This window comes from Geotrypetes seraphini, chromosome 4 (assembly GCF_902459505.1).
Source record: "Geotrypetes seraphini chromosome 4, aGeoSer1.1, whole genome shotgun sequence".
NCBI lineage: Eukaryota > Metazoa > Chordata > Amphibia > Gymnophiona > Dermophiidae > Geotrypetes > Geotrypetes seraphini.
Window position 1 is genome coordinate 315,590,622 of NC_047087.1, and position 461,446 is coordinate 316,052,067.

Sequence of the window (461,446 nt, forward strand, 5' to 3'; positions counted from 1 at the left end):
CAACACCACACATGCTATGAAGCAAGCAAGCTAAAAACATTCAAACGTATTCACGGGTCAGTCTTCTAGGGAGCAGGGCTAGGGATGATGGAGGATTCTGAAAAGGTGGTCGAGGACAGCCACAAATCTAGATTCGGCTCAGAATTTTGACGTCAGTCCCTTTCGTTGTGATGTATCAAGCGTGACCCTCGCAGTACGGGGACCTGCCTGGCTCCTCTCCTCGCCTAGCCTGCGAGAACTCAGAGATATCAGGATATAGGGGCATGGGAGTAATATGCCCAGCTCCAAAAAAAAGCACAAATTCATCACGTTTCGAGGATGCTGGGCCTCAAACGGCAAGGGACGCTTCAGTGCACAAAACCAGGCCTGCCTCCTTTATACTGAGACTTTCCTTTCATTTTACCACTGAAATCCCACGCTTCAGCTTCCGACAGTTGGAAGCCAAAACGTTGGAGTTCGGATTATTAAAATAATTTTTTTTTTCTTTTTTATATAGGTGCGCCTGTTGTTTTATTTTTTTTTTTGGGGGGGGGGTTCATTCTTGTTTTATGTCGAATCTGGGAAAGGTTAGGGTTACCATATGTGCGGATTTACCCAGACATGTCCTCTTTACAGAGGTAGTTTTTGATAACCCAGAAGTTTGTCCAGGTTTAGGAGCTCGGGGCTGCTTCTGGGGGGATGTGATGTCATCACGTCGCATCCACGCATGCACGGAGGCCCTCCAGACGCGGCCCTGAGCTCAAAGGAGGAGGTTTGAGTGGGGGTGGGGTTTGGACAGAATGTGTCCTCTTTATTTAGCGGACGGAATATGGTAACCCTATTAAAAGGCCATGGAGCAAAGCATTTAAAGCAATGGATTCATACGGAGAGGCCCCCCGACTAGTAATTTAAGAAATCAATGCCAACTCGGACACTTCTAGAAGTGGTGACATCAATTGCCATGGCTTTGATCTCGGTGTCCCCAAACTGCATCAGAGTCTGAATTTCCCTCCGAACGGGTGCCTCCGAGCTCTCGGTGCCCGTCAGGTCCAGGCGCAGGGTGCCGCACTTCTTCACCCCAGGGTCGGTGATGAAAGACACGCCATCCTGCTCCGAGCTGTAGATGTTAATGACAATGACCGGCTGGGATGGCTTGGCCGGGGTGTAACTGCGCTTGACGGTCTCTCCCAGTGCCACCGACTGATCAGCGGCGATGAACTTGTCAAAGACATCGGTACACCATCGCGTGCCATCCTTCAGGAGCAGCTTCTCTGGGGGGTGCTTCCCCTCCACATAGCGATTCAGCACTCCCACCCCATAGGTAAATGGAGAGCGCCGTACCTTGATTACTGCAGGGTCCAGGCCAAACAGTACAGCGCCCTTCAGGATGGTCAAGCCCACGTCATGAGGGATGATGACTCGGCACTTGTCCCCAAAGGCATTCTGCACAGCCTGCTGGAGCAAAGGAGACTCTGCAAATCCACCCACCAGGAAGAGAAACTTGACACCAGCCACTTCAGGCTTCTGAAAGAGGTCAGCTGTGGGAAAAGAGCAGAATAAAGGAAGCTTATTCAGCATGACTGTCTATATAAAGAAACTCTACGTTACACACATTCTAAAATACCACTGTGGGTCACATTTCACCGGTCAAATTCAGGGATGACCTCTGCAGCAGTTGGTATATCTGGGTTTAAAAAAAGGTTTGGACAAATTCCTGGAGGAAAAGTCCATAATCTACTATTGATAGATATGGAGAAAGCCTAGGATTGATAGCACGGAATCTTGCTACTTTTTGTATTACTGGTGGATACTGTATGTCAGATGTATATTCTAGATTTTACAGTTAAGCTGTTTATTAAGGTAACCGATCATACCATCTGACATAATAGCATCATGCTACATGGTTGGATTTCATTAATACATTGACTTACATAAAGGACAATATCCTATGTCAGCAGGCCAAGTCCTAGCATTCCTGTCAACACAATGATCATTCATGAAGTGGAAAACCATCCAACCAAATAGGAAAACATATTTTTTTTTTCTCAATGAATAGTTGTACTCTGGAACCCTACCAGAGAAGGTGTTAACAGCAATTGGTATATCTGAGTTAAAAAAAAAAAGGTTTGGACAAATTTCTGGAGGAAAAGTCCATAATCTACTAATGACAAACATGGAGAAGGCCACTACTTATTCCTAAGATTGATGGCATGGAATCTTGCTACTTTTGGGGATTCTGCCAGGTGCTTGTGACCTGAATTGGCCACTGTTGGAAACAGGATACTTGGCTGGATAGACCATCAGTCTGATCCAGTATGGCTATTCTTATGTTCTAATATACTCATGATATTTACAAAGATGTTGAATGATGTGGTCGATGGTTGGTTTAAAAAGTGCATTCATTGCATCTGGATTCATCCGCAGCATTCCCTGGGAAGACCACTTTACAAAATCCACACTGCAGAGAAAGCAAAGAAACGGTAAGAAGCATTCGGAGCCAACGTCAGGACCCAAGAGGGGTTCATAGACAAAACCGCGGAAGACAAAGGCGCGCCGACAACTGAGCACAAGATGGAGGTGCACGCCGAAGAAAATGACAGCTTTAGGGGCTTCGACGGGGGGGTTTTGTTGGGGAGCCCCCCCCCCCACTTTACTTAATACAGATCGCGGCGGCGTTGTGGGTGGTTTGGGGGGTTGTAACCCCCCTCATTATACTGTAAACTTAACTTTCTCCCTGTTTTTAGGGAAAAAGTGAAGTTTTTAGTAAAATGTGGGGGGTTACAACCCTCCAAACCCCCCACAACGTGGCGCGATCTGTATAAAGTAAAGTGGGGGGTTCCCCCCACACTGCCCCGTCGGAGCCCCTAAAAACAGTTATTTTCTTCGGCGCGCACCTCCGCGCTGCGCTCAGTTGTTGGCACGTGCCTTTGTCTTCCGCGGTTTTGACCTGACACCAGGCCGTGAGTACATTCAAAAGAGGAGCAGAACCTAGAGACAAGGTCAGGTTTCAAAAGCTTACACATTTCCCCCCTTGTTCAATAATCTTGCGCGTATAATTTTTTGTTGAGCGCAGAAAACCACACAAGCAGTTTATAGAATACCCACAGTTAGGTATTGACAGACTAGCTGCTAATTGGCGTTGATGCTAATTTGCAGTTACACACTATGGGCCTGATTCTGGAAATGGCACCTGCAAAACGGGCACCTAAGGCCATTTCCGGCGTAAACCATGCCTACGCTGGCCTTAGGCGTCCATAGGCATGCCTAAATGTCTCAACGTGTGATCAACGCCTACATTGTAGGCATCTTTCACCCCATCAATTATTATTATTATTTTTTTTTTTTTATATAAACCTGCGTCCCGATTGGTCCATTAGACAGTGGTAGGATGCATACCGCCGCCTACAACTGAGACGCTGTTTTTAGAATCAGGCCCTCTAACCTTAGAACGCAAATTCTATACCGAGTGGGAAGGGAATGCCAGGGAGAGCACACCCATGCACGAAGGACCAGATTCTATAAACAGGGCTGCTTGGTGTGGTTCTCATTCAAAATCAGAATTAGGCCTAGTGACGCCTACGTAACTTTTCACTCGCCTAAACTGGCAGTGCATATGTCGGGCGCCTAAGGACACCTAAGTCAACCATGCCTATTCTCCGCCCATAACCACGCCTACTTTTTAACATAGGCTTCCTTAGGCAGGGGAGGGCTTCTTCGCGTAGGTGTCACTAGATGGTCCTAAGAGTTTGGCGTTAAACTCTTAAATTGTTTAATTAATGGGGTTTGGGGTTGTTGTTTTTTTTTGACTGGCTGAAAACCAGCGTGGTCAATCACCATGCTGATTAAGCCAATTAAAAAATACAAATTAGGTACGGCTCCCGTCCTTAGGCATTGCTAGGCCGCTGCAATTAGGGCGCCATTTATAAAATACGGCCATAAGATTATACAATACTGACAGCTACTCACACAACTGTAACATTTAGACATCTACATTTATACCAGCCATTGATACGGTGAAAGTGATTGCACTTAAAACGGAATTACATGGCTCCTACTCAGCTAAAGAGCGCTAAACTGGCTAACCGCTAATGTTCAGGAGGAGATAACTGGCTACCCTGGTCACCAGCTATGTCATATGATAAAGCAGGTCAATGCCAATATTCATAGGTCTACCTTTGGCCACCATGACTTATGAATATTAGCTTGGCTAACTCTGTCAAGACCTGTCACCGGATACGGCCCTGGCATTGGATTTTCAGGTTCACTGCCAACCGCGAGAGGTAGCCGTGCTGCCTCCCGCGGCCCCAGTCTGCCTCCCTCGAAGGAGGGAAATTTAGTGGTGACACCAGGAAGTATTTCTTCACAGAAAGGGTGGTGGATCACTGGAACAAACTTCCGGTGCAGGCGATCAAGGCCACCAGCGTGCTCAACTTTAAGAATAAGTGGGACATTCACGTGGGATCCCTACGAGGGTCGAGTTAAGGAACTAAGTCATTAGCACTCAGACTTAATGAAGTGGGTCAGTAGAGTGAGCAGACTTGATGGGCTGTAGCCCTTTTCTGCCGCCATCTTTCTATGTTTCTATGTTTTGGGTAAATTAGTGAATATCGCTAGACGTCACATTTGAAAATGGACCAAAACACTACCAACCATCACTGAAACCTCAGGACATGGGTTTGGCATCTCTGTGTTCATCCCATGAAACATTTCTTGAGACTTTCCTCATTAACCGTGTCCTAACCCTATGGAACCCTCATGGAACCCTATGGAACCCTATGGAACCCTCATTAACCCGTGTCCTAAGGCTATGGAACTCCCAGACTCGGTGGACAATTAGCCAATGGAAGGGAATTTTCAGGCGATCGGAAACGTTCCTCTCTCTGAATAGCAAAGAAATTTGTGGACCCTCAGCTCATAACACTAATATTCTAAACCAGTGGTTCCCAACCCTGTCCTGGAGGACCACCAGGCCAATCGGGTTTTCAGGCTAGCCCTAAAGAATATGCACGAGAGAGATTTGCATACAATGGAAGTGACAGATATACAAATCTGCTCCATGCATATTCATTAGGGTGATCCTGAAAACCTGATTGGCCTGGTGGTCCTCCAGGACAGGGTTGGGTGTAGCGAAGATGAGAGGCACCCCTCCCCCGCCCTCATTTTTATCCCCCCCCACTCCTTACCTGATTGCCCCTGCCCCGCCTGCGCCCCCCCTTCTCTTTGACCTCTAGTTGTTCACTGCCTCGAGTAACAACTTCAACGTGCTCCTTGCGACCCCAGCTCTCCCTATGATGTCATTTCCTATGCCTGGCACCCGGAAGCGACGTCAGCGGGAGAGCTGGCGCTGTCGCAAGGAGCACGTTGAAATTGTTCTTCACGGCGGTGAAAAACTAAAGGTAAGGGGGGGCACACGCGTGGCGAAGGAGAAGTGGGAAAAGGCAGAGAAGAGGAGGGATGCTGGTACCCCCACCAACATGGCGCTGGGGGGTGTACCATCCCCCTCGCCCCCCACCCACTTACTACGCCACAGATTCTAAACATGTATGCATGAAACACACATATAAATGTTAGTGCCAAGGTCACAGGTGGGCAACTCAGGTCCTCGAGGGCCGGAATCCAGTCGGGTTTTCAGGATTTCCCCAATGAATATGCAAATAGATCTCATGCATATTCATTGTGGAAACCCTGAAAACCCAACTGGATTCCGGCCCTCGAGGACCGGAGTTGCCCACCCCTGGCCTAGGTTGTAGAATCTGCCCCCTCTGAGGGCAATTTTGTAAGTGAGCATCTCGACTTAGATGCCGCAATGCTGCGTGGCGAGATCCTTTATACAACACTAACGTAACCTGGTAGGAGCACACCCCGCATTTAGGTCCCCATGGTTAGATCAGCCAAAGCGCTGGCATAACTATGGCAGTCTAAACACAGGAGGGGTGCCCAAAACTTACAGTATTCTGTGGAAATAGGAGCCCCTCTAATGCCCTTTCTGCCTTCACATTCTCTGTTTAAGTGGAATATTGATGTTTATGATTGTTCCAGTTGTTTCATTCTCGCCGCGTCTGGGTAGGTAGGACCGACATGCTGTGGGTTTCTTCAGGGTTTGTCTTTATATATAGTGTGTCCTCTAACCTTTTTGGCAGGAAAGCCCACTGGTCAAAAATTTGAATTTTGGCGGAAATTTCGTCGTTCAGAAATTTGAATTTTGGCGGGAAAGTGTATGCGTATGTCAGTGCTGGTCGCTGTATATTTTCAGGTGTAGCAAGGGTGTAAATATAAGCACCTCATCCTATAAAGTCCTTCCCATGTATGAGAGGCTCCCCCTTTTGAATCTGCCCGTAAAAGGAGTTATCGTCATTTGCACATACATAGTAACATAGTAGATGACGGCAGATAAAGACCCGAATGGTCCATCCAGTCTGCCCAACCTGATTCAATTTAAATTTTTTTTTTTTTTTTCTTCTTAGCTATTTCTGGGCAAGAATCCAAAGCTTTACCCGGTACTGTGCTTGGGTTCCAACTGCTGAAATCTCTGTTACGACTTACTCCAGCCCATCTACACCCTCCCAGCCATTGAAGCCCTCCCCTGCCCATCCTCCACCAAACGGCCATACACAGACACAGACCGTGCAATTCTGCCCATTACTGACCTTAGTTCAATATTTAATATTATTTTCTGATTCTAGATCCTTTGTGTTCATCCCACGCTTCTTTGAACTCAGTTACATCTTGCTATTCTTGAGATTCTGCTTGGAATCTTGAGACTCTTTGGGATTCTAGAATCTTTTGTTACTCTTTGGGGTTCCGGAATCTTAGTAACATAGTAGATGACGGCAAATAAAGACCCAAATGGTCCATCCAGTCTGCCCAACTTGATTCAATTTAAATTTTTAAATTTTTTCTTCTTAGCTATTTCTGGGCAAGAATCCAAAGCTTTACCCGGTACTGTGCTTGGGTTCCAACTGCCGAAATCTCTGTTAAGACTTACTCCAGCCCATCTACACCCTCCCAGCCATTGAAGCCCTCCCCTGCCCATCCTCCACCAAACGGCCATACACAGACACAGACCATACAAGTCTGCCCAGTAACTGGCCTAGTTCAATATTTACTATTATTTTCTGATTCGAGACCCTCTGTGTTCATGTATTCAATCTACCTGGTTAAATGCTGCTATTTCCATGTGGGAAAATGCTTGAGTACCTGATTGTAAAACCGCTTAGATAACCTTGATAGGCAGTATATAAAAACCTAATAAACTTGAAACTTGGAGATGCCATACAAAGCTTCTAAAATAATCCATTGAAAAGGGAGCATTTGGATGGCTGCTTGACTTGGGGGATTAGGTTTTGCTAGCCACTAAACCTTTCATGGGCGGCGGCTACAATTTTAAGCACTAGACAGAAGCCCATGAGCTCTGGACCCACTTGCTTTTCCTCAACGCGTGCTCCACGCTGTGACCCCGGAATTTCTTATAGTAGTCGATGAAGGAAAAAGGTAGAGTGATGTTGAGTGGGTTTGTCCTGTCGGGTGCCGCAGCCCTCTTCCGAGACTCAAACGCAATCATCAGATCCACCCAGGCGGCCGGCCGCTTGATCTTAAACTGCTCAATAAAATCCTCGCCAAATATCTTGCACAGTAGCTTCTCGAATTCGTAGTCCACACCCAGAGCACCGTAAGGGCCACCTAAGTCGTGAAGAGCAGAAGATGAAAGAAAGCGTCAACACGGAGAGCACAAGTACTCAAGGACGAGGGGGGTCACAAGAGGTCAAAGTCACACAGATACAATGTAGCTGAAAGCAGTCCTCCAAAACCCCCAATATCTCAGGCATGTTGGATGTCCGCACTAGAGAATGACACGGGGACAATTTTTTCCCAATCCCTACAGGAACTCAATTTTCCGTCCCCGTGAGTTCTGTCGCTGTCCCTGTCCTTGCCCCATTCCTGTAAGCTCTGTCTTAATCACAAAAGCCTCAAATACTTATGATTTTAAAGTGTTTGAGGCTTGTGCCGATGAGGACGGAGCTTAGGCATTGGTGGAATGAGGCATTATGACATCACAGTCTGAGCTCTAGAATGTTGCTACTTATGATGCTAAAGTGTTTGAGGCTTGTGCCGATGAGGACAGAGCTTAGGCATTGGTGGAATGAGGCATTATGACATCACAATCTGAGCTCTAGAATGTTGCTGCTTAGGATTTTTAAGTGTTTAAGGCTTGTGCAGGTGAGGACGGAGCTCAGGCATTGGTGGAATGAGGCATTATGACATCACGATCTGAGCTCTAGAATGTTGCTACTTAGGATTTGAAAATGTTTGAGGCTTGTGCAGATGAGGATGGAGCTTGCAGGAATGGGGCAGGGACAGGGAAAGAACTCGCAGGGATGGGACGGGAAAATGAATTCCCGCAGGGACAGGGAGAAATTTGTCCAAATGTCATTTTCTAGTCCGCACTGAACACTGAGAAAGCATATGTACAAATATCCAGATCAATAATCTCAAAATAATTTGCATAATTTTGTTAGACTGAAATCTGAAGCACCACTTTCTGTAGCAAAGGCAGAATGCGCAGTTAGACAACAATTTCTTCACCGTCTCTGGACATACTATCATAGATTGCAAAGATAGGTGACAACACTGTCTGCAACAGTTATCGCTCCATGGGAAAGAGCAGTATGATGAATGAAAGCTGGAGGAGTGGCTAAGTGCATGCAGTGGCATAGCAAGGGTAGGAGGCACCCGGAGCGGTGGTGCGCCCCCGCCCTCTCCTCTCTCCCTTCCGCGTCACACTCCCGCCCTCCCTTCCCACCCCCACATCTCTTTAAATCTTCAGTAGCATGAGCTGTTCGCGCTGGCTTTCTCTCTGACGTCACTTCCTGGCCCCGCAACCTGGAAGTGATTTCAGAGGAAGCCAGGCCGGCGCAAGCAGCAGGCTGGAGTAGGTGCTTGAGCTGGATTTTAAAGAGGTACCGGGGGAGTGGCAGGGAAGGGAGGGCAAAAACATGGGGTGGGGGTGGAGAGGTACCAGTGCCCCCTCCAAGACGGCAACTGGGGCAGTCTGCCTCCCCTCACTACACCACTGAGTGCATGACAGGCAGTTTTCAATGTGAGACAGTGCCGATGGAGAACAGAAAATCAAGGCAGCAGCTTTCAGACTGAGGCTGTACATTGTTATACACCAATCAGGTGGGAGGTATGGAGAGGGCAGTGTTGGGTAGAGTGGTGTTGACATCACTGCGCCAGATTTCAGCAGAGTGACCCTTACTGCTCAAGTACAGGACAGGGCCATCGAGAGACATAGCCGGGCCCAGGGCAAACAATGTTGAGGGTTTGGCCACGCCTCCTGCCCTGCCCCCCTTCCACCGGCAGTGCTCTCACATGCTGTCTGTGGCTGACCAGGAAACCTCCCCTCTACCGCGTCCTGCCTCCTTCTCATGTAACTTCCTGAAGTGGTAGAGGGGAGGTTTCTCGACCAGTGAGCGGATTTTCAGTGCCATTATCCAGAATGTAAACTGTAACCCATTCTGAGCTCTTTGGAAAGGACGGGATAGAAATCTAAATAATTAGTTAATTATGCTGACGATCAATACAGATATTGCTTTGAATATTCTGGTATGGCAAGTGACAAGAGCCATTATCTGGATCATGGAGAATGTTCAGCAGAAATACCTGGATTAACTTAGAACGGACCAAACGGCAGAGTGTGGGTGCAGTGGTTAAAGCTACAGCCTCAGCACCCTGAGGTTTTGGGTTCAAATCCCACACTGCTCCTTATGACCCTGGGCGAGTCACTTAATCCCCCCCCCCCCATTGCCCCAGATACATTAGATAGATTGGGGAAAATGCTTGAGTACCTGAATAAATTCTCAGCTCCCCGCTGACCAAGGGAGCAACGCCAAGAAATCCTGGTCCCAAATGACCTCTCTCCAGCGTCACTGAAGAGCAAGGCGCCCAGCCAGACGCCTGCGGTTATGTAAGGAACTTCTCCTGCGCTCCCCTAATCATTAATTCTTAATGTACATTACAGCTCATTGTTTGTAAAAGTTTTATCTATTTTATTTGTAAAACTCTGGCCAATCCAGGTCACTAGCACCTGGCCCAAACCCAAAGAGTTGCAACATTCCATTCAGAATTCTAAAGAGTAGCAACATTCCAGGGCTGAGATTGTGATGTCATAATGCCTCATTCCACCAATGCCTCAGAGCCAACCTCATCAGTGATGTCACAATGGCTTGATAGTCCTATACTTGGCTCACTTTTAGAATATACCAGCCAAACCAACTTCCTAAATTCAGAGCGTTATTTTGGCACTGTAGCTAAAGAGTATTACCTTATTTTGTTAAATGTCAATTTGCAGAAATGAAATTCTATGTTATTTTATTATTTTTTCATTGTTTCACATCATTCATTGAACCGTATCCACGTCATTCTCTTCTTGGTTGGGCTGAGAACTTTGGTGCCAAAACTTTGAGTGCTAAGCTAGTCTACAACTGCAGATCTGTGTGACATATCTACGATAGTGTAAGTTATGCACCAACATTTAGCCACACCCACTTACGTATACACCCGCACACTTAAATGTGCATCCTATGCATGCAAGTGACAGTATTTCTATTAGGTCTGCAGATTTAGCACATTAATAACACAATTAACTTGTTAAACAGGTACTTTAGTTAGATTGTGAGCCTTCGGGACAGTAAGGGAATTTTTCAAGTACCTTTCTTATTTCTAATCTTAATGTATATTTTCTGTAAACCGCTTAGAACCTAACGGATGTAGCGGTATATAAGAAATAAATTACATTACATTACATTAAATCTTTAATGCCGATTAATAAAATTAATCGTGATTAATGCGATTACCTTTTCTGCAGGGGTTATAAAGTCCTTTCCTTTTGCTGCTGCCTGCAATCTTCAGGCCACAGGTAGTGTCAGTCAGCTGAACCTGTTGCCTTTGGTGGCCCCAGAAGCTTTCCCTCTGCAGGACGGGAAGTTGAAGCAAAGGGAAAGTTTCTGGGGCTGCTGGAGGCAGTGTGTTCAGTTGAATGACACTGCCAGCAGCCCAAAGGAGAAAATAAAGAGAAAGGTACCCATCCCATTGGGTGAGAGGGGGAAGAAATGCTGCATCGAATTGGGGGGATGGAGGGGTAAAGGAGAAAGTCACCAAACTGGGAAGGGGGGTGGAAGGAAGAAGGAAGATGCCAGACCACAGGGAAGGGAGGGAAGAGCCTTGATGGAGTCACCATGCTTCCCTCCTGCTTCCATCTTTGAAAAAAGGTGTTTGAGGGGTGGGGGGGGGAGTAACTAGTGGAAGGAGGGAGTGGGCATTCCTCCTGCTGTTTTCACTGCCGCGGGGTGGGGGTTGGTTCTTGGTGCCGGTGCGTCAGTAGGGGATGTTGGGAGGGCCGTCATCAGTTGGGGGAGGGGAGGGTGTGTTTTTTTTCTTTTCTTTTTTTAATTTAATGGGGCAGATTATTGTGTAACATGCATAGCATCTGTGCCCATTTTTTTTTTTAAAAAGGGATAAACTATGGTTCGACAGGTAAGTAGTCTTGAGCAGTTGCTTTCTTTGGATCGCTATAAGCAAGCCATGTTAGAGCATTACACGGCATGTCAATATTAATGAGCTTATTTGCATGGAGAATGAGTCGTTTTCTGCATTGAGCTGGTTTTGGTGCCTAACCTCCGATGCACTATAGGGAATAAGGGGTAGAACAGGGTTACGGAAGGACGGTACATTACCAGACGCCTTGTAGAGCTCTTTCAGATGTCCTTCCGGTAACCGTATCTGGTGAACAGTCAGATCCACAGTGCCTCCTCCACAATCGACGACCACATAGCGATCACCTGCAACAGAAGGGAATCCAACAGGCAGTGGGCGTAAGTTAAGTGCATCATTGCAAAATAGCACTTGGCTCCCCTGCTGGCACTTTGAAGTGATTGTTTCTATTCTATGCACTTACGGGGCATTTAAATGTGAGTTCTAGCTTATAGAATTATCTCTTATTTGGTTAGTGCCACTGACTTTCCTCCCTCTTACTGGCAGTTCTCTGATTAGCTGTACCTGCTTAACAGCACTGTTCTCGCTAAGCTGAAGGGGGGGAATCCTCCAACTGCTTTTCTGGTAGTGGGGGGGGGGGGCCTTCAATATTGTGTTTTCATCTAGAGAATGACAAATTTTTCCCTGTCCCCACGGGAACTCATTTTCCCATCCCGGTGAGTTCTTTCCCTGTTCCTGCCCCATTCCTGTAAGCTCCATCCTCATCTGCACAAGCCTCAAACACTTTCAAATCCTAAGTAGAAACATTCTAGAGCTCAGACTGTGATGTCATAATGCATCATTTCACCAATACCTAAGCTCCGTCCTCATCTGCACGAGCCTTACTTTCAAATCATAAGTAGCAACATTCTTGAGCTCAGACTGTGATGTCATAATGCCTCATTCTACCAATGCCTAAGCTCCGTCCTCATCTGCACGAGCCTCACTTTCAAATCCTAAGTAGCAACATTCTAGAGCTCTGATTGTGATGTCATAATTGAAATTGAGTTCCTGCGGGACGGGGACAAATCTGTCCCCGTGTTATTCTCTATTTTCAATCACTAGGGATTAGAAGGTTCCTGGGAGTCCTGAAAAGCTTGCCTGTCCCTCACTATTGTGACAGTGAAACAGCACCCCCCACTGGCAGGACTATAGGTGGAGGATTCCCGCTCAGTTTTGGGACAGTGTCAGTGCTCTTATTAAACACCCCCTCCCACCTAAATTTTAAGGCACATTAATACATGCTACCAGTTGCCCATCCCTACAATCTAGTGAAGAGGAAAGCAGAAGACGGAAAGCAAAGGGGGCTGTAGAGCTCTACCTTCCTCCAGCTCGGACCACAGCTCTCCAATCACGTTCTCTACCAGAAAGGTTCGGCTCTGACGGTTACGCCGCACGTGTTCTTTAGCTGGTCATTAGCCGAGAGAAAAATAGAAAACAGAACAGGCCAAAGGTGAGAGCAAGATATCAGTAAAATGGCAGAGTGAGAGAGCAAGTGACCACGGCAGGACACAGGAGCATCTGCAAGCTATTCAACCATCATCCAGAAAACCAAGAAGACCTGCTGCTATGGTCCCTTTGCATAATCTATACATTGATCCAGTAGAACAGAAATCTCAAAGTCCCTCCTGGAGGGCTGCAATCCAGTCGGGTTTTCAGGATTTCCCCAATGAATATGCATTGAAAGCAGTGCATGCACATAGATCTCATGCATATTCAGTGGGGAAATCCTGAAAACCCGACTGGATTGCGGCCCTCATGGAGGGACTTTGAGACCCCTGGGCTAGATGGATCATTGGTCTGACCCAGTAAGGCTATTCTTATGTGTGATTGACACGTGATCTTGAGATCGGCATCCTTTAGAGCAGGGGTGTCACAGGCCTGGGGAGGGGAGGTACTTTTGAAAAGCTTAAATATACACACAGTTTGTTTTCTCCTGACCTAAGCACAGTGACAGGGGCAGAGCTTTTTAACCCTGGCACAATTTATCCAGCCAGAAAAGGGAAGTAAATTGATTTGAAAATAGCCCTCCATGCTTTCATTTCACATGGTAACATGCAAAAGAGTCACTAGATGGCGCCCTGTACACACAATTCAAAAAGCAAGCTTCTCAATTATAAAATCCAAGAAATTTAGGCTTATTTATCGATTTGATTTTTTTAGCCCGTCCTCCCAAAGGAGCTCAGAATGGATTACAAATCAGGTATTCAAGCTTTAGCGTTTAGAATCTATTTTTATTCATAACTAGTTTTTCAGCCCGTTACATTAACGGGTGCTAGAATAGATGTGTAGACTTAGGCATTTCTTTCTTTCTGCCCCCTGTCTGTTTTCCCTTCTCCCTTACTTTTACCTCCCTCCCTGTCCAGTAGTACCCCTTCTCCCTTACCTGCTAACTGTCCAGCATCCGCTAGGCCGGGCAGCCCCGGGGCTTGTGCTAGGCCGCATTATCGAAGTGGGCCGGCCTAGCAAATGCCCCGTGGCTGCTGCCGCTGCTGGTCCAAGGGTGAGAAGGAGAGGCGTCGTCAGAAGTCAGCCGGCGTCGGAGATCGGGGAAACCACCAGGCGCGTCGCAAACCACCGAAGGCTCCTACTGCGCATGCGGTGACACGGATCACGGCCGCACGAAGTTTCAACTGCGCATGCACGCTAAGGGTTTTATTATAGCGGATAATATGTCTGCATACTTCCGTGGTGAGACTGCACCTTGAATACAGTGTGCAATTCTGGTTCTGCGTCTTAAAAAAGATTTAGTGGAATTAGAAAAGAGACATTTTGAGGATGGATCTTGTCTCATACAAGGAAAGGCTTTCGAGGTTAGGGCTCATCAGCTTAGAGCAGTGATTCCCAACCCTGTCCTGGAGGAACACCAGGCCAATCGGGTTTTCAGGCTAGCCCTAATGAATATGCATGAGAGAGATTTGCATATGATGGAAGTGATAGGCATGCAAATTTGCTTCATGCATATTCATTAGGGCTAGCCTGAAAACCCGATTGGCCTGGTGTTCCTCCAGGACAGGGTTGGGAACCACTGCCCTAATGAATATGCATGAGAGAGATTTGCATATGATGGAAGTGATAGGCATGCAAATTTGCTTCATGCATATTCATTAGGGCTAGCCTGAAAACCCGATTGGCCTGGTGTTCCTCCAGGACAGGGTTGGGAACCACTGGCTTAGAGAAAAGATGGCTGAGGGGGGATATGATAGAGGTGTACAAAATCCTGAGGGGAGTGGAGCAAGTAAAAGTGAATCCGTTGTTTACTCTGTATACTTAGAGGGCACTCAATGAAGTTACAAAGTAGCACATTTAAAACAAAGGGAGTGACATTCAGCCAGCAGAGGTCAGCATTTCTTTAAACCAGAGGTGTCAAAGTCCCTCCTCGAGGGCCGCAATCCAGTCGGGTTTTCAGGATTTCCCCAATGAATATGCATGAGATCTATTTGCATGCACTGCTTTCATTGTATGCTAATAGATCTCATGCATGTTCATTGGGGGAAATCCTGAAAACCCGACTGGATTGCGGCCCTCGAGGAGAGACTTTGACATCCCTGATTTAAATCCTGGCTGCCATCTGCTAAACTGTACCCAGATATGAACCTAAGAATAGCCTTACTGGGTCAGACCAAGGGTCCATCATGCCCAGTAGCTCGTTCTCACGGTGGCCATTCCAGGTCCCTAGTACCTGGCCATAACCCAAGAAGTAGCAACATTCCATGCTACCGCTCCAGGGCAAGCAGTGGCTTCCCCCGTGTCTTTCTCAATAACAGACTATGGACTTTTCCTCCAGGAACTTCTCCAAACTTTTCTTAAAACCAGATTTGTCACTATCTGCGGAAGGTAGCCAGACTGCCTCCTGGAGTCTGAATATCAGGCCCTGGGTATTTTCCTGTCCTAGGGGTGCTCACAATTGAAGGGGGTAATTCTATAAATTGAGGCCCTGTGTAAGAAGCCTCAATTCTGCTACTGGGGTGTCCAGAATCCGCTACAGAATACTGGCATAAACACACACTGGAGTGCCTCAAGTTAGGGGATGCATGCACATGGGCACACATATGTAAGTAGTGGACATGTCCGTGTCTACATCCCACTGCAGTTACACGGTAAAGCAATAGAATACGGTGTCTTATATACCGGAATTCTCTAGAAAGGAATCTGTGTGGTTTACAATAAGAATGAAGTCAAGGTCTTGACGTTACCTTTCTAATTTGACCTTGTGATTGCTAGGGGGGAGGGGTGAAGCAGCTCCTGATTGGATAAGGTCCGACTTAGTGCAGGAAGAGGCGGTCAGAGCATACAGCGAGTGATTTCCTTCAGCTGCTCTCTCCAGCCTCTACTGCTGTCCTCTTCTGGTCGGCGGTCGCGGTCGGAAAATACCACGAATGACTGGGACTGCGAACCTGCGACCGCGAACGATCGAGGGAACACTGTACATGAAATAATGTAGGCATAACAAAGAGTCTTTTTTGTGCTGGACTCCAACACGGTCCGTATTTCGGCTATGAAAGCCTTCCTCAGGGGTGTATGAGTAAAGCCCAGTAGATGGCGCCAAATTACAGATAATAAAACCAAAAATGAAAACTCTCCATATCCTGTTAGTGGCCGGCTGCTTAACGCGGAATCGTGAAGCACACTACGAGCTTTCACATGAGCTAAAAGGCGTCACTGCTGAGTTATGCCTGCATTATTTCATGTGTATGTTATATAGAAACATAGAAGATGACGGCAGATAAGGGCCATAGCCCATCAGGTCTGCCCACTCTACTGACCCACCCCCAAATCTTAGGGATCCCACTCCTGGTGACAGGTTTCCTTGGCTTAACCCTCTAATGGATCCTACATGGGCATCCCATTTGCTCTTAAATTCTTGCACGCTGTTTGTATCAGGGCTGCCTAGATGCAAGTCTGTAAATCCGCGCATATCTGGCAGAGAACGTATTTAACAAGTAGGCGTGTACAAGGGCAGAGCCTGGGTAGGACTCTTGATTACATGCAAAACATAAAATACGAGGGTCGTTTCATAAATAATGCACACTATTTCTTTAAATTTACATGTTTTATTTTTTTTTTCAAGTATTTCTTTACAATCCTTCCATATAGTCTCCCTGCTTTGCAATGACCGAGCTTCATTATTCCATCCAAGACACCGTTTTTGTTCAGTTGCCAAATGGCTTGGGTAACGGCGGAAGAAAGCTCTTCCAGAGATGCAAAACGATGTCCATGCATAGGTTGTTTCAACTTTGGAAAAAGGTCAAAGTCTGGTGGACTCATATTTGGATGTAGGGACCGTGAGGTAACACCTCCCAGCCGTATTCGTGTAGCTTTTCAACGACATTCCCTATGTGCGGGCGAGCGTTGTCGTGAAGAGCAACTGAGGTCGAGTTTTGTGCATTTTTCTGCGCAGGTTTTGCAAAAAAATCACGATAATACATTGCTGTGACACTTCTTCCACATGCCTTTATGATCGTAAGCAAAAATCATCATTGGTTTGACTTTTGATTGAGCTCGTGAAAATTTTTTTTGGCCGTGGGGAAGATGGAGCTCTCCACTCCTCATTGAAAAACTACATCACCTCCTCACACAACATCGGGGCAAGAGGGAGCCCAAGCCCTCTTGCCCCGCGGCAGCCACGGCACCCCTGACAATATTGGGGCAAGAGGGAGCCCAAGCCCTCTTGCCACGGCGATCTGCCCCCCCCCCCCCCCCCGCCGAGTACGATCGGGCCAAGAGGGAACCCAAACCCTCCTGGCCCCGGCGACCCCCCCAGCCCCCACTACAATACGGGCAGGAGGGAACCCAGGCCCTCCTGCCCTCGACACAACCCCCCTCCCCCCAACGACCACCCCCCCAAACCCCCAATTGCTCCCCCGCCAACCCGCGACCCCCCCGGCCGACTCCACAACCCCCTACCCCCACCCGGCCCATATACGGTTGGGAGGTGTTACCTCCTGGTCCCTACAGTCCAGACATGAGTCCACCAGACTTTGACCTTTTTCCAAAGTTGAAACAACCTATGCGTGGGCATCGTTTTGCATCTCTGGAAGAGTTTTCTTCTTCTGGTACCTGAGCCGTTCGACAACTGAACAAAAACGGTGTCTTGGATAGAATAATGAAGTTTCCCGGACGTTGGGACTCAGTGATTGCAAAGCAGGGAGACTATATTGAAGGACTGTAAAGAAATACTTGAAAAAAATAAAATGTAAATTAAAAAAAAAAAAAATAGTGTGCATTATTTATGAAATGACCCTCGTACTTTAAGTTGCACAACTGTCTCTGGCATTTAGGTTTGAGCACTTGAAGCAACTCTGTCACGTGCCATCGACTCGTTCGAGTCCCAGCGACTTGATGGTCAACATCAAGTTTTCGTGGCAGCAACTCTAGGGGCCTAAGTCTAAGGCATGTACCTAGCCTATGCTAGTATTCTTTAAAGGAAAAGAAGTACTCTTGTAAATATAAGCCCACTGTTATAGTCCCCCCTAAAATGCTAATAGCAGAAAGCGTCCCTATAAAAAAGTGAGGTTGCAAGTTAAAATCAGGCATTCCTTCGAGCTGTGTGACGCGGTTGCCTTACTTTCGGCGGTGTTTTGGCAAATCCCAGCATGCCGTGTGTTATCCCACCTGCTGTGGTGTCGGCAGGGCTGTAGCCGTTGATGGCTGCTTTGCTGCTCATGTCAATCATCTGGTGGAGGCGGAGCTTCCTGCAATAGATGGAGGCTCCCTCGGGCTCCAGGGCAATTATCAGCTGCTCAGGGTTCTCAGGGGTCGCCATCCCCGCCTGCGGAGAATCAAAGAAGGAAGAAAACAGAATTCAGCACCAGGTGAGGGCAGAGGTTCCCTTTACCATGATCTGCGGAGCCTGAGCTAGACCTCATCAGATAACTCAGTTTTTTCATCACATTGGGGGGAATTCTTTATTTTTTTCCTAAATCAGTCAGATTTCTTACATGTCAGGGGTATCCAGACACGTGGAGGGGCATAATCAAAAGGAACATCTAAGTCAGTTTGGGCCTAAGTCGCAAGTCATCCAAAGTCGAACACAAGAAAAGGTCCATTTTCGAAAAAATACGACCAGGATATTTTTTTTTCCCAAATATCATCCAACTATACGTCCAGCCGTCTAATCGTCCAGACCGCTAAGTTGTCCATCTTTATACCCCTTTTTTGACCAAAAATTCATCCAACTCAAAAACGCTTAGAAAAAGACCTTTAGGGCATGGGAGGGGCCAGAAAAGTGATGGACTGGACACCCAGACATGGCACCAGAGTAGTGGGGTACCTTACAGGGCACTGCTGTGAACTTTACAAAAAGGGTCCCACATACACATCTCACAACAGCTCCCTTATAGGTCATAGTGAGCTCCCCCCAAATACTCCCATAACCTACTAGACTCACCTATCTACCACCCCAATAGCCCTTATGGCTGCAGAAGCCACTTATATGGCAGCACAAAAGGGTTTTTGGGGGTGCACATTTTTTGCTGTCAATGGAGTGATTAGAGTGGCTTACGGGCCTGGGTCCTCCTCTCTATGGTTCACTAACCCACCCCCAAGACCACTTAAGCCACATCTATGCAGCTCTACTAGGCTTTCCTATGCCAGGCTGCCAGGTGCTGATGTTCTGGAGGCAGATATGTAAAGTTGTTATTACGATTTTTAGGGGTGGGGTCAGTGATGACGGGCAGTGTGTGGGGGTCTGTACTTTGTGTCTACAGTGCTGGTCACTTTGGATACCTTCTTGTGACTTAGACCTGGTTTTATCTGGCCTAAGTCACAATATCCAGGTTCCATCTAGGCAGTGTTGTAAAACTTTCAGTACGACTATTTCTAGGAAAGCTCACGTCCCGCCCTTGACAATCCTCCTGACACAACCCTTTTAGCTCTGGTTGTTCAGCAGCACTGTGAAGGCCTAGGTCGTTTTTAAATAAGTCTAAAACCCGGTTTGATTATCGGCACATGGACGACTTGTCTTATAGATCGTCCAAGTGCTGATTTAGGCCGTTTTTTAGACGTTTTTCAGTTTCAATTATGAGCCCCTTAGCACAAATGACTTAGATCCCAGATGGCAAGAAGAAGGGTGCAACAGAATGAACACCACCTTCCAGACTGCAGATATGAAATAAACCAAGATCAAAAATAAGGCAACCATTTATACTTTCATTAATAACTTCAAAAATCACTTTCCTAGGTTTGGTGGCGAAGCAGGGGTGATGCCCCCTGAACCCTCCTGTCCGTACCCCCCATTCTCCTTCTACACCCCCATGCCACACTCCTAACTTATCTTCCCACCCCCGGACCTCTTTAAATCTTCGCCAGTGTGAGCAGCTTCTCCAGCCTGCTGCTCATGCTGGCTTTCCCTTTGACATCACTTCCTGGCCTCCGCGACCCGGAAATGATTGCAGAAGGAGCCGTGGCAGCATGAGCAGCAGGTCAGAGTAGTTCCTTGTGCTGGTGAAGATTATAAAGAACGACGGGGTGGGAAGAGAAGTTGCGAGTGTGGCATGAGCATGGCATGAGCGGCCAGAGAGGCGCCAGTGCCCCCGCCAAGACAGCGCCTGGGCTGCCAATTGACAAATGCCGCACACTGCTGTGCAGAAGATTTCTAGGTCTAAGAGGCAATTGTGCTCATCAATCAGAGTGACACCTAGTGGTCAAACTTAGAAGCAGCCTTCGTGCAGAGCCCCTGATTGAATAAACCAGGGGTCCCCAAAGTCCCTCCTCGAGGGCCGAATCCAGTGGGGTTTTCAGGATTTCCCCAATGAATATGCATGAGATCTATGTGCATGCACTGCTTTCAATGCATATTCATTGGGGAAATCCTAAAAACCCGACTGGATTCGTCCCTCGAGGAGGGAGTTTGGAAACCCCTGGAATAAACACTTGTGGTACCAGGATCCTGGACTTGGTACTGACTGAGGTGAAAGGAAGGTGCTATTGGGCCATTTCCTCCACTGCCATTCCACTCACTTTACAGTGAATGCGCCTGGATTTCTGTAAGCAAAAGCCAGGAAAGTGTCAGAATATGATTTATACCCTTCCGTTGACTCTAAACTGAAATCATTACTGCTGATTCTGGGGGATCTGCCAGGTCACTGGCTTTGTTATCGCGGAGAAGGAAGCAGAGGTCAGTGAACGCCCCCTGCAGTCTGTGAAGTCTCAGCTGGATCCCAGGGCCAGTCTCCAGACAGGAGAGACTGCTAGGCTTTTGGAGAATCTTAGGTCTGCAGAAGGAGAGTGCTTCCAACAGTCCGATGTTTCCATCACCTCAGAAGAATCCCACTGGCGAAGTCCTTTAAATTCTGGGAGGATACTCACTGCTACATCCCATTACTGCCTCTTATGACAACCAAGTGCACATTTCACTTCCTTAAGCTCAAACAGATGCTTCCATTTCCCTTTCCTGTTCCCTGAAAGAGAAGCCCTCGGAACAGTGCAAGAAGTGAAAAGCCTCAATGCACGGACGGGGGAGGCAGAGGAGCTGGAATGTCTCACCAGGGTTATTCCTTTTCTCCTCTGTAGCATTCAGCTGACAATATGCCACAATTTCTATCAGGAAATATCTTCCAACTTCTTTCAGGATACTGTATTTTTATTTATTTTATTCAATTTTGTATGCCGTTCTCCCAGGGGAGAATTTATTCAGGTACTCAAGCATTTTCCCTGTCTGTCTTGGGGGGCTCACAATCTATCTAATGCACCCAGGGCAATGGGGGAATTAAGTGACTTGCCCAGGGTCACAGGAAGCAGCGTGGGTTTGAACCCACAACCTGAGGGTGCTGAGGCTGTAGTTTTAACTACTGCATCACTCTAGAAATCAAAGTAGTAAAAGTGAGCCAAGTAAAGGACAATGAAGCCATTGTGACATCACTGATGAGGTTGGCTCTTATTGGTGGAACGAGGCATTGTGACATCACAATCTCAGCTCTGGTTACCAGAGACAGAAACTTTTCACACTATTTATTTATTCAATTTTCTATCCTGTTCTCCCAGGGGAGCTCAGAACAGTTTATATGAATTTATTCAGATACTCAAACGTTTTTCCGTCTGTCCTGGTGGGCTCACAATCTATCTAATGTCCCTGGGGCAATGGGGGGATTAAGTGACTTGCCCAGGGTCAAAGGGAGCAGCATGGGTTTGAACCCACAACCTTAGGGTGCTGAGGCTGTAGCTTTAACCGCTGCGCCACAATAATAATAGCAGACAGTGGCGCAGTAAGGGGGGGGAGGCAGAGAGGTGGACCGCCCTGGGCGCCATCTTGGTGGGGGGCGCTGGCACCTCTCTTCCTCTCCTCCCCCTGCTCCTTCTCAGTCCTCCCCACTGCACGCGCACCTTCATGTCTTCCCCCTCCCACCGCACCTCTAGCTCGTCGGCGTGAGTAGGAGCTCTGATCCGTTTCTCGCACCAGCCTCGACGCTCCCCTCTGACGTTACTTCCGGGTCCCGCAATTAGGAAGTGTCATTAGAGGGAGAGCTGACACCGGCAGCAAGTTGGAGATGCTGTGTGCCTTGGGGAAGCTAAACAGGTACGGGGGAAGGGATGGGGCACGGGTACGGCAGGGGAGGGCAAGGGGACACCCCCACCTCCACCCCTGAATGTCCGCAGCAGGAGGAGTGCCCACTCCCTCTTGCTGCCACCCCCCAAGATATCCTCTGACACAAGGGATGCCCACTCCATTCTGCCAGACATTTCATGGCAGGAGGGATGCCCACTCCCTCCTGCTGGAACCCCCCCCCCCAAAAAAAAAAAATATTCCCCCCACACATACACAAATACATAAGATCATCAGCAGGAAGGATGCCCAGTCCGCGTTGGGCCCAACTTATCTAGCACATATGTGGATTGTTTTTGTACTTTTAACAACTCTCAATAAAAGCCTGCATCTTCTTGTTTTGGTCTCTCCAATTGCTGTGGAATTGCTCGGTTTTCGTCTTTTGCTGTTTGAATAAAAGTCAGAGTGGAAAGGATATCCTGTACATGGCCTGGGCCTTGATGCTGCCAAAGATCTGTGTGTCATTTTGCACCTGCTATAAACAGCGCCCGACCCTGCCTGCATTTGTCTTTCGGAACTCAGAACCTGTGTTGATGTGCTCTACCGTGCTTCTGGCAATATTCTGTCATTCCCCCACACTGTTTCCTTGCTATTTCTGGTCCACTACCACTACTAATCACTTCTATAGTGCTACAGACATATGCGGCCCCTGCTCACAGGAGCTTACAATCTAAGTTATGACAGATACACAGGACATAGGAAGGGGAGAGTGTGGGGCAGTGTTCTACCTCTCTACACCCAAAATTTCTAAGGCAATCCATGCCGAGTTCTGGCCTGCCTGTCTGACATTGCTACGTGGATGTCTTGCCGCCATCTAAAGTTAAACATGGCCAAGACAGAACTCCGTATCTTTCCTCCTAAGCCTGCCTCTCCTCTCCCTACATTCTCTACTTCAGTGGATAACACTCTCATCCTGCTGAGTATCCTGTTTCCAACAGTAGCAAACCCAGGTCCCAAATACCTGGCAGAAACCCAAAGAGTAGCAACATTCCAGAGATTGTGATGTCATAATGCCTTCATTATCCTATACTAGGCTCCCATAAGAGCTATCATACTGGGACTGACCGAAGGTCCATCAGGTCCAGTATCATGTTTTACCCAGGTCCCAAATACCTGGCAGAAACCTAAAGAGTAGCAACATTCCAGAGCTGAGATTGTGATGTCATAATGCCTCATTCCACCAATGCCTAAGAGCCAATCTTATCAGTGATGTCACAATGCCTCAATTGTCCTATACTTGGCTCACATAAGAACATAAGAGATGCCATACTGGGACAGACCGAAGGTCCATTAAGCCCAGTATCCTGCTTCCAAGTGGCCAATCCAGGTCCCAAGTACCTGGCAGAAGCCCAAAGAGTAGCAACATTCCAGAGCTGAGATTGTGATGTCATAATGCCTCATTCCACCAATGCCTAAGAGCCAATCTCATCAGTGATGTCACAATGCCTCAATTGTCCTATACTTGGCTCACATAAGAACATAAGAGATGCCATACTGGGACATACAGGTCACAGTTACTTGGCAAGATCCCAAGTAGTAAAACAGATTTTATGCTGCTTATCCTAGGAATAAGCAGTGGATTTCTCCAAGCCTTCTCAATAATGGCCTACGGACTTCTCTTTAAGGAAATTATCCAAACCTTTTTTAAACCCTGCTAAGCTAACTGATTTCACTGGTCAATGGTCTGAATTTTGCATATAGTTGACTACCTGTTAGCCATTAACTGCTAATATTCTGTGGCCATCTCGCACTGAATATTAGGTGGCCATGTGCTATTTAACCAAGAAGGAGCTGCTCCTGATGGCTAAATAGCTCTGAATATCAGACGACCTGTGTAGGAATCAATGTCTGCATATTTCTCATAAAAGCAGGGGCTGCGTTTTTGAGCCTATGCTCCCAGATAATTTTATGTCACCAACTCAAGCGCGAAAAAAGCGGTGCCTACAAGCTCCCTGTAACATCACCCACCAAACGGAAGCTCCAACCCCAGCACACCCTTCAAGCAGTGCTAGGAGCAGCACTTTTAGGGTAACAGTGGTGCAGACATAAAGCAACAGACTCACAGCCCCTCATCCCATACAGCCAATATATTCTTTTTTTGTGGAGTTGCTAGTCTTTGAAACATTGCCACTGGGTTTCTGGAAAATAAAGTCCCTAAAGCAATGTTTCTTCAAAAGACAGCTCTCCCTGTTCTTCCATCTTACAGAACCTGCGATATCCAACTATTCCATCAGAAAAGCCAAATACGCATTCAGAATGAAATATACTGTGGACTACATGGATGGTGGAGAAAAAGACCTCAGTGCCACATTGGATTTAGCTCATGTCACCAATTCTACGGACATTTCAACTTCAAGTAACAATTTGAAGATGAAGACACATCCCTGGTCATAAAAATCTCTATTTCTTCACTTGAGTCAAAAAATATTTTCAAACATCAAATCATTGTAATCATTTCAACAATCTTCTTAGCAATCTCAAAATAAAGGAAAGAAACAAAACTTATCTCCCACAGGTGTCTCCTCCACACAGACCATCAACAGGAAAGAGCTGGAGGGACCGACAAAAAAATACGTCCATTTCAAGAGAATTATAGCCATCTCCCTGTGGAAGATAAGTTTTGTTTCTTTCCTTTATTTTGAATTTGCTAAGAAGATTATTGAAATGATTACAATGATTTGACGTTTGAAAATATTTTTTTTGACTCAAGTAAAGAAATAGAGTTGATGGAGATTTTTATGACCAGGGATGTGTCTTCGTCTTCAAATTGTTACTTGAAGTTGAAATGTCCGTAGGATTGGTGGTATGAGCTAAATCCCATGTGGCACTGAGGTCTTTTTCTCCACCTTCCTTGTAGTCCACAGTATATTTCATTCTGAATGCGTATTTGGCTTTTCTGATTTTTGGAGGATGGGCTGGGGAGGGCTTCAATGGCTGGGAGGGTGTAGATGGGCTGGAGTAAGTCTTTACAGAGATTTCGGCAGTAGGAACCCAAGCGCAGTACCGGGTAAAGCTTTGGATTCTTGCCCAGAAATAGCTAAGAAGAAAAAAATTGAAGGGTTTAGGTTGAATCAGGTTGGGCAGACTGGATGGACCATTCGGGTCTTTATCTGCCGTCATTTACTATGTTACTATGTTTTAACAACTTTGAACCGTTTGCACATTTTAATCACCTTGCACATTTTAATCACCTCCCTCGTCATTCCAATTTCCACTTAAGTTATATCTGGAAACACCCGAATTGTCGAGCACATGTCCAGGTAAATCTGGACATCTAGTAGCCCTACCCTTGCTTCCAGGTTTGCGCCAGAAGACGTATGAGGAGAGACTGGAAGCCCTGAATATGTATACCCTAGAGGAAAGGAGGGACAGGGGAGATATGATTCAGACGTTCAAATACTTAAAGGGTATTAACGTAGAACAAAATCTTTTCCAGAGAAAGGAAAATGGTAAAACCAGAGGACATAATTTGAGGTTGAGGGGTGGTAGATTCAGGGGCAATGTTAGGAAATTCTACTTTACGGAGAGGGTGGTGGATGCCTGGAATGCGCTCCCGAGAGAGGTGGTGGAGAGTAAAACTGTGACTGAGTTCAAAGAAGCGTGGGATGAACACAGAAGATTTTGAATCAGAAAATAATATTAAAGATTGAACTAAGGCCAGTACTGGGTAGACTTGCACGGTCTGTGTCTGTGTATGGCCGTTTGGTGGAGGATGGGCAGGGGAGGGCTTCAATGGCTGGGAGGGTGTAGATGGGCTGGAGTAAGTCTTAACAGAGATTTCGGCAGGTGGAACCCAAGCACAGTACCGGGTAAAGCTTTGGATTCTTGCCCAGAAATAGCTAGGAAGAAAAAATAGAAGAATTTGGATTGAGTCGGGTTGGGCAGACTGGATGGACCATTCGAGTCTTTATCTGCCGTCATCTACTATGTTACTATGTTTAGCATTCAATTGTATGTAGCTCATCTTGAAATCCAACTATCCTACATGTTTTACTGAACTGGCCTTTCTTTCTGGTTATGTTACATATCCTTCTCGCTGTATTATGTGGCCCACGGGCAGCTGCTTCACTTGTGCCAAATTCAATTCTGTGTATTTATAAAAATCTGGGGGTTTTCGACAGGGTCCGAGAAACAAAAGAAACGGCATCACTTTTTCCAGTCGCAGATTTCTCTCTCAGACTCGGAGTAGGCTGCAGCACAGAGAGGGGGCACGGCATCTCTTGCCGCATGAAAGCCTGTCATTTTGTGTACAATGTGGGGCTGGCAAGATTTCAAGCAGTAACAGGGCTGCATTAGCGCAACTTCTGCTCTCCCTCCCACTATGCAAATGTTACTGCAGCGAGCTGAAATAGGCCAGGGCTCGGGGCTGCAGCAGCAGGAGGGGAAAACAGTCATCACTGCCCTTTGTTACATGGACGGAAAACATGTCCACAGCCTCACCAACACCCCACCTGGGCATGCATCAGCAGCGATCTCATTTCTATGAACAAAATATTACCTCTGCAAACACTGAGACACATTGAAGAGACAGGCAGACGTAATTCACAAAGAGAGAGGTGGAAGGAGAGAAGGTGGAACACAAAGCTTAGAGAGACAGATGCTGGACAAAGACATTCTGACAGTGACACAGGGTATAATTTTATAAAGTGTCGAGCGGGGGGCGGGACTAGGGAGGACTGGGGCATACCGGGGCAGGGATGGGTGGAACTGGGCAGGCCTAGGGGGTGGGTCTGGATTTTACTAAAGTAAAATCTGGTAACCCTAGCTAAGAAAATGGGTGAAAGGTGGGGACAAGAGCGAGACAGGTGAAAGGTGGCAAAAGAGCGACTAGTGGGAGGCGGACCAAGGGTGGCTGGGACAGGGTCAAGTGTCCTCTTTTTTTTGACTATACAAATATGGTAACCCTAACTGGGTCGCTCCTCCATTCCACATGGAAGTGCTTGTGTAAAAACTAGGAACAGTCATGGCCCGACAAGGGGAAGAGATGCCTGAACCACGGGGCCCCCTGGAGCTGTGGGGTGTTTGCCCTCCCATAACGCCGGCCCTGACAGTGGTTGCAGACTATTCGCCTCAAACTGCCCCCTCTAAGTCCTTTGGAGACAACTCTATAACATGGCGCCAATATGAAGGCCAGCAAATTCCTTCTCCTTTCAGGAAGTTCTTTACCCAACGTGTGGTGGACACCTGGAATGCGCTTCCAGAGGACGTAATAGGGCAGAGTACGGTAACGGGGTTTAAGAAAGGATTGGACAATTTCTTGCTGGAGAAGGGGATAGAGGGGTATAGATAGAGGATTACTGCACAGGTCCAGGACTTGTTGGGTCGCCGCGAGAGCGGACTGCTGGGCACTATGGACCTCAGGTCTGACCCAGCAGAGGCATTGCTTATGTTCTTATGGTTGACTTATTACTTCACCCTGAGCATTCTTTTGAGGGTCAAATTTCTTCCACCATCAAGTCTCATTTCTTTACTCTGACATATCAAGTCACTGTGCTCCTTCTCGGACAAGGAGGTTCCGCTCATCCTCATCCATTCCCTAATCACGATTCAGCTTGACTATTGTGATGTCTTGCATAATGGCCAGTGCCTATCTGCTTGAATCGTGCCATGAAACTCTTCAAAAAGATTTGATGCATCTCTCCTCTATTAACCAAAATCAATGCATTCCAACCATGCACAGAATTAAACTCGTTTTGACATGACTAAGAATGTCATAATGCCCCTGTATCGCTCCATGGTGCGACCTCATCTGGAGTATTGCGTTCATTTCTGATCTCCTTATCTCAAGAACGATATAGTGGCACTAGAAAAGGATCAATGAAGAGCAACCAAGATGGTAAAGAAACTCCTCTCATAGGAGGAAAGACTAAAACGATTAGGGCTCTTCAGCTTGGAAAAGAGACGGCTGAGGGGAGATATGACTGAAGTCTACAAAATCCTGAGTGGAGTAGAACGGGTACAAATGGATCGATTTTTCATTCCATCAAAAATGACAAAGACTAGGGGACACTCAATGAAGTTACAGGGAAATACTTTTAAAACCAATAAGAAGAAATATTTTTTCACTCAGAGAATAGTTAAGCTCTGGAAAGCATTGCCAGAGGATGTGGTTAGAGCAGATAAGCGTAGCTGTTTTTAAGAAAGGTTTGAACAAGTTCCTGGAGGAAAAGTCCATAGTCTGTGATTGAGAAAGACACGGGGGAAGTCACTGCTTGCCCTGGATCGGTAGCATGGAATATTGCTACACTTTGGGTTTTAGCCAGGTACTAGTGACCTGGATTGGCCACCGTGAGAACGGGCTATTGGGCTTGATGGACCATTGGTCTAACCCAGTAAGGCTATTCTTATACTTTAAAAACATTTAAAAGCAACTTAAAATGTTTCCTTTTTAAAGATGCTTTTAACTAAAGTTTTATCATTCTTTTTTTTTTTTTTAAGTTGATTTTAATTAAAGTTATTTTAGTCTTCCTTTTTTCTATTAATTCCTGCCCTTTTGTGCTTACCCTTAATGTTTCTCTCATTTACTATAGCTATTGTATTTCTTCCCTTTTTCCTTCGTGTGTCTTTTGTTCGTTCGTCCTTAATTAACCTAGTATGTGTAGTAGTTCGTCTTAAAGTTTTTTTTTCGAAAGTATGTTATATTGTAATTTATGTTTGTCGAAATGTTATTTTATTTAATGCTTTGTACAACGCTTTGCAGAATCGATAAAGCGTTTAATCAAAAAACTAATTAAACAATAAACAAAACAATAAACAATGGTGAAGCAGTATAGTCATCCTCATCACTTCTTCACACACTCACTCGCAACTAACCTGTGCAAGTCCTTTGGTCTCAGGATGGTAAGTATTTTATAGGGCTGTACATTTAGGCCAAGAGTCTATAAACGATGACTAAAACATAGGTGCTGAGCCATGCAGTGTGCATAACATAACATGGGCTTTATATCCCGCAAAACCCCTGCCGATCCATGCGGTTGACAATTAAACCACAACAGCGAACTACCAATAGTCCGGATATATTAATCTTTGCAAAGCATCATTCATAAAGATGTCATGGTTTATTTATTTATTTAATTCTCTTTCTATTCCGTCCTCCCAGTAGCTCAGGACGGGTTACAAACAAACATTCACGGTGGAATACATTTGGACAGTGCAAAGACTATACAGCAACTTAAGTACAGGTTAAGAATGGAGAAGAGAGAGCAGCAAGGAAGGGGGGATTTAAGGGGGCGATGGGGGTTGATTGCAGGAGGAACTTGTTAAATAAGTAGGACTTTAATGATTTCTTAAAATTCATACAGGACGCTGGCGTGATGACAAGTTTACGACAAAAATGAGATCCCAGAGCACCGATTGATAAGCTAACAGTCGGTTGTGGTATCTTTTGTAGTGACAGCCTCTAGCCGAGAGAAATTCAAAAGTAGTTAAAATCCATACTGAACGTTTTGAGGCAGGAAAAATGAAATATTCCACTAGATAGCTGGAGGCCATGCTGTGCAAGGCCTTGAATCATAAACATCCCAACTTGAAAAACACTCTGGCCTCAAAGGGAAGCCAATGCGGAATCCTATATTAAGGCATTATATGTTCCAATTTGTTCAATCTGATTATGAGCCCCTTAGCCTATAGGAAGAGGAGATGCAAATGTTAAGAGCTTTAGCCAATAGGGAGAGGAGGAGATAGCAGATGGGCAGACTGGATGGGCCATTTGGCCTTTATCTGCCATCATGTTTCTATGTTTCTATAACCATAAAGCTGTATGACCTCACAATGCAGGTGTAAAGAGCCTTAGCCTATAGGAAGAAGAGATGCAAATGTTAAGAGCCTTAGCCAATAGGGAGAGGAGGAGATAGTGGATGCTCTGGATGGGCCATTTGGCCTTTATCTGCCATCAGGTTTCTATAACCATAAAGCTCTATGATCTCACAATGCAGGTGTAAAGAGCCTTAGCCTATAGGAAGAGGAGATTCAAATGTTAAGAGCCTTAGCCAATAGGGAGAGGAGGAGATAGAGGATGTTATGGATGGGCCATTTGGCCTTTATCTGCCATCATGTTTCTATAACCATAAAGCTCTATGACCTCACAATGCAGGTGTAAAGAGCCTTAGCTTATAGGAAGAGGAGATGCAAATGTTAAGAGCTTTAGCCAATAGGGAGAGGAGGAGATAGCAGATGGGCAGACTGGATGGGCCATTTGGCCTTTATCTGCCATCATGTTTCTATAACCATAAAGCTGTATGACCTCACAATGCAGGTGTAAAGAGCCTTAGCCTATAGGAAGAGGAGGTGCAAATGTTAAGAGCCTTAGCCAATAGGGAGAGGAGGAGATAGTGGATGCTACGGATGGGTCATTTGGCCTTTATCTGCCATCAGGTTTCTATGACCTCACAATGCAGGTGTAAAGAGCCTTAGCCTATAGGAAGAGGAGATGCAAATGTTAAGAGCCTTAGCCAATAAGGAGAGGAGGAGATAGTGGATGCTGTGGATGGGCCATTTGGCCTTTATCTGCCATCAGGTTTCTATGACCTCACAATGCAGGTGTAAAGAGCCTTAGCCTATAGGAAGAGGAGATGCAAATGTTAAGAGCCTTAGCCAATAGGGAGAGGAGGAGATAGTGGATGCTGTGGAAGGGCCATTTGGCCTTTATCTGCCGTCATGTTTCTATGTAACATCTGTTGAAACTTCTCGTTCTCCACATCACAGGATGTTTGAACATGCCAAGAGACTGAAGAGAGCAATTCTCATCTGCAAGGAAGAGAAGTGAAGTCATATGTTCAGCTTGATAGGTTCAGGATGGGACATGACTACTTTAGAGATAAAACACAGCCACCGATGCCCTCACTGAGATAGAAGAGGGATACCATGTGTGGAACCTTCTGTTTTAGCAATGATCAGATTTAGGAAGAATCGGGTAATCCTGCTGCTGGCTCTTTGATTTTCAAATCTAAAGGTGAAGATTAAAACCAAGACCTAGATCACTCCTCTTTCAATTAAAGTGTCAACCAGACCTGACCTGAGCATTGTAAATTGACACAAAAGGATGGTCTGTCGTGCATAAGAAAGAGGGGTGGTAAAAATGCTGCTTTGATGACGGATATTAAAGACAACTGAACTGGAGAATATTCCCCGCTGTTGTTTCTTGGTAGGAATTTTGAGTGAAGTAACCTTTTGAGGCAGCCAACATTCTTTGTACCTTATCCAAGTTGATGTTGTCATCGAGATCACGGCTGTCCATGTGTTTTGCTCATTTTCTACTGTTTTGATTTTGGCCTGTATGAAGGCGCTCTGCATCCATTTTGTCAGTGGCAAGAGAGGTGGTTACGGTGATGTGGGACTCCCACGGATTCTTGCTATTCTTTCCATTCCTGTCTCGCTGAGATGTCTGTGGACATAGGCGTTGCGAGGCCAGCTGTGGAGAGCATTCTTCCAACACGTCAAGACAAATAGTGATGTGAAGGGGGTGCCGAGATACTAGAGTTCATCTAAGCATGGAAAATCAGCATGTGACCCGGCACCGAACCAGAAAAGACGCACGGAGGCATTCATCACCTTGTTCTGAAAATGGCAGCCTTTTTGTGAGCAGCTAAATCCTTCGTAAAGGAAGCACAAATTGCTCCCTGGAAGGCCAGATTCGAGCTAAGAGTAGAAGTCTCACCGTGCCCACAGTGCTGATTTTAATGGGTACATTTTTTTTACACAGTATCAGTTCCCTCATTAATTTCATACCTCAGGTGAAGTTGCTGCATTTCCAAAACTGCGCAGCGGTGTGGGTGCAACGTTTTTTGTTGTTTTTTTTTTTTGCGAGATTCTCACTGCAGAAAATAAGTTTGGCGATTTCTTCTGGCCCTGTCCAATGGCGGGTGCCTGATGCAAACTCGGACGACTTCTTATTTGGTTAACTCATATATGGGAGAAGGAGGGATGAGGTTATCAGACGTGCGGATTTACCCGGACATATCCTCATTTTAGAGGACTGTCCAGGTGTCCAGATGGCTTTTCAAAACCCATCCAAAAGAAAACCACACAGAACAAGCAATTGGGATGTAGGAGGGGCACTGCAGTGAACTTCACATAAAAGATCCCAGCTATACATCTCACCATGACCTCCAAAACCCACCCAACACCTACTGACCCTAACTGTACCCATACCAATAATCCTTATGTCTGCAGGTGTCCCCTATATGTAGGTATACTTCTCCCTCCGTATTTGTGGATTCTGCACTCGCGATTTCGATTATTCGCGTTTTTTCCATGAGTGCAGAAACGGGAACTAAACTGAAAAACCAGGAAGCAAAGTCCTAGCTCCCGTCCCTGCGAACTACACCTCGCAGGGCCTTCCTGCGAGAGGACGTGCCTTCCCGCGCAGAGCGCCATAACTTGCATGCCACGGCTTTCCGCCTGAGCGACTGGACTTGAAAATAAAAATGCTCATCTGCCCCTTTATGTCATTCTTTGGATGTTTTTTTCTTTTGAAAATGAGCACCATGGTAACACAGTATTTATGGGGCTGTGAAAGACACGCACAGGGCAAATATTTTTGTCTTGTTTGCACTTTTATCTCTATTTTTGGACCTTGGTGCATTTCACACATTATAGTGAAAAATATTTTATGTGCATTGTGACAGGGAGAGTCCTGTCATGCTGAAAGAAACCCTGCAGTGCTCTAAAACTAACCCTAAACCTGCTACTAGAAGCAGGCAGGTTAGGGAAACTGCCCTGCAGAATTTATTCCCAGTGAAAGGCAGCCCAAAAGTGACCCGATTATACTTGCCTAGTTCTAGTGTTGGGAATGCTAAAGCAAAGAACTACAAGTACCAGCAGGCACCAGGCCGGTGATAGCAAAAACCCACAAAGGTATTAGCTCCTGCAATCAGCTCTGCTGGGGACGGGGCTCAGCAGGAAAGCTATCCAGGCTCATTAGCAAAGCACCAGAGAACCTCAGGTGTTTCTAGAGACAATCAGCACATGGCTAGAGAAAAGGGTGTGGTCTCTAGGCCACAGAGGCAGCCACCAACCTTCAGCCTGCCTGAACCCTTAGAAAGAGGCAGACCAGTGCAATCCAGGGGACAGAAGCCAGCATTTCCCACAGGAAACAGGGAGAAAATCTCAGGTCTGAATCTTGTCAGTATTCTTCTGAAGGTAACACGGTTTTGGATGTAGAATGCCAGAAGAAATATATACAAGTGATTATGAAATGGAACCTGTAAAATCCTGTTTGCCAGAAGGCATGCTTAGTGAGTAAAAGCTTGGGGAAATCATATTCTGTTTTTGGGACGGTAGAATTGCCTCACAAACCCTAATAACAGAAGGGTGTAGAATCCCTGCTTCTGATTAAATTGAAGTTAACAAAAGAGTTGGAATAATTGTATCCTGAAATTGCACAAGCACAGAAGTACTGTGAAAGAACCGGGCTGAGCAGTCCCAGCTGGTTCCAGGACTTTGATCCTGAAAGTTTGGTCTTTTGTTTTTGTAATAAGGACTAGCAGAGCAGAGCCTGTTGGTGGAAAATTGCCAGATTGTGAATTGTACAGCTGTGGAGTCTGGTTGGGCTAACAAGCTGTTTGGCCACCAGAGCAAGTTTGTGTTTTGTTGTTTTTCCTTTCACCAAAGTATAAGCCAGAAAATAAAGATAATAATTCACACTAAACACCTTTTGCTGGACCTTTTTATTTGATGCAGATGCCCCTCTACCCTCCATGCCTCATTCAACCGCTCGGCTGAGGCTTGGATGACCCAGGTCAAACAATTTTAAAATGGAGTAACAGACTTAACTCAAAAAATCAATAGAGAACCTGGAGTATAAGTACCCTATCGCACAACAACTAACCTCCAGTGTTATATACCGAGTGTATAGCCTTTAACTTCTTTTATCACTTATGAAATGTTTCCAGAAGGAGGAAAATGGCCTCAAGAGTTACGGAGAGCAAATGCTACATCGCAGCTATGAAGGGTAGAACTGTACAACTTTTACATTACATTAAGAACATAAGAATTTGCCTCCGCCGGGTCAGACCAGAGGTCCATCCCATCCAGCGGTCCGCTCCCGTGGCGGCCCTCCAGGTCTATCACCTGTGCTGTGGTCCCTGACTATTCCTATAACCTACCTCAACTCCTATCTGTACCCCTCGATCCCCTTATTGTCTAGGAACCTATCCAAACCTTATTTGAAGCCCTGTAACGTGCTTTGTCCTATCACATTACATTGATGTCTTCTCTCCCGCCAATACCGTTCAGTTCTAGGCAGTTTACAACAAGAAATTAGCCTGGGCATTCCCAGGGAGATTACAAAGTTGATAGCTATAGAATGCGTCGGAATCTGGGAATGGTCGGTACGGTTTGGTTAGATCATTTGACAAATTTCTTGAATAGTATGGTTTTCAATTCTTTCCTGAATGTTTTGTAGCTGGGCGTCGTGGTCAGCAGATTTGAGAAGTGGTGGTCTATTTTTGCTGCTCTGGTGGCTACTAGACCGTCATATATTTTTTTTGCTTTGTATGCCTTTGATTGGGGGGGGGGGGAGGTAAAGTGTGCTTGAGTTCTGCTTGGTCTAGAATGGATGTGTTTTTCCTGATTAAGCGGTCATTCAGATAGCTTGGTCCATTTCCATTTAGAGCTTTGAATAGGGTGCAGTAGAATTTGTGTTGTATGGTTGCTTGTACTGGGAGCCAGTGTGAGTCTTGGAAAGCGGAGGTAATGTGGTCATATTTTTATTTTTTTTTTTTAGCGCATATATTAGTCTTAGGGCTGTATTTTGGACTCTTTGTAATTGTTTTAGCATGTTGGCAGGGCATGGCAGGTAAAGTATGTTACAGTAGTCCAGGAGACCTAGGATTAACGCTTGTACTATGAGTTTGACTTGTTCATTGTTGAAGTATTTTTTTACTGGCTTCCCTCCAACATTCTATCATAGGCCATAAAAAAAACCTCCTTCTATATACGCAAATTAGAAACGCAGATTTCAAGCATATCTAAACATAGATTTTAAACTTTTCTACTTCAAACAAGTAGGCAAACCAGCAGGTAAGCAAACAAAAAAAATAAGAAGTGCTTATCTCAAAGGTTCCTGCCAGAACGCGTCCTCGCTCACTGTCCCTGCGATTTCAGTGCAATCCATAAATCCAAATGTAGCTGTAGCCAAACAGACTTAACTCGCATTATTTCGTAGGTTAATGTGTAAAATCAATTTAACCTAGGCTTAATTTTTTTTTAAGCCGCCGCTAATACACCTCCCTATTGCTCTTAATGTTTCTTGTCATGGTTACGAGATAAAATATTTCTTATTCATTCTTGAGTAAAGCAGTATGGTAGCCATGTTAGTCTACTTTTAAAGGTAATACATAAAGATAAAAACATCAAAAAAGAGAAAAGATGCTCTTGGACTGTCATTGGCATGTTTTTATGTTTCACATGTTCTGATAGGTTATCATTTACTCATTTCTGATCTGAAGAAGAAGGTGTTGCCTTTGACAGCTAATCAAAAATGTATTCAGTTAGTCCATTATAAAAAGTATCAACTTCATTTCTTTTCTTGGCTTTATTTTTACTTCTTACCAGTTCTTAAGAGTTTACCACTGTCTTTACAAACACAGATCATGAACAAGACCCACCAACCAAGACTCTTTTTCCAGCATTCTGCAGCAGGCTAGATACGAGAGGGAGGTGGGGAGCTATGAGGTTCCAGGATGTATCTACACATGCACCTATCACAGAGCTGGCTGCCCCCCATCACTGGCTATCCTACAAAAAGAGGGACATTCACAACAGTGCTCAAAAATCCAATTTAGACTGCAACACCCATGAGAAGTCGACTGCTCAAATCAATACCTTGTAGGCGGCCTGCCTCATGAACTGCTTCGCAGGTTGCTTCCAGATTGCAGGCACCGTGATGACCCATCGGACATCTGACGTCTCAAACTCAGATCCTGCTTGATCACTCAGCTCCTGAATCAGAAGAGATCAGAGAGTATTAAAAGGATACTTACCAGGGGTCTCAAAGTCCCTCCTTGAGAGCCGCAATCCAGTCGGGTTTTCAGGATTTCCCCAATGAATAGGCATGAGATCTATGTGCATGCACTGCTTTCAATGCATATTCATTGGGGAAATCCTGAAAACCCGACTGGATTGCGGCCCTCGAGGAGGGACTTTGAGACCCCTGAACATAAGAATAGCCTTACTGGGTCAGACCAATGTCCATCAAGCCCAGTAGCCCATTCTCACGCTGGCCAATCCAGGTCCCTAATACCTGGCCAAAACCCAAGGAGTAGCAACATTCCATACAGAATCCCAAAGAATAGCAAGATTCCGGAATCTCTAAGAGTAACAAGATTCTAGAAGAGGGGTGGGAAACTCCGGTCCTCGAGGGCCGCAATCCAGTCGGGTTTTCAGGATTTCCCCAATGAATATGCATGAGATCTATGTGCATGCACTGCTTTCAATGCATATTCATTAGGGAAATCCTGAAAACCCGACTGGATTGCGGCCCTCGAGGAGGGACTTTGAGACCCCTGAACATAAGAATAGCCTTACTGGGTCAGACCAATGTCCATCAAGCCCAGTAGCCCGTTCTCACGCTGGCCAATCCAGGTCCCTAATACCTGGCCAAAACCCAAGGAGTAGCAAGATTCCGGAATCTCTAAGAGTAACAAGATTCTAGAAGAGGGGTGGGAAACTCCGGTCCTCGAGGGCCGCAATCCAGTCGGGTTTTCAGGATTTCCCCAATGAATATGCATGAGATCTATGTGCATGCACTGCTTTCAATGCATATTCATTGGGGAAATCCTGAAAACCCGACTGGATTGCAGCCCTTGAGGAGGGACTTTGAGATCCGTGCGTAGCAGATGTTCTCTGAGGACAGCAGGTATATTATTCTCACATTGTGGGAGGTGCTCCTCCCCTTCCTGCTGTGTACACGCCCCCCCTCCCTTTTTAACTTCTCCGGCGTGAGCAGCATGCCCATGTCAATTCGCCCCTTAACATCACTTTCTAGGCATGGGTCCCAGCAATGACATCAAAGAGAGTGCCAATGCCGCTGCGAGGAGCAACCTTGTGCTGGGGAAGTGAAAAAGGTATGGGGGAAGGCAAGGGGCATGTGCAGTTGCCCAACTCAAAATCTCAATTGCTTCCATGCAAAGGGGATGAGATCCCACTCCCCCTTGTTTGTTCAGATAGAGCATGGCAACTTGGTTGTCTGTATGCACAAGGACTACCTTTTTAGAGGAGACAGTCCTAAAATGTTCTTAAATCATTGCCTATAGCTCGTAATTCTAGAAGACTGATATGGAGGATATTTGCATGTGGTAAGAGCATATTCCTTGAGTATGGGTGTCGTCCAGATGAGCACCCCATCCTAACAGTAAAGCATCTGTGGTTAGAAGTTTTTGATGGCAGAAGGGCTGGAAGGAAAGTCCTCAAGTGAGATTGTGAGGAATCGCCCACTATTAGAAAGAGTGAAAGAGGTCTGAGTTGACTTAGATTGGAACATTGCGTCAACAGGGTCCACTGTCGAACTCTGAATATGTGCCAGTGCCAGTGGAGTAATGTGTACCGTCAATGCCATGTGACCAAGAAGGCATAATATCTGACATGTGGAAGTGCATCAAAGGGTGGAGACTGTTTGACAGAGGTGAATGAGATTATCTACTCTCTGTTTCGGTAGAAAAGTTCAACCCTTAGTAGCATCCAAGAGAGCTCCTATGAACTCCAGCAGATGTGACTTTTGGAATACGACAGCAAACCCAAGCAGCTCCAGGAGATGAATGGCTAAGTTGATGGTATGCAACACAATCCCTTTAAGCAAAAGGGACGAGGGTAAGAGTAAGCACAGGATATCTGGGCTACTTAAGATCACACGATACGTGGTTTAGAGAAAGGAGGGTTTACGGTTTCACAGCCAGCCCTAATGAATGCAGTAAATAGCACGACAATTTCACTCTCCCTCTGGAGCAATGCTTCTCGACCTTTCTTCCTGACAATCGTTCATGTAGGTGACACACCGAACACTAAGATTCACAGGTGACGTCATTGTGAAGCAGAATTCACCAAGCATTGGATTATTCACCCACTAATAGGGAACAGGAGCTGGGTTTAGATTGTTGTGGGACAGATTAATTTTACCCTACGGATGATCGTTTTTTTTTAGTCTGGTATTGAGATAAACCTGGGGGGGGGGGGAAATGTTGTTACTCTTTGGGATTCTGCCAGATACTTGTGACCTGGATTGGCCACCGTTGGAAACTGTAAATTAGGCTAAATAGACCATTGGGTTGACCCAGTTTGGCTAATCTTAGGCACTCAACCATCATCGCCACGCCATGCCCTCCCCTACTCTTCCCCGCTGCACCATGCACCCCCCCCCCTCAAATACCTCTTGAAATGTTTGCCGGCACGAGCAGCACCTAATACCTGCTGCTCATGCCGGCCTCGGCTTCATTCTGATGTCACGTCTAGGTCCCGCGACCAGGAAGTGACATCGTAAGGTTTCCAAGGCCGGTGCGAGCAGCAGGTGGTAAATGCTGCTTGCATCTATGGTACGTGTGGGTAGGGGGGGTGGGGGGCGGAGTGGAGGAGACGCGTCGGTGGTCCCTTGAAGATGGCGCCCGGGATGGTCCACCCTCCCACCTCCACCTTCCAACCCTGAAGATTTCTCATCGGGATAAAAGCGCAGTCAGACCAAACCCCAGCCGAGCCACCACAGGTTCTGACCTTGCGCATTTCTGGCTGCAACTCCTTCACGTGCATGGCCCAGGCAAGATCCGTCCGCCTACCTTTAGTGCTTGCTCCTTAAAAAACTGCAGGGCATAGGCAAATATGTCGAGGGCTTTCACTTTTTTGCCATTGGCAGCCGTGAGATCTGTTTCCAGGTTGAGGTTCTAAAGAATGAGAAAAGGTTAAAACACCCTTAGAATGACACATACTGCACACACTTGCACAGACCGGGGGGGGGGGGAGGGGGGCCAGATGAATTGGCCACGGTTAGGAAAACTGGTCTGATGGTTCTGGGGAGAGGAGAGGGGGCTGCTTCTTCCCGCCGCTATTTTATGGGCTTGTTTAGCTGCTGAGAGGAATTTTCCAAGCTGACTCGCTTGGTTTTCGCAATTCTCTTTGTCCTGACTTTCCAGATGTGTGGAGGAGGCAATGGTCAGTCAAACTCGGGAAGAGAAAAATGTAATGAAATGGGTAAAAAAAAAAAAATGCTATGGGGAAAAGAATGCAAAGCTATCGTCATTTCCTAGATAAGCAGGCCTGTCCTGAAGGGTTTTAAAAAGGAAACGAAACGGAGCACAGCCGCCCCAGTCAAATGAATTTTCTGGCCTCTCTTTGCACATCACCTGGTGGATAAGAGCAGGGGTACCAGACGTCCGTGAAAACCCAGAAATGTCCTCCTTTTAGAGAACTGTCTGGGTGCCTGGAAGGATTTCCAAAATCCAGCAGTTTGGGAAGGGTCTGAGCTCGGGGCTGCGTCTGGAGGCTCCTCTGCATGCGTGGATGTCGACACAATGATGTCATACACATGTGCATGACATCGTGGCGACGTTCGCGCAGAGGCCCTGCAGACCTCGGGGAAGGAGACGGGCGGTTCGGCTGGGGACGGGGTTGGGAGTGGAATGAGGCGGGGTCAAGCATTCTCGTTTTTAGACGAGGAAATCTGGTAAGCCTAGATAAGAGGGGAGGCAAAACTAGCAGCCCTGTCCTCGGGACATTGTCAATTCAGATTACGCAGGCCCAACAGCTGACATGCTGCGGTAGGATTCAGGAAGGGATAATCGCCCACAAATGCCACTAGTGGTAGGGATACCGTATTTTAGTTAAATAAAATCCAGGCCCACCCATTCTGCCCACGTCACGCCCCAGCCCTGTTCATCTGCGAATGTGCGGCTGCCCTCCCGGCGCAGTCCCAAAGAAGAAGCTTTTCAAAACCCAAAGTGCCGTGTTTTGAAAAGCCGTCCGGAGGCCTGGGTAAATCCAGACAGCTGGTGTTCCCTCTAAGCTGAGCAGGTGTCCTCCAGCTGCATTGCTACCACTAGGGGGTGGAATATTTTCAGTCGCTAAGGACAGGTATGTTCCCTGGAGTCCTGCAGAACTTGCATGTCCCTCACAATTGAAAAATGTGACAGTAAAACAGCACCCTCTATTGGTGAGACTGTGGGTGGAGGACTCCTGCTCAGCTTAGAGGGAACAGTGATTAGGCGAGTCACCAAGCGATGTTTAAACAATTTCACACCATAGATGAAAGCAAGAAACAAAGTTTCTGCCTTTAATGCACCTTTCCACTTTCATTTATGCCCCAGACTCATAGGACGACCAGTTCTACAATTTCATGTTGTTTTCATCCAAACTTTTCTCTTTAAAGACACCTTTACACTTTAGTATCAGCTCTCGCTTCTCAAGCAATTAATTCTCGTGAAGCCCTTTGGAAATCAACACCCTGAACTGCCCCGAAACACCAAAACGCTTCTCTAAAAGCGATCACCATTCTCCATTTACCTCCCTTTTTTATTAATTTGACTTCGATGTATTTAAAAACTTCCCCTCCCCTACTTCCCTTTTTGTTCCATGTGCGTCAATGTGAACTTGTCTAGTATTTTTAATATTTGATAAGATATTGCTTTTAATTCACCTTTTTTTTAATTTCTTTTTTTAAAAATCTCATTATATTGTACACCATTTAGACACTTGTTTTGATAGACAGTATATCAAAAATAAAGAAACTTGAAACTTTGGCAGATCATAAGAAAGGTTTCCAAATAAAAAACCCTGACCCTCTCCCAGCCACAGACCAAACATGGCCAACTGTTTGCAAAGTGAATCACTTTTCCCACAACCTTCACCCCCCACCTAGCCAGAGGACCATTGGCAGAAATTCTCAACAAGAGGCCCTGTGTGACTCACAGTGGTAGAATGGAGCTTCATCTTAAATTTGTCGAAATAGAGCCAGTGCTTTGACTCGCCGGGTTCAAGGTCATGGTAGAAATCTCTGGCCGCAAAGCCAAAGCTGTGGAACTTCCTCTCTGGAGTCAGGAGCATGGTGGTGGGTGTCTTCTGACTCGAAATGCCAGGATCTCCACCCTCCCATCGCCTGTGGAGCAAAGGCAGCTAATGAAACCTTAACATTATAAGTCGGGCTTTCTAAGACTTTTTTAGGTCAAGTCCAGTTTCAAATGGAAGTAAACAGTACATAGGAACTGGGACAAGGAACCTACAACAGCCTAAAAGTCATCATATCATAGATAAAATGGTGTGGTAGCCATGTTAGTCCACTTTTAAAGGTAATAAATAGAAATAAATCAGACCAAAACAAAAACAAACAAGATAATTAGACTATTGTAACGCCTATATTTAGAAATTGCAAGAAGTAAGTTACATGTGCTCCACATAATTCAAAATGTTGTAGCAAGGTTGTGACGGGAGTTAACCGATATACTTCTAAGACCCCAGTTTTAAACAACGACATTGGCTGCCAATTATGCGGAGAGTGAAATATAAAATGCTGATGATGATACATCAAAGATTATATGATCAGGTATCATGGTATTCGTAACAGGTATTGTCTGTATATAATCCAAAAAGAAGCTTAAGATTCGAAACAACTATGCAATTGCTCGTGGATACTGTACATTATGCTGTAACGAGTCCCTTTGTATTTTCAGTGGCGGCAGTAGGGTTTATGGAACAAGTTGCCAGGTAACATATGGTTGTGTATGAACACTGAACAACTGTGCAGACATCTTAAGACTCATTTATTTGTACAAGCTTTTTTATGTTACATCAATTGATCAAAGAAGACATAAGATTATAGAATAAATTTGTAAACAGGGATGTTTGTATTTTTTTAGATTATTGTGTTTTACATGGAAAAGGAAAATGAAGATATGAATGTTGTTTGTGACAGCTGGATTGTGTCAATGTGTTAATAATTTATGTATATTTAGTTTGTAACCTAGCTAGGGATAGGTGGGATATAAATTTTTAAATAAATAATATCTTTTCTAGTAGATAGGTGTGTCTCTCTGGACAGTAGGGTACTCCCCCTATACTCGCAAGCAATGCAGAAGGAATCCACTTCAGGTTTTCAGCTCCTTCTCCAGAGGGTTCTGTTGCCCCCTTCAGTTTGTACCAAAGCAGGTGATAGCCCTATATAGGAGCACATAAGAAGGAGGGGCAGGGGGTAGAGAGTTGTGCGGGGACAGAAATCAAACCCGTCCCCGCTGGAATTGAATCCATCCCCACCCATCCCCATAAACTTCAGAAGTAGGTATTTCATTTAACCCCTCATCCCCCCCACACACACTTTTACAAAACCACAGAAGTGGTTTTTAGTGCAGGCCGGCGCGCTGATGCTCTGCGCTGCTCCCAATGCTCAGTCAGTGTGCCAGCTGGCGCTAAGAACCGCTTTCGCAGTTTTGTAAAAGGGGGGGAGGGTTAATTAGGCTACTGAAATAATAATTGGGAAGAATATATACTTTGTAAATGGGTCTCTGCCAGAGTTTCTAATGTAAATATAAAATATAAATACCCCAGCTGATGAAGACCCCTAAGCTATGTCAGTTGAGGACTTCCTCTGAAGGTGGCCGGGGGTCCCTTTTGCCAAGCTTGGCAGACAGCAGTGAATCCCTAAGTCACAGATACTGGCTCCTCAGTGACTCAGGGTTGCTGCCAGCGACTGCTACGCTTGGTGGAAGGAAGTTCTGGCCACCTATGGAGGAGGCCCTTAGCGTGGGGATCTCCACCAGCCACAGCAAGGGTCAGCAAGTACTTCCAACCCTGGAGAAATAGAACCAGAAATGCATTTCCTTTCCTATTGAACAGAATCCAAACACATCTGCTATATAAGAGGGTAAACCAAAAAGTGAAGGCAAAATGCATTTAATGAGTTTAAAAGAAGTAACTGTGAGCACACCCTTGCTGCATTCAAGTGCAATCAGTTATGCCAGCTCGTAAAAATAAAGTGCGCAGACAGCGGTGTGGCAAGGGGGAGTGGGGTCCACGCTAAACCCCCTTCTCCTCTGCGCACTCCCTTGCCTTCCCCTGTACTTTTTTGGCGCTCTCTCTGACATCACTTTTGGGACCTGCGCCTAGGATGTGATGTCAAAGGGGAGCCGACCCCAACAGCCAGAGACGTTTAAAAGGGAAAGGGAAGGGGCCCCTGCGACGGGGAAGAGGGCAGGGGAGGGGCACCGCTCGCTCTTACTCTGTCACTGTGCGCAGATGCCAGGTTATGTTAGTATTCTGTAATGGGAGGGGGGCGGAGCAGACCACCTATATGGAGGCACCTCTTGCAGAACTTCCACCTGTGTGAGAACGGACCTCGAAACCACAAAGGCAAATCTCAGTCTTTTGCCAAAACGTTTCCTCATCCGTCCACCAGAACACGGGGATTCGTTCTGCTGTTTTGAGTTAAGTGATGAAAGAATATATCGGAATCTGAACCTGGTTTGACTATTTATATGGAAAAAAAGATCCTTATCGCTCAACTACAATAAATAACTATGTTTAGAAATCCAGTGGACAGATGAGGAGACTTTTTGACAAATTTGCCGTTGTGGTTGTGAGTAGAGAATGACACGGTGAAAAAATTGGTCCCCGTCACCGCCCCGTCCCCGTCTCACCATCCTCTGCACCGCCCCGTCACCGCCACTGCCACCCCATTCACCGCCCCGTCACCGTCACCGCTGCATACATAAAAACCTCAAACGGGTACGATTTTATATACTTTTCTAATATCTCCCCTATGTATCTGCCATTGCCCCCCCCTGTGTCCATATACCATCCCCATGGCATGTCCCCTTTTTGTCTCTGTCCCTATGCCCCATGCACATAATTTCCCCTCTTTCTGTTACCTTCCTGTGTCCAGATTTCCCCTATCTTCCTCTTCCATACCAGTGTGTCTCTTCTTTTCAACCCCATCTAGCTTTTTTCCCTCTTTCTTCCCCCCCCCCCTGCTTCTAGCATCTGGCTCACCTGCCTGTCCTTCCCTTTCTTTCCTGCCGTGGGTTTTTCTTTCCGTTTTCATCACCTTGGCCCAGAATCCTTTTCCCTTTCACTCCCTCCTTACAGTCTGAGCCGGGAACACGGGTGATCGCACGGTCCTCGCAGCCCCCACCCGCCTGCCCAATCGATCCTAGTGTTTAGCCAGCTCTCTCCCTTCTCCTCACCTTAGTTTGCAGGCTTTCTTTTTCAGCGACCTGCACGCTTTCCCAAAGAGCCGCACACGCGCGGCTGCTCAGTGTTCAATCTTCTGCTCTGCTGCAACTTCCTGTTTCCGGTTGCGTCAGAGCAGAAGATTGAAACTGAGCAGCAGCGGGTGCGCGGCTCTCTGATAGCGTGCGGGTCGCCGAAAAAGAAAATCTACAAACTAAGGTGAGGAGAAGGGAGAGAGCTGGCTAAACACTAGAATCGATTGGGCAGGCGGGTGTGAGCTGCGGGGACCGCGCGATCCTTCATGCCTCACTGCGGGGACAAGACCCATTCACCGCCCCGCGGGCGGTGAATGGCCTTGTCCCCGTCGCCGCAGCGACTGCTAGTTTTCTTCCCCGTTTTCGGCGGTGACCCGCGGCTAAAATGCGGTGGCCGCGGGTAAACCGCCACCGTGTCATTCTCTAGTTGTGAGGTCTGTTCTTACGCTTACAGCCAGACCGACTTCAAGTTCTGCTGGATTTGTCAGCACCTGCACCCCAGCCATTAATTAGGCTGGGAGATGAACCGGGGATTTCAAAGAGGGAAAGGAGGAAGAGACAGGACACAATCAGAGCTTGAAGTTCTAAAAGTCGACTTGACTCTGGAGATCCTGTGAATGATGAGAACATCGCAGCCTGCAGAAAAAGAGACGGTCGGTGCCCTGAAGGAATCAACTTCTCCCTTCCTGCACCTCAGCCCATCTCCTGCTCTATCTCCACCCCTCACCCCAAGTCTTCACATGCAAGGCAGCACTCCCTGCATAGTAACCTAGTAAATGACGGCAGATAAAGACCTGAACGGTCCATCCAGTCTGCCCATTAGTCATACTCATTAAAAATACATGATTAAATTAACTTGTCTCTTCTTTGGTATTTCTGGGTCACAGACTGTAAAGTCCTCCTGGTATTTTCCTAGGCTCCAAATGTTGAAGTTGCCGTCTAATCAAGCCATTGTGACATCACTGCTAAGGTTGGCTCTCAGGCATTGGTGGAATGAGGCAATATGACATCACAATAGGAGCTCTGGAATGTTGCTGCTCTTTGGGTTTCTGCCAGGTAACATAGTAAATGACGGCAGATAAAGACCTGAACGGTCCATCCAGTCTGCCCATTACAAATACATGATTAAATGAACTTGTCTCTTCTTTGATATTTCTGAGCCATAGACTAAAGTCCACCTGGTATCGTCCTAGGCTCCAACTCACTTCAGCCTATCCAACCATCCCGTTGTCTGCAGGATATCTACTGTAAAGTCTGGCCAGTAACATCCTCATGTTCCAAGTTTATTTCTTTTTAAAATTTCTATACCGTTTTAGTCCAAAACGGTTTGCAAATCTTATAAAATTCAGAACAAAACAAACAGATTCAATCCTTACATAAAATCAGTTTCTCAAAGAAATGCATCTACAAACAGTTGTGTTTTCAGCATTTTCCTAAATGAGCTCTTATCTCTACATTTTCGAATTTGACCAACCAGTGGAGTTCCCATTGATGCCCTCCCCAGCCCCTCCTACACCAAATCACCACATATGGGACACGGACCATGTAAGTCTGTCCAGTACCGGCCTTAGTTCTTTAATTTACATCCTTCATTTTCTAATTAGAGATCCTTTGGTTTTATCCCATCCCCCACCCCAAGCCTCCACATGCACGCCAGCACTCTCTGCGCGTGGGCAGACGTCCACACACGAGAGTGACAGAAGAAATTGAGCATTTGAAGATTCCATCTGTGCTGCGTTCTCTGATAAATCTCCAAATTACAGGCCCTAAGACTGGAAGGGCTCTTTCAAGCTGTGTTACTGTAGCAACTCTGTCAAGAAAACACACCAGCACATGTCTGTAATTAACCTCTGCCACCACCGTGTATCTCTCACATTATCAGGCGATGGCTAGAAAGCTCCGGATATACTTCCAAAGCTCTGGAGGGTCGCTACTAAATGGCACGGGGACAAATTTTTCTCCATCCTCACAGGAACTCATTTTTCTAGCCAGGTGAGCTATTTTCCTGTCTCTGCCTGAGCTCCGTCCTCATCTGCACAAGCCTCAAACACTTTCAAATCCTAAGTAGCAACATTCTAGAGCTCAAATTGTGATGTCATAATGCCTCATTCCACCAATGCCTAAGCTCCGTCCTCATCTGCATAAGCCTCAAACACTTTCAGACCATAAGTGGCAACATTCTAGAGCTCAGATTGTGATGTCATAATGCCTCAGCTACGCCCTCATCTGCACAAGCCTCAAACACTTTAAAATCCTAAGTAGCAACATTCTAGAGCTCAGATTGTGATGTCACAATGTCTCATTCCACCAATGCCTAAGCTCCGTCCTCATCAGCACAAATCTCAAACACTTTAAAATCATAAGTAGCAACATTCTAGAGCTCAGATTGTGATGTCATAATGCCTCATTCCACCAATGCCTAATCTCCATCCTCTTCTACACAAGCCTCAAACACTTCAAAATCATATGTAGCAACATTCTAGAGCTGAGATTGTGATGTCATAATGCCTCATTCCACCAATACCTAAGCTCCGTCCTCATCTGCACAAGCCTCAAACCCTTTAAAATCCTAAGTAGCAACATTCTAGAACTCAGATTGTGATGTCATAATGCCTCATTCCACCAATGCCTAAGCTCCGTCCTCATCTGCACAAGCCTCAAACACTTGAAAATCCTAAGTAGCCACATTCTAGAGCTGAGATTGTGATGTCATAATGCCTCATTCCACCAATGCCTAAGCTCCGTCCTCATCTGCACAAGCCTCAAACACTTTAAAATCATAAGTTTTCAAGGCCTGTGCGGTTAAGGCAGAGCTTACAGGAATGGGGCAGGGAGAGCGATAGAACTCACAGGGATGGGGAAAAATTTGTCTCCGTGTCATTCTCTAGTCGCTACCCTGGCCCAGGCTGTTGTATTGCAGCTCTTACCTCATTATATGGATGCATTCGGGTTCCTTCATAAAGCTGTAGGCATAGCCACTGGAGGTCGTGCCAAAATCAATAGCCACCACCACCTGATAGGATGGCTCAGCGTCCACACCGGAGTCTGAATCCTGTGAGGGTCAGAACAAGAGAGAATCTTATAGGGAGAGTCTCTGCACCCTTCCCGACCAGCGACAAAGAAACAGCCCCCACCAAGAAGCAGAAACGAGCACAGAGCTCCACCACGTGCTGTTCCCCAGCTCCGCAAACCTCTCCATGAAACCTCCTAGAGCAGGAAATTCACAAGACATCCCAGAACAGAACAGGACGTTCACGGCAAGCACTCCTCCTTTTGGGGAATCATCCCTCTTTGCTCCGTTATGACTGAGGACTAAACACTTTTTTATTATAGATGCCAAGTTAAGTAACCCAGTTCCAGGATGAAGACTTTTGGGCCAGTCCTGGTTTTGAACTTATATCCCAAAGTAGGGTTGACAGATTTTGCGTATATAAAATCTGGACCTGCCCCTAGGCCCGCCCAGTTCTACCCATCCCCGCCCCATCACATCCATGCCACACCCCTAGCCTGCTGCTGCCTGCTGATGTAAGTCTACATCAGGGATCTCAAAGTCCCTCCTTGAGGGCCACAATCCAGTCGGGTTTTCAGGATTTCCCCAATGAATATGCATTGAAAGCAGTGCATGCACATAGATCTCATGCATATTCATTGGGGAAATCCTGAAAACCCGACTGGATTCCGGCCCTCAAGGAGGAACTTTGTGACCCCTGGTCTACATATATGCTTCTGTTTGAAACATTTACATGTGTAACTTGAACACAGCTATCGGTGCTTGTTTATACTAGAGGCTCTTCCACACCTCCTCCCCCCCCCATCATCACTCTGTACCACCACTGCCCCCCTTGGGCAGCCCAACCACCCATAGGCCCTTTTTGGGCCTACCTAAGGTTATCAGCAGTGGCGTAATAAGGGTAGGAGGTGCCCCTACACCTTCCTCTCCACACCTCTTCTCCTTCACGCCCCCCCCCCACTCCACACTCGCGCTCTTCCTCCCTTCCCCCTCCCCATACCTTTAAATCTTTGCCAGTGCAAGTGGCTTTTCTCCAGCATGTTCCTCACGTCAGCTTTGTATTTACCTCTGACATCACTTCCTGGCTCCTTGACCCAGAGGTAACTCAGAGAGGAACCAGGCTGGTGCGAATAACAGGCAGAAGAAGTTGCTCGTACTAGCAAAGATCTACAGAGGTACGGGGGGGGAGGGACGGCACGAGCGGGGTGTGGTGTGGCAGAGAGGTTCCGGCGCCCCCCACTGACACGGCGCCCGGGGCAATCTGCTCCCTTTATTATACCATTGGTTACCAGACTTCCAGATTTACTCGGTCATGTCCTCTTTTTAAAGGACTGTCCAGGTAGTCTGGACGTCTTTCTAAATTTAAAGAGTTTGTCCTGGTATTCCTCTCCCCTATGCCTCAAGTACCTCCTCCGCTGAATATTTAGTCTTCGGATCAGCCGGCAGCAACAGGGAATTGAGCCTGATACTGTCAGCTTGCCCCTGAAGCCTTCATTCTGCAGCTGTCCTGCCTATGTGGGAACAGGATATCGCACAAAGGAAAACAAGGAAAAAACTGCAGGCTATATTTATTATATCCAAAAATTGAATGCGGTTAATGTTTCCACCTTTACAAAGAAACCGCTATTTAGCGATCATTACCAATTCACACAGGCTATTGTTTTTTGTTTGCGGTTTAATTTGATCCCTGATGAAGGCGTGTTAACCGAAACACGGACCGTGTCGAGACCCTCGGTTTGCAAAAAGGTGGTAACATTAACTGTAGTTTTTGCCTTGTTTTCCTTTGTGCTGCAGATTGTGTTGGATTCTCTTATGTTTTTCGGAATAGGATGTCGCTGCAGAATGAAGGTTTCCAGGGCAGGCCGACGGCAGCTGCGCCTGGTCCAAAAATTAAATATTCAGCAGAGGAGGTAAGTGGAGGACTGGGGAGAGGCACTAGATTCTGGGCTGGGCTGGGGGATGGAGACAGAGAGCCTGTGCCACCGGATCTTGCTGGGGGAGAAGAGAGAGAAAGAGAAGCACCCGCAGGAGGAGGAAGGTTGGAAGGAGGGGGAGAGAGAAGCACCTGTGTGGGAGGGGGGAGAGAGAGGGGGGATGCAGGGAGAGAAAAACACTAGAAGGGTACAGAGGATGGGAAGGGGCAGGGGCAAGACCGGTGGGAGGCAGAGCTGGGGGTGGGGCAAGGGCAGGGCTGTTGGGGGCGTGGTCATGTGTTCTCTTTTTTCATTATATACATATAGTGTGAATGCTGTATAGTATAAATAAAGATCCCAAGCAAAATAAGGTTCTCTTTTTTTTTCTATCCACAAATATGGTAACCCTAGGCCTACCTAAAGAAAGCCTGGTGGTCTAGTGGCCTCTTGGGGGGGTCTAGAACAAAGCCCACCCATTCCTGTCCGGTGTTACTTGTCCTTCAAAATGGGTTCTAGGACTTTGTTGCAAATGGATAAAGGTTAGCATATTTTTCTCGGACACATGAACCCTGTCTCATTCCGCCACCAGCCCCACCCCCACACAGCCTCCTCTCGTCTTCCGGATGAGCTCCAGATACGTTTGGAGGGCCCGGAGCGTGTGCGGATGTGTTTGACGTCATCTGTGCATGCTCAGAGGCCCTCCAGATGCGGCTGGAGCTTGTCGGGGCTTTCCAAAACCCAGACCAATGCCAGGCTTTGGAAAGTCCATCCAGGAGCCTGGACAGTCCTCTAAGAAGAACACATGTCCAGGTTTTCCCAGAAGTCTAATAACACTACAATTGGAGCCAGGAGAAGCAACTGCGGGTGGCTCTTGCTTATGTCGGTCCCAGTCTCAATATAGCTGCCGGAAGTCGCAGAAGCCCTTTTAAAAGGAGTCAATTGTGTAGAGAAGTGAGTGGGGACTGTTCCTGACCCACTACCCACCAATGATACAGTAGTCCCAAGTTGTGGCTGCCACTTGGAGAGGGGTGGGTTCACGAGGGAGCTACCACAGGTAAGGGGGCACAGAAAAGAGGCACATTTTGGTCACATGGTGGTGGATTGAAGCCATTTTCATCTTCAGGTTTGGCCACAACCAAGCAGCCAATTTCTGTCGCAAATTCGGTTTCAGTTGGGCTCTAGTTTACAGAATTACTCCTGCAGTGGATATGATGCAAAAAAGGACTCTGTGACCTTTCTATTAAGGACACACTTTACTCCAGGTAACAGCAACCATGGGGCAAATGACACTCTCTTGCCTTTTGCTTGGCTGAGACACAAAAAGGAACCGAAATTTAGTACCTGTGTTCCTCAAGGCACATCAAGAAAATCCACTTACTCAATCGCAGAGGACATGCAATATTCAGCTCTCCAGGGACAGAAAAATACCTACCATACCTGACTGCACACCGCTTCCATAGCTTTCAGGCTTACAAGCGGTAATATACAAAACTAAAATCAGCAAATGCTTACCACACAATGTGACGGAGACATCGGCGTTATCCCAGGGTCCCCCAAACTTCTTGCTGGGGATGAGTAGGCTGCAGTGGAAACTCCATCTGAAAAAGAAATGCAAGAGCTAGCCGTGTGTGGCCCGAGCAGAAGTGAAACAGTTACACCCCTGGGACAAAGCGAACCATCAAGCAGGGCTCAGTCTACAGCCGGTTGATATTGTGTATTTGGATTTTCAAAAGGCATTTGACAAAGTACCTCATGAAAGACTCCTGAGGATATTAGACAGTCATGGGATGGAAGGTAATGTCTTATTAAGCATTAAGCATTAAGACATATCCTCTATTTATACCCTTCTATTCCCTTTTCCAGCAGGAAAATGTCCAATCCTCTCTTAAATCCCAGTACTGTATTCTGCCCTATAACGTCCTCTGGAAGCGAATTCCAAGTGTCCACCACACGTTGGGTAAAGAAGAACTTCCTAGCATTTGTATTGAATCTGTCCGGAAGTTCTTCTTTACCCAACGTGTGGTGGACACTTGGAATTCGCTTCCAGAGGACGTAATAGGGCAGAATACAGTACTGGGATTTAAGAGAGGATTGGACATTTTCCTGCTGGAAAAGGGAATAGAAGGGTATAAATAGAGGATATGTCTTAATGCTTAATGCATATGGTCAATATTCTCAATGGAGAAGGGTAAACAGTGGGGTTCTTCTTTTTAGAAACATCTAATCTTGTACTTAAGCTGCATATACTAAGGCAAGGAGGAAAAAGCAGGATCTGAAGCTTTTTCCTCCTTGTCTTAGTATATCTAAACTAAACTAAACTAAACCTTAAGTTTCTATACCGCATCATCTCCACAGAAGTAGAGCTCGGCACGGTTTACAGGAATTGGTATAGAAAGGAACTACAATGAAAAGTAGAAGGACTTAGAAAGAGAGGTTTAGAGGGAATGAATATATCGATGAGGGAGAGGTCATTGCATTTTGGAGAAGAGCCAAGTTTTCAGATGTTTTCGGAAGAGTTGGAGGGAGGACAGGCACCGAAGCGGGGTGGTAAAACTGTTCCAGAGTTCGGTGATCTAATCTTTAGTCTTATATACCTGGTCATTCCCCTGAGGGACTCGAACTGATTAACAAAACTTAACCTAAGGAGACATTAATTACATTAGAGATTTCTATTCCGCCCATGCCAGCAGGGGAGAGCCAACGGAGGAGGGCTGCAGTCCGGCCATCAGACCAACGGTTGGCTCGGGGGCCCGTTCAAGCTGGACTTCAGTTTTGACTGTTTTGATTTTATTTTCACTTCTTTTTAGTTTATGATATATTTTTTAATCTCACTTATTGTTTTACCACTTATTTTGTTTTATGTTATCATTCAAATTTCATTTAAATTTCTCCAGAATTCTATTGCTTCAATGGTTCTCCCTCTGCATCTATTCTTATCTCCCCTCTTTTTTCAACCTTTCAAAGTCCTTTAGACCATTGTAGTCTTATTAGAATGTTTATTTTCTTATTTTTCTCATCTATTCTCTATTTTATTTCTTCATTACTCTACTAATTGTCATTTTCCCAGGTACTTTAGTTAGATTGTGAGCCTTCGAGACAGTAAGGGAATTTCTAAGTACCTATTTTACTTATAATTTTAATTCACCCTATTGTCTATTTTTCTGTAAACCGCTTAGAATCCTAACGGAGTTTAGCGGTATATAAGAAATAAATTACATTACATTAACCTGCAGTTCAAGGCAGATTACAAAAGAATTCTAAACGGTGGGTTACAATGGAAGATTATTTGTCATTTCTAGAGAGATAAAGAGTGGGTCAGGTAGTTTCAGTTTGGCGGGAAGAGGGAGGGAGGAAGGAAGGATGGCATATGTGATGTTAGGACTGTTTCAGGAATTTCTTGAAGAGTATAGTTTTTATTTCTTTTCTGAACATCTTTCATGAACAATAATAGGACAAGAGAAAGTCCGTCAATATCAACATTCCGTTATCAACTAGAAAATTCTGAACAGATCCATCATCTTCCAGTTATCAGTTAGAAATGTCTTCAAGCCGGTTCTACTATCTGAAGGGAGATCATTCCAGATTTTCACCCTAGTAAATGCCATAGGGTTTGAAATCCTACCGAAAGTTTGAATCCCTCTAATAGAAGGGAATATTAATTTGAATTTATGGAGATTCCTAGTAGACCGGAGACGATAAGAGTTAAAAGAAAGAGGAAACAGTGGGGGAAAAAATCACATATAAACTCTGAACAACACTGGCGCATTTAAACTGAACCCTCCAATACATCGGAAGCCAATGCAGTGCCCTCAGCAATGGCGTAACATGATCGGATTTCTTTTTACCAAAAATCTATTTGGCAGCCATGTTCTCAATAAGCTTAAATACAATATTAAATGTTTCTAATAAGAAAGTTTAAGAATATGTTTTTTTGCATTGAATAGAACCTACTCTCCTGCATTTTTGCATAGATTTAAATAGTGGGGTTCCCCAGGGGTCTACACTGCTTTTTATCGTAATCTAGAGATGGGAATAACTAGCAAGATCATTAAATTTGTGATGACACAAAGTTGCTAAAATCGTAAGAGGACTGTAAAAAACTTCAAGAGGGCTGGTAAGCTACCTCAGAGTTTCCTCTTGAAGGAAAGAAAGGCTACCATAGTGTGAATTGGCAAGAGTAGCCCAACGTAAGCACCAGGCCATTGGGGTATGATCAGCAGCAGTGGTCCAACAAGAGAGAAGGCACCCAGTAGACTAGCGGCGGAGTTGGAGAACATCTGGGAGGGCTGGGACCCTCAGAGCTAAGGGATAACCACCAAGAGGCTGCCACAGGGGCAAGCCCGCCAGCTGGGAAGGACAGCATCCACCTACCCCTAAGATCTTCCATGGATTGGGTGAGAACGTGGGGACTGGGCAAGGGTGGACTCGCTGGATAAGGGAAGGAGGGATCTAGGTACACAGCCATGACCGGGTAAATCCAGACGGTGACAGGTCAAAAGCGCGCACCGACAACCCAGCGCAGACAACTGAGCGCAAGGCGGAAGTGCGCTGATGAAAAACAGTATTTTAAAGGGCTCCGATGGGGAGTGTGGGGGGGAACCCCCCACTTTACTTAACAGAGATCGCGTTGGCATTGAAAGCTTTTGAGCATCGAGGCCTTAGTGAGAAGCATTTTCTCATATTACTTTCCAGTTCACTGCCTGGATCCATAACCCTACTCCCTACCGCCCACTGCTCATCACCCTAGCCAGCGGATTAACCATCTCCCCTAACTGTATCCCCCACCCTGGCATCCTGTTTGTCTGTTTAGATTGTAAGCTCTTTCCAGCAGGGACTCTGTACAGTCCTGTGTACGTCTGGAAGCGCTCTAGAAATAATTCATAACAGCAATACAGCTTCCACCGGGGACTTTATTTATGCTACAGAGAAATCACAACCCCTCACTCCCGTCTTCACTTCATAGGGATTTATGCTGCATATTATGTACACTTTTGATATCTCTGAAATTATTAAGAAAATGCATTCCAGTATCCTGGCAAGAGAAGCAGAACAAGATTTGATTACCTCACAGAATAAGAGAACCTTTTTGGCAAAGAGGTTACAACAGTCTGTATAACCATGAATAGTCTGTTGTAACCATGGGAACCCAGTCCATTTAAAACTAAATAAAAATCAAGCGCCTTTGGAACCATCGAAAGGAAAGATTACCCCATGCCTGCACCCCCACGCTATGAATCAAGCTGACGCCATTCTATTAACTTGAGCAAAAGGCCGCCGAACGGTAAAGCAGGGGTTTCCTCCATCGCTAAAGGCAAAGACCGTGCAAGAGCGCAAGGCCCGCCCAGGTGGCTTTATCCACGGGCTGAGTGGCCACTTTTAACCTTGTGCACATGACGGACTTTTCTGCTGGTCAAGTCACCTCAATTTAAGTGCCATTTGCCCACTAACACTGACTCGTGTTCAAGTCCTAGCGACTTAAAAATTGGGGATCTAAAAAGAAATTGGTTTTGTGCTAGTCCGGAAAGTTCCTCCAGCATCATCCCCAGGGTTGTTTTCAACATGTCTAGCCATCTGATTGCAGGTCACCCTCTTCGCCTGGTTCCTTCGATCTTCCTAAACATGATGTCCTTCTCCAGTGATCTCTCTGTGGCCAAAATAAGACAGTCGTAACTTCATCATTTGGGCTTCGAGTGACATAACTGGTTTGATGTCTTCCAGGAACAATTTCTTAGTTCTCTGGCAGTCCTAAAATCCTTCTCCCGCACCAAAGCTCAAATGAGTCAACCTTCTTTCTGTCTTGTTTCCTTAGTGTCCAGCTTCTGCATCCTTAACTGACTACTGAGAAAAGGAGCGTGTGGACAAGTCTGATCTTCGTTTGGAGTGTAACCTCCTTGCCACTAACATTATGCCAGTCAATATTCTACCTGTGGCAGTCAGAAGTTCTAAAATACTGACCTCCACAGGCAGAATTAATCCTCAGTATTCAATGCTGAGTCATGTCTTGGCACTGCCATGGCCAACAGATCTTATGCAGGTTCCAGTCCATATTCAGCCAGGACCTGCGTAAGACACCTATGTGGGCTCCAACTGCACATCTGGTGTCCTTTGGGAAGTTTCATACACTTCAGACTCCAACTTTATACTATCTTGCAAAATATTCCCACTCCTGATGATGGAGCCTTTGCTGTTTCTTTATCTTTCCCTTCTGCTCTTCTTGCCTCTTCCAATGGTAAACATTAAGGCCCATCATGTGATTCTCCTAATGGGTGGCAACAGGGTCCCTATGCTCTTATCCCTTTCTGGAAGTACATAATTCTCTTTTTGTTTCTCTGTGTTCCCTGAATACCGTATGTTTTAATCCTTGTCGAACAGATTAAGGATGAGTCCCTAGGTGGGTGTAATATCTCTTGCCATTAAAGAGGACAGGCACTCACCAGTTGCACTGTCTCCAGCCTCATAGAAACATGACAGCAGATAAAGGCCAAATGGCCCATACAATCTGCCCATCCGCAGCATCCACTATCTCCTCCTGGAGGAAAAGTCCATAGTCTGTTATTGAGAAAGACACGGGGGAAGCCTTGGGTTTTGACCAGGTATTAGTGACCTGGAATGGCCACCGTAAGAACGGGCTACTGGGCTTGATGGACCCAGTAAGGCTATTCTTATGTTCCTCCTCTCCCTATTGGCTAAGGCTCTTTATACCTGCATTATGAGGTCATAGAGCTTTATGGTTATAGAAACATAGAAACATGATGGCAGATAAAGGCCAAATGGCCCATCTGCAGCAGCCACTAACTCCTTCTCTCCCTATTGGCCAAGGCTCTTAACATTTGCATCTCCTCTTCCTATTGGCTAAGGCTCTTTATACCTGCATTATGAGGTCATAGAGCTTTATGGTTATAGAAACATAGACCAAATAATATAAACCAAATACTTTCCACTTAATCTAATATGTTAATGAAAGGTCAATTATACTAACAAGAGATAGAATAAGGAGCAAATATAACTACGCTGAATACCCCAGTCATTGATTTTGGCTACGCGTAGGCTCCATTACTGAGGCTATCTCTTGTTAGTATAATTGACCTTTCATTAACATATTAGATTAAGTGGAAAGTATTTGGTTTATATTATTTGGTATAGGTTTTTCCACTGGGGAATTTTTGTATATAGAAACATAGAAACATGATGGCAGATAAAGGCCAAATGGCCCATCTGCAGCAGCCACTATCTCCTTCTCTCCCTATTGGCCAAGGCTCTTAACATTTGCATCTCCTCTTCCTATTGGCTAAGGCTCTTTACACCTGCATTGTGATGTCATAGAGCTTTATGGTTATAGAAACAGAGAAACATGAAAGCAGATAAAGGTCAAATGGCTCATTCAGTCTGACCATCCGCAGCTTCCACTATCTCCTCTTCTCCCTAACAGATCACATGTGCCTCACTCACACTTTCCAGAACTCATATAGGGGGGCGGGGAGGGCAAACAGCCCCAGGTGCCATCTTGGTAGGGGTGCCAGTACCTCACCGCTCCCCATGCCCTCCTTTCCCCTTCCCTCTTTAAATCTTCGCCAGCGTGAGCAACTTCTCCAGCCTGCTGCTCACGCCGGCCTGAATCCTCTCTGAAATTACTTCTGGGTCACAGGGCCAGGAAGTGACATCAGAAGGAACCACCACCAGGACAAGAAGCTGCTCATGCTGGTGAAGATTTAAAAAGGTGGGGGAAAGGGAATGTGCAAATATAGTAGGCAGGGAAGGAGGGGGGGCATGGAAGAAGCAAGGGGGAAGAGAGAAGAACAAGACACCAACCCTCGCTACACCACTGATCTCATCTCCACCACCACTACCACTACCAGGCATTACCATTCCATGCATCTACCACCCTTTCTGTAAAACAAATTTCCTTAGATTACTCTGGAGCTTTTCACCTCTTAACTTCATCCTATGCCCTCTCATTCCTGAGTTTCCTTTCAAATGAAAGAGACTCGACTCGTGCACATTTATATTATGTAGCTATTTAAACGACTATCCTACAAAGTATACAGATTGAGATCTTTAAGTCTGTCCCCATATGCCTTATCACGAAGACCACGCACTGACTCCATCCTTTTTATATCTTTTTGAAGGTGCAGCCTCCAGAATTGTACACAATATTCTAAATGAGGTCTCACCAGATCTTATACAGAGGCATCAATACCTCCTTTTTCCTACTGGCCATACCTCTCCCTATGCACCCTAGCATCCTTCTAGCTTTTGCCGTCACCTTTTCAACCTGTTTGGCCACCTAAAGATCATCACATACAATCACACCCACATCCCGCTCCTCTTTCGTGCACAAAAGTTCTTCACCCCCTCAAATCCCTTCCATATCTAGGGCTCTCAGAGCTAAAGAGCTTCATGTTATATTCTCTCTCTCTCTGACTGAGGTTCAGGATCCAGTCTTCCCATGACCAGACCTTCTTCCTCAGAGAGGCATCTGTCGATCAGACTGACCTCCTCTGATCAGTTCACTTAATATGCTCCAGAGGACAGCTGAGACAAAAGCTGTCAGACTCTGTTTTTAACTCTTCCCCTTCTTTTCCCTCAGTCCCTCGGGCAGGGAACTAAAGCTCCGGTGGGATCCTGGACAGGGTTCCTCACCTCCTGTTTTTCTTCATGCTCCTTGTGGGACATCCCCTGAGGGTAAAAAGACCTGGCTTCTCCCTCATACTTAGGTTTCTATACTTCCCTCCAAAAGCTGAAGCTCAGACACTATTGGACCAATTCTCAGAACAGACCTCCCACTAATCCAGCATGATTGACACCTGAAGAGCAGGGACCCAGAACATTCCTCCTGCAGCTGCATGTGAAGGTGTGTTTGGGGTTCTGCTACATGCTGTTTCGATTTTCTTAAGGAAAATGGACCCACACATAGTATAATCAGTACCCCTAGAACCCCCCCCCCCCCAGTTCCACCCATCCCTGCCCTGCTATGGCCCAGTCCTGCCCCCAATCCCACACTAGCCCCGTCCCAGTCCTGCACCCCGCTGTCTGCCTTCCTGCCCGACGCGATTTCGAAGAAGCTTTTCAAAACTCAGACAAAGTGCCGGCAAATCACATATAATTGGAAGGATTGGAGAAGATTGAATTACAACTTTTGGTGGAACTCTCTATGCCATATCTATAAAATGGAAAAATTTATTGCATTACAAAAGGGTTATTTCAAGAAATTTCAGGATGTATGGAAACCATTAACAAAATATTGTACGGAGTAGTAGAGTTTGTTTCCCTTAAATTTATTAGTATTAATAGGGTAGGGTGGGGATATTTTATTAATATATATTTATATTATACTGGATTATATGGTAGGGAGGGAGGGAAGGGGGAGGGATAAGATTTTAAGTAATGTGCAAATGATAGTCTGTAAATGATATATTTATTGTTAATGTGATTGAATATATGTAACACTTAATGTAATCCTAAAAATGAATAAAGAATTTACAAAAAATAAATAAATAAATAAAAAGCCTTCTGGACCCCCCCAGACATGTCCTGGGAAATTTGGACGTTTGGTAGCCCTACGCACACAGTGGGGCCCACCCAGGACTGAATCAGACTCAAAATGAGAAGGGATATGCGAACTCTAGTTTTTCCAGACTAAGAACATAAGAACATAAGAACATAAGTAGTGCCTCTGCCGGGTCAGACCAGAGGTCCATCCCGCCCAGCAGTCCGCCCCCGCGGCGGCCCAACAGGTCATGACCTGCCTTAATCACCAGAAGGGGCCCCCTTGCTCCCTAGGTTTCTCATCGAAGTCCTATCTTCCCATCAATGTCCTAACCCTCCGGCCTTGCACCTGCACGACCTGGTGAGCTGTCTATACTTATGCAACACCCCAGCACCTCCCTCAGTACCCCACGATCCCCTTGTCCCTCAGGAATCTGTCCAATCCCTGTTTGAATCCCTGTACTGTACTCTGCCGGATCACTTCCTCCGGGAGCGCATTCCATTTGTCCACGACCCTTTGGGTGAAGAAAAACTTCCTTGCATTTGATTTGAACCTATCTCCCTTCAGTTTCTCTGAGTGCCCCCTCGTACCTGTCGTCCCTTTTAGTCTGAAGAACCTGTCCCTGTCCACCCTCTCTATGCCCCTAAGTATTTTGAAGGTCTCTATCATATCCCCCCTGAGCCTCCTTTTTTCCAGAGAGAAGAGCCCCAGTTTATCCAGCCTCTCAGCATATGGGAAGTTTTCCAGCCCTCTTACCAGTTTCGTTGCCCTCCTTTGGACTCTCTCAAGAACTGCCATGTCCTTCTTGAGATGAGAGAAGAAACCGCAGATGTTTCTAGTCCAAGATGACTTGAGTTTATGGATGCCACTTGGTTCCTTTTTTTTACCGATATAGTTGTTCCTGGCTTTGAGCTGTAGAATTCAGTGGTTTTGGGGGGAAATCTTTAAATCTGTTAATGCAATGAGACCACAGCAGTGCTTTGCTGGGAACCCTGTGATCTCATCGGATTGGTGGTGCCGCCATCAGCCTTAGGTGCTCGCCTTGGGACTCACACATTTCTTCTGGAAAGCAGTACTAAAAAGTTTGTTTCTTTTAAACAGTCATAGCATTTAAGTCCAAATGTTGGCGCAGAATATCCGGGTATAGCTCCAACTACCTCCACTATCTAGACAATTATCCGCATAACTATCCGGAGAAGTCTGTCGCCGTCCCAAGTCATCTGGATAAACTGCTGCTCTGGCCAGGCTCCTCCTGGATCACCCTGGTGCTATCCAGACAGTACTTAAGATAGTCTGCAATGATTTCCAGAATTAGCCAGACAATGCTGCTGGAAACCACTCACTGACTCTTGCCAGCTGGATAAATGCTTTGAAATGCATACCGGGGCCCTCTCTTTCTGCATGTAACAACTGAACCATATACATGAAACAATAATAAAGCTCAGCAGAGAACTGCAAGTGAAAGCAGATTCATCGGAGAAAGAGATTGGAAGCCATGTATGAGTAAGGGCACTTCTCCAGGTGCTTCTCACCCTCGCTACGCCACTGAGTCCTAGGTCACTTTGGGGTATTATTTCAGCTTCCTAAATGTTTTTGTATGGCACGATTGTTGCACCATTTTGAGTTGTTCATTATTATATTTGTTATAATTTCAGAGCCAAATAGACTTGTTCTTCGGGGAGTTTCCCCGTACCCCTCCCTCACATCTGTTTCTAGAAGGAGCTATTGCCTACTTTGGAACTACCTGTAGGGGGCAGCAGAGCCCTCTGTGAAGTAGGAGGGATTTAAAACCTGGAGTGGATTCCTTCTGCAAGGCTCATGAGTACTGGGACATAACCCGCTCATCCAGAATGTCACACCAATCTACTAGCAAGGTAAGACCCTAATCTCTTTTTCAAAGGCATCACTCTGCATTCTCACGCTATGTGCCCGATTAAACGGCCTGGAGCTTCTCTTGGCCCTTGAAATGGGTTGGAATATGGGGTCCAGAGTCTTGATTTGCTTTCATTTTCTCTGTGTCTTTGTTGCTATACATTGCTCAGCTACGGTAATGATGTGCACAGTGGCGTAGTGAGGGTGAGGGGAGCCTGGGGCAGTGTCACCCCTCCCCCACCTTCTTCTCCATCCCCACACGCTCATTCCCCGCCACCTCCTGCCACGCACATGCCGTTTCCCTTCCCCCGTGCCTATGTAGCATTCCTGGCGTGAGCAGCAACCCCCAAGCTGTTGTCATGCCAGCGGCGGCTCTTCCTCTGAAGTCACTTCCCTAGACACATGTCCAGGAAATGACATCAGAGGAAGAGCCAACGCTAACGTGACAGCAGCTTGGGGGTTGCTGCTCGCGCCAGGAATGCTACAGAGATATAGGGGAAGGGAAGCAGTGCACACATGTGGCAGTGGGGGGTGGGAATGGAGCTGGGGGGGAGGCGGAGAGGATGATGGGTACCTGCGCCCTCACCAAGATGGCCCCCCACTACACCACTGCATACACCATATGGTAATTCTGGGTTTAGGCTTGTGGTAGCTTTGCACATCAGCCTCGGTGTGCAATGTTCATGACACAAGAAAAACCACCCAAAAGTTTGATTTTTACCTGTTATTTAGTTAAAAATAATACACAAATATTGTTTCAAAGAAATGCACATTCCTAATTCCTTATTCCAGCACCCCATCCAAAACAGCACCATCTCCTACCCCATGACCTTTCAATTTCCTGGAAGGAATCGGGACAGAAAGTTCTGGAATCTGGTCCTGTCTTCTCCACCCACACACAATGTGTTTATTTTCTTTCTTTCTTTTTTAAGCAGCCTGATTTACAATTAAATAATTGAAAAGCATGTCCTGCTGGTCTCATTGTCAGACATCACGTACAGCTTTTTGAAACAGAGAAAAAAGAAGTTTGGCAGATGGCATTATAGGAAGGCACAGCTGGCAACCGCTGTTCCAGGGCTTCATTTCTAACCCCAGTTGACCACATCCAGTGAGGTACTAGGATCAGAAAAGGCACCTTAGGGGTTATTCTATATAATGGACACTAACTTTTACACACCAGATCTAATCTAGTCCTCTATCTGTGCGTCGCTCATACCTATACAGGCTCAAGGCGACTTGAAAGAAAGGAGAGGGGAGGAGGATAGGTAAGAGGGGAAGGGGAGAGATAAGAGGGGGGAGTGGAGATGGGAGGGGAAGGGGAGGAGAAGAGGAGAGGATGCAGGAGATTAAGTGTCGAACAGATGGGTTTTCAGATACAATACATAAATGATTAGAATACCAGCACATTTGTAGGTATATGTAGTGAGATGTTTCAGAGGCTGCCCCAGCATCCCATGGCTCTCTTCCCATTTCACTAGTACAAGGGAATTTCAGGATGAGGCCTAGTGCTCAGGGGGGGGAAAGAACACTGGAGAGGCATTCCTTTTTTGGAAGAGACTTTTAATGTCTCCTGGAAGTTTATGCTGGTTTCCGAAATGGCTGAGGAACAAGAGACATTATTGCCAATTTTAGATGGATATTAGAGAAGAGCAAAGAATACCAAAAGCCCCTATACTTATGCTTCATTGACTACAGCAATGTTTTTGACTGTTTGGACCATGATAAACTATGGAGAACTCTAGCACAAATGGGAATACCTAAACACATAACTCAACGGATAGCCTCTATGAAAATCAGGAGGCTGCAGTGAGAACTGAATATGGCAACACCGACTGGTTTCCAATATAACATAATGTTAGGCAAGGATGCCTCTCGTCACCTTACCTGTTCAACCTTTACGGCAAAGCCATCTTCAGAAAAGCAAATTTGGAAGAAGAGAATGTTGGTTTCAAAGTTGAAGGCCAAAATATAAACAACATGCGCTCTGCAGATGATGCAACACTCATCACCAGCAGCAAAGAAGACCTGCTGTATCTACTGAGAAAAGTCAAAGCCGAAAGTCATAACATGGGATTAGAACTGAACATAAACAAGACGAAGATCATGCACACGGAAAATGGTGATAATTTTGAGCTTGAAGGCGATAGAATAGAAGTTGTAAAAGACTTCAATCTGCTGGGCTCTTTCGTAAACAAAGGAGCAATTAGCAGGGAGGAAATACTCTGTAGAATAGCACCTGGTCATTCTTCAATGAAGGCTCTTGACAAAGTATTCAAAGACAAGGAAATACAAAGATCAGACTTGTCCACACACTCATTTTCTCAGTGCTCAGTTACGGATGCGAAAGATGAACACTACAGAAACAAGACAAAGAGACGATCGACTCATTTGAGTTTGGTGCTGGAGAAGGATTTTATGCATGCCATGGACTGCCAGAAGAACTAACAAATTGATTCTGGAAGAGATCAAACCGGCTATGTCACTCAAAGCTCATATGATGAAGTTACAACTGTCTTATTTTGGTCACACCGTCAGAAGAGAAAGATCATTGGAGAAGGACATTATGTTTGGGAAGATCAAAGGAACCAGGCGAAGGTGGATACGTTGAAAACAACCATGGGGATAACGGTGAAGGACCTTCAATGGAAAGTAACAGATATGTAACTTCATCTCCCAAAGCAGGTGGGAAGTGCAGGCCAAAGTGGAAGGAGAGATACCAGCCCTTAAGACTGGATAATAAAAAGGAAATGTGTTTGTGTCCCTTTTAAAGGCTGGGGTAGGGGAGCATAGAGCAGACATTCCCTGAAAATTTCAGCAAGTTGGACTCTTTGGCTCCACCTAGAAGGGGGGAGGAGTGATTTTAGTTCCCCTGTAGGGTATATAAACTTCCCTAGGCTAAGAGAAAAAACAGAAAGAGGCGAGGAGGAAAGGAAGAGCTCCATCCAGGATTTGGAAGAGTGTGCCCTGAGAGGAAACTTTGCCATGAGAATTCAGAAAAGAAAGGGAGGGGCAGCATGAGCAACAACTGAGTAACTAATTTGCATACCCGAAAAGGCTGCTGGAAAGTAATTTGTATCTTTGTGACATTGTGAGCTGATGTATGTATAAGAAGAATAATTTCCATGGGAGGGAGGATTACTGAATGCCTTAAAAAATTTATTGCAGAGTATTCATATAGGATAGCTTGCACTTTTTTTTATCACCCCAACTGGGAGACATGATTGATACATTTAAGTACCTCACGGGACGTGTCGTGGTGGAAGATGATATTTTCTTTCTCAAGGGACCCTCGGTCACAAGAGGGCACCCGCTCAAACTCAGGGGCGGGAAATTTCATGGCGACACCAGAAAGTATTTCTTCACGGAGAGAGTGGTTGATCATTGGAACAAGCTTCCAGTGCAGGTGATCGAGGCAGACAGCGTGCCAGACTTTAAGAATAAATGGGATACCTATGTGGGATCCCTATGAGGGCCAAGTTAAGGAATTGGGTCATTAGGGCATAGGCTTAAGGGGGTGGGTCAGTAGAGTGGGCAGACTTGATGGGCTATAGCCCTTTTCTGCCGTCATCTTTCTATGTTTCTATGAACAGTACACGAGGGATCTTCCAAGCTTCAAGTTTTGATTATTCAAGTTCTTTCATGGCTTAGGTGTGGAGTGGAATCTTTTAATGGACTCTTTTCATGTTCACTGAGACTAAGGGCTCCTTTTACCAAGCTATGATAGCGTTTTTAGCGCATGCAGGATTTTAGTGCGCGCTAAACCTGCGCTACGTGGCTAGAACTAACGCCAACTGCTTGAGAATCTTGGAGAGAGCGTGAACTTGAAGGCCTTGAGCATGCACAGATGCTCAAGGCCCAGCAAACAAGACGACGCAGATCTTTGGGCACCGGCATGTCCTGTGCATTGGTGCCAGTGCCAGTGCCAGATGGGGGTAAGCAGTGTGTTCGGGTGGGTGCCGGAGGATACCAGATCACGGCAGGTGGAGTGTGATGCGAGCCGGGGGGGGGGGGGGGTGCCGGATCACAGGGGGATGGCGGATCACGCGGGGGGGGGGGGGCCTTCATGAGTAGGGGGAGCAATGCCGGTTCTCGGGGGGGGGGGGGGTAGAGCAGCGCTGATGGCCTCAGAGGGTGGGCATGGGTGGGAACGTATCAAGTGAGTTTCCCTTAGTTCCTATGGGGAAACTCGCTTTGATATATGAGTATTTTGGTTTACGAGCATGCTTCTGGAATGAATTATGCTCGTAAACCAAGGTACCGCTGTACATTGCATGTGCAAATGCTCGCGCCGAAATGATACGTGCATATCTACGCCACACAGGTAATATAAGAAAGTAGGTGCCTATGTTCCCTTACAAAATAGGCTCCTACCAATCACTCTCTGAGCACCAAATTATAGGCACACAGAACTGCCCCCTTGATGTTCACCGGGTGCCTCTTTTCTGAAAAGGAAATAGAACGAATTAAAGCCATTTTAAAAGGCCGAAAACTGCCCAGTAAGAATTGTTTAATTAGGTGAACTGAAGCGAAAAGGTCGCCTTGGCTTCCAGCAGTGGCGCCGGTGCCAGGAAAGTGTCAGAGCGAAACAGGAAGCAGATGCGCTCACCTAAGCCAAGGCCAGCCCGGGTCATCCTCTCCCTTCCATTACTCAGCAATTCACTACTAGTTAAACTTCACTAATTAGCAACCTGATCTTTACAAACTGAAAAAGATATTTGGGGTTTTTTTTTTTTTTACTATGTTGGGATGGCCATCGTGCATCATGCCCTGGTACTGAAAAGCACTTATAGATTTGGAGTCACGTTGAACAAATACCGTATGTGCTTCTTATAAACGAGGCAGCGTTCCACGTACACGGGCCCTTATTTTAGAACTACTTAGGATTTTCATCTATAAATTTAATTTACCCTCCTTTTACGAAGCCACGTTAGGCTTATTTTTATCACCGGCTGCTGACGCTCATAAGAATTCTATGAGTATCGGAGCTAATACCACCATGGCCAGTGATAAAAAAAGGGGGGGGGGTAATTTAATTTCCATATTTATATCCCACATAACCACAAGTTCCAAGGGGGAGAGTGTGGTGCAGTGGTTAAAGCTACAGCCTCAGCACCCCGGGGTTGTGGGTTCAAACCCCCTGCACTGCTTCTTGTGACCCTGGGCAAGTCACTTAATCTCCCCATTGCCCCAGGTACATTAAATAGATTGTGAGCCCACCAGGAACTGACAGGGAAAATGCTTGAGTACCTTAATAAATTCATGTGAACCGTTCTAAGCTCCCCTGGGAGAACAGTAGAGAAAATTGAACGAATCCTATATAATAATATCCTTAGCGCGCATGCGCACTTCAATCTTTGTGACTCCGTGTGTCCATAGCTCCTTGGCCGGCAAGAGTACGCATGCGCGCTTACAATGGCCCTACACTCGCAGACCCCAAGGTGACGTTGTGCGGTCTGGCCAGCTCCCTTACACTCTTTTTAAGTTCAAAGCCGCCGCCGCGGCTCTTTTCACGAGCCACACCTGCGTCGGAGAAGGCTTCCGATGCAGGTGGAGATCATGAGATGAGCCGCAGCGGCAATTTTAAACTTAAAAATAACTCTGGCAATAGAAACATAGAAATTGACGGCAGAAAAGGGCCATAGCCCATCGAGTCTGCCCGTACCAATGACCCACTCCCCGACATGGACTAAGGGAGCTGGCCAGACTGCGGGAAGGGAAGGGGGGTAGGGAGAAATGCTGCTGCTGCTGCTGCACAGGGATGCGGAAGGGGAGGGAAATGCTGCTGCTCTACACAAAGAAGTGGAGGGGGAGGGAATGCTGCTGCGGTTTCTGCACAGGGAAGTGCAGGGGGAGGGAAATGCTGCTGCTGCTGCACAGGAAAGTGGGGTTGGGGGAGGGAAATGCTGCTGCACAGGGAAATGGAGGGGGAGGGAATGCTGCTGTGGCTGCTGCCCAGGGAAGTGGGGGGAGGAAAATGCTGCTGCTGCTGCACAGGGAAGTGGAGTGGGGGGAGGAAAATGCTGCTGCACAGGGAAATGGAGGGGGAGGGAATGCTGCTGCGGCTGCTGCACAAGGGAATGGAGGGGGAGGGAATGCTACTACTGCATAGGGGGCAGGGAGAGAGACAGATAGAAAGAAAGACAGACAGCGGGAGGGAGGGAGGGAGAAGTAAAGAAAGATAGACAGCGATAGGGAGACAGAAAGAAAGGAAGAAAGACACAGGGACAGGGAGAGAGACAAAAAAAACAGACAGACAAAGGGGGCCAGGGAGAGAGACAGACAGAAAGAAAGAGACAGGGGGAGGGAGAGAGACAGAAAGAAAGGGACAGGGGTAGGGAGGGAGAGAGACAGAAAGAAAGAAAGAAAGACAAACAGATATATATTCTAGCACCCATTAATGTAACTGGCTTAAAGACTAGTAAATAAATAAACAAGTGTGTCACAATAAAAGATAATAATATGATGTCTTGATAATTCATAAACAATTAGTATGCATCTTAGAATATAACCATAGTATCCACCCTATTCAATCAAAGATATTTCTGTAATAGCCATGCACTTACTGTATTGCCTTCCTAAATAGATATTAGATACATTTCTTATTTCACTGTGTGGTGCTCTGTAACTCTACTCAAGAGTGTTCTATGACTAATTTGAATAGGGTAAGGTTACTGGGGAAATCTATGCTTCTGTGTTTTATTAGATAATCATTGGATGGGAGAAAATGGTCGATTATGTATATATTTGTAAGTTAAGTGTGTTTATATTGCTTATTATATGTGATGTATTTGTGTATTGCACTATTGAAGTTTGGAAAATCAATAAAGATTTTTTTTTAAAAAGTGTTCTCTTCCTAGAGAAGAGCAATCTACAAATTTTGCAAGATGATATTACCAACAGCAATTCTCAGGAGGAAAACGAATACCTAGGAAAAGATAGCGGTATAAACAGTATACTATATTGGGTGGATATAGTATTCCCTGGTGTATATATAGGGAAAGAAAGTGAGTATAAACAGTCAGTCACTAAACCGTGAGTACGTAACATCAACAGCAAGACAAATCATGGGCTGCATACGAAGGGGTTTCGTCAGTCGTAAGGCGGAAGTCATTATGCCATTGTATAGATCCATGGTGAGGCCCCACCTGGAATACTGTGTGCAATTCTGGAGGCCGCATTATCGCAAGGATGTGCTGAGGATGGAGTCGGTCCAGAGAATGGCCACCCGGATGGTCTCGGGACTCAAGGATCTACCATACGAAAAACGGCTTGACAAATTACAGCTATACTCGCTCGAGGAGCGCAGAGAGAGGGGGGACATGATCGAGACGTTCAAGTATCTTACGGGCCGCATCGAGGCAGAGGAAGATATCTTCTTTTTCAAGGGTCCCACGACAACAAGAGGGCATCCGTTGAAAATCAGGGGCGGGAAACTACGAGGTGACACCAGGAAATTCTTTTTCACTGAAAGAGTGGTTGATCGCTGGAATAGTCTTCCACTACAGGTGATTGAGGCCAGCAGCGTGCCTGATTTTAAGGCCAAATGGGATCGGCACATGGGATCTATTCACAGGGCAAAGGTAGGGGAGGGACATTAAGGTGGGCAGACTAGATGGGCCGTGGGCCCTTATCTGCCGTCTATTTCTATGTTTCTATGTTTCATTACAGAAGCTCATCATGTAAACTGCTCTGATTTGACTCCACAGTCATTAGCAGAGGTATAGAGAAGCATTCAATAAACAACAGTCAAACCTTGGATAGCAAGTAACGTGGTTTACGAGTGTTTTGCAAGACGAGCGAAACATTTTCTTAAATTTTAACTTGATAAGCGAGCGTTGTGTTGCAGTACGAGCACATATACACGTGTCACGTCAAATACGCACAATATATGCGCGTCGCATCACTGATCGCGTCTGAACGTAATACGTGCAGCTGCAGTTCCAAGCGCACACAACATATGCACCTCTCACGCTGAGCGCGACTGAACGTAATAAAAGCATCACGACCAATTCCCCCGCAGTGTAGTGACTGTTCGAAACGAGTGAGATCTGTATTTTCAACTAACGTTTTTGGGATGTGGAACGAATCGTCCGAGTTTCCATTGTTTCCTATGGGGAAATTCACTTGGATATATGAGCGCTTTGGATTACGAGCAGGCTTCTGGAACGAATTATGCTCGCAAACGTACCACTGTATATAGTTAGCACATCTGTCAAATAACCTGGACATAATTCATATAAAATCTTGAAAATAAACATCAACCTTTTACTCTCTCCTTCTCCTTTGTTGATGATACACTTCTCCCTCCATATTCGTGGTTTCAGCATTTGCGGTTTCGATTATTTATGGTTTTTAGCTTGCTGGTTCCTCCCCCCCAGATTACATCAGCTTGCATAGAGAAATCACTGATTCCCAGCACTTTCTTCACCGTGTTTTGCCTCTCCTTCTGGAACAAACCAGGTCTCCCACCATGTTATTCGCAGTTTCACGATGGTTTTTAATAGAAAACAGCGAATAGCATATGAAAAGGTTATTTGCGGTTGTTCTGTATTTGCGGGTCTGTTATTCCCCTATCACTAACTAAACTAAACTAAATCTTAGGTCTGTATACCGCATCATCTCCACATTTGTAGAGCTCGGCACGGTTTACAGGACATGGGATGGAAAGGAACTACAATGAAAGGTAGAGGTTTGCAGGAGATGGGATAAAAAGGAGTTACAATGAGGGGTTAGAGGTCCAAGTATGAGGAGTTTTTAGAGGGCTTAGAATTCCAGAGATGGAGAAAGTATCAGATTTTTGAGAATAGTCAGGTCTTCAGATGTTTACGGAAAAGTTGGAGGGAACTGAGGTTCCGAAGAGGGGAGGAAAGGTTGTTCCAGAGCTCAGTGATTCTGAAGGGAAGGGAGGTCCCTAGTTTTCCTTTATGGGAAATGCTTCTTAATGAGGGGAAGGATAGTTTTAATTTGTGGGTGGATCTGGTGGTATTAGGATTTGAGGAGTATGAACTGTTAACATTATCTTCCCCATTGCTGTTGCATTTTTCATTACACGGGGTAATTTCTTGATCTCACCTGCTTCCATTTGTCACCCCCCACAGTATACTTTGAATGCCTAGTAACATATTGTCTGGATTTCTTGCCAAGGATCCTCCTTCCTGCCACAGAAAGATGCACGCCATCCTCACAGTTGATAAGAAGGCGAGATTCGCCTTAAACAACAGCACCTTCCTTGCTGCAAAAGATTCATTCTGAAATAAGAAGGGCCACTGGGCCAGTCCTTTGGAAGGAACAGCCATGGCTCAAAGTGTTCTATTCGGCAACGAGGACCAGAAGCCTCAGAGGAATGGGCACAGCAATATAACGCCTTCCACCTCCAGGCTACCAGTTTTAAACCCAGCTAAGGTGGTCAAGGCAAAATGAGCCACTCATCTCAGTCCAAATCCATTGGGGGGGGAGGGGAAGAAGGTGGTATCCTTACAGGTAGAATTTGTGATAACCAGAACTATACGAGAACCTCCCACTCCTCCAAAAAGCCATACAAATAACCAAGAAATCTTGTCCACTTAAAATTCTCAGCATGCAACAGTAGAAAGTCTACCAGGCAAATTCCCTTATCCATCCAATATCAATTAGCAAAATGCTGGAACCAACTACCATTTACACTACAATCTTGTGACCACTAGCTCAGGTTCAGAAAACTTTTAAAAACATTTCTGTACCAAGACAGGGAGCCAAACCGGAAATAACTGATACAGTAATGGTAAAAGCCTATTTCTAAACTGTCTAATGCAACTCCTGGGACATAACGATGAGCCAACGATGGCCTACTTGTACTTGTAATTACTGTATGTATTTGTAACTATGACTTAGCTATAGTAATAGTTATACTGATCTACCTGTATTAACATAGTAACATAGTAGAAGTCGGCAGATAAAGACCCGAATGGTCCATCCAGTCTGCCCAACCTGATTCAATTTAAATTTTTATTTATTTTTTTCTTCTTGGCTATTTCTGGGCTTGGGCTCCAACTGCTGAGGTCTCCATCAAAGCCCACCCCAGCCCATCCTCAATCAAAAGGCCTCGGGCAAGTCTGCCCAGTCCTGGACTTAGTTCTTCAATATTTACTATTATTTTCTGATTCCAGATCCTCTGTGTTCATCCCACACTTTTTTGACCTCCGTCACCGTTTTCCTCTCCACCACCTCTCTCGGGAGCACATTCCAGGCATCCACTACACTGTGCATTGTAATTTCCTGGGTAACTGACCCAACCTCTTGTAATATAATCCAACCTTGAACTGAATAGGTACAGGCGGAACAGAAAACCTGATTAGCATATAACCAACAAATAACCAAGCTCACCAATGTTCTCCGAAAAGAGGATAATGCTTTTCCTCATGTAACATTAAGGCAGATCATCCTGGAGTTTTGGGTTGTAGATCTTTAATATATGCTGATGGCATTACCGTAATGCTTCCAGCAGTGGCGTAGTGAGGGTGAGAGGTGCCCCTCCCCGCATCTACCACCCGCACGCCCCCCTTCCCTTCCACTGTACCTCTTTAATTTTCTGTCGCAAACAGTATCATCAGTTTGCGCCAGCTCTCCTTCCGACTAGAGGTCTGCATGGGAACGGGGATCACGGGAATCCCGCGGGTCCCATGGGAATCCTTCCCTAACCCATGGGACTCCCACAGAGACACCCCCCCCGGCCCACGAGACTCCCACGGGGATGGAAGGCTTTGGAAGCAGGGTTCGTCCATATAATATAATGGTCAGCCTTAGTAAAAGAGGGGGTTTATAAGTTAATTACCTGAACAGAAAACAAAAAAAGGGTTCCACCAAAGAGATTCCACAAGGAAAACAGCAGCGCTAACACAAAAGAAACTGTGGAATTGATGATCCTGTCAGAAGTAATTGCTGCTTTTTATGGGGACGGGCGGGGATGGAGGTAATTCCTTGCGGGGATGGGTGGGGACGGAGAGGATCCTGATGGGGACGGGTGGGGATGGAGAGGATCCTGGCGGGGACGGGCGTGGATGGGTGGGATTTCTGTCCCCGCGCAACTCTCTACTTCCGACGTCACTTCCTAGGTGCGGGACCCGGATGTGACATCAGAGCGAGATCCAGCACCAGCGTAGGCAGCAGGTTGGCGTTGCTGCTCACACGGGGAGAGGGGGGAATTAAGGTGCACGAATGGTGGAGGAGGAGTGGGAAACAGCGGGGGGGGGGGCGGAGAGGAGGCGGGGGTCTCTCAGAAATATAAACTTGGCTTTCCTACTGTTAAGAGAACAAAAACGATGGCCAATTTTTGTCAATCATTTTCTTTTTTATTCGTAAAAGTCTGGAATGATCTTCCTTCTATATTAAGAGTTCTCTCTCATTTACCCACTTCGTAAAGCATTGAAGACATTTATTTCAGAAATTTATTAATGACTTTTCTTTCTCAAATAATCAACCATAATAGATAAAAATTTTGGGCTTAATCGGTATATAAAATTAAAGATTAGATTAGTGCCCCCACCAAGACAGTGCTCAGGGCAGATATTGTCCTCCCTGCTTACTACGCCACTGGCTTGGATTTGTAATTCTAAAGAAATTAACCAGAAAATTTTTTTTTTTATTGATGGTTCCTGTCAATCATCCTTGGCCCAACTTATCCTTTCAACGGGATAAGGACCAATTGTCAATGGAATCCACTGCACATATTTTGCGAGTCCAATTAGATCATCTGTTATCAATGGAACATCAAACAAATATTGTAGATCTTTTAACTACAATTGAAATTGTGTTCCATTAGGAAATACTTTGACTTACCTAGATTTATCCTGTTAGTCCAGGCACTGATGTTGTCTCAACTGGACTGTAGTAACAGTATTGATACGGGTTGCTTAAAATCTGTGCTCAAAAACCCTCAGACGATTCAAAACAAGGCCGAGAGGCTGATTTTCTCTGGGAAAAGATTGCATTGGCTCCCAACTGAAACTCGTGTAAAATTCAAGATTTGTACAATTGCTTTTAAATTACTCTACGAAACAGCCCCAGCCAGCTTAGCCTGTTTTGGTTTCTCATGGTAATTTGCAACCTTATCTGAAAATAAGATGAGACTAAGGATTACAACTGTCTTATTTTGGTCCCACCATCAGAAGAGAGAGAACGCTGGAGAAGATCATCACGTTTGGGAAGATCGAAGGAACCGCCGACCTGCAATCAGATGGCTGGACACGTTGAAAACGACCATGGGGGATGACGCTGGAGGCCCTTTCTAGACGACCACAAAACCGATTTCTTTTTAGATCCGCAAGTCATCAAGTCGCTAGGACTCGACACGAGTCGATGGAACTTAACAGACAACAACAAGGGCTGCTTTTACAAGGCCACAGTAGCAAGTCGCCCATAGGCAAATGCAATAAAGTCCATTCAATTCCTATGGTCCTCGGTAATGGCGTAGAGAGGGTGAGAAGAGCCCAGGGCGGTGGTGCCCCTTCCCACCACCCTGCCGTGCACGCACCCCCTTCTTTTTTAACTTCTACGATGCAAGCCTGTATCGGTGTCAACTCGCTCTTTGATGTCACTTCCTAGACGCTGAACCCAGAAGTGATGTCAGAGAAAGCGCTGCTGTAGGCAGCAATGTTGCTCACGCCAGAGGAGCAAAAAAGGTACAGGGGAAGGGCCAGGGGCACGCACGGCAGGGGGGGAGGAGTGGGGGGCAGAGAGTAGGAGGGGTGCCGGCGCCCCTAGGAAGACGGCGCCCGGGGCCAACCACCCTCTCCACCCCCCATGACTACACCACTGGTACTTGGTACATTATTCAGTGTCAGTATCAGGATAACAAAGAAAAACCTTCAAAGACTCCAGCGGATTCAGAATACCGCTGCTAAGCTTATCTTCGCAAAAAGCAAATTCGACCACGTCTCACCGCTTTTATCCAAGCTCCACTGGCTTCCGATTATCTCCAGAGTCCACTTCAAATGTGCCTGCTTCACTTTCAAGATCCTACACGGTATCCTCCCTCCCTTCATTCCTCTTTCTTGGAACTCCTCTAACCCCAATTCTGCCAGATCCACCCAAAAACTGAAACTTTTCTTTCCCTCTCTAAAAGGTGTTTCACTTGTAGGAAAACTAGGTTTTTCCCTCCCTTTCAGAATCACTCAGCTCTGGAACAACCTTACCTCCCCTCTTAGGAATCTGAGCTCCCTCCAACTCTTCCGTAAACATCTGAAAACTTGGTTATTCTCAAAAATGTAACTCCTCCTCCCTCTCGGGTTATTGTAGTCCTCTAAATTTTCTCTTCATTTTGCCTCTTCCCTCCACTGGAGTTCCTTTCTACCCTAACTCTTGTTAACCGTGTCGAGCTTTACGAATGTAGAGATGATGCGGTATACAAACCTAAGGTTTAGATTAGATTAGATAGTGAGGACTGTTTTTCCTACCATCCTACTTGCCTGGTTGGTTCTACAGGTGCCGACACTGAAAACTGACAGCGGCCAGACAACATCCAGGCCCACCGCAACTCCACCTCTGGACAACCCCTGCCCTACGAGGACAGTGCCGCAGCAGTCCGAGCTGATATTAAGGGTCAGTGCCTATCGGCACCTAAGGTGGACAGCATGGCTTAACCAGGTAGGGCCCTCCTCTTGCCGTTTAAATTGCACTGAATACGTATTGACACACGGTCTGTGTCTGTATATGGCCTTTTGGTGGAGGATGGGCTGGGGAGGGCTTCGATGGCTGGGAGGGTGTAGATGGGCCGGAGTGAGCTTTGACGGAGACTTCAGTAGTTGGAACCTAAGAACAATACTAGGCAGAGCTTTGGATTCTTGCCCAGAAACAGCTGAAAAACAACAACAAATTTTTAGATTGAATCAGGTTGGGTAGACTGGATGGGCCATTCGGGTCTTTAGCTGCCGTCATCTACTATGTTACATTCTTTAATGTGTGTAACCTCCTTAGGATGGATAAAGGCAAATCACATACAGTGAATTGCAACAGTCTGTTCTTTATAAAGCACAAGAATGTGTGAGTGGTGTTCAAAGAAGCACAGGAAAAGCAACGGAACAGGAAGGGATTATAGAACTTAGTTGCTGGTCTGCATGGAACCACTTGATAGGCCGTATGGTCTTCATCTGTCATCATTTTCTGTTTCTGTGTGATGAGAAGATAATGAATATATCGGGAAACGTTTCTCAAAGAAGCACAGAGAAATGTTGGTAGATAAGGGCCCTATGGCCCGTTCCGTCTGCCCGTCCAAATCGCCCACTATCTCTTCCTCCCCTAAGAGATTCCACATGCCTGCCCATATTTTCTTCGACTCAGACACAGTCCCTCCACTGGAAGGTCGTTCCACACATCCCACATTTCCTTTGATAGCACTGGCCAACACTCATTTTGATGCCTCAAATGTTAGACCTGTTTCTGGGTATATTTGACCTGCAGATTCCAAAAATGGCACCAGTTTTCTCTTATCAGCTCTAGTTTTTGAGATACAGAACATGTGCCATATGTCACTCTACACTCTGCTCACCCATTAAAAAATCAGGATATTTTAATGCAGTGTTTAAATTAATATCTTTTAAGCATGAAAGAAACATATTAAAAATGAAAAGAAAAGTGTAAACATAAAAATCTATTTATTTCATAGCAAAAGCATAAGTTTATGATACAAACTTTCCAGTCATTTGACAAAAAGAAGCTCTTTTTGTAAGACTTCTGAGAGTGGGATCTGCAGGACAATCCCGCATAAGATTCCAACCATAGTCTGCTATCATGTGTGCATCCCATCTTCCTAGGTATCTGGCTTCCATTGTTTTTATGTCTTGGTAAAATCATTCACCTTGCTCTTCACTTAAGTCACAAAGGTTCTCTGGAAAGCGATCTAAGAGACTGTGGACTTTAACCGGGTTACAGCCAAGCCTGTTGAAATGAAAAAGCATATCCTCTACTACTAATTGTGTGTAGTTTTCTGCCTTCTTGTTACCAAGAAAGTTTTTCACAACAAGAATAAATGAAGACCAGGCACATAATTCAATTTCATTCTGGTCTCAAGAAAGATTTAGTGGCGCTAGAAAAGGTCAAAGAAGAGTGACCAAGATGGTAAAGTGGATGGAACCCCTCTCGTATGAGGAAAGACTAAAACAATTAGGGCTCTTCAGCTTGGAAAAGAGATGGCTGAGGGGAGATATGATTGAAGTCGACAAAATCCTGAGTAGAATAGAACGGGTATAAATGGATCGATTTTTTACTCTGTCAAAAATTACAAAGACTAGGTGACACTCGATGAAGTTCAGGGAAATACTTAAAACCAATTGGGAAAAAAAAAATTTCGCTCAGAGAATAGTTAAGCTCTGGAACACTTTTCCAGAGGATGTGGTAAGAGCAGATAGCGTAGCTGGTTTTAAGAAAGGTTTGGACAAGTTCCTGGAGGAAAAGTCCATAGTCTGTTATTGAGAAAGACATGGGGGAAGCCACTGCTTTCCCTGGATCAGTATGGAATATTGCTACTCCTTTGGTTTTGGCCAGGTACTAGTCACCTGGATTGGCCACCATAAGAATGGGCTACTGGGCTTGATGGACCAATGGTCTGACCCAGTAAGGCTATTCTTATGTTCTTATTCATTGATGCTATGAAATGTGGGTCATTTATAAGTTGTCTGATCTGTGGAGCATCGAAAATTCCTGCCTTCAATTTTTCCATAAAAAGCCCAGGTATCAAATGCGCTGTGTATTCAATGCATAAACCATCTTTATTCAAAGTCTTTACAAATTGTTTCATCAGGCCAAGCTTTATATGTAGTGGCGACAGTAGGATTCTATCTCGTTACCAAAATTTCATTGTCCATATGTTCCCTCGGAGGCCAATCCTTTTTTGCCCAATGTTCATGTTTGGCTTACTAGTAGAGAATGACATGGGGAAAAATATCTGCCCCCGTCACTGCCCCGTCCCCGGACCACCGCCCATCCTCGCCATCCCCTTCACTGCCCCATCTTCGCTGCACCGTCCCCTTCACCGCCCCATCTCCGTCGTCCCCTTCACCGCCCCATCCCCGTCATCGCAGCATCCATACAAGCCTCAGTACTGCAATATTTAGCTTATTCCTTTCTTATAAATCAAAGTTCTGGCTGCTGAACTAGAGAAAGAGATGTTCAGCTGGCAGGGCTTGTTTATAAATTTTTATCAACACAATTAATATACTACTTTATCCTAAAACAAAGAAAATAAATATAAATTATTTTTCTACCTTTGTTGTCTGGTTTCTGCTTTCCTCATCTTCTCATTCAATTCCATCCATCCACTGTCTGTCTTCTCTCTGCGCCTTCCATTTGCTCTGTTACTGTGCCTCTCCCATCACCCCCCCTCCCCCCAGTTGGTCTGGCACCCATCTTCTTCCCTCCGCTCCCCCATAGTCTGGCATCTCTGTCTTCTTCCCTTCTAGCGTCTTCTCCCCACTCTGTCTTCCCCATTCCCTTCTAGCGTCTTCTCCCCACTCTGTCTTCCCCAATTCCCAGCGTCTTCTCCCCACTCTCTCTTCCCCATTTCCCAGCATCTTCTCCCTACTCTCTCTTCCCCATTTCCCAGTGTCTTCTCCCCACTCTCTCTTCCCCATTTCCCAGCGTCTTCTCCCCACTCTCTCTTCTCCATTTCCCAGCGTCTTCTCCCTATTCTCTCTTCCCCATTTTCCAGCATCTTCTCTCCTCTCTTTCATCCCCAGTTCCCTTTAGGCTGCTTCAGCGTCTTCTCCTCTCCAACCCCCACCCCCAGCACCTTTCGTGTGGTCCAGCAGCTCCCTCCCACCGGCCAGCCATGCATCTCCCTCCCTCTCTTCCCCTTACCTTCTCTTCATGGCAAACTGGTGATTTCTATAAGGCTATGCCTTGTATTGCAGCTGGAGCCTTGTAGTCGTGTCTCGTTGGCTGCTAGAAAAGTCTCCTTCGATGCAACCAGAAACAGGAAGTTGCGTCAGAGGAGACACGTGACACGACTTCAAAGCATAGTCTTATAGAAATCACCAGTTTCCCACGAAGAGAAGGTAAGGGGAAGGGAGATGCATGGCCGGCGGGAAAGAGGGGACTGCTGGACTGCACGCTCGTTCACCGCGTGTGCTCACTTTTTTAACTGCGGAGACAAGACCATTCACCGCTCCACAGGGTGGTGAATGGCCTTGTCCCCGTACTCACGGAGACCTTTTTTTTTTGTCACGTTTCGGCGGGTTACCATGTCATTCTCTACTTATTATCCCAAGGCATAAAAAGTAAGGATACTTTGTGTAGCCACTTTGTTGACCAAGAAGACCATCTTCAAGTCTACACAAATCACCCATTGATGTTTTTGGTAATTTATCTTTTCCAAGACTAAAAAGATGGCTTTATACTCTTTTTTCATCCTGGTGGAGTAACCGATTGAAATAGAATCATATCTAAGAAACTAGAGCTGATTGGTCTATCCAATGCAATTTTCTGAATCAGCACCCCAAATCACCCCAGGAACAGGTAAAAAAAACCACAAGGCACCAATGATTGGCCTTAACGAGCACTAACTAGTAGTAATTAGCAGTTGCGCCGTAACTGACATACGCCTCTGTTCTGTAAATTGAGCACCTAACTTCTCTCTCACGCAACTCCAAAGGGCGGGTCACGGGCATTCCCAGGATCAAGGTATAAAGTTACAAAACACTTCCACTGCCTAACATTGTAAGATCGCTTGGTTTATAAAGTTTTTAAATAAAAAAAAAATACATAATTTACACGCTTAGAACCAATTAAAACCCGCTGGCAATGCAGCCCTTAAGGCCTACCAGATGGCTATGCCACTCTACTTGAATTCACTATTACACACGTACTCCACCATAGCCTCCGATCATTAAACGATCGATCATAGCTGAATACTGCCAAAACCTGCACTTGAACAATTATATATAAATAATATAAATAAATAATAAACTTGAAACTTGAATTAGAATCCATTAGAAAGAGCGCTTTGGGTACAAATAAATTTAGTTTTGGATTCAAACGTTCCACTATCGTATGAGGCTATAATTTGTGGAACGATATTACATGTGAAACCCACTCTAGATAAATATAAGAGTCGTCTATTTATGATAACGAGTAAGTGGAAGAACCGTGACAGAATAAGTTACACTTTTTGGTGGGCAAATAGAATGTTAGGCATGATAAAGAAGGGAATTACAAGTAGATCGGAGAAAGTAATACTACCGCTATATAGAGCGATGGTCAGACCACACTTGGAATACTGCGTCCAGCACTGGTCTCCATACCTAAAAAAGGATTTAAAAGTACTTGAGAGGGTGCAGAGACAAACAACGAAGCTAATAAAGGGCATGGAGAACTTGGAATACGAGGAACGACTTAAGACATTGGGATTGTTCTCCCTTGAGAAGAGGAGACTGCGAGGAGATATGATCGAGACTTTCAAGATACTGAAAGGAATCGACCAAATAGAGCACAATAAAAAATTATTTACAATGTCTAATGTGACACGGACAAGAGGACATGGACTGAAGCTAAGGGGGAGCAAGTTCAGGACAGATATCAGGAAGTTCTGCTTCACGCAACGAGTGGTGGACACCTGGAATGCTCTCCTGGAGGAGATAATTGTGGAACCCACCATTCCAGGGTTTAAGGGTAAGTTAGATGTACATCTCCTTTGAGTGGCTTAAGGTGACATAGGTAAGGTTAAGCTAGATGCACATCTCTTATGAGAAGCTTAGAGTGATATGGGGACTAATACTATGCCAGGGTACACCTGGCGTGGCCTCTGTGTGTGCGGATCGCTGGACTTGATGGACCTAGGGTCTGTTCCGGAGATGGCACTTCTTATGTTCTTATGTGTGCACCACTTACAGATATGAAAGAATTAATGCAGAGTGTAGGGGATTTAGTGGTGTAGTTCATAAAGTTTGGAGGCCATTGACTAAATTTGTAAAATTATAATAATGTATATTTATCTTATCTTTCCTTTTGTTCATTTACCTTGACACATCCATGGGGGGTGGGAGGGAGGGGAATAAATATTGATGGGGACATTTGGGTAACTTTATTCTTTATTTATACTATATATTATGTTATATTATGTTATTACTATATGTAGGATAACTGAAAATCTTGATTGATATATATGTTACCTATACAGGTATTAGTGTAATGTAAGTAATACCTACTGTTTGTTCATTTGTATTGATTAAAAATCAATAAAGATTTAAAAAAAAAAAAAAAAGAAAGAGTGCTTTTTATTTCTAGAATAAAGAGTTTTAACAGCTGCCTTTACTCGTTCCTAGTGAGTTATCTTTCAAGAAATTTAGGGCTTCTTTTACGAAGGTGCGCTGGCGTTTTTAGCGCACGCACTGGATTAGCGTGCGCTAGCTGAAAAACTACTGCCTGCTAGCGCGCGCGGCATTTTAGCGCTTGCTATTCCACACGTTAAGGCCCTAACGAGCCTTTGTAAAAGGAGCCCTTAAGGCAGCCTGGTCGGCTTACGGACCCTCGATGGAGGCGTACATCCTTTCTGATGTGTAGATTTATTTTCTTTCTTTTGCTCTGTTGTTATAAAGCGCAAATTACGCTCTTTGTTAGATGCTTTCCTGTTGATAAATTTGTATTTCCTCTCCGTTCTGTAAAACTGTAATTGTGCAAACCGCTTCGACCCCGACGTCAGCTAAGGAATTATAGAAAGTTAAATAAACTATAAGCTGTAAACTTGCTTCTCCTATCAGGATGATACCAGCTGTTCTTAGCTAGTTAATTTCTTCCACTACTATTTATCATTTCTATAGTGCTACGAGAGGCACGCAGCGCTATATGCTGTTCTTGGGGAGATGAGCTGTTATACAAGCCCTTCCTCAGATCAGTGACACAGCTGGGACTCTGAACCCTGGGCAGAAGGACCAAGATAGGACCCCCCACCCTAGCGTGTGCACACAAGTGCGTGTCTCACCCACAGGAAGTTGTATTAGTGTGGCAGGACAAGGCAGAGGATAGGTCCCACCGCCTCGAGAGGCAGCCTTTAGCACCTTCTCCAACGCTGTGGAGGATCTACTACAATTTATAATTTCTATAACGCTGAAAGGCGTACATAGCGTTGTACATTTAGCATTCAAGAAAGGATTGGACAAATTCCTACTGGAAAAGGGGATAGTGGGGTATAGATAGAAGATTACTGCACAGGTCTTGGACCTGTTGGGCCACCGTGTGAGCGGACTGCTGGGCAAGATGGACCTCGGGTCTGACCCAGCAGAGGCATTTCTTATGTTCTTATGGTCCCTGCTCAGAAGAGCTTACAATCTAATTTGGTCAGACAAACAAGACATCTCAGGGTTGGGGAGTTTCTAGCAGAAGGAATGATACTGAGGACCCAGCGGGCAGGTGAGGAAGGGGGAGGGGGGCGGAAGGTTTCATCTGTAAGCAACCCCTACAGTTGGGCAGCTCCGGGCATTTTGCCGAGCTCGCTCACTGGCACTCACGCCCCTGCCTCAGATAAAGCCTGCAACCTTCCCTAGGCACTGCACGCTTCCAGGAAATCCAGCCCTTCAGCTGCACCATGTAGACAAGGATGGATAAGCAAACTGGACATCCTCTTAGAAATTATAAACAAATACACTTGAAATCAAACAAAACCAGCCCGACTCAGTACAGCAGGAATCCAGCCCACCCTCTGAAGAGGGAAGAGCACTCCAGATGCTGTGCTAAGCCTCTTTTGATTCATGAGCTGTAAAGGATACAAATGTACAAGTTGAAGCTTCCCCCTTATTCAAGATCAGTAAGAATCTAACAGGGTGCCTTCGTCTACCGCAGCGTTATTGCCAAGAAAGTTTTCACAACAAGAACAAATGAAGACCAGGCACGCGATTCGATTTCATTCTGGCCTTCTTATCTCAGGTTCAAAGAAGAGCGACCAAGATGGTAAAGGGGATGGAACTCCTCTCGTATGAGGAATGACTAAAACGGTTAGGGCTCTTCAGCTTGGAAAAGAGACGGCTGAGGGGAGATAGGATTGATGTCTACAAAATCCTGAGTGGAGTAGAACGGGTACAAGTGGATCAATTTTTCACTCCGTCAAAAATTACAAATACTAGGGGACACTCAATGAAGTTACACTCTTAAAACCAATAGGAGGAAATATTTTTCACTCAGAGAATAGTTAAGCTCTGGAACACGTTGCCAGAGGATGTGGTAAGAATGGTTTGGACAAGTTCCTGGAGGAATAGTCCATAGTCTGTTATTGAGAAAGACATGGGGGGAAGCTACTGCTTGCCCTGTATTGGTAGCATGGAATATTGCTACATCTTGGGTTTTAGCCAGGTACTAGTGACCTGGATTGGCCACCGTGAGAATGGGCTAGTGGACTTGATGGACCCAGTGAGGCTATTCTTATGTTCTTAAGTGCAAGGGTGCTTCCATGCAACGCTCTGGGCCACGTTTAAGTGTATCTTTGTTCAGTACTGCATCCTACTACAAGGGCGCCTTTGTGCAACATTGCATGTTTTAGCAACACAGTTGTGGCCTGTTGTACCACATTACTGCACTCAGCCTCAAGAGTAGGTGAAGCCAAATGCTGTCAATGTATAGTATATGCATATTTGGGCTCAATAGTCATTGTCTAATGGCCTATTTTTCCTGTGATTAATAAATCACAATTATCCTATAATTCTTGCAAAGTACTCAAAGTGTATCATAATCTAGAGCAGGAGTGTCAAAGTCCCTCCTCGAGGGCCGCAATCCAGTCGGGTTTTCAGGATTTCCCCAATGAATATGCACGAGGTCTATTTGCATGCACTGCTTTCATTGTATGCTAATGGATTTCATGCATATTCATTGGGGAAATCCTGAAACCCCGACTGGATTGCGGCCCTCGAGGAGGGACTTTGACACTCCTGCTCTAGAGAGAACGAGAGCCAGAAGGCCTCGAGCATGCGCAGATGCTCAAGGCCCAGCCCAGGCAAGAGGCAGGATCTTTCTTTTTACTCGCTCGCACCGGCACGCAAGAGATGGGGTAAGGAGCTTGTTTGGGAGGGAGGGCCGGCGGATGCTGCTTCCAGCACGGGGGTGCGGTTTGAGCGGGGGGGGAGGGGGGCGTTCGTGGGCGGGGGTGCGATGCCGGTTAGAGCGGGGGGAGGTGCTCGTTTATCGGAACATGCTCGGTTTGCGAGACAAAAGTTTGCTAAGTATTTTGCTCGTCTTGCAAAACACTCGCAAACCGCTGTGTTACTTGCTGTATTATGATATGTTTGAGTATGTCCTGAATATGTATGTTTTCTACTGTTAACCCTTTCAGGACCATAAGGATCGTAGGCCAATTTTTGTGGTTTTGACGACATTTTTATGGTAAAAAGGGCTTGCAGATGCCAAAAAATTGATTTTTTTTGTGAAATATCATTATTTTTATTTAAAAAATCACACTTCTGGCTTATGGACAGTGTGGCAAGTGAATCTTCTCGTCAATCTGGCAACGACGCTAATGAATGAATGTCGGAACCAGTTTGTTTACATAAAGGCAGTATCATATGGAATCCGTACATATCAAATTTAGAACTGTAGAGGATTTTAAAGTTATGGGACAAATAGGTCCCTTGGTCCTGAAAGGGTTAAGGTGTTAAGCGGAGAAGAAATTTTTAAAATGAATCAATCATTCACTATCTGCAGTCATTCTCTTTGCTTTTTTAAATTTCTGTCGGCGCTGAAAATCCAGGTTTGCAAAGATAAGAAGATCCCAACGGGAACAAAGCCTCGATTGCTTTGTTGCTCAAGTTAGGATAACTATGGCAGAAAAAAAAAAATTGACTCGCTGTTAGTTTTCAAGGCCCAATCAAGTGAAAGAATGACACTTGTCTGGGCGGTTGTATCCTTGCGCACACAGACGCTCATAATGTTGACAGACTCTTGCAGATGCGACATACATGTCATCTCTTCTAGTGTTTTTCAACCTTTTTACACCTATGGACCGGCAGAAATCAAAGAATTATTCTGTGGACCGGCATCGGTCCGTGGACCAGCGGTTGAAGAACATTGGGCTAAGTCGTGGGCCAGACCCCGCCCATCTCTACCCAATCTCCGCCCCATAATAGTACTAATTGCACCTTGCCTCATCTGGAAGCCTTCCCTCTGACGTTGCAACGTCAGAGAGAAGGCTTCCGGTTCAGGCGCAGGACGCCCGTAGGAGCCACTGCCCTTGGCTTTGTGCACTGAATCAGTTAGGAAGAGGGAGCTGGCTTGAAGATAACGCCGCATCGATCGCACCGTGGACCGGCGGTTGAAGAACACTGGGCTAAGTCGTGGGCCAGACCCCGCCCATCTCTACCCAATCTCCACCCCAGACCCCGCCCCCATAATAGTACTAATTGCACCTTGCCTCATCTGGAAGCCTTCCCTCTGACGTTGCAACGTCAGAGAGAAGGCTTCCGGTTCAGGCGCAGGACGCCCGTAGGAGCCACTGCCCTTGGCTTTGTGCACTGAATCAGTTAGGAAGAGGGAGCTGGCTTGAAGATAACGCCGCATCGATCGCACCGTGGACCGGCGGTTGAAGAACACTGGGCTAAGTCGTGGGCCAGACCCCGCCCATCTCTACCCAATCTCCACCCCAGACCCCGCCCCCATAATAGTACTAATTGCACCTTGCCTCATCTGGAAGCCTTCCCTCTGACGTTGCAACGTCAGAGAGAAGGCTTCCGGTTCAGGCGCAGGACGCCCGTAGGAGCCACTGCCCTTGGCTTTGTGCACTGAATCAGTTAGGAAGAGGGAGCTGGCTTGAAGATAACGCCGCATCGATCGCACCGTGGACCGGCGGTTGAAGAACACTGGGCTAAGTCGTGGGCCAGACCCCGCCCATCTCTACCCAATCTCCACCCCAGACCCCACCCCCATAATAGTACTAATTGCACCTTGCCTCATCTGGAAGCCTTCCCTCTGACGTTGCAACGTCAGAGAGAAGGCTTCCGGTTCAGGCGCAGGACGCCCGTAGGAGCCACTGCCCTTGGCTTTGTGCACTGAATCAGTTAGGAAGAGGGAGCTGGCTTGAAGATAACGCCGCATCGATCGCACCGTGGACCGGCGGTTGAAGAACACTGGGCTAAGTCGTGGGCCAGACCCCGCCCATCTCTACCCAATCTCCACCCCAGACCCCACCCCCATAATAGTACTAATTGCACCTTGCCTCATCTGGAAGCCTTCCCTCTGGCGTTGCAACGTCAGAGAGAAGGCTTCCAGTTCAGGCGCAGGATGCCCGTAGGAGCCATTGCCCGTGGCTTTGTGCACTGAATCAGTTAGGAAGCTGACTCAAAGATAACGCCACATCGATCGCACCGTGGACCGGCGGTTGAAGAACACTGGGCTAAGTCGTGGGCCAGACCCCGCCCATCTCTACCCAATCTCCACCCCAGACCCCGCCCCCATAATAGTACTAATTGCACCTTGCCTCATCTGGAAGCCTTCCCTCTGGCGTTGCAACGTCAGAGAGAAGGCTTCCAGTTCAGGCGCAGGATGCCCGTAGGAGCCATTGCCCGTGGCTTTGTGCACTGAATCAGTTAGGAAGCTGGCTCAAAGATAACGCCACATCGATCGCACCGTGGACCGGCGGTTGAAGAACACTGGGCTAAGTCGTGGGCCAGACCCCGCCCATCTCTACCCAATCTCCACCCCATAATAGTACTAATTGCACCTTGCCTCATCTGGAAGCCTTCCCTCTGGCGTTGCAACGTCAGAGAGAAGGCTTCCGGTTCAGGCGCAGGATGCCCGTAGGAGCCACTGCCCGTGGCTTTGTGCACTGAATCAGTTAGGAAGAGGGAGCTGGCTCGAAGGTAACGCCACATCGATCACACCGTGGACCGGCGGTTGAGGAACACGGGGCTAAGTCATGGGCCAGACCCCGCCCATCTCTACCCAATCTCCACCCCAGACCCCGCCCCCATAATAGTACTAATTGCACCTTGCCTCATCTGGAAGCCTTCCCTCTGGCGTTGCAACGTCAGAGAGAAGGCTTCCGGTTCAGGCGCAGGATGCCCGTAGGAGCCACTGCCCGTGGCTTTGTGCACTGAATCAGTTAGGAAGAGGGAGCTGGCTCAAAGATAACGCCACATCGATCGCACCGTGGACCGGCGGTTGAAGAACACTGGGCTAAGTCGTGGGCCAGACCCCGCCCATCTCTACCCAATCTCCGCCCCATAATAGTACTAATTGCACCTTGCACGTCCCGTGCCTCATCTGGAAGCCTTCCCTCTGACGTTGCAACGTCAGAGAGAAGGCTTCCGGTTCAGGCGCAGGATGCCTGTAGGAGCCATTGCCCTTGGCTTTGTGCACTGAATCAGTTAGGAAGAGGGAGCTGGCTCGAAGATAACGCCGCATCGATCGCACCGTGGACCGGCGGTTGAAGAACACTGTTTTGGGCCTGATGCACATGCTGGCCCTGTGGACCGGCAGGAAATTTCTGTGGACCGGCACTGCTCCATGGACCGGGGGTTGAAGAACACTGTTCTAGTGTATACTTATGAAGGGAATTTTTAAAAATAAAGGAAAATTCTGGAGTCTTCCGGGGCACACCACTGTGCCGTGGCAGACACTTTGAGAGACACTGCTCTAGGCTCTTCCCTGGCCATGCTTCCCTTTTCTGTTTGAATTTGTGGCGTTACGCTTGGTTTCTCAGAAGCCACGGCTCACAGACTTAAAACTTAAAAGGCAAAAGAACAGCAGTTGAAGCTGAATACATATTCCAGGAAGCATTACGTGAACTCCCAGGTGACTTTCTGTGCGGCATTGAGACACTACTGTAACCCAGCAATCAGCTGCTGGATGACGCAAAAGCAAGGTAGGGCAAAGCCTTCAGAGAACAGACTCTTTTCCGTGGCTAGATGTAGCTCCAGAGAGGTGAAGTCACAAGCTAGCTACAGAAATGCCTCCCGCATCACGAGCGAAGGAGGAGAATACACCGTGCATCTCTTTCATCCGCATACGAGTGGCAGTTTGGGCCCGATTCTGGAAAAGGCGCCGGACCAACAGGCGTGCCCATCACCAAAAGGCACATCCTGTAGGCAGTCTCTCCTCTCCACGCATCTTTCCTTCCATCACATCAAATTCCGCACACTTCCAGATGCCTCTACGTTTGCGAGGCACTGATTCAGAGGGCGGAAGAAATCATTTTTTCTGCTTTGATTCATTTTAGTAAAACCTTTGGGATACAGTACCTCATTTGACTGCCACTGCTACCACCCCCCCTCCCCTATAAAGGTGGAAACCGCAGAGAAAGTTTCAAGGACAGCGTCACGGCTCATGCAAGGCCTAGCACGTGACCTCCGAGGAGATGGATTTCTGGATAAAGCACAGCCCGGCCCGTCAGCTGAAAGCAGAGCTTTCTGGCCAAAATTTGGGTTCATGTAATCAGATGCCCAGGGGCACCAGTGCGTCAGAAAAATGTGCGGACAGACGTCCTGGATTTCAAAATCACAAGGTGCAGACGGCACTCTGCTTTATTCGGCGAGGGGAGTTTTCCCTCGCTTGTGAAGCCGATGCAAAAACGTGCTTTGCAAACAGCCTTGGGTGGGTGTTGAATCCGCAGCTCACTTCAATCCCACGGTAACGAAGCCATCAGCCGTGCAGCACAGATGCGGAGAAGTGCAAGAAGGCCAGAAGGCTGAGCACAGAGTTTTCTGCTGCTAAGGAATACAAGGTTAGCTCGTTCTGCTGCAGTCAGCACTCATGAGGATTGTGCGCCGGTTCCTTCTCTTTTTCCGGCAAGCATTCATCATCCACAACATAGTCTGGCTTCCTTGAAGAGGAGACGCTGTGCTGGAACAAAGAAATGATGGAATGGAGGTGCAAAAATTGTCCATTGGCCCGTGCTGTTCCATGCACGTGCATCTGTGCATACGACTGGACGCTATTCTGCACAGAAATGGCCATAGATTATAAAAATCATTTATTTATTTATTCCATTTTCTATACCGTTCTCCGGGTTTACATGAATTTATTCAGATACTCAAGCGTTTTTCCCTGTCTGTCCCAGTGGGCCCACAATCCATCTAATGCAGGGCTGCCCAAGTCCGGTCCTTGAGATCTACTGGCAGACCAGGTTTTCAGGATATCCACAATGAACATGCATGAGAGAGATTTGCATACCAAGAAGGCAGTGAAGGCAAATCTCTCTCATGCATATTCATTGTGGATATCCTGAAATCCTGGCCTGCCAGTAGATCTCAAGGACCGGACTTGGGCAGGCCTGATCTAATCAGGGCAATGGGGGGATTAAGTGATTTGCCCAGGGTCACAAGGAGCAGCGTGGATTTGAACCCACACCCTCAGGGTGCTGAGGCTGGAGCTTTAACCACTGCACCACTCTAGGAATCGAAGTGTAGCGTAAGTGAGCCAAGTATAGGACAATCAAGCCATTGTGACATCACTGATGAGGTTGGCTGTTATTGGTGGAATGAGGCGTTGTGACGTCACAATATCAACTCTGGTTACCAGAGACAGAAACTTTTCACACTATTTATTCCATTTTCTATACCGTTCTCCGGGTTTACATGAATTTATTCAGATACTCAAGCGTTTTTCCCTGTCTGTCCTTGTGGACTCACAATCCGTCTAATGTACCTGGGGCAATGGGGGGGATTAAGTGACTTGCCCAAGGTCACAAGGAGCAGTGGAAGATTAAACCCACAACCCCAGGGTGCTGAGGCTGTAGCGTTAACTACTGCGCCACACTCATCTGCACAAGGACAGATGTACACGAAAGCAATTCCGGCTGCCAGGTATAGCCGCTGTTGGCACAGACCCATTTACACATGCATCTAGCATGTTTTCCACTGTTATCGGCCATTTTTTGCACACAGCCCTTACCCTTCACTTTGCATGCCGTATTGGGGAGCGCATTTTCACACGTTAGGGAAGCCTGTGCTGGACTTTGCCACAGACGCTGATTAATCTCCGGTCTTCTCCCACTGTTGTGTTGGCTGGCTGGCCTCTGTCTCTGTCCCAGGCAGGTTTGGTTCCCACTACCTCTGCTGAGGAGCTATTCCATGCATCTGGCGTCTGGGGGCAGAAAGATCGCCTCCAATTGCCTCCCTCCATCGTCACACTCTCTTGACCCCTCGAGTTTCTCTTTCCATGAAAACCCTTTTTTCTTTTTGGCTCACAAATAAACAGATGGTGGCAGGACTTGCTGGCTAATGTTTCTCTTGCCACGCCAGATTGCCGTGCCCCTCACCTCTCCCTGTTCCTCTCCTGCTGCATTCAACCCAACAAGCTGTTAGCGCTCTTCAACCCTGACCTTTGCTCAATATACATTAGAAGGGCAATGAATTCGAGCCACACTGAAAATGAGTGTCTTGCCACGAGGAGAACTTACCCATCTGTATCACTAAAGTAATGCCTTCAGCACACACACACAGACATATTACAGTTCCTGAAGGGGAATTTCATAGCCTGCTATTGAGAGAGACAGGGGGGAAGCCAGTGCTTGCCCTAGAATGGAATCTTATACACAAAATGCTGAAATTAAGGTACAGAGAAGAGCGACAAAAATAATAAAAGGTTTGGGGTGACTTCCCTATGAGGAAAGGCTAAAGCGGCAAGGGCTCTTCAGTTTGGAGAAGAGATGGCTCAGGGGTGATATGATTAGTGAATGATTTTGAAGCATTCGAGGCTTGTGCAGATGAGGACAGAGCTTGCAGGAGTGGGGCAGGGACGGGAAAAGAACTCACAGGGTCAGGATGGGAAAATGAGTTCCCGCGGGGACAAATGTGTTCCTATGTCATTCTCTAGATATGATAGAGGTCCGTAAAATACTGAGAGGAATGGAAAGGGTAGATGTGAAACGCTTGTTCACTCTTTCCAAAAATATTATTTGGGTTTCTGCCAAATATTTGTAACCTGGGATTGGTCACTGCTGGAAACAGAATACTGTAGTGAGCTAGATGTAACATAGTAACATAGTAGATGACGGCAGATAAAGACCCGAATGGTCCATCCAGTCTGCCCAACCTGATTCAATTAAAAATTTTTTTTTTTTTTCTTCTTAGCTATTTCTGGACAAGAATCCAAAGCTTTACCCGGTACTATGCTTGGGTTCCAACTGCCGAAATCTCTGTTAAGACTTACTCCAGCCCATCTACACCCTCCCAGCCATTGAAGCCCTCCCCTGCCCATCCTCCACCAAACGGCCATACACAGACACAGACCGTACAAGTCTGCCCAGTAACTGGCCTAGTTCAATATTTAATATTATTTTCTGATTCTAAATCTTCTGTGTTCATCCCACGCTTCTTTGAACTCAGTCACAGTTTTACTCTCCACCACCTCTCTCGGGAGCGCATTACAGGCATCCACTACCCTCTCTAAAGTAGAATTTCCTAACATTGCCCCTGAATCTACCACCCCTCAACCTCAAATTATGTCCTCTGGTTTTACCATTTTCCTTTCTCTGGAAAAGATTTTGCTCTTTTCCAGAAAGATGGACCATTGGTCTGACCCAGTATGGCTGTTCTTATGTTCACAGAATTAGAGGCGAGTGCTATCCACTCAATGCAAAGCAGCGTTTTTCATCTGAGCCACAGAAAGTCTTCTCTGCACTTCATTCGGCAGTAAGGCTTTTTTGTTACATTACATTAGCTTTGCAGAATCCATTAAAAATCAAAGAGAGCACACAAATCAAGGTGGCAAGAGGGAGAACACGCCAGCGCAACCTTCACTGAGATGTTCCCTGAATATCGAATGACGCTGAAATTTTAATGTGAGTCAGTCTCACCATCTGGCCCTCCAAGTCTCCAGTCTGTTGAAATGTATCACACAGGCGGTGCCAGGCTGCCGTGCCCAACTCCTGGGCCATGAATTTCCAGCTCTTTGTTGTACATGTCACCAGGGTACCTATGGGCGGGTCCAGATCGGTTTTGGGTTCTAGCAGAGAAACTCATCTTGGATAAGAACAATACCACACGTCCAAAAGAAAACCACACCAAACAAGCCAGAGGGATGTAGGAGAGGCCAGCGTTTGCAGCAGACTGGCTACAGAGACATCTGAGCAGAAAAGGCTCCAGGTCCATCTCTCATCATAAGTCCCTTCTACGGTGTGGTGAACCCTCCAAAACCCACCCAAAACCTACTGGACCCAGCTATAGACAACACCAATAGCCCTTAGGCCTGCAGGTGGCACTTACAGCATATGATGTAGGGTCCGGTAGGGTTTTGGTAGGCTCATACGTTCCACCACACGCGAGTCCCCTTCTCTGCAGTCCACTGCGCTGACCACCAGACTAGGGTTACCAGATTTCCCAAAGGGAAAGGTCGGACTCATGGCCCCGCCCCTAACCCCACGCCCCTCCTCCACGAGCAACAAGCGACGTCGGACGGCATTCGCTGGTGTGATGTCACCGCATTGCATCCACCTATGCACGAACACCGTCCCAACAGTGCTCGTTGCCAGATTTTGAAAAGCCGTCCAGATCCCCAGATGTCTGGTAACCCCACACTAGACTGGTCCAGAGACCTACTTCCTGCTTTATTAGGACTACCCTGATCGTTTGAATCTATCATACAGGCGGGTATGTACTGTTAAAGTTACATCTTTGGGGGTGGGTGGGAGGGGGGTCAGGGACCACTGGGGGAGGATTGTGGGTCAGGGCCATGCCTACATCCCTCCAGTGGTCATCTAGTCCGTTTGGGCATCTTTTTTTGGCACTTATTCATTGTGAAAATAGGTCTAACCCCAAACATTCAAATTGTGCCCTGGACATAATCTTAAATGTTCGATTATGGCAGAAAAACGTTTAGGTCATAAGCCTGCCCTAGTCCCGCCCACATCATGCCTCTAGCACGCCCCCTTGAGATTTAGAAAATCTGTGCATAAAAACATAGAAATCCGTCTGGAGAACAGGTTTCTGAATAATGAATTGGAAAGGTTTGGCAAGAAAAAGGCCCATCTGCCCCTTTATGCCCACTTTTTGGACTTAGCGTATGTTAACTGCATCTTAACAAGCGTGTCATTACGATGACGTGATGGTTAGTTGTACATTAATTCAGTCATGAGCTCCATGTTACGGGTTGAGAACTAGGGCAAGTCATGGGTGGAGAATGGGTGCGGAGTAGGATGGCCATATTTTTCTACAGGTAACCTCAGACATATGACCCCCACCCCATTCTGCCTGCAGCCCACCCCCCACTCCCCCCGCGAGCCACCTCTCTTCTTCCAGACGAGCTCCAGCCATGTCAGGAGGGCCTGTAGCATGCACGGAAGTGTGTGATGCTCAAAGGCCCTCCAAATGTGGCCGGAGCTAATCGGTGCTTTCCAAACCCGGACAAATGCTGTCCCCCTTCACACACCTCTTCTATGCCACTGCTCTAACCATCAGTTAGTATGAATGGTCAGTCCTTTAAGCCTCAAATCCATTTTTTCTTATAAATCAAAGATTTTTTTTTAAATCAAAATATTAGGTATAGAAATATTTTCTTAAAAATATTCATATATACTATATTCAGTGAGAAAAACAAGCAACTGCTTGCCCTGGATCGGTAGCATGGAATGTTGCTACTATTTGGGTTTTTGCCAGGTATTTGTGACCTGGATTGGCCACCGTGAGGATGGAATACTGGGCAAGATGGACCATTGGTCTGACCCAGTAGGGCTATTCTTATGTTCTTATGTGAGCCAATTATAGGACAGTTAAGCGCTTGTGACATCACTGATGAGGTTGGCTCTTAGGTATTGCTGGAATGAGTTGTTATGACATCACAATCTCATCTCTGGTATGTTGCTACTATTTGGTTTTTGCCAGGTATTTGTGACCTGGATTGGCCACCGTGAAGATGGAATACTGGGCAAGATGGACCATTGGTCTGACCCAGTAAGACTATTCTTATGTTCTTATGTGAGCCAATTATAGGACAGTTAAGCCCTTGTGACATCACTGATGAGGTTGGCTCTTAGGTATTACTGGAATGAGTCGTTATGACATCACAATCTCATCTCTGGAATGTTGCTACTATTTGGGTTTTGCCAGGTATTTGTGACCTGGATTGGCCACCGTGAAGATGTAATACTGGGCAAGATGGACCACTGGTCTGACCCAGTAAGGCTATTCTAATGTGAGCCAATTATAGGACAGTTAAGCCCTTGTGACATCACTGATGAGGTTGGCTCTTAGGTATTGCTGGAATGAGTTGTTATGACATCACAATCTCATCTCTGGTATGTTGCTACTATTTGGGTTTTTGCCAGGTATTTGTGACCTGGATTGGCCACCGTGAAGATGGAATACTGGGCAAGATGGACCATTGGTCTGACCCAGTAGGGCTATTCTTATGTTCTTATGTGAGCCAATTATAGGACAGTTAAGCCCTTGTGACATCACTGATGAGGTTGGCTCTTAGGTATTACTGGAATGAGTTGTTATGACATCACAATCTCATCTCTGGAATGTTGCTACTATTTGGGTTTTTGCCAATTACTTGTGACCTGGATTGGCCACCGTGAAGATGGAATACTGGGCAAGATGGACCATTGGTCTGACCCAGTAGGGCTATTCTTATGTGAGCCAATTATAGGACAGTTAAGCCTTTGTGACATCACTGATGAGGTTGGCTCTTAGGTATTACTGGAATGAGTCGTTATGACATCACAATCTCATCTCTGGAATGTTGCTACTATTTGGTTTTTGCCAGGTATTTGTGACCTGGATTGGCCACCGTGAAGATGGAATACTGGGCAAGATGGACCATTGGTCTGACCCAGTAGGGCTATTCTTATGTTCTTATGTGAGCCAATTATAGGACAGTTAAGCCCTTGTGACATCACTGATGAGGTTGGCTCTTAGGTATTACTGGAATAAGTTGTTATGACATCACAATCTCATCTCTGGAATGTTACTACTATTTGGATTTTTGCCAGGTATTTGTGACCTGGATTGGCCACCGTGAAGATGGAATACTGGGCAAGATGGACCATTGGTCTGACCCAGTAGGGCTATTCTTATGTGAGCCAATTATAGGACAGTTAAGCCCTTGTGACTTCACTGATGAGGTCGGCTCTTAGGTATTACTGGAATGAGTTGTTATGACATCACAATCTCATCTCTGGAATGTTGCTACTATTTGAGTTTTTGCCAGGTATTTGTGACCTGGATTGGCCACCGTGAAGATGGGATACTGGGCAAGATGGATCTTTGGGCTGAACCAGGAATGCTCTTCTTTCTGGTGAAACTCACACCTGCTGAAAGAAAAACCTTTCACCGATCAAACTTTTTGATTAAAAAAATAGACTTGAGACTCCGAGGAAAATAGACAAAAAATAAAGTATTTGTCTCCTACTAATAGCATTGTCCGGATATTTATTTATCCCAAAATGTCCCACCCCCCACACGTCCCACAGGAATGTCCCTCTCTATGGGGCTGAATTGGACTTAAACGTCCTCAGGAGTGTCAGTATTCATCTCAGGGAGCCCGAAAACTACCCCCACCCACTTTTCACCCCCTTCCCCCACCCACATGTCACCCCTCCCCCTCCAGTAGTTGTCCCCAGATACTAAGTCATATGTGTACCAAGGTTGGTTGAAATCTCTCCATGCGTTTCAGAGTTTTGCTGGAACATACATATATACACACACACATCCGACTTTATATACTGTATATAGATTGTCCTAAATCTCAAATATTCTCATTACTACCATCAGTGCCAAAATTAACAGCATTCTAGCCCACCATCTCTTACAGAAGAGACCCCAACCAAAGCTCGTAGCTCTGATCTCAAGAATCTTCCTGGCATTTTCTATACCACTCTACGAGTAATGCTATCATAAATGAAGCCAATGCATTTAAAAATAAAACCTTTAGAGACTACGCTCTTGCTTTAAACATTCATTAAGTTGTCATCACTCATCGCTCTGCCGGGTTTTTCTCATTTTGACATTTTAAGTTCACAAGTGAGAGACAAAAATAAAAAGTCAGCAGCCTGCAACACACAGCACATACTTCACAGCAAAGAAAGGGCCAGTGCTAAGGTTTCTGGTACCCCCCTGCAACCAATAAATCAGTGCTCCCTCCCCCTCAAATGCAGCATCTCCTGTTTTTCTCTTCTCTTCTCCGTCCGGCATTGCCCCTTCCCTCTCTGTCTCCCTTGGGGTTTAGCACCCAAGAAATGATCTGGGTGTCATCTTAGACCAGTGTTTTTCAACCTTTTTACACCTATGGACCGGCAGAAATAAAAGAATTATTCTGTGGACCGGCGGTTGAAGAACACGGGGCTAAGTCGTGGGCCAGACCCCGCCCATCTCTACCCAATTTCCACCCCTGACCCCGCCCACATAATAGTACTAAATTGCACCTTGCACGTCCCGTGCCTCATCTGGAAGCCTTCCCTCTGACGTTTCAACGTCAGCGAGAAGGCTTCCGGTTCAGGCACAGGCCGCCCGTAGGAGCCGCTGTCCGTGGCTTTGTGCACTGAATCCGTGAGGAAGAGGGAGCTGGCTCGAAGATAACGACGCATCGATCGCACCGTGGACCGGCGGTTGAAGAACGCTGTTTTGGGCCTGATGCACATGCTGGTCCTGTGGACCGGCAGGAAATTTCTGTGGACCGGCACTGGTCCATGGACCGGTGGTTGAAGAACATTGTCTTAGACAATACGATGAAACTTCCGCCCAATATGCGACGGCGGCCAATAAAGCAAACTGGAAGCTAGGAATTATTAAAAAAGGGATGGTTAACAAGACTAAGAATGTCATAATGCCCCTGTATTGCTCCATAGTGCAATCTCACCTCGAGTATTGCATTCAATTCTGGTCTCCTTAGCTCAAGAAAGATATAGTGGAACTAGAAAAGGTTCAAAGAAGAGCGACCAAGATGGTAAAGGGGTTGGAACTCCTCTCGTATGAGGAAAGACTAAAAAGGTCAGGGTTCTTCAGCTTGGAAAAGAGACGGCTTTTTTCACACCGTCAAAAATTACAAAGACTAGGGGACACTCGATGAAGTTAAGGGGAAATACTTTTAAGACCAATAGGAGGAAATATTTTTTCACTCAAAGAATAGTTAAGCTTTGGAACGCTTTGCCAGAGGTTGTGGTAAGAACAGATAGCGTAGCTGGTTTTAAGAAAGGTTTGGACAAGTTCCTGGAGGAAAAGTCCATAGTCTGTTTTTAAGACATGGGGGAAGCCTCTACTTACCCTGAATCAGTAGCATGGAATGTTGCTACTCTTTGGAGTTTTAGAATCTTGTTGCTCTTTGGGATTCCGGAATCTTGTTATTCTTTGAGATTCTGTATGGAATGTTGCTACTCCATGGGCTTTGTCCAGGTACTAGTGACCTGGATTGGCCACCATGAAAATGGGCTACTGGGCTTGATGGACCATTGGGCTGACCCAGTAAGGCTATTGTTATGTTCTTATGAATTAGTCTTCCCGACATGCATCACTTTGCATTTGTCCCATTAAATTCCATCTACCACTTAGATGCCTAGTCTTCTAATTTCCTAAGGTCTTTCCCGCAGTTTTTCACAGTCTTCATGTGTTTTGACCACTTTCAATAGTTTTGTGTCATCTGCAAATTTAATCACCTCACTTGTCATTCCAATTTCCAGATCATTTATAAATACTGTATGCTTAATAGCACCAGTCCCTGTGGCACTCCACTATTTCCCCTCTCCCATTGAGAAACATTGCCATTTTTATTTATCTTAAAATGTTTATACAGCCTAAACCTAGACATTTTACAAAGAACAATACATAAAAGCACAACATACCGAATGTTACAGAATACTAGTACAAGTCTGCAACGATGCACCTGAAATTTGGCATGCCTATTTATGCCATGTCTATAGCAGTCACAAGTACATGCAGCAAAACTGGCATTTATATGTGCAACTTATAACCTACTCATGTCCATGCTCCCTCCCCCCTATAGTTGCAAGCTAAAGAATAGTGTAGAGAATGACATGTGGACAAAATTTCACCCTTCCTGCAGGAACTCAATTTTCCTGTCCTGTCCTCGTGACTTTTGTCACTGTCCCTGCCCCATTCCTGTAAGCTCTGCCTTAACCACTCAAGCCTCGAACACTTATGATTTTAAAGTCCTTGAGGCTTGTGCAGATGAGGACGGAGCTTAGGCATTGGTGGAATGAGGCATTAAGACATCACAATCTGAGCTCTAGAATGTTGCTACTTAGGATTTGAAAGTGTTTGAGGCTTGTGCAGATGAGGACAGAGCTTAGGCATTGGTGGAATGAGGCATTATGACATCACAGTCTGAGCTCTAGAATGTTGCCACTTAGGATTTTAAAGTGTCTGAGGCTTGTGCAGATGAGGACGGAGCTTAGGCATTGGTGGAATGAGGCATTATGACATCACAATCTGAGCTCTAGAATGTTGCTACTTAGGATTTCAAAGTGTTTGAGGCTTGTGCAGATGAGAACGGAGCTTAGGCATTGGTAGAATGAGGCATTATGACATCACAGTCTGAGCTCTAGAATGTTGCTACTTAGGATTTCAAAGTGTTTGAGGCTTGTGCAGATGAGAACGGAGCTTAGGCATTGGTAGAATGAGGCATTATGACATCACAGTCTGAGCTCTAGAATGTTGCTACTTAGGATTTCAAAGTGTTTGAGGCTTGTGCAGATGAGAACGGAGCTTAGGCATTGGTGGAATGAGGCATTATGACATCACAATCTGGTTCTGGAATGTTAGTTATGATTTTAAAGGGTTTGAGGTTTCTGCAGATGAGGACGGAGCTTGCAGGAATGGGGCAGAAATAGGAAAAGAACTTGTGGGGAAGGAATTGGAAAATGAGTTCCCACGGGGATGGAGAAAAATTTGTCCCTGTCTCATTCTCTAGAATAGTGCGCCTTAGTCCAGTTACATATGCAACTGCCATTCACCCCATTTAACCCCACCCTCTGTTTTCCTAATTCACAACAGGACATTGACTCTCCTATCCCATGACTCTTTAATTTTCTCAGGAGTCTCTCTTGAAGAACTTTGTCAAAATCTTTCTGAAAATCTAGATCCACTACATCAACTGGCTCGCCTTTATCCACATGTTTATTCACCCCTTCAAAGAAATGAAGCAAATGAAGCTCTTCTTCCTGCGATCATCAAACCCATGAATGAAAGACGTTTCCACCCCACATTCATTCTATGCTTGGCCAGAAAGACAAATCACACGTGTTCATTTCAGAATTTAGACACTAATTCATAAAAATAGACCCCCAAACCATTTCTATAAGGCAAACAGGAAGGAATGATATAAGATTTTGAAAGCAGGAAGGAGCTCCTGGATGTGGAAGCCCTTACAATGAGCAGATGGCTGGAACCGAGATACAAAATGCTTAAATGGTTTTGTAAAAAAAAAAAAAGGGGGGGGTGTAAGATCTTTTCTCCATACTTTTTTAAAAGAGCATGAAACAATTTTATTGACTGCTATAGATTGGGCTCTCTGGACACCCATTATGAATATGCATGAGATACATTTGCATATAATAGATGTACACGCACTGCTTCTATTTCATTCTAACTTTCTTGGTGAATATTCTGGCTGGATGTGTTTAGAAACTGGACTGGTTTAGGCACGTAAGAGCCATCCTGCCTCTGACACCAGTAGTGGATGTACCATAAACTGGGCCTGTGTGCAGCTGCCCCCCCCCTCTCTCAGACTGCCCAGTTTAGGGGATCTGTTGAACCCAGGGTGCACCAAAACCTAAAACAAGATCACTATCTTGCACTTTCTGACGTGCAAAATGCTTTACAGTACAGGTTCAGAATCCTTTACCCGAGACATTTCAGATGTTAGAATTTTCCAGTTTTTGCAATGATGTGTCTCCAGTGGCCGAAGCGATTCATATTCGTGACCTGCTGCAGCTCCGCAGGCTTCTCTCTTCCGCCTCCTGCCTTGCTGACATCACTCCCTCGTTCCTTCCTGGCTGGAGGCGACAGAGAGAAACGTGCGGGGCCGCAGCAGGCAACCAATATGACTCGCCTCAGAGGCACTCCAGTGTGAGGGAAAATGGAAAAAACAGAACCATTATCAGGAATGACGTCGCTAAAGTGACTTTGGGGCCAGGTTTCATTTTTGATACTAAAACTAAGCTTTTTTTGTACAAATTAGTAATGCAGCAATATTACAAAATAATTTTGGTTTTTGGAGCTTTTCAGGTTTTTAGAATTTCGGGTGAAGGATCTTGTCTTGTACTTGAAAACCTGGGGGTCTTTTTATTAACGCGCGCTGAACCGGTTAATAGGATCAGATCAGAAAACTCTGCAAAATCACTTGTTTCCCCTCTATTCCTTCTCTGTCTCCTGCCCTTATTCCAAGCCAATATTTAAGCATGAATCGCAGACCCCTGGCTGCACTCATGAGCGCCATTTTCTGTTTCAAGTCTTGGTGAACTGTCCAGCAACCACAGCATTCGATGAGTTAAACCAGTTTCCCTGGGGAAACTGAATAGGCCAAGAATCCTCAGCTTTGGATTTTAGATGTAATTAGTCACCTTGTCAAACCCAGGCAAGCTATAGTTCAGGAATGTAAGTCCTTGTCCCTGTGAGCTTATAACCTGAGCTGAAGAATTTTAACACAGAAACAAAGTGGATGACAGCCGATAAAAACCCATATGGCCCATCCAGTCTGCCCAAAAGAGAGGCCAGAACTGTACCACATAAACAAGAGTATTTTTTTAAAGAATTTTCTATCAGGGTCCCTAAAATATATATGACCATTCCTTCGTGCTCTTTTCTCCTCAGACATGCTGATATACAGTGGACCCCCAAGAACTGGTCTCTGTCTCCCAGAATAAGTTCTAAAGCCAGGATATTTGCAGCGCAACATTCTGAGGTCGAGGATTTCCTTTCCAAGTTATCCCGTTCCGCAAGAGAGATTTTAGGCCAGTCCTGGATTTACGACAACCTCATCCTGATGTGTTATGGAACCTACAGCACAGATTTCAATAAGTAGAATCTTGGACTGCAAATCCCACACTGCTTTGGGATGAGGGTTTAAAACCAGAAGTGGCCTTTGAACTGGGTAATTTGGCAGCTCTGCCTTTTGGGCAGTTAAAGAGCTTCATTTGGTACGGTATGTCTGATCGTGGAAAGCAGTGACTCAGCAGTACACCAGGTTTTAATGACGGCACTGCTTAGCCTGGCATGAGGGCATATTGTAAAGTGCTGTAATATCTTTGCCTGTCAGTTCCACTGCTTCTTGGGTTTGGGTTACCATATGGCTCCAGATTAAAAGGAGGATGGATTGAGACATCCGGGTTTTACTTCTATTGCTTTTAGTGGAAGTAAAACTCTATCCTGCTTACATCCATCTCTTATCTATTAGATTACCCCGTACCGTGACTCCATTTAAAGAGGTTAGTTCCAAACCGGTTAAGCACAAAGAGCTGTTCAGATTAGCGCAAGTTTTTAATTTCAAGAAGTTTAGCTAACCTAAGAAGATTTCTTTTCACTGAACGTCATATACCTTTTAGGGGAAATTTTGCACATCCTACGGCTATCTATGAAAGTATTCTAGTCCCTGTATGAACTCTGTTTAGGAAACTCATCTGTTCAATTGTAAGAAAGCAAAAAAGAAAAAAAAAAATGCACCATGCTCATTTTGCAAGCTTCGGTTCCAAAAAAGAAAAGGGTGCAGTGGGACCGGACGCAGCATGGTACGGGACACAGACTCACAAACCACAAATAGGGATGCTGGTTTCCTGGTTCTTACATCTCTGGGCTAATATCATCTATCTCTGAAATGAGAGGAGCTTCATCATCCTCAAACAGAGGGAGCAACTAGCTCAAACATAACATGCCTCATGAAGAGAGTGGGTGGGGCACCGACCAAGCTCACCCCAACAGAAATAGTGGAGGGGGGCATAGGACACAGACCGAGCTCACCCCAGAAAAGATAGTGGGGTGGGGTATAGGATACAGACTGAGATCAGTCCAAAACAGATATGGGGGCATAGGACAGAGACTGAGCTCAGCCCAAGAGAGATAGTGTGTGTGTGTAGGGGGGGGGTATTGGACACAGACCGAGCTCACCCCAGAAGAGATAGTGGGGTGGGGTATAGGATACAGGCTGAGCTCACCCCCAAAACAGATAGAGTGCATAGGACAGAGACTGAGCTCAGCCCAAGAGAGATAGTGTGGGGGGGCCTTGGACACAGACTGAGCTTACCCCAAAACAGATAGGGGGGCATTGGACAGAGACTGAGCTCAGCCCAAGAGAGATAGTGGGAGGGGGCCTTGGACACAGACTGAGATCACCCCAAAAGAGATAGGGGAGGCATGGGACAGAGACTGAGCTCAGCCCAAGGGAAGAAAGTGTGTGGGGGGCTTGGACACAGACCGAGCTCACCCCAGAAGAGATAGTGGGGTGGGGCATATGATACAGGCTGAGCTCACCCCAAAACAGATAGGGGGCATAGGACAGAGACCGAGCTCAGCCCAAGGGAGATAGTGAGGGAGGGGCCTTGGGCACAGACTGAGCTCACCCCAAAAGTAATAGGGAGTTCATAGGACACAGACCGAGTTCACCCCAGAAGAGATAGTGGGTGAGACATGGGACACAGTTTGAGCTTACCCTGATAGAAATAATGGGTGGGGCACAGCAAAGAGACTGATCTCACGGAGCAGTGGGCCACTGACAGGCTGAGCATACCTCGAGATGAGGGCCTAGACTGAGGGGCAGATGCACAAAGCCCACCATGCTGGCATCATTTCATTGATCTAGTCCAGGGATCTCAAAGTGCCTCCTCGAGGGATGCAATCCAGTCGGGTTTTCATTATTTCCCCAATGAATATACATGAGATCTTTGTGCATGCACTGCTTTCAATGCATATTCCTTGGGGAAATCCTGAAAACCCGACTGGATTGCAGCCCTCAAGGAGGGACTTTGAGATCCCTGAAATATGGGAACTTTTCCAATTAACCTCGTATTACCTTCAAAATTTTACTTTTAGTATTCAAAACCCTTTCTACTAATGAACCTTAATTTATTGATAAATTACTCATCCCTTATAGCAGGGGTAGGGAACTCCGGTCCTCGAGAGCCGTATTCCAGTTGGGTTTTCAGGATTTCCCCAATGAATATGCATGAGATCTGTTTGCATGCACTGCTTTCAATGCATATTCATTGTGGAAATCCTGAAAACCTGACTGGATTGCGGCCCTCGAGGAGGCACTTTGAGATCCCTGATCTAGTCTAAATGAAACACTCTGAGCCACTGTTTTAGCATGCACGGAAAGCTCATTTAGATTAAAATAAGCTCCTCAGCACATCCCATGCAAAGCCCAGAATAACAGGCTGCAGAAAACCCCTGTAAAACCACTGACAGCTCAGAGCTGTCTCAGTGCCTGAATGCGGATTGGCTCAGGCACTGACAGGAAAGTCAAAGCACCCCCCCCCACCCCCCAAATCTTCAACCAAAATAAAAAATTCCTGGTGCTCCAGCGGACCCCCTACTCTCCTGAGCCCCCAAATCCAGGGTCCAGTGGACCCCTATCTGACTCAACCCTGATCCCCCTCAGCCACAATAATAAAATCCCTGGTGGTTCAGTGGACTTGAACTGACCCCAGTCTCCATGAGGCTGGATCAGGTCCCAACTCAACAGCCCTAACTCCCTGGAGCAGAGGCAGAGCGCTGACGTTTTGAAGATGCGGGCCCTGAGGCAGGAAGGCGTGTGCCGCTACAAAAGGAACAGGCGAGGGGGGTTGCGTCGGTTCTTTAGTCCAGGGGGTAGGGCTGTTGAGTTGGGGTCCAACTCGACGGCAATCAGAGTTGGGTCGGGTCTACTGGACCAGCAGGGATTTTGGGCTAAGGGGAGTGGGGGTTGGGTTGAGTTGGAGCCCAGCTCAACCCAACCCAACCCAACCCAGTGGGAATTGGGGTCAGACTGGCTGAGGGTCCAGTGGACCAGCAAGGATTTTATCTTTTTGGCTAAGGGGAGGGGGGGTTGGGTTGAGATGAGTTGGAGCCCAGCTCAACCCAACCCAACCCAACCCAGTGGGAATTGGGGTCAGACTGGCTGAGGGTCCAGTGGACCAGCAAGGATTTTATCTTTTTGGCTAAGGGGAGTGGGGATCAGGGTCAGGCTGAGTGAGAGTCCAGTGGACTACCAGATAATTTTTTTTTTTTTTTTTTTTACAGGTCAGGTGGGGGTCCGGGGTTCCTGTCCATGCACAGCTCTGGTAGGCATGTCCCAGGACGTTGCGACTCCTTTAGTGACAAATGCTCAGCAGAAGCAGCAAATACATAGACTGTAATTTGCATTTGCTGGTGACTAAAAGCCCAGCACGTCCAAGGAGAGAGGGGGGAGGGAGGGACTGGCTTCCCCTTTGGTTTTGCAGCTGCATCTCAAGACCTGGGCTTTGCTTTTCTTGCAAGTTTTCCCGGGCGAGATCTGGGGCTTCTCCAAGTGCTGCAGGCTGGAAATGACCTTCTTTGTCCTCTTATAAGCCCAGCAAATCAACGGCAGCGCTTCAAGGTCAGACAGATGCAAGGAATGGACCGCAGCATCCCCTCCCCCACCTTACCTGCAGGACGGCTCTCGCTGGGGGGCTCCGGGCCGGACATGGCTGGGATTCGGGCTCCAAGCGCTGCTGCCCCAGTGAAGACTCCGAGCAGGAGAGAGAGCCCGAGACTGCGGAGCTGAAGCGAGGGGGGGAGGGGAGGGGCGGGGCTCCGAGGTGCCCCTCCCACCTTTCCCCTCAGTCAATGCCCAGCCCTCTCGGGTTCTGGTGTGGGACTGGCGTAAGGCAATGGACTATAGTAAGGCAATGGGGGGTTAAGTGACCTTCCCAAGGTCATAAACAGTAGCAGGATTTGAACCTCTCATCTATGCTTTCCCTTGGTTATGGCTGTAAATGTTTAACATTTAGCTTAGCATCCTGTCTTTGCAAGGGACGCACTGCATGCAGTGTAGAGAATGACACAGGAACTCAATTTTCCCATCAAGTTTTGTCCCTGTCCCTGTCCTATTCCTGTAAACTCTGCCTTAACCGTGCAATCCTCGAACACATGATTTTAATGCATTTGAGGCTCGTGCAGATGAGGACGGAGCTTGCAGGAATGGGGCAGAGACAGGAAAAGAACTCACAGGGACAGGACGGGGAAAAATTTGTCCCTGTGTCAACTGGATCGATTTGTCACTCCGTCAAAAATGACAAAGACTAGGGGACACTCGATGAAGTTACAGGGAAATACTTTGAAAACCAATAGGAGGAAATATTTTTTCACTCAGAGAATAGTTAAGCTCTGTAACGCGTTGCCAGAGGTTGTGGTAAGAGCGGAGAGCGTAGCTGGTTTTAAGAAAGATTTGGACAAGTTCCTGGAGGAAAAGTCTGTTATTGAGAAAGATGTGGAAGGGAAGCCACTGCTTGCCTTGGATCGATAGCACAGAATGTTGCTACTCCTTGGGGTTCCGGAATCTTGTTATTCTTTGAGATTCTGTATGGAATGTTGCTACTCCTTGGGTTTTGGCCAGGTACTAGTGATCTGGATTGGCCACGTGAGAACGGGCTACTGGGCTTGATGGATCTTTGGTCTGACCCAGTATGGTTATTCTTATGTTCTATTATTAGTTATATTCTTATGTTCTTACATATAGCCCTGCTTCTGCCAAATTTCTGCACTCATGGTTACACCAGTTCTATGGCACAAGGGTTAGGCTCACTGGTTCAATAATGAAACTGGTACCTTGGCTCTCTGGGCAGAACTCAAGAAATAAATGACTTTGAAGGTCCTGCCAGGAGGCCCCAGTTGCAGACCTTCCCCCTTAGAGGTTATCCTACTATAGCAAACAGCAGGAATGGAGGAGTGGACTGAAAACTCAGGGAAGCCAAGGTTCAAACCCTTCTGGCGAGTAAGGGCAAGAAATTTAACTCTCTGTTGCCCTACATTTTTATTTTTTTATTGATTTAAACTCCGCCCCTTTACAAAACCGTGGTGGCGGTAACAGCTCCGACACTCATAGGAATTCCTAAGAGCATGGTAACTGTTACTGCCGCAGCCAGCGCTAAAAATTGCACGATGGTTTTGTAAAAGGGGGGGAGGGGTTTGTTTTATATCCCTTTACATGGCTACATGGACCAGGACCTATCATTATATGGAGCCATCTTTAGGGAACTCCTTGCCAGTATGTTACTAGTATTCCCCATCTTTTACGAACGTGGTAACTGCTCTGACACTCATACATGAACGTTGGAGCAGTTACCGCCACTGCCGGCACTAAAACCCACGCTATCCCCTTCTATGAAACCGCGCCAGCAGTTTTTAGCGCAGAGAGCGGCGCTGAATGGCCCGCGCTGCTCCCGACGCTCACAGGAACTCAATGAGCGTCGGGAGCAGTGCGGCTCTCTGCGCTAAAACCCGCTAGCGTGGTTTCATCGAAGAGGGGGTATGCATTTGTAAAAAAGGGGGAATTATTAGCTAAACTGGCTTGTGTGAAGCCTTAAAATCCTGCTTAGTTCGCTTCTAAAAAAGTTCTTATTCCAAGACACAAACCGTAGCGTCTAAATATTTCCTTTCCAACAGTCTGCAAAATAAACACGAATCGCTTTTAAAAAGCGATCCTGGTGTTTTATCCTCATCCCCCTTTTTCTTTTAATTAATTTATTAACTTTCCCCTCCCCCTTTCCCCTCAAGCTCAAGTTCGGACTTGTAATTTGTCTATTTAATGGGTTCATAGACAACGGCGCGAAAGCCAAAAGCGTGCACCGACAATTGAGCGCAGCGCGGAGGCGCGCGCCGCACAAAATTACAGTTTTTAGGGGCTCTGACAGGGGGTTTTGTTGGGGAACCCCCCCAGTTTACTTAATAGACATCGCGCCGGCATTATGGGGGGTTTGGGGGGTTGTAACCCTCCACATTTTACTGTAAACTGAACTTTTTCCCTAAAAACAGGGAAAAAGTTACGTTTTCAGTAAAATGTGGGGGGTTACAACCCCCCAAACCCCCAACAATGCCCCCACAACGCGGTGCGATGTCTATTAAGTAAAGTGGGGGGGTTCCCCCCCACGCCCCCCGTCGGAGCCCTAAAAACAGTAATTTAGAGCAGCACACGCCCCCACGCTGCGCTCAATTGTCTGGGCGCACCTTTGTCGCGGCGCGCTTTTGACTTGACACCATGTTCACATTTCCCCCCTCCTACAAAAATTTATTTTAACCTTTCATTTTTAGCATTGTAAACCGGCCAGGTGCACGTCGATGGTGGGTATATTAAAATGAATTAAACTTATAACTTCTTGATGCATTGATATTGTATGTAGCATTGCCATGATTTTATATGGTTTTTTAATGTTGTTGTTTTTTTAATTGTAAACTGCTTTAAAACCTTGCTAGATTAAGTGGGATATCAAATTAATACATCAGATCAAATGTAGTTGGCAAGCCCTTGGAGAACAGGGAAAAAAAAAGCTGCAATGCCTTAGCTCCTGGAAAAGGTGAAAGCCATATCCAAGGAGATGAATTACAGACTAGAAATAACTTTAATTTTGATTCATTTAGACATAATTATAGCTTGCACTGAACAAGAAACGGATTATTTTTCACGGCTGGGTACAAAATTGCAGGGTAGACAGGGAACAACAAGGACCGTTTCCAGCTGCTGGTCTATATTGTTCCTCCAAGGATTATACAGACTTTCTCCTGCTCAGGTTGTGGGAAAAAGCTGTCCTTTCCTCTGTTACTTTTGGGAGATGTGTATCTCTGCTTTCTCAGAAGAACATATCCTGCATTCAACAGTGGCCAATGCAGGTCACAAGTACCTGGCAGAACTCCAAAGAATCGCGAGGTTTTCATGCTATGGATCCCAGAGACCGCCATGGCTGAGTCAATAGGCTTTTCCTCCTGGAACTTGGCCAAACCTTTATTATTATTTTTGAATTAGATATTTTAACGCTGTTACCACGTCCTCTGCCAACACGTTCCAGAGCTTAGCTGTTTGTTGAGTGAAAACATATCTCCTCCTAATCATTTTTAAAGTATTACCGTGCACTTCATGGAATGCCCCCTGGTCTCTGAACCGTTTGAGAATTAAAAATTGATTCACTTGTACCTGCTCTAAACCACTCAGGATTTCATAGATGCAGTGTCATAGTTAGGGGGGAGGGATCCGGCCCGGGTGCCATGTTGGTGGGGACGCTGGCACTCCTCCTTCATGTAAACCCAACCCTAACACTAGATAGCACCTGAATGTTTTAAGTGTGGTGTTCGGGTCTCAGTGCACACTGGCATGCAAATGTCCGGTGTGCAATTGTCATGGTACCCTTTTTTGATATGCAGTGACCAGAATAGCACAAAGTACTCAAGGTGAGGTCACAATAAGAACATAAGAATTGCCACTGCCGGATCAGACCAGTAGTCCATCATGCCCAGCAGTCCAAAGACCAGCGCACTAACAGAGACTAGCCCTATCAGCGTACGTCCTTATTCAGCAGGAACTTGTCTAACTTCGTCTTGAATCCCTGGAGGGTGTTTTCCCCTATAACAGACTCCGGAAGAGCGTTCCAGTTCTCTACCACTCTCTGGGTGAAGAAGAACTTCCTTGCATTTGTGCGGAGTCTATCCCCTTTCAACTTTAGAGAGTGCCTTCTTGTTCTCTCTACCTTGGAGAGGGTGAACAACCTGCCTTTATCTACTTTGTCTTTAGTCCCTGGAGGGTGTTTTCCCCTATAACATCCTCCAGAAGAGCATTCCAGTTTTCTACCACTCTCTGGGTGAAGAAGAACTTCCTTACATTTGTATGGAATCTATCCCCTTTTAACTTCAGAGAGTGCCCTCTCGTTCTCCCTACCTTGGAGAGGGTGAACAACCTGTCTTTATCTACTTTGTCTTTAGTCCCTGGAGGGTGTTTTCCCCTATAACAGACTCCGGAAGAGCGTTCCAGTTCTCTACCACTCTCTGGGTGAAGAAGAACTTCCTTACGTTTCTACAGAATCTATCCCCTTTCAACTTTAGAGAGTGGCCTCTCGTTCTCCCTACCTTGGAGAGGGTGAACAACCTGTCTCGATCTACTAAGTCTATCCCCTTCATTATCTTGAATGTTTCAATCATATCTCCTGTCAGTCTCCTCTCGCCGAAAGCTGACGCCGCTCTTGGAGAATCACTCGGCGATGATGAAGAATCTGCCGGAGTGCTCGTTTAAATGGCAGAATCAGAGACTGCTAGGAAGCTCGGAAAAGAGCACGGTAAGCCGTTTTGAGAATCCGCCACTGGAACCAGTTCAGCGACCACACTAAAGGCAACCTTAAGTTTTGAGCATCTTTTCTTGGGTGGTGACGCCAAGAGGAAGTGCTTTGCCATTTCTCATTCTCCAGCCTGACTTCATGGGGTTTCCAGTTCAGGTTTTCGTAACATACATAGTAACATAGTAGATGACGGCAGATAAAGACCCAGATGGTCCATCCAGTCTGCCCAACCCGATTATATTTTAAAGTTTTTAAATTTTTTTCTTCTTAGCTATTTCTGGCCAAGAATCCAAAGCTCTGCCCGGTACTGTGCTTGGGTTCCAATTGCTGAAATCTCCGTTAAAACCTACTCCAGCCCATCTACACCCTCCCAGCCATTGAAGCCCTCCCCAGCCCATCCTCTTTCTAGTTTGTGTCACATTCTGTGTATGATTTTATGTGGCAGCGAAGCGAGGGTGAGAGTTGTCCCTTCCCCGCCCTTGGCTCCGCCCCCCCCCCCCTCTCAGCTCCTTTCCTGATCCCCCTGCCACATGCACCCCCTTTCCCTTCCCCCGGATCTCTAGTTGTTCACGGTTGCAAGTGACATGTGCTGCTCGTGACCCCAGCAGCTCTCCCTGTGGATGTCACTTCCTATTCGTGACACCAGGAAGTGACGTTAGCGGGAGAGCTGACACGATCACGAGGAACACGTTGAAGGTGGTATATTGGTGCTCAAGAGCACTCTGCAGTCTTTACATTGCCTGCTTTTTATCGACCAGACTATGGCTGTTTTGGTTCTGGGTGACAGTTAACATTGGTTTGATGATTATATGTACTGAATCTATTTTTTTTTTCCCCCTAGGGTTTTGCCTTTCTTCATCTTCTCCCTCCCTTATCCCAAGTTTCCGTGTGGACATCAGGACTATAGGTGTGTCATGCAGAACCAAGACTGACCACGTTGTGAGTGTGTCCTGTAGGGCTGAGGCATCTCAGTGGGCTATAGCTGAGGTCGTGAATGTGAATTGTATTTCCTTCAGCTCCGAGACGTGCCCTGGCTGGGCCATCATTGTGTCCTTGAGGATGAAGGATTTGCGGTGGACCCCAGGTGTGTCCTGCAGGCTTTGGAGCCCCGCTGTGGACGCATCCTTCAGGACTGAGGAACAGCAGTGAATTTCAAGTTTGCCTCGCAGGGCCGAGGGACTGCAGTGGGCTGGGCCTCTGCAGTAGACTCTCTGTTACCAGAAAGCTGCAGAGATACTGCAGTGACAGATAGATAAAAACTTATTACAGGAGAGACTGGGCCTGGGTAATAAAAAAACCAAAACGTGCCTCGTAGCATGATCAGCTCTCCAAATCTCAGGCTGAGCTTAAAGGATTTCCTAGTGAGATATAGCCATTGTTTGATTCATAAACAATTTCTAACCTTTGCTTCCAAGGTTCTAATTAATACTGGGTCCATTTTACTTTTAAATGCTGACATAAGGAAATCCTCAGCAAATAACGAGTGATAGCCCACAGGGGTTTCAGTGCATTCTTTGCTCGCCATGCTCTAAGAGGGATTAGCAGTAAGTGACCACTTTAAAAGCAATTCATGAAGGCCTGGCTGCTGATGTCCTGTTTGGACTCAAAACGGGTTTGATCATGGCACAGCTGGCTGTATTCGCAAGCACTGAGAATCCAAATAAACGGATTATGCTATTCCTGTTGGAATTTCCTGCTCTTCCCGTATCCCTCTCATTAAAGGGAATATAGTTTTCTCTATCCGGCATAGGGTGGAGACTCTGACAGAGCAGAATGCACTTTCAACTTTGTCTGATGAGGTGCAGTGCAGATGTCATGGGCAGATGTCAATTAACTTTGAGGATGTGTTGAAACAGGGCATAAATAGATGGAAGGCTAAACTCAGGGTTTCCGCAGCTGGCATTTCGCTTGGTGTAGGTTTCCAGGTCTTTGTCAGGTAGAAACCGACGCTTCAGCCACCATACTGTGGCTTTCTTCAGGGTATGCTCTGAAGTCTGCAGTGTGGCTTTTGGAAATAGTGGCTTCACTGACCTGATTGGGAACAGGGCAGTCCACCAATATGAATTTTGGCGGGAAAGTCAGTTGGTGAAAAATTTGAGTTTTGTTGTGAGAGTCAGTTGGTCTCTTTTTCTGTTCTTTTTCTACCTGACAAGACGCAGCGAGACCCAGAAACCTGCTACAAGCACAATGGCAGCTGCGGAAACCCTGAGAGAACATGTAACCCAGATCCATGGGGTGAACATCTCTAAACCTGTAATCCATTCTGAGCTCTTTGGGGGACAACGGGATAGAAAATGAATTAAATAAATAAATAAATCTACCAGAAACTTTTCCATTCTATGGAAAAAGAGACCAACCGACTCTCACAGCAAAATTCAACATTCGTATCTAAATTTTTTTAAACAGGTTTATCCATCAAAAAGGTCTCCAATTGTAACGGATCCACTAAAACAAATTGTCATTTCCATAAGTAATAATATACATGGGAATTTGAGGAAGAAATTCGCTCCCACTGCCAACACTTTAGATTTCTTGATTTTTTGTTATTAATGTAACAAATATCAATTAAAATAAAAGAGGTAACAGGCTCAGGGTAATCTAAGGAAATACTTTTTTACAGAAAGGGTGGTAGATGCGTGGAACAGTCTCCTGGAAGAGGTGCTGGAGACAGAGACTGTGTCTGAATTCAAGAAAGCCTGGGACAGGCACTTGCGATCTCTTGGATGGGCAGACTGGATGGGCCATTTGGCCTTTATCTGCCATCAGGTTTCTATGTTTCTATATTCAAGAGGGCTAGGGATAGGCACGTGGGATCTCTCGGAGAGAGAAAGAAAGAATGGTTACTGCGGATGGGCAGACTAGATGGGCCATTTGGCCTTTATCTGCCATCAGGTTTCTATATTCAAGAGGGCCTGGGATAGGCACGTGGGATCTCTCGGAGAGAGAAAGAGAGAATGGTTACTGCGGATGGGCAGACTGGATGGGCCATTTGGCCTTTATCTGCCATCAGGTTTCTATGTTTCTATATTCAAGAGGGCCTGGGATAGGCACGTGGGATCTCTCGGAGAGAGAAAGAGAGAATGGTTACTGCGGATGGGCAGACTGGGTGGGCCATTTGGCCTTTATCTGCCATCAGGTTTCTATAATCAAGAGGGCCTGCGATAGGTACGTGGGATCTCTCGGAGAGAGAAAGAGAGAATGGTTACTGCAGATGGGCAGACTGGATGGGCCATTTGGCCTTTATCTGTCATCAGGTTTCTATATTCAAGAGGGCCTGCGATAGGTACGTGGGATCTCTCGGAGAGAGAAAGAGAGAATGGTTACTGCGGATGGGCAGACTGGACGGGCCTTTTGGCTTTTATCTGCCATCAATTTTCTATGTTTCTATATTCAAAAGAGCCTGGGATAGGCACATGGGATCTCTTGGATGGGCAGACTGGATGGGCCATTTGGCCTTTATCTGCCATCAGGTTTCTATGTTTCTATATTCAAGAGGGCTAGGGATAGGCACGTGGGATCTCTCGGAGAGAGAAAGAAAGAATGGTTACTGCGGATGGGCAGACTAGATGGGCCATTTGGCCTTTATCTGCCATCAGGTTTCTATATTCAAGAGGGCCTGGGATAGGCACGTGGGATCTCTCGGAGAGAGAAAGAGAGAATGGTTACTGCGGATGGGCAGACTGGATGGGCCATTTGGCCTTTATCTGCCATCAGGTTTCTATGTTTCTATATTCAAGAGGGCTAGGGATAGGCACGTGGGATCTCTCGGAGAGAGAAAGGTTACTGCGGATGGGCAGACTGGATGGGCCATTTGGCCTTTATCTGTCATCAGGTTTCTATATTCAAGAGGGCCTGCGATAGGTATGTGGGATCTCTCGGAGAGAGAAAGAGAGAATGGTTACTGCGGATGGGCAGACTAGATGGGCCATTTGGCCTTTATCTGTCATCAGGTTTCTATGTTTCTATATTCAAGAGGGCCTGGGATAGGCATGTGAGATCTCTCGAAGAGAGTAAGAGAGAATGGTTACTGCGGATGGGCAGACTAGATGGGCCATTTGGCCTTTATCTGTCATCAGGTTTCTATGTTTCTATAATCAAGAGGGCCTGGGATAGGCACATGGGATCTCTCGGAGAGAGAAAGAGAGAATGGTTACTGCGGATGGGCAGACTGGATGGGCCATATGGCCTTTATCTGCCATCAGGTTTCTATGTTTCTATATTCAAGAGGGCCTGGAATAGGCACATGGGATCTCTCGGAGAGAGAAAGAAAGAATGGTTACTGCGGATGGGCAGACTGGATGGGCCATTTGGCCTTTATCTGCCATCAGGTTTCTATATTCAAGAGGGCCTGGGATAGGCACGTGGGATTTCTCAGAGAGAGAAAGAGGGAATGGTTACTGCAGATGGGCAGACTGGATGGGCCATTTGGCCTTTATCTGCCGTCGTGTTTCTATGTCTCAGAATCAGACTGGAGATTAAGTCCAAATTCCCAGCTCACATTATTTCTTCCTGGTGCACTGTGAAAAGCCCAGTCCTTGCTCAGCTTCAGCATGGCCTACCAAATACTGCCATCGTGTGGTGAAAGGAGAGTACTGTGCAGACTTTATAGTTCCATCCGTCGTGAATGTCTGTGATACGGAGAGAAATACTTTTAAATGGGTTTTTTTTTATAATTGCGTTTTCATGCATATACAGCATCTTATGAAATTACCCCAAATGCATCAAGGTATGTGCAAAGACAAGAAGGCATGTATTTTTACATGACCCTCATGCTGTGCGCAGGCATGTTCGAGGGTGGAGTAATGAAATATGCACACAGGGAAAAGGTCTATAAATGGAGTGTACATCAGTGCACATATCTGATATATGAGCAGAACATAGTTCAATAATCTGCACCAATCACTGACAAACAACATCATATCTCTCAGGTGGTATTTTCCTCATTTTACTACCTGCGACAACCCTGAAATATAAGGAACTACTTTTCTGAGTCTGACTTCATCCAGCTAATCTACGCCTTAGTACATTACATTACATTAGATTAGTGACTTATATTCCGCCTTTACCTTGCAGTTCTAAGCGGATTACAGTGTAAGACAGCTGGACATATCCAGGAAGTTACAATTCAGGGGATGTGTACAGATCAGGCGTAGAATAGGGGGAATAGCCGGGGTTTTCTAGGAAGTTATAATTGGATGATGCTTACATAATAGATGCCGGAAATTACAGTTTAGGAGAAGGGTTTAGGCTTGGTTCCTTGTTAGGTTCGGTTGGGAGATTGTATATTTTTTGAACAGTAGGGTTTTGATTTCCTTTCGGAATGATTTAAAGTCGATGGTTGTTGACAGCAAATTGGAGATAAAGGGGTCCAGTTTCGCTGCCTGCGTTGCTAGGAGGTCGTCATACATCTTCTTTCGCTGAGTTCCCTTGAGTGGGGGATAGGCGAATAGGTTCTTGGTACTACTGCAATGCGCTATTCAACGATCTCATAGCAAAGAACATACGTACAACGTCTCCAGCATGTACATAACGCGGCAATCAGACTTCTAAAAAAGCTCCGTGGCCACGATCCTGTCTCCTAGGGTCTATCATCGGCTCACGGGCTGCCCATAGCCAATCGTTGTGTCTTCAAGGGCCTGATGCTAACATTGAAATGCTTACACGACATGGCACTGGGCTATATGATGTCCAAGCTTCCTCCATATGTGCCTAACTGGTCCCTCCGCTCCCAGGATGAAATATGCCTCAAAACACCCCCTGGTCATGCCCTTCAACGGCAAACTGCCAAAACGACTTTCCTATTCCTGCTTCAAACCAAACCACTGGAATCAACTGCCACCACAGATCAGATTTCTAGGATTCCTGAACTTTAGGAAAGAAATACAACATACCTCTCCACCTAACTCCCCCACCCACGACTGATAGATTACAAAGATATGCATATTGATTAAAGATCCTCTGTAAGTATTGTGTTAGGATAAAAAACTTGTAACTAGTTTTAAGAAAGGTTTGGACAAGTTCCTGGAGGAAAAGTCCACAGTCTGTTATTGAGAAAGTCATGGGGGAAGCCACTGCTTGCCCTGGATCGGTAGTGTGGAATGTTGCTACTCTTTGGGGTTCCGGAATCTTTTGTTACTCATTGGGATTTTAGAATCTTGCTATTCTTTAGGATTCTGAATGGAGTGTTGCTACTCTTTGGGGTTCCAGAATCTTTTGTTACTCTTTGGGATTCTAGAATGTTGCTACTCCTTGGGGTTCCGGAATCTTGCTATTCTTTGAGATTCTGCATGGAATCTTAATACTCTTTGGGGTTCTAGAATCTTTTGTTTTTCTTTGGGATTCTAGAATCTTGCTAGTCTTTAGGATTCTGAATGGAATGTTGCTACTCTTTGGGGTTCCAGAATCTTTTGTTACTCTTTGGGATTCTAGAATCTTGCTACTCCTTGGGGTTCCGGAATCTTTTGTTACTCATTGGGATTTTAGAATCTTGCTATTCTTTAGGATTCTGAATGGAATGTTGCTACTTTTTGGGGTTCCAGAATCTTTTGTTACTCATTGGGATTTTAGAATCTTGCTATTCTTTAGGATTCTGAATGGAATGTTGCTACTCTTTGGGGTTCCAGAATCTTTTGTTACTCTTTGGGATTCTAGAATGTTGCTACTCCTTGGGGTTCCGGAATCTTGCTATTCTTTGAGATTCTTCATGGAATCTTAATACTCTTTGGGGTTCTAGAATCTTTTGTTTTTCTTTGGGATTCTGGAATCTTAATACTCTTTGGGGTTCTAGAATCTTTTGTTTTTCTTTGGGATTCTGGAATCTTGATACTCTTTGGGGTTCCGGAATCTTTTGTTACTCTTCGGGATTCTAGAATCTTGCTATTCTTTAGGATTCTGAATGGAATGTTGCTACTCTTTGGGTTTTGGCCAGGTACTAGGGACCTGGATTGGCCACCGTGAGAATGGGCTATTGGGCTTGATGGACTATTGGTCTGGGCCAGTAAGGCTATTCTTGTTCTTAGTACAAATTTAACCTGTAAACTGTATATTATGTTTATTGGTATTAGATTCCTAGTTTGTGTTGTTAAGATAAAAACTTGTATTGAAAAGCCTTAACCAATTGCAGCCTGTAAACTGTATATTACGTATGTCAACCTATAACTCATTCTGAGCTCTTTGGAGAGGAAACTAAATAAAGAAATAATTGACGTTAATTGAAATGAATTAAAATTTATGCTTGTATAGTTCAATAGCTTAGCTCACATTAGGTTCATGTTTATTTATGGCTTAGGTCAGTGTTTCCCCAGCTGACCCTGGACTACCCCCTTGCTAGTCAGGTCTTCAGGATATGCACCGTGAAGCTGCATGAGATTTGGAGGCAGTGGAAGCAAATCAGTCTTCTATGTATTCATTGTGGATATCATGACAACCTGATTGGCAAGAGGGTACCGACCTGGGAAACCCCGTCTTCATACTGCCTCAAATTGATTCATATATTCATATCCATAGAACCCCTGAGGAAGACTTTCAAGGTCGAAGCACGGACCGTGCTAGGTCCTCTTCACTGACTAAAGTTGTGGATGAACATTTTGGGGTTTTTTAAAAAAAAATCTTTATTACATTTTCAAACTACATTTATGCATGCAAATAATTCATGTACATATAATATTACAAGAAAAGCACAATCAACTTACAGATATTAATAAATAATTATTTTCCCCCATCCTCCCACCTAGTAATCAAGAAAATTAATACCCACATGAAACTACCTAAAAAAATCCCCAAATCAATTCCAGTGCAAACCCCTCCCACCCTGGATGTGTATGTTTAAAGGTCAGTAAAATAAAGTTAGTTATCATTCCTTACAAAATTTAGCCAATGGCTCCCAAACATCCAGAAATTTCCTGTAACTTCCCTGCTGTATAACCATCAAACGTTCCATTTTAAAAGTATAACAAAGAGATTCCTACTAGAAAGTCGTTTTGGGTTTTAAATGTGTGGTTTCGCTCCTTGTTTTAATAAAGCCTACATCAGTTACATCAGGTTCCACAGTCTTTTTTTTCTCTCTTGTACTCTCACAGACGCCATGACGGAATGTATGAAGTTCTTCCTCTCGCTGTGACCCGATAATGAAGACTTCGGCAGGTTCAGAAATGTCTCCTTCTTTTCAATCAGCCCTTGTTTCACATCTACACCACACTATCCACAGTGCTACGTGGTTTACAAACGAAAACCTTCTATAACTAAATCCACAAAGGCAAGAAAGCAATGGATATAGTAATATCGGTTTGGATGCTTTAATATTTTACAAAATTTTGGGCTTTCAAGGGGCTATGAAAACCCCGTTTTTTTAATTTCTATATTATTATATATATTATTATTTTAGAAAAATCAAACCGCATCACTTAATGTGAATAAATTGTGCTCATATAAGCAATCATTAGTGAGGACAATGGCTACCAGTGTGATAATAATGTTGAAGTGATTGCAGTCTGATGAAAATCTATTATCCACAAAGAAGAAAATCCAGAGAAAACCAAAAAAACTCTGTGGAGTGACGATGTTCCTAAATGGACTTTATTTGAAAGTGTCAAAGTTCCAAAGGTCCACTGAAATCATCCACATAAAATAATTCCATCCACATAAAAATAAATCATCCACATAAGAGCCTTAAAGGATCCAGTCCACTAGGGATACAAGACCCAATACGGTCCGCGTTTCGACAAAAAGTCTTCTTCAGGGGTCACTGGAGGTCCTATAAAGGTGAGTACATGGGAAATAATTGTGTGGTGAGCTGGAAGTGAGACACTGCTTGCATTTGCAATGGAAATCTACTTTGGACATCAAAAAGACAAATGAAAAGCAAGCACTCAACTTGCGTTTGAGGTCTTTCCCCGAACTGAAATATCCAAACAGATATTACTATATCCATTGCTTTGTTGCCTTTGTGGGTTTAGAAATGCAAACATTGGTAAAATTATAACAAAACACAATATCTTAAATAAAACATAACATAACAACATATTTCTAGACCGCATAGCCATGAGATCAATGCGGTTAAGAAAAGACATGTTATAATATGAAGAATGCAAGGTCTAATTCAGTGTATCTCAAGCTGTGTGCCTCCTGAGATTCCAAGGCCTGCCAGCTGACTTCCCTACGCGGTACGGCGCCAGCACTGCCCGATTCGCCAAAGGCCTGCATGTTTCCCCCTTCTCTCTAGTGTCACTCGTTCCTGTAGACATTTTAGAAAACAATTAAAGACCTATCTCTTCTCTAAATATTTGACTAACTAACCATCTTATTTTATGTAACATGCTTATTTTTATAATCTTTTGTAAACCGCATTGAACTTCTGGTTACGCGGTTAATAAGCACAATATTATGTTATGTTATGTCCTCCGGCTTCCCCCCTGGCCTCCCGGTCTCACCTTTAAAGCTAATTACAGTAGCCTGCAGAGAATCGCCGGTAGGTAAAATGATTTTATTTTCAGTATAGTGATTGAAATGTGTCAGTTTTGAGAATTTATGTCTGCTGTGTATATTGTGTGTATATGAAAAATGAATGGAAAAAATTGCATTACAATTAGTAAAGGGGGTGGGATCTGGGACAGAGTTTGGGTGGGCCTAGGAAGGTCGGTAGTCGGGGTACAATTTTCTAAAATGTTCATATAAGCTGGATCTAAATAGCAGTGGGTGGAAATCTTTATCGTAGTAAGCTGCTTGGTAGGGAAGAGTGTGCTCGTGATATTTCTGACTTCTGCACACCTTAACTGCTGGAAATGTAAAGAGGGCATGAGATTTTCTGCAAAACAACCAATTCAACACTTACCCCCTGCCCCCCCCCCTTTTTTTTACAAAAGGGCAGTGTGGTTTTAGTGCCGGCCGCAGTGGTAACCGCTCCAATGCTCATAGTATTCCTATGAGCATAGGAGCTGTTACCACTGCGGCTGGTGCAAAAAACCATGCTAAGCTTTTGTAAAAAGGGGGGTTAATGACTCTTAGGCCTTGTTTTACTAAGGTGCGCTATTTATTTATTAAAAAACTTAATCTAATCTAATCCTTAGGCTGTTGTGGACAAGAAAACACTAAATGGATTCAAAGAAGGTTTGGATAGATTCCTAGAAGAAAAAGGGATTGGGGGGTACAGATAGGTATAGACCATTGCTCAGGCAATGGGCCTGATGGGCCGCCGCGGGAGCGGACCGCTGAGCAGGATGGACCTATGGTCTGCTTCAGCGGAGACAACTTCTTATGTTCTTATGTTCTTATCATCTCCACGTTTGTAGAGCTCGACGCGGTTTACAGTAGGAGAAATAGGAAGGAACTACAACAGAGGGTTAGAGGTAGAAGTGCTATCTCCTCCTCTCCCTATTGGCTAAGGCTCTTAACATTTGCATCTCCTCTTCCTATAGGCTAAGGCTCTTTCCACCTGCATTGTGATGTCATAGAGCTTTATGGTTATAGAAAAAGAGAAACATGATGACAGATAAAGGACAAATGGCCTATCCAGTCTGCCCATCCGCAGCATCCGCTATCTAATCTAATCTAATCTAATCCTTAGGTTTGTATACCGCATCATCTCCACGTTCGTAGAGCTCGACGCGGTTTACAGTAGGAGAAATAGGAAGGAACTACAACAGAGGGTTAGAGGTAGAAGTGTGAAGAAAATTTACAGGACTTGGGATGCCAAGATATAAGAGTTTCTTTGATTCCTAAGTTGGAGGGAGACTTACATTTTTTGAGAAAAGCCAGGTTTTCAGATGTTTGCGGAAAACTTGGAGAGAGCTCAAGTCCCGAAGAGGGGAGATATACCGCCTGGAGTTGAAAAGCCGCCTGTTTACGGCCTTTCAATACCACTGGCTTCATGGAAACTCAATATGCTGTTATAATGAATATATATTTATTTTTATTAACAATCAATAACAGGTTACAAGAACAAATCTTACAGCATATGGAGCTGACAGATAGTATGCCTCAAGCGCTTGAGTATACCTGGATGTCTGTCCTGTTTTCATAATCACCAAGGCTGTCTCTTATACAATTCTTGACAGCCTGAGACCACGTTGGCACATATCATATTGTTAGTTTTTATTGGTCACTTACAAACGTCATTACATTTATCAGTTTATTAATTGGTTCATAATATCTTTGTCATACCATACACATGCCCTGTTTACCAGAAAATCTATCTTTTCCCGCGTATGCCGTTTTAATTTATCATGTCAGCAATTTCAAGCCATCGGCCAGTAAAAGCCTGCCCATCACAGGATATTGCAAAATAATGTATTTTTATATTCTCGGTTAATGTATCAATGTCTACTAGTATTGTATGTGTTGGATGTGGATTTTATAATTTTCTGATTTGTTATTTATTGTAAATCGCATTGAAATATGATTTTGCAATCAAATCAAAGAATTTATTAAACTTGAAACTTGAAACTCATCCTTCTTAGATCCACTTCCCTGGCATTACCGCAGATATGACACCAGTTGCCATGTAAAAGAATAAGTTTTGTTTCACTCGCTCATTTTTCGCTTGGCTTGCTGATTTGAGCAAGCATAGATTGTGCAAAGGCTTGACAGTTTTAGTCAGAGCATTCTCAGCCATCTTAGGCCTTGAGTTGTGTTTTTCGGCCTAATATGTTGGGGGATTTTCAGGGGAGGCTCTTCACCTGTCACCTGTACAGGACTCTCGCTCTCTCCCTCCCTTCTCAGAGTCACAGCGGTTTCCAAATAAATATACATAAAGCAAAAACAATACAAATCATTGTTCAAAATAATATCAACACATATGAAAACAAAACCTACAGATTCTTCAATAACATTAAAATGTCACAAAAAAATGCCCAAACAGCGTTAGGAAAGACAGATCAAAAGTATGCGCCTACAACCAGCTTGGTGTTCAGTTGATTCCAGAACTGTAAATGGTGTTTACATATTACAAGGAGGGTAAAAACTGGAGGGCTGCCGCGGGAGCGGGCTGCTGGGCATGATGGACCTATGGTCTGACTTGGCAGAGGCGATGCTTATGTTCTTATGTTTTAAAATGCAGCTGCAACACTTACAACAAAACACCATATATTTCTCATGACTATAAGCAGCAGCACTGAAATATATCTAACGCCTGAACTGTGAATTTGTTCAGGATGAAACAGTGGGGTCTGAGGAGTCAAAATTGTCCAACCAGCGGGTTATTTCTCAGGCTTCACGGTTGACAACTCTGATATTGAAAAAAAAATAGTTTTACCTGCAAAGAGAAAAAAAATCTATCATTGCCCCGGTAGCTGAGTTAATGTTTCATCAGCATATGTATTTCATTGCAAGAGGAAGCGACTTCCTAAGGTTTGAAAACTCTACCAGAGGCGTTTCAGTCTCGTGGGTAGAATTGCAAAGAAGTGTGTTGAACCCCCTTAATCATAATAGAAATACATTTGAAAACTCCCACACACGGATCCTCATGTAGTCCACGATTCCCTCTAAGCCGAGCAGGAGTCCTCCAGTTACAATCCTGCCAGTGGGATTCGCTATACCACTCTCACATTATCAATAGCGAAAGACAAGCAAGCTCTACAGGACTCCAGGGAACCTGCCTAGTCCTAGACATTGAATACAATGTTGGAGCATCACCACCTACTGGCAGCAATGAGCTGGAGGACTCCTGCTCAACTTAAAGCAGTAGTCTCAAACTCAAACCCTTTGCAGGGCCACATTTTGGATTTGTAGCTACTTGGAGGGCCTCAGAAAAAAAAAATTAATCTCATATTAAAGAAACTAGTCTTTAAGCCCGTTACCACTAACGGGTGCTAGAATAGATGTGTGTGTCTGTCTTTCTTTCTTTCTCTCTCCTTGGCCGCTTTCTGTCTTTCTTTCTTTCTTTTTGTCTCTCTCTTTCCTCGGCTGTCTACCACCACCTCTTCCCTGCTTCCCCTGTCCAACAGTAGGCCTTCTCCCTTCCTTTTACCCCCACCCCACCCCCGTCTAGCAGCACCTCTTACCTGATCCCCCTGTCCAGCAGTAGGCCTTCTCCCTTCCTTTTACCTCCCCCCTGTCCAACAGCACCTCTTACCTGATCCCCCTGTCCAGCAGTAGGCCTTCTCCTTTCCCTGCTCCCCCTGTCCAGCATCCGCTAGCCCGGCCCACCTCATATTATCGAAGTGGGCCAGCCTAGCAAATGCCCCGCAGCTGCTACATTTGCTGGTCGGGGGGTGAGAAGCATCCCGGCATTGCAGGAGTCAAACCGCCGCTGAAATTGCTGTCGCAAGCCACCCCACGCACCGCAAGCCCCACACACCGGAAATCGAAATTTGCATGGAGGGACACAGCACAGTAGCAGGGATCACAAAACCCTAAGTGCGCATGCGCGCTTAGGGTTTTATTATAGAGGATGACAATTTTGCATGAGGTAAAACTCTTTATCGTTTATAAATCTTTCCTTTTGGATAACCTTAATAATAATATTGTATAATTTAAAATAACAATATTGTATAATAATTTATAGCTAAAGAGACATATGATCAAGAAACTCTTTTATATTACTTTTGTGATTGTGATAAACATACTGAGGGCCTCAAAATAGTACCTGGCAGGCCGCGAGTTTGAAACCACTGGCTTAGAGGGAACAGTGCAGGGCAAAAAAAAATCTGCCTTGGGAGTCAATTAAGAAAGATAGGGTTACCATATTTTTCTCCTGGAAACCCTGGACATATTGTGATATTCAGCCTTTGCCTGCTAGGTCTGTCCCCAGAGCAGTGCACAAACCAGAAGCAGATGCACTACTAGAAACAGCTCACTTTAAACCTCAAGCTGACAATTTTGAGGACATTTCTTCTTTGGCCTCTAGAAGGAGCAGGAGAGCAGATTTGCCTGTTTCCACAACACACACACACAGCTTTAGCTTGGTTCCCAGTAGTCACATGCAGGCTGAAACTAGAACCAGCAGGAAAGCCTTTGCACCTGAGGGTTTCGGGCATGGCTGCAGGCTTTTACTCCAGAGAGCAGAACAGCTAGAGAGGCAGAGGGAAAAAAAGGAGCAGCAAGGAAGGCAGGCAGGAATGCTCAGGGCTGAGAGTTCTGGATGGCAGTGAGCAGCTAGAATATATGGAGCTGGTAGAGGCTGATTCAGAGCAACCAAATCCAGTGCCCCAGGATTTTCAAGCCATGGAACTAGAGCCGTATCTTGAACTGCCTAATGGGGCCCTGCCAATAGAAGTCTGCTGCACTAAAGGCAAGTGAATTAAACTGCCTAATTTGAACTGGATATTTTTTGGATAAACTTGCTGTATGTTTTGCTGAGTAACCCTGAGAAAGGTGTGGTGCTTGGTGGTACCTGATTGAACTTTAAAAGAACTGATTTTCGGGGGGGGGGGGGGGTCTTTCCCTCTGTGTGGGGGAAGAGCGATTAATAGTCCCAGGAAGTGGGGACTGCTCTGTGTTTCTTCTGTGGTGGGTTTTTGAGGGCATACATTTTGCATATTGAGACTACACAGAGCACACTCCCTGGCCAGCAAGTCATATGCTGGGGCCTAGTGCCATAGCACTAGAGTAGGCTGAGTGATCTGCTATCGGCCCAAGAAACTGTTTTGGATAAATTCAGAGAGGTGCTTTAGAGATAAGCTGTGGCGGCTTTGAGAAGCCAGACCTGTGAATTTTGAATTTATTTCTATTGAGAGATGCAGGATAAAAGAGTTTCAATGAACTTTATTGAACAGCAATAACACAAGGACTGAAAAAAAATACTTTTCTCTTTTCTGGCCACGGTGTGCACTGGTAAAAGGACCATACTTTATGTGCTTGGAACATTTCTTTTTGAACCTTGCACTGTTTAAACCTGGATGCAAGAAGGTTTGAAATGTGTTTTTCTGCCTGAATAAACTAGGTCCTTGCTTTATAAAACATACTTACCTGGTGCTGTGGTGTTTTTCTGCGGTTGCCTTTTCTTTTCCTTGAGCAGCCCGCAGTGGCTCACAAGAGTTTTCTCTTGTCACTAGTGCCCTAGGACCTATTTCCCTGAGGCTGCCGGTGACAATATGACCCTCACCCAATTCTGCCTCCAGCCACACCCCTTTCCACCCAGTTCCACATCCAGCCCTGCCCCCACAAAGCCGCCTCTCTTCTTCCGGACAACCTCCAGCCACATCTAGCGGGCCCGGAGCATGCGCGGATGTGCATGATGTCATTCGTGCATGCTCGGAGGCCCTCTAGATGCGGCCAGAGCTCATCGGGGCTTTCCAAAACCTGGACAAATGCCGAGTTTTGGAAAGTCTGTCCAGGAGCCCGGAGAGTCCTCTAAAAAGAGGACACGTCGGGTTTTCCGGGACATCTGGTAACCCTAAAGAAACACATCTACACATTTGAACCCTAGGCATATGCATGGTTTTCCTATGCCTTTCTCCTGCCCTGGAGATAGGGGGTGCCAGTAGGCAAGTTGCCCAGTTCCCCATCCACCCACCTCATCTTCACCCTGATATAGCAACATAGTAAATGACAGCAGATAAAGACCTGAACAGTTCATCCAGTCTGCCCAATAGTCATGCTTATACATTCATGTTTAAATTATTTTATTTCTGGGCAATAGCTCATAGAAGTCTACCCATTACTGTCTTTAAGTTCCCACTGCTGGAATTGCCATTGAATCCCATTCCAGCCTTTTCTAACCATCCTGGCACTGGAGCTTCTATCAAAGCCCTCCCCAGCTGGTCCTAAACCAAATCACCATATATGGGACACGGACTGTGTAGGATTGCCCAGTACCGGCTTTAGTTTGTTTTATACCATTCATGCTCTAATTAGAGATCCTCTGTGTTTATCCCATGCTTTTTTAAATTCTGTCATCATTTTCATCTCCACCACCTCCCTCGGGAGGGAATTCCAGGCATCCTCCACCCCCTCCGTGAAAAATAATTTCCTACTGTTACTCTTAAGTCTGCCACCCTGCAGCCTCAATTCATGCCCTTTTAGTTTTACCATACGAGTGGAGCTGGTGTAAGTGCGCATGCCGAGTTGAAGGAGATTCATACGTAACTACTGGTACTCTATAAGTTATGTGTGTAACTGTGTGCCTTGTCCTGACCATGCCCATGTCTACGCCGCACACTATTGAAGAACGGGTACAAGTGGATCGTTTTGGTTTTTTGTTTTTTTCACTCCGTCAAAAATTACAAAGACTAGGGGACACTTGATGAAGTTACAGGGAAATACTTTTAAAACCAATAGAAGAAATTTTTTTTTCACTCAGAGAATAGAGGTTGTGGTAGGGGAGCAGATAGGGTAGCTGGTTTTAAGAAAGGTTTGGACAAGTTCCTGGAGGGAAAGTCCATAGTCTGTTATTAACAAAGACTTGGGGAAGCCACTGCTTGCCCTGGATCGGTAGCAAGGAATGTTGCTATTCTTTGGGTTTTGGCCAGGTAATGGTGACTTGGATTGGCCACCGTGCGGACGGGCTACTGGGCTTGATGGACCATTAGTCTGACCCAGTAAAGCTATTCTTATGTTCATATATGCATATAGACACACAGGGGCTGATTCTGTAAGCGGGCCTGATGTGTCAGGCACCTAGAAAAGTGGCACCTACTGTGCGTTAATCACGGACAGGTACCGCTTACAGAATCACAGCTACCAAGGCCCCAGGGCGCCAAAAATAGTAGCATAGTAACATGATGATAGATAAAGGCCAAATGGCCCATCCGCTGTGACCATTATCTCTTTTATAGACCTATATTTACAGTGCCTAGGGTCCTAGTAGCATCATGGCCAGCGGCACCAAGTCACCCTGAAGCTCAGCACCACCCCTAAACCAGCCCACTTCCAGGCGTTTGCATCACTGGCGCAATGGACTCGGGCGCTGGTCCTGGAGGGCACTTAGCAGTGCCTACCTTTTTTAAAAAAAAAATCCATTTTAATTGGGGTTTTAATGGCACGATCAATTATTGCGCCACTTAAAACTAATTAAAACATTTAAGTGCCAGCAAATGTGAACGTGGCGCCTAACTTTCAGTGGCTTTTGGGAGAATCTGGCCCAAAATAGCATGTAAGTGCACAGTTAGCATTTACGCATGTATGTCGGGTGCAACTCTAGGGAAAACTGAAAAGGAAAGGGACCTTGGCGTATTAATCGATAGGACCCTGAAGCCGTCGGCGCAATGCGTGGCGGCAGCAAATAAGGCGAATAGAATGCTAGGCATGATAAAGAAGGGAATCACGAGTAGATCGGAGAAAGTAATACTACTGCTATATAGAGCGATGGTCAGACCATACTTAGAATATTGCGTCCAGCACTGGTCTCCATACCTAAAAAAGGATTTAAAAGTACTTGAGAGGGTGCAGAGACGAGCAACGAAGCTAATAAAGGGCATGGAGAACTTGGAATATGAGGAACGACTTAAGAGACTGGGATTGTTCTCCCTTGAGAAGAGGAGACTGCGAGGGGATATGATCGAGACTTTCAAGATACTGAAAGGAATCGACCAAATAGAGCATGATAAAAAATTATTTACAATGTCTAATGTGACACGGACAAGAGGACATGGACTGAAGCTAAGGGGGGATAGGTTCAGGACAGATATCAGGAAGTTCTGCTTCACTCAACGAGTGGTGGACACCTGGAATGCTCTCCCGGAGGAGATAATTGTGGAATCCACCGTTTCAGGGTTTAAAGTTAAGTTAGATGTACATCTCCTTATAAGTGGCCTAAGGTAACATAGAACATAGGTAAGGTTAAGCTAGATGCACATCTCTTATGAGAAGCTTAGAGTATGGGGACTAATACTATGCCAGGGTTCACCTGGCGGGGCCTCCGCGTGTGCGGATCGCCGGACTTGATGGACCCAGGGTCTGTTCCGGAGATGGAACTTCTTATGTGTACATATATGCATGAATATGCTGGTATTCTAATTATTATTTAATAAGCGTGTTCCAGAATCAATTTGTTAGTTCTTCTGGAAGTCCGTGGCATGCCTAAAATCCAAAAGATAAAAAGGAGTCAACCTTCTTTCTGTCTTGTTTCCATAATGTCCAGCTTTCGCATCCATAACTGACCACTGAGAAAACGACTGGGTGCACAAGTCTGATCTTTGTTTGGAGTGTTATTTCCTTGCCTTTGAATACTTTGTCGAGAGTCTTCATCGAAGAGCGACCAAGTGCTATTCTACAGAGTATTTCCTCCCTGCTAGTTGCTTCTTTGTTTACAGAATAATAATAATAATAACTTTATTTTTTCTATACCGCCATAATCTTGCGACTTCTAGGCGGTTTATAGTGAAATAGAGCTGTACAGTCAGCGAATTACAAGGTGAGAACAGGTAGGAAGTCACTGAGTAATCAGTGTTTACAGGTTACAAATAGGTTACAGTATAAACTTGAACATTTTACATCAAAGGGGCTGGATGGTCAGCGAATTACAGAATACAGATGGTGAGGAAGATACTGAATAGTCAAGAGAAGAACAGAATACATTTGTGAAGAAGCGTAGTATCAGCATAAAGAGAGAAGTATTGGCTGGAAAATAAATCTATTGAATAGGGCGGTCTTGATTTCTTTCCGAAAGGCGCCATAGGTCTGCCTGGCTTTGTCAGTGAAGTTGCCTAACCAGGTTTGCTGTCTGCCAGCTTGGAACTTGAAAGTTCTATCCAGGAAGGTTCTGTATTTGCAACCTATGACCTTCGGGTAGGCAAAGAGGTTGCGATTTCTGGTTGTCCTTATGGGGGTGTAAAGTTCGAAGTGAGATAATAGGTAAATTGGGGCCATTCCCCACACCAGTTTATAGCAAAAGCAGGAAAACTTGAATGAAATCCTTGCCTCGATTGGCAACCAGTACAGCAATTTGTAGTAGGGACTAATGTGGTCACTTTTCTTTAGTCCGAATATTAGTCGGACGGCCGTGTTTTGCACTATTCTTAATTTTTTAAGGTTTTTTTGGGTATACCCACATAGATGATATTGCAGTAGTCTAAGGTGGATAGGATCAGTGACTGTACCAGTAGTCTAAAAGATGGAGGGTCGAAATATTTTTTGATGGGATGGTTTTTAATTTCCAAGGTGTGGAGAAGCATTTTTTGGTCACCGAGTTTGTGTGTTTGATCAAGGTCAGGTGGGTGTCTAGGGTGACTCCTAGTATTTTTATAGTTTTGGATATTGGATATTGAGCCCAGCAGATTGAAGTCCTTTACAACGTCTATGCTATCGCCTTCAAACTCAAAATCTTCATCATTTTCCATGTTCATGATCTTCGTCTTGTTTATGTTCAGCTAATCCTATGTTATGACTTTCGGCTTTGACTTTTCTCAGTAGATACAGCATGTCATCTTGCTGCTGATGATGAGCATTGTATCTTCTGCATAGTGCAGGTTGTTTATATTTCAGCCACCAACTTTGAAACCGAACTAACAAATCGACTCTGGAAGAGATTACATTACATTACATTAGTGATTTCTGTTCCGCCGTTACCTTGCGGTTCAAGGCGGATTACATAAAGGATCTATCTGGCCATTTCCAGAGGAATTATAGAATAGTTAGATTGGTTCGTAGAGAATAGTTAGATTGGTTTGTAGAGAAGAGGTGGTTCTTGTGGCGTTAGGTTGTTTTAGAGAGTAGAGAGGTGTTAGGTTGGATTTCGATTGGGTATCAGGGTTAGTATGGTTTTTATTTCTTTTCTAAATGTTCTGTAGTCAGAGGTCGTTATCAGCAGAGAGTTGGTGTTCTAATCTCGCTGCTTGTGTGGCCAGGAGGCCATTATACTGTTTTTTTCCATTTTCTGATCACACTGGCTATGTCACTCAAAGCCCATATGATGAAGTTACGACTATATGATTTTGGTCACACCATCAGAAGAGCGAGATCATTGGAGAAGGACATCATGTTTGGGAAGATCAAAGGAACCAAGTGAAGGGGGCGACCTGCAATCAGATGGCTGGACACGTTAAAAACAACCATGGGGATGACACTGGAGGACCTTTTTGGACTAGTACAAGACCAATTTCTTTTTAGATCCGCAATTCATCAAGTTGCTAGTACTTGACCATAAGACCATGGCACTAACAATAAGCGTGTAACTTTTTACATCTATTTTATAGAATTACTTTACCACTTCACATTTTTAAGAATGGCCAATATCTGTCACAGGGACAGAATTAACTCTTTTTTGTGGGCCCAAAGCCAATTGGTATGACCTAAGTGGTATAAAACAGGTAAAAGTGGATCGATGTTTTACCATTTCAAAAATTACAAAGACTAGAGGACACTCAATGAAGTTACATGGAAATACTTTTAAAACTAATAGGATGAAATATTCTCTTACTCAACAGACAGTTAAGTTCTAGAACTCGTTGCCAGAGAATGTAGTAACAAAGTTAGCATAGCTGGGTTTAAGAAAGGTTTGGACAAGTTCCTGGAGGAAAAGTCCATAGTCTGTTATTGAGACATACATGGGGGAAGCCACTGCTTGCCCTGGGATCGATAGCATGAAATATTGGTACTGTTTGGATTGGCCACTGTGGGAACAGGGTATTGGGCTAGATGGACCATTGGTTTGACCTCAGTATAGTTATTCTTATGTTCTTACCGTATGTTCTGTGGCATGTATGTTCTTTTCCTGCCCCTGCATGCTCCGTCCTCATCTGCACAAGCCTCAAACCCTTTCAAATCATAAATGTTCGAGGCTTGTGAAGCTAAGGCTGAGCTTACGGGAATGAGGCAGGGACAGCAACAGTTACAAAACTCATGGGGATGGGACGGGAAAATTGAGTTCCTGCAGGGAGGGGGAAAAATTTGTCCCCATGTCATTCTCTAGGTCAGGGGTGTCAAAGCCCCTCCTCGAGGGCCGGAATCCAGTCGGGTTTTCTGGATTTCCCCAATGAATATGCATTGAAAGCAGTGCATGCAAATAGATCTCATGCAGATTCATTGGGGAAATCCTGAAAACCCGACTGGATTCTGGCCCTCGAGGACCGACTTTGACACCTGTGCTCTAGGTCATCTGTGCACTAGTCTGTATTTGATCAGGCTGCAGCATGAAAAAAATGTATCTCTTGTGACCTTATGAAAATTTTGCTGGCAAAGTAATATTAAAATGGCTTTCTCTGCCTGGCTGGAGACTGTGTATAGTAGGGTCTGGAGAGAAAGCAGACTAAAAGGCTACTACTTATTAAATCTGAATTACCGTATATTGCAAATAAGAAAAAAGCCCTTCACTCATCCAGGTTCACAAATTTGTGCACTGCCGTAAGTGAAAGTTTAGTATTTCTTGCTAAATAAAAAAGGAATTATGTAAATAAAAACGGCAGTTTAATGCACTCTGGCGTAATGAACGGTGCGTGTGCAATAAATTATTAACAAACCAACTAGATATTTTTTTTGTATTTCCATTAACTAAATGGAGTAATCTTTAAAGGAAGATGTCGTTTATTTGAAAAATTAGTTCTGATGCATAAATAAATAAAGTAAACAATGAAAGCGTGGGGCAAGGTCTAGACATCGGAAGAGGTGGAAATGCTTCTCGAGAGCCCGTAAACCACATTTAAAGAAAAGCCTGCTGGTCAGGAAGAAGGCCGAGGTCTGGTAGAAATGGGGGCCTGGTGGTCTAGATGGGAAAGGGAGTGAAGCCGGAAATGGTTCGTTTTCCGATCAATTCCCTTGCTTTAGTTTTCAGCTCCTACAAATCTTTATTTAGGGGTCGTTTTATGATTTAGCATATGCTAAATCAGCGCACGTTAAATTGGTTAGTGCATCTTAGTAAAAGGAGCCCTTAATTTCTTACTTTCAATTCCATTCAATTCAGTGGGGAAGCAAATTTGCAGCTGTGGTTTCAATCTATTTTTTAATGAAAGTTGCTGGAAGGCATCATAGTAACATAGTAGATGACGGCAAATAAAGACCCGAATGGTCCATCCAGTCTGCCCAACCTGATTCAATTTAAATGTTTTAATTTTTTCTTCTTAGCTATTTCTGGGCAAGAATCCAAAGCTCTACCCGGTACTGTGCTTGGGTTCCAACTGCCGAAATCTCCGTTAAAACCTACTTCAGCCGAGACACGTGATGCCGCGAAGCTGATCGGACGTGTCTCCATACAGCTCCGGGCCGTGCTGTGCTAAATCTGCTTTATACATGCCGTAACCGCTGCGAAACACGTCGCCCACTGAACCACCCTCTACACTCTGGTTCCCACGGCGCAAGGAGCACTTTTCGAGGCGGAACGGGGCCCGGAATGACTGCTAGGGCGCAGCGGGACACCCGCGGGAAAGTGAAGCCGGCGGATTCCAAGATGGCGGAGGGCCACGAGGTCCCCATATTCACGATCCAAGAGGCGGCCATACAAGAGCTGACTAAGTCCCTGACTCTCGTTATGGAAGATAAACTAGCGAAAATCCAAACCTTTATGGAGGATTTCAGGGAAACGCTGGAAACACATGCGGGCCGACTTCAGAGAGTGGAGGACCGAGTGGCACAACAAGAGGACCGGGCAGCCGACTTTGAAGAACGCCTGCGGACCCTAGAGACCGCTAAAACCGCTTGCCTGGACAAACTGGAAGACCACGAGAATCGAAACCGTAGAAACAATCTACGTTTCATTGGTCTTCCCACCGCCATCCGGGATGTAGACTTGAGAACCTGCCTGGAAACCTGGCTGCAGACTAGCCTGCATCTCGGCGAGACGGGGGAGCGGGTGATGATCGAACGCGCCCACCGTGTGGGCCCTCAGCGTGAAGGTGACCAACGCCCCAGACCGGTCCTTGCGCGATTTCTAAACTTCGCCATGAAGGAGCGCGTTCTAACAAGTTTCCGTCGGGGGGATGGCTTCTGCTTCGAGGGCACTAAAATCCTGGTCTTTCAAGACTTCTCCCCCCAGGTGTCCTCACGCAGAAAAGCCATGGCGCCTCACTGCTCCACGCTCTACCGAAGGAAAATAAGAGTGTCCCTGCTCTACCCTGCAAGAGCCCGGGTCTCGTACAATAATAAGATCCACTATTTCGAGAATCCCCGGGATTTGGAGAGATTCATCCAGGACTTGCCGGCACCCCCGCGCCTGGAACCGGAGTTGGCCTAGTCTGGCAAACACACACCGCGCTATCGGGCTGAGGCGGGTGGTAAGACCATCAGACAATCATTCACTACTAATGTAATGCGCCCCCCTTTGTACTCTCTTGCGGCTTCCGAGGCCTCTGATAGCGGACCGATGCGGCGTGCGCTGGGAGCGACTTTGCGGCGTCCGCGGGCGGGGCTGAGTCCTCAGATGGGGACGACCTGCTCGTGCCGGGGGCGCCTCCGCGGCCTGATCTGCCCGCACATGGAAAAGACCACATCGCAGACAGGGAACTGGGACTGCTGGCCCGCGGTGTGGCCGCGGGGTGCCCCTCCTTGGTTGGGGGCCTGATGGACTAGGGGAGCGCATGCAGATGTGGGTCAGGTAATACATGACTGGGACGCGCCACTCCAGACAAACTGTTTATGTGACATGGAGCTGCTGCTTGTTTCCTTGCGTCCTTTTTGAGTGACCGACCCCCTGCCTTCTTTTGTTTTTCCCCATTTTATGGCGAGGGAGCTCCTGCCATTACGGTCATTATTGACATTATTATGTTCCTCAGTGCAATGGGGCACGCTGTTCATGCTCTGGTCAATGTCACTGTCACTGTTCCTGTTATTTCACATCTTTCGGCGTACGCCACTACTTATATTTTTATTACTCTGTTTGAGTTGCTTCTCTTGACTTCTATAACAATGGCTTTCAGGGTACGTTTTGCAATGCCCATGCGGGTTACTATACGTAGGACAAACCTCGAGAAAATTGACCACCAGATTGACAGAGCATAAAAGCAATATCAAAAATAAAGTGATAGGAGCTCCTCTGGCTAAGCATTGTTTAGATAAACATCATGAATTTTTTTCCCTGAAAGCCATTGTTATAGAAGTTGTACACCAGAATAACAGAGGAGGAGACTTTAAACGGTACTTAGCCCAGCATGAACAACGTTGGATTGATCGTCTAGGTTCCCTTGCCCCGGGCGGTTTAAATAAAAGCTTTGAATGGCAACATTTTTATTAGTTTATGTGGAGTGACGTCAGTTTGTCCAGTTATGCAGTTTAAAACACATGTAACTTTATCCCCCCCGTTAAGGGTTAATGTCGGGGAGGATGACGTCAGCTTGTTCGGGACGTTGCCTAGTCAGCACGCTGAGGCTTCAGTATTAATAGCACTGCCGGTGCCATATTTCCTCTGTTTGTAAGCCGTAAGCAGCTTCCAACGGAACTGTAAGTCAGCTATATAGCTTATGATAGGAATATCTTTACTGACATGATTTTTAATTGATTATTTGATTATCCTATAGATGCCTGCATGTTTTCGCCCATGGCCCTGAAGCAGTGGACCGAGTGATATGTCCACGAAACGCTGGCCACGTCGGCAACTTTTGGCAACCTACAGGCAATCTCTAAAAATGACAACGTTCAAGATAAGTACAAAGTTGTCAAACTCTCTTGCAAACTAATAGAGAGATGTATACTTAGTTCATTAAAAAGTTACAGTACACATGAAGGTTCTATAAAAGTTTAGAAAAAGTTTAAAAAAAAAGTTAAAAATTATATTTATTGAAACCTAAGTAGACTGTGCTGGATATATTCTCAGGTGTTTTCAAGCCAATGATTGGAGCAAGGAGTAGTTACGCTGAAGCTGTAGTCCATGATAGGACTTTGCGTAAGCTCCTATTCTGAGGCATTTCCCTGAGTAGATACAATCTTTGTAGAACTAATTCTGAATACATACTCTCTGGAAGTGGTATTTTGTATTATTTTTGTATTTTGTGTTTTGAACCACTTCGGGTGAATATATCTTGGGATATAAACATACCAGGATACAACCTGATTAGACAAGATAGAGAGGGTAAGTTAGGTGGTGGGGTAGCACTTTATATCAAAGAGAACATTAAGACAACCAGGATCACAGACGTCAAGTATACTGGGGAATCCATCTGGGTAAACTTGGCCAGAGGTGGAGAAAAATGCCTGTACCTTGGTGTGGTATACAGACCTACGAGACAATCGGAGGATAAGGACGCAGAATTAATTGAAGACATTGAGAATATCACCTTACGGGGGGAGGCTGTTCTATTAGGAGACTTCAACATGCCTGATGTAGACTGGAACACATTATCAGCGACAACTTGTGATAGCAGGAGGATATTGACATCCATGAAGGGAGTTCGGCTCAAACAAATGGTACTAGAGCCCACTAGGGCCCAGGCCATCCTGGACCTGGTACTTACGAATGGGGAAAGCGTCTCGGACGTCTCAGTGGAAGATACGCTAGCCACCAGTGACCATAACATGGTATGGTTTAACCTTAGGAAAGGCTTCCCTAGATCACAAACAAAAGCAAGGGTACTCAATTTCAGGGGCACTGACTTCGCACGTATGGGAGATTTCGTCTACCAGACGCTGCAGGTTCAAGAAGTAGCTGATAATGTGGAAGCTATGTGGTCAACCTTGAAATCGATCCTTCATGAGGCAACTATCTGCTACATAAAATCGGTAACCAAACAACAAAGAAAAAGGAAACCCCAATGGTTCACAGATGAGGTATCATACCTCGTCAAGGAGAAGAAAAGAGCATTTCTCTCACACAAACGCATGGGGGGAAAAGAAGCAAACATTGAATACAGGGCGAAGTCTGCAGCGGTCAAAATAGCAGTCAGGGAGGCCAAACTTCATATGGAAGAAACTCTAGCGAAGAACATCAAGAAAGGGGACAAATCCTTCTTCAGGTACATTAGCGACAGGAATAAAAACACAAACGGGATAGTACGCCTTAGAACACCAGATGGGAATTATGTGGAAACTGACTCCGATAAAGCCAAACTACTGAACGATTACTTCTGTTCAGTCTTTACCTGCGAGGCACCAGGGCACGGGCCTCGGCTGGATGCAAAGCAATGCATGGATGACCCATTTCAGAAGTTTGAGTTCACACCAGCTGATGTTTACAGAGAACTGTCAAGAATCAAGGTGAACAAAGCCATGGGGCCGGACAATCTGCACCCAAGAGTGCTCAAAGAGCTATGCGATGTCTTGGCGGAACCGTTAGCCATGCTCTTCAATCTCTCCCTAAGTACGGGGAGAGTCCCCCTGGACTGGAAAACTGCCATCGTTGTTCCTCTGCACAAAAAGGGTTGCAGAGCGGAGGCTGCAAATTACAGACCAGTAAGTCTCACATCAATAGTGTGTAAACTCATGGAAACTCTACTTAAAGGGAAATTAGACATGATATTGGATGAGGGGAATCTGAGGGATCCCTGTCAACATGGATTCACTAGGGGCAGGTCATGCCAATCCAATCTTATCAGCTTCTTTGACTGGGTGACAGGAAAGCTAGACTCGGGAGAGTCTCTGGACATAGTGTACTTGGATTTCAGTAAAGCGTTTGACAGTGTCCCACACCGTAGACTATTAAACAAGATTAAATCGATGGGGTTAGGTGAGAAGCTAACGGCATGGGTCAATGATTGGCTGAGTGGAAGACTTCAGAGGGTGGTGGTCAATGGCACCCTCTCTAAGACATCGGAGGTGACTAGCGGAGTGCCACAGGGCTCAGTCCTGGGACCATCCCTTTTTAACATATTTATAAGGGACTTGACCCGAGGGCTTCAGGGAAAAGTAGCGCTGTTTGCCGACGACGCCAAACTGTGTAATATAGTAGGTGAAAGCGATCTCACGGATGGTATGACGCAGGATCTGATCAAGTTGGAAAACTGGTCCTCGACATGGCAGCTGGGCTTCAACGCAAAGAAGTGTAAGGTGATGCATCTCGGCAGCAGAAATCCATGCAGAACATACACCTTGAATGGAGAAACACTAGCTACGACTTCAGAAGAACGGGACTTGGGAGTAATCATCAGTGCAGACATGAAGGCTGCCAAACAGGTAGAGAAGGCCTCATCCAAGGCAAGGCGACTGATGGGATGTATCAATAGAAGCTTCGTCAGCCGTAAACCTGAAGTCATAATGCCACTGTACAGAACCATGGTGAGACCTCATCTGGAGTACTGTGTGCAATTCTGGAGGCCACATTACCGTAAAGATGTACTTCGAGCTGAGTCAGTCCAGCGAATGGCCACTAGGATGGTCTCCGGACTCAAGGGTCTCTCATACGAGGAAAGACTGGGCAAGTTGCAGCTCTACTCTCTAGAGGAGCGCAGGGAGAGGGGTGACATGATTGAGACATTTAAGTACGTCACAGGTCGTGTCGAGGTGGAAAACGACATATTCTTTCCTAAGGGACCTTCAGTCACAAGGGGGCACCCGCTCAAACTCAGAGGAGGGAGATTTGGTGGTGACACCAGGAAGTATTTCTTTACAGAAAGGGTGGTGGATCACTGGAACAAACTACCGGTGCAGGTGATCAAGGCCACTAGCGTGCTCGACTTTAAGAATAAATGGGACATCCACGTGGGATCTCTACGTGGGTCAAGCAGCACTCTGACTTAATGGGGTGGGACAGTAGAGTGGGCAGATTTGATGGGCTATAGCCCTTTTCTGCCGTCATCTTTCTATGTTTCTATTTATTAAATTTACTATACTATTTATTAGTACTATTTGGAAATGGGATGGGTGTAGGGGGATGGGAAGGGAGGAGGGTGTTTTGGGAGGTACTTTATCGTGTTTGTATTGTGATGATAATTGATTGTTGATTTCTTTGAATTTATATATTTACAATGTATTAACTGAGTTGAGATGATATTCTTTGTAAGATTTTTGTTATGTGTATTTTATTTTTAAAACTCAATAAAAATTATTGAACATTAAATTTTCTATACTATTCTCACAGGGGAGCTCAGAACGGTTTACACGAATTTATTCAGGTACTTGAGCATTTTTCCCTGTCTGTCCTGGCAGGCTCATAATCTATCTACCTGGAGCAATGGGGGGAATTAAGTGACTTGCCCAGGGTCACAAGGAGCAACGTGGGTTTGAACCCACAACCTCAGGGTGCTGAGGCTGTAGCTTTAACCACTATGCCACACTCTAGAAATCAAAGTGTAGCAAAAGTGAGCCAAGTCTAGGACAATCCAGCCATTGTGACATCACTGATGAGGTTGGCTCTTATTGGTGGAATGAGGCATTGTGACATCACAATCTCAGCTCTGGTTACCAGAGACAGAAACTTTTCACACTATTTATTTATTCAGTTTTCTATACTGTTCTCCCAGGAGAGCTTAGACTGGTTTACATGAATTTATTCAGGTACTCAAGCATTTTTCCCGACTGTTACAGCAGGCTCACAATCTATCTAATGTACCTGGGGCAATGGCGCCCCTCCTTGCCCTTTTCCTCACCCCCTGTTCCCTCCCCACCCCCTCTCCTGTACCTGTTTAGCTTCTCCGGTGTGAACAGCACCTCTAACTTGCTGCCTGAATCGGCACCGACTCTCCTTCTGATGTGCCACTTCTAGTTGCGGGATCTGGAAGTGATGTAAGAGGGGAGCATCGAGGCTGGTGCGAGGAGCAGGTTAGAGCTGCTGCTCATGCCCTGAAGAGCTAGAGGTATGGTTAGGGGGGGATTGAAGGCGTACACGTAGCAGAGGAGGAGTAAAAAGAGCTGGGGTGGGGTGTAAAGGAGGAGAGGTGCTGGCGCCCCCACCTGTCAATCTGCCCCCTCCAGCTTATTACGCTACTGAGCACGTCCTACAAAGTGATGCGCGTCACTTCTAGTGTGTGACTTATAAAGGGGGTGTGGCCAGGGGAGGGGCAATGGCAAATTGTGGGCATTCCCAAACTGTGCACTGCCTGCTCCACGCACAACTTGGGCACTGGTGTTTAGGTCTGGTTTTCCTTGGTCTAAATGGCTACACTTAAATCAGGGGTGTCTAACCAAGGCCCTCGCCTGGTCAGGTTTTCAGGATTTCCTCCATGAATATGCATGAGATCTCTCTGCATACAATGGAAGTAGTGCAGGCAAATAGATCTTATGCAAATTCACTGAGGAAATCCTGAAAACCCAACTGGACCGACATTGGGCAACCCTGGCCTACATGTTATGCACGATTCTATATGTAAGAACACAAGAACAGCCTTACTAGGTCAGACGTCATCACAGTGGCCAATCCAGGTCACTAGAACCTGGCCAAAAAAAACAAAGAGTAGCAGCGTTCCATGCAATCGATATAAAGCAGGAGCCTTTTATAGAGATGATTTTTTTGCTACCTTACATACAATTTGGCCCTTAAAATGCATTCATTTGTAGGTTACATAGTAACATAGTAAATGACAGCAGATAAAGACCTGAACGGTCCATCCAGTCTGCCCATAAGTTATACCCATTACAAATACATGATTAAATTAACTTGAAATAGACTGTAAAGTCCACCTGGGATTGTCCTAGGTTCCAAACACTGAAGTTGCCATCTAATCAAGCCATTGTGACATCACTGCTGAGGTTGGCTCCTAGGCATTAGTGGAATGAGACATTATGACATCACAATAGGAGCTCTGGAATGTTGTTGCTCTTTGGGTTTCTGCCAGGTAACATAGTAAATGACGGCAGATAAAGACCTGAACGGCCCATTCAGTCTGCCCATTAGTTATATCCATTAAAAATACATGATTAGATGAACTTGTCTCTTCTTTGTAAAGTCCACCTGGTATTGTCCTAGGTTCCAAATGCTGAAGTTGCCGTCCAAGCTCACTCCAGTCTAAGGGGTAAAATTGATTTAGCATGTACTACATTTGAAATATGCCCTGAAGAACTGAATGTGCACTAAGGAATACACATCCCTAGTGGGGTTATGGGTTTCTAAATGGCGAAGATTTAAAGAGGTACAGAGTGGGAGGAAGGGAGGGTGTGGTGTGGGGAGGCAGGTGCTGGCGCCACCACAAAGATGGCACCCAGGGTGGTCCATCCCCCTGCCCCCTTTACTATGCCACTGAGAATCCCATCCTAGTTCTGACTGAGAACATAAGAATTGCCGCTGCTGGGTCAGACCATTGTGTCCAGCAGTCCGCTCCGGTAGTGGCCCCCAGGTCAAAGACCAACCCCCTAACCGAGACCAGCCCTACCTTCGTACGTTCTAGTTCCACAGGAACTTGTCTAACTTTATCTTGAATCTCTGGATGGTGTTTTCCCCTACGACAGCCTCCGGAAGAACTTTCCAGTTTTCCACCATTCTCTGGATGAAAAAGAACTTCCTTACGTTCGTACGGAATCTATCCCCTTTCAATTTTAGAGAGTGCCCTCTCGTTCTCCCTACCTTGGAGGGGGTGAACAACCTGTCCTTATCTACTAAGTCTATTCCCTTCATTATCTTGAAGGTTTCAATCATGTCTCCTCTCAGTCTCCTCTTTTCAAGGGAGAAGTGGCCCAATTTTTCTAATCTCTCACTGTACAGCAACTCCTCCAGCCCCTTAATCATTCTCTGGACCCTTTCGAGTAGTACCGTGTCCTTCTTCAAGTATAGCGACCAGTTCGTGATCCCCTTCTTAATCATTCCAAGCATTCTGTTTGCCCTTTTTGCCACTGCTGAGCATTGCGCGGACTGCTTCATCGACTTGTCAACCAGTACTCCCAAGTCTTTTTCCTGGGTTGTCTCCATGAGTACTGCATCAGACATCCTATATTCATGTACAAGATTTTTTTTACCAACATGCATCACCTTACACTTGTCCACGTTAAACTTAATTTGCCATGTTGCAGCCCATTTCTCGAGCGTGTTTATGTCCTTTGCAGGTCTTCGCAATCCTCTTCGCTTTCTATCTGCCAACCAGTTTTTGATCCATGTGTGTATTTCACCCTCAATCCCATGGCTCACAATTTTCTGAAGTAGTTGTTCAAACGGGACCTTGTCAAACGCCTTCTGAAAATCCAGATGTACAATGTCAACCGGGTCACCTTTGTCTATCTGCCTGTTAACTCCCTTGAAAAAGTGCAACAAGTTCATCAAGCAAGATCTTCCTTTGCTGAAGCCGTGCTAGTTGGTTCTCATCACATTGTGTCCGTCAAGGTGGTCAACGATGCGATCCTTTATCAGCGCCTCTACCATCTTTCCCGGTACCGAGGTCAGACTCGCCAGCCTGTAAGTTCCCGAATCTCCCCTTGAACCTTTCTTAAAGATCAGTGTAACACTTTCCAGTCTTCCGGAATCCTGACCAATTTGATCGACAGATTGGCTATTAGTTGAAGCAGTTCAGCTATAACCCCTTTCAGTTCCTTTATTACTCTCGGATGGATGCCATCCGGTCCCAGGGATCTATCGATCTGCCTGTATACCTCTTCTAGACTTACCGTCAACCCAGTCAATTTCCCGTCTTCATTTCCTAGGTATAGCCTGTCAGCCTCCAGTAAGTTGCGTATATCCTCTTCTGTAAATACAGATGCAAAAAACGTGTTCAGTTTGTTGGCTATGACTTTGTCCTCCTTTAGCACTCCCTTTATTCTATGGTCATCCAACGGACCCACCGCTTCCTTCACAGGTCTTTTCCCCTTAATATATCGAAAGAACGGCTTGAAGTTTTTTGCCTCCTTGGCAATTTTTTCCTCATAGTCCCTTTTGGCCCCTCTTACCACCTTATGGCACCTGCATTGAAGTTGCTTGTGCTTTTTCCAGTTTTTGTCTGTTTCTGACCTTTTCCATACTTTAAAAGAAATCTTCTTGTCTCTGATTGCTTCTTTCACTGCTACAGTGAGCCACGCCAGTTCCTTGTTCTTTTTCCTCTTGGATCCCTTGTTGATACACGGTATATATAGATTTTGCGCCTCGGTGACTGTGTCCTTGAAAAGGGACTGTGCTTGCTCTAGCGTTTTTACAGCACCTATCCTTTTCTTAATCTTCTTCCCCACCATGAGTCTCATCTCTTCGTAATTCCCTTTTCAGAAGTTCAGCGCTGTGGCCATCATTCTGGATCATTGTTTCACCCCCGTGTCCAGGTTGAAGCAGATCATATTATGATTACTGCTTCCCAGCGTCCCTTCTACTTCTGCATCTTGCGCTGGTCCTCGTAGTCCATTTAGAAGTAAGTCCAGAATTGCATTTTCTCTCGTGTTTTCTTTGACAAGTTGTTCCAGGAAGCAATCGCCCACTGCATCCAGGAACTTGGTTTCCTTACTGCAGCCGGAGGTGCCTAGGTTCAGTCTATCCCCGGGTAATTGAAGTCACCCATGATAACTGCATTTCCTCCCTTAAAGTTGAGTTTAATCTCAGCCGTCATTTCTTCATCAATTTCTTTGGACTGCCCTGGGGGTCGATAGTAGATGCCGATCTTCATTTCCATTATATTTGTTCCCGGAATTTTGACCCATAGAGATTCTAACTTATTCTTTGTTTACGGTGTGTTCTCTCCGGCAGACTCTATACTCTCATTGACATAAAGGGCAATGCCCCCACCATTTTGACCTACTCTGTCTCTGCGGTATAGCTTGTATCCCGGTAGCACAGTGTCCCAGACATTTTCCTCGTTCCACCATGTTTCTATGATGCCCATGATGTCAAGGTTCTCTTTTTGTGCCATAGTTTCTAATTCACCCATCTTGTTCTTTAGACTCCTTGCATTTGTGTATATACATTTGAGTTTTCGGCGTGTTACTTTCTTGCATTTTCTTCCCTCTTGCGTCCCATTTGATCTATCCGGATTTCTGTCCTGTCCATGATCTGCTGAGTCTTCCCCGCTAACTTCTTGCACAGTATCCTCTGGGTATACTGGTTCCCGAACCATCGACTTTCGGTCAACTGTCGGCTTTCCCCTTCTTCCTAGAATGAAAACTTCTCAATCTCACTCCTGATGTTGCTTACAAGAAGCCTCGTTCCATCTCCGCTGAGGTGGAGTCCATCCTTCCTGAATAGCTAGTTCTTCCCCCAGAATGTCGTCCAGTTGCGCACAAAGTGAAATCCTTTTTCCTCACACCAGTGTCGCATCCACGCGTTGACTGCTTGCAGCTCCGTCTGCCTCTTCTCATCGGCCCTGGGTACCAGCAGGATCTCTGAGTATGCTACCCTCTGCATTCTGGTTTTCAGCTTCTTTACTTGCATCCGGAACTGGTCCTTCAGTACTTCCCTGCTGTAATTCCTGTTGCTCACATTGTTAGTTCTCACATGGATCACCCCGCCGTATCTTCCTCTCCCACGCTGTTGATGATCCTATCGATGCGGCTCACTATGTCTTCTACCTTGGCTCCTGGTAAGCAGGTCACCAACTGATCCTGCCTTCCTCCTGCTATGTGGCTGTCATCTTGTCTGATGATGGAGTCCCCCACAACGATTGCTGTCCTCTCTATCTTTTCTTGCCTCTCTAGGCGCAGGTCTGTGTCCCTAGTGTGTGGCCATCTCTCCAGCCGTAGGTCTGTGTCCTCCATGCACTTCCATTTTCCCCTCATCCTGGCGATGGCTTGCACTCATCTTCTTGTGGGTTCGCTCCGCTGCTTCAAGAACTCACTGCTGTGTCACCCATTTCTTCCTTGTGGCTGTTCTTCTGGCGATTCTCACTCCCTGTAGGTGTATCTGGTGCTGGCTGGTGCTGGTGATTTCCCACAGCATCCCTGAGCTGGGAGGAAAAGCATAAAAGCGCAATTACTGAACCAAAATCCACTGGGGCTATCGAGCACAGGGAGGGAACAAAATAAGGGATTCTTTTACTAAGCTGAGGGGAGATATGATTGAAGTCTACAAAATCCTGAATGGAGTAGAACGGTTACAAGTGGATCGATTTTTCACTCCGTCAAAAATTTCAAAGACTAGGTGACACTCGATGAAGTTACAGGGATATAGTTATAAAACCAATAGGAGGAAATGTTTTTTCACTCAGAGAATAGTTAAGCTCTGGAACACATTGCCAGAGGATGTGGTAAGAGCGGATAGCGTAGCTGATTTTAAGAAAAGTTTAGACAATTTCCTGGAGGAAAAGTCCATCTGTTATTGAGAAAAACATGGGGGAAGCCACTGCCTGCCCTGGATCGGTAGCATGGATTGTTGCTACTCTTTGGAGTTCCAGAATCTTGCTTATTCTGAGATAATGGAATGTTGCCACTCTTTGGGTTTTAGCCAGGTACTAGGCACCTGGATTGGCCACCGTGAGAACGGGCTACCGGGTTTGATGGACCATTGGTCTGACCCAGTAAGGCTATTCTTAGGTTCTTATGTAAACTGCAGCAAAAGGTGGCTTTAATCACACCCACACACACACACACCCTCCCTTGTGGTGTTTCCTGCATGCTAAGACCATTTTCTACTGCAGCTGATTTTCTAATTTTTGTATTCACGCCCATGTGCTAATGTTGCCAATACTGCAGAGCCATTAAATAACATTTCGGCATGAGCGATCGCTGCCCCCCATTTTGTAAGTGATACGGGTTCGAGCAGTAATCCTGCGCTAAACAGTTCGCACAGACTAGTACTGTAACTGTTTAGCGCAGGAATGTCCACTCTCTGCCCCTCCCCCCCCCAAAAATAAATAAATAGTTTTTTAGCGCCCAGATTAGCAGACACTAATTTGGGAATTATCACAGGACACGGGACTTAGTAAAAGATGATGAAGGAGGGCAAATAATTTTTTTTTTTAACACGCACGCATCATCTGCCCCCTTGGTTCAAAGTGATGGGGAGCATAGGAGATTCTCTCTCCCCCCCCCCCCCATTTGTCAGAGCTTTGAAGAGTTGAGTGCGTCCTTGTTTTCCCTTTTATAAGGTCAAGATTGGGGGGTGGGGGAGGGAGAGAGTCCTACGCGAGTCTCGGTGAACAGATCCTTCAACCTGTCCCTTTAGTCCCAAGTCCATCAGAGGTAGGTATGGCGTGAACGCACTTTTCCCATCTTCTTGACGGCTCATCTTTCTTCTGGTTTTCCTAAATGATTATTGGGTTATCCGTAAGGGTCGCTTTCAGCGGTCTGTTCGTTCACACTTCAGATTTTGCTTTAATTTCTAACGTCTGTACTATTTTAGTGTAATCAAAAGCTGTATAACCCTGCCCAGGTTGCCAAAACTGGCTTTAATTCTTGAACACACACACAGGCCGCAGAAAATTACTTAAATACATACAATATGACTTGATTATATGTGTGAGGGGGAGGGGGGGATGTGTGTGTTTGTATTTAAACCTCTGAAATGTCTCTGATTACAGGGCAAAAAAGGTGTGCGGGGTGGGGGTCTTTTTCATCTCGTATATGACTGGAAAATGCCAAAATCAGGTGTAGCAGGAAGGAATGTCAGATTTAGAAATATTTATTTAAAAAGACTTCATATTCCCAGAAATCCCTCAGCATTAGGCGGTAGTCACTGACTGACAAGAAATAGGTGATGTTTATTCTGTCTTGGGGGGGGGGGGGCCCTGGAAAGTTCTCAGCCCAGCCAAGAAGAGAATGATGTGGAACGAAAAATGTTTTTAAAAAAAACTGTGCAATAACTTGTAAGTTTCATAGTTCCACATCAATCTCTTCTTGGTTGGGCTGAGAACTTTTCATGGGGCCCCTGGTATCTTATTTCGTTAAATGCCAATTGGCAGAAACAAAATTCTATGTTTTGATTAGAAACAATGTCAAAAAAACATAGAATTTTGTTTCTTGCAAATTGGCACTTAACGAAATAAGATACCAGGGGCCCCATGAAAAGTTCTCAGCCCAACCAAGGAGAGATTGGGGTGGATTTGGTTCAATCGGTGATTTGAAAAACAATGTCGAGAAACATCGAATTTCGTTTCAGCAAAATAACCTCAGAATTTAGGAAGTTGGTTGGTTGGGCTGAAAACCTTTCGGCACCCCTCATACTGTTCGATCAGCCACTGTAATATTAAATCTGGATTTGGGGAGACCTCAGACGCTGAAGCTGCAGGAAGAGATCCGATAAGGGGGAACCGGATCTGAAGGGAAGGACTCGGGGCAAGAGTCTCAAAACTTTAATGTGGTCCCTAAACTGTTTTCCAGCGGGTTTAGCCTGCACGCATTTTGGCAGCGGATTATCAAAGCGCATTATCTCTGTCTTTGGCGAGGTTTCTAGCAGTCTCCGACAGTGGCGTGCAAATGGGCTTTTTAACATTGAAATGAGCCCTCCAGTGGATTCTTCAAAATTGCCGAGGCATTTTCGAAGAGCGGCGGCGGCTTTTGGTGACAAAAAGCAGCGACTGGTCCGGGGGTGCATTTTGAGTGTGGCTAATGAAAAAAAAAATTTAAAAAATGCCATTCCCAAAGGGAACATGCAGATCCGGCTATGTTGAAAAGGCACGGATAAATGCGGATTTGTTCGGGCGAGCTGTAATTTGCAGCGTGCATTTGCATCTGGTTTTGGTGTAGGCCGATTGTACAGCTGCCTACCCAAATCTAACCAGAGCCTAAAAAGATTTTTTTTTTTTTTTTTTTAGTCACCAAAAATGAAATTCCACCTAGCAGCTGGGCTGTTTTGCTTTAATTTTGCTGGTTTCACAGAGGCTTGGACTGCTTGTTCTTTTAATTTTGTCTCTTTCAGATCCCGGAGGAAAATTCCTCTCCTAGACTAAAATTCCCGGTAGATCTCTCTCTATTCTCCAGTCCTTCTCTTCTCAGGCTCCGAGAGCAACATCCGAGTTTCGGCTCTTGCCCTGTCTCTAAATCCCTTTTCTCCCGCATCTGAAAATGTTACTAAATGTGCAGGAAGAAAAGCATCTGATTGAAAAAAAAAAAAAAAACAACAACAACCATTCTCGTTTAAACAATTGATTTACCCTTTTTTTTTTTTTTTTTTGGGGGGGGGGGTGTCAATTCATCCTATTTTGCCGCGTGCCAAGAGCAGACTCTCTGAAGATGTGCGCGGAATTCAGAGCCGAACGGGCATCTGAAAATCCCTCGCAGCACCGGCAAACGAACCTCACCCGGTTCTAGCTCGGAAATCTGATTAGACGGGAAGCAGATCTTTATTCAAATTTATCCGTATATATATATAAACGCACAAACGGAAATAAAAGGAGCTGGAAATCACTTAGCCTTAGACATATGGATACATAGAAGAACATTGTTCTTGTTAATTGGGCTTTTCTTAATGTCTATTTCTTTTAATGGTAGATTAAAACCGAAATCGTGTCTGTATTGTAATGATAATTGATTGTTGAATTTTTATTTTATTTTATATATCTACAATGCCCCGTTGCAACAGCTCTGAATATCCCATAAACAGTGAGAACGGCGGAGGCCGAAACTGGCCGAAACCGAAGTCAGGGGGGAGCAGCCCGGCCGAAACCTACAAAAAAAAAAAAAATGCGAGCGGAGGGGTTTTCATCCAGCAGTTTTGGGGAGCAGCTTGGCAAGGCCTAAGGGGAGAAAACATTCCCTGTAGATAGAAGAAACGGTCTGAAATTTTTTTGATCCCTTTGACTATGGAGCAATCCGTTTGGTTTCGGTTTTAATGTTCAATCATTTTTATTGAGTTTTAGAAATAAAATATACATAAGAAAAATCTAACAAAGAATATCATCTCAATTCAGTTAATACATTGTAGATATAAAAATTCAGCAGTCAATTATCATTACAATACAGACACGATTTCGGTTGTAATCTACCATTAAACGAAATAGACATTAAGAAAAGCAAACATTTCAAGGATTTTGTCTCTTCTGCACATAAGCATTCAAGCATAAAACTCAAAATATGAAAAATTCTCAGCCCAACCAAGAAGAAAATGGGGTGGATATAGTTCAATCGATTATCTAAAACCAAGTCAAAAAGCAGAGCATTTCGTTTCAGTAAATTGGCGCTTAACGAAATAAGACAACCATCTACTTCATTAAATGATATCGACACACACGTTTTAACACCGACATGTTTCTATTATTTCACTGAATAAATTGATGCAGGACATAAGTTTAAAAAAAAAACCAAAAACAACCCAAAACCCAACACGCACACAATTATATCGGCTGTCCTGTTGGAACTGTGAAATCTCTTTCTCTGGTATCGGTCCACATCCACCACATGCTCCAAAAGATTCCGCCTTCTCTTTGTCCTGAGGCCCGAAAACCAACTGGATGGGAGGAGAAGCGTTTCTGCCCTATTTGCACATTCATTATAAAAACCTGCTACAAACACGGAACTAACTGGTGAACAGTTCTTACAGGTATTTCGTCACTATTCATAGTTTAATTTCTAAGAAATATACTTTTGGAATACAGATTACTAGCTAAAGTATTCAATTCCCCAAAGTTCCCTGGGGTTACCCTTTTTTTTTAATTATTATTCCCTTTCTAACTATCCCTGCTAAATGGTTGACCCTGGTTTGATCCTGTTCAATTTCTTTCCCTCCAAAATGGATTATCTGATCTCTCAATACAGCTAGTCTTATAGTTCAAAGAATCCCATTTTTTTCAGTGTTACTTACTGATAAAATGTAAATTTTGATTTTCAAATTCATTAGTATACAGCAGAGGTGCAAAGTTTGGCGATTTATCCAGCATATTCGGATATACCCATGGGAAATTCATTTTAAGAAAACCTACCAGTCAGAATTTCTTTATATAGACCGAGGACAGGGTCTCACATAAATTCTATCTGCCAAGGTGCTTTGTATGTTTGTATTACTCCAGGACACAGAAATAATGTTCTTGTATATAAATGTGTGTTTGTTTATATCCGTGACACACATAAGCTGCATATAAACATGTGTGTGTTTATATCCGCAACACACATAAGTTGCATATAAACATGTGTGTGTCTGCATCCGCGACACACATAAGCTGCATATAAACATGTGTGTGTTTGTATCCGCGACACACATAAGTTGCATATAAACATGTGTGTGTCTACATCCGCGACACACATAAGTTGCATATAAACATGTGTGTTTGTATCCGCGACACACATAAGCTGCATATAAACATGTGTGTTTGTATCCGCGACACACATAAGTTGCATATAAACATGTGTGTGTCTGCATCCGCGACACACATAAGCTGCATATAAACATGTGTGTGTTTGTATCCGCGACACACATAAGCTGCATTTAAACACACATGTGTTTGTATCCGTGACACACATAAGCTGCATATAAACACGCATGCGTTTGTAACCGCGACACACATAAGCTGCATATAAACATGCATGTGTTTGTAACCGCGACACACATAAGCTGCATATAAACACGTATGTGTTTGTAACCGCGACACACATTAGCTGCATATAAACACGCATCCACTCTCTCTGTGTACGAAATTGTAATAGTACAATGTAGCAATTTATATATCGACAATCAAAACAATATAATCCTACTCTGCTTGCAGATCTGTCAATAATCCTTATTTTTAAAATGATTGTTTTCATTCTGTGCCAAAGGATAAAGCCTTTATTGAACAAGCCAAGGGAGAGTGAAACTGTAGAGCTGTCACTTCAGCCACGGAAGACCCGGGGCTCAATCAAAATAAAGAGCACCAAGATTGACTTACATTTTGCAGAAGAGCCTCAAAAATATCGAAGGAAAAAGTGGACTGTCCTGGACTTTGAAGGGGGGAAAAAAGTTGGTTTTGTTGCTGTTTTCAAAGTTTGTATTCTGTCCTCCAAACCGGGTAATTGGGATTATGACTTCAGAGGCTGGTGGAGAATCCCTGTTTCTCCTGGGTCTGATACCTGAAGGGTTGATCCCATTGTTAGGCCCAGCTCCCTGAATTTAGCCAACGATTCAGACCAAAATGGTCCCTGACTCCCTTGCTGGCCTTAATTTAGAGCCTGGGCCCATAGTAGCGCCTTCAAAGCTTTATAAACCCGTCCTAAACAAGGACGCGTATTTCTAGTCTTACTTAACCTTAGTATATTGTTCAGTGTTCTTTCCATTTTCTTTCCTTCCAGCCGAATAAAGGGATCTGTGTGTGCGAAAAACACCCATGATTTATATTTCTAAACTGGATTGAAAAGAATCTTCAAAATAAAGAACTTAAAGCTTCTGGCTTTTCTCAAAAATGTAAGCCTCTCTCCAACTTTGGTATCCCAAGTCCTCAAAAAAATTCTTCATATCTGGCATCCCAAGTCCTCTAAATATTCTTCATACTTCGACCTCTAACCCTTTATTGTAGTTCCTTCCTATTTCATCTCCTGTAAACCGTGCCAAGCTCTACGAACGTGGAGAAGATGTGGTATACAAACCTAAGGATTAGATTAGATTAGATATAGACGTTCTTTAACTGTGTATGTGTGCACTGCGCACGTATGTTGCGATAAACACAATTTCTAAGAACGCCATCAGAATCTAGTATTTTTGGCTGGACGTGGGGTCTGGGGGCACAATGACAAGGATGCCCATCTTTCTTCAACTATGTCCTTGTGCTCTCTGTAAGAGTCTCAACTGTGTGCAACATCCCAGATCCTACTGTTCAGATTCCTCCGGTATCTCATGGTGAGGATACAGAACCGAGAGACCAGTAAATTAGGAGATGAAACGATCGGAGAGATGCCAGGGGCACTGCTTTGCACTTTTCAACTAATGCACCTGTCTTCTCGCAAGTGGGATACGTTTTAAACAAAGAAAACTCAAACCTCAGATAATTTTTTCTTGCCACCAAACTATTTACTATAATAGCTGTCAACTGCTCTTGCCAGATAGATGAACTATTTTTTGCCTATGAATGAGCTCAGCCTATGGCTTCCAGACACCTCGGCAGAGGCTACAAGTTTAAGAGCTGGGATCCTCAGCCTTTAACCTCACTGAAGGTCTAGAGTTAAAACCCATCCTTCGGGAGCTGGATGTTCGGTTTGTGGCTAGACCTGCACGTTCCACAAATCTCATTAACACCAAAACTGCACTCCATTTCTGTTTGTCCTTTTTACTTCTGGCGTAGTTAGATTCATTAGCTGGCAAACAATGCAACGTTTACAAAAAAAATCACAAAAGCTAAACACAATAACAAAATAATTAGAAATGAAAGACAATAGGAAAAATATTGAGGTCTTAGGCTGTGGATATGGTGTACCCTGTAACATATATTTGACCAAATAAATCCCTTTTCTTTTTTTCTTATGGTTAATGGGACCATATGTCCCATTTTGAATGGGACCGGCCTGTTTTTAGATCGTCTGTCCCGTTGTCCCCACATACAGCTTTGGAATGCCAAAATGTTCCGTTTTCAGAAAGAGCATCCCAAAGCTGTGCGTGGGAACAATGGGACAGGCGATCGCGGAACCCGGATTCTTTTGGGTGGGTGGGAGGGAGGTTAGAGAGCCTTGCTTCCCCAACACTGACGCAGCAACAGATCAGGTGCGTGCCGACTGCCTGGCTGGCTCAGAACTTCCTCTCCAACGTCAGAGTTGATGTTGGGGGGAGGGGGGAAGGCTTGTGCAGTCGTTGCACGCATCTGGCCTGTTTCTGCGGCGGCTTGGAGAAATCTGTGGCGGCAGCAGCAGGGAGAGAAAAATAAAGACAGAAAGAAAGGGGGGCAGGGAGAGAGAAATAAAGACAGAAAGAGAAAAAAAGGGGGGGGGGGGAAGGATGCACAGTCAGAAGGAAGTGCAACCAGAAACTCATGAAATCACCAGACAACAAAGGTAGACAAAATGATTTTATTTTCAATTTAGTGATCAAAATGTGTCAGTTTTGAGAATATATATCTGCTGTCTATATTTTGCACTATATTTAATGGGTTCTGGAGGGGTGGGTGGGTTCCGGGATCCAAGGGGGGGTAGGATCCAGGGGGGGAGGGTCCTGTCCCATTTTGAGGAACAAAATTAATGGTCACGTTAGTTATGGTATTTTGATTTATTGTTCTATTAGGTATGCAATGTACTTATGATTAATTGTAAACAGTTTTGTAGTTTTACCGGAAAAGGCCTTATGTAAAATTGGAAATATTGTATAAGCAAATAAATATGCAATCTCTATTCAGAAAAGTTATAATGGGGAAGGGATGGGGAAGGTGCTGAAAAGTTCTCAGGCCAACCAACTTCTTAAATCCTGAGCGTTATTTTGCCACTGTAGCTGAAAAGAGTGTTATCTTATTTCATTAAGTGCCAAGAATTGCCTTACGGGGAGAGACCAAAGGTCCATCAAGCCCAGGATCCTTTTTCTAACAGTGGTCAACCCAGATTCCAAGTACCTGGCAGAAGCCAAAAGAGTAGCAACATTCCAGAGCTGATTGTGATGTCATATTGCCTCATTCGGCCAACGCCTATGAGCCAACCTCAGCAGTGATGTCACAATGGCTTGATTATCCTTGTAACTTGGATTGGCCTCTGTGAAGACGGAATATTGGGCTAGATGGACCATTGGTCTGACCCACTAAGGCTATTCTTATGTTCTTATCCTATACTTGGCCCACATAAGAACATACTGAGACAGACCAAAGGTCCATCAAGCTCAGTATCCCAAGTACCTAGCTAGATCCCAAATAGTACAACTGATTTTATGCTGCTTACCCCAAGCCATATCCAAGTCATTCTCTTCTTGGTTGGACTGAGAACTTTGCAGCACACTCTCATATGCAAAGAGCCATAGGCCCCGATTCTCAAACCAGCGTCGATATCAGCAGCCACCTTCAGAATCAGGCTGACGTGAAAGATAGGGTTTTCCAGGCCTACATTTCCAGCGCCTAACTTCATGTAAATCACATCTACTTCTAGCATTGACCATGCCTACTTTGGCATTTAGTGGCCTATGTAGGTACAAATCTGGCACTGGTATGCACCTCAAATCTTGGTTAAAAATGCCATTTGGACCACATTTTTAATAGAACTATAGGCGCCTAGCAGCACCTGGAAAATCGTCACCGTTTTTTAGAATCCAGGCCATAATGTGTAGGTGATATTGTACCTTATAACGTAAGAACATAAGAATAGCCGTGCTGGATCAGACCAATGGTCCATCTAGCCCAGTAGTCTATCTTCAATGAGGCCAATCCAGTCACAAGTACCTGGCAAAAACCCAAATAGTAGCAGCATTCCATGCTACCGATCCAGTTACTAGATGCTAGAGTCCACCTTGGGGGTTAGCGCCCAAGAAAAGGAACTGGGTATCATTGTAGACAATACAATGAAACTTTCCACCCAATGTGTGGCGGAAGCCAAAAAAGCAAACAAGATGCTAGGAATTATTTAAAAAAGGGATGGTTAATAAGACTAAGAATGTTATAATGCCCCTGTATCGCTCAATGGTGTGACCTCATCTGGAGTATTGCGTTCAATTTTGGTCTTCTTATCTCAAGAAAAATATAGCGGCACTAGAAAATGTTCAAAGAAGAGTGACCAAGATGATAAAGGGGATGGAACTCCTCTCTATGAGGAAAGACTAAAAAGGTTAGGGCTCTTCAGTTTGGAAAAGAGACGGCTGAGGGGAGATAGGATTGAAGTCTACAAAATCTTGAGTGAAGTAGAACGGGTACATGTGGATCTATTTTTTTTTTTTTTCTCTGCATCAAGATTTATGAAGACTAGGGAACACTCAGTTACAGAGTAATATTTTAAAAACCAATAGGAGTAAATATTTTTTCACTCAGAGAATAGTTAAGCTCTGGAACACATTGCTAGAGATTGTGGTAAGAGTAGATAGCGTAGCTGATTTTAAGAAAGATTTGGACAATTTCCTGGAGGAAAAGTCCGTCTGTTATTGAGAAAAACATGGGGGAAACCACTGCCTGCTCTGGATCGGTAGCATGGAATGTTGCTACTCCTTGGGTTTTGGCTAGGTACTAGAGACCTGGATTGGCCACCGTGAGAACGGGCTACTGGGCTTGATGGACTCTTGGTCTGACCCAGTAAGGCTATTCTTAGGTTCTTATATGACATAGGCATAGGAGTAATAAGACCTTTGTAGAGCACTGTGTACAATTCTGGAGCCCTCGTCTTCAAAGGAATATAAACAAGATGGATTGTGGCTCCTAAAATGGCCAGTGGTTTTTGACATAAAGCATATGGGGACAGAATTATAGACCAGAAAGGAAGGGAGATATGAGAGATGTTTAAATACCTCTGTGACATAAATGCACAGGAAGGGGTCTCTTTCAATTGACAGAAACACTGTATTGGGAATGAAGGGTCATGGGATGAAGGTGAAAGGGGACAGTCAGGAGTAACCCCAGGAAGTACTTCTTCTTGGAAAGGGTGGTGAATTTGTGGAATGTCCTCTCTGTGCAGGTGGGGGAGAGGAAGACTTCGAATTCAAGTAAGCTTGGAACAGGTACATAGGATCTCTAAGAGAGAGGAAGAGAAAGTCGATGGCATGAATAGGCAGACCACAAAGTCTTTTGACTTCATTTTCAAGTTGATTTAACATTTGATATACTGTCTATCAGGAATGTCTAAACCCAAAACAGTGTAAAAAAAAAAAAAAAAAATCAACCCCCTCCCATGAGCTTTTAAGAAAGAAATCTCTGTAGTCCACAGACTTCTGCACAGTTCCTTTGCTTTATTCGTAGGCTAATCAGATGTGAGTGGTCGTGACAGTAGACTTTAGCAGCGGAGAGGGTGGACAAAGCCCGTCTTTTATCTGTTTAAACAGCCAAAGATGCGGGAAAGGGAAAAGGATACGGAGTTAATAGGGCTCCAGAGACCCTAAAGCTCATATCTGTCCTTATATAATACACAGTTGTCCTTAAGTACTGAAACATAAAACATTCATTTACTCTGAACACTCAGCAAAAAGCACAAGAAAAGCCAAAAGGCGATCAGTTTTCTATGAGAAAAATCACATATATTTCTCTAGCATATAATAATCTCTTCTCCTGATTACATCCCCTCTTTTTTGCTTTGTAAACTCTTTCTCTTCTCTCTTCCCATATATTTTAAACTCTGTAAACCGTGTCGAGCTCCACTTCAGTGGAGAAGATGCGGTATATAAACCTAAGGCTTAGTTTAGTTTAGTAATAGATACTGTAGTGCATGGGTGTCCAACTTTTTGGCTTCCCTGGGCCGCATTGGCCGAAAAAAATGTTTCTGGGGCCGCGCAAACGCTGCAGCAAGACAGAGGAGGGAGCCGGCAAGACGGTAAACACCCGGGGGCAGCAGAGGAAAACACTGCATCGCCCTCGACCGGGGGCCGCAGGTTGGACACCCCTGCATAGTGTGTGATATGCAAGTGCATATCATAAAAGAGGAGTCTCAACACATCCGGAGTGGTTCCTGAAGGTAGGCTATGCACTATACCGGTTCATACTATGTATTTAGTTATTCATTGAATTTGTTTTCTATTCCATTGTTACAGGTTGAACATACATACACTTAACCCCACTTTTCCAAAATTGTGAAAGCGCCGAATGCTCTGCGCTGTTCCCAACACTCATAAAGCTTCTGTGAGCGTCGGGAGCGGCACACAGCATTCAGCGCCCCGGCCAGGGAGTGTTTAGGTAGGTGTGTGACGCAAGGCTACTTTGTAATAAAATTGAACCCATCCTTAATGAGAGAATAACGCAACGCAGGTTCATCTTATGTGGAGTGGATCAATAAATCCGGCTTTGCTTTCATAATTAAAGCATGTAACTAGTGAGGCTAACCAGCCACAAGCTTTAGGAGATATGAGCTGAAAAAGGAAGGAAGGAAGGGGGTGGGTGGGGGTGGAAATAATGATTAAGGCAAGCAATAATATTTGCCAGTGAAGCGTGTTTCTTGCACTGCTTGGTTCTGTTGCAATGAAGCTTGGCTTAACGCCCTTGGTGTCTAGGACAAAAGGGAGGCACCTGTATTTCCCAATAATCCAAGTAATCTTTGGAAATATCACTAAACCCTAATAGCAGCTAGAAGCCTGCCAGCGAATGCGCTCTGTGCATCTGAGAGCTGTACCAGGGAACTTCAGGCTAAAACCTCCTAGACAAAAAGACAATTTATTAATAGATTACTTATTCCACATAGTACGTCACGCTCTTTAAGATCCACCAATCAAAAACTTCTAACAGTTCCATCACTAAAAGTTATTGGAACTCGTCGCCCTGATATTTTTTTTCTGTAATAGCCCCACAATTATGGAACAGCTTGCCCCAATATCTTAGAGATGAAAATGATCTGAAACAATTTAAAAGCAGTTTAAAGAGTTTCCTTTTTAAAGATGCATTTAATTTATAAGTTTAATTAAGAATTATTATCAAATTTTTCCATTTTTATCTTTTTATTTCCCCGTTATCTCCCCTACCTGTTGTTTTTACCATTTATGTTCTCTTTTATATATACGATTGTAGTTCTACCCTTTCTGTTAGTTTGTATGTTTTTATTTATGATTTTGTATGATAATGTGTCAAACTTATGTATCCTTTTATAATTAATCTGATGTATCTATTTTTTTTAACTGTAAATCGCTTAGCAAATTAAATTAAGCGATTCAATAAGTCAAAAATAAACTTGAAACTTGAAACTTGAAATCCTTACAAGGTTGCTGATTTAGCAAAAGTCCTTCTTGCCCTTGACATGGAGGAATAGGCAAAGGCAGATTGGGGAATTTTTTTTTTTTTTTTTTTAAGCGTCCCAAAGAGCTCCGCTCTTGGCATGCTCCATTCAGCAAACACCTGGGCTGAGCTGTAAGACATGACCAGTCCAACCTTGCCATTGGAACCAATTGAAGCTGTCAGCTCCCAGCTCATCACTGGTTGCGTCTGAATGCCCTGGGGCAGCAGCAAGAGCCCTAATTAGGTGGAAATAGCACTTCTGCAACTGACCTGCCAAGACCTTTGGCAAACCATTTAACATCATTAGTTAAAACATTTGTTTAAAGTGTGAATGCAAATGAAGAGCCCATGCATTTCATTGGGGGGAGGCTGTTGGTGCAACATGAATGACTCATTTGTAGTCTCCTGAGGGATTTCTCCAAGGAAACCTGCAAAAGTTTCACCCAAACAAGGGCCCTTTTTTTGTGTACCAGAGGCACAAATGTTGACAGTGTCTTTGCTCCTGTTTTGTGCCATGGTGTAAACTGTAAACATAAGGACTAAACCTTCCCTTCCCCCTCTGTTCCCCACATCCATCACTCAAGAGATCGTTCATACATACAAGGGGGTGCTGAAAGTTCTCAGCCCAACCAACCAACTTCCTAAATTCCGAGCACTATTTTGCCACTGTGTTATCTAATTTCCTTATGTGCCAATTTGCAGAAACGAAATTCTCTGTTTTGACATTGTTTCAGATCATCGATTGAACCATATCTCCCCTCATTCTCTTCTTGGTTGGGCTGAGAACTTTTCAGCACCATTCCAGAGCTGAGATTGTGATGTCATAATGCCTCATTCCAGCAATGCCTAAGAGCCATCCTCATCGGTGATGTCACAATGGCTTCACTGTCCTATACTTGGCTCATTTTTATAATATACCAGGGGGTGCAGAAAAGTTCTCAGCCCAACCAACCAACTTCCTAAATTCTGAGCGCTATTTTGCCACTGTAGCTGAAAAGAGGGTTATCTTATTTCGTTAAGTACCAATGCAGAACAAAATTCTAATTTTTGACATTGAATGAACCATATCTATGTTATTCTCTTCTTGGTTGGACTGAGAATATTTCAGCATCCCCTTCTAAGGTATACTGTGTGGTTCCCATGCACAATAGCCAGAATCAGATGTGTTTATTATTAAAAAGATTTTTTGCAACTGTATTAATATTATCCTGTACTATCAGAGGATCTACACGGTTTAAAAAGCTAAAATGTAAAACTGTATAGAAATAAAGCTCCAGAATTGACAGGAAAAGTCAGAAATATTATATCAATCACACAGAAGTACGAGATACTCTCCCCCTCCCCCCCCCCCCCCCCCCGCATCAATCAGTAAATGTTAAACAGTTGGAAAAGCCAATATAGAGAAAGATAGAGTTTTCAAAAGAATTTTAAATTGAATAAAAGATTGTTCTAAGTGACTATAATCTGGTAATGAATTCCATAAAGAGGGAGCCAGAAATCAGTATTTCTGGTTGATTGTAGGTGGCCTGACCTAGGGTCTGGCAGGACCATTCTGCTCTAATCCATTGACCAAAGAGTCTGGTAAGGGGTATATGGGATTGGGATTGAAGAAAGACAAGCGTGCAATCAAAGTTCCAGAATTTTACACTTAATCCAATATGTTATTGGTAACCAGTGCACGAGGGTGGTTTGAAAAGTTTGGTTAAAAAAAAAAAAAAAAGCAAGTTAAACAATGTAGTCTCCATTGAAGGCTATATACGTAGTCCAGCGAGTTTCCAGATTTTTCATGTTGTATCTGCAACTCGGAGCCAAATTCTGTAACCAGCGCCTAAAGTTATGGCGCCCATCTCAACGGAATAACAAGCTCAATTAAGCTTTATAATCAGCACTGATTGAAACACAGGTGCCTATCAAGAAAGCGCGATTGTAACAAGGCGCCATGCATGTTAGGCGTGGGCGTGGCTACATGTTGAAGTTTCAAGTTTCATATTTTTCTTGATTAATCGCTTAATCAAATTCTAAGCGATGAACAAATTAAAATATAATCAAATAGAGGCAAAACAGTACAAACTTTAAATAATAACATTGGGTAGATAACTAATACATTATACTCATTACATAAGGCAAGAGAGGGGTTTGAAATACAATTAATAAAGAAAAGCAAAACAAAGGAAAAATGCAGTAGGGAAACAAATAACCACAGAACATAATACAATAAAATAAAATCGCTGGTTTAAGAACTGTTAAATTAAATATTAAAAGCATCTTTAAAAAGAAATGTTTTTAGATTACTTTTAAATTTTCCCTGGTCCTGCTCATTCCGTAAATAAATTGGGAGAGTGTTCCAAGTCTGAGGAGCAGTTACCAAAAAGATAAACTGCCGTCTAGTATTCATAACCTTAAATGAAGGAATGGTCAACAAATTTTGCTCATTAGATCTCAAGGTTCTTCTTGGATGATATGGTATTAGTAGTTTAAATATGAATGCTGGAGTCTTGTAGAGAAGAGACTTAAAAACAAGCAAACAAAGTTTATATGTTATCCGATGGATAACTGGAAGCCAATGTGCATTTATTAAAAGGGGTGTAACATGGTAAATTTTCTAGACTTCGTGATGAGTTTAATGGATACGTTCTGGATAATTTGAAGATGTTTAGTGGTATCCCCTTAAAGAGAGCATTACAGTAGTCCAATTTAGAAATCACTAAAGAGTGAATGAGAATATTTAATGATTTAGGACATAGAAATTTTGCAATAGATCGTATCCTACGTAATCTGTAGAATGTAGATTTAACTAATATGATCATGAAAGTTCAGTTTTGTGTCTTGTTGCAGAATCGCTGCTCTTAAGCATGCTTTTAGTGGTGCCTAGAACTGGCCTATTTCTTGGGCGCCTCCAAAATAGGTTCCGCTCAGCGTGATTCATTAAACAGCACCCAACTGTACTTGAATCGCGACGAACAGTGCCTAATTAGGTGCCTAACTTTTGGGCGCTTCTTATAGAATTTGCCCTTCATTGACAGCATCGATAACTTAAAGGACTGTGGTGGCATCTCACGGAAATGTACCTAACTTTTCAACCACCCTTGTAAACTGATGAACTAAAAGAGACACATGGTCATACCTATTTCACTTAAAAAGAAAACCAGCTGCACAGTTTTGAAGGGTTTTTTTTGAATTGCAATAATCTAGCTATGCTGTAACCTTTTTATGAATTTCTGAATGGGAACGCAAGTTAGGAAAACAGAACTGCAAAACTCATCATTTTATGTTTCAATCTGCTCACCTCAGCATTTCATTCAATGAAATTTCACCCAATCTGAACATGCTACTTTATATTAAATTCCTGAATGCTGCAGAACAAATTAACTGGACAGCTAAGGGCACTATCTGATATTCAGAAGTTTAAAAAAAATTCTTAAAACGACACTATTTTTAGAAGCTTTTCAATAAAAGATGTGTTGTTTAATGCTGGTTTTAAGATGAATTGTACTGTGAGGATCTATTTAATTAAGGCTTCCTAAGATGTAACTATTCGTTTGTAATTCAAGATGTTTGTATAAGTCTTGTGTATTTTTATTCTTTGTATGTTATTTTTATAATGCTGCCTAGGAATAGGCGGTTGATACATTTTTTTAAAAATAAATCAATAAATAAGTGAGCAACAACACAGGTCCCAGCCATTGGTTTCAAAGCTGATGATTTGGGCGTCTCGAGGATGGACTTGTCATGGGCCTGCTCGGTGATTTGGGACAGCTCCTGGACGACTCGGAAGCGGAAATCCATGCAGGACCGTACTTCTTGAACGGAGAAACTTTAACTAGGACTTCAGCAGAGAAGATTTAGGAGTAATCATCAGTGCAGACATGAAAACTGCCAATCAAGTGGAGAAGGCTTCATCTAAGGCAAGGCAGATATTGGGTTGTATCAATAGAAGTTTCGTCAGCCGAAAGCCTGAAGTCATAATGCCGTTGTACAGGGCCATGGTGAGACCTCATCTGGAGTACTGTGTGCAATTCTGGAGGCCACATTACAGTAAAGATGTGCGCAGAATTGAATCGGTTCAGCGGACGGCCACCAGGATGATCTCGGGGCTCAAGGGTCTCTCGTATGAAGAGAGACTGAATAAATTGCAGCTCTACACTCTTGAGGAACGTAGGGAGAGGGGAGACATGATCGAAACATTTAAGTACCTCACGGGACGTGTCGAAGTGGAAGATGATATTTTCTTTCTCAAGGGACCCTCGGCCACAAGAGGGCACCCGCTCAAACTCAGGGGCGGAAAATTTCATGGCGACACCAGAAAGTACTTCTTCATAGAGAGAGTGGTTGATCATTGGAACAAGCTTCCAGTGCATGTGATCAAGGCAGACAGCGTGCCAGACTTTAAGAATAAATGGGATACCCATGTGGGATCCCTACGAGGGTCATTAGGGCATAGACAGGGGGTGGGTAAGCAGAGTGGGCAGACTTGATGGGCTGTAGCCCTTTTCTGCCGTCATCTTCTATGTTTCTATCAATAACACTGGCCAACACTCGTTTTGGTGCCTCAAATGTTAGACCTGTTTCTGGGTATATTTGACCTGATTCCAAAAATGGCACCGGTTTTCTCCTATCAGCTCTACTTTTTGAGATACAGAACATGTACCATATACCACTCTTCACTCTGCTCGAACTTGCTGCACTTCTTTGAAGGAGTAAACAGGCAGCTAGACAAGGGCGACCCGGTCGACATTGTATACCTGGATTTTCAAAAGGCGTTTGACAAGGTTCCACATGAACGACTACTTCGGAAAATTGCAAGCCATGGAATTGAGGGTGAAATACTCACGTGGATTAAAAACTGGCTGGATCATAGGAAACAGAGAGTAGGGGTTAATGGACAATACTCGGACTGGAGGAGCGTCACTAGTGGGGTGCCACAGGGCTCGGTGCTTGGACCCGTGCTCTTCAACATCTTTATAAATGATCTAGACATTGGTACGACGAGTGAGGTGATTAAATTTGCGGACAATATGAAGTTATTCAGAGTAGTGAAGACGCAGGGGGATTGCAAAGATTTGCAACGTGAGTGACATAATCAGGCTCGAGGAATGGGCGTCAACATGGCAGATGAGATTCAACGTGGATTGTAAAGTGATACATGTAGGTAACAAAAATCTCATGCATGAATACAAGATGTCTGGGGCGGTACTTGGAGAGACCTCCCAGGAATGAGACTTAGGAGTTCTGATCGACAAGTCGATGAAGCCGTCCGAGCAATATGTGGCAGCGGCGAAAAGGGTGAACAGAATGCTAGAAATGATAAAGAAGGGGATCACAAACAGATTGGAGGTTATCATGCCGTTGTACCGGGCTATGGTGCGCCCTCACCTGGAGTACTGCGTCCAGCACTGGTTGCCGTACATGAAGAAAGACACGGTACTACTCGAACGAGTCCAGAGAAGAGCGACTAAGATGATTAAAGGACTGAAGGAGTTGCCGGACAGCGAAAGATTATAGAAACTGGGCCTCTTCTCCCTCAAACAGAGGAAATTGAGAGGGGACATGATTGAAACATTCAAGGTACTGAAGGGAATAGACTTAGTAGATAAGGACAAGTTGTTCACCCACTCCAAGGTAGGGAGAACGAGAAGGCACTCTCTAAAGTTGAAAGGGGATAGATTCCATAGGAACGTAAGGAAGTTCTTTTTCACCCAGAGAGTGGTAGAAAACTGGAACGCTCTTCCGGAGTCTGTCATACGGGAGAACACCCTCCAGGGTTTCAAAACAAAGTTGGACAGGTTTGTGCTAAATTAGAACGTACGCAGGTAGGGTCTCAGTTGGGGCGCTGGTCTTTGACCAGGGGGCCGCCATGTGAGCGGACTGCTTGGCACGATGGACCACCGGTCTGACCCAGCAGCGTAAGTTCTTATGTTCTTATTAAAAAATCAGGATATTTTAATGTAGTGATCGATTTCAGTTCAAGAAACAGCTAAAAAACCCAATTGTTTGTCATTGCATTCTTATGACTTAACGGTTATTTGGAAAAGAAAAGATAGTTCTCCGTTGTTGATTTTAAGATTTTAGTTTGTCTGGGGACCATTAGAGAATTATTGTAATGAATGAACATCGTTTTCCTTTCTGATGGATACATGTATTTTATTGGGGGGAGGGGGGAAATTGGATGATTAATATTTTTATATAATGATTGGATTTCTGTATGTATTATGAAAATTTTCATTGAAGAATTGTTGGGTGGGGGGGAAAGGGTTATAATTTCTACTTTAATGGATTATATGTATAAGAATGTCAAGTGCTGTATATTTTATTAGTAATGTAATGTTTTAATATTAATCACTTGTTTGTCAGTTTTAAAATGAATAAAGAATTTTTTAAAAAAAAGATTTTAGTTTGTCATGATTATTATATTTGTTTTAACTCATGTGAACCATTTAGTTCTTAAGTAGTATAGAAAATTTTAAATAAATATAGGGGCATAATCAAAACATATGTCTAAGTCTGATTGGGACATATACGCTAGACGCCCAAAGTTGGCCCATTCTCGAAAAATACGTCTAAAATATTTTTTTCCAAAAATCATCTGTCTAGACATCCAGGCTATTCGTCCAGACTGAGTACATCTATCTTTATACCTCAATTTCAACCAAAATTTTGTTCAAGTCCCAAACGCCCAAAACAACATTTGGATGTGGGAGATGCCAGTATTGTGATGAACTGGCTACCTAGACATGGCAACAGAACAGTGGGACACCTTACAGGGCACTACTGTGAACTTCATAAAAAGGGTGCCACATAAACATCACACCGGAACTCCCTTATAGGTTATGCTGAGCCCCCCAGAACACCCACAAAATCCACTATAACCATCTGTCTACAACCCCACTAGCCCTTATGGCTGCAGACGGTACCTACTGTATGTGGCAGTAGAGTAGGGTTTTGGTGGGTGCACATATTCCACCATAAATATAGTGGTTAGAGTGGCTTATGGGCCTGGGTCCTCGTCTCTATGGTTCACTAACCCCCCCCCCCCCTCCCCAGCTATTTGAGACCTGTGTGCAACTCTACTAAGTTTTCCTATACTAGGTGCTGATGTTCTGGAGTCAGGTATGTACTTTTTCATTCTGATATTTGTGGGGTTGTGAGGGGGTCAGTGAACACTGGGGGAGTGTGTGTGGGTCTTTACTTTGTCTCTGCATTGGTTATCTGGTAACTTTGAATAAATTTTTGGCACTTATACCCGTTTTTACATTGTCTAAGCCACAACTTATAAGTTCCGTCCAGGAAGTCTTGTAAAACCTTTGATTATCACTGCAGGGTGACTAAGTCTACATCGGCCCACATCCTACCATAACCACTCCTCCAGATAAGCCCCTTTTAGCTCTGGGCGCACAATGGCATTCAGAGGCCTAATAAGTCCCTGAATACGTCAAAAAATTAGGTTTGATTATTGCCACTTGGTCGACCTGTCTTTTATGTCATGCAAGTGTCATGCAAGTGGACGGGTTTTTAGACGTGTTTAAGTTTCAATTATGAGCCCCATAGTGTTTAAATTAATATCTTAGTATTGTGACCAATCAGGCACTAGGCCTGACATGGTCCCTGTGAGAGCGGGCAGAAAGGGTGGCAAGAGGCCCAAAAAGGGGGTTGCCAAGGCCAGCTCACAGCATCAAGATGGCCCTCCTGAAGATGACCCAGACCCAGAATGGGGGGGATGAGGAAAACCATTGCAAACACTACCATTTACACAGCAGGGCTAGGGACATAGGTTTTAAACCTTCTTCCAGGAATAGTGAGGAAGGCTATTACCCTAGTGTCCACCGGGGGAGCCAGAGAGAAGCCCAGGTGAGAGCAGGCTCAGTCAGAGCAGGACGTAGCTCCTCTCTTGAAAAGCCAATAGATGTTAGTAAGCTGCTAGGCAGGTTAGGGAGAAAGCTCAGGGCTCTCCCTAGAGAAGAGCTTTCTGGCTCAAGCACGGTTAATGCTTGGGACCTGATGGAAGAGGAAGAAGCTGGAGCCACTTCAGACCTGGAGGTGCCAATGGAACTACAAGGAGAGCCAGCCCCTAAGGATTTGTGTGCAACTCCTGAACAGATGGAAGTAGGCTTGGCATCCATTTGCAAAGACTGAGTTGGAGAACTGTGAGGTTGTTTTTTTTTGTTTGCTATTTTGGCTGAGGTTGTGTTTTTTGTCAGCCTGGGACATTGACTGCTTGAACTGTGGGGTTTTGTTACTTCACTGTTTTGTTCTCTGCACATTTTTGTTAAGAAGCTGAGAGTGCCTTTTTGTGGGGAGAAGTTTGCAATCAACTGGGAGGGATTTTGGAAAGCTGTTTTGTGCTTTTTGAAAGCAAACTTTAGGCACTCCCTTAGACCCAGCAGTGCTCTATATATTGAACTTTAACCAGTAATAAATCTAATTGTTTCCAGGCAGATGCGAGGACAAGTCGTCCTGCTGTCATCAAATGTATCCATTTCTGATGTTTCAGAGGTAGGGCATCTAGCCCCTTAATCAACAGACAGCACTCCATGGTCTTAGGGATCGGGATACCTAGTACTGCCTCAATAAAGGAAATTACTTTACATTTATTTTTATTTTATTTATTCAATTCTGTGCTTTGATACAATACCACCAAATATGTTCAAAGGTACCTCCTTCTTCACATCCTCTCCAACATTTATCCGATACATTCCCATACATAGCTTGCAATCGTTCTGGTATATAATACCAACAAAAAACCTTCTTATATCCATTCTCTATCATATTACTAGCTATAGTACCATAAAAAAGGGAATGCAATATTTTAGTCCATTCTTTATCAGAATATGTTTTACCTATAATCTTTTCCCATCAACATCTATATTTCAGAGGGGGGGTGAAGATACTCCAATTGGGCATTATATAATCTAGTGATGCTTCCTCTCCCACTCTCTTATCATAGCCTTCCCTAAATCCGATTGTTGAGCAGTAATTAATTCTTTAAGAATCACTTTTATAATAAAGCTTTCAGTTTATCTATAATAAAACAAATCACCTGGTACAAGTCCATATTCTTCTTTCAATAATTCGAAGGGGACAATTTTGTCATCTTCCAACAATTGGCCTAATGTTTTAAGCCCTTTCTTCCCCCAGAGTTGGAAGACCACATCAACGTCTCCAGGAGTAAAATTAGGCATATGTGTAATAGCTGCCCCCATAAAATAGTTTTTATCTCCATAACATCGCCTACATACCTGAATCCATAATTTAAAAGTATGTCTTATTACAGGATTGGACTTTTTAGCTATTACAGAGAGTTGTGGGAGTTGAAGTCAAGGTATTGTCCACAATGGAAACGCACTCAGCATCTCCTGTTCCATACATACTCATTGCTTAAGAAACTCTTGGAGTTTTATGCTGCCAAATAAAAGCGAACATCTTCCGCTCTAATTCTAAGAAAATTTTTTGGATAAGAGGATCGGTAGGGCTGAAAAAAGATATAACAACCACCATCTTTATTGTTTGTACTCTACCCAGCCAGGAAATATTTAGATGCTTCCATCTCTCAATATCCTGCCAAATAGCTTTCAAAAGAGGGGAATAGTTAGCGGCGTATAGCAATTGCATTTGTTTCGTTAAATTAATCCCCAGATAGCGTAGTGATTGCGTGCCCATATAAAAGAATAATTACTAGTAATCCACCCACGTTCTGAATCTGACATAACATAACATAACATAACTTTATTTTTCTATACCGCCTAATCAAAAGAATTCTAGGCGGTTTCCACAAAAGAGAAAAACTGGACAATCGGTGAAATACAAAATTTAAGATCCATAATTTTTTACTTAGACATGTTTATCTGAAATCCTGACATCTGTCCAAAAATAGTAAGAGCTTCTACTATAGCTTCCAATAAAGTGGAGGGATCCCGTATTGTGAAAAGAATATCGTCTGCAAATAATAGTATTTTTGTCTCTAACCCACCACAGCTTATACCTAAAATATTTGGAGTTTGTCGCACCAGTTGTGTGAAAGGCTCCATAACCAATGCAAAGAGAACAGGTGATAAAGTGCAACCTTGGCGAGTCCCCCTCCCTAAGGTAAAGCATTCAGTGTATCCTCCATTGATATTAATTGAAGCTAAAGGGGCCAAGTATAACAAGTGAAGCCAATGTAAAAAGGTTCCAGATATCCCCATCTTTCCTAATACTTGAAATAAATAGGGTCAATAGACCCTATCAAATGCTTTCTCGGCATCAATACCCAGAATAAGAGTTGAATCATTTCCACCACCAACTAGGCATAGTATATGACACACTCGGCAAATATTATCAAAAGTCTGATGACCTCAGACAAATCCAGATTGATCATCTACTATTAGATGTGGCATATATATTTGTAGACATTTGGCTAAAATCTTAGTAAACAATTTATAATCCACATCTAGTAGTGAGATAGGTCTATAAGAGGAGCAGGATATCTGATCTTTACCTGGTTTTAATATCAAAGTTATACCCGCTAAACGCCAAGAATAAGGTAATTATTGTCTATCTACCAAGGTGTTAAAAAATTGCAACAGAGGGGGGTTCAAAATTGTTCAAAATGTCTTATAAAATTTAGCAATATAACCATCTAGTCCTGGGGATTTTCCCACTGGCATATCTTTAATGACCCATGTTAATTATTCTACTGTTATTGGAAGGGAAAGTTCCTGGGCTTCCCCAGGAGTAAGACTAGGTAGCTGTATAGGATCCAGATAAGCATATCAGCTTCTTCCACTATATGTTCAGGTTGATATAATTGTTGATAAAAATTAATGAAGGCTTGCTGGATCTGGTTCAAGGTAGTACAATCTCCAGTCAGGCCCTGAACGTGAGTGGTAACATTGTGAAGTTGTCTTTTTTTCAGCTTATGGGCCAGAATTCTACCTGCTCTATTATTCGTTTCAAAATATTCCTGGCGTAACCATTGAAGTCTAACACTTATTATCTCCAAATCTAATGCCTGAAGATCTAACTTAAATTGTTGTAATTTTAATTCTTTTTCAGGAGGTAAGCTCCCACCTTTACACTTCCATTCTAGTATATAAATCTGATTGCGCAAATCTCGAGTCTTAAGCCTACATATTTTCTGAGCATGTGCCCCCAGGGCAATAATTTTGCCCCACATTCCCACTTTTAGACATTCCCACTTTTAGACATTCCCAAAGGGTCTCTGGAGAGGTGTCTCCTGTATCATTAAATTGTAAATCCTTACCCAATTGTTGCACATAGGCAGGGTCTAGCAGGAGACTATCATCTAATCACCAATATTTCCTTCCTGATTGGGCGGACTGCATCACTAAATTAAAACAAATTGGAGCATGATCAGACCATGTCCTAATTTCTATGGTAGAGGAGTTAACAATCTCCATCAAATCTTTCCCCACCAACCAGAGATTGATTCTAGAATATGAAGAATGGACATCAGAGTAAAAAGTATAATCGATCTCTGTTGGATGTTGATGTCTCCATAGATCAATAAGATCCCATGACTTCATGAGCAGATGTAATTTTACCATAATTCACTCCAGTGTTGGAATTATCCAACTTCACATTTAAAGTAAGATTGAAATTACATTACATTACATTAGTGATTTTTATTCCGCTTGTGCCCTCCTACTATAATTTTACCTTCTGCATATTGTGTCAGTATATACCTTAATTTATTATTTAAAAAATACCCTGATTTGCATTAGGGGCATACAGATTTAACAGGGTATATAATTGACCCTCCAGAGAGATTTTTAGGAGTAAAAACCGACTTTCTTTATCACGAACCACATCTTTAACATCTACAGATACATAGTTAGCAAATACAATAGCAACTCCATTAGTTTTAGGTTTCAGTTTGTTAGAAGCAAAATAAATTTCTTTATAATGAGCATGATGAAAATATTTCTCATGAGTTGATAGCAAGTGCGTTTCTTGTAGAAAACCAATTGCCATCTTAACTCTACTGGTCTCTTGGAAATAGAGTTGTCGTTTACGCTGAGAATTTAGTCCCCGAACATTCAAGAACATAAAAACTCATTCAACCATGTATTAAACATTAAATTGCCATAAATATACTCCATACCATATATTTTCCCCAATTGCTCACCAAACCCAAACTTACCCACCATTCATAACTCATCCATACCTCTCTCTGCACACATCCTCCCATCCCTTTACCCCTTAATCCCCCAATCTCATCTCAACCAATCCCACCCCATCTAATCCTTTCTCGTCCCCCGTCTCTGGACCCAAATCCAGTCACCAGTCAAAAAGACCAGGAACCAGACCCATTTCCAGACATCAGAGTCAAAGAAAGTTACTCTAACCTGGTTTTCTACAGCTTTATCTATTATCTATCCCATTACAGCATCTTATCTTTATTATACCTAACAAATAAAAATAAATAGATTTATTAATATCATCAATTCTTCTCCTTCTTGCTATAAGCTTTTTTATTCTGGTTGTCTCTGCAGTCTCTTTTTTTTATCCATTCTGTGCCATCTCTGGCTTGATAGTCCTGTAGAAGGGGGTTGTGAAGGTTCCATTTGCTATTTTTCTCTCTCAATAGGCCAAAGTTTGGCTTGTGTAAGTAACTGTTGGGCCTCCAAAGCTGATGCAACTTTGTGATGCTTGCCTTCTAATAGAAAAGAAATCCCAAATGGGTAATGCCATTTATAACGGATGTTATTTTGTTGCAAACATCTAGTTACTTCATGGCAGTCGCGACGGTATTTCAAACAATTCTACTTTTACATGTTCCACATCAGATGTCCAATTTTTTGAGCTGCTTGTAATACTCTTTCTTTCTGAGGATATCTTTAAAAACATACTATTATATCTCTTGGTTTTTCCATTTTACATGGTCCTGGAGCTCAGTGTATCCGTTCAAATTCAATATTTGAAAGTTCTTCTGAGTTTTCTGTTTGTAGGAACTTATGGCATATAAACTGTATAAAGGCTATCGGATCTTTAAGATCTTCTGATTCAGGAATACCCCGGAATCTCAGATTGTTTCGCCTTGCCCTGTTTTCTCCATCCTCAACTTCTTGGAGGTTCTGGCTCATATTGTCCATTTTTTTTAATGTGAGCCATTAATATTTACTTTAATATCTGCTAGTGAAAGTTTGATATCAGCCATCCAGTGTTGTAAGTCCCCTTTGCTGGCCAATACTGAATCAGCTAGTGGGGATTCTAGTGTCTCTAAAGTTTATTTTCCAAGTATAGTTAATTCCTCTTCTTCCTGTGTTGAATTCTGTTTTGGAACTGATGTTTCTATTGCATTTTGAGATCAGATCTATTTTTTTTATTAGCCATATTTCCAAGATTAACTCGATTCCAAATCTAAGTAATTTAAAAGTTATTATAGTATAGCCAAGTCCAAGTTATTTTTCAATTTAGACCAATTTCATTAATTATATTTAAGTGCAAAATCTCAAAAGCCTTAGCACAGCCAAGAATTCATCAAAGGTCTCAGCCAAAAATCTTTAGCCATAGTCCACTTCTCACCCAGTTATTTGTCACCTCGGCTTACATGAGTCAGTCTCTCTTCCAATATTATGTTCCTCCTTACACCCAGCCAGGTTCAATAAAATTAATTAAGATAAATATATATCCCTAAGGAACTTACTTTCAAAACCTAGGCCACAGTTTTATCTCTGAACTCTTTTTTCCCCCTTCTGGATTCTTCTTTCTTTTATCAATGAACTGTTAGGGCTCAAGTGCTTCTCCTCTCCTGCACTCCTCCTGACATCGATAGAGCCCGTCTACCCCTGCTGCAAAGAAAGTGCCTCACAGTTCTCACACCAATGGCGAAACACTGCCAGGAAAAGAGAATGCTGCCATAAAACGGGGCTGCAACCAACCCCTTCCAGAATTCAGTTACACCCGATGGCTGTGCCGCTCCTGCCCCTGCGGGGGCCCGTGGAAACCAGCTGGAGGGAAAATGCTCTCCTCTGCTGCTCACACTCGCGGCAAAAATGCCACGAGGCAAATGCTCCTCTTCTCCACCTTCGGTGGAGCCTGTCGAAGTCTGCCAGACATAGGGCAGCCTCTTCCAAAAGTCCGTGCATTTTGCCTCACAGCCAGTACAGTTGTGGAAGAAACGCCACAAAAACAGCTCTCCTGCACTCTGATTTAGCTGGCCCTCCATGGAACAGCATGCTGAGCTAACCTCAAGCAGGATATGGGACAGCTTGCCAGCTATTCTCCTAGTCAGTGTGGAGACCAGGTCTGCTCACACACTCAAACTCTCACTTCCGGTGGAACCATCAATCTCTTTTCAAAGTTGGGAGCAGAGGAGGTGCTCAGTCCCTCCTGCTCCGTAGGGTTCCTCCGTTCGAATGCCGCTCCTAAGTTTCCCACCCCTCAACCTCAGAGAATGACATGGGGACAAATTTGTCCCCATCCCTGCGGGATCTCAATATCCCAGTCCTGTCCCTGAAAGTTCTATCCCCTGTCCCATTCCTGCAAGTTTGGCCTTAACCTCACAAGCCTCAAACACTTATGAATTTAAAGTGTTCGAAGATGAGGACAGAGCTTGCAGATAAGCACAGAGTTTTCAGAAATGGAGCAGGGGACAGAGCTTGTGGGGACAGGATGGGGATGGAGAGATTCCGCAGGGATGGGGAAAATTTGTCTTCTTGTCATTCTCTATGGAATCTTCAACTCTGAAAAAGATTAATTTGCATATCAGGTACACAAAAACATTAACATCTATAAATCTATTAGTCAAATCAGTATTCAAATGTACTTCCTGTATAGTTTTGCTGGTAAAGATAGACTTCTGTTGGCCAACAATTTTCATACCACTGACTGGATTGTGTCAATAAACATCACTGCATGCTTGATCACAATCCCTGTAGTACATGGTTGGAGTTATGGGGTTGTTTATGTTAAATTATAATATTTTTTTTAAAAACACATAACATAAAAGCTTGCGACTGTACCGCATAACCATGAAGTTCGATATGGTTTACAAAAGAAAAAAAGTGACAATCAGAAGAAGTATTTAATTACCTAGAAATTTAGTGAACAAATGTGTTTTTTGTTTTGTTTTTTATTTATATTTATTAGCAATTGCAAAGGGAACATACAACCAAAAGGGGAGCAAATATGAACAGTACAACAGTCAAGGGATAGAACTAGAGAAAGGTCAACAATAAGACAAGGTACAAGAAACCCTTGGGTGGATGCCCATCACAATTGACATTTTAGATAATAATATGGAACCCCCAGCCAGACGCAACCAAGCCACAGACAACCAACCTCAAGTCGCAACAAACACTCATCAGATACTCAATCACTCATACCCCTCATACATGTGTTTTTAAGTTTCCTTAACTGCTAATACACAATTAAAGAGTTCAAGTCCTTGTCTCAGGATGCTGCCCAGACCCTAAGGGGCTCATAATCAAAACAAAAACACGTCTAAAAACCCGCCTAAATCAGCACTTGGACGATCTAAAAGACAGGTCGTCCAAGTGCCGATAATTGAAACGGGTTTTAGATGTATCTAAAGGCATCTTAGGCTTTTTGACTGCCGCTGTGCATCCAGAGCTAAAAGGGGTGTTTTTTTGAGGAGTGATTAGGGCGAGAGTTGGGTGGATGTGGGACAAACAAACTTAGTTATCCTGCAGCAATAATCGAAAGTTTGACAAGACTGCCTAGACGGAACTTATACTTTGTGACTTAGGCGATCTAAAAACAGGTATAAGTGCCCAGAAGGTATCCAAAGTGACCAGACAACAACTGTAGAAACAAAGTACAGACCCCCACAAAGAACATAAGAATAGCCTTACTGGGTCAGACCAATGATTCATCAAGCCCAGTAGCCCGTTCTCATGGTGGCCAATCCAGGTCACTAGTACTTGACCAAAACCAAGGATTAGTAATATTCCATGCTACCGATCACTGACACCCCCCCAAAAAAAAAAAAAAAAAAAAAATTGGAATAAAAACATACATATCTGCCTCCAGAACATCAGCACTTGGCCTAGTAGAGCTGCACAGAGGTGGCTTAAGTAGTCTGGGGAGTGGGCTAGTGAACCACAGAGTGGAGGACCCAGGCCCATAAGCCACTCTAACTACTGCATCTATGGTGGAACATATGCAGCCCCCCAAACCCTAATGTGCTGCCATATAGGTGCCACCTGCAGCCATAAGGGCTATTGTGTAGACAGGTGGGTATAGTAGGTTTTAGGGGTGTTTTGGGGGGCTTACCATGACCTGCAAGGGAGTTGTGGTGAGATGTTTAAGTGTCACCCTTTTTGTAAAGTTCACAGCAGTGCCCTGTAAGATATCCCACTACTCTGTTGTCATGTCTCACCCAGTCCATCACTTTGCTGACCCCTCCCATGTCCAAAAGGCGTTTGGGACTTGGAAAAATTTTTGGACGAGAATGTGGTATAAAGATAGACGACTTGGCGTTTTGGACGATCAAATAGCTAGACGTATAAGCAGACAATTCTTGAAAAAAATTTTTTGGGACATATTTTTCAAGAATGGACTGTGGACGCAGCTGACTTTGGGCGACTAGCATTCTAGGCCCAAAACAGACTTAAGACTTTTTTTTAATTATGCCCCTCTAAACGTTCTAACCAAATGACCAGAATCTCCTCTTTGTGTAAACCACCTAGAACCGCAAGGTATTGGCAGAATAAAAGACATCAATGTAATGTAATATTTTTAAAATCAACATCTTTTAACAGATGGAAAACAGAAGAAAGTGTTTGAGCTCCTAGAACGTTTTACATTAATAAATGTGAATGAATCCACTAACTAGCCAGGTATAAGACCAGATAATACCTTTATATACATCTAAACTTAAATTTCACATGTGCTTCTACCGACAACCAATGCAGTTCACACAGAAAAGGAGTGACATGGTCAAACTTTTTCAGATTAAAGATCAATCATATTGCCGCATTCTGAATAATGCACAATCTATGGAGACTTTTTTTTAGTACATTACAATTTAATGATTAAATCCGTTTGCCCGTGTAAACATTTTCTTGCAAGTAGTTTAGACATGGAAAATAAATAGCCACACTCATCTTTTTAATAAGCTCTTTGCTATCTCTCTCTTGCTGAAGACGTCTGTTGAAAATCAGACCCATAAGATTTATTCCAAGTAGCAGCAGCAGTTCAGGATTTCAAAAATGTAACACACTGATGTAAAATCTGATTTTGCATCGCCTGGGATAATAGAAGAAGCTTTTGGCACCACTGAGAAAAGTAATTGCCTGTAAACTTTGGCTCTGCTGGCTAGGCCTCAACTGGAACTAGCACTGAAGGTGAAGAGGACTGGAAGGGACCTGTGACACATTAATTCTACATGCATGTCATTTGCAGGAGAGGGAAAATGCCCCAAGTACCGGTTTATGTTCTGAATTACCCCTCCAAAACCCTCCCCCCCATAAAATACACAAAACAACCTGTTGAACAAAACCACTTTGGCTTTCACTCCTTTTAAGCTACATTTAAATACACCTTTTCTGCACTGTATATAAAACCTATTAGCTGAGGGACCTAAGGAATTAATGTCTAAAGAGTGGATTCTTCCGGGGGTGGGGGAAGGTCCAAGCAAGAGGACTGCCAAAGAAATAAAATGAAGGGTTAATAGCAAATGTACTGTACTAAATACTGAAACATAGGCCTGGCGAAGGCCACCTCCTAGGTAATGCAGTATTTAATGCTTTTAAGCTAAATACCTCAGGATATTAAGCAAAGAGAGAGAAAGAAAAAACTGGTTAGAAAGAGTCAGGAAATTGAAGCAGAATGGTGTTGAGAAGGCCACTGCTCCCCGTCACATGCCTGAACCCCACACAGCCTCTCTCCAGCTGAGTCTCGGAGGGGGTGACCAGCTTGCACAAGGCCCTTTTTTTTTTCTGCAGGTGCCGCACAAAGCCTGCCCCGTCAACGGCTCGAGGAGCAGAGCTTGGCATTGCCTTAAAGTGACAATGTCATTGTGGGAGCATAACACTGCAGCCCATATGTTCCCCTAATGAGATGAATCCTTTTCTCCCTTGCTACGGTTTAACTTGGCTACTTTGGGGAAGGGCATGGGAAGGGGTTTGGAGGTGGGGGCGGGGGAGGGATCTGCTCCAGTGAGCAAAGAGTAATTGTTCATAAAACCGTACCCTGCAACTACTTCCCTGGCTGAAAATGTCATAGCAATTGAAAAGCTCTTAGTACGGTTTCATAAGCAAAACCTGTATCTTTGGGTTACAAGCAACATTATGACGCTATGGAAGTGATTTTATTTTTCTCTGAATTTGAGCATGAAAAAGTTACCATTTTGAAAGGCCTCGATGCAAAGACATAGTAGTTCTCTGCCATCCCCTTACTCAATCAGCTGGATCGGACACCGATGTAACCTGCATGCTGTAGCAGTCATTTCCTTGATAGTGCTGGCTAGGGTTACCATATGGCTTCAGAAAAAAAAGAGGACGGATTGAGACATCTGGGTTTTACTTCCATTGCTTTCAAACCCGGATGTCTTAAACTGTCCTCCTTTTTCTGGAGAAAACAAAAAAAAAACTCTGTGGAGTGACGATGTTCCTAAATGGACTTTATTTGAAAGTGTCAAAGTTCCAAAGGTCCACTGAAATCATCCACATAAGAGCCTTAAAGGACCCAGTCCGCTAGGGATACAGGACCCAACACGGTCCGCGTTTTGACAAAAAGTCTTCAAGGGTCCCTGGGGGTCCTATAAAGGTGATTAGGTGGGAAACAATTGTGTGGTGAGCCGGAAGTGAGACACTGCTTGCATTTGCAATGGAAAGGACCCCCAGGGACCCTTGAAGAAGACTTTTTGTCAAAACGCGGACCGTGTTGGGTCCTGTATCCCTAGAGGACTGGGTCCTTTAAGGCTCTTATGTGGATGATTTCAGTGTACCTTTGGAACGTTGACACTTTCAAATAAAGTCCATTTAGGAACATCGTCACTCCACAGAGTTTTTTTGGTTTTCTCTGGATTTTCTTCTTTGTGGATATTTTGGGGTCAAATCCTTTTGGTTTTTTTCTCCTTTTTCTGGAGCCATATGGTCACCCTAGCACTGCTGGCTAGCCACATTGGGCTACTAAGAAGGCCTTGGGCTTACCTGTATGATATGGTAGTTAAGAGCAGTCGTATGGCTGCACCAGGGTAACCTGCATGGAGAGCGCATGGTTAAAACCCAAACTTAGATACTTATTTTGTACCTGAGGAAACATAGGGTTAAGTGACTTGCCCAGAGTCAGAAGGACCTGCAGTGGGAATCAAACCCAGTTCCCCTGGTTCTCAGGCCACTCCTCCACTTCAGCATGGGAAGGCTGGATGTTTTGGACAATGCCTTTGCTAGCTCTGGAAGCAAAATAGATTGCTAGAAAGCTTAGCTATTAGATGTGGAAAGTGGCGGAGCGAGGGTGAGAGGAGCCCATGGCGGTGGCACCCCTCCCCCACTCCTTTCCCGATCCCCCTGCTGTGCGCATGCCCCCTTTCCCTGTACCTTCAGTTGTTCACAACCACGGGCAACAAGAACTTCAACATGCTCCTCGCGACCCCGTCGGCTTTCCCTTTGACATCACTTCCTGTGTATGACACTTGGAAGTGATGTCAGCGGGAGAGACGATGCGGTCACAAGGAGCACGTTGAAATTGTTCCTCGCGACAGTGAACGAAGGGGACACGCGTGGCAAGGAGTGGGGAGAGGAGGGGTGCTGGCACCCCCCCCAACATGGAGCCCAGGGCGGATCCCTCCCCCCCTTACTACACCATTGTGAAAGGGACCTGGATTTTGGGTTTAGTGCTTGTAAGAATCATAGAGGAAGACGACAAAGCCTCAAACAAGCTACCAGTGGTGGCCAGTACATCAAATGTCTGAGCGGTGTACAATTAAAAAACAAAGGGGTCATATGAAATCAGTAGGAACAGAACAAAAATAAAGAGAGGAGCTTAAGAAGGACACAGTAAGGTCAAATAGATAAAGGGAAGAGGGGAGGAACTAACAAGATAAAATAACATGAGGAAAGAGGGCAGTGGGTGTAGGGTTACCATATGGCTCCAGAAAAAGGATTCAGGAAAGGGAAATCGTGTTTGACGAATTTACTCCAATTCTTTGAGACCGTGAACGAGCAAATTGATAGTGGAAAGCCGGTGGACATAATATACTTGGACTTCCAGAAAGCGTTCGACAAAGTTCCACACGAAAGACTTCTCAGGAAACTACAAAGCCATGGCATAGAGGGAGATATACAAAGATGGATAGGCAAATGGCTGGATAACAGGAAGCAGAGAGTGGGCATAAATGGGAAGTTCTCCGACTGGGAGATAGTGACTAGTGGTGTACCCCAGGGCTCAGTACTTGGACCGATCCTTTTTAATATTTATATCAATGACTTGGAAAACGGAACATCCAGTGAGATCATCAAGTTTGCAGATGACACAAAACTCTGCCGGGCAATCAGATCGCAGGAGGATAGTGAGGAACTCCAGAGCGATTTGTGTCGGTTAGAAAAATGGGCGGAGAAATGGCAGATGAAGTTCAACGTGGAGAAATGCAAGGTAATGCATTTAGGCAGTAAGAATAAGGAATACGAGTACAGAATGTCAGGTGCAAGTCTGGGAAAAAGTGTACAAGAAAGGGATCTGGGTGTACTGATAGATAGGACCCTGAAGCCGTCAGCACAATGCGCGGCAGCGGCAAAGAAGGCAAATAGAATGTTGGGCATGATAAAGAAAGGAATCTCGAGTAGATCGGAGAAAGTTATAATGCCGCTTTATAGGGCAATGGTCAGACCCCACTTGGAATACTGTGTCCAACATTGGTCTCCCTACCTAAAGAAGGATATAAAACTGCTGGAGAGGGTGCAGAGACGAGCAACCAAACTAGTGAAGGGTATGGAGAAACTGGTATATGAGGATCGACTTAAAACACTGGGATTGTTCTCCCTTGAGAAAAGGAGACTGCGTGGGGATATGATCGAAACCTTCAAAATACTGAAAGGAATCGACAAAATAGAGCAGAGAAGATTATTTACATTGTCCAATTTGACACGGACAAGAGGACATGAAATGAAGCTAAGGGGGGACAAGTTCAGGACTAATGTCAGAAAGTTCTGCTTCACACAGAGAGTGGTTGGCATCTGGAATACTCTCCCAGGGGAGATTATTGCAGAATCGACAGTCCTAGGCTTCAAAAGCAAACTAGATGCATATCTCCTTGAGAGAGGCATATAAAGTATGGTTGGCTATAAAATAAACCAGGTGTATACCTGGCAGGGCCTCCGCGTGTGCGGATCGCCGGACTTGATGGACCGAAGGTCTGATCCGGAGATGGCGCTTCTTATGTTCTTATGTTCTTATGAGACATGCGGGTTTACTTCTACTGAAACAAATGCAAGTAAAACCCGAATGTCTCAATCCATCCTCCTTTTTCTGGAGCAGGTTAGTATAGGCAATTTGATGTTGCAAGCTGTAAAATAACTGTGGTTGTTCCAAAATAGCCTATTTGGGGTTTTGCCATGTACTTGTGACTTGAATTGGCCTCCGTGAAGACAGGATACTGGGCTAGATGGACCATTGGTCTGACCCAGTCAGGCTATTATGCGTCTTTGAACAGAAAAGGTTTGAGGCTGGATTTGAATTGGACTAGAGAAGTTTCGTGGTGAAGATATGGAGGGAGGGCATTCCATAATGTAGGAGCTGTTACAGAAAATAGGGTTTTGCGGGTGGTATCATAGGTAAAGTGATGAGCGGAGGGTACAATTAAATTTTCTTGGGTAGAATGACGTGTCCATGTAGGAACATAAGGAATAAATAATCTGGAGTGTGGTCTTGATTAACTTTAAATGTAAGGAGTAAAATTCTGAATGTCAGCCAGTGTGCAACTGGTAACCAGTGAGCCAAAATTAAAAGTGGCCATGCTTGGGATTAATATGGAAGGCAGTGTTAAGAATAGGATTAAAGCTCAGGTAAGAAAAATAATGGAGTGGCAGAACGTCAGTGTTATATATAATAATAATAATAATTTGTTTTTATATACCACCATACCTGAAAGTTCTAGGTGGTTCACAACAGTTAAGAATAGTACAAACAATGCATTTCATTTAAGATTCGACGAGTTATATGCATACAATGGGGAGAAATACATGCAATTTAAAAATGAAATAGAAAAAGTTAAAATAAAAAGCGTTAAAAACCCAATCTGTTGAATAGTGGCACATCTAAATGAGCAGGCTGGATGGTTCGATTTGGTTCTCTACTAAGTTAGCACGGAGCTCCCAATAGGTCTTGGACCTGTTTAGAAAATGATTGTTTCAAAAAGCTAAAACACAGCATGCTATGGGCAATTTTCAGAACCAAAATGCTTTTAGGAGCATTACCGAGCCTTAGAATTTCTAATCATTAGTCACAGTTTGTGAAATTTAAACCCTGCACAAAGCCTCCAGCACAAGACTAAGATGTCAGAGCTCAGGAAAATTCTGCATGAAAAGCAATATTGTGCAAAAGGGGAGAAACAGAAAGGGATTTTTGTACTTTTACAACCACACTCAAAGTGATTCAAGCATTTTCCCTATCTGTCCTGGTAGACTCACACTCTATCTAATGTAAGGAGGGAGGGGGGTCCACCCCGGGCACCATGTTGGTGGGGGTGCCGGCAGCCCTCCTCCTCTAGATAAATTCCAAGAGTAGCTTCAAATGCTTTCTTTTTAAAGATGCATACGATTGACGTATCCCACTTCTTACAAATTATAATTATTTCCCAATCCTTTCCTTTCTCTTTATATATTTTTTTAAGAATTGTAATTTTTCCCCTTCTATCCTTTTTGCTTTCCCCTCCCCCCCCCCAGTAAGTGTTTTTGTTTCACGCTAAGTGTTTTATCAAATTTTGATCAACTATGAAACTCTTCCCACTCCTCCTCTCTTCACATGTGCATCCCCCTTCCTTTGTACCTCTACTTCAGAGGTAGGCAATTCCGGTCCTCGAGAGCCGGAGCCAGGTCATGTTTTCAGGATATCCACAATGAATATGCATGAGATGGATTTGCAAGCACTGCCTCCTTAAGATGCAAATCTATCTCATGCATATTTATTGTGGATATCCTGAAAACCTGACCTGGCTCTGGCTCTCGAGGACTGGAATTGCCTAACACTGCTCTAGTTGTTCCCCATCACCAACACGAACAACTTTAATATGCTCCTCATGACCGCGTCATCTCTCCTGCTGATGTCAATTCTAGGTGCCACACGTAGGAAGTGACGTCAGCAGGAGAGATGGGGTTGCAAGGAACACGTTGAAGTTCTGGTTGACCATGGCGGTGAACAACTAGAGCAGTAGTTCCCAAACCTTTCCTGGGGGACCCTCAGCCAGTCAGGTTTTCAAGATATCCCTAATGAATATGCATGAGAGAGATCTGCATACCTGTCACTTCCATTATATGCAAATCTCTCTCATGCATATTCATTAGGGATATCTTGAAAACCTGACTGGCTGGGGGGTCCCCCAGGACAGGTTTGGGAACCACTGAACTAGAGGGACAGAGGAAGGGAGGGGGGCGCACTTATGGCATGGGGGGGGATAGGGCAAGGAGCGGGAGGCATAGATGAGGGCTGGGGAGGGGTGCCACCACCCCTGACGCCTCTCACCCTCACTATGCCACTGAATGTACCTGAGGCAGGGGCGGATTAAATGACTTGCCCAGGGTCACGGGGAGCAGCAAGGGGTTTGAACCCATAACTTCAGGGTGCTGAGGATGTAGCTCTAACCACTACGCCACGCTCAGGTGAGGCAGTTGTGATATTTCCTGTGAAAAATGGGATTTTAGGGATGTGGAATTTAGGACTTTGGCTTTTGGTTTGTAATATTGCAATACACACACTGCCTTGATTTGGGGATAATGGGTCATTATTATACAGGGTGAGCCACAGAAAAGTAGTATGAGGTACTGGTCTGCTTAAAATGTCCACTTAACTCACAAAACACCACTTTATGACCAGAAAATTGGCGTTTGGTGCTCGGTGTCAGGAACACGAATAGTGGGCCCAATTTTCTTTGAATCAACTGTGAATAGCACAGTTTACCTGGACATCTTTGAACAATTTTACGACCAACTAAAACCAGAAGATAAAATGTACACTTCTGGCAGAGCCAGCCCACGAATATTAAAAAACCATGAATAATATTCGGGCCGGTTCTGCCCCTAACCCCCGCTTCCCCCTGGCTATTTTAAGCCCTGTAAGCCCCCCCCCTTAAGCCTTACCTGGTGGTCTAGTGGGTTTTTGGGGTAGGAGCGATCTTCCCACGCTCCTGCCCCATGCAGATCGCTCACAGGAAATGGCCGCCTTGAGCTCCCGTAGTCTCTCGAGCCATTTCCTGAGCGATCTGCACGGGGCAGGAGCGTGGGAAGATCGCTCCTACCCCGAAAACCCGCTAGACCACCAGGTAAGGCTTAAGGGCGGGGGGGCTTAAAGGGCTTAAAATAGCCCAAAACATTTAAATGGGTTTTTGGTTTAAAACCGCGAATAACCAAATCCGCAGATGCTGAAACTGCGGAATCGGAGGGGGAAGTGTACTGCTTTTTCCAACAAGATGAGGCAACATGCCACACCTCACACGACTCACTGGCACCGGATGATGAACTGTTTACAGAGGAGCGAACTGCGAGCAAGGGGTTATGGCCACCATGTACCCCTGACTTGTTCACATGCAATTTTTTTTATCTGTGTGGAAATTTACGCCAACAATCCACATACCCTGGATAATCAACTCAAGGAAAACATCACCAACACCATCCACAGCATCACTGTTGAAGAGGTGCAAGCAGTATCAGCCAACGTGATCCGACCAAAGGTGCACAGACGTTAACAGGGACCACTTTCACTATCTGTTGTAACTTGTGGGTAAGTGAATAAAAACAATCCACTTGCTCGTTCATCTGTCATACTACCGCCAGTGGCGAGCTACTTTTCCGCTGTCCACCCAGTACAATGAACATCTGGAAGGCTATACAGGATACTGTGGACCTCTTTGCTAATATACTAATATTAGCAAAGAACTTTAATATTAGCAATATACTTGCTAATATTAATATGCTAATATGCTCCTTGTGACACTGGGCAAGTCACTTAATCCCCTCATTGCCCCAGATACGCTAAATAGAGTTTGAGCCCACCGGGACAGATGGGGGAAATATGATAAAGTACCTGAATATAAACCTCTTAGGATATAAGTGGTGTCTCCACCATAAAATTAACAAAACGTCCTACATTTACAAGGGCAGAAAAAAGTGGTGTAGATGGACTGGATGTAATCAAATTTATTATAAACAAACAAGAGATAATAGAAACAATAATGTAACCAATAACACCAAATCATCTCAAAATAGTCTCTAGTAGGTGCTGATCTAGCTGATCTGTAAGAATCACCTATGTTGGTCAGATCAGTCTTCAGATACAGTGAACCAAATGCTGGTGTGTTGTAGGGATGGTGTAGAACCAAAAGGTAGGGGAGATCCTACATGGTCCGTGTTTTGCCTTCTTCAGGGGTCCTTGGCTTCGAAGATAACAGAGTGCCAATAACTGTACACAGCGCATATGGAGTGTTAAAGTGCCATAGGACGCCAACAACGAGTTTGAGATCATACATCGTAACTGAGCGCTACAGGATTGAAGCTGAGCTCTGAGATACTGTCTCATGTGCTGGATGAGGACCAAGTTCTCTTGGCGCACCCATCTATACTGGTACCCCAGCAATTCCAAATTGCAGTGAATCCTGAATCTTTACTACTACTACTAATCATTAAATATAGTGCTGAAAGGCGTACGCAGTGCTGTACATTTTGACATTTATAGACAGTCACTGCTTGGAAGAGCTTACAATCTAACTTGAACAGACAGATATGACTTATAGGGTTAAGGATACAGAACCCAAGGTGAAAATCTACTGGTTCAAACATGGAGAAGGAATGTCACCTTGCATTAGGCAGATCACTCTAGAAGGGTACCAGATCTCTGTGGTTTATGATGCAGTATTCCTTTGGCCCTGCCAAGGACCACTCTACCTTAGAGGAGCAGTGTACGATGAGTATAACTGGAAGTTTGTTAGATTCATCACTGACTGATAGTCCTATAGTAGTAAAGTCATCTCCTTTGGAAAGAACTTTTGTAGTACAACGGGTGTTAATATACTAACACAGCCAATGACAGCAGTGTGTCTAAGATGTATGACAATTAAATTCATGAACTTGCCTCCATGTGCTTATGTTGGCAGTACTGTACAAACAGCTCTGTAAGGTTTCATAACCTTGGTATTTCAGTGTCTCACAACTCTGTTTGTGTCGATGTGTAGCAGTGTCTTGCTGAGCGGCATTCTTTATTATTGTTGCATGTTTTTGTGTGCCGTTGTGAGAATTACACTTTTCATTTCAATGAGGCGAATGCATCTAGCAAATGGGCACCAGTATAGGGAAACCAAGCCATTGTGACATCACCGATGAGGTGGGCTCTTAGGCATTGGTGGAATGAGGCATTATGACCTCACAATAGGAGGAGCCGCTGAAAAGTTCTCAGTTCAACCAAGAAGAGAATGATGTGGAACCATGAAACTTACAAGGTATTACACACTCTTCAATTTTATGAAATGAAACAAAAAGTGTCAAGTGTGGAATACCTTGTGAGTTTCATGGCTCCACATCATTCTCTTCTTGGTCGGGTTGAAAACTTTTCAGTGGTCCCTCGTATACAGTAGGAGAAATTCTCTATGGATTGCCAACATTTAGGCTCAAAAATCCTGGTTTATATTTGAGTATATATGGTAGTTTCTGAGGATGAGTTTCTACTGAACATTGAGTGTGATGTGCTCTCAACTTCTACACTAAATAATTGAAATTTAATTATGGGAATTTTGTGTGGTTTCTAGTGACTAGTGATTGATATATCTGCTTATTTGCCTGTTGATTACATGTGGTATTTACACGAACATGTTTCCCATTATCAACATATTTCATTTGTGCTCACTGTAGCTGTGGACTGCACCAGCTCAACTCAACAGTAGGTGGCAGCAGTGACACATAATAGGTGTAAAAATGTTTGTCAAAATCTCCTTATCATTATGATAAAATACACACATTTTGCATGAATAAATTATGTTGTAGGTAGTTCATAAAAATGTACATGTCAATAATTGTTCATCAGTATGCAAATAACATAACATTGTGCTTATTAATCACGTAACCGTAACTTCAATGCAGATTATAAACAGTAAACATAGCCTAGAAGACAGGAATAAATTAATTGACCAAGTACTTAGAAAAAAGATAAGTCTTCAACTGTGTTCTGAAATGTTTATATGAATAAGCTGTAAGCAACAATGGTTGTAATTCTTTGTCGTGGGAAGCTACCTGAAACGCTAAAGTATGATTGAAATTTTTTTTACTTTTGCAGCCCTGTGGAGGAAAATTAAACTGAGCATGAGAGAAGAAGTTTCTTCGGCAGCAGGATGGCTAATCTACTGAAGAAGGTTTTAAACTAGAAGCAATGGGCAAGGTGATTTCAAGTAAGTAAATCACCATATACCTCAACACGGATGGGAAAAGGGGGCTCACAAACTCTGACGATTGGGAGCTGTGCTGGACCTGAATGGAAGAGCTGTGTCTAATGCTTAGCTCTTCTGTGCAGGCACCAGTCACAGTTCATTCCCCTTTTACCATTTAATTTGCATGTTATCTCTGCTGAGTTTAGCCTGGCAAAACAAAATTGCTCCCAACCCAGTATTTTTTAGCGGGCTGCCGGGGATTTTTGCATCCTGCCCTTAAATGGATTAACCCATAAAAATAGGACAGACTTTTATGCGGTCCTATTTATAGCAGTAAACCTGACCGCTTAAGGGCTGAATATCAGCACTTAAGCGGCCAAGGGCTGACTCCGCCCCCTGGAACACCCCCAACATAGCCAGCTACTTCTTTGTTGACCATTTCAATATTCGTAATTTTGGAAGATCAGTCCTCAAACATCATAGTAACATAGTAGATGACAGCAGATAAAGACCTGTACAGTTCATCCAGTATGCCCAAATATGATAAATTCATCGCATAAGGTATGAAGCGATATTACATATCCATACTTTATCTTGATTTTGTCCTTGCTATTTTCGGGGCACAAACTGTAGAACTCTGCCAGGCACTGGCCTTGCTCTTCAACCACTGAAGGTGTCATCAAAACCCCAACCCATCCAAGTCTGTCAAGTCATGATCAGGGTACAGATCATAGAAGTCTCCCCAGTACTAGATTTGCCTCCCAATTACTGGAGTTGCCATCTAAAGCGCTAGGTTTGTTTGGTTCCCTTCTCTTTCCATACCAGATTCCCTTATATTTGTCTCATGCATTTTTGAATTCTATCACCGTCTTCACTACCTCCCGTGCAACAGAATTCCAAATATCTATCACCCTCTCTAAGGAAAAGTATTTTCTGATGTTATTCCTAAGTCAGCCCACCCTGCAACCTCAGTTCATGTCCTCTGACTCTACCACCTTCCCATCTCAGTATCCAAATCCAGGCTAAAAGCCCACTTTTGGGGGCTGATTTTAAGTCCTAATTACCACTAACTTGTAAAGCACCCATGCCTGAAAAACTTATCCCCTACTTGTCCTGTTTGATTAGCTTATAAGCTGTACTGAGCAGGGACTATCTCTTGAATGTTAATAGTAGAAATGATAATGGTAGTAAAAAAGTATTTTTGGAAATACCTTTCAAATATGTGAATGTATCATATTACCCCTTGCTCTCCTTTCTTCCAGGGTATACTGTACATTTTCATTCTCCCCCAGTCTCCCCTCGTGTCTTGTGACACAAACCCTATATCATTTTTATCGCTCTTTTCTAAACTTGTTGAAGTCTTTTTTACATCTTAGCAAAATACAGCCTCCAAAACTGAACACATTATTCGCCCTTATCAATAACTTGTACAGAGGCATCCTTTTTTCTGATGGTTATACCCCTCTCTATGTAGCCTGGCATCCTTCTGGCCATGGTAATCAGAGCTTCAATGTTGTTTAGAAAGATCATGCTAAAAATGTTTTTTTTGTTTTGTTTTTAAATCCAATGGGATGATAAAAAGATTTAGAAATTTTTTTCACGGAGAAATGTAGTTGATGTTTGGAATATCCTCCCAAGGGACATGGTAGAGATGAAAACAGTGACAGAATTTAAAAATGCATGGGATGAACACAGAAAATATCTAATTAGAAAATGAATGGGATAAAATGAAGATGATGGATCGGGGAAGGGAAAGTGAGATGGGATAATAATAATAATAATAATAATAATATTTTATTTTGTATACCGCCATACCCAGGGAGTTCAAGGCGGTTCACAACAGGTAGAAGAATTACATACAGTGCGATTCGAAAAAAGAAGAACATAACAAGGCAATCGTGGGGACGAACTCGTTTACATAGACGATTTAGGAGGGGGAAGGGCTAAATACGGGATACATACAGTGTGCTGCAGTAGGATACAATACGGGATACATACAGAGTGCTGCAGTAGGATACAATAGAGTTTAAGAGAGGAAATTAGATAAGAGCATATTAGTTGGAAACAGGATAGGAGGATGGTGGAGGACAAGAGATGCTGGGTTACAAAAATGGAGGAAGGGCATACACAGGAAATTGTGGAATCATGTGGGAGAGAATGGGGAGTATCAAGGAGATGAATGAGAGAAGGATAGTAAGTACAGAGGCACAGGGAATAGGAGGTTGGGGAAGACATGAGATGGGAAATGAGAGAGCTAGAGCATGAGAAAGGGAGATGGAAGCTTAAAAGTAAAAAGAAGAACAAGGGTGAAATTTGAGTGGACAGAGAGGCAGAAAAGTAAAAAAGGGCAGGAAGAGCTAAAAAGAAAAGATCAGTATATAAAAGACAGGAGTAGGGAGGGAATGAAACAAGACAGGAAAGAGGAGAAAAGTCATATGGACAGCAACCACTGGAAAAAGAATTATCAGAAGACACAGGAAAACAGAAGAGACAAAATGAGACCAACATGATGGAAAAATAAAAGGTCCAAACAAAGGTAGTAAAAAGTGTTTTATTTTAAATGTACTACCTGGTAACAACCCGAGAAATGTCAAAAGATCTACTATTTACCTCTCTAGTAAATCAATTGTTCTCCCATTGTAACCTCCGTTTATTAATCTTTTGTAAGCCGCCTTGAACCGCAAGGTAAAGGCAGAATAGAAATCCCTAATGTAATGTAATGTAATATGTTAGCTTGGACATATGTGCATCACAGATATTTGTGTTGTGTTCAGTGGCTTACCAGACAGCTGATGGGGGGTAAGGGGTAGGCAGTGGTCTGAGCCCAAAGTGGGTGGGCACTAAATTTTCTTCCCGCTATGTCCCATGCCTCCTGCCCAAATGCTAAATATAAATACCTTCCCAAAGCCCTGCCAGTTGAAGACCTCTTCAAGCTCTGCTGCTGGTAGTAGCTCAGGGTAGGATTACCAGTAGTGCTGCCCAATTCGGAGAAAAATATTTCGATACGATTCACCCTGTTGAATCAATTTTTCGATTAGATTTGATTCACTTTCAATGACACAGCTTTTTAAGTTTAGACATTTTATTTAACCAAGGCAACATCATGTCAAAAATAGGTACATCCAAACTATAACATAGATGTAAAATTAGTTAGAAAGAGATTCACAGCTCCCCCAAACCAAATTATCCCCAAAGTTTCTCCAGCCCCCCTGCCGATTCTCAGCTTCCCCAGCCCCAAAGCAAACCATCCCCAAAGTTTCCCCAGCCCCCATGTTGATTCTCAGCTTCCCCACTGTTCAGCCCCAAAGCAAATCATCCCCAAAGTTTCCCCAGCTCCTCTGCCGATTTTCAGTTTTACCAGCTCCCCTGCCTGATTCATATACTTACAGTACACTGTGGATGTGGAATTGCGGGGAGGAGAGGAGAAATGCGCGAAGGAGAAAGGAGAGAGCCAGCCAAAAATACAAATATCTTCTTTGCTACCACCGGTGCCGATCTGCACGAGGTCCTTTCATTTCTTCTGATGCAACTTCCGGTTTCACAAAACTGGAAGTTACATTAGATGGGAACGACTCCGGCGGGCAGCGGCAGAGGGAAAGCCTGAATGGGTCTTGGGGCCAAATCGGTGAGTCCGGTTTTTCTTAAAAATGAACCAATTGAATCGATTCACCTGATTCGAATCGAAAATCGGGCAGCACTAGTTACCAGATTTTCCCCCAGGCCCCCTCCCACTCATGTTGCCCTGCACAAGCAATGTCGGATGGCATTCGCGCATGTACTGGTATGACACGATGTTACACGCATGTACGTGACATCACCATGTTGAATCTGCGCATGCACGAATGCCGTCCAAACGTCGCTCTTTTCCAGAAGCTTTTCAAAACCCAAAGTGCAGGGTCCTCAAAAGGACATGTCTGGAGAAATCCAGACGTCTGGTAACCCTAGGTCAGGGATACTGCCGCTAGCTACAGAGCTTGGAGATTTTTGGCTGCCAGACCGTAGGAGGTTGTCTTCAACTAGCAGGGTTTTAGGATCCCCACCAGCCACAAGGGAGGTGGACCTGAGCCTAGGACCCATGTGTGATCAGTACAGAAAGAAGTGCATAGACCATCACCAGAGACTTTGGAGCACTGGGTGAGAAGCTGAAGCGGACAGGAGCGCAGGTGGTTTTCTCATCGATCCTCCCAGTTAGAGGCAAGGGAAGAGCCAGAGATGAACGTATCCTGAGTACGAACGAGTGGCTACAGGGATGGTGCCGGGATATGAACTTCGGATTCCTAAACCATGGGGAAGCGCTACAAGGACTTCAGGGACCAGAAGGACTCCATCTGACCAGTAGGGGTAAGAACGTCTTCGGACACCGACTAGCCCGCCTGCTTCACAGGGCTTTAAACTAGGTAAGTCGGGGGAGGGTACCCATTCACATATTAGTGCAGAAAGGAATTATCCTGATGAGGTGAGTCGAAACTCCGCTTCCATGTCCAAGGTAAGTACCCACATTGCAAACAGTTCTTTAGGAGTCACACCGACTCGGGTAGGATACACCTCACAGGGACTTAGCAAACACAAGATAAGGAGGGCCATGTATGTCAATGCACACAGTTTAGGTAACAAAATTCTAGAATTAGAGGCTGAAATAAGGAATGCTGACCTAGATGTGGTGGCAATATCTGAAATTTGGTTCACAGACTCACATGGGTGGGATATGGCTATACCGGGCTGCAATCTACTTCGTCAGGACAGAGAGGGCAGGTTAGGAGGGGGGGGGGGGTAGCTCTATACATTAAAGAGGACATCAAAACCACCAGGATCACAGATGTCAAGTACACCGGGGAGTCACTCTGGGTAAACCTGGCAAGAGGCAGAGAAAAATGCCTGTATCTAGGTGTGGTATACAGACCCCCAAAACAACTGGAAGACATGGACGCAGAATTAATTGAAGACATAGAGAAGAGAAGCTGTACTGCTAGGGGACTTCAATATGCCTGATGCAGACTGGAACTCATTTTCAGCGACAATCAGCGGTAGCAGGGGGCTCTTAACCTCCATAAAGGGAGCACGTCTCAAACAAATGGTAATGGAGCCCACTAGGGCCCAGGCGATCCTCGACCTGGTACTCACCAACGGGGAAAGCGTCTCAAGCGACCACAACATAGTATGGTTCAACCTTAGGAAAGGCTTCCCTAGATCAAACACGAAAACAAAGGTACTCAATTTCCGGGGCACAGACTTCGCACGCATGGGAGATTTCGTCCATCGGACGCTGCAGGACCAAGCGGAGACCAATGATGTAGAAGCTAAGTGGTTAACACTGAAATCAACCATTCATGAAGCAACTAGCCACTTCATAAAATCAATAAATAAACGACAAAGAAACAATAAACCCCAATGGTTCACTGTGGAGATCTCGCACCTCATTAAGGAGAAGAAAAAAGCGTTTCTCTCCTACAAGCGCACGGAGAAAAGAGAGGCAAAGGTAGAATATAGGACCAGGTCTACAGCGGTCAAAATGGCAGTTAGGAAGGCAAAACTTCGAGTGGAAGAAATTCTGGCAAAAAACATTAAAAAGGGGTCAAATCCTTCTTCAGGTATATTAGTGACAGAAAAAGGAGCATAGGCGGGATAGTACGCCTTAGAAGACCAGACGGAAGTTACGTGGAAGCAGATTCTGATAAAGCCGAACTACTGAATGAATACTTCTGCTCAGTCTTCACCTGGAGAAGGACCGAGATTGTCCGGCAAAGTTACACGAGAAAATGGAGTAGATTCTGCGCCGTTCACGGAGGAGGGTGTTTATGAGCAACTTGAAAAACTGAAGGTGGACAAAGCGATGGGACCAGACGGGATCCATCCCAGGATACTAAGGGAACTCAGAGAGGTTCTGGCGAGTCCTATTAAAGACTTGTTCAACAAATCTCTGGAGACGGGAGAGATTCCTGGGGATTGGAGGAGAGCGGATGTGGTCCCTATTCATAAAAGTGGTCACAGGGATGAAGCAGGAAACTACAGGCCGGTGAGCCTCACTTCAGTTGTTGGAAAAATAATGGAAGTGTTGCTGAAAGAAAGGATAGTGTATTTCCTTGAATCTAATGGGTTACAGGATCCGAGGCAACATGGCTTTACAAAAGGTAAATCGTGCCAAACGAACCTGATTGAATTTTTTGATTGGGTGACCAGAGAGCTGGATCGAGGACATATGCTAGATGTAATTTACTTGGATTTCAGCAAAGCCTTTGATACAGTTCCTCATAGGAGGCTGTTGAACAAACTTGAAGGGCTGAAGTTAGGACCCAAAGTGGTGAACTGGGTCAGAAACTGGCTGTCGGACAGACGCCAGAGGGTGGTGGTTAATGGAAGTCACTCGAAGGAAGGAAAGGTGACTAGTGGAGTCCCTCAGGGTTCGGTGCTGGGGCCAATCCTGTTCAATATGTATGTAAGTGACATTGCTGAAGGGTTAGAAGGAAAAGTGTGCCTTTTTGCAGATGATACCAAGATTTGTAACAGAGTAGACACCGTAGAGGGAGTGGAAAATATGAAAAAGGATCTGCAAAAGTTAGAGGAATGGTCTAATGCCTGGCAACTAAAATTCAATGCAAAGAAATGCAGAGTAATGCATTTGGGGATTAATAATAGGAAGGAACCGTATATGCTGGGAGGAGAGAAGCTGATATGCACGGACGGGGAGAGGGACCTTGGGGTGATAGTGTCCGAAGATCTAAAGGCGAAAAAACAGTGTGACAAGGCAGTGGCTGCTGCCAGAAGGATTCTGGGCTGTATAAAGAGAGGCGTAGTCAGTAGAAGGAAGAAGGTGTTGATGCCCCTGTACAGGTCATTGGTGAGGCCCCACTTGGAGTATTGTGTTCAGTTTTGGAGACCATATCTGGCGAAAGACGTAAGAAGACTTGGGCGGTCCAGAGGAGGGCGACGAAAATGATATGAGGCTTGCGCCAGAAGACATATGAAAAGAGACTGGAAGCCTTGAATATGTTTACCCTAGAGGAAAGGAGGGACAGGGGAGATATGATTCAGACGTTCAAATACTTAAAGGGTATTAACGTAGAACAAAATCTTTTCCAGAGAAAGGAAAATGGTAAAACCAGAGGACATAATTTGAGGTTGAGGGGTGGTAGATTCAGGGGCAATGTTAGGAAATTCTACTTTACGGAGAGGGTGGTGGATGCCTGGAATGCGCTCCCGAGAGAGGTGGTGGAGAATAAAACTGTGACTGAGTTCAAAGAAGCGTGGGATGAACACAGAAGATTTAGAATCAGAAAATAATATTAAAGATTGAACTAGACCTAACACTGTTTAAAAAAATGCTAAAAACCTTTCTCTTTAAAGATGCATATGGATCTTAGGACAAATAAAAATTGATAATCTTTTAACCATTACCGAGTTTTCTAATTTTTTTTTTTTTTTTTTTTAAACAGCCATTATTACCCACCTTTTGTTTTTCCCTTTTATGTTTTTTCTTCTCTTCTATCAAAAATTGTAACTACTCCCCCACTTAACCACACATGTCTTGTATGTTTTACCCACACATTATTTTAAAATGAGGTTTACAATCAGTTTGTAAAGTGTGTTATATTTTAACTAACAACAAATTTGTTTTTATGTCACCATTAATATTGTACTTGTTTCATTTATTAATACATGTTATTTCATTGTACATCGCCTAGCAATTTATATAGGCGATTCATCAAGAATAAATAAACTTGAAACTTGAAACTTGACTTGTACGGTCTGTGTCTGTGCATGGCCGTTTGGAGGAGGATGGGCAGGGGAGGGCTTCAATGGCTGGGAGGGTGTAGATGGGCTGGAGTACCGTATTTTCGCGGATATAACGCGCACCTGTGTAAAACGCGCACAGGGGTATAGCGCGCAGAAATCACGATGATATGTACCAAAACTTTTCTATACCGCGCTCAGGCATATAACGCGCATGATGCCCGACGCTCCTTTCGCCCGCCCTGACTTTCCGTGCGCTGTCCCGACTCTCCGTTCACCCCCCCTGACTTCCGTGCACTGCCCTGACTTTCCGTGCGCTGTCCCGACTCTCCGTTCACCCCCCCTGACTTTCCGTGCACTGTCCCCCCTTGAAGTCCTGTCCCCCCTTGAAGGTCTGTCCCCATCCTGAAAGCCTGGTGCCCCCCCCCCGACGTCCGATACATCCCCCCCCCCGGCAGGACCACTCGCACCCTCACCCCGAAGGACCGCCGACTCCCCAACAATATCGGGCCAGGAGGGAGCCCAAACCCTCCTGGCCACGGCGACCCCCTAACCCCACCCCGCACTACATTACGGGCAGGAGGGATCCCAGGCCCTCCTGCCCTCGACGCAAACCCCCTCCCCCCAACGACCGCCCCCCCCCCAAGAACCTCCGCCCGTCCCCCAGCCGACCCGCGACCCCCCTGGCCGACCCCCACGACACCCCCACCCGCCTTCCCCGTACCTTTGTGTAGTTGGGCCAGAAGGGAGCCCAAACCCTCCTGGCCACGGCGACCCCCTAACCCCACCCCGCACTACATTACGGGCAGGAGGGATCCCAGGCCCTCCTGCCCTCGACGCAAACCCCCCTCCCTCCAACGACCGCCCCCCCCAAGAACCTCCGCCCGTCCCCCAGCCGACCCGCGACCCCCCTGGCCGACCCCCACGACCCCCCCACCCCCCTTCCCCGTACCTTTGGAAGTTGGCCGGACAGACGGGAGCCAAACCCGCCTGTCCGGCAGGCAGCCAACGAAGAAATGAGGCCGGATTGGCCCATCCGTCCTAAAGCTCCGCCTACTGGTGGGGCCTAAGGCGCGTGGGCCAATCAGAATAGGCCCTGGAGCCTTAGGTCCCACCTGGGGGCGCGGCCTGAGGCACATGGGCCAAACCCGACCATGTGTCTCAGGCCGCGCCCCCAGGTGGGACCTAAGGCTCCAGGGCCTATTCTGATAGGCCCTGGAGCCTTAGGCCCCACCAGTAGGCGGAGCTTTAGGACGGATGGGCCAATCCGGCCTCATTTCTTCGTTGGCTGCCTGCCGGACAGGCGGGTTTGGCTCCCGTCTGTCCGGCCAACTTCCAAAGGTACGGGGAAGGGGGGTGGGGGGGTCGGCCAGGGGGGTCGCGGGTCGGCTGGGGGACGGGCGGAGGTTCTTGGGGGGGGGCGGTCGTTGGAGGGAGGGGGGTTTGCGTCGAGGGCAGGAGGGCCTGGGATCCCTCCTGCCCGTAATGTAGTGCGGGGTGGGGTTAGGGGGTCGCCGTGGCCAGGAGGGTTTGGGCTCCCTTCGGGCCCAACTACACAAAGGTACGGGGAAGGCGGGTGGGGGTGTCGTGGGGGTCGGCCAGGGGGGTCGCGGGTCGGCTGGGGGACGGGCGGAGGTTCTTGGGGGGGGCGGTCGTTGGAGGGAGGGGGGTTTGCGTCGAGGGCAGGAGGGCCTGGGATCCCTCCTGCCCGTAATGTAGTGCGGGGTGGGGTTAGGGGGTCGCCGTGGCCAGGAGGGTTTGGGCTCCCTCCTGGCCCGATATTGTCGGGAAGTCGGCGGTCCTTCGGGGTGGGGGTGCGGGTGGTCCGGCGGGGGGGGGGATGTATCGGACGTCGGGGAGTCGGCCGGGCAAGAGGGCTTGGGCTCCCTCTTGCTCCGATCGTGGATGCGGGTGCGGGTGGGAGCGCGTGCGAGCGGTCGTTCGGGGTGGGAGCGCGAGCGGTCCTGCTGGGGGGGTGAATCGGGCGTCGGGCGGGGTGGGAACTATGTTTAAAAACTTTTCTATACCGCGCTCAGGCATATAACGCGCGAGGGGTATGCGCGGTACGTAAAATCACGTATAACGCGCGCGTTATATCCGCGAAAATACGGTAAGTCTTAACAGAGATTTCGGCAGTTGGAACCCAAGCACAGTACCGGGTAAAGCTTTGGATTCTCGCCCAGAAATAGCTAAGAAGAAAAAAAAATTTAAATTGAATCAGGTTGGGCAGACTGGATGGACCATTCGGGTCTTTGTCTGCCGTCATCTACTATGTTACTATGTTACTATGTATGTTACTATGTTACCTGTGAGGCACCGGGACACGGTCCACAGTTGAAGGCAACACAAAGCACAGAAGACCCGTTTCAGAATTTTGAGTTCACACCAGATGAAGTTTACAGTGAACTGGCAAGACTCAAGGTGTACAAAGCCATGGGACCAGACAATTTGCACCCAAGAGTGCTCAGAGAATTGAGCGATGTCCTGGCGAAACCGTTGGCTGAGCTATTCAATCTCTCCCTAAGTAAGGGGAAAGTTCCCGTGGACTGGAAATTAGCTAATGTCGTTCCTCTGCATAAAAAGGGTTGCAGGGCAGAGGCTGCGAATTATAGACCAGTGAGTCTCACATCAATAGTGTGCAAACTCATGGAAACACTAATTAAAAGCAAATTGGACACGATCTTGAATGAATGGAATATTCGGGATCCCAGTCAGCATGGATTCACCAAGGGTAGGTCCTGCCAATCCAATCTCATCAGCTTCTTTGACTGGGTAACAAGAAAGTTGAACTTGGGAGAGTCTTTGGACGTCGTGTACCTGGACTTCAGTAAAGCTTTTGACAGTGTCCCTCACCGCAGGCTGCTAAGCAAGATGGAATCGATGGGGTTAGGAGAGACACTAACTGCATGGGTCAATAATTGGCTGAGTGGCAGACTTCAGAGGGTGGTGGTTAATGGTACCCTCTCTAAAACATCGGAGGTGACCAGTGGAGTGCCGCAGGGCTCGGTCCTGGGTCCACTCCTTTTCAACATATTCATAGGGGATCTGACTCAAGGTAAAATAACAATATTCGCCGATGACGCCAAACTATGTAATATAGTAAATGAATGCAGTTTACAGAATTATATGGCGCAGGACCTGCTTACATTGGAAAGTTGATCCTCAACCTGGCACCTAGGCTTCAATGCTAAGAAATGTAAAGTCATGCACCTCGGAAGTGGTAATCCATGCAGGACGTACTTCTTGAATGGAGAAACTTTAACTAGGACTTCAGCAGAACGAGATTTAGGAGTAATCATCAGTGCAGACATGAAAACTGCCAATCAAGTGGAGAAGGCTTCATCTAATGCAAGGCAGATATTGGGTTGTATCAATAGAAGTTTCGCCAGCCAAAAGCCTGAAATCATAATGCCGTTGTACAGGGCCATGGTGAGACCTCATCTGGAGTACTGTGTGCAATTCTGGAGGCCACATTACAGTAAAGATGTGCGCAGAATTGAATCGGTTCAGCGGATGACCACCAGGATGAAGGGTCTCTCGTACGAAGAGAGACTGAACAAATTGCAGCTCTACACTCTCGAGGAACGTAGGGAGAGGGGAGACATGATCGAAACATTTAAGCACCTCACGGGACGTGTTGAAATGGAAGATGATATTTTCTTTCTCAAGGGACCCTCGGCCACAAGAGGGCACCCGCTCAAACTCAGGGGCGGAAAATTTCATGGCGACACCAGAAAGTATTTCTTCACAGAGAGAGTGGTTGATCATTGGATCAGCGTCCTGAAGCTGTGCTCGGGGACAACGGGATGGGCAATCATTTCCTGTCCCTCCCTAAAGACAGGAAGGGGCATTAAGGACATGGGAAGGAGGCACTGGGGGCACTAAAGACATGGGAAGGAAGCACTGGAGGCACTAAGGACATGGGAAGGAGGCACTGGGGACACTAAGGACATGGGAAGGAGGCACTGGGGGCACTTTGCTTAATCTTTGTAAACCGCATAGAACTTCACGGTATTGCGGTATATAAGCTGTTATTATTATTAAAGACAGGAAGGGGCACTAAGGACATGGGAAAGAGGCACTGGGGGCACTAAAGACAGGAAGGGGCACTAAGGACATGGGACTAAGGACATGGGAAGGAGGCACTGGGGGCACTAAAGACATGGGAAGGAAGCACTGGGGGCACTAAGGACATGGGAAGGAGGCACTGGGGGCACTAAGGACATAAGAAGGAAAGAGGGAGGGAATAGAAGAGACAATTCTTGGGCCCGAGTGCATAAATAAAGAAATGAAAGAAAAGATACACAGACAGAAGGAAATGCAACCAGACTCATGAAATCACCAGACAGCAAAGGTAGGAAAAATGATTTTATTTTCAATTTAGTGAGAAGGGTGGATGGGGGAGGGAGATAATTTATGTATTTAAGATGATAATAAAATGAATTTCAAGTGATCTGTATGATTCAATTGATGTAGTATTGCATACTTGATGTAAGATGAAAAATGAATAAAGAATTGGCAAAAAAAAAAATTTAGTGATCAAAACGTTTTGAGAATTTATATCTGCTGTCTATATTTTGCACTATATTTGTCTATTTTTCTATAGTTACTGAGGTGACCGAGCTCGCGGAGATGGGGCGGAAACCGGGTTTTTAAATTTTAGTCCTAGTAGTTTGCTGGTCCACAAAATAATTCATTTCTGCCGGTCCACGGGTGTAAAAAGGTTGAAAAACACTGCTCTAAGTCACAACGTCCAAGTTCCGTCAATCCTGTGCTGTATAACTTTCGGTTATACATGCGGTACAACTAAGTCTAAGCCTGCCCATGTCCCTCCCTCGACACTCCTCCTGACATGCTCCGTTTAGCTAAGATCATTCAGCGGCACTATGAAGGCCTAGGTCATTTCTAAATACGTCCAAAATCCGGTTTTATTTTTGGCACTTGGACGTTTTTGACTGATGATCGTCCAAGTGCTGACTTAGGCCGGTTTTTGGATGTTTTTCTTTCGATTATGAGCCCCACAGTATTTAAAACCGGCCCTGATCATCACTTTAGGTGACTGCTTAGTACACTTAATGGAAGCACTGGCCCTGTCGGCTCACTGCCTAGAAAGGTCTGGTTGAAGATGCATCCATAGAGTACCTGTTGCAGCAGTAATCTGCAGTAAAAGCAAAGCACAAAATATAGGACTCATCAGAAGACGAGTCCTTTACATTACAACTTCATCATGCAGGAAAGCGACTGCAATGAAGATTAAGGAGGTGGTCTACTTGCTGACCTTACCACCTCAACATGTGAAGTTAAACAGCACCTTGGAGCATTAACTTAATCTTAAATTTAAAACAGTTTCAATAAATTTACCAATTTGTAGAGAAACGTGCTGTGAGGCAGCATTTGGACCGTTTGTGAGAAAAATACATTTATTTACAAAATCTCTCTTTAGTATAAGCTGAAGTCTTTCAGATACAGTACTAAGCACTCAGCAGCTATTTTTTGGCAGACATTTCACGGGCTGTAATCTTTGTGTCCTTCAAGCTGTTAATTTTAAGCAATTTTGCTGTTTGAAGACTTTATTTTTTTAAAGAGACTGAAGTTCCCTTGCTAAAAAAAGAAAAAAATAATAAATTACTGGCAATAAAGAACATAACAAACCTATAGAAATTCTGATAGAAACAGTATTTACAACCAAGATGGGAATAAAACTTCTTACATTTCTATTCTACTGAAATTCACAGCTGTCATGCTACAATCTACAGCAAAAGCATTTATTTTTCAAGTGCAGAAATTGTGGCCCATGGACAGTAAAACCATGAAAGAAAAGGATCTTAAAGAAGTAACACAGTCTGCATAAAACTTTTTCTGCGAGCAAAGTGTCTGGTTGCAGGCATTATGAAACACGTAATTGAGACAAGCAGGTGTCGGGTACCATCTCGTAAAACTTTCATACTGTTTTCCTGAATATTTACTGCAGGGGACAGAACGTAGATTTAAATCAAATCAATTTAAACCACTACTCAGAAAGACTTATTTATTTATTAATTTGTTTTCTAATACATTGTCCCCAAAGAGCTCAGAACGGGTTACAGGTTAAACATACGTGGTGGTGGGGATAATCAAAACAAACATCTAAGTCCGTTTTGGGCCTAGGGTACTAGTCGGCCAAAGTCAGCAGCGTCCAAAGTCCATTCTCAAAAAATACGTCCCAAAATTTTTTTTCACGAAAATCGTCTACTTAAGAACATAAGAACATAAGAAATACCTTCACCCGATCAGACCCTAGGTCCATCTAGTCCGGCGACCCGCACACGCGGAGGCCAAGCTAGGTGTTCTCTACTGGACACCTTGTTCACCCGTGTCCCTCAATATGATTTGCATGAAGATGTGCATCCAACTTGCCCTTGAATCCCAGAATGGTGGTCTCTGTCACAACCTCCTCCAGGAGAGCATTCCAGGCGTCCACCACTCGCTGTGTGAAGCAGAACTTCCGGATATTAGTCCTGAGTCTGCCTCCCCTAAGTTTTAGTCCATGACCTCTTGTTCGAGTCACTGTTGACAATGTGAATAACGAAGATTCTTGCTCCATTTTGTCGAAACCTTTTAGTATTTTAAAAGTCTCTATCATATCCCCTCGCAGCCTTCTCTTCTGGAGGGTAAACAATCCCAGTTTTTCGAGGCGTTCTTCGTAACTCAAATTCTTCATACCTTCTATTAGTTTTGTGGCTCGTCTCTGCACCCTCTCTAGTAGGGTTATAGCCTTCTTTAGGTAGGGAGACCAGTGTTGGACACAGTATTCCAAGTGTGGTCTGACCATTGTTCTATAAAGCGGCAATATGACATACGCCGATCTACTCGTGATGCCCTTCTTTATCATACCCAACATCCTGTTTGCTTTCTTTGCCGCCACTGCGCATTGAGCCGACGGCTTCAGGGTCCTGTCTATCAGTACCCCCAGGTCCCTTTCTTGTTCGCTCTTGCCCAATGTTACACCTAACATTTTATATTCTTGTTCTTTGTTCTGCCTGCCCAGGTGCATCACTTTGCATTTTTCTATATTAAATTTCATCTGCCACTTTTCCGCCCATTTCTCCAGTTGGTTCAAATCTCTTTGAAGTGCGTCTCTGTCTATTTGCGACCCAAATGCCCGACATAGTTTTGTATCATCTGCAAACTTGATTATGTTACTTGTTGTTTCCTCTTCTAGGTCATTTATGTAGATATTGAACAAGATGGGCCCAAGAACTGATCCCTGGGGCACGCCGCTCATCACCTTTTCCCAGTCCGAGAACTTCCCATTTATGCTCACCCTCTGCAATCTGTTCTCCAGCCACTAGTGTGCTCGACTCCCATTCTTAAATAAATGGGACATCCAGTGGGATCCCTAAGACGGCCGAGTTAAGGAACTAGGTCATTAGTACTCAGACTTAATAGGGTGGGTAAATGGAGTGGGCAGACTTGATGGGCTGTAGCCCTTTTCTGCCGTCATCTTTCTATGTTTCTATTTGCCTATCCATCTTAGTATATCCCCATTTATTCCATGTCTTTGTAGTTTCCTCATGAGCCTTGCGTGTGGTACCTTGTCGAATGCTTTCTGGAAGTCCAAGTATACGATATCCACCGGTTCTCCACTATCAATATGATGGTTCACCTTCTCAAAAAATTGAAGCAAATTTGTCAAACATGACTTCCCCTTCCTGAAACCGTGTTGACTAGCTCTCATCAGGTCATGATTTTCCAGGTGCTGCACTATGCTATCTTTGATTAGTGCTTCAACCATCTTCCCAGGAACCGACGTAAGACTCACAGGTCTGTAGTTTCCTGGTTCTCCCCTTGATCCCTTTTTGAAGATTGGGATGACATTTGCTATCCTCCAGTCGTCTGGTATTTGTCCGGTTCTAATTGACAAGTTGGCTAGGGATTGTAACAGTTCTCCGATTTCTACCTTAAGCTCCTTTAGCACTCTCGGGTGAATTCCATCCGGTCCAGGGGATTTATCGCTTTTTAGTTTATCGATCTGATAGTATATCATGTCCAAATCCACATTCACTGTGGTGAGGCTTTCCTCAATTTCTCCCTTGAATACTCTCCCTGGTTCAGGTATTGTTGCAGTGTTCTCTTTGGTAAAGGCAGATGCAAAGAATGAATTTAGTCTATCTGCAATCTGTTTGTCTTCCTTGATGTACCCTTTCTTTCCTAGGTCGTCGAGAGGGCCCACTGCCTCTTGTGCTGGTTTTTTTCCTTTTATATATCTAAAAAAGGGCTTGAAGTTCTTGGCTTCCTGCGCAATCTTTTCCTCATAGACCTTTTTGGCCTCTCTTACCGCCTTGTGACACTTCTTCTGGTCAACCTTGTGAATGTTCCAGACCTCAGTTGTTTGTTCCTGTTTCCATTTTTTTAAACGAGTTCCTCTTTTCCCTTATCGCATCTTTCACCTCCTTAGTTAGCCAAGCTGGTTCTCCTTTGTTCTTATTTTTCCTTCCTTTGGATATCTGCGGGATGTAGAGATTCTGCGCTTCAATGATGGTATTTTTTAGTAGGGACCATGCTTGTTCGACCGTTTTGAGTTTATCCGTCCTTTTCTTGAGCCGCTTTTTTACCATGGCTCTCATGTTGTCATATTTCCCTTTTCTGAAGTTAAAGGTTGTGGTTTGAGTCTTGGTTCGTTTCCCCTTCCCGATGCCTATTTTAAAGTTGATCATGCTGTGATCGCTCGTCCCCAGTGGGACCGTGACTTCTACTTCAGATGTCCTTCCAGTTATGCCATTCAGGACCAAGTCCAAAGTTGTGGTTCCTCTTGTCGGTTCTTCTATCATTTGTTCTAGGAAACAGTCCCCTACTGTTTCCAGGAATTTTGTTTCCTTGCCGCAGTTTGAGGTTCCAAGGTTCCAGTTTATTCCTGGAAAGTTAAATCCAGCTGTTTGATCGTCCAGACTGCTAGGACATATATCTTTATACTACATTCTCATCCCAAAAAATCACCCAAGTCCCAAACGCCTAGAACAAGACCTTTTAGACATAGGAGGGGCCAGCAAAGTTATGGACTGGCCACCCATGGCAACAGACTAGTAGGACACTTTACAGGGCACTGCTGTGAACTTCACTAAACTAAACTAAACTAATACCGCATCATCTCCATGGATGTGGAGCTCGGCACGGTTTACAAGAACTTAAAATATAGGAAGAGAAGGAAAAAAAAAGGTTTACATGAACTGATATATAGAAGAGAAGAGTAAGGGGGGATAGAATTACATTTTAGTGAAAAACCAGGTTTTCAGTTGCTTGCGGAATAATTGGAAGGAGCCCAGTTCCGCAGCGGGGTAGTAAGGTCGTTCCAAAGACCTGTGATTCTGAAGAGAAGGGATTTTCCCAGTTTGCCTGCATAGCGAATACCGTGTAGAGAGGGGAAGGATAGTTTATACCTTTGGGCGGGTCTGGTAGAGTCAGGACTCGAGGAGTTATAAGATAGTGGGATTAAGGAAGGAAGGATGCCGTGAATGATCTTAAAAGCCAGGCAGGAGCATTTGAAATGGATTCTGGAAATCACTGGGAGCCAGTGAAGTTTGGCTAGGAGTGGGGAGACAGTCAGACTTGCGTTTTGCAAAGATCAACTTGGCTGCAGTATTCTGGATTAGCTGGAGTCTTTGAAAACTTTTTTTTGATAGGCTTAAGTAGATGGCATTGCAGTAGTCTAGTTTGGAGAGGATGATGGATTGGACAAGGACGGCAAAATGTTGTTGGCGAAAATAGGATCTTATTTTCCTCAGCATGTGGAGGCTGAAAAAGCATGATTTAGCCAAGGAGTTGAGGTGGTCATTGAGGGAGAGAGAAGAATTGATAATGATGCCAAGGACTTTGCTTGAGAACTCAAGCTGCAGTGCAGCGCCTGAGGGTAGTGCAAAGAGGGTGGGCAGGTGTTCTAATTTTGGGCCGAGCCAGAATAATTTTGTTTTTGATTCATTCAATTTCATCTGTACCGAGAAGGACCAGGAATGGAGTCTCATTATGCAAGCTGTAATGTTCTCGTGGAGGTTGGTGAGGTTCTGGTCTGTCTCAAGGAGGACAAGGATGATCACAAACAGGGTGCCACATAAACATCTCACTACAATTCCCTTGCAGGTCATGGTGAGCCCTCAAAAACTTACTATACCCACTTGCCTATAATCCCAATAGCCCTTAGGCTGCAGATGCCACCTATATGGCAGTGCAGTAGGGTTTTGGGGTTTTTTGGTGGACTCACATTTTTCACCATGAATGCAGTGGTTAGAGTGGCTTATGGGCCTGGGTCCTCTTCTCTATGATTCAATAGTCCACCCCCAGACTACTTAAGCCATCTCTATATAGCTCTACTAGGCTTTCCTACGCCAGGTGCTGATGTTCAGGAGGAAGGTATGTACGTTTTTATTCAGATTTTTATGGCGGTGTGTGTGTGTGTGGGGGGGATCAGTGATCACTAGGGGAGTGTGTGGGGGTCTGCAGTGGTTATCTGGTCACTTTGGATACTTTCTGGGCATTTAGACCTGTTTTTAGATCGCCTAAGTCACAATGTATAAGTTTCATCCAGGCAGCCTCATAAAAGTTTTGATTATCCCTGCAATACGACTAAGTCTAGGTCCACATCCTGCCCTAACCACTTCTCTAAAAACACCCCTTTCAGCTTTGGGTGCACAACAGGATTCAAAGGCTTAAAAAGTCTCTGGATACATCTAAAAATTTGTTTCGATTATTGGCACTTGGATGACCTGTCTTTTAGGTCGTCCAAGTGCCGATTTGGGTGGGTTTTTAGATGTATTTCTGTTTCGATTATGAGTCACATAGTATACAATTTATTTGCACTGGATTTGCCATAATTTCAGTAGAAGTTTACGATACAATTTTTTATCCTAACTTGACACATATTAGGGGTCTAATATTAATATACAGTTTACCTGTTACAATTTGCCATAATTATCCTTACAGTGCAAGTTTTCCAGTATGAGTTTTATCCTAATTGGCACACACAGAAAATTTACAGGTTAGATTTGTCATAGTTAAAAGTACAGGTTTTCCTTACATGACATGTACTGGGTTCTGGTACCAATATACTGCATAAACTTGAATATAAACCTATCTGAATATAAACCAAGGTAACCCTCCCCCCCAAAAAAACAGGTAGACTCGAATATAAACCAAGATTAGAAACGTGGGTGATCCTGGTGAGCCAGTCTACAAAGACCAGACCACTTCCTTTAAAGACAGCTTTAGCTGTTCTGATAAAGTTAAACCTATCCTTTTGTTTATCCCTTTTTTTTCAAACCCAACAGTGTAACTTTATGTTATTCCTTACCCCTCATGTATGTTTTATATAAAATGTAATGTGTAATTTGTCAATATTTGTTATATTTTAGCTTCTTGAATACTTTTATTTTGTTAATGTACATCGCCTAGAAATTTTGTAATAGGCGATTTATCAAATATTCAATAAAACTTGAAAACTTGATCCTTGCCATAAGTTTTAACACAATTTTTTTTTACATTAAATATTTTTATTAGTGCAAAATCCCTGAGGAAGGGGATTTTGATCTTCAAAAGTTAGTTAAAAATATATTAAAATTAGTCCAAGCTAGGCATGAATCCATGTCATTAGTGCCCAAAGACTCCATCCCAAGAAGAATTGAGGAAAAAATTACAGCTTAGAAGAGCAGAGAACTTTTGATAAACAAAAATAATTGCTAGAAATCCAAGATGGCCGCTGCTAAGATTTTTGCGCCAAAAACTGCAATTTTAACCCCTTAAACAAAGTGCAAAAACAGCAATTTTAGGATTTTTGAGATGGGGGAACATGCAGCAACCTTCGGATTTGCAAATTTCAGAACCCCCCCCCCTCGAATCACCTCACAGGCTGTGACAGCCATACTCACTGTGACCTGTGCTGAAAATGTGCTGCAGCCTGCCTCAGCTCTAAAAAGAGAATAATCTACACTCAACCCCTGCTTGGCAGTGGGTGAGAAAAAAGCAGGGACTGCCCCGGTCTCCAAAGATCCTTATGCAGGCTGGCTAACAGGTATCACCAGGGATTGGCCTATCCAGGGCAGGATTAATTCTCTGAGGGCCCCTAGGCACACAAGTACACTGGGCCCCCTAGCCCTGCCCCACCTATGCCCCACCCACACCCCACCCATGCCCCGCCCCCATTTAATTACCTGTTTTCTTATTTACCTCTTTATTTCTACTTGTATTTCTTTTTTCTTTTATTATAAAATTCAAAACAAACAACAAAGATTACCATACCAGTGCCAGTGTACAGTTTTATTCTATGCAAGCCCCAAACATCTATGAACAAATCCTTCCCACCTATTGCTCAGTACTTTAACTCTGAACCCTTTCCATACGTATATAAAAGTGTTCAAATGCATTATAAAGCAGTAACATAAGTCTGTATTAATAACCAAGTTTGCAACTCCTCTCAACTGCCTCACTCTATGTTGTCCAATTTTAGCTCATATGTATGTATAAACAACCAAATCTGTAACTTCTCTGGTACATACCACTCCATGTATGCTAATTTGTAACAAAACAACAAAGCAAGGGGTCCACCAAAGAATTCAATGTGGAACAAAGGAAGATTGGCTTACAATAAGGAGATTCAAATCAGGTTTATTCAAGGTGCTCCCAGGAACCATGCATGATGCATTTCGCCAAACAAAGCTGGTCAATGCTAACAGAAATATGTATCAATAACTCAGAAATAGTGAACTTCCATTGGTAATAATAATAATACACACATTCACAAGGTCATATGGAAGGTTTAAGCAAACTACAACACGAGTCAGAAATGGCTCTACCGGGAGGAAAAGCCTCAGACAAAGCCCTCCCACCACCACAACTGTGGTTTAAGGTGTTCAGGCGGAGAACCTCATCGGCATAAAAACCTCCAAGAAAGCAAAATTGCTCTATGTTTTGCCAAAGTAGCAAAAATCAATAAATGTATCGCCAAGTGGTCACACTTATATGTGTAATTTGACTCAAAAAACTTATCTTTTGTCTCTAGCTCAGTCGGAACACCAACGGTGGTCAGCGTTTCACATAATGCTGCCTCAGGGTGTGTCCTCCGATTGTGAGCTCTCAGAAATGGGACACTAGAAACGAGTCGCCTTCCATAAAAGATGGCGCCATCAATGTGCATCAATAATCTTAGCTATCCTATTCAATCTACTATGAAGGTATTGGGAGTAACACTGGACCAGAGCCTGACCATGAAAGACCAGGTGGACTCCTTGGTTAGAAAGAGTTTTCACACCCTCTGGAAGCTTCGGTCCATTAAAGCACACTTTGATGGATGTTTCATCATTTAGAATTCTGGTACAATCCCTTAAACTGAGCTAACTTGATTACTGTAACATCGCCTATTTGGCAATTTCCCAGAAGAATATGCAGCGATTGCAACTGGTACAAAATGCGGCGGTCAGGCTACTTTGTGGGTTGAAGAAGTTCGATCATGTAACACCTTCCTACCGACTTCTACATTGGCTGCCAATGGAGGCACGTGTGAAGTTCAAGTTTGGATGTTTTTGCTTTAAGGTACTATACGGTTTAGCCCCTAAATATATAACTGACCTTTTCTTTTTCACAACCAAAAATAAGAGAAGCTCACATCTGAATTTTGTTTCTCCACCAGTTAGAGGATGTAAATTCAAAAGTCATCATCAACATCTTTTCTCACATCAAGCAGCATTATGGGGTAAAGATCTGGAACAACTGCTTATACATACATATCTGTTTCTTGAAGTATTTAGGTAACTGACCTATACAATCTTAGTCCACAACAACTGATCTCCAGAATTGTTAATCACTAACCCTTAACTTTGTTAATTCTACTCAATATGTAACATCTTTTAATCATTGTAAACCGCGTAGAACTTCACAGTCCTGCGGTATATAAACTGTTGTTGTTATTATTATTATTTCTGACTCGTGTTGTAGTTTGCTTATACCTTCCACATGACCTTGTGACTGTGTGTATTATTATCAATGTTAACAGAAAACCATGTCTTTCATACACACAGGAAATCAAAAAGAACCCACTAACGGGAAAAAAACATAGTAACCTAAAGCTAATCCCCCCTGCCCCAAAGGTATAAAGGGTGAGGGGGAGAGACAGTTTAACCAACAATGCACTGAAGAGGTAAATAATTGTGATAAAGGAAAGCCCTCAGTCGCACAGCTTGCACAGGGGAATGAACCCTTGAGCTCCAGCTGTCACAAGCAGTGTTCCCGCTAAGGTGCGTTGGCCTGCGCGCGCGCACAAAATATTACATCGCAGCGCAAAGTTTCTCTTCACAGCGCACACACGCGTCGCAAAGGTAAGGGGAGGTAAGGTAAGGGGACGCATTGGGGGGATTGCACTTCCCCACAATTGCCATGCTTCGGTTCCTCTTCTTCCTTCCTTCCTCCCCCCCCCCCCGCGGGACCCTGCGGCACCATCAACTCTTACTCCCTCTAATGTCGGCCCTGCAGCTCCAGACTTCCTCGCACCTTCTCCCCTCCCCCTTTGGATCGCTATTATTTTAAATGTTATAGCCGCGGAGCTGTATCCATCAGTGGAGATGTCTAACCTCGGCCTGCCCCGGAACTCTTACTGCAACAGTGACTTCCTGTTCCTGCCTAGACGGGCGGCTGCTGCAGTAAGAGTTCCGGGGCAGGCCGAGGTTAGACATCTCCACTGATGGATACAGCTCCGCGGCTATAACATTTAAAATAATAGCGATCCAAAGGGGGAGGGGAGAAGGTGCGAGGAAGTCTGGAGCTGCAGGGCCGACATTAGAGGGAGTAAGAGTTGATGGTGCCGCAGGGTCCCGCGGGGGGGGGGGGGGGGAGGAAGGAAGGAAGAAGAGGAACCGAAGCATGGCAATTGTGGGGAAGTGCAGAGCTGCAGGGAAGAGTGTTGCGGTACCCAGCTGGAGGGAGAAGGAAGATGAGGGAGGGAATTAAAGGAGATGCCAGGGCTTGGAGCGTAGGAGGAAGGTATGCCAGTCTAAGGGAAAAGGAAGGGGGAGATGTGAGAGCATGGAGGGGGAACGAAAGATGGAAGAAAAGGAAAGGAGAGAGATGCCAGAGAATCAGGGAAGGGGAGATACCAGACTATGAGGAGAGGTGTGGGAGAGGGAAGGCGAGGAGAGAGATGCCAGACCAATGGGGTGAAAGGAGAGATGGAAGGGGGAGGCATACAGTTTCTGGAAGGGGCATAGAAGGAGAGAAGATGCCATATAGGGGAAGAGAGACGGCAGACAGTGAATGGAAGGAAGAGAGTTACAAGAAGATGAGGAAAGGAGAAACCACAGAAGACAAAGGTAGAAAAAAATTTCTATTTATTTATTGCTTTAGGAGACATGTGTCACTGTTTCTGTGAAGCATTGTATGCAGAGTCCAGCTTCTTGCTGGTTCAATTTAACCTTTGTCTATGTATTTTTATTTTATCCCCCCTTTTACAAAACTGTGAAGCGTTTTTAGCACCAGCCTTGGTGGTAGCAGCTCTGATGCTCAGAATTTTATGAGCATCAGAGCTGTTACCTCCGTAGCTAAAATCCACACTACAGTTTTGTAAAAGAGGGAGGGGTTAGTTTGTGATTACATATTCCTTACTAGGCGAAGGTGTTTTCTGTGTTCTGTGTGTTCGAAAGACATGGTTTTCTGTTAGGATTGACGGTGTAGGATTGATCTGTGCTGGTCTGGCTTGTTTAGTTTTACAATGGGTGTATTGATGTACTGCTCACTGCAATATGTAAGATGCTGCCTTTTCCTAGGTACTCATGTGTGACGTGTGGTTTGTTACTAAAAATCATGTTTTTCTTACAGATGGGGGGGGGTGCCAAAAAATGATGGGCCCCGGATGTTACATATGCTAGGTACGCCACTGTATGTAAAGATACCAGAAAGCTGGCGTAGCAAAAACTTCTAAGTTTTGAGTATTTAACCCTCCCACAATCTCACGGGCACTCGTTTCAAGTTTATTGAGATTTTGATTTAAACGCAATATCAAATATTTTCAATGCGTATAACAAAAATAAATTTGGGGAAATAAATAAAACCATTTGAACCAGTGTTCCCGCTAAGCTGCGCTGGCGTGCGCTGGCGCACAAAATATTACATCGCAGCGCACACGTTTCTCGTCACAGCGCACGATCGGAAGAGGCGTACGGCAGATGGCAGGGCGGCGAGAGGAGAATCGGGCGAGTTGGCTCATAACTTGCTGGCGCCCGATATTTTTGGCTCACGGTGAAAAAAGTTTGCTCACAACACCCGCCCGCTTAGAGGGAACACTGGTCACAAGTATAACCCACTGAAGGGTATTAACAGTGAAACATCCCTGGGCTAACCTTATGTGAGTTAGATATAATGAAACCAGTGCACAAACCAACGTGCTAAAGGTGTAAAATCAATAATAATAAATATAGCAAGTTGTAAAAACTGCCTCTGCCCCTCATCCGGGGAAAGTGAGCGAGCAAAATCAGCCAAGCAGGCACAGGTGAAACCCAAAATCAAATGCAGGAAGTACTTAGCTTCTCCAGTGTAGCACAAAAATAGCCAGCCAAGATGAAGCTCGTCCTGAGGGCTTTCCTTTATCACAATTATTTACCTCTTCAGTGCATTGTTGGTGTCCCCCTCACCCTTTATACCTTTGGGGCAGGGGGGGATTAGCTTTAGGTTTCATACACACAGGACACAGAACTACCCTCATCCAGTATGGAATAAGTAATCACAAAATAACCCCCTACTTTTTTTTTTCACAAAAACATGGAAGAGGTTTTTAGCACTGGCGGGCTGAATGTTCTGCGCTGTTCTGACGATCATATGAATTCTATGACCATCGGAGCAGTGCAGAGCATTCAGCATGCTGGCTTGTGCTACAAACCGAAGGAACGGTACAGTTTAGGGGCTGAAGAAACAGTGGTGCATATCCCCCAATACTGAACAAAATATAAAGATAGCAGGTGTAAATTTGAAAAAAGGGAAATAACAAATCACTTTACAAATTAGCTTTCAGAGGTCAAATCCTCTTTCCTTAGGTCAGTAAAGTATACTGTTGTTATAGTATCCTGGCCTGACCTGAGGAAGGAGAATTTGGTCTCTGAAAGTTAGTCAAAAATGTACTAAAATTAGTCCAATAAAACGATCACCGTATTTCCATTTTCTATTTATAAACATTTATCAACACAGCTACAATACTACTTTATCCTAAAGCAAAAAAATTAAAAAATATAATTTTTTTTTTTACCTTTATCATCTTGATTTCCATATAGGCTCTCAATCAGCTGAATTATGTGTTTGGGTATTCCCATTTGAGCTAGAGTTCTCCATAGTTTATTGTAATCCACACAGTCAAAAGCTTTGTGGTAGTCGATAAAGCAAAGGTATAGGGATTTTTGGTATTATTTGCTCTTCTCCAATATTCATCTAACATTGGACTAGGACTCGAGCAAGAGTTGATGGCACCTAATAACCTTTGTCGCCTGGCTTCTGCTTGTCATTTTCTTCCTTCCATCCACTGTCTGCCCCTTCCAGAAACTGTCTGCCAACCTCCTTCCATTTCTCTTCCTGCCCACACCCCACCCCTTGGTCTAGCATCCATCTTCTTCCCTCTGTTCCACTCATAGTCTGCCATTTCTCTCCTTCCCTCCCCCCTGTGGTTTTCAGCATCTCTCTCTTCTCATTTCCTCCACTCAGATCTGATATCTCTGTCTCTTTCCTCGTTCTCTGGCATCTCTCTCTCCTCTCCCTTCCCTTTCTTGTCTTCCTTCTTTAGTTTTTGCCTCCATCTAAATTAAATTCTCTTACTATTCAGTTCCCCTCTTTTTTTTACTGTCTACCCACAGCATGCCACCCATTTCCTTCACCCCTCCACTATCTCACAATCTTCTTCCCCCATCCAGCATATGCCCTTTTTCTTTATCCCCCTCCTTCCATTCAGTATGTGTTCTTTCTCCACTTCCATTCAACATTTGCTCTCCCCTCTCAACTGACATCCGTCTGCCCCCCCTCTCTCTCTCCCTTCTCCCCACTTCCATCATCTGCCCCTTCTCTCTCTCTCTCTCTTCCTCCACCCCAGGTCCATCATCCTCCCTTCCCCTCACCTTTGCAGGTCATCACTCACCTTTCTTTCTGCTTTTTTTTTTTTTTTTTTCAAACGGCAACAAATAAGATTGGCAATGCCCCCACCCCTCCAGCATCAATGGCACTTAAAAGATCGGCAATGGGCCCCCCGGTATTAACAGCAAGTAAGATCAGCAACGCGGTGCTCAGCCCAAAGCTTCCCTCTGATGCAGTTTCCTGTTTCCACCCTGGCAGTTTGCAACAGAGGGAAGCTTTGGGCTGAGCACCATGTTTCCGATCTTACTTGCTGTTGATTCTGGGGGGGCCATTTGCCGATCTTTAAAGTGCCATTAATGATGGAGGGGGTGTTGTAGCCGTTTGAAAAAAAAAAAAAAAAAAGGCAAGGTGAAGGAAGACAGGGCAGCTGCTCTCTGTTTACCCTCCTTCAGCGGGTCCCTATTAAATTTCGGGCTCTAGGCACGTGCCTACTGGGCCTACCCTTTAATCCAGCCCTGGGCCTATCAACTGCAGTCCATAGTTTGCAACTTCTCTCTGCAGGCAGAGCCAAATGGGAAAGGTTTGAGTATTTAAAACACCGAGAAACTCCCAAAAACACCGAAGCAAGAAAAGTGAAAGAGCAGAACAAAAACATTCCTTTTGTCTTGTATGCAGAAGAGAAAAACTGCAGAGCTCCCTATGAAGTAGAGTCAGAGAGAAAATCCGGAGAGGATTCCTTCTGCAGATGGCTTTCAGCCATTGGGAGAGAACCTGCATGTCTAAAATGACTCACATATTGAACTGGAATAGAGGTTAGGTTCCAGCAGTACACATTGTGCCTCAAAGCTGTGGACAGTGAAAAGTGGATCCTATTGGGAAAACAGGGTTAGAATTCTGCATGAGACAGCACTTTGAAGTACCTGTAAATCACTCTCTGGACGTTTGGGGGTGGGGGGTCATATCTGGAAGCAAAGCCTGATCGTGAGGTGAAAGTGAAAACAACAAAAAAGAGAATAATGAATGAAATAAATTGATGCAACCTTGGATAGGTTAAATCACGCATCGTAAATGCGCGAATAATGAGAACAGACTATAACTGCCTGCCCCCTCCCCAGAACTGCTCCGAAGGAAGAGCACGAGGCAAAGCACTTACTCGCCCCACCGAGAACTGCCCCTAAGGAGGAACAGCGTACACCCACTCTCCCCTCCCTCAGACTATTGGACACAGTAGCACACAGCCACCTGCTCTGTTCACTCTCCCTCCCTTCCCCGAACTGACTCAAGGGATGAGCAGTTAATGTAACTAGGTTGTTTCCCCCCCCCCACCATGTGTAATGCATGTACATTTTTAAAAAAAAATAAATTTTAAAGATATAAATGCAAAACAATAACAATAGCTGCATTGATAGCAAGAAGGTAAACATTTACATAGTAGCAATAAGACCCTTGTGTACAAGAAGTATCTGCCCAGGCATGAAGAATAATGTGCAAAGCTAGAGCTCTCATAAAAATCAAGTCATCTGGTGCCAGCGGAAATAATATCAACTTTAGGGTTGGATGATCACAGTATAATAAGGTGCGTGTCCATGGTAAATTTAAATGTAATGACTATTTTAATATATCATGATATATTTATGGTATTTCTTCAACTGGTTGTTGGGTTGTTTTTTTTTAAGGTTTGAACAAGTTCGTGGAGGAAAAGTCCATATTCTACTGTTGAGACAGCAAGGCATGCTGCTACTATTTGGGGTTTTGCCAAGTACTTGTGACAAGGACTGGCTTGGGTGGAGACTGGGCTAAATTGCCCATTGCTCTGACCCCAGTCAGGCTCCCTCGCTCCCTTCCCTCACCAGAAGAAGTGCGCGGGAAGAGCACGAGGCACAGCACACCTTGGCTCACGCCTCCACCCCGCCTCACAGAATAGCCGCATGGAAACTCCATGGTAAATTTAAATGTAATGACTATTTTAATATATCATGATATATTTATGGTATTTCTTCAACTGGTTGTTGGGTTTTTTTTTTTTAAGGTTTGAACAAGTTCCTGGAGGAAAAGTCCATATTCTACTGTTGAGACAGCAAGGCATGCTGCTACTATCTGGGGTTTTGCCAAGTACTTGTGACAAGTACTGGCTTGGGTGGAGACTGGGCTAAATTGCCCATTGCTCTGACCCCAGTCAGGCTCTCTCGCTCCCTTCCCTCACCAGAAGAAGTGCGCGGGAAGACCACGAGGCACAGCAGCACCTTGGCTCACGCCTCCGCTCGCCTTACAGAATAGCCGCGCGGAAACAGCACGAGCCGTTGTTACAGGTGACGGCTTCTCCCTCTCTCCATCCGCGCGAGACAGCGCCCGAGCCAACGGCCGAGTCTCACGAGCGTTCCTCACAGACGTCGGGCTCGCGGTCGCCTAGCAACCGACGCACGCTTACGGCGGGGGAACGGGCGTTTCCCGGCCTCCGTTTTCTCCTCAGCGACCATGGACTACCGTAGGACGTGTCGCATCCCTGCGGCCGCCCGGCAGCTCTACGAGCTCAAGCACCGAGCGGCCGAGTACTACCGCAGCAACGGCGTCCCGCGGCGGATCGAGGAGGCCCTCAACGTCATCTTCTTCAGCAACCCGGACGATGTGTACGGGGCTCTGGTGAGCGGGGTGGGGGTGGGGACAGAAGGGAACGGGGTAAAACACGGATCCCCCCTTCGACTCGTTTTCTCCCTCACAAACCCAAAATGCTTCCTAATAGCAGAGGTTCCGAAGAAATAAGAACATAAGCAATGCCTCTCCTGGGTCAGACCTGAGGTCCATCGTGCCCAGAAGTCCGCTCACGCGGCGGCCCAACAGGTCCAGGACCTGCGCAGTAATCCTCTATCTATACCCCTCTATCCCCTTTTCCAGCAGGAAATTGTCCAATCCTTTCTTAAACCCCAGTACCGTTCGCTGCCCTATAACGTCCTCTGGAAGCGCATTCCAGGTATCCACCACACGTTGGGTAAAGAAGAACTTCCTAGCATTCGTTTTGAATCTGTCCCCTTTCAACTTTTCTGAATGCCCTCTTGTTCTTTTATTATTCGAAAGTTTGAAGAATCTGTCCCTCTCCACTCTCTCTATGCCCTTCATGATCTTATAAGTCTCTATCATATCCCCTCTAAGTCTCCTCTTCTCCAGGGAAAAGAGACCCAGTTTCTCCAATCTCTCAGCGTATGAAAGGTTTTCCATCCCTTTTATCAGACGTGTCGCTCTTCTCTGAACCCTTTGGACGCAGTATTCCAGATGCGGGCGCACCATCGCCCGATACAACGGCAGGATAACTTCTTTCATTCTGGTAGTAATACCCTTCTTGATTATACCTAGCATTCTATTTGCTTTCTTAGCGGCCGCTGCGCACTGTGCCGTCGGCTTCATTGTCATGTCCACCATTACCCCCAAGTCCCTTTCTTGGGTACTCTCATTCAGTAACATCCCTCCCATCGTATAGTTGTACCTTGGGTTTCTGCTTCCCACATGCAATTAAACAGACAATTAAACAGAAGAACACTGGTCAAAGATAACAGGAAAACATCCTAGGCTAACTTATAGATTACTTGTGGTTTCCCAGTGGCAGTCAAGAAGTCCCTGCATGATTTAACGGTGGTCCAGTCCCGGATCTGCTCTTACTGGGCAAATCTAAAGACTGTTCAAGACTCATGCTTTATTTCTTTTTAATTTTATTCCTTCATTTTTTCAATACCGTTCTCCCAGGAGGGATCAGAACGGTTTACATGAATTTATTCAGGTAGTCAAGCATTTTCCCCTGTCTGACCAACGGGACCACAAAGTGCCCGCGAGCTACTTTTAAAATGACCAAGTCCAAAATAATCTACCAACAATAAAATTAGCCCCCCCCCCCTCACAAAGCACACTGTCCACAGATAAATGTTAATTATCATTTACACTTCTCCCTCCGTATTTGCGGTTTCGCTTATTCACGGTTTTTAGCTTGCTGGCACCTCCCCCCCCCAATTAAATCAGCTTGCATAGAGAAATCGCCGATTCAAAAGGTTTACAGAGAAAAATCGCCAATTCCCAGCACTTTCTTCACCGTGTTTTGCCTCTCCTTCAGGAACAGGCCAGGTCTCCCATTCGCGGTTTCACCATAGGTCCTGAATTCACAATGGTTTTTAATAGAAAACAGCGAATAACATATGAAAAAGTTATTTGCGGTTCTGTTAATCCTCTATCACAGCGAATATGGAGGGAGAAGTTTATATTCAAGGTTTTTTTTTCCAAAGATGTCAAGGCAGGTGACTTTAAAATATGCAATGTCACCTCAGTAACAACTATACAAAAATAGACAAATATAATACCCCTCCCCTTTTACTAAACTGCGATAGCGGTTTTTAGCACAGAGCTGCACTGAATGCCTCACGCTGCTCCTGACGCTCATAGGCTTCCTGCACTAAAAACCGCTATCACGCTTTAGTAAAAGGGGGCCATAGTTCAAAATATAAACAGCAGATATAAATTCTCAAAACAGACACATTTTGAGCACTACTAAATTTAAAATAAAATCATTTTTCCTACCTTTTGCTGCCTGGTGATTTCATGAGTCTCTGGTTGCACTTCCTCCTTCTGATTGTAAATCCAATATTTCTTTCTTTCTGCCTCCTGCATGCTTCCTCTCCTCCAGACCTCATTCCATTCCCCATCCAACATCTCTCTCTGTCCCTCCATGAGTCCAACTTTTTCTTCCTTTCTCCCTGTCCCCTTCCCTTTCTTTCTTTCTCTCTCCCTGCCCCCCTTTCTTTTTCTTTTTTCTTTCCCGGCCCCCCTTTCTTTCTGTCTGTCTTTCTCCCTGCCCCCCCAAGCCATTCTCCCTGCTCAGCCACTGCTGCCGATTTCTCCCTGCTTCCCCAACGCCATGTCTGGTGCGTTCAAGCACTGGGGCCATAAGCCTTCCCCCCACCCCGACATAAATTCTGGTCAGGGGGGGAAGGCTGTGGGCCTGGTGCTTGTACGCACCTGGCCTGGCGTTGGGGAAGCAGGGAGAATGCAAAAGCAACACAAGTCTATATCGATCGATTCGTGTTGCCTTTGCGATGAACTAGTTGATCGCGATCAACCTTTTGGGCACCACTGATCTAATGTACTGGGGCAATGGGGGATTAAGTGACTTGCCCAGGGTCACAAGGAATAGTGTGGGTTTGAACTCGCAACCCCAGGGTGCTGAGGCTGTAGCTTTAACCACTGCACCACACTCTTCCCAACCAATGTATGAGGGGGGTGCTCAAAAGTTCTCAGCCCAACTAACTTCAGTTGGGACAGTCTCCACAAAGTAGCATCTGAATATACTTGCAGAAAGATACAAAACAAAATTCATAGCCACAAAACAACCCTTTCTAATCTGATTCAAATTGCTCTACAGATCTGGAAGTTCCCTAATACTATATGGGGAGGGGATCGGGCAGTAGTGTACCTAGGGTATGTGACACCCGGGCCGATCATTTTTTAACCCCCACCCAATATAAAAAAGGGATTTGAGAAGCTGTAGTAGTCGTTCATGCGGAACCTTGTCGAACGCCTTCTGAAAGGGTAGGGGGCAGGGAGATAGAAAGAAAGAAAGGGGGCAGAGAGAGAGAGAAAGAAAGGGTGGGCAGGGAGAGAGGGAGAAAAAGTTGGACTCATGGAGGGACAGAGAGAGATGTTGGTTGGGGAATGGAATGAGGTCTGGAGGAGAGGAAGCATGCAGGAGGCAGAAAGAAAGAAATATTGGATTTACAGTTAGAAGGAGGAAGTGCAACCAGAGACTCATGAAATCACCAGGCAACAAAAGTAGGAAAAATGATTTTATTTTCAATTTAGTGATCAAAATGTGTCCATTTTGAGAATTTATATCTGCTCTCTATATTTTGCACTATGGCCCCCTTTTACTAAACCGCGATAGCGGTTTTTAGCGTAGGGAGCCTATGAGCATCGGGAGTAGCGCAGGTCATCCATCTTTTCAGTTACCGCCTGATCTCTGTGGAATGCCCTTCCACTAGACATTCGATTAGAGAAGTTACTCTGAAAATTTAAAACTAAACTTTAAACTTTCCTCTTTAGAGATGCTTTTACTCTTTAGCATCAGCCTCCGCCTCTTAATTCTCTGTTTCATGTGTAGCTTTGAAACATCTAATACCGGTACTTATTTTGAAGTGATTCCCCCTCTTAATGTCTTTACCACTCCCCACATACCGTCCTTTTTTATTAATTTTTCTTCGATGTATTTTAAACAACCTCTCCCTCCCCTACTTTCCTTCCGTTTCATGTATGTTAATCTGAATTTGTCCAGTATTTTTAATATTTGGAGAGAGTGCAGAGGCGAGCCACGAAGCTAGTAAAAGGCATGGAGAATTTGAGCTACAAAGAACGCCTCGGAAAACTGGGATTGTTCACCCTCGAGAAGAGAAGACTGCGAGGGGATATGATAGAGACTTTTAAAATACTAAAAGGATTCGATAAAATAGAGCAAGAAATATCGTTATTCACATTGTCAAATGTGACTCGGACAAGAGGTCATGGTCTGAAACTGAGGGGCAGCAGGCCCAGGACAAATGTCAGGAAGTTCTGTTTCACACAGCGAGTGGTGGATGCTTGGAATGCTCTCCCAGAGGAGGTTGTGACGGAGACCACCATTCTAGGATTCAAGGGCAAGTTGGATGCACACCTTCTTTCAAATCACATTGAGGGATACAAGTAAACAAGGTCTTCATCAAGGAACACCTGCGTAGCCTCCGCGTGTGCGGGTCGCCGGACTAGATGGACCTATGGTCTGATCGGGTGAAGGCATTTCTTATGTTCTTATTGTTTTTATTTACCTATTTTAATTGTTTCCTTTAATCTTTTATAATGTACACTGTCTAGATATGTATTTTGATAGACGGTATATCAAAAATAAAAAAACTTGATCACAGCTCCCTGTGCTAAAAACCACTCTGTGCTAAAAACCACTATCGCAGTTTAGTAAAAGGGGAGGGGGTATATTTGTCTATTTTTGTATAGTTGCTATTGAGATGACATTGCATTTTTTTTTAATTCTTTATTTATAAATTTTAACTATTATGACAATCTTAACAGTCAAAAAGGAAAAAAAACTTATTTTTGACAAACATTTTTCTATGAAATATAACATAATTTCACAAAAGAAAAAGGAAAAAAATTTCACTACAAGAAGTAGGTATATATGGAGATGGAGTTGAACATTTACTGAAATTTAAGTCCAGAAAACATAACAAGGAAAACTAAAGATAAGGGTAGATGACTTTCATTTTGACTTGGTCATTTTAAAAGTAGCTCGCAAGCCAAATAAATGTGGGCATCCCTGGTATAATGTCTTGTTGTTTATAAATAACTAGTCTTTAAGCCCGTTACATTAATGGGTGCTAGATTAGATGTGTCTGTCCGTCTATGTTTCTTGGCCGCTGTCTGTGTCCTTCTGTTTCCCCCCCCCCTGAGCAAAGCTGTCTGCCCCCTGCACACACCTCCCCCCAAAGAAACCCCCTTTCCCTCTCCCCAACTGTCTCTCCATGGCCCTCTTCTGTCTTCCCCCCCAGAGCAAAGCTGTCTGTCCCCAGCACACCTCCCCCCCCGAAGCAGCCCCCTTTCCCTCTCCCTGTCTCTTCATGGCCCCTTCTGTCTTCTCCCCCAGAGCAAAGCTGTTTGCCCCAAGCAAACCCCTCCCCCCAAAGCAGCCCCCTTCCCTCTCCCTGTCTTTCTATGGCCCCTTCTGTCTTCCCCCAGAGCAAAGCTGTCTGTCCCCAGCACCCCCCCCCAAAGCAACCTCCTTTCCCTCTCCCTATCTCTCCATGGCCCCTTCTGTCCCCCCAGCACACCCCTCCCCCCAAGGCATCCCCCTTTCCCTCTCCCCCTGGCCCCTGGTATTGATCCGCTTCTTACCCTCCCTCCATCCCGGCATCTTCTGGCCTGCTCCTTTTCAAAGCAGCCTGCGATCGTGGTGGCCAGCTTTAGCGAACCTCGCAGACCGCTCTCCAACTCGGTAGCACATTCCCTCTGACGCGATCCCGTGCGTCAGAGGGAACGTGCTACTGAGGTTGGATAGCGGCCTGCGAGGTTCTTTAAAGCCGGCCACCATCGCAGGCTGCTCTGAAGAGGAGGATCGTCGGCAGCGGCAAGTGAGGGCGGGAGGTATGTTCCCTGCCAAGGACACGGGCAGGGAGAGAGCTTGCCTGACTTCCAAATGGTGAGTGAGGGCGGGAGGAGGGGAGAGGCCAGAATGTTCCCTGCCGCCGGGTTCTAAAATGGAACACGGCCACGGATCACACACCACAGCGGCAGGGAACACGAAACCCTAAGTGCGCATGCACTTACTACATTAAGAAAGAACATAAGAATATGCATACTGAATCAGGCCAATGGTCCATCTAACCAGGGCCGGATTTAGATGAAAAGAGGCCCTAGGCTATTCCACTTATGAGGCCCTTCACACCTCCCATTTTTAAGTTTGTAAATTACATGAGAGATAATAAAATACATCATTACTGTGATATATATCAATATGTTAAATGAAACATGTTGTTATTGGTACTAACCTTTATAAAAAATGTGACACAGATCTTGAGGCCCTAGGCTGAAGCCTAGTTAGCCTATAGGAAAATCCGGCCCTGAATCTAACCCAGTATCCTGTTTCCACAGTGGGTTTTATTATATAGGATATCCTAGTTTAATTAATCTAGTTCTTTGTATGTAATCCACTATGAACTATTTGTTGGAAATAGTGGAATATAAATGATTTAATTGTAATTGTAAAGGTGTTAGCAGATGGCAAACAGGCTGACAGCCTATGAGAGACATCGGGGAAGTTTTGAAAAATGGGGTCTTGAGGGTTTCTGGATTATCCCCTGTGTTTCCCCTCCTGAAAAATCCTAAAATAGTTTTTTATAGTTTGGTAAGTGTGAAAAATATCCCAATTTTGGCATGACTTTCTTGAAAGTGGCCATCTTGGATTTTTAGCAATTTTTTTTTCTAAAGCTTCCTGCTCCTTCAAATTTTGTTTAGAAACTTGCTGGGATGGAGTCCTTGCCAGGATTACACAAATTTACCATGTTTAGAACGTTATTACGCCATGTGCTGCGTAGCACAGCCAGAGGTGGCCGCAGCATCAAGTTTAGCCTCTCCCCTGCTGAAGCAGATAACCAAATGCTCAGCTAGCCCGGCGGGGCATGACTTAGCACAGCTGGTAAATCCGTCCGCCAATGAGGATCCTTCGCAGCCTAACAATTGCAGATTTTTGTCACCTGAGGGTGACTCTATGCCCTTGGAGCCGGACGATTTCTTCTGACTTTAGAATTTTTTGTGGTCTGCATCTTAGAACCTATGTTTTTCCCTGCACAGTCCCAAGCTACCTCCACGGTGTTTCTCAGTGGTGGTGTTCCTTTGGACACGTCCTCGTTTCACCCTGCCACTAAGCTTGTGCTGCCTGACCCTGATCTGGAAAATCCTGATGCGGATGACTTGCTTGCTCACCCTTATTTGCAGGAGCAGCACCCTGGGATGGGAGATCAGGGACTGAGTGCTGGATCTGTGGATCCCTCTGGGATTTTTGGAGCTTGGAAATGCTCTCACTTCAATTCGGGAAAGGAAATCCAAGATGGCGGCAGCCCCGGGATGGCGTCTCTGTTACAATCTATAGAACAGTCCAATTTTTGTTCTTAAAAATTCTAATGCCGCATTTGAAGCGTAAGTGGACGATCCGGACTAATTCCTCTGCACTCCTGACTTCAACCCCTACTCAATGCTCAATTGTGGACTTCACAACTGTACTTGGGAGTTCCAGACTAAATGTCGGAGGGATATCTGACGTTTCCTTGGGAGGAAGAGGAGCCGAGGTATCAGACTGGGAGATTTCTCTCTCCCCTCTGGCAGCTGTACCTCCACCATACCCAGACTACCCTGCAGCTGAGTTGAGGGAGCCCTGCAAACTTTCTCTCACGAGGAAGACCCCAATTGCAGGGGCAGAAGCAGTGGAAGTCTCAGTTGACCAATGGGTTTTGGAAGGGAAGGTGGGTTACCTTCCCCCCAGTAGGATCATCTCCAGTGGTTATACTAGAGAGCATATGGAATGCTCTCTTGAAGCTCAACTCTTCAGTTGATAAATCTTCTCAGGAACTAATAACGCTTGTGAGTACTGTTAATTCCTTATCTGAAAAATTTGAAGGAACTAAGCAGCAATTAACTTCAGAGGTTAAACAGATGAAAGAAAAAGTTGAAGATCTCCAATCTTTATCCTCAGGATCAGTCCAGGGTGGTTTCCTTGGTTGTGCAGGTGACTAAACGTGCTTCTCTCCCCAGTGTAGGTGGTGTAGTGTTTCTCAACCTTTTCAAGCCAAGTACCCCCTAAGCCTAACAAATACCAACCGAGTACACCTGCCCAAGCTCCACCCCAGACCCGCCCAAGCTCCACCCCTGACTCCACCCCATAATAATAATAATACTAATTGTAATGCAATTTTTTCCATCCATTTTTCATATACACACAATATATTCTTATTAATACATAATGGTAACCAGAAAATTTAAAAAAACACAAAGCACACTGTATGCAGAGAAATTGTTAATTATCATTTATATTTGGGGGGTTTCAAAGATGTCAAGGCAGATGACTTTAAAATATGCAATGTCACCTCAGTAACAACTATAGAAAAATATACAAATATAGTGCAAAATATAGACAGCAGATATAAATTCTCAAAACTGACACATTTTGATCACTAAATTGAAAATAAAATAATTTTTCCTACCTTTGTTGTCTGGTGATTTCATGAGTCTCTGGTTGCACTTCCTTCTTCTGACTGTAAATCCAATATTTCTCTCTCCCTCTCTTCCAACATCTCTCTCTGTTCCTCCAGGAGTCCAACTTTTCTTCCTCTCTCATCCTCCAGATCATGTACAGCATTTTTCACCACTGCCCACCAGCTTCATGCCCATTTCTCCTTCTGTCACCCCTCTCCAATACCCTCCAGCACTATCTCTCTCTTGCATACCATGCCACATCTCTTCCTCCATCACTAGCTCCCTCTTGCATCCCCTTCAATCTATTCCTCTGTTCCCTCTCCACCACAATATCCAACATTTCTCCCTCTCATCCTTCTATTCCCCATGAATCTCTACCTCTCTCTCTCTCTCTGCCCAATTTTCCTCTTCCTTTCCCCATGTGCACCATCTCTTTCCCTCTCACTCACACACTCAGGCCCAACAATTGTCGCTTTCTATTCCCTCCCTCCTATGTCCCAAGTTAGTGCCCCCTTCCTCCCTCCCTTTTATCCCACATTCATGCCCCCTCCCTCTCACTGTCTTCCAGCCTTTGTCCCCCCCCTCTTCCTCCCTCGTTTCTGCCGTCAGTCCCCCCCCAACCGCTGCCACCACCCGACAGCTCCATTCAGTCATCCCCCGCCGATGCCGTGGCAACTCCGGGCAAGGAAAGGCCAGGCTCGTGCTTCGATTGCATGCCGCCGGCCCACAGGTCTTTCCCCCGCTGTCAATTCTGACGTCAGAGAGAAGGTCTGGGCCAGCCAAGCAACGATTCGGGGGGGGAGGGGAGAGGGCACAAACACGGCACATGGCACTAACTTAGGACATAAGAGGGCGGGACTAGAAAGGGAGAATTTATGGGCATGAGTGTGTGAGTGAGAGATGGTGTAAATGGTAAAAGGAAAAAAGGAAAATTGGGCATAGAGAGAGGAGTGAGGTAGAGATGCATGGGGAATAGAAGGATGAGAGGGAGAAATGTTGGATATGGTGGTGGAGAGGGCAGATTGAAGGGGATGCAAGTGGGAGAAATGTTGGACATAGTGATGGAGGTAGGAAAAATAATTTTATTTTCAACTTAATGATCAAAATGTGTCAGTTTTGTGAATTTATATCTGCTGTCTATATTTTGCTCTATATCTGTCTATTTTTCTATAGTTAGAAACATGATGGCAGATGGCCCATCTAGTCTGCCCATCCACAGTAACCATTATCTCTTTCTATCTCTGAGAGATCCCACTTGCCTATCCCAGGCCCTTTTGAATTCAGACACAGTCTCTGTTTCCACCACTTCTTCCGGGAGACTGTTCCACGCATCTACCACCATTTCCGTAAAAAAGTATTTCCGTAAAAAAGTATTTCCTTAGATTACTCCGGAGCCTATCACCTCTTAACTTCATCCTATGCCCTCTCATTGCAGAGTTGCCTTTCAAATTAAAGAGACTCTTTTCATGCACATTTATATTGCGTAGGTATTTAAATGAATCTAACATATCTCCCGTCTCCCGCCTTTCCTCCAAAGTATACAGATTGAGATCTATAAGTCTGTCCCCATACGCTTTATCACAAAGACCACACACCATTTTAGTAGCCTTCCTCTGGATCGACTCCATCGTTTTTATATCTTTCTGAAGGTGCGGCCTCTAAATGAGGTCTCACTCGAGTCTTATAAAGAGACATCAATACCTCCTTTTTCCTACTGGCCTTACCTCTCCCTATGCAACCTAGCATCCTTCTAGTTTTCGCCGTCACCTTTTCAACCTGATCATCACATACAATCACATCCAAGCCCCGCTCTTCCGTTGTGCACATAGTTCTTCACCCCCTAAACTATACCATTCCCTCAGGTTTTTGCAGCCCAAACATAGAATATGACGTTAGAAAAGGTACGGCTCCACAAAAAGGGCCGCTCCACAAAAAGGGATGCAGGTCGGAGGCTGAAAATTATAGACCGGTGAGTCTCACATCAATAGTAAGTAAACTCATTGAAACGTTGATTAAAAACAGATTGGACATGATTCTGGATAATGAAAAATTAAGGGATCCCCACCAGCATGGCTTTATGAAGGGAAGGTCTTGTCAATCCAATCTGATAAGCTTCTTTGACTGGGTAACAAAAAAACTGGATGGGGGTGAATCCCTAGACATCTTATATTTAGACTTCAGCAAGGCTTTTGATAGTGTTCCACACCGTAGGTTATTGAGCAAGATGAACACACTAGGACTAGGAGAAACACTGACAGCATGGGTAAAAGACTGGCTTAGCGGCAGACTTCAAAGGGTAATGGTAAACGGTATTTCCCCAAATGTATGATCTTGCATTTCTTAACATTAAATTTTAGCTGCCAAATTTCAGACCATTCTTCAAGTTTCACCAGGTCTTTCTTCATGTTATTCACATCATCCGGTGTGTCTACTCTATTGCAGATTTTGATATCATCCGCAAAGAGGCAAATCTTACCCGTCAACCCTTCAGCAATATCATTTATAAAAATGTTAAGAACAGGTCCACTCAACCAGTTGCTGTCCCAGCCCGTCATTTTGGGACCCATCCCAAGGGCACTCAGTTTATTTATCAGCCATTTGTGTGTGACACTGTCAAAGGCTTTGCTAAAATCTAAGTATACCACATCTAGCGCACATCCTCTATCCAATTCTCTGGTCACCCAGTCAAAGAAATTGATCAGATTTGTCTGACAAGACGTACCTCTAGTTGTTACCGATTGTATATTTTAAAGTCATCTGCCTTGACCTCTTTGAAAAACCCTCTGAATATAAATGATAATAACATTTTCTGTGCATACAGTGTGCTTTGTGTTTTTTTAAAATTTTGTGGTTATTGTTATGTATTATGGTAATAAAATTATATTGTGTGTATATGAAAAATGGGTGGAAGAAATTGTGTTACAATTAGTACTATTATTATGGGGGTGGGGTCTGGGGTGGAACTTGGGCGGTGGTAAGACTCTTCGATCATCTGCTCAGAATCTCCTTTCTATTTCGTCATTAAAAATACATTAACACAATGAGGTCTTCCATTTTTTCCATGAATACTCCCTCTCTATGGAATAGGTCCCAGCTTATTTATGAGACAAATCTATCCTTAACCAATTTAAGACACAGCTTAAGACTTTTCTATTTCTTGACGCTTGTGAGACCTGGTTCATAGACAATTGCGCGCAAGACAATTTCGCGCAAGACAATCGCGCGCGGACAAAATCGCGCAGACAATCGAGCGCGAGACAACTGAGCGCAAGACAACTGAGCGTGAAGACAAATGAGCGCAAGACAATTGAGCGCAAATTATTTTCACAAATGTGCACGAGCGAGACAACTGAGCGCAAGACAACTGAGCGCAAGACAACTGAGCGCAAGACAAATGAGCGCGAGCAACTGAGCGCAAGACAACTAAGCGCAAGACAACTGAGCGCAAGACAACTGAGCGCAAGACAACTGAGCACGAGACAACTGAGCGTGAGCAACTGAGCTCAAAACAACAACTGAGCGCAAGACAACTGAGCGCAAGACAACTGAGAGCGCGAGGGGTTCCAAGACAACTGAGCGCAAGACAACTGAGCGCGAGCAACTGAGCTCAAAACAACAACTGAGCGCAAGACAACTGAGCGCAAGACAACTGAGCGCGAGACAACTGAGCGCAAGCAACTCAGCGCGAGGCAAGGCAACTTCCCTCATTATTTTGGAGACTTTAAAAATGCATTATTAATTTTGTTAGGCACATGCCTCTGCCCTGCGCTCAGTTGTCTGCGTGCGGCCTTTGTCTTGGTGTGGTCTTGACCTGACACTGTTAAAGCAGAGATGATAGGAATGGGAGAGGGACAAGGACAGCTACATAACTCATAGGGACAGGATGGTGAATTTAGTTCCTGTGTCTCATATTGGAAAAAATAGTTTAATAAATCAAAGTAACAGGGTGGCCAGGTTACCCAGTTCCAGGCTGCAGATTTTGGGATAGTTCTAAGTTTTTGACCCAGGTGTTTTTGTCCCGTTACCAGACACATTAATTGTGGACTGTGAGACCTGTAATAGTGGAAGGTAAATGGGCATAGTGGGTGTTTGCATTGGGGTTATAATGAAATGTCCATAGTCTGATGCCTGCAGTGTCTATTCATCTGATCCATCTGTCAAATGCTAAGTTTCATTATTTCTGTTTGTCTTGCATGATATGTTTGTTGTATGAATTGTTAAAATTTTGTAAAGCTGAATTAGCTTAATAATCTTTACATGACACAATATATGTTTTAAGTGTTTATGACGATCATTATGTCATTTTCTTTGTTTGTTTAAATCGTTATTCATGTTCAAACTTACAAGTGTCTTCATGCTCTGTCGTCTTCACGCTGAGTTGTCTTCAGGCCCAACAGATTTCAAAGATTAAAGACAAGATTCACTGCCCCCCCCCCACCGAATAAAACCCAAACAAAACTGTCCACAATTTGTTTGCAGCTTTCTAGTTATTGATTTTATGAAGTGTTTTAATATGTTAAAAGACAATAATAAACAATTTGTTAAATGACAACGTTAGTCATTATAAGTTCATAATGTCATTGGAGTTTGTGAGTGTAAAATAAATTCTGGAATCAATAGTTGTGTTATAATGTTTTTATTTCTGAGTAACTGTATTATTGAAGAAAGCATAATACAGTGAACATATAGAATGGATAACATAGATCTCCTAGGGCAAAGTTAAATGCAAAGTAAGTATTATTGAACACAAGTAAACATGATGTGAACAGCAAATAATAACATTGAATGATAAAGATCATTATAAGAATTTTGAAATTGAAAAGATTTTGAAATTGGTCTAAAAATAGGATGATGATGAGGGCGAGAGCATAAATTCACAGAAAGAGAAGTATTCTGTATGCTTGAGATTCAGTGTTTGAACTGGAGGATGTAAAAGGCTATGAACTTTAAAAGATCATATATAGAGAAACATACATAAATTTAGTCCATATAGAGTATGTTTTGTGCAATGCTAAAGTATTGTTTCCCCATCAAGCACAGGAACATTTGAAAAATGGACATAGTGTGGAGAAAACTGACTCTTTGGCTCTCATTCAGTCAGTGTGTGTGTGTCTGTGTGCAGTGTGAGCCACAATTGTGGTGAGGTACTTAGAATAACTTTGCAAAAATGTCATAGATTCACAGAGAAGATGGCTTCCTATTATGGATTTTGTGTGCCAAAACACAAGTTCTCCAAGCGTGAAGTACTCTGATTAACTGAGTACATGTCGCTCAATGCTAAACTGCTATTCCCCATCAAGAGGAAAGTTAGAAATATAGGTGAAATGGACTGGGCCTGGGCCAAACTGGCGCACCTGTTCAATGCTAGTGCTTTGACACTGCACTCAGGAAGTACGTATTAAATACATGCTATTACGTCAGGAGACCAGTGCCCCTGTTTTATTGATGGTAAGTAGTTCAGGATTTAAAGCAAACTAAATGTGCATCTCCTTACAAGAGGCATACAGGGAGATGGGTGACTAAAATTATGTCAGGTGTACACCTTATACATCTATCACATTTTGTGTGCACGAAAGGAAAGATGTTAACATATCACCTCAATGCATTTCATCTAATTTATACTTAAAGGATTAAGAATGATAAGTGTTATACTCTATTAAGAACATCTCTAAACAAGATAAGGTGTCAATCTTGTAGCATTACAAATTCTACCTAGTTGACACAGCCATGTAAATTAACACTTATGTTTGATAAGGTTTTGCATTTATCCAGTACGCAGTTGTCCTTTATTTTCAATAAGTTGTATATTAAAATGTATTTTTAAAAGTATCATAGATATGATGTCACATTTTTCTGATCATCGAAGGAGAGCTGGCAAGCCAAGTCCAGATGTGGGAGCTGAGACGGTAGGAGGCAGGCGAGTCATGATGCTGTAGACATGAATTGTGAAGTTGTAGTCACCGCTGCTGCGACACAGGAGGCTGGAGGGCAAAGAAAACACTGTGGTAAGGGAGAGAGAGGGAGAGAGAGAGAGAGGGAGGGAGAGAGAGAGAGAGGGAGGGAGGGAGGGTGAGGGAGAGAGGTAGGGAGGGAGGGAGAGAGAGCCACTCACAGGAGGACTGAAGATCCCACGAGACGGTAGGAGGCAGGCGAGTCATGATGCTGGAGACATGAATTGTGAAGTTGTAGTCACCGCTGCTGCGACACAGGAGGCTGGAGGGCAAAGAAAACACTGTGGTAAGGGAGAGAGAGAGAGAGAGAGAGGGAGGGAGAGAGAGAGGGAGGGAGGGTGAGGGAGAGAGGGAGGGAGGGAGAGAGAGCCACTCACAGGAGGACTGAAGATCCCACGAGACGGTAGGAGGCAGGCGAGTCATGATGCTGGAGACATGAATTGTGAAGTTGTAGTCACCGCTGCTGCGACACAGGAGGCTGGAGGGCAAAAAGAAAACACTGTGGTAAGGGAGAGAGAGGGAGAGAGAGAGAGAGAGAGAGAGAGGGAGGGAGAGAGAGAGAGAGAGGGAGGGAGGGAGGGAGAGAGGGAGGGAGGGAGAGAGAGCCACTCACAGGAGAACTGAAGATCCCACGAGACGGTAGGAGGCAGGCGAGTCATGATGCTGGAGACTGTAGGTGGAGTGGGGTGGGTATGGTGTGAATGGATGTGAAGGGGTGGGAGTGTGGAGGGGGTGGATGAAAAGGGGGGGAAGAAGGGGAGGGAGTTGTTTTTATACTTTTTTTGTATTTTTTCTGGGAGGGCGAAGGGCAGGGGGGGGAAGAAGGGGAGGGAGTTGTTTTTATACTTTTTTTGTATTTTTTCCGGGAGGGCGAAGAGCAGGAGGGGGAGGGAGTGAGGCGGGGGGGGGGGGAAGAAGGGGAGGGAGTTGTTTTTATACTTTTTTTGTATTTTTTCTGGGAGGGCGAAGGGCAGGAGGGGGAGGGAGTGAGGCAGGGGGGGGGAAGAAGGGGAGGGAGTTGTTTTTATACTTTTTTTGTATTTTTTCTGGGAGGGCGAAGGGCAGGAGGGGGAGGGAGTGAGGCAGGGGGGGGGAAGAAGGAGAGGGAGTTGTTTTTATACTTTTTTTGTATTTTTTCTGGGAGGGCGAAGGGCAGGAGGGGGAGGGAGTGAGGCAGGGGGGGGGGAAGTAGGGGAGGGAGTTGTTTTTATACTTTTTTTGTATTTTTTCCGGGAGGGCGAAGAGCAGGAGGGGGAGGGAGTGAGGCAGGGGGGGAAGAAGGGGCGTTATCGGGGGTTTGGGGGTCGTAACCCTCCACATTATAGTAAAGTGGGGGGTTCCCCCCCACGCCCCCCGTCGGAGCCCTAAAAACGGTCATTTAGAGCGGCGCGGCTTGCGCGCAATCGTCTATGAACCCACGCCCCCTGTCGGAGCCCTAAAAACGGTCATTTAGAGCGGCGCGGCTTGCGCGCAATCGTCTATGAACCCCCGTCGGAGCCCTAAAAACAGTAATTTAGAAAGGCGCGGCGTCGCGCGCTGCGCTCAATTGGGTGGGCACGCCTTTGACCCGGCGCGCCGGCGCGCTTTTGACCTGGCACCGTATGGGAATTTAACTCTGACGGATCCTAGCATGGGGAAGGGAAAGCATTAGGATCCTTCAGAGTTAAATTATCATACAGCTCTGTCAGAGCCAGAGACTAAATGTGGCAGGGACCCGAAAAGTGGCGCAGAACGCAGATTTTTAAGGACCTGTGCGTTTAGATACGGGACCAAATCGCACGGTTCGTACACAACCCAGCACGAACGACTGAGCGCGCGCAATTGTCTATCAACCCCAGCACGAACGACTGAGCGCAAAGTTGACGGCGCGCCGAAGAAAGCACTATTTTAAACGGCTCCCATGGGGGTGGGGGGGACATCGCGCTGCGTCTTGCGCGCAATTGTCTATGAACCGTTGTGGGGCGTTTTAGGGAAAAAGTATTTTAGGAAAAAGTTAAGGTTTAAGTATAATGGTATCCCTTGCAAAAGCAGCGACATTTACAAACACGCGCGCTTGAGAACTGAAAATGTAAATATCAACATACCCTATATAAACTGGTTCATAGACAATTGCGCGTAAATATCAACATACCCTATATAAACTGGTTCATAGACAATTGCGCGCAAGACAAGAACTGAAAATGTAAATATCAACATACCCTATATAAACTTGATAATCAATTGCGCTGAGTTTTATGATCGCGATTGTCTTGCGCGAAATTGTCTTGCGCGCAATTGTCTATGAACCATATAAACTGGTTCATTGACAATTGCGCGCAAGACAAGAACTGAAAATGTAAATATCAACATACCCTATATAAACTTGATAATCAATTGCGCTGAGTTTTATGATCATACCCTCCCTTTTCTTGCGCGTGAAGTGGAAATATAAACATACCTGTAAATGAAGAAATGTGGACGTTCGCTCTCACCAGAGGCGAGAAAAATCCGCGCAAGACAAATATTCGTTATAGATCAAGTACCAGCAAAACCAGATCTTTACCTATAACGGACACGGTCAGGCAGCGAAAGGAAGGCGGGAAAGGAAGGAGGACATATATAATGTAGAAACGTAACCATAGTAACGAAAATGCATTCACGTGACTTGTATTTAAATGCTGTTCGGAGAATATATATCATGAGATAACGTAACCATGGTAACGAAAATGCATTCACGTGACTTGTATTTAAATGCTGTTCGGAGAATATATATCATGAGATAACGTAACCATGGTAACGAAAATGCATTCACGTGATTTATGTTGAAAACGCAAAGAGTCAAGGGAATCATACATAACACACGTTGACGTGATGACGTGTTCACGTGCTGTACGTGCGCGTGTCCTCCGATGGTCAAGCGGCCTCTAGTGGCGCGCTGAGTTGTCTTGCGCTGAGTTGTCTTGCGCTGAGTTGTCTTGCGCTCAGTTGTCGCTGCGCTCAGTTGTCTTGCGCTGAAATGTCGGTGCGCTGAATTGTCTTGCGCGCAATTGTCTTTGCGCTTATTTGTCTGCGCTATTTTGTCTGCGCGCAATTGTCTTGCGCGTTTTTGACCTGTCACCGTGAGACCTAACTGCCCTTATAAGGGTGACCTAGAATGATTATACCTTCAGAAGCTCCCCCTATTATTTTTCCCCTAAATGTTATCGTTTATGTTGAATATTGTAGTTATCCCAGGACAAGCAGGCAGATATTCTCTACATGTGGGTGACGTCATCCATGGAGCCCCGTCGCGGACAGCTTTTCAAGCAAACTTGATTGAAGATCTCAAAGTTTGCTAGTGCTGCCCACGCATGCGTGCCTTCCTGCTGCACTAGAGGGCACATCCCCTCCTCGTGCTCTTCAGTTCTTAGTTTTCCGCGGAGCCAGAAAGCCCTGTCTCTCTTCTCTGCATTCTCTAAGTGCCTTTCTAGAACCGCGGCTTCTTTGTTTTCATCGGAAGTCGCTGTGCGTGTTGCTCATTACTTGATTTCTTTGTTTTTCGTGTTTTTGTATTTCGGTTCGGCGACCAGGGGCTCCCGGTTCGCTGTGGCTGCTTGGCCTCGAGTGGCTGCGGCCATCTTACCTTATGTCCCGGCCTCTCACCGGGTTTAAGAAGTGCTCCCAGTGCGGTCGGGTTATCTCCATCACTGACCCGCACCGCTGGTGTATTTTGTGCCTGGGTGCTGATCACCTGATGGATTCCTGTCCTCGCTGTGCCACGCTTCAACCTCGGGCTCTTCGGCGACGTAGGGCCAGGATTATGGAGCTTTTCGCCATGGAAGCCACTCCTGCTTCGACCCCGGTCTCGGCCTCAACCTCGACCTCGGCTTCAGCCTCGGTCTCGATGTCGGCCTCAAAGACCTTGGCCCTGGAAAAGTCTCCCTCGACCTCAAAGGCCTCGGGGGCCTCGACCTCGAAGAACTCGGTCCTGGGTAAGTCCCCTCTTCCTCCTTCAGGTTCAGCTCAGCTATCGAAGAAGCCTTCCTCGGAGTCTCTGGCCATCCAGGCGGTGAGTGTAATCCCGCCGGCCTCGACGAGACCACCCTCCAAGCCCTCCAAGCATGCTTCCACCACACGGGAATACTCATCCTCGAGGTCGTCCCCGGTGGAATATGGTCACGGTGCCGATGTTTGAGGCGGTACTGAAGGCTATCATCTCCTCGGAGCTCTCCTCGGCGTTGGCTCAGCTTGCTCCGGCCTCGACCTCGCGCGCTGTGGACCAGCCTGAACGTAGCGTCGAGGTTTCTCGAGGCAAGGCGCGTCGTTCTCGACGTCTGTCTTCGTTGGATTCCTCACCTCTTCCATCGAGGCATGTTTCTCCCTCGAGCCGGCCTTGGTTGAGGTACCGGTCGAGGCGTCTGGCGAAGTGTTCGCGGGACTACCCCCGAGGAGGGGTAGATCTCCGGGTCCTCGCACTACCGGCTCCATTAAGACCTCGGACCTCACTCTGTCCAACCCGAGTCTCTGAGGTCGCCGGTCCAGTTGGATTCCCCGATTAGGGAGGAGCCTGCCTCGGGGGACTCGGCCTCGTTTCGTATTCGTTGTCTTCAGGCCAGGGTTCTCCGGGGCACCGTCCTTGGACCTCGATGGTCCATGCTCGCGGTCCTCCCCTCCGGGGACTTCGAGGCTCAAGCTCTCGTCGACGCCTCCTCGTTCCTTCATTGGGGCTTCCTCGGCGTCCATGCTGGTGGATATGGATGTACCCTCGCAGTATTCTCGGGAGGCTTACCCCTCCTTTTCGGCTGCCCTGCGGTCTTGTTCCACCACTCCGCCTGGGGAGCACTCGGAGAGCAGGCCCTCTTCCTTCACTCGCTTTGTGCAGGATATGGGGAAGGCCTTGCACCTGGACCTTCAGTCTGATTCCAGGTATACCAAGGAGTTCTTGGAGCAGATGGAGCTTCCATACCCTCCTCGGGAATCCCTGCGGCTGCCTCTGAATCCGGTGTTGCAGCAGACTTACTTTCGTAACCTGGAGACGCCTTACGCTATCCCAGCTATTCCCTCCAAAATGGAGTCTTGGTACCGGACGGTGCCGTGCAAGGGGTTTGAGAAGGCGCAGCTCTTTCACCAGTCCCTGGTTGTGGAGTCTACCCTTAAGAAGTCTCACCCGTCATGCGCCCTCTAGTGGAGCAGGAAGGTACGTATGCATGGGCAGCACTAGCAAACTTTGAGATCTTCAATCAAGTTTGCTTGAAAAGCTGTCCGCGACGGGGCTTCGTGGATGACGTCACCCACATGTAGAGAATATCTGCCTGCTGTCCCTGGATAACACCTGTTACGGTAAGTAACTGTGCTTTCTTGCCTTTTTACCTTCTGTTCCCGTTTGTCATGGTTTAAATGTCTCTGAATGTTGTCGTCATCCTTAGAGATGCCTTGTCCTTTTAAATCTGTATTTTAGCCAATGTATGTTTTTATGACTTTGTGCACTGCCTAGAAGTCTGATTAGGCGGTATAAGAAATTTTAAATAAACTTGAAACTTGTATTTCTTAGGCTTAGGAATCCCTCTGGGTGAATCTGGCCAGAGGAAATGAAAAATGCCTATATCTTGGTGTGATATACAGACCTCCGAAACAACAAGAAGACAAAGACTTAGAACTGATAGAGGACATAGAGAACATCACTCTACGGGGAGACACAGTGTTGTTAGGGGACTTCAACATGCCCGATGCAGATTGGAACACACTCTCCGCGACTACGAGTGGCAGTAAAAGAATTCTGAACTCCATAAAGGGTGCACGACTCAAGCAAATGGTGTTGGAGCCCACCAGGGACCAAACGATACTGGACCTGGTACTCACCAACGGAGATAGCGTCTCAGATGTCTCAGTTGGAGACACACTGGCCTCCAGCGACCATAATATGGTATGGCTTAACCTTAAGAAAGGTTTCTCAAGGTCAAACACAGCAACGAGGGTTCTCAACTTTAGAGGCACAGACTTCGACCGCATGGGAATTTTTGTCGATCAGGAGATGCAAAAACAAGCACAACCTAACAATGTAGAGGATATGTGGTTGACTCTGAAGTCCACCCTACACGAAGCAACAAACCGCTACATAAGAACAGTAAGTAAGCGCAGGAGGAACAAAAGACCCCAATGGTTCAGCGCAGAAATTTCGGACCTCGTTAAAAAGAAAAAAGAAGCATTTATCACCTACAAACATTTAGGAAAACAAGAGGCGGAAAAAGACTATCTGGACAGGTCAAAAGCTGTCAAAATAGCAGTCAGGGAGGCCAAACTCAAAATGGAAGAAGATCTAGCACGGAACATTAAGAAAGGGGATAAATCCTTCTTCAGCTATATTAGTCACAGGAAAAGAAACAAAGATGGGATAGAACGCCTGAAGAAATCGGACGGTAACCTTGTAGAATCAGATTCTGCCAAGGCAGAATTACTAAACGAATACTTCTGCTCAGTCTTCACCTGTGAAGCGCCGGGAGCTGGTCCACAGCTTCAGATGGGAGACAGCCAGAATGACCCGTTTCTGGACTTCGAGTTTACGCCCAGTAGCGTCTACTACGAACTATCAAGACTCAAGGTGAACAAAGCCATGGGACCGGACAACCTACATCCCAGAGTGCTCAGGGAATTGAGAGAAGTCCTGGCAGAACCACTATCTGTTCTTTTCAATCTTTCCCTACGCACAGGAAGAGTCCCCTTGGACTGGAAAACCGCCAACGTTATCCCACTCCACAAGAAGGGCTGCAGAACAGAGACGGCAAACTACAGACCGGTGAGTCTCACATCTATAGTGTGCAAGCTCATGGAAACACTGATTAAACAAAATATTGATACAATCCTAGACGAGGAAAACCTACGTGATCCCCACCAGCACGGATTCACCCAGGGCAGATCCTGCCAATCTAACCTAATCAGCTTTTTCGACTGGGTTACTAGACAATTGGATGCCGGAGAGTCATTGGATGTGGTATATCTAGACTTCAGTAAAGCTTTTGATAGCGTCCCACACAGAAGGTTATTGAACAAGCTGAAGTCGATAGGATTAGGGGACACTCTAACTACATGGATTGAGGATTGGCTGAGTGGTAGACTTCAGAGGGTGGTGGTAAACGGTACCCCGTCCAAAATGTCAGGCGTGATCAGTGGAGTGCCGCAGGGGTCGGTCTTGGGCCCGATTCTATTCAACCTATTCATAAGAGATATGACCCAAGGACTTAGAGGAAGGGTATCACTGTTCGCCGACGACGCCAAACTTTGCAACATAGTAGGTAAAAACACCATGCCTGATAATATGACACAGGATCTACTGCTGCTGGAACGGTGGTCAGCAACATGGCAGCTAGGCTTCAATGCTAAAAAGTGTAAGGTAATGCACCTGGGAAAGAAAAACCCGCACAGAACTTACATACTAAATGGTGAGACCTTGGCCAGGACCACGACGGAACGAGATCTAGGGGTGATCATTAGTGATAACATGAAGGTTGCAAATCAAGTGGAGAAAGCTACCTCCAAGGCAAGGCAAATGATGGGTTGTATTCGTAGAGGTTTTGTCAGCAGGAGACCTGAAGTTATGATGCCGCTGTACAGGACCATGGTGAGGCCTCACTTGGAGTACTGCGTTCAATTCTGGAGACCTCACTACCGGAAGGATGTGCAGAGAATCGAGTCAGTTCAGCGAATGGCCACAAAGATGGTCTGGGGGCTCAAAGATCTCACGTATGAAGAAAGACTGAATAAACTGAGGCTGTACTCACTTGAGGAACGAAGAGAGAGGGGTGATATGATTGAAACGTTTAAGTACATCACGGGCCGTATCGAGTCGGAAGAAGATATCTTCTACCTCATGGGACCCTCGAACACCAGGGGGCATCCGCTAAAAATCAGGGGAGGGAAGTTCCATAGCGACTCCAGAAAATACTTCTTCACTGAAAGAGTGGTGGATCATTGGAACAAACTCCCACTGCAGGTGATTGAGGCCAACAGCGTGTCGGACTTTAAGAGAAGGTGGGATATTCACAGGGGATCCCTAGGGGAGTGAAATCAGAGGGCGGGTATTTGGAGTGGGCAGACTTGGTGGGCTATAGCCCTTTTCTGCCGTCTTTTTCTATGTTTCTATGTTTCTAGGTGGTACTTGGCTTGAAGAAGTTGTGAAAAACTGCCTTAGCAGACAGACTCAGGATTCAGGTGCGTTGGTCCTGTCCCCAGAGGCATTCCAAGCAATAGTGGGGCACTGGCGATGGCCTCGCTTCAATCTCATGGCCATGGCAAGAAACAAGAAAGCAGATCGCTTCTTCAGTCGAAGCTCTGAGCCCAGCAGCACGGGACTCTATGGTGCAGCCGTGGCCTCAGAAGATTCTGTATGATTGGCCGGGTCATTCGGAGGTTTGCTTGTCATTCTATGGGCTCCAGATTGGCCCTGCAGATCCTGGTACACAAATCTGAGGTGTCTGCGCAGAGGTTGCAGCCTTCAGTTGAGTGCCTTTCTGGACCTTCTCACGTAGGGTCCGGTCTACATTCAAGATCTGGATCACTTTGCTCTTAACGGCATGGCTATTGAACGTGCAGTCTTGGAACATAAAGGATATTCTGCCCTGGACAGACTTGCATGGTCTGTATCATATATGTGGTGATTTGGTGTAGGATGGGCTGGGGAGGACATCAATGGGAACTTTACTAACTTGAAACAAGAGGATGTTACTACCTAGACTTTATGGTAGATATCCTGCAAACAGGATGGTTGGATAGGCTGGAGTGAGCTTGGACGGCAACTTCAGCATTTGGAACCTTTAGACAATACCAGGTGGACTTTACAGTCTATGACCCAGAAATATCAAAGAAGAGACAAGTTAATTTAATCATGTACAGTCAAACCTCGGTTTGCGAGTAACCCGGTTTGCGAGTGTTTTGCAAGATGAGCAAAACACTCAGCAAACTTTTGACTCGCAAACCGAGTATTGACTCGATTTGCGAGCACCCCCCCCCCCCCGATAACCGGCATCGCTCCCCCCAGCTCGCAAAGGCCCCCTTGCTCCAACCAGCACCCCCCCGAACAACTTAAACTTACCCCCCCTGTCTAGCGCAGGCACAAATCGTGTGCCTAGAAGATCTTCCGGCTTCTGCCTGCCTGCCTTGAGCATGCATCTGCACATGCTCAAGGACTTCTAATTCTCCCTCTCGCCGATGCATGCTCAAGGCAGGCAGGCAGAAGCTGGAAGATCTTCTAGGCACACGATCTGTGCCTGCGCTAGATGGGGGGGGGTGTAAGTTTAAGTTGTTCGGGCGGGGGGGGTGCTGGTTGGAGCGAAGGGGCCTTTGCGAGCGGGGGGGAGCGATGCCGGTTATCGGGGGGGGGGGGGTCGGAACGTATCAAAACGAGTTTCCATTATTTTCTATGGGGAAACTCGCTTTGATAAACAAGCATTTTGGATTAAGAGCATGCTCCTGGAACGGATTATGCTCGTAATTCAAGGTACCACTGTATTTTTAATGGGTATTACTAATGGGCAGACTGGATGGACCGTTCAGGTCTTTATCTGCCGTCATTTATTATGTTACTATGTTTGTTGATACTCTTCTGAAGTCTAAGAAGTCTTCAACAGTGTCTGCTTATGCTAAGGCGTGGAAGGCCTTCCAGCATTGGTGTGCCCAGGACCAGTTGGACCCTTATTCAGCTCCGATCTCACTAATTTGCGCCTTTCTTAAGGCTGGGTCTGATAAAGGCCTCACTGTGGCTTCTCTTAGGGTCCAAGTGGCCAGGCTTTCCTGTTTTAGATCTGCGAGCATTGGTCTTTCTTGGTGCCTCATTCTGATGTTGCTGGATTTATGAAGGGGGTTATTTGTGTCTGACTGCCTGTTAAGCATCCTTTCCTTTCCTGGGACCTTAATTTGGTGTGGTCTAACCTTCTCAAGGCTCTTCGAGATGTTTTCCTCTTGGACTTGATGCTCAAGACCATTTTTCTGGTTGCCATTACTTCGGTGCTTTGTGTTGCAGGGACCCTTTCTTCCGTATTTCGGAGGCAGGGGTTTTCCTTCCTACCGATGGTAGTTTTGGTTTTCCATGTCAATCAAGAAGTGTGTTTTGCCTGCCTTTCAACCTACAGGTTCCAAGACACAGGTCCGCCTGTTGAAGAAATGGGTTGTGTGCAGAGTTCTGCATTCTCAGGAGGTTACCCACACATTTCATCTCTCTGACCATTTGTTTGTGCTGTCTCATTTAGTTAAGCGGGGCGCTCCCGCTTCCAAAGCTATGATTTCCAGATGGATCCATAGGGCCATTTTTTCAGCCTATATTCTTTCACAGAAGCAGTCTCCTGTTTCCATCAAGGCGCATTTTACCTGGAGTGTGGCTTCTTCATGGGCCGAAGCTAGATCTATCTCTTGAGGAGATTTGCAGAGTAGCAACATGGTCTTCTCTTCACATGTTTGCCAAGTTCTACAGAGTGGATGTGGTGGCAAGACAGGACTTTGCCTTTGGGTCCTCAGTCTTAACCCCCAGAGACCCAAATATAGAAAAAAACGTAAAAAAATGTTTTCGAACGTTCACATGTTGTTATAGGAGGCTTGTGATCCCTAAATCAGTGTTTTTTTTTTTTATTTTGACATTTTAGTAACTTTTGGGGAGGATGTTGTAAAATTGCAACGCTGGGCCTGTAAGGTAGCAGAATTTCAATAGTGTCACTCTCTCTCTGAACACATGTAAGGAATAATTAAAAGTTTATTTGTACTTTACAGCTTATAAAGACCCACCTAAGTTTATGTATATACACAACAACAATAGTATAATAAAGAAAAAAGTAATTTTTATTATCAATTTAATACAAAAAATGAGTATCATATAAAAACGCAAATTTTTCCCTGTGAAGCGCCCATTGACTTCTATCAGCGGTAATCAAGAAATTTCGTGTTTTTGCACAAAAAATTTCATGTTAGCGCAAATACGGGTAAAAACGGCCACGCTATGAAATAGCACTTGTGCTATCTTCATAGCACGGTTTTGTGAATCGAGCCCTATATGTGCATGTTTTATTTGTTCATTTATTCAGTTATGGTAGTTCCAAAAACAGTTATTTTGCTCTGAAAAGCACAGGCGAACATTGCACTTCCTGCAAAGTGTGTTGGTATAGCCTTTTGCACAGTGTTGGCACCGTCCTCTATCGGCTTTGATGGGAAAATGTCCAATCATGTCCTTGCAAACTTCCTTTGGAGGGTGTGCATTTGACTTTTTGGCTGTCATGGCAGCTGAAGAACCTCCATCATCTGTAAACTGCCTCTTTTGGGAAGTCAAGGTGCCCCCTCTTGATGAAACTGGGCTTGCAGATGGTCGCCCTCGCTTTGACACTGACCCAGCCGTTCCGATCAGGATAAGAGAAGATGCCAACTGGGCCTGAAACATTCTCCTGTTTAGCATCTGTTTCTTTGGGATATCCAAAGCTTTGCAGTCCCTTTTGTACAGGAGCCAAGCATTGATCACAGCTAGGTTAATGGTGTGCCAGAAGATGTAAAGGTACCAGCGGTAGGACTTCAGTGGAAACTTGTATTTTGCTGCAAATGAGTCTAACAAATCCACTCCGCCCATGAATTTGTTATAGGCAGCCACGATATAAGGCCTCTCAACTTCAACAAATCTTTTGGCAGTTTTGTCCCAGCGTTGAATCTTCTCCACTGGTTGTGGGCCAGCAAAGGAAGACACAAGTGTAACCTGTCTGTTGTCAAACCATTTCACAGCACAAATGTTGTGATTTGACTCCACTCTGACATCAAAGCTTCCTCTTCCCTTTTTCTTCAAGCTTTTCTCATCCTCAAGATTACAGTTTGGAAGGCGCACTTGTCTGGCTGTTCCTGTGTAATGAATTCCACAATCCAGCAGCCTAACTATCAATGGGATGCTGGTGAAAAAGTTGTCTGCATAGATCTTGTAGTTGTGACTATGTGGAAGTGTGGAAGCAAGTTTCATCACAACATCCCCTGATAGTCCAAGTTCAGATCTTGCCCGTATTCCATTCACACTGCCTTGGTACACATCAAAATCACAAAGTATACCAGAGATTCCAGTCCTTGCCCACAGCTTGAACCCCCATGGGTTTGGCTTGCCACGCATGTACTGTTTGATGCTGCTGAATTTCCCCCTGAAAGGGATCATCATTTCATCAACAGAGTTATGTTCTTCAGGGACCACTTTTAGGCATTTCTCTCTGAAAGCATCAAGCCATGGTCTGAGTTTCCAGAGTTTGTCACTTTTTTGTTCCATCTCAGACACGGTTAGATTGTTCACAAAATGTAATGATGTCAACAGAGACTGGAATCTGTTTCGTGACATTACATCAGCGACAGGACTGTATCTTGTGTCTGCTTCCCAGTACATACGGACTCCAGGCATTTGGACAAGACCCATCTTCAGATACATGCCAATCATCTGCTCTATTTCCTTTGTGTTTGTGTTTATAGATGATCCTTTCTTCTGAAAACTGTACTGATTTGTGTTATCTGCCAGAGCGTTGATCATATCTTCTGTCACAAACTTCTGAAAGTACTCCAGTGGTGTGCAGAGGGAATGGACATCATTACTCCAAAGCAGGCAACAGGGTTGTATGACTTCATGGCCAGATAAACAGACCTATTTACACATTCAACCATCCAATGGTGTTGCAGAACTGAACAATAGGTTCTATTAGTAATGTACATGAAGTTTTAAAAAGAAAAAAAATGGGGGAGGGTTTATTTTGTAGCCTTAAATGTGATGTTGTAATATTACAACACTGGGTCTCAGGGGAGTGCAGACAAAACCTTGCTATCACTTTGACCCACTGTTGTAAAATTACAACATAGAAATAACCAGCTCTAAATCTCTTAAAATCAGTATATTCAATGATGTCATAAAATCTGCATGATCTACACATATTAATGATCACATAAAAAAATATTTCAAGCTTTTTACTTACTTTAGTCCTGATGTATCCCGTCCAAAACAACAAGATGATATACTCCAAAGCAGGCAACAGGGTTGTATGACTTCATGGCCAGATAAACAGACCTATTTACACATTCAACCATCCAATGGTGTTGCAGAACTGAACAATAGGTTCTATTAGTAATGTACATGAAGTTTTAAAAAGAAAAAAAATGGGGGAGGGTTTATTTTGTAGCCTTAAATGTGATGTTGTAATATTACAACACTGGGTCTCTGTGAGTTAAGGGGCAGCGCAGCAAGCCCACCCTAGTTTTTTGGGGGACTGCTTTTGTAATTCCCTACTATCTAGAACACAGGTGTCAAACACAAGGCCTGCGGGCCGAATCCAACCCGCCTGGCCATTTTATGTGGCTCTTGGTGACTGTGTGCCTGTCACTATGCTTTCCAGGAACTTCCTTGAGGTCCGTTTCCCCCACTTACCACCTCCCTACCGCTGAAATTTAAAATCTTCGCTAGCTAACACGAAGCTAGCCTTCTGCTGTCTGCTTGCCTCAGAAGTTTTCTTTCTGCAGCACTTCTTCCCGCGTAGGCAGGATGCTTCAGAAAGAACACTTCTGGGGCAGGATGTCATCGGGAGGCTGGCTTCGCGTTGGCTGCCCGGAGTTTTTAAATTTCATCTGCTGGGAGGTGGTAGGTGAGGGAGTCAGGACTTAAGGAAGTTCCTGGAGAGTGTAGTGTCAGGTGCACAGTCAATCGCAGCAAATTGATAAGGATCTGATTGTGGATATCCAAACGTTTGGAAGGAGAGAGGAGGTTCTGCTGTTGGGAGATTTCAACCTGCCGGATGCGAACTGGAATGTTCCGTCTGCAGAATCGGAAAGAAGTAGGGAGATTGCCTTTCAAGAGGTTCTGCTCAGACAAATGGTGACGGAACCCACAAGGGAAAAAGCGATATTGGATCTGGTCCTCACAAATGGAGAGAGTATCTCTAATGTTCGAGTGGGTGCTCACCTGGGAAGTGAGCGATCATCAAACGGTTTGGTTTGATATAACGGCTAAAGTGGAGAGCGGCCGCACGATACTTAAAGTCCTAGATTTCAAACGTACGGACTTTAATGCAATGGGACAGTACCTGAAGAAAGAGCTGTTAGGATGGGAGGACATAAGAGAAGTGGAAAGACAGTAGTCTAAGCTGAAAGGAGCGATACAAATGGCTACGGACCTTTATGTGAAGAAAATCAATAAAAACAAGAGAAAAAGGAAGCCGATATGGTTCTCCAACCTAGTGGCTGAGAAAATAAAGGGGAAGAGTTGGTGTTCGTGAAATATAAAAAAACCAAGAAGAGGAGAGCAGAAAGGACTACAGGGTGAAACTGAAAGAAGCCAAGAGAGAGATACGTCTGGCGAAAGCACAGGCGGAAGAACAAATGGCTAAAAATGCAAAAAAGGGAGACAAAATTTTTTTCAGATATATTAGTGAAAGGAGGAAGATGAAAAATGGAATTGCTAGGCTAAAAGATGCTGGGAACCAATATGTGGAAAGTGATGAGGTGAAAGCGAATATGCTAAACAAATACTTCTGTTCTGTGTTCACAGAACAAAATCCTGGAGAAAGACCGAGATTGTCTAGCAAAGTTACACGAGAAAATGGAGTAGATTCTGCGCCATTCTCGGAGGAGGATGTTTATGAGCAACTTGAAAAACTGAAGGTGGACAAATCGATGGGACCACACACGGGATCCATCCCAGGATACTAAGGGAGCTCAGAGAGGTTCTGGCGAGTCCTATTAAAGACTTGTTCAACAAATCTCTGGAGACGGGAGTGATTCCTGGGGATTGGAGGAGAGCGGATGTGGTCCCTATTCATAAAAGTGGTCACAGGGATGAAGCAGGAAACTACAGGCCAGTGAGCCTCACTTCGGTTGTTGGAAAAATAATGGAAGTTTTGCTGAAAGAAAGGATAGTGTACTTCCTTGAATCTAATGGGTTACAGGATCCGAGGCAACATGGCTTTACAAAAGGTAAATCGTGCCAAACGAACCTGATTGAATTTTTTGATTGGGTGACCAGAGAGCTGGATTGAGGACATATGCTAGATGTAATTTACTTGGATTTCAGTAAAGCCTTTGATACAGTTCCTCATAGGAGGCTGTTGAACAAACTTGAAGGGCTGAAGTTAGGACCCAAAGTGGTGAACTGGGTCAGAAACTGTCGGACAGACGCCAGAGAGTGGTGGTTAATGGAAGTCGCTCAAAGGAAGGAAAGGTGAGTAGTGGAGTCCCTCAGGGATCAGTGCTGGGGCCAATCCTGTTCAATATGTTTGTGAGTGACATTGTTGAAGGGATAGAAGGAAAAGTGTGCCTTTTTGCAGATGATACCAAGATTTGTAACAGAGTAGACACCGAAGAGGGAGTGGAAAATATGAAAAAGGATCTGCAAAAGTTAGAGGAATGGTCTAATGCCTGTCAACTAAAATTCAATGCAAAGAAATGCAGAGTAATGCATTTGGGGATTAATAATAGGAAGGAACCGTATATGCTGGGAGGAGAGAAGCTGATATGCACGGACGGGGAGAGGGACCTTGGGGTTATAGTGTCCGAAGATCTAAAGGCGAAAAAACAGTGTGACAAGGCAGTGGCTGCTGCCAGAAGGATGCTGGGCTGTATAAAGAGAGGCGTAGTCAGTAGAAGGAAGAAGGTGTTGATGCCCCTGTACAGGTCATTGGTGAGGCCCCACTTGGAGTATTGTGTTCAGTTTTGGAGACCATATCTGGCGAAAGACGTAAGAAGACTTGGGCGGTCCAGAGGAGGGCGACGAAAATGATATGAGGCTTGCGCCAGAAGACGTATGAGGAGAGACTGGAAGCCCTGAATATGTATACCCTAGAGGAAAGGAGAGACAGGGGAGATATGATTCAGACGTTCAAATACTTGAAGGGTATTAACGTAGAACAAAATCTTTTTCAGAGAAAGGAAAATGGTAAAACCAGAGGACATAATTTGAAGTTGAGGGGTGGTAGATTCAAAGGCAATGTTAGGAAATTCTACTTTACGGAGAGGGTGGTGGATGCCTGGAATGCGCTCCCGAGAGAGGTGGTGGAGAGTAAAACTGTGACTGAGTTCAAAGAAGCGTGGGATGAACACAAAGGATCTAGAATCAGAAAATAAGATTAAATATTGAACTAAGGCCAGTACTGGGCAGACTTGCACGGTCTGTGTCTGTATATGGCCGTTTGGTGGAGGATGGGCTGGGGAGGGCTTCAATGGCTGGAAGGGTGTAGATGGGCTGGAGTAAGTCTTAACAGAGATTTCGGCAGTTGGAACCCAAGCACAGTACAGGGTAAAGCTTTGGATTCTTGCCCAGAAATAGCTAAGAAGAAAAAATTAAAAAATTTAAATTGAATCAGGTTGGGCAGACTGGATGGACCATTCGGGTCTTTATCTGCCATCATCTACTATGTTACTATGTTACTGCGGGCTGCAGAAAACAGCCAAGCGGGTCAGATTCGGCCCGTGGGCCTTGTGTTTGATACGTGTTATAGACGAATAACATGGTGAAATTCCTTTCATAATCAGATAGAAGAACAGGAACCTCTGATGGGTGTAGCAGGGTTATAAGAGTGATATGAAGTAAACCAGTTTGAAGTTAGACCATGCCATAAGGGAAAAAAATGTATTTAAATATTTTGATGTCAAAAGAGAGATTATGTCGAGTCTTAGCAACCATAAATTTATTGAGTGTTGGAGTTGAAAAAAACCTTCAAACAAACCTGTAATATACAGCAATGCATGCTCTCATTTGAAAAATGATATAATGAATAAACTAAATTTAAACTGTGTTTTGTTTGTTGAAGGCCAATTGGTTTTCTGAGATCTCTAAGACGCCAGTAATTTCCAGGATGACTGTGAAAAAAGTGCTGGATGGGACAGGGCAATCAACAATCCAAGTGGAAATCCTATGTACAGTTCAAAACAATGAAAAGGTGAGAGCACAAGATGCCTGATTGGAGTATTAGGGGATGGAGGTTTTTACAAGCCAAGTCAGGACTGTAGACTGAAGCCCAGATCGCAAGAGGCAAATCAGAAGTAAAATGCAGAGAAATCTGTCCATGGCTGCAGTGGCATCTCTAGACAGAAATATTTGGGGCGGCAACAGGGGAGCAGAGAAGGCCCAGGAGAGTGTGGTGCAGTGGTTAAAGCTACAACCTCAGCACCCTGAGATTGTGTGTTCAAACCCACACTGCTCCTTGTGACCCTGGGCAAGTCACCTAATCCCCCCATTGCCTCATGTACATTAGATAGATTGTGAGCCTGCCAAGGAAAAATGCTCCCTTGGAAGAACGGTATAGAAAAATAATAAATAAATAATGTGGGGGAAGGGAAGTCAAAGAGAACATTTCTATATTTCTAGTGCAACAGACACATAATTCCTGAACCTGTGGGTAGTCAAATCTATTCCCACAAGAATTCTTGAAGAGAGCCTCGTTTGCATTCTCTTATCACACTTTATATGTTAGGTGGGATTATCTTGTATTTTACGGATTGTTACCATTTGATCCCCCTCACCATCTTTCTGGATATCAGTTTGAGACTGTCCTTCAATTCCTTAGTTGTTTCTCTACAAGCGAGATGGTAGGAGCCTGTCATTTCTGCTGATGTTTATTTTTCCATTAAATTTGGGGCTTTTTTGTTTACCGTTTGCGAGGCTTTTCAGTGCTGCAGAACATTCCAATCATGGGACATATCTGGGTGCGGGAGAGCGCAGACTCTAACATTGGAGTATGCCTCCAAGGGGCAGACTTCCTTGCAGTGCACCCACTTGGACAATTTTAACTAACAGTCTGGGATCTCAGGGATCAGTCCCTTGGGAGCAAGGCTCACCCCAGGTTCTGTTCGCAGTTGGCTTGAGTGCAGACTGAGTGACTCTGTGGTGGTTTTTCCAGGATCAACTGCTTTCCTCCCCTCAACTGCGCATGGGAGGTTCTGGCGGGAGTTTTAGTTCATTGGGCCTGAGAGGCAGCCTGAAGATTCAAGCAATGTAGATTCCAGGCTTGTTTGAGGCAGATGTTCTCCTGTAAACTGTCTGTAACTTCACCACAAGCAGACCCCAGCACACAGAATAGCACAGTGAGTAACATGCTGACAATCTTGAAAACAAAATCAGGAGGGGGGAGGAGTGTCTTTAAAAGTGGATTTTTTGGGGGTTCTGGGGTTAGAGCCTGGGTCTCCTATCTCTAAAATTCCAAGATTGCTAATTTTTTGTCTCCTGTGTAGTTCCCTGCTTTTGGCACTAAAATTGCTGCTGCGGTGGCCATCTTGGATTTCCCACTTTGAAAACAAAAGCCTCTATCTGCCTTAAAACCGAGGATAGTCCATGTCCCCACATGCCATACTGCATGTGAGGGGGAGCGATATCCGCTGGCTTAGCTTTCTCTTGTTCCTCAGAAGGTGTTAGTGCCCAGATGGTGCGAGGACCAGGCAAAAATTCCAGGTTTGGGCCAGGGAGCAGCGAAAGTGCATCCCTGGCAAAGCGCAGCCATACCGCTGTTGCAAACCCCAGAAAAGTTGCTTGAGAGCATCTGCAGGGGCTGTATGGACATCCTGGACAGGTGATTCCCCTTGAATTTATGATGTTTGAAGCTTACATCATTAATAAGGGCTGCATGGAACCCTTGGGGATTGTGGCCATACTGATGTCAGGGGTTTCCCCCTAAAAGCACAATTACTCAACAACAGTGCCATGAGCAAGACGGGGAGATCCAGTCTGAGGAGGATGGATTCAATGAGAGCTCTACATCAATGCCTTTCTCAGTGTGGATCCTCAGTACAGGAGATGCTGCTTCATGTCTAGGGGAGCCAGATCCAGACCTGGTAGAGGCCCTTGATCTCGGAGAGCACCTGACTGCAAACTGTTTAAGCTCTCAGTGCTTTTGGAGGTAGTCACAGATTTCCTCCAGGAATTAAAGATAGAGACTCCACAGTCCTCAGCCACACAGAGCTCGCTTATAAGCAGCACAAAAGCACAGAACAGATTTTCCCTCTCATCAAGACATTCCAAAACTGCTATTGGACAATTGGGAGACCCCAAAGTGGCCCCTTCAGGTGGCCAAAACCATGGCAAAGCTCTATCTAATGGATGATGAATTTAACCAGCTCTTTGTTTCACTGAAAGTGGATTCCCTAGGGGCATAGGTTACCAAGCAAACCTCCTTTCCCAGTGAAGAAGGTGTAGTATTAAAGGATGCCCAGGACTACAGGCTGGATTTTAAGAATCTATTTGGAGTCACAGCCTCAGGTGTGAAATCAGCTGCAACTGCGTCTTTTGTCACCCAGGCTTGCTACTCCAAGTTGCGCCGTGATCTGGAGGCAATGGCCGGGAGGGATCACCAGTTTCTAATATCCAGAGTGGATTATGTAATGGATGTTCTGTATGATCTTTTCAGAATTGTGATACTATGGATCAGACAGTGGGCGATCTTGAGTAAATTACCTTTTAAAGGTCAATTATTCTTTGGGAAAGGTTATTGTGCAAGATCCGCAAACTGAAGACTTTGCCAGACAGCAAACCTTGAACCCCAAAGGTGTCTGGGCAGTGGCGTAGTAAGGGGGATGGGGAGTAGGGGGGTGGTGGTTCGCTTCAGTAGCCGTCAGGGTGCCGCCCTGCACATACACCCATTCCCTATGCGCAGGAAACGAAGATGGGAAACTGACAGGGTTGAAGGTCAGTCTAGAAGAGGTATGTAGGCAGATTGATAGGCTTAAAAACGATAAATCCCCGGGACCGGATGGCATTCATCCAAGGGTAATTAAGGAACTGAAAGGGGCTATAGCTGAACTGCTTCAACTAAAAGCCAATCTGTTGATCATATTGGGAAGTATTCTGAAAGACTGGAAAGTGGCGAATGTTATGCCGACCTTCAAGAAAGGTTTGAGGAGAGATCCAGAAAAGTACAGACCGGTGGGTCTGACCTCAGTACCGGGAAAGATGGTAGAGGCACTGATAAAGGACTGCATCATTGATCACCTTGATGGACACAATCTGATGAGGACCAGCCAGCATGGCTTCCGCAAAGGAAGATCTTGCTTGACGAACTTGCTGCACTTCTTTGAAGGAGTAAACAGGCAGATAGACAAGGGTGACCCGATCAACATCGTATATTTGGATTTTCAGAAGGTGTTCTACAAAGTTCCGCATGAACGACTACTTTGAAAAATTGCGAGCCATGGAATTGAGGGTGAAATACTCACATGGATTGAAAACTGGCTGGCGGATAGGAAACAGAGAGTGGGAGTAAATGGACAATACTCGGACTGGAAAGCTTCATGAGTGGAGTGCTGCAGGGTTCGGTGCTTGGACCCGTGCTCTTCAACATATTTATAAACGACCTGGAAATTGGTACGATGAGTGAGGTGATTAAATTTGCAGATGATACGAAGTTATTCAGAGTAGTGAAGACGCAGAAGGATTGCGAAGACCTGCAACGGGACATAAACATGCTCGAGAAATGGGCCGTAACATGGCAAATAAGGTTTAACGTGGATAAGTGTAAAAGGTGATGCATGTCGGTATCAAAAATATTATACAGTACTAGGAGAGACCCCCCCCCAGGAAAGAGACTTGGAAGTACTGGTCAACAAGTCAATGAAGCTGTCTGCGCAATGCGCAGCAGCGGTGAAGAGGGCGAACAGAAGCTAGGAATGATTAAGAAGGGGGTCACCAACAGATTAGGGAAGGTTATCATGCCGCTGTACCGGGCCATGGTATGCCCTCACCTGGAATACTGCGTCCAGCTCTGGTCGCCATACATGAAGAAGGACACAGTACTACTCGAAAGGGTCCAGAGAAGAGTGACTAAAATGGTTAAGGGGCTGGAGGAGTTGCTGTACAGTGAGAGATTAGAGAAACTGGGCCTCTTCTCTCTTGAAAAGAGGAGACTGAGAGGGGACATGATTGAAACATTCAAGATACTGAAGGGAATAGACTTAGTAGATAAAGACAGGTTGTTCACCCTCTCCAAGGTAGAGAGAACGAGAGGGCACTCTCTAAAGTTAAAAGGGGATAGATTCCGTACAAACATAAGGAAGTTCTTCTTCACCCAGAGAGTGGTAGAAAACTGGAACGCTCTTCCGGAGGCTGTTATTTGGGAAAACACTCTCCAGGGATTCAAGACAAAGTTAGACAAGTTCCTGCTAAACCAGAACATACACAGGTAAGGCTAGTCTCAGTTAGGGCACTGGTCTTTGACCAGAGGGCCGCCGCATGAGCAAACTGCTGGGCACGATGGACCACTGGTCTGACCTACCAGCGGTAATTCTTATGTTTTATCCCAGGACAAGCAGGCAGCATATTCTTGACTGATGGGTGACGGCACCGACGGAGCCCCGGTACGGACACTTTTAGAGTGATTGCACTCTAAGAACTTGGAAAGTTCTAGAGACCGCACCGCGCATGCGCGAGTGCCTTCCCGCCCGACCACGGCGCGCGGTCCCTCAGTTTCTTAGTTTCCGCGGAGCTAAGAAGTCGCATGTTTCAACGGCTGTTGAAAATTTTTTCCTTCGCCTTCCCGCTCGCGTAAACTTGTTAGGTTTTTTTTTTTGCCCTTCCTTTTTTCTTTATTTTGTAAAAAAAAAAAAAAAAATACTTTTATTTTTTCCAGTTTTCTTTGATTTGCCCGGCGGGGCCTACTGCCATCATCGAGGCCTCGGCCTTCGATTTGGCGGAAGCCGTTTTTCCGTTCATGCCCCCCCAGCCCGGGTTCAAGAAGTGCCAGCGGTGTGCACGGCCTATTTCCCTTACAGACCCACACAACTGGTGCCTACAGTGTCTGGGTCTGGAACATCAGGCCTCCACCTGCACCCGCTGTGCCACTTTGAAAAAGCGGACTCTGAAAAATCGTGAAATACAACAGAGACTGCTTTTCGGCACCGACATGTCCGATCCCGCGTCTTCGACACCGGTCTCGGTCCCTGTTTCGTCGGCACCCACCTCATCGACGCCACGCGATACCGCGTCGGCGTCGCAGCATGCAGGTAAGCCGGCTAAGAAGCCTTCCCCGCTGGAGCGTCCTCCGGTCTCCATTGCAGCGAGTCCAGTCCTGCCGACCGTGAGGCGCCAGCGGAAGCGCTCCGCCCCTATCGAGGTGAGTCCCTCGACATCGGGCTCCTCATCTCCGGGGCGTAGAGCGGCACCGCAGGTACCGCAGAAGAAAAAGGCGGTACCGGTGCCCTCCCTCGATGATCGCATTGCGGCCATCTTACAAACACAGCTTAAGGATCAGCTCCAAAAGCTCCTTCCAGCTCTCGTGGAGGAGTGTGTGGTGCAGTGGTTGGATCTACAGCCTCAGCACCCTGCGGTTGTGGGTTCAAACCCCGCCGCTGCTCCTTGTGACCTTGGGCAAGTCACTTAATCCTCCATAGCCCCAGGTACGTTGGATAGATGGTGAGCCCACCGGGACAGAGAGGGAAAATGCTTGAGTACCTGATTGTGAAAACCGCTTAGATAACCTTGATAGGCGGTATATAAAATCCTAATAAACTTGAAACTCCTGACACCGAGCCTTCCGGTGTCGGTCCCCACTGGGGCTCCGGTACCGATTGTGGAACAGCCTATATTGTCGGCATCCACCCTTTCGGTACCGGTACACTCGGCCTCATCGGTATCGATGCCTGACCTCGCGCCGGAGCCCAGGTCTCATCACCAATCGGTGCAGACTTCGGCGCCGGTGCAACCTGTAACATCACCCGGTACCGGATCGATGAGGTTGGGTAAATCGGTACGCAAGTCCCGACACCAGGAACCATCCACCCCTGAGAGTCGAGACCATGGTTCCCATATTCGGGACCCTGATCTGTGGGGGGATTCTGAAGAACCTTTTCTATCAGAAGGGGAGTGTTCGTCAGAGGAAGACGAGCTTGTTCTTCAGGACACTTCCTCAAAACCTGATTCCACATCTTTCTCCTCTTTTTTAAGAGATATGTGTGACTCTCTTTCCATTCCTTTGGAGGCTGAGTCTAAAAAGTCTAAAGCCTTTCTAGACGCTCTTGATTTTGACCAGCCTCCAAAGGAATTCTTGAAACTCCCTTTACATGACAACCTGAGGGAGACCTTTTACAAGAATTTAGAGACTCCTCTTACTGTCCCGGGAGCTCCCCGCAAATTGGATTCCCTGTATAAAGTTATCCCTATTCCTGGGTTCGACAAACCACAGCTCCCGCATGAGTCTCTCCTTGTAGAATCCACCCTCAAGAAGTCCTCAGGAGCTAGTGTCTATGCCTCTGTTCCTCCTGGCAGAGAGGGTAAAGCCATGGACAAATTTGGTAAGCGACTTTACCAGAATGCGATGCTTGCTAATCGATCTGGAAACTATGCTTTTCATTTTTCTTTTTATTTGAAGCATCTCCTTACCACCATGGCTTCCTTTGAGCAGTACCTTCCTGTGGGGAAACGTGAGGCTTTCCATCAATGCTCTTCATCTCTTTTCCAACTCAGAAAATTCATGGTAAGGGTCGGGGTGGAAGAGGATATCTTTCTTCTCAGGGGACCCTCGACCACAAGAGGACATCCGCTCAAACTCAGGGGAGGGAAGTTTCGTGGAGACGCAAGGAAGTACTTCTTCACGGAGAGAGTGATCGAGCATTGGAACAAGCTTCCAGTGCAGGTGGTCGAGGCACGCAGCATCCCAGACTTCAAGAACAAATGGGATACCCATGTGGGATCCCTACGGGGTCATGCCAAGGGATAGGGTCACTAGGACTTGAATGAGCGGGTCAGTAGAGTGGCAGTATAATTACAATTATACTTAAGGGGTCAGAAGACTTAAGAGGGTGGGTAAATAGTGTGGGCAGACTTGATGGGCTATATGGCCCTTATCTGCCGTCATCTTTCTATGTTTCTATGTTTCTATGTTTCTATTTTTCTATGTTTCTATGTTTCTATATATGACACATTTGAGCTTACCTCCAGAGCAACAGCCATGTCTGTAGCCATGCGCCGTTTGGCCTGGCTCCGAGTCTCCGAGCTTGATGTTAATCATCAAGACCGGTTGGCTAATGCCCCATGTTTAGGGGATGAGCTGTTTGGAGAATCTATGGACTCAACGACCCAGAAGCTCTCGGCTCACGAAACCCGCTGGGATACCCTTCTTAAGACCAAGAAGAAACCTCCTCCTCCACGGCCATTCAGACAGCAATCGGCCTATCAACGGCGTTTTGTGGCTCGTCCCTTGCAGTCTTCCACTCAACAACCTAGGAGGCAGCGCCAACAACAGCGGCAAACGCCTAGACCTCAGCAGCAACAACCAGCCAAGCAGCCTCCTCAGCAAAAATCGACTCAGCCCTTTTGACTTAATTCTCCAGGGCATAGCCAGCGTTCAAACATCTCCACTCCTCCCTCAACCGATAGGAGGATGACTCTCTTTCTTTCTCAGCCGGTGGGAAGTTATCACTTCGGACCAATGGGTCCTCAACATCATCCGCCACGGCTACTCTCTCAACTTTCTCACCCTTCCGGGCCAAAGTCTACCAAAAGAGTCTGCTTTGCACACTCCTCAGTCTTCCCTCCTTCTTCAGGAGGTTCAATCCCTCCTACTTCTGAACGCCATAGAGGAAGTTCCTCTAGAACAAAGGGGGCAGGGATTCTACTCCCGTTATTTTCTAGTCCCCAAAAAAACAGGAGACCTCAGACCAATTCTAGACCTGCGAGACCTCAACAAATGCTTGGTCAAAGAAAAATTCAAGATGCTATCTCTAGCTACGCTTTATCCTCTCCTCAATCACAATGACTGGCTATGCTCTCTCGATCTCAAAGAGGCCTACACTCACATACCAATCAACCCGGACTCCAGACAGTACCTTCGCTTCATGGTCAATCACTGTCATTACCAATACAGAGTGCTCCCCTTCGGTCTTGCCTCCTCTCCAAGGGTGTTCACAAAATGTCTGATTGTAGTAGCAGCTTTTCTACGCTCGAACCACCTTCAGGTTTTTCCTTATCTGGACGACTGGTTAATCAAGGCCATTTCATCTCAAGCTGTTCTTCTGGCCACCAACCAGACCATATTTTTTCTACAACTACTAGGGTTCGAAATCAATATACCCAAGTCTCACCTTCTTCCTACACAGAGACTTCAATTCATTGGAGCGGTGCTGGACACTGTCCAGATGAGAGCCTTCTTACCGGACAACCGTCTTCACAACCTCCAATCGCTCTGTCAGCAGGTACTGCCTCAGCACTCCATTTCTGCAAAGCAGATGATGATTCTATTGGGTCACATGGCCTCCACAGTTCATGTCACACCCCTGGCACGTCTTCACCTGCGCACTCCTCAATGGACCCTGGCTACCCAGTGGTCTCAAGCGACAGACTCTTGTTCACGACACATATCTGTGACATCATCTCTTCGTCAGTCTCTACAATGGTGGTTGATATCCTCAAATCTCTCCAGGGGTCTTCTGTTCCATCTGCCTCCTCATCAACTGATCATCACCACCGACGCCTCCCCTTATGCATGGGGAGCCCATTTGAACGAGTTCCAAACTCAGGGCCTTTGGACTCCTCAGGAAAGGAAGCATCACATCAATTTCCTGGAACTCAGGGCAATGTTCTATGCCCTCAAGGCCTTCCAACACCTTCTATTTCCTCAAGTCCTTCTACTCTGCACAGACAATCAAGTTGCCATGTACTACATCAACAAACAGGGTGGAACGGGCTCTCGCCTCTTATGCCAGGAAGCTCAGAGAATCTGGTCTTGGGCCGCCACTCGCCACTTATTCCTGAAGGCGATTTATATTCAGGGAGAACAGAATTACTTAGCGGACAAGCTCAGCAGAGTTCTCCAACCCCACGAATGGACTCTCGATCCATCGACTCTACAGTCCATCTTCGCCCAATGGGGCACTCCTCAGGTGGACCTCTTTGCAGCTCCTCACAATCATCAGTTGCCCCAATTCTGCTCCAGACTCTTCTCTCCTCACCGTCTGGCAGCGGATGCTTTTCTTCTGGATTGGTCCAACCTGTTCCTCTATGCTTTCCCTCCTCTACTGCTCATGCTTCGGACCTTGTTCAAACTAAAGAGGGAACAAGCCACCATGATCCTGATTGCTCCACGGTGGCCCAGGCAACATTGGTTCTCCCTTCTACTTCAACTCAGTTCCAGGGATCCATTTCTGCTTCCACTGTTTCCTTCTCTGCTTACGCAGCATCAGGAAACCCTCCTACATCCCAACCTACAGTCTCTACACCTGTCAGCTTGGTATCTCTCGGGCTGACTTCAACTGATTTTCTCCTATCTCAGCCTGTTCGCTCCATTCTGGAAGCATCCAGGAAACCAGCCACTCTGCAATGTTACCATCAGAAGTGGACGAGGTTTTCTTCTTGGTGTCTCCTACATCATCATGATCCCAAGTCTCTTGCAGTGGAAACCCTATTGGATTATCTGCTTTCTCTATCTACCGCTGGCCTCAAGTCTACTTCCATCAGAGTCCATCTCAGTGCCATTGCGGCCTTTCATGAGCCGGTCCAGGGGAAACTCCTTTCAGCTCATCCCCTGGTCTCCAGATTCATGCGAGGTCTTTTCAATGTGAAACCACCTCTCAAAGCATCTCCTGTGATCTGGGATCTTAACGTGGTCCTCTCCACCTTGATGAAGCCTCCATTTGAACCCTTGGCTACTGCCACTTTCAAATTTCTCACTTGGAAGGTGCTTTTCCTTATTGCTCTCACCTCTGCCAGGAGGGTCAGTGAGCTACATGCATTAGTTTCTGACCCATCTTTCACAGTCTTTCATCATGACAAGGTGGTTCTGCGTACACATCCAAAGTTTCTTCCTAAGGTTGTCTCTGAATTCCATCTCAACCAGTCTATTGTACTGCCTGTTTTTTTCCCCAAACCTCACTCCCATCCCGGAGAACAGGCTCTTCATACTTTGGACTGTAAGCGGGCTTTAGCTTACTATTTAGACCGTACTAAGCCCCACAGATCATCTCCCCAACTTTTTCTGTCCTTTGATCCGAATAAATTGGGACGTCCTGTTTCTAAGCGTACGCTATCTAATTGGCTTGCTGCGTGCATTTCATTCTGCTATACTCAGTCCGGACTGACACTGGAAGGTTCTGTCACGGCCCATAGAGTTAGAGCTATGGCAGCATCTGTGGCTTTCCTCCGCTCCACGCCTATTGAGGAAATCTGCAAAGCTGCTACGTGGTCCTCAGTCCATACTTTTACATCTCATTATTGTCTGGATGCTTTCTCCAGACGGGATGGACATTTCGGCCAATCTGTTTGGCAAAATTTGTTTTCCTAATGGCCAACCTTCCCTCCATCCCTCTTTTTGTTAGCTTGGAGGTCACCCATCAGTCAAGAATATGCTGCCTGCTTGTCCTGGGATAAAGCACAGTTACTTACCGTAACAGGTGTTATCCAGGGACAGCAGGCAGATATTCTTGCGTCCCTCCCACCTCCCCGGGTTGGCTTCTTAGCTGGCTTATCTTAACTGAGGGACCGCGCGCCGGGGTCGGGCGGGAAGGCACTCGCGCATGCGCGGTGCGGTCTCTAGAACTTTCCAAGTTCTTAGAGTGCAATCACTCTAAAAGTGTCCGTACCGGGGCTCCGTCGGTGCCGTCACCCATCAGTCAAGAATATCTGCCTGCTGTCCCTGGATAACACCTGTTACGGTAAGTAACTGTGCTATATTCCCTCCTCTCCTACTTCTTTAATTTTCCCCTGCTTGAGCAGTATCACGAACTTGCTGCCTGCGTCAGTGTCGGCTCTCTCTGATGTCACTTCTGGGTTCCGAGCCTAGGAAGTGATGTCAGAAGGAGAGCTGACACGACATGGGCAGCAAGATCATAATGCTGCTTGTGCTGGGAAAATTAAAGAGGTACAAGGGAAGGGGGTCATGTGCGCGGCAGGGGGGCTAGGAAAGGAGAGGGGGGGACAGAGAAGATGGTGGGGGAGGGGCACCACTGCCCCGGATGCCACTCACTCTTGCTATGCCACTGGGTCTGGACACAGTAATTTTCGGGCCTCAAGATGCTATTGCTTGTTCTCAAAAGGACCTTCAGTCAGAGACCCATTTCAAAGTTCGAGGCAAAGATTCAGAGGGACAATCTGGAGATTAAGGCAGATTTTATTAATGATGCTCCCAGCAATAGTGCTCAGTGCGTTTCATCAAACAAGACTGCTTCAGGGGCCTTTCGGCGTGTTGACATTGCAGGCTTTGTCTTGCAGGGACCCTTTCCTCTGTATTTCGGAGGTGGGGATTTTCCCTTTGAACGGTTTCTTCCTTCCTTTTTTTTATTTTTAAAATTCTTTATTCATTTTCGTATGTTACAACAAGTGTAGCAAATAAACTCATTTAAAACTTAAAGATACACACTTGATTAACTCTCATATAAGCATCAAATTTAACATTTCATTACAAATTAAAATTCTATAATATTATGAAAGAAATCTAACATTTATATCATTCTTATTGAATCTAATAATCCCTCCCCTCCCTCCCTATTCAAAAAATCATAAAATCATCCTTACTGTGAAATTATTGAAATACTCATGTATTGTATAATAACAACAAGTAAAACCCACCCTTTTCCCCCTAATCAAATACCTTAACATGGGAAAAATTAATCATTCATAACAAAAATCTGTTAACGGTCCCCAGACTTTCTGAAATTTACTAATATAACCTTTTTGCGTTGCTATTGTGAGCTCCATTTTGTATATATGACATACAGAATTCCACCAAAAATTATAATTTAACCTGTCATATGTTTTCCAATTGTATGTTATTTGTTGTATTGCTATTATCCCAGGACAAGCAGGCAGCATATTCCCACATATGGGTGACGTCACCGACGGAGCCCCGCAGCGGACAGCCTCGAAAGCAAACTTGCTTGAAGATCTCGAACTTTCGAGCACTGCACCGCGCCTGCGCGCGTGCCTTCCCGCCCGAACTAGGGGGCGCATCTCCTGAGAGGATCCTCAGTTCGTTTATTTCCGCGGAGACAAGAAGACACGTTTTCTTTCTCTGCAGCATTGCCTTCTCATCACCGCGGCTGTTCTTTCTTTAAAGTCGGTCGCTGTGTTTGTCTTTATTTTTCCTTTCTTTTTCTCTTGATAAAAATATTTAAAAAAAAAAAAATATATTGTTTTTCTTTTTTGTTCGGCCGTCGAGCTTTGGGCCTAGGCCTAGGCTCCTTCGTTCGACACGGACTTTATTTTTTCCATGTCCCGGCCTCTTACCGGGTTTAAACGTTGTCGACAGTGTAATCGGGTGATTTCGGTCACCGATCCCCACTGCCGTTGTTTACAGTGCCTGGGTTCTTCTCATTCCCCAGAAGATTGTCATCGCTGCTTCACCCTTACTCCACGGGCCTTTCGGCGACGTTGTGCTCAATTTTTTCAACTTTTCGGCATGGAGCAATCTTCGGATCCGGCCTCGACCATAGCGGCTGCCCCGGTCTCGAAGGCTTCGACTCCGACAACCTCGACACCTGTGGTCTCGAAGGCCTCGACCCAGACTCCGGCTGGAGTTTTGGTCTCGAAGGCCTCGACCTATTCTGCTTCGGTTGCCTCGAAGACGACGCCATCCACGAAGTCTTCTACGGGGGGTAAGTCTCCGAGTTCCCTTTCAGGTGCCGTATCCAAGAAGCCACCAGAGTCCTCGGCACGTCCAGCTTCGAAGCGTACCTCCAAGATAAGGGAATACTCACCTTCGAGGTCGCCCTCTTCGGAGCGTACTGCTGCACCTACGAGGTCAGAATCTTCTGTCTCGGTGCCGTTGCTGGAGGACATGTTGAAATCTATACTCACCACTCAGATTTCCTCCTTAGTGGCTCAATTGGTCCCGTCCTCGACCTTGCCTCGGACTGATCAGCCTGTCACTCAACCAGAGCTTCCAGTCTCCCGAGGCCGATCCCGGACACCGAAGAACATTTCTTCATCAGAGTCTTCTCCAGGCTCACCTCCTCCGAAGCATCGATCGAAGCATTCAAGAACTGTTACTTCCAAGCTTCGGAGGGAGTCTTCGAATTTAGATACCGAGGCTTCTTTACCTCGTTCTTCGAAGTCGAAGCATGGATCTCGACATCATCGAGCCTCGACTCGAAGCCCTTCTCGATCCAGAACACCTTCGAAGCCAGTCCGTCGAGACAGTTCTCCACACACCTCGACTCATTCTGTACCACGTACACCTGGTACTTCTCCTTCCAGGAGTTTGAAAAGAAAACATTCTCTTACTCCAACTCACAGTGCAGCTTCTTCTGTCACTCTACGTTTGGAATCAGACCTTTCACCATACTCTAGAGAGGCTTCTCCATCCTACTCAGTTCAACCTAAATCTCGCAGTGGCTCTCCTGAGGAAACATCTGATCCAAAATCAATTTCTTTTGCCAAATTTATTTTTGATATGGGCCAAGCTCTCAAGCTAGACCTTCATTCAGACTCCAAATATACTCCTGAATACTTAGCGGATATGGAGCTTCCCCATCCACCGAAAGAGTCACTCAGATTATCTATGACTCCTGTTCTGCAGCAGACCTTCACTCGCAATATGGAAACTCCTTATTCTATCACTGCTATCCCATCCAAATTAGAATCTCGTTATAGAACGGTCCCCTGTAAAGGCTATGAAAAGTCTCAACTTTCTCATCAATCTCTGGTTGTAGAATCATCATTGAAGAAAGCACATCCCTCCAAAATTTATGCTTCGGTTCCTCCTGGTAGGGAAGGCCGTACCATGGATAAGTTTGGACGTCGTTTATACCAGAACTCTATGATGGCAAATAGAGTTCTTAATTATAACTACATATTTACGTCCTACTTCAACCATTTTTTAAAGATTTTATCTTCCTTTTACCCGGACATCTCTACCAATCGCCTATCAGAATTTAAAAATATCCTTAAGACTCTTTCTCAGTTGAGACTCTTCATGTTACAAGCTTCCTATGATGCCTTTGAACTCTCGTCTAGAGTATCTGCATTTGCTGTAGCCATGCGTAGGTTAGCATGGTTACGTATAGTGGACATGGATCCTAACCTTCAGGATAGATTGGCTAATCTTCCTTGTCAAGGAAATGAATTATTTGATGACTCTATTGAGGCGGCTACAAAGCGTCTTTCAGAACATGAGCGCTCTTTTGCTTCCCTCATTCGTCCAAAACCTAAACCTGTACCAACTAGAGGTTTCAAACAAACTCCACGTCGCTATCCACAGAAAACAACTCCTGCTTTTTCTAGACCTCCTTCTCGTCGGCCTCCTCCACAACAAAGACAACAAAAGTCTCAGACCCCTGCTGCTACCAAGCCTGCTCAGTCTTTTTGACAATCTCGACCTGAGCATTCAAATTTCTCTGTTTCCAAATTCTCCCCTCCCCATAGGGGGTCGCCTGTCCACTTTTTATCACCAATGGGAGCTCATTACTTCAGACCTCTGGGTACTTACCATCATACGAGAGGGATACTCTCTTCGACTCCTTCAGGTACCTCCAGATCGCCATCCAAGAGAGTGTCTTTCAAATCAGTCGCATCTTCCCCTCCTTCTTCAAGAAGCTCGAGCTCTTCTTCTCCTGCGAGCAGTGGAGGAAGTTCCTCTTCCCCAAAGGAACTTGGGATTCTACTCCCGTTATTTTCTAGTTCCCAAAAAGACGGGGGATTTGCGACCGATTTTGGATCTCAGAGCTCTCAACAAATATCTAGTCAAAGAGAAATTTCGAATGCTCACTCTGCCAACTCTATATTCCTTGATGGATCAAGGGGATTGGATGTGCTCTCTCGATCTCAAAGAGGCCTGTACTCATATCCCTATTCATCCAGCCTTTCGCAAGTACCTCAGATTCCAGGTAGGAAATCTTCATCTTCAGTACAGAGTTCTCCCCTTCGGACTGGCTTCTTCCCCCAGAGTTTTCACCAAATGCCTAGTGGTTGTAGCTGCAGCTCTTCGCAAGTATTTCCATACCTAGATGACTGGCTCATCAAGGCTCCCTCTTTTTCAGAGGTTATTGCAGCGACCCAACAGACTATTCTTTTTCTACAAAGTTTGGGATTTCACATCAATTTTCCCAAATCTCAGCTGACTCCTTCTCAGTCCCTCCAGTTCATAGGAGCTACTCTGGACACTATCAATCTGAGAGCATACCTTCCACAACCACGTCAGGATGCACTCCTTCAACTTTCTCAACAATTCTGCCAACTTTCCTCTGTTCCAGCAAGGAACATGATGGTTCTGCTCGGTCACATGGCTTCTACAGTTCATGTGGTTCCTTTTGCCAGACTTCACCTTCGCATTCCTCAATGGACACTGGCATCTCAATGGCAACAATCAATGGCAACTCGACTAATTTCCATCACTCCTTCATTAAAGAAATCTCTCCGTTGGTGGATGCTCTCTTTGAATCTTTCAAGAGGTTTACTGTTTTATCCTCTTCCTCATCAGAAGGTCCTCACAACCGACTCTACAATGTATGCATGGGGAGCTCATGTGGACGGTCTTTGCACTCAAGGGCTCTGGACCCAAGCGGACCGGCGGTGTCCTATAAATCTGTTGGAACTCAGAGCGATATTCTATGCTCTCAAAGCTTTTCAGCATCTACTTCACGACATGGTGATTCTAGTACGTACCGACAACCAAGTAGCCATGTATTATGTCAACAAACAGGGAGAGACGGGATCTCACTCCCTCTGTCAAGAAGCTCTGAAATTGTGGCATTGGGCGATTCTTCACAACACCTTCCTCAGAGCGGTTTATATTCAGGGTCAACAAAATTGTTTGGCGGACAAATTGAGTCGTCTTCTACAACCTCACGAATGGACAATCAATTCTCCTACTCTTCGACAAATTTTTGCTCGTTGGGGGACTCCACAGATAGATCTGTTTGCGTCACCTCTCAACTTCAAACTGCCTCAATTTTGCTCCCGCATCTATACCCCTCAGCATCTCGAAGCGGATGCGTTTCTACTGGACTGGAGGAATCAGTTCCTTTATGCTTTTCCTCCGTTTCCTCTGATTCTCAAGACTCTAGTCAAGTTGAAATCAGACCATGCCACCATGATTCTGATAGCTCCTCGGTGGCCCAGGCAGCCTTGGTTCTCCCTTCTACTTCAACTCAGCACCAGGGAGCCTCTACTTCTTCCAATATTTCCTTCTCTACTCACGCAGAATCAAGGATCTTTGCTTCATCCCAATCTACAGTCTCTACATTTGACAGCTTGGTACCTTTCTATATAACAGACTTTTCTCAATTCTCTCCGTCTGTTCAAGATATTTTACTTGCTTCCAGAAAACCATCAACTAGACAATGTTATGGTCAAAAGTGGACAAGATTCTCTGCTTGGTGTTCTACACGTAATTTACTTCCCAGATCTGCTTCCTTGACATCAGTTCTGGACTATTTACTTCATTTATCACAATCTGGACTTCAGACTACATCTATCCGAGTCCACCTTAGTGCTATAGCTGCTTTTCATCAGCCTTTGGATGGAAAATCCCTTTCTGCACATCCTATGATTTCTCATTTTATGAAAGGACTTCTCAATCTCCATCCTCCTCTTAAACCACCTCCTGTGGTTTGGGATCTCAATGTTGTTTTAGCTCAACTTATGAAATCTCCTTTTGAACCACTTGACAAAGCTCATCTCAAGTATCTCACTTGGAAAACTGTTTTCCTGATCGCCCTCACATCTGCTCGACGTATCAGTGAGTTACAAGCGCTGGTGGCTGATCCACCTTTCACAGTTTTTCACCATGACAAGGTTGTTCTCCGTACTCATCCTAAATTCTTACCTAAAGTTGTTTCAGAATTTCATATCAATCAGTCTATTGTTCTGCCTGTATTTTTTCCAAAGCCTCATTCTCATCCAGGAGAGGCGGCTCTTCATACCTTGGACTGTAAACGTGCTTTGGCTTTCTACCTCCAACGCACTCAGCTTCACAGAACATCTCCTCAACTTTTCATATCTTTTGATCCAAACAGGTTGGGTCGTCCTATTTCAAAGCGTACCATTTCCAACTGGATGGCTGCTTGCATTTCTTTCTGCTATGCTCAGGCTGGTCTTCCTCTACAAGGTCGAGTGACGGGCCATAAAGTTAGAGCTATGGCGGCATCTGTAGCTTTCCTCCGATCAACTCCTATTGAGGAAATCTGCAAGGCTGCCACTTGGTCCTCGGTTCATACTTTCACCTCTCATTATTGTCTGGATACTTTATCCAGGAGGGATGGCCATTTTGGCCAATCTGTTTTGCAAAATCTTTTTTCTTAAATTGCCAACTTCCCTCCATCCCTTTTTACTTAGCTTGGAGGTCACCCATATGTGGGAATATGCTGCCTGCTTGTCCTGGGATAAAGCACAGTTACTTACCGTAACAGTTGTTATCCAGGGACAGCAGGCAGATATTCCCACAACCCTCCCACCTCCCCTGGTTGGCTTCTTGGCTAGGTATCTGAACTGAGGATCCTCTCAGGAGATGCGCCCCCTAGTTCGGGCAGGAAGGCACGCGCGCAGGCGCGGTGCAGTGCTCGAAAGTTCGAGATCTTCAAGCAAGTTTGCTTTCGAGGCTGTCCGCTGCGGGGCTCCGTCGGTGACGTCACCCATATGTGGGAATATCTGCCTGCTGTCCCTGGATAACAACTGTTACAGTAAGTAACTGTGCTTTCCAGTTAAAATAAACAAAAGCTTGTTATCTGACGAGATTTGACTTTTTGCTCTCATAGTTAGAAACATAGAAACATAGAAAGACGACGGCAGAAAAGGGCCACAGCCCATCAAGTCTGCCCACTCTATTGACCCACCCCATTGAGTGCTAGTGACCTAGTTCCTTAACTTGACCCTCGTAGGGATCCCACGTGGATGTCCCATTTATTCTTAAAATCGAGCACGCTGGTGGCCTTGATCACCTGCACCGGAAGTTTGTTCCAGTGATCTACCACCCTTTCCGTGAAGAAATACTTCCTCGTGTCACCACTAAATTTCCCCCCTCTGAGTTTGAGGGGGTGCCCCCTTGTGACCGAGGGTCCCTTGGGAAAGAATATATCGTTTTCCATCTCGACGCGACCAGTGACGTACTTAAATGTCTCAATCATGTCACCCTGTTCTCTGCGCTCCTCCAGGGTATAGAGCTGCAGTTTGCCCAGTCTTTCTTCGTATGAGAGACCCTTGAGTCCGGCGACCATCCTAGTGGCCATCCGCTGGACCGATTCAGCTCGAAGCACATCTTTCCGGTAATGTGGCCTCCAGAATTGCACACAGTATTTCAGATGAGGTCTCACCATGGTTCTGTAGAGTGGCATTATGACTTCAGGTTTGCGGCTGACGAAGCTTCGATTGATACATCCCATCATTTGCCTTGCCTTAGATGAGGCCTTCTCTACTTGTTTAGCAGCTTTCATGTCTGCACTGATGATTACCCCCAAGTCCCGTTCCTCTGAAGTCCTAGCTAGCGTTTCTCCATTCAAGGAGTATGTTCTGCATGGATTTCCGCTGCCTTACATTTTTTAGCATTGAAGCCCAACTGCCATGTCGAGGACCAGTTTTCCAACGTGATCAGATCCTGCGTCATACTGTCCTTGAGGTTGCTTTCACTTACTATGTTACACAGTTTGGCGTCGTTGGCAAACAGTGATACTTTACCCTGAAGCCTCCGGGTCAGGTCCCTTATGAATATGTTAAAAAGGGATGGTCCCAGGACTGAGCCCTGCGGCACTCCGCTAGTCACCTCCGAAGTCTCAGAGAGGGTGCCGTTGACCACCACCCTCTGAAGTCTTCCACTCAGCCAATCATTGACCCATGCAGTTAGTTTCTCACCCAACCCCATCGATTTCATCTTGTTTAATAGTCTACGGTGTGGGACACTGTTGAAAGCTTTACTGAAATCCAAGTATACTATGTCCAGAGCCTCTCCTGAGTCTAGTTTTCCTGTCACCCAATCAAAGAAGCTTATAAGATTAGATTGGCATGACCTGCCTCTTGTGAATCCATGTTGACAGGGATCCCTTAGATTCCCTTCATCCAATATCGAGTCTAATTTACCTTTGAGTAGAGTTTCCATGAGTTTACACACTATTGATGTGAGACTCACTGGTCTGTAGTTCGCTGCCTCTGCTCTGCAACCCTTTTTGTGCAGAGGAACGACGTTTGCTGTTTTCCAGTCCAGGGGTACTCTCCCTGTACTTAGGGAGAGATTGAAGAGCATGGCTAACGGTTTCGCCAGAACATCGCCTAGTTCCCTGAGCACTCTTGGATGCAACTCGTCCGGTCCCATGGCTTTGTTCACCTTGAGTCCTGACAGTTCTCTGTAAACATCAGCTGGTGTGAATTCAAAATTATGAAATGGGTCTTCCTTGCTTTGCAGTGCTTCCAGCTGTGGCCCTGGTGCCTCGCAGGTAAAGACCGAGCAGAAGTAATCATTCAGTAGTTTGGCTTTTTTAGAATCTGTTTCCACATAATTCCCGTCTGGCGTTCTAAGGCGTACTATCCCGTTTGCGTTCTTTTTCCTGTCACTAATGTACCTGAAGAATGATTTGTCCCCTTTCTTGATGTTCTTCGCTAGAGTTTCTTCCATTTGAAATTTGGCCTCCCTAACTGCTGTTTTGACCGCTGCAGACTTTGTCCTGTATTCAATGTTTGCTTCTTTTTCCCCGGTGCGTTTGTACGAGAGAAATGCTCTTTTCTTCTCCTTGACGAGGCGCGAGACCTTATCAGTGAACCATTGGGGTTTCTTTCTTCTTTGTTGTTTAGTTACTGATTTTATGTAGCGGATAATTGCCTCATGAAGGGTCGATTTCAAGGTTGACCACATAACCTCCACATTATCCGTTCCTTCTTGAACCTGAAGCGTCTGATGGACGAAGTCTGCCATTTGTGCGAAGTCAGCACCCCGGAAGTTGAGTACCCTTGTTTTTGTTTGTGATCTAGGAAAGCCTTTCCTAAGGTTAAACCATACCATTTTATGGTCACTGGTGGCTAGCGGTTCTCCCACCGAGATCTCCGAGACACTTTCCCCGTTCGTAAGTACCAGGTCCAGGATGGCCTGGGCTCTAGTGGGCTCTAGTACCAATTGTTTGAGCCGTACTCCCCTCATGGACGTCAGTATCCTCCTGCTATCACAAGTTGTCGCTGAGAGTGTGTTCCAGTCTACATCAGGCATGTTGAAGTCCCCCAATAGAACAACGTCCCCCCGTAAGGTGATATTTTCAATGTCATCAATTAAATCAGCGTCCTTGAGCTCCGATTGTCTTGGAGGTCTGTACACCACACCAAGGTACAGGCATTTTTCTCCGCCTCTGGCCAGGTTTACCCAGATGGATTCCCCAGTATACTTGTCATCCGTGATCCTGGTTGTTTTGATGTTTTCTTTGAGGTAAAGTGCTACCCCTTCCCTAACTTACCCTCTCTGTCTTGCCGAATCAGGTTATATCCCACCCGTGAGAGTCTGTGAACCATGTTTCGGAAATCTCTACTATGTCTAGGTCTGCATTAACTATTTCTGTTTCCAGTTCTAGAAATTTGTTCCCCAGGCTGCGTGCGTTAACATACATAGCTCTCCACTTTTTTTGTTTATTTAGTTCATGTAGAGAGCAACCCATTTGAGTTAAAGTGTCCCCTAGCGATTCTTTTGCAGTAAGGGTACTTACCTTAGACTTAGAATCGGAGTTTTGGTTTGCCACATCAGGATTGTTACTTACTGCTCCGGTGTAAAAGTGGGTACCCACCCCCGACTTACCTAGTTTAAAGCCCTTCAAAGTAGGTGGGCTAGTCGGTGTCCAAAGACGTTCTTGCCTCTGTTGGTCAGGTGGAGTCCGTCTGGTCCCTGTAGTCCCTGTAGTGCCTCTCCGTGATTCAGGAATCTGAAGTTCATTTCCCGGCACCATCGCTGTAGCCACTCATTCGTCTTCAGGATACGTTCTTCCCTGTCCCTTCCTCTGCCCCTAACAGGAAGAATTGAAGAGAATACTACCTGTGCTCCTGTCTGCTTCAGCCTCTTTCCCAGAGCTCCGAAGTCACTGGCTATGTCCTCTAGGGTGTTCTTTGCAGTGTCATTCGTTCCGACGTGGATGAGCAGCATGGGGAAGTGGTCCTGGGGCCTGAGAAGTCTATCAAGACAGGTGGTCACATCTCGTATTCTGGCTCCAGGAAGACAGCAGACCTCCCTCGACTGCATATCCGGTCTGCATATTGGTCCCTCGGTGCCCCTCAACATGGAGTCCCCAATGGCTATGACTCTACGCTTCTTTTGGGTGTGTCGATCCATTATTCCCAGGGATGGAGATATGTGTTGGACCTGGTCTTGCTCCTCGTCGGTAGTCTCCTCCTGCAAGACCTGGAATCTGTTCTTCAGGTTCAGATGTGGAGTCGATGTGGAGCTGCCCTGGTGAGAGAAAGAGTAAGAAGGTGAAGAGATTGTAAATGGGGGGGGGGGGGGGGTGGTCTCCTACGCTTACCTGTGGAGGAGGTCACCAACTGCCAGGAGTCAGTGTCTCCATCCATCTCCTGAACTCCAACAGTTGGTTTCTGTGGCGACGGCCCGTTACGGGCCTGTTCTGTGATTTGGGACAGTTCCTGCACTATCCCATCGATATAGGCCTCATCCTCTCTAATGCCTCTCAGACGTTTCACCTCCTCCCTGAGGCTCCTCAGTTCCTGCATGATGTCGTCACCTGGCTGGCAAACCTCCTCTGTCTGTGTGGAGGCCGAAATGTACTGCTGTGGGATGGTCTCGGTCTGCACGGAGACGTCCTTTCCTGGTGCTGTGTTCTCCTCCATCTGTATGTAGATTGAGGTCATCTCCCGGATTACCTCGGTACATGGGATGCCGACCTTGCTTGTAGGTTTCACACTCCTTGTCCGCCCTGCCATAACAAAAAAGGGGAGAGTAAATGTGAGAGTATAAGAAATAGTATGAGAGATAGTATGAAATTATATGAGGTTAGGGCCTCTGAGGGGTAAGTTGAAAAGTTAGGTGTTAGAGAGATCTGAGCAGTAGGGTGTTTAGAATGAAGGATTTGCCCTACGGTGTCTTGTTTGGCTCTTCTTAAGGCTCTTCGCAAAGGCGCTCTCGCTAAGGCGAGCGCCTTTGCCGCTCGCCTTCGCCGCGCGCCAAACGGCCTCGCGCCGTTGGCTCGCCCCCTTTTAAGGGGGAGCCCGGGCGCTGACTCTGCCTCTGACGTGGGGGGGTGGGCGGAGCTTCCTCTCGCCGCTACCCCAGCTAAATCTCCTGCCTGCCTGCCTCTGCCCGACTCCTCCGGCGGCTGCCCTCTGGATCCTGCTTCCTCCTCTGCCCTCTGGATCCGCTTCCTCCTCTGCACGCGGTCAGAGTGCAGGTCGCGCTCGGCTCGACTCCTTTAAGGGGGAGCCCGGGCGCTGACTCTGCCTCTGACGCGGGGGGGTGGGCTACCGGATTTTCTAACATCCTATTAATTTGAGGCCAAATTGATTTCCAAAATGATAAAATAAATGGACAATAGAATAAAAGATGATCTAATGTCCCAGCTTCAAGAGGACAGTGCCAACATCTATTAGATATTTCTTCCTTCCTGCCGTTGGTAGTTTTGGTTTTCCATGTTAATCAAGAAGTGTGTGTGCAGAGTAGTTCTGCGTTCTCAGGAGGTCACCCACAAGTTTCTTCTCTATGACCATTTGTTTGTGCTGTCTCGTTTAGTTAAGCTACAATTTCCAGATAGATCCATAGGGCCATTTCTTCAGACTACATTCTTTCACAATAACAAAACAAAATAAAACATATAGTCCAAATAATTAAAAACATTATAAAAATCAAACACAGCATCTTAATAAAAGTGAAGCCATAAATGTTCTTAAAAACATTAAGAGAACACAGTTGTCTTATTTTATGTTCTTTTATGCTTTTATGTTAAGATTCATATTTGTCAAGCATTTTAATTATTTCCACATTTGCATAGTGTCACACTTAAAATATTTTGGTACGTATCGTGCACCCCCTCCATTCATTTGTGATGTCTTTTCATTCACACTTCTGTCCACTCACTATTCCGCATGGTTAGAGCTTTAATGTGATTCATCACATGGTTTCAACTTTGAAAGACACTTTGTTTATATTTTGATAACAGTATCCCACCTTATCAGCAAACTTCAAAAGCACATATGGTGTACTTCACTTCACACTTTCATGCACTTAGCAGTGCACTCTTAATAAATTCACTTATCACAGGACAAGCGGGCAGCATATTCTCTACATGTGGGTGGCGTCATCAACGGAGCCCCGAGCGGACATCTCGCAAGCAAACTTGCTTGAAGATCTTCAAGCTTGCGAGTGTACCGTGCATGCGCGTGTGCCTTCCCGCCCAAGTCAGGGCATGCGTCTCCTCAGGGTGGCCTCAGTTCTTCATTTTCCGCAGAGCCAAAAGCCCTGTTTCTCTGCTCTGCGCGATCGGAGTGCCTCTTGCACCACAGCTTGCTTTTTTGTTTTGATCAAATGAGTCGCTGTGTGGCGCGTTTCCTAAAAAAAAACCCAAAAAACATTTTAAACTTATAATTTTCATTTCCTTTGCCGTTGACCCGGGGCCCCGGCTAGGCCGACTAACCTTGCGCGACTGCGGCGGTGGGTTGGACTTATGACCTGGCCTGTTACTGGATTTAAAAAGTGCACTCAGTGCGGTCGGGTTATTTCTATCACTGACTCCCACCGTTGGTGCATTGAGTGCCTTGGGGCCGATCGTTGGGTTATTTCTTTCACTGACCCCCACCGTTGTTGCATTGAGTGCCTCGGGGCCGATCATCAGGTTGAGTCCTGCCCGCGCTGTGCTACCCTTCAACCGCGAGCACTTCGTTGAAGGCAGGCGAAGATCCTTGCACATTTTGGGGCCATGGACCCCTCGGGCAGTGCAGCCTTGGCCTCAGCTCCGGCCTTGACCCCGAAAGGGGCCTCAGCCTCGTCAAAGTCGCCCTCCTCCGCTAGGACTTCAGGGGATGCCCCGTCAAGGCCTGTGGCTTCGGGTAAGTCTCCTCTTCCATCCTCAGGTTCCCTAGTGAAGAAGCCTTCCTCGGGGTCTCAAGGGGGTGCGGTGCCCCATGCCTTGTCGAGACCTCCCTCCAAGCGTGCCTCCACACAACGGGAATACTCTTCTTCAAGGTCGCCTCATTGGAGTGCACTGCTGCACCCGTACGACCTGCTCCCATGGTCTTGGTGCCGATGTTCGAGGACATGCTGAAGGCCATCCTGAAGACTCAGCTTTCCTCCGCCTTGAGCCAGCTTGTCCCTGCCTCGACCCTGCTCTCGGCAGGCCAGCCTGAGCATCCGCTCGTGGTCCCTCAGGATCAGTCTCGCCGGTCTTGCTGGCTGTCTTCTAGTGATTTTTCCCCTCCTGCTTCAAGACTTGGTTCTCCGACCCATGGGCCTCGTTCGAAGCACCCGACAAAGTCCGCTTCATCCTCGAGGCTCCCGCCCCCGAAGCGACCGAGGGACTCGCCTCTGTGGGGTAGATCTCCTACCCGGCGGTTCTCGAGGCCCTTCGAGGCCTCGACTCAGTCGAGACGCCCCTCTCATTCTCGAGGCCGGCCATCCATATCTGTCTCTCCAGGACACAGTGGATTGCGGTCGAGGACCCCTCCCTTGAAGCCGTCGAGGCAATTGGCTCTTCCCCCAGTTGGGTACAGCACCGGCGTTCTTCGACCTCCCCAGAGCCTCGTAGCAGGGCTTCCTTCTTGTCCTTTTCTCGGGACTCTGACTTGCCTGCTATGTATTCTAGGGCAGCGTCCCCTTCCTTTTCGGCGGCTTGACACTCTGAATCTTCCTCGCTGCATGAGGTCCTTTCTTCTACTCGGATCTCCTCCTTCATGAGGTTTGTCTCTGACATGGGTAAGGCTCTTTAGCTGGACCTCTAGTCTGAATCCCGGTACACCCAGGAGTATTTGGATGAGTTGGAGCTCCCTAGGGAGTCTTTGCGTCTTCCTCTGAATCAGGTTCTGAAACAGACCTTCTTCCAGAATCTGGAGACTCCTTATGCCATTCCTGCCATCCCTTCCAAGCTGGAATCTCGCTACCGCACGGTTCCGTGTAAGGGTTTTGAGAAGGCGCTACTTTCCCATCAGTCCTTGGTTGTGGAATCCTCGCTGAAAAAAATCTAACCTCTTGAGGGTTTACGCTGCCATCCCCCTGGGCAGGGAGGGAAGGATGATTGGCAAATTCGGTCGCCAGCTCTACCAAAACTCAATGATGGCGAACCGGGTCCTTAATTATAACTTTACTTTCACCTCCTATCTCAAGCACTGCCTGAAGGTTATGCAGTCTTTCCTCGCTGACTTGCCCACTCGTCGTCAGCCGGAGATCCGTCAACTTTTGGAGACGTTATCCCAAATCCGTCTCTATATGCTTCAGGCTGCATACGACGCCTTTGAGCTGTTGTCTCGGGTCACGGCCTTTGCGGTGGTGTTGATCATTTGGCCTGGATGCGCATCGTGGACATGGACCCCAATTTGCAGGACCGCTTCGCCAATCTCCCTTGTGTGTGGAACGAACTCTTTGACGACTCGATCGAGGCGGCTACGAAACGCCTTTTGGAGCACGAGTGATCCTTTTCTTCCCTGGTGCGGCCTAAGGCGCGAATCCTCCCTGCTAAGCAGTATAAGCTTCCTCCGCATCGCTACCCGCAGAAATCCACCCCGGTTCTCTCCCTCCCTCTTCCTCGGTGGCCTCGGCAGCAGCAGTGTCCTTCTAAGCCTCAGGCGGCTGCAAAGCCGGCGCCGTCTTTTTGACAATTCCAGTCGGAGCATGCCTGTGCCCTTAGTCCATCAGCCTTCCCCTCTGCCCATCGGGGGTCGGCTCCGCCATTTTTATCATCAGTGGGAGTTGATAACAACCGACTCCTGGGTTCTCACCATAATTCGGGAGGGGTACTCTCTTCATTTCCGAAAGGTGCCTCCAGATCAGCCCCTAAGAAGGTTTCCTTCCGACAGGTCGCAACTTCCCCTTCTGCTTCAGGAGGTTCAGGCTCTCCTCCGTCTCCGGGTTGTCGAGGAGGTTCCTGTGTGCTAGCACAACTCGGGGTTTTATTCCTGGTTCCCAAGAAGACCAGGGGACTTGCATCCCATCCTAGACCTGAGGGCTCTCAACAAATGTCTGGTAAAAGAAAAGTTTCGCATGTTCTCTCTGCCAACGTTGTACCCCCTGATGGACGCGGGGCACTGATTATGCTCACTAGATCTCAAAGAGGCCTACATGCACATCCCGATTCATCCGGCCTCTCGCCAGTTCTTGAGATTTCAGGTGGGGAATCTCCATCTGCAGTATCGTGTTCTCCCCTTCGGACCCGCCTCTTCACTGAGGGTGTTCACAAAGTGTCTGGTAGTGGTTGCCGCAGCCCTGCGGACGTAGGGTTTTCAGGTGTTCCCTTACCTGGACGACTGGCTCATAAAGGCGCCGTTGCGACCGGAGGTTATTTTAGCAACCTGACAGACTATTCTGTTCCTTCAACAACTGGGTATTGAGATCAATTTCCCCAAGTCCCAGTTGTGTCCGTCCCAATTTCTCCAGTACGAATGCCGGGGCAGGCCGCTCGGCCGCAGCCCAAGGGCTTCGATTTTGCAGTGGCCCTTTTTCCTTCTATGTCCCGGCCAGTAACGGGCTTCAAGAAGTGTAGCCAGTGTCAGCATGCGATTTCCCTTACGGACCCACACCGTCGGTGCCTCAAGTGCCTTGGGCCGGATCATCAACCGAAGTTGTGCGAGCGCTGTGGTACTCTTCAACCTCGAGCCCTTAAACATCGTCGTCTTTTGGTGGAGAAGCTTTTTGGGATGGATTCTTCCTCTGATCCCTCGACTTTGAAGCCGACCTCGGCCTCACCTTTAACCGAAACTCCTCCTGCTTCTACTGCTTCCACCTCGAGCCTCATCAGACCTTTGTCGTTTGCAGCGGTTCTCTCTTCGACGACATCTGCTGTATCTTCCCCTGTTGTCTCAGGTCAGATAGCTCAGCAGAAAGATCCAGCGGTGGTGCTTAAAGTGCCTAAGACTTCCAAGTCGAAGCACATTTACACTGCCTCAGTGGAACCTCCAGCCAAAGCAGGTGGTCTGGTTTCAGACGCGGATCCATCCTTGCCGGCTTCTTTCCAGACCATGTTGGAGAAGCAATTCATTCAGTTCCTTACTAATATGGCACCGAAGCTTCTTCCTCTTATCCAGCCTGGGCATTCTGCAGACTTCCGCGAGGTCAAGTCGCTTCCTTTGTCTCATTCTGAGTTTCACACTCTTTGCAGGGAGCAGAGTCTCTGCGAGTGTCTGGTCTGGCATCTAAGCACGTGAAGCAAGGCGCAGAATCTTTGCAAGTGCCTCAGCAGGAATCCTCACACTCTATACAAGAAGCAGAGTCTTTGAGAGTGCATCGATGTTCCTCCATCAAGCCTCTGGAGCGTCGAACTACAGCCTCCAGTCCTATCCATTCTTTGGTGGCATTGGCTGCTTCTGTCTCCGAGGCGAAGTCTCCTCGATCTTCGAGATCTGCTTCCAAGCACCGTTCTCACCGACAATCGAGGCCTTCATCGAGGCATACTTCAAGGCATAGTTCTTCTTCTAAAGAACGCCCCTCTTCCACTAAGCCTCGATCTACTCCTACTTTGACTAGACTGCCGACTCCTTGGTCGAGGTCTCCACTTCCACACCTCGAGGATGCAGCGGTTTTGATTGCTTCATCCAAGTCTCCATATTCTTTTGACGCCTTTTTTCCTGCCGAAGCTTCATCTTCGACCCAGGCTGCTTCGACGACCTCGAGTCCTTCTCGAGGCAAAGCATTGGCGGATCAGCTATCTTTCTCTTCTTTTCTTCATCAGATGGATGTTGACTTGGATCTTCAATTAGATGCTGGTTCCAAATACTCTAAGGAGTACCTCGAAGTCATGCATCTACCTCAACCTCTGGCAGAGTCACTTAAGCTTCCTCTTCACAAGCTTTTGTCAGATGCCTGGAGACTCCTTATACCATATCAGCTGTTCCAGGCAAATTGGACTCTAGGTATAAAACTGTATATCGCAAAGGGTTTGACAACTCACAGTTATCTCATCAATCCCTGCTTGTGGAGTCCTCCTTAAAGAGGTCCCATCCTTCCAAGGTTTATGCCACCGTTCCTCCTGGAAGGGAAGGGAAAACTATGGACAAATTCGGACGTCGCATCTATCAAAATTCTATGATGTCCTCTAAAGTCCTCAATTATAATTTTCACTTTATTACTTATTTTGAGTTCCTCATAACTCTTTTACCTAAATTTTTGAGTTATTTGGATACTCAAAAACACTTTGAATTTCAAGAAGTCATTGCTTCTTTATCACAACTCAAATTACATCTCCTTCAGTCGTCTTATGATGCCCGGGCAGCTGCTTGCTCTGTAGCCATGCGTCGCCTTGCCTGGCTTCGTACCATTGACATGGACTCTAATCTCCAGGACCACTTGGCCAATATTCCTTGTGCAGGCAATGACCTCTTTGATGAATCTATCGAGATAGCCACCAAGAAATTGTCTGAACATGAAAAATCCTTTGCTTCTATTGTCAGACCTAAGCCAAAGCCAGCTCCTGCCAAAACTACACGTCCTCCTCCTATATATCAGAGGCATTTTGCTCCAAGGATGGCTCCTTACGATCACCCTCCTCCTAAGAAACAGCAGCCTCAGAAGCAACAAAAATCTCAACCTTCTGCTGCACCTAAGGCTACTTAACCTTTTTGACTGTTTAGAACAGAGCATAACCTCCACTGTTCTGACTCTGACCTCTTTTCTCCCTATAGGAGGTCGTCTCCATCATTTTTAACCACCGATGGATAGCAGACCGCCATTCTTCTTCAGGAAGCTCATGCTCTGCTTCGTCTCCATGCCATTGAACCAATTCCTTTGGAACAGCAGAACAGGGGGTGTTACTCCCGTCACTTCCTTGTTCCGAATAAAATGGGCGATCTGCGGCCCATTCTGGATCTCAGGGCTCTCAGCCAATTTTTGGTCAAAGAAAAATTTCACATGTTATCCCTGGCATCTTTTTATCCCCTCCTCGAGCAGAACGACTGGTTATGCTCTCTGGATTTCAAGGAGGCCTATACTCATATTCCCATTCATCCGCCTCCCATCAATACCTCAGATTTCGGGTGGGGAATCTGCATTTTCAATACAGAGTGCTGCCCTTCGGCCTGGCTTCATCTCCCAGGGTGGTGTCACACTCCCGGTATCGGATTATGGAATGGCTACCGGGCAGTGTGCAAAAATATAGTATCTGGCGTGCCTTCAAAGGTTGAAAGTCCTGCTAGTCACATTAATATAGGGAGAAAATAAAGGTCAGAACAGCACAGGTCTCCCAAAACAAAAAGACTTTAATCATCAATAAAGCTTTGCTCAACAATGTAGTTAATGTCCCCCCCCCCAAAAAAGGCCAAACCAAAAAGTAAGAACAAACGCAAACAGTACATTCGCCTTGGCTACAAAGTCAGCGCAAGACTAGTAACACCCTTTCCTCAGGGTAAGTATAAATGGTTCCTCACCAGTTCCTTCAAAGTAAACCAGGAAGATAGAGATTGGTGAGTTTGCACAATTTCACAACAAAGTCATTTATAAAAGTCATTTGGTCCTGTTAAAGCACACCGTGCCAGCCTGGATTGAATCAGGCTTCCCCTACCAACTCTGGCAAGCTGGCGGGGGATGGGGAGTTGCTGAATCCACAAACAAAATTGCCACAATTGGCCCCACAATCCCAACCCTGAGGATCTTCTGTGGATTCACCCCACAAACTCCCACTGTAACACTCAGTGGCTGAATTCCCCACAACAGAGAAGAGAAGAAAATAAACAGTCCAAAAATAACCTTTAAACAGGGCAAAATCCCCCTATACTGAGTCTTGAGATTCTCACTCAGCCAGCACTAGTCTGCATTCATTAACTCAAAACAGTTCAAAGTAAAAAGAAAACTTAACTCTCTTTCATGGGAACCTCCTCAGGTTCAAAGGAAATGTCCATAGCTTCACTTGGCTGTGGGCAGTCTGGCTGGTTTACCAGAGAGGAATCTTCCAAATCTTTCATCTCAAATTAATTCCCCTTGAGCTCTGGAGCACCTGTCCATGTGTCTCCTTCCTCAGCTGGCCCAGGACTCCCTCTCCTAGGCTTGCCTTGCTCTACTTGCCTTGCTCTGAGCAAGCCATGCCCTAACCTGAGTGGGGGATGGGCAGGCTTTTGCTTCTGCTGAGCTTTCTCCTGCTCTCCAATTAGCCTCAGCAGGTGGGCGCTCAAAGGGCTAGGAGCCTGTTTCCTGGGTTGTGCCTTACTGGGAGCTAGTCTAGATTTAATAGAGTTGCAGTCCTCAAACTGCTCCCCCTCCTCCCAGGGCTCCTGTTCTTGGTGACTCACTTTAGAAACAGAACCTGTCTACATGCTTGTTGAAAAGCTGCTATATTGATCGGCCCTGTTCAGCTTTAGGGTTGAGTTTCTTTGGCTTCTATCTGGAACAAGACTAGCTGCAGGGCTGGGCTTGTGACAGTGTTCACCAAGTGCCTGTTAGTGGTAGCAGCAGCTCTACGGAACCATGGTCTTCAGGTATTTCCCTACCTCAACAACTGGCTCATCAAAGATTCAACATCTCAGAGGGTTATTGTAGCGACCCAACGGACTACCTGGTTCCTACAAAGTTTGGGATTAGAAATCAACTTTCCCAAATCCCAACTTCAGCCCTCAAAGCATCTACAATTCATCAGCGCTGTTTTGGATACTATCCAACTCAGAGCATTCCTTCCACAACAATGTCTGGAAGCTCCACTTCAACTCTGTCAGGCAATGTCTTCCCGCTTTTCCATCTCAGCGAGACACATGATGGTGCTACTAGGTCACATGGCCTCCACAGTACAAGTGACTCCTTTTGCCAGACTTCACCTCAGAATTCCTCTGGCTTCTCAATGGACGCAAGTTTGCGACCCACTTTTTCAACACATCACAGTCACTCCTTCTTTGAAGCAGTCTCTCCGTTGGTGGATGCTCTCTTCCAATCTCTCCAGAGGCTTGCTTTTTCAAACGCCCCCTCATCAGAAGGTCCTCACGACAAATTCTTCAACCTACGATTGGGGCGCTCATCTCGATGGTCTCCATACACAAGGCCACTGGACCAGTACGGATCGTGAATGTCACATAAATCTGTTGGAACTCAGAGCGATTTTCAAGGCTTTCAATACTTTTCAACATCTTCCTCATGACCAGGTAGTCCTTATTCGGACGGACAACCAAGTCGCCATGTATTATCCCAGGACAAGCAGGCAGCATATTCTTGACTGATGGGTGACGGCACCGACGGAGCCCCGGTACGGACAATTTTAGAGTGATTGCACTCTAAGAACTTTAGAAAGTTCTAGCTCGGCCGCACCGCGCACGCGCGAGTGCCCTCCCGCCCGACAGAGGCGCGCGGTCCCTCAGTTTCTTAGTTTCCGCGGAGCTAAGAAGTCGCACGTTTCAACGGCTGTTGAAAACTTTTTCCATTTTTCGCCTTCCCGCTCGCGTAAACGTCTTTAGAAGGTTTATTTCCTTCATTTTATTTTACTTTCTTTCTTAAAAAAAAAAAAAAAAAAAAAAACTGATTTAGTTTTCTTTCTTTTTTCGGTTTCGCCCCGGCGGGGCCTACTGCCACTATCGAAGCCTCGGCCTTCGATTTGGCTGAAGCCGTCTTCACATTCATGCCCCCTCAACCCGGGTTTAAAAAGTGCCAGCGGTGTGCACGGCCAATTTCACTGTCTGACCCACATAATTGGTGTCTACAGTGCCTTGGCCCGGACCATCAATCGTCTACCTGCACCCGCTGTGCGACTCTAAAGAAAAGAACTCTTAAAAATAGAGAGATTCAACAAAAACTTCTTTTCGGCACCGAGATGTCCGATACCACTCCGGCACCGACTTCGACTCCGGCTCAGTCGGCACCCACATCGTCGACACCACGCGATACCGCGTCGGTGTCGGCTCCTCCAGGTAAGCCGGCTAAGAAGCCTTCCCCGTTGGAGCGTCCTCCGGTCTCAATAGCAGCGAGCCCAATCCTGCAGACCTCGAGGCGCTCACGGAAGCGCTCCGCTCCAATAGAGGTGAGCCCCTCTACATCGGGTTCCTCATCCTCGGAGCGTAGAGCGGCACCGCAGGTACCGCAAAAGAAAAAGGCGGTACCGGTGCCTTCTCTCGAAGACCGTATTGCTGCTGTTCTAAAATTACAACTTAAAGAACAGTTAGAGCACATTCTGCCTTCACTCCTGGTACCGAGTCTTCCGGTACCAGTCCGGTCTGAGCCGCCGGTACCGACAGTGGATCGTCCTACTTTGTCAACTTCCACTTCGTCGGTACCGGTACAGTCTGTTTCCTCTGTCTCCATGCCGATTCTTGCACCGGAGCCGAGATCCCACCATCAAGCTGTTCAGACTTCGGCACCGGTGCATACAGTCACATCCCCCGGTACCGAGTCAGGCAGGTCAGGGAAATCTCATAGAAAATCCCATCACTTACAGTCTTCCACGCCGGATTCTCGGGACCGGAGCTTCCAAGTTCAAGACCCTGACTTGTGGGGCGACTCAGAAGACCCTCTCCTTTCTGAGGGAGAATGTTCTTCTGGTGAAGAGGACACCTCTGCCTTGGGGCCCTCCTCTAAACCAGAAGTATCTTCTTTTTCTTCCTTTTTAAAGGAAATGTGTGACTCTCTCTCTATTCCTTTGGAGGCTGAGTCACAGAAATCCAAAGCTTTTCTTGATGCTCTGGATTTTGATCAGCCTCCAAAGGAATACCTTAAGTTACCTCTCCATGATATCTTGAGAGAGACGTTCTATAAAAATTTGGAATCTCCCCTCACCATTCCTGGGGCTCCCCGAAAATTAGACTCTCTATACAGAGTCCTTCCTATCCCTGGGTTTGATAAACCCCAGTTACATCATGAGTCCCTTTTGGTCGAATCCACCCTCAAAAAGTCCAAGGGGGCTAGTGTGTATGCTTCTGTCCCTCCTGGCAGAGAGGGAAAGTCTATGGACAAGTTTGGGAAACGACTATACCAAAATGCAATGTTGGCGAATCGATCAGGGAATTATGCATTCCATTTCTCCTTCTACTTAAAGCAGCTTATTCAGAATATCTCTGCTTTTGAGAAATATCTCCCTGATCGGAAAAAGTCGGTTTTTCACCAAACTTGTTCTTCGCTTTTCCAGCTCCGGAAATTCATGGTTAGATCCATTTATGACACCTTCGAGCTGACCTCTAGGGCTACAGCCATCTCAGTGGCAATGAGACGGCTGGCCTGGCTTAGGGTTTCTGAACTCGATGTTAACCATCAGGATCGGCTAGCCAATGCACCTTGCCTAGGGGATGAGTTGTTTGGAGATTCCATGGACTCCACCACTCAAAAGTTATCGGCTCATGAGACTAGATGGGATACACTTCTTAAGTCTAAGAAGCCGCCAACAACCAGACCTTTTCGTCCACAATCCTCCTACCAGCGTAGATTTGTGGCTCGTCCTCTGCCTCAAGCTGCTCCCCAGCAACGACGCCAGAGACAACAAAGGCCGGCTGCTAGACAGCCTCAGCAACAACAACAGGTAAAACCTGCACCAGTGCAAAAGTCTACACAACCCTTTTGACTTAATTCTCCAGAACATAGCCAGTTTTGTTCCTTCTACCCAACTTCCACAACCTATAGGAGGACGCCTTACTTATTTCATAAGCCGTTGGGAACTTATCACGTCAGACCAGTGGGTCCTCAACATCATCCGCCACGGCTACTCTCTCAACTTTCAGTCACTACCTCCTCCAAGTCAACCAAAAGAGTCTGCTTCCAGTCCTCAATTAACCCTTCTTCTCCAAGAGGTTCAATCCCTCCTTCTTCTAAATGCCATAGAAGAAGTTCCCCTAGACCAGCAGGGGCAGGGGTTCTACTCCCGATATTTTTTAGTCCCCAAAAAAACAGGAGATCTCAGACCCATTCTAGATCTCCGCGATCTCAACAAATATTTGGTCAAAGAAAAGTTCAAGATGCTTTCTCTGGCCACTCTTTATCCTCTTCTCAATCAAGGCGACTGGCTATGTTCCCTCGATCTCAAAGAAGCGTACACTCACATACCAGTAAATCTGGCTTCCAGACAGTACCTACGCTTCATGATCAATCATTCTCATTACCAATACAAGGTGCTGCCCTTCGGCCTTGCCTCCTCTCCAAGGGTCTTCACCAAGTGTCTCATTGTGGTAGCGGCATTTCTACGCTCTCATCACTTCCAGGTCTTCCCTTACCTGGACGACTGGTTAATCAAGGCCACATCCGCTCAAGCAGTTCTTCTGGCCACCAACCAAACCATCTTGTTTCTACAAATTCTGGGGTTCGAGATCAATCTACCCAAATCTCATCTCATCCCTACTCAGAGACTTCAATTCATTGGAGCGATCCTGGACACACTCCTCATGAGAGCTTTCCTGCCATCCAATCGTCTTCAGACCCTTCAGTCTCTATGTCAACAGGTACTTTCACTGCCTTCCATCTCAGCCAGGCAAATGATGGTACTCTTGGGGCACATGGCGTCTACAGTTCATGTCACGCCCCTCGCACGTCTTCACCTACGCACTCCTCAATGGACCCTTGCTACTCAGTGGTCCCAAGCGACGGATCCTTGCTCACGACACATATCTGTGACATCATCTCTTCGTCAGTCTCTTCAATGGTGGTTGGTATCCTCAAATCTATCCAGAGGTCTTCTGTTCCATCAGCCCCCTCATCACCTGGTTATCACCACCGACGCCTCTCTTTATGCATGGGGAGCTCACTTGAACGAGTTCCAGACTCAAGGTCTTTGGACAGCCCAGGAAAAGAAGCATCAAATCAATTTCCTGGAACTCAGAGCGATGTTTTATGCCCTCAAGGCTTTCCAACATCTTCTCTTTCCTCAGGTCCTCTTGTTGTGCACAGACAATCAAGTTGCGATGTACTACATCAACAAACAGGGTGGGACAGGCTCTCGCCTTCTATGCCAAGAAGCCCAAAAGATCTGGAATTGGGCCATAGATCACCATCTCTTCCTGAAAGCTATCTACATTCAGGGAACACAGAATTCTTTAGCGGACAAACTCAGCAGAATTCTCCAGCCTCACGAGTGGACACTCGATCCTATAACTCTGCAGTCTATCTTCACTCAATGGGGCACTCCTCAGATAGACCTCTTTGCAGCTCCTCACAATCACCAGCTGCCCCTCTTCTGCTCCAGACTTTACTCTCCTCACCGTCTGACAGCGGATGCTTTTCTCCTCGACTGGTCGAATCTGTTCCTGTACGCCTTCCCTCCTCTGCCTCTAATGTTGAGAACCTTATTCAAGCTCAAGAGGGAACGAGCCACCATGATTCTGATTGCTCCGAGGTGGCCCAGGCAACATTGGTTCTCCCTTCTACTTCAACTCAGTTCCAGGGAACCTTTTCTTCTTCCTCTGTTTCCTTCTCTGCTTACGCAACAGCAGGAAACCCTCCTTCATCCCAACCTCCAGTCTCTACACCTGACAGCTTGGTATCTCTCGGGCTGACATCTCATGATACTCTCTTATCTCAGCCTGTTCGTTCCATTCTGGATGCCTCCAGGAAACCAACCACTCTGCAATGTTACCATCAGAAGTGGACGAGATTTTCCTCCTGGTGTCTTCTTCATCATCTTGATCCCACTTCCCTGGCAGTGGAGACGTTGTTGGACTATTTGCTCTCTTTGTCTGACTCTGGCCTTAAGTCTTCGTCCATCAGAGTCCACCTCAGTGCCATTTCAGCTTTTCATGAGCCAGTCCATGGAAAACTTCTCTCAGCTCATCCCCTGGTGTCCAGGTTCATGCGTGGGCTTTTCAACGTGAAACCACCTCTTAAAGCCCCTCCTGTTATCTGGGATCTCAATGTGGTTCTTTCTGCTTTAATGAAGCCTCCATTTGAACCCTTGGCTACCTCTCCTTTCAAGTTTCTTACTTGGAAGGTGCTTTTCCTTATTGCCCTTACCTCTGCCAGGAGGGTCAGTGAGCTTCATGCACTGGTCGCAGATCCTCCCTTTACGGTTTTTCACCATGACAAGGTGGTTCTGCGTACACATCCAAAGTTTCTCCCTAAGGTTGTATCTGAATTCCATCTCAACCAATCCATTGTTCTCCCTGTTTTCTTTCCAAAACCTCATTCTCATTCTGGAGAACAAGCTTTACACACTTTGGATTGTAAAAGGGCTCTGGCTTACTATCTAGAGCGTACGAAACCCCACAGATCAGTTCCTCAACTTTTTCTGTCCTTTGATCCAAATAAATTGGGACGTCCCGTTTCTAAACGTACGTTGTCTAATTGGCTGGCAGCGTGCATTTCATTCTGTTATGCTCAGACCGGACTGACACTGGAAGGTTCTGTCACGGCCCATAGAGTCAGAGCAATGGCAGCATCTGTAGCTTTCCTCCGCTCCACTTCTATTGAGGAAATCTGCAAGGCTGCTACTTGGTCCTCAGTTCACACTTTTACATCTCATTATTGTCTGGATGCTTTTTCCAGACGGGATGGTCACTTCGGCCAATCTGTTTTGCAAAATTTGTTTTCCTAATGGCCAACCTTCCCTCCATCCCTCTTTTTGTTAGCTTGGAGGTCACCCATCAGTCAAGAATATGCTGCCTGCTTGTCCTGGGATAAAGCACAGTTACTTACCGTAACAGGTGTTATCCAGGGACAGCAGGCAGATATTCTTGCGTCCCACCCACCTCCCCGGGTTGGCTTCTTAGCTGGCTTATACTAACTGAGGGACCGCGCGCCTCTGTCGGGCGGGAGGGCACTCGCGCGTGCGCGGTGCGGCCGAGCTAGAACTTTCTAAAGTTCTTAGAGTGCAATCACTCTAAAATTGTCCGTACCGGGGCTCCGTCGGTGCCGTCACCCATCAGTCAAGAATATCTGCCTGCTGTCCCTGGATAACACCTGTTACGGTAAGTAACTGTGCTTTATGTCAACAAACAGGGAGGGACGGGATCTGCCTCCCTTTGTCAAGAAGTTCTGAAGGTTTGGGACTGGGCAATCCGCCACAACACCTTCCTCAAAGCTGTCTACATCCTAGGGGCGAAAAATTGCTTGGCGGACAACTTGAGTCGTCTTCTGCAACCTCACGAATGGACACTTCATCACATTTTTTCACAGTGGGGAACGCCTCAAATAGATCTCTTTGCAGCTCCCCACAACTACAAACTGCCTCAGTTCTGCTCCAGGATATACTCTTCTCATCGCCTCAAGGCAGATGCTTTTCTTCTGGAATGGATGAATCTCATCCTATATGCATTCCCTCTCATTCTCAAGACTCTGGTCAAGTTGAAGAACGATCATGCCACCATGATTCTGATTGCTCCTTGGTGGCCGAGACAACCGTGGTACTCCCTTCTACTTAAACTCAGCATCAGGGAGCCATACCCTCTACCAGTTTTTCCATCTCTGCTTACACAGAGTCAGGGATCTCTGCTTCATCCCAACCTGCAGTCTCTACACCTGACAGCTTGATACCTCTCAACATGACTCCTCTTCAATTTTCTCAATCTGTAAGAGACGTTTTAGAGGCTTCTAGAAAGCCTATTACTAGACAATGCTATCAACAAAAATGAACTAGATTTTCTACGTGGTGTTTTTCTCATGATAAGGAGCCTCAACATTCCTCCTTATCTTCTGTTTTGGATTACCTTTTACACTTATCCACTTCTGGCCTCAAGTCTACATCGATCCGAGTCCATCTCAGTGAAATTGCAGCTTTCCATCAGCCTATTGAAGGGCTCTCTCTGCTCATCCGGTGGTTTCCAGATTCATGAAAGGACTTTTCAATGTCAAACCTCCTCTCAAACCGCCTCCTGTGATTTGGGACCTCAATGTTGTCCTTGCTCAAGTAATGAAGCTTCCATTTGAACCAATTGACAAGGCTCATCTGAAGTATCTCACTTGGAAAGTGGTGTTTCTCATTGCCCTCACTTCTGCTCGAAGAGTCAGTGAGCTGCAAGCTTTAGTTGCTGATCCATCTTTCACTGTCTTCCATCATGACAAAGTGGTCCTTCGAACTCATCCTAAATTCCTCCCTAAAGTGGTATCGAAATTTCATCTCAACCAATCCATTGCTCTTCCTGTGTTCTTTCCAAAGCCTCATTCTCATACTGGAGAAATAGCTCTTCATACTCTGGACTGTAAACGTGCTTTGGCCTTCTATTTGAAACGCACCAAACCACACAGAAGTGCTCCTCAACTTTTTTTTATGCTTTGATCCAAATAAGTTGGGACATCCTATCTCTAAGCGTACCATCTCCAACTGGATGGCAGCTTGTATCTCATTCTGCTATGCCCAGGCTGGATTACCCCTACACAGTAGAGTCACAGCCCATAAAGTTCGAGCAATGGCAGCTTCAGTAGCTTTCCTCAGATCTACACCTATTGAGGAAATTTGCAAGGCTGCTACTTAGTCCTCGATTCATACTTTCACTTCTCACTTTTGTCTGGATACTTTCTCCAGACTGGATGGACAGTTTGGCCAAACAGTATTACAAAATTTATTCTCCTAAATTGCCAACACTCCCACCATCCCATTCTGGTTAGCTTGGAGGTCATCCATATGTGAGAATAGCGTGCCTGCTTGTCCTGGGATAAAGCACAGTTAAAGCACTTACCGTAACAGGTGTTATCCAAGGACAGCAGGCAGCTATTCTCACAACCCACCCAACTCCCTGGTTGGCTTCTCTGCTAGCTATCTGAACTGAGGAGACGCGCCCTATGGTGGGCAAGAAGGAACTTGCGCATGCACGGTGCGGTCGACTTGAAACTTCTAGTTTCTTCATGCAAGTCTGCTTGCGAGCTTCCGCATCCGGGCTCCTCTGATGATATCACCCATATGTGAGAATAGCTGCCTGCTGTCCATGGATAACACCTGTTACGGTAAGTAACTGTGCTTTTTGGTTAAAGTGAGGGTTGTGTTGATGTGATTTGTATGTTAAATGTAATGTATTATTTTGTATTACTAACATTTTCAGATGTGACACGGACAAGAGGTCACAGCCTGAAACTGGCTGGCAGCAGGTTCAGGATAAATGCCAGGAAGTTCTGTTTCTCACAACGAGTGGTGGGTGCTTGGAATTCTCTTCCTGAGGATGTTGTGGCGGAGAATACTCTACGGGGTTTCAAGCACAAGCTGGATATATACCTTCTTGCAAATCATATTGAGGGATACGGTAATTTCAGGTTTTCATAATAGAGAACCTAACTGGGCTGCCACGTGAGCGGATCGCCGGACTTGATGGACCTCGGTCTGATCCGGTGAAGGCATTTCTTATGTTCTTATGTTCTTATGCCATGGATAAGGGCAAACAAACAAACATACAATCACAACCAAGTCCTGCTCTTCTGTCGTGCATTCAAGGAAATGCATTCCAATGATGTCAGTGTGTTCCAGTGACTTTATTGGTGCATTCCAATCTTGGAAGTAATCTCAGTAATTAAAAAAAGTACTCAAAAATGTTGTAGGCCATATAAAAAAACATCTAAAGATAATAAAAGAACTCAGAAATAAAACAATTTATGGACCCTAAAATCCCATAATTCACAATTTTTTTTTATCTTGATGTAAAGTAGCAGGTATTCATTCCATCCAAATTTAATAAAAACATATTGGAACATTTTAAAACCCTGTAAAAATAATCAATAAAACTAACCATAGCACCAATAAATATTAAATAAAAGCATAAACAAATGAGTAAAGCAGGTTCTGAGGGAGAAAGATTGCCTTGTAAACTTCTAAAAGCTATGTTTCTCAGAAATTCATATGTCTGCTCTTAACACTGATTATAGCAGCGGTCTCAAACACGCGGCCCGTGGGCCGCATGTGGCTCTCCAGATTTTATTTGCGGCCCGCAGTCTGGACTGGATCATTATCTTCCTTTTGGAGCAGCAGCGTGTCTGGCCGGCTCGTTCTGTTCAAAGCCGCGGGTTGGCGGCTCCTTGCGCTATCCACGGAAGAGCCGGCCAGACACGCTGCTGCTCCAGTGGCGTACCAAGGGGGGGCGGTCCACTGTTCTCCCTAGAGTGCGGCTCTTCTAGAGCATTGGTGCCCAACCTGCTTCCCTTCTCAGGCCAGCACCGTGTTATTTGATCTCCCTGCTTCTCTTCGGGGCCGACCAACTCTCGCCACCCGACGTCAATTCTGACGTCGAGAGGACGTTCTGGCTAGCCAATCACTGCCTGGCTGCCCGGAACGTCCTTTCCGACGTTAGAATTGACGTCGGGCGGCGAGAGTTGGTCGGCTCCGTGGAGAAGAGAAAGAGGGAGATCTCGGCTTGTTCCCGATGGCGGCAGCGGCAGCAGCCTATTCCCCGGCAGCGGTGGCGTGGGGGAGGGCAGGAAGGAAGAAAGAAAGAAAGAAGGGGGGGGACAGGGAGCCAGAAACAAAGCAAAAAATGGGACACGGAATCAAAGAAAGACAGACATAGAGAAAGAAAGAAAAAGTTGGGGGAGGGAATGAGGTCTGGAGGAGAGGAAGCATACAGGAGGCTGAAAGAAGAGAAGAAATATTGGATGCATAGTCAGAGACTGATGAAATTACCAAACAAAGGTAGGAAAATGATTTTATTTTCAATTTAGTGATTGAAATGTGCCAGTTTTGAGAAAGAAAAGATATTAAACTTTAAATGTGAGGGCTGCAGAAAAAATAGTTAATGACAATTTTGCATAAGGTAAAACTCTTTATAGTTTATAAATTTGTAATCTTTAACTGTTAAAGGAAAGTTTTATAAACTATAAAGAGTTTAACCTCATGCAAAATTGTAATTTCTTTAATAAGACATTAACTATTTTTTCTGTGGCCCTCCAAGTACCTACAAATCCAAAATGTGGCCCCGCAAAGGGTTTGAGTTTGAGACCACTGGATTATAGCATTATACCTCCATAAATTCTCTTCTCCCTAACTTGATGGACTTCAGAAGGGGACTGTAGTATTTTTCAACTTTCCCACAGATTTGATCCGGGATCCTCTCTTTCTTCCTCAGAGATATTCCCAGAGATACCTACCCCGTTACAACAATTCCAATTCTGGATGTCATCTGACTTCAGCTCCCGTGATACTGCTGCCCTGCAAAAGCCCCAGTGACACTAGACGTCAGGCGGGGCTGCCTCATATCGGGGGCTGACTCTCCGTTTTACCAAGAGTGAACTTGAATATACTCGGATCAACGGGTGTTGGACATCATGTGGGAAGGGCACAAGATAGACTTCTTTTGCCTCCCTCTGGATCTTTCTGGACTCTCCGTCAGGTCGGCTGGAGAAGGAGTCAAGTGTTCGCACTACCCTGCAGCATCTTTTGAATATCCGAGTGGTAGAGCCTGTTCCAGATGTCGAATTGGGCTCAGGCTGCTACTCCTTATACTTCATTGTAACACAGAAAGGCTCAGAGGACTGAAGATCCATTCTGGATCTCAAGTCGGTCAATTGTTTCTAGCAGATTCCTCATTTTCACATGGAAACTGTGCACATAGTCTTGGCAGCTGTCTCTCCTGAAGAATTTCCATCATCCTTGGATTTCACGGAGGCTTATCTTCGTATTCCAATCTACCCAGAGTGTCACAGGGTTCTTCATGTGTGAGAAGTTCGTGGACCTGGATTATAACTGACTGTATCAGTTAAGAGGTGTGAATGTTATCCCTTTCTATTTTAATTTGTATATCTTTTCTTATTTCTGCTTTTTTAAATTATTGTAAACCGCATTAATCTGTTTTCTGGAAATGCAGTATAGTAAATGATTGAATAAATATAAATATGTCTCCTGCCTACTGAATGTTGCAGGAGAGCGTGAATGCATTTGATACAAATATCCTTTTTCTCATCACCTAAATTTGTTCCTTTTTTGGGGATTTATAAATTGTATTGTGGATTAGATTGTTTCAGGAATATGATATTCTTAATGAGGGGTGGGGGGTTAAGAAAGGGAAATGTTTGTGTTTTCATATCAGGGGTGAGGAAATGTCAAATGGGAGCATTTTGAGATGAGGAGAGGAGACAATGGAAAGAAGTTGCTGCAAAATATTCCTCTGTGTTAGCTGGATATCAATTGGTGGAAGGGAATTTAGGAAGATAATGATGGCAAACTGCATTTAGCAACCTTCTCAGGCATCTGGCTTTTCAAATCAATGATTAGTATCTGATTTAACTATATCCTGATACTTTGGATTTGTAAGTCACTCTTTAGTTCTATTACTTTGCAGAGCATGTCTTCTGTTGTGATGTCTGCTGGGTCTGAATGGACTGACAGCATTATATCTGATGCAGCAGAAACTAATGAAAGAAAAAGAGAACAATCTGTAGAGATAGCCTTAAAATGGATTAAAGATGATTTGGATCCATTACTTACAGGAGCTCTACCTACTGAACAACTGAAAATTGATCAGCTGCTTAGGTAAGTCCTGCCCAATCATATCCTTATTTGTTATTAGTAACTATCTAAGACAGTGTCGCAAATTGTGTGCCTTCTGAGATTTTAAGTGTGTCATGGCACACTGGGCAGGAAGAGAGGCTCCGGCGCCTGTGTCAGCTGACTTCTCCTACCGGGACTGACTTTTGGATGCTTCTTCCAGGACTCCTGCCTTCGTTTTAACTTTGCCTGGTTTTAACTTTGCCACACAGCTGCCGCTAGCAGTAGTTTAGCTGAGGTTTTATCAAGCAGCCTCGGGGCCTTTGCTAGGCCAACCCGCATCGCATCATCAAAGCGGGCCAGCCTAGCAAAGGCCCCGAGGCTGCCTGATGAAACCACAGCTAAACTACTGCTAGTGGCAACTGTGTGGCAAAGTTAAAACCACACAGTGAACGGCCACTAGCCTAGAGAAAAGAGAGGGATGCTGGATAGGGAAGGAGGGAAGGGAGAAGGGGTACTGCTGAACAGGGGGGGAGCAGGGAAGGGAGAAGTGGTACTGCTGGACAGGGGGGGAGCAGGGAAGGGAGAAGTGGTACTGCTGGACAGGGGGGAGGGAAAGGAGAAGGTACTACTGGACATGGGGAGCATGGAAGCGAGAAGGGGTACTGCTGGACATGGGGAGCAGGGAAGGGAGAAGTACTGCTGGACGGGGAGGATGGAAGGGAGAAGGGGTACTGCTGGACAGGGGGAGGAGGGAAAGGGGTACTGCTGGACAGGGGGGAGGTAAAAAGAAGGGAGAAGAGGTGCTGCTGGACCTGTCAGAAAGGGAGAGAAGGAAAGGTGCTACACACTGGAGGGGAGGGTAAGATGGTGCATGGGGAGAGAGCATGTTGGGTTGGGGGGTGGGAAGGAGGGATGCCACTCGAGGAAGGAGGCAAGGACAGAGAAAGTAAGTGTGCAGGAGGGAGAAAATGTTGGACTCATGGAGAGGGCGAGACAGCTGGGGAGGGCAGAAAGGAGGGAAGGAGAAATGTTACACTTTGGGGAAGGAGAGAGGGCAGAGAGTGAAAAGTTAGACTCATGGAGAGAGAGAGAGAGATGTTGATTGGGGAAAGGAAGGAGAACCAGAGCAGAAGCATGCAGGAGGAAGAGAGAAAAAATGTTGGACAGGTGGAAAGGAGGGAAAAATGTTGGACTGGGAGGGGGGCCAAAAAGGAAGAAGGGAAAGAGAAACATTTTGCGTTTGATTTTTGCCTTCCCGCTCGCAAAATTAGTGTTCTTTTGTCTCTTCTTTCTTTCTTAATAAAAACAAAAAAATAAGAAAAGAACTTTATCCCAGGACAAGCAGGCAGCATATTCCCACATATGGGTGACGTCACCGACGGAGCCCCGCAGCGGACAGCCTCGAAAGCAAACTTGCTTGAAGATCTCGAACTTTCGAGTGCTGCACCGCGCCTGCGCGCGTGCCTTCCCGCCCGAACTAGGGGGCGCATCTCCTGAGAGGATCCTCAGTTCGTTTATTTCCGCGGAGACAAGAAGACACGTTTTCTTTCTCTGCAGCGAAATTGCCTTCTCATCACCGCGGCTGTTTCTTTTAATTTAAAGTCGGTCGCTGTGTTCATTTTATCTTTCTTTTTCGTGTTTAAAAAAAAAAAAAAAGTATATTCTTTTTTCCTTTTCAGTTCAGCCGTCGAGCTTTGGGCCTAGGCCTAGGCTCCTTCGTTCGACACGGACTTTGTTTTTTCCATGTCCCGGCCTCTTACCGGGTTTAAACGTTGTCGACAGTGTAATCGGGTGATTTCGGTCACCGATCCCCACTGCCGTTGTTTACAGTGCCTGGGTTCCTCTCATTCCCCAGAAGATTGTCATCGCTGCTTTACCCTCACTCCACGAGCTTTTCGGCGGCGTTGTGCTCAATTTTTTCAACTTTTCGGTATGGAGCAATCTTCGGAGCCGGCCTCGACCGTGGCGGCTGCACCGGTCTCGAAGGCCTCGACTCCGACGACCTCGACACCCGTGGTCTCGAAGGCCTCGACCCAGACTCCGGCTGGAGTTTCGGTCTCGAAGGCCTCGACCTCTTCTACTTCGGTTGCCTCGAAGACGACGTCTTCCACGAAGCCTTCTACGGGGGGTAAGTCTCCGAGTTCTCTTTCAGGTGCCGTATCCAAGAAGCCACCAGAGTCCTCGGCGCGACCACTTTCAAAGCGTACCTCCAAGATAAGGGAATACTCACCTTCGAGGTCGCCCTCTTCGGAGCGTACTGCTGCACATACGAGGTCAGAACCTTCTGTCTCGGTGCCGATGCTGGAGGATATGTTAAAATCTATCCTCACCACTCAAATTACTTCTTTAGTGGCTCAACTGGTCCCGTCCTCGACCTTGCCTCGGGCTGACCAGCCTGTTACTCAACCGGAGCTTCCAGTCTCCCGAAGCCGATCCCGGACACCGAAAAACATTTCTTCATCGGAGTCGTCTCCGGACTCACCTCCTCCGAAGCATCGGTCGAAGCATTCGAGACATGTTGCCTCCAAGCTTCGGAGGGAGTCTTCGACTTTGGATACCGAGGCTTCTTTGTCTCGTTCTTCGAAGACGAAGCAGGGATCTCGACATCGAGCCTCCACTCGAAGCCCTTCTCGATCCAGAACCCCATCGAAGCCAGTCCGTCGAGACAGTTCTCCACACACCTCGACTCATTCTGTACCACGTACTTCTCCATCCAGGAGTCTGAAGAGGAAACATTCTCTTACTCCACTTCACAGTACAGCTTCTTCTCCTACTATGCGTATGGAATCGGACATTTCCACATACACTAGAGAAAATTCTCCATCCTACTCAGTACAACATAAATCTCGCAGTGGCTCTCCTGAAGAATCATCTGACCCAAAATCAGTTTCTTTTGCCAAATTTATTTTTGATATGGGCCAAGCTCTCAAGCTAGACCTTCATTCAGACTCTAAATATACTCCTGAGTACTTGGCGGATATGGAGCTTCCCCATCCTCCTAAAGAGTCACTCAGATTGCCTATGACTCCTGTTCTCCAGCAAACCTTCACTCGCAATATGGAGACTCCTTATTCTATCACTGCCATCCCATCTAAATTGGAATCTCGTTACAGAACGGTTCCATCTAAAGGATATGAAAAGTCTCAACTTTCTCATCAATCTCTAGTGGTAGAGTCATCATTGAAGAAAGCACATCCCTCCAAAATTTATGCTTCAGTTCCTCCTGGTAGGGAAGGCCGTACCATGGATAAATTTGGTCGACGTTTATACCAGAATTCTATGATGGCAAATAGAGTTCTGAATTATAATTACATTTTTACGTCCTATTTCAATCATTTTTTAAAGATTCTGTCTACCTTTTACCCGGATATCTCTACCAATCGTCTATCAGAATTTAAAAATATCCTTAAGACTCTTTCTCAATTGAGACTATTTATGCTACAAGCTTCCTATGATGCCTTTGAACTCTCGTCTAGAGTCTCGGCATTTGCAGTAGCCATGCGTAGATTAGCATGGTTACGGATAGTGGACATGGATCCTAACCTTCAGGATAGATTGGCTAATCTTCCTTGTCAAGGAAATGAATTATTCGATGACTCTATTGAGGCAGCTACAAAGCGTCTTTCAGAACATGAGCGCTCTTTTGCTTCCCTCATCCGTCCAAAACCTAAACCTGTACCAACTAGAGGTTTCAAACAAACTCCACGTCGCTATCCACAGAAAACAACTCCTGCTTTTTCTAGACCTCCTGCTCGTCGGCCTCCTCCACAACAACGACAACAAAAGTCACAGACCCCTGCTAACACTAAGCCTGCTCAGTCTTTTTGACAATCTCAACTTGAGCATTCAAATTTCTCTATTTCCAAATTCTCCCCTCCCCATAGGGGGTCGCCTGTCCAATTTTTATCATCAATGGGAGCTCATAACATCAGATCTCTGGGTACTTACCATTATCAGAGAGGGATACTCTCTTCGACTCCTTCAGGTGCCTCCAGATCGCCATCCAAGAGAGTGTCTTTCAAATCAGTCGCATCTTCCTCTTCTTCTTCAAGAAGCTCGGGCTCTTCTCCTGCGAGCAGTGGAGGAAGTTCCTCTCTCCCAAAGGAACTCGGGATTCTACTCCCGTTATTTTCTAGTTCCCAAAAAGACGGGGGATTTGCGACCGATTTTGGATCTCAGAGCTCTCAACAAATTTCTAGTCAAAGAGAAATTTCGAATGCTCACTCTGCCAACTCTATATTCCTTGATGGATCAAGGGGATTGGATGTGCTCCCTCGATCTCAAAGAGGCCTATACTCATATCCCCATTCACCCAGCTTTTCGCAAGTACCTCAGATTCCAAGTAGGAAATCTTCATCTTCAGTACAGAGTTCTCCCCTTCGGACTGGCTTCTTCCCCCAGAGTTTTCACCAAATGCCTAGTGGTTGTAGCTGCAGCTCTTCGCAAGTATTTCCATACCTAGATGACTGGCTCATCAAGGCTCCCTCTCTTTCAGGGGTTATTGTAGCGACCCAACAGACTATTCTCTTTCTTCAAAGTCTGGGATTTCACATCAATTTTCCCAAATCTCAACTGATTCCTTCTCAGTCTCTCCAGTTCATAGGAGCGACTCTGGACACTATCAATATGAGAGCATACCTTCCTCAACCACGTCAGGATGCACTCCTTCAAATTTCTCAGCAATTCTTCCAACTTTCCACTGTTCCAGCAAGGAAAATGATGGTTCTGCTCGGTTACATGGCCTCTACAGTTCATGTGGTTCCTTTTGCCAGGCTTCATCTTCGCATTCCTCAATGGACACTGGCATCTCAATGGCAACAATCAGTGGATCCACCAACTCGACTAATTTCCATCACTCCTTCATTAAAGAAGTCTCTCCGTTGGTGGATGCTCTCTTTGAATCTTTCAAGAGGTTTAATGTTTTACCCTCTTCCTCATCAGAAGGTCCTCACAACCGACTCGTCAATGTATGCATGGGGAGCCCATGTAGACGGTCTTTGCACTCAAGGGCTCTGGACCCAAGCAGACCGGAGGTGTCCTATAAATCTGTTGGAACTCAGAGCGATATTCTATGCTCTCAAAGCTTTTCAGCATCTTCTTCACGACATGGTGATTCTAGTACGTACCGACAACCAAGTAGCCATGTATTATGTAAACAAACAGGGAGGGACGGGATCTCACTCCCTCTGTCAAGAGGCTCTGAAATTGTGGCAGTGGGCGATTCTCCACAACATCTTCCTCAGAGCAGTTTACATTCAGGGTCAACACAACTATTTGGCGGACAAATTGAGTCGTCTTCTACAACCTCACGAATGGACAATCAATTCTCCTACTCTTCGCCAAATTTTTGCTCGATGGGGGACTCCGCAGATAGATCTGTTTGCGTCACCTCTCAACTTCAAACTGCCTCAATTTTGCTCCCGCATTTATACTCCTCAACGTCTCGAAGCGGATGCGTTTCTACTGGACTGGAGGAATCAGTTCCTTTATGCTTTTCCTCCGTTTCCTCTGATTCTCAAGACTCTAGTCAAGTTGAAATCAGACCATGCCACCATGATTCTGATAGCTCCTCGGTGGCCCAGACAACCTTGGTTCTCCCTTCTACTTCAACTCAGCACCAGGGAGCCTCTACTTCTACCAATATTTCCTTCTCTACTCACGCAGAATCAAGGATCTTTGCTTCATCCCAATCTACAGTCTCTACATTTGACAGCTTGGTACCTTTCTCTTTAACAGACTTTTCTCAATTCTCTCCGTCTGTACAAGATATTTTACTTGCTTCCAGAAAACCATCCACTAGGCAATGTTATGGTCAAAAGTGGACAAGATTCTCTGCTTGGTGTTCTACACATAATTTACCACCCAGATCTGCTTCATTGACATCAGTTCTGGACTATTTACTTCATTTATCACAATCTGGACTTCAAACTACATCTATCCGAGTCCATCTTAGTGCTATAGCTGCTTTTCATCAACCTTTGGATGGAAAATCCCTTTCTGCACATCCTATGATTTCTCGTTTTATGAAAGGACTTCTTAATCTACATCCTCCTCTTAAACCACCTCCTGTGGTTTGGGATCTCAATGTTGTTTTAGCTCAACTTATGAAATCTCCTTTTGAACCACTTGACAAAGCTCATCTCAAGTATCTCACTTGGAAAGCTGTGTTCCTGATTGCTCTCACTTCTGCTCGTCGTGTCAGTGAGTTACAAGCGCTTGTGGCTGATCCACCTTTCACAGTTTTTCACCATGACAAGGTTGTTCTCCGTACTCATCCTAAATTCTTACCTAAAGTCGTTTCAGAATTTCACATTAATCAGTCTATTGTTCTACCTGTATTTTTTCCAAAGCCTCACTCTCACCCAGGAGAGGCGGCCCTTCATACCTTGGACTGTAAACGTGCTTTGGCTTTCTACCTGCAACGCACTCATATTCACAGAACGTCTCCTCAACTTTTCATATCCTTTGATCCAAACAGGTTGGGTCGTCCTATATCGAAGCGTACCATCTCCAACTGGATGGCTGCTTGCATTTCTTTTTGTTATGCTCAGGCTGGTCTTCCTCTACAAGGTCGAGTGACGGGCCATAAAGTTAGAGCTATGGCGGCATCTGTAGCTTTCCTCCGATCAACTCCTATTGAGGAAATCTGCAAGGCTGCCACTTGGTCCTCGGTTCATACTTTCACCTCTCATTATTGTCTGGATACTTTATCCAGGAGGGATGGCCATTTTGGCCAATCTGTTTTGCAAAATCTTTTTTCGTAAATTGCCAACTTCCCTCCATCCCTTTTTACTTAGCTTGGAGGTCACCCATATGTGGGAATATGCTGCCTGCTTGTCCTGGGATAAAGCACAGTTACTTACCGTAACAGTTGTTATCCAGGGACAGCAGGCAGATATTCCCACAACCCTCCCACCTCCCCTGGTTGGCTTCTTGGCTAGGTATCTGAACTGAGGATCCTCTCAGGAGATGCGCCCCCTAGTTCGGGCGGGAAGGCACGCGCGCAGGCGCGGTGCAGCACTCGAAAGTTCGAGATCTTCAAGCAAGTTTGCTTTCGAGGCTGTCCGCTGCGGGGCTCCGTCGGTGACGTCACCCATATGTGGGAATATCTGCCTGCTGTCCCTGGATAACAACTGTTACGGTAAGTAACTGTGCTTTATGTTCCTTTTCTTTTTCTGTTTAGCCGTTTTTGACGGCAGGGCCTTTGCCTCCGCCTCAACCCTCCGGTTTTGATTTGGCTGAGGCAGTTTCCCCTCCCATGTCCTGCCCATTAACCAGCTTAAAAAAGTGTGGCAGGTGCCAGCGCACTATTTCTCTAACTGATCCCCATAAGTCAGGGGTGTCCAATGTCGGTCCTCGAGGGCCGCAATCCAGTCGGGTTTTCAGGATTTCCCCAATGAATATGCATGAGATCTATTTGCATGCACTGCTTTCAATGCATATTCATTGGGGAAATCCTGAAAACCCGACTGGATTGCGGCCCTCGAGGACCGACATTGGACACCCCTGCCATAAGTGGTGTATCCAGTTTCTGAATACACCCAGTGGGGCCTTATGGACTCTTTTCACCATAAAGTTCGATTTGTCAACGACTGTCTTCCCGTCCATGTCCTGCTCGCTGATGGGTTTCAAAAAGTGCGGTCGCTGTGCCTGGGCTATTTCTGTCACCGACCCTCACCGCTGGTGCTTGCAGTATCTGGGACCCGAGCACTGTGCCGACTCCTGCTCCCACTGCTCGTCCTTTCAGAAGCGCACTCTAAAAAATCGGTTGCTTCAACAAAAACAACTGTTTGTCGCTGCGATGCACACGGAGTCCAGTTCATCTCCGACACTCTGCGCTGACGACCGCACCGACCAAGACGATACTGAGGGTGAATCCACCAACTTTGACTCCGGTGTCACAACTCAATCTGGGTAAGCCGGCTGTTTCTGGCGTCCCTATATTCCCTTCTAGATCAAAACGATTGGTTATGCTCTCTGGATCTCAAGGAGGCTTCCACTCACATTCCCATTCACCCAGCCTCTCACAAGTTCCTCAGATTTTGGGTGGGAAATCATCATTATCGGTACAAAGTTCTACCTTTCGGCCTTGCATCATCTCCCAGAGTTTTCACCAAGTGCCTGTTGGTGGCAGGAACCTTGCGAAATCATGGTTTCCAAGTTTTCCCATATCTAGACGATTGGCTCATTAAAGACCCCTCGACTCAGGGAGTTACTGTAGTGACACAACAGACTATACTATTACTACAAAATTTGGGATTCGAAATCAACTTTCCCAAATCTCAACTGTAGCCTTCTTGGACTCTTCAATTTATTAGAACTCTTCTAGAAATTGTGCAACTCAGAGCATTCCTTCCCCACCAATGCTTGATACACCTTTGCCATCAGGTGTCCCTCCTTCCTTCACTTTTCACAAGGCACATGATGGTTCTTCTAGGTCACATGGCCTCTACAGTTCACGTCACTCCTTTTGCCAGGCTTCATCTAAGGATTTCTCAGTGGACGCTGGCTTCTCAGTGGTCGCAGGCTCTTGATCTGCTTTTCCAGTATATTACAGTAACATCTTCTCTTCGGCAATCTCTTGAATTGTGGATGATCTCTTCCCATCTATCCAGAGGTTTGCTGTCTCAAACACCTCCCCAGCAGAAGGTTCTCACGACAGATTCGTCAACCTACACTTGGGAAGCTCATCTAGATGGTCTCCGTACTCAAGGTCACTGGTCCGCCACAGATCGTCGCCATCACATAAATCTGTTGGAACTCAGAGCGATTTTCAGTGCTCTCCAGGCTTTTCAGCATCTTCGTCAAGATCAAGTCATTCTCATTCATACAGACAATCAAGTAGCCATGTACTACGTGAACAAGCAAGGAGGAATAGGATCTCTTCTCCTTTGCCAGGAAGCTCAGAAGATTTGGAATTGGGCAATTCTTCAGAACATTTTTCTAAAAGCTGTCTATATTCAAGGGGAGAAAAATTCACTAGCAGACAAATTAAGTTGCATTCTACAATCACACGAATGGATGCTCAATTCACCAACTCTTCATCAAATTTTTTCTCAGTGGAGGACTCCTCCAGTAGACCTTTTTGTGTCTCCCCACAACAAAAAGCTACCCCAGTTCTGTTCGAGACACTACTCTTCTCAACGCCTGGAGGCAGATGTTTTTCTCCTAGACTGGACGGACAAATTCCTCTATGCATTCCCTCCATTTCCACTTATTTATTTATATAATTCAATTTCTATCCCGTCCTCCCAGTAGCTCAGAACGGGTTACAAGCAAACATTCACAGTGGAATACATTTGGACAGTACAAAGACTATACAGCAACTTAAGTATAGGTTAAGAATGGAGAAGTGAGTGCAAAAGAAAGGGGGGAATTTAAGGGGGAGATGCGGAGTAGATTGTAGTTGGAATTCTATTTAAAGAGGAGGGTCTTTACAGCTTTCTGGAAGGTCATCAATAAGTTCTATAATCTGATTTGCAGTGGGAGTTGGTTCCAGAGTTGGGGAATGAAGTGGCTGTAGGAGTGTTTGCAGGCAGTTTCTGACAGGGGAAACCTTCCTGGGGGGATGCTTAGGCGTTTCTCTGTTTCAGAGCGGAGGAGGCGGGTGGGGATTGTGACAGGGAAGCTCCTGTCACGGTGAAAACTACTACTAAAACTCCCCAGAATGCAGCACAAGGCTGGATAAAACCAGGCATGGAGTCAGGACAGCTGGCTCAGGCAAAAGAAGGCAAGCCCAGGCAGGTTCCAGCACAGCTGAAGAGCCAATTAAGAAAGGCTCTGCAGACCACTGATTGCCCCTATCACTCCTTTCCTGAAGTCAGGGAGAAACCTGAGGCTAATTTAGAAGGGGGTGGAGTCGGACCCCAGGGTTGGCCTTATAGGAAAGATCAATTTACTGGAGAAGGGAGAAGGGAGGAAAGAAGAGAAGGAACGCGAGTGAAGAGAGAGGAGAACCAGAAGGAGTGGTTGAGAAGCCAAACTACTCACGTGGGTTCCAGGTCACAGAGGGTGCCTCAAGCCCAGCAGGAACGGAGGGCAAGAAGCCCACACCTAGGGAAAGGTGTTACTGCCCTGGAGAGGTATTGTGACTGGCAACTCAAGTCCCAAAGAGCAGGGCTGGGAAAGCCTCCCCAGAGAAAAGCTGCAGATAGTTTTGCAGACGTACGGAGAGGGGGAGGGGAAGCACAAACAGAAAGAAGTGAAGAAACTTCAAGCCAGAGTTCCCAGGAGTGTGAATGGGAAATGGACAGCGTGCTAAGTAATGAGATAAGTGAAGAGGGCATGGACCTGGGAGAATATGATGTTTGCATGTCCTAAGTTAAACTCCTGAAGAACGGTCTCCTATTGTTTGTATACCCGACAGCATGAGCAGTGCGGGCAGAGTTAACAAGGTGCTAATAAAGTGTTAAACAAATGCAAAGAGCAGAGAAGGAAAGGCTGGACGCAAGCCGTGCTCAGCTAGCTAGGCTCGTAAAAGGTGAAGTCCAGAGTAAGAGCAATCAAGCCCGGCAGGGGCTACGAGCCAAGGAAAGCATTAACTGACTTATACGTTTGCCAGGATTTTACTTGTGATAAGGAAGTGCAAACTTGCTCCTTAATAGAACCTGGACTGTAAGAATATAATGTGGGAGAGGCACTCTAAGCACTGTAACCAACTGAAGTGAATGTTTTATGTTTTTCTTCTGCTGTTTTATTTTCTTTGAACTTTGGGTTAGTAATAAACCTGATACTATATTCTAAAGAATCCGGTATCCGGGTCTTCCTTCCACTGACCTATAAAAGGCGTATTAAAAATCTTACTTGTGGTCCGGGCCGCAGTTCCCCACTTACTCAGGGACGGGCCCGGTCACAGGATGTATAGGGTTAGCTTGGATCCTATGTAGGCTGGGGTGTTGGCGTAAATTATTTTATGCGCTATTACCAGGACCTTGAATGCACAGTGTTGGTTGATCGGAAGCCAGTGCTCTGTGCGGAAGGCTGGGGAGATGAGGTTGCGGTAGCTGAGGCTGTGTAGGAGGCGGATTGCTGCGTTTTGTACACGCTGGAGGCGTTTGAGATCTTTTTTTGACCAATCCATTAAATAGGGAGTTGCAGTAATCCATTCTGGAGAGAACATAGGCGTAGAGGAGTTGGGCTAGGTCTGGTTTGGAGATGTAGGGTTTGATCCATTTCATTTGGCCGAGGTAGTAGAAGGAGGTGGAAACTACTTGAGATATGTGGGTGAACAGGGACAGGTGGCCGTCTAATAATACTCCTAGGCTACGTATCTGATCTGCTGCTATTAGTGAAGTGAAATCCCAGGATAGTGTTGGGCATGTATATTTGGTAGTTTTTTTTCTGATCCATAAAAGTTCGGTCTTGGAGACATTCAGCTGTAGTTTGTTTGTCATCCAGGTTTTCATGTAGGTACCAACGACACTGCCAGAAGCACATCAGACAGCATCCCTAAAGACTTCGAGGCCCTGGGAAGAAAGCTGAAGCAGACAGGAGCACAGGTGGTCTTCTCATCAATTCTACCGGTAAGAGACAAAGGCAGAGACAGGGAAGAGCGTATCCATAGGACCAACGAGTGGCTTCGCAAATGGTGTTTAGAGATGAACTTTGGATTCCTAGACCACGGAGAGGCGCTACAAGGACTACAGGGACCTGACGGACTTCACCTAACAAAGAGAGGCAAGAAAATTTTTGGACATCGACTAGCACGCTTACTTCGGAAGGCTTTAAACTAGGTAAGTTGGGGGAGGGTTCATACATACATACCAGAGCTGCAAGGATCCACCCTGGGGAAGCAAGTAAAACCCACACTTCTGAGCCTAAGGTAAGTACCCATAGTATACACAAAAAAACAAGAGACACACTAACGGGGATAGGCATCTCATCACAAATTTGGAGAGCAATGTATGTTAATGCACACAGCTTGGGCAACAAAATCCTGGAACTAGAAACAGAGATAAGGAATGCTGACCTTGACATAGTAGCTATATCCGAGACCTGGTTCACAGACTCGCATGGGTGGGATATGGTTATACCAGGGTACAATCTACTTCGTCGGGACAGAGAGGGCAAATTAGGAAGGGGGTAGCACTATACACTAAGGATAATATCAAAACTACCAGGATCACAGAGGTTAGATACACAGGGGAATCACTTTGGGTAAACCTGGCCAGAGGGAAAGAAAAATGCCTTTACCTCGGTGTGGTATACAGGCCTCCAAGACAACAGGAAGACAAAGACAAAGAATTGATTGAGGTCATAGAGAACATCACTTTGCGCGGTGACACTGTACTGTTAGGCGACTTCAACATGCCAGATGCAGACTGGAACACCCTCTCAGCAACTACGAGTGGTAGCAGAAGAGTATTAACCTCCATTAAGGGTGCACAACTCAAACAAATGGTATTCGAGCCCACCAGGGAAAAAGCAATACTAGACCTGGTACTCACAAATGGAGACAGTGTCTCGGAAGTATCAGTGGGAAACACGCTGGCCTCCAGTGACCACAACATGGTATGGCTTAACCTCAAGAAAGGCTTCTCTAAATCAAACACAGCAACGAGGGTCCTCAACTTTAAGGGTGCAGATTTCGACCACATGAGAGACTTTGTCCATCAGGAGCTGCAAAACCATGCAGAAACTGACAATCCGGAAACTATGTGGTCAAATCTAAAATCCATCCTGAACGAAGCATCTAGCCGCTACATAAATAAGGTAAGCAAACGCCGGAGAAACAAAAAACCACAATGGTTCAACAAGGAAATTTCGGACCTCATTAAAAAGAAAAAAGAAGCATTTATCACCTACAAACATCTTGGGAAAAAGGAGGCAAAAGAAGACTATCTGGCCAGATCTAAGGCTGTCAAACAGGCACTCAGGGAAGCCAAACTTCGAACAGAGGAAGATCTAGCACGGAACATTAAAAAAGGGGACAAATCCTTTTTCAGGTACATTAGCGACAGGAAGAGAAACAAAAATGGGATAGAACGCCTTAGTCTATCAGATGGAAACTACGCAAATTCTGATACTACCAAGGCAGAACTGCTAAACGAATACTTCTGCTCAGTATTCACCTGTGAAGCACCGGGAGCTGGTCCACAACTACAGATAAGAGACAGCCAAAATGACCTGTTTCATGATTACGAGTTTACACCCAGTAGCGTCTACCATGAACTTTCAAGACTCAAAGTGGACAAAGCCATGGGACCAGACAATCTACACCCCAGGGTACTCGGAGAGCTGAGTGACGTTCTGGCTGAACCACTATCCGTGCTCTTCAATCTTTCCATGCGCATGGGAAAAGTACTACTAGACTGGAAAACAGCTAACGTAATTCCACTCCACAAAAAGGGCTGCAGAACAGAGACAGAAAATTACAGACCGGTGAGTCTTACATCCATAGTGTGCAAACTCATGGAAACACTGATCAAACAGAATCTTGACAAAATTCTAGACGAAGAAAATTTACGTGATCCACACCAACACGGATTTACCAGGGGAAGGTCCTGCCAAACTAATCTGATTGACTTCTTTGACTGGGTGACCAGTCATCTGGATGCCGGGGAGTCCCTGGACGTGATATATTTGGACTTCAGCAAAGCTTTTGATAGCGTCCCACACCGTAGGATAAACTGAAATCAGTGGGATTAGGGGATACTTTCACTAAATGGGTAAGGGATTGGCTAGATGGTAGGCTTCAGAGGGTGATGGTGAATGGTATCCCCTCCAAAACGTCAGCAGTGACGAGTGGAGTACCTCAGGGCTCCGTCTTAGGGCCGATTCTATTCAATTTATTCATAGGAGATTTGACCCAAGGGCTTAGAGGAAAGGTATCACTGTTTGCCGCCGCCGCCAAACTATGCAACATAGTAGACAAAAGCAGTGTGCCTGACTTTATGACACAGGACCTACGGCAGCTAGAACAGTGGTCATCAACTTGGCAGTTAGGCTTCAATGCTAAAAAATGTAAAGTAATGCACCTAGGCAAAAAAAATCCACACAGAACATACACACTAAATGGTGAAACCTTGTCCAGGACCACGGTGGAACGAGATTTAGGAGTGATCATTAGCAATGATATGAAGGCTGCCAATCATGTGGAGAAGGCTTCGTCCAAGGCAAGACAAATGATGGGCTGCATCCGTAGGGGTTTTGTCAGCAGAAAACCTGAAGTTATAATGCCACTGTACAGATCCATGGTGAGACCTCATCTCGAGTATTGTGTTCAATTCTGGAGACCACACTACCGGAAAGATGTGTTGAGAGTTGAGTCGGTTCAACGAATGGCTACCAGGATGGTCTTGGGGCTCAGGGATCTCACGTATGAAGAAAGGTTAAAAAAACTGCGGATGTACTCACTGGAGAAGCGAAGAGAGAGGGGGGACATGATTGAGACCTTTAAATATATCACGGGGCGTATAGAGGTGAAAGATGATATCTTCAGTCTTACAGGGCCCACGGTAACCAGAGGACACTCGCTGAAAATCAGGGGAGGGAAATTTCAAGGTGATGCTAGGAAGTACTTCTTCACCGAAAGGGTGGTTGATCATTGGAACGAGCTGCCTCAGCAGGTGATTGAGGCCAACAGCGTGTCAGATTTTAAGAGAAAATGGGATATTCATGTGGGATCTATAGGAGAGTAAGAATCAGGGAGTGGGTCATTGGTATGGGCAGACTCGATGGGCTATGGCCCTTTTCTGCCGTCAATTTCTATGTTTCTATGTTTCTAAATGCAAGGAGTCTAAGGGCCAAAATGGGAGAACTGGAAGTCAAAGCCAAAAACGAGGACCTGGATATTATAGGAATTACAGAAACATGGTGGACTGTGGACAACAAATGGGACGTAGTATTGCCCGGGTACAATCTCTATAGGAGAGACAGGACCCACAAGAAGGTTAGAGAAATAGCACTATATATAAAGGACACCATTCACTCAACCAGATTGGATACGGCAGCAAGGGCGGAAGAACTGGAATCATTATGGGTTAAATTACTAGGAAGAAATGGAGCTGACATAAAATTAGGACTGTACTATCGCCCACCTGGACAAATGGAAGCAAACGACAAAGAACCGGAAGCAGAATTGAGGAGGGAATGCAAAAGCGGAAGTGTGCTGGTGATGGGAACTCAAGCTATGCGAGGGAAACAGAATTCCTGGTGGCTGTGGGAGACTGCTTCATAGAACAGCTTGTTAAAGAATCAACACGAGGGGATGCCACTCTCTACCTAATCCTAAACGGGCTAGGGGGACCTGCAAAGGAAGTGGCAGTAGTAGGACCACTAGGAAACAGCAATCACAATATGATCCATTACAAATTAGAAGTAGGAACATCCAAAGTGAAGAGAACCGCAGCGACGACGCTCAACTTCAGGAAAGGGAACTATGATGCTATAAAAGCAGTGGTGAAAAAGAAACTCAAAAATTGCTCAAAATGGATGGAAACCGTAGAGAAAGCCTGGTCCCTATTCAAGGACACAGTGCTGGAAGCACAAAACCTGTACATTCCCAGGTTTAGGAAAGAGTGCAAAAAAAATCGAACAAAAGACCCGGTATGGATAACGAAGGAAGTAAAGAGGGCGATAGGTGACAAAAAAAAATCGTTCCGAAAATGGAAAAAGGACCAAACTGAGGAAAACTGGAAAGAACACAAAAAACACCAGAAAGACTGTCACCGAGTGGTTAGGAAAGCAGAGAGAATACGAGGAGAGGCTGGCTGGGGAATCTAGAAACTTCAAAACGTTCTTCAGATACGTCAAGGGGAAGCAACCGGTGAGAGAGGAAGTAGGAGCGTTGGATGGTGGAGACAGAAAGGGGGTGGTAAAGGAGGAAAAAGAGGTAGCTGACAGGTTAAACAAGTTCTTCTCGTCGGTCTTCACGAGTGAGGACACATCAAATGTACCAGAACCCGAAGAGATCATAAGTGGAGATCAAGAAGAAAAACTGGCGCATATAGAGATAAACTGAAATGTTGGATGGAAACGTAATTGAGTGTCCAAAAACGATACAGGGATCAACAAGCAAAATGGATCACCCGATTATTACATATAATGTAAATTTAAAACAGAGGAAAAAAGACCTCAAAAAACCCCTGGAATATAATCAAACAGACCATAACCAATTGGGGTTGGTTTTCATCACTGGTCAAAAAACCCCTGTGTAAATTTTAATTTTTTATGTGATATTGATTTTATTCTTATCAAATATGTGCAATGTTTTTTTTAACTTTTTCTAAAAAAATTTTAAATATTTTATCAAAATCTCTCTTGTTTATAATTGAGCATGAAAAAACCAGCAGCTCTAAATGAAATTCAATGTTTGAAAAAACACCATTGTCTTTAAATATTAAGCACTTATCTTAGTGACCCGACGGAGGTCCCATCCGTTTCGCTCCAACGGGCTTCTTCGGGGGTAACAATAGAGCTTGTGCATTGCTGGTACAAAACATACTGATTTAGACTGCAACCAGCCGGTCACATGATAACGATTAACTAAAAAAGTTAAAGAAACGTGAATGATTTACAAACACGTATTAATTGTAGACAACAGTTACAAAACTAACTGCAATAGAAAAAAGCTTGAATTCAAAGCTGAAATGACATAAATGAATGACTACAAGGGCAAAAAGATATATAAGTTTAAATGATGAATCTAGATAAACTTGCCCGTGATGTAGCTGCGTGCTCGGAAATCTTTTCATCAAGCTTAATACAAAATGGCGCCTGTATTTAAACAGGATGCCGAGAAAATTGAACCAATGGGAGCAATGGTGACATCATGAATAATGACGTTGAAAAATCACTTGTGTTTGACGTCAATTTGATCTCAATCTGGATCACTGCTGTTTGTAGTACGTAATAATCCATAAAAAAGGGAATTTGAAGGTGAAAAAGGGGCTACACTCTTAAACAAAAATTTTTGTTGAACAGCCTGATGATAACAGAGATGCAAAATATAGCAAAAAGAGGGGGAGGGAAATGTGATCATGCTAGTAGTATTCCGATGTTAAAACCTCCGTCGGGTCACTAAGATAAGTGCTTGATATTTAAAGACAATGGTGTTTTTTCAAACATTGAATTTCATTTAGAGCTGCTGGTTTTTTCATGCTCAATTATAAACAAGAGAGATTTTGATAAAATATTTAAAAATTTTTTAGAAAAAGTTAAAAAAAACATTGCACATATTTGATAAGAATAAAATCAATATCACATAAAAATTAAAATTTACACAGGGGTTTTTTGACAAGTGATGAAAACCAACCCCAATTGGCTATGGTCTGTTTGATTATATTCCAGGAGGTTTTTGAGGTCTTTTTTCCTCTGTTTTAAATTTACATTATATGTAATAATCGGGTGATCCATTTTGCTTGTTGATCCCCGCATATAGAGATAAGCCATGAGGAGGTCCTCCAACAGATAGACAGACTGAAAAGTGACAAATCACCAGGTCCAGACGGAATCCACCCAAGGATTCTAAAAGAGCTAAGAAACGAAATAGCGGAAACTCTCAGACAAATTTGTAACTTGTCCTTGAAAACTGGGGAGATCCCGGAGGACTGGAAAATAGCAAATGTCACACCTATCTTTAAAAAGGGATCGAGGGGTGACCCGGGGAACTACAGGCCAGTAAGCCTGACTTCAGTCACAGGCAAGATGATAGAGGCACTGATAAAGGACACCATCTATGAGCACATAGAAAAGAATGGACAACTGAAAGCGAGCCAGCATGGCTTCTGCAAGGGAAGATCGTGCCAAACGAACCTACTGCACTTCTTTGAAGGGATAAACAGCCAGATGGACAAAGGAAAACCCGTAGACATCATCTATCTCGATTTTCAAAAAGCCTTTGACAAGGTACCCCATGAGCGGCTTCTTAGGAAACTGTGGAACCACAGGGTGGAAGGGGACGTACACATGTGGATTAAACACTGGTTGGCAGGCAGAAAGCAAAGGTTGGAGTGAAGGGCCACTACTCGGACTGGCGGAAGGTCACGAGCAGTGTTCCCCAGTGGTCGGTGCTCAGACCGCTGCTGTTCAATGTATTTATAAACGACCTAGAAGCGGGGACGAAGTGTGAAGTTATAAAATTTGCGGATGACACCAAACTCTGCAGCAGGGTTAGAACCACAGAAGAATATGAAGACCTACAAAGGGACTTAAACAAACTGGAAGAGTGGGCAAGTAAATGGCAAATGCGCTTTAATATAGAGAAATGCAAGGTCATGCATTTAGGGGAAAAAAAAACAATGTTCAGCTACAAAATGGGGGGATCAGTGCTAGGGGATAGTAACCTTGAAAAAGACTTGAGAGTGCTGGTAGATACAACAATGAAATCAACGGCACAATGTGCAGCAGCCTCAAAGAAAGCAAACAGAATGTTGGGTATTATTAGGAAGGGCATTACAACCAGGATGAAGGAAGTCATCATGCTGCTATATTGTGGGATGGTGCGCCCGCATCTGGAGTACTGTGTCCAGTATTGGTCACCATACCTCAAGAAGGACATGGCGATACTTGAAAGGGTCCAGAGAAGAGCGACGAAAATGATAAAAGGTATGGAAAACCTTTCATACGCGGACAGATTGGAAAGGTTGGGGCTCTTCTCCCTTGAAAAGCGGAGACTCAGAGGAGACATGATAGAGACTTTCAAGATCATGAAAGGCATAGAGAAGGTAGAAAGGGACAGATTCTTCAGACTATTAATAATAATAACTTTATTTTGTATACTGCCATACCCAGGGAGTTCTAGGTTCACATCAATTAATCAAAGTTACAAACAATGAAGTCATTGAGGTTATCAGGAAAGGAAAGTATAGGTCATTCAAGTTAACAGGTTAGGAATGTACAATAAGAAGAGAGAAAAGAGTTCAGTTCAATGGTGGATGGGGTGAGGGAGGTAGGAGAGGGGTATTAAAGATTCTGTTCGGGGAATAGGTGGATTTTGAGTTGTTTTCTGAAGTGAAGGTAGGTGGGGGCACCGAGTGCAATTGGGGCTAGCCATGGGTTCAGTTTGGCTGCCTGGAAGGCGAAGGTTTTGTCGAAGAACCTTTTGAGATGACATAGTTTTAGGGAGGGGAAGGTGAACAGATGAATTCTGCGGGAGTTCTTATTGTTGCAATTTAAATAGAAGTGAGGGTTGAGGTAGCTTGGAGATATACCAAAAACTGTTTTGTAGCAGAAGCAAGCGAATTTGAATAGGACTCTGGATTCAAATGGTAACCAATGTAGTTTGTGGTAGAAGGGGGTGATGTATTCCCATGTGTTCAGGCCAAATATAAGGCGGACGGCGGTGTTCTGAATCAGTTTTAGTCTCCTGGTGTTTTTTTTTTTCGTGGAGCCCAGGTAAATGATATTGCAGTAGTCCAGGATGCTGAGAATGGAGGATTGTACTAGCAGGCGGAAAGAGGTTTCATCGAAGTATTTTTTTATGGTGCGAGTTTCCAGAGCACCGAGATGCTTTTTCTGACTGTAAGGTCGGTGTGTTTCTCGAGGGATAGGTGTTTGTCTAGCGTGATTCCCAGTACTTTTAAGGTTTGTTCGAGGGGGAAAACCAATCCCTTCACTTGTATTGTGGTATCTTTGATTTTGTCGTTGGGGGTAGCTAGGAAGAATTTCGTTTTGTCAGGGTTTAATTTTAATCTATAGGATAACATCCAGAGTTCTATCTGATTAAGCAAGTTTGACAGGGAGTTGAGCAGCTCTGGTGTGAAACTGGTTAGCGGGATGACTATTGTAATGTCATCTGCGTAGATGAAGAATTTGAGCTTGAAGCTTTGCAGAAGGTTTCCCAGGGAGGTGAGGTAGACGTTAAACAGGGTGGGGGACAGGGGGGAGCCCTGTGGAACCCCACAGGAGTTGTCCCAGCTATAAGAGAGAGAGTCGTTCTTGAGCACCCTATAAGATCTATTTCTCAGGAACCAGTGGAACCAGTTGAAGACCTAGCCAGAGATGCCGATGTATGCGAGGCAGTCTAGGAGAATAGAGTGGTCAACTAGGTCGAATGCACTGCTCAGGTCAAGTTGCACGATCAGAGCGCTAGAGCCTTGGCTAAAGAGTAAGTGTAGGTGATCGAGTAGGGAGGCTATAATGGTTTCGGTACTGTGATCCGAACGGAAGCCCGATTGATTGTCGTTTAAGATATTGAATTTTTCCAGGTATGTAGTGAGTTCGGCATTTACCACCCCTTCTGCTATTTTGGTGATTAGCGGGATGCTCGCGATAGGTCTGTAATTAGACGGGGCGTTGGATGGTTCTTTCGTTTGTTTTTTTTATTATAGGAGTTATCATAATATGGCTTTGTTCTGCCGGGAAATTTCCTGTGGATAGTAGGAGGTTTACCCATGCCAACATATTGGCTTTGAAGATTATCGGTGCAGTTTTCATGATGTTTGGGGGGCAGGTGTCCAGTCTGCAGTAGGAGTTAGTATATTTATTGTAGTATTTGCTAAAAGCTTGCCAGTCGATGGTTGTGAAATGGTTCCAACTTAGGTCCGTTCTGGACCCTAGGTCGGAATTAGATATGTCGGTGTCAAGGAGAATTGGAAAGTACCCATGGGGCTTGACCGTGGCGGTTATCGATGATCTTAGTTTTTGTAATTTGGAGTTAAAGAAATCTGCTAGGAAGTTGTCGGTTAATGTGGATTCTTCATTGTTGTCAGTGAGTGTCTCGAGGTTGTAAAGGTCGTTGACCAGTTTAAAAAGGTTTCTACTGTTAATTGAAATGTTTCCAATTTTTTGGGCATAGAAGTTTTTACATTTTTCCTTGGTGAGGATTTTGTAGTTTCTTAGTTTTAATCTCCAGGCAATTCTGTGCTCCTGTGTTCCAGATTTAATCCATAATCTTTCTGATTTTCTTAGGTCCCTCTTTACCAGTAGAAGCTCTGAATCAAACCATCCCTCTAGATTTGTAGTTCTAATTCTGCGGGTTTTTATGGGGGCTATTTCATTTAGAATGTTTGTGTTGTCTAAAATTCAGGTCATAAGTTGATCCGTTTCTTCGTTTTGTTTTGCGATAATCTCATAGCAGGACCAGAATTCTGTCGGGTCGATCTTGCCTCTAGTAGTGTGAGTTTTATTATTTCTCGTTTTGTTGTTTTTGGTGGGTTTTTGTTGGCAGTCAATAGAGAAGTTACATAGTCTGTGATCAGACCATAGTGAGTCTGTCCAGTTATCTTGTTTCCAAAGGAATTTGGGGTTGGTTGGGTCTTTGGTGGAGAATGTGACCAGATCTAACTGATGACCTCTTTGATGAGTTTTGACTGGGAGGGGGTTGAAGTAGTCTAGTTGGGAACCAGAAGCACAAGGGGGCACTCAGAGAAACTGAAAGGGGACAATTTTAGAACCAATGCTATGAAGTTCTTTTTTACTCAGAGGGTGGTGGACACCTGGAATGCGCTTCCAGAGGTTGTGATAGGACAGAGTACACTAAGGGGGTTCAAAGAAGGATTGGATAAATTCCTGAACGATAGGGGGATTGAGGGATACAGATAGAGGTAGAGATAGGTTATAGATAGAGTATAGATAGAGGGATCAAAGGGCATAGAAAAGGATCACCTTACAGGTCATGGGCCTGATGGGCTGCCACGGAGGCAGACTGCTGGGCGCGATGGACCTCTGGTCTGACCCAGCGGAGGCAACTTCTTATGTTCTTAAAGGCAGAGTTGGGGGTTGGCGATTTGGGATGATCAGTTTTCGACTAGTGGGAGGAGTAGCTGGATTTCATCGGTGTAGGAATGGAATTTAATGTACTTCTGGGCTATATCGATGGCAGGTCTGATGTAGAGGTTAAATAGGAGGGGGGATAGAAGGGCGCCTTGAGGAACACCGTATTTGATAGGTTTGGGGTCAGATTTGTGTGGCCTTAGTAGGACTGTTTGGTGAAGGAAGGAAGTGAACCACTGGAGGGCAGAGTCCTTGATTCCGAGGTCACAGAGTCTGGATAAGAGGAGGTGGTGGTCGACAGTGTCAAAGGCAGCGCTGAGGTCAAGTAGGACCAGTAAGGCATCGCTGCCTTTGTCAAGTATCGACCAGCTATCTATGATATCCAGGAGTATTGACTCTGTGCTGTGGCCTGTTCGGAAGCTAGATTGTGCAGGGGACAAGGCAGCTTGTTCTATTGAAAGGGTGTAATCGGCGCAGCACTATTCGTTCTAGGAGTTTGGAGACAAATGGGAGGTTGGAGACTGGCCAGTAATTGCTGGGTTCATTAGGGTCGAGGGCGTTTTTTTGAGTGTGGGTTTGATAATAGCTGACTTCCAGCTGAGTGGTACTGTCCCCATGGAGAGGGAGGAATTAATGATGAGGAGGATAGATTCCGCCATGGCGTCTTCTGTGGATGGTAGGAGGGTGAGTGACAGGGGTCAAGGATGGTGCCGGAGGGCTTGAGTTCTCTAAGGGTTTTGAGAACCTCAGCATGGGTGGCCATGTGAAGTTGGGATAGAGTGGCAGAGGATGGAGTATTGGGGTTGGGTTGGGGGTATGCTGGTGGGGGATTGGTGCTAGTGGCAGTGTCAAGATTATTACGGATGGTTTGTACCTTGGACTGGAAGAAATCTGAGAGAGTCTCACTATCAAGTTCAGTTGGGTTGTTGTGTTTTTTTCCTTGGGTGATGGTGAAGAGTTGGTTTGTAAGGGCAAACAGTTGTTTGGATCTGGCTGGGACTTTCTGTAGGAAGTGAGAGTAGTAGGCTTTATCCCAGGACAAGCAGGCAGCTATTCTTGACTGATGGGTGACGGCACCGACGGAGCCCCGGTACGGACAATTTTAGAGTGATTGCACTCTAAGAACTTTTTAGAAAGTTCTAGCTCGGCCGCACCGCGCACGCGCGAGTGCCTTCCCGCCCGACAGAGGCGCGCGGTCCCTCAGTTTCTTAGTTTCCGCGGAGCTAAGAAGACGCGTTTTCAACGGCTGTTGAAAATTTTTTCCTACTTGCCTTCCCGCTCGCGTAAACGTTTGGCTAATTTGCCTTTTTTCTTTCAATTTTTTCTTCAATTTCGGTTTTCCCCGGCGGGGCCTTCTGCCACCATCGAAGCCTCGGCCTTCGATTTGGCGGAAGCCGTTTTTCCTTTCATGCCCCCTCAACCGGGTTTTAAAAAGTGCCAGCGGTGTGCTAGGCCTATATCTCTCACGGACCCACACAACTGGTGTTTACAGTGTTTGGGTCCTGAGCATCAGGCCTCCTCTTGCACCCGCTGTGCTACTTTGAAAAAACGAACTTTAAAAAATCGCTTAATTCAACAGCGATTGTTGTTCGGTGCCGAGATGTCCGACCCCGTTCCTTCGACTCCGGCTTCGGCACCGATTCAGTCGGCACCCTCGTCTTCGACGCCGCGTGATTCCACACCGGCATCCCAACAGTCAGGTAAGCCGGCTAAGAAGCCTTCCCCGCTGGAACGTCTTCCGGCCTCGAGTGCAGTGAGCCCAATCCTGCCGCCGGTTAGACGCCAGCGGAAGCGCTCCGCCCCTATAGAGGTGAGTCCCTCGACATCGGGCTCCTCATCTCCGGGGCGTCGAGCGGCACCGCAGGTACCGCAGAAGAAAAAAGCGGTACCGGTGCCATCCCTCGATGACCGCATTACGGCCATCCTTCAGGTGCAGCTGAAGGAACAATTAGAACGACTCCTTCCTGCTATCATGACACCGAACCTTCCGGTGCCAGTTCGCACCGAGCCATCGGTACCGGTTGTTGAACAACCTGTATCGGTACCGATTGTGGAACCCGTTTTAACCGCTTCCACTGTTTCGGTACCGCTTCACCTAACCTCATCGGTATCGATGCCAGTCCTTGCACCGGAGCCGAGAGCTCACCATCAATCGGTGCAGACTTCGGCACCGGTGCGTCCGATAACTTCTCCGGACACGGTATCGATGAGGTCGGGTAAGTCGATGCGCAAAACCCGACACATGCAAACGTCGACACCTGAGTCTCGGGACCATTCTTCCCATGTAAGGGACCCTGATCTGTGGGGAGACTCAGAGGAACCCTTTCTTTCTGAAGGAGAATGTTCCTCAGAGGAGGAGGATTCGGCTGTCCCTGACCCATCCTCCAAACAGGCCACTTCCTCTTTCTCTAGTTTTTTGAAAGAGATGTGTGAGTCCTTGTCCATTCCTTTGGAGGCTGAATCCAAAAAGTCTAAAGCTTTTTTGGATGCCCTTGATTTTGATCAGCCTCCAAAGGAATTTTTGAAACTTCCCCTTCATGACATCCTAAGGGAAACTTTCTATAAGAATTTAGAGACTCCTTTAACTGTCCCAGGGGCCCCACGTAAACTGGATTCTCTATATAAGGTAATTCCCATTCCTGGGTTCGACAAACCTCAACTACCACATGAATCCTTATTTGTCGAATCCACCCTTAAAAAGACTTCAGGAGCCAGTGTATATGCATCTGTCCCTCCTGGCAGAGAAGGAAGGGCCATGGATAAATTTGGTAAGAGGCTCTACCAAAATGCTATGTTAGCTAATAGGGCTAGTAATTATGCTTTTCATTTTTCTTTTTATTTAAAGCATCTCCTTACCACCATGGCTTCTTTCGAGAAATATCTTCCTTCACGAAAGCATTCTGCTTTTCACACATGCTTGTCGTCTCTTCTCCAATTGCGTAAGTTTATGGTGAGATCCATATATGACACTTTTGAACTTACATCCAGAGCGACAGCAATGTCAGTAGCTATGCGTCGTTTGGCCTGGCTTCGGGTATCCGAGCTTGATGTTAACCATCAAGATCGGTTAGCCAATGCCCCATGTCTAGGGGATGAGCTCTTTGGGGATTCCATGGACTCAACCACACAAAAGCTCTCTGCTCATGAGACGCGCTGGGATACCCTGCTCAAAAATAAAAAGAAGCCTCCTCCGCCAAGACCATACAGGCAGCAATCGGCCTATCAACGCCGTTTCACAGCCCGTCCATTGCCTACCACTGCTCAACAACCTAGGCGTCAGAGACAACAGCAACGTCAGCCTCCCAGACAACAGCAACAGCAACAAGCTGTAAAACAACCTCCTCAGCAAAAGTCACAGCCCTTTTGACTTCATTCTCCGCAGTATAGCCAGTATCCCTATTCCTGCTCTCCTGCCTCAACCAATTGGAGGTCGACTTTCTCTGTTCCTCAGCCGGTGGGAAGTAATCACTTCGGACCAATGGGTCCTCAACATCATCCGCCACGGCTACTCTCTCAACTTTCAGACTCTTCCACCTCAAAGCCTGCCAAAAGAGTCTGCTTTGAACAGTCCTCAATCAGCCCTCCTTATTCAGGAGGTCCAATCCCTCCTCCTTCTGAACGCTATAGAGGAAGTTCCTCTAGATCAAAAGGGGCAGGGATTCTACTCCCGCTACTTTCTAGTTCCCAAAAAGACAGGAGATCTCAGACCCATCCTGGATCTTCGCGATCTCAACATTCATCTGGTAAAAGAAAAATTCAAGATGCTTTCTTTAGCCATCCTTTATCCCCTTCTAAATCAAAACGACTGGCTATGCTCCCTCGATCTCAAAGAGGCTTACACTCACATACCGATCAATGTAACCTCAAGACCATATCTCCGATTCATGATCAATCATTGTCATTACCAGTACAAGGTGCTGCCCTTCGGTCTTGCCTCATCTCCAAGGGTATTCACCAAATGTCTCATTGTGGTGGCGGCTTTTCTACGCTCTCACCACCTGCATGTATTTCCTTACCTGGACGATTGGTTGATCAAAGACACTTCTGCCCAAGCGGTCCTTCTGGCCACCAACCAAACCATCCAGTTTCTACAACTTCTGGGATTCGAGATCAATCTACCCAAATCCCATATCATTCCCACTCAGAGACTTCAATTCATTGGAGCGATCCTGGATACACTCCTCATGAGAGCTTTCCTACCATCCAATCGTCTTCAGACCCTTCAATCTCTATGTCACCAGGTACTTCCTCTGCCGTCCATCTCAGCAAGGCAAATGATGGTGCTCTTGGGACACATGGCATCCACAGTTCATGTCACACCTCATGCCCGTCTTCACCTGCGCACTCCTCAATGGACCCTTGCGACCCAGTGGTCCCAAGCGTCGGACCCTTGCTCACGACACATATCTGTGACATCATCTCTTCGTCAGTCTCTGCAATGGTGGTTGGTATCCTCAAATCTATCCAGAGGTCTTCTGTTCCATCAGCCTCCTCATCAACTAGTCATCACCACCGACGCCTCCCTGTATGCATGGGGAGCTCACTTGAACGAGTTCCAGACTCAAGGTCTTTGGTCAGCCCAGGAGAGGAAACATCAAATCAATTTCCTGGAACTCAGAGCGATGTTTTACGCCCTCAAGGCCTTCCAACACCTTCTCTTTCCTCAGGTCCTTCTGTTGTGCACAGACAATCAGGTTGCGATGTACTACATCAACAAACAGGGTGGGACAGGCTCTCGCCTTTTATGCCAGGAAGCCCAGAAGATCTGGACTTGGGCCATAGATCATCATCTCTTCCTGAAAGCTATATACATTCAAGGGAAACAGAATTCCTTAGCAGACAAACTCAGCAGAATTCTCCAACCTCACGAGTGGACACTCGATCCCGTAACTCTGCACTCTATCTTCAATCAATGGGGCACTCCTCAGATAGACCTCTTTGCAGCTCCTCACAATCATCAGCTGCCCCTATTCTGCTCCAGACTTTACTCTCCACACCGTCTAACAGCAGATGCTTTTCTCCTCGACTGGTCGAATCTGTTCCTGTACGCCTTCCCTCCTCTGCCTCTCATGTTGAGAACCTTGTTCAAGCTCAAGAGGGAACGAGCCACCATGATTCTGATTGCTCCGAGGTGGCCCAGGCAACATTGGTTCTCCCTTCTACTTCAACTCAGTTCCAGGGAACCTTTTCTTCTTCCTCTGTTTCCTTCGCTGCTTACGCAACAGCAGGGAACCCTTCTGCATCCCAACCTCCAGTCTCTACACCTGATGGCTTGGTATCTCTCGGGCTGAACTCGACTGATACTCTTTTATCTCAGCCCGTTCGTTCCATTCTGGATGCCTCCAGGAAACCAGCCACTCTACAATGTTACCATCAAAAGTGGACGAGGTTTTCTTCCTGGTGTCTTCTTCATCATCTTGATCCCACTTCCCTAGCGGTGGAGACGTTGTTGGATTATCTTCTTTCTTTGTCTGATTCTGGCCTGAAGTCCTCTTCCATCAGGGTCCACCTCAGTGCCATTGCAGCTTTTCATGAGCCAGTCCATGGAAAACTTCTTTCAGCTCATCCCCTGGTATCCAGGTTCATGCGTGGGCTTTTCAATGTGAAACCACCTCTTAAAGCCCCTCCGGTTATCTGGGATCTCAATGTGGTTCTTTCAGCTTTAATGAAGCCTCCATTTGAACCTTTAGCTACTTCTCCTTTCAAATTTCTCACTTGGAAGGTACTTTTCCTTATTGCTCTTACCTCTGCCAGGAGAGTCAGTGAGCTTCATGCACTGGTTGCAGATCCACCTTTTACGGTCTTTCATCATGACAAGGTGGTTCTGCGTACACATCCAAAGTTTCTCCCCAAGGTTGTCTCGGAATTTCATCTCAACCAATCCATTGTCCTACCGGTTTTTTTTCCAAAACCTCATTCTCATTCTGGGGAACAAGCTCTGCATACTTTGGATTGTAAAAGGGCTCTTGCTTACTATCTGCAGCGTACGAAACCCCACAGATCAGTTCCCCAACTTTTTCTGTCCTTTGATCCGAACAAATTGGGACGTCCTGTTTCTAAACGCACGTTGTCTAATTGGCTAGCAGCGTGCATTTCTTTCTGTTATGCTCAGACCGGACTGACACTGGAAGGTTCTGTCACGGCCCATCGAGTCAGAGCAATGGCAGCATCTGTAGCTTTCCTCCGTTCCACTCCTATTGAGGAAATCTGCAAAGCTGCTACTTGGTCCTCAGTTCACACTTTTACATCTCATTATTGTCTGGATGCATTCTCCAGAAGGGATGGTCACTTCGGCCAATCTGTATTACAAAATTTGTTTTCTTAATGGCCAACCTTCCCTCCATCCCTCTTTTTGTTAGCTTAGAGGTCACCCATCAGTCAAGAATAGCTGCCTGCTTGTCCTGGGATAAAGCACAGTTACTTACCGTAACAGGTGTTATCCAGGGACAGCAGGCAGATATTCTTGCGTCCCACCCACCTCCCCGGGTTGGCTTCTTAGCTGGCTTATACTAACTGAGGGACCGCGCGCCTCTGTCGGGCGGGAAGGCACTCGCGCGTGCGCGGTGCGGCCGAGCTAGAACTTTCTAAAAAGTTCTTAGAGTGCAATCACTCTAAAATTGTCCGTACCGGGGCTCCGTCGGTGCCGTCACCCATCAGTCAAGAATATCTGCCTGCTGTCCCTGGATAACACCTGTTACGGTAAGTAACTGTGCTTTCTTTGCTTCTAGGATGGCGGCTTTGTAGGTGGTAGATGTTTTTTCCCAGTGAGCTTTGGATTCTGAATTTGGGTGTTTGATCCGTTTTTTTTCTGCTTTCCTCAGCGATCTTTTTATGGATCGGAGGTTGCTGGTGTACCAGGGAGCAAGTGTTTTATTGGTGGTTTTTTGTGTTATTTTAGTCTGAGTGAGGCTGTTATAGAGGGACTGGATGTTGGAGTGCCAGGTGGAGGCTGCTAGGTCGATGGAGTGGAGATGTTGGGTGTAGGTTTTGTTTAGATTGCAAATGCCTGCTGCCTGTTGACTGAGTTAGGGCAAATGCTTGCTGCTTGTTGACTGAGTTAGGGATTCGATGTTGGGTGGGTGGGATAGGGCCTTTAAGCGGGGCTGGGGTAGTTTCGAGTGGGAGTTGGAACTCAATGAGATGGTGGTCTGACAATGGGACAGGTGTAGTGGTGCAGATTGTTTGTTGGGGCTCTGCAGTCAGGTCCCTATGGGTGAAGATTAAGTCTAAGGTGTTGCCAGCTGAGTGTGTGGGGGTGGTTATAGCTTGGTGGAATCCCAGGTCAGTGAGGGAGGAGAGGAAGCTGTCACTCATTCCTAAGGTGTTGGGGTAATCTGGGAAGTTGAAGTCTCCTAGGATGGTCACATGTTTGTTGGAGATGGATAGCTCAGTGATGAATTCGAGGAGGAACTCTAGGGCTTCTGCTGTGTCGTGGGGGGCTCTGTAGAGTAGGATGAGGGTGATTTTTGTGTTTGTGGCCCAGGGTGAAGGCTAGGGTTTCTAGGGTGGGAACGTTCATAGAGCTTATCAGTTTTGGTGTGGTGGAGGTCTTGACGAAGGTGGCCACTCCGCCCCCTTTCCCAGTGGTGTGTGAGCAGGCTAGGGCCTGGTAGCCTGGAGGACACAATTCGCCTAGTGCTATCCCATCATTGTCTTGGAGCTAGGTTTCGGTGACTATGAGGGAGTCCCTCTTGTCACAGATGAGGACATGGAGGAGGAAGGTCTTGTTGTTAACTGATCTTGCATTGATGAGTGCAAATTTGAGTGTATTGCTGGTGGGGAGGGTAGGATGGGGATGAGGTTGGCAGGGTTTCTGGTAAGGTTGTTTTTGTATTGAGAGGCTAGGTCACCATGTTTGCCTTTGTCTGTGACGATGGGGATGGTGAAGTATAGTGTTGTGAGGAGGGTTGGGGATGTAGTGGAAAGGGGGGAGGCCTGGAATGTTGGTGGCATGTTATATGTAGTAGTGATGTGTGAGGATAGAGATGGTGTTTTTCTGTAGGAGGTAGTTTCTTGGCCTTTTGATCCCCGCAAGTAGTAGTTTCTTGATTTGGCCCTTTGGTCCCTGCAAGTAACCCTTTGGCCAGGTTGCCGGTGGACAGGCCTGCCTAGGCGTCAAACCTTTAGTAGAGCTGCAGGAGAGCTCATTGTGGTTGCGGTCCAGTGGTCTGGGGCTGGTCTGCTGCTGTTGCTCAGAGGAGAAGCTTCCGCCCGCACATAAGCAACTGTAGCGCGGCACAGGCAGGCTTCGCCAGCATCAGTTTCTTTTCTAAAGTGCTGCGAAGGTAAGGGGAGGGAGGGAGATAGATTTGGCCGGAGAATGGTGACCGCGCACCTTCCCTCCCTTAAGTTTCTTTACGCCGCGAATTTAAGGGGGAGGGAGATTCTCGGGTCGCTGAAGGGCGGTGAGGTGGCGAGAGGAAAGAGTGGATGCTTCGGGGACGGGGCGGTGAAGGGGAAGGCAGGGACTGGGCGGTGAAGGGGACGGTGGTCCGGTGACGGGGCAGTGAAGGGGATGGTGGTCCGGTGACGGGGCAATGACAGGGACAGATTTTTTCCCCGTGTCATTCTCTACTACCAATCTTTCCGTCTCTGCTTACAGAGAGTCACGGGTCTCTTTTTCATCCCAACCTACAGTCTCTACATCTGACAACCTGGTACCTCTCGGGATAACTTCACACCTTCAGTTTCTCAATCTGTTAGAGACATTTTAGATGCTTCCAGAAAACCAGCCACAAGGCAATGTTACACTCAAAAATGGAGTCGGTTTTCTGTTTGCTGCAATCTTCATCATCAGGAGCCTCAGTCTCCCTCCTTGTCTTCGATTCTGGATTATCTTTTTAATTTATCCCAGTCTGGCCTCAAATCCACCTCCATTAGAGTCCATCTCAATGCAATTGCTGCTTTTCATCAACCATTGGATGGAAAACCTCTCTGCTCATCCTGTGGTTTCCAGATTTATGAAAGGATTTTTCAATGTCTAACCACCTCTCAAACCACCTCCAGTAGTTTGGGATCTCAATGTTGTACTTACTCATTTGATGAAGCTTCCATTTGAACCAATGTCTATGGCTCATCTTAAATATCTTACTTGGAAGGTAGTCTTCCTCATTTCTCTCACATCTGCTTGCAGAGTTAGTGAACTACAAGCTTTGGTAGCAGATGCACCATTTACAGTATTTCATCATGATAAGGTGGTACTCCGCACCCATTCGAAATTCTTACCCAAAGCTACTACAGAATTTAATCTCAACCAATCGATTATTCTCCCAGTGTTCTTTTCCAAGCCTCATTCTCAACCTGGAGAAACAGCTCTTCATATTCTGGACTGCAAACGAGCATTGGCCTACTATTTGTAAAGGAGTAAATCACATAGATCTACTCCACAACTTTTTGTCTCCTTTGACCCAAATAAGTTGGGGCATCCAGTTTCTAAGAGGACAATTTCCAATTTGTTGGCTGCTTGCATCTTGTTTTGTTATGCTCAGGCTGGGTTGCAACTGGAAGGTTGAGTCACAGCCCACAAAGTTAGAGTTATGGCAGCTTCAATATCTTTCTGTAGATCCATTCCTATTGTTGAAATATGCAAAGCTGCAACTTGGTCCTCGGTTCATGCCTTCACTTCACATTTACTGTCTGGAATCCTATTCCATACGGGATGGCCACTTTGGCCAAATAGTATTACAAAATTTATTTTCCTGAACGTCAATACTCCCACCATCCCATTCTGGTTAACTTTAAGGTCTCCCACATGTGAGAATATGCTGCCTGCTTGTCCTGGGATAATGCACAGTTACAGTACTTACCGTAACAGGTGTTATTCAGGGACAGCAGGCAGATATTCTTACAATCCACCCACCTCCCCTGGTTGGCTTCTTAGCTGGCTATCTAAACTGAGGAGATGCGCGCCTACGTTGGGTGGGAAGGCACTCGTGCATGAGCGGTGTGGTCAGTCGCAAACTTTCTAAAGTTCTTAAACACCTTAGTATTAGATAAGATATAGGGAAGGTGGGAGTGGGAAATACAATAATTGATAATTGTTTATTATTAATATATGGGTGGGAGAGAAGGGATTCTTTTATATTTATATATTTTAAGGAGTATAAGTAAGATTGTCAAGTGATTTGTTAAAATTTTTCTGATTAACTCTTGTTGTAATATTTGAAAATGAATAAAGATTTACAAAAAAAAAATGAAGTTCTTAAAGTGAAACAGCACCTTTGCAGCTGTTCGCATTGGGACTCCATGGATGACGTCACCCACATGTGAGAATATCTGCCTTCTGTCACTGGATAACACCTGTTACGGTAAGTAACTGTGCTTTATTGAAGGTAGAAACCTAATCTCCCATTAATATCAGCTATTTATAAATACACAAGTGAAAACAGTGATATTATTGACAAGAGTGAAGATCACCTTTTTAACACCTAATTAACCTTTTATTTATTTTACAGTAACTATTTTATAGAAAAATTAGAAAAAGACCAAGCCAGAAAGAAAAAAGAGCGAGAAGAAAGAGTGAATGAGCCTCCACCACCACTTGTTCCAGCAAAACCTGCAACACCTACCAAGAAAAGAAAAAACAGCAAAGGTTCTCCTCCTATTTCTGTGCTGTTATAGGGAGCTTGTTATAAAGCCCAAATGAGAAGGCATTAGAAGTTTAGTATTTTCCCAGCAACATTAGGGCAATAATCCGTATTTCATTCCATCATCAAAGGATCAGTCCCGACTAATGGGATCTCTGCTCAGAAGAGCTTACAATCTAAACTGGAATGTACGTAGGTGAGGCTGGACTCATTTAGAGCACTGGTCTTTGACCGGGGGCCGCCGCGTGAGCGGACTGCTGGGCATGATGGACCACTGGTCTGACCCAGCAGCAGCAATACTTATGTTCAATCTAATTAGGACAGAAAGGACATATAGGGATTGGGGAGTTTCTTGCAGAGAGAATAAGAGGATGGACATAATTATCATACGATGAGTGGGAGTTAAGAGTTGAAAGTAGCCTAGAAAAAATGGGCTTTTAGCTTCGATTTGAATACTGCTAGAGACAGAGCTTGGCACATTGACTCAGGCAGCCTGTTCCAGGCATATGGTGCAGCAAGATAAAAGGGACAGAGTCTGGAGTTAGCAAAGGAGGAGAAGGGTATGGATAAGTGTAGGGTTGGGCAATCACGGTTCTTGAGGGCCATGACCCAGTCGGGTTTTCAAGCTTTCCACAATGAATATGCACAAGATTAACTGCATGGACTGTTTCCATTGTATGCAGATCAATCTTATGCATATTTATTGTAGAAATCTTGAAAACCCATCTGTGATTTTCCACCCCTGGATAAGAGGGACATACCTGATGAATGGAGCTCACGAGGGTGGGGTGCGTAGGGGAAGATAAGTGAGGAGAGATATTGGGGGGCTTCAGAGTGAATGCACTTGTAAATCAGTAAGAGGAGTTTGAACTGTACAGTATACAGAAATGGATGGGAACCAATGAAGTGACTTGAGGAGAGAGGTAATGTGAGTATGTAAGGTCTGCAGAATATAAGTCATGCAGTAGAATTTTGAACAGATTGAAGGGGCGAGAGATGATTGAGCAGAAGCAAGTTACAGTAGGCTAAGCGAAAGGTGATGAGAGTGTGGATAAGAGTTTTGCTAGTGTGCTCGGAAAGGAAAGGTCAGATTTGGTAATATTACAGAGGAAGAAGTGACAGGCTTTAGCGGTTTGTGAGATCTGAGTAAAGAAGGAGAGCGAGGAGTGAAAGATAGCCCCAAGGTTGCGAGTTGATGAGACAGGGAATAGGAGAGTGTTGTCCACAGAAATGGAGAATGGAGGGAGGAGGAAGTGGATTTAGGTGGAACGATAAGGAGCTTGGTTCTAGCCATATTCAGTTTTAGATGGCAGTGAGACATCCAGGGGCATAAGAAATGAGGAGTGAGAGAGGAATCAGGAATGAAAGAAGAGAGGAACAAAAATAAGATTTGTTACATTGAGGTGTGACTCACATGAGTAGGATGAGGGCTGGCTGGGAGGACATTTAGAGGGCAGGTTGGACCAAGGACCAAGCTTACAATCTAGATATGGATATAGGTGAGTTTCTTAGGCTTGTGAAACAGTGGTGGCTAGTCTTATAAGATGAAGGTGAAAGTAGATTGATAACATAGGCTTACTAGGGAGAGTTAACGCAGGAGAGGCAGGACTATGTGAGTGTTATGTGTAAGGTAGGGTTAAAGAGAAGGTAAAAATAAATCCGGTTGTGAGTAAGAAAGAATGAAGGCAGTTATTAGCTTTATCCCAGGACAAGCAGGCAGCATATTCTTGACTGATGGGTGACGGAGCCCCGGTACGGACAATTTTAGAGTGATTGCACTCTAAGAACTTTAGAAAGTTCTAGCTAGGCCGCACCGCGCGTGCGCGAGTGCCTTCCCGCCCGACAGAGGCGCGCGGTCCCCAGTTTTCTTAATTCCGCGGAGCTAAGAAGACGCGTGTTTCCAACGGCTGTTGGAAGTTTTTTTTTTTCTAATTCACTTGCCTTCCCGCTCGCGCGTATTTTTTTCTTCATATTTTATTTCTTCTTTCTTCTTTACTTTTTGTGTAAAAAAAAAAACAAAAAACTTTTTATTTTTCATTTTTTTTGTCGAATCTGACCCGGCGGGGCCTGTTGGCACCATCGAAGCCTCGGGCTTCGATTTTGCTACAGCAGTATTTCCCTTCATGCCCCCGTCACCGGGTTTCAAAAAGTGTCAGCGGTGTGCACGTCCTATCTCCCTCTCCGACCCACACAAGTGGTGCCTCCAGTGTCTGGGTCCGGACCATAGGGCTGAAACCTGCACCCGCTGTAGTTCTTTACAAAAAAGAACTTTAAAAAATCGACAAATTCAACAGCGGATCCTTTTCGGTACCGCTATGGAAGTTGCACCGGTATCGACGTCGACGACTTCCTCCAAATCGACTCCGACTACCTCGGCACCGCCAGATCCATCGTCGATGTCGACTCCTGTAGGTAAGCCGGCTAAGAAGCCTTCCCCTACTGTTCTAGGCCCGCCAGTCGAGCATGCAGTGAGCCAAGTCCTGCAGACTGAGCGCCGGCCCCGTAAACGCTCCGCTCCCATTGAAGTATCTGCCTCGTCATCGACTTCTCCCGAGCGTCGAGCGGCACCGAAGGTACCGAGCAAGAAAAAACCGGTACCGGTGCCATCGGGACCAACGTTGGATGAGCGCATTGCCTCTATCCTCCAGGTCCAGCTTAAGCAGCAACTCCAACAGTTGCTCCCGGCTCTATTGTCTCCGAACCTTCCAGTGTCGGTACCGACTGAGCCGTCGGTGCCGTCTGTCGAACAGCCTCTTTTATTGTCATCGACTGTTTCGGCACCGCAAAAATCTTTGTCCATGCCTGTTCTGTCAGCTGAACCAAAACGGCGTGCTACTACTACGGTGTCGGAGCCGGTACTGTTCTCTGAACCTCGTACCGTTCTACATTCTCCAGCTACCGTATCCACTCGGTCTGGTAAATCGGTACGCAAGACTAAACATACTGATACATCGACTCCACTTTCCCAGGGCCATTTACAATCGGTACGGGACCCTGACTTGTGGGACGATTCAGATGATCCCCTCGGTACCGAGGAGGATTACACATCTGATGAGGAGGAACCATCAGTGCAGGATACTACTGCTAAGCCAGAGCACTCCTCCTTCACTAAATTTTTAAAGGAGATGTCAGACACTCTGTCTATTCCTTTAGAGTCTGACTCTAAAAAATCCAAGGCATTTTTGGATGCCTTGGATTTTGACCAAACTCCTAAAGAGTTTTTAAAGTTACCCCTCCATGACATCTTGAGGGAAACTTTTTATAAAAATCTTGAAACTCCTTTGACAATCCCAGGAGCCCCAAGAAAACTGGAATCTCTGTATAAAGTGATTCCAATACCTGGATTTGACAAATACCAACTTCCCCATGAATCTCTGTTGGTAGAGTCAACCCTGAAGAAATCTGCAGGAGCCAGTATGTATGCCTCTGTCCCTCCTGGCAGGGAAGGAAAGGCCATGGACAAATTTGGAAAGCGTCTTTACCAAAATGCCATGCTGGCCAACTGCTCAGGTAATTACGCATTCCATTTTTCATTTTACCTGAAGCATCTCGTTCAACAGGTAACCTCTTTTCAAAAGTATATTCCGGACCGTAAACTTCCTGCTTTTCAGCAATGTACCTCTAGTCTTTTGCAACTCAGGAAGTTTATGGTCCGTTCTATTTATGATACTTTTGAACTGACGTCTCGTGCTACTGCTATCTCTGTAGCAATGAGAAGATTAGCATGGCTGCGTGCCTTGGAACTGGACGTAAACCATCAGGACCGGCTTGCCAATGCGCCTTGCCTAGGGGATGAGCTGTTTGGGGAGTCCATGGATACCACCACACAAAAGCTCTCCGCCCATGAAACTAGGTGGGACACCTTGTTGAAAAACAAGGAGAAACCTCCTCCTCCTCGTCCATTCAGGCAACAATCTTCATATCAAAGGAGGTTTTCTGCTCGACCAGCTCAGCCTCATCCTCCTCAACCTCGCAGACAGCGTCAGCAGCAGCAACAGGCTCGTCAACAACAGCAGCCCACTGTCAAACCGGCTACTCAACCTAAGTCGACGCAGCCCTTTTGACTCCTTTCTCCAGGACATTGCCAGTCTTCCTCCCTCATGTCCTCTACCTCAGCCCATAGGAGGTCGACTACAAATTTTTCTATCTCGCTGGGAAGCAATCACCTCCGACCAGTGGGTACTTGCTATCATCGCCCACGGCTACTCCCTAAATTTTCAGACTCCTCCACCTGTAAGTCTGCCAAAAGAGTCTGCTTCCAACAAGGCTCAGTCCCCCCTCCTCGCTCAGGAGGTTCAATCCCTCCTTCTTCTCAATGCCATCGAACCAGTTCCTCTGGACCAGCAAGGCCTGGGATTTTATTCCCGGTACTTTCTTGTACCCAAAAAGACCGGAGATCTCAGACCAATATTAGATCTCAGGGATCTCAACAAATGTCTGGTCAAGGAGAAGTTCAAGATGTTATCTCTTGCCACCCTATACCCTCTTCTTTCTCAGGAAGACTGGCTATGTTCCCTCGATCTCAAGGAGGCGTATACTCACATTCCAATTCATCTGATGTCCAGACAATATCTTCGCTTTCTTGTCAATCAACATCATTACCAATACAAGGTGCTACCCTTCGGCCTAGCCTCCTCGCCCAGGGTATTCACCAAATGTCTGATTGTGGTCGCAGCTTATCTCCGCTCCCACAACTTTCAAGTCTTCCCTTACCTGGACGACTAGCTCATCAAGGCTCCTTCTCCTCAGTCCGTTCACAAAGCCACCGATCAGACCATTTACTTCCTTCGACTGTTGGGGTTCGAAATCAATCTACCCAAGTCGCACCTCATTCCAACTCAGCGACTTCAATTCATTGGAGCCATTCTGGATACTGTTCAGATGAGGGCTTTTCTTCCTCCAAACCGCCTTCACACCATCCTTCATCTCTGTCAGCAGGTGTTCCAGCAACCTTCCATCTCTGCGAATCACATGATGGTACTCTTGGGACACATGGCCTCCACAGTACATGTCACTCCCTTCGCACGTCTCCACCTGCGTACTCCTCAATGGACCCTAGCGACTCAGTGGTCACAAGCGACGGATCCTTGTTCACGACACATATCTGTGACCTCGTCTCTTCGACAGTCGCTTCTTTGGTGGTTGAAATCATCAAATCTATCCAGAGGTCTACTGTTCCATCTACCTCCTCATCAACTGGTCATCACCACGGATTCCTCCCCCTATGCATGGGGAGCTCACTTGAACGAGTTCCAAACTCAGGGATTTTGGACCACCCAGGAAAAGAAACACCACATCAATTTCCTGGAACTCAGAGCGATGTTTTACGCCCTCAAAGCTTTCCAACATCTCCTTTTTCCTCAAGTTCTTCTCATTTGCACAGACAACCAAGTTGCAATGTACTACATCAACAAACAGGGAGGAACGGGATCCCGTCCCTTATGTCAGGAAGCTCAAAGGATTTGGACCTGGGCGACTGCTCGTCACCTATTCCTGAAGGCAGTCTACATCCAGGGGGAACAGAATTGCTTAGCAGACAATCTCAGCAGAATCCTTCAACCTCACGAATGGACTCTCGACCCCTCGACTCTCCAGTTCATTTTCTCTCAATGGGGCACTCCTCAAGTGGATCTTTTTGCAGCTCCCCACAACCATCAACTGCCCCTGTTTTGCTCCAGACTTTACTCTCCTCACCGTCTGGACCCGATGCATTTCTCCTAGATTGGACCAATCTCTTCCTTTATGCATTCCCTCCTCTTCCGCTCATGCTGCGCACCTTATTCAAGCTCAAGAGGGAACAAGCCACCATGATTCTCATCGCTCCACGGTGGCCCAGACAGCATTGGTTTTCCCTTCTACTTCAACTCAGTTCCAGGGAACCCATACCTCTTCCTCTGTTTCCTTCACTGCTTACACAGCATCAGCAAACACTGCTTCATCCCAACTTACAGTCTCTGCACCTGACAGCTTGGTATCTCTCGGGCTGACTCCAGCTCATACTCTCCTTTCTCAGCCTGTCCGTTCTATTATTGATGCCTCCAGGAAACCGTCTACTCTTCAATGTTACCAACAAAAGTGGTCTCGGTTTTCTTCCTGGTGCCTGTTACATCACCATAATCCCATATCTACAGCAGTGGGATTGGTGTTGGACTATCTATTGTCCTTATCTGACTCTGGTCTTAAATCCTCTTCGATAAGGGTCCACCTTAGTGCCATTGCAGCTTTTCATGAGCCGATTCATGGAAAACCCCTCTCAGCTCATCCCTTAGTTTCAAAGTTCATGAAGGGCCTTTTCAATGTGAAACCACCTCTTAAGGCCCCTCCTGTTGTATGGGATCTTAATTTGGTTCTTTCTGCGTTAATGAAGCCTCCTTTCGAGCCGTTGGCCTCAACGCATTTCAAATTTCTAACCTGGAAATTGGTCTTTCTAATAGCTCTCACTTCTGCCAGGAGGGTCAGTGAGCTCCATGCACTGGTGGCGGATCCACCTTTCACTGTTTTTCACCATGATAAGGTCGTCCTCCGTACACATCCCAAGTTCCTTCCTAAGGTTGTGTCTGAATTTCATCTTAACCAATCCATCGTTCTACCTGTTTTTTTCCCAAAGCCTCATTCTAATCCAGGTGAACAGGCTTTGCATACTTTGGATTGTAAACGTGCTCTGGCTTACTATCTTGATCGCACCAAACCTCACAGATCATCTCCTCAACTGTTTTTGTCATTTGATCCTAACAAGTTGGGTCATCCTGTATCTAAACGCACTCTGTCCAATTGGCTTGCTGCTTGCGTTTCTTTTTGTTATGCTCAGTCGGGCCTGACTCTGGAAGGTTTTGTCACGGGCCACAAAATTAGAGCTATGGTAGCGTCTGTAGCTTTCCTCCGTTCCACTCCTATTGAGGAAATCTGCAAGGCTGCTACTTGGTTCTCAGTTCATACTTTTACTTCTCACTATTGTCTGGATGCATTCTCCAGACGGGATGGACACTTCGGCCAATCTGTTTTACAAAATTTATTCTCCTAATGGCCAACCTTCCCTCCATCCCTCTTTTTGTTAGCTTGGAGGTCACCCATCAGTCAAGAATATGCTGCCTGCTTGTCCTGGGATAAAGCACAGTTACTTACCGTAACAGGTGTTATCCAGGGAGAGCAGGCAGATATTCTTGCGTCCCTCCCACCTCCCCGGGTTGGCTTCTTAGCTGGCTTATTCTAACTGGGGACCACGCGCCTCTGTCGGGCGGGAAGGCACTCGCGCACGCGCGGTGCGGCCTAGCTAGAACTTTCTAAAGTTCTTAGAGTGCAATCACTCTAAAATTGTCCGTACCGGGGCTCCGTCGGTGCCGTCACCCATCAGTCAAGAATATCTGCCTGCTGTCCCTGGATAACACCTGTTACGGTAAGTAACTGTGCTTTATGGACCTTTTTAAATGCTTGACTCAGGATTGAAAGGAGAGGCACAGGTAAAAAAAAAATAACAAGCTTTTGATGATATTAACAGGAATTGCCATACAACAAATAACTTATAATTGGAAGGACTGTAGTAGACTGAATTGTTGTTTTTGGTGGAATTCAGTTTGTCATGTGTATAAAATGGAAAGATCATTGGCAGTTCAAAAAGGTTATTATAATAAATTTAAGGATGTGTGGAGACCATTATTAAATTATTATAATGAATAAGTTACACTTTTCCCAAGTTTAATACACATGTGGATTTGGGGTGGGGGGGTTGGTTTTTTCATTAAGAAAATTTATATGAATGGCATAAGATATTATTTTCGGGTAGTATATTTTAGTCATATATGAATTTGGGAGGGGGGTGGGAGTTAAATCTTTCTTGGTGTATGATGTTGAAGATTTTTCAAGTGATGTATTATAATTGTTTGATACTTAATGTGCACTTGATGTAAGTTATAAAATGAATAAAGAATTTAAAAAAAAAAAGAAAGGAGGGGCACAGGTACGTGTTGAACCAAACTTAGAAGAAAGTTTCTCACAATCTGTGGACAGCAGCTTGGTGTGCCTCACTCTGCGGTGGTCTCCTAAACTAGTGGTTCTTAAACCTGTGCTGCGGTTCCCCAGCTAGTTGGGTTTTCAAGATATCCCTAATGAATAGGCATGAGGCAGATTTTCATATAATAGAAGTGACAGGCATATATTAGGTATACCAAAATCAATTCACATCAAAGGGAATATTAACCTGTAGCTTCCATTCACATTTACAAAAGAAGCTATTAATGTTGTCTATAGTCGTTTCCTGAATAGGGGTTTAAATGATGTAATATTGTGTTCTTGATGCTAGATGGAAAAATGAATAAAGAATTTGAAAAAAAAAAAAAAAAAGGAAGCATGAAAGGGAGTTAATACCTACCCTGGACAACTGCGAATGTAAGATGAGCTTTGAAGCCCCTTACAGTTTTAGCTCCTGAAGATGCTTTATAGTGAAACAGCGCTGTGATGGGCTAGACTGTTATTTATTCAGCTAAGAGGAATAAGATCAAGATGGAATTCAAACATTGATCTGGAGGATTATTATTAAATTTGGAACTCAGAATGGATTAAAATAAAGACGGACTGTAAGAGCAGTTCGACATGAGAATCGACTTTACATGGAAAATGATGGGCATTTGATCAAGTTCTGATAAGTCACTGTATAGTTGAATTTTGAAGGGGGGTTCTATATGTTTATAAGAAGTTTTCACACTCATTAGAGATTTTAAGCATTAAATTATGTAAAAATAATTTATTTGGAATTAAAATAGAATGACAATATATATAGCTTCTTTTAGTTAATGTTGTAAATGTATAATCAAGCAGGGGTGCCCAACTTCGGCCCTTGCTAGGTCAGGTTTTCAGGATTTCCCAAATGACTATGCATGAGATCAATATGCATACAATGGAAGCAGTGTAGGCAAATAGATCTTATGCAAATTCACTGGGGAAATCCTGAAAACCCAACTGGATTATGGCCCTCGAGGGCCAGAGTTGGGCACTAGAGAATGACACGGTGGTTGATACCCGTGGCTAGCCTTGGGGAGCCACGGGTACCTCGCTGAAACGGGGAGCGAGAAAATAGTAGTTGCTTTGGGGACGGGGACAAGGCCATTCACCACTCCATGGAGCGGTGAATGATCTTGTCTCCACAGTGAAAGAAACACGACGTGCAGTCATGGATTGCGCGGTCCAGGATCCCCCTCCCGCCCGATCGCTGTGTCCTGCAATTTCTCTCCCTCCCTCACCTTATGTGACGAATTGTTCTTCTCCCAGCGGCATGCTTTCAGCAAGTCACACGCGGGCATTCTGTTTCAGTTGAATCCTCCTCTGACGGAACCAGAAACAAGAAGTTGCGTCAGAGGAGAAGTTTCAACTGAAGCAGCCGTGCACCTGCGACTTGCTGAAAGCATGCTGCTGGGAGAAGAACAATTTGGCACATAAGGTGAGGGGAAGGGAAGGAGGAAGGTAGATGGTGGGATGCGGCGATCGGGCGGAAGGGGGCTACTGGACCGCGCGATCCTTTGTAAGGAAAAATAAATTTAAGTTTCAAGCCTGGGGGGGGTGCATAAGGAAGAAGAGATTAGCCTCAGAGCACATGCTCTCATTTATCTCTGTCTTAGCCTCTCTCTATTTTTCCCCATCATTCTCTCTCAAGATCTCCTTTTCCTGCCTTTTCCTTACAAAGGTTTTTACCATTTCAAGTTTATTAAAAGTTTTCAAATTTATTAAAAATTTGATTAATCGTTTATTCAAAATTCTAAGTGATGTACAAAACAGTAAAATTGCAAATTTTACAGAAATCAATACTGATTTTTAATTGCAGAAGAATTCAGGAAAACTAAATATTATAAGGGGACGGGGGGAAGGTGTTTTTCTTTCTCCAGGCATAAATCCATTTTTATGAGATAGATCTTTGGTATTTCTGCAGCAAGATTTAGGGAGGCCAGTAAGGTGCCTCTCCCATCTGAGGGATAGTAATAGGTTTTTCCAGTGGGGGTGCGCCTATTTGGTACATTTCCTTGTTTGGAAGGTAGGGAGCACATGGGATCAGATGGTTTGCGGGGATGGGGTGGGGACGGGGACTGAGCTCGCGGGGATGGGATGGGGACCGAGCTCGCGGGGACGGAGATGAGCTCACGAGGACAGGGCAGATGGGGACAAAATTTTTTTCCCCGTGTCATTCTCTATTAAGCAGTGCCTCCGCCGGGTCAGACCATAGGTCCATCCTGCCCGGCAGTCCGCTCCCGCGGCGGCCCAAACAGGTCACGACCTGTCTGAATCACCAGAAGGGGCTCCCCTGCCTCCTTGGCTTCCCATTGAAGTCCCATCTTCCCATCGAAGTCCTAACCCTCCGGTCTTGCGCATGCACGACCTGGTTGGGTTTCTATACTTATTAGCTTTCTATACTTGTGTTACATCCCAGCTCCTCCCTCAGTATCCCACGATCCCTTTATCCCTCAGGAATTCGTCCAATCCCTGTTTGAATCCCTGTACCGTACTCTGCCTGATCACTTCCTCCGGTAGCGCATTCCAAGTGTCCACGACCCTTTGCGTGAAAAAAAACTTCCTTGCATTTGTTTTGAACCTATCTCCCTTCAGTTTCTCCGAATGCCCCCTCGTACCTGTTGTCCCCTTCAGCCTGAAGAATCTGTCCCTATCCACCCTCTCTATGCCCCTCATGATCTTGAAGGTCTCTATCATATCTCCCCTGAGCCTCCTTTTTTCCAGAGAGAAGAGTCCCAGCCTATCCAACCTCTCAGCGTATGGGCAGTGTTCCAGCCCTCTTACCAGTTTCGTCGCTCTCCTTTGGACTCTCTCAAGTACCGCCATGTCCTTCTTGAGGTACGGCAACCAATATTGAACGCAGTATTCCAGATGCGGACGCACCATCGCTCGATACAATGGCATGATGACTTCCCGTGTCCTGGTTGTTATGCCCCTCTTTATGATGCCCAGCATCCTGTTGGCTTTTTTCATAGAGATATGTTACATTACATTACATTACAGATTTCTATTCCGCCATTATCTTTCGGTTCAAAGCGAAAACCCAATTGAATTGGGGGTCCCCAGAACATGTTTAAAAACCACTGTCCTAGTCTCATGGTTTTCAGTTGAGCTGAGGGGCACAATAATTGTGCAGCTTCCTAGGGTGTAAACCTGATGATGCCAGATCCCTTCCCATTCTCCCCTCCACTTCTTCCCCATTGCTGTTTGCTTCTCCTGCCTTATTGGAAAAAGAAAAAAAAAGAAGTAATAAGTGGGAAACAGTAACTCCATTTCTAGTGCAAAAGGTGTGTCAGTCTGGACAGTAGGATATTCTCCCCATGCTTTAGAGCTGTGCAGAAGGAATCCATTCCAGGTTTTCAACTCTTCCTTCTCCAGAGGGCTCTGCTGTTTTTCCTACTGCATGTGAGCTGGAAGGTGTCTTTCTGATCTGCTCTATTTATTTATTTTATTATTTTCAGGATTTTTTTTGTGGCTATCTGTGCACCAGATCTCGCCTGTTTGGAGAAGAAGCAGACTTGGATCGACAATCCTGCAATCCCTTGGGAACGTGTCTGGCCAGTCTGCTGAAAATTTTGTGGATCTTGGCGTCTATATCCCTAGTAGCTTAGCTCACTTACTGAATTGCAGGGGCTTGAGCGAAGTCTGTTAGGGATCTGCAAGGTCTCGCCTGTGATTTTGCCTCCTCCCTTTCGTGTGCGCGGTTCTGTGGGAGTTGAGGATCAGTCCGACTTTGGTCCAACTGGCAGCCTGAAGATCTCGGCATTGGAGGACTGGCTGATTGAGGCCGATCTTCAAGAAAGGTTCGAGCGGAGATCCGGGAAACTACAGACCGGTGAGTCTGACTTCAGTACCGGGAAAGATGGTAGAGGTGCCAATAAAGGACCGCATCATTGATTACCTTGACGGACACAATCTGATGAGGACCAGCCAGCAAGGCTTCAGCAAAGGAAGATCATGCTTGTCAAACTTGCTGCACTTCTTCGAGGGAGTAAACAGGCAGATAGACAAGGATGACCCGATTGACATTGTGTATCTGGATTTTTAGAAGGCATTCGACAAGGTTCTCTATGAACGACTACTTTGAAAAATTGCGAGCCATGGAATCGAGGGTGAAATACTCATGTGGATTAAAAACTGGCTGGTGTTTAGGAAACAGAGAGTGGGGGTAAATGGACAATACTCGGACTGGAAAAGCATCACGAGTGGAGTGCCGCAGGGTTCAGTGCTTGGACCCATGCTCTTCAACATATTTATAAACGACCTGGAAATTGGTACGATGAGTGATACGAAGTTATTCAGAGTAGTGAAGATGCAGAAGGATTACGAAGACCTGCAACGTGACATAAACTCACTCAAGAAATGGGCTGTGACATGGCAAATGAGGTTTAACATGGATAAGTATAAGGTGATGCACGTCGGTAACAAAAATCATACATGAATACAGATTGTCTGGTACAGTATTTGGAGAGAACCCCCCCAGGAAAGAGACTTGGGAGTACTGGTCGACAAGTCAATGAAGCCGTCTGTGTAATGTGCGGCGGCGGTGAAAAGGGCAAAGAGAATGCTAGGAATGATTAAGAAAGGGATTATGAACAGATCAGAGAAGGTTATCATGCCACTGTAATGGGCCATGGTACACCCTCACGTGGCTTACTGTGTCCAGCACTGGTCACTGTACATGAAGGACATAGTACTACTTGCAAGGGTCCAGAGAAGATTGACTAAAATGGTTAAGGGGCTGGAAGTGTTGCCGTACAGTGAGAGATTAGAGAAACTGGGTCTCTTCTCCCTTGAAAAGAGGAGACTGAGAGGGGACATGATCTAAACATTCAAGGTACTGAGGGGAATAGACTTAGTAGATAAGGACAGGTTGTTCACCCTCTCCAAGGTAGAGAGAACAAGAGGGCACTCTCTAAAGTTAAAAGGGGACAGATTCCGTACAAACATAAGGTAGTTCTTCTTCACCCAGAGAGTGGTAGAAAACCGGAATGCTCTTCCGGAGGCTGTTATATGGGAAACACCCTCCAGGGATTCAAGACAAAGTTAGACAAGTTCCTGCTGAACCAGAACGTACGCAGGTAAGGCTAGTCTCAGTTAGGGCACTGGTCTTTGACCTAAGGGTCGCTGCATGAGTGGACTGCTGGGCACGATGGACCACTGGTCTGACCCAGTAGCAGCAATTCTTATGTTCTTATATCCAGCTACTGCATAGATCTGAGGCAGGCTGCAGCACCTTCAGAGCACATATCACAGTTAGCAAGCCTATAGGCAAACTTGGGGGTGGGGGGTATGAAAAACCTATTTTTGAAGGTTTCTGGTACTTCCTGTAGGGTCCCCTACATCTGAAGACTTATGTTTTTTTTAACATTAGGTTAGTTTTGAGCTGTTCTTTGGCACTAAAACTGTGTAGGTGATCATCTTGGATTTCCTGTTTTTTTTTCAAAGTTCTCCAAATCCTTCAAATCACCTTGTTTTGCCTCAAAATTGGCAGGAATGGGGTCCTCAAGCTCTTTTACCCCTAATTCATGCTAGATTTGTGCTGGCTGTTTGCTTGAAGAGTGCCCTTCCGTTATGTTTCACGCAGCACATGAAGAACATAATAATTGCCATATTGTGACAGACCGAAGGTCCATCAAGCCCAGTATCCTGTTTCAAACAGTGGCCAACTCAGATCCCAAGTACCTAGCTAGATCCCAAGTAGTACAACAAGTTTTCCAGTGCAATAATGGTGTCATTCTAGACAAACAGGTTATTTCCCCATGGTCATGAGTCATCTGCAGAAAGAATCCACTCCAAATTTTTTGCTGTGTCCCTCCTACTTCACTGTGAGTTCTACTGCCACCTGTAATTTTTCCCTTCTGCGTTTTTAGTCACAAATTTCTTGACATTGGCCATCTTGGATTTTAGCATTCTTTTTTTCAAAAGCTCCCTGCACATTCAAAACTTTAATTTTTGACTCAAAACTGATTGGGATGGAGTCCTTGGGCTCTTCTACCCCCAGTTCATGCAAGGATTGCGTGAATTTGGCACCTCATATGTATAAACACAACTTTTTGATTTTCTATCTGTAAAGAGATGTGTTTATAAATGATTTCTTAGTAAAACTTTGGCATATTTGCAGCTATGTGGGACAAACAAGTTAGTACTTATATATCAATCTCAACCTCTTATCTAGGACTCCTTTTCAAAGGTGTGCTAGGGCCTTTACGCGCACAATAGCGCACGCTAAAATGCCATGCGCGCTAATCGCTACCAATTCCTCTTCAGCAGGCGGTAGTTTTTCAGCTAGCGTGTGCTAATTTTGTGCGTGCACTGAAAACGCTAGCGCACCTTCGTAAAAGGAGCCCCTAGTTTTTACAAAATCATTGGTAAATATTATTTGGTAAATATTTTGATTAATTTATTATGATCATACTACATATGGTTAGTATCTCTTAGCTGTTAACCGCACTGAACTGCAAGGTAGCTGCGGTATATAATGTAATGTAATCCATTTAGGTACCAGTTTGAATAAAGAATAAAGAAACTTGGAAACTAGTCCTAGCGCCATGTCGCGCGGTCTGGAGGGGCGAGAATGGCCACCTTAACCTCTCCTTTCCTTAGATAGATGACTAATAGTGTAGCAACCCACTGGGGCGACCTTTTCTGTTGTTGGGGCCTGGAAATCCGGACAGTTCTACTTGTCAGGATGCGGATGCCCTGCAGCTCAAGAAGTTCAACTAAAGTCATCAAAGGGTGACTCCAAGTGCCAAGGTCTAGAGGACTTCTCAGACTTTCTGAAATTTTTGTGGAATGCCTTTTGTGAAAGCCGTGCTTCTCCTGTGCAGTCTTATTGCGCCTCTGACTTGTCTCCTCATGGCAATGCCTCGCAGGGCAATTCTTCACAATCTGCTGCTGTTCATAATTTGAGAGACCTCTCCCAGAAAATACTGATGATGATCATTTTGTGATCCTTTATTTTCAGGGGGATGCTCTTCCTGCAAATGAGGACCCTGGAATGTATGCTTGCTCTGTAGATCCTGCTTTGTTTTTAGAGCCAGGGGACAAACTCACAGTTCTGCGTTTAAGTTCGCTGCCTTACCAGATCTTATTTCAGAGTCTCTGCATGAGTTGGATTTATTCATGCAGCCTGCTCCTTCTCTCTTATGTATGCAGTGAGAACTCAGTGCTCTGCCTTTCCCTGGCATCCTGATATTAACATCATGATCTTGGAGCAGTGGTACTCTCTGGAGGGGACTCTCAAAAGCAGTGAGGGCTATGTCCTATCTGTATCCTATGGCACAGGTGTGCAGCAACTCTTTGGTCAGCCTAGAGTGGATTTCTTAGTGGCTCAGGTCTTTCTTTGGGAAAGTGAATGAATTCTTTGATTCAGTCTTTATGGAAGAAGATGTAAGAGATCTACCTGAACCGGAAATGGTTTCCAAGGGTGATGATGCGGAGGAACTGAAAGAAATCTTGGTGAATCTGGAAGATGTACTAAGCCAAATCAACAAGTTAAAAAGTGATAAATCACTAGGACCAGATGGTATACATTCCAGGGTTTTAAAAGAACTCAAAAATGAAATTGCTGACTTGCTGTTAGTGATCTGTAACCTGTCGCTAAAATTGTCTATAATACCTGAAGATTGGAGGGTGGCCAATGTTACACTGATTTTTAAAAAGGGCTCCAGGGGAGATCTGGGAAATTACATCCCAGTAAGCCTCACTTTGGTGCCGGGCAAAATGGTAGAAACGATTATAAAAATAAAATTGTGGAACACATAGACATAGACATGAAAGAGTGGAAGAGTCCAAAAAGAGACTGGTGAACTCCGGATATTTCACAAACACCCTTTCTTTATTTCTCAATATAGCACCAACTTGACATGTACATGTTTTGGCCAGACGGCCTGCCTCAGGAGTCTCAATGATTTGTGTAAAAGTAAATGGATTCACACCCAATGGTTACTTCATTCACACACTAGTAGATCAAAAGGAATACAATATGAATACCGCTGTGAAAAACGCCACCAATAGCAATCTGTATACGGCGAAAAAGGCTGTCTGTCTGGCCGAAACATGTACATGTCGAGTCGGTGCTATATTGAGAAATAAAGAAAGGGTATTTGTGAAATATCCAGAGTTCACTAGTCTTTTTTTGGACTCTTCCACTCCTTCGTGTCTATGTATTGTGATTGTGGATTTGATTCTCCTATGTCACTTGGAACACGTAGACAAACATAATTTAATGAGACGGAGTCAGTATGGGTTTAGTCAAGGGAGATCTTGCCTCACAAATTTTCAGAAAGCTTTTGATAAAGTTCCTCACGAGTAGCTCCTGAGAAAATTAAAGTGTCATGGAATAAGTGGCAAAGTTCAGTTGTGGATTAGGAATTGGTTATCGGATATAAAACAGAGGGTAGGGTTAAATGGTAATTTTTCTCAATGGAGGAGAGTAAACAGTGGAGTGCCGCAGGGGTCTGTACTGGGACCGGTGCTATTTAACTTATTTATAAATGATCTGGAAATTGGAACGACGAGTGAAGTGATTAATTTGCAGATGACACTAAACTGTTCAAAGTTGTTAAAATGCATGCGGATTGTGAAAAATTGCAGGCGGACCTTAGGAAATTGGAAGACTGGGCATCCAAATGGCAGATGAAATTTAATATGGACAAATGCAAAGTGATGCACGTTGGGAAGAATAACCTGAATCATAGTTACCGGATACTAGGGTCCACCTTGGGGGTTAGTGCCCAAGAAAAGGATCTGGGTGTCATTGTAGACAATATGATGAAACCTTCCACCCAATGTGTGGCAGTGGCCAAAAAAGCAAACAGGATGCTGGGAATGATTAAAAAAGGGATGTTTAACAAAACTAAGAATGTCATAATGCCTGTGTATCGCTCCATGGTGCGACCTCATTTGGAGTATTGCGTTCAATTATGGTCTCTTTATCTCAAGAAACATATACTGGTGTTAGAAAAGGTTCAAAGAAGAGCGACCAAGATAGTAAAGGGGATGGAACCCCTCTCATATGAGGAAAGGCTAAACCAGTTAGGGCTCTTCAGTTTGGGAAAAGAGATGGCTGAGGGGAGATATGATTGAAGTCTACAAAATTCTGAGTGGAGTAGAACGGATACAAGTGGATCGATTTTTCACTCTCAGAAATTACAAAGACTAGGGGACACTCGATGAAATTACAGGGAAATATTTATAAGACCAATAGGCCTTGACAAGGGCCTCACCGTGGCTTCGCTGAAGGTCCAGGTCATTGGGCTGTCTTGTTTCAGGGTTTGGGACTGTAGACCTTCACTGACGTCTGATACAGACATTGCCAGATTTCTGAAGGGTGACCACCATTTAAACTTCCATTCCCTTCGTGGGACCTCAGCGTGCTTTTTAAGGGTCTTGCCAAGGCCCCATTTGAGCCTTTAGAGGAAGCGTCCCTTGTGGACTTGACACTCAAAGCAGTTTTCCTGGTAGCAGTGATGTCAGTGTGGCAAGTTTCAGAGCTCCAGGCTCTCTCTTGTCAGGAACCTTTCCTAAAAATTTCATAGAAAGGAGTTTCCTTGTGCATTGTTCCTTCCTTTCTGCCTAAGGTGATTTCAGCATTTCATGTAAATCAGGAAGTCTATTTGCATGGGGTCCAACCTACAGGTTCTAGGAAGCACACATCTTGATGAAGTTGGACATGAGAAAGTGCTGCTTGGATATCTAGAGGTCACCAATGAGTTTAGACTCTGAATGTCTATTTGTTCTGACTCATTCCTCTAAATGGGGTATGCCTGTTTCCACGGCCACAATCACCAGTCCATTTTGTCGGCTTACATTATCTGTGGGAAACAGTCCCCGGTTTTCTTCAAGGTGCATGTGACAAGAAGTGTAGCTTCATCATGGGCCGAACTCGGGCAGTCTTTCCAGAGGAGATCTGTAGAGCAGCGAATTGGTCCATTCTTCTCATCATGTGACCAGGCTGAGCGGTATTACTCATCATATATCTACCCCCAGGCACCTTGGTTTTCTATTAAAACAACTTAAACAGGGTTAGACACATATACCATGCATTCCATTAAAATCCCTGACCATGTCTTCCATCTCCTCCTCCTGGTCTTCTCCGGGCCCTCCTTGGACTCCGTCTCTCCAGGTCTTCTCCCAAGACCTCTTTGAACCCTCCTTTGGCCCTTCAGGTCTTCGGCAGCTTCCAGTGCCATTTACCTTTCCCTCCGCTGGTTGTCGCCATCCCAATTGGTCCTTCTGCCTGATGCACCTCAAAACTCTGGACAATACTCCTAGGATCTACCAGGCTACCTCCTAGAGATCCACTGATCTCTACCAGTGCCACCGTCCCAGCCAGTCCCTCCGTCGATCAGTCCTTCCCCCTGAGCCTTGGTCTCTTCCAGCTTCTCCATTGCTCAGTCGTCTTATCCTGGCATGCAGGCACTGACGGCTCTCCCAGTCCCTCAGTCGTCTTATCGCAGATGCATGCAGTGAGGACTTCCCTTGTGGGGCCTCCGCCAGTCCCTCACTCCCTGGCCACTTGGTTCCCCAACAGCTGAAATCTTCTTCACTGGTCCCACTACCGGTTGTGAAGCCTGAGCTACTTCCTTGACTCCAGGCTCTACCGGGCCCTCCGATTACTACTTAGCTCTTTCCGCCGGTGGACCCTCTCATCACTGGGCTTTACTACAGGGCCAGATCTCTCTACCAACTCCCTCCCTGCCAGTGTATAAGTTCCCATGGACCCACCCACCATTGGACTTCCATTCTCCACTACACCAGCCCCCTGTGTCAGGACTGATTAGTCTTGCCACTCTACTCCGCTGCACCAGGCCCCTGTCAGCAGTGGCCTTCAGGGCCAACATTCTTCCTTCTGAATGTCAACCAGCTCCCAGAGGAGCTCCTTGCCTTCTGAGTTATCTATGCTGTTCTTTTTAGCACCACAATCCACTGGGGGTGGGTGGACAGCTCCAAGCAGTACTTACATAGAAACATAGAAGATGACAGCAGAAAAGGGCTACAGCCCATCAAGTCTGCCCACTCTGCTTACCCACCCCCTGTCTATGCCCTAATGACCCAATTTCTTTATCTTGACCCTCGTAGGGATCCCACATGGGTATCCCATTTATTCTTAAAGTCTGGCACGCTGTCTGCCTCGATCACCTGCACTGGAAGCTTGTTCCAATGATCAACCACTCTCTCTGTGAAGAAATACTTTCTGGTGTCGCCATGAAATTTTCCGCCCCTGAGTTTGAGCGGGTGCCCTCTTGTGGCCGAGGGTCCCTTGAGAAAGAAAATATCATCTTCCATTTCAACACGTCCCGTGAGGTGCTTAAATGTTTCGATCATGTCTCCCCTCTCCCTATGTTCCTCGAGAGTGTAGAGCTGCAATTTGTTCAGTCTCTCTTCGTACGAGAGACCCTTCATCCTGGTGGTCATCCGCTGAACCGATTCAATTCTGCGCACATCTTTACTGTAATGTGGCCTCCAGAATTGCACACAGTACTCCAGATGAGGTCTCACCATGGTCCTGTACAACGGCATTATGATTTCAGGCTTTCGGCTGACGAAACTTCTATTGATACAACCCAATATCTGCCTTGCATTAGATGAAGCCTTCTCCACTTGTTTGGCAGTTTTCATGTCTGCACTGATGATTACTCCTAAATCTCGTTCTGCTGAAGTCCTAGTTAAAGTTTCTCCGTTCAAGAAGTACGTCCTGCATGGATTACCGCTTCCGAGGTGCATGACTTTACATTTCTTAGCATTGAAGCCTAGCTGCCAGGTTGAGGATCAACTTTCCAATGTAAGCAGGTCCTGCGCCATATAATTCTGTAAACTGCATTCACTTACTATATTACATAGTTTGGTGTCATCGGCGAATAGTGTTATTTTACCTTGAAGCCCTTGAGTCAGATCCCCTATGAATATGTTGAAAAGGAGTGGACCCAGGACCGAGCCCTGCGGCACTCCACTGGTCACCTCCGATGTTTTAGAGAGGGTACCATTAACCACCACCCTCTGAAGTCTGCCACTCAGCCAATCATTGACCCATGCAGTTAGTGTCTCTCCTAACCCCATCGATTCCATCTTGCTTAGCAGCCTGCGGTGAGGGATACTGTCAAAAGCTTTACTGAAGTCCAGGTACATGACGTCCAAAGACTCTCCCAAGTCCAACTTTCTTGTTACCCAGTCAAAGAAGCTGATGAGATTGGATTGGCAGGACCTACCCTTGGTGAATCCATGCTGACTGGGATCCCGAATATTCCATTCATTCAAGATCGTGTCCAATTTGCTTTTAATTAGTGTTTCCATGAGTTTGCACACTATTGATGTGAGATTCACCGGTCTATAATTCGCAGCCTCTGCCCTGCAACCCTTTTTATGCAGAGGAACGACATTAGCTAATTTCCAGTCCAGGGGAACTTTCCCCTTACTTAGGGAGAGATTGAATAGCTCAGCCAATGGTTTCGCCTGGACATCGCTCAATTCTCTGAGCACTCTTGGATGCAAATTGTCCGGTCCCATGGCTTTGTACACCTTGAGTCTTGCCAGTTCACTGTAAACTTCACCTGGTGTGAACTCAAAATTCTGAAATGGGTCTTCTGTGCTTTGTGTTGCCTTCAACTGCGGACCGTGTCCCGGTGCCTCACAGGTGAAGTCTGAGCAGAAGTATTCATTCAGTAGTTCGGCTTTATCAGAATCTGCTTCCACGTAATTTTTGTCCTGTCTTCTAAGGCGTACTATCCCGCCTGTGTTCCTTTTTCTGTCACTAATATACCTGAAGAAGGATTTGTCCCCCTTTTTAATGTTTTTTTGCCAGAATTTCTTCCACTCGAAGTTTTGCCTCCCTAACTGCCATTTTGACCGCTGTAGACCTGGTCCTATATTCTACCTTTGCCTTTCTTTTCTCCGTGCGCTTGTAGGAGAGAAACGCTTTTTTCTTCTCCTTAATGAGGTGCGAGATCTCCGCGGTGAACCATTGGGGTTTATTGTTTCTTTGTCGTTTATTTACTGATTTTATGAAGCGGCTAGTTGCTTCATGTATGGTTGATTTCAGTGTTAACCACTTAGCTTCTACATCATCGGTCTCCGCTTGGTCCTGCAGCATCCGATGGACGAAATCTCCCATGCGTGCGAAGTCTGTGCCCCGGAAATTGAGTACCTTTGTTTTCGTGTTTGATCTAGGGAAGCCTTTTCTAAGGTTGAACCATATTATGTTGTGATCACTGGAGGCTAGCGTATCTCCTTCTGAGACCTCTGAGACGCTTTCCCCGTTGGTGAGTACCAGGTCGAGGATCGCCTGGACCCTAGTGGGCTCCGTTACCATTTGTTTGAGACGTGCTCCCTTTATGGAGGTTAAGAGCCTCCTGCTACCGCTGGTTGTCGCTGAAAATGAGTTCCAGTCTGCATCAGGCATATTGAAGTTCCCTAGCAGTACAGCTTCTCCTCGTAGAGTGATATTCTCTATGTCTTCAATTAATTCTGCGTCCATGTCTTCCAGTTGTCTTGGGGGTCTGTATACCACACCTAGATACATGCATTTTTCTCTGCCTCTTGCCCAGAGGGACTCCCCGGTGTACTTGACATCTGTGATCCTGGTGGTTTTGATGTCCTCTTTAATGTATAGAGCTACCCCCCCTCCTAACCTTCCCTCTCTGTCCTGATGAAGTAGATTGTAGCCCGGTATAGCCATAGCCCACTCCAGTGCACAGACTCCCTCTGATGGAATGCCAGTGACAGGGAACTTCATCCTGTCACCCTACACACATTTGTAAAAATTTATAGAGTGATCACTGTGGCACAAGAGGATTCTTCCTTTGTTTCCTCTGTGTTATGAGCTGGTGCAGTCAGTCTGCCCTAGATTTCTGAGACTGCTTTTGTATGTCCCGCTTGTCTAGAGTGGCACACCTATTGCACTGGAAAAAGAGATTATCCCAGGACAGGCAGGCAGTCTTTACTCACATGTGGGTCATCCACGAGCCCAGAAGCGGACAGCCTCGCAAGTTCAAGTTCATTTTTTTTTATTTGAAAAATCGCCTATTTAAAACATTCTAAGCGACTTGCTTGTAGAAAACTCAGAATTTTTGAGTCTGCTGCACCGCGCATGCGCGAGTGCCTTCCTGCCAAGCACAGGGCGCGTCTCCCCAGTTCTCAGTTTTCCACGTAGCCGAGAAGTCCGTCTTTGACACTCTGTGCTGAACTTAGTTCGCTTCGTGCCTTTCACTGCGGCTTGTGTTTTATTTTACTTCTTATCGTGTTGCTGTGCTTTTCTTTTGGTCTTTGTTAAAAAAAAGTTAATTTTTTCGTTGAGTGACTGGCGAGGCTTCAACTTTATGGCGGTTATCTTTCCTTCTGTGTTCCGGCCGGTCACGGGCTTCAAGAAGTGTAGCCAATGCCAGTGTACGATATCCCTCACTGACCCACATCGCTGGTGTCTTCAGTGTCTGTGGCCTGACTGTTGCCCGGAGTCATGCGTTCGCTGTGCTACTCTTCAACCTCAAGCCCTCAAAAGTCATCGAGTTCAAATGGTGAAGATTTTCGGTATGGAAACCTCGGCAGCACCCTCGACCTCCGATTCTGTCCGGCCTGCTACGGGGTGTCCTCCTACCTCCACGACCTCGACCTCGACTCTCATCAGACCTTCCTTGTTTGGAACATCCTCGACCTTGAGTAAATCTGCCAAGTCTTCTCCTGAGCTTCCCTCAAGTCAAATACCTTAGCAGACAGTTCCAGCGGTGGTCCTCAAGCTACCCAAACATCATTCTTCCAAGTTGAAGCATTCTTCATCTTCGACCTCGGAGCCGTTAGCCTCAGCAAGTGGTCTAGTTTCAGACTCGGATCCACAATTGCAGGCTACTATCCAGACCATTTTAGAGTAGGAATTTGTTCAGTTACTGACCAAATATAGTTCTTCCTTGACTGCTTTCTGCAGTCCAGCCTGGGCACTAAGCAGGCTCACAAGAGGTTGAGTCCTTGCCTGTGCCGCGAGCTGAATCTACATACTCTATGCAAAGAGTCGAGTCTTTGCGAGTGTCTGGTCTGGAATCCTCACACTCCATACAAGGAGCTGAGTTTTTGGGAGTGCTTCGAGATTCCTCGATTCAAACCACAGAGTCTATGGGACTTCGATCTACAGCTTTTAGCCCTATATCCTCATTTAATGCATTGCCCGTTTCGAGGCATAGGGCGAAGACTCGACCTCATACGAGACCTGCTTCCAGGCAGCACTCTCACCGCCAGTCGAGACCCTCATCGAGGCATTCATCGAGGTGAAAGTCCTCCAGAGAGAAGCCTTCCTCATCCAGGCTTTCCAGTTCTTCGAGGCCTCCAACTCCTCGAGACAGGATACCAGTAGCAGAACCTGAGGGCTCAGCTGATTCCAGTGCCTTGCCCCAGTCTGTTTATTCACTGGAATATCAGTATTCCAGAGAGGCCACGTCTTCGTTTTCCACTCGAGGTCATCGAGGTCCTCTCGAGGCCATGCTCTGGTGGATCAGTTGTCCTTTTCATCCTTCCTCTGTCAAATGGCTGAGGACCTGGATCTTAAATTGGTTGCTGGTTCTAAGTATTCTAAGGAGTATTTAGAGGAAATGAGTATGCCTCGGCCTCCTGCGGAATCTCTCAAACTTCCTCTGAATAGACTTCTTTCTTAGACTTTCAAACGAAACCTGGAGACACCTTATGCCATTTCTGCTGTTCCAGGCAAGCTAGAATCGAGGTATAGAACTGTACATTGCAAGGGCTTTGAGAACTCCCAACTATCTCATTAGTCCCTTCTTGTGGAATCTTCCATAAAGAGGAGTCATCCTTCCAGGGTCTATGCTACCGTATCTCCTAGCAGAGAGGGCAGGACCATGGATAGGTTTGGCAGTTGTCTTTATCAAAATTCGATGATGGCCTCCACGGTTTTAAATTATAATTGTATCTTTACTACTTATTTCAAGTATTTTATTGATATACTCTCTGATTTTTCTAAAGACCTTGGTCAACATAGGCTTTTAGAGTTCCAACAAGTCATTACTACCTTGGCGTAACTCAGGTTGCACCTTCTTCAGTCCTCTTATGATGCTTTTGAACTATTCTCGAGAGTCACTGCTTTCTCAGTACCGATGCGCCACCTTGCCTGACTTCGCACCATTGATATGGATCCCAACATTCAGGATCGTCTGGCCAATATTCCTTGTGAAGGCAATGACCTCTTTGATGAATCCATAGAGGCAGCCACTAAGAAGTTCTCTGAGCATAAGAAATCTTTTGCTTCTATCGTCAGACCAAAACCTAAGCCAGCTCCTCCTAAACCTTCTTGGCCTCTTCCATCCTATAAGAGGCGTTATCCTCCGAGGGCAGCTCCTTACATTCGAGCACCCCCCAAGAAACAACAACAGCAGAAGCAACAGAAACCTCAGCCTTCTGCTACACCAAAGGCTTCTCAGCCTTTTTGACTGTATCAAACTGTGCATAACCTCCATCGTTCTGCCTCTGTCCTTCCCTCTTCCCTTAGGAGGTTGTCTCCATCATTTTTACCATCGATGGGAGACCATTACATCTGACCTCTGGGTTCTGTCAATAGTCAGGTAAGGATATTCTCTTCATTTCACTCAGAGCGTCCTCCAAGAGAGTATCCTTCCAATCCATCCCAGATCGCCCTTCTTCAGGAAGCTCAAGCTCTGCTTCATCTCCGTGCCATCGAGGAAATTCCCTTGGAACAACAGAGCAGGGGTTTTTACTCCCATTATTTCCTAGTTCCGAAGAAGATGAACGATCTATGGCCTATATTGGATCTCAGGGCCCTCAACAAATTTTTGGTCAAAGAAAAGTTTTGCATATTGTCCCTGGCATCCTTATATCTCCTTCTAGATCAGAACGATTGGTTATGTTCTCTAGATCTCAAGGAGGCTAACACATTTTTTAGCATTGAAGCCTAGCTGCCAGGTTGAGGACCAACTTTCCAATGTAAGCAGGTCCTGCGCCATATAATTCTGTAAACTGCATTCACTTACTATATTACATAGTTTGGCGTCATCGGCGAATAGTGTTATTTTACCTTGAAGCCCTTGGGTCAGATCCCCTATGAATATGTTGAAAAGGAGTAGACCCAGGACCGAGCTCTGCGGCACTCCACTGGTCACCTCCGATGTTTTAGAGAGGGTACCATTAACCACCACCCTCTGAAGTCTGCCACTCAGCCAATCATTGACCCATGCAGTTAGCGTCTCTCCTAACCCCATCAATTCACAGTTTCAACAGGAGTTAGACACGGGAAGTGAAAACCCCCTTCTCCCAAGCCTCACAGACGCTATGAAATTTCCACCAGTTCAGGTTGGATTTCAGGAGAAGTATCACTGGCTTCTACTATCATAGGCTCAGGCAAACATGAATCTACAGGAAGGTTCCTAACCTGGTCCTCATCCATGATCAAGTCATTTCCTGCCAGTGGTTCTGATTGCTCCTCAGTCAGCATAGACTCCCACGGGGCTGCTTCCTCCGTCCTGGGGCTCCTCCCCAATCTGGTTTCCGTTCCTCTGCCTGCTTCCCCTGTTCTTCTTTAGCTCATTAGAGAGTCTCCGTTTAAGCTGAGGGAAGAAACCACTCCCCTTTTGCTGCAGGGAGAAAGTTTTCTTCCCTTGGCTTGAACTGTTCTCAAGGCACCCCGCTGTGCTGCCTTCTGCATCACAGACTGTAAAACAATAAGGCCAATCCTTACTGTCTGATCTCAGTACATTATCAGAGAAGTCCCAGCTGTCTGGACCTTCTTCCCTTTCTCCCTCTGAGTCCACCGGATAGTCAGCTGACTAATTTCCCCGAGCTCTGACTTGGTTCGCCCTCCTGCATCTAGGCTTGTAACTCTTACCAAATCTCTCTGTGACAAGCCTCGGGGTTGCAGGATTGTCACATTGCACCCCCCTCATCAGAAGGTCCTCACGACAGATTCCTCGACCTACGCTTGGGTGGCTCATCTCGGCTGTCTCCGTACTCAAGGCCACTGGTCCAGCACAGATCGTCAGTGTCATATCAATCTGTTGGAACTCAGAGCGATCTTCAATGCTCTCAGAGCTTTTCAGCATCTTCTTCACGACTAGGTAGTCCTTATTTGGACAGACAATCAGTCACCATGTTCTACGTCAAGAAGCTCAAAAGGTGTGGGACTGGCCGATCCATTACAACACTATCTTGAAGAAGTCTACATTCAAGGAGAGAAAAACTGTCTGGCGGACAAATTGAGTTGTCTTCTGCAACCTCACAAATGGACACTCAATTCCTCGCCTCTTCATCACATTTTTTCTCAGTGAAGAACTCCTCAAATAGATCTCTTTGCATCTCCCCACATCCACAAACTGTCTGAGTTCTGCTTCAGGATATACTCTCCTCATCACCTTGAGGCAGATGCTTTCCTTCTGGAATGGATGAATCTCTTCCCGTATGCATTCCCTCCATTCCCTCTCATTCTCAAGACTCTTGTAAAGCTCAAGAACGATCATGCCACCATGATTCTAATAGCTCCTCGGTGGCCCAGGCAACTCTGGTTTTCCCTTCTACTTCAGCTCAGCAGCAGGGAGCCATACCTTCTACCAATTTTTCCATCTCTGCTTACACAGAGTCAAGGATCTCTTCATCCCAACCTGCAGTCTCTACACCTAACAGCTTGGTACCTCTCAACATAATTCCTCTTCAGTTTTCTCAACCTGTTCGGGATGTTTTGGAGGCTTCCAGAAAGCCTACCACTAGACAATGCTACCACCAAAAATGGACTACGTGGTACATCTCTCATAACAAGGAGCCTCGATCTACCTCCTTATCTTCAGTCTTGGATTATCTTCTGCACTTAACTACCTCTGGCCTCAAGTCTACATCCATTCGAGTCCATCTTAGTGCAATTGCTGCATTCCATCAGCCTTTCGAAGGGAAACCCCTTTCTGCTCATCCCGTGGTTTCCAGATTCATGAAAGGACTTTCAATGTCAAACCTCCTCTCAAACCGCCTCCAGTGGTTTGGGATCTCAATGTTGTTCTTGCTCAATTGATGAAGCCTCCTTTTGAACCAATGCGTATGGCTCATCTGAAATATCTCACTTGGAAAGTGATGTTTCTCATTGCCCTCACATCTGCTCGAAGAGTCAGTGAGCAGTTGCTGATCCACCTTTCACAGTTTTCCATCCGTACTCATCCTAAATTCTTACCTAAAATGGTTTCAGAATTTCATCTCAATCAATCCATTGTACTTCCAGTGTTTTTTCCAAGACCTCATTCTCATCCTGGAGAATCATCTCTTCATACCCTGGACTGTAAACGTGCTGTGGCCTTCTACTTGGAATGCACCAAACCACACAGATCTGCTCCTCAACTTTGTGTCTCATTCGATCCAAACAAGTTGGGACATCTGATTTCTAAACGAACCATCTCCAACTGGATGGTTGCTTGTATCTCTTTCTGCTATACTCAGGCTGGACTGCATCTACAGAGTCGAGTCACAGCCCACAAAGTCAGAGCCATGGTGGCTTCAGTAGCTTTCCTCAGACCCACTCCTATTGAGGACATTTGCAAAGCTGCTACCTGTTCCTCGGTTCATACTTTCACCTCTCATTAACGTCTGGATGTTTTCTCCAGACGGGATGGCCATTTTGGCCAGAGAGTATTGCAAAATGTATTCTCCTAAGTTGCTAACACTCCCACCATCCCATCCTGGTTAGCTTGGAGGTCACCCACATGTGAGAATAGGCTGCCTGCTTGTCCTGGGATAAAGCACAGTTACTTACCGTAACAGGTGTTATCCAGGGACAGCAGGCAACTATTCTCACAACCCACCCACCTCCCCTGGTTGGCTTCTCTGGTAGCTATCTGAACTGAGGAGACTTGCCTTGTGCTGGGTGGGAAGGCATTCGCGCATGTGCGGTGTGGCAGACTTGAAACTTCTGAGTTTTCTACAAGCAAGTCTGCTTGCGAGGCTCTTCGCATTCAGGCTCCGTGGATGATGTCACCCATATGTGAAAATAGCTGTATGCTGTCCCTGGATAACAACTGTTACGGTAAGTAACTGTGCTTTCCAGTAGATAGGTGTGTCTTTCTGTCCTTCCTGCACCTGCCTATTATTTCATTCTTTTTATGCTTCTCCAAGTTGTATCTTTTTTTTTTTTTAATCTTTATTCATTTTTTAAAACATAAGTGTTTCAGCAAATAAAAACATTTTAAACTTAGATACAACACTTAATATTCTACAATAATCCAGTTTAGAAGTTATCTCCCCCTTATTCCATAACAATCTTTGAACACCAGAAAAACATATAATAATTCCCATCCCCATATTCCTTACAATTATTAAAAACCAAAATCTACCCCTCCCCAACCTTTAATTATGCATTTCCAAGTTGTATCTTTGGAAGCCAGTCAGTGTAATATGTTTGAGTGTCTACAGGGGTACTACCTGGGCTCCTTTGATGCTTCTATTGGCTGTTGCTAGTTCATTAAAGATTACAGTGTTTTATGTTAATGCAAAACAGTTATGTGGTTGGACAGTGTTACCTCTTTGTTCTTACTTCACATAATTGGTTGGAGCTCTAGCATTCTTAGGTACTAACTGCAGGTGGCAGTAGAGTTCACAGTGGAGTAGGATGGACACATAAAAAATCCAGAATGGATTTCTTCTGCAGATGGCTTGCGGCCATGGGAAGATAACCTGCTTATCTAGAATGACACACCTGTGTGCTGGAAAATATATTATCAACGTAAGAACATAATCTCTTTTACCTGCTTAGAGTTCTGTTCAGATGACTTTGCCCGCTTAAGAGAATTTCTATTCTACTGTCCATGGAGATCCCCCACTTCAGGTTTGTAACTTGTTTGTTTTGTCTCATTAGGTAAAAAGAGTCCTATTTTACAGAAACCCATTCCTCCAGCAGAACCTGCTGAGCCCGTACTCAAAGGCAGTATTGCTATTGGGGCCATATCCCTTGCTGTTGCTAAAGCTGGTGCCATTGTCAACAAAACTCCATTATACTTGCACGTTGCATCACTAAAGCACAAGCAGGTACTGAAAAGGATTTAATCTTTTGCTAAAACGTGCATTGTTCACTTAAAGCTTTAAGTGTATCAGAAAGCACCTTCTTCAAATGTATTGGACACTTTTCTATTCCTATGCATTTAACTATTTTCAGCAAATAGCCAGGAAAATGGCCATGCCATTGCCATTGGTAACTCTGCTAAGCTGTGGAAAGACTACATCTGGAAAACTGAACTTAATGAAAGAAGTGATTGGCATACCACCAACTGGCCTCACAATCAGAGAGGTAATAGGATATTTATTGATCTTTGTTGGCACTGACAGCCAAGGTCGGAACTGTTTCCTTTTGTTATCAAAAGCCCTGATTCTTCAAGATGTTTTTCTATAGAGACGAATGAGCAAATCCTTTGATGTTTTCAACCTTTGGAAATATGCTTACCTATGATAGTTGGCCAGGATATAAATATCACTAGAGGTACATTGCCCATACAGCTGTGAAATCTCAGAGCCATCGATAGATCCTTTGAAAGAATACAGAGAACTTTGCCTCTTCCTTAGTGCCCCTCCAGACTGGCCCGGATAAGGCTGATGGGTTATGCACTTCTGCCATCAGGTGGAGACAGAATTCCTAATTCATGAGTGAGCCTATATATGTGCTGTGGAGTTCCACCGAGAATTAGTATTTCTGTATCGCCTGGTAGACTGGTATAGTCTTTACGAATGGGTTATATACCTCACTGCTACCAGCAGGTGGAGACTGAGAACAAACTTGTATATCAGGATAACTTCCCCTCTAGCAATACAGTCTATCTCAGTCTTCATAGCAGGTTGTAAGACAAATTTGGCTCCCCTCTTAGTACTGTTGGAATTTTGTTCTGGACTCCTGGGTTCCCCTTTTGTGCTGGACGGAGCTTGGACGGGTCCTGTTTGGAGATCTGTCTGACCTTGGGGGTGTTAAACCCGGCGGGTCTCGTGCTGGGTCCCTGCCCCCACCTTCCTCCGCTTCCTCAAATTTTTGTAGAGGTGCCTCAGCCAGCGGCCTGACCCCCTGGTTGGTCAGCCTTCCAGCTTTGAGAGCCGTGGAGTCTGTTCTGATTAAGTTAAAAAAAAAAAATCCTGAGGTGTGCTGGTCTAAAGGGCTCATTTCATTTTAAAACTGCCTTTTTTCTGTATTTTCTCTAACCGGCACTTTTCTTTCAGCTAGGGTGGTTTTCGGTGCTCATTGTGCTCCAGATGTGAGGTATTCGCGGACAGCCTATGCAAGCTTTGTGCATGCCGGAGTGGTGGGGGAGTATCGTCAGCAGCGGTTGCCGACGGCCAGGACAACCTGCCTCATGTATCTTGCGAGTGGGCTTCGGATCGTGGGGAAACCCGGGCTTTCCCTGATTCCCATGTGGAAGGTTCCCCAGCCACCGATGGCCAGGGTGAAAAGGATTCCCTTACTGCCAGAGCGGATGGGGATTCCCTTTTCGCGTTGGTTGGTTCCTCGGCCTCAGCGTCAGGAAAGTCCCAAGCTTTTCAGACATGGCAGGCCGCAGGAGCTCCGTTTTTGGCGGTTTAAGGTCCAATTTTGGCAGGAACCTCCTCCTTCATTTGTTACCTCAGGTGACCTTCCCCATGTTCTGAAAATACAGGAGCAAGGTATGGCAGGGCCTCCTGACAAGGCGGGGAGTCCTTTGTGGCCGCCGGGGGTTTCCCCCCCTGAATTTATGTTGGCATTCTATAAGGCTTATGTGCTGGCGGTTGGAGGTTATGTGTCCACTCCGGGGTTCTCAGGGAGGGGGGGTTGCCCTCGACATCTTCCCCAGTGCGGCTCCACACAGCGACGGTTTTGCCCCCCCCTCCACTCCTCTCTCGTTCAAGTGCCTTAGGGTTTCTTGAGATGAGGATTTTTGGCCAGAGATTTCCAGGATCCTCTTGGGGGGTCAGATTCCGCCAGTGAGGGGTTCGAACACCCCCCTGCTGGTGATGATGTGTCGGAGATCTGGACAAGTTGGTTCAGACTCTCACTGATTCTAAAGTGCCTTGTTTGCCTGAGGATAGGCCTGGGCCGCTGGCTCGAGGTGGTGCTGAGCATGGGCATGATTTCTGCCGCTTCTGCCCTGGTCGAGAGGCTGCCTCTTTTCAGTCTCCTGGGCTCTCTAGAGACAGGTTCTTTCAGCGCATGCAGTCCTTTTGTGGGGCACGCCAGGTCCCCTGCCGCCTGCCCTGCCCAATGACTCCTTGTTGGCGCCCATCTTGGTTTTGGTGGGCTCCCGGCTGTGAGATTTTTATCCAAAGTGGACTAAGATAGGACTGACTTTTAAGCAGTCCTATTTATGTGGTTATATACAGAATATTGACACTTAAGTGTCCAAGTGCTGACTCCGCTCCTGGAATGCCCCCAAAATATTTGTCTTCAAGTTGGGCGCCAAACATTATCAGCATCACTGTCTTGTTAAGTGCTGCTGAATGTGACTAGTTAGCCCCAGATAGGAGATTTAAACAGCCAGGAGTATAGGCAGCAATTGTTTTAATGGATGCAGGGAGTACAAGATCATTTTCTAAGGGAAACCCTATGTGGGATGAGCAGGTACCGTGTACCTTCATAGATTAGTACCTACTTTGAAGCAGATAGAAATGTACTCTCAGAAGGTATGTGTGGGGCTTTTAGAATGAAATGCTGCACACACCGTCAACAATGTCCTTTCTTTGCAGCTTTTTCTGGTGAATAACCGTTCTTGTAGTGTGACCAGTATCTCTACTTTTACCTATGGATGGGGGAGGTAAACATTTTCTTGGGGCTTTTTATGCAGTGAACTGCTACTGATCCTGCTAAAATGCTTTGGAAATGTCCTAAAAACATTTACCAGCTGGACAAAGTGACTGGGTGTCAGTGATTCCAAACTTTTCTTGTGTTTGCTTTTCAGAGCATAGATGTTTTTATGGCTCTACAAAAGGAAATAGCAGTGCTGACAGACAAGCTTATCAAAGCTGGGGTAAGATAAATTATAATTCATTCTCACAAGGATGTCATAACTCTATTTATCCTAGAACAAGCAGGCAGCATATTCTCACATGTGGGTGACATCATCCACGGAGCCCTGATGCAGACAGCCTCACAAGCAGACTTGCTTGTAAAACTTTACAAAGTTTGTGACTGCCGTACCGCGCATGCACGAGTACCTTCCCGCCCAACGTAGGGTGCGCCTTCTCAGCGTCTCATCAGTTATCAATTTTCTGTGGAGCCAAGAAGTCCTCTTTCAACTCTCTGAGCTAGACTTAGTTCTACTTTGTGCCTTCTCTCACTGTGGCTTCTGTATTTTTTCTTACAGGCTCGCTGTGTTTATCGTGCATTTTCATTTCTAAAAAAAATTTTTTTAAATTTCGTCTCTTTTTTATTTTGTGTCATGGCGGGGCCTACCCTGCGGCCCCAGCCTAAGGGCTTTGATTTCGCCACGGCTATTTTCTAATCAGTGTCCCAGCCGGTCACAGGCTTTAAGAAGTGTAGTCATTGCCAGCGTGCGATATCACTCATTGACCCACATAAGTGGTGTGTTCAGTGTTTAGGACCTGACCATTGTCCGGAGTCATGTGCCTGCTGCGCTACCCTTCAACCTCGAGCCATTAAACGTTGTTGAGTTCAAGTAGAAAAGATATTTGGCGGTATGGATAGACCTTTCCCTAAGGTCCTCACCCTGACTGCAACCCTGGCCTCGGCCTTGACCCAAAATTCGGTCAAATCTTCGATGGGGTTCCCGCCATCTACTTCGACCTCGGCCTTAATTAAACCTTCCTCATTTGGGAAGTCATCGTCCTTGAGCAAGTCTGCTAAGTCCTCACCTGAGGAGCCGCTTTCCTCACTGTCTCCTTCAGGTAAGGTAGTTCAGCAAACTCCTTCAGGCATGCCACCCTTAAAACCGGTGGTTGTGAAGCTACCCAAGAAGCATGTCTCCAAATCAAGGCGTCATTCTTCCTCATCTTCTTCGGATTTAGTCACGCCAAATGTGCGAGATCCTCGGGTCTTGGTTCCACATTTGCAGGCTATGATCCAGACTATTATGCATCAGGAGTTTGGTAACATGCTTGCCCAATACACTCCTGACTCGACTCTGCACTCAGCAGTCAAACAAGGAATCGAGTCCTTGGCAGTGCCTTGAGCTCAACCTAGTCATTCTATACTGTTTGTGGTATGGCGGTATATAAAAATAAAGGTATTATTATTATTATACAAGGAGTTGAGTCCTTAGGAGTGCCTCAAGCTAAATTTGCACAATCTATGCAAGGAGTTGAGTCTTTGCGAGTGTCTCGACTGGAGTCTACACACTCTGTACAAGGAGCAGAGTCCTTGCGAGTGCCTCGAGATACCTCTACAGAAGGAGCTGAATCCATTTTAGTGTCTCGACGTCAGTCTCCGACTTCCAGCCGTCCTTCCTCACATAAGGCATTTCCCTTTTTGAGGCACAGAGCAAGGACTCCTCGACATTCATCTAAGCGGGATCTGACTGATTTGAGGAACAGTTCTCCACGTCATCTGTTGAGGAACCCATTGAGGCTTAAGTCTCCTTCTCAAGACAGGTCTCAATTATCCAAGCATAGAGACTCTTTGAGGCCTCCAACTCCTCAGTTGAAAAGACTACCTGCAGAGCCTTACCACTCTCGCCATTCAAGTTCTTCTCCTGCGAGAGATTCCCTACATTCTCTCATTGAGTCATCTATACCTGCAAATTCAGATCTCAGGTATCAATACTCCAGAGAAGCTTAACCTTTGTTCTCTGCTATGTGAGGCGCCTTGAGATCACCTTCTACCTCACGAGGCTGTCCTTCTTCAGATCAGGTATCCTTTTCCAAGTTTCTCTGCCAAATGAGTAAGAATCTGAACATCATTCTGGAATCTGACTCCAAATACTCCACGGAGTATTAGGGAGAAATGAGTATGCCTCATCCTCCTAGGGAGTCTCTAAACTTTCCCATTAATCGACTTCTTTCTCAAACCTTCAAACGAAATCTTGAGACACCATATTCCATTCCTGCTGTGCCAGCGAAGTTGGAATCTCGCTACAGGATGGTCCACTACAAGGGCTTTGAAAAGTCTCAATTATCCCATCAGTCCCCTCTTGTGGAGTCTTGTTTAAAAAGAACCAATCCTGGGAGCGGAGCTTACCCAACATGGTGGTCTGATGTATCTGCGGGGACGCTGTCGTGCTTGTGGTGGAGTGTTTCCTCATATGATATGGTGAAAAGGAAGTTGAAAATATGAGTGCTCCCCGTTAAAGCAGCAGCACCATTTGGCCTGATGGATGTCTTCGTGGATCGTGGCTCACAAACTCCACAACTGGAGGTCTCACAACTTTGAAAGCCACCATACAAGAAGCGACAAACCGCTATGTTAAATTAGTAAGTAAGCGGCGAAGAAACAACAAGCCGCAATGGTTCACTGCGGAGATCTCAGACCTCATCAAGGAAAAGAAAAAAGCATTCATCTCTTACAAACAATCGGGGAAACAAGACTCTAGGGCAGACTACCTGACCAAGTCAAAAGCAGTCAAAACAGCAGTCAGGGAGGCTAAATTTCACATGGAGGAGTCTCTGGCAAAGAACATCCAGAAGAGAGATAAATCCTTCTTCAGGTATATCAGTGATAGAAGTAAAAACTCTGGCGGGATTGTACGTCTTAGGAAACCAAACGGAGACTATGTGGAAAAGGATTCCGAAAAAGCCCAGCTATTAAATGAATACTTCAGCTCAGTCTTCACCCGTGAAGCGCCGGGGCTTGGCCCTCAACTACAGACAAGGGCAGACTCAGTTGACCCATTTAGTAACTTCGAATTCACACCCAGCAGTGTCTACGATGAGCTGTCAAAACTCAAGGTTAACAAGGCAATGGGGCCTGACAACCTACACCCCAGGGTGCTTAGGGAGTTGAGTGTTGTCTTGGCAGAGCCACTGTCGGCACTCTTCAACCTCTCCCTTAGTACAGGAAGCGTCCCGTTGGACTGGAGGACGGCTAACGTCATTCCACTCCACAAGAAAGGCTCAAAGATGGAGACAGCAAACTACAGACCAGTGAGTCTAACATCTATAGTGAGCAAACTTATGGAAACTCTGATCAAACGACAATTGGATAAGATCCTGGATGAGGAAAATCTACGGGACCCCCGTCAACATGGATTTACTAAGGGGAGATCATGTCAATCCAACCTGATCAGCTTCTTTGACTGGGTGACGGGGAAGCTGGATGTTGGGGAGTCCTTGGACATCGTGTACCTGGACTTTAGCAAAGCATTCGATAGCGTATCACACCGCAGGTTGCTGAACAAGATGAGTTCTATAGGATTAGGTGACACATTGACGAAATGGGTTAGGAACTGGCTTGGTGGTAGGCTTCAAAGGGTAGTGGTGAACGACACCCCCTCAGAAATGATGGAGGTGATCAGTGGAGTGCCACAGGGTTCGGTCTTGGGACCGACCCTATTCAACATCTTTATAAGAGACTTGGCAGAAGGGCTTCGAGGTAAAATAGCCTTATTCGCCGATGACGCCAAACTAAGTAATGTAGTGGGAAAATGCACAACGGACGAAGATTCAATGCCCGACAACATGATGCACGACCTACTCCTACTGGAGCGCTGGTCTAGGACCTGGCAACTCAGCTTCAATGCCAAAAAATGCAAAGTCATGCACCTAGGCAACCATAATCCAAACAAGACTTATACTCTTAATGGTGAGATCCTAACAAGAACGGTAGCAGAACGGGACTTGGGGGTGATCGTCAGTGAGGACATGAAGGCTGCCAGTCGGGTAGAGCAGGCCTCATCCAAGGCAAGACAGATCCTAGGTTGCATACGCAGGGGTTTCGTCAGCCGGAAGCCGGAAGTCATTATGCCATTGTATAGATCCATGGTGAGGCCCCACCTGGAATACTGTGTGCAATTCTGGAGACCACATTATCGCAAAGATGTGCTGAGATTGGAGTCGGTTCAGAGAATGGCCACCCGGATGGTCTCGGGACTCAAAGATCTCCCGTACGAAGAAAGGTTAGACAAACTACAGCTATACTCGCTTGAGGAGCGCAGAGAGAGGGGGAACATGATCGAGACGTTCAAGTATCTCACGGGCCGCATCGTAGCGGAAGAAGATATCTTCTTTTTCAAGGGACCCACGGCAACAAGAGGGCATCTGTGGAAAATCAGAAGCGGAAAACTACGAGGTGACACCAGGAAATTCTTTTTCACTGAAAGGGTGGTTGATCGCTGGAATAATCTTCCACTGCAGGTGATTGAGGCCAGCAGCGTGCCTGATTTTAAGGCCAAATGGGATCGACACGTGGGCTCTATTCACTAGGCAAAGGTATTGGAGGGTCATTAGGGTGGGCAGACTAGATGGGCTGTGGCCCTTATCTGCCGTCTATTTCTATGTTCTATGTTCTAACGCGCAAGCTGAGGTGCTGGACTTCTCCGAGGATGCCACCGTATCTCCAGATGAGCGGAGTCCGCCTAGCTGCCCCGTTGCGATGGAGGAGTTGTTTCTCGACGTGCCGGCTCAGGATGCCCTCTTGCTGGCCTCTCTTAGTGGGAGGACTGACCCTGTAAGGGGGAAGGAGGAACTCTCAAGAACGCAGCAATCGGTAGTGAGATCACAGCAAGCTCAAGCAGCTTCTTTAAGCATTGAGGAGGCTACAGGTATTTTGGGAGCTACAGAGAACCAATCCTGCCAAAGTTAATGCCATTGTGCTCCCTGGAAGAGAGGGCAGAACTATGGACAAGTTTGGCCGTTGCCTGTATCAAAATTCACTTATGGCAACTAGAGTTTTGAATTACAATTTTGTCTTCACTTCATATCTCAAACATTTGGTCAACACCATGCCTGATTTTGTTAAATATATTCCACAACATCGACTTCCAGAGTTTCAACAGCTTTGTAACACTCTGGTTCAATTACGCATCAATCTTCCTATGATGCAATTGAACTTTCCTCGAGGGTCACTTCTTTTTCAGTGGCTATGCGCTGGCTTGCCTGGCTTCACACTGTAGCCATGGACCCGAATCTTCAATATCGTCTGGTCAACATCCCTTGTCAGGGCACTGAGTTGTTTGATGATTCTATCGAGGCAGCTACCAAACGTTTGTCTGAACATGAGAAATTGTTTGCTTCTATCATCAGGCCAAAGCCCAAGCCTTCTGCTGCTAAGAGTCCCAGGCCTCTTCCGTCATACTAGAGGTGTTTTCCGCAGCGGGCGGCTCCTTATTCAAGGGCTCCCCCTTAAAACCAACAGCAGCAACAACAAAGGCAGCAAAAGACTCAGACTCCTGCTGCACCCAAGGTCTCTCAGTCTTTTTGACCATCTAATCAAGAGCATCACCTCAATTGTTCTGCCTCTGTCCTCTCCTCTTCCCATTGGGGGTCGTCTCCATCATTTTTACCAACAATGGGAACTCATTACTTCAGACCTCTGGGTTCTCTCAATCATCAAGGAAGGTTACTCTCTTCATTTCATCCAGATTTATCCCGATATGCCTTCACGAGAGTATCCTTCCAATCCATCACAGACCGCCCTTCTTCTTCAGGAAGCTTAAGCTCTGCGTCATCTCCGTGCCATCAAGGAGGTTCCTCTAGAACAGCAGAGCAAGGGGTTTCACTCCCATTACTTCCTAGTTCCAAAGAAGACGGGCGATCTGCAACCTATTTTGGATCTCAAAGCACTCAACAAATTTCTTGTCAGAGAAAAATTTTGAATGCTGTCTGGCATCCCTATATGCCCTTCTAGATCAGAACGACTGGTTATGCTCTCTAGATCTCAAAGAAGCTTATACTCACACTCCCATTCATCCAGCCTCTCGCAAGTTCCTCAGATTTTGGGTGGGAAATCATCATTTTCAGTACAGAGTGCTACCCTTCGGCCTGGCATCATCTCCCAGAGTCTTCACCAAGTGCCTGGTGGTGGTAGCAGCAGCTCTGTGAAACCATGGTCTGCAGGTTTTTCCATACCTGGATGATTGGCTCATTAAAGATTCAACATCTCAGGGGGTTATTGTAGCGACCCATCGGACTACGTGGTTCCTCCAAAATTTGGGCTTCAAATCAACTTTTCCAAGTCCCAACTACAGTCCTCTCAGACCTTACAGTTCATCAGAGCTGTACTGGACACGGTGCAAATCAGAGCATTTCTTCCTCAAAAACGTCAGGATGCTCTCATTCAACTCTGCCAAAAAGTGTCTTGCCTATCTTTGATTTCAGCAAGACACATAATGGTTCTCCTAGGTCACATGGCATCTACTGTTCACGTGACTCCTTTTGCCAGACTTCACCTCAGAATTCCTCAGTGGACCCTGGCATCTCAGTGGGCGCAAGCTTTCGACCCACTCTCTCAGCACATTACAGTGACTCCTTTGTTGAGACAGTCTCTCCACTCCAATCTCTCTAGAGGTTTACTGTTTCAAACGCCCCTCATCAGAAGGTGCTCACCATAGATTCCTCGACCTACGCTTGGGGGGCTCATCTTGATGGACTCCATATTCAAGGCCATTGGTCCAGCACGGATCGTCAGTGTCACATCAATCTGTTGGAACTCAGAGCGATATTCAATGCTCTCAAGGCTTTTCAACATCTTCTTCACGATCAAATAGTCCTCATTCGTACAGACAACTAAGTTGCCATGTACTACGTCAACAAGCAGGGAGGAACAGGATCTCTCCCTCTTTGCCAGGAAGCTCAGAAGGTTTGGAATTAGGCAATCCTTCACAACACCTTTCTGAAAGCGGTCTACATTCAAGGCGAGAAAAACTGTCTGGCGGACAAACTGAGTCGTCTTCTGCAACCTCACGAATGGACACTCAATTCCTCGCCTCTCCATCACATTTTTTTCTCAGTGGGGGACTCCTCAGATAGATAATAATAATAATAATAATAACTTTATTTTATATACCGCAGTACCACAAACAGTTCAGAGCGGTTTACAGTGTAAGAGACTGTACATTTACAGCGAAGATACAATGAGAACTGTACATAATCAGTAAAGGTGTTTATACAGCGAAGAACAATGTAGATTTACCATGCAGGAGACTGTACATATACAGCAGAGATATATATATATATATATATAGTAGAGAGGCAGTGCGAGAGGCTTATAAAGAACAAAGCAGTGTACATCTCTTTGCATCTTCCCACAACAACAAACTGCCTCAATTCTGCTCCAGGATTTACTCTCCTCACTGCCTCGAGGCAGATGCTTTTCTTCTGCAATGGACGAATCAGTTTCTGTATGCATTTCCTCCATTTCCTCTCATTCTCAAGACACTCGTCAAACTCAGACATGAGCATGCCACAATGATTCTGATAGCTCCTCGGTGGCCCAGACAACCGTGGTTCTCCCTTCTACTTCAACTCAGCAGCAGAGAGCCACTACTTCTACCAGTTTTTCCGTCTCTGCTTACACAGAGTCAGGGGTCTCTACTTCATCCCAACCTGCAGTCTCTATACCTGACAGCTTGTGGTACCTTTCAACATAACTGCCAATCTACTGTTTTCTCAATCTGTAAAGGACATTTTAGAAGCTTCTAGGAAGCCTACCACCAGGCAATGTTACAACCAGAAATGGACTAGATTTTCTGCTTGGTGCACCATTCATCACAAGGAACCTCAATCTACCTCCTTGTCTTCAGTTTTGGGTTACCTGTTGCATTTATCTCAATCAGGCCTCTCAGCAATTTCTGAGCTTTGCGATCTTGGATCAGCATTTTCAGTTTTGTGTGCTTCCCTTTGGTCTGGCCACGGCTCCTCAGTTGTTCACCAAGATTATTGTGGTTGTGGCGGCAGCCTTGCGCAAGGAGGGCATTTTAGTTCACCCTTATCTGGACGACTGGTTGATCTGAGCAAAGTTACAGGTCGGGTCGGTTAGTACAGTTCCTGCAGTCGCTGGGATGGGTAGTCAATCTGTCTAAGAACTGGTTGGTTCCATCTCAGCGCCTAGTATACTTTATGGGAAAGGTCTTCCTGCCAGAGGCCCATGTGGTCAAGCTGCAGTCACAGATTCGCCTTCTGATGGCTTCCCAATGTCCTCAGGCTCATGTTTTTCTCCGGTTTCTAGGGTCAATGGCGGCTTCCTTGGACGTGGTTCTGTGGGCCTGAGCTCCCATGCGCCTGCTTTAGCAGGCTTACTGCAGCGGTGGTCGCTCCAGGTGCACGATTTGGACTCTCCCGTTCCTCTTCGGGGGTTAGTTCATCACAGTCTCCATTAGAAACATAGAAACATAGAAAGATGACGGCAGAAAAGGGCCATAGCCCATCAAGTCTGCCCACTCTATTGACCCACCCCATTAAGTCTGAATGCTAATGACCTGTTCCTTAACTCGACCCTCGTAGGGATCCCACGTGGATGTCCCATTTATTCTTAAAGTCGAGCACGCTGGTGGCCTTGATCACCTGCTCCGGAAGTCTGTTCCAGTGATCTACCACCCTTTCTGTGAAGAAATACTTCCTGGTGTCACCACTAAATATCCCTCCTCTGAGTTTGAGCGGGTGCCCCCTTGTGACCGAGGGTCCTTTGGGAAAGAATATATCGTTTTCCACCTCGACACGACCCGTGACGTACTTAAATGTCTCAATCATGTCACCCCTTTCCCTGCGCTCCTCTAGGGTATAGAGCTGCAGTTTGCCCAGTCTTTCTTCGTATGAGAGACCCTTGAGTCCGGAGACCATCCTAGTGGCCATCCTCTGGACCGACTCAGCTCGAAGCACATCTTTCCGGTAATGTGGCCTCCAGAATTGCACACAGTATTCCAGATGGGGTCTCACCATGGTTCTATAGAGTGGCATTATGACTTCAGGTTTACGGCTGACAAAGCTTCTATTGATACATCCCATCATTTGCCTTGCCTTTGACGAGGCCTTCTCTACTTGTTTGGCAGCCTTCATGTCTGCACTGATGATTACCCCCAAGTCCCGTTCCTCTGAGGTCCTAGCTAGCGTTTCTCCATTCAAGGAGTATGTTCTGCATGGATTTCCTCTGCCGAGATGCATGACCTTACATTTTTTAGCTTTGAAGCCTAGCTGCCATGTCGAGGACCAGTTTTCTAACGTGATCAGATCTTGTGTCATACTATCCTGTAGGTTGCTTTCACTTACTATGTTACACAGTTTGGCATCATCGGCGAACAGTGCTACTTTACCCTGAAGCCCCCGGGTCAAGTCCCCTATGAATATGTTGAAAAGGGATGGTCCCAGGACTGAGCCCTGCGGCACTCCACTAGTTACCTCCGATGTCTCAGAGAGGGTGCCGTTGACCACCACCCTCTGAAGTCTTCCACTCAGCCAATCACTGACCCATGCAGTTAGTTTCTCACCCAAACCCATTGATTTCATCTTGTTTAGTAGTCTACGGTGTGGGACACTGTCGAAAGCTTTACTGAAATCCAAGTACACTATGTCCAGAGACTCTCCCAAGTCCAGCTTTCCTGTCACCCAATCGAAGAAGCTTATAAGATTGGATTGGCATGACCTGCCTCTGGTGAATCCATGTTGACAGGGATCCCTTAGATTCCCTTCATCCATTATCGTGTCTAATTTACCTTTAAGTAGAGTTTCCATAAGTTTGCACACTATTGATGTGAGACTCACCGGTCTGTAATTCGCAGCCTCTGCTCTGCAACCCTTTTTGTGCAGAGGAACGACGTTAGCTGTTTTCCAGTCCAGGGGGACTCTCCCCGTACTTAGGGAGAGATTGAAGAGCATGGCTAACGGTTCCGCCAGAACATCGCACAGCTCTCTGAGCACTCTTGGGTGTAAATTGTCCGGTCCCATGGCTTTGTTCACCTTGAGTCTTGAAAGTTCTCTGTAAACATCAGCTGGTGTGAACTCAAAATTCAGAAATGGGTCTTCCTTGTTTTCCTTTGCTTCCAGCCGTGGCCCGTGCCCTGGCGCCTCGCAGGTAAAGACTGAACAGAAGTAATCGTTCAGTAGTTTGGCTTTTTCAGAATCTGTTTCCACATAATTCCCGTCTGGCGTTCTAAGGCGTACTATCCCGTCTGCATTCTTTTTCCTGTCGCTAATGTACCTGAAGAAGGATTTGTCCCCTTTTTTAATGTTCTTCGCTAGAGTTTCTTCCATTCGAAGTTTGGCCTCCCTGACTGCTGTTTTGACCGCTGCAGACTTTGTCCTGTATTCAATGTTTGCTTCTTTTTCCCCCGTTCGTTTGTACAAGAGAAACGCTCTTTTCTTATCCTTGACGAGGTACGAGACCTCATCAGTGAACCATTGGGGTTTCTTTTTTCTTTGTTGTTTAGTTACTGATTTTATGTAGCGGTGGCTACAGAATTCCAATCTGGTGCAGAGAGTGAATCTGGATCAGCCTCAGTGGACAGTTCTTATCACAGATGCCAGTCTCCTCGGTTGGGGAGCTCAGTGTCTCTGTCACTCGGCTCAGGGCTGTTGGTCACCGGAGAAGGCGTCATGGTCGATCAATGTTCTGGAGACCAGAGCCATCCGTCTGGCATTGCTAGCATTCCAGACCTTGTTGACGGGCAAGTCTGTTCGGGTTCTCTTGGACAATGCCACGGTGGTGGCTTATGTCATCATCAGGTGGGAACCAAGAGTCGTCTGGTGATGCAGGAGGTGGCTCTGCTCATGGTCTGGGCGGAGTTGCATCTTCTGGATATCTCGGCTTCCCACATACCAGGAGTGGAGAATGTCCAGGCGGACTTCCTCATTTGACAGGTGCTAGATCCCAGAGAGTGGTGTCTCGGGCCCACTGCCTTCGAGTTGATTGTTCAGACTTGGGGTTGGCCGTTCATGGACCTGGTGACCAAAAGTGTCAATGGCAAAGCACCTCGGTTCTTCAGTCGGCGCAGGGATGCTCTGGTACAGCCTTGGCTGATGATGTGCCTCCTGTATATGTTTCCAGGCATGGAGTTTCAATTGCGCATGCGTGCTAAGGGTTTTATTATGATTGATAATAGCCACATGACTGCAGACTCAAAGAGAGATGCTTCCAAAAGTACAAGGTATACAAGTTGATGTTGAATAGACAAAGAAAGCTGTCTGGTTAATTTCAAATTCTTAAATGGTGGACATGTCCTCAAAGAAAATTTCTAGTAGGATATTTAATAGAGCTCTGCAATAATATTGCTAGATCACTTAAATAACTATAGTTCCCAGCTTAAACTTTATTCTGGCTATAACAGGCAACCAATGCAATTTGTTATAATAGGGTTTGGGGCTTTTTTTTTAATGAACCCCAGCTTGTTGTTTGGTGCATCCAACTCTCTCAGACCCAACCCCCGGTTTCCAGCTGGTGTGGGACAGATGAGGAGGTACTTCTGGACCCACTTAGGTCACCAGGAAAATTTTTTTTGGAGGGGGAGCGGAGGGAGCTTTTGGGCTACTAGGAATTTCTTCATGGATTGAGTGATAGGACTTGAGCCATCAGAGATTAAATGGGGAGGTGGAGAATCCTGTTCAATGATGAAGGTTACTGCAGCTATGTGACATTTTATGTTGGTGCATATTATTTAATGCCATAGTAGTTAACATTCCTTTTATTTATTGCATTGAGTGTAAAATTATGCAGCACGTATGTTAAGAACATATCATTCTAACACTGAGCTTATTATATTGGTTCTTTTATCCTTTCTTGTTTTTTTTTTTTGCAATAGCCAGTGGTGAAGATTGTGTCATCTTTGGGTTGCTTAGCAGTAGCATGTGATCGTCTGGAACAACCACTGGACATAATACAAGAAGCTTGCAATCATCTCAATCTAGAATTAGGAAGAAATATTAAGCTTGCAATAAACTGTGCTGCGCATGAACTAATGGACTATGTATGTAGTGTGTTTAATATCTTTTTCATAATTGAAAGTGGAGTTCTTAGCCTAATTAACTAAAACATGATGTAATGGGTTTTGTAGTACACTTCTCCCTCCTGATTCGCTGTTTTAGGACTCCCGATTTCGGTTATTCGCGATTTCCTAAAACCGGAATCACTCCCCCCCTTGCCTTGCGTGACCAACAAACATTAAAATCTGGCCTATACAGTAGTTTGTCAACGTCAATGGGTATAAATACAGAGGAGCTTACATACACAGTGAATGAGCTTGTGCCACCACTAATCAAGTTCCTGCCTCTTGATGGAATATTGTTGGCTTTTACACAAACTCGCCATTTTCTGTCAGCCCTTAAGCAGACGCACAAAGATCTGACAGTGTGGAAGGGAACGTTGTGCATCATCGTAAAGGGTCAGAACAGTTGCAGGCACGCCCCGCATTCTACTTAGCGTTGCCTAAGACGTCAATGTAGCTATTGATAAGTGGTTAGATTGAAGGTTGCTTAATGTTATTTTGTTATATGGCCTTGGTAGTGAATGAGGATTTGGCTATTGCAACTTCTTTTGGAGAAAGCTTAGGGCTTCCAAGTGGAGGAGTGGTCTCAGTACACTGAGGTTGTAAGTTTGATTCTCATTGGGACCTGAGAGGGAGGCAGGGGTGGGTCAGAGTCAGTCCAAAAGTTATTTGCAAATTTTTAATATTTGCGGGCCGCTCTGCCCCTAACCCCTGCGAATACGGAGGGAGGAGTGTATATTACAAAATAATACATTTTAATAGCTTGTTCTTCTTCTTAGACCAAAGGGCAATATGAAGTAATAAATGGAAACTTCAGGAGTCCTGATGAGATGGTGGATATGTATGTGGATTTAATTACGAGATATCCATCAATCATTGCGTTAATAGACCCACTGCGGAAGGAAGTAAGATTGACTGCTTTTCTTACCTTTAAAACAATGATAAACTGTTCTTTGACTGCCAAGTAACTTAGAGCACCAGAGTGTAAAAAAATCGCAAACTCCATTTTCAGATCTCAGTGGCTTTATTTGCATATAACTATTTTGCATGTATTTGCCAAAATAATGCATTTAAAAGGTAGTTTGTAATCTTCACTGCTCACTTTGGTAGGTATCACTTGAAATCCTTTGATTCCTTATTGTCCTTCCAAACCAGTTCAGATACATGAGTTTGCCTTCTCTTGCAAACAGATAAATGAGAGCTACCGATTAGTGATATCACTGTTGAAGTATCCTGTGCAGGTTCTTGCTGGCAACTATTTGGTTATTATATGGCTCCAGAAAAACGAGGATAGATTGAGAAATCTGGATTTTCCAATGCAATAGGTGAGACATTTTAGACAGTAGGGTTATTTCCCTTTAGTTGCATGGTTGTAGAAGGAATCCACCCCAGATTTCACTCTGCCTCTATAGTACTTCATTGATCAGTTTAGTGCCCTCTAGTTTTTTCCTTCTGCATACATGGGTGCAGTTGTGTGTGTTCTGCTCTCCCCATTTTATTGTTTTAATTTGATGTAATTTAGTCCCCTTTTGGGTGATTTAGTGCTTGGAGCAATTTTAAAGCTTTGCCTGCAAGCTTTGTTTGCTTGAAAATTCACAGACTTCATTTAATCAGGGATCAAATGCAGGCTTAGGCACCCTTAGGAGGCTCAGCAATGTCTTGCAGGGTGCCGGCTGCGTCGATGCTCAACCGTCTGTTCCGGTGCGCATCCGATGGTCCGCGAGGGTGAAGGTATAGTCAGACAAGGGAATCTGACTGGAAGCCCTAAGATCAGCTTTGTAGGAACATTCCCAGCTTTGTGGCATTGATTATTGTCCTCCAGCTACTATGTGAGAGCTGAATGCAGGCTTTCAGCATTTCTAACTGATCCTGTCAGGTCATAGTGAGTACAAAGGCTGTACGCTGTGAGTGACATTGTGGGAGATGTGAAAAGTGGGTGTTTCTGCTTGTTCCCCCTCCTGAAAAATCCTAAAATCATCATTTTTAAAGTTTGGGAAATGTGAAAAATACTGTGATTTTGGCGCACATTTTGTGATGGTGTCCATCTTGGATTTTTAGTCATTTTAATTTCTAAAGCTCCCTGCTTCTTCAAATCTGCAAAATATGCCTGCAAACCTGTTAAACAGGAGCGGTCCCAGCACTGACCCTTGAGGAACCCCGCTCGTGACTCGGACTGGCAAGGGGTCACGAGCGGGGTTCCTCAAGGGTCAGTGCTGGGACCGCTCCTGTTTAACATATTCATTGACGACCTGGAGGCGGGAACAAAATGCGAGGTCATCAAATTCGCAGATGACACCAAACTATTCAGCAAGGTTGAAACCACGGTAGACTGCGAGAATCTCCAAAGGGATCTTACGACATTGGAAGAATGGGCGAAAAAGTGGCAAATGAGCTTCAATGTAGGGAAATGCAAGGTCATGCATATAGGGAGAAGGAACCCGATGTTCACTTACAAAATGGGGGGATCAATGCTAGGGGTCAGTAACCTTGAAAGAGACCTGGGAGTGATGGTAGACACGACACTGAAGGCGTCGGCACAATGCGCCACAGCCTCGAGGAAAGCAAATCAAATGTTAGGTATCATTAAGAAGGGTATCTCAACCAGAACGAAGGAAGTCATCCTGCCACTGTACCGGGCTATAGTGCGCCCGCACCTGGAATACTGTGTACAGTACTGGTCACCGTACCTCAAAAAGGACATGGCAATGCTTGAGGGAGTCCAGAGAAGAGCAACTAAACTGATTAAGGGTATGGAAAACCTTACATACACTGACAGACTGAAGAAGCTGGGGTTGTTCTCCCTGGAAAAGCGGAGACTCAGAGGAGATATGATAGAGACCTTCAAGATCCTGAGGGGCATCGAAAAGGTTGACAAGGACAGATTTTTCAATTTGAAAGAAACCACAAGAACAAGGGGTCACTCGATGAAATTGAAGGGGGACAGGTTTAAAACAAACGCAAGGAAATTCTTCTTCACACAGAGGGTGGTGGACACATGGAACACCCTTCCAGAGGCCGTAATAAGAAATAGCACAGTACAGGGTTTCAAGGATGACCTGGATAGGTTCCTGGAAGACAAAGGGATTGAGGGGTACAGATAAGAGCAGTGGAAAGTTTAGAGATAAGTGTTGAGGTAGGCATAAAATTAGTCAAGGACCGCAGATCAGGCAATATGCCTGATGGGCCACCGCGTGAGCGGACCGCCGGGCTAGATGGACCTCTGGTCTGCCCCGGCGGAGGCGACTACTTATGTACTTATGTACTTATGGAGTCCTTGGGCTCTCCTCTTTTGGATTCTTGCCAGGATTGTGCAATTTTGGTGCTTTTAGAGCATTTTTGCACTATATCTCACATGGCACAGCTGGGGGGTGGGGCTTCATTGTCCAGCTTAGCCTCTTTCCTACTGAAGCAGGTGACAAAACACTCATCTAGCCCAGCGGGGTGTTCCTCATGGTTTTTGGGGCTCAGCATGGCTGACCCTGCGCAGCTTCAGAAAGTTCAGTTTCACCATATTTATGTGACCGATGCCCCAGGAGCTGGACACCTTTTCACCATTTTTGAAATTTTTGCACTCTGGATTTTTCCCCCTGCGCAGCCCCAATCTGCCTGCACAGCATCTCTCAGGCGTGTTACTCCTTTGGACACATCCTAGACTTACCCAGCCGTGATGCTTGCACTGCCTGACCCTGATCTAGGGGATCCGGGTATGTATGATTTGCTTGCTGACCTCTTATTTACAGGTGCAGCATTTCCCGTGATGGGAAATCAGAGACTGTGTGCTAGATTTATGGATCCCTCTGGGATTTTGGGAGCCTGGAAATGCTCTCATGAGCTTGTGCCTATTTGAATTTGTAGCTTTGCTAGACCTTTACAGGAGGTCTTTTGGTTATTTCAATTGGCTCTTGCCACTTCTTCCTCCTGGCTTTGTGGTGTATACGTGCTACCTTCCCCTGGTACCCTAATAAGTGCGTTCTGGTCTTGGAGCAGTTTAATTCTGAGAGTGCTCTGACTCTTGCTAGAGTTATGCCATTCTGGGATTTTATGGCAAGAAAGTATCAGCAGCTTTGGTTCAGCCCAGGGTAGATTTTTGGTAGTGCAGTTGGCAAAATGTACCTTTTCCCCACAAACAAACTCTTTATGGAACTGTGTTTGATACACAAAAGAGTGCCACTTCTGATGGCTTTGAGTTAGCTAAAAATAGAGTCATAATTATTTATATACTTTGGAATTTACGGGCAGCCTATTCTCACATATGGGTGACGTCATCCACAGAGCCCGTATGCGACTGCCTCGCAAGCAGACTTGCTTGCAGAAACGTAGAAGTTTAGAGTCAGCCGCACTGCGCATGAGCGAGTGCCTTTCCGCCCAGTGCAGGGCGAGTCTCCTCAGTTCTCAGTTTTCCGCAGAGCCGAGAAGTCCGTCTTTGACACTCTGCACCAAACTTTTCTAATTCGTGTCTTCTCTCACCGCGGTTTGTATTACTTTTTGTTGTGAATCGCTGTGTTATTTATTTTCTTTCAGTTAAAAAAAAAAGAGACTATTTTTTTCTTCGTTCTACTGGCAGGGCAGGCCGCTTGGCCGCAGCCTGTGGGCTTTTACTTCGCTGCGGCCATTTTTCCTCCTATGTCCCAGACAGCAACGGGCTTCAAGAAGTGTACCAGTGCCAGTGTGCGATTTCACTCACGGACCCACACCGTTGGTGCCTCAAGTGCCTCGGGCCTGACCATAACCCTAATTCGTGCGAGCGCTGTGCTACTCTTCAACCTCGAGCCCTTAAACGTCATCGGATTTTAGTGGAGAAACTGTTCGGGATGGACTCTTCAGTCACACCTTCGACCACGAGCGTGACCCCGGTCCCATCTTCCAACGAGGGTCCTCCTGCTTCCTCTACTCCGACCTTGAGCCTCATCAGACCTTCCTCGTTTGGGACGTCTCTGACGTTTCTTCCCCTGAGCTTCCCTCAGGTCAGATACCTAAGCAGAAGGTTCTGGCAGTGGTCCTCAAGCTTTCTAAGACTTCTAAGTCAAAGCACATCTCCACTGCCTTTGGAGCCTATAGCCGCAGCAAGTGGTCCTGTTTCAGATGCAGATCCATCTTTGCTGGCTTTTCTCCAGACCATGATAGAGCAGCAGTTTGTCCAGTTACTGACCAAATTTGGGCCGACGCTGTCTTCTTTCATCCAGCCTGGGCAATCAGCAGTCTCCCACGAGGTCGAGCCTCTGTCTATGCCTCGAGCTGAACCTTTACACTATGCAAGGAGCAGAGTCTTTGTGAGTATCTGGTCTGACATCTATGCACTCTATGCAAGGAAGAGAGTCTTTGCAAGTGTCTGGTCTGGCCTCTAAGCAAGGAGTAGATTCTTCGCGAGTGCCTCGATAAGAATCCTCACACTCCATACAAGGAGCAGAGTCTTTGGGAGTGCTTCGAGATTCCTCCATCAAACCTCCTGAGTTTTGATCTACTGCTTCTAGCCCTATCCATTCACTTGTAGCATTGCCTACTTCCATCTCGAGACCTGCTTCTACACACCACTCTCGTCGTCGATCGAGGCCTTTATCGAGGCATCCATCCAGGCATAGCTCTTCTTCCCAAGAGCGACCTTCTTTGTCTAGGCCTCATTCCAGACCTTCCAGCTCTTCCAGACCACCAACTCCTCGATCGAGGTCTCAGCATCCAGACCTCGAGGACTCAGCTGCTTCCATTGCCTCGTCCAAGTCTCCATATTCCTCTGATGGTCATTTCTCCAGAGAGACTTCGTCTCCGACCCAGGCCACCTCGGGGTCATCGATTCCCTCTCGGGGCAAGGCCTTGGCGGATCAGCTGTCTTTCTCTGCTTTCCTTTGACAGATGGCTGATGACCTAGAACTTTAATTAGATGCTGGTTCTAAGTACTCCAAGGAGTATCTCGAGGACATGCATCTCCTTCAACCTCCTGCAGAGTCACTTAAGCTTCCTCTTCACAAGCTTTTGTCTCAGATTTTCACACGCTGCCTGGAGACTCCTTATACCATTCCTGCTGTTCCAGGCAAATTGGACTCCAGGTATAGAACTCTGCATTGTAAAGGATTTGAGAATTCGCAATTGTCTCACCAATCCCTTCTTGTGGAGTCTTCCTTGAAGAGATCCCATCCTTCCAGAGTCTATGCTACTGTTCCTCCTGGAAGGGAGGGGAAAACTATGGACAAGTTTGGATGTCATCTTTATCAAAATGCTATGATGGCCTCCAAAGTCCTTAATTATAATTTTAACTTCCTTACTTATCTCAAGTTCCTCATTGACCTACTTCCAAAATTTCTCAATTTCCTGGATACACAGAAGCACTTCAAATTCCAAGAAGTTATTGCTACTCTGTCACAACTCAGATTGCATCTTCTTCAGTCCTCTTATGATGCCTTTGAATTGTCAGCTAGGGCCACTGATTTCTCTGTAGCAATGCGCCGCTTGGCCTGGCTTCGTACCATTCACATGACACTATTCTTCAGGACCACCTGGCTAACATCCCTTGTGCAGGCAATGACCTCTTTAATGAATCCATAGAGGCAGCCACCAAGAAATTGTGTGAACATGAAAAATCTTTTGCTTCCACTGTCAGACCAAAGCCTAAGCCAGCTCCTGTGAAACCTTCACGTCTTCCTCCAATTTTCCAGAGGCGTTATACTCTGAGGGCGGCTCTTTATAATCAAGCGCCTCCCAAGAAACAACAGCAACAGAAGCAACAGAAACCTCAGCCTTCTGCTGCACCTAAGGCTGCGCAGCCTTTTTGACTGTTTAAAACAGAGCATAACCTCCATCGTTCTGTCCTCTCTTCCCCCCCCATAGGAGGTCGTCTCCATCATTTTTATCACCGATGGGAGACAATTATATCCGACCTCTGGGTGCTGTCAATCATCAGGGAAGGATACTCTCTTTATTTCACTCAGGTTCCACCAGAACTTCCTCCAAGAGAGTATCCTTCCAGTCCATCCCAGACTGCTCGTCTTCAGGAAGCTCAAGCTCTGCTTCGTCTCCATGCCAACGAACCAGTTTCTTTGGAACAGCAGAATAAGGGGTTTTACTCCCATTACTTCCTAGTTCCGAAGAAGATGGGCGATTTGCGACCCATTCTGGATCTCAGGGCTCTCAACAAAATTTTAGTCAAAGAAAATTTTAACATGTTGTCCCTGGCGTCTCTTTACCCCCATCAAGATTAGAATGACTGGTTATACTCTCTGGATCTCAAGGAGGCTTATACGCATATTCCCATTCATCCGGCCTCCCGTCAATATATAGTAACATAGTAACATAGTAGATGACGGCAGATAAAAACCCGAATGGTCCATCCAGTATGTCCAACCTGATTCAATTTAAATTTTTTAATTTTTTCTTCTTAGCTATTTCTGGGCAAGAATCCAAAGCTTTACCCGGTACTGTGCTTGGGTTCCAACTGCCGAAATCTCTGTTAAGACTTACTCCAGCCCATCTACACCCTCCCAGCCATTGAAGCCCTCCCCAGCCCATCCTCCAGCAAACGGCCATATACAGACACAGACCGTGCAAGTCTGCCCATTACTGGCCTTAGTTCAATATTTAATATTATTTTCTGATTCTAAATCCTCTGTGTTCATCCCACGCTTCTTTGAACTCAGTCACAGTTTTACTCTCTACCACCTCTCTCGGGAGCGCATTCCAGGCATCCACTACCCTCTCCGTAAAGTAGAATTTCCTAACATTGCCCCTGAATCTACCACCCTTCAACCTCAAATTATGTCCTCTGGTTTTACCATTTTCCTTTCTCTGGAAAAGATTTTGTTCTACGTTAATACCCTTCAAGTATTTGAACGTCTGAATCATATCTCCCCTGTCTCTCCTTTCCTCTAGGGTATACATATTCAGGGCTTCCAGTCTCTCCTCATACGTCTTCTGGCGCAAGCCTCCTATCATTTTCGTCGCCCTCCTCTGGACCTCAAGTCTTCTTACGTCCTTCGCCAGATACGGTCTCCAAAACTGAACACAATACTCCAAGTGGGGCCTTACCTATGACCTGTACAGGGGCATCAACACCTTCTTCCTTCTACTGACTACGCCTCTCTTTATACAGCCCAGCATCCTTCTGGCAGCAACCACTGCCTTGTCACACTGTTTTTTCGCCTTTAGATCTTCGGACACTATCACCCCAAGGTCCCTCTCCCTGTCCGTGCATATCAGCTTCTCTCCTCCCAGCATATACGGTTCCTTCCCTATGCATTACCTGACCTCCTTTTCTATAATAATTTGTAGTTCAAATCCCCTTTACCTCTTTGTTTTTGTTTTGTTAAGTTTGTATATAGTCTAGTTTATTTTAATGTTTATGTTTAAATGTATTACTTTTTAATATATTGTAAGTTTAATTGTTTTTTTAAGTATGTTCATCGCTTTGAAGTAAGATTAAGCGATTAATCAAAATTTTAATAAACTTGAAACTTGAATTTTAGTTGCCAGGCATTAGACCATTCCTCTAACTTTTGCAGATCCTTTTTCATATTTTCTACTCCCTCTTCGGCATCTACTCTGTCTTGGTATCATCTGCAAAAAGGCACACTTTTCCTTCTAACCCTTCAGCAATGTCACTCACAAACATATTGAACAGGATTGGCCCCAGCACCGAACCCTGAGGGACTCCACTACTCACCTTTCCTTCCTTCGAGCGACTTCCATTAACCACCACTCTCTGGTGTCTGTCCGACAGCCAGTTTCTGACCCAGTTCACCACTTTGGGTCCTAACTTCAGCCCTTCAAGTTTGTTCAACAGCCTCCTATGAGGAACTGTATCAAAGGCTTTGCTGAAATCTAAGTAAATTACATCTAGCATATGTTTTCGATCCAGCTCTCTGGTCACCCAATCAAAAAATTCAATCAGGTTCGTTTGGCACTATTTACCTTTTGTAAAGCCATGTTGCCTTGGATCCTGTAACCCATTAGATTAAAGGAAGTGCACTATCCTTTCTTTCAGCAACACTTCCATTATTTTTCCAACAATTGAAGTGAGGCTCACTGGCCTGTAGTTTCCTGCTTCATCCCTGTGACCACTTTTATGAATAGGGACCACATCCGCTCTCCTCCAATCCCCAGGAATCACTCCCGTCTCCAGAGATTTGTTGAACAAGTCTTTAATAGGACTCGCCAGAACCTCTCTGAGCTCCCTTAGTATCCTGGGATGGATCCAGTCTGGTCTTATCGCTTTGTCCACCTTCAGTTTTTCAAGTTGCTCATAAACACCCTCCTCCGTGAATGGCGCAGAATCTACTCCATTTTCTCGTGTAACTTTGCCAGACAATCTCGGTCCTTCTCCAGGATTTTCTTTTGTGAACACAGAACAGAAGTATTTGTTTAGCACATTTGCTTTCTCCTCATCACTCTCCACATATTGGTTCCCAGCATCTTTTAGCCTAGCAATTCCATTTTTCATCTTCCTCATTTCACTAATATATCTGAAAAAATTATTGTCTCCCTTTTTTACATTTTTAGCCATTTGTTCTTCCGCTTGTGCTTTTGCCAAACGTATCTCTCTCTTGGCTTCTTTCAGTTTCACCCTGTAGTCCTTTCTGCTCTCCTCTTCTTGGGTTTTTTAATATTTCATGAATGCCAACTCTTTCGCCTTTATTTTCTCAACCACTAGGTTGAAGAACCATATCAGCTTCCTTTTTCTCTTGTTTTTATTGATTTTCTTCACATAAAGGTCCGTAGCCATTTTTATCGCTCCTTTCAGCTTAGACCACTGTCTTTCCACTTCTCTTATGTCCTCCCATCCTAACAGCTCTTTCTTCAGGTACTCTCCCATTGCATTAAAGTCCGTACGTTTGAAATATTTAAGGACTTTAAGTATCGTGCGGCCGCTCCCAACTTTAGCCATTATATCAAACCAAACCGTTTGATGATCGCTACTTCCCAGGTGAGCACCCACTCAAACATTAGAGATACTCTCTCCATTTCCAATATCGCTTTTTCCCTTGTGGGTTCTGTCACCATTTGTCTGAGCAGAGCCTCTTGAAAGGCATCCACAATCTCCCTACTTCTTTCCGATTCCGCAGACGGAACATTCCAGTCCGCATCCGGCAGATTGAAATCTCCCAACAGCAGAACCTCCTCTTTCCTTCCAAACTTTTGGATATCCACAATCAAATCCTTATCAATTTGCTGCGATTGAGTCGGAGGTCTGTAGACTACACCCATGTAGATAGAAGTTCCATCTTCTCTTTTCAGAGCGATCCTTATCACTTCTTCCTCTCCCCAGGTCCCTTGCATTTCGGTCGCTTGGATATTGATCTTTACATAGAGAGCTACCGTATTTTCGCGGATATAACGCGCACCTGTGTAAAACGCGCACAGGGGTATAGCGCGCAGAAATCACGATGATATGTACCAAAACTTTTCTATACCGCGCTCAGGCATATAACGCGCATGATGCCCGACGCTCCTTTCGCCCGCCCTGACTTTCCGTGCGCTGTCCCGACTCTCCGTTCACCCCCCCTGACTTCCGTGCACTGCCCTGACTTTCCGTGCGCTGTCCCGACTCTCCGTTCACCCCCCCTGACTTTCCGTGCACTGTCCCCCCTTGAAGTCCTGTCCCCCCTTGAAGGTCTGTCCCCATCCTGAAAGCCTGATGCCCCCCCCCGACGTCCGATACATCCCCCCCCCCGGCAGGACCACTCGCACCCTCACCCCGAAGGACCGCCGACTCCCCAACAATATCGGGCCAGGAGGGAGCCCAAACCCTCCTGGCCACGGCGACCCCCTAACCCCACCCCGCACTACATTACGGGCAGGAGGGATCCCAGGCCCTCCTGCCCTCGACGCAAACCCCCTCCCCCCAACGACCGCCCCCCCCAAGAACCTCCGCCCGTCCCCCAGCCGACCCGCGACCCCCCTGGCCGACCCCCACGCCCCCCCCCACCCCCCTTCCCCGTACCTTTGGAAGTTGGCCGGACAGACGGGAGCCAAACCCGCCTGTCCGGCAGGCAGCCAACGAAGGAATGAGGCCGGATTGGCCCATCCGTCCTAAAGCTCCGCCTACTGGTGGGGCCTAAGGCGCGTGGGCCAATCAGAATAGGCCCTGGAGCCTTAGGTCCCACCTGGGGGCGCGGCCTGAGGCACATGGGCCAAACCCGACCATGTGTCTCAGGCCGCGCCCCCAGGTGGGACCTAAGGCTCCAGGGCCTATTCTGATTGGCCCACGCGCCTTAGGCCCCACCAGTAGGCGGAGCTTTAGGACGGATGGGCCAATCCGGCCTCATTTCTTCGTTGGCTGCCTGCCGGACAGGCGGGTTTGGCTCCCGTCTGTCCGGCCAACTTCCAAAGGTACGGGGAAGGGGGGTGGGGGGGTCGTGGGGGTCGGCCAGGGGGGTCGCGGGTCGGCTGGGGGACGGGCGGAGGTTCTTGGGGGGGGCGGTCGTTGGAGGGAGGGGGGTTTGCGTCGAGGGCAGGAGGGCCTGGGATCCCTCCTGCCCGTAATGTAGTGCGGGGTGGGGGTAGGGGGTCGCCGTGGCCAGGAGGGTTTGGGCTCCCTCCTGGCCCGATATTGTCGGGAAGTCGGCGGTCCTTCGGGGTGGGGGTGCGAGTGGTCCTGCCGGGGGGGGATGTATCGGACGTCGGGGAGTCGGCCGGGCAAGAGGGCTTGGGCTCCCTCTTGCTCCGATCGTGGATGCGGGTGCGGGTGGGAGCGCGTGCGAGCGGTCGTTCGGGGTGGGGGTGCGAGCGGTCCTGCTGGGGGGGTGAATCGGGCGTCGGGCGGGGTGGGAACTATGTTTAAAAACTTTTCTATACCGCGCTCAGGCATATAACGCGCGAGGGGTATGCGCGGTACGTAAAATCACGTATAACGCGCGCGTTATATCCGCGAAAATACGGTACTCCTTCACCTTTTTGACCATCTCTGTCCTTCCTAAAAAGATTATATCCCGGTATTTTTGCATCCCATCCATGTGATTCACTGAACCATGTCTCTGTGATAGCGACAATATCTAGGTCTGCATCTAACATCAGGGCTTGCAGATCATGAACTTTGTTGCTTAGACTGCGAGCATTTGTGGTCATCGCTTTCCAGCTATTTTTCAGCGATAATCTCCTTTTTCGTATGGATTTTTGTTTCGTTTCACTTTCCGTTGCAATACTAAGAAATGAGTTGCTGATATTGTTTATGTTGCAGTCTTTACTACTATCACATCTTTTGCCGGGGGTGGTCTCTATAATTGTCCTTCGTACATACACCACCCCCACCTTCTAGTTTAAATGTCTAGAAAAATATTGTCTAAATTTTTCTGCAAGGTTTCTTTTTCCTGCTGTAGTAATATGTAGCCCATCAGTGCAGTGTTCTCCCCAGGGCCTTTCAGCTGGGCGCTCCGCCCAGCTAATTTAGATGAGCGCCCGGCTGTAATCTCAATGGCAATCCTGCTGCTGCTGCCGCCTTCTGCTCAACATTTTTTTAAAAAAAACCCTTCTCACTGGCTTGGAGATTTACCGGGCTGACTCGGCACAGCCTGAATCGCAGGAGCCTGACTTTTTTTTTTTTTTTTTAGATTTTAACGCCAGCAAGCGACTTGAACCCATGCTCCGGGGCTCTAACATGTGCATGCCGCTTCTCTCTGAAACCGGAAGTCACGTCCTGAGGGAGGAAGAGAAGGGAAGTCTGCATGCACACGCCCCGGAGCATAGGTTCGATATAGGAGACAGGTCAGCTTACAACTTGCTCTTGCTTGCTTCGGGCTTTCTTCGCTGTCGGATCCTGCCTACTTTCTGTTTCCGAAAGTAGGCAGGACCCGGCAACGAGGAAGGCCCGAAGCAAGCAAGAGCAGTGAGTTGTAAGCTTCCTTCCGTTGCTGACTTATGGAAGATAGGTCAGCGATGGAAGGAAGCTTACAACTTGCCTTAGTCCAGCCCTGCACAACATGCGGCCCAAAACGGATCTCACTGCCGATATGGCTCTCACTCCGCTCTCCTTTGAAGATCAGTTCAGGAGGTAAGATTTAGCCCGAGATCAGACGAATATTAAAGGGCATTTGAAGGCATCTGAGCAGATTGAGGAGAACATGTCCTGTTTTTCCATGCCTAAAAATACCACCTTGTCTAATGTAATCTCTGATCAGATCCTTAAGAGTGATGCAACTATGTATGCTGGACAGTCTCCTCCAGTAAACAGAGCTTTAAAGCCTGCAACCATACAGAACCAGATGGTCAAAGGGCTCCGAAGTGTAGTATTGCCAAGGAATCTGTCTCACAAGTTTCTGACGCTGGCAGATGTAAGCACAACACAAGAAATAGAGACTTGTGGCATTCTGTGTAGAAAGCTGATGCATAATGAATTTACTATTATCCATGTAATAGTGCCAAAGCAGTCTGCTGGACCAGAGTACAGTACAGTGATATGGAGAATGTGGAAAAATTATTCAGTGTTCAAGATCAACATGATCTCCTCACAGAAGAAAGACGGAGAGAAAGAGAGAGGCCTAGACCAAAGGGGAAAGACAGGAGGCAGATACTGGAGAGGGGGGGGAGAGAAGGGAAGGAGATAGAGATGTCAAACCATGGGGTGGAGTGGGAAGGAAGGAAAGGAGAAGAGAGAGATGCCAGAGCATAGGGGTGGAGACAAAAAATGGAGAGGGGTTGAAGCTGAAATAAATCATGTACAAAGGAGAGAAAGGGCACAGGATATAGAGTTTATTGAAGGGACATAGAAAGAAGGAAGATACCATATGGAACAGAGAGAGGGCAGACACTGGATGGAAAAGGCAGAAAGGGTGGACAGTGGATGCAAGGGGCAGAGATAGGGTGGACAGTAGATGGAAGGGGTAGAGAGAGGGTAGAGGCTAGGTGGAAGGGGCAAAGAGAGAGGACAGATGTAGCATGGAAGGGAGTGAGGACAAATGCTGAATAGAAAGAAGAGAGTGAAGAGAAGATGACTAAAGCAGAAACGACAAAAGGTAGAAAAAAAATATTTTTGTTGCTTTACGTAGAATCAAGTAGTATTGTAACTGTATTGATTAAAATATATCAATAGGAAATGGAAATAAGGCAATTTTGGGAGGGAATAAACCCCTTTCCTCAGGTCAGGACAGGATACCATAACAGCTGTATACTGTACTGTCTTGAAGAAAGATTTGGCCTCTGAAAGCTAATTGAAAAATGGATTAGTCCAATAAAATGGTATTTTCATATTTCTCATTATTTTATTTCTATTTGTTAATTTGTAAAGTGGTGACTGTTATGTAGAAGTTTTTTTCAAATTTACATCTACTGTCTTTATATTTTGCACAGTATTAGGGGACATGTGTCACTGTTTCTGTGGTGTTGCATTGTATGCAGAGTCTGGTTTCTTGGTTCAGTTTAACTTTTGACTACATATTTCTATTTTTAATTTGTGATTATTCCATATTGGGCGAGGGTGTATCTGTGTTCTGTGTGTATGAAAAGGACATGGCTTTCTGTTAGCATCGACTACAGGATCAATTGACTGTGTAGGATCTGGTTTGTTTAGTTTTATAATGCGTGTGTTGGGGTTCTAGTGCTCATTGCAGTGTTTAAGATGCTGCCTTTTCCTAGATGCACCCTTATTGTGTGACTCATGGATTATTACTAAAAATATATTTTTTTTATAGAGGAGGGGGTTGTTAAAAAAAAATGATTAGCACTGGCTGTCATATATACTAGGTACACCACTGGATTTAATGACTCTATTCTAACTTTACTGTTGACATAGGTGTTGTCCCCCCCAACACACAGATACACATTATAAAGAATTAAATTAAAGTTGTATTATCATCAAGTAGCTTTCAAATGACATTATAAGCAAATAAAAATAAAATATTTTTAATACATTGCTAATTATTACCTGCATCTTTACCTATACTGTTTTGCCCTAGCTCTTACTTTGCAGTATAGCAAAATAAAAAAGAAGCAGATAAAGATCAATCACACAGGTGCCCTTCAAGGCTCAGTAACACCTCTCCATAAATTATGTGGAAGAGGTCTGGAAGTGGGGATAGCATCTATTTCATATCCTCAGTGAGACCTCAGGAAGGAACCTAGTGATCAAAACATTATTAGAGGTGTTGTACAGCCATTTCTTGTATGACTGGATGAGCTATATTTATCTTTTTTTTTTAGTTGTTTAAATTCATGCAGAAATAAATGGTTAGATTGAACCTAATGACTTCATTAACGCATTTCCCTTTTTTAAACCTCTATACTATTTGAAAGAGGGTGAATATCTAATTATTCACTTCTAGAATTGGATACTTCTTAAATTTAGTAAAAATATTCTGGCACAAGTGTCAAACCTTAAAAAAGGAAGTCATATCGAGCATTGGAAAATAATAATAATTAACTAATAAAAATAGTATACATTTAATTTTCCCCACTACCAAATTTCCCCGCCCCGCCCCACCCCACCCAGCTACTTTTTCATGCCACCCAGCTGGAAAAACTTTCTGGGGAGAACACTGCAGTGCAATATAGCTTCTTGTCCTTCTATGTATTTCCCCATCCTCCTATGTACCTGAAGCCTTCTTGATGACACCAGGCTTTGAGCCATCTATTAAAGTCCTCTATGTTTTTCACTCTTTGCTCTCCCTTTCCATATGCAGGCAGTATTTCAGAAAAAGCTAAAGTCTTTACAAAAGGTTTCATGCCCTCACCAAGCTCCCGAAAAGCTTTCTGTGCTGCAAGTGTGGAGTTGTTGGCCAGGTCATTTGTTCCCAGATGGATAACAACATCAGTGTTAAAATCCTTAGTTTCTTCCTTAATTATAGTCAGTATTTGCCTGGAACTCCTGGTAGCTGAGGATCCTGGAAGACATTTCACTATTTTGGTCCCCTCGCCTGGTGTTCCAAGGTTAATGCCTCTGATGATGGAATCCCCCAGCAGTAATAGTTTTCTGTTTTTGGCTTTTTTATTTGTGCTTAGGGTGCGCTTGTTCTCTTGAGTTACCTTCATTGGTTCCAGTCCCACCTCCCTTCTGTTTTCTTGAGTATCGCAGTGCACTAGTGGAGCGAAGGAATTCTGTAGAGGTAATATTTGTGAAGGTGGATGTTTCTGTGTTACATGTCGCAGTCTTCCTGAGCCTACTGTGACCCATTTATTCCTGGGCTGTTTATTCTTTGAGGTAGAGGTGGTAAGTTGGTATGATTTTGTGGAGTGATAGACGCTGCTTTAATTGTATTCAATTCCTGTTTAAGTTTGCAGAGCTCCTCCTTAATACTAGCAAGTTGAAGACAGATGGGGCAAGCCTTAAGCCTTCAAATAGTATGTCTTGGAATTAAAGCACCACAGTGATTGCATAGAATAAAGGTCATCTTGATTGGTTGTGAAGTGACTTGATTTGAGTAGTCCTGATTATTTGGGTCTCTATATATGAAAAGTGGTCCCTGGGGTTGGTGGGACTATAAGTCTTACCCTTATTCCTATGAAGGGAAAGAGGAAATATGCTTTAACAAAGGAAAGACAAGGGTTTATTTTTGTGTGTTTTTTAAAGTAAGAAACAGGGAGGAGAAGAGAAATTAAGCAGTGAAAAGAGCAGAATATGAAATGCTGAGTAACTTAACTTTTAGAAGTTCACAGGGCAGCCCTGTTCACAGCACTGTCCTAAGATAATGCAGTTAACCTTAGAAGTAAATCAGAGCCCCTCCCTTCTCCACCTAATCAGCAGACACAATGGCTAAAAACTAGTAAGTCAGAAATACAGGCTCTATACTACCCTAAAACACTGTATTTTAAACAAAAATGCAGGCTCTATAACAAATCAGTGGCTACCCTAAAACACAGGATTTATAACAGAATTTTCCCTACTTTAGACACCCTGTGCCACAGGCACCAGGATTTAATTAGAATTAATAAAGTCTTACCATTATTCCTATGAAGAGGAAGAGGAAATAAGATTTAACAGAGGAAAGAGAAGGGTTTATTTTTTTGTGCATTTTTTGGGTTTTTTTAAAGTAAGAAACAGGGAAGAAAAGAGAAATTAAGCAGATATAACGCTAAAAACCAGCCTTGTTCACAGCACTGTCCCACTATCTCAGATTTCGGGTGGGGAATCTGTATTACCAATACAGAGTGTACCCTTTGGCCTGGCCTCATCTCCCAGAGTGTTCACCAAGTGCCTGGTGGTGGTAGCAGCAGCTCTACGGACCCATGGTCTTTAGGAGTTCCTCTAACTAGACGACTGGCTCATCAAGGATTCAACATCTCAGGGGGTTATTGTAGCAACCCAACGGATTACGTGGTTCCTACAAAGTTTGGGATTCAAAATATAATAATAATCAACTTTCCCAAATCCCAACTTCAGCCCTCTCAGAATCTACAGTTCAACGGAGCTGTTCTGGACACTATCCACCTCAGAGCATTCCTTCCGCAACAGCGTCTGGAAGCTCTTCTTCAACTCTTTCATGCAGTGTCTTCCCGCTCTTCAATCTCAGCGAGACACATGATGGTACTCCTAGATCACATGGCCTCCACAGTACACATGACTCCTTTTGCCAGACTTCACCTCAGTATTCCTCAGTGAACCCTGGAATCTCAGTGGATGCAGGCTTGCGACCCACTCTCTCGACACATTACAGTCACTCCTTCATTGAGACAGTCTCTCCAGAGGCTTGCTGTTTCAAACGCCCCTTCATCAAAAGGTCCTCACAACAGATTCCTCAACCTATGCTTGGGGGGCTCATCTCGATGGTCTCCGTAATCAAGGCCACTGGACCAGTACGGATCGTCAGTGTTGCATCAATCTGTTGGAAGTCAGGTGGTCCTCATTTTGGACGAACAACCAAGTCGTTATGTACTATGTCAGCAAACGGGAGGGGGGGGACAGGATCTCCCTCCCTTTGTCAAGAAGCTCTGAAGGTTTGGGAGTGGGCAATCCTCCACAACACCTTCCTCAAAGCGGTCTACATACAAGGGGCGAAAAACTGTTTGGCGGATTACTTGAGTCGTCTTCTGCAACCTTACGAATGGACACTCAATCCCTCGCCTCTTCATCTTATTTTTTCACAGTGGAGAATGCCTCAGATCTCTTTGCATCTCCCTACAACCACAAACTGCCCCAGTTCTGCTCCAGGATATATTCTCCTCATCGCCTTGAGGCAGATGCTTTCCTATTGGAATGGATGAATCTTTTTCTATATGCATTCTCTCCATTCCCTCTTATTCAACTCCCTTCTACTTCAACTCAGCAGCAGGGAGCGATACCCTCTACCAGTTTGTCCATCTCTGCTTACACAGAGTCAAGGATCTCTACTTCATCCCAATCTGCAGTCATTAGAGAAGCTTCTAGAAAGCCTACCACTAGACCAGGGGTGCCCAACACGTCGATCGCGATCGACCAGTAGCTCAGGAAGGCAACATGAGTTGATCGCAGAGCCCATCCCGGGCTCCATGATAGACTCGTGTTGCCGGCCCGATCTACCGGGCCTATCAGCCTTACTCTCCCCGATGTCAAAGACGCCGACGCGGGCATTAGGCTGTTTTTTGTCATTTCGGGTGGGGGGTGGCAGCGGCAGCAGCAGCAGCCTGAAAAAGAAATCATCCTGGCCGGGGTCGGTGTCATGCTCCGGAGCTTCTACAGCCTTCCTATCTCTCTCTCCCTTCTACCTGCTTCCGGCCATACCCCCTACTCCACGGCTCTCTTCGGCAACTCAGCAGCAGCGATTGACACAAGCTTCTGACGTCGGGGCCTACCCTCTGCGAGTCCCGCATGTTTCAACTTCCTTTTTCCACAAAGGTAGAAGGGAGAGGGCCAGATGCAGGACTCGTGGGTGAGGGAGGAGAAGAGAGAGAGAAAGAGAGAGGGGAGGGAAACAAAAGGAAATATTTCATACTGGGCTGGGCCGGAGTGGAGGGAGGGTGGAAAGATTCTGGCTACCGGGTGCAGTAACAAAGGAAAAGGGGGGAAAGCTGAAAATGGAGATAGTGACACAAAGAAGAGAAAGGGTAAGCAGGACCTAATGAATAAGGATAGAGATACAGAGGGGACATGAAGAGGAGGTGAAATAGAGACATAGAAGTAATGCTGAAAAAGTGTGGGGGGGGAGATAAAGACATTGAAAGGGCAAATGGTGAACATGGGGTAAAGACAAGGACAGAGACAAATGAAGATTCTGAAAAAGTGGTGAGATAGGGATATAGGTGAGATGGACACAAAGAAGGGTGATGCTGGAAAATAGGTGGAATGGTAATTCTGACAAACACAGAAGGGAAATGCTGGATCAAGGAGAGATGGGGCTCAGGCTGGATGGAATGAGGAGAAATGCCTTGTTGGCCCGGAACTTCTTCTCCTACGTCAGAATTGACGTCAGGGAGCGGAATGCTTGTCAGCGCGACGCTTCTGCAGGGAAAGCTTGGGACGGCGGTGGCTTGGGGGCTATTCCCCGATGGTGGTGGCAGCAAACCGAGTGGCTTGGGGGAGGGCACGGAGAAAGAAAGAAAGGGGGCAGACAGGGAGACAGAAAGAAGGGGGAACAGGGAGACAGAAAGAAAAAGTTGGGGGAGAGAATGAGGTCTGGAGGAGAGGAAACATACAGGAGGCTGAAAGAAAGGAAGAAAGATTGGATGCACAGTCAGAAGAAGAAAGTGCAACCAGAGACTCATGAAATCACCAAACAGCAAAGGTAGGAAAAATGATTTTATTTTCAATTTAGTGATCAAAATGTGTCTGTTTTGAGAATTTATATCTGCTGTCTATATTTTGCACTATGGCTCCCTTTTACTAAACCGCAATATCGTTTTTTAGCGCAGGGAGCCTATGAGCATTGAGAGCAGCGCGAGGCATTCAGCGTAACTCCCTGTGCTAAAACCTACTATTGTGGTTTAGTAAAAAGGGAGGGGGTGTATTTGTCTATTTTTGTATTTTGTTACCGAGGTGACATTGCATAGAGTCATCTGCCGTGACCTCTTTGAAAAAACCCGGAATATGAATAATTAACATTTTCTCTGCCTTTCATTGTGCTTTGTGTTTTTTTTTAATTTTATTGTTGGTAGATCATTTTGACTTAGTCATTATAAAAGTAGCTCGCAAGCCCATAAAGTGTGGGCACCCCTGCACTAGACAATGCTACCACAAAAATTGGACTAGATTTTCTGCGTGGTGTATCTCTTATGATAAGGAGCCTCAAGATTCCTCCTTATCTACTGTTCTAGATTATCAAGTTTCAAGTTTCATTTATATTTGATTAATCGCTTAATTAAAATTGTTTCTAAGCGAATTACAATATATAAAAGTAACATATACTTAAACATAATAATAAAATAAAAAAATAACATACAAGATAGTTAAAAAACTAGCAATTTATACAATGAATACAATTTAAAAAAAAAAAAGGATTTACATAATAAGTATATATGATGAGCTAATAAATTTATACAGTGAGAAAAAAAAGACATAAAAAAGGAAGAGTTAAGAAAAAAAGCATGGGAGAAAAAACAAAAAAAAGAAGAAAGGGAAAGAGGAAGAGCTCAATAGTAATTTATAAGTTGAAAGCATCCTTAAATAAAAAGCTTTTTAAATTCTTTTTAAAATCGCTTAAGTTATTTTCATCTCTTAACTGTAAAGGTAATGAATTCCAGAGTTGCGGTGCTGATACAGAGAACATATCTTGTCGACGGGTTCCAATAATTTTTAGGGAGGGAATCGTTAAGAGTTCATGGTTAGTTGATCGAAGAGAACGTGAGGTACTATATGGAATAAGTACTTTATTTATGAATTGAGGCTCATTAGTATCAAGAGTTTTGAATGTCAGTAATAAAATTTTATAAGTGATACGATGATTGATGGGGAGCCAATGAGATTTAATCAGAGAAAAAAAAGACATAAAAAAGGAAGAGTTAAGAAAAAAAGCATGGGAGAAAAAAACAAAAAAAGAAGAAAGGGGAAAGAGGAAGAGCTCAATAGTAATTTATAAGTTGAAAGCATCCTTAAATAAAAAGCTTTTTAAATTCTTTTAAAATCGCTTAAGTTATTTTCATCTCTTAACTGTAAAGGTAATGAATTCCAGAGTTGCGGTGCTGATACAGAGAACATATCTTGTCGACGGGTTCCAATAATTTTTAGGGAGGGAATCGTTAAGAGTTCATGGTTAGTTGATCGAAGAGAACGTGAGGTACTATATGGAATAAGTACTTTATTTATGAATTGAGGCTCATTAGTATCAAGAGTTTTGAATGTCAGTAATAAAATTTTATAAGTGATACGATGATTGATGGGGAGCCAATGAGATTTAATCAGAAAGGGAGTGACATGATCGTATTTTTTACCTTTATAAATAAGTTTAAAGGCAGTATTTTGTATAATTTGTAAGCGTTTCTTTTCTTTTTGTGTAATATTTAACATTAGAGAATTGCAATAATCAAGTTTAGAAATGATTAATGAATGAAGTAAAATATTTAGGGATTTTGGTTCTGAAAACTTAGAAATTGACTGAATTAAACGAAGTCTAAAGAAGCATGATTTAACAGTATTATTTATATGATCATAGTAGGAAAGGTTGTTGTCAATAATGACACCAAGTATTTTTAAAGATGATACAATCTCAATAGAAATATTGTCGAGAATGAAAGGAGCGCACAGATTAATTCCTTGTTTCCATGTGAATAGTAAAGCTTTAGTCTTTTGTTTGTTTAGGGCTAACAATATGAGAGGTAAGCCATTGTTGAACTTTTTCTAATTTTAAATTAATTTGCTGTAATTCTTCTTTATTTTCTGGATCTATTGGGTGAATGATTTGTAAGTCATCTGCATAACTAAAAGTGGTAAATCCTATAGATTGACATAAAGTCAGTAGAGGAGATAAAAAATATTGAATAGTAAAGGTGATAAAATGGATCCATAATTAAGAGTGTAATGCTTAGAAGTAAAATTATTAAAAGTGACTGTTGAACGATTAGACAAAAATGATTTAAACCAATCAAATATTTGATCACAAATTCCAATGGCTTTTAATCTATTGAGAAGTAATTCATGGTCAATGGTGTCAAATGCAGCAGACAAGTCTAATGAAAAAAGGATAATAGACTTGTGATGATCTAAATAATAATGTATATTTGTAGTTAAACCAATCAATGAGTATTCTGTAGAATGATTTTCCTAAATCCTGTTTGATTTGGATGGAGAACATTGGTTGATTCTACAAAATCCGATAGTTGTTCAAATAGTATTTGTTCCGTCAATTTAGCTAGTAAAGGTAGATTAGCTATAGGACTGTAGTTTGAGGGGTCTTCCAAATTAGATTTGTGATCTTTTATTATTGGCAAAATGATGGCAGTTTTCCAAGGAGAAGGCACTAAACTAAATTTAAGGCTATTTGTGATGAAGGAGTGTATGAATAAACCAAAACATGAGAAAATTTTTTTTAGAATAAGTGGAGGAATGAGTTCAGAACAAGACACCTTTAAATTAACTCTTTGAAAGAGATGTTCTATTTCATCCAATGAAGGAAGTTTGAAAGTAGAACATTTAGCAGTAGGAAGTAATCCTTCAGTAGGAGATTTAGAGATATCATTATATGATATACAGCCAAGTTTATTCCGAATATTACTGATCTTGTTGCAGAAAAAGTCTGCAAGGTCTTGAGCTGATAGACTATTTTTAAGCTTGTTGTCTTGCTTTTGTGAGATAGGAGAAATAGATTTTAGAATAGCATAAAGAATTGATGGATTTTTTGCCTTTAAGATTTTTGAGAAGTAGTAATTACTTTTTGCAGAATTGATTTTGGATTTATAATAAATTGCGTGATCCTTATAATTTTTTAAGTTATTAGGAGATTTGTTTTTGCACCATTTTCTTTCGAGAGAACGTAATTGTTTTTTAAGTAGTAAAAGTTCATTTGAAAACCAAGGGTTATATGTTTTACGAAAAGAGATAGTTTTAGTGATCAGCGGTACATATTTATCAAGTAGGAATTGCATTATCGAATTCCAGGAGTTAAGCTGTTCTTCTAATGTAGTAGTATTTGAGTTTAGCATTTTAGGGTCTAAATGAGGGGAAATATTTGATGGTTCCAATTTAGTGTAATCTCGGTAAGAAATTTTTTTGGATTGTGAATGAGTAATTTGTTGTTTAAGGTAAATCTTAAAAGAGATAAAGTAGTGATCTGACCAGGGAATGGGCATGATTTGAGGATTGGAATGATTCGAATGTTGACCTTTAGACGTTAAAATCATGTCAAGTGTATGACCTGCTGAATGTGTTGGACTATGAATTATTGGTTGAAGATTAAGAGTATTAATATGCATTAGTAATTTGTTAGTAAAAGAGTTGGATAAATCATCAAAATGAACATTAAAATCACCGAGGATTAAAGGATTGATCGATGAGGTACAAAAATCAAAAATTAAGTTTTGTAAAAGTGTTAAATTGTTTTGTCCAATAGGTGAGGGGATATATAAAAGTAGAGCATCAAATTTTGGTTTAGTATTGAATCTAACTTGAATAAATTCAATGGATACATTGCCAGCAGAGTGTTCGATGTTGCTGACCAGGTTGTCTTGGTATATTATGGCTAAGCCTCCCCCTTTACGGTTATATCGGTGATTATATAAGTAAGAGTAGCCTGGAGGACAGCAATATGAAAGGTAGGCTTCATCCCCTTCTGTTAACCATGTTTCTGTAAGGCAAAGGATATGTATGTTTTGTGAAAAAATAGCTTCTTTAATAATATGGTATTTGTTTTTAAGAGATCTTACATTTATAAGTCCTAATTTCAAAGTGGTATTATATATATGGTAATTGGAAGGAGCATAGGCAGAAATGGGAACATTGGTAATTGTTGATTGGTAGAGAGAAGGCTTTTTGGAGAACGGGGGGCGATGGCCCCAAAAGGCAGGGATATTAGAAGATTGAGCCGACATGATATTAATTTTGGATAAGTGAGGGTGAATAGATAAGCCTGATTTGGTCAATATATTCAATACAATAAAAATCATAAAAAGGATTGCTAATATAACAGTGATTAAATTTTTACTAATTAGATGACTAAAAAATTTTCTAAAAGGAAAGGAAATAAGATTTGTTATAAAGGCACCCTCAGGTTGCACACGAAGGAGCACACTAAGGAGCAGGTCTTGCTCTTTAGGTGTGCTCCTTCGGCGTGCGCCGCAAAAGCCCCGAATTTAAATGACATAGGCAGACCTGAGGTGGGAGGAGTCCAGCGGGCCGCCACTGGCTGGCGGCAGATCAGAGAGAGCAAAGGTCTATAAAATAAACGTTGACACAGGTAAATATAAAAGGCTAAAAACAAAACCAAAGTTAAAACATCTTTTAAAATAACTAGCGTGACTACAAGTGCTCTGGTGTTAAGCAGGCAATCTGATTATCTTTTGCACTTATCCACCTCTGGCCTCAAGTCTACATCGATCCTAGTCCATCTCAGTGCAATTGCTGCTTTCCATCAGCCTATTGAAGGGAAACCCCTCTCTGTTCATCTGGTGGCTTCCAGATTTATCAAAGGACTTTTCATTGTCAAACCTCCTCTCAAACCGCCTCCAGTGGTTTGGGATCTCAATGTTGTTCTTGCTCAACTGATGAAGTCTCCATTTGAACCAATGTCTACGGCTCATTTTAAGTATCTTACTTGGAAAGTGGTTTTTCTCATTGCCCTCACATCTGCTCGAAGAGTCAGTGAGCTGCAAGCATTAGTTTCTGATCCACCTTTCCACTGTGTTCCATCATGACAAGGTGGTCCTCCGTATTCATCCTAAATTCTTACCTAAAATGGTTTCAGAATTTCATCTCAACCAATCTATTGTACTTCCAGTGTTTTTTTCAAGACCTCATTCTCCTGGAGAATTAGCTCTTCATACTCTGGACTGCAAGTGCTTTGGCCTTCTACTTGGAACGCACCAAACCACACAGAACTGCTCCTCAACCTTTTGTCTCCTTCGATCCAAACAAGTTGGGACATCCAATCTCTAAGCTTACCATCTCCAACTGGATGGCTGCTTATATCTCTTTCTGCTATGCCCAGGCTGGATTACAACTACAGAGTCGAGTCACAGCCCACAAAGTCAGAGCAATGGCAGCTTCAGTGGCTTTCCTCTGATCCACACCTATTGAGGAAATTTGCAAAGCTGCTACCTGGTCCTCTGTTCATACTTTCACTTCTTACTATTGTCTGGATACTTTCTCCAGACGGGATGGACAGTTTGGCCAAACAGTATTACAAAATTTATTCTCCTAAGTTGCCAACGGTCCCACCATCCCATTCTGGTTAGCTTGAAGGTCACCCATATGTGAAAATAGGCTGCCTGCTTGTCCTGGGATAAAGCACAGTTACTTATTGTAACAGTTGTTATCCAGGCAGGCAACTATTCTCACAACCCACCCACCTCCCCTGGTTGGCTTCTCTGCTAGCTATCTGAACTGAGAGACTCGCTCTGCGCTGGGCGGGAAGGCACTCGTGTATGCGCAGTGTGGCTGACTCGAAACTTCTACGTTTCTACAAGCAAGTCTGCTTATGAGGCTGTCCGCATCTAGGCTCCGTGGATGATGTCACCCATATGTGAGAATAGCTGATTCTTCTCATAGAGCTGAATATTTAGAGGCTTTGGACTATGATTAGCCTCCTAAAGAACTTCTTCATCTACCATTACATGGTATTCTCAAGGAGACTCCCCTTACTATCACTGTGGCTCCCAGAAAATTGGACTCTATAAAAATCATTTCTTCTCCTTGTTTTGATAAACCGCAGCTTCAGCTTCAGTCCCTGGTGGTAGAGTCGACTTTGAAAAAATCTGCTCCATCCAGAGTTTATGCTTCAGTTCCCCCAGGATGAGAGGGGCACTCTATGGACAAGTTTGGCAGTCGCCTATACCAAAACACCATGTTGGCTAACAGAGTTCTCAACTACAATTTCTATATTTCATGCTATGTTAAGCATCTAGTTAAGAAATTGTCTTTTTTGATAGATACATCCCTTCAAAGCAATTGTAGGATTTTCATCACATTACTCGCACTCTAGCCCTGACTAGAAGGTGTATGGCGAGATCAGCTTATGATGCCTTCAAATTGTCTTCTAGAGCCTTGGCTATGTCAGTGGCAATGAGATGTCTAGCATGGCTCAGTCTCTGATATGGATATCAACTTCCAGAACAGATTGGCCAACATTCCATGCTTGGGTGATGAGCTCTTTGGTGACTGTATTGAAAATGCCACTCAAAAACTTACTGATCATGAAAAACATTGGGATGCCTTAGTGAGCTCCAAGTCTAAACCTGCAAATTTCAAACCTATTAAGTCTTCCTATCAAAGGCATTTATCTTCCAAACCTGCCGCTCCTACTAGACCACAGCAGAAGAAACAGAAGCAACAGTATCCTCAAAAGACCCAGGCTGCAGCTCCACAGAAGCCTGCTCAGTCTTTTTGACGTGCTTCTAGAGAGCATAGCCGCTGTCCCTTTGTCTCAGCCTCTACCTCAGGCCATTGAAGGATGCCTTTTTATCCTCGCTGGGAACTAATTACCACAGATCTCTGGCTTCTAAAAGGTATTCGAGAGAGATACTCTCTTCACTTTATCGACATCCCTACAGATCATCCTCCAAGAGAGTCATCTTCTCACCCTCAGCGACGTCCCTTCTTCCTTGGGAAATAGAATCCCTTCTCCTTTTCAATGCCATCGAGAAGGTTCCTCCAGGTCAGAGGAAGCAGGGATTCTACTCCGGTATTTTCTTGTTCCAAAGAAGATGGGAGGTTTTTGTCCAATTTTAGATCTCAGAGGCCTCAACAAGTTTCTGGTGAAGGAAAAGTTTTGTATATTATCCCTGGCAACTTTATATCCCCTTTTGGATCGCATCAACTGGCTCTGCCCTCTGGCTCTGAAAGAAGCCTACACTCACATTCTAGTGCATCCGGCCTCCAGGCGATTCCTTTGCTTTCAGGTGGCTCAGCACCATTATCAATACAAAGTACTACCCTTTGGCCTTGCATCTTCTCCCAGACACTTACCAAGTGTCTGGTGGTAGTGGCAGCAGCACTACGGTCTCAGAGACCCCAGGTCTTTCCTTACCTGGATGACTGGCTGATAAAGGGCCCTACCTTGTAAGGGGTGACAGTAACGACTTGTATGACAATTCTCGTCCTTCAACAGTTGGGTTTCGAAATCAATTTTCCCAAATCCCAACTTCAGCCATTTCAAACCCTACAGTTCATAGGTGCTATGCATTTCTACCGCAGCAAAGACAAGACTATTTGATCCAACTTTGCACTCAGACTTATTATCTGTCAACAATCTCAGCCAGACAAATGATGGTGCTACTGGGTCACATGGCTTCCACAGTGCATGTTACTTTTTTTGTGAGGCTTCATCTCTGGATATCTCAATGGACTGTTGCAGCTCAGCAGTCTCAAGCGTTCGACTCTCTCTCAACACATTACAGTCACTCCTTCGCTTCAACAGTCGCTGAATGAACTCTTCCAATCTGTCCAGAGGATTGTTGTTTCATACCCCTCCTCATCAGAAAATTCTGACCACAGACTCATCACTTATGCTTGGGGGGGCTCATGTGGACGGTCTTCACACGCAAGGTCACTGGTCTGCCCAGGACCGCCTTTGTCATATAATTCTGTTGGAACTCAGAGAGATCTACGATGCTCTCAGAGCTTTTCAGCACATTGTGACCAACACTGTCCTTCTTATCTGCACAGACAATCAGGTCACAATATATTACATAAACAAACAAGGAGGCCCAGAAGATTTGGAACTGGGCCATTGTTCACAATATATTCTTGAAAGCAATATATATTCAAGGGGAACAGAATTCTTTTGCAGACAGTCAGCAGATTTCTTCAACCACACAAGTGGACACTCAACTCTGCAGTTCTGCGTCCTATATTTTCTCAGTGGGGGATGCCTCAGGTAGACTTGTTTGCATCTCCCCCTCAATCACAAACTGCCCCAGTTTTGCTCCTGGCAGTACTCCCCTGGAAGTGTATGCTTTTCTACTGGATTGGACTCATAAGTTTCTCTATGCTTTTCCTCCAATCCCTCTCATTTTCAAAACACTTGTCAAGCTCAAGCAGGATTCAGCTACCATGATCGTTTTAGCTCCTCGGTGGTCCAGACAGCCCTGGTTTTCCCTGTTACTTCAACTCGGTATGAAGGAACCAATACCTCTTCAAAAATTTTCCTATCTCTTCTCACGCAGAATCACGGATCTCTTCTGCATCCCAATCTTGCAGCATTTCACCTTACAGCCTGGTCCTCTAGGCCTAACATTGGCTGATCTTCATCTTTCTCTGCCTCTCAGACTAATCTTGGAAGCATCCAAAAAATTATAAGAACATAAGAAGTTGCCTCCACTGGGTCAGACCAGAGGTCCTTCGCGCCCAGCGGTCCGCTCCCGCGACAGCCCATCAGGTCCATGACCTGTGAAGTGGTTTCTGACTAATCCTATAACCTACCTCTGCTTCTATTTGTACCCCTCAATCCCCTTTTCTTTTAGGAACCTATCTAGACCCTCCTTGAACCCCTGTTGCGTGCTCTGGCCTATCACAGCCTCCGGGAGCGCGTTCCATGTGTCCACCACCCTCTGAGTGAAAAAGAACTTCCTAGCATTTGTTCTAAACCTGTCCTTTTTCAATTTCTCTGAGTGCCCCCTTGTACTTGTGGCACCCCACAGCCTGAAGAATTTATCCCTGTCCTACCTTCTCTATGCCCTTCATGATTTTGAAGGTTTCTATCATGTCTCCTCTAAGTTTCCGCTTTTCCAGGGAGAATAGCCCCAGCATTTCCAATCTGTCAGCGTATGAGAAGTTTTCCATACCTTTTATCAGCTTTGTCGCTCTTCTCTGGACTCCCTCAAGTACCGCCATGTCCTTTTTGAGGTACGGCGACCAGTACTGGACACCATCGCCCGATATAGCGGCAAAATGACTTCCTTCGTCCTGGTCGTGATACCCTTTTTGATGATACCCAACATTCTGTTCGCTTTCTTTGAGGCTGTCGCACACTGTGCTGATGCTTTCAATGTTGTGTCCACCATCACCCCCAGGTCTCTTTCAAGTTTGCTCACCCCCAGAAACGATCCCCTCATTTTATAGTTGAACATCGGGTTCTTTTTCCCTACATGCATGACTTTGCATTTCTCAGTGTTAAAACTCATTTGCCATTTTCTTGCCCAGTCTTTCAATCTCGTTAAGTCCCTTTGCAGGTCTTCACAGTTTTCCTTGGTTCTAACCCTGCTGTAGAGTTTGGTGTCGTCCGCAAATTTAATGACCTCACAGTTCGTCCCTGTCTCCAAGTCGTTAATTGAACAGGAGTGGTCCCAGCACCGACCCCTGTGGGACTCCACTCGTGACCCATTGCCATTCTGAGTAATGGCCCTTTACTCCAACCCTTTGTTTCCTGCCTGCCAGCCAGTGTTTGATCCATCGGTGGATATCCCCTTGCACCCCGTGGTTCCACAGCTTCTTTAGCAGCCGTTCGTGGGGTACCTTGTCGAAGGCTTTTAAGAAGTCAAGGTAAATGATGTCAATGGATTCCCCTTTATCCATCTGGCTGTTTATTCCCTCAAAGAAGTACAGCAAGTTCGTGAGGCATGACCTTCCCTTGCAGGAGCCATGCTGGCTTGCCCTCAGCTGCCCATTGTTTTCTATGTGGCCGCAGATGGTGTCCTTAATCAGTGCTTCCATCATCTTTCATGGAACCGAGGTCAAACTCACCGGCCTGTAGTTTCCCGGGTCACCCCTTGATCTTTTCTTGAAGATGGGCGTGACATTTGCTATTTTCCAGTCCTCTGCATTATCCATGCAGCAGTGTTACCAGCAGAAATAAACATGGTTTTCAACCTGGCAAGTTCTTCATCCTCAAGAGTCTACATCCACCTCTGTCTCTTCAGTATTGGACTATCTTCTACATTTATCCAATTCAGGTCTCAAAACCATTTCAATTAGAGTTCATCTCAGTGCTGTCAATGCTTTCCATGAGCCAATTGATGAGAAACCTCTCACGGCTCTTCCTCTTGTGTCCAGATTCATGAAAGGACTTTTCAATGTCAAACTACCTCTGAAACCACCTCCAGTGGTTTGGATCCTTGCTACTTTGATGAAGTCTCCTTTTGAACCAATATCTATGGCTCATCTCAAGTACCTTACTTGGAAAGTGGTCTTTCTTATTTCCTTTACTTCAGCTCGACGAGTCAGTGAACTTCAAGCACTGGTGGCAGATCCTCCTTTCACAATGTTACATAGAAACATAGAAGATGACGGCAGAAAAGGGCATAGCCCATCAAGTCTGCCCACTCTAATGACCCACCCCCCTTGATTTTACCCCCCTAGAGATCCCATTTCCTTTTAAAATCTGGCACGCTGCTGGCCTCAATCACCGGAAGTGGAAGTTCATTCCAATGATCAACCACCCTTTCGGTGAAGAAGAACTTCCTGGTGTCGCCATGAAATTTCCCACCCCTGATTTTCAGCAGGTGCCCTCTTGTGGCCGAGGGACCTTTAAGAAAGAAGATATCTTCCACCTCGATGCGGCCCGTGATATATTTAAACGTTTCAATCATGTCTCCTCTCTCTCTACATTCCTCGAGTGAGTATAGATGCAATCTGTTCAGCCTTTACTCATACGGGAGATCTTTGAGCCCCGAGACCATTCTGGTGGCCATTCGTTGAACCGACTCAATTCTCAGCACATCTTTTTGGTAATGTGCTCTCCAGAATTGTACACAATACTCCAGATGAGGTCTCACCATGGATCTGTACAATGGCATTATGACTTTGGGCTTCCGACTGACGAAACTCCTACGGATACAACCCATCATTTGTCTTGCCTTTGATGAAGCCTTCTCCACTTGATTGGCAGTTTTCATGTCTTCGCTAATGATCACCCCTAAGTCACATTCTGCCTTAGTCCTAGCTAAGGTCTCACCATTTAGTGGGTAAGTTCTGCATGGATTTCTGCTGCCAAGGTGCATTACCTTACATTTTTTAGCATTGAAGCTTAGCTGCCAAGTCGAGGACCAATGTTCCAATAGAAGTAGGTCCTGCTTCATACTGTTGAGCAAAGTGCTCTTACTTACTATGTTGCATAGTTTGGCGTCATTGGCGAATAATGTGATTTTACCTTGAAGCCCCTGAGTCAGGTCTTCTACGAATATGTTGAACAGGATCGGGCCCAAGATCGAGCCCTGCGGTACTCCATTGATCACCTCCAACATTTTGGACAGGGTACCGTTTACCACCACTCTCTGAAGTCTACCGTTTAGCCAATCCTTAACCCATGCAGTTAATGCTTCTCCCAGTCCCATCGATTTCATCTTGCTTAATAACCGGCGGTGTGGGACGCTATCAAAAGCCTTACTGAAGTCCAAGTACATGACGTCTAGGGACTCCCCCGCATCCAGCTTTCTTGTTACCCAGTCAAAGAAGCTAATTAGATTGGATTGGCAGGACCTTCCCCTGGTAAATCCATACTGGCGGGGGGATCCCATAGATTCTCCTCGTCCAGGATCGTATCTAATTTATGCTTGATTAGTGTTTCCATGAGTTTACTCACTATGGATGTGAGACTCACCGGTCTGTAATTTGCAGCCTCTGTCCTGCAGCCCTTTTTGTGGAGTGGGATAACATTAGCTGTTTCCCATTCCAAGGGGACTCTTCCCGTACTCAGGGAAAGATTGAAGAGCACGGATAACGGCTCTGCCACCATGACAAAGTGGTGCTTCGCACCCATCCCAAGTTTCTTCCTAAGGTCGTCACTGAATTCCACCATAATCAATCTATTGTACTTCCATGACAAAGTGGTGCTTCGCACCCATCCCAAGTTTCTTCCTAAGGTCGTCACTGAATTCCACCATAATCAATCTATTGTACTTCCAGTATTCATTCCTAAGCCTCATTCTCATCCTGGGGAAATGACTCTTCACACTCTGGATTGCAAAAGAACATTGGCCTACTATTTGCAGAGAACTCAACCTCGTAGAACATCTCAACCTTTTGGCTCCTTTGATCCTAACAAGTTGGGACGTCCAGTATCCAAGAGAACAATTTCCACGTAGTTGGCCTCTTGTATCTCCTTCTGTTATGTTCAGGCTGGGCTACAACTAGGGAGTTGTGTCACAGCCCACAAAGTCAGAGCTATGGCAGCTACAGTTGCTTTTTCCAGATGGGATCGTCACTTCGGCCAAGCAGTATTGCAAAATTTATTTTCCTAATGGCCAACTCCCTCCATCCCAGTCTAGTAAACTAGGGAGTCTCACATGTGAGAATATGCTGCCTGCTTGGCCTGGGATAAAGAAAGCCCTGAAACAGTCCTAACCACACCTACTCTTAAAATCTCTTACTCCTAACAACACTTACTCTTAACAACTCAAGAAATGACTATGGATCGACCCTTTACAACTCTCAACAAATGATCTACTCCATACAACGCTAGAAATGACTATTATTCTTCCATTGTAACCCCCGTTCTTTATACCTTTTGTAACCCCCATTTTATATCTTTTGTAATCCGCCTTGAACCGCAAGGTAATGGCGGAATAGAAATCTCTAATGTAATGTAATGTAATAAAGTAAAGTTACTTACTGTAACAGGTGTTATCCAGGGTCAGAAGCAGATATTCTCACAACCCACCCACTTCTCCTGGTTGGCTTCTTAGCTTGCTTAATGAACTGAGGTACCACGAGCCTACATCAGGCGGGAAGGCTCTCATGCATGCACGGTGCGGGCTATCGTGAACTTTCTAAACAATCTTAAAGTGGCGATGCACCTTTGAAGTGTCCGTTCCAGGCTGCATGGATGACGTCGTCCATATGTGAGAATATCTGCCTGCTATCCCTGGATAACATCTGTTACGGTAAGTAGCTGTGCTTTTTGGATGTTCCGTTGCTGATTTCCACTTATACCTGTATATTCAGCAGTGCTGCTGAATATACTGTGATATGCAAGGTGTGCCTGCTAGGACTGGCCCTAGTATAAGGCCCATTTCTAGAGCAGATAGTTCCCAATCTGCTCAGTTAAAACCCCAGTTTAGCCTTTTGCCTGCCATTCCTACTGTGTCCAGTAGAGGGAACTCAGGGGCTGAGATGCAGTCTTCCCCTCCCCCACACCTTCCTAAGATTAATAACCGGATATCCTCTGCACCTGGGAGTGTGGGGCGGGGCTGTAGGTTCCTTAACCTTAGGACTGAGCAATTGGAAAGGCAGAGAGAGAAGTGGAGAGACAGGGAACAGCTGGAGGTGGGACTCAAGGATCTCCCGTACGAAGAACGGCTAGACAAATTACAGCTATACTCGCTCGAGGAGCGCAGAGAGAGGGGGGACATGATCGAGACGTTCAAGTATCTCACGGGCCGCATCGAGGCGGAGGAAGATATCTTCTTTTTCAAGGGTCCCACGGCAACAAGAGGGCATCCGTGGAAAATCAGGGGTGGGAAACTACAAGGTGACACCAGGAAATTCTTTTTTACTGAAAGGGTGGTTGATCGCTGGAATAGTCTTCCACTGCAGGTGATTGAGGCCAGCAGCGTGCCTGATTTTAAGGTCAAATGGGATCGACACATGGTATCTATTCACAGGGCAAAGGTAGGGGAGGGTCATTAGGGTGGGCAGACTAGATGGGCCGTGGCCCTTATCTGCCGTCTATTTCTATGTTTCTATGTTACTGGCAGCCTAGTTCAGGGCTGGGAGCTCTGCAGGGCCACCAAACGCCTGAATGTATGGAGTTTTCTGAAGCTGATGCTGTGTTAACTCCTGATCTCTGTGAAGTTTCACAAGCCATGGAGTTGGAGTTGGAGCCGAAACCGAGTGCTGAGGTCCAGAATGAAATCCAACCCATGGAAGTGTGCTGTTTCAAGGCGAGTAAAGAAACTGCCTAAGGGGATTACAAAAGCTAATGTTTTGTTTCAACTGTTTTTTTTCTTTTTTTGAAACTGTGCTTTAATGACCCTGTAGAGGCTTAAGCAGGCAAGCACAGGAATTTGAGACTGTAAAAAACTTACGCTTTATTGTTTGCTGTGTTTTTCTCCCTTTTTGGAGAAAGTGGACTTTACCCTGCCCCCACTTTACCCTGTGGTGGGGGATTTTGCCCCACGTTATTGAGGTGGGATAGTGGGCTCATTTGTATAGCATTTATCAACACGTGGAGCACACCACCTGGTCAGCACTTTTCATTGCTGATGGCGTACGGTGCTATTGCATTGACATTAGTCCAAGTTTTGCTACCAAAAGGAAGAGACTGTGTCTTTTTGTTAGTTTTTCTTTTTGAAAGAACTTTGAAGCTGAGGCTCACTGATAAATACAGAGCTCTTTTGCTACTTGAATTTAAAACTTTTCTGTTTATGAGATTGAAGCTCAAGGTGTTGAGACTGTGCTGTTTTGATGGGAAATCCTGAAAAAAGTTTGTTTTTCATTTTAGTTTTGACTGGTATGTGAACTGACAAGTAAAGCTTCCTATTTACTTTTATGAAACAAAATAAATCCAGTCCTGGTTTTTGCAAATACTTGCCTAGCTTGTGGGTGAATCCTTACTCTAAACTTTTATTTCTCCTTTCCTTGTGGTGCCCTCCGCAGCCCACAAGAATATTTTCCTTGTCCCCGCAGCCCTGGACACATTGCCCTGAGGTTGTGGGTGACAATACGTATAATTTGAAATATGTACATTAGATATTTCAAATTACAGTGGTACCATGGATTACGAGCATAATCTGTTCCAGGAGCATGCTCGTAATCCAAAATGCTCGTTTATCAAAGCGAGTTTCCCCATAGGAAATAATGGAAACCCGAGGCCAGCAGCACTGCTCTATCCCCCCCACGAGAACCGACATTGCTCCCCCCCCGAAGGCCCCCCCTGCGATCCGGCACCCTTCCTCCCGCGATTGGGCACCCCCTGCCGCAATTGGGCACCCCCCTGCCGCTTCTTACTGTCATCTGTGCCTGGGCACCGGCATGTCCTATGTGTTGGTGCCGGTGCCTGAAGATCAGCCTCCTCTTCTTGCTGGGCCTTGAGCATCTGCGCATGCTCAAGGCCTGCGAGTTCACGCTCTCTCCAAGATTCTCAGAGAGAATGTGAACTCGCAGGCCTTGAGCATGCACAGATGCTCAAGGCCCAGCAAGAAGAGGAGGCAGATCTTCGGGCACTGGCACCAACACACAGGACATGCCATTGCCGGTGCCCAGGCCCAGATGACAGTAAGAAGCGGCGGAGGGGTGCCCAATTGCGGTGGGGGGGTGCCGGATCGCTGCGGGGGGGGGGGGGTGACGGATCGCGGGGGGCGCCACTCGCAAATCGAGGCACGCTCGGTTTCCGAGGCACCGATTTTGCGAATGTTTTGCTTGTCTTGCCAAACACTCGCAAACCGTTGCACTCGTAAACTGAGGTACCACTGTATATCCTTCTGCCTATGCTGCTGAATATTGGGTTGTCTTTGTTTAAGTAGAAACCTCTTATTTGCTTCCTCAGCAGATTGTTAATCCTGAGTTATTGCCTTTCTCTGGCTTTCAGCATATACATATGATTTTAGCTGGACTGTATATTTTAACTGTACCACATAACACAAATTTTGTGTGTCTGTGTTGGGGGTGGAGGTGTTTCCATCTTTCTCCTTTAATGCAGGATTTCTCATTATTTTTCTATGTTGCACCTATAATAACCCTTTTCTATTTTTGTTCTGCACAGGATCAGGAACAGTGGAATAACATCTGTAATACCCTTAGTTCAAAATGTTATCTTGTTGCTGAAGCTGCCAGCAAAACCATTGTCAAACATTTGAAAAGTCAGAACCCAAGCATCCCCAGATCCAATGGCCTAGTCCTAAAGCACATTGATGAAACCACCATTTCTGACTTGATAGAAGTCTTTCAGCTTGTTGAGGGTGAGTAATGGAAACAGATAGTGTATAAATCCTCTATAAATAAAATAGTGTAGTAGCCATTTTCTTTAGCGTCCCTCCAGACTGGCACAGAAACGGATGGTTTTACGTTCTTCCACCAGCAGATGGAGACTGAGACACTAACTTTTAGTACGAGTGGGCTGTGCAGTCCCTATTACAATCAGTCTTTTCTCAGTCTCTAGCAGGTGGAATGGTAAGCTTGTACAGTTTATGCTGAGGTTTGTTTGGGCCTGTTGGATCTGATTTAGTGAATCTTGTCTGTACAGAGCTTAGGGGACTCTTTTGGGGGTCCTACTGACTTCAGGGGTGCCACACTCAGAAGGGTCGAGTCCCTCCCCCCATTTCCCCCACCTTCCCAGGTTTTCTGAATTTAGAAGAGCCTTAGCTATATGCCTGGCCACCTACAGTTTAGAGTGCCTGTGGGGTATGCTCTCTTGATAAAGCTGGTGACCTGAGATAAGTTTAAAAAAAAATTAAAAAGACACAAGAAATAAAAGGAGCATAAAGTGGTCCTGAGACTGCCGTTTTTGTACAGCGTTGTGGATGGGTTTTTCCCCTAGCAAAGGTGGAAAGAAGAGGAAACGAGAACTAGCATGGTTAAAAGGTGAAGTGAAAGAGGCTATTAGAGCCGAAAAAACATCCTTTAAAGAATGGAAAAAGGATCCGAATGAAGAAAATAAGAAGAAACACAAGCACTGGCAAGTTAGATGCAAAGCATTGATAAAGACTGCTAAGAAAGAATTTGAAGAGAAACTTGCAAAAGAGGCAAAAACTCATAGCAATTTTTTTAGGTACATCAGAAGTAGAAAATCTGTGAGGGAATCTGTGGGACCGTTGGATAATCAAGGAGCAAAGGGAGGATAAGGCCATCGCGGAAATACTGAATGAATTTTTTGCTTCGGTTTTTACGGAAGAAGATGTAAGAGATCTACCTGGACCGGAAATGGTTTTCAAGGGTGATGATGTGGAGGAACTGAAAGAAATCTCGGTGAATCTGGAAGATGTGCTAAGCCAAATCAACAAGTTAAAAAGTGATAAATCGCCAGGACCATATGGTATACATCTCAGGGTACTAAAAGAAATTGCTGACCTGCTATTAGTGATCTGTAACCTGTCGCTAAAATCATCTGTAGTACCTGAAGATTGGAGGGTGGCCAATGTTATGGCGATTTTAAAAAGGGCTCCAGAGGAGATCTGGGAAATTATACACCGGTAAGCCTCACTTCAGTGCTGTACAAAATGGTAGAAACAATTATAAAAAATAAAATTGTGGAACACGTAGCTTGGAGCAGAAGCAGTGAGGAGTAGGGGAGAGTGAAAGAGATTAAGGGCAGGCAGAGAGGCGGCGATCAGGAGGCAGAGAGGGAAGGAAGCTTGGGGCAGCGGTGAGAGTTAGCTCCGCCCACCCCCACCGCGTTGGCAAGGCAGCACCGAACTCCCCCTTAAAAGGGAAGAGCCAACGGCGCACCGCCGTTCGGCGCGCAATGAAGGCGAGCGACTAAGGCGCTTGCCTTAGCGAGCTCGCCTTTGCGAAGGAGCCGTAGAAGGAGTCGGGAAACTTGGACATCAGCAGAGTAACACCAACAAACTCACACAAAGCGGGAAGGTAGGTACAAATCCTAGATTTTAGCTAGCTACACAACAAGGCACATACCCACATACCACACACCTAGAGGGGAAACGAGTACTCACTGACTCCATCACTTACTCCAACACTGTAACACAAGCAGACTCCAACCACAAGCAGACTCCACACTGTAACACAAGCAGACTCACAACAAGCAGGAAGGCAGCCGCAAGCAGACTCCCAACACTGTAACACAAGCAGACTCCCAACAAGCAGGAAGGCAGCCACAAGACCCAGTCTTTAACCGGTTACACAGCAGGGCCCACATTCCCTCGCATACCACACACCCAGAGGGGAAACAAGCACTCACAGACACCAACATAGAGACATTAGCGGACGCAGATCAAACAGCAACACTAGCAGACTCACAACATAAAGGAAGGCAGAAACTAGGAAGACAGAAAACATCCAGACATCAGAGACAGAAGGTCCACAACTGATTCGCCCAAACAACTCAGAAGGGGGACAAGAGATGGATGCCCAAGGAAGCCAGAAGGTGAGCTTTCCAGTCTTCTGCACCGGCTACAATATGTATGACTACCTCCCTTCGGGGCTAGGGCATATATTTGCAGTGGTTGCATGGAGCTGGATAGCTTGAAACGGCAGGTCCGGCTGCTAGAGGAGATAGTGCTGAACCTAAAAGAACTCCTCACCTTTGAAGTGGAAATCCGCAAACAGGAGAGGCTTCTAGTGCAGTTCAGTCCAAACGAAGATGTCAAGGAACTAAAAAGATACATCGAGGAAGCACACCAGCAGCATGTGGAGAACTGTTCCCGAACAACTCGGGAAGAAGGCCTGGACGAGAGGAGAGAAGACACCCCTGCAAATTCTGGAGAAAAGGAAGCGGAGACAAGGGGCGATCACACACCAGGAGCAAGAGGGAGACTACAAACAAACCAGACAAGATATAACAGCATATAACATATCAAACCAAGCTGGAAAAGGCCACACAAAAGATCATACAATGATATATAAATATAGCTGTGTTCAAAAATTTATAGATCGCTTAGCTTGAAAGTTCGAAGTCTTCCTGGAACAATGTCCACGAGGAATAAAGCAAGCAAGATGATAGTGGGCCATCCAGAAAGGAAAAAAATCAAAAAACCAACATCCCAAGCAGATTAGAGTTCAAATACAACCTCCATATCACAAAGTACAGGTGCAAGTGCAAACGTGCTGTCAGTAAACAGTATAATAAGTTAGATAATCAAAAAAGTCTCAAACCAAGAGGACAGAGAGCATTTTCAAAGTCTTCACAAGCAGAGGTAAAATGCCATAACAGGCAACCAATCTTCTAACATCTCCTCACACTTCCTCAACACAGGCTGTGTTTCGATGAAATCTTTGTCAAGAAGAAGAAAGCAACTAAAATAAAATAAAACAGAAACAAGTGTACACTACACTGACATGAGCAGAAACAAAAGCATATGACAAAACACAAAATATAAACTGACTAATAGCAATCATACTAGGCAGGGAGCCAAAACCGAATGCAAAGAACAACGCTGAATACACGGCTGCCACACCCAGCAGTATGGAGACTGAAAAAAGGCAAGGCAATAAGTAGCAGCTGAAGCCAAAACAAAATTAACTTTAATGGATCCAAAGAGAAAGACAACTGGGCAAGTCACTTAATCCTCCATAGCCCCAGGTACGTTAGATAGATTGTGAGCCCACCGGGACAAAGAGGGAAAATACTTGAGTACCTGATTGTAAAAATCGCTTAGATAACCCTGATAGGCGGTATATAAAAACCTAATAAACTTGAAACTTGACAACTGACAACCATATACTCAATCTCTTTATTGAGACCGTTGGGGATGACAGTTTGCCATGTAAAAATCAGCCGTTGCTCCTGATACATAAGTAAGCGAGAGATATCCCCCCCAGAGTTGACAACAAGCTGTTTGAGAACACAAAAACGCAAATCAGATAAAGAATGATTGAATTGAACCCAGTGCTCTACCAACGGAGTCTCATTCTTAAGGGTTCTAATACAACTAAGATGTTCAGCAATATGGATTTTAATGGCTCTTTTTGTTTGGCCAATATAAAGTTTCTGACATGGGCAAAAAAATCCCGTAGACAACCTGGGTGGAATTACAATTTGTACTGGATTGAAGAGAAAACCAAATATTAACATTGGGAATGAAAACTTTATCAGTGCTCAAAGAATACTGACAATACCGGCATTGACCACAAGCAGTGTGACCACACTCACCACTGGCAAAAACCGGAGTGGAATCACGATGCTTTAAACGCTCCCTTAAATTTTTACCATGTTTAAAGGCAAATCTAGGTCTGTTGTTGAATACCTGATGGTAACTCAATAGATGCCAATGACGGCTGATGATATTCTGTATATGAGTAGACAGAGGGGAAACGGTAACACACATGTGATCCTACAATCTGAAACCTCATGAGATGATTTAGGATAAAGGAGCCACTGCTGGTTAGCATGAGAAGCGCGCTTCACCGCGCGTTTAATCACATGAGTAGGGTAACCCCGTTGGCTGAATCTATGTTACATAAATTGGCTCTGAGTTTCGAAATCATTGCTAGAAGAGCATAGGCATTTTAGCCTGAGCATCTGACCAGTAGGTATGCTATTACATAAGGGCTTGGGATGATAACTACGGTAGTGCAGTACTGTGTTGGTATCAGTAGATTTACGAAATATAGAAGTATTGAACTGTCCCTTGTCATAATGTAACTGAATATCTAAGAAATTAATGGAATTAGAATGATACGTCATCGTGAACTGGATGTTCTGATCACAGTGGTTCAAATATGTCAAAAATCTGTCCAAATCAGAATGGGATCCCCCCCCATATGAAAAATATACCGTCAATGTACTGTTTCCAATAACATACCTGGGAGACAAATTCAGGCGGTGGCCTATGTCAATCATCAGGGGGGCACCAGGAGCACTTTGGTGGCACAAGAGGCAACTCTGCTCATTGTCTGGGCGGAGTCGCACCTTCAAGAAATATCAGCTTCCCACATAGCCGGAGTGGAGAATGTTCAAGCGGACTTCCTCAGTTGTCAGATGCTAGATCCTGGCAAGTGGTGTCTTAGCCCAGTGGCTTTTCAGTTGATAGTGTAGTCTTGTGGTCAGCTCCTCATGGACCTGAAAGCCATGAGTGTCAGACTCAAAACACCCTGCTTCTTCAGTTGTCGCAGAGACGGTCATGCCGAGGGCCTGGATGCTCTGGTTCCGCCATGGCCAATGGAGGGGCTGTTGTATGTGTTCCCTCTGTGGCCATTAGTGGGCATAGTTTTTCTCCACATAATTCACCATCCAGGCCTTGCAGTTTTGGATTGGTCTCGATGACCGTGGTATGTGGATCTGGTGGTTGGTCCTATTCCCATTTTCTATCCGGGTCCCTTTTGTCTTATGGCTTGGCTCTTGAAAGGCGTTGCCTAGGTAAGAAGGGGTATTCAGATAAAGTGATCTCAACTCTTTTGGGGTCCCTGAGGTTTTCCACCTCTTGTGCTTATGTGAGGGTTTGGCGTCTATTTGAGGAGTGGTGTGATGCGCAGTTCTTAATGGCTTTCTCTCCCTCCATCCCATTGCAGTAAGCCAGGGAGTCCCACATGTGAAAATTTGCTGCATAGGATAAAGCACAGTTACTGTAACAGGTGTTATCCGGGGACTGCAGGAAGATATTCTGATATCCCTCCTACCTCCCCTGGTTGGCTTCTTAGCTTGCTTATGGAACTGAGGTGCCACGGTCGTCCGGCGGGGAGGCACTGCGCATGCATGATGCGGGCAGTCGCGAAGTTTCTCAAAACTTAGTGACAGTACCCCTTTTAAACTGTCTGTACCGGGCTCCATAGATGACGTCACACACATGTGGGAATATTTGCCTGCTCTCCCCGGATAACACCCATCATGGTAAGTAACTATGCTAAATGGCCCATTCAGTCTGCCCCATCCACAGCATCCACTATCTCCTCTTCCACTCATCTACCACCCTTTCTGTAAAAGAAAAAAGTATTTCCTTAGATTACTTCTGAGACTATCGCCTCTTTAATGCACAGCTAGCACTTATGCACATAACTGTAACAGTTATACCTTCTCATTCTGGAGTTTCCTTGCTTCATGTGCATTTATGCCATATAGATATTTATATATCTCTATCATATCTCTCCTCTCCTGCCTGTCCTCCAAAGTATAGCTCTTGAGATGTATAAGTCTGTCCCTATATGCCTTAGGCCATTTTAGTGGCCTTCTTCTGGACTGACTCCATCCAGTTTATATAGTAACATAATAAATGATGGCAGATAAAGACCCGAGTGGTCCATTCTGTCTGTCCAACCATTCAGCTCCATAAATTAATTAATTAGTTTAAATCAGGGATGTCCAACCTTTTGGCTTTCCTGGGCCGCATTGGCCGAAAAAAATGTTTCTGGGGCCGCACAAACACGTAAACGCTGCAGCAAGACAGAGGAGGGAGCCGGCAAGACAGTAAACACCTGGAGGCAGCAGAGGAAAACACTGCATCGCCCTCGACCGGGGCCACACAAAATACTTCACGGGGCCGCAGGTTGGACACCCCTGGTTTAAATGGTCCTTTTTCTTAGATATTTCTGGGCCATAAATCCAGAGCTCTGTCCAATAGTGTGCTTAGGTTACATCTACTGGAGTCTCCATCAAAGCTCACTCCAGCCCATCTTAACCATCCCAGCCATCAAAATCTTCCCCAGCTCATCCTCAACTGAATGTTCATATACGGGACACAGGCTGTGCAAGCCTGCCCAGTACTGGCCTTGGTTCCTTTACAATGTATACCCATTATTTTCATGATTTTCTGTGTTCATCCCACGCTTGTTTGAACTCTGTCACCATTTTCTTCTCTACCACCTCCCTTGGGAGCGCATTCCATTCATCGACCACCCTCTCTGTAAAGAAGAATTTCCTAACATTATTCTTGAATCTACCACCTCTTAACTTCAAATTATGCCCTCTGGTTTTGCCATTTTCCTTTCTCTGCAATAGGTTTTGTTCTACATTAATACCTTTCAAGTAGTTCAACGTCAGAATCATATCTTCCCTGTCCCTCCTTTCCTCTAGGGCAGGGGTGTCAAACTGAAACCACATAAGAGACCAAAATCTAAAACACAGGCTAAGTCGCAGGCTGGATTTTTAATTAAGATATCCCCTTTGCTGATGCACAGTGTGGGCCCCAGCGCTGGCGGCTGCTCTGACGCTAACAAGTCTTCTATGAGCTTCGGACCAATTGCCGCGGCCACCAAAACCCATGCTGCGTGCCAGCAAAGGAGGGGGGTTAGTCTTAGTAGAAATATAGGGCTACAACTTCTCCAACCCCACGCCGGCTACAAAATAAATAAAAAAAACTTTTCCTCTCTTTTAGGTCCTAGTTCATGCTTGCTGTTTAAACCAGCTCTGGCACGATACACATTTCAAATCTGGCATATTGTAATCACAAAATAGAAAATAAAATTATTTTTTCTACCTTTTGTTGTCTGGTCATTTTGCTTTTAGTCCCAATCTCTCTTTCTTTTTTTATTTTAAATTCTTTATTCATTTTTGCACGTTACAACAAGTGTAGCAGTTAAACTCATATGAACTTAAAGATACACACTTGATTAACTCTCATATATGCATTAAGTATAACATTTCATTACAAATTAATATTCTGTAATATTTTAAATATTATATAAGAAATCTAATATATAAATTATTCTTATTGAATAGAATAACCTCCCCTCCCTTCCCTCCCTACTCAATAATACATAGAAGTATCATTACTATGAAACTATTCAAATAATCATGTATTATGAAATAACAAGTAAAGCCCACCCATTTCCCCCCTAATCAAATATCTTATCATGGGACAAGTTAATCATTCATTACAAAAATCTGTTAATGGTCCCCAGATTTTCTGAAATTTACTAAAATAACCTTTTTGCGTTGCTATTGTGATTAATTGATATGGGGTTCCTTATATTTAACTAACTAGTGTTTAAGCCCGTTACATTAACGGGTGCTAGTAGAGCCTCCTTCCCTCACATGTGCCCTATTTTCAGCCCTAGCTCCAAACCCATTTTTACGCCCCTCCCTCCCACCACGTTCCAACAGCACCTCTTCCCTGCGCCCCCGGTCAGCAGCACCTCTTCCCTGCTCTCCCGGTCAGCAGCACCTCTTCCCTGCTCCCCCAGTCAGCAGCACCTCTTCCCTGCTTCCCTGGTCAGCAGCACCTCTTTCCTGCTCCCTCGGTTCCTCTTCCCTGCTTCCCCAGTCAGCAGCATCTCTTCCCTGCTCCCCCGGTCCCTCTTCCTTGCTTCCCCAGTCAGCAGCACACCTTCCCTGCTCCCCCGGTCAGCAGTACCTCTTCCATGCTCCCTTGGTCAGCAGCACCTCTTCCCTGCTCCCCTTGTCCCTCTTCCCTGATCCCCCGCTCAGCAGCACATCTTCCCTGCTCCCCCGGTCTCTCTTCCCTGCTCCCCTGGTCAGCAGCAACTCTTCACAAATGTCTCGCCTGTAGCAGCGGCCGCAGCACTCTACACACGCTGCTTCACGGCCTTCAACTGCCCTGATTTGATTTGCCGCATCTCTGATGATGTCATCAGGGACGCGGTGGAGCAATCAGGGCAGTTGAATGCAGCGAAGCAGCGTGTGTAGAGTGCTGCGGCCGCTGCTAGAGGCGAGAGGTTTGTGAGGACCGCATGAAGGGGGGCTGCAAGGGAGTAAGGGTAGCGGTCAGACCGCGTGAAGGGGTTCGTGTGCGCCGGGGGGGATGGGGGCGAGGACGACGATCTGGCTTACACGGAAACCAACTCCTCCTGGGGTCCGCGGGTAGGGAAGGGTGGGGTGGCAAAGGACTTGGGTCCCGGGCGGCGGGGTCAGTTTTTCGGTTCGTCCCGGGGGGGGAGGAGGCGGTCTTTGTACCCCAGTCCCGGCTTGTGGAGGCGATCGTTGGCTGGCTGGGAGAAGGCTTGTGGAGGCGATCGTCAGCGTGTGAAGAAACTTCCGTATTGTGATGTGGCTGTGACGTAAAACCCGCGCATGCGCATTCGTGTTTTCGCGACGGATCAGGGAACACGTTTTTTTTAGTGCGCATGCGCAGCCTATCATTTTATTATATTAGATGTTTGATGCAAGAGATTAAAGGTTTCCTTTTAGATATAAATAGATTGTTTTATAATTTAAGGGATGTCAATTTAGGCTAGGATATATCCTTTTCAGTTGAATATAATGATAATTTAATAATTTAGTGTATATTATGATATACTAATCAGTAATAATTAGATGAGAATGAATTTGTATATTTAATGTTTGGAGGTCTAATTAATTTAAGTTATATAGATTTATGAAAGGAAAAACTTACACAAATTGAATATAAGAATATCATAATTAGTAAAGATTAAATGAGGGAGTTTTTGTTTGTTTAAGATGAGTTGTTTAATTGATTTAATTGAATGAATTAATGGTAGTAGCTGATTTTAAATTAACGTAATAGCTTGTGGGAGTTATTTTATACTTAACCTCAATCTGCGTTTCCAAGTTTTCGTATTTAATTGGGGGAGGGAGGGAGGGGATGGGGGGAGATATACAATGAGGGGTTGGGTAAGTGTTATAAATTATTTTGCGTATTGGGAAAAGGTATTATTACAATTTATTCAATGTTGGATTTTGGGTACAATGTACTATGAAAATATAAATGGATCTTAAAATATTATCTTTGAATGTTAATGGTCTGAATCATCCGATAAAAAGGAAAAAAGCATTACTATTTTTAAAAAGGCAAAATGCAGATATTTGTTATATACAAGAGACTCATCTGTCAAATATTGAATCTAAAAAACTGGAAGGTGGTTGGGTCAAACATTGTTTTTTTCTCTTCAGCTATAGGGAAAAAGGCGGGTGTTGCTATTCTAGTGAATAAAAATTGCTCTGCTTCATTTAAATTAAAGGCATCAGACTCTCACGGCAGGTGGGTACATGTGAAAATGAGCATGGGAAATACTACCATGACGCTGTTTAACGTATATGCCCCTAATTCGAACCAAAATGAATTTTTTAAGACTCTTCAACAACTGATTCTACCACTGGCTACTTCGAATTTAGTAGTAGCTAGGGATTTCAATGCTGTTGGATAAAAACCCAAGAAGAATTATGAAATCTTTGGGATTAGATAATTTTGTACAGTCTCTCTTTCTGATTTTGTCTATCTTCTAATTCTCTTTCCAGTGTTTACTGTCCATTTTTTTCTCCTTTTCTCTTGCTCCAGTCCCTGTCTCCAACATATTGATTTTTCCCTTTCAACTTTTTTCCTTTTTTGCCTCTGTCCACTCAAATCTCGCCCTCTTTCTCATCCTTCTCCTTTTTAAATTTCCAACTTCTCTCCCTTTCTCTTCCCAACTGCCCCCCATCCCTTCTCGCCCCCTGTCTGCCTGAGCTGTTCTGTGAGGGAGTTTTTTGCCAGTGAAAGTATCAAAAGCAGTTTTGATTTGTACCTTTTGGTTCTATACTGCTACATTAGTCTGAGGCTTTTTCTCCCTTTTTATGGGTGCATGCTAGGTTTGAAGAGGAGGGTACCTCGGTGTCACGATCACACAACATTTTGAATCATTAATTGAATTTTAGTTTCCAGATATTAGACCATCCTTCTAACTTTTACAGATCCTTTTTCATGTTTTCCACTCCCTCCTCAGTGTCTACTCTGTTACAAATCTTGGTATCATCCGCAAAAAGGTAAACTTTTCCTTCTAACCCTTCAGCAATGTTGCTCACAAACATATTGAACAGCACCAATCCCTGAGGGACTCCACTACTCACCTTTCCCTCCTTAGAGCGAATTCCATTAACCACCACCCTCTGTCGTCTGTTCGTCAACCAGTTTCTCATCCAGTTCACCACTGTGGGTTCTAACTTCATCCCATCAAGTTTGTTCAAGAGCCTTCTATGAGGACCCGTGTCAAAGACTTTGCTGCAATTTAAGTAAATTACATCTAGCATATGCCCTTGATCCAATTCTCCAGTCACCCAATCAAAAATTCAATCAGATTCATCTGGCAGGTTTTACCTTTAGTAAAACCATGTTGCCTTGGATCCTGTAACCCATTTGATTCTAGGAATTTCACTATCCTTTCAGCAATGCTTCCATTATTTTTCCAATAACTGAAGTGAGGTTTACCGGCTTGTAGTTCCCCGCTTCATCTCTGTGACCACTTTTGTGAATAGGGACCACATCCGCTCTTCTCCAATCTCCAGGAACCACTCCTGTCTCCAAAAATTTGTTGAACAAATCTTTAATAGGTCCTGCCAGAACCTCTCTGAGCTCCCTCAATATCCTGGGATGGATCCCATCCGGTTCCATCACTTGTCTACCTTCAATTTTTCAAGTTGTTCATAAACACTTTCTTCTATGAATGGCACGGTATCTACCCATTCTTGTGTGTATCTTTGCCAGACAATCTCAGTCCTTCTCCAGGATCTTCTTCCGTGAACACAGAACAGAAGTATTTGTTTAACATGTTTGATTTGTCCTCATCACTCTCCACATACCAATACATATCATCTTTTAGTCTTGCAATTCCATTCTTCTTATTCTTCCTTTCACTAATATATCTGAAAAAATTTTTGTCTCCCCTTTTTACATTCCTAGCCATATGCTCTTCCGCTTGCGCTTTCACCAGACGTATCTCTCTCTTGGCTTCTTTCGCTTTCATCTGGTAGTCCTTTCTGTACTCCTCTTCTTGGGTATCTTTATATTTCACGAAAACCAGCTCTTTTGCCTTTATTTTCTCTGCAACAAGTTTAGAGAACCATTTCGGTTTCCTTTTTCTTTTGTTTTTATTTATTTTTCTCACTTAAAGGTCAGTAGCCATTTTTATTGCTCCTTTCAGCTTAGACCACTGTTTTTCCACTTCCCTTATGTCATCCCATCCTAACAACTGTTTCTTCAGGTACGCTCCCATTTTACTAAAGTCCATGTGTTTGAAATCTAGGACTTTGAGTTTTGTGTGGCTGCCTTCCACTTTAGCTGTTATATCAAACCAAACCGCTTGATGATCGCTATTTCCCACGTGGGCATCCACTCGATCATTAGAGATACTCTCCCCATTTGTGAGGACCAGATCTAGTATCGCTTTTTCCCTCATGGGTTCTATCACCATTTGTCTGAGCAGAGCCTCTTGAAAGGCATCCACAATCTCCCTACTTCTTTCCGATTCTACAGACGGAACGTTCCAGTCTGCATCAGGCAGATTGAAGTCACCCAACAGCAGCACCTCCTCTTTCTTTCCAAACTTTTAGATATCTGCAATCAGATCTTTATAAATTTGCTGTGATTGAGTCAGAGGTATGTAGACTACATCTTCAAAGACTCAGTCTCCCCCCCCCCTCAAGCCCCACCTCTCTCTTCTCTCTCCTGTCCATCTTCTCCCTAAATCTCAGTACAGCCCTCTCTCAGTCTGTACTCTGATAAATTGTATCCAAACTCAAATAACTTGTACTAAACTAAACTACTTATACTTAAACTCTACTCTTAATGGCTGTATACTCAGCTACTACACAGTCTTGTATGCCCAAATATTTAAACTTATTGTATATCTTATATGTCTAATTTCGCTCCATTGTGTATGTTCACTTGTTAGACCGTTCTGAGCTACTGGGAGGACGGGATAAAAATCTAAATAAATAAAAAATAAATACTCAACTGGGTCAACCTACAACTAACCGCGGGAATATTTCCAAAAAACTTAGGTCAAATTGTAATAACACCCATTAAAAACATAGAAACATAAAAAAAAGCAGCAGAAAAGGGCTATAGCCCACCAAGTCTGCCCATTCCAAGTATCCCCTCCCCTGAATTTACTCCCTTAAAGATCCCACGTGAGTATTACATTACATTACATTACATTAGGGATTTCTATTCCGCCATTACCTTGCGGTTCAAGGCGGATTACAAAAGGTTAATTTAAAAAAGACAGAATTACAATGATTAGCTAGAGAGGTAAGTTGTAGATCTTAAGAGCATTTAGAGGTCGTGTTGTTATTGCTGTTTCAGGAATTTCTTGAAAAGTGTGGTTTTTATTTCTTTTCTGAATGTCCTATAGTCTGGGGTGGTCATCAGAAGGTTGGAGATCTGGTTGTCCAGTCTTGCGGCTTGAGTGGCTAGGAGGCCGTCGTGTAGTTTTGTTCTTTTTACTTCTTTGATTGGGGGGGGTATGAATGGGGAGTGCGTTTTTCTGTGTCTGGTACTGGGTGCTTGGATGAGGCGATTGTTCAGGTATGATGGGCTGTCTCCGTGTAGGGTTTTAAATAATATGCAGTAGAATTTGAAATGGATTCTTTCTTGGATTGGGAGCCAGTGTGAGTTGATAAAGGCTTCAGTGATGTGGTCATGTTTTTTCAATGAGTAGATGAGTCTCAAAGCTGTATTTTGGATTGTTTGGAGTTGTCTTATCGTAGTTGCAGGACATGGAAGGAAGAGTATGTTACAGTAGTCCAATATACCTAGTATTAGGGATTGTACTATAAGTTGGAATTGTGTTCTTTCAAAGAATTTTCGGACTTGTCTCAGGTTTCTCATGATTGCGAATGATTTTTGAATTGTTTTATTTATTTGCGGTTGCATTGTGCAGCATCTGTCTATGGTCATGCCTAGTAGTTTTATGGTGGTTTGGATGGGATATTTGGTTGCGTTTATGTCTAGGTTGGTTGTGGTTTGGATCTTGTCATTTTCTAGGAGGATGAATTTGGTTTTGTCTTGGTTTAGTTTAAGTTTGTGATTTTTCATCCAGGTGGTGACTGCTTCAAGTGTTTGGTGAAGTTTGTCTGTCATGGTAGGTTTAGAATGATCGTACGGGACGAGGATGGTGATGTCATCCGCATAACTATAGGAGGTTATGCCTAGATTATCCAGATGCGTTCCTAGAGAAGCAGTGTAGAGATTGAAGAGGGTAGGGGATAGTGGAGATCCTTGTGGTACGCCGCAGGGGTTTGACCAGGATTCTGACTTTTCTTTGTTTGATTTTACACTGTAGGTTCTGAGTTTTAGGAATCCTTCAAACCAGGAGTATACTTTATCTGAGATGCCTATTGCATCTAAGATCTGTAGAAGGATGTTGTGGTCTACTAGGTCGAATGCCGCCGATAGGTCCAGTTGTATGAGTAGCATTTTTTTCCCTGTACTAAGTTGTTGTCTGACGGTATCCATAAGGGAGCCTAGTAGTGTCTCTGTGCTGAAGTTTGTTCTGAAGCCTGATTGCATGGGGTGGAGTAGGTTATGGTCCTCTAAGTAATTGGTGAGGAGTTTGGCTACTAGGCCTTCTATAATTTTGACATATAGCGGAATTGAGGCTATAGGTCTAAAGTTAGATGGGAGGTTTTGTGGTGCTTTTGGGTCTTTTTGGATTGGGGTGATGACAATTTCGCTGAGGTCAGCAGGGAATGTGCCTTCTGTGAGCGTGAATTGGATCCATTGTAGAGTTATGGTGCGGAATTTTACACTAGAGGTGGTAAGGAGATATGAGGGGCAATGGTTGAGGTCACAGGAGGCATGGCTGTATTTTTTGTAGAATTTGTTGAATTCTGACCATTGTATGTTAGGGAATTGAGTCCAAATTCTGTCTGCTGCGATTGCCTCTTTTCCTGTAGGGTGGATTGTGATTGGATTTTGATGGGATGGGTTAAGGATGAGTGTGGCTCTGGTGTTGGTGATTTTGTTCTTGAAGTGTTCTGCTAAGAGGGTGGGTGATGGTGGAGGTGTGTTCGTGGTGGTAGTGTATGGTTTGGTGTCTGTTAATTCTTTCAGGATTTGGAATATTTTTTTGGAATCTTGGGTTTCCGTGCCTATGAGATTAGTATAGTAGCTTTTCCTCTTATCTTTTAGTAGATTTTTGTATTGTTTGTTGATTTTTTTCCAGTCGGTTTTTGTTTGATCTTGGTTCTTTTTTCTCCATTTTCTTTCTAATCTTCTACACTGTCTTTTGAGTTGGAGTAATTCATTATCAAACCATTGGTTCCTGCTGGTTCTGGTTTTGGTTTGTAGGGGTGCCAGATCATCAAGGATGTTGGTGGATACATTTTTCCAGTGGGAGATGAAGTTTTTTGGGTCGCAGTCTTGGATAGTATCCCATTTTCTCTTAAAATCCATCACGCTGCTGGCCTTTATCACCTGGAGTGGGAGTCTGTTCCAATGATCCACTACTCTTTCGGTGAAGAAGTACTTCCTGGAGTCGCCATGAAACTTCCCTCCCCTGATTTTCAGCGGATGCCCTCTGGTGGTCGAGGGTCCCATGAGCCAGAAGATATCATCTTCTGACTCGATGCGTCCCATGATGTACTTATATGTTTCAATCATATCTCCCCGTTCTCTTCTTTCCTCAAGTGAGTACAGCTGCAATTTTTTAAATCTTTCTTCATACGTGAGATCCTTGAGCCCCAAGACCATCCTGGTGGCCGTTCGCTGAACCGACTCGATCCTCAGCACGTCCTTTCGGAAGTGTGGTCTCCAAGACTGAACACAGTACTCCAAGTGAGACCTCACCATGGCTCTGTACAACGGCATCATAACTTCAGGTCTCCTGCTGACGAAACCTCTGCTGATACACCCCATCATTTGTCTTGCCCTGGAGGAAGCCTTCTCCACTTGATTGGCAACCTTCATGTCCTCATTAATGATCACCCCTAGGTCGCATTCCGCCGTGGTCCTAACCAAGGTCTCACCATTTAGTACATAAGTTCTACACGGGTTTCTCTTACCCAGGTGCATTATCTTGCATTTTTTAGCATTGAAGCCTAGCTGCCAAGTAGTTGACCATTGTTCCAGCAACAGTAGGTCGTGTGTCATATTATCAGGTAATAAGCTTTTGCCTACTATGTTGCAAAGTTTGGCAGCGTCGGCGAACAGTGATACCCTTCCTCTAAGTCCTTGCGTCATATCTCTTATGAATAAGTTAAATAGAATCGGGCCCAGGACCGAGCCCTGCGGCACTCCACTGATCACGTCCGATGCTTCGGATGGGGTACCGTTCACCACCACCTTCTGAAGTCTACCGCTCAGCCAATCCCCAACCCATGTAGTTAGAGTGTCTCCTAATCCTATCGATTTCAGCTTGTTCAGTAATCTTCGATGAGGGACGCTATCAAATGCTTTACTGAAGTCCAAATATACCACGTCCAGTGACTCTCTGGCGTCCAGTTGTCTATAACCCAGTCAAAAAAGCTAATCAGATTAGATTGGCAGGATCTACCCTGGGTGAACCCGTGTTGGTGTGGATCACGCAGTTTTTCTTCGTCTAGGATTGTGTCAAGATCAGTGTTTCCATGAGTTTATACACTATAGACGTGAGACTCACTGGTCTGTAGTTTGCTGTCTCTGTCCTGCAGCCCTTTTTGTGGAGTGGGAGTACAACAAAGAACCACCCAACAAGCTAACCAATTTCAGACCTATCACAAATATCCCTCTCGCGGTCAAAATAATGGAAGGGTTAGTAAATGCTGAACTAAACTCATATTTAGACAAATTCAACTTACTGCACAACAACCAGTCAGGCTTTAGACCTGGTCACAGCACCGAAACAATCATGGCCTCACTACTTAACCACCTTTACGCCCTCCTCACCCAAGGTACCAGTGCCATGATCCTACAACTGGGCCTAAATAGTGCCTTTGACCTAGTAGATCACACCATTCTTTTGAACTGCCTAGAAACCACAGGCATCACAGGCTACGCTCACAGTTGGTTCCAGGGATTCCTCAGGAACAGATCCTACCAGGTATTCAAAGATGACAAACTTTCCCATAGCTGGAATAACAACTGCGGATTACCTCAGGGTTCCCCCCTATCCCCAACACTATCCCCAATATCTACCTCAGCTCATTAGGAAACCTGCTACAAAGCCTAGGGCTCACCTTCTACATCTACGCAGATGACATTACTGTAGTGATTCCACTAACCGCCCTAACGTCACAATTCTCCAACTTATTAACCAACATCCTAAATCAAATAGAGCGCTGGATGATGGCCTTCAAACTGAAACTCAACACAGTAAAAACTAAATTCTTCCTGGCATCACCCAACGAAAAGATAAAAGAAAATTCAATTAATCTACAGAGCCGAGAATACAAAATTGACCAAACCATAAAGATTCTGGGGGTAACACTTGACAAACACCTAACCCTGGAAAACCACACAAATCTACTGTTTAAAAAATGTATTTCGGTCCTCTGGAAACTTCGCACTATTAAAAAATTATTTGATAAAAAGTCCTTCCGTGTACTAGTACAATCATCCATCTTAAGCGCCCTAGATTACTATAACATCATATACCTAGGAGCTTATAAAAAGAACCTCAACAAGCTGAGATTAATTCAGAACACCGCGATCCGACTAATCCATGGTTTAAAAAAATGGGAACACATTTCCCCTTATTATCAGAAACTCCACTGGTTACCCACAGAATCCAGAGTCCTCTTCAAGTTTGCTTGTTTTTGCTACAAAGCTGTCTTTGGGATTCTTCTAGCTTACCTAATCTCCCAGTTCTCCCCCAAAAGAGTCCAACAAGAGCACTCGCAGAACAAACCTATTTAATTACCCCTCCTTGAAATCTTACCAATACAAAAAGTTTCTAGATAGAATGTTATCATTCCAGGCAGCTAGGCTGAACACATGGCTTGGAAAGCCCATACTTGAGGCCACTACATACGCAGACTTTAGAAAATCCCTGAAAACTCGACTGTTTAACAAATTCCCATACCCAACTCTTCCTCGCCATGACCCTTCCACCTCGCCCCCTAATTCCAAGGCCCGAAACTAATTATACTTTCCACCTTGAATCTCATGTACTGACATAATGTAGCTTTATTGTAACCTACCTGCACCCCATGTACTGACAAAACGTATCTTTATTGTAACCCATGTACTGACTAAATGTATCTTTATGGTAACGCACCTGTATCCCTTACACTGACAAAATGCACCTTGATAGTAAACCACTTGTATTGTAACCCACTTGCATCCCATGCACTGACAAAATATATCTTTATTGTAACCCACTTGTATCCCATGTACTGACAAAATGAATCTTTAATGTAAACCACTTGCATCCCATGTACTGACTAAACGTATCTTTATTGTAAACCGTTTCTATCCCATGTACTGTCAAATGTATCTTTATTGTAAACCGCTTCGAACTTCATGGTATAGCGGCATATAAGAAATAAATTATTATTATTATTATTACACCCACGTAGATAGAAGTTTCATCTTGTCTTTTCCAAGTGATCAATATCGCTTCTTCCTCTCCCCAGGTCCCCTGCATTTCAGTCGCTTGGATATCATTCTTTACTTAGAGAGCTACTCCTCCACTTTTTTGACCATCTCTGTCCTTCCTAAAAAGATTATATCCCAGTATGTTTACATCCCATCCATGGGAGTCATTGAACCATGTCTCTGTGATAGCAACAATATCCAGGTCTGCCTCTAACATCAGAGCTTGCAGATCATGAACTTTGTTGCTTAGACTGCAAGTGTTTGTGGTAATCGCTTTCCAGCGAACTTTCAGTGGTAAACTTATTTTTCGTATAGGTTTATGTTTAATTTCACTTCCTGTTATATTGCGAAGAAATGAGTTGCTAATATTGTTTATTTTATTATCTGTACTACCATCACATTTTGTCTTTTGCTGGGGGTGGCCTCCATAATTGTATTTCCTACCTATGCCACCCCCACTTTCTAGTTTAAATGCCTAGAAACATATTGTCTAAATTTCTCAGCAAGGATTCTTTTTCCTGCTATAGTAAGATATAACCCATCATTACAATATAGTCTCTTGTCTTTCCCCAGCCACCTATGTACTTAAAGCCTTCTTGATAACACCAGGCTTTGAGCAATCTATTAAAATCCTCTGTGTTTTTTATTCTGTGCTCTCCCTTTTCACATTCAGGCAGTACTTCTGAAAAAGCTAGTCTTTACAAAAGGTTTCAAGCCCTCACTAAGCTACTGAAAAGCTTTCTGCGCTGCAAGTGTGGAGTTGTTGGCTAGGTCATTTATTTCCCGATGGATAACAGCATCAGTGTTAGAATCCTTAGTTTCTTCCTATTGTACTCAGTATTTGCCTAAACACTCACTGAGGAACCTGAAAGACATTTCACTATTTTGGTCTCCTCACTCTGTATTCCAAGGTTAATGCCTCCGATGATAGAAACCACAACAGCAATAGTTTTCTGTTTGGGACTTTTTTTATTTGTGCTTAGGGTATACTTTCTCTCTCGAGTTACCTTCACTAGTTCCAGTCCCACCTCTCTTCTGTTTTCTTGAGTATTGCAGTGCAGTAGTGGAAAGAAGGAATTCTATAGAGGTAATATTTGTGAAAGTGGATGTTTCTGTGTTACATGTCGCAGTCTTCCTGTGCCTACTGTGACCCATTTATTCCTGGGTGGTTTTATTCTTTGAGGTAGAGGTGGTAAGTTGGTACGATTTTGTGGAGTGATGAAAGCTGCTTTGATTGTATTCAATTCCTGTTTAAGTTTGCAGAACTCCTCCTTAATACTAGCAAGTTGGAGCAAGCCATAAGCATCCAATATTTTTTGAAGGTGCCCCTTCAACACTGTCCTCATTTCTAATGGACAAGGTGTTCCAAAGAAATAACAAAAGTGTTATATAGCTCCCAAAGAAGCTTTATTCTGTCCTCCTTCCTTTTCTGACAGAAAAGTTGTGCCAACTTAGATAAAATAGCTTGCTGTATTGAAAAACAAATATTTAAAACAGTTCAAATTTTATGGTGTCCAGGTGAAAACATGATTACCATCATAGGAAGCATGGAGGAGGAGTCTTCTGAAGACAGTCTTGCAGATGTGGTAAGTATTGATGTTCAGCCACAGTTTTAGATAGAGTGCAGTTGTGAAAGTGTATATTGCAGTCTACCTGTACAAACCTGATACAAAGACCTTATAGCAGCTCATTGAAAAAATGCTAAACAATTACTGATAAAAGAATCAGAATTTCTCATGTTTATTATTTACTTTCAAGAGATCAATCCCAAAATCAAGGAGTATTAAACCAAGAAGCTATGGACGTCTCAGCTCTTCTTGAGACGTCAGATAAAGAAATTGCTACTCCAGCAACTTTGATAATAACTGTAGCTTTGCAACCAGACAAATCATGGATTTTGAGACTATTCTTTAAAAATAGACAGAAACAATTCCTTGGCCATAAAATGCAGATGTACCCAGATTTATCACGTGAGACGCAGAAGCGTAGGCATGAATTTCTATTACTTAAGCCAGGAGTTTTAGCCTTGGAGGCTACTTTCTACTTGCGTCACCCTTGTAAGTGTATTGTGCATCACCAAGCAAATAAGTATGTTTTCTTTGAGCCATTTCAATTAACTTCTTTATCCCAGGACAAGCAGGCAGGTATTCTCACATATGGGTGACATCTTCGACGGAGCCCGGATGCGGACGCCTCACAAGCAGACTTGCTTGAAGAAACTCGAAGTTTCGAGTCGCCCGCACCGCGCATGCGCGAGTGCCTTCCCGCCCAGCACTGGGCACGTCTTCTCAGTTTTCCGCGGAGCCGAGAAGTCCGTCTTTGACTCTCTGCGTTTAACTTCGTTCCTTTGTGCCTTCTCTCAACTGTGGTTTGTGTTCCTCATGAATCATTGTTTTAGTTTATTTCTTTTATTTTTAGTAAAAAAAATAAATAAATATTTTTTTCTTATTCCGTTCGTTTTCCGGGACAGGCCGCTCGGCCGCAGCCCGAGGGCTTCGATTTTGCGGCGGCTATTTTTCCTTCTATGTCCCGGCCTGCCACGGGCTTCAAGAGGTGTAGCAAGTGTTAGCACGCGATCTCTCGTACGGACCCTCATGGACGCTGCCTCAAGTGCCTTGGGCCGAAACATCATCCTAGGTCGTGCCTGCCTTGCCAAACACTTCAGCCTCGTGCTTTCAAGCGTCGCTGTTTTCAAGCTCTTCGAGATGGAGTCTTCTCCTGATCCCTCGACTTCGAATGCATCTTCGGCCTCGACTCCCACCAAGGCTCCTTCTGCGCCTACTGCTTCCACCTGGAGCCTCGTCAGACCGTTGTTTGCAGCGGCTCTTGCTTCAACGTCATCTGCTGTATCTTCCCCTGGTTCCTCAAGTCAGATAGCTCAGAAGTCGGTTCCGCCGGTGGTGATTAAAGTGTCTGAGACTCCCAGGTCGAAGCACACTCACACTACCTCGAAGGAACCTAAAGCCAAAGCAGGTGGTCCGGTTTCAGACGCGGATCCATCCTTGCCGGCTTCTTTCCAGACCATGTTAGAGAAGCAGTTTATTTAGTTCCTTACTAACATGGGACCCAAACTGCTTCCTCTTATCCAGCCTGGGCATTCAGCAGACTCCCGCGAAGTTGAGCCGCTTCCTTTGCCCCAGTCTGAACTTACACACACTTAGGCAAAGCTTATGAGCCATCAAAGGCAGCCTGTTTACCTCACTCATCTGCTGGTGGCCTGAAGAGTGAAAGAGTGGCTTCCAGGAAAGAGAAATGGTATAAGGCTTTAACGGCTTCTGGATTTCCCCGGACATCCCGCAGGAGGACACCATATTGAAAATATCCAGCGCACAGCACCTTCACTAACTTGCTCGACCGGGCCGGCGTGGGAGCCCTGCTCCGCCCCCCGATCCCGCAGGAGGACACCATATTGCAAAGATCCAGCGCACAGCACCTTCACTAACTTGCTCGACCGGGCCAGCGTGGGAGCCCTGCTCCGCCCCCCCGATCCCGCAGGAGGACACCATATTGCAAAGATCCAGCGCACAGCACCTTCACTAACTTGCTCGACCGGGCCGGCGTGGGAGCCCTGCTCCGCCCCCCCGATCCCGCAGGAGGACACCATATTGAAAAGATCCAGCGCACAGCACCTTCACTAACTTGCTCGACCGGGCCGGCGTGGGAGCCCTGCTCCGCCCCCCCGATCCCGCAGAAGGACACCATATTGAAAAGATCCAGCGCACAGCACCTTCACTAACTTGCTCGACCGGGCCGGCGTGGGAGCCCTGCTCCGCCCCCCCCGCCAATCATCGACTATTACCCCATTCAAATCCTCCACAATCCTATAATAATTTATTCGCAATCCTTTACAAGAGCATTTATTGACAAAGACAGAAAGCCTGCATAGACAGAAAACCAACATAAGTCAATACTAGAAGGATTCCAAATCAGCAATCATGAAGCTCTTATCAATCCTACTGATATATTTGCTATGCAACAACGTGAAAAACACTATATCACTCCATCTAAAGCCACACTCCGCCCACGAACCTGATACACCAATTAGGCTCCTAATTAACCAACAGGAAGAAAGAGTAAATCATATTAAAACGATCACAAGTAATAACAGACCTCACCGTACTCTCAAAAAAAGACCAAGGGAGATAAAACTCATCAAAATCAATACACCCACCACACTCAACACATCTACCTCCATTCCCTGCGCCTACCTTAACACTAGATCAGTAAGGAACAAAGCTTTCTTAATCAAAGACTGGATCGTCCACAAAAAGATAGCCTGCCTCTTTCTAACGGAAACATGGCTACTATCAGGAGAGGATTTATTTATTTATTTAGATTTTTTTTTTAGATTTTTTTTTTTTTTTTTAGATTTTTATCCCGTCCTCCCAGTAGCTCAGAACGGTCTACAAGTGAACATACACAATTGAGGGTAATTAGACATATAAGAAGTGCAACAGGTTTGGATGATTGGACTTACAAGACTGTGATGTGAGTTTAAGTACAGGCAATACAGCAATTTAAGAGTAGAGTTCAAATATAAGTAGTTAGTTTAAGTACAGTTAAGTGAGATTAGGTACAGTTTGTCCGAGGATAGACTAAGAGATGACTGTACTGGAATTTAGGGGGAAGGTAGGAGAGAGGAGAGGGGGGTGCTTAAGGGGGGGGGAGAGACAGAGGTGATCTTTAGTTGAAGAGGAGGGTCTTTACCAATTTGCGGAATGTTAATAATGAGTTCTGTTGTCTGAGTTGGGGAGGGAGTTGGTTCCAGAGGTGTGGAATGAAGTGACTGTAGGATCGTTTGCGGGCTGTTTCTGTGAGGAGGGATCTTCCGGGGGGGGTGCATAGACGTATCTCCGATTTTGAACGGAGGGTGCGAGTGGGGGTGTAGATGGGAAGCTTGGATTTTATGTAGGAGGGGGTGGTGGAATGAATTCTCTTGTGGGCGATTGCCAGGGCCTTGAAAGCACATCGTTGGCTAATTGGGAGCCAGTGTTCAGCACGGAGTGCTGGGGAGATGGGATCGTGGTAGTTGATGTTGTGTAGGAGGCGGATGGCTGCATTTTGGACCCGTTGGAGGCGTTTGAGATTATTTTTGGTTAGTCCATTAAATAGGGAGTTACAATAATCCATTCTGGAGAGGACATATGCGTAGAGGAGTTGGGTGAGGTCAGGTTTGGAGATGTAGGGTTTGATCCTTTTCAGCTGGCGAAGGTAGTAGAAGGAGGTGGAGATTACTTGGGATATGTGGGCAGATAGGGATAGGTGTCCGTCTAGGGTTACTCCTAGGCTGCGAACCTGATCTGTTGCTGTTAGTAGAGTGGAGTCCCATGCTAGTGTAGGACGTGGGTATTTGGTGTTTTTTTTTCTGATCCATAAGAGTTCGGTTTTAGAGGCGTTAAGTTGAAGTTTGTTGTTCGACATCCAAGTTTTCATGTCAGTGAGGCAGTGTTGGAGGTTAGCAATTTGGGATTGCCGGTTCTCGCCTAGAGGGAGGAGCAGCTGGATGTCATCTGCATAAGAGTGGATTTTAATGTTATATTTCTGCGCTATATCGATGACGGGCCTGATGTAGAGGTTGAACAGGAGGGGGGATAGAAGGGCTCCTTGAGGAACACCATATTTGATAGGCTTGGGGCTAGATTTATGTGTCCCTAGAAGGACAGTCTGGGTTCTTTGATGGAGGAAGGAGGTGATCCATTGGAGGGCTGTGTCTTTGATTCCGAGGTCGTAGAGTCTAGATGTGAGGAGGTGGTGGTCGACTGTGTCAAAGGCAGCACTGAGGTCAAGTAGTACTAGTAAGGCATCATTGCCTTTGTCGAGAATTGACCAGCTGTCATCCATGATATCAAGGAGTACTGATTCTGTGCTGTGGCCTTTTCGGAAGCCGGACTGGGCTGGGGATAGAGCAGCTTGTTCTTCAATGAAAGGGTGTAGTCGGTGGAGCACGATTCGTTCAAGGAGTTTAGAGACAAATGGGAGGTTGGAGACTGGGCGATAGTTGCCAGGTTCGTTTGGATCAAGGGTGGGTTTTTTAAGGGTGGGTTTGATAATAGCTGACTTCCAGCTGAGGGGAACAGTCCCCGTGGTTAGAGAGGTGTTAATGATGGGGAGGATGGATTCTGCCATGGCGTCTTCTGTGGACAGTAGGAGGGTAGACGGGCAGGGGTCGAGGGTGGTGTTTGAGGGTTTGAGTTCTCTTAGGGTTTCGAGAACCTCCGTATGAGTGGCCATATGAAATTGGGAGAGAGCGGCGGAAGAGGGGGTATTTTGAATCGGCTGGGGCTGAGTAGGAGTGGGTTTGGTGTTGGCGTCGAGATTATCTCGGATGGTTTGTATTTTGGCTTGGAAGAAGTTCGAGAGGGTTTCGCTATCGAGTTCTGTTTGGTTGCTGTGACTTTTTCTTTGGGTGTTAGTGAAGAGTTGGTTAGTGAGGGTGAACAGTTGTTTAGATCTAGATGGGGCTTGTTGTAGGAGGCGAGAATAGTAGGTCTTTTTTGCTTCTACGATGGCTGTTTTGTAGGTGATGGATATGTTGTTCCAGTGGGTTTTGGTTTCTGTGCACGGATGTTTGACCCAGATCCTTTCTGCTTTTCTTAGTGATCGTTTTATGGAACGGAGGTCATTAGTGTACCAGGGAGCAGGTGCTTTGTTGGTGATTATTTGGGTTGTTTTTGTCTGGACAAGGTTATTATAGAGGGATTGGATGTTGGAGTGCCAAGTGGAGGCTGCCAGGTCAATTGAGTGGGGGTGTTGGGTATAGGTTTCATTAAGGGTGCGAATACCTGCGGCCATAGCTTGAGGGTTGACTGAATTAGGGATTTGACGTAGGGTAGGAGGGGTAGGATCTTTACGTGGGGTTAAGGTGGTATCGAGTGGGAGTTCGAATTCAATGAGGTGGTGGTCAGACCATGGGACAGGTGTGGAGGTATAAGTTTGTTGGGGCTCTGTAGTTGGGTCATTGAGGGTGAAGAGCAAGTCTAAGATGTTGCCTGCTGAATGCGTGGGGGTTGTTATCGCTTGGTGGAATCCTAGGTCAGAGAGGGAGGAGAGGAAATTGTCAGTTTGTCCTGAAGTGTCGGGGTAGTCTGGGAAATTGAAGTCTCCCAGGATAGTCACGTGCTTGTGTGAAATGGATAGTTCGGTGATGAATTCGAGGAGGGTCTCTAGGGTATCTGCTGGGGTGTTTGGGGTTCTATAGAGGAGTAACAGGGCGATTTTTTGTTTGTGGCCTATGGTGAATGCAATTGCTTCTAGGGAGGGAATATTAATGTAGTTTATCAGTTTTGGTGTGGCGGAGGTCTTGACAATGGTGGCCACGCCACCTCCTTTTCCAGAGGTACGTGAGCAGGCTAGGGCCTGGTAGCCTGAAGGACATAGTTCGCCTAGTGTTATCCCATCATTGTCTTGGAGCCAGGTTTCAGTGATCATGAGGGCGTCCCAAGTTTTGTCACAGATGAGGTCGTGTAAGAGAAAGGATTTATTGTTAACTGATCTTGCGTTGATGAGTGCCAGTTTGAGTGTATTGTGGGAGGGGGCTTGTGGGGAGAGGAGTATGGGGATGAGGTTGGCAGGGTTTCTGGAACGGCTTTTTTTAGGTTGGGGGGAGAGATCGCCGTATCTGCCTTGACCTGTAATAATGGGGATGGTGAAGTATAGTGTTGTAAGGAGTGTAGGGGAAGTGGTGGGAGTGGGCGGAAGGGTGGTTTGTAAAGTGGTGGGTGGGGGGGGCGGGGAAGGTGGCGGCTTGAAGAGTTGGAAGCATGGCGGGGAGGGGGTTTGAGGCGATGGGCCGAATGAATTAGGGGGAGACTCACTATCAAGTCCCGGTTTGGTCCTACTGTTGAGTTGAAGTCTGAGGTGGTCAATTATGATAGAGCTAAGTCAGGAGTTTGGAACCGAAATGTTGTTGTTGGGGCAACTGGGAGCAATTAGAGAAGGAGAAGCTAGAAGGTAGAAAAGGAAGGAACCAGAGAGTAAACAGTTAAGTTGAAGAGGATTGAATAATTTACTGTTGCTAGTAATAAGAGTTGTAGTTGAGTATGTAGTTATGTTAGCTAGAGAGCACACAGCTTGCACGAGATATGACAAGTGGTATTTAAGTAAACAATAAAAGTCTGCTTTCCTGTGTCGGGAGGGGGGCGGAGCAGGGCTCCCACGCTCCTCTCTCGATGCAGGGGCTGGAGGAGAAACAGGCGCCTCCGAAGAGGTTTCTTCAAAAGTCTGCTTTCCTGTGTCGGGAGGGGGGCGGAGCAGGGCTCCCACGCTCCTCTCTCGATGCAGGGGCCGGAGGAGAAACAGGCGCCTCCGAAGAGGTTTCTTCAAAAGTCTGCTTTCCTGTGTCGGGAGGGGGGCGGAGCAGGGCTCCCACGCTCCTCTCTCGATGCAGGGGCCGGAGGAGAAACAGGCGCCTCCGAAGAGGTTTCTTCAAAAGTCTGCTTTCCTGTGTCGGGAGGGGGGCGGAGCAGGGCTCCCACGCTCCTCTCTCGATGCAGGGGCCGGAGGAGAAACAGGCACCTCCGAAGAGGCTTCTTCAAGGAGTTTGCTTTTCTGTGTCGGGAGGGGGGCGGAGCAGGGCTCCCACGCTCCTCTCTCGATGCAGGGGCCGGAGGAGAAACAGGCACCTCCGAGAGGCTTCTTCAAAGAGTTTGCTTTCCTGTGTCGGGAGGGGGGCGGAGCAGGGCTCCCACGCTCCTCTCTCGATGCAGGGGCCGGAGGAGAAACAGGCGCCTCCGAAGAGGGTTCTTCAAAAGTCTGCTTTCCTGTGTCGGGAGGGGGGCGGAGCAGGGCTCCCACGCTCCTCTCTCGATGCAGGGGCCGGAGGAGAAACAGGCACCTCCGAAGAGGCTTCTTCAAGGAGTTTGCTTTTCTGTGTCGGGAGGGGGGCGGAGCAGGGCTCCCACGCTCCTCTCTCGATGCAGGGGCCGGAGGAGAAACAGGCGCCTCCGAAGAGGTTTCTTCAAAAGTCTGCTTTCCTGTGTCGGGAGGGGGGCGGAGCAGGGCTCCCACGCTCCTCTCTCGATGCAGGGGCCGGAGGAGAAACAGGCACCTCCGCAGAGGCTTCTTCAAGGAGTTTGCTTTTCTGTGTCGGGAGGGGGGCGGAGCAGGGCTCCCACGCTCCTCTCTCGATGCAGGGGCCGGAGGAGAAACAGGCGCCTCCGAAGAGGTTTCTTCAAAAGTCTGCTTTCCTGTGTCGGGAGGGGGGCGGAGCAGGATCCAATACTAAATGACCTAATACCAGATAACTACAAAATTCACATGTTAAACCGTGAAGACCGCAGAGGGGGAGGACTAGCAGTCATCCTCAAGGAAGAACTCGAACTAGAACTAGTTGATTCCAAGATAACCAACCAACTAGAAACACTAGCATGCAAGATTAGCAATAAGGACCTAGAAGAGTACCTCTCCTGTATTCTATTTTATATACCGCCAAAATGCTGGTCAAAGGCCAGAGAAGACTTCTATGAATTCATCCTACACAACTCAATTACTCCGTCCTACAATATTATAGCAGGAGACGCAAACCTACATTTAGAAAACAAGAAAAATCCCGACACAAAAGATTTTAAAAACTTCCTATCCTCACTCAACTTCAATCTCCCTTCAACCACACAAACCCATGAAAAAGGCCACCAGCTAGATTTGGTAGCTATGTCCACAAAAGAAATCCTAAATCCCACTATTTCCATATCAAACGGCATCTGGAACCACGACATCTGGTCCGACCACTACACCTATTACTTTAATTTAAACTGGAACCAAACTAAAGTAAAAACCCACCCAAGGATAAAAAAAGAACATCTCACAAGGGGCCACATTAACCCAGAGGAATACTGGGCCCACTACGAAGCGCGTGAGGAGACGAATGAAGAAGGTGAATTCTGGGAACAATGGTCAAAAACAAGCACAACTATCCTAGACAAAATAGCCCCCAAACAAAACAGAACAAACCGCTCAAATAAATATAACAACTGGTTCGACTCCGAACTACAAAAAATGAAACAATCAATACGATGACTAGAAAGGATCTGGAACAAATCAGGTGAAATATCCGACAGGAATAATTGGAGATCAAACATAAAGGAATATAAACAACTGATAAAAGAAAAAAGGAAAAAATTCTACTCATCCAAAATATATACATCCAACAAAAGTTCAAAAGGAATTAACACTCACGAATTGTTCAATCTAGTAAAAAATGTATTTGACACCACACGCCACAGTCAATCAACGCATGACATAAAACTTCCATCAGCAGACGATCTAGCACAACACTTTAACTCAAAAATTGTGAACCTAAGGAACAATTGCCCAACAAACAACACAGATGAACAGCAAATAGCCAACATACATGAAAACGAAACACCAGTGGACATGTATTGGAACTCCTTTCAGGACCTAGAATGGAATAACTTCATAAAACTCTACAACAAATATACCAAATCAAACTGCATCCTAGATCCCTGTCCACCCAACATAATGAAAGCAGCCCCTTTAGACTTTAAAATAACACTATGGACTCATATGTCCAACAATTTCAAAAACGGAAAATTCCTATCAAAAAACGGTCACATTATAATCACCCCAATCCCAAAAAATCATAAACTACCCCTAACTTCAGCAACCAACTATAGACCAGTAGCATCTATCCCATTTTTTGTAAAAATAATGGAAGGCTTGGTACAAACCCAACTGATGGACTACCTAGATCAGTTCTCACTGCTACATGAAACCCAGTCAGGCTTCAGACCTTTGTTCAGTACTGAGACGGTGATAGCAGCAATCTTAGAATACCTACGTAACTTATTTAGTAAGGGCCACAAAGCCTTAGTGATGCAATTCGACATGAGCACAGCCTTTGACTTGGTAGATCACAAAAAACTACTACAATGTTTAGATTCAATTGGCATCGGAGGCGAAGTGCTGGACTGGTTCTGAGGTTTCCTTACGACCCGCACCTATCAAGTCCGCTTCAATTACAATCTCTCTAAAACATGGAGAAACCCATCAGGCGTTCCACAGGGGTCCCCACTATCCCCACTACTCTTCAACGTATATATAGCTTCACTAGGCACGAAGCTAACCCAGCGAGGCATAAAAGTATTCAGCTATGCAGACGACTTCACAATCATAATCCCGTTTACAGCATCCCCCTCCGAAATCACCCCCACAGCAACTGAAGCGCTAAACACGATGGATCAATGGACCACAGATTTCAAACTGAAGCTCAATTCAGAAAAAACTAAATTCTTCATAGCCTCGCCACACGCACAAAATACGACAATATCATTACACATTAACAATCTAAACTACCCCATTCAACCAACGATGAAGATCCTAGGAGTAACACTAGACCAAGGACTAACCATGAAAGACCACATAGACTCCTTAATCAAAAGAGGGTTTTTCACTCTCTGGAAACTTAAGTCCATTAAGGCGTACTTCCACACTTCAGCATTCAGAATCCTAGTACAATCCCTAATACTAAACCACCTGGACTATTGCAACATCACCCATCTGACAATCCCCCAGAAGCAAATGCAAAGACTACAACTGATACAAAATGCAGCAGTCAGGATGATTTTCGGGCTGAAGAAGTCCGATCACATAACCCCTTCCTACCGACTCCTACACTGGCTGCCGATGGAGGCGCGCACGAAGTTCAAGCTAGGATGTCTCTGCTTCAAAGTAATAAATGGTCTAGCCCCAAAATACATCACAGACCTCTTCTCATTCCCAACCAATAGACATGAAAGAAAAACACACATGAAATTTGTCTCCCCACCGGCTAGAGGGTGAAAATATAAGAGACACCATCAACAACTGCTATCATATCAAGCAGCCATATGGGGTAAAGACCTAGGAAAACTAATTGCGCACACAAACAACTATGAAGAATTCAGGAAACACCTAAAAACCTACCTATTCTTGAAATACCTAGGTAACGAACCGGAACATCAACCCCACTCGTAACATCACCACATACCTGAACTTGCAAACTGTTAACCCCAACCCCTAATCACTAAATATGAACACTCTATTCAACTTACGGAACATTTCTACTTCTGTGTAAACAACTTGGCACTTCCTGGCCTTGCAACACACAAACTGACGTTAACATTATTAATGTTATCAGATGTACATTGCTATACTCTTTAATTCGTTGTACAAGATATTCACTGCTATACTCTTCAATTCGCTGTACGTAAAGTTTCTCTTTATTTTATTGTATTTACAGTTTCTTTTATTGTAAACCGCCTAGAAGTCGCAAGATTGTTGGCGGTATATAAGAATAAAGTTATTAATAAAGTTATTATATGCAGGGAGCAGAGTCTTTGCGAGTGTCTGGTCTGGCACCCAAGCACGTAAAGCAAGGAGCAGATTCTTTGCGAGTGCCTCAACGGGAATCCTCACACTCTATACAAGGAGCAGAGTCTTTGGGAGTGCATTGAGGTTCCTCCACTAAGCCTCTGGAGTTTCGATCTACAGCTTCTAGTCCTATTCATCTGATAGCATCGGCTGCTCTTGTCTCCGAGGCGAAGTCTCCTCGATCCTCGAGATCTGGTTCCAGACACAGTTCTCATTGACGTTCGAGGCCTTCCTCGAGGCATCATTCCAGGCACAGTTCGTCTTCTCAAAACAGACCATCTTCCTCTAAGCCTCGATATACTCCAACCTTGACCAGACCACTGATTCTTTGATCGAGGTCTCTGATGCTGGACCTCGAGGATATTCTGGTTTTGATTGCCTTGTCCAAATCACCAAGTTCCTTTGATGCCGAAGCTTCATCTTCGACTCAGGCTGCCTCGACGTTCTCGAGTCCTTCTCAAGGCAAAGCATTGGCAGATCAGCTATCTTTCTCGTCTTTCCTTCGTCAGATGGCTGTGGACTTGAATCTTCAATTGGATACTGGCTCAAAATACTCTAAGGAGTATTTAGAAGTCATGCATCTTCCTCAACCTCCGGCAGAGTCTCTTAAGCTTCCACTTCATAAGCTTTTGAATCAGACTTTTGGTCGATGCATGGAAACTCATTTTTCCATACCAGCTGTTCCAGGCAAATTGGACTCTAGATATAAAACTGTGCATCGCAAAGGATTTGACAATACTCAGTTATCTCATCAATCCCTCCTTGTCGAGTCCTTCCAAGGTTTATGCCACTGTTCCTCCTGGAAGGGAAGGGAAAACTATGAACAAATTCGGACATCGCATTTATCAAAATGCTATGATGTCCTCTAAAGTCCTCAATTATAATTTTCAATTCATCACTTATTTTGAATTTCTTATTTCTTTATTGCCGAAGTTCTTGCATTATCTGCCCACTCAAATACACTTTGAATTTCAAGAGGTTGTTGCTTCTTTGTCTCAACTCCGGTTGCATCTCCTCCAGTCATCTTACGATGCATTCGAGTGGTCTGCTCGAGCAGCTGCTTGCTCTGTGGCTTTGCGTCATCTTGCCTGGCTTCGTACCATTGACATGGACCCTAATCTTCAAGACCGCTTAGGTAACATTCCTTGTGAAGGCAATGACCTCTTTGATGAATCTATCGAGGCAGCCACCAAGAAATATGACCATGAGAAATATTTTGCTTCAATTGTCAGACCTAAGCCAAAGCCAGCTCCTGCCAAGCCTGCACGCCCTGCTCTTATCTACCAACGGCGTTATGCTCCAAAGCCGGCTCCATACACTCGCCCTCCTCTTAAGAAGCAGCAACCTCAGAAGCAGCAAAAAACCCCAACCTTCTGCTGCACCTAAGGCTTCTCAGCCTTTTTGACTGTTTAAAACAGAGCATAACCTCCACCGTTCTGACTCTGTCTCATTTTCCCCCTATAGGAGGTCGTCTCAATCATTTTTACGATCAATGGACGTTAATTACCTCCGACCTCTGGGTACTTACCATCCTCAGAGAAGCCCTTCTTCATAAAACCCCAGCATTTATTTATAAACTATTAATTCCATATTCTTCAAACAGAACTCTGAGATCCAACGAACAGAACTTACTATCTATTCCATCTCATAAGGTTATCAATACAAGACGACAACTTATTTTCTCTGTTACCGCACCTCAGTTGTGGAACGCCCTTCCAATCTATTTAAGGGAAGAGCAGAATCTTGAGAAATTCAAATGTAATTTAAAAACATTTCTCTTTAAAGATGCTTTTGGTAATTAATGAAACTCTTCGCAGCTCAGATTATTTTTATTGTACTATATTATATTGTCTTTCTGTTGCTCATTTTGTATTTTTCCCTTTTTGTTCTACTTTTCTATATTGATTTTGTATGTCATCTCCCCCCTTCCTTGTGTATATAAGTTTGTAAAGTTAAACTTTTAATTTTGTATGTCATTATGTATTATTTTGTAATGTATTGTTTCCCATAAATTGTAATTTTAATTTGTTCATCGCTTAGAAATATGATTAAGCAATTAATCAAAACAATTATTAAACTTGAAACTTGAAGGATACTCTCTTCATTTCACTCAGGTTCCACCAGAGCTTCCTCCAAGAGAGTATCCTTCCAATCCATCCCAGACCGCCCTTCTTCAGGAAGCTCAAGCTCTGCTTCGTCTCCATGCCATCGAACCAGTTCCCTTGGAGCAGCAAAACAGGGGTTTTACTCCCGTTACTTTCTTGTTCCGAAGAAGACGGGCGATCTGCGACCCATTTTATTGTCCCTAGCATCCCTTTATCCCCTTCTCGAGCAGAATGACTAGTTATGCTCTCTGGATCTTAAGGAGGCCTACACTCATATTCCCATTCATCCGGCCTCCCGTCAGTACCTTAGATTTCGGGTGGGGAATGTACATTATCAATACAGAGTACTACAATTCAGCCTGGCCTCGTCTCCCAGAGTGTTCACCAAGTGCCTGGTAGTGGTAGCAGCAGCTCTAAGGAATCATGGTCTTCAGGTATTTCCCTACCTTGACGACTGGATCATCAAGGATTCCACGTCTCAAGGGGTTATTGTAGCGACCGAACAGACTACCTGGTTCATGCAGAGTTTGGGATTCGAGATCAATTTTCCCAAATCTCAGCTTCAACCCTCACAGACTCTACAATTCATTGGAGTCGTTCTAGACACTGTCCAACTCAGAGCATTCCTTCCACAGCAACGTCTGGAAGCTCTACTTCAACTCTGTCATACAGTGTCTTCCCGATCTTCCATCTCAGCGAGACACATGATGGTACTCCTAGGTCACATGGCCTCCACAGTACACGTGAAATTTCTCAAGTTCTTAAAGTGGCAATCCACTTTTAAACCTGTCCGTACTGGGGCTCTGTGGATGACGTTGCCCACAAGTGAGAATATCTGCCTACTGTCCCTGGATAACACCTGTTATGGTAAGTAACTGTGCTTTTTGTGTAGTCATGGTGGAGAGAGACTAATTCTGCTGGCTTGGGTATTCAACTGCCATTTGAAGGGTTATTTACACACTTTTTATTTGTCCGCATGCATATTTTAAATATTTCTGGCACCTTCTGCATGTACTACTACTTTCATTTCTATAGCACTTCTAGACAAATGCAGCACTGTAAAAACACACAAGCAACCTTGCACCCATTTTACAAGTGGCTTCTTGTTTGGCAGAGTCTCCTGAAAAATATTGTGGAAACTGAATCCCTCTATCCATGTCCTTTCTAAAATAGGGCACTTAATGCACATTAATTAACCTATGAATTCACATATGTACAACTGATTTCTGTGCATTAAAAATTCTGCTGAAGGCTACAAGAGTGTGAATCACCTTCCCCCCCCCGGCCCAAAAAATCTAACAAAACGGGTTTGAGGGGGGGAGCCAGTTTTTGCTTGTGCATATTTCTACTCTATAAGAAACTACATCTGGGCAGTAGTTCATGTTTACCACAGACTGATTTTCTTTTGCTGAAACAAAAATTTGACTGCAGGTCTCTATTCAGAGTGTACAGAATGGTTTCAGATATGGTGCTTTGTTTCTCATCTTTTAGGCTGTTGGACTGGAAGCCCGGTTCATCAAGTTGGGAGGTCTGATTCGTGGGGAGCGGGCGACCAAATACAACCGTCTGCTCGTTATTGAGGAAGAAATGAGAGAGCGTGAAATACTAGGTACAGGCTCCGCCTTTCTCTCCTTTCAACAGAGCATGAATACTAGGACAAAGATTAGTGGGGGAGGAGAGAGAGAAAAACTGTTCAGCAGGAGGCCTGGGGAATCCAAAGACTACAAAATAAGCACTGGCAAACAGCTAGGAAGGTATTCACCTCAATGTACATTATTGTCCTAATAGATTATCTCTTTACCTGAATGCAGGGCCCCTCCCCTTCGGTAAAGCAATTGCTGCTTTGAGCTTTTCAGTAGAATTAATTGGCTGGACTATAACCAAGCACTTTTTGTTAAAGGGCAGATTGTTTGCTTAAAGTCATGGAAATTTTCTCAAATTAAGTACAAAAATAATAAAAGCTGATGTGTGGCCTATAAAAGCAGTCTGTTTTAGGAGATTCTATTGTATTGCTCTGCTGCATATTTCCATGAAAAAGGCAACCTCTGTGCATTGTCCAATGTTTGGCAAGCACCCAAGGCACCCTGTTCCAGTAAATCATTTTATTCCAAAGTCATTATTTCTAAATGGCTTTTGTTGTTCCTTTATAGTTCTAGAGCACACATGGAAGCCAGGAGGAAACAAATGACATCACACAGGCTGGAGCCCATCCCTATTAGTCACAAAGTATGTGTCCCGCAGATCACCAGTGGATATTACCCAGATCGTGACACTCTCTTAGACATGGTAGGGGTTTGAAGGACAACAGTATAAAAGACAGCTGCCCCCACTTGATATTTCAAACATATGCACAGTCAGTAATAATACACACCTTGCATCACTTAAAAATATGCTGCCAAGTCATTATTCAATTGCAATTCACCCAAACTCCTGCTTGCTAATTTTACCTACCAAAGAATGTGAAGGAGATCACTGTTAAAATGATTAGCTTACTAACCCATTCTCTATTACCCAGGAAGGTATTTTCATCGACTTAGGTACATTCAAAAATTATTTTGCTGCAGGGATTATTGTATTCACAACACTGAAAAATGATAGGAAGGAAGAAATAACCCTTCAGGGTAATAGTTCTTCCCATGATTCACCCCATACTCTTATTTTGGTAAATCAGTACTAGTACAAATACATTGCAAGGATTTCTCCTACTATTTCATAATGAGTAAAAAAGGAGAAAAACACTGGAGATCACACTCTGAAACCCTTTCAGGCATAGGTAGTGGAATTGGGTAGGTCACTGGTGCCTTTGCCTGATCAGTTTTTTTGCCCAAGAGAGCAGCAGCTTTAGGTTGGGGTTTATGATTGATTTGTTTGGCTCCTCCAGCTTCCACTGCTACTGTGTTTAAGTACCTACCTTGAATAAGTCCAGTGTCTTTATGGCAGGATATACAGAAAGAGGATAATCTACGTAAGTTAGAGACTAGTTTGATAAATAAACAAGAAACCTTGCTTTTAAAAACAGAGAATTGTAACAGTCATGGCCACATTTATTCCTTCCTACTCATAGAAAGCATGAAACTATTATTTGAAAGGCTGTCTGGATTAAACTTGTCCTTAATAATACGGACTTTCTCCCACTCATTGCAGGTAAGAGACGAAAACATACATTCCCCTATTATGCTGATAAATCACAGACTTCCTTGGAAAGCAATAGCATGCCATCAGAAGAAGCTGAAGAAGGGTAGTATCAGTAAACAAAATATCACCGAGACTGTGTAAATGCAGATACTGAGCTATACACAGTACATGTGGTTGAACTGAGCCAGAAAACTTCAACAAATGGACTCTCAGAAATCTCAATAGACATCTTCTAATAGTGCTATAGAAACCACTAGTAATAGTAGGGTCCAACTCATACACTAGGGCTGTACATCTCACTGATGATTGTTTAAAATGGCCAGACAGATTTGAGCCATGGAGCTACAGTAGATATGGGTTCTTTAAACTTTTGTACATTAATGTTTAATTTCTTATTCTCAATGTTCTTAATTTGATATATAGTCAAATTAATTACAAATTATAAAATAAAGTCAAGAATATCATGGTTTTCTTTGTTTCTTTCATTGTGTTAGTTGTTTTTATCAACATATATCTACCAATTACAGCAAACATGCAGATCATATAGAGGGACAGATTCTTCAAACTTTCAAAAAATAAAAGAACAAGAGGGCATTCGGAAAAGCTGAAAGGGGACAGATTCAATACAAATGCCAGGAAGTTCTTCTTTACCCAACGTGTGGTGGACACCTGGAATGCGCTTCCAGAGGACGTTATAAAGCAGAGTACAGTACTGGGATTTAAGAAAGGATTGGACAATTTCCTGCTGGAAAAGGGAATAGAAGGGTATAAATAGAGGATTACTGCTCAGGTCCTGGACCTGTTGGGCCGCCGCGTGAACGGGCTGCTGGGCACGATGGACCTCAGGTCTGACCCAGCAGAGGCATTTCTTATGTTCTTACCAGTTGTCATAAATTATGAATTTAAAATTTTCCACTAGAAATGTGTATGGATCTGTGCTCTCTTTTAATTAGATTTAGTTGCATTAATCCTGTACTCCATTTCACTCTCCAGAACTTGTTAATTTAATTGACTTGAGCTAAAGCAAAGTAAAAAGTAGAAAATGCTTTACTGTGGGTTTAATTTTCTGCTTATAAAAACTATCTAGAAGAGAAGATGAACACTTTAGATTTTACAGCTCTGTAAAAATTAATCCACTGCCTTTTTGTTATTAATGAAATAGTGTTGGGGAAGCTAGAGAACCCAGATGGTGATGAACACTTCTTTCTGAAGCTCCATGGGCAGCTAAGACTTAAATCTATGATGATCCATGCCCAGTTTGGCTCTCTGGAGGGGTTGTTTTTTTTCCTATATAGTAGTAGTAATTATCCCAGGTCAAGCAGGCAGCATATTCTCATATATGGATGACGTCACCGACAGAGCCCCGGTACAGACTACTTTAAAAGTGCATTTCCACTTTAAGTCTTTAGAAAGTTCGCGAAAGCCCAAATCGCGCATGCACAAGTGCCTTCTCGCCCGATGTAGGGCGTGCGGTCCCTCAGTTTCTTAGTTTCCGCGGAGCTAAGAAGTCGCGTTTTTTCAACGGCTGTTGTAACCTTTTCGTGCTGCCTTCCCACTCTCACAGTTATCTGACTTTTCAGTCAGTTTTGTTTTAATTTTATTTGTTTAATTGTTTTTTGTAAAAAAAAAAAAAAAAAAAATTAGTAAATTTTGTTTTCTCGCTTTTGCGGGTTCGGCCCGGTTGGGTACTGTTTGACCACCTTGGCCTCAGATTTTAATTTAGCTGAGGCTGTCTTGCCTTCAATGTCCTGCCCGTAGACAGGTTTCAAAAAGTGTGGTTGTTGTGCTCGCCCCATCTCTGTGACTGACCCGCATCACTGGTGTCTCCAGTGCTTGGGGCCCGAGCACCGTCCTGAAACCTGTTCCCGTTGTTTGTCCCTGCAGAAAAGGACTCTTAAGAACTGCCTGATTCAACAGCGCCTCCTCTTCGGGGTCACAATGGAGGGCGATTCAACACCGCTGTCGACGGTGGCACCAGCCAAATTGACACCGCAACAATCGACATAGGTGGAGCCATCTTCGGTGTTGAACGTTCCAGTGAGTAAACCGGCTAAGAAGCCTTCCCCCACCCCATCAGGTCAAAGCAACAGTGAGTCAATTCCTGCCGACCTCGAGACCCAAGAAATGCTCTGCTCCGATCTCGGTGAGTGCCTCAACATCGGCCTCCTCATCGCTGGAGCATAGAGCCACACTGAAGGTACCAGCAAAAAAGCCGATGCTACCGATGCTTACTCTTAAGCAGCAGATTAAAGAATTGCTGCAAGAGAAATTAAGGGAGCAGTTCCAACTGCTGGTACCGACTCTGCCCTTGTCGACACCGACTCCTCCGGTGCCAGTCAGGTCTTAGCCCTTGATGCCAGTACCACAGGAGTCTCCATCACTACCACCATGTCTCATTAAGGAGCCGACACCGATGAGTCACCGACACTGGTTGTCTTCAGCCCAGACATCGCCTGAGACGATGTCGGTGCGATCAGGAAAGGCTCTGAAGAAGTTAAAGCATCTCAAGCCTTCAACACCGAGTGTTCAGCACCGGCCCTGGACAACTCAAGATTCAGATCTCTAGGGAGACTCTGAACAAGAACCTATTTTATCTGAAGAGAAGGGTTCTTCAGAAGATGAATCCATTCACCATTCTTCCCAAGAGGCTCCTGTCGTGTCCGAGAAATCATCTTTCTCCAGGTTTTTAAGGGAAATGTCTTAGACCTTAACCATTCACTTAGAAGCTGATTCTAAAAAATCTAATGAGTTTTTAGATGCCTTGGACTACGATCAACTACCCAAGGAACTTCTTAAACTTCCCCTCCACAATATATTGCGGGGAAACCTTTTACAAGAATCTAGAAACACCTCTTTTTCCATCCCTGTGGCTCCTCGTAAGCTAGATTCTCTGTATAGGGTAGTTTCTATTCCTGGGTTTGACAAACCACAGCTCCCTCATGAATCTCTCCTGGTGGAATCAACCCTAAAGAAATCTTCAGGGGCTAGTGTGTATTCCTCTGTACCCTCTGACAGAGAGGGCAAGGCAATAGACCAGTTTGGCAAACAACTGTACCAGAATGCTATGTTAGCCAATCAGTCCGGCAATTATACTTTTCACTTCTCATTTTATATGAAGCATCTAGTCAAACAAGTTGCCACGTTCCAAAAATATCTGCCTGAACGCAATCTCCCTTCATTTCAGCACTTTGCTTCTGACCTGCTCCAGCTCCACAAGTACATGGTTCGTTCCTTCTATGATACCTTCGAACTTATCTCACGTGCTGCGGCAGTGTTAGTGGCCATGCGACGTCTGGCCTGGCTTCGAGTGTCTGAACTGGACATCAATCATCAGGACAGGTTAGCCAATGCACCTTGTCTGGGGAACGAGCTTTTTGGTGCCTCCATGGACACAGCTACCCAGAAGTTGTCTGCTCATGAGACCAGGTGGGACACTGGTAAAGCCCAAAAAGAAGCCTCCACCTTCTCACCCCTTCAGACCAGCCTCTTCATATCAGAGAAGGTATGCTGTGAAACCTGCAACTCTGGCCCAGTCTCAACCCAGGAGACAGGCAACAACAACAACCACGTCGGCAACAGCAAAAACAACAGGCTGCTCCCCAAAAGTCTACACAGCCTTTTTGACGTGTTTCTTCAGAGCATAGACAGCATCAACATTCTACAGACTTTGCCTCAGCCCATCGGAGGCCATCTTCAATTTTTCACAGCTCGCTGGGAGCTCATAATATCAGAACTCTGGGTCCTCACCATCATTCATCAGGGTTACACTCTCAATTTTCTCACCCTGCCACCAGACTATCCTCCAAGAGAGTCTGTTTTGGACCATGATCAGTCCTTCCTTCTGCAGGAGGTTCAATCCCTTCTGCTGAATGTCATCAAGGAAGCTCCCCTCAATCAGCAGGCCCAGGGATTCTACTTCTGTTACTAGTCCCCAGAAGACAGGAGGACTGAGATCCAGCCTGGATCTCAGAGCTCTCAACAAATTTCTAGTCAAGGAGAAATTCAGGATGCTATCCCTCACCCTGCTTTATCCTCTCCTAAATCAGAATGACTGGCTATGCTCTCTGAATCTCAAGGAAGCCTACACACACATTCCAATTCATCCAGCTTCCAAGAAGTACCTCCGTTTCCAGATCAGTCGATGTCATTACCAGTACAAGGTCCTTCCCTTCAGCCTGGCATCTTCTCTCAGAGTCTTCACGAACTGCCTAATTGTGGCTGCATCTCTTCATTCCCACAGCCTCCAAGTCTTCCCTTATGTGGACAACTGGTTGATCAAGGCTTTTTCATCTCAGGAAGTGGTCCAAGTAACATCTCAGACCATTTCTTTTCTTCAGGTTCTAGAATTCGAAGTCAACTTCCCCAAATCACATCTCATTCTGACTCAACGTCTGCAGTTCATTGGGGCAATCCTAGACAGCACTCTCATGAGAGCGTGTCTTCCTCCAGATTGCCTTCAAACTCTCATACGTCTGTGTCAGCAACTGCTTCCTCTTCAATCTAGCTCTGCCAGGCACATGATGGTTCTTCTAGGCCTCATGGCTTCCACAGTCCATGTAACACCAATGGCACAGCAACATCTTCGCACACCTCAGTGGACCCTTGCTTCTCAGTGGTCTCAAGCGATGGATCGTCTCTCACAACATATATCTGTGACATCATCTTCTGCAGTCGCTTCATTGGTGGATGACCTCTTCAAAGGTCTCCTTTTTCACTTACCCCCTCATCACAAGGTCATCATGACAGATGCATCCCCTTAAGGGTGGGGGCTCATATGGACGATCTTCAGACTCAGGGTCTTTGGATCACCAGGGAACGGAAATTTCACATCAATTTCCTGGAACTCAGAGCAATATTTTATGCCCTCAAGGCTTTTCATCATCTTTTCTGCCCTCCTCCATTGCACAGACAAGTAGCAATGTACTACATAAACAAGCAAGGAGGCACGGGCTCTCTCCTGTTGTGTCAGGAGGCCCAGAAAATCTGGACTTGGGCCAGTCTCCTTGATTGGATGGGCCTGTTTCTATATGCATTCCCTTCAATTCCTCACATGTTGAGAATTCTGCTCAAGCGAGAAGCAGCCAACATGATTCTCATTGCTACACGGTGGCCCAGGCAACATTGGTTCTCCCTTCTATTTCAGCTCAGCTCCAGAGAGCTCATACCTCTTCCAATATTTCCTTCTCTATTTACACAGAATCACGAGTCTCTTCTGCATCCCAACCTGAAATCACTACACCTGATAACTTGGTTTATTTCGGGCTGAGTTCTTCTGAATTTCATTATGTCTCTCTCAACCTGTCCATCATATTATTGATGCCTCCAGGAAATCAGCCACTCGATGTTACCAACAAAAGTGGACTAGGTTTTCTTCCTGGTATCTTCTTCATCATCACGATTCAACTTCCTTGGCAGTGGAGTTGGTGTTGGATTATCTAACATGATCCTGGACTCAAATCTACATCTAACAGAGTCCATCTCAGTGCAATTACTGCTTATTACATACCAGTAGAGGGAAAACCTCTTACTGCACATCCTTTGGTCTCCAGATTCATAAAGGGGCTTTTCAATGTCAAACCACCTCTCAAGCCTCCACCTATCGTCTGGGACCTTAATGTGGTTCTTTCCAGTTTGAAGATTGGAGGGTGGCCAATGTTACGGTATGTAATTGTGCTTTATCAACCATGAATGACCCGCATGGATCTACATGGATTTTTTAAAAGGGCTCCAGGGAAGATATGGGAAATTACGGATTGGTAAGCCTCACTTCTGCGCTGGGCAAAATGGTGGAAACAATTATAAAAAATAAAATTGTGGAACATGTAGACAAACATGATTTAATGAGACGGAGTCAACATGGATTCAGCTGAGGGAGATCTTGCCTCACCAATTTGCTTGACTTGTTTGAAGGTGTGAATAAACGTGGATAAAGATGAGCTGGTTGATGTCATAATTTATCTAGATTTTCAAAAAGCTTTTCATAAAGTTCCTCGTGAGAGGCTCCTGAAAAAATTAAAGAGTCATGGGATAGGTGGCAAAGTTCAGTTGTGGATTAGGAATTGGTTATTGGATAGAAAACAAAGGGTAAGGTTAAATGGTCATTTTTCTCAATGGAGGAGAGTAAACAGTGGAGTGCCACAGGGGTCTGTACTGGGACTGGTGCTATTTCACTTATTTATAAATGATCTAGAAATTGGAACAAGTGAGGTGATTAAATTTGTAGATGACACTAAACTGTTCAGAGTTGTGCATGTGGATTGTGAAAATTGCAGGCAGATCTTAGGAAATCGGAAGATAGGGTGTCCAAATGGCAGATGAAATTTAATGGGGACAAATGCAAAATGATGTATATTGGGAAGAATAACCCGAATCACATTTACCGGATGTTAGTGTCCACCTTGGCATCCAATAAAGGGTTCTGGATGTTATTGTAGACAATATGATGAAACCTTCCGCCCATTGTGCAGCTACAGCCAAAAAAGCAAACAGGATACTAGGAATTATTAAAAAAGGAATGGTTAACAAGACTAAGAATGTTATAATGCCCCTGTATCATTCCATGGTGTGACCTTATCTGGAGTACAGTATATCCTCGCAAATTCACAGTTCCAAATTCACGGACTCACTAATTCATGATTTTTCCCTCACTTCAGATTTCTGAAGTTACAGCACATTTCCCGACTGGGACTGTTCTGCTCCAATCACCGTCGGGGCGTGCTTGGGTCAGAGAAGAATTCGCATGGTAAGCTAGGACCGAGGGAACCATTGGGTTTGTGTTCACGCGCCTCCCTTACCTGTCGCTGTTCTGACTCAGCTCCCGCATGCTCCTGCACTGATTACTCATCTGATATTCATGGTTTTTCAACGTTCGCAATCACGTTGAGAATGTAACCCCTGCAAATATTGGGGGACTCATGCGTGCAATTCTTTTCTCCTTATTTCAAGAAAGATATAGTGATGCTAGAAAAGGTTCAAAGAAGAATGACCACCATAATAAAGGAGCTGGAACTCTTCTCGTATAAGGAAAGACTAAAAAGGTTAGGGCTTTTCAGGGCCGACGAGAAGAGGCAGACGGAGCTGCAAGCATCAACACATGGATGAGGCGCTGGTGTGAGGAAGAAGGATTCCACTTTGTGCGCAACTGGACGTTCTGGGGAGAAATTGAGAAGTTTTTAAATTAGGAAGAAAGGGAAAGCCAACAGTCGACCAAGAGTCAGTGGTTTGGGAACCGGTATACCCAGAGAATACTATGCAGGAAGATAGCAGGGAAGACTTACCGGATCATAGGCAAGGCAGAAATCCTGACGGATCGAAAGGGACACAAGAAGGAAGGAAATGCAAGAAAGTAACAGGCCGCAAACTCAAGTGTATGTAAACGAACACAAGGAGCCTAAGGAATAAGATGGGGGAATTGGAAGCTATGGCACAAAAAGATAACCTTGACATCATCGACATTACGGAAACATGGTGAAACAAGGAAAACATCTGGGACACTATGCTGCTGGGATACAAGCTATATCGTAGAGACAGAGAGGGTCAAAAAGGTGGGGGTATTGCCCTATACATCAAAGAGTGAATTGAGTCTACTGCAGAGAACATGCTGGAAACAAAAAATAAGGTAGAGTCTCTATGGGTCAAAATTCCAGGAACAAATGGAACGGAAACAAAGATCACCATCTACTACCGACCCCCAGGGCAGTCCGAAGAAATTGATGGAGAAATGATGAACGAGATTAAATGCAACGTCAAGGAAGGCAACGCAGTTAACATGGGTGACTTCAATTATCCGGGGATAGACTGAAACCTAGGCACCTCCGGCTGCAGTAGGGAGACCAAGTTTCTGGATGCTGTAGGCCAGGGGTGCCCAACGCGTCGATCGCGATTGACCGGTAGCTCAGGAAGGCAACGTGAGTCGATCGCAGAACCCATCTCGGGCTCTGTGATAGACTCGTGTTGCCGTGCCGATCTACCGGGCCTATCAGCCTTCCTCTCCCCGACGTCAAAGACGCCGACGCCAGGCATTAGGCTGTTTTTTTGTCATTTCGGGGGGGCGTGGAGCCTGGCGGCTGTAGCAGCAACAGCCTGAAAAAGAAATCATCCTGGCCCGGGTCGATGTCATACTCCGGAACTTCTACCTCTTCCAGCAGCCCTCTCCCTTCTACCTGCTTCCGGCCACATCCCCTGCTCCGCGGCTCTCTTCGGCAACTCAGCAGCAGCGATCGACACAAGCTTCTGACGTCGGGGCCTTCCCTCTGTGAGTCCCGCTTGTTTCAACTTCCTTTTTCCACAAAGGCGGGACTCGTAGAGAGAAGGCCTCGATGTCGGCAGCTTGTCTTGATCACCGCTGCTGACGAGTTGCTTAAGAGAGCCGCGGAGCAGGGGGGTTTTGCCAGGTGCAGGTAGAAGGGAGATGGCCAGATGCAGGACTCGTGGGTGAGGGAGCAGAAGAGAGAGAGAAAGAGAGAGGGGAGGGAAACAAAAGGAAATATTTCATACTGGGCTGGGCCGGAGTGGAGGGAGGGTGGAAAGATTCTGGCTACAGGGTACATTAACAAAGGAAAAGAGGGGAAAGCTGAAAATGGAGATAGTGACACAAAGAAGAGAAAGAGTAAGCAGGACATACTGAATAAGGATAGAGATACAGAGGGGACATGAAGAGGAGGTGAAATAGAGACATAGAAGTAATGCTGAAAAAGTGTGTGGGGGGCGATAAAGACATTGAAAGGGCAAATGGTGAACATGGGGTAAAGACAAGGACAGAGACAAATGAAGATTCTGAAAAAGTGGTGAGATAGAGATATAGGTGAGATGGACACAAAGAAGGGTGATGCTGGAAAATAGGTGGAATGGTAATTCTGACAGACACAGAAGGTAAATGCTGGATCAAGGAGAGATGGGGCTCAGGCTGGATGGAATGAGGAAAAATGCCTTGTTGGCCCGGAACTTCCTCTCCTACGTCAGAATTGACGTCAGGGAGCGGAATGCTGGTCAGCGCGACGCTTCTGCATGGAAAGTTTGGGACGGCGGTGGCTTGGGGACTGTTCCCCGATGGCGGTGGCAGCAAACCGAGTGGCTTGGGGGAGGGCACGGAGAAAGAAAGAAAGGGGGCAGACAGGGAGACAGAAAGAAGGGGGAACAGGGAGACAGAAAGAAAAAGTTGGGGGAGAGAATGAGGTCTGGAGGAGAGGAAACATACAGGAGGCTGAAAGAAAGAAAGAAAGGAAGAAAGATTGGATGTACAGTCAGAAGAAGAAAGTGCAACCAGAGACTCGTGAAATCACCAAACAGCAAAGGTAGGAAAAATGATCAATTTAGTGATCAAAATGTGTCGGTTTTGAGAATTTATATCTGCTGTCTATATTTTGCACTATGGCTCCCTTTTACTAAACCGCAATAGCGTTTTTTAGCGCAGGGAGCCTATGAGCATTGAGAGCAGCGCGAGGCATTCAGCGTAACTCCATGTGCTAAAACCTACTATTGTGGTTTAGTAAAAAGGGAGGGGGTGTATTTGTCTATTTTTGTATTTTGTTACTGAGGTGACATTGCATAGAGTCAGCTGCCTTGACCTCTTTGAAAAAACCCGGAATATGAATAATTAACATTTTCTCTGCCTTTCAGTGTGCTTTGTGTTTTTTTTAAATTTTATTGTTGGTAGATCATTTTGACTTAGTCATTATAAAAATAGCTCGCAAGCCCATAAAGTGTGGGCACCCCTGCTGTAGGCAATAGCTTCCTGGAACAACTTGTCAAGGAAAATATGAGAGGAAATGCAATTCTGGACTTAATTCTAAATGGACTATGAGGACCGGCGCAAGGTGTAGAAGTAGAAGGGCCGCTGGGAAGCAGTGATCACAATATGATCCGCTTCAACCTGGACAAAGGGGCAAAACATCGATCCAGAACAACGGCCACAGCACTGAACTTCTAAAAAGGGAATTACGAAGGGATGAGACTCATGGTGGGGAAGAAGATTAAGAAGAGGATAAACACTGTAAAAACCCTAGAGCAAGCATGGTCCTTTTTTAAGGACACAGTCACCGAGGTGCAAAATCTATATATACCGCGAATCAACAAGGGATCCAAGAGGAAAAAAAACAAGGAACCTGCATGGCTGACTAGCGGTGAAGGAAGCGATCAGAGACAAGAAGATTTCGTTTAAGGAATGGAAAAGGTCAAAAACGGACGAAAACTGAAAAAGGCAAAACAACATCAAAGCAGGTGCCATAAGGCGGTAAGAAGGACCAAAAGAGACTATGGGGAAAAAATAGCCAAGGAGGCAAAAAACTTCAAGCCGTTCTTTCTATATATTAAGGGGAAAAGACCTGCGAAAGTAGCAGTGGGGTCGTTGGATGACCATGGAATAAAGGGAGTACTAAAGGAAGACAAAGCCATCGCCGACAAACTGAACACATTTTTTGCGTCTGTATTTACTGAAGAGGATATACACAACATACCGGAAGCCAACAGACTATAAGCAGGAAATAAAGACGGGAAATTGACAGGGTTGACGGTCAGTCTAGAAGAGGTATGCAGGCAGATTGATAGGCTTAAAAATGATAAATCCCCAGGACCAGATGGCATCCATCTGAGGGTAATCAAGGACCTAAAAGTGGCTATAGCTGAACTGCATCAACTAATAGCCAATCTGTCAATCAAATCAGGAAGGGTTCCAGAAGACTAGAAAGTGGCGAATGTTATGCCTATCTTCAAGAAAGGTTTGAGGGGAGATCTGGGAAACTATAGACTGGTGAGTCTAACCTCGGTATCGGGAAAGATGGTAGAGACGCTGATAAAGGTGTGCATCATTGATCACCTTGATGGACAGAATCTGATGAGGACCAGCCAGCACGGCTTCAGCAAGGAAAGATCTTGCTTGACAAACTTGCTGCACTTCGAGGGAGTAAACAGGTAGATAGACGAGGGTGACCCAGTCGACATTGTATATTTGGATTTTCAGAAGGCGTTTGATAAGGTTCCGCATGAATGACTACTTTGAAAAATTGTGAGCCATGGAATCGAGGGTGAAATACGTGGATTAAAAACTGGCTGGCGGATAGGAAACAGAGAGTGGGGTAAATGGACAATACTCAGACTAGAAAATCATCACGAGTGGAGTGTAGGGTTCGGTGCTTTGACCCGTGCTCTTCAACATATTTATAAACGATCTGGAAATTGGTACGATGAGTGAAGTGATTAAATTTACAAATGATGCGAAGTTATTCAGAATAGTGAAGACGCAGAAGGATTGCAAAGACCTGCAACATGACAAACACGCTCGAGAAATGGGCCGCGACATAGCAAATGACATTTAACATGGATAAGTGTAAGGTGATGCATGTCAGTAACAAAAATCTTATACACGAATAAAGGATGTCTTGATGAAGTACTTGGAGAGACCCCCCAGGAAAGAGACTTGGGAGTACTAGTTGACAAGCCAATGATGCCGTCCGCGCCATGTGCGGTGGTGGCGAATAGGGCGAACAGAATGCTAGGAATGATTAAGAAGGGGATCAAGAACAGATTGGAGAAGGTAATCATGCCGCTGTACTGGGCCATGGTACGCCCTCACCTGGAATACTGCGTCCAGCACTGGTCGCCGTACATGAAGGACACAGTACTACTCGATAGGGTCCAGAGAAGAGTGACTAAAATGGTTAAGGGGCTGGAGGAGTTGCCATACAGTGAGAGATTAGAGAAACTGGGCCTCTTCTCCCTTGAAAAGAGGAGACTGAGAAGGGACATGATCTAAACCTGGGTAAGAGAAACCCGCGTAGAACTTATGTACTAAATGGTGAGACCTTGGTTAGGACCACGGCGGAACGCGACCTAGGGGTGATCATTAGTGAGGACATGAAGGTTGCCAATCAAGTGGAGAAGGCTTCCTCCAGGGCAAGACAAATGATGGGGTGTATCCGCAGAGGTTTCGTCAGCAGGAGACCTGAAGTTATGATGCCGTTGTACAGAGCCATGGTGAGTCCTCACTTGGAGTACTGTGTTCAGTTTTGGAGACCACACTACCGAAAGGACGTGCTGATGATCGAGTCGGTTCAGCGAACGGCCACCAGGATGGTCTTGGGGCTCAAGGATCTCACGTATGAAGAAAGATTAAAAAAATTGCAGCTGTATTCACTTGAGGAAAGAAGAGAACAGGGAGATATGATGTCAGAGGAGGGGCGGGACCGCGACAGAGGAACCAGCTCTGAAGCGGTACTAAGATCGCTAACACCGCGATCTTGTTTGCAGGCTGTTCCGGCTGGAAGGTAAACAGTGCCGGAGGGCCAGGGGGGGAAGCCGACAGCAGCACTTCCCGCTTTAGGGGGCGAGGAGGGAGGGTCAGGTGAATCGGGAAGCCATTTTTTTTTGTTTTGAAACGATTCAAATCCATTCATCCGAAGTGAATCGGTGAACCGATTCGAATCGTGAATCGGGCAGCACTAGTAGATGGAAATAACCTACTGGTCCCAGAATAAAGTGTGGATTTACAAGAAAGAAGATTAGCAAAGGAACGAACCTAATCTTTCATTGTAGATTCCTTTATCTAGACAGTATAGATCGTAAAACAGCAAACGTTATCCATAGAATAAAAGCCTTTTATAGTTTTACAGCTTTTATACTTAAACTTTCTGTTAGAGAGTCTCTGGCAGGCAGAGCAGGGACTGGCTCAGTCTTCATTCCCGCCATTTCTTTACTTATAGTCCTAATTTATAGTCTATTCTAATTAGGACAACAGGAAAACTCTTTATTATATATTCTTACTAGATTTAATTACCTGCTAAGAATCAAACACTAAAATGTACAATGTAATCCTAAGGCTATCTATACTAGTCTAATATATTCCTAGTATCTTAATAGTGTATAATTAATCAGCTCAATAATTAGATTCAGAAAGTAGTCCAACAGCAAGAGATGTGCTATACAGTCTTTTGCACTGTTGCATGTATGATTATCTCCCATCTGGTGAGAAATTGTATTTGTGTGTTCACTGCAAAGATCTAGCTCTTGTCACACCCGTGCTCTATGTGGACACCCTGAGCAGCTGGGTAGTGACACGTTGTTTGCTTCTGGCGTGGTCCCTTTAGAATTAGGATATCCTTTCAAGTTGGCCGCAACTAGGCAAATGCTTTAAAGCAAAGACATTAAAGGAAAACACGGTTGTCAGAATGGCCTTGGTACAAAACATGAGCTTTATTTGGCCGCCGGCCATAGGATCATTGTGCAATCCAGGTTTCCCTGGTAGCATGAACATAATACAAACAAAAAGGAAAAAGTTTCTTTTCATTCACCAAACTCAGTGATCAGCTCTGGGTTAGCTTGACAAAATCATATATAGTCCTTTAGCTTCAATAAAACTTGGAGGTGAAACAGTTGGCAAAAATATCTTTTCAATGCTTAGCTACAGAAGAGACATTCATATTCATGCCTAAGAGACAGTCTGTGCTTTTCTTATAGTGCATTCACTCTCCAGCTGGGCTGGACTTTCCACAAAGAAATGGAGCAGGTTTTACTCTCAGGCTTAATCTCCTTTTCCTAAGAGGCATGCAGGCTAATTTAATTACCCAGTTGCTATGGCAATCAATTCCCAACTGGGCTCTTGCACGGAGTCCTGAAACCAGGGAGCCTTAGGGTTTAACCAGGCTAGAAACTACAGCCTAGCATTTGGCTCAGCTGTGCACATTTCCTGAAGAGGAGAAAATTCACTTTTCTTAGAGTCCAGCAAACTAGCATGTGAAAACACTGCAGTACAGGATTACATTCCTCTTAACTCAGCCACAGTTAGTCTCTCAACAAGAGGAACAAACAAAAAACCAGCCAGAAAAAGAAACCTTTTCACAGATGGCTCAGCTCTCCATTTCCTCTGGCCAGCTCTCATCCACAGCACTACTATCTTCCACCATTATTGGCTCTGGGGGAAGGAATTCTGGAGACAAGTTACCAGCCTGCTCTTCAGTCATCTCCCAGTCAGTGCTGTTGCACTGCCCTGCAGGATCTGAGGTAAGCTCAGCCCCATCCTGCACTTCCTGCCTCTGCTCTAGTCCTGCTGTTTCTGCCAAGCCTCTTTCTCCTCCCCTTTGCTCTCTGAGCCCTGCTTTAAGCTGAGGGAAAGAACCACTTCCCCTTCGCATCTGATGGGGGAAGGGCATTCCTTCCTCAGCCTGTGCCATTTCTCTTCAGGGAAACTTGTGAGCTTTTTGCCTTATAGGCACTGGATAACAGAAAGGCAGATTCTTCTTGCCTGGCTTTGGAACTGCTCTAGGTAAGTCAAAGCTTTCCTGTTCTATTTCCATTTCTTCATCACTCACAGGGTAGTCAGCTAACTTATTGTCTTGGGCACTGACCTGGTCAGCCCTTCTGCACCGGGGTTTGTATACTTTCCTACATTTCCCTGTGACAAACCTCGGGAATGTAGTAGGTTTGTCACACTCTCAAGAGAGCGAGTCTATTCCCTTGAGGCTAGAGGAGCAGAGAGAGACAGAGAAGTACTTAGTTCCTGAATTACTTTGTGTATGGGCTAAGTCATCATGTGAGCATGTAGTGTTCTCTTCTCTCAAGAGTTTTTCTAAGTTATTCACCGATAAGATCTGTATGTGGGCAGATATCCAAGTGCAATTTCAGCCACATGATTTCTCATTGTATGTGTATTTTTCAGCTGGTAGTAATATTTAAAGGCTGGCAATAAGAAGAGTTGAAGTGAAGAATACAATTCAGAGGACTTACGTATGTGGGCCAGAGGGAGAAGGCTTGTTGCCATTCACAAGGGTATACTACATTGCTGCAAATGTGTTTGTTTTTTCGGAATAAGAAAATGTAATTTTGAGGTCATATGTCAAGAAAATTGATCTTTTATTTTGTGTCCAAGTGCATGTTTTCTCATGTGGCAAACACTATTCAATTGTGTCTTGAAATAGGATGGGTTAGAGAGCTGGGGGAAGTTGTAGGTAAGGAAATATGGGATTAATTATTAATGAATTTTTATTATGTGTTAGGGAAGGATCCTTGATAAAGCAAGAATGCGAAACATGTCGGGTCCAATCTTCCCAGATCATATGGCTTAATAGATCTAAAGATAAGTAAAAGAAAATATTATTAAGTATTTAAGCTGAATTTAAGAACATTTAAGATTTGAAAGTACAACTATAAATATATTAAGAAAATAAGAAATTTAATGCCTACAAGTGGACCAGTGCTGATATAACACGTGAAGCTTACCGCTATGAGAGTATTCAGGCAGTGAATGGTGTTGTTGAGGTCCGGGAGAGATAATTTATATTGACATGAGTGTGGGTAGAGGGAATTTATTGGATTTTGGGAATCTGCCCAAGGATTCAAGTGTTTTTTTGGGGGTTGGGGGTTGGGGAGGTGGTAAATAAATTCTGGGAGATAACAAAGATTGTGCATTGCAGCTGGATTGTTCCTTTCAGTGAAAGTAGGGGATGCTCAGGAAATTGCATAATAATCTTACTGGGTCAGATCAATAGTCCATCTAGCTCAGTAGCCCATCCTCACGGTGGACAATCCAGGTCACTAGTACCTGGAAAAAACCCAAATGGTAGCAACATTCCATGTCTGTCTCAATAATAGACTATGTACATTTTCTCCAGGAAATTGTCGTAACCTTTCTTAAAACCAGTTACGCTATCCACTCTTACCACAACCTCTGGTAAAGCTTTCTAGAAAAAATAGTGCCTATTGGTTTTAAAAGTATTTCCCTGTAACTTTGACTGTATACTAGTCTTTGTAATTTGTGATGGAGTAAAAATTGATCCACTTGTACCCATTCTACACCATTCAGGATTTTGTACACTTTAATCATATCTACCCTCAACCATCTCTTTTCCAAGCTGAAGAGCCCTAGCCTTTTTAGTATTTCCTCATATGAAAGGAGCTCCATCTCCTTTATCATCTTGGTTGCCCGTCTTTGAACCTTTTCTAGTTCCAATATATCTTTCTTGAGATAAGGAGACCAGAATTGAATGCAATACTCCAGGTGAGGTCACACCATGGAGTGATAAAGGCATTATAACATTCTCATTCTTGTTAATCATCTCTTTTAAAAAAAATAATTCCTATCATCTTGTTTGCTTTATTGAGCGGAAGGTTTCATCGTATTGTTTACAATGACACCTAGATCTTTTTCTTGGGCACTAACCCCCAAGGTGGACTCTAACATCTGGTAACTATGATTTGGGTTATTTTTCCCAATGTGCATCACTTTGATTTTGGCCACATTAAATTTTATCTGCCATCTGGATGCCCAGTCTTCCAATTTCCTAAGGTCTGCGTGCAATTTTTCACAATTTGCATGTGTTTTAACAACTTTGAACAGTTTAGTGTCATCTGCAAACTTATTCGCCTCACTTGTTCCAATATTTTATTTATTTATTTATTCAATTTTCTATACCGTTCTCCCAGGGAAGCTCAGAACGGTTTACATGCGTTTATTCAGGTACTCAAGCAGTTTTCCCTCTCTGTCCCGGTGGGCTCACAATCTATCTAACGTACCTGGGGCAATTGGGGGATTGAGTGACTTGCCCAGGGTCACGAGGAGCAGTATGGGTTTGAACTCACAACCTCAGGGTGCTGAGGCTGGCTGTAGCTTAAATAGCACCAGTCCCAGTACAGATCCATGCGGCACTATACTTAGTCTCCTCCATAGAGAAAAATGGCAATTTGCAGCAATGTAGTCCACATTAAATGGGAAGAAGAATACTAAGCAAAAACAAAAATTCAGAGGAAAAAGGGAGGTGAACACCTCTCATTCATATTGGACCTTTTTGTTATAAATGCCAAACCTTTGTACCACCTGAAAACTATCTAAACAGCAATTTTTGCTTGATCAATAGGGTTTAGGTTTTTTTTTTTTTTTAACATAAGAATAGCCTTATTGGGTTAGACCAATGGTCCATCAAACCCAGTAGCCCGCCACCATGAGAATGGGCTACTGGGCTTGATGGACCATAGGTTTGACCCAGTAAGGCTATTCTTATTTTCAAAAAAACTAAACTATTGATCAAGCAAAAAATTCTCCAACAGTGCAGGATAAAAAAAATAATCTAGTCTCACATTTAACTATATTTAGAATGATATTGCAAAAAGAAAGTAGTAGCTAAGGAATGTAGACTCTTAACTGACGAAACATTTTAAGACACAATTAAGTGGCTCTTGCCATATCTGAGAAAAGCTGCATATGTTGGCAACAAATAAAAGATACTTTTTCTTGAAATATGACTTAAAGGGACTTCTGGTTTGGAGTACATGGTAGGAGGTGAGGCTGGACTCATTTAGAGCACTGGTCTTTGACCTGGGGGCCGCCGCATGAGTGGACTGCTGGGCAGGATGGACCACCGGTCTGACCCAGCAGCAGCAACCCTTATGTTCTTATGAGGATATGGGCGAGGAGTGCTCCAAGCCCCTTTTCTTTCTGAGACTTTTAATCAAATACCCACTCCTGGAGGGTTGTTGTCTAACTGCAAGTGGAAAATGCTGAAATTGGTGAAGGAGAAGGCTCCCAAAATGATTAAGGAAATGTATGTCATCATAGCAACAACAAAAAACAAGAAGGAATGGAGGGAAGTGTAGTACAAAGCACCAAACTGAATCCAAAGAGGAAACCAAGGTTCAACTGTCTGCAGTGTAAAACAATCCAGAACAAACAAAACAAAAAACTGCAGACTTTGTACACGATGCAGGCAGGCTTTATTAAGACAAATAAATCTTTGATTAAAAACCTTTTACCAGGTAAGGGACCCAACACGGTCCGTGTTTCGGACTAACCTTCGTCAGGGGTCCTAATAAGTACAAATACAGTCAAACTTTAAAACAATATTTAAAATCAACATATTTAAAAATACAATATAAAAAATTTTTTAAAAAAAATTTTTTTTCAATATATTAATTACAATAATAGTCCAATTTATTCCATTAAAAAGAATTTTTAAAAGATTAATAAAAAAGAATAATAAAAAAGAGAGAGAAGGAAGGAAAAGTATTTAAGATAGATGATATAATAGATAATTTTATTGTTAATTAAACTATATATATCTGATAAGGAACTCTCAAAATATACAAAGGGAATGAAGGAAAGAAGAAAAAAGAGGAACCAAGAAAATAAAAATATATTAAAATAATGTAAATATGATACATACCAATTTTGATAAAGGGTAAATAACTATCAAGAGACATAGAAAAAGGCATATCAACATAATAGGAGTGATCATAAACATATATCTTAATCAAAATTTAAAATTAAATAGGATAAATGATATGATATGGAATGAAGTATAAATATCATGAAACACTATGATATACAAAAATGAAACAACAATGATAATTCAAAATAAGGCAATTAACTACAATTGAAAGCAATTAGAGACAATACAACCATAATGTAGTTGAATATAAAAGAAAGGCAATTAACAACAGTTGAAAGCAATTAGAGACAATACAACCATTAAGTAGATACTGATCATATACTATTGAATATAAAAAAGCAACCCAGATGGTAAAAGGTATATGGTCATGCTCAAAAGACATCATATTTTTTTATTTTTTTTTTAAAAGACATCATTTAAAAAAAATAAATAAATTTTTTAACCTGCAATGATTATGAAATCAGTATGTGTATGTCCCAAAACAACCGTTAAACACTATATTTTTACTCATTTGTAGAGGCACCCCAAGGAAAATTATATCATATTACTTTAAATTGTAACAAGAAAAACACCATATGGCTGACAGGAAAAGGAGAATACAGAGCAAATATCACAGATTATGTGCTTAAAAAACAGACACTACAGATTAATGAATGTGAAGCAAAATGAACAGCAGAACGTTAAACAGCAAAACTAGGGAGAATTCAGAGCAAATATCGCAGATTGTGTGCTTTAAGAACAGACACTACAAAATAATGAATGTGAAGCAAAATAAGCAGCAGAACGTTAAACAGCAAAACTTGGGAGAAGCAGGCATATACAAAGGAAAGAACAGAAGTTAAAATCGCAAGATAGAGTAGAGATAAAAATGGAGAGACTTACCGATAAGTAAACCATTGAGAAAACCGCCCGAGTGAAAATAAAATGTGATTCCAGTGAAAGTTAAAAACAGAAAGAGGCCATAAAGTGCGATCGCAAAATTGCCGAAAAAGTGAAGGAAAACGACGGATCGATCGTGAAAAAATGAAACATACTTAAAACCAAAATAACAAACATATTGAAGCAAGGAAACGGTATAAATATAAAAAATAAAGTCTGTATGTGTGGAAGATTGTAAGCAGTGTAAATTATAAAGAGTAAAAAGGCAAAATGGAACTAACCAATCATCTTGATTGTGGGCGTGTCAATTCACAAGGGATAGGAAGGGACTTAGATTTAAAGAATGTATTAAGCAGCGATTGTATCAGATGTATAGACGATGGAAATATGGAAATTGGATATTATGGAAAATATAGAGAAAACAATATTAAGACAACATTTTATATAATAAACAAAAAATTAAAAATTAAAAAAGAAGACAAAAGGAAAAACTAAACAATATATATTTTTCATAAATGATATCTAAACAATTTAATGAAACAATAAAATCATGAAATATATAGCATAAAATAAGTAAAAATAAAAACATATAACAATAATTAATAAATTTTAAGTTTTTGAATAACATATATAAAAAAAGTAAGAAAATTATATCTATATAAATAGTTATTTAAGTCACAAATGTAAATACAATAAAAACATATGACAGTTATTTTATTGAAAAAATAGATAAAATGATGTATGAAAAACAAAAAGTCATAAAGATTAAAGAAAAGGACGGTAGTCTATTTCTGCATTAAGACCTGCAGGTATAATTGTATTAAGTTCAAAAATCGTCCGTTGTTCTGTCCGTAACAGGACGTTATCAATATCACCACCTCTCCAGTTCTTTTTATAAGTTTTGAATATCAAAAATCGTAACTCATCAATAGTATGTGAAAAGTCCTTCCAATGTTGAGCCAAGGGTGCTGTAAATATTTCTCTTAAAATACAACTTCTGTGTTCTATAATCCTTGTTTTAATCTTCCTCTTGGTCTTGCCCACATATAATAAATTGCAAGGACATCTAATGATGTAAATGACACATTCAGTGTTGCAGTTACTGCTGAAGTTTAACTTTTATGATTTTCCAGTCCGTGGATGTTTGAAAGTAGTAACTTGCAAGGAATGCTTACAAACTGAGCATTTCCTACATGGCTGATGTCCAGTGTGAACATGCTGGATCGTATTCTCTACAGGAAGTGCAGATGGCACAAGTTGGTCTCTTAAGTTGGTATTACGAGAAAGTGCAATCAAAGGCTTCTTACCATTAAAACATTGATGTAACTCCAAAATATGCCAATGGGATTTGATGATATGCTGGACCTTCCCTGAAAGGTGCGAATGCTTCAGGACACAAGTAAAATCTGGCACTTTGCGTTTCTTATTTCCTGTTTGGAGTAGATTTTCTCGGTGTTGGCAAAGTGATCGTTGGTAGCATTGAGCAATCTCTGTGGTAGGATACCCTCTTTGAATGAATCTTTGAGCCATAGAAGGAGCTTGTCGTTCAAATTCATTTTGTGTTGTGCACAATCTTTTAAGTCTCAAAAATTGACTGTATGGAAGATTCTTTTTAAGTGCATGCTGATGAAAACTTGTATAGTGTAAATAATTATTCTTATCTGTTGGTTTTTTATAAATAGTAGTGTGGAATCCATAACGGGTTTTGGAGATCAAAATATCCAAAAAAGGGATGTGGTCTTCATGGAATTCCATTTTGAACTTCAGATTGTGATCACATGTGTTAATCCATTCTAAAAAGGTCTTGAGTTTAGGAACACTGCCTTTCCATAGAATAAAAATATCATCTATATATCTCTTATAGAGTCTTACTTCATTTTGATATTCATGATTACTTAAAAATTTATCTTCAAAATTTGCTACATATAGATTGGCTATATCAGGAGCCATAGAAGCTCCCATGGCTGTCCCTTTAATTTGTAAGAAGAAGTGACCTAAAAAGCTGAAATAATTTTGTGTCAATGCTATAGTTGCGGCTGTAATGATAAATCTGTTAGGTATACGTTCAGAAGTGGTTCTATTATTCAATGTTTTCTTGATAATATTTATTGCTTCCATTTGAGGAATATTGGTGTAAAGGGACTCAATATCAAGTGTTACCAGGATGATATCTTCTAAGTCTCCATCAAAATTATCTAGAATATTAATCATATGTGCTGAATCTCGGATATAGGAGGGTATGAGGGGTACATATGGTCGAAGAAAAAAGTCAACAAAATCTGAAAGGGGTTCTAAAACTGAACCAATTGCTGAAATTATGGGCCTTCCTGGTGGATCTGTCATTGTTTTATGAATTTTTGGAAGTATATATATTGTCGGTATTACAGGGTGTTCATTAATCAGGAATTGTTTTTCTTTTTGAGTAATATAACCTGCACTGTATGCTATATCAACAAGTTCTTTGATGTCATCCATTAATGAAGATGTAGGATCATGGTCAAGAGAAGTATAGAAAGTAGTGTCTGTAATTTGTCGATGAATCTCGTTGATATATTTATCCCTGTCCATGACCACTATGCCACCACCTTTGTCTGCAGGTTTGATGACCAAATTGTAGTTTTTCTTAAGTTCATCAATGGCCTTGAATTCCAAAGAATCCATGTTTGGATTATATTTTATGAATCTTTGTTTCTTCTCTATCTTCTCTATATCTTTTAGAACACACTCATAAAATGTATTAATGATTGGATCGCATGTTCCTGGAGGAATCCATTTAGACTTTTTTCTTAAAATGGATGTGTCCGTATATGTATTTATTGTTTGATCTTTATTTAAAAAATGATGAATATTTAGTTTTCTTTTAAACTTATAAAGATCTACACGGGTTTGGAATGCATCATATTTAGTTGAAGGGACAAAGGACAAACCTTTTTGAAGAACATTAATTTGAGTTGCCGTTAATGGATGAGATGATAAGTTAATAACTGGTATTTCATTAGTTAGTCCTTGTAATGGGGATTGAAGGGGGCCCTGCCTCTGCGTGTGCCTCGATATCCTCCCCTGTGTGGAGCCCTGTATTGATCCAGATACCCTTGGAATCTCCTGTTCCGACCGCCCTGATTGTATATATTGTTCGGATTCTTGTAATTCATTGTGTTCCATAGTGATTCTAAAAAATGGGAACCATTATTCTGTGACTGTCTTGGTAATGGTATATCGGCTTGTGGGCTAGAGACTATGGGAATGTTGGCATTTGTAGGACTAGTACCGTATTTTCACGCATATAACGTGCGCGTTATACACGATTTTACAAACCGTGCATAACCTTGCGCGTTATACGCGTGAGCGCGTTTTACAACTTTTTTTTTTCAATCCGATCGGCATCCCCCCTGCGAACCGGCATCCTCCCCCCCCCCGCTCGCATCAACCCCCCTCCCCCGCGATCCTACATCCCCCCAGCACCAAACATCTCTTACCCGATTGGGCACCGGCACCAGCACCAATGCACAGGACGTGCCAGTGCCCGAAGATCCTCCCTCGTTGGTTTGGGCTGGGCTGGGCTGGGCTGGGCGGTGCGATGCAGGAGAGATAATCCTTCTTCCTGCGGATCCTCCCTCGTTGGTTTGGGCTGGGCTGGGCGGTGCGATGCAGGAGAGATAATCCTTCTTCCTGCGCCGGGCTGGACTAGGCTTTGAGCATTTGCGCATGCTCAAAGCCTTCTGGTCTCGCTCTCTCCGAGATTCTCTTCTCGGAGAGAGCGAGACCAGAAGGCTTTGAGTATGCGCAAATGCTCAAAGCCTAGTCCAGCCAGGCGCAGGAAGAAGGATTATCTCTCCTGCATCGCACCGCCCAGCCCAGCCCAGCCCAAACCAACGAGGGAGGATCCGCAGGAAGAAGGATTATCTCTCCTGCATCGCACCGCCCAGCCCAGCCCAGCCCAGCCCAAACCAACGAGGGAGGATCTTCGGGCACTGGCACGTCCTGTGCATTGGTGCTGGTGCCGGTGCCCAATCGGGTAAGAGATGTTTGGTGCTGGGGGGATGTAGGATCGCGGGGGAGGGGGGGTGACGCGAGCGAGGGGGAGGATGCCGGTTCGCAGGGGGGATGCCGGATCGGATTGAAAAAAAAAGTTGTAAAACGTGGTTAAGCGAGCGGGGGGGGGGGGAGGATGCCGGTTCGGAGTAAGCGGGAGGAGGTTTTAGCATGCGTGGTATACGCGTGTGCGCGCTATATTAAATTTTTTAAACATAAATTTGTGTTCCCCGCGCGCTATACCCGTGTGCGCGTTTTACACGGGTGCGCGTTATATGCGTGAAAATACGGTAACTGTTGATGTGTATTCTTCATCAGAACAACTTCTAATACGCTTTCTGCCCCGGTCTCCACCCTGTGCATAATTGGTGGTATTGAAGTGAATTCTATTATCCCTATTGTCTCTATTGTATCTAGTATGAGATCTAGAATTTCGAGAATTAGATCTATGTACTGATCTCCTTCTGGGATGAGCTTTAGATTTCCCCCATGGGTATATATCTCCGTTTTGGTAATCTAAGATATCCCTTTTTAATTTTTCTTTTTTATTAACCTTAATATCTTTTTTGTATTCACTCATTTTATTGTCCACATCCTGTATTATGTGACCAAAATTGGAGTCTTCCTTCTTAGCATACTCTAATTTGGCTTCAATTTTGGACCTAATTGTTTCAGATTTCTGTTTAGAGGTTTCTATCAAAAGAATCATCAAATCTAATGAGCATTTATTAAGAATGCAGCACCATTTGTCTAAAAATGCCTGGTCATCAGTGTACATTGTTGTTTCATTTTTGTATATCATAGTGTTTCATGATATTTATACTTCATTCCATATCATATCATTTATCCTATTTAATTTTAAATTTTGATTAAGATATATGTTTATAATCACTCCTATTATGTTGATATGCCTTTTTCTATGTCTCTTGATAGTTATTTACCCAAGGCTTTTTTCCTTTTGATAATTTTCTCCTTTATCAAAATTGGTATGTATCATATTTACATTATTTTAATATATTTTTATTTTCTTGGTTCCTCTTTTTTCTTCTTTCCTTCATTCCCTTTGTATATTTTGAGAGTTCCTTATCAGATATATATAGTTTAATTAACAATAAAATTATCTATTATATCATCTATCTTAAATACTTTTCCTTCCTTCTCTCTCTTTTTTATTATTCTTTTTTATTAATCTTTTAAAAATTCTTTTTAATGGAATAAATTGGACTATTATTGTAATTAATATATTGAAAAAATTTTTTTATATTGTATTTTTAAATATGTTGATTTTAAATATTGTTTTAAAGTTTGACTGTATTTGTACTTATTAGGACCCCTGACGAAGGTTAGTCCGAAACACGGACCGTGTTGGGTCCCTTACCTGGTAAAAGGTTTTTAATCAAAGATTTATTTGTCTTAATAAAGCCTGCCTGCATCGTGTACAAAGTCTGCAGTTTTTTGTTTTGTTTGTTCGGGAAGTGTAGTACAAAAATCCAAAAAAATCACTCCCAAGACAAAAGCACCACACAAGCCAAGAAAGCTAGCTTATTACTTAAGCGAAAGAAAAGCCTCAGACAAATGGAGAGGTGGACCCACACTCTTCCACCCAAGCATCATAGGCAAAAAAAACTTTTGCACAAGTTTAATATTAGCAGATGGGAGCAAAAAAATAGCCAAGAATGATTAATTGTAAAAAACACTGAACACAAACAGGCCAGGCCGACAACCATTTTGTGGCCGGTAACCACTGCTTCAGGGCCTTAGCACCAAATCAAGGCTATCTGTACGCAGATGCTGTTAGGATCTGCATACTGATAGCCTGAATTTGGCGCTAAGGCCCTCCATGGACATTCATAGTCAATGCTATGAGGAGGTGGAACACATGTTTCAAGTTTCAAGTTTATTGGTTTTTGATATCCCGATCATAAAATAAATATGTTGTTAGTAGCTATGCATCAGCACAGGGTGGAGTATAAAGTTTGTCTATCAGAGTTTTCCTGGACTCTGCCCAAGCCACCTCGAAAAAATGTAGAGATGTTAGTGGAAAGGGGCAATCCAAAAACTGGGCTACAAAGCTGATGGTAGAATTCCTGGCACCTAATTTGGACACGCATCCCTATAATGTTGCACACAAATTTTAGGAACCCCCTAAGCTGCCTGTGTACCTCCAATGGCCACACCCCCTTTCAGATTGCACATTGTTATAGAATAGCATGTAGCAAGATGGCACACAAATTCAAACAGGTGCCAATTATTACCCAGTTACTGGAACTAATTGGCTTGTTAGCCAATTTAGTTTTGTGCATATCTTGGCTTGTGCCCAAATATCAGCTGTGTATGTAGAATCTCTGGGTAAATGTGTTAGAAACTATTTTTGCCAGAAGACTCCAAGTTTAAGTGACCCCTTTTTGATTCAAAATAAAACTTCTGGCCTGGACTGTCTGAGAAATAAAAAGAGTTGAGTGAGTAGATTGTTTTTCCAATGGCCTCCTGGCCCCGACCTGCCTACAAAGTGTTAAATTCTGCTAAATTAACTCCTGATGCTTAACTTGGGCAAAATAGGGATACATATACATGTTTGTTTGTTTATTTATTTATTAAGACTTCTATCTCGTCCTCCCATGAGCTCAGAATGCGTTACAAAGGAACATTCACAGTAGATTACAGTAGATACAGTTAGTCAGAATATTCATGGCACATTACAGTTATATTAGGAGTTCATGATACATTACATAGGGCGGCCGTGGAACTGTGCATAGCCATGGTAGCGTAGGACAAAAAAGGATGCAGAGAGATGTTCATAGCAGTCACAGGAAGTGTTTCCTGCTGGAAGAAGAGAAAAAGGGTACTGTTTGCTGGAGATAGTTCAAGTGAAAAGGAAGGTTTTTACTGCTCTTCGGAAACTCATCAGTGAATTCAGCGATCTTATCTGAGCAGGCAGTTGGTTCCATAGGCATGGAATAAAATGGTTTTAGGAGCACTTGCGGGCTGTTTCCATCTGAAGAGATCTCCCTGGGGGGATGCATAGCCACCTTTCTGCCTTGGAGCGGAGGGGGTGGGCGGGGGTGTACTGCTGAAGTTTGGAGGTGATGTAGGCTGGAGTGGTGAGATGGAGATGTTTGTGAGCTATTATTGGGGCCTTGAATGTTGATCGGCATTTGTTGATCGCTAGCCAGTGTTCTGCTTGGAGGGCTGGGCAAGTGAGTTCACAATAATTGAGGTTGCATAGGAGGCGGATTACTGAGTTTTGAACCCACTGGAGGCATTTGAGTTCCTTGGCAGTCACTCCATTAAACATGGAGTTGCAGTAGTCCATCCTGGAGAGTACATAGGCTTCTTCTACCCCACAAATTGCTCCAATTGAGTTCTGTGCATATACTCAGATAAAATGGGCATATCCAGGAATTACAAACATAATAAATATCAATTTCTAGCTAATATGTATTTTGAAAATAAAAACTTTTACGGGATTTATAAAACATACCATATTTACCTATTGTCCTAATTCTTGCTCATAATTGGTTCCAGCATTTGACTGCTAAATATTGAAAAGTAGCTGAAAACATTTTTCAGATTAGGAAAAGATAACTCCAAAAAGCATCCTGAGGTTCTCAATCTATTGCTATAAGTGAATCAAACTCTGCACATAAGCTGGAGTTTCCCCATGTAAAATAAGAAATACAAATACACATAACTTGTAAATAGACCTGACTTCTATAGAAAGTCAGCACAACAAAACAGAGGTGTTACTCTTTCATATCTCAATTTTGCATAAATCAATCTGGCTGCCGTATTTTGTAGCAGTTGGAGCCAGTCCACTAAAGTCATTTTTCCAACTGGTATACTAGGTCTGTAAGGATTGAAGGAGACAAAAAGTTGAGAAATTTTTTAAACAATCCAGTTCTTTTTAACTAGCAAGCATGAGTCCTTTCACAGTCTGGAGGGCTCTCTTGAGAGGATCTGACTGAAGCTTATGACAGAAGGTGGTAAACACTATTTCTTCATTTAGGTCAGGGGTGTCAAAGTCCCTTCTTGAGGGCCGCAATCCAGTCGGGTTTTCAGGATTTCCCCAATGAATATGCATGAGATCTATTTGTACGCTAATAGATTTAATGCATATTCATAGGGGAAATCCTGAAAACTCATCTGGATTGCGGCCCTCAAGGAGGGACTTTGACACCCCTGATTTAGGTGAAAACATAAGGTAGGAAGTGATTTTTTCATTTAGATGAAAGGGCATTACCACTTTAGGCCAAAACCTGGGAAGTATCTGAAGAACAACCTTGTGATAATAAATTTGCCTGTAGGGTTCATATGTTACCAATGCTTGAAGTTCACTCACTTTCCTAACTTCAAAAATTGTTACAAGGAAGAGTGCTTTCCAGGTTTGAAGCTTAATAAAAGCAGCTTTCAAATGTTAAAATGGAAACTTCTTAATTGAAGCTAGTACCACTGTAATCAAGGTTTTACATGACGAAGATATTTCATGAAATAAGCAAGAATATGAGACTGATGCTGAAAGGTTATCCATCAGAGCATGATAAGCAGATAACACACTGAAGTACTCTGATAGAGGAGGCTTGAAGGCCAAAACTATGTAAGTGGTACAGATATTGTAATATATCAGGATGACAGGGTTGTGACCACTAGTAGGACACCAGATTGAAAAGCTCTTTACTTGAATGTAAATGTTAATATAGTCGAAGTTGTCTGAGAAAGGTACAAGAATACAGGCTACTGAACAGCAAAAGCAGAAACTAGAGACTACTCAATTTCCAGCCTTTAAAGAATGATGGCCTTTGTCCTCCTGTTTGTCTGAATAAGTACAGAGAAATCATGAAGCTGGTGAAGAGAACTCACAAGGCATAGAAGATTGCTTTGAATTCCAAGTGGTTGATGTAAAGAGTTGTCTCATACTTTGACCACATTTTGTGTGAATGTTGAGGTAGGTCTTGACAATCTGAACAATTTCTTTGACTGGATGACCAGAGAATTGGATAGAGGGAGTGTGCTAGATGTAGTGTATTTAGATTTTAGCAAAGCCTTTGACAGTGTTCCACATAGACATCTAATAAGTAAAGTGAGTGCCCTCGGGATGGGCCCCAAAGTGACGGGCTGGGTCAGGAACTGGTTGAGTGGAAGATGACAGAGGGTAGTGGTCAATAGAGATCGCTCTGAGGAAAGAGAAATTACCAGTGGTGTGCCTCTAGTTTCCGTTCTTTTTAACATTTTTATAAATGATATTGCTGAAGGACTGTCAGGAAAAATTAGCCTCTTTGCAGATGATACCAAAATCTGCAATAGAGTAGACACCTCAGATGGTGTGAATAACATGAAAAAAGACCTAGTGAAGCTTGAAGAATAGTCTGAAATTTGGCAGCTAAAATTTAATGTTAAGAAATGCAAGGTCATGTATTTGGGCTGGAAAAAGCCAAGGGAACGGTAGAGTTTAGGGGATGAAGAACTTATGTGCACGACAGAAGAGTGGGACTTGGGTATAATTGTATATGATGATCTTAAGGTGGGCAAACAGGTTGAAAAGGTGATGACAAGCTAGAAAGATGCTAGGGTGCATATGAAGAGGTAGGAAAAAAGGAGGTATTGATGCCCCTGTATAAGACTCTGGTGAGACCTCATTTAGAATAGTATACAATTCTGGAGACTGCACCTTCAAAAAGATATAAAAAGGATGGAGTCGGTCCAGAGGAAGACTACTAAAATGGTGCATGGTCTTCGTTATAAAGCGTATGGGGACAGACTTAAAGATCTCAATATGTATACTTTGGAGGAAAGGCAGGAGAGGGGAGATATGATAGAGATATTTAAATACCTACATGGCGTAAATGCACGTGAGTTGTCTCTTTCATTTGAAAGGAATGAGAAGGCTTAGGATGAAGTTAAGAGGCGATAGGCTTAGGAGTAATCTAAGGAAATACTTTTTTTTATAGAAAGGGTGGTAGATGGTGGAGTCAGAGACTGTGTCTGAATTCAAGAAAGCGTGGGATTGCTGTATACACTTGCCAGGAGACACTAATTGTATTGTCTTATAATTAACGTTCTTCTAGGAGGGTGACTAAAATGATAGGAGGTTTGCGCCAAAAGGCATATGAGGAGAGACTGGAAGCCCTGAATATACCCTAGAGGAAAGGAGGGACAGGGGAGATACGATACAAACATTCAAATACTTGAAGGTTATAAAATTTGCGGACGATACCAAACTCTGCGGAAGAGTTAGAACCAGGGAGGAGTGTGAGGACCTGCAAAGGGACCTGGACAAGCTGGAAGACTGGGCAAACAAATGGCAAATGCGCTTTAACGTTGAGAAATGCAAGGTCATGCATATAGGAAATAAGAACCCGTTGTTCAACTACAAAATGGGGTGGGCACTGTCACAATCCTATCCCGGGTGCTCTGCCTTTACCAGGCCAGGTCTTAGTAAAACCCTGCCCGGTAATCCAGAGAGCTGATCACGGGGATAGGATTGTGACCAGAGTTAAGGAAAAAGCTGGTTTTCCCTGGGATGAGGGTTTGGCTGATCTCTGGGGAGGAGAGGAATGTGAGCAGAATGGCCCACAACAGCCCCAGAAGAATCTCTCTCCCTCTAGCAACTCACAGCTGAAGGGAATAAGTAAAGTCCCAAAGAAAGCCAGGCAGATTGTGCAGGTAACTCCTCCCCTTCCAAGGGCAGGGCGTATTCACCTGAGTACATTAGAAGCTGCTTTGGGAAAAAGAAAGTCAGTTTACCCGGGGCCAGCCCCAGAGAAGGTCTCTCCTGGCTGGGCTCCTGAGTCCCAGGACTGTGAAATGCAGGAGCCAGACTGTGACCTTTCGGACAACCAGCCAGCAGCAATAGAACCTATGGAGTTCTTGGAAACTCCCAATCTGCCTGAAGACACCTTAATGGAGTGCAGCTAAGTGGCCAGGCTGGGAAGTTTGGGGTTTGTTAGCCCACTGTGTATGTTTGGAACTGCTTAGAAAGAGTGCTTTCTTTTATGGTTGTTTAAGACTTGTGCTGAATGGGATTGCCCTGCTTAGGGTGAAGCAGGAAAAAAAGAAAAAAAAAAAAGAGAAACGTTTTTTTTTGTGTGGTTTAAGTTTTCCAGCCAGATCAAGCTGGTTAGAACTGTTACTGCTTGAGAGGGTGTGAGGGAAGTATTGTGGGGAAGAATCCACTTGTCATCCTTGGTAGGGATTGCGGGGCCATTTGTGGCATTCTGTGAAGGCAGAAATAATTTGTGGATTCGGCTACTTCCCTCCCCCCACCAGCTTCTTTCAAGTTGGCTGGGGCCAAGCCTGTCATAACCTGGGCTTGGACACCACACTGCTTAGGCACTGGAAAAGCAGTGGACTTGTGTTGGCTGCTTCTTTTGCAAAGGCAGAATTTAGAAGTTAATGTGCTTATACTTACCTGCATGAAGGTGGGAGCTGTGAGATACTATTCCCAGCTCATATTTTTGTTCCGGTTATTTTTTTTTGTTTAATATTGCAAAGAAGACTGTTTCAGAGTCATTAACCAATAAACCAAGATTGTGAGTGATTTTGGGAATTAACTCTTTTGAATCCTGTCTCACTTTATTGAACTTGAACACCAGCAGGACTTCCAGCTTTATGGAAGCACGTCGGAGGTGAGCTATCTTGTGTGCTAGCCGGAGCCAAACTTATCCACGGGTGCCGGCTGCGCCACAGCACTGCTGGGAGACAGCGGACTTGAGAGAGACTTGGGTGTGCTAGTGGATGCATCAATGAAGCCATCCGCACAGTGTGCAGCAGCGGCGAAAAAAGCCAACAGGATGCTGGGCATCATAAAGAAGGGTATCACAACCAGGACGCGGGAAGTCATCATTCCACTCTATCGGGCGATGGTGTGCCCGCATCTGGAATACTGCGTTCAGTATTGGTCGCCACACCT

At 45.1% G+C, this 461,446-nt stretch overlaps 2 protein-coding genes across 6 annotated transcripts; one reads left to right on the plus strand and one right to left on the minus strand.

Annotated features, from left to right (window-relative positions):
* Positions 1-505: 505 nt before the first annotated feature.
* Positions 506-103,163, minus strand: HSPA12A (heat shock protein family A (Hsp70) member 12A). Its single transcript, XM_033943720.1, has 12 exons — positions 102,996-103,163; positions 50,659-50,744; positions 47,151-47,275; positions 40,940-41,126; positions 38,815-38,919; positions 35,876-35,992; positions 18,124-18,280; positions 12,830-12,916; positions 11,712-11,816; positions 7,401-7,659; positions 2,334-2,437; positions 506-1,517 (listed from the first exon to the last, which is right to left on the minus strand). The coding sequence occupies exons 1-12, from the start codon at positions 103,033-103,035 to the stop codon at positions 880-882; spliced, it is 2,010 nt and encodes a 669-aa protein (XP_033799611.1). The 5' UTR covers positions 103,036-103,163; the 3' UTR covers positions 506-879.
* A 78,204-nt stretch (positions 103,164-181,367) lies between these two features.
* Positions 181,368-430,949, plus strand: ENO4 (enolase 4). Of its 5 annotated transcripts, none has more exons than XM_033943107.1 (13): positions 181,368-181,457; positions 240,676-240,804; positions 283,011-283,201; positions 315,268-315,404; positions 344,228-344,397; positions 344,525-344,656; positions 347,280-347,348; positions 358,998-359,162; positions 359,960-360,085; positions 394,784-394,979; positions 414,393-414,460; positions 428,837-428,954; positions 430,490-430,949. In XM_033943107.1, the coding sequence occupies exons 2-13, from the start codon at positions 240,721-240,723 to the stop codon at positions 430,585-430,587; spliced, it is 1,554 nt and encodes a 517-aa protein (XP_033798998.1). In that variant the 5' UTR covers positions 181,368-181,457; positions 240,676-240,720; the 3' UTR covers positions 430,588-430,949. The 5 variants fall into 5 exon arrangements, with proteins under 5 accessions (XP_033798998.1, XP_033798997.1, XP_033798995.1 ...); XM_033943106.1 differs by lacking the exon at positions 181,368-181,457 and adding an exon at positions 209,140-209,166; XM_033943104.1 differs by lacking the exon at positions 181,368-181,457 and adding an exon at positions 209,665-209,864.
* The last annotated feature ends 30,497 nt before the right edge of the window (positions 430,950-461,446 follow it).

Excerpts from the sequence above, each read along its gene's own strand:
- HSPA12A (XM_033943720.1), bottom strand. The coding sequence starts at position 103,035 with ATGTCCGGCCCGGAGCCCCCCAGCGAGAGCCGTCCTGCAG. Across the intron at positions 47,276-50,658 it reads TGTCTCCGTCACATTGTGTG|GATTCAGACTCCGGTGTGGA; the intron begins GTAAGCATTTGC and ends TGACCCTCACAG. Across the intron at positions 18,281-35,875 it reads TGAGGCAGGCCGCCTACAAG|GCGGGGATGGCGACCCCTGA; the intron begins GTATTGATTTGA and ends GATTCTCCGCAG.
- ENO4 (XM_033943104.1), top strand. The coding sequence starts at position 209,700 with ATGGACTACCGTAGGACGTGTCGCATCCCTGCGGCCGCCCGGCAGCTC. Across the intron at positions 347,349-358,997 it reads ACAAGCTTATCAAAGCTGGG|CCAGTGGTGAAGATTGTGTC; the intron begins GTAAGATAAATT and ends TTTTTGCAATAG. Across the intron at positions 414,461-428,836 it reads AAGACAGTCTTGCAGATGTG|GCTGTTGGACTGGAAGCCCG; the intron begins GTAAGTATTGAT and ends CTCATCTTTTAG.